General features: G+C 41.0%; 10 protein-coding genes and 1 long non-coding RNA gene across 59 annotated transcripts; 7 read left to right on the plus strand and 4 right to left on the minus strand.

Annotated features, from left to right (window-relative positions):
- The first annotated feature begins 15,959 nt into the window (after window positions 1-15,959).
- Window positions 15,960-206,580, plus strand: DENND1A (DENN domain containing 1A). Of its 11 annotated transcripts, none has more exons than XM_084493738.1 (24): window positions 15,960-16,074; window positions 22,987-23,057; window positions 49,584-49,627; window positions 67,761-67,810; window positions 70,506-70,625; window positions 91,893-91,962; window positions 92,495-92,575; window positions 94,707-94,760; window positions 101,436-101,546; window positions 109,456-109,556; window positions 117,197-117,242; window positions 126,041-126,142; window positions 133,430-133,555; window positions 161,759-161,860; window positions 162,427-162,514; window positions 163,068-163,108; window positions 164,871-164,942; window positions 166,020-166,076; window positions 172,167-172,298; window positions 187,796-187,855; window positions 192,304-192,392; window positions 200,026-200,154; window positions 202,297-202,552; window positions 203,443-206,580. In XM_084493738.1, the coding sequence occupies exons 1-24, from the start codon at window positions 16,058-16,060 to the stop codon at window positions 204,763-204,765; spliced, it is 3,342 nt and encodes a 1,113-aa protein (XP_084349864.1). In that variant the 5' UTR covers window positions 15,960-16,057; the 3' UTR covers window positions 204,766-206,580. The 11 variants fall into 11 exon arrangements, with proteins under 11 accessions (XP_084349864.1, XP_084349867.1, XP_084349869.1 ...); XM_084493741.1 differs by having other exon boundaries at window positions 187,799-187,855; XM_084493743.1 differs by lacking the exon at window positions 200,026-200,154.
- A 4,920-nt stretch (window positions 206,581-211,500) lies between these two features.
- Window positions 211,501-338,311, minus strand: CRB2 (crumbs cell polarity complex component 2). 8 transcript variants are annotated; one of them, XM_084493725.1, is made up of 17 exons: window positions 338,195-338,311; window positions 313,284-313,742; window positions 305,884-305,996; window positions 275,491-277,424; window positions 275,182-275,400; window positions 236,869-237,570; window positions 234,371-234,566; window positions 233,694-233,833; window positions 233,035-233,217; window positions 232,437-232,550; window positions 222,119-223,066; window positions 220,755-221,299; window positions 218,813-218,978; window positions 217,088-217,955; window positions 215,844-215,960; window positions 215,264-215,390; window positions 211,501-212,799 (listed from the first exon to the last, which is right to left on the minus strand). In XM_084493725.1, the coding sequence occupies exons 4-17, from the start codon at window positions 275,495-275,497 to the stop codon at window positions 212,572-212,574; spliced, it is 4,560 nt and encodes a 1,519-aa protein (XP_084349851.1). In that variant the 5' UTR covers window positions 275,498-277,424; window positions 305,884-305,996; window positions 313,284-313,742; window positions 338,195-338,311; the 3' UTR covers window positions 211,501-212,571. The 8 variants fall into 8 exon arrangements, with proteins under 8 accessions (XP_084349851.1, XP_084349854.1, XP_084349853.1 ...); XM_084493728.1 differs by lacking the exons at window positions 275,182-275,400; window positions 275,491-277,424; window positions 305,884-305,996; window positions 313,284-313,742; window positions 338,195-338,311 and adding exons at window positions 273,534-273,724; window positions 274,126-274,142; XM_084493727.1 differs by lacking the exons at window positions 275,182-275,400; window positions 275,491-277,424; window positions 305,884-305,996; window positions 313,284-313,742; window positions 338,195-338,311 and adding exons at window positions 273,534-273,724; window positions 273,929-274,070.
- LOC311421885 lies at window positions 270,172-272,503 on the plus strand. 2 transcript variants are annotated; one of them, XR_014685096.1, is made up of 4 exons: window positions 270,172-270,431; window positions 270,985-271,110; window positions 271,310-271,346; window positions 272,197-272,503. It is a non-coding gene; the product is annotated as an uncharacterized lncRNA (long non-coding RNA). The 2 variants fall into 2 exon arrangements; XR_014685097.1 differs by lacking the exon at window positions 272,197-272,503 and having other exon boundaries at window positions 271,310-271,591.
- Window positions 274,113-353,547, plus strand: STRBP (spermatid perinuclear RNA binding protein). 20 transcript variants are annotated; one of them, XR_014684933.1, is made up of 21 exons: window positions 274,626-274,702; window positions 297,005-297,177; window positions 299,878-300,092; window positions 304,037-304,202; window positions 306,852-306,996; window positions 312,486-312,580; window positions 313,012-313,107; window positions 313,863-313,974; window positions 314,569-314,666; window positions 315,092-315,203; window positions 316,069-316,161; window positions 316,973-317,172; window positions 319,595-319,753; window positions 320,715-320,849; window positions 321,222-321,362; window positions 323,038-323,161; window positions 325,236-325,280; window positions 331,605-331,669; window positions 333,064-333,135; window positions 349,081-349,464; window positions 350,303-353,547. XR_014684933.1 is itself a non-coding variant. In XM_084493753.1 (19 exons), exons 2-18 carry the CDS (start codon window positions 297,175-297,177, stop codon window positions 331,625-331,627), a joined length of 1,962 nt encoding a protein of 653 aa, XP_084349879.1. In that variant the 5' UTR covers window positions 274,626-274,702; window positions 297,005-297,174; the 3' UTR covers window positions 331,628-331,669; window positions 350,306-353,547. The 20 variants fall into 20 exon arrangements, 13 of the variants coding, with proteins under 13 accessions (XP_084349880.1, XP_084349887.1, XP_084349883.1 ...); XR_014684934.1 differs by having other exon boundaries at window positions 350,306-353,547; XR_014684935.1 differs by lacking the exons at window positions 333,064-333,135; window positions 349,081-349,464 and adding an exon at window positions 341,787-344,412 and having other exon boundaries at window positions 350,306-353,547.
- On the minus strand, window positions 352,162-420,055 carry RABGAP1 (RAB GTPase activating protein 1). Its single transcript, XM_084493749.1, has 26 exons — window positions 419,965-420,055; window positions 413,722-413,923; window positions 406,471-406,705; window positions 405,791-405,995; window positions 405,057-405,231; window positions 404,560-404,717; window positions 402,811-402,921; window positions 401,616-401,682; window positions 399,974-400,076; window positions 399,612-399,781; window positions 396,892-397,066; window positions 395,019-395,112; window positions 392,038-392,188; window positions 371,281-371,394; window positions 369,710-369,784; window positions 367,665-367,790; window positions 366,911-367,054; window positions 365,272-365,313; window positions 364,783-364,911; window positions 361,059-361,151; window positions 359,973-360,083; window positions 356,844-356,948; window positions 356,286-356,369; window positions 355,450-355,521; window positions 354,711-354,908; window positions 352,162-353,930 (listed from the first exon to the last, which is right to left on the minus strand). Exons 2-26 carry the CDS (start codon window positions 413,869-413,871, stop codon window positions 353,808-353,810), a joined length of 3,210 nt encoding a protein of 1,069 aa, XP_084349875.1. The 5' UTR covers window positions 413,872-413,923; window positions 419,965-420,055; the 3' UTR covers window positions 352,162-353,807.
- On the minus strand, window positions 384,141-386,136 carry GPR21 (G protein-coupled receptor 21). The gene is made up of 2 exons (XM_084493768.1): window positions 386,091-386,136; window positions 384,141-385,786 (listed from the first exon to the last, which is right to left on the minus strand). The coding sequence occupies exon 2, from the start codon at window positions 385,421-385,423 to the stop codon at window positions 384,377-384,379; it is 1,047 nt and encodes a 348-aa protein (XP_084349894.1). The 5' UTR covers window positions 385,424-385,786; window positions 386,091-386,136; the 3' UTR covers window positions 384,141-384,376.
- A 73-nt stretch (window positions 420,056-420,128) lies between the features above and the next one.
- Window positions 420,129-427,850, plus strand: ZBTB26 (zinc finger and BTB domain containing 26). 4 transcript variants are annotated; one of them, XM_084493766.1, is made up of 3 exons: window positions 420,129-420,150; window positions 420,482-420,553; window positions 422,477-427,850. In XM_084493766.1, the coding sequence occupies exon 3, from the start codon at window positions 422,487-422,489 to the stop codon at window positions 423,801-423,803; it is 1,317 nt and encodes a 438-aa protein (XP_084349892.1). In that variant the 5' UTR covers window positions 420,129-420,150; window positions 420,482-420,553; window positions 422,477-422,486; the 3' UTR covers window positions 423,804-427,850. The 4 variants fall into 4 exon arrangements, with proteins under 4 accessions (XP_084349892.1, XP_084349891.1, XP_084349890.1 ...); XM_084493764.1 differs by lacking the exon at window positions 420,129-420,150 and adding an exon at window positions 421,542-421,614; XM_084493763.1 differs by lacking the exon at window positions 420,129-420,150 and adding an exon at window positions 421,511-421,614 and having other exon boundaries at window positions 420,537-420,553.
- A 136-nt stretch (window positions 427,851-427,986) lies between these two features.
- Window positions 427,987-431,920, plus strand: ZBTB6 (zinc finger and BTB domain containing 6). The gene has a single exon (XM_084493767.1). It carries the CDS (start codon window positions 428,159-428,161, stop codon window positions 429,443-429,445), a length of 1,287 nt encoding a protein of 428 aa, XP_084349893.1. The 5' UTR covers window positions 427,987-428,158; the 3' UTR covers window positions 429,446-431,920.
- A 428-nt stretch (window positions 431,921-432,348) lies between these two features.
- RC3H2 (ring finger and CCCH-type domains 2) lies at window positions 432,349-461,997 on the plus strand. 4 transcript variants are annotated; one of them, XM_084493769.1, is made up of 21 exons: window positions 432,349-432,471; window positions 440,098-440,394; window positions 441,829-441,946; window positions 442,400-442,633; window positions 443,576-443,751; window positions 444,692-444,892; window positions 445,282-445,414; window positions 445,653-445,771; window positions 446,144-446,256; window positions 446,893-447,201; window positions 447,983-448,197; window positions 449,305-449,732; window positions 450,193-450,363; window positions 451,558-451,713; window positions 452,635-452,848; window positions 453,046-453,130; window positions 453,653-453,734; window positions 454,110-454,244; window positions 454,789-454,896; window positions 455,925-456,073; window positions 456,686-461,997. In XM_084493769.1, exons 2-21 carry the CDS (start codon window positions 440,164-440,166, stop codon window positions 456,882-456,884), a joined length of 3,576 nt encoding a protein of 1,191 aa, XP_084349895.1. In that variant the 5' UTR covers window positions 432,349-432,471; window positions 440,098-440,163; the 3' UTR covers window positions 456,885-461,997. The 4 variants fall into 4 exon arrangements, with proteins under 4 accessions (XP_084349895.1, XP_084349897.1, XP_084349898.1 ...); XM_084493771.1 differs by having other exon boundaries at window positions 455,925-456,054; window positions 456,686-456,865; XM_084493772.1 differs by lacking the exon at window positions 455,925-456,073.
- Window positions 461,998-462,173: 176 nt separating this feature from the next.
- On the plus strand, window positions 462,174-466,192 carry PDCL (phosducin like). Of its 5 annotated transcripts, none has more exons than XM_084493775.1 (6): window positions 462,174-462,232; window positions 462,435-462,561; window positions 462,740-462,783; window positions 463,267-463,441; window positions 464,573-464,754; window positions 465,357-466,192. In XM_084493775.1, the coding sequence occupies exons 4-6, from the start codon at window positions 463,273-463,275 to the stop codon at window positions 465,906-465,908; spliced, it is 903 nt and encodes a 300-aa protein (XP_084349901.1). In that variant the 5' UTR covers window positions 462,174-462,232; window positions 462,435-462,561; window positions 462,740-462,783; window positions 463,267-463,272; the 3' UTR covers window positions 465,909-466,192. The 5 variants fall into 5 exon arrangements, with proteins under 5 accessions (XP_084349901.1, XP_084349903.1, XP_084349905.1 ...); XM_084493777.1 differs by having other exon boundaries at window positions 462,189-462,232; window positions 462,435-462,550; XM_084493779.1 differs by lacking the exon at window positions 462,435-462,561 and having other exon boundaries at window positions 462,190-462,232.
- Window positions 466,193-468,245: 2,053 nt separating this feature from the next.
- PTGS1 (prostaglandin-endoperoxide synthase 1) lies at window positions 468,246-481,506 on the minus strand. Of its 2 annotated transcripts, none has more exons than XM_084493774.1 (11): window positions 481,374-481,506; window positions 477,236-477,352; window positions 476,988-477,128; window positions 476,223-476,366; window positions 475,857-476,038; window positions 475,684-475,767; window positions 475,294-475,540; window positions 474,441-474,727; window positions 473,602-473,749; window positions 473,108-473,490; window positions 468,246-473,031 (listed from the first exon to the last, which is right to left on the minus strand). In XM_084493774.1, exons 1-10 carry the CDS (start codon window positions 481,483-481,485, stop codon window positions 473,126-473,128), a joined length of 1,827 nt encoding a protein of 608 aa, XP_084349900.1. In that variant the 5' UTR covers window positions 481,486-481,506; the 3' UTR covers window positions 468,246-473,031; window positions 473,108-473,125. The 2 variants fall into 2 exon arrangements, with proteins under 2 accessions (XP_084349900.1, XP_084349899.1); XM_084493773.1 differs by having other exon boundaries at window positions 481,368-481,499.
- Between the last annotated feature and the right edge of the window lie 3,621 nt (window positions 481,507-485,127).

Below are 485,127 nucleotides of genomic sequence, written 5' to 3' on the forward strand. Positions count from 1 at the left end.
GGTACAGCAACAAACAAAAATACTACTAAATCATAATAAATAGTTCTTTCAATGATGGCTTTCATCTGAATATCATAACATCTCTTAAAATGGTTAAAAAAAGAAACAATAATATAAGAAGAGCACTTAAAAAGTTTAGGAAGAACAAAGTACTCCTTTGCTGGCTTTGTGACCTTAGGGATTGCACTCTCTGTTCCTTCCTCTTCTCTCCTGCCGCCCCCCCAGTCCCTAATACCATGGGGAAAAAAGTCAAAATAGGATTTTAACAGAGTGTATATAGCTCTTAGTTCTCTCTAACCTTAATCCCTGGAATAAAATCCTGCTACAGACGAATAATAATAATAATAATAATAATAATAATAATAATAATAATTGCACATTAAGAATAAGGCAAAGCCCCTCTCTTGTCTTTAGTGGCAACCTCTTGGTTTAGAGATCTCTCATATGTGTAAGTCAGGGGTGTCAGCCTATGTTTTTATTAACCAATCTACACGCTGGCCAGCGAGAGCAACCGGCCAGCCTGACATCCTGCAGTGGGAAGGAATGGTGATGGAGATGTGTAGAATGGAGCCGAGCTCGGGCAGGCTCTGCAAAGAAAGCTTGGGCAAGAAACAGCAGCATGAAAAATACAGCACAATATACTAAAAAATGTCTCCCTATCTCCTTTCTAATATGACTGAACTCTGAGAAACTGAAGTGAAGTGCATTGCAGATAGCAGTGTGGGGTGCTGAACAGCCTGTAGCTGGAGAGTGCTTCGGTCTTTATCTTCAAAGCTGTCCTGTCAAATACAAGGTCTTTTAAACATCAGAGGGATAAAGTTTCTGATTCTGAAGGGTTCGTTTTCCTCTTGGTTTTCCTCAATCAGAAGTTAAGCCCATACGACCCCCACAGTAAGCTGGCTCCAGGATTGCTGCCCTGCTACTTGCCCCATGATTTGGGGACGCTTGTGTAGAGCAATCTTGCTTTGCTCACTGTTTGTTGGGTTCAGTTTTCTTCATGTTAGTTCTTTCTTCCATCTTACATGTCTTGAGGCTTTTGCTGTGTGGCAGTGAATTGAATCTTATGAACTTAAAGGAAAATTGTGGCTGGGACTTGGAGAATATTCATCTGTTGCAGAAAATGCTGAAGTCTAAACATGTGAGAATTGAACTAATGAGTTTTTTTTTTCTCGTTTCAGTCCCTCAGTCTCTTTTTCAGCTACACCTTAATTGCAGTGTTTCCCAAAAATATAATCCTAGAAATTTTAAAATGTATGCCTTCATTTCATTGCTTGTACTTCCTTCTACCAACATAATATAAGAAATTAAGATGATTTACAAAATAATGTGTCTTTCTGTCATCTTACTGTCAATAAATAAATAGTGCACCTAAATCTAGTTGATATCTAAAATGAAAATTCATTACATTTCTGGAAACTCAAACTATCAGCTCCATGCATTTTAATTAGATTGTCTGTTTTTGCATTTATTACTAATACAGTCCTCTTAACTATGATTTATTTGTTAAACAAAGTGCCATAATCCGTCACTTATTCATCTTAATTTCAGCAAAATTAAAGTAGTCGCTGTTATATTACACCTAATTGCACTTGCAATGAAAAGAACGGAGATGTTAATCAAAATAAATTGAAGATAAACAATAAAATCATTAAATCTTTGCTGCAGTAAGTGTAACTAATCAGTTTTGACTTGAAGCGACCGAACACAAATAATGAATCTGTCAGTGAAGACGCGCTCATTAAATACAGCCTAGTCCGCTAGGGTCCTGCAGGCAGCCTGTAACACACAGCCCCCTGCAACCCTCTAGTGCCTCTCTGCTATTAGGGGAAAGCAAGGCAGAAAGAGGAATTTGTACACCATTTTCAGGACTGAATGGATCTATATATTGCAGTTTGATTAAGCGAAAATGCAAATGCCACAGGTATACTGTAACCCCTGTAAATGCTGTGTCAGCAACAGCAAAAGGCTATTTTATTCAGAAACCAGCAGGTCAGAAATAGAAGAAAGAAGGAAAGGAAAAAAAAAAAAAAAAAAAAAAAAAACAGAAATTCAGAGAGAGGAAGGATTCTGTTTTGAAAGTTATGCAAGTATTAGTTTTGTAGCAGATAGTCACTGAAGCTGGTATTGCATTAAATAGATCCGTTTTGCACTAGCACAAGGATTGCAGCCCTCTGCTATATCTGCAGAGCAGGGACAATGCTTGGATTAGTGACAGAAGCTGTTCTTATACTAATTGTCTTTCCACCATTTACCACTTCTGACCTTACTAGCTTGTTACAAGCGGTGAAATGGGAACTCCAGTTATTTCCAAATATGTTGGTACGCTGGCAAGGAGTCCTGTATCTCCGCAGCCTGGTGAGATGAGCTAGAGCAATCAACACTTTCTACTTCAGCTTCTAAATTGTTTACTTAATTATTTCAGCTTCCCCAATGGAGTATTTGTTAGGAATCATTGGTTAGCATGAATTCACATGGCAAGAAGCAATTTTTCTTAAAATAGTTTTCATGGTACCTCTTCCTCTGATATGAGACAGCAGCTAAGTGCAGACATAAGATCCAAGGAGTGGGCCCGATTCTGTGCTCCTGAGTTAGGTTTACTTGGACTGAGCTACATAATTATTTTTATTTATTTATTTATTTATTTATTTATTTTGAGCAGCATCACCAGTTTCTAAACTGCAGGTAATTGTTGTTTTTCTGTGTGGGGGGTTGTTTTCTTTTTGTTGTTGTTTATTTGTTTGTTTGTTTTTTAATTTTTCTCCCTGTGTTGTATCAGTCATTTTGCTCATTTACAAATCTTACTGGTCTTAGTCTTAATCACGTACTAAACAATATAATTCAGCTTAAAATGTTGACCAGCACAAAGGATGTCTGCCTTGTTTTGGAATCATAACATAACCAATCAACATTTTATAATTCTAATTCTTTTTGCTGCATTTTAAACAGCATCCACTCCAAATGTTACAGTGAGAGTCTAACAGTTAACGTGCTGTAGCTGAAGCATATCAGAGAATTACACATTTTTTTACTTTACTTTTGATTATCTACAGATAAGAAACACGCAAGATAACCCATTGCCCTCTGAGCAGGAGGCTAATTTCAGCTCAGTTTCTTCTTTCCTTCTCTCTCTGTATTTATAGTTAATATTTGGGTCATACTAAGGGAGAATGACCATGGGCTAACACAGTTCCACAGCCTGAACTCAGGGCTGAAGACTAAGCAAGTTTTTTACCTCTGTTTTTCTTATGCCAATGTGATTTGCTTTCAGTGACTAGTTAACCTTGTTTGTTTGTTGTTTGGAAAACTTCTACATGATGGACCTTACAGTTAGTTTCTGTTCTGCATCTTTCCAGCATTTATAATGCTTAACTTGGGACTGAACATTTCTCAAGGCACTCATTTAGAATGATTTATATGGGCTTTGCTAATTCAGTGGCAGGTGGGTAATTCTAGAAATTAAATATTGCCTGGTTTTCAGTGATATAACTATAAGCACTTAACAGAAGAAGTAAATATTACTATCACTAATTTACAGAAAAGGTAATAAAAATACAGACTGCAAAGACGATGGCAAGAATAGGGACCAGGTAATGATAAAAAATTAACAAAACGATGGACCTGATCCTGCATTGCTTAGTTTCTGACTCCTACTGACTTCAGTCAAAATCTACCTTGAATGAAAATGATACAGGGCTCAGGACCTGTATAGGGCCTGTGTAAAGTTAATCTGAGAATTTTATTCTAGTTGCTTTCAGCAGGTTTCTAAAAAAATTTCACCAATACAAGTGGCACTAATTGGACCCCATGTTGGGAGACTTTGCAGAGGAGCTTAGGATTGAATGGGCCTTGGAAACTGAACTCCCTCTCCTATCTAGATATGGCTCCTTGAGGTCACAGTTAAAGCACACCAGGGGGTAATGCAGAAGAGGGCTGCTTTTTCTTTACTTGTGCTTTACCTTTCCTGTAGCTAGAATACTCCAATATTCAGGTATCCTGATATATCATTTTCTGCTTGCTCTATATTTTAACTACATTGTGTTTTTATTTTTTTTTTCCTTCTTCCCCTAGATGTAAAGGATTTTAGACTTTGTTCAAGCAGAATGTATTTTCAAAACATAGGCATTGATCATACACGCTTATGGACCTGAACGTGCAGGATGTGCATAGTAATTAAGAATGAGGGCAGCCAGCAGAAATGCAAAGATTCATGTTCTCTTTAGCCCCATTCTGAACAGCAGCTGATGGCTAGGTATCTCTGAAGAGGTTGCAAGAAGACAAAGTGAGATTTTAGTCTGGATAGGACGAGACAGGTTTGGAATAAATAAGTAAATCTGACTGTTGGCAATATAGGGATGATAGCTGAATCTGCTTGATAAGGAGATTACACCAAAATAACAGTTAGTTAGAAGAGGAAGAAGGCAGCAAAAATACCGGTTTGCTACATACAATGTGAAAGCTGGAGAAGTGAAGGAGAAGTGAAGAAGTGATTAGAGATGCAACAGAAGAACCCAAGATTGGGTCATGGAAATCAAGGACAAGATGTCAAAAATGAGAACTCAGCTAGCCATTCTGAACGATGAAATGTAAAGGAGGATGAAATTGGAATAGCAATTCTCTGCTTTACCAAAGAAGTCTATACTGTATATAGGTAAGACTAACTCTTAGGTACTCAGCTACTTCAGTGATTGTGTTTAAGTACGTAAAGCAATTAATCATTATAGATCTAGTAAAAGAAAACAAAACAGGTGGTCACACTTCCTTGTTTTCATGCATATGTGCATGCACAATTTGATGGCTAACCAGTCATTTAATCCAGCAGCACAATAACCATTATTTAAGCTCTGCCAGAAGGTAGCAAAGGAAGTAAAATAGGAGACATTCTGTAGAACTAGAAGCTTGTTGAACTGTATCAGAGTAACTTTGCAGCACACCAATGTAAGAGATTATAATGTTGGCAAATTAATAACATTAATTTGAATTCCAGGACCCCTCACAGTTATGAAAACTTAATTAGGCAAACTTGAGCAACATTTGCTCTTCCCTTTGACCAAGTGTTTTTCAGAGTTTGGTATGAATTATTTCAATAAACTACTGGATTTCCTATTGGCTTTTCCATTTTTCCATTTTTAACAGGATTCATGACTTATTCAAATTTCAGTTAGTGGAGGCAATTTGGCAATCCCATTGTGTCACTTTCCACAAAGACATAAAACTTAAACTAGCAATGTTAAAAAGTTTAAATGCAGCAAAACAGTAAGTGCTCCCCTCAGATCAAGCCCAAGGATCCTGAAGTGCTTTAGGAGCTTTATGGACTGATGATGAAGTAATTTGGAACAACTGGTGGGAAAATTCTGTCTTTACTGCTTTACTCATGCCATCCTTGGGTGTCTTTTCAACAGCTTTTGTCTATCTTCTGGATCACTTGAGTCCACGCAAAACCATCAGTATATTACTGGCTCACTTTAAAAACCCCATAATTTTCCCAGTTACTTTGCAAATTCCATAAAACATTTCAGATGGATAACATTTGACTGTCCAAACTGGAATCTTCTTAATTGTGAAAAACAGCATCTTCTAGGGCAACAGAAGGAAACAGAAAATGCCACACTGTATCAGCAGTCCCTCTGATCCAGTGGCCCATCCCCATGATGATGAGCTGAGTCCACAGAACTCTTCCCAGGGGAAATGCTTCTTAACCCCAGGTAGTTGGGGTACGGCTCACTTCTGCTTGCATGTCTAGTAGTTAGCATCCTAAAACCAAGCCCTCTCAGTTCTCTGCCTACAGGGAGAAAGAGGCATTTCCACAGAGAGACTAATCCCATGCATCCAAAATTGCAGGCCATGTAGGGTCATCTGTTTCTTTCCACTAATAACAAAGTCTCAGACAATGAGCCTAGATCTGGCTCTTTACTAGGGCACACCTAAATTTAGGTGAGATTAATCCGATACACGGCTGTAGTGTACACATCCCTTAAATTGTTCACACCAAGTGATACAATCAGATATATTCTAATTATGAATATAAATATCTGGTTGTTTTTACGTTTTTTAAAAGTGTTTGAATTTCATGGCATTGCAGCACGGAACTCACGGGCTGTTTATAAGTTGTACTAACAAAGAGCTGAGAACAATTCTCTGTTACTTGCTTCCAGTTGGACTGGGCATCCCATTGCTCTTGCCTGGGATGAGAAGCAACTCATTTGTACTGTCTGTTTCTGTATTAGGTGACGTGTTTACTGGCATAGGTTTTCTCTGTGAATTAATCTAAACATTTTACATTCTCACTCAACTGGAACTACACGTTTAATAGTTCTATTAATCCATTTATATCCATGGCACCTTTTTTAGACCGGGAAGGTGAGAACTGAGTCAATACTAGAGATGAAACTTTGCATTAAAAAAATAATCATAGTTAACGTAATGTTTTTGGCTATTTTTAAATTTAATCCGTTTTGCCTGAACAGTGCAAATCCAAGGGAAGTGCTCTTCTGCGGCACATTTGCTCAGATCTTTTGCCTGAGTTGCTACACTGAATTTCTTGTGATAGCTCCTTTTTCTGTCAGACGTTATTAACAGTTATTTAGTTTGACAAACTTGCATAATTTTGGATCATCTGCATTTGTATAACATCAGTGTTTATTCCCACTTTTTTGATCATTAACAAATACATTAATGTCAATTAAGAGAGTACATTTGAAGTAACCCCCAAAAATTTTTGCTCTGTTGAAAATGTATTTTTTTATTCTCCTATTTGCTTACCAGGAGACATTTTTTAGTTGGAAACAGTCAATACTAAAACATTAAAATTCAAATTCTGACCATATCATCCTAATCAGTTTTAACTGTTTCTTATTACTGACATGGATGGATCTCTGCGTTGACATTCGCAGAACCACTTGTCTTATCTTCTAGAGGGTAATTGCTCTCTAGTCCTTTAGTACACATACTGATTTTAATCAGGTCACATATTCCTGTCAGTAGTTCAGTAACTTTTTTAAAAATCCCCCCAGCATCTATTCTGCAGTCTTAGGAGGCAGTTGTTATTTAATTTGTGAATTTGTTCCAGCACATGTCAATTCCTGGGGTTGACAAAACCTCCTCTATATTGCCCAACAGGAGGAAATCTGGTGTATCTGTTTTGCCCAAATTCTATGCAGAAATGCTAATGCAAACCAGTCATTTACCTTCATTTCAGTGTCTCCACATTCTCATTAGCTTTCTCACTCTCCTACCAAATAGCCCACTGGACTTACAAAATCTCTTGCAGGCTTGCTGCTTCTTAGTACTTGAAAAAATCTTGTTTTCATGTCAGGCTATCTGCTCCTCAAATCCTCTGTCATCCTTCTAATCTTCCCTGTGTATCTTAGCCACTACATTTTATCCCTATTGACTTTACAAGTTAAAATTCTACCTTGAGAAAAATATGTTTGCCTATACTAACTTCTTGAACCTTCCCGTATCCATATCGCTCATTTTCGCTTGTCAGCTTCCCTTTTTGTTTAGGATTATGCATGCCTTCTGTTACACTGTTATGGTTGCTCAAGCAGCCTCCATGCTGAGTCTAAGGATTTTAATTTCCTCACTTTTGACTTTAGGGTCTTTTTAACTGGCTTCCTCATTTTTTGTACAATCTCTCCCCTGAGGATGTTGAAGTTAATTATACTGTGGTCACTATTACTTAGTGGTTCAACTTTAGTTACTTTATAAACTAACTCCTGTGTATTACTTAAGGGAAGCTTTTCTTGACTTAGGTCTTTATAGCTCTAAGATACATATTTGAAAACATTTAAAAAAAAAAAAAAAAAAACATTCCAGCAAAACTAACTGGGAAGTCTGGAAAAAGGGATGTACTTAGAGGATAATTAATAACAAAGACCAAGGACATTACACAAACACTTGCGAAATGCCACCTAGTCTTCACTGACTGTGAGACCAGAATAAATTAAATCAATTAACAATGGCTCCATTTAGTGGCAGAAGTACAGGAGCATGCAGATATCTCCCCTATATAATTTTAAATAAATCTGCAACATAGTCAGAACCAAGTACAAAAGAGCATTTCCAGCAGGGCGTTATCCCCATTTTAGAGAAAGGGAAGATATCTGCTGTCTTGCACATAGTGTCTGCTGCAGTTTCCTATTTAAAGTTCCTCCATTAAATATGGAAGGGGATGGCATTTCAGAGCTCGTGGCATTACCTCATTACATCCTGATGTGGTACAGTTGCACTAATTGCGTAAATAAAATTGACTTTTTATGAGTGATGAATCTGGGAGAAGTGCGTTTCAGGGCACTTGGGATTTTTTTGCCAGTATGGAATGGAACCGTAAGTCTCAGAGAACTAATCAAACTAACATTGAGAAATAAACCAACACTCTTATTTTTCCTAAATAACACCTGCAGCTTGGGAAGAAACCTCTCCTCTATTGTGAAAGCGGTCAAGGTATTTTCGAATGCCGTGCTTCAGCAATCATATGGAATTACCGTAACACAAAATTGGTATAAACTAAGTAGGACTCAGGCCCGCACTATTTAATCACTGTTATGCTGTTGAAGATTATAGTCATTTGAATATTTGATCGTTTTTCCACACACAAGTGTGAACTTAATCTTGATTTTAACATTATGCAATTTTTTTTTCTTAAGTACGTACTTTCCCATTGACAAAACAAGTGGCTAGCATCATAGAAGTGCTATTTGATTTTTTTTGTCATAACAATTTAAAAATAATGGCTTCTGACAACATGTTGTCTGATGACATCTTAATAAGTATTGGGCCATCAATAGTTATCCCATTACCATCCAGTATGGCAAAAAGGATAAAGAGACTCCCTGTTAGCAGGGCAGTGAAGCTGACACTGCGAGTAGCCTTTTGGTTTACGGTCAATGTAGTGATAATATTTGAAGCCTGGCTTGAAAAATACAGTTATGTTAAAAAGTTGAAGTAATTACTACTGAAAACACAAAATGGACAAATGTGAAAAAAATTAGAATCCCATCAGCTGTGAGATGGGAAAAGCTGAGGAAAATCATATTGCTTACACAGACACTTCATACCAAAATTTTGTTATTTTTATTTCTAGAACGAGTGCACCAAAACATAACATCTCGTTTTAAATAATACACATTGCCAAGTTACAAACACTGTCTTTTATAGATTCCTTCCTTCCTTCTTTCTCTCTTTCTTTTTCCTTCCCTTTCTTTCATGCTGAGTTCACCAGCTTAAGCTGGTGTTAAGCAGTCTGCTGTTCACGAGTTTAGTATCATACGAAGTAAGTACTTCCCTCTGCTCCAACAACTTATGTCTTGCTGTTCTGGATGTCTCCTAAGTATCCTTGTTCTTCCAGGCTCATTAATAACTTAGAGGGACTTGAATGTAGCAGTCTGATTTACATCAGTGATCTTATTCCTTTCAGCACAGGAGGGTTATCTTTTCTGCGACAAAGGCTATCACAGATATGAATAACTATTTTCATACTGGGCTTTTTTTTTTTTTTTTTGTCTAGCTGGAACCATACCATCATAGATTTTGCCTCATAAATCTGACTTTGCTTTATAGAGCAATAATGGTATAGTCAGCACTCTGCCATCACAGCAAGGTGAATAGAGAAGAGTAACTTAGGTCAGTTGCTTCTTTATTATTGGCAGATGAAATAGTGTCTTCAACAGCTTCAGAGCAAGAACCAGCTAGGCAGTGTGTTTTGACTATGAAGGCAGAGCCATTCTGAGAAGCCATAGCCAGAGTTTTTTTTTGCTAGATGCAAGGAGGGACATATAACCCACAGAGCAAAGCAAGAAGTAGGTAACCTACTGCTATTTTAAAGCTGCTTGGGTGAAAACTTGGAGATTGAAATATGTATGAGATTTTCAGGTAAAAAAAAAAAAAAGACAGAACTTCTGCCAACTGCGGTAGACTGCAGGGAGAAGATGACAAACACCGCCAAGCTCATTTCCTCTTGATGGAACTTGTTGAAACGGTGAGGACCAATGCTGCAGCATCTCAAGGGGCCTGTAGGAAAGGGCAGCGTTTGGTGCCTCGCAGAAGATGGGGCTGTTTCTGCTGCTCAGCCCAGCAGGAGGTGCGACCTCTGCGCTCGTGCCTGTGTGGCAGGGCCTTGCTGCTGGGGCTTGGCAGAAGAGCAGCATTTTTGACACCTGAAAATCCCATAAGAATTACAGAAAAAGCAAGGTACCAAACTATGCATCCTTTAAAACTAGTTGCAGATCGTTTCCAAGGACATATAGAAGCAGTAATTAGTTGTTACCAAGATTTATATTTATGTTTGGGGGTATTGATGGTAGTCTCTCCCTCATAAAAACCTGTTTGTGCTTTTTTCAGCGGTGTAATTGATAATTGGAGATATGTAGACTACAGAAGCAAAAATGTGCATCTCTAAAAATAAGAATGCGGTTCTGCTAAAATGGAGTGTTAGAAACATTTCAGCTGTAGCATAATGATTGTCTGCAAGGAAAGAACCTGACAACCAATCGCAAGCTCAAAAAGTTGAGTGCAAACTTTGAAAATGTCAGATAAAGTATCATACAGAAAATGCCTTCTATTTAGAAATACAGTCATAAGAGAGCATTGCCACACACAGTTCTAATTCATTTCACTTTGGCAGGTAATTGTCTCTCTACAAAGAAAATATGAATTTGCCACTCTGAAATTGATACAGAAACACCAGCCTTTAAGACAAAATCTGCTGTGCGGGGCTGCCGAGTGCACTGAGGTAAACGTAAAGGTAAAAGCTTAAGAAATTTATAACTGAATTTCTCAAATGACAAGAGCCGTGTTGCACGATACAGGCACAAAGACTGAACAAGTAATAACAGAAGTGAACATGGGAAAGATGCTGCCAGGAGACAGCACAACACGGCGTCCAGCGCACCACGTGGGGAACAGGCAACAAAGGCAGCGACTCTCACCGTCACACCTTTCTAAGCACCAGCCTCTCACTGCTCACCTGCCTGCTTTTCTCTCACTCAAATACTTTGACAGACCCATCACATAAGATTTAAGTCTCTAAGCTTTTAGAAACACACCTAACAATAAAAGTTCAGGCTCTTTAGGATAAGAACATAGTCACAGAAAAGCAAACAAAAGATAGGAGGCTTTTTCATGGGGTTCTGACAGTGTAAGATCCACAACCATATTCAGCATTCAGACGGTGAATATCACAGCTGTTAAAATCCAGCTCCTACGAAAGAAGTTAGCTACCACTCCACAGGTGAACTCTGATTGACAAATTGGGGAGCCTGAAGTGAACTTTTAATTCAATCGGAGTTGGATATTGTGGGTAACGGGATGATGAACTGGCAAGAGCCTTTACGGAGAACCATCTGTGTGCTTTGGACATCTGACTTAATACCCAGATTTCAGGAACTGAGACCGACAAACCTAGAGATCAGCGCATGGATGCCGGTGTGCAGTCACCAAGGTGAGACACCTTGCTCTGATCATTCACAGATCCGTCGTCATTTTGCAATGCTAAGAATCCCTGAGAATTCCACAGCTACGAATTGAAGCACCATACGATCTCCCACAAAGCCAAAGTTCTTCAGAAAGCTCAGCGCTTCATGCTTTCTGCAGCTCCGCAGCTTGGCTTCAGGTTGAACCATGTTTTTTATCTATATTCTGCTTTCAAAAGAGAGATCCAGGCCAACTAGATCAATAATTCTTTGACCTGAGCTTTATCACTAGCTATAGGTATTGAGTGATGTGAGAGGGAGTACAGGCTTTTTCAGCACTCCAAAATGAAATCTAAAGAGAAAAGGAACATTTTTTAATAATCGTCCTTTGACATCGGTTTGAATGCTTGGATTAGTTTTCTCTCAAAAAAGAGAAAAGAAGGTAAATTAAACGAGCAAAAATATATAGGATTTGTATGTTTCTTTTAAAATAATAACTAATTTTAATAATTTTATCACTTTTTTTTTTTTATGGCAGCAGACTTGTGATTCTTTAATTCTTTAGGTCAAAGGTATAAAAGCCTGCTTAAAACCCCGAAAGAGAAAATATGATCAATATTGTAAGTGATGCAAGCAATGGAAATTTATAAAGAGAATAAAATAGATTTTCTGACAGGAAAATCACTGCATGGTTCAAGTCAGAGAACAGACAGCTCTGGTAGACATTTTGCTAGTTTCCCCACAAAATTAAATAACCTTTTTTTTTTTTTTTTACTCATAAGAGATTCGTACAGGAGAAAATGTAGTCTGTTAAGAGACAGTAGCACAAGGAAATGTTTGCCATATTTAGATCTCCTTTCACTAAAAAATGAAGAGGTCATTTCAGGTCAATCATCCTGGGCTCTTTTCTTTAGGGGAATGAGTCTCCAGCATAGCTCTTTATATTAAAGGATTTCATGGGCCTGAGTTATAGCTATTGGTATAATCACAGGTTTCAGAAATAAGAATAGTTATTTCGTATTTCTTTGTGAATGGAGAATGAAAAGGTCATTCAGTGTATGGTACTTCAAACACTTAAAAGGAAAGGTATTTTACTGCTTACTTACCTTTTTATGTACTGTATAGAAAGTAGGCATAATGTTGCCACTCTGCTATGCAGACGTGGAAGGAAAGAACCTTTTTTGTTTTATGAGAAAACTTGAGATACCTCCGCATTTCTTATTTTGACAATAAAATCATATGGAGATGAAGAAGGTAAATAAGAAACAGTCCTTTCCCGACACTTCTAATGTAAGATTTAGGGGCGATCAAATGAAATCAATGTGGCAGGTTCAACACAAACAAACGGAGGTGTTTTTTTTACCTGGCGTGCCATTAAGCTATGGAAACTCCATGCCGTAAAAGGTAGCAAATTTTAAATTGTACATACGTTTAAAAGCAATAAATTAATTGAAGAAAAAATCACCAAAGCAATTATATAAAAATAGCACCTCTAGCTAAGAAAATAGATTAATTTATTGGAGGCTGGGAGAAGATCCTATAAAATTCCCTGTTCCCACACTCATCCTCAAACATCTGCCAGTGTCCAGCTTTAGAGACAGAATTCTGAGCTAGACAGACCTTTTATTTAACTTATCAGCTATGTTCTTATGACTTTCTTTTCCTGTTTGTTTTTTTTTTTTTTTTGTCTTTTTTTTTTTTTCCTTTTGTATTTCCCTAAGATAAATTACACTTCGCAATTACAGATCCCTGTTTCTTAACCCACAATGGAAAACAAGTACACGTAACCCATTTCCATCCATATGAGGAAGGACATATGCTGAACCAATAACTTTCTTGTTTCGGGGCATAAATTAATGTCTCTGAAGGCTAACCAGCAATCCCAACAATGCCTTGTGAATCACAGTTTGGGAGCACTAGGAACAGATTGCTTTTTCTAAAGCAACATACATGAACACTTCTGGAGGCTGTTTGCACACGCAATGGGCCAATGACTTGATCCATAACTCATGAGGTGTATTAGATAACAACAAGCATTACAAGCTTGAGGTTAATTAAATAACTTGTGCTTCGCATCTAAACAGAATATCTTTAATAAGCTTTCTATCAGGTTATAAACACTGATAGGGATTTTCCTAATCTTCCCCCACTGAGAAATGTGAAAAATGACACTTGCATTATAACCAATCTTATTCTGGTGCCAGTGTATTCTGTTTCAAGACACAACCTTTCAGATGAAGCTACAGATCTATGAAGCCAGCATTTTGTTTCTTGCCACTCCCATTGCCTGAGATGTAGCAGAGAATTTCCCAAGTAAATTCAGATTACAGCACACTTCAGAAGGGTTGTCAACATGAAAACATTGCTACTGTTCCTCCTCAGTTAGTATTTTTGGTGCTGTGGGTGACTAAGGTATTAAAATATAAGCTCAGCCTAGAGCGTACAGTATAAGATCTGTTTCTGTGGTATTGAACTAAGCCTTTCTGGTCAATCTGGAAAGCATCCTAAGGCTTTCACCAGTCTTTTAATTCCTGGATTATTTTCTTCTGCCTGAAGTTTCCCTTCTGTTTCCCTTTTGTTTGCTATTAATGCTTCATCTCTTCTGGGACAGTGATTCACAGTTAATCAGCTCATTTATTCTGAGACATTCAAAAACATTGCTCCATGGACAGGCCAGCCGGCTACTGCTGTAACCCTTACGCGGTTAAACCCCCTCTTTCCACAGGGGCTTCACAGTCTCTACTGGCTTGTAACCATTACACAATTACCAGCAAACCATTGGGCAAGCTGCAGACATCAGTGCCATCAACAAAACTAGAGAAAATGTAGTTCCGGTTACCTAATAAGCAGTAAACAAAACAGAGCAAAACTAAAGAGTACCTAGCTCTACCTCTTAAGTCTAATGTCAGTCCATTTTCCAAACAGGGTGATGAAAGTTAAGAAACTGTGTTAACTGCTCTTATATTTATGTTTTTCCTTATTGTTATTTTGTACTGCAGCAGCATTACATTTATCAGCTTCCTTATTTTTTTTTTTTCCTTTCATAGTCAATTTTAACAGTATTCCTATAATCATACATATATCTGTCAAATGAGGGTAAAACTTTCACTGTACTGGTAAACTTTACTGCAACGGTTTAGTTAAAGGGGAAGAATATCCTCAGTCTGCACACACTCATTTTGTCTGAAAAGCTACCTTACATTGATGTGGGCATGTCTGTAGGAGCCAGGGCACCCTGCTGTGGATGGCTCACCTTTATGTAAGGTGTAAAGGAGGGCAAGTCAGGAGCCGTGGGCAATCGTGGCACAGGCTGGGCCTCAGTGACCCGGTGCGGTCCCACAGACGTGAGGCTGACAGCAACAGACCCCAGGGGTACCAGGGTACCGAGTGGGGCCAGGCCCCCAGGCAGCACAAACCCTGAGGCTCCACGGCAGAGGGTGTGAGGGAAGTGTGGGGTGCAGGCACCTGGTCCCAGGGGGGAATGAGGAGCACCCCTTTCTTCTCACCTCCCCTGAGGTTTTGAATTGTAACTAAGTTTTCCAGGGTTTTCTCCATAAATGTCTACTGTATTTTGTATTTATTGCTTGAATGAGGACGGTACGGTTTCTCCTACCCAGCTCTGTAGGGAGCAAAGGGGATATGTAGTATATCATATGGCCTCTCTCCTGTCTTTCTGGCTGACCAGAAGCAGGTGGCTTCAGCACTGAGCTGCGTTTTTGGAAGTCTTTGTAAAGAAAGTCTTCCATTACTTTTTCCCCTTCTCCACTGCAAATCATCTCCACCTCTTAGTCTTATATTGGCAAACTATGCTAGAAATTGCCCAAAACTTCCTCAAAACTTCTTGTAAAACATGTTCAACAAAATGTTGGGGTGCCTGTTTGATCCTGTTTGCCAGCTCCAATAAGGCATGTTCCAACATCTGTCTCATCACTATTTCTGAGTCAACGTTAGCTCTGTTTTCAGCAGACCGCATCTCATCTCATCTCATCTCTCCTTCCCTTCTGCCTGGGAAGCCTCCAGTCTCCTTTATGGCCCTATTGGGCTTGTTGTTCTTTTACTGGGGCTTGTTGCTCTTTCTAGGCATCCTACGCTTCTACCACAGCCCTGCAGGGCACAGCTCCCCATCTCTGTCTGAGGGCTCGCCCTTGTTTCCTCAGCCAGCTCCTTCTCTCTGCCCGAGGGCTCGGGCGCTTCTTGCCACCCACCGGCCCTCTGGGGACAGCTGGGACCCCTCCAGGTCTCCTCAGGTCCCGTCTGCTCGGGGGTATCCCCTCAGGGCATCGCTGCGGGCTCTGGACCTGCCCGGGGGGTGCCTGAGGAGCCGGCGCCCGCTGCCAGGAGGCGCGGGGCGGGGGGGCGCTGCCCCCCCCTCAGCCCCCTTCCCGCCACTTTTGCCCTGAGGCGGCCCAAGGAGGGGACGGTGCGGGGAGGGAGGGGGGGGTGCTCTGAGCCGCCCCCCGCCTTGTCCCCGCCGCACTACAGCTCCCGGCAGCCCCCGTTCCGTGACGCGCCCCGGGCGACGGCGACGCGGGCCGGGCCGGAGCAGGGCCCGATGCGGCGCACAGAGCGCGGCCCGCCCAGCGCCGGCCCCCGCCCCCGCCCCGCCTCGCTCCGGCTCGGGCCCGGGCCTATGCGGCCCCCCGCGGACCATGGGATCCCGGATCCGGTGAGCGCCCCGGGGCTCCGCGGGGGAAGGGGCCGCGGCCGGGACCTGCACCGGGACCGGCACCGGGACCGAGCGGAGGCCGCGGGTGGGCCACGGCCGAGCCCCGGGGGCGGGCGGCGGGCGGGGGGGGGCCCCGCGCTGCACGGCCACGGCCCGGCCCCGCCGCTGGCCGAGGGGGGCACGGCGAGGCCCGGGGGCGCCTCCCGGCCCCGGCGGCTCCGTGAGCCGCATCCCCACGGAACCCCCGCGGGGCCGGGCCGGGGGTTGGGGCCCGGCTGGGGCTGTGCGGGCCCCGAGGGTTGGGGCTGCGGGCACTGCCCTGGGGGTGGGGGTCGGGCTGAGGGGAGGGGGGGGGGTGGGCTGCAGGGGGCACCTCAAAGGGCATCGGCTCGGGGCTCGGGGGGAGGCGAGGGGCGCTGCAGTCAGGCCTGCAGCTCCCTGCCCGCAGTGGGTCTCAGCATTTTCATAGCTCAGGGGTTGATTTATTGGTAGGAGCTCTTGATAAGTCACGGATCCTGATAGAGATCTCAGTTCATTGCGCTGTGCCAGGGTAATTCCTTCCTCTGAGGTGGGTAGGGGTGCAGTAAAGCTGTGGCTGTGCAGTGAGCGCTGGCATCTCTGTGTTTGGAAGCTGTGCTGGGGACGTCCAGTTAGCCCATATCTCATTGAGCAATGTCAGTAGGTGCCGTTGAGCAACAGCTTTTCTTTCTTTAACACGTTGCTTGTCAGGATTACACAGGGCTTCAACTTTTCACCTCTGTTGTCTAATTTGAGTATAAGACTGGAGTAGCAGCAGTAGTTTGCATCGTCCTTGGTGTGATGACACGTCTCAGTATTCCCAAGCCTCTAGGCTGGGTACACGTACCTGTACTGGTGTAGGAAAATGTAAATGGGTAGCGAGTGCCCGCAGTCATAGTGCTGAGGTGACTGGTTGCTTCCAGAAAGCAACCTTTCTTCTCTGGGAAAGGACGCTTTTTGCCCTTCTGTGGAGTATGGGTTCTCCACTGTTGCTACAAAAAATCAAAGAAAAATAAGTTAAACTCTTAGCTTATGTTCAAAGTACAAGTTCAGTCTAAAATTGTTGCCGTTTTCTGTAACTTAGAGTGTTGGATCTGGCAGCAGTCATCCTTGCATGGGTCACTTCAAAAATTGTGGTCTGAAATCACTTTTTTTGATGCCTTTTTCTTAAACCACTTGAAATGGGTGATGCTCTATTGCGTCTGCTTTGCTGATTGCGGATGCAGGCACTTGGATGGGGAGCTTCAACTGGAGCCCTCGCTGAGGCGGGAGATGTGGCAGTTAGAAGTGTTTATAAGCACCAACGGGCTTACGGGCTTTATCTGTACAAAGTCTGTTTTGGTGTGAGTGTCTCTTTCAGATAACTGGCAAATCCTGCGTCTTTCTATGTTGCCAGGAAAACAGAGGTGGTGACCCTCTATAAGCATTATGCTTCATTCCTCCAGGACTTCATGAGAAAGCATTTTGTCTGCTGAGTGATCAATTAATTTTGCATTGAGGGACAATTAATACATTTCATTTTCCTTCCTCTGATACAAACTACAACAGCACCGTGCTTTTGCCCTTATTCTACTTGAGCACCGTTCACAACAATCGTGAATTACGCAAAGAATGAGAGAGCCTATCTCAGAGACGTGTCAGGTCTGCTCTTTTGAGCCAGATGTCTAACCACACTGAGATTTTTGTTAAACATCTTTGGGCAGGATCTTTCACCTTCTGTGTTGCCAAGGGAAATGATAACTATTAAAAGGGAAGAGTGGATTTTGTTGCTGCTAATATTACAGCACATTTTACATGTGCGGTATCATATCCAGGTTTAAAATGAAGGAATTGGAATGAAAAGTGTTAAATATTTGTCATGTGGCATAATGCTTGTAGCTTTTTTTCCCAAAATTACAGATAAATCTAAGGTTTCACCTAAAGTGATTCAAGTGGGGTTTAAGACTTAACAGTTAATCTAATTAATTAAATTAATTAACATACTGTACAACTTATGCCATAATTCAGAAATACAGAACTTAAAAAAGAGTCTGCCTAGAATACATGTACGCTCTATTTTAAGGTAATTTGAGGCTTTTCTTTTGACCTCTTCCTTTTTCCAAAGGGTGTTTTTTCTAAGTTTCGTTCCTTCGTGTAAGATTCTTAGAAGCAGCCCAGACTCTGGAGGCATTTGCTGACTTGAGGGTGGTGTTCACCTCTCACCTAATATGTCGGTGGTGTGCAGCACAATGCTTTTGCAAAGAACCCTAAGGCAAGGAATAGAGTCTAAAGATACTGGTGAAGTTGCTCTGTGAAGTAATCTTCCTCGCTGTCAACAGGTGGGCTTCCCAAGCCATGACATTAATGAATCTGAAGTTAATGCTGTGCTTCCCCTCTTGTGGGAAGTAAGGAACAAAGTTCTTGTTACAAACTTGAAAACAAAATTGGGCTTCTGCTCGGATTTATTTTCAAATTTGAAATTTTGCTATTGCTATCAGGACTTTCATGTTCTATACTCCTTAATTAGATTTCTGTAATTAATAGGCTTTATTTTAATTATCCTTCTGGGATCTAGTAGTAAAGAAATAAACTAAAATCTGGAAAACACATTCTGGCCCAAAACAGACCAGCATTTTGAATTTCTGTAAAATACTGTACATTTGAATTTCTGTGATTTTTAAATGATTCTTTGAATCATCTGAAGTACTTTTCAGGGTGATAAGTAGCTTCCTGGTTGGGGCAGGGGCTGGGAGCACGAATGAGAAAATAATTTTATGATGCGGTATACTGAGGCAAGCCCTCTTTACTCATAGTGCCAGTGAGTTTTGGAACCCTAGCAAAAATCCAGTAGTCAGGTTTCTTGCTTCTTGCTATGGATTGATAATTAGGAGGGATATTAAACTCTGGCACACGATCACTTGCACACTCTGCGATATGCTCCGCATGAAACCCAGACATATGTCAGTTATAGTTTTGATGGATGTATAGTAATGAGTCATTAGAGTGAACAATTGCTTAGAGGAAATTATCAGTAGCTGCATCAGAAGGAAATCACGAAGTTGCCAGCGGTACTGTAAGCTTTTGGCGTGCGGGTAGCTGCAGGCGCAGAACAAGGTCCCGCCGGGGCGTTGCTCCTCGCCTTGGCGTGTGCCCTATGGCGTGTGCGAGGCACCCTGAGCTGGGCAGGCTCTTGGAAAAGGAGTCTAGTTGGCCTGGTTGTTCTCGCGTCGTGGTACCCTTCAGTGCTTAGTACCTATTTACTTATTTTGAACAATGTGTCAGGACCAGTTTCTTGCATGGAATTGTGTTACAGAGTAAAAAAGTTGCCCTGGTCCATCCCAGCAGTGGTTGGGCTTCACTGAAGAAAGAAGAGATCCCTGGTGCTGGTCTGTTTGCTGTAGAGCTTGCTATGTACTGAGATGTGGTATTACCTACTTAGGCAATACCAGGCAGAAAAAGTTAAAGACATGGAAGTTAGTAAGGGCTGGAGGTGCGATATCGGCAGTGGATTAGCAATCCTGAACTTCTATAACTTTTTCTGTAAGAGATCAGTAACTAAGTCTTGCGACAAGAGAGCTAACGATCAAACACTGTCAGGCTCCTCTCTTATGCATCGTTTTTGTAAGTAGAATGATTTTTTCTGTCATAAGTGCTACTGCATTGTCCTATGTGTAGGGAGAACACTGCTGACAGAATCCAGATTGTGGCCGTAGGTGTGTGAGATGCGCACTTCCATATAGACAGCTTCGGAGAAGAACTTTAATTTTACTCTTCATAAATCTTGTGTAAGGCTTATTTTAAAATATTATTTCAATATAAAATTTCTTACATATTGTTTTGATATTAAAGCAATTTCTACATCGAAGAGGTTTGCAGTAATTCCTACAAAGAGCACTTATCACAGAAGTGTTCTTTTCTCATAAAAACTCATCCTAAATTTCTACTTACAAAAATTATTGCACTCCTTTTTCAGATTATCGAGTTATCAAATAAATGCGGTACTTTTTACATATGTGTCCTGTGCATTGCTTTTTTTATCATATGTATGTTCACTTGGTAATTCAGCATGTGTCTGAGTGCTACCTGGAGGCTGTTAGGGGAGATCTTTGCACAAGGGGGTTTGGGTTCCCAGCGCTGGGGACAGGTCCAGTGAGCTGAGGTTTCGGTACAAGGCACATGCAGCATTACATGGCTGTGGGGCAGGTTAGTAATCATAAAAAGAGACTGCAAAATATACATATTATGATGCATGTTTATGCAGTGTTTGCAAACTGTATGAAGCCTCTTAGTGACTTGTTTCCTTAATTCCACCGAAAAGTTATAAAATGCTCAGAATTCAACAATGGCTTCATTCTCACGTTGACTTCATTCTCATACCGAGGTGTTGGCTTCTTGAATGCAGTCTTTAATACAGAGTTTCTGACTTGGCAAAACTACTTCAATTTCACTGTTCCTAGGAATAAGTGAACGTTTGTCATGGAATATTAAAATAGAAAAATTTAATGTCTTTTTGTCTGAAAGTTTTGGTATATAGCATGTGCTCTTGCCAGCTGTGTTAAGCAGTGTTTTCACTGCAGAATTTAAACACAGACCCTAACATAATACTAAAAAGGTGTTTGTTATTTTAACCATTAGCTGGAAAAATATTAGAAAATGTATAAACTTTTAATTAAGGAAACAGGGTGCTAAAAATAGAGATATAAACAAGGAGGGTAAGATAAGGCTGCACAGCAATAAATTTTAACGGAAAAATAATTTTTCTGTGTTAAGTGGTTATCGTATCATACCCATCCTGTGCCAGGACTGTAGCAACATAGCTAAGAATCTGAATTTTTGAAGCAGATCATGTGCAGCACAAAGAAAATTAGGCAAGTTTATTTCACGCTGCAAAGTAATAGTTGCTTTGCTGATCTTAGGTTCTCATAACTTACCAATGCACTGCTCAGAAAAATGGCTACTAAATGCAAATCAGTTGGGAACTGGTGGCAAATTAAATTAAAATTAATTGAATTGTGGACAATATTGTTGCTCCTGAGAGGTGCTCTGTAAAATTGTAGAGTGTGATCCTATGCTACTGAAACCAATGGTAGCTTTTCTGTTAATTTAAATAGGTGTGGGATTTGGCTTAGAGCCATTTGACTTGCACTGAGTGGGTCTGTGGCATGAGTAGAAATGTTTTTTTTAATCACTTTTGGTGTTAAAGTAGGATAAAAATAGTATACATTCTCTGAAGAGCAGGCTTAACTCCTTCACATGTTTATATTTTTGGTTTGAGATGCTGAGGAAGATGATTTTTTTGTTGCTGTTTTTTATTATTCAGACGGGAGTTCTGGCATAAATATAATTTTTTTTTCTTGCCATTGTTTTCATTTGTAGCTGTAAGGGAACTAACAGAATTTACAAGTTACTTATACCTCAACAGATTTCTAATTTTAGATAGTTTACGTTAACACATAGGAGACAATATTATCACTAGAAAAACAGCTATAAATTTAGAACAGTTTTGATACTTAGTTTTAACTGGAAAATCTAAGAATAAAGTGTCACATGTTCCGACTTACAAAATCCCTATTTCAGTAACCAAAAAATTATGAAGTCTAATGTGTGGTTCTCTTTAATCTCATCAAAAATTCTGGAGTTGCTAAAATTGTTAGGCAGAAACTGAACTCAAAATATGCTTTCTTATACAATCACTTGCGGCATTTATATGCTCCTTATGAAGTGTATTTCCAGAGCTTCATTTATGGAGTTGGCTTTAGAATTATGTTAGTAAGAGCTGAAAATGTAGGCTAAGTGTTTTTTTCAGTCATATAACATTAACTTTCTACTTTTAGTACTGGTATACTAATAACTCTGGATCAGAATAGGCTCTTTCTGTAAGCTTCATTTGCCTTTTGTAGCTGAATTTGGTATCTCCTTTAACCATATCACCTATTTCCTTTTTTCATCTGCATCTGGCAACTTTCCACATTTAAGACTGCAGTGTCTTGAGGCTAAACCTTGTGCATTTGAAATATTCTCCAGCAGGGCCCTTCTGACAAAGAGATGCAACAGTTATTAAGAGGTATTAAAGAAGGGAACTGTCTTCATCCTAAATACAGTCTCTTTTTTTTTTTTTTTTTTTTTTTTTTTTTCCCCCAGCAATGTATGCCTAAAGTGGCTCTGCATCCTCTTGACTGCTGCTGCTTTTTTTTTCCTTTTTTTTTTTTTTCTGAGTAAATAGGTGTCATGAAGTTGAACTTGAGGGTCACAGTAATGAAAATGTGAATCTGTTTTATTTGTTTCATGTTGGGCAATTTGACTCTGCTTTCAAATTGGTGAAGAGAAAAGGGTAATTAGGTTTTATTTTATTTTTTCTGAAAAAATATCCAAGATGGTATTTAGCATATACAGCGATTTACTTTCTCATTTGAAAGTAAATGTGAAATAAAAAATAACTTGCTTTTGCAAGTTGTATATGTAATCACAGTTGATATTATGCCCAAGAACTGAAATAAGCATTGCTTTTCAGAATGTTACCCAGGGGAACAAAAAGCATAGTTCTCTTTTTCTGGCAAAGTTTCTGAATAACAGGCCTGTGACATTTTCATATGTAGAAATGCAGACAGGTCACGGTGATTGAAATGACATAAAGGATCTGTGTGCTTGATTTCAATTGTTTTTTATTTAAATTTTTCTTGGTGGAATTCATGTGGACACTGTTCATACTGACTGATCTGAGCCTCAGTGCCTACCTGTTACATTCCTGCAAGGCAGAAAGATCTGAGGTTCTCAGGCCATAAAACAAGGAATCTATTTTATGAAGTTGTCACTGTAATGTATGCATTCTTAGAACCCTTTTTGTCTGAGTAATTGAAAGCATGCTTGGAAAAAAAAATCTGTGTGTTAAATACTTTTCTTTTTTTCCCCTTTCAGACAAAATCCGGAAACTACCTTTGAAGTGTATGCAGAAGTAACTTATTCAGGCATCAGTTGCATTGGGAAAGGTACTGTTTTGTGCTGTAATTCTACCTATTTCTTGGCTAAAACTATTCTTAACCATGTAGTGCAAGGTAATGAGGTATATTCATTATTATGTTCTTCCACCTTTTAAAGAAAGCTGGAATCTTTTGCAGTTGGGACTAATAATATGAAAATCCTGCCTCTGTCCCTATTTGTGGACAGTTTCTTGGGTTCTTTGACCATTTTGTCCTTTGTCTTTTGGAATAGAAATAACTCTTACTTCATTGAGTTGAAAAAGTAAAAGCATTTTCAGATTTATATTTCTGCTTGTATGAGGAATGATTAGGTTTAAATTAAAAAATAGTCCAAATGTTTTTCTATGGAATTTATTTTTACTTACTATTTCTTAGATGTATACAAAAGCATTGTCTTCCCAAAATTCTTCCTTTGATCAAATGATTTTATCTAGAAATAAGGTATGGAAGTAGCTTATGATTTGGCTAACTAATGATTTTCACCAAATACTGTTATTGAGTTATAGCTATACAGGTATATTTCCATAATATTATTTCTGAGAAATATTCCTATGTTTATGCTAGAGAAGTCCTGTAACAGCTGAAACCAACATGGAAGTGTATTTGTGAATGTTTGATTAACCTTGTTTCTATAACTGATGAAGTTGATTAAAAAAATAAACAGGAAAAGCAAAAGTTGAAATTCCTAATCTCAGAATTGATTTCAAGATTCTGTTTTGTGAGGTCAGTCTCTAGAAAGTTATGGAAAGGAAGGATGTCAAAATGAAATCATTACAATTAGTCAACACGTATTGAAGTAATATACCATTGATCTTTGGCAAAGCAATCCCATGTTTATTGTATATATGGTACAATGAGCCGTAACTTTATTGACTGGGGAGCCGCTTATCTCCTTCTATATCTGTATTTGTTTGTTACAATCAGTGAGAGCCAAATAACTGCAACTCTTTCCTTTAGTGCCAAAGCCTCCATAGGAGTTGTAACTGGAATACAGTTTTGGCTTGTCCTACTGCTGTACACCATCACAACTATTTGATGTAACTGCAGGAGCCCTTTTAATAACTGGTCTTTGTTTCTGCACATCTGACCTGGATTCTAGTGCCAGAAAATCTGAACAAATTTGACCGTAAACATTACATTGTACAGTACTAGTGTCTGGGTATAATCTTCTCTTTGAAGTTTGTTTGCATCCCCCTGGAGGGATTAATTCCCTGCTGTGGGAAGGTGGGTTAAAAAGCACTGAAACTACTTTACAGGTTTTTAATTGGAGAATTTAGTATACATCTTGTTCTATAAACCAACTGATTCTGTGGGAGTTTCACTTTAGTTGTGTTTTTAAGTTTGTTGTATGCACTTGTAGGTGCAAAATATTAGAAATGGTTGTTCTTAGTGTGTAAAAAAATATAAAAAAGAAATACAGTTTGTATGTTCTGAAGTTATTAATTCTGTCTGAATAATCTTCTAAATTTTTTCCCCACCTAATACTTTGTATTTAAGAGTTGTCTTGTATTCTCAGAAGTTTTAGATGAGTGTATCTCCAAATATTCTGTCCTCATGTTCTAAGCAAAGCTAGTTGGTTGTTTGCTTCTCTGCAGTATCAGCTGTATTTAATAGCTGTACTGTATTTTCAGGCAAAGCGCCATTCTAGAAATATAGTCCTAGAGACCTCCATGTAGTCATCTCTTTCTCCTTCCTTGGCTATCTAGTCTTTGCTGGAAGACTTAGGATATATATCAGTGTGTTTTACTGGAGTCACAGGAATGTATATTAAACGGCAAGGAGCAGTTACTATTAAGAAAAGCAAAACATAAAAAAAAATATAAGGAGCAAATTATCAGACATGTTTAAAAAAAATCTTCCCAAAGAATGGATTCTGAAATGAACTGAGACAACTATCTCTGAAGTTTATGTCTAGTCTGGTAGTGCTATCGACCGCTTATAATGCACTTAATTCTTGCATCAATTTTCTAATACAGTCTTGAGGAGAGTGAATTGTTCCAAAGCTATAAAAATCCTAGTGTGGGAGATTGTCTGGCTTGTGGGATGGTAAAACATGCCTCTGTTTTGTTAATAATCCAAAAGTTTGTATAGCAAGGGATATTTTCCATGTAACTGTTAAGTATCAACTGCAATTAAAAGCTTTAATATATTTCATGGCTCATTTGCTTCTTGCTGAAATGGGAAATACTGACTCCTGTTATTAACTACTGACAGACAATTGTATATTCAAGTAGCTTTATTGCTTGTATAATTGTTAACAATCGTACATTAAATGTTTAGTAACTTTCCAAATGGATGAGAGCAGCATTTTACATCATCTATAGAAGGCTCCCTCTTAGTTACCAAGACAGTTGACTGCAGAAGAAAAAAAAATCTATTCTGGGCTCCAGGAAAGATCTCGATAAACTAGAAGGAGTTCTTGGAGGGCCACCAAGTTGGCAAGGGAGCTGGAGCACTTGTGCTGTGAGGGGAGGTTGAGGGTGCTGGGCTTGTTCAGCGTGGAGAAGAGGAGGCTTCAGGGGACCTGTACAGCAGCCTTCCGTACCTGTAAGGAGTTCATCAAGGTGACCGGCTCCCAGTGCATGGCAGGAGAACAAGAGGTGATGACACAGATTGAAGCGAGATGTTCTAACTGGACGTCAGGAAACGTGTGTTCACCGTGAGCATGGTCAAGTGTTGGAAAAGGTCACCAAGAGAGGCTGTGCAGTCTCCATCCTGGGAGGTTTGAAAGACCTGACCGGGTGACAGCCTGAGCAGCCTGGTCTGGCCTCACACCTGACCCTTCTCCGAGCAGGAGGTTGGACCTAAGGACCGGAGATCACTTCCAGCCCGAATTATCCTATGATCCTATGGTTTGATTCCTAGAAATGCAAGCTCCAGGATCACTCAGGAGATGCTTTGTATTCCAAGTAAGACATGAAGAGAAAAATTTGTCAAAATAAAGAAAGTTGAAAAATCAAACATTTTGTTCCAGTCCAGGCACAACTGTGCCGAACAGCAGTGCGGTGTGTGAACTGAGGAGGGAAACGGTCACGGGATCAGCTCAGCTGTGGGCTCTTCAGCCTTTCTTGTCTGGATTGCTGAGAAATAATGAGTATCTGTTCTCAGCATTGGTAATTGTGTATTTCTGCCACATGAAGTCTTCAGTATGTTGTGGAATTCCTAATTCAGTTGGATCTAAAAGCTATATTTGTACTTTTCTTTGCATATTCATAGATCTTATTTGGGTACTTACAGATTTTTCTTACTGGGTCACTTTATGTAAATGTGATATCTGTATTTTGAGAACCATGAAGATATTTCAAGAGAAGACATTTAGCGATCCAGTCTTCTGTCTCAGCCTAATGAATGCAATTTCCTTGGAAGCTGGGAATTCCCAGTTTCCCTTTGAGTAACTGAATCTATTAGAGTGGAGTTGTTTTTTGTTTGGTGTGTTGTGTTTTTTGTTGTTAATAAAAATAGTTGTGTTTTTTGTTGTTAAGAACATCTGACTTCCTGAAATTGAACAAAAATACAAAACTGCTTTTATTTTAACTTCCTGAAGCTCACTCTAATTTTTTCCTGGGTAGTTCTGACAGTAGGAGTATTTCTAACTTTAGTTATCATTTGGATTTAAGGAGCTATTTGCCTTACTAAACCCAGGTTATTACTTCTTTTTTTTTAAAAAAAAAAAAAAAAAAAGAAAAAGCAAGCAAAGAATTTTTAGTTTTGTCACAATTATTTTAGAGATTTCACTGATAGGAGCTAACCTTTCTTCAGGAATTAAATAAAATAAAACCTTGAAAATTGAAGGTGGAGGGGAATAAAAATGCAGTGCATTGCTTAGCAGATACCAGTAATATATTCAAGACATATCTAATTGCATCAGTTTTGCCTTTCTTTTGCAATACTGAAGTATGACATAGTCTCAACTGAAACATACATCTATTCACTTCTCTGTAAAATAAGTGTTGTAGCACTTGTGAACACTTCATGCAAAGTTTAAGGTCTACCATTGCTTTTGTTAGGATGCTTTTCAATTTCAATAACAGTCTTTGTAGCTGAAGATGTTTGTGCTGTTTGTTTCATTGCTGATGTATCTGGTGCTTTACAAATAAAGAAAGATAAAAGTTACTTGTTTAAATATACCCTGGAAATGCTAAATTCTCTGGTCTTAGGGGAGAGCTACAAAGAGCTTGAATTGTTTCTGTTACAAATTGTAACTGCTGAACTTCTAGAAATTCAGTAGTGTTTTATACTCTTGACATATTTAATGTTTACAAGTATGGTATAACACACGGGAAAAGCACTTGCTGTTTTTGAACTTCAGCTAAAATGTTTTCTCCTTTTACCAAAACTTTTCAGATGCAATAGAAAGAATTTACTAACAGTTTTCATTCAAATACCTACATAAAGCAAAATCATGCTAACTACTTAAGAAAGCTTTCTTTCAATTTTTCAAAGCACTTTATGATCTGACAACTGGTGCAGTTCATTCCTCAGAAATCTGTGACAAATGTAAGGATCTTGCTGGACCTGAGCCAAAGATCCCCCCTTGTTAGAGGGGGCTGTGAGGAGAACTGGAGCATAACTGTCAGACCATTGGTGTAGAAAAAGAATTTGTTAGTCTAAAGTAACCGATCAAAATCGTCTCTAAGATATGAACATCTGAAAGTAAATGCTCGTGAGAGTGAGGCACTCCCCCTGCACCCCTGTCTGGGAGGACATAGCATGCTTTTGTATGGGGTTTTTGTGTTCTCGCCAAAGCAGACATTATAAAAGTACGTCAAATCTGTAGCTTTACCATGTAGTGTGCCAAAGGCCTTTCTCTCCAAGGACCTCATCTTTCATCTTTTTGTGAGTGTAGCATAAATTCTTGCTGTGTGTTCAAGGAAAAAGCTGAAATGGTTTAGTACAGTTAAAGGATTTTTCTTTCTTTCATTCTTTTTATTTTTTTTTTCATTTAAAATCATGGTAAGTTGGAAGCCTAAACGTGATAGCATGGACATAGTGTAAGTGTGCTAGAGTTTAACAAATGTTCACTGGATTAGTAAAGGAAATGTAGTTTATACTACTTCTTTTATGACAGAATTTAAAAGGTCTTGCTGGAAGACTCGCCATGTGCTTCTTTCTTTTCTCGAAAACATACCACCAAGTTGAAAAGGGAGATGAATCTTAGAAGGAAACTATTAACTCTGAGGGAGTTTATCATTGTTTGAGAGAAAGGATGGAATTTGCATTTGAATTGGCTCTGAGAGTAGCATGTACTACTAATCTTGTTCCTACTAGAAGCTTGTGAGTAGTTTAAGTACTTCCTTCTTTACTTTTCATGTTCTAGCCCTGTGTTGTAACAGCTCTTCCCCCACCCGCCAGTAGATCACGAATGTTATAACTGAAACTAATCGAAGCCCTTAACTCTGCAGGGAGATGTCATGATGTACTCGGGCCCTAAAAGTATTCCACGATTGTCGCTGCGGTTTCTGTGACAAGACTTCCGAGGCAGAGGGAACTAGCAGGCTTCTGCCTGTGCCAAATGCACGTGCTGCTGCTCCTTGCCATTCTCTATCCTATGTTTTAACTTTCACTGCCACATCAGTACCTGCCAAAACAGATCAAGTATTGGCTTGAACGTCAACACTGGTACTTGGGTAGAGTTAAGAGTTGGTAGTTCAAAAGTCTGTAAACCCTACCTGTGCATCTGTCAGAGCAACCTTTATTTTGTGAAGTGGAAGCATTTTGTTGCTTGAGGTTTGCTTGTTATGTATCGAGAAGTAGGTAACATACTAAATATTTAGGACTAACAAAGGAAGTGTAAAATTCACATTATGTTCCAGTAAAAAAGGGCTTTGTGTTGAATGTGTTCCTTAATTGGGGTATTACAAGTTTTCCCGTCCTATCTGTGTGACACTATTCCTACACCCAACTTCCCACTGCAGGACTGGAAAAATAACCAAATGTAAGGAGATGGCTAGCATCTAGGAATGCTAATTCTTCTAAGCTGTTTCTTTGTTTTCCTGTTTCCATTTGATTGCTTTTCTTCTGAATACCTACAAGGTGGAAAACTTTCACAAAGAACTTACTAGGACTGAAGTGTCTGGATCAAGTAAGTAGCACTGTCTGAACTGTTCTGTTCAAAGACAGTTCTCAGTTGGGATTTTACAGTATAAATTAAATATGGAACTCAATTTGAGGAGAAAATCACTTTATGAAACATTAGAATTTGTCATACTGCAAGTCATCATATGTTTTAGTTAAAACTTTTCTTAGGTCTGTTGTTATCTGATGATACTAGATTTAATAAAGACCGAAAATGTTAGTTATGAATGTTCTTCCATTTCTCTAATTTACTTTGTGGAAAGAGATCTGTTGTTCGTCCTTTTTGCTTCATCCTTTAACTACTTCTGTCTGCAATCTTTTCTATTGCACAAGTATTTACCAGTCTGTGCTATATTGCTGCTGCTGGCACTGTTTAACTAGAGAGGAAAATTCAGCACAGAAAGTCTTACTCACAAGACTTTAAACTCTTTTGTTGATTTATATTTTTTTAAAGGAGCTTGACATCTTCATCAAGTTCACAGTGGGCCTGCTTTGTTTGCTTTCTCTTGAATGCTTGATAAGATTTTTCTTCTATTGTTTTGTGCAGCGAGGACAGAACTTGCCATGGCTGAGGTGGTTTTTTTGTAAATCCACAATATGGTCATTGTCTGCTGCTGAATAATTGTGACTGCTTTTTGTACAACCAGAACTAAGGCTTTGGCTGTGAACAGATTCCTTCTTAGCGTGAAAAGAGACTAATCCATGTAAATACAGCCCCAAAATAAAGCTTTACAGAAAAAGGGAAAGGCTGCTAAGCAGGAGGGCAGAGGTCAGCAATTTAACCTTTAACCTAACAAATAAGAAGCATGAAAGTTCCTGAATTGGTTTACAAAGGCAAGCTCCTGTGATCTGTCAGTTTTTCTTTTCATGATAGAGTTGGGTGAGAAAACTGACTGACAGCTAGTGCCTTTTTAACTGCAGGTTGAAATTAACTGCTAAACTGAAACTTTTTAAGGGAGGTTTTTAGTGGTTTTAACAAATTATTTTCATTCACTAGCTGTATTTGTAGTTTTCCTTGAATTTATAGAGGTTTGAGTGGTTCTTCTTTTTAAAGAGTTCTTGAGAGAGTCAATTTAGATACCAAATGCTACTGAAGCATTTGATATTTCAGTATTTGAAGCGTTTAAGAATTTGATGAAGCACTTGTTGCAATTAACTCTCTATTAATGTGTTCCTTTAAGAGTAGGGCTGTTACTCCAATAACTGCAAGCAGATTGTACTTTGAATAGAGTCAAAAAAGTTGTTGTTATGGTGGTGGTGACTTAATCTAAGAGAGTAATTTTAACTTTAGTTTATGCTCAGTCACAAAAATTTCCAAGGTGGTTTGGTTTTGTTTGTCCTTATTTAATTGCAACAGGTAATCTCATTAATGCTGTTAACTTCTGCTTAAATCTTAGTGCATCTAAAATCAGTCGTTAATCTCAACATAGACACTTCTGTGACTTGTAAAGAGCTTTAATTAGAGTGTCATTCAGATGAAGAAATAATGACTTTAAAGAAGACTCCCTGTAGATTAAGACTAGGGATTTTTATTTTATTTATTTATTTATTTATTTTGCTCACTGCTGGTAGCAGTGTCCTGGTAATGACTGTCCATCCAGAGTTGTGTTACTCTTCTTATGCGTGTCTTCGATAGAAATACTGGATTTTAGGAGTCATGACTGTGTTCAGTCTGTCGGCACATGGGTCAGTAACTCTACCTAGCGAATAAGTTTAACAAGCAAGCAAAGTAAAATTGGTGAAACAAAAGAGGAACCAGGTCTATTTTCATTGCTGGTTCTTTTTGTTTTACGTAGTTCCTTGAAAGAAGAGAATGTAAACTCTAATTCAAAAAGAGGCCTAGCAGAGTGCCCTGGGCAGTTTTGGTCTGCTTCTCTGGGGTGTGATATTTTTTGTCACGAACAAAAAGAGACTTTTTTTCTTTTGTGGTGTGTGTTGCTTTTGTCTCTCTTTTTTGGGGGTGGTTTTTAAGATTTAAAAAAGAGTTAGCAAGGTGTTTTGAAATGAAATTATTACTGAAAGATATGCATGAAATGAATCCAAGATTCAGCCATGGCTGTATATTAAAAAAAGAAAAACGCCTCAACCTTATGCGCTACTAGAGAAAAAATTGAACCTGCAGACTTCTTTCTGAAATACTGCTGTGTGCTGATGCCCAGTTACAGGTTAGTGTGTGGTTCACTTCCCTGTAGTAGTGGTTGTGAATTACAGTGGTGGTAGGACACATTTTAATCACTGTATTATATTCTGTTTATATCCGAACATACTCATTATCTTTGAGCAAGGTGTCTCACCGGCTCGCCAGTGGATTTCTTCAAGTGAGAAGTGAGAAGAAACGCCAAGGCAATGCTGCTGACTCCTGACTGATGAGCAGAGGGATTTGGCCCTGCTGTGGCCCAGCAGATCTGACACATCTATTGGCTCTTGGGAAGATGATTGCTATGTCTTTTTTGGTTGGAAACAGTTTTGCATATGCTTTCCAATAAAGCCTGTTTCACAGAAAAGTGGGATAGAAACCAGGAAGTTTGACCTACAGATTAAGGATGATAATCTCGGATGGAAGGGGTGGGAGCTGGTAGTGATAATCTAGGATTCAGAATGGGTTTTAATCTCAGCAGGTTTTGTTTGTATTTGCAGAGGGGCTAATGCGTCTGTGTCCCATCCCATCTCATCTCCCTCTTCCCAATAAAGAATTAAGTTGCTTGTTTTCTTCTGAAGTTTTCTGTTATTGGCCGTGTGGAAAGTAATATTTTCTAATTTGATAGACAAATTAATAAAAATAAAGTATTCATACTGTAGATGATTTAAATAATGCAAGTCTGTGTAGAAGGATCATGTAGAAAGTCATAATCTGGGTGTAAAGCACTGCTGTTAAATGATGAGTAGGAGAGTGAATGAAGAACTGTTGCCAAAGGAATATTTGCTGTGCTAAAATACGAGGTTTGTCTCAACCTTCATCAGCTATTACAGTACACATGCTGAGGGAATGGATGGGGGAAAAAATTGGGGGGGTAGAAGACTTGCTGTGACTATTTTTTTTTTAAAGCAGTATCTTTTACATACTGAATTTGTGCAAGGATTTTGTATGGTGCTGAAGGGAATTACAGTTGCAACTCCCATTACATTCTACTGGGATTATCTGAATCCCATCTTTACTTCCTTTGAAGGTTCCTTTACGTTGAAACTACATAGTTAGGAATATAAACATCAGCAACATTACCTCTTTTGAATTGGTTCTTACATGCTTTTATCTCTGAAGGGAACAATTAAGTCTTCAGGTGTGTCTATGTGACCTGTAAGATACATTAGTGGTCATTGAGGTTTTCTGTTCTATTCCAAAGATACTGGAAAGAGATGGTGTGTGGAACACCTGTAAGCATGAATGTGACTCAGAATCAGATTTTGAAGCATGAAGACCAAATGTCTGGTTGGGTATCACAGCATAGGCATACAGTGGAATCAGGCTTCCTCACTTTATGTATTTGCAAGCTTCTTATTTCACTTAATAGTAAAATTACGTGCTTTGTATTTTTGTGAATAGGACAGTAAAGGATGGTGCAGGCAAGGCAGGAAAAATACCAGGACATAAGAAACAGCTCAGGCAGAATGGACAGTGATTTAGGAAATCTCTTCAGCAGGCAGTTGAGCAGAACTGGCCTGTGGGAAAGGCCAACCCAATGACAGCCCCTCCTCCCCCCAAAAACAAGCAAACAAACAAAAAAACCCCTCCCAGCAATGACATGAAAAACAACCAAATAAGCAAAACACGCTTTCCTTTGCAATAAGTATGAGACTGTCTTCTGAAGCTGCTCTTCACTTGCACCTAAAGTAATACCTGAGTTTGTTTTATCTGATACTTGTCTGGTGCTCCTTCACACGGCTCAATTTGAATAGTCTATCAAGCAAGTTAAAATAGATTCATATAGAGCAGGTCATTATCTATAGAATTCTAGCCTATATGCATTATAATGCATTAAAATTCATACCTCTAATTATTATAGACTAATACATTGATCTCATCCTGACTTATCTAGAGATGATATTTGTACATGGAAAAATTATATAGATATCTGTTTATTTTGTTCTCCTGTAATTAATGTCCTTATTCATTGAAGATAACGTTTCTCGTTTCTCTTGTGTATTTGTTTCTTTTATGTAATGGATTAAGCACCTTACCTTTGTTTCTAATAAATCATCTTGTTTTGTTTTTAATAGTATTGTTGTTTCCATTATGGTTTCAGAAAAGCTGCTCATAAACTATTCACTAAAAGTACATACCACTTCCTGCACTGTAGATTCTGTTGGAACTAAGCAATCGAATAGCTTTTAGAGGTAATTTCTGCTGGAAAGAATTAGCATATTAAAATAGGAGCGTATAGCTTTGTGTACACCTTAGCAGTATTCATAAACAAAAATAGATTAAGTGAATAAATAGAATTATTTAGCTGTTCAGTATTTTATTTAATGACATGTAGAGGTAGAAAGTAGCAGAATTTCACAATTTGCCAACTCTCTGTCACGGAGATTGCAAAATACATGCCTTGTTGCACTTAAAATACCAAATGCAGTACCAAGTAATACAGCAATTGTAGCGCTTTTCATTTTGATGTATTTATTCTTGATAGTTTGCTTTACCCTGGGTACAGGATTAGGTCCTTCACTAAACCTTCCTGAATCAATCCTGTACCTAGGCTGAATTCTTGGAATACAGTGGACATCACATGGGCAACTGAAATTGGGTATTGACAAGGTTTTTAAAATAGTAATACATCTCAATTTTGTTTATCTCGGAGTTTTAAAAACCTATTGACCTCATTGCAGCTTGACTATAATTACCATGTTTAAACTTCTATGCATTTTTTAGTTTAAACAGCCTTTGTGTTTTTTTTAAACCAAAAGAAAATTAATGAGAAGAGACAAAGAGACATCAAAGAGGTTTTCCCTCTGATTGCAGTGTTAGAAGTTTTGCCTGAAAATAGGTTACATTTCTTCTGTTTTCAGCTGAATCCTCATTAACTTTACATTTTAATGATGTCCAGAGCAAATTATGCCATTATGGTAGATGCCTTAAAGGAAAGCTTAAAGGACACCTTTTTAATGTTTGTTTCTTTATTGGTGGCAGTATTTGTACCAGTATTATAAACAGTGTTAGAATGCTAAAAGTAATCCAAAGACATACCAGAAATATCTTCCACTTTTATATATATGTTATTATTATTATTATATATATAAAGATATACACACACACACACATACATTCATATATATACTGTAAGTATCTTTGGTTAGCATTGAATACAAGTTGAGTATGTTAGGGGGATACCTTCATTGTTGTAGAAGGAAAATGTAAATTGTCTTTTGGAAGAGTTTATAAATTACTTCATCTTATAATCAGTTTAATTTATAATAAAATGGAGACAGATGATGTAACAGAACCTCTGAATTATTTTGTTTTCTTGAACCTTCAATGAAGTAGATGATTGAAATGTTAATGAAGTGATGGTTTGTGTTTTTACAATGAGATAAAGCATTATTGGAGGATCTCTGTGGAATTTCAGATTCATTCAAATTGGGGAACAGTATTAGCTGTGGTTCTGTGGCCTCCCGCAACGCTTCTACTAAAAATTAACATTGTTTAATTAACTTTTTAGATGAGAGAATCTTGTTACATCAAATGCAGTAACAACAACTAGTATTTGGTGCACCTACATAAACAAGATTAACTGAAATTGGCGGCAGCTTGAATGGAAGTTGAACAGTTGAGAATCCAGGTAGTTTAAGAAAATCTTATAAAACAGCAACAACTTTATTTCTGTAGCTCAGTGAGGAGACAGAGCAAAAGGTCTCATGGACAGTGAGGTTGTTTTTTTCCTTGTCTTTACACCTGGTGTCTGCATATTGTGAGCAGAACCTTTTGACTTCCTTGGGCTGCACTCTAATCAATAAACTGAATTTTTGGAATGTGAGGTTGTGGTGAGGGGAGGAGGATGAAATAGGAACGTTCCAAAGTTCAGTTAATAGAAGATGAAATCCAATGGACTCAATCAAAAGTTATTTAAGATCTGAAAGCTTGGTATTTCATGACTGTATTGCCATAATGGAAGTTCCTTTTTAACCTGATTATTACTCTAGGTATTGCTCTGATTTTACTAAGCTGGTGTTCTGTATGTATATATTCAGTGTTTCAGATCAATATTTCTCAAAAAAAAAAAAAAAAAAAAAAATTCTTTCCAGTGGAAACAATTGGCTCATCTCTAGTGGTTGTTTTTAATAAATGCAACCTCTTCATATGTTCCAGACTTTAATTCCCGAGTGACTGGCTGTCCACTGTAGCATTACCAACTGTTTGGTGTTGCTGTTCATCTGCAGGTATAGCAAAGCTGTCTTCTGTAGTTGAGTGGAACTGCACTTGCATATGGTTAGCTGATAGGAGATGCCCCTGAGAGCTCAAATTGGTAGCCGTGGCTCAGAATAATCCTTTTGGTCCTGAGAACTTCACTTTAAGCGTGCTACAGTTTTATGATGAGCTTTTCAACTGGTGTTTGTATGGGTACTTCAAAACTTTTATTTTCTTGGCAAATGCATACATAGCTCTTATGTAAATGATTTTTTCCCTTTTATTTTGAACTCAAATAAGAAAATTGCTTTTTGCTTGGTTGTATTCTTTCTTCATCCTTTATTTAGACTGGTGTGCATGTCTGGATGGAGGCATTTGATATTTCCATTGTTAATAACTAATCAAATAGACAAAAAAAATAAAACTGAACTTAACCTCTCCAATTTGGTATGATTCTTATTTATTCTTTCTTAATAAATTTTATGTAGAAACTGTTCAGAAGTTAAGTGCCATAGTTGTGTAGGGGATATGGCAGATCCGAAGTGTGTACCCAGGTTGATGCATGGTCTTAGGTGGTCTTTCATTAGAAAGTGGGTTTAGGTCTTTCAAATGTTCAACTCTCTGTGAGTTAGTTACTTGAAAACAGCTTTCAAAAGTGGTGGCTTAATTTCCTAGCTTAGTTTAAATCTTTTAGCTTAGATTCCTTCTAATATAACTTTAGTTCGAAGATCGTATCATTAAGGAAATGCTCTTTGCAGTCTCTTTTTCTCACCTTTATTTTGTAATTATCAGAGAATTCACAGTAACTTAATCCTTAGTTGAAGTGCATAATAAAAATAATGATTAATAAGCTCTAGCTGACAGGAAGATGTGCATGTTATTGTTATTTCCTTGGCATGCAGGATTTTTGTATAGAACCACATTAGCAGTAGAAACCTGACATGTTCTTCCTGGTAACTTCTCCTGCAAGTATTTGCAGCGTGGCTATTTCCAACCAGTTATGTGGTAATGATAGCGCAAGGCTGAAACATTCCAATCATTCATGCTCCTGTCCTCCCTCTCTCATACGTGTTTCTTTGCTCAGCATTTTTGCCGTATTTCTTTGCTTTGTTGTGGTCAATTCAGTCTGTATAATAGCAAAGACGTTGGCTTTTTTCTTTAATAAAGAGTTATGTTAGAAATATACTATAACAGAGATAAGAGCTATTTATGTCCTAAGCTATTGATTTTTAATTAATGTTGCCTGGGCTCATACATGTTGGCAGAATTGCTAACAGCTTGTGGCATTTTTTAATTCACATCTTCTTTTTTGGTATTTTGACAGTGTCATTCATATCTCATGAAAAAGTACCTTGTCAGGTTAAATGTGTTAAAACACCGAGCAAAAAAAGGAGAGAATGGAACATAGGGCTGCCTAGAAACCTTGATCCATTGCCAAAGTATTTAAACAATTTAGTGTTTTGGTTTTCTAGCTCCAAGCTGCTTCTCAAATCCCTTGCTAATTAATCCAGTTAATTCTTTGTAGACTAACTGTATGCAGGGCTTTTTCTTCTGCTTGTATTGCTGAGAACCCTGTTTTGTTTGAAGCAAACCTAAGCTCGGTTATAAAGGTTGTAGTAATAAAGTGAGTACTAGTAGATGTAAATACAGTGTTTTGAGTCTTTTTAAAAGGAGTTGTGTTTGTGTGTGTAGCTTCTAATTTAATCTTTCATGTTTAAAAATCAAACATATATGCTTGTGTTAAAAAGATGGAGAGAACTTTGCCGTTAGTTTGATCACTTTAGAAATGGGAGTAGAGCCGCTATGGAACGATGGTGGTGTGAAATACTCGTGGTGTGGCCTTGCAATCAGTGATATATATGTTTACTTTTTGTCAAGGAAAAGTGCTGTAAATATTGTTCTCTTCTGTACTCTGAAATGGATGATAGGATATAGGGCAAATAACAGAGTTTAACGGGAAGGAGAGTTTGCAGAAGTGACCTGTCGATTCTCTTCAGCCAAGAGCCTGGACTCCCCTGCTGGCGGCACAAAGGTGGGCGAACTCAGGTCTCAAAGCAGCAGCTAGGGAGCAAGGAGCTTGGAAGCCCAATTAGGTGTGGTATGAGCTAATGAGAAAAGAGACTGTACGCTCCTCTTTAAGGTGTGTTTGTCTGTGATAAAAGCAGCTGGATCTGTTGGACATACTGTACTGCTCTGGAGCTTACTTTAATTTTTGAGATTTGTTTAAAAACTGTTCCCCTTCATCTTCCTGCTTATCGGTGCAGGCGGCTGTTGTGCGATAACACAAGCTTACCTCTAGCTACTAGCCAGGTTTCTGCCAGGCACTATGGGAAAAGTCTCTGTGAACATTCTTACTTCCTTCTCCATCAGCTTTCTCAGTTACTTTGAGAAGTTTCATCTGAGGACCTTTTGTCTGTAGGACACATCTTTCCCTCCTGTTCTGTGCAATACTCGATGTTGCAAGTCAGTGTTGATGTGCTGAGAGTATGTTTGTGCTGCCACCTCACCCTAACAAGTTACACTCCTCGTTTCTGTAGTCATCCTCAGGAGATTTGCATGTCAGCACAATGGGAGTCAATGACCATCTGCACTATCCCACCTTGTAGATAGATCTGTGGAGAAAAAATAGGGAAGTGTATTCAAGTTGCATTTTTAGATTTCCTTTGCAATTCACAGTGAAGGAAAAAATTGTTTTCAGCAAAGCTGCTGCTAAGGGTGGGCAGATTGGAAAGAGTTGGCAGAGTTCTTGAAAAAGTCTGAATATGTAGCTGTGATTTTGCTGTGTAATAGAGCTGGGCAAGGAAAAGAGAAGAGAAATGAATGAAATTGTTAGATTTATATACACCTGATTTTCAGGGCTGGCTGCTAAGTGAATATAATGTGACTTATGAAATGTTTGAGCTCAAAACTAAACTAGTTCACTACTTCAGAAGTATATGGGTACCTGGTGATGTGCTATCATACATCTTGGAAGAATCAAATGTCTTAAAATGTTTTCAGTGCATTTCCATTTTGCAGTTAAAAATCTTTTTGATAGCCTTGTGTTTTCTACATTAACAAAAATATTTGAAACGTTTTTAGTGAGATGATAGATTTCCAGTCTGGTTGCACTGAACATCATCAAGCTCCTCTTTATGTAAAACGAATAACTCTTCGGACTGATGGTATTGCTTTAAATGTGCTAATTTCTTTTCTTAGAGGCTGTCTTTTATTATAGCATCACACATGGCATAGAGTGAGCTTTGTTAATAGTAGCTGAAAGCATTGCACATACAAAATAGGTCAATACTGCAAGTGTAAATATACCCGCAGTTCTCCTCCAGTTTTTGATGCTGTCTTGTTAATGAACTTTTATGCCAAAAGAGAGAAGTCATTTTGGGTAGCTGAACACTCAATGATTTTCTTTCACTTTCATCTCATGGTCATTAGCTAGATGAGGTGTATTTTTCCAAGCCAGGACCTCTTCCCCTGCACCCTCTCCACTAAACTTTGAATAGTGTTCAAGAAGCTCATATCTGTCATTAACACATCTGACTCCACAGAAAGTTTTTGCAGGAGAGTGAACTGAATGCTCTTCCTGTTTTTACAAACTTTCATTTAATGCTTTTGCTGGTAGGCTTTCGCAAGGCTGCAGTGACACTGTGGCTGTAGTTGAGGCTCACCATGACCAGTCTTTGATTTCTTGTGCTTTTTCTTTGTTTGTGTTTTAACTCTCTTCCAGTTCCCTGGCCTTTAGAAATTTTCATTACCGTTTTGGTAGAATGAAGACCACTAATGTGAGATAAGCTGAGAGGGGAATGTTATGCAGTTCAAGCTGAAGCAAAATAGCTGAAATTAAGTACCAAAGGGTACAAGGCTGCTGTCTTCTACGTATGAACTTATATGGCTTAAAAAAGTAGGAGTGAGGTGATGACCACTGAACTTAGTGGTCAGTGAGGGCCCTTAGGTACCACGGATTTCAGTAGTGGAAGCAAGGTAAGTGTGAAGCTCTAAGGTTGTGTACGTTGTTGTAGGAACCACAACCATCCTCTTATTTGTTATAAAAATGTCTCCTCAAAAATGATATATAGGTCTGTCTGTCCTTCACTGATAATGATCTATGGATATAAATCAGACTCCATGTATGATCGATGGTGTGTATTTTGCTGTATGTTCCAACAAGTGAAGATCTCCAGTACAGAAAAACAATAGAATTAATAATGGGATTCCCAGTTTCCTGTGGCACAATTTCATCTTTGATAGAATCTGTTTGATGCCATTTGAATAACTAAAGCACCCTGACATAAACAGAGATGCAGATACAGAAATTTTGAAGGCATCAAAACCCAAAACTATTCTGAAGAGCTTTTCTACAAGGTCTCCTATTGCTTTGCAGGGAGATTCCCGTAAGAGATGGTATTTGCACAGATCAGTAACACGTAACAGTGTCATTGGGAGCAGGTGGTACTTTACAGAAGTAGCACGTGAGAACTTTGAAACTGGAAACGGTTTGATACTATCAATATTGAAAGTATGAAAGTAAGGTCAGAATTTTAAACATTATAAAGTTACATAGCTTCAGGCTTAGAAATCAGTATTCACTGTTGCTTGTGTAACGAAGAAGGTATTCTCTGTATAGTTTAAGCAATTATACAATTGGTGAAGAGTAGTGCTTTGTGTGTGTTTTTTTTTTTTTTTTTTTTTTTTTTTAATTTTACTTTATTATAACACTTCAAGAATTTTTGGTGGGTTAGAATACTTCTGTTGCAAGTGCTTTCTGAGTCAGTTCATATTAAATCTGAAATGTGATGTTCTGTATGTCCATGAATATATTTATGCAGTACTGGTATGCATTCTCCTAGTAATATGTCTATCTGAGTTTATTATGGTTGAATTTGAGAAAGTGATAAAAAAAAAAAAGATTAATAGTCTGTAAAGTGTTCTCTAATACATGGAAAATATGGGTTATTGGCAAATTAAAATAACCATAACATCGTTAAAACCAAAACCCAAAATGGTGAAAATAAAGCAGTTTGGAAAATGTTTATAAAACTCAGAAGAATTTTATAGTAAGAAAAGTCCGGAGTTGTGTTGGAAAACACTGTTTGTTTTCATTAATAACTTCTTCAGGTTTTGTAATGTAGTTGACTGATCGTCATGGCCATGTTGTGGTTTTATGTGAGTTCCTTGTAATATAGTATCCCTAAAAAGCAGTATTGCATTAAAATGTTATTCCTGGCTTTCTTCAAAACAACAAAGAGAAATAGAAGTTAGCTGGCTGAGACAGGAAAATAGAAAATGCGACATTATTTAAAAGGTTCTCTCTTAAAATTAATTGAATAAGGATTTTTTTGAATGGAAGTGCTTATTAACATGCCAATGTTATTAATTAAGTTGTCTATAAACTGTCACTTAATCAAACATAAATGTTTTATTTTTGCTGTAAAAAGCTAGCTTGAAGAAACTTTTTTGAGGGCTACGTATGCTGGACCCTTCAGCAGAAATGGTAATCTTGGGAAAGCAGATAGGCATACATAAGCAATTGGAAATACACGTCTTGTAAATATTAAAGGAGGGTGACTGTTTCCTGTAAAAATGTCAAATTTCTAGTTGTTTTGGTCTTATCTTGCATAACTTGAGAATTTGCATTCTGGAAATGAAAGCTAACTAGGCAGATTTATGCAGGCAGTGCTCGTGTTGGGTATTGCTGAACTCCAGACGATGCACTAACTCGATTTCCATTTGCTGCATGTAGTTCCGTGTGGGGAAGGTCTCTTTACTTTTCTTCCTTTATTGCTTCAGAGACATGACAATTTTTTAATTTAATTTTTTGTCTTTTAAATCTTAACCTGTGTGGTACTGGCACTTCCAGATTGTCACATTTAAATCATAGCATGAAATATTGGTTAACAATTTCTTACATATTTTCAGGACAAGGAGGGCTTGCCAGCTGCTGTTGAAGTGAAGAGGCTGTCACCAGGCAACTCTGCTGTCTCAGAATATAAATACAAAGAGGCAGGAGAGAAGCGAATTCAGAATTCAAGGAGCATATCTCCTTTAAATTTATAGTGTGGTGAAAAAAATTACAAGAAAAAAATCCTGATCAAGCAGAAGTCAATTAAAAATTATTAAAAAAAAACAACCAAACAAAAGACAACAGAGGCCTGCTTAACTGGTGTGCTTCTCCTCAGCTTCTGCATTTAACCTGCTTTGTATAATTATTACAGGCAGCCTGTACACCATTTCAAAACACTTTGTATTTAATTTTAAAAGCCCGACTTTGTGGGTTTCTTGGACATTGAATTAGGATGTTATTTAATTGTATTTTTCTAAGTTTTAGCCACTGCGTAATTTGGCTAAAATTTCAGGGAAAACAGAATTTAAAGTGTAACCCATTTGAAATTTGCTCCTGGAGTTTGGCTTAGATTTCAACCAACCCAGAAATGTGCTATCATTTGGAGAACAGATGGTTATAAAGAGAAATAACCCCTTAAGTGCACAGTAAGGCAAACTCAAAAGATTCATCAGCCGGGCTGTAATGCGGACTTGAGGTATCACCAGAGTAATTACCCACTGCATATATAAGAACTGAAGACCTCAAGTAAAGACGTTAGAAACATGTAGCAAACAGGATTTGAAATAAGTACTTTTAAAGTAAACTTAAGTAAAATTTTGATTAAACTTCCATATGAAAATTCAAGACATTGAACAACAGCAGTTGAAGATGGACACGATACCTTATAAAAGGGTCTACCTAGTCTGATACACGACTTTTCTGATGACCTTTTACTAATCACTTGTCATATCTTGACTCTGACACGTTTTCTTTGGTCTGTTGCTTCTTGTTCCCATCGCCCCGTGGTGCTCTGGAAGGGAAGAGCCGAACGTGTTCCTCGGGACAGGAGGGAGTTGCTTCATGCTGCAGGAGAGGCTTGAAATAAAATGTGGACTACACCGACTCTTCAGTGTTAGGTCTTGTGGTTATGTTTGTGTTAACGTTTGGATCAGACATAACTACAATGTTTTTTGCTAGCTCTCTGATACTGTTTCATGGTACATTTGTTTTTCAAATGGTATTGAAACAAAAGAACAGATTCTCTCAAAGTTGTTACTGTGCCAGAGGAAAGGGGAAATGCCATCCTTGACTCTGCCATTTTTGTGTAGTGGGAGGTCTGTGTGGCGCTACGTACCCTTCAAATGACAGCCAGGACAGTGCAACAGCCTGACGTGACAGCAGCTCCTAAGCAGGTATTAGCTAAGAGGAAAGGAACGTAGCCCCTTCCTCCTGTACAAGACAAGGAGTGTTTTTCACAGTTCTTATCCAAAAAGTGAGAAGTGTTTCTCCTTTTTTTTTTTTTTTGTTTTTTTGTTTTGTTAGAAATGTAGTCACCTGTGTGAATATTTCCATTGCATACTATTCTTAAGTTGTGGTTTTGAATATTGCACCTCCTGCATGTGCGTACAGGGCATGTTGATGTTGTGATGATTTGGGATAACTTAATTGTATGGGTTGTGATGCTGGCAGTATTTGGTTTTGTGTTTCTGCTGTTTACTTTTTTAGTATAGTTTGCAAGTCATGATTACAGAATTTTCTTTTACATCTTGGCGGTTTTAGGACTTTTACACTTACAGAATAAGAAATACTTTAACAAGAAAAATTGAAGTCTTAAAAGCTTTACATTCAGAAAAAAATCCTATTATAGGTATTGTCTGAGTGAATTTGTTCTGAGGCTTCTGGTCTATATTGTGTTTAGGGTTTTCCTCTCCCTCGTTTTCTCCCCCCTTTCCCTCCTCCCCCTGCCCCCTCTCTGTGCTGTTCTGTTATCTGCACGCCAAGCTTGCAGCGGTTTGGGGGCAAGCAGAAGTGTTCGGCTGTGCTGAATACAGGACACCAAGGAGTTTGCAGAGGTTTGGAAAGAAGTTTAAATTACTTTTTCGTACTATAATGTGTTACGGGTGTTGAAATTGAAGCTGCTCTGAATGGAATCCCATTTTATTTTAGAGGGACAAAAAAAAGAGTTGCAGCTGTAAAGACCTTAAAGAAATGAATGCCTTAAATCACTTAGTGAGGAAAAATGAAGTAATTATCACTGTATAATAAACTTAAGTTTGCTTCATCTGAATGATTTGTAGCCAGCATGGATTAAAGAAGCTGATTTTTTTCTTTCAGATGGGTCACGATAGTATGTGTTGTTGCTTGTGTGGTTAACTGTGGGAAGTGTTTCTTGAGAATTTTTGAAGAACTTCCCTGGCTCTGTAACTTCCTTATCTTTCAAATGCAGACCAATCTGAGTTGTGCTGGTTTTAGAAGTATTTAATCATGCTTCTTTTAAAAGCAAAACTCTTCACTTCATGATTGATGAAAAGTTGAGAGTAAAAGAGCAGCATAGTTACACTAATATGCCATTGTAGCATATTCCCATCCTGTCATCTGGAAAATTAAATCAGGTTACAGCCTGGATTAGCAGCTAGACTTTTGAGTAGGGGAAGGTAGTGTCTTAAATGCCATGAAATTGAACAATGGGATTATACAGTTCACAGCTAATTTCAGTATTCTTCCCTATTTGGCTTTTTGTTGAACAAGATTCTATAGGCAGTAATAATTTTTAGAACTTGGAAACTTCGTGAACTTGCTGTGTTCACATAGTGTAGGATCAATGCTTTGGGCTATCCCCTTGATGATATTCTGTAAATGCATAGGAAAGAGGCAAAATGCTGCTGTCACAGTGCAAGAAAGTTTTGTTCCTCTATCTCAGAGAAACAACATTGTCTTCTCTTCCCCCTTTTCAAAATAAAATGTTCAGTAACAGAAATTTCGTGTTCTGTTCATGCGAGAAATGCTTGAGGTGCTCTGTTGGTAGTTTCTCTAAAAAACACCTCTTCAAAGTGACAAAGGAAACAGCTTCAAAAATAAGCATGAGATCTATTTTTATATGTATTGTTTTTTTGGTTTTGTTGTTTCTCTAATTGGTTCTCCCCAGAACAGGGCATCCATGGTGGGTAACACAAGGAGGTGGGCTTTGGCCCAACGACGTTTTCTGGGCAGCAGTTGCTCTGTATGGAGCTGCACCCTCTGGGAAGAGGGCTTACAGCGGTGTGAAGGAGGTTGGTAAGAGAGCCCAGTCTGACTTCTGTGGAGTCACTTGCGAATCTTAGGGAAATTCATGATACACCATTGGTGCAAAAGCTTCTAAAGATAAGTATGAACATCAAGAATCAAATAAAGTTGACTCCTTTTAGTACCAACAGTTTTAATTTAGAATCTGATTATGAAATACTTGGTTAAGACACAAACATGTGACCGCTGAGAGTTTTTACTGACAGTAGTGGTGGTGATTAAAGCTGAATATTGAAGTCCTGTTTGAGCTACCCTTCATTGGTGTGCCTGTTTGCCACTCTTCAGAAGCTGGATGTTGTGGCTGCTGTGGCTTCAGGCAGGCATAGATCACTAGGCAACTTGTGCTGATTTTTTCAGAGGCGAGCTGAGCCTTACTGAGTAATCGTCACATTTGTTTTGTAGATGTTTATATTTCATAAAGTCAGTGTCTGTCTCACTTTATTGTGTATGTAAACACAGTTGAAAATACCTTCTAAATGAATGTTGCATTAGCAATGAAGAATGGATAAAGTGATGAAAGCTGTAATGATGTGTGACATAGTCTCTCTTTCCATTATGTAGTGTTTTCCAAATAAGGATGCTGAAAGTTTAGTAAACATTCCCAGACCGTATAAAAGCTGAAGTGATGGAGCTGATGCAATGTAAAATATAAAGTACTTGTAAAAATATGCGGACGTGCAACCATTTGGTTGCCAGGCATAATTTAAAGGTGGTTTTCTTAACTGTAGGGTTCCAGGTTATGTCAATTCTGATGCTGTTATGTCATCAAAAGCAGGCTGTATACAAAGTGTGCATCCCAGTGTCTTGATCAACAGGTACGTGACGCTGAGGGCGATTCCACGAGGTACTTTGTGCATCCGACTAAGTACATGTTGCTGTTATTTCCACTGAAATTAGTGGATGAGAAATGAAGTTAAATTTCATGCATTGTGGATTAAATTAAATTTCTTCTAATGTATACAGTTGATTGACAAAATATATATATTTTTATTTATATTAAAGACAATAAAGCTTCAGATTGTCACAGCACTATGATCCATTTTTGGGGATTAAAATGCAATTGTAGAATGTGCTTTGGATGAGAATGAATTAACCTTGAACCTCTACAAACCACCTCAGGTGTAGACTCTGATCACAGTTGTGTCTTTTTTAAATTACAATGTGGAAATGTTAAATATGGGGAGATGCAATAGAGCAATATAAGTGAGGGCATCCATTCGCCATAGGACAAGTTCAGAAGTTCTCATTTCCCTAGTCTTGAAGAAAATCCGATCTACTTCAGTTGGGTCGAGTCCCCACAGCACAGCAAATGGTCAGCAAATTTCCTCCTGTCTTATTGAACCTCGCAGCGTGTATAACTTACTATCTAACTTTAAAAGGTTGAAATAATTTATCTTTTAGTATACATACTGAAAGACAAGTAAAAGTGGTGCGGTACTAGCTCAGAACTAAAGAAGATTTAACAGCAGAGGGAAAATTATACTACAGTAAATAAGCTGCTGTGGGTAAGAATTTGGAAACTCTCCCCATCTTGGGTTACTTAAATTATTTAAAGGCTCATTTTCATAATGTCTCTTACCTGTGCTTTTCAATATTCTTGTGTTAGTGTTATGGTTTTTCTTTCAACTTTCTCCCATTAGCCATCTCACTGAAGGCACAATAGAAGCAAAAGATATTCTGGGTATTTACTCATGATTTATGAGAAACTGCTGGGCTGGCTGACCTGTAGGCAGGGTTCTGAAACTGTGCCATACCTGCCTCCTGTGGTATGCAAAGTACGGCAGCAGCAGACAATCCACGCTGCCTTTTCTCAGGAGACACAGAGGCCGGCCTTGTGTGCCTGCATGCAGCCGACTGCGCGGCGTGGAGCTGGCAGCCACCATCGCTGCTGCGCCGGGAGGGGAGGCCACGGGGTGGGCAGCAGGAGCACGGGGCATGGGGCCGCTGCTCCTGGGGCTGCTGCTGCTCTTGTGGGGCCGCTGCTCCTGGGGCTGCTGCTCCTGGGCCGCTGGGTCACGGTTATATCCGTGGCAGGAGCACCAACAACATTCTGTTTTGGGAGCAACAGTCTTAAGCTAATATAAAGGTGACCTGATTTTTGGTGTGTCTTAAAGACCTTAGCTAGTGTGTATTATCTCACACTGCTCACTAGTTTGTATCATCTCTAAAGAACAAATAATCAGAAATTCCTGATTTCTGAAGTAATGAAGGAAAATCATTTTGTAGCAGATCAATTAAATGTTTCAGTAACTTTGAAATTGAAATACCTCCCCATTACTAGCTATTGATTTCAAGGGCTGTTAAAGAAATATAGATGGTGATGTAGCGACTGGAAAACCTGTTATTGTTTGTTCCTCGTCACTGGTAATCATCCCAACTGCCTCGTTATTATGCACAGCGCTCAGTGGGAGACAATGGCCGGGAAGGGGCCAGTCCTGACAACTGTGCCCGTGCTGTTCAGAGCATATTCTCATCAACTGATGTACAAAATATGGTCCTTGTAGAGAGATAAAGAGAATTGGGGGTCTTTTGGCTTCTAAGTTAATGTATTTTGTTTTCCCTGTGGTAGGAACACACATGGAATAGGAAAGGGTTTTCCTGTTTGTTTTATGTATATTTTATATTATTTCTATGGCCACTGCTTAGCCTCACTTCTTGAGAGCATATAAATTAGGGGTAGGAAAATAATGTAATTTTCTGTAGGAAAAAACATATTTAAGTAAAAACTCAGAGTGAAAGTTGATATATATGAACCAAAATTAAACCATAAAAGCCTAACCAAAAAAAAAATCATTTGCTGTGATTTTTAAGTTACTGCAATCCTGTTTTGTCTCAGTTCAGTGAGAGTGGTCTGTAAGGTAGCTTCAGAGATGGGAAAAGCACCAGCTTGTATTTATTTGCCTGTGACATCTTTTTAGCTAATAGATTTTATCAGCCAGCGTTAGCATCTTGCAGAGGGGTGCACAATGCAACTCTGTCTTCTGGATGATGATCTCAATATGAGCTTTCGGGGTTTATCTGAGTGCTGTCAAATATGTTCCTGTAGGCCTTGCTGCCAGCGACGCACCTGCTCTTACACACCACACTATTTGTGTGGTTAATCTGGTTTGTATTTTTAAAGAATGGCAAATGTGGATTGCAATTGATGGAGGAATGTGTTAACTGTAAACACCATGGATTTATGTTGCAGTTTAATTCCTTATTTTCTTAAAAATGGATACATGATAAAATGCTGTGTGTGACTGTGTATGCGTATACATCCGAGCATATCTGTTAAGCCTGGGAGCAATGGGTCAGCAGAAAATGTTGTGCAGGGGGAATGCCAGTATTGTGCTCCAGGCTCCTTCACCAATTTCTTAAGAAGTGTCATGTACTTCGGTATACAACGTAAGGTGTTAATTTCTTTCAGTGATCATCATTTCATGTGAAATTCTGAAAGATGAGCGTCAAATAATTTATTTTAAAAAATATTTAAAAATATGTATCATAGTAGATATTAGTTTCATCTTACCAATGATATTGTGCTTGCTTTGCTGAAATATGAAAAGTATCGTCCTGTAAGTTGTAACTTGAAACACTTCAGTGTAAGGGACTCTTGGTGTGAGTTCAGCTCTTCTCATTTATTTGCATTTTTGCACACTTAACATAGAGATGTAAGAATTGTCAAACTAAGGTTTAAAAGGTGCTTTACAGTTTGTTTTGTGAATGCTCATATGCATGCATAAAATTTGTGATACTGTGTATACCGTTATATAATAGTAAAATGTATAATAAAGCATCTGAATGTCTGGAAAAGTTAAGCTAGGAAGTTGTTTATTAATCTACATTCTTGCTGTAATTCTGATTTTAAAATGAATATGCCTTAACAGAAAGTTTGCATCTGCTAGCAATTGAATTGCCAATCAACTAATTTATTACTAAAATAAACGTTGCCAATGAGAAATCTGGGGTGGGACTATGGTAAAACAACAGTGTACGGTGCTTGTGTCATAAAAATGAGACTCTTCCCCCCAAGCCTCAGTTACGCTGTGGTATAACACTAATGGAGCAGTAGTGATTGCGTGTGCAACTTGTCCCAACATAACAGTCAAAATTTGTGGAAACACAGTAGAAAGAGTGAAGCATCTGGTAAGGGTGTAGCCAGAGTGCCATGCTGCAGGCAACCGAAACCAAGGGAGTTTGTGCAAATGGTAGAAACTGAATAGGGAACTGGTTGGTTTTTCTATGTGTTACACTATTTATTCTGAACTCATGTGTGATTGTTGTATTTTATTTTATTTTATTTTATAATTAGATAATTTCTTTCTAGTCTGGAATCTGGCCTTTGCAGCCATATTCCTTTGAAAAATGGATGGCTTTGAAGCATGCTGTTCTAAATAGGTTGTCATATAAATAATTTCAGTCATAATTTCAAAAACAATTTTGTTGTTTTATGAACATCTCTAATTAAATTTAACATAACTTCTCAGGGAATATTGCCATGATATTTTTTCTGACAAGCCAAAGGAATAAGGACAGTGCATCAGTCTGAGTGCTTGCTAATCAGAAGTGTTTAACATTTGTTTTCGTGATGGCACATAGGTTCAGGACCATATTAATTAGCTCTTTCAAATTCTTGATGAATGTTTTGTTTTCTAAGGAGTGTAACTTTTCTGTTAACATTAATTTGAAGTAATATTTTACTTCAGCCAGAAAGCTATTGCACAAAGTAACTGCCTAAAGTACAGTGTAGCACCAAGATGTGTTATAAAATTATATGTAGATGTATGTATGTACACGTACACACATTTATGTTTTCATCTGTTTTGTGTGTGTATGTTTTATATACACTTTTCCTCTTTCTGGAGGAGGGTAAAGGGAGAGCCTTGAAAAGTCCTTCCCTGCTCTTATCAACATAGCAGCCTCAGCTGCCCTCCTTGGATCCCCTGCCAGGGTTGCTATCATCTTCTGATCAAATATTAATGTGTGATTCTCTGCTTGCTCACTAATCCAAAGCCAATTAATATTATCTGTCAATTATTTACAGATCCTGAGGTGCGGAGGCAATTCCCAGAGGACTACAGTGACCAGGTTTGGAATGCGTAATTAATTTTTTACATGACAAAATTTATTTCAGGGTTGTTCAACATATTATTGCTGCTCTTTTTACTGAAAGAGATAAATGCATTCTTAGAAAGAAAAAGAAGCTATAATTAGGAGAAGAGGATAAAAACATTTTCACATTTAAAGCAGAAAACGGAAGAATTTTGGATCTCGTAAGATTGTTTTACAATCTAGCTTTTACAAGCGAACATGAGAGCGGGAAGGAAAATTGATTAATAAATTTCACTTTTTGCCTGTAGGTGCCACAGTCTGCAGTTCATTTGGCAGTCCTCACTTCATTGTCTGAAAGGTTTATGGCTATATTTAACTGGGCACCTGGCACTACAGTGCATTTTTAAAATTCTTGCCTGATCATGCAGTCTCAAGTGTGTTTCAAAAAGATGGTCTAAAACTATGCCTGAGCAGGTAGAACGCACAGGTATTTATCGTTTGGTTAATACACGCATTGAATCTGATTTTTTTTTTTTCACAAGATCTCTAGGTGACTTTGAAATTAACAACTTCAAGTTACCTCGTGTTTTACTGTGTCTCATTAGTAGTGGATTGGGGCAGGGGTTAGAGTTTAGGGAGAGGGGATTACTACTGCGGTGTCTGTAAGTACTACTGGAGTTAATGCGCTGTTGTTGTTTGTCAATGTTTAGGGCAAGTGCTGCATTTAGGTTGTGAGTGCAAGCTGATTTCTTGCACCTTTGTTTCTGGGAAGTGCTGAAGTTATGGCACTATATAACTATTTAATATAACAATAAATTTTGCCTCAATGAGTCTCTGATTTTAAGTTAGGGTCAGCAGAGCTATTTTATTTCAGATCCTTTCCCTTTAATTACTTTTTTTTTTTATGCAATATGAAATTTTGTGGCACTTAGTCTAATGCATTTAACAATTGTTTAGACATGATAGCTCATCAGCACCGGAACAAATGTTTTCCTAAGTAGCTCTAATGACTCAATGCAATGGGACCTTGACCAGGGCCTCTGAGTGCTTTTGTTGTAGTAGTAGTAGTACAGTAGTAATATATATATATTTTTTTTCTGTCAAAGCAGCTATACAGCAGCCTATTTTTCACTAGACTTTATTTTTAGGGCTTCCTTTATGCACAAAGTATAGCATGGAGTTAAACTTTTTGAGGGGACGATGTTCTCATTGCTGCTGTCTGTAATATGTGAATAGAGAGATGCCAAAGTTTGTATTTATTGTGATAGACTAGTGTAATTCAGCATGTACACTCAATCGTGCCTATATTCAAAGTATTACAGGAGTCTTGTACATAAAATTAACTTCATAAAATTGCTAAGGGTTCTCTTCTTTCTCCTGCAAATAATTAGTCTTTTGTAATATTGCTATGAATTTGAAAGATGGAATCAAAGTCAGAGGAGCCACAGGCTCCTATAATTCTTAAGTTGTTCACCTGGTTATAGACAGAATTTTCTATCACTGTTTTCAGACTCTCAAAAACACAGTAGTGGGTTTGTGTGTGTAGTGGAATGAGATAGATTTTAAAATCATCAAATATCTTGCATATATAAACTTTTAGGGAAAGAAAAAAAAAAAAAAAAGGAGACTAAACTTCCCAAACTTGCAGTGGATTAAAAACCAAAAACAAAAAACATTTTCTGTCATGATCCACAGAAAGAATATTTTCTAAGTTAACTGTAAGAAGAGAACTTGTCCAGAGTTGACGTAGATTTGAAAAATCTCTTAATTGTGAATATTCAAGGAGGCTAGAGGAAAAAAGACGTGGAAAGGAAGAACTACATCTGTATTTTTTCTGGTTAACTGGAGCTCTGACAAACACATTGGTTGCAAATCAGTCAAGTAGGTTTATTTCTTGAAACTTCTGGTTAACTATTTTAGAAGAAAAAATTAGAAGTGCCATGTCATTTACGATGAAGATGCACACTACAAAACCCTTGTTTTTTTTCTGTACATACTCTTTATGCAAAAGGGAGATACGATATGCATGTTAGCGCAGGCAAAAATTGTTTCTAGCAATCAAACATTTATGATTTAATCCAGAAGGAATATTTGAGTTAAATCAACACAAGGTAAAGCACTTATTAATAAGAAAAAAAAAAAGCAAGATTTTTTTATTCATCTAAATTATCAGTGCTTGTTTTTACATACAATGTATTTCCCATGTACCAGTACATCTGATCAGAGACCCTCGCTGCTGCTAGATGTTTTATTCTGTGTGTTCTTTGTACCTTACAGTAAAAGAATCTGTCACAAATTATTGTGCCTCACTGCTTTAGAAACTGAGAAAAAAGGGAGGTTAGATTGACATCTGTGACTGAATAATGATGACCAGCCTTTTGGCTCCCCTTGAGCCACAAAGCTAGCATTGCCTTTAGAGAGGAAAAAGGAGTAAGAAGAAAGGGGAGGGATAAAAGAGAGTTACAAATCTGTGGTCCCGGAGATGTATTACTGTTGGGCCAGTTGTCTGCGTGGTATGATAATCCATTTTGATCTTCTGTCTTAATTGTCTGCTAAAGACAAATGGGCAGTAAAAGTTCATCAGTTTCATCTTTTGCTTCTCATTTAGAGACAGAATAAATGATCCATCGCTACAGAAGAAACCTTTCTTTCTGACACGGAAGTAATGCAGACCCAACACGTTTTATTAAAATATTTCTCCCTCATTATTTCAGTCCTCTCAGCTCTGATAGATCTTACTGTTTCATGAAAAATGTAATCTGAAATGTAAATAAGGGGTTTGATACAAAGTAAGGAAGTAATGAGCAGGCTAGCCACATTGTAGGAATTTTGATTGTAATTACTGACAAAGTGAATTCTGCGTGTCCTGATTTTTTCCCCCAAGTTGTCTTTGACACGTTCAGACCACAATGACATCTACGGTTTAAATCTGCTAAATAACTGTATAACGGAATATTTTATAGAAAATGTCATAGCCAAGGTACCTTTGGAGCCGTACTAAGAAACAAAAATGCTAATGATTGCTCCAGGCCACTTGAAATGGTTAAAACTCGGGGGCTTTTTTTGAATGGCAGAAGGGGGTGGGGGGGCTGAAGTGATTTTGAGATATCTTTTTAGATATATTAACTTTTGGGGGTGCTTCATAATAGCTTTTAAGAATAAAATGTGTATTTATGTATATGTGGTTGTATATAACAGGAAATGCAGTAATTGACATTAAAAGCAACAGTTTTGAAGCGCTGGCATTTTAGGAATTACCTTAAAATTTAACACAGTTGAAAAAGTTAGATATATTTTTATGATGTGAACTCTTTTTTTTTTTTTTTTGTAAGATATCATTGCTATAGTTAGAAACACTCTTCTAAAAACAACCAAAACCAACCAACAACAGTCTAGCAGAAAAAGTTGTGCCCTACTGCATTTTTGGTTTGGGCTCCTAATAAAGATACCACAGTGAAGTTCATTTTTTGCAGGTGAAATCCTGTGCTCTGTTGGAATATTATAAACTTCTAACCTGTGGCTGTATCACTTCACGTGTATCACCATAGGAACTTTGCCTGTCCACTGTTCTGAAGGTTAATTACAAGATTAACAGCTATCCTGGGCTAGCTAATTTTAATGTGAGGAAGATTTTTGCAAAGATGTGAACTTCTATCAGAAATAATGTTTCAGCAAACAGTCAGTATATAAAATATGAAAATAGCAAATAATTAATGGAAGGTGTAGCAAGAATAACAAAATTTTGTAAAATGCACTCTATTTTTAAAATGGCTTTTTTTTCAGTAGCGCATCATTCAGTTCCTCACTGTTTAAGTCTTTATAGTTTGTCTGGAAGGGAAAGAAAAAACTGTGGTGACAGTTCCCACCTGTGAGCTACTTCAAGCAGGTCCGATAACTTGTCTGTAATTTGCTGAAGTACCGTATGTGTCAGTTCCAACAAGAAGGACTGAGATGTGCATGCTTGCAAGCTGATTGCTACTTCTATTCTGCAGGTAATTTTTGTTTCCACTGGCATTGAAACAGAGGTTGTAATGAAACCAACAATCTTTATACATTTATAGAAACCATAAAACTTTTATGGCGGTCTTTATATAGAAACTAATGGTCTGTCTCGTACAAAGTCTATGAGCATTGTAGAAACATTGCACACGGAAAACTAAAAAGCACCCTTTCTTTGTATCACTGTAAGAGTTGTGAGATTGGAGAACATGAACTGGAGCTCCATAACTGGAGCATAAATCTGCATCTTGCAAAACCTGTGTGCACGAGGAGGACTGAGTTGCTTGAACAGCGCTGATTATAATGCAGTTTAATTTTTCTGAATTGTGCATAGTATTTTCAGTATGAAGTTCTTGGCTTTGCAGGTTGCATACACTTCACAAAAAAAATATCTTAAGAGTAATTTGAAATAACAGCTATTTCGAAAGTGGATGAAGAAGTTGGATTGGAAAGGCTGAGTAATTAGCCATCTAGCAAGTGTAGAAAATTGGTTATAGTGGTCTAGTAAGAAATATGCAGTGTTTGATACTCACTTCTGAAGCTTTTGATACTGTCAGCTTGTATAGAGCTATCATGCTACGTTCATGGAGCTTTTTTTTTTTTTTTTTTTTTTAAGTCAAAGCCTAATAAAACCTAGTGTAGGACAGTTATAAATATTTTCCTTGTACAGTGACCCCTATTGACTGGGTAGTGACAAAACAGTGGCATGAATGGAAACCTTTGTGTGGGGTAGGCAAGCAGCCTGTGCAACGTGCAAGGAGATGCCCTTGTTGTACCTATACTTCCGTGCAGATGATGTAGCTGCTGGCTCAGTGCTGCTGAAGCATTCTGTGGACAACTTAGCTTCCAACAGCAAAGCTGGGTTCTTTGGGTCAAGTCTTGAGAGAATGGACAGGACTCATTCAGGGGTTTTGGCTATAAAACAAAGTTTTTCCTGAAGTTGGAGGCTTTTTCTAGAGTAGAACTATGTCATTTAATATGTGAAAGTGGGGAAAAAAACCAAACATATTCCTTTTTCACCCTGTCTCTTTATGTCATTGTCAAATGTTGCAAGTGTTTTTGTTACCCTTCCTTTAGACCAAACAGGTGAGAGAGGTCTGTTTTCCTATCTATTTCTACTTATGTCTTTTGTGTGCCTCTCTAGTATTATTTCATTAGTATTAAAACTAAAGCAGAGCCTCTTTTACTGCCTTTGTGTGTGTAGTAGGGTATACTACCCTTGTTCTAACCTTGAAAAATACATGGTAAGGATGATTTGCATCTTAATAGAACCTTTCACGCAATCTATTCATCCAAGCTCCATTTAAGAATTGAATTTAGTAAATCTAGGGATTATAGAAGTTAAATTTTTGAATGATGAGAGACTTGAGGCAGAGAACAGAGTAGCTGCTTTTAAGTACTCCCTCAGATCCTGAGCAGATTTCACGTAGCATCATAACAGTCCAGCTTTGTTTATTTCCTAGTATGTTTGTTTTACTACTACCAGGTGATAGGCTGCAAAAGTGACTGCAGTGGATTTGTGTTGAGCAAAATAGTAATCAGTACCTGGAAGAGGTAGTCCTGAAGGCTAAGGCATGCTGAGTGAGAAAGTACTCATAACTGTATCGTTTTTGTCCTTAATCTAAAGAGTTACTTCATTTGTTCTTGTCTTTGAAAGACTTGAGCGGTTTTCCTCATTTGCTGTATCACTGAGAACATCAGTGGTTTGTTTTTCCTGTTCTGATGTCTGTATTTCAGAAATCATGGGGCAGGGTAGCAGTGGTGAAAGTAGAGAAAACAAATCACAATCCGTTGCTGTTTTATCTTTTGAAGGAACCCAGAGTACCTGAGATAGTGCTGGACTCCAAAGTCTGCGTGGGAAAGCCAGGGGCCAGAAGTGAGAATAGAAATTTGGGGAAAAGTAACTCAAGCCCCTTTCTAAGCAATTTCAGTTTTCTTTCATATAAAATTTGAATCAATATTCAAAGTTCAGTAAACACAATTTGATTTCAGCACAAATTATTCAGTTGAGTGCAAATATTACTGGATACAATCGCCTGGCCTTTGTTATACAAGGGGTCAGACTAGATGATCATAATGGTCCCTTCTGGCCTTAAAAATCTGTGAATATATGAATAATTTAAAACCTGTCCTGACAACCCTTATTCGTTGAGGTAGTCATATTAAAATCCTGTGGGGCTACTCGTGTGAGTAAAGGTTGTGGGATCAGGCATAAAGTGAGTAATCATTATCACTTATGTTTAAATTTATTGATAAAACTATAAAATATTCACATCAAGTAAAGATGGGATTCTTTAAAATGGGAAATGCTTATGAAATAATATTCTACTTTGGTTTAACCTGGACATTATCAAAATAATTTAGAATTTTTTCTTGTTTCAATCTTCTGAAACTACACGGTTCTCTGCTGGTGCTATAGATTAGTATAGAAACAATTTTTAAAATGTTGTTTTAATCTTAGTAATATGTAGAAAGTATCTTTGTTTTGTTAAAATAAGAATAAATTCAAGCTTCTAATAATAGGGTCAATATAGGCATATTAAAATTGTCAGCTCGTGTTAGTACACTAGGTCGGCCTTGTTATGGTGGTTGTTGCATGCACAGCAATAGTGGGAAATGGTGCCCTTTGCAAACAGCAGAATGTAGAAACAAGATCAAAATAAACACCAGCAGGTAAGTGGAGTGGTCAAGGTTAGGGTTAGGAATTCATCTCAGATATGCCCCGTCTATATTAACTGTCGTGGTGTAGTTGAACAACACCTCAGTTGATAAGAGACCGCTTTTAAATCAGGAGTTCAGTGGGATGAGTTAGTTCTCTAGCTTAAAGATCTGAATAGCTGATGGCTAAGTTTATTTTTAAGAACTACTCACCAGGCATTGTTACTGCTTTGTCTTGCAGCACTTTCTCTTCCTTAATGTTTTCTATTGCTACTTCATTGTAGCTGTACTATTCAGCCTCTTGTTTAATGAAGTAAGGAGAGCCTTTGTTTTGTAGCTCCAAAAGTAGTCATTAATGCTGTAAAGTTTCCTGTGTATGTGGAGGAGGGAATTGTTCTTTGGATTCTTGCTCTTGCAACTTGTCTACCCATACCCCAGTGTATAAATGCATAAAAAAGTGAAGCTAAAGCTTCGCTGATGGTGTTGTAAAGACAAAAAGCAAGCGGAAAATAAAAGTACAATTTTTATTTGCAGAGCATTCTGTGGCACGTAAAAGAACATCAAAACACACAAAACAGCTTGTGCTTTGTTATTTAAATGGATCATCTTGAATTCTTGTAGCCAGGTGCGGAGGCTGTGAAAGGGAATTCTAGGAGACTGCTGTCACATGGGGTTTGTTGATTTCTGAGGTGGAAGCAGATTTCTGTGATTTATTGTTGACAGCAGATGGACTTCCTAGAGTTTGGGTTGAGTGGTGGTGCAAGCCAATGTCTAGGCATGACTTTTTATTGGCTCCCCCTACAACGCTGAGCTCTAAGATCACATCATCTGCCTATTTCTTTTCTGAAGAAAGAATTTTAGTATAAAATGTTGTTTCCTAAAGAAGTCAGCAGGTGATTTGCTTCTTCAGTAACACCAAGTATTCAGTTGTGGTCTTCTGCACGGCTTTCAGGCCTGTGTGCAGGCCTGAAAGTTTGGGGGCTGTAGGGATGGGGTGCCCCACAGAACACATAGTGCAGAACCCGTGCGGGAGTGCTAGTGAAAGTAAGGGTGCTAAATGCCACGTGTACTCAGTTCCCAGTTACTCTAATGTAGAAAAATAATAGAATACGTGTTCTGGAAGGGATATATCTTTTTAATACTTTGCTGTTCTAGCTGTGAAAGAGAACTAGTGTGTAAGAGTGTGTAACTGGAATTCTGAGATTTTAACATAATTTCCCGATGCTGCCATTTTTCAGAGCCATCAACATGAGGCCTGTATTGGCATGCTTGCTGTTCTTTCTAGTATGTCAGAATAATTTCATAAATGTACAGTACAAAGTATTTAGACTGTGTGATATGTTAATTGAATTTCCCAAATTATTTTGCATGTATTATTCTTTGTTCTTTCTTCTTCCTGGAGGAATGATGGGAAGATAGCCTGAAAGAAAGGGTTTGTTGGTGATTGATAGATGAGATTAATTGCTGTTCACATGCTCAAATTTTCACACATGTCTGCATAGCGGCTTAGAACTGGTAGCATATTATAAAGAAAAGTTGGAAACTAGTCTCTGTTGACACAGGGAAGTCCAAAGTTCTTAGCTTTTTACTTGGAAAACTTAATTTCCACATACACATTTTACCATCTTTTTATGTATCTGTTGTCTCCTCCCTCAGCCCTCTCCCATGCGAAAACCGCTTTCCACAGATAAAAACATTTTTATAGCTTTCAGGTTTTGGTTCAGTATTTCATCTAGCATATTCTCATGTTTGGAAATCTGAAAGCTGTGAAAATATTAGTAAATTTGAAATACTGTATCCTCTCACAATGTTCGGTTATCTAAGGTGTTCGCTGACTGAATCTCATTTCTTGAAAGTATAATGTTAGAAAAGATTTTTTTGTCCCTGGAGGCACCGGTGTCCTCATGGTATATCATCATTTTCTCCTTCCTTCTCCTTTAGAGAATTATCAGAGGTATGACGTGAATATAAGCCTGAGAAATGAGATCTCCTGAATTTTAAAAATTGGTCAACTGTTGCCCCCTTTGGGATAGTCATTCAGTTTTGATATGTTTCCTCACCAGCAAAAAGTAGCTAACACCTGCTAACACAGTCGATAATTAACTCCATTAGTGACTAGCTTTAAAGCACCTACAGAGCTACATGTTCTTCTCTCCAGCATTGAGGAAGATCTTGGTCATCGCAGATGGAAGACATTTGTGAGCTGGCAAATCCATGGAATTGCATCAGTCTATGGTGTTTGATGGCACTGTGCTGGTATATCTGTAGCATTTTTCTTAGCAGTCATATTTAATTTTTTTGAAGACTGTTCTAAGAGTGTTTTTCCATTTTCTTTAAATACAATGCCACTATAAAACTTTTTCTCATTGCTTCTCAGGAATTATGTATTTTGCTCAGTTGTTGGTTAGAATTCTTAATCTGGAGTTTATTTTCTCAAAAGAATGGCGATAATGGAGAATTTATTATTGAATTTATGATGAATTTCTGGAATTAACAAACTGAATTCGGTATGCACTCAGCCATTTTCTTTGGTAATCAGTGAAGGAAGAAATTGGAGCCTGGTGTTATTCTCTTATGCTTTTTAATACTTTGAATTTCTGTAAAAAATATTGTCAGTGAAGTGACTTAATTTTGCAGTGAAAGATGGTAGAATTTCTGTAATGATGCAGGTGGGAGAAAAGTGGTGCTGAAGTCCTCCTCTTCACAAAGGTGAAGAAGTTGTTGATGGCAAATTCTTACCTTGGTTTCTTAACCATAGAATTCTGCCGTTGTCTTTAATTGGACTGTTTGCTTTCAATATCATGAGTTTCTTCAGATCTTTTTTCTTTAACCAAGGACAGGAGTTGATTTTTAATATTTACAATTCATTGAACTATTTTTTTCTTTGTATTTGTCTTTTTAAATTTCTTTTTAATTATTTTTTTTTAATTTGTCTTTTTTTTTTTTTTTTCTTTTAGCTGCTTGGTTGTTTAAAACATCATCACAATTAATTTTTCTGTTAACTTAGCTTCCTTCCTGTTGTGCCTGGGTGCTGCAGAAGTGTATGTGAAATCTTTCACCCAGCTACAACAGATTACAGTCTTTAAAAGTCAAAACTGTTTTTCCTGCACTACTGGAAAATGAATCTCCTGTTGGGGCTAAAGTACAATGCAGATTTACAAAGGTGTGAAGTGGTTACATAGGTGGGATTTGCTTTTAGTTTTTAATTTGGGTTTGGAGTTCTGCCCCTTCTCTTTTAATGTACTATGTTTGTGTGGATGAGTTCTAATGCTTTGCGATATCTGCTTATAATAGAGATCAAATTGGCCCATTCTTCTCATGGATACGAATAAAAATCTGATTGGAATAATACTTTCATAATGGTTTTCTATGATCCTAAAGGTTGTATTTGATAAACAGAGCTCACTTCCAGACAGTCTAGCAGATACTGGTTAAGCATTTTTACTTGCATTTATTTTTAAAAAGATTGGACAGTGAATGAAGCAGAAATGATTAAAAATCATGATCTAGCCCATTTTATGTAAACAGGGTATTTCTTTTGTGAACACACCTTGTTAACTCTCCGTTGCAGACCTTTATTGGTGCTCCTTGAATAATTTGTTTAAACTGCGCAGTACAGATTCCTTATTTTAGCACTAAGACTTACAAAGGCTTCTTTTAGCAGCCTTTAATTTTGTACTTATGTATGTGACATAGCCTGTGGCTGTGATCTCTGCTGTGAATCTGCAGTTGTTTTGGGATGAAAGAAGAAGGCAGCTGGAAACTCAGTAGCTACATCTAGCTGTCTACCTAGAGAAGGCCTTGATTTCAAGTTTATCTAAACAAGCTCGACTAATCCCAACTATCTAGGGGGATCCACTGTCAAAACAAGCAGCATGGCCCTAAGGCAAACACAACCATACAGAAATGAAGGCTGGGACTTCCAATACTCCAATGACTGCATACTGGAGGCTTTTTTCCTGAAAGAGTAAGAGAGGTGGAATTTGCATAATGCCTTTTCATTGCAAACTTTTGGAAAGCTGACAGAGGTCCAGCTTATAGCTCTGTAGCCACAATACAGAGTCTATAGGAGAATCCTTGAATGACCTAACCATATTGAAAGAAAAAATGAAAGCATCGAAGTATAGCCAAGTGAGTGTGGAAAAGAGGGCTGCTGCATTGTCTAACATCTGCTCTACTTCTCGTTAGTTTTGTTCTTTGGTATTCTATGTGGACTTTGGAGAAACCTAAGACAGCCTAACATGAATCCTATAATCTTCCTTCTGAATATTTATGTAGTGTGCCAGCCTCTAAGCTGTCCTTTGCATCTTCCTACTTCCCCCTCATTTTCATGCTCTCAAATGAGGCCAACATTTCAAAAGCTAAATAAATGTTTGTGAATGTTTATAAAAGATTTGCATAAATTTGTTCTTGTTTGACAAAGATCACTTTTTTCTTATGCCAGTTCTGAAATTTTTTAAAGGTTTCAGTGCTTGTCTTGACAACAAAGTCCTGCCTCAGAGAACAATGATTGCTGATTAAGTGGGTATGCAGTGGGAGCTGAATAGAGCATTTGAGGCGATGCCTAAAAGGGCCAGTCATCTTAAGCCAGAATTATAATATTTAACAAATGCTAACCAATGTATATATTTAAAGCTGTGGTTTTGATGTGATATACCTGGGCAATTGGCTTACAGTACGAGTACTATGCAATTATCTTTTCACACCTAATCTTTTCTAAATGTTGAAATGAAAATATTCCTCATCTTTAATCGCTATATGTTTAAAATAAATTCAATCCAATTACTATTCTAGCTTTCCGATATTAACATTTCTTATCTGCACCAATAGATCAATGTTTATGCATGTAATTGGACTTGATTTTTATGCTTGTTTATATAATTTTTCAGTTCGTTGTGATTTAAGACTGCAACAATGATTCTTGCCACAACAGCTGTAGATTTTTTTTCAATGTTAGCTAGTATCCATTTGTCTTAGAGGAAAACTAAATCTGAAATTCATTGGAGGGATTTTAAAGGCACTTAGTGAGGAGATCTCTTTGCAGGACTGCTTAAATATTTAGTTCAGCTTTACTTTCAGCTTTTTTATAGCAAAAAAAAAGAGTAATAGTCGTTTTGTTCTTTTGTTCTGTTAGTTGAGAGGTTGAAGTTGTCATTAAGACAAAAACTAGAGCTACTTCTCTGCCACAGTTTTTATCACATCTGCTAGGCCTGTGTCCCAGGAGGAGCTGTGTGGAGCGGTGAATTCAGCGTAGGCCCATTATCTGCTGGCTTTGCGTGTGTTGTAAAAGGAGCGAGACCTCAGGGAGGCTTGGAGCCTCCTCCCGTGTAATGTCCAAATCAGATTTGAAGGACTGGTGGCAGGAAAGCTTTGGCCTTGGGGTGTGAATTCTAAGAAACAGAGTCACAATTAGGTTTAAAAAATTCAGGGATTTTCAGCTTTATCATGAAATATGTTTTTAGTAATGCAAGTAGAAAAGTTGCCCATCTGTGCACATATTTTGTATGTTTAAAATATTTAAATGATAGCAGGCCTCAATATGCTTAGGAAATCTTATTTATTTCATGCTGATACTCTTACAGTGATTGTGTCTACAAGCATTTTTTTTTGGTTTGTTTTATTTTTAAAGAATAGCATTTTCCTGAGGACAAGTGGTCACCTTGAGTGAAATGATAGCATTTCATACGGGGTACCCTTCTGCCCCTGGCCTCCATACAGGAAGAAGCAACTTCTGTAGGAAAAAAACTCATCTAATTCAAGCTTTGTAGTTGCTCAAAATGAGGTAGTGAATTCCTAGAACACTACAGGACCAGTTCATCTATTTGCTTCTAGTTGTGTTGGGATACAAGTAGCATTACAAAAGTCAAGATAAAACTAAATTAAGGCAATTTAAATTAATATTGCTAAGCAAATTATGCACCTGGTTATCGGGTGTAGAAGGGCTGTTTAGAGAACTGATTAAAATTTATTCTTACAATATTTTGACTGTCGTAAAATCTAATACTGTTCAATACTGCTATGAGATATAAAATACTTCCATGCTAAAATGCATTCCAGATGAAATTTGATACAAATGTTTCACAGACAAGATTTTATTTATTTATTTATAAAGAATGTCTGTCGTATCAGCTCTGCTTTAAAAGAAAAAAAAATCTTTAAAATCTAGAGAAGTTATGCTTTTAAGTTTATTTTCCTTTGCTTCCTGTACTTTGTAATCATGCAAAAACCTCAGCATTTTGGTGTGGCCGTGTGACACCAGCCTCTCCGTGCACTTCTTTTAATTTGAGAATTAATTTTTATAAGCTGTTTGAATTGGAATGCTTCTGAATTTTAAGTACATAATTAGATGGCATTTGTTAATTGATGAGAGTCTGTAATGATAACTTCAGGAAAATCTAATGTAAGATAACATAAGCCAATACTACCAATAAATGGAAATTGAGCTTTAAATCTTAAAACACAAGATTTATTGATCTCTGATGGTTACTCATAGCTGTCTTCGTTAGTGACCAGCATTGCCTTCTTACACTTATATTCTTTAAATAAAATTATGATATGTGACTACCTTTTCCTGTTCATTGTAGGTAGTTGCTTTGTAAAATGTTGTTTAAAGTAATAGCAGAACTTGTTACTGAGGTGCTTATTATTGAAGTGTGTAAGGATGTTCCCTTTCCTAGGGAACTGAATTGAATTTCTGACTAGCTCATAGGTAACAGGATTTATGGGGTTCTAGATTGTTCTGTACTTTCTCTTTCACTGTTCTTGGGTTTTAAGTAGCATTGTTGCTAGCTTTATGCTGGTTATTTGGGTGCACTGGCAACTCTTTCCAATTCTTAATCCTGTTGTTCTATTGCAGTGGATGATTTAAATAAGTGTTAGCTTAAAATTTTGCAAATAAATTAAAATATAAAAGCAGTCAACCAATTTGTGGTATTAAGGTAGATTAAAGTCCAGCCCAAATTTCAAAACAAACGGGGAATATTTTGCTTCACATAACATCCACTTCTGGGCTGTACTAACACTTGGGCTGTGTTCGGATTTGGTGATGTTTCTGAGCAGAAATAATGAATACACAAAACATTTAAGGTCAGTTTCTCTGTTAGTACCTACTTTCACTTCATGGCAGCTTTGAGTTTCTGAAACTCAGTTGCTTTGTTCTCTAATTACCCATTGAAATAGGTGTCACAAAACCCACCAGGGCTCCCTCCAGCCCTCGGGGTCGTCTCTGTCCCGCAGTGGTCGGATGTGTTCTGGGCCCTCTTGGTGGCATCCGTGCAAAGAGGATGCCTTTCTGCTGGTTCCTTGGACAGGGACAGTATTTCTGGCTGCATAAGATGAGGACTCTTTGTATTTCCTCCCTTCTCTGTTTGGTGTTCAACTTCTGGCAGCTTTTTCCTCACTGAGTTGTCTCTCCATGCAAAACCCCATCGTCTTTGCAATGCTCCATCCTCTGGCAGGGTTTGAATTGCCCTGTGAAAATGCACGTGCTTCTGGAAGGCTGTTTTTCTGTGACATTGCCTCAGCTAAACCTCTTCTCTGGGTTCTGGATAGCCTTTTCAACTTTGCCATGTTTTTCCTCAGGTTCCCCAGTAGGTTTTCCAAATACAGATCCCCAACCTGGTGTTTCCTGTGGTGTGTTGTTTCCCTGCTCTGACTCGCATCAATATTTGAGTGTCTTGCCTTAATCATTAATATTTTCTCAGGGATCTCTGCTTGTGTTTAATTTTGTTTCACTGCAACCTCTACCCAGCCTTCTTGTTCGCTTTGACTCTCTCTGCTGTGTCAGGCATCTTTCTAAGGGCAGAGGTGTTGCCAGCCTGCTGTCCTTGCATTGGGCCATCGCTTTGCGTTTGGTTTTAGCAGTTGCACTTGGCTGGTGCTGCTGCTCGCGGTGGTTGGTGCTGCTGCTCGTTGGGACAGCAGTGGTAAAACAGCCCTGGATATTCAAGAGGCTCCGAAGTTCTTCCTTAGACTTGAAGGTGGAAACAGTGAAAGGTTTAAGAGTCAGATTTAAAATAAAGCTTGCATATTAAATTCACAAGCAAATACACAAAACATTTTTTTTCAGCAATGTTGAGCTTTCTGTACTATTTCCTCAATATAGAGATAATTCAGCGCATAAGCCAGGAGTGTATTTAACAACCTTGCTTTCCATACGCTTTTAAAGTGTATCAGTGGGGGGAGGGAGGGGAGAAGAAATCGTTTCAGAGACTGCCTCACCTTCATAAATTGCTGTGTGACACAAAGGGCTGAGCGCTCTCTTCCTGGCTCATTTATTTTGAAAACTTTGCTACTGAAACCAAACTTAATCAATGAGCTCTGTGTTGTCTCCGATAAGTTATGTGCTGGCTTTATTGATTGGGAAGGATTTTAGAAAACCCATGTGGGGTTTATAATGTCAGCAGTGTTTTGATTATGAAAAGCGTCGGAACCCTGGGACCCGGAACCAGGTGGTGGATGTCCTCCAGCCGCCGGTGACACGGCTGGGCTCCGTCCCTCCGGGGACACGGTTCATGCCCTGCACTTTAACTGTGGTGACTGCCTGCTATAGATGCACTTTTTGCTCATTAAAATGTTAAAAATCAAACTGCATGTAAAAAGATTTGTGAAAATATAAACTTGGGGATTGATCCAGAAAACTGGCAAGGGATACCCTGGAGAGAAGGGTTTCAGCTCCTGGGCAATTTACGCTTATCAGCTGCGAGCCCTGGCTGGTTTTTTGTTGTTGTTCTCTGCTTGGTTTTTGGTTTTCTTTTTAGGGGGGTTGTTTTAGTGACATTTTTGTAGGTTTTTCTTAAAGAATATAGGCCTAGGGGAATAAAATAAAAAAACACTCTAGTGATACTACTGCTATCCTTCATGTCAGGTAAAAACAAAAGGGATTATAAGATGCTGCATGGAGGGGTTCTAGCTTTTATTTTGATATTTTTTTGTTGTTGTTTGGGATCTTAAAGAGGGAATGATTTTTCTAGGACATGAGTAGCCACCCAGCTCACGACAACTTGTAGGAAGTTGGATTCTGTGTAGGCAGTGCTAATCTTTCAAACTGAGCAGTACTTAAATTTAAAAAAATACATTTTTATAGTAATGAGCTTGCAACTTGAGCAACAATTGAATTGGTATCCAGTAATTGTATTTCTTACATGCAAAAGATCAGCAGTTTTGCTAATTAAAACCTAATTCTGTATGTGATTTATTTTAATAGTTAAAATTTAGAAATAAGTCTGATCAACCTGTATTAGTCTCAGTTTTTCAGCTGTAAAACAAGACAGATAGATAATGGTATATAACAAGAGGCAAAATATGCCCAATAACATAAAAGCTACATAATAATATCACTGCAAAGCCTTTTGTTGAAATGCAAGGCTTTGTATAGTGGTATAAATTCAATATATTCCCCGTTGAAAAGAGAATTTAATTTTCTGTGTTTAGGAAGCCACAAATATTAAGAAACAATTGCAGAGTAAGTTCTGAATAATGTATTTTATTATCCTACAATAACATGATGCTGATGAAATGGTAACATGTTTTATCTCAAGTGTTTTTACTCGTAGTTATAGTAATTATTAAAATCATCATCAAAATAATGAAGAGGATTTGTTGTCCTACCTCGAGGTGACTGATGACTTTCCAACACTGTGGTTTTTTTTTCAGAACTGCATGTAGTGGCTACTTTGCATCTTAACAAACAGAAAAGTGCTGGTACTTTGAGGAGAATGTGGATTGATAAGGCCAATAAAAATATAGGCATTTCTTACTTTCCTGTAGTTATAATTTTTAAAATTCTGCTGTGTTTTTTTTTTTTTTTTCCTATTTTATGGTTTAAGATTTCAGTAATGGGTAAAGGAGAAGCATGGAATAATTGAAATTTGTGTACTTTTTGTGCAGAAGCAATTGGTGCTGTGCAGGAGGCTGTTGATTCTAGTGGAAGTCAGTGAGGCTGCACAAGGATGAACCCAATCATGTTAATGAGGTCTTTACTATCAAGGCTTTGTTTTGTATCAAAATACATATTCCTGCAGAGTTTGCTCTGGAACCTGTATAGTTGCTTTGCAAGTTTCCTGCTAAATTTGAAAGGAGGACAGCTCGTTGCTTTACATGCCATTCTTCAATAGATTCTTTCTTGTTCTTTAAAAACAGAAGGTTGTTAAATAATCTATCAATAAACTGTCAAGAAGTCAAAGTTTCCTTATCTGTTTCTGCCTGAAATCTTAAGAACTTGCCACATTTTAGTTGTCAAGAAACCTCCAAAGAAGAGTCTAGGAGCAGTTGAGCCTGAAACCATTGCTAAGGATGGGATGTGCTTGCTTGAATTATGTAGGAGGAACATGCTCTTGCAAGGGAGTCAATATGTTTTCTGCTTCATTGAATAGGTTATTAGATTGATGTAGTTTATTTGCTGAATGATGGCATTGGTTTTGGAAATAAATGAAGCGAGAAGCATCAATTTAGTTATTGGTGATAATTTATTACTATTGGCCAGAAAAGCATTGGATTTATCAGGTTTGTCATTTAGTCAGGGTGATTTTCTTTCAGTTGAGAGTAGAAATATATTTTGTTTTGGGCCCTGAGAAATTTCATTGTGCAGGTGAATGGACAATAACTGGTAGTAAAGGTCTACAAGCTGGGTTGACCCTTATGGTGAATTTTGTATTGCAGAATTCAAAATTTGAATATTATAGAATGATACAAGGTAAGCAGATTACTTCTGTCTCTGCACACAACTATTTTGGTACTTGCGTATTTTTGCCTCTTTAATGCCTGTATTTATTTAAAGTTGAAAATGATTTATTAATTAAAAACATCGATCATGTGTTTGGTTTTTACATACGTGCTCTTTATTTGAGATCATACAGAGGTTATATTTCAAAGTTTCTCTGTGTGTGGTGCTGCTTTGCAACTTTTAGAAAATGGTTTGTACATGAAACAATTTGTATTTATTCTAATACACATTATTTTAATTGGTCTTTTAACGCTCAGATTTTCTTTCTAATAGCAGTAGGCAATGTTAAACATTCCTGCTATGAGACCTATTGGCTTTATCTTTTGTTATTTATCTTGCTGATGTTAGGAAGTATTCTCTAATCCCCCAGACCTCTGTTCCTAGGTAACAGGCAAAAGCTGTGCCAGCAGAAGTGGTCCTGCCAGGCCAAGCCCATGTGGTTTGGTGTTATTCACTATGATCCATATGGTCAGGGTAGAGAGTGTCCCCGGAGAGGTGTTAACACTCAACAACCCAACCTCCTCCTACCCTTTGGAGAATTGCTGGATGGCTCCTGCTGCCTGCCCATGTGTGAATCTTGATTAATTTTTCATTTTTAATGAAGTTTGATCATGTTTATTATTTCACATGATTGACTGCCTGGTACTCCTTCCATGTAATTGATAAAGCCCATATTTCTTCATCTGTCTCTTCTTTCTTCAGGGCAAAGTTGTGAAATTGTGTGATGTGGTTAATATTAGATTTATTGGTCCCATTAGATGTATAAATTATCTCTCTTTCTCTCCACAGGAAGTTCTACAGACTTTGACCAAGTTTTGTTTCCCCTTCTATGTGGACAGGTAGTGTTAGATTTTCAAACTTTACAAGAAAATAAGCTTGTCAATAAAACCACTGTAGAAAATAAAAACCATACTGTTCTTAATGTTCTGTCTGCTTGACTGTGATTTAAAGCACCTAAGTGCAAATTATAGTCTCAGAATCCCTTTTTCCTGGGGTTTTTATGGGCACCATCAAAAAAAAAAAAAGTTTTAACTTTGTGCTGTTCAGTGGCAGCAATAAAAGTGTGCTTTGTTTTACTTTTATGTAATATTTGGACATGAAAATGCTTGGATAGTAATTGTCAAATGTGCATATTAACATCAGAACTTTGTGTACATCTGTGTTGTATTTCTTAATTGCCAAAAGTTAGGCAGAATAATTAAGTGCTTTACATTTAAAGGCCTCTGGATCTTGTTGGAATTCTGGTGCTTTTAGGGGACTTCTTAATGCAGCTTCTACATTTTGGAAAAATTGTAGAGTAAGTTCCAGTGGATACAACAAACTGTTGGAGAATATTTAAAATTTACAATAGAAAATACCAGAACTTTAAAAGTTTTTGTTTGTTTGTTTGTTTTGTTTTTAGTTTTGGTTTTAAGTTATTTGTGATGACTTTGTGGTGAGAAAAGGCCTTCAAATTTTGAAAGGTTGCACTCTGCTTGTGTCCTGCAGCAGCAGCATTCAAGTGGTTGGCATCAGTTGTCTTAGGTCAGCTACATGTAACACACTGGATGTGTTTGATAAAATTGACCTTAATTATGAGTAGATTATTTAAAAAAAAAAAAAAGTCTTGTTTCGGTGAAATTTGAGACATTTACAGCAGAAATTGATTTTCTTTATAAATCAACATCCATTTATAATATTGCTTCTTGTATGAACCATTGTTCTCTTTTTTTTACTTTCCCCCTCCTGCCCCCTAGGCTAGCAGGTGTTTCTAAGTAATCTTGAAATGCTCTACGCTAGCTTCTCTGAGTTGTGGTGAAATCTCACTAAGCTTCTCTGGAGATGGGAGTCCCCACCATAAAACCAGTGCTATGCTTTGTCCTCCCACGTCGTAATCTGGGGCTGGAGGAAGCTGAAAGCTTGAAGGGCTCACGCAGATGATGTGGTTGACTCAGGTGACCTTCAAAAGCCACAGATTGTCCTGATAATTTGGAATCACTTTTTGCTGATCTTTTTTCTTTCTTTAAGGAAGGGAGTGGAGAAGTAGATGTGTATATATTTTTCTTACGTACGTGTTTAAGGTAGCTGCCTTTTTACTGGACACATTTTTGGTTACTGTGTGTAGTTTTATCGTACCTAGGGTTTTGTTGTACTTTTATTTTTTTTTTCCCAAGCAATATAATGTAATATAAGCAGTGTCCAGCTCTAAATTTTCTTAGCTAACAAAGTGAATGAAATAGCACCTACTTATCTACTTAAAATATTTTAGTCTCTTAATATCACAGTGAGAAGATATTTCAAAGTGTATCGCCCCCTTCCTCCAATGGGGTTTTGCAAAAATACTTTGGTTGGGGTAGGCAGAAGAAATGACATCTTTAGACAGGATAGTGACTGGATAGGCTACCTTATGCTAGGAAGAGCTGACAACTGAAACTTGAGCAAGACCTGCTCATCAGCATATCTGTTTTGTGCAAATCACATAAATGTAAGAATTTTTAGGTTCGCTTGCTTGGGAGGAACTTATCAAGTGGTTGCAAGTGTTTAATAACCAAGCCTCTCCCTGTGCAAGTGAAGCATGTTTTTTCCCCATTCCATAATTTTAATTGTCAGCTAGAATGCTTTTCTCGCATGCAGTCTGCTCTCAACCTTGTTAAAATTAAGCGTATAATCCCCTTCTAAAACACCATACTAAAATCACCATAGTAACATTACATCCAAGCTATACAGATAAAACACAACACCAGTAAAGGATTTCTGGGGGTACCCTCGTAGCTCAGTGAGCTTTATGGAAATGGTTGTTCTGTTGACATTTAGAATTTAGTAGGATGCTAGTACTTACGCTGTCTAATTTTCAGACTGCTGAAATGCTATTAAATGTCTTTTCTTTTTGTTCATCTGTGAATGTGGAGTACTTCTCAGTCTCCATCACTGCGTCTTTTTCCTTCCCTGTTTGGAACCCCCTGAAGGTTTCTGCTTTCTGAGCTGGACAGAGCCATCTGTCTGATCATGGTTCAGGTTGAAGAACACCTTGTAATGATGTATGTGGCACGCTTACAAAATTGGTAGATGGATATGTAAGGCTTCAACAAGTCTATATCCAAGTGTTGAACAAGTATGTTGTTAAACATTTTCTTGCTCTTTGAGTAAACAAATTCTCAAATGAAGAGTAATAAATATTTTGTGTTATATGAGAGAACATGGCTTTGGTTCATACAGTATGTACAGCTTCAAAGTTTGTAGTTACATTCTTTTTCATTTAACGATAAATTCTATTTTGTATTATCCAACCATGCTTAAAAAATAACATCTTTCCCAAACCAAACCATTTGCAGGTTTCTAGAGGGTGTATACTCTGTTTAATTTTTCAAAACCAAACAAACAAAACAACACAAAATACACTTGCAGACAAATAAACCAAACCAAACAAACAAATCCACCAAAACAACCCTTCTGCTGAAGGAGGAAATTTTATAGATTCGATAACTTAGATTAGATACTTTTGATGTGGAGTTAGCTCAGCATTAAGTTTTTCCTTTTTATTCTCTTTATTTTCAGCTATGCAGTTAGCCAAGTTGGACAGAACTTTACATTTGTCCTTACAGACATTGACAGCAAACAGAGGTTTGGATTCTGTCGCTTATCTTCTGGGGCCAAGAGCTGCTTCTGTATCTTAAGGTAAGTCAATGGTTTAGCTTTTGGCTGACTCTGGGAAACAGTGTTTGACTTTGTGTTGTTACACTGCAATTATGATTTCCAGCTGTTCAAAATTATTTTCCTATCTGGTCCTCAAAGTCACTGCTCTTCTGCAGAAGTGATGCAAAGTATCTTGCACTTTGAGTTCCTCTATAGATAACTGTATGTGCTTGTAGGCAGTGTTCTTGAATTAACAATGTGGAAAAAAGAAAAAAAAAAAAAAGAATATCTCTGCAGTAATTTGTTACAATATTGCATAACTGTAGCTGTTATCTTTAGCTGTCACAACTGACCTTGCTAAGGCATTTTGTGGATATTTGTATATGCAAGCTTTATTAACAAAGCATCTGTTGGTAGTTGGGGGAATGTCCTCCGAGCTGATGCTGGCCACATCTTAAAGTTTGTGTGTATGAGCTTTACCCTGTCCTGTTGAGGGTTTTGTGGAGTTTGTCATATACAGATGGCTGGTGGAAGTTGGAAGCAATGCGTTTCACATAGAACAGGCAAAGATATGCTCTACCAGAATGTTTTTGATGACATCCTATGGTGGAAGTTCTTGAAATACAGCCTGTGATTTTCTACTTATATTTGTTGCAAGAAATGATGCAAACAAAATCGGGTTTCATATCTACCAATATATCAGTTCCATTAAGAACTTTTGTGGAAATAAAGATATCTACATGACGTCTCGCTTATTACTATCATTTTATTATGTAATATATTATTTGAACAAATTTAACAGTGGTCTGCCTTCTGCTTTTTCAAGTTCATAAGAAATTGGAAGCTTTGGACCAGTGATCTGGGTAAAGGTAGTTGAGATCTAACTTATGACCTAGGTGACTGGACAGTGTCCCAAGCAATCCCAAATGAGGACAATTTCCTCTTAGCGACTGTAGCCATCTGTCTCGGTTGTCTCTGGTTTGCTCTTCATGGGAGGGAATCCAGTGTATGAACAAGAAGAACTTGTCTTTGGCCTGCAAGTACTGTGCGTTGCAAGTGGCGGAGTGGGACCTTCTGCATATGTTTTATTGAAAACTATCCCTCTGGAGAGTTTTGGGGATAATGTTGCAAAATATTAACAAGCTATCAAGTATGAGGACACTTCTCCCTTGATTGAGTTACATACAGCAGTGCCATGGAATTGACTTTGGATTGATGTACAGCGAGTTTGTCAGTGCCATTTGTGTTTGCAGTAGATAGGCAAAGATATCAACTGTTCGTTGTCAGCACTGCACTGACAGCAGGGACAGGGACCCGCTAACCAGGCGGTCATTGAAGAAGTCTAATATTTGGAGAAATTAGTGTTAAACCTACTAGAATTACTAATTAATTGTGTGGGAGGCAGGATGACAGGAGTTGTGTCAGTATCTTCATTCTGTCTTTTCTTTAGTAGAGATTTCAACTAGTAGTGGTGGCGATCCAGCAGTATGGACCACATCCTGAGGATTGGAAGGTATTTCCGTAGCTGCTTCAGTGTAGCTGGGGAGCTGATTCACTGTCAGGTGTGAAGTGTCTGGTTACTTAAAGTAACTTTTGCTGATTAATGACAAATCAAAGGGGAGACACCATTTAAAAAATAAATCTGAATGATCAGTATGAGTCCCTCCTTGATCTCTCCTGGATAAGAGTACTTTGCTGTCAGCTCCCTTATGTTAAGTGAATGGCAAGAAGAAATGGAGGAGTTATGTTGTAGTTAAATGCCTTCTGCTTCAACTCATAACCAAAATGGAAAAAAAAATAAAAAATAATGCAGTTAGAGCAGTGGATGAATTCGGTCTCTTAGCTTCCTCTCTGTTTCCTCTTTCTTTTGCTTCCTCTACTTTCAGCTTCCCTGCCTGCTTCAGATAAGTTAATTTTAAGAACTTGTTGGCTAGATTGCTTAAATTTTGTCCCACGAAACTGTTTCTGAGCTAAAGGTATTAAATTGCCTCAATGTACTTACTGGAGATTGCTGGCAGCATTCTCTGATAGGTGTACATGCTTTGTCTCCACTGGATACTCAGTGGAAAAAGAATGGCAGCAAGCTTCAAGTACTCCTTGTTATGCTCAGCAACAGTATAAGAACTAAGTGATGCTGTTTGTCATCAGATATATTACATGTTTATCAGCCAAAGGTTTTATGGGTCTGGCCATGGTGAGAGGCTTTGGAGGTGGAAAATCACTACAAGTTTTGGTTCGTCATTGAAGAGGAACAGGAAAAGGAAATTCTTTTCACTCAGCCTGTGCTTTAAAAATTTCAGCAGAGCTCTGGAAACAGTTGAAAGCTGAGACGATCCTCAGAATGCCAGAAGTCAAGGTCTGCACCTTGAGATTTAAAGTGATCCAGAGACTTTTTCGTGGGGATGCAAAGGAGCTCAACTGCAGTACAGTTACCCATGTGGATGTACCTTGTGTGGCCAGTAGAATTCTGCTTTACAGAATAAGTCTTGTGGCTATTTTAACCAGTACAGTTTAGAAATGTGTTTTCAAGACAGCTTTCATAATTGTTGCAAGAAATTGCAACTTAATTTTTCATACTATTTATACACTTCCATAATTAGTTTTGTTCCTGCTGTGGATACCACACAGATTTATGGAAATCTTTGATTGGTAAATTAAAAACTGCATTGTCTGGGTGTTCTAGGATTTTCTTTTATTGCAGAACCACCGACTCTGCCTCTCATATTCCTTTTCCTTTTTTCCTCGCTTGATTTCTAGCTAATCACAAAACTGCAGTGATCAAATAATGCATGTAACACCGAGTTGTAGAGCTCTCTTATATAGAGCTCTCTGTAGTATAGGAGCTTACTTTCTGCATTTCAGACAGCAGAGGGCGGACAAAAGCACAGAACAATTGTCACAGATGGTTTGGTGTGGTAGGTTTTCATTTTTTTAGGTTCTAAACAGTAACGTGCCTTAAAAAAGCAAAACCACAAGATCATCTGCCATACATCAAAATCTGGTTAACTTGGTGTTCTGTGCTACCTTTTCAACGCGATACCTTACAAAACTGAAGATGTACTTTTAAGATCTTTTCCTTTCTAAATGATGAATGCATAATTCTGAGCTTATTGAAGAGATGTAGTATTCTATTAAAAAATAATAAAACAATAGCAAGCATGCACAACAAGATGTTACCAAGCTGTTGTTTCACATCACATTCTGAGATGTCTTCTTCAACCCCTTAATCAGGCGTATCCCATGCTTTTGGTCTGGAATTTGTTTGTTCTTTCTTCTCATCTCTTCTAAGTTTTATGTGTGTGTAGATGCAATGTTCTTTCATTAGGGTGAAAGAATCTTGATGGTCTCAAAGAGGTACAGAACTTGTTCTTGATTGCTATTTCCCACTAATTGCAGCATACTGAAAGATGACAAACATACTAATCTACAGGTATGATCTCAGGGATAAGAAATAAAATAGCATAATTTTCTTTCTGCTTTCTTATATTCCTGAAGTATACAAATACTTTATGATTCTTAAAAATTTGCATGTTGAGGCTCTTAATTTTAATTTACTCATTGCTTTAATGTTAATCTTCTCTTACTAGCTTAATCATCTTTTCAGATGTCTATCAACCCTAGCTATACTAAAATTCTGCTGAAGCTGGCCTGTTGGTTATGTCAGGGATGCTGGTATTCAGTGACTCAGCCATTTCGTCTCTTCAGCTAGCCCCTGAGATCTAGAACTCTAACAACACAAACATCGATGGATTTAAAATTCTTCTGATGGGAAAGTAATACAGAAAACAATCTGTATTAGTATCAGTAAGTGTACCAAAAGTAGTGGAGCGCTTTATTTTACAGTCTGGTTTCTTGAAGGCTACGTTGAGAAAATTTTGTTTATGGTCTGCTCATAGAGGGGACAGCTAAAAACCTCAGAGCTGAGGTTACTTCGCCTTAGTATATTTCGTAACGGCGATGTTGAGTGTGTGCTAACTATTTGAGTGCATGAAGTAGTTCAAACGTGTCAGTGTAATCACTTCAGTTTATGTAGCAATGGAATGATGACTTGGATAGCTCCATTTTTTTCACATAGCTAAAAACCACACGTATGTTCACCAAGTTAGCCTTTATATTAAACATGTACTTCTCTTACTGGAAATGTGTATTTGAGGTTTAAAAAAAAATAGCTAAGAAATAATATTTTCATATTGCATTAACTGTACTTTTTGTAATAAGTAGGTTTAAGGCTTAGAATAGTAATTTTATTCTCAACCATTCAGCAGAATAGTTTTGTAGTGAGGTCCTTGCTGTATGCTCCCTTATTTTTCAGTTAAGTTTCTAAGGCCAATAACATGCAAAACTGAATTTAAAATACTCTGAAATTAAAAAGTGTTTAAAAAACAACACCCACCCCACCGCCAACACTTCTACAGTACAAAATAACAATCATAATAAAACTGCTTTCAATATTTTTGAAGACGTGTACCAGGTTGTGTAAAAGACTCAATTGTTAATCCAGTCTGGATTATCGGTGTGGCACAGTATCAAAATCTCTAAATTGTTCTATGCGCAATTCTTCACTGGTTGTGTTTAAATATATTTTTCCAGGATGTCACTAAGCTTTTAAAACCTTACGGTTTATTAGTTCTTAAATTGTAAAGCTGGGCAGGATGTCCATTAGGGTTCTCCATTTCCGAAGAAGTCAAACCCAGAAAAGCTGGGGCAATGGGAAGTCACTGTACTTGCAGATACCACCTCTGCAGATAAATACGTTGCCTTGATAACAGTAGTTTCTCCACTAACATGATTTTGGTCAATCACGTATTTAATTTGAAATACTTACTTTTTCCAAATAATATAAAAACGACTTTGGGAGGTGATAGGTAAATGGTGCCAGACCATAATGATGTCAGTTAATGACTTTTGTCTAGCTTCAAGTTTTGTGAAAGTGGAAAATAAGAAAACGTTGCATAGATTTGCTTTGGTTCACCAACTTACTGGGTGATAACCATGTGGAACTCTGATTTAAATTTTACTTAATTTGAAGTTTTCAGCGGGTATTCAGCTTTTGTACCCAAAATGAAAATCATTCTTCTGAAGTGAAATGCAGAAACGTTTGTGTGGAAATCCCTTTCGGCCAAAATAGCTAAGCTCTGCACCACTCTTTTTCTAAGATAAAAAGAAATGAATCTATAATAGTTTGTGACAGATGGCAGAAAATGTAACTAACTGAATGTGATTCTGTATGGAGTTATTTGAGGTTTTTGGTGTGATTTGTTGTGAGTTCCTCTCCTCCCCCCTTCCCTTTCCTTTGATTGCAGTCTTTGTCCATTTATTCTTAGGATAGAATAAGATTTCTGAGCAGGGGCCTCTCTTGTGGTGCAAAGTGAGAATTGTTTTTAATTGAGCAGAAACATGTGGAAGGATCAGGAATATCTCAAGGGATTACAGAAAAATTCCAAATTTGTACTACTTACAGCTTGTGTTTAGAGCGAGGTCTGCTGGGAATAAATGTTAGTTAGTGTGACCTGTGACCTTAAAAACTGTTGACATGGATTTCAGCCAGAAACTAGCCACAGAACTCCTTTGTTAAGCTCATTCATAGCTCCTTGAAAACTCTAGTCAGTGAAAGTTGCCAGCTCAAATCTAAGGAAAGCAGAGCTCTTTTTTTCTCTCTTCCCCCCCCCCCCCCTTTTTTTTTTCTTCCCATGCTTTGGAAACAGTGGACGCCCCTTAACCAGCAAGACTTCTTTAATAGGACTGCATCGCCTAAACTTGATTGGAATTGACAGCTTCCTGGCTCAGGCTTGCCAACTGGCAGGGCATTGATGCATAGGGGACAAACAGCTTTAAGGGCCTGGATACTACTGTTTGTGTATGTGCCTCCAAAGTGTAACACACTTCTGTTGTGATACCTTCTAATCTAAAGAAAAAATATCCCAAACCCATTACACTGCTTTTATTTCCATGTCTCTTTCAATCGTTTTGGGGGAAAGAAATTGAAGATTTGTGTTTTTGTTTTAAAAGAATTGCCATGTTGTCTTCTAGAGCTCTCCCTTTCCACTGATCTGGCCAGAAGCCACAGGAGAATATTTATACTTGAGGGGGAAAAAACGACACTTTGATTTTTAGAATTTTTTCTTTTTTAACAGCTGTATCATACTTAAAAAATTGTATTTACCCCACTATAAAATGGTTGAATTTACAAATCCTTCTCCTTGTGCCTTCATTTCTTTACAAGTTTTTCCACTTAGTGGATTTTGTGTGCTCAGCTGATTCTGTAATATGATTCATTATCTGGTCTGCATGAAGGCTCACCTGATTTAAATTATATTTTGGAAGTAGAATGTACTTTCACAACAATAAGGTATGTTGCTGCTACGTATGTGTAATGATAGAATAGCTACAAAATGGAATGCAGAAAGGAGAATACAAATTTTGCTTAATTGCAAGTTAAATAGAAGTATGCAAAAAGAATTATCTTCATGAAGAATCATGGAGCAGATAGCAGGTAAACTAGGATTAGAGATCCTTAACTGAGCTACAAGTAAACTTTATGCTATTTCTCTACAGTAGGGTAAAATCCCATTAATTCAATACCATGCACTTTTAAAATACTCAAATATTGCAGTTTTGATTCAGGTATTTCTTTAAGGCTTGACTGTAAAAGTGCACACTTTGTGAGGTTGATGCATCCTTTGGAGTAGCTTTTGTGGAGTTTTGCTTTTTAAGGAAAAAAGAAATGCAAGTGTGAATCAACTTCAGTTCTCCCAAGGACAGGGCAACATTAGCCATTAATAGTCGTATTGTTTTCTGGGGATGGAGAAGTGGGGGAGTGGAAGAAACTGGAAAGTGCTCTGCCCCTGTAGACCTTTCCTTCCACTTGAAGGCATGAGATTCTGGCCCTCTTCTTACTTTTTACCATCCCTTGAATTCTTCTTGGGCTGCAGCCCCAGCCTTTGTAGCCTTGGGGGCTGGACTTCCTACTGAACTCATTTCTGATCAGCGGAAACAATGTGAGTATTACTGGATTCCACCCACCTCCCAGAGCTGACTTTGCTGCCTTCCTGTGTGTGCCAGAGAGCATTTTGTTTGTGGTGCTGAGTCAGGCTGGAGTAATTCAGCTCAGCAAATGCTTGAGACTATAGAAATTCTTTACTAACCTATGGAAATTACTGGGTATGCTAGAGCAGTTGTTTTTGCTGTGATTCTGAAATGTTCTACAGCTTTTGTGAAGCAGTATTCACACGTGAATAAGGATGGGCATCCCTTTCTCACATTATCTGGATGAAAGTTTGGAACATTAAAAAAGTACATATCTGGAATGCATGCTCTGACCTATTGTTAATAGGAATTTTCTTCTGCAGAGTATACAGACTGTCCCAATAATAACTAACAATTTCATGTTTTTCCCAGAAGTGGGAAGGGTGATCACTACGTTTCTTCTTGTTAACTGAAAATTCTTACCCAAGTCACAGTTTCTTTGTGCATTTCTCCTTTGCATGCATACAAGTAGTTTAATAGGAAGTCTATTTTGTATCTGGTGAGAAAGCAGTTAGTCCTTTTATTTATTTAATGCACAGCAGGAAAAAAACCCTGCTGTCTAGCTGTGTGCTGCTTTGAGGGAGATACAACCCCAAACCATTGTTTAAGCTTTTCTTGTTTTCCTACTTGTGGGTTTTTCATTTCTTTTTTTGCCTGGTTACTATTCACAAGCATTGATTTCAACAAGAACAGATTGCAGCTATTTGTTCTTTTTTTTTCTTTCCCTCCCCTTGTAGTCTTACCATTGGTATATGTAGATAACTCAAACTGTATTTAGAGAATCTTGGAATGAACTGGACGATGGAGAAGGGATCTAGCGTGGAGAACAAGGTGGCACCAGGACTGCTGAGTTCTGTATCCAGTGCTAACTTGGGACAGTACCTTATGGAACTGTGTTCAGACCTTTTTTAGGGGAAAGAAGTCCCAGTCCTCAGCAATTGCAGTGTTGTCTGTCCACTGAAAAAGTACTGTGCAATTGCAGAAAGCAGTTGCTTTTGTTTAAGGCCAGACAGATCCTTTTGTTCAAATGTGATTTAGAACAGGACATGGAAATGAATTTATGGGTTCTCTGCCATTAAATATCTGTGCCTCGTCAGGCAGATGTCACTTGCCCATTGTTAGATAATACGGTGCTGCATTGGCCTAACTTTATATTAACAATCTGTGTTTTCAGCACTTTGCTTTTTCATTTATTCAACAACATTCATACTTCGTTGTGTTAAATGTAATAACTTTTAGAGGGTTGAAACGTAAATGTTCCAGATAAATATCAATATACATTTAGAGTTCTTTGCAATCCTGAAACACTAAGGTAATCATTTAAACACCATTTTGAATTAGCAGACACTTTGCTAAAGCAAATTGTACCTCCCAGTGTTCTTTTGTCCTTTTTCAAGTGCACAGTAATTTCTGATTGTTCAGTGTCCTGAAGCAGTAGATTAGTAGTTCACGAATGGGCAATAAGCATTTAAGGTTCTCTTATTTCCATGTGGCTATATGGAGTGCTGAGATGTTCTCAAACAAACGAGGATTCCTGTATTGAGAACATGGTGCAGAGGAAGGTAACAATTATGTGAAGTTACTGGGGAAGCCGAACTCCCCCACTGTGGCTTTTCTAGACACGGATAAGAGCTGCAAATAGAAGGAATCTAATGGAAAGGATTGAGTTTGTGTTTCTTTTGGCATCTTACTTCTCTTTCAATTGGGTAAAACAGATTTTACAGCATAGTATGTTGCAGGAAGTGAGAAAAGTCAAGACATAATAAATATTAAGATGCTCAGCCAGTCTGTGTGGAAGTAAATTTGGTGATTTCATCTCCTTCATTGCCAAGAGGTCTAGAGCAACCTGCACCGGGAATGACAGCCGTGAAGAACAATAACCTCACCGAGAGGGGCTCTGGTAGCCACCTCTGACAGGTTGCTGTGTCTGGTGCTGCTTCTGCTGACAATCTAGATTGTGAAATACCCCTTCCAGTAAACGCTGTGACTCTGCTTAGCATCAGTTTACTTAACCAGGAATGAACTGTAGACGGGAAAGAAATAAGCTCAGTCTGAAGTGCAAGCAGTAAAGTCAGGGTTTATTATTGAGTTGGTAGACAAGGTTTAAAAGGAATGTGGATTTTCTCCGTGTGTACAGTTGTTAGATAGAAGACACATTTGACATCATTTAGACTAGTTGCAGTGAATGTGCAGTCTCATGACCATTACCTTCAGTACTTTTATTCTGGTAAGCCAAGTAAAATATGTTTGGTGTGCTTTGTCTTGATATGATTAGGTTACGTTTAGTTCATTGCAACCTGTGTGAGATTAGTGCTTTTAGTGATCTTTTAGTGATTTATGATTTTTTTTTTTTTAAAGTTTATATATAATCCACTTTTTTGAAAGGAGAGGTAGAGAACTGATAATGAAATCTGCCTACAAGAGAGGAAGAATTTTTTTTGCTGGTTTGAATGTTGCAATTACAAGTCCAGGCTGCAAGCAGTGACTGTAGATAACCCCGGAGCAGTGAGATCCTTTGGCTTTATTTTTTATTTTTTGACTTACTTTATTTTATTTATATATATGTGTGTGCGTGTATGTATAAATAAATCTTTAGCCTGATTCTTTTCCTTTGCCTTTTTGCTGTTAGGTTTCTGGATAGACACAGAAAAATATCACTGTCTAATTAAATTAGAAAGAAAGTCCAGTCTTTATTTTGTAAGGATTTACTGTAGTTGTATGTTGAATGAAATGATAATAAGGAAAAATCAATGTTTTGCTTCCATATGTATCTGTATGATACTTTTAAGCCTTCCAAAAAGATGTTTGATAATGGCTGCAAATGATACGAAACACTTTTTGGACAGTCTGTTTGGTCTTTGTGCTGTATCGACCCTGGAATCCCTGTACTTCTTAAAACGCTTCAGAGATGAAAGAAAATAGCAAACTGATTCTATTACACGTTGGCAAAGGCCACAAAAAGTACATGTATAAATCATGAGAAATTGGATCCCTCTGATTCAACAGTACAACAAAATTGTACCTAATAAAAATGTTGATATTGAGCCTCTGTCTGCCTTCTTCATGGATTTTTTTTTTATACATTTTCTTTTAGCGGTGGGTTCAACACATACCTTCAGTGTAAGAGCTGAAGATGCAGACATTTGTCAGTTCCTTTTCACATTCCTCATAGAGAAAAGAGGAGAGCATGACTTGGAGCTAAAGTCTGAGCTGCTTTCATGGAAATTGCAAGCTATAGCTATAGCAAAACAGTTAGACTTCCTCTTCTGTTTTTGAGAGGAAATTGATCTAAAGTGGCTTAGAAAATGAGAGAACTCCATGAATATAGTGTGTAGGGGTGGAAGGGGTTTCCAGTTGTTGCAGGCATTTTACTTTGACTTGACGTATTTATAAAACAGTTTACATCTTAAAAGTTCAGGGTTTTTACTCCCACTGATTTGCTTAAGCAGACACTGGCTTTTATTTTCAGTTACTTGTCAGAATCTGTATGGAAAAGTGATGAACCTAGTAAAAAGAGAGCTTGACATCAATTAAATTTAGCTATCTGCTTTGTGTTTCTGTTCTGATACTGTTTCCAGTATAGTTTTTCTAAACTTCCTGTAGTTTTTTCCTTATTGTCCTAACAAGTTTTACAAGATAGAGATGAGCTATTTTAAAGTAAAGTTTCAAGAGGAATAAAATTTTATTATCTGCTCATTTGCTGCCTTTCATTTTCATTTCTCTCATTAAACCTTTTCCAGACTCTCTTTTTTAGAGTCTGTGAGAGAGCCTGTAAGGCTGCTTTAATGTCTCTTTTTGTTCTAGTGTCTTTAAGTTTTGAAGTGTCTCTAGAGTTGTATTAGCTTTCTCAAATGATATTATCTGCAATATGAATAAACTACACGTACTAAAACAGTATTAAACAGAGAAGAGCATTTGATAATGCATTTTTTTCTCTTCCAAAAAAAACTGTCATTAAAAAACTTCAATGGAAGTTTATTCCTTGTTTTTCATGGTCCTCTTATAGATGTCATTATTAATGCTCATTCAAAATTAATATGGTATGTGTATTTTATAAGAATGTGCAATCATCTATGTATATGGGCACAATATATGCAAGCTCTATATAAATATTTTGTCTGTAAGCATCTCTCTAAAGAGGAGTGTCACAAACCAAGAGAAGTCTTAGAGAATCCTGTTGATTCTACATATGGATTGTATTTTCTTTTTTATTAATACATGTGAAGTGTGTGCAATATTTTACCTTCATTGTATCTTTTCTTTGAAATTGTATGCAACATCCTAGTAGTAGCTATAGAAATGCATTTTGATGTTTTGAGTTTTAAGACCAACATTGAAAGGAGTTGATTTCACTGCATTCCTAAATTTTTATTTTCAACTAGATTTAGTAATAAATAACAAGCCAATAGAGAACTTATGACATGATACTGAGTGAAAAACTTTGGAGTTTTGATTATGGTGTCAGTAGATTGATTAAAAGCTTTGCTAGCTGAGCCTGAAACTTTAAAGCATTATCAATTTGGTTTAAATATTTTTTTGAAACTTAAATATGGTTGAACCTTGCTTATCTACCTACCTCATCATCATAGACACAAAAATGGCAAGCTCCATGTATGTCTTAACAGAAATGGACAAGTTTCGTATTAGTAGGCATCATTAGGCTTAAATATACTATAGTAGGCTTACTACATTAAATTCTATTTATGTAATTCTTCATAGCAGCAAAATAAATCTATCAGAAATAACGTACTTTCTTTTCCCAGGCTTTTTGAGCCTTTTTGTTTTATTTTTATGTACATTTCAAAAATGTTATTGATTTGCACTGGTTGCAAATTGTGGTTGCAAATGATGTGATGCCGCCGTGTGTGATACTAATGGCAAGAAGAAAAAGATTAAAGAAGACAGAAAACGCTACAAGTGCTGAACTCCAGATTTTTCTGTAATAACAAATAATCTGAAAGAGCTCAGGGTCTTTCTAGGTAAAGGAAGGACACTGGTTATGTGACTTTTCAATGAATTGAGAGAAGCCAAGAATGAAAAGACTGGCTGTCTTCTGCCTTGTCATGCACACCTTTGTTCCTGTTTCTCGTGCCTTGTGGTTGAACGGGACATGCGGAGTCTTTGCTATAGATGCTTAATGCATGTGATCAGCTGCTGTTTGAAATGGAAGTTTCCCCTGTTTCTATCAGTTTTTCAGTTACCTTCCACTGGAAACAGCTATGACTTATACCCATCTATCAGGTTTGAGGTTTGACTTTTATTGCAAGAAAAAATTGCTATAAAATAGTATTAAATGTTAATGCCGACCTGCCTGCCTGCCACCCCCACCCCCAACCTGTCCCTTGTGAAAAGCCATACCCGATCTGGTCCAGTTGGGGCAGATACTGAAAGAATGAGCATCTGGGGAAAAATGTTGAAAGCATAAGGCCTAAGTTGTTTAGTATTAGGAAAATGCCCCCCCCTCCTTTTTTTTATCCTTCTTCACTGAGCTACCTGCACAAACTGGACCTGCTGACTGATAATCGAATACACGAGCTGCATGGCAGATGAGGTGTCTCCTGGGAAATACATATCTTAGAAATAAGCATTAAAATTAAGTTTTCCAGTCATCAACTCTGCAGTCCCTTTTTGTAAAAGAGAGGTTGCAAAGAATAAACTAAGAATACTTTATTCGGCTAGTGTTTAGCCATTAGTTACTGTTCTTATTGTCCGATGTGTTGGAGAAAAAATGTTTCGATGTAGTTTTTCCTTGTATGTGTGTATATACATCACTATTCTTAGTTGAAAGTTTAGATGTTATCCTTTAACACTGGTGCTTATTTTTCTACGTGTTGATTTTGGTAACGTGTCTAAGCTGTGCGTTCACATTAATTTTGTAGAGGGATAAAATCATACCACTTCTGAAGTTGGTAGCAGCCAGAAAGTACAGGGAGTTGTTTACAAAAGAGTCCCATCGATTCTCCTTTTCTGTGGAAGCATTCAAGCAGCAAGACCTGCACAGTCTGTTTGGCACAGTAGCTGCTCTCAGCTGGCCCTGTGCCCTCCTGCTGTTAGTCAGGGCAAAGGATGTGCCAGATCTCAGATTGTAACGGAGCAGAGCCTGCTTGCAAATCTGCTTGTAGTTAGCCTGGGGCCTTTTGGCAGCAGACTACAGCCGAATGATTTAGTTGCAATCCTTTTTCCTTAATATTTTCCATCTGGCCAACAATGACCTATAAAAGCAGACACAAAACAGAGTTTGAATTATGAGGAGCGTAATAGTAAAATGCTTCCAAATCTCACTCTAGAACCTGCACCGACGGGTCGCTGCTGGGAGGGTGCCAAAGGAAGCTTGTTCTGCAGCGCTATTGCAACAAAGCTCTTTAGAAAAAAGCATCGTAGTTCTGAAGTTCAAAGTTCTGCAATACTGAAACATGCATCTCAGTTGAACTCGTGACATGTTTCACTGCTTCCTACTTCTGCCTTTCTGATGATCCCGGGTGGGAAGCGGAGCGCTCTCAGTGAAGGCCCCCCCTGCGCTCCTGTCCAGCAGGCGCTGCCCGGAGCTGTGCTGCCAGGAGCCGCATGGGAGTGAGGGGTAGGGAGAACAGGGAAAGGAACCTGAGTATGGAAATGCTTTAGGCAGGCAGCAACAGGTTTGGGGAACTCCCATTCTAACACTGATAATACAGAGGTGATGTGTCCCAAGCTCCCAAATCTGCAGGAGTGGATTAATGCTCTCCACAATGAGCTGCTTCCACGTCCATGCTATTTGTCAGGTTTTCCAGCTCTGGTCAAAGCAGAAGTCTTGCTGAGATTGCAGTTAAACTAAATGCATGTAGTCCTCCATGTTTTTGAAGTTTGTATCCTGTAAGAAAATTTGTGAACTTGTTTGTACAGCTCCAGAAGTTAGAGCAGTCCTGGCACTGTGAGCTTGGTGTGCAGAGCTCAGCGCCTTCACCTAGGCCTGTGTGGGGTGGGAGGGATTCAGGCTCACCGGAGGGGGCAGGAAGTTGTGAACCCTGTTGGTCATAGTCTTTACAGGAAAACTAGAAATGAGTTAAACTAGGACAAGGCTCCAGAATATGATTCACACTCATGCTACAAACCTGAGAGGCCAGGTGAATCCTCTGAAGGTGCGTGTTTCACCTCGTTGGTTGTAATGAGACCTACTTTGGATCTAGGCGATCATTCAAAGTTAAAGGTGTTATTAGTTGGTCTTGCCTGTGGAGTCCAAAATGCAAGCAGGGCAATGCTAATTTAACTGTTTTTTAGTGAATTTAAAGAATAACGAAGGCACGTCAAAGAAAGTTTTTTGAGGATTTTACCAAAGCTTTAACCATGATTGCAAGTCAAAACACTTTTGTAAAATATCAGTGAGAAGGATCACAACAAAAAATGTCAAGTGTTAATAATACAATGTATCGCTACCAGTGGAATTAGATAAAGCTAAGAATACTGCATGCTAGCCCAGCTAGTTCACTGGTCTTGCCTACTGACCAGAAAGCAATTTTACTTAATTAATTAGTGCTTCATGTCACACCTCCTTTAGTTGCTGAACAACTGTAACAGAAGTAATTAAATCATGTCACTTTTTATTACCTTTGGCCCTGGCTGACTGGCTCGGAAGCTTCCCTTGTAGCGCTTACACAAAACGAGTTGGTGCATCACCTTGGGGAAAGCCCAGGTCCCTGGCATCAGAAAGGTGGGGAGGAGGTGGCTGAAGCACCGGGTGGAAGCGCCTTCTCTTCCGCAAGTGGATCGCTTCTGGGGTGCTCTGGGATGGCTCACGGAACGCGTGTCAGGAATGAGGGCATCCAGTACTGGCTGGCAGATGAATACAAATTTCCCCAAATAAGATTGCATGGCAGCTTCCTCCGAAAGTCAAGACCTGGCAGGGACCCTCAGGTTATGCAGCAGTACTTGGAGGAGCAGGGACTGTTTTAGAGGTAAGACTGATGAGAAGTTGTATGAGTTGACTTCTGCATGTTGTTTCAATAGGAAACATAATTCAGCCACACTGAAATAATAGGAGGAAAGACTTCATATGGTGTTATAGAGGTAGTGCTATCTGGATTGTGTATGGATCTGAGATAAAATCCTAAATTTATAACCCCAGCTGTTTATCAGTGTTCTTGATAAGGGACAAGGATAGTGTAGCTTCCTCCACATCTACACAATCCAAGTATTATTTACCTCAGTGTGCTTTAGAATTAGTTTATGTTGGTTCAGCAGCTTCAGTGTTCGGAGAATGAAATGATTTTGAGCAGGCTCCTATTTTGCTCATAGGGAGCACTTCTGATTTATAATACAAAGTTCATAATTGTCCTGAAATTTCCACTCAAACGTAGTAGTAGAGTACATAGGTCAGTAAGCATAGACGATTGGGCTTTAATGAAAAGGAGCTGTTTTTCTGCTCAAGGAAAAAGGATTAATTTGTGTCGGGATGAAAAGGGTGTTCAGGATCTGCTGTTTCAACTTGGGATAGACTTAACACTAGTCTTTGATCCCCAAATGAAATGTGATGGATTTCAACTGATGCCAGATGTCTCAAACCTAGTGGGAACTCCAATTGTCTGCCACATCTAGAACTCTCTTCCAGCACTTTCTTTATACGTTTCAGCATGGTTTAAGAAGAGAGGTTCCTTGACAGGCTCAGACTTTGGAATCCTTCCTCTTGTAGCTTCAGTGGTGATCGCTGGGCTCCCACACTGTCCGATGCATCCTGCCTTTTTGAAATCAAGCCCCATGTGCCAAACTGCTCCATTTCATAACTATTTTGTTCTGTCCAGGAAACTTACTGCCACTAGCATCTGTAACTTTTCTACAACACAAAAAACAATGAACAAAACCAAAGCAGCAACCCGTCCCCAGACTCCAAAGAGTCACTGCCACTCTGCTGCAAGAGCCACTGCAGCCATGTGGGGAACGTTCGGGTTCGTGAGGGGTCAGTGTTTGGTGAGCTTGGGGTCTGTGTGTGAGGGAGAGTTACCACTGCTGCTTAGATGGGGTCACACTGGGTAGGAAAACAGGAAAGGGGGAGTTCTGATTGACTTCTATTACTAATACACAGTGGCGTGTCACCAAAATAAGCTCTTGGTAATGACAAGTGTGAAGGCTGAAGACGCTACATAAGGTCTGTAACTTCTGTGTGAGCCGAGTTTTTTAAAATTGGGGTTAAATACTTCTAAAGAATGCACGTGAATCCCGTGCTTAACCTACAGAACTGTAAAACTGCCTCATGGGATCATGAAAAGATCACCTGTGGGTATTAATCAAAGGGAGGTTTAAAACAAATCTGGGAATAATGCAAAAATGCAACCTGGTCTAGTGGAAAGTGTCCCTGCCTTCTGGAGCGTGAGCCACGTGGAAGTGGGCTTTCTTTTTAGTTAAAAAAAAAAAAAAAAAAAAAAAAAAGTGATTACAAGCAGTGCTGTTACCTTTTGGTTTGTTGGCTTTTAAGCCATTGAGAGTAGGAAGATCCTGGAAATGCAGTTTTCCACCTAATTTCATTGGCAATCATGAAACTTATCGTCACTGGAGGAAGTTCTCTTCAGACATCCTAGCTACAGCCTTGCTGTGGCATGAGTGTGCGTGCACATCTGCTGCCTACACACGGTTTGTGTGTGTGTGTGTGTGTGTGTGCACAGCTCAGCGCAGTCCCTTTGTGGCAGGAAGGTCAGTTTGATGTTCCCCAACTCCGGCTGCCGCCCTTTCGGGGGGTCAGGGAACATGACCTCCCATGTGCTGCTGTTGTAGTTTTTTCCTTTCAGATGTTAAAACACCTGAGCAGATTAATATGTTGAGAAATTCAAAGCTAAGTTGGCTGCAGCGCAGCATTTTCATCTGTGCAGCAGCTCGTATTGGGTGATGACATTTTCTGGTCCATGTCCCCTTTGAAGTATGGGCTGGGTGCGGAGAGCAGCGTTGGGCACTGCGCCTTGCTCCTGTGGCCATGGGGCTTGGGGTTGCAGCCCCCCAGTGTCCCCCTGCCCCAGTGCCCCAGCTCGTGGCTGGGCACCCATGGCCCTGCTGCTCCTCGCAGCCCTGGTGGACGTGGACCTCTCGTAGGGCAACCATCCAGCCCCACTGCGGCACCATGCTCATTTGCTTCTTTGTACATCTTGGAAATAAAGATCCTTCCTGTTGTCTCAGCCTCCTCGCCTGTCAGTTGTTGGTTTTGCACCGGCGCTCTGTGAGCGCTGCGCTTTGGAAACGTTTGTATTTACAAGCTGCAGCGCAGCTCTGTTGTCTTAAGAGTTTGACTGACCCTAATTGCTATGACACATGTAACTAATGATGTTTTGTACTTTCAAGGAGCGCACTAAAAAGGTGATGACATATGAGTTACTGAATAAGGTACTGTGCAACTGGTGCAGGGGAGGTTGTGCAGACCTTATGTAGCACAATAAGCAGCTTTCCTGTGCCCAGGTTTGCTTCCCGTCAGCCTGGCCAGGCTCCAGCGCCGGGGCCGTGCTGCTCGCTGAAGGCTCTGCGGAGAGGAAGGCCGAGGGCTGAACGGTCCCGCAGCTAAAGCCCACGTTGCTCAGGCTTTGATTTCATTTTTGTGATTTGTGGCGAATGCACTGCTCTACAGATAGGGATATACACCCGCCCACCTCACGCGTCTTGGTGAGGAAATTGTAAAACTGAAATAAATTTTATTGCCCGCTTATTTTTGTTTGCTCTTCAGCCGTGCTCTGATTCACGCTTACTGGGGGCTCTGAACTCCGGCTCCCCGGAGAGCCTCCAGCCTGACGCCTCTCCGGGGCGGCGCGAGGCACGGGGTGCGCGTGCACGTGGGTGCGTTGGGGCGCGCTCCCACGCTGCGGTGCTCTGGGCAATTTCACTCCAGAGTGCTTCCCTTCCTTTGTTTAACCTCTGACCTGTGAAAACAAGAGTTAATCAAAACTTCTAAGGTCGCTAAGAGGAAGGGGAAGTGTTTGGTTACAAATTAAATATGAGCAAGTCATAAGCCATAAATCTGCAGCGCTGCTACCAGTTGTGCTCCTTCGCTGCCGCCGTGCAGAACGAGTTCGGTTCTCCCGCTCCTGCAGGACGGGTGTTTTAAGGCTGCCTCGTGGAGTTGCTTTTTGTAAGAGAAAATCCACACCTTTTTTCCTCTCGGCAAATATCTGGAAGGAATTCCAGATAACTATTTCTTGGTCCTTTGCAAGGTTAGCTGATCACAGTGGGCTCTAAAAGAAGCAGAACTGTTCCACTCCGGAGTGGTAAATTAGTAAGTGATGGAATCGGTTACTGAAATGCAATGACTTCCGAAGTTAGTGTAGAAGCAGAAGTTAGTTTCCTAAGAAACCCAAAGCCTTCGGGATGAGAGATGTCTTGAATCCTGCCATGAGAAGGAGGGATGTGAAACCGGGAGGTCTCACGGGGGTTGCAGAGGACTTCCTTTGCTCTCGGAGCAGAACTTCTTTTACTGGAACTGCCAGATAACTTTGTGACATCTTGAGGACTGTAGTCTTCTGTGGTTTTTAATAAATATACTCTGAAAATAAGTATGTATGTAGAAGCGTAACAACATCGCGTTTGAAGAAATCTAGAAGTAAGATGGGATTCCTAAGGATTCCCTTTCATGTGAAAATCATGCTGGAACCCTTCAGGGCTGGAAGGTTTTGTTCAGTTGTTTAAGGTGCCTGGTTTACAGCCCTATTGAACCAAGTTTTCAATGTGTGTGGATCTCCAAATACCAATGGTCATTAAAATGAGACCACTGTACTGGTATGTTTTGAGTTTCATGTTATTGTTCCTTCCAGAAGGTTAAAAAAGAACTGAAAACTGAAGTCACAATTCAGGAGTAATAAGGAAATACGTCAGATATATATATATATATTTATGCTGTATATATATTTGTACACATATAACCTGTATAGTAACTAAGGAAAATAATCTCGTCTACATTCTTTATAGTGCAGTCCACCAAGATACTTTGCTCAGATTTCCACCAAATTCTGTAAAGGATACTGAGTTGCCTAAACGCCCTAAGGACTCTAGGCCTTTAACATTTTAAATTTATTTAATTTATTTCTAAGGTTTCTTATACACCCCTTTGGTTGTTTAAAAGCAGAATGAACCCCCCCCCCCCCCCCCACTGATTCTAGGAGTGTGACTTCTTGCAGTACTAATACATTTCTATGCAAGTCATTTGTAATAGGCATGATAAGTATGTGGATATTACAGTAGGGCAAGGTGTTAGAGCTTAAACTGATAGCAGTTCATGATGTGAAATGTTGGCTATGTCACGTGGTTAAAGTCGGTTTATGGCAGCTTTGCAGAAATTCATAAATGCTTTTTTTTTTTTTTGCTTCTTTTACCCTGTGCTTTGTATGAACCCATACTAAATATTTAGATCTTTTATAAATACATTTATTTGGCAAAACTACTTAGTATTGGCTGTAGTTCATTTGTTCATAAACTTTCTACTTGAAACAGCAGCTTTTGTGGCTTTTTGGGGTGTTTCTTCTGTTGCTGCTGCTGGTGCTGTCGTGCACCTCTCAAGCAAAAGCTGCGTAAATCCCCCTGTGCATTGGGTTGTGCTGAAGTCTGCTTCAAATATCAACTGATTTCCTGAGCAATTAAGCAGAACTTTAAATATGCCTTCCTGAAATAAGGTTAGGTTTACGTACCGTTAGGGAGCTTTCTGTCATCTTGGCTTTCTGTTTTTTCATCTTTAGACTGTCTTCTGTTAGATAGTTGCAAGGCTTTGTTTACCAAGTTCTTAATCTCTACTTAGCAGATATGTTTCGAAAGGATTTCTTGTTACTCTGGTAATAGCTTTTAACTCAGCTGAAGTTTATTTAACTAAACAGAAAGAAAGAAACTTATCTTCTGACTAATCCTTCTTGAATGTTTACGATACATGCCAAGCTTAAATGCTGTTTAAAGTGGTAATTGTCTGTCTTTCTGCTCTATTCTAATACACAGTTTGTAAAGATGCTTAGAGCATATTAATTTAAATGATAATACTGTCATATAACATGAAAAGTTAAGTTCCTTATCAGCATATTTCGATAAGCTACTTACATTTTACAGTAGCATTTTCAGGCTTCAAACAACTGTTCGTGATGGAGTGCCGTTCACTTTATCTGTCTCGTATATAGCTTCTCACCTCATTTATCACCCCAAGCTGTACAGTCGGGAACCATGGGGCACTCGGTTCTTCAGAGATGTCAGGATGTAGTCATATTTTATACAAACTTTAAATCCTGTCTAACTATATCAAAATAGAATCCATTTGCTTCAGAAAGCATCTGTGATTAAAAGAAGAGGCAGTTTGTGCGTCATGCAAACTTCTTCCTATTCGCTACAGCTGAGGGGAAATTCCTTGCTGGGTTTAGAAAGGAATGGAAATAAAGAACTGTGCCATGAAGAAATGGTACAAAGTCATACCGAGCATACTGTCATGAAAAGTAACCTCTTAGCTGTCTTATTGTATAGAATGGGAAAGTAAAGTAAATGGAAAGGATAGGATTTTCTGCATTTTTGTGTCTTTAACTTTTGTTTCTCTATTACTTTTATAAGTTGCGTGCAAATTTTCTTAGTTTCTGTTCTACCTAACTAAGGTAACTGGGGTAAATACGGTGATATGTGATGTGGAATAAGATCTGACAGCTGTAGTTACAGCATTTTATTTTTAAAAAGTCAAAGTATTGGTTATGCAATGTAAAAAAATAATTATATATAAAAGAAAATCTGGTAATATCAGGATTCAAAACCAAAACAACTGCTTATATTCAGTTTGCTAGATCCTCAGGAACTGTACTGAATACTAGTTATTAATCATATATTTTGGGAAATAAAAAAAAAAAAATTGTTCCACCATACATAACACAGATAAATTTGTCTACTTAAATCTTATAGGTTTAAAAACTTCCATTGGACTGTGTGTTTGTTGGAAATAGGGTGAGAAGAAATTCCTGTGGACTTCCAGCATTGACCTGCCTGACACCAAAGTTTATTTACAGCCAGTGCTTTATTTTAAGCCTAGTGGCCATAAGTGGCAGGAAACTCGGGGAAAGAGTAATTGCTGATGCTCAGTTCCCAAAATAAAGGGATGCTTCAGCCTTCTGGCTGTCTTCTCCTTCAGACAAAAGGTCCAATGTGGCTTTCCTAACAGATATTTATAGTGTCATGTCCAGTAGATGCTGTTGTTAAGGATGTATATATATGTGTGTATATATATAAATATATATATATATAAGCTAGCAATCTTGGATTTATTAATTGAAATACAACAAGTTGAATGTATACCTTTTCTTCCTGTTTTTTGTTTGTTTTTTGTTTTAGTTACCTCCCATGGTTTGAAGTCTTTTATAAGCTGCTCAATGTCTTGGCAGATTATTCAGCAAAAGGACAGGTATTATTCTAAAGTACTAACCCTTCTCTTCCCTGCCCCAATATCAAATGAGGGAGAGAGGATAACAAACAAGCTGTTTTAAGAAGTGCTCAGATCAGAGATGGCTGAGTGAATTAGGAATCTCTGCTGTACAATAACATGGAAGTCCATATTCAGCTAGGCTGAAAGTTTCACAAATGCCTATGAAAAACAAATATGCTTTTAGATTATAACATTCGAGAATATAACTATGGATCCAACACATGGTCTTCCTGCAGCCGTCCATACTTCACACACCTTTGATTACCTGAACTGCATTCACAAATCTAAAAAAAATAAATGAATTGTGTTATAAAACCAGCCATCAGAGGAAACTCCATTTATTTCTGTTTGTAGTCAGATGTGTCAGACCATTCCAATACCTCAAAATTCTCTAGCCCCCCAAATCACAAACACTGTCCTTCCATCTTGGGGTTTAGCTTGTAGCAATTCCTACTTAGTGTTCCTTTGTTTTTGTTTTGTTTTGCTTTGCTTTGCTTTCTTCTTTTTTCAGGATAATCAAAGGAGCGAGCTCCTTGAGACACTACATAAGCTCACCATCCCTGAGCCGGGAACCTCTGTTCATCTTGGAGTGGTAAGTGAAGTGAGAGGGACGTGAAGTAAGGTGTGTAATTTTCATTGCATATCATAATAGAGGAATGTCAAAAGCAATTTTCCTTTTTGGAACTTGGTATACAGATGTTGTTTTCCTGTGAGGACTCAGAGCTGTGAAATTCCCCTTTTCACATTTGGGGCCCTCTGTTTCCCTTTCCTTAACCTGAAATGTCTTTGAAATGCTGTTCTTTGACTGGAGGAAGAGTGTGTGTATTCCCCATGGAAATGTCTCACCAGATCATTTGCGACCTGCTAGAGGTCACAGAGCAGCAGCATGACATTTATTGTCCACACTTCTGCAGAACTCAGACCCTGCGAGTGTGCAAGGGGGACAAGACTGGAGAGCAGTCACGTACCTGCCATAGCAGCATTTTGAGTATTAACTTTATCAAATTTTCCTTTTACTCCTCTTTCCTCTAGGAAAAAGACTCACCCAAATAAGGTTTTATTTCATTTTTGTATCTTTTAAGAACACTGAAAGAATAGAGGTGGGATTTTATAGATGGGATTGTGTTTTGCAGTTAGTCTGTTGTTTGTTTTGTTTTTGTTTTTATTCAGATTAAATTTTGCACAATAACCTGATGTTCCAGGTTGTTGTGGGAAAACACTAAAGATGCACATTGCTGCAGTTGCCAATTAGTATTTAGAGTTCGCGTGAAACTAGCGGTGTGTGTAGCTGCAGTTCTCTTCTCCCTCTCTCATTTCCTTTACTCCTTCTTCTAAAGTATTTTTTGGCAACGAGCAGCTTACTCTCATCACTTCGCCCTGTAATGTCAGTTGACAGGTAACAGTTGTTTGGCCTTGCTAGGTCACCAGCTGGCAGTAGAAATGTCCCAGCCCTTTGGAGGCTGGCTGTTTTATGAACAGTGTTTCTGTTTGACCAAGGGGAAGAGCTGTCTTGAAAGCCGAGGATCATTTGGGATATTTCAGTTCTTTCATACCAGTGGTTTCAAGGAATGCTGCTGGTCTCCCCTTGCCCCCAGACATTTCGTGGGCAATGAAGCAAGAAAGGATATGGAGAAGCAGCCGAGGGACTGTGTGCTGCGATACCTTAACGCGTTTTATTTTGGCTGTTTGCAAGCCTGTTTGCAATTGTGGTGAGGCCACTGTTTGTGATGTTGTTGTGTATTCTCTTGCTGTGTCCTTTCATTGCATCTTCCCAGCCAAAGTAAAACAATAAAATATCAAAAAGCAAAAGTTTGTGTTTATACATCTAGTGTCTGTTGCAGGTTATAGACTGTTCACAAAGCTCTGAAATGTATGAAATGTATATAAAAGAAAATTGTGCCAACTCTGGAACTGTGCCAGGACTGTAACAGTCTTTAAAGTTTCAGCAAGTAATTAATAAATAGTCCTAAGACAAATTGTGAAAATGTTGAACATACTGTGAGTTGCATAAACATCAGTTTACAGAAACACCTTAGTTATATGCTTTCTTTTCCTTTCCCAGCACCATAACCAAGAATCATGCAAGTTGTGTGTTACCAGAATGGGAACTAGAGTAAAACTGGTTTCTTGGAATGCAGACACTTAAAACAAGTAGCAATATAATCGGCTGTAAAACTGAGAAACTGGTAGTCTTTCAAATTCTTTAAGGAATGTATTACTTCACTAATATGTTTCAGATAGGCTAAAACTTAAGAAGTATTTCTCAGTAAATTTCCATAACATCACTATTGTCTTTAATCAAACCTACTAATGCTGTTCGTCAGAAAAGGACCTGCTTGCCGTTGTTTCCTGTAGATCATCATGCAACTTGCAGTGGTCTGAGGGAAGTTGGTCTGAGTTATGGACTACCTTAGAATTTTCTTGGCATATATCATACATTGTGCAAGTCTGTGGCAGTGTCTCTACAGAACAAAACAATGGAATCCGTCTTTTCAGGAGCATTTGGTACATCCTATCTGATTCCATTTTGTATTGCATTTGTGATCTGAGATTCCAGCTTTTGAAATCCAGGACAAACAGGTCATATTGGTAGTTGGTAACAAATGTTCTATCAATTTTACTTAGCTGAGCAACTACTATTACTGCTCTTACTAATATGAAGCAATAAATTCAGATTGCTTTTGACAGTATGAAAATAATCACTCTCTGCTCTTCTTTTATAGCACTCCTACTTTACTGTGCCTGACATCAGAGAGCTTCCTAGTATACCTGAAAATGTGAGTACTGCAGAGGACCAGGCACTTTGCCATTTCTTTTTAATATCAGCAGTAAAATAAATGACTAGCCTTACCTCTGTTTGGCTTGGTAATACATTGTATTCTGTAAAATATTGCTAGTTGTTGAAGTAGATTTTAAGTGGCTAATTTATACTAAGTAGTGTGTCTTGGGGAGAATTGTGTTTCCAACTGCAGAAGTACATAAGAAAAAGGCCTCTTGAAATACATTGTAACAGAGGAGAGTTTTTAATATTTGCCATTCAAATTAAGCAAAGATATCAAATGACCAAATTTGACCCATGACTGGGAAATTGACAGAATAATTATCTTAAGCTATAAGTCAAGGTAGTTATACAAAAAACATGAAGCCATTTATTACTATCACTATTATTACTGCCTCCATAATTTCTTGGTCGTAATAAATGAGAAAATTTAAATTATACATCTGTAGTTTTAGCCTGCTCAAAATTTGCAAAGAACATGGATTTGGTAACTGTCTGTATGTGAAGGCATTGTGGTGTTTCAAAAAAAAATGAGAGAAAAATGATGGTGTTAATTTGCATGACAGATAGCTCTTTACAATAAGTCTATGAAATATTCTTGAAAATAATCCCAAGACAGTTTTGGTTACCATTTACGTGAGTACTACATGAGTCCTCCTTTATATAAAAATGTAGAATTTGGATAGAAAGGAATTTAATCCCTTTATCAAGATGACCAGAATAAGCTGAATGATTTCACATTTATAATTTTTATCTTCTGCATCCAGACTCAAGTTTTGTTCTCTACTTTTTGACCTCATGCTGTTTCCATAGTCTCATTGGTTTTCTTGATATGTTAGAAGCTGAAATTAAAAACTAAATCTGGAAAGCAATTATTTTGACCTATTAGAACATACTGGTTTGAAATAGTTTTTATTTAAAAAAAAAATGTTTCAGAACAATATTTTATTGCTTTTTTATTTTTTTATTTATTAAAGTGGTCTTATTAAAATCAATCAAGGATATAATCTAGATACTCGGTATCTTCAGTGAAAAAATTAAATGTTTCAAACATATAATAATTATGGAGTATCAAATACAAGTTTGGTATTAACTTGGCTTGTTCTTCAAGATGCTGTCAGAATTCAGATATCATATATCCTTACTTAAACCATTTTGTATTGATTCAGAGGAACATGTAGGTTTATAGGCTCTTCTGCTGCTTCAAAGCTATGTTATTAGCTGGAACTGCTCAGGCTGTCATTCTTTCTTTGTATTAACATCTTCCTTCTGTATCATATTTATACATCAGCATTCAGAAGTTTGTATTTGTGATTTTAAGTTGAAACTTATTAAGGACAAAGTACTAATTTATAAATTGATATGGACGAAACAAAAACAAAAACAGATCTAATAGTCATTCAGTGAGACCTTTCTGAAAGAATGACATAGGAGACCAGCAAATATAGTTTGTTTGTTAGGTAGTTTTCTGAAAATGTTAAACATACCTGTTTATTTAGGGCCACTTTTTCTGAGACATTTTAAGCATCACAAAATTGTCTTGTATGCTTTTCAGCATGCCTCAGATTTCTAACCAGATGATAGGCCTGTGGGAAGACAGTGCTGGCATTTGCTTCTCTTAGATATTCTTTAATATGCTCCTGCCATGTCTCTTAGCCAATTTTCTATGTCTGACATCTCAGTTTTCTTCCCTGAGTATTTTGAGGTCTGTCTTAGCACCATAAACCTCAGTTTATGGCATGAAAGAAAGAAAAGGGAATCATCAAGACATTATTTCTCATTCGTGGATGGTTTGTATAACAGATTATACTTGGGGCTTTTTATTTTTGTTTAAAAATGTTGTTGCTAGCTTTTCTGTGTTGTAGACTTTTCGTGCTGACATGTATCCTCTCAGTAAACTCAATAGATGTAGGTTTTGCTCTAAGGCACTTTATTTTTCTAGAAATACGATACATTAGAGGTAGTTCCAGAGTCAGTTCTTAAATCTAAACCAGCTATCAATCTAGTGTATTCTCTGTTCTAATCCAGACATGGTTACTTGTTTATAGGGGGAATATTTTATGTTAATCTCTTTTATACTACTCATCTCAAACTTTAACAGTTTTTGTTTGCTAAGTCTCAAATCACCTGGAGTATAAGGAATGAAGTTAATTTCCAGTTTACAGGCTGGTAAATTAGAGGGCAGAGAGAAATGAGCTAGTAATGGTAAGTAACCAGTGACAGGGTTTAAAAGTAGGTCTTCTGGCTTGTGCCTTCTTTAACTGATACAGAGCAGCTTAATAACATACACACTACACAGTGAAGGCTTCACAAAGTATAGCTGTATTTATGCTCTGTTGGTTATGTCTGCTCGTGATGTTCGCTCTATATTCAAAGGTATGAGTCAGCTTCCCAAAACATTTGAGCAGGAGACATGATGAATGCTCATGAATCAAAGGCTGTTATAAAAGCAGAGGCCTTGGGCCAGAAGGAGTTGGAAACCCTTTGAAAGCTGAATGTTCAGCTTTCATGGGAAGGAGTGCCATGTGATGCTAAAAAGCGTCCTCTTTGAATCATTGAGTGGTGCTGATGTGCCTCAGAGAGAACGTGACTGTTTCACTGTAGGTATCCCTTGCCCTGATGTCACTGTGAAGGATGGACTCTCAGCAGCGTCTGGGGTGAACCAGGGCACCTCTGGGAATAGAACTGGAAGAACATTTCATTCAGATAACACGTATCTGTACCCATATCTGCACACCCTAGTTTTAAAAGACAGGGCTTGTAAGAAAGAAAAATATTAAAAATCAAATCCATTGTTCTAACTCTTGTTGCAGTTCATCATCTTCTATTGCTCAGGTATATTTTATGTATTTAAATACCACATAATTCATTATGAGAATTTTATCTGTCCATTAATGTAACTTTCATGTAGAATTGCAGCATATGATGTAATAGTTCAAGGATATTAAATGAGCATAAATCTCCATAGATTTTAATCAATTGGCCTGCTTTATTCAAAATTCTACATATCAGTAATTACATTTTAAAACCTATATTAGCAAGTTTCAGTGTACACACTGAAGTTGTATGTAATGATGAATGGAGACCTGCAGAGAGCTCTGTTTGGGATATTAACGTGCTTGTTGCAGTTATCTGACTTTGTGTCAGACCAATGTGTTTCGTGAGCCACAAAACATTTAGCATAGACACTTTGATGTAACAGCTAAGCATTCACTTTTTCAAAACATTTAAAATATTTGTAAATATATTTGTACATGCATTGTGACTTCAGAAAGATACTGGGTTCAGTTCAGGAAATACAGTGCAAGTGTGTAAATTTCCCAGTAGTGTGTGTTTTATTTCAGAGTTAACGGGTACATTAGCAGTCAGAGATGACCATAGAATCATAGAATGGTTTGGGTTGGAAGGGACCTTAAAGATCATCTAATTCCAGCCCTCTGCTGTGGGCAGGGACACCTTCCACTAGAGCAGGTTGCTCAAAGCCCCATCCAACCTGGCCTTGAACACTTCCGGGGATGATGAAACACTCTTGGTGGTGATCTTATGGTTTATATTCTTTTCATTCCAGCTCTTATTTCACGCTGCCTATTTTTTCACTTGTTATGATTTATATCTTTTGATGCCAGTTTTCCTTATTTTGTCCTTTAAATTTTTAATTTCTCTGTTTACACCATTTTCTAAAGTGTATTGTCTTCATTATTTTGGTCTCTGGAACAGCTGCATGGCACTATAAAAGTATGTTAACTGCATAACAAATGACCTAATCCATGTTAGATTTTGCAAGTGTAATATTTCAAAGTAAATAAATTTCTAAATAAGATCAGGGATTTCCAGTGGGAGGATGAAGAAGGAAACCTGTCTCCTTCTGATGACTTGTCCTAATAAGAAATATACTGAAGTCATGTAAGTGCCTTTCAACAGCAGCCTAAAATGTGTGTAGTGTAATACACGTTCTTATTACTTCCCTCTTATTTTTCCAGAGGAGCGAGCTCATTCTTTTGTTCCTTCAGTGAAAAGTTCTTCGTTAGATAACAGAGAAGAGAAGAATATTTTTGATCTCAGAAGTCAATGTGCATGTGCATTTACTGGTATTAAATAGCAAATGATCAAATAGGCGATTGATCTAGAAATTAACTTGCAAAGGAACAGAAGGAAATTTTGTAGCCATTCCTTCTGAATTTTGAGAGGAGTGGGGATTACCAGTTCCCATATTTTATTATGAAAATCCCACTCTTTACTCTCTCAAGAAAGGTTTAAATCCTAGACACAAAATACACAACAATTATACTGCAAATTGGAACACTTTCATTTGTATTTATTTAACTCATTCATGGTTTTGTCACTTACGAGACATGTCTTTCAAAATACATGTGTAAGTCCCAATTTCATCTTCAAAGATGACAGCTTTCTTATAAATAAAACTTAGAGCTAACACGTGAATTTCCTTAGTATCAATATATTCCCATGCAGCCCACATGCTTCGCAGGTGTTGTTGGCAAATTTCTGAGAGCAGAGAAGACTAAAACCTTATAAATCTTTCCATCTGAAAGTACGTTTCTCTGTCAAAGCCACTTTCAGTAAACTTGAAAGAATAATTGCAAATCCATTCCCTGTGTCTGTTTTCCCTCTCGCTAGTCGATACTTTTGCCTTATAAACACGTACACACACATGCATGTCTACTTCTTTGGGCAGAATGTAGAGATAAAGTGCTCCTTTTTGTCATGCCCTTAATTTGGGTGGCATCAGAGGGAGTTCAGTGCTACTTGAAAATTCTTTTAATTCACACTATTTGCAGTAATTGTGTCGTCATGCACTGTGTTTTGGCGTCGTGGAAAGATGGGTGAGAGGGGGAAGAAGAAACGTAGAGAAGACAGCTTATGTTTAGACAAAAATATCATGCTAATCAGCACAGATGGGATGAGAAATACAGAAAAAGTACATGATAGTTTAATAGGTTTTTGGCAAAATGTGTTGGCTGTTGTGTTTTTTTTTTTCTTTTTTTTTTCGTTTTGAATATACCTGTCTGACGCTGTTGGTCTTCTGTAACAAACCTGAATGATTGTTTTATATTAATGTTTGAAGCTAGCTGTAATGAGTTTATTTTTTACCCATCTAGATGCTGGTACAAAACTCTTCCAAATACAATGCTTAATTTTTCTTTAGCTCTTTGTGTTTGGATGGCAAGCCGTGGAACATATTTCTGCACAGTATGAAGCATCTTGGCAGACTTCTCAGGCCAAGTATTGGTGGTTTTAGAGTTATCTTTGGATCTGTCAAAAGTGCTAATGGGCTTTGTTGAGCTTCTTTAAGTTTCTAAATCATATTTGCTTTTTGCTTTTCTGCGCTTTTTTATTTAACAATGATTAAGATTGCGCTTGAATTCATGACTAATCCAGTTTTCCTCTCACATGTGCTTTTTGTATAAGGCTGTCTTTATCATATAGCAACCCTTTCGTACCCATAAGCTACTTGGAAACAAATTCCCTAATTCAGCATTTTGGGGATGTGTTAACATTCCCAGCACCACTGCTCTCTTTAATTTCAGCGGTTTAAGAAGTGAAAATACCCTCTGTAAACAAAAGACCTTCTTTGTTTGTCTTGCACTGTGAGGCAGAAAAGCCCCTTTATTTTAGGAGAACGTGTTACGTTTTGGTCAGGTTATCTACCTTGTAGCTTCCTAGTCTTGTTGGCGAAGATTTTAGGAAGTATTTATTCTGCTAGTTCTTAGAAAACATCATAATACTTTAGCAAATAATACTGAGTTGTGCCACTGCAGTATGTGCACAGCATCATTACGTTGAGAATGATGCACGGGTAGCACTGCTGGCTGATGGGAAGGTGCATGGGATGAAGTGGCCATAGTTTCTTGTGTAGTTTCCTTTCCTCCTTTTGTGTTGTCTTTTTTTGTTTGTTTGTTTTTTATTTTTGAATTACAGTCACTTGCAGTAATTTTTACATAGGTACTTTTTTACTGTTTCTGAGCAGCAAAAACATGGTGGAAGAACCCTGCGCTGCTCAGGAAGTGTGCATGTAAATTTTTACTAGCCTTTGTTGCTTGTGTCCTGGTCTTTCTGTCTGTGCTTTAGAGGCAGTTTGCATGCGAACTTTGTTTACAATATTCTCATGCTGTGATTATTTTTTAGACTACATAAGCATATTGGTCGCAGGTAAAATTGGATGTTTGAATGTTGAGTGTACAAAATGAGGAGAGCAGATGACCTGTGTAACTGTGCTTAGCTTGTGTTAGATGCCGGTGTGTATTTCCTGTGATCAGAATTGTTCTGGCGTAGACTGGGCTTAGATTGTTTTCCTTAATGAACTTGAATTTGCCATATTAGAAGTCTCATACTAGAACATGAGTTTTGTACGTCGTCAGGTGGCTTTGAGGTTTCTGTAGAAGTGACAAAACCTATTTTTTCTCTGAGAAATATCTTGCATTTTAGAAGCTGTGTATGAAACATCATCAGTTTTATTAATCCAAGACCCAGCTCCCCAAAAGTTAGGGGGAAAAAAACGCAGTTAAAAACTGCTCTGGCACAAGACGACCTACTGTGTGCATAGCCACTTAATAGGTGTAGCATAACAAGAGGAAATCTGCCTTTGTTTGTTTGTTTTAAAGACACTTGTTTTTGTAATACCATGAATCAAAAATTATTTTCTCTCTCTTCCTAGAGAAACCTGACAGAGTATTTTGTAGCAGTTGATGTCAACAACATGCTGCATCTCTACGCCAGTATGCTGTATGAACGCCGCATCCTCATTTGTTGTAGTAAGCTCAGCACTGTAAGTAAACTGCAGAATAATTTCTTCTATGCAAAGTATTTTTTTAAGAATGACAGTCATACATAGGCAATAACTTGAAATATCTAGAATGTGAAGAACAATGGATATAACTTCCCACTAAAATACAGAATTGAAGTTGGTCTTCCTATACAAATGAACACAGAGAAATGTGTGAGAAATCCTCTGCTTGGTGAAGGACTTGGTAGCAGAGATGGAGCTCTGCTTTTACATTTACATATAACCATAATCATTAGTATCTATATAATTAAACTTACTGCCATGGGGTGGTCTAGACTTCTAGAAGAAGATATATAAGCGTATACTGATGTGCCTCTAGCCATTCAGAATACTAGAATTTATTTGTTTAAGAAAAAAATATTTTTAATATATAAAAGCAATAAATGCATGAATGTACTTGGCCTGTGAAAAGAGTCCAGAGGTGCTGCAGAGTCTCTGTCCTTGGAGATATTTAAAACCTGACTGAGCAATGCCCTCAGCAAACAGCTCCAGTTGACGATGCTTTGAGCAGGGCAGTTGGGGTCAGATTTGATGATCTCCAGGGCCCCTTCCAACCTCAGCTATGTGACCTCAGCTCAGTTCTGTGGTTCTAGGCGATGACTTTACTGAACTTCTGTTGGCTTCTAACATTAAAATGAGAAAGGTTTTTTTGATCCAGTATTCCCTGGGGGGGTGTTGGTGCGTACATGTACTTATATTTATGCCATAGCATAAAAGTCCCTTTTTGTAATTTACTTGACAGAAAAGAAAGAAAAAAAAAAGGATAAATGATACTGTCAGATGGATGTTCTAGTGACCTTCTGTGGATGGAGCCAAGGAGTGGGCTAAAATACATTGACAATCCATGATTTTTGCTGTAGTTTTGTTTGATAAAGTTGTCTTAATGCTGTTTAGACTCCATCAAGTATCTCAGAGATAAAAGGTACTGAACACTCTAGAGTGCTCTCTTCTAAAAATGACTGTACATCAAAACCAAGCACAAGCTTGATTTAGTTCAAAGTTTTGTGTTATGCATTTGAAGGTTTATCAGTCAATAATATTGTGATTTTCTTTATAAAAGAAAATGTTAAGTTTTCATTCTGTTTGCTCTGTTAATGGGTATTGATTGCTTTCCTTTATAAATGATAAGCATAAGATAGTTTAATAAATGTTCCTTTCTAGTGTTACGGACTAAGTACTTGAATGGTCCTTTCTAAAATACAAGCTTCCATGTCCATTTTGTGTGGTATTACCTAGCCTCTTACTGTTTGACCATGACCTACTTTGTATTTGAGATTTGAAGCTGCTTCATGGAATTGTAAATACTATGGATGGCAAAAATTAAAAGGTGTAAGAAGAATCTGTTGATACAGGGTGGAAAAAGGAAAGAGAGTAAGACTTCATACTAGATATAAGTATTACAATATAATTTTGAAAGGTTGGTAAAACTGTGCCAGTTAAAGTAATCCCTGGGGCCTACTAATAATTTTTTAATTGTTTACAATTAATCCCACATGTAAATGTGTTCTAGGTCCTCCCTAGTGAACTAAAACAAATAAGATGTAAAGAAGTGTTTATTTCAGAAAAGTAAAAAAGTGGAAAGAATAGTAACTTATCAGAGAAGAGGAAAGAGAATGGTTATCCAAAGTATTTCGAAATGTGTGGTTGGTTGGTTTAATCTCTCTCTTTGTGACAGAGCCTGGGAAGAAGAATTACTTACCTGTCACTTTGCCTTTCTTAATGAGCCATTTCACAAGTAGGGTTGTGTTTTCTTTCCTATCTTTCTGCTTTTCCTCTTCCTTTTGCCTCTGTCCAAGATAAAAGCATGTCTCGTTCTTCGGTAGGGAGGGGTATTCATACTGTGTGTTCTTATCTTACAACTTTATATATAAACTGCTCCAAGATTGGAGTGACAGTGTAAGACAGGTTTGAAGTGTTGGGCCAGAGCCAGCGATTCCTTGCCTGCACACTCTGCTCTGCATGTTCCAGCAGTAGGAACAAGCTGCATTATTTTATTTCAAACTGTGCTCAGCGGAAGCCAAGACCTTGTAACTGGAAACGTACCAAACTGAGAATTCTCAGAGTGGAGGGAGGCTGGGGTGGTGGTGAGAGGGGGTGGTTTCTCTGTGGTTTTGGTTTGGTTAGGTTTGTGTTTGTTTTTTTTTTTGTTTGTTTGTTTTTTTGGGGGGGGACTTTAACAAAAAAAGTGGAAGGGACCTATATGCAGTTAGTTTCATTTTGAGAGACATAGCACACTTCATACCTAAGGCTTAAATGTAATATTAAGTAAAAGAGGGAAAATTAAGCAGTCTTGAGTAGACAAGTCTTTTATGGTAGACTGCATTCTGTGGTATCCTAAAGCATATGAAATTCAAATTTTGATTTGAAGTGTCCTTAATACGGCTATTTAAATATGATTTAGAGGTAAATGAGTCTGTATTTATTAGCTACTTTATAAACCATATGTACTGAGCCCATGGAAGATTTCTTGCTGTTTTCTTGGATTTTTTTTTCCTACAAAAGGAAACTCAATTCATTTCTCAAAATGTTAAAGCAATTACTTTAAATACACACACACATAAAGTACTCTGTGATCTAACTACTCATGAAAAGCCAAATGTGAATCAGAATACATAAAACAACTGCTTGGCAAAAGACCACCTGCAGGTGGGACTGTGCAGTTGCAGAAATGAGACAGAAGAGCTTTCCTTTCCTCCAGTATTCTCTCTCCCATCGTAACTTGCCCTTGCAGCCCCATCTCAGGAAGGAATGCTGACTGCGTGTGATAAGGGCAGCACCAGGTTGCTTCTCATCAGAGAAAGGTGATGTACATGCAGCCTGATGACTTAAAAACCTTAAATTTTGAAGTGATATCATGTTTTTGTTAGGCTGCATCTTACTGAGGTGAATTTCTTTGCATAATTTTTATATTTTGTAAGTACTGGTCCAAAGCAAAAAATGCCATTCTGTCATGAATGGTCTTTTGTACTTGGGCGTTGAGAGGTTGCTATTTCACTTCTTCTGTGTCACAGAATGTACTAATACACAACCTCTTCTTTCCTGATTGGTTTCTGACATGTCTGAGGGCTCGGAGGAAAGGAAATTGTGGTTCTTAGGAAAATACAACATAGGATCAATAACATTGACTAAACATCCTTGTGATGCAATCTAGCTAAAAGCTTGCACTGTTCTTGTTCTGCAGCAGGCTTACAACTGCTGTTCTAGAGCAATTCTTCCTTCCCAAGAGCTCTGTTGCTGGCCCTACAACCTGCTGCCAGCATAGGTTTTCACCTTCATACACAGTTTTTACAACAGCTCTGCTTTCACTGTTTAATTCTTGTGCAACTCAGTCTTCAGCTTTTTGCTGTGTTTTTAGCCCAGCTTAATGCATAATGATCTTACACATGCCTGGAAGGTGGTATTTTGTTTTCCAGTATATATGGCACATCTGCAGCCATGTACTGCATCTGTAACACTGTGCAGTGTCTGTGCGTAAGTACAAAGTAGAATACGCTGGAAAATGGTTTATAACTTTTCTGTGTGTGACAAAACCCCATTGATTAATTTGGTCAAATGAGGCTTTTGAAGTATTCAAGGTAAAACTGCAAAAAGTGAATCAGTAACTCAGTGTCTTTCTTAAATAGCTCTCTTTTGCATTCTCTAGCAACAGCTGCGGGAAGCTGAGGTAGTGGAACTGATCTTATTTCAAAATGCTGGATTCCTACAGTTCTGACAGTTGGGCATTTCTCAGGCTGCCTTATTATTAAGTGCTTGTTTTCTATATGGCAATCACTAATCAGGTGAGGTCTTGAGCAAATATGCTATTTCTTTTTTTTTATGAGCCCTTATCTTGGCAGAGTTGAAGGACAGTAGTGGTGCTTACCCATGGTAGTATGCTACTTGAATTCATGCCAGATAGCAAGGTGGGAGTACATCTCAAAAATAAGTGACAGGTTCTGCTCAGATGTCTGTAGTGTTGAGCATTATATCTGTTTAATCCTTTCTTGCTGAGTTTTAAAACCAATGGAAGGGAGTTTGGAAGGGGCCTCTTTGGATTACTGAGTGCGGTTCTCTGCAGCAGGAACTGTATTATATAATAATGCCAGGAAATAATCCATTTGATCCTATAGAAGCAATTCTTAAGTAAGATTTAATTTTTTAAGGAGGTTTGGGTGGTTTTTTTTTCAGACATCTTTTTGATTTGGAGAAGGGAAGCTGAAAGCATATAGGACTTAAGAATATAGAGAAAAACTACATTGGGAAAGTAAGCCTTTTTCTTCTGCACATTTTGGAACTAGGCTATACCTTTCATCTAATCTGTGAGAAGGGAGCATATTCTCTGGTAGGAATAATATAAGGATTAGTTGAACCATAATGGGATAGAGATAATAAATCTTTAGCATAAATATAGAATAAATTCAAGATTTTGTGATTTCTAAACCATGCTTGAATTAATCTAATATACTGATATTTACATCCCATATGAACCATAAGCTAATGTTCACCTGCTAATGAAGAAGAAGGACTGAACTGGTACTTGTTCAGATCTTCAAGTACTTGCTAGACCCTGTCTACTTCTGAAGGTATTTTTGCCTTAGGACTTTGGTTCAAACCTAATACCAATTCTTGCATTTTCTTATTTATGGAAGCACATTGTCAGCACTGGGATGCTTACAATACTGTTAATTCAATCAGTGCTGAGGAAAGGAGTGGCTGTGTAGCTTCCAGTGTTTGAAACTGCACAAGAAAGCATATTCTTAGATGAAGAAATTACTGCTGCAGTTAAGATTTGACATTGGAAAGCTATTTAGAAAGTTGGAAACAAATCATTTTCAGGCCCTTTTGAAGGTAGTGAAGAATGCTTTTATTATTTGAATTATCCATTTGATAATTAACAGAATAAATTAACAGGGAATTAACAGATTTCTGTAATATCATTAGATGACACCTTGGTGAAGCTGCTCAATACCAAACATGAGGAGAGAGTAATAAAGGACTCAACAAATGATTATGTAGTTTTAATATGAATTACATTATAAATGGTGCTGTTAATCTGAGGTTCATTTGAGAATATTTCAGTCAAATGGGAGTAGTGGGATGCTTTTTTCATTGACTTTCAAAGAATTGAACAGAGTATATTATTTCAGATTGCTTAATGCTTGAAGATGCATAGAAATTAATGGCCAATATCGTAGTTACGAATAGTTCCACTGGAACTAAAAGTGCTTTCAAGGGAGACAAAAAGGAAAATCTAAAGGACATTAAAAGTGTCAGACAAGACTGTGCCTCCAGATTTCATCAGTAGCTTTTGAGAGTTCAACGAAATTGTAGCAATGCTTAAGTACCCACTTATTTATCTCAATACAGATGAATTTGTGCAGATGAATGTCACTAATTTAAGAAAATGATTGTCAGAATTATCTGTAGTTCAGTTTGGTAGAGGCTGTAGGCCAAGAAATGGACATAACAGACAAGACAGAAACCAGGAATGCATGCAGATTTTGTTTGCAGTCCTGGTAAGTGAGACAGACATACAGCAAGTGAGCAGCTTTCTATGTAGAGAGGCATCATTACTCCACACCAACATGCAAGTACAGAAGTCTGAAGAAAGGAAGATCAAAATAGTTTCTGGAAAAAGAAACACAAGAAAAGATATACATCATAAGAGTAAGGTGTAATTTTAGAAATTTCTGTTTGGGTTTGAAAGTTGGGTGTGATAGCATTCTCCCTTGAAGAAGCTACAATTCTTGGAGCTATGTTTCTGTGAAAAAAATGGGAACCTGTCACAAAGAAGACTAGAACTAGTGAATGCATAAACAAAGTCTATTAGGAAAGAAAAAATAAGACCTTTGCAAAAGAAATCCTTGCATCAAATCTTAAAAATCTTTTACAATCTAGGTTATCAGTGAATAGGTAATACAGATGATTAGAACTCAAAAACATCATCAGGCAGAGAAATTATGTATTTTAGCCACAGTAATATGAAGCATTCTAATATATCTTGGGTAAGTACCAGGTAGAGCTTAAACTTCTGGCTTTTCAATGCAGCAAGGGTGTGTTTATATCTGAAATTTTAGTCCTGTATGGTTTGATGCTTGGCATACTGGGTGTTGGGTTCTGAACGATTTGAAATGATCTGTATCTATTTTGAGCTGTAAATTGCAAAATCTATTTCTGTTCATTTTTATAGTCACTTTTCTGCTTTTGAAAAACTCCCACTTGTGAAGCTTATACCTCACCCTCGTTCTTATCTGAACACTGTAGAGAACCACAGTAATTCTCCCCCCAAAATCTGTGTGTCTCGGTGCACTCTCATTGCTTATCCAGACCTGTATTGTTCAGAGGCTAAAATAAGACAAAATATGTGCCTGTCTTCATTTATTTTTTTATTTTTTTATTTTTTTGCCAAATGACCTGAGCTTTAATAAGAAAACTGGGTTCTGTTACTTACAGAAGTTGCATTGGAATTACATAAAGGCTTTGCTGTTGAGCATAAGCCAGAACAGATCCGGAGCGTGTAGCTGGTTTTCCTTGCTATGGAGCTTTAAGAGACTGTATTAGTGCACACCTTCACATAGCCTTCTATAACCTTTGGAGTAAATAATGATTAGCTCATCTAGACTATGAAAATCAATACCAATAAGCTGCTTTCGGATCATCTGCTTTTGGATCTGACTGCATCTAGGATCAATGTCACAACTCGTCTTTGCTCAGTTACATCTCTCTGAAACTTCAGGCCACCCCAATGACCTCATTCCTTTAGAATTTGTCTTTTAGGTATTTGTAAGCAGTGTTCCCCCTCCCTATTGTCCAGACAAGCAATAAATGCTTTATTTAATCTTTTTTTCTGTACCTTGAAATAGCTGATAGGTTTTCATTGAGTTTTGTTTTCAAATTAAGTTTTAACAAGTGAGACATGGTGTAGTACTTGCATTGAGTACCATTTGAGATTAAAAGAGACTCAAAACTGCAAAACGCTGTCAGGGTGGATGTGATTGCTTATCACCTCTTTGTCTTTTAGTTTGTGTCTATTTGTATGCTACAATTCATTTTTTATTTTATGCTTTTTCAAGTGTATGCGTTCATACCCTCTTCTTACAGCATATGGACTATAGTTTTAGTAGAGGTTTCTTTATTGAGAATTATCACTGTTTTCTTTTTAGTATCCTCAGTGAATATGACAAATATCCTGCTTATCTTCTTTTCAAAATTATTAATTATGGCTTGAAATGGGATTGAGACACAATTTCCTCCAAAGCCCTGTGAAGATTCTCCCCATGGGTAGACTAACACTTGTGTTTGCTATTTATGATCTTTTTAACTCTGTACCTGCTGATGTCAAAATTATTCTTAATGAGTTGTTAAAAATATAACTGAGAAAATCAGTGGATGAAATGATTGGTGAAGGGCAATTAGAAAAAAATATCTTCTAAATAATGAAAATGTAAACATTAAATTTGGTATGATATATTCTTAAGAAATGTATGTCAGTGGTATTGTACCTTCCTGAACTCAAATATTTTTCAGGTTGTGTTATAATTTCAGTTCATTTTTATGATACTTAATGGATGGTAATTGCAAGGATCTTTTTGTTTTTTTCTTTACTTTTTTTTTCTTCACTGTGTGTTTTCATTCCCATGTTTACGTTGCTTTATAGAACACTGGGTGTTCTTTTCAGGATTTGTTTGTTGAATGAATCATGTTCTCAGCTGTTTAACTAAGTCAGTCAAATGACAGCCACCATAAACCAGCCATGCTTTGCCCACCCAATCCCCTTTTTAAAGAGGACACTGGATATTGTGTAATAAAGCATGTTGATATAAAAGCAAAATATATATTTTTTTTTATTATAGCCTTAATTTTTTAAGCTTCGTTTTTGTCTTATGATCTTCTTTTAATATGTGTTTTTCAGTTAACTGCCTGCATTCATGGGTCTGCAGCTATGCTCTACCCGATGTTCTGGCAACATGTTTACATCCCTGTTCTGCCCCCACATCTATTGGACTACTGTTGGTAAGGCTATATATATACGTGTGTGTGTGTATAAAATTTAGATTCACAACAATTTTAATGTTTCTGTATTGCAAGATTTAAGTCCTCTTATGATGCAACTGTTAGTCTGAAAATGCATATGTATATTAAGTAAACAGTGAACATAATAAGTAAAAAAAAATAAATTCCTGGCATTAGGTAATTGTGTATCAGTATGCTGAAATACACTGATATGAGTGGTTACTATGAAATTCTGCAACTTAGATATTTTATACTTATAATCTGATTTTAGCATATTTATGTTAAATCTTAAAATACGAATTAAGACTCTAGCAGTAAAAGATACAGTGGAGAAGATACTTTCATTTTTCTGCTTTTCTGAATTTCTGTTGGGACTGGGGAAGAAGCTATTCATTTTCCTATAGCGATCTTTTAATATTCTCAGTGTGTTAGGACATACTTACCTTATATAGGGGAATGATTATAAACCATTCAAAAACGTATTTGTTATTATGATGTTACAGATTTTGGCACAGCCCATGAGCGATGCCGTATATTGACACAGCTGGCCCTGTTTTGACCAGGAGCTCAGAGCACCTTCTGAGGTGTCTTCCAGTGTGAATTCTGCAATTCCACAGTGTCCATGTGGCTTAAGGAGCCTCCTTATTCACTGTTGTGGTCTTCAGATAGGCGTGTCATTAGTTACCTTGTGGACTCTGCGGTCAGTGGTGCAAAAGCCTGTCTAAGATGCCCTCTCAGTTTTCAGTTTCTCTTCTAGCACAAAGTCAGACAGTAAGTTTACTTACTTAAGTGAGCTGGACATTTACGAATTTGTGGGAGAAGATATATTTGATCAGAGAGTGCTGATGAACTTTCCTGATACTATTGTAAGGCCACAGCTCATAACTGAAAGGCATTGGCAGTCAGGAATGTCCTCACTAACTGGAAAATAAGTGTTGCACACGTCTTTGGAAGAAGTGAGAAGATCCTAGAAACTACAGGCCATTCAGATTTGTCTCTGTTCATGAAAAAAAAAAAAGAAACACGTCTTCATGAGAGCCATTTCTATAGAAAAAGGTCTGGATTCTGAGGCTGTAGTAGGATAATACAAGACACAGGTGGTGTTAGTGGCATAAGCGTGTGATGCAAGGAGACTGTGATTCTTCTAAAATGAGTATTTGTTAGTAAGTTTGGCAAAACAGAGCACAGAAATTAGCAAATGGCTTTCTGGTGGGGTGTGATGCTCAGTGTGCTTTGGAGCATGAATTGAAACGTAGAAACAGGCCCGCCTCTGCCCTCCCTGGCATTTTATAAAGTCGTCAGAACAAAATGAACTATTGAACTTCAGCTGACTCTACCTTACTATATCATATTTTAAGTGCATATTTTTAAGCTCTCAGCATGGTGATTTTTGGGGGTGGGGCTGGATTGGGGTGTTTTTTGTAAGAGGGATACTGTTCTGTGTGATGTTTTCTCTGCATTTAAGCAGGAGTAAGGAACCAGCAGGGATAACTAGCATTTTTAAGGGAAGTGCTAGGAGCTGAAACATGTAGGTTTAAAGCAAGCTTGTTCTTCTGCAGATTATTTAAATGTTAAGTATGTGCCTATGTCGAGGATACACGGAAAGGAATCTAAAAACTATTATCTTCTGTAGAAATGAACCTTCAATTTACTCACTGCACAGGAAGGGCAGGTTCTAGTCATTTGCACTGCCAGCAGGTGCCCTTTCTCTGCATAATGGGCTTCACATGTGTAATTAACACATGAAGGCTGCTACTGCCAGTTTTTTCTTCAGGTACATGCTGCTAGGAGTTTTCAGGACAACGATGTGGACCACAAGAGGCTTTTACGCTGGGTTTGAAGATTAGGTATTCATTGACTTTCTGACAAAGCCATGTTAAAAGGGGCTAAGTCCAGATCCCACAGCTGGGAGCAGAGGTGTGCAAAAAGCAAACACTTGGGCAGTGTACCTAAGGAAATAAAGACACGAGTCGCTGAGCTCTGCTGAATGAATTCTTTCATGGTGTAACACCCTGTCCATACAGCAAATGAGCTAGCTAGTGTGTGAAGTATGATTTTAAAACATATAATTATTAGGCTGTAATTGCATGCTCACAAATACAACAGCTGATTACCTTAGCCTGATATGAACTTTAATTGGAGAGGTAGTCTCACACACTAATTGTTTGGATAAATAAATTTAGTAACAATCTGTGCGCCATAAATATATTTCTCAAAATAGAGTCCATTTATTTTGTAACCATGAGAACTTGGAAAGGTGATTTTTGCCTATGAGGACTGAGAAATCAGCTTCATGCTGTCTGTTTTAAGGCAGTATTATTGCTTATCAGTGTCTGCCTCTTAAGGGAAATGACGTGAAATTATTTAAAAACATTAGAGTTTATTTTAATTACTGTCTGGTTATTTATTTTGCAAATGTGATGTAAGCAATTTAAAAATCTGAAATGGAAACAAAATTTAAAGTTCTTCTGTTCTTAAAAATACAAAAAATGATGTTCATTCAGTGGACTTTGTCTGCTGTCCATTGGTGCGTATTATTTTATGCTGTTGGTGCTTTTGAGTCTTCTACTCTTTGTGGAAATCACAAAAGGTTACAAGAACTCGGTATTACTTGTGATCTTTGAAAGGTTTTGGAAAAAAAAAAAAAAGTATATTCCATCTGTGATTATTATCTGTGATATTATTTTAGTAGAACCTTTTTATGTAAAACAAACAAACAAAAAAGCTTCTAAGGTCCCAGCTGATAACATTCCAATTCAGCTCCATGTTTGTCAGTTGTATTTCCATGGGAGGACACACATGATAACTCTTCGATCTTCCCAGAACTATGAAAAAGTAGAATAGCTCTCTTCCCAGAGAGTGACAAGGCAATCTTCTTCCCACTTCCCTCTTGAAAGGCTTATTTTAAATTTAATATTTATGTTCACCTGCAATCCTTATTCATGTACTGAAAATGCCATGCCATGTGCTAGGGATACTGAGCCAGTTATGGTGGCTCAATACCGCATACATGCATGTAGGATGACTTCAGCCATCTGATTCTATCATTAAAGGGTGGGGGAATTACTCTGGTTATTATGTGGGCTTCTACCAGAAGTAACAGTACGTGTTCTAAGGTGATTAAAACAGTCTTTTATATTAGATAGATTGCTTAGCAGCCAACATTAATATATTCTGAGAGCACCTTCTCAGAGCACCCTGCCACAGCTGCTGAACAAACGTTTCTGTTGGTGCAGTTTTCCCTTTCTCCAGGAATTGGTTGTGGGTTTTTTTTTTTTTTTTTTTTTTTTTTGAAACTCCCGTTCTCGTGTTTTCTAAATCTGCATGTAGTTCAGTATGCTCCTTTAAGTAGGTGGAGGGGGTAACTGGAGGGCAAGTACTCCTGCTGCTTGGGAAACAATGATTCCTTCCTCATGAGCCTCTGGGTAGGCATTTTGATTTAGCCTGGTACATCTGTGTACTCACTAAAAGCTCTTGTAGTTGCTCTGTGCAGTCAAGTTTCTAATTTGCATCAATTACCCTGATAAATTTGGGATTGAGTTCTGTTGCATCTCAATGAGTAATCTGAAGAGAAATCTGGAGACTACTTAGAGGGTAAAGTACTATAGGTGTATAAGAGCAACACATTAAGTCAGTGTTTGTGTATCAAGACATGAACGTACTAAATGTGATCTAATCATTTTCCTGGAACAGTGGAGGAAAATGGTGCAAGTCCCTGTGTAGCTATAAACTACAAACCTTCTTGAGATCTGTGGGTTTTACATTACATTTTCTGGTGAATTGCAGTTGTTTTTTTTTAAGGTGTGGGAGTTTCGTTGTTGTTGTTGGGAATTTTTATTTTTATTTTCACTTAAGAGGAAGTGTCCCTCTATTTCACCTGCTTCTCTTCCAATTAGTAGTTGCCCACCTCTTGGGAGCATAATTAAGAGGTCTCTAGTTAGCCTAAGGAAACGAATTAAAGAAATTGTAAAAATGCAACTGTAATAAATGGGCAATATATAGCTGTTAAGTCCACAGTATCCATATTCATGCTTATTCATTGCTACTTTAATGATTTGATATTTACCTATATAACTCATTTGATTGTAAATAACCCTGATTGCATTGGGAACCACTGTGGCACAAGAGGAGTAATAGCCTTTCTCTTTGTTCCAAAAGACTTAGGCAGGCTTTTTGTTTAAGCAGTGAATGTGCATAGTAGAAATTGATACTTCTTACTTTTGCACTTAATGGCTATTGCCTGCCATCAAACAGCTTTGAGTAATTAGGAGTTGTGGCTGTAGGAAGCCCCAGGACTGATTAAGCGTAAAGTAGTATGTAAAGACTGGTCTGAAGGTCAGTCCTTAATCTGTCATGGGTCTCAGAAGGATTAGTGATTGTGCAAAGTGTTTCTCCTGTTTATACAAGCAATGTATGTTCCTGAAGTTGACTGGAAAGACTTTAAAAACCATACACCTCTAGCTTGGTAAAAGCTCCTTGAGTATGTCTTCTCTCAGGATCTGAATAGCAGTTGGGAAGAATTATGGTGTGGCCTGAATGGTGAAGGGGAGTGCATGATGTTCTCTTGTACAGTATTGTACCCGAGTATTTAAGTAATGGCATATGATTAACACTTAAAAGTTAATAAAAGCAATTTATGAGGCCTGGCATACATCTTCAACCAAACTGTTTATACATAATGAAAAGTTCTTATAAGAACTATTTTCCTATGGCTTTGTTAACCTTCTTTGTTTACCTTCTACATTCCCTATCTTCTCTTGTGCATCACAAATGCTATTCATCTTCCACAGCCCTTCGTAGCATGTACCTGGTCTGCTTGTCACCTTCTGTGTACTGGTGCCATGTCCCAGTGTCCTGTGATCCAGGCCCTATCACCCGTTTATTAAGCATTTCTTGGAGAAATGCTCAGTGTTGTATTTGTGCGCAACCTCATGCCCTTAATGAAATCCATGCAACTATTCATAAAGCTAATGCAAATGTTTGCAAAATTAGTGCATTATTTAACAAATTTCTGCTTCAAAGTTTGCTGGTTCATATTGATCGGAAAAACCTGAGCTATTTTATTATGTTATATATATATATTATTTATGAATTGGTAAGCTAAGCTTACTCTCTAGTGCTATAGCATCAAATTGTTCCTTCTGCTTTCTTCAGTCTGTCCAAGTGTATATACATTGTGTAGCACATTAAGGATCTGTCTGCAATCTTTTAGTATGTAGTAATACAAGTTTAAAGAAATAACAGCTTTGAAAACACTGCTAAAAGTTAGATTACTGTGGCCTTTACGCAATCCCTGTAATAGCTTTATATGCTGCATTGTCTTTACATGTGATGACTTGCACTAGAAAATTGAAAAGAGAAGTCGTTGCATCCTAAATCGATCCTTGCATCTAAAAGCCTGTCTTGTAGATCCATAAAATCTTACTGGGTGTGCATGGTTTTAAGGGTTTAGGCATTCTCATTGTTTTGTTGATAAAGCAAGTGGGTGACAGATGGACATGATAGAGTTAATTAACTTTTACAGAGTCAGATTTTCCTACGCTTGGTGACAGGCTCTGCTTTTGGCCACATTAATAAATGGCTGGCTTTCTGGAATACTGCACTCTTCCTGCTTCCTTTCATTACATTAGCCAAGGTTCCACTAGATGGGACATTTGCAGTCTTAAGACTTCCTGCCGAGGTTCAGACTTTGTATTTTTGAGATTGAAGCTGTCGTGTTCCTGAAACTACTTAATTAGAAACACATTCATTTCAGTGCATACTGGAGGAGTCCTCAACAGCGTAGCCAGGCACACAGGGAAGTTGAGCATTTGTGCAGCTGGCAGCTAAACCAATGGTTTATACTTTGAATGTGAAATTACTGGGTATTTTCTTGCTCCTGGAATGTGGCCATTGGAAATGAAGAGATGTGGGTGAAAGAGATAATGTTTGTCACAAATAAAACATGCAAAATTACAAATAAATACTCCTCAGTTGAGCAGCAATCCATATGTAGTAAGTGTATATCATGTTGTATGGTAAAAATTTGTATCCAAAAACTTGGATGTATGCTCTGGTTCTCACCTGTGGAATTCCCAAGGAAGCCAAGTCTTTAGGACTTGCACCAAGTTAGTTTACAATTCAGCAGTCCCTCTGGGCTAGCACAAAGTGCTTTACTGGGTGAAGTTTGGGCATTCTTGCCAGCGTATTCAATTCAGTAAGTTGTAAGGTGATAAGACACCACTTCAGTATTCTACAAATGAATGTGTATGATTCTTTGAAGTTATATATGTTTAAAGTCTTCAAAAAGAAGGGAAAAAAAAGGCGTTTTCATCCTTTTCATCCAGAATGTGTAATATAGAGGCTGTTCACATCTCTTGGTACAGCATCCAACAGAAGAACAGTTCTTGGTGGCATATTAATAAACATGCTAATTATTAATATGCATATCAACAAATTGTACGTTTTGAAAAGTTATTTCTCACCAAATGAGAAGCAGAGTGATTTCTGCTGGTGTGTTGCAGTAGTTCTTTCAGCACTGTTCTTCCCTTACTGAACAGTAGGCACCAGTTTATAAAAGCAATATGGAAGATATTTTAATCCAAGGCAGCACAGTGACATTTCTCTCCTTTTTCATCTGAAATTGAAAATGAGCTCTTTGAGCTTCTGTATGCAAAATCAAATGAGGCTCTATTTTAAAAGTTGTGTCTGTCTGTGTGCTTTCAGTTTAACAGGCAGTATATGCCATATTTGCAATTAGCAGCTTTGGCATCCTCTTTGATATGTTCTAATAAGCAATGCAAATATAAGCTTTCCCTGATTAGTTGAGTGGGAGTTCTGTAGTAAGCTTAATATTAGAAATACTGTATATACAAGGATACAACTTTGATTCAGTATTCTTCCTGTGTTATACAGTCCATATTGCTGTTTGCAAACATCACTGAACAGAAGACTGAAAAGATCAGTCTTTCTCTTAGCGTTCTGTTTGATAACAAAAGTATAACACCTGTGTTTGTGGCTACAAATTTGGCATAAGAACTTGTTGATATATTTAAGTTTTGTATTTTGAAGAGAATAATGATACCAGCACGTATCACAATAATTCAGGACTTAATCAGAATCTTCCAAAGTCATTTTTATATCCTTGCTTTATAATTTTAAATATTTCAAGATTGATACTAAGTTATTTAAAATGTGCCTGGACCCATAGTCAAACGATTAAAGCTTGTAGTACTGGGTGCTACATACATTAAATAAACCACTTAACACTACAACTGGATCAATCTTCCTAAACAGTACTGTTTAGAAAAAATCTGTGTATTTCTTAGAAAATTGTAATATTTTTTAAGAGACCACAATATTTTAATTTATAGGTATATATTTAATAGCTGCCCTTATGTACCTGTTTTAACTTAGAAATTCTGATGTCAAGAGAAATTTAAGTCTTATGGTAGTGAGAGGATATTGCACAGTAAAACAAGTCTTTCAAATATGGAATAAAATTTTGTTAACATGTGGTTTGTTTATATATATATATACATATATTTATATATTAAAGTCTAATCCAGTATACCAGTCTCTTCCTGTAGCTGATTTTATAACTCATATGTGTTAATCCATCATTATGAGAATGTAAAGCAAGTTTTTCTTCTACTTTGCAGTGCCCCAATGCCCTACCTCATTGGAATACATTTAAGTTTGATGGAGGTAAGTCTTTCTAAACATTTCTGAAAATATGCGTCATTTTATGATTTAGACCTAATTTCTGCAAATAATTTTACATTCGTTCATATGCTTAAAAATATAATAGTCCTGTTAATTTCTTTAGGAGTGTTCAGATAACTGAAATTAGGTTTACATGATAGTGTTAAATCTCAAGGGAGTCTTAATGGTACCTTGTACTGTCTGGGCATAGTTTGTTTGCAGTTCAGCAGTCAGCGATGAGCTCACGGTGTGTTCCCTGCTCCATCCTGTTGCTTCATGTAATAGTTTACTGCCTCTAGTTTTACTCTATTCAGAAAGGCGGAGCTGATATTAAACTAAAATGTTGACAGTTATAGTTCTCTTTTAGGCATTTGCAGACAGTTTGTAATTTTTTTAATGTTAAAAAGACCCTGAAAAGAAGGAACTTGCTGTTAATGTTAACACAAAGCTGGCAGAAAACCAGCCCTCACAGAAAGCTTCACATATAAACAATTCAGAGTAATTCTGCTAACTGTGTGTGCGTGGAAATAGCACATTTCCTTCTGCTTCCAGTCCTGGTGAAACACTTGATAACTTTTCTCAAAAGTATCTGGAGGACCACAGAAGCTACTAACTTAGATCCCCGTGAAAATCTTAGTCCTTATGAATTGTGCCCCTTTACACAGGAAGTCTGACCACCATGTATGTGCTCGGTATGGGAAGAGCCATTCCTTCAAAGAAAAGCACTGCCATTCTGTAGGTACTTAAATCAGTAAGCAGTGCTGAACAGTAGGCATTGCAAGTGCCCTTGGAAACTAATTGACTTATGTCCCTGTTTTAGATAGCTGTGTTTGGAAATTTAAGCTTAGGATATGCAACAATTTACAATGCTGAATTTTTCTTCACACAAAATAACGCATATTACTAGAATATTTGGTTTTGTATTTCCATAAAATTTATACCTTCTGTGTAAATATTGATCAAACATTTTCTTTCACTGGGGCATATTTATGTAATAATGATCTTCTATGTCTCTGTGTTTTTAAAACTTAGGTTTTTATACTATGTAACTTCCCCTTTTTTCCCAGTATTAATGTGACGTAATTTCTTAGAAGTCACCTTTTTCATGAGGAGCTAGATAGAATATGCAGGGCTCCCCCCTGCTTGACCACAGATGCCCTTTATATTGCTAAATAAAGTACAGAATTACAGTGCAATGTGTTAGTGAATAAGCAATTATTCTAAATGTCAACGTGGACATTTGTTTGTATATAAAATGTTTTTGTTAAAGAGATTTTTGATAATTAAATTTGAATACTGCATAGGCAGAACCCAAGTGATACCTAGGGGGTAGTCTGGCATATATTTTTCATATTGAGCAAGAATTCTTCTGCCCAATAGCAGTGCCAGGTAATCACTGGCATTCTTAAATAGCTAGATACCCTAATAAAAAAGGAGTAAAAGGCCTGGTAGAGGATGAGAGAACATCTTAGTACAGATACTTGTCAGCTTTCATAGATCATCTCTCGGAAAGACCTGTGTGGTCAGCCTGGTCATGGGTATAGAAAAAAATAATAATTACACTTTGGTGTTGCTTTGTCTCACCCCTGCCTTGCTACATCAAATATTACCTCTTCCTTTGTCTCATTTTTTTCAGATTGCAGGGCTCTGTAGGCCTTCCAAACTCCATCTGTAAAAATTCAAAAAAAGGAGTTCTTGGAGAAGCCAACTTTCATCCATTTTAGTAACTTGCGAAAAAATCTGTTTAGTACTAAATCCAGTACGGCTTTTGAATAGTTGGAGATTCTGGAACACACACACACATTGGCAACATACAGTTATTCAAAGTGCCTTATGAAATAAATGAAATAAATAAAAAAAAACCTGTCTTCTCTACTCCCCCTCCTCTTAAGGATAAATTGTATATTTCCAGATAGAAATGCATCTTCTAGCTAACTGTGCTTTCGCCACAGAAAAATAAAATAAAATCACACACTGGGCTATAGTATCTGTTGTTTTATAGCAAATACGGGATAATCAGTCTGGGTCTTGGGCAAAGGAAAGGTGACATTTGGTAAACAAATTTGAGCATTACTAGTTTACCTCTTAGCCTGATTTTGATGTTGAAAGCTTACTCTCCTGTTTGTCATTTTCTATGTACATAGGTATAAAATCATACCTTTTATGTGTTAGAGTAACAATCTAGTAGCAACAGCATTTTTTCCCATATTCCATCAGTTGTGCATTTTTAAAAAATATGCTGTATTATTTTTTCCACATCAAAATAATTTTTAAAAGGTAGTTAAAATATTGTCATTACCCAGTATCCGTTTTTCATTAAATGCTGAAATTTCAGCACATAGTCCTTTAAAAGTGTTTTGTCAATTCACATGTTCTAGTTTCAGAAGAAGGGATTAATTCCCCAGCTTTCCATTCAGGTTAAGACAGGTGGGCTCTTCTTCTACTGTACAGCCCCAGGGGAGTAATTGCAGTTACACGGTTCTGCTCCAGCAGCCCTGATTGCATAATTTGTCGGTGCTGCGTAAACGTTAGTGAAAGCCTAAACTTGTGCAGGGGAAGCTGTGGTGTAAAGGGAAGGGTGACTGTGGAGTGTAGGAAAATTTTCCAGCTTTGGTGTTGCTTTTGTGTGCTTTTGCTCTCCTTATCTTGGAGTAGGTCCTCTGGAAGAAATACAGTAGCAGTTACAATGCTTTAAAACAAAATGCACCCGCTGTCGCACCTCCAGAGGGTTTTTGTCAAACTAGTTAGTTAGCATCTCAGCTAGTTTCTAGTTTCCCATGTTATATGGGGTCTCTGTAGGAGAAACAGTTATTTTAATGGAAAATGACAAATTTTTCTTATGATTAAAATATCAAGCATATCCATTGACTGTTAAATCTAATTTGCTGTGACTGAAATGTTCTCCTGTGAGATAAGATAATCTCCTGTTGTAGGTCAGAGGGCTCTGGCTGATTTATGAGGGAAAATCTTGGTAGAAAATATAAAGCTGTGTTTTGTGCTCTTATTTTTCAGCTTTTCTATCATCACCTAGTTAGTCATTCTTTATAAGATTTCCATTTAGCAATCCATAAAGTGACTTCAAAGAAGGCTAAAAGTTTATAAGCTGCTGGATAAGCAAGGCTGGAGCTATCACATGAATAATGGAACATGCTTACAGAACTAATTGAATTCATATTAGATGAAGATAAGTACTTAGTACTGATAAATAACAAGATAGGAAGATGAAACTCCATCAAATGAACACATCCCTTTCATAATCTTACTTTCTACCTGCATCCCTCATGCTGTTTTAGTATTCATGTTACATTAAATTCACCTTTCTGTTACAAGCGGTGTCAAACTTAGCTGGCAGCCTTTTCCATTTTGTCTTAGTAAACGATTGTTTCGGCAACTGCTTCTGTAGTGAAGGTTGTTAGTGTGATGGCGCTGATGGAAGAGGAATGCCCTTGACCTAGTGGACTACCTATTGGAATTCAGGCACATGTGGTTCCCATTACCACTGGGAACGGTTCCTTTTAGCTGTCAGATACCGCACTGCTGGCAGTATAATCTTCTGTGCCAGGCCTCCATCATGCAAGTTACAGTAATGCCCAGCCTTATCATGCTCTATTCAGGGCACAAAAGCAGTATTTAGAAATGAATTTAAAGATGAGAAAAGTATATTTCCTTGTCTATTTATTTTTAAGATTCCAGTCACTTGAGGACTTCATCTGGGACTTCAGAGTTTTAATTATCACAAAATTTTCCAGACTAAATGTGTGTGTGAAACTTGGCATTGCAGTTGTCGGGATGAATTCTTCCTTACCATGAAAGGCAGTTGTACATATCAGACATGAGCAGAGTTTTGTTTTATTTTAACCTAGTAGGAGTAAATATGTTCACGTCAGGAGAAGAAGTTTCACTAAAATTCTTCCTATTTTTAATGTAGTAGGACACAGCAGCTGATCTCATTTCGCATTGATAGTCTTCCCCTTATGCAGACAGATGAATAGAAGGCTGTGTTCAGCCCTCTCAACCCTGTGCATGTATTCTGGGAGCACTCTTTTGGCAGATTGTTGTCTTTTTCAGGTAGACAAGAGTACACACTATTTGTGGTCCAGTCCTATTATATGCCAGGTAGCTGGAATGGAGTGTGAGCTAAGACTCTGTGAAAAAGCTTAGATATGCCTGGGCTTTGTGCTGGCAGTGCCACGTGGAGTACTGGGGGAATTATTGGCTGGCTGTTTGCAGAAAACACCCTGAACACTGGCATCTTCCACCGTAGTGTTAATTGCTAATGAAATTTTTTGATTGGAGAGTAGTATTTTGCTTTTTTCAAGATATTTAACATTTGTAAATCACTGATTTTTTTACCTAGAACTGAGGAAGTGTAGGGTGTGTTTTTTTTGCAGGGCTTAAATGATGGGGTTATATACTGGGTGTTCTGAAATCCAAATCTTAAAAAATTAAATGTAATTTGGGCACTCACAAATATGGTAAGTATGGCTGTACGTGGTTTCAGGAGTAAAACGCATGTAAAAACATGAGAAATTACTTATTAAACTGCCTCTTCCGCAACTGTTGGAAAAATTAAACTAACCACTGTGCTTTAGTGGGTGATTCTGGAGCAGGGGGGATGCCTGCAGGACACGTTGGAAGAAACCCAAGTCCTGTGGTACCGAGCGGGCTCACCAGTGCCTGCGGAAGGTTTTGCTGCTGTTGTACGGTGGTGTTAGAGCAGCACTAGTGATGTTTGTCACTCAGTTAGCAACAGCTGCTTGTGATAAGGATCTCGAGAATCACCTGTACAGGATCAGGGCCTGCACATCAAGGTCGGGGGTGGCGGAAGAGTGGAAGATGCACAGAGGGGGGCGCAGGCCACCTGCTGGGCCAGATCAAAGGGCTGCAAGGTCAAGGGGCACATCCAGCCTAACCACGCTTGTCTGCTGAATAGCTATTTCAGGTTGTAAATCTGAGGGTGATTTCATTAAGTCCTTCTGGCTGCTGTTGGGGCATGAAATAATAAAATTTTATATCCGCTGCCTTTCCTGCTTCTGGCAGCCAGATTGACACATTGTTGTCTGCGGCGTTGTGGCGTTCTTAAGAAAATAAATGGAAACTGTTAACTAAGTAGAGACAACTCATTAAACAAATGGATTTTAGACTTGTGGATCATAATTCCATAATAGTTTCAAGTATAATGTACCAAATATCTACTACAAATACTAGTTGTTGTTTTTAAAATATTTTTTTTAAGATTCCAAAATAATTACTGGAAGGTGAATTTTCTTTTCTCTATTGTTGCAACATCTTTAATATGTTGATCCATTTGTGGCTGGTTATGAAACCTCATGATCAACTTGGTTTACATTTTGGCACCAATTTAGCAATGAAGATATGTAAACCCCTCTTTTTTTTTTCTTTTCTTTCTTTTTTTTTTTTTTTTTTCTTTCCTTCTTGTATGTGTGTTTGTTTGTTGTTTTTTTGTTGTTGTTGTTTTAAGGAAATATCCAATACCATTGTTCATCTGTATGAAGTTTAGCTCAGTTGTTTTTATGGTAGGAAGATCAAAAACTGCTGGCTGTCAATAGTGATAATAAAATAACATTTAGCATAAACTGGCATTAGTATTATTGATGAATATTTCTTCTGTCATATGACGCATGTGAAACAGAGGAGTACCCCTTAATATTTCCATATATTTTGTCAGTGGTTTTGCTACCTTTCACATAAAACATTTAAATTACTTCAAGTGTTTGGCTGCTTGTGAGCAGGACAGATCATACTAACTGCTGCTTATTTACTGACCTGGTGTTTAAGGCCCCCTGGAGTTTGTTTGAAAAGTTAAGAGATTTTCACAGTAAAGGTGCCATTTCTGAAATTTAAAGTGCTCTTTTCACCAGGAGATAAGTTCTCTCTGATTAAGTCAGTAATTCTTACTAAGCCATGTTTATAGAGGCCATAAACAATGGGTTCAGTGTGCTTGTTAAACCAGCTTTCCTTACCTCTCCGCTCTTTTAAACAGAGACATATAAAATAAAAGGCAGGTGTAGATGTTAGTCCGATTTGGTTGGGTTTAGATGATTAATTATGGCTACGAGGAATCCGGTAAGGTTGGTTAAGAAAGGCTTGCAGTAGTGGTGCACATTTTCACTGAATCATATCTTTTGACTCAGCAAATCCCTAGTATGCAGTAAATTTGGATAAGCAAACAGTAATGTTCATATTTCTTCTTGATTTTGCTTCTCCATGTGTTTTTCTGCAAAATATGAACTTAGTGAATATAGCCCATTCTGTTTAATGGGTATCAATTCATTTGTAAAATTTTGTTTTGATATTGAGGAAGTTGTGAAATATGGAATATAACTATATAAAGCTTAGTGGCCATCCCTTCATATTTTGACAAAAACTGTGACAACTTGCAAAGCCTACCTGTGAAATATTCTACATGGAGTTGCAATTTATAGAGTGCAGTGGGATTTAATAGGAAGAGTGCATTGGATGCCGGGAGTTTCTACTGAAATTCCAACAACGGAGTAAATGCTTTTATTTCCAGATTCAGCTGGGCTGATAGGTACTACATTTATCTCATAATACCTTTATTAAAGATTATAGTGAAAGGAAAATGACAAAAAGGATCAAGATGAACTGGTCAGTCTGCATTTCTCTAGGATAAGGCACAACTGGACCACTGAAAAATTGTGTTTTGTCTTTTTTTTTTTTGTCAAATACGATGCCAGACGCAATAAATCAAGTTATTATCAGGTGTTTTATTAAATTTGAGGGTTTGTCTCCAGGGAAATCCCCTGTCTTAATAGAACTATTGAGAAGTTTAAAGTAAGGTTATGCTCTTCACTCTATAAAGGTATAGCGCAGCAGATTTGAACACCAGCCTTCCTTTCAGATGCAGTTATTTCAGGGCTAAATGTGGAGGTGATTACATTGATAAGCATTTATAGTCCTTGCATGGTGAACTGAATCATTTTGTATTATGCTCCTTGGCAGATTCCAGCTTGTGAAAAGCCTGGACTTTGCTACAGAAAAGCCCAATGTAGTGCTGATGGGAAGGCGCAGATTCGCCACCAAAGTTAAAAAAACACTCATTGACAAGTCTGAGCACATTTGTTGCTTCTTTGGCAATATTCAAGAGAAGGTTTTAATTCCTTCTGTCTTGTCCTACTAGCACTTGATTTTGACAAGCTTCTGGCTTTGGTTAAGTGCATTGCAAGACCTTTTTGTTGGAGCTTTTTAGACTCCTCTGAGTATAAGTGCGATTTTTAATTTTCTGAAACAGGAAGGAGCAAATCAGTTTGTCTGGTGCTTCCGGACTCCTAGAAGGAGCAAGACTCCTGGATTGCTTTAGAGTTTATCAGATGCAGCCATGCGAGTGACCTTTGGTTCCTGAAATGGAGAGGAAAGTACCTGGTCTGTCATGCACAACTTGGGGTTTTTGTGTGGAAAGCATTAAAAGTAACATTTTTCCATTTAAGTCAAAGAAAATTCTCATGGAAGACCAAAACTTAAATGTCTGCAAAGTGTTTTTTAATGGTTGTTGGCTTTTTTTGGTACATTTCCACCCCCTCCTTTAAGTACACAGCAGCTTTATTTATAGACAGAGGAAAACTGAAGGTAATTATTTAGATGCCTAAGGCTCAAAGTTGCCATTGTTTTAGAGTTTTATTTCCTTTCTTTTAAAGGAAACAATTCCCCCCACCCCACAAAATCTTAATTAAAAAATGAGTATGTTTTTGTTAATTTACCTCCTCAATAACTCTCATTTAGTACTGTAGGTATTTAGGTACTTGAATGTTTGTTTACAGTGTCAGTGGGAAATTTCCTTAATCACCATATTTTGCAGTTACACTTTTTCTGATTGAATTTACAAAGCTAGATTTGAAAAGGACTTAGCTACGTACAATTAGTCAAAAAAAAAAATCAATTGTGCTGTTAGTGGAAAAAGTGTTAAAATAAATACATAAATATTGTTCTCTTTCATACCAGTGATTCATTTACTGTTGTTTAAGCAGGGAAACAAAGTCTGGCAATGCTTAAGTTTGCTTAGATTACTGATACCTTTAGTTATTTAGTCAAATGTTCCAGTGATTTTTCTTTAGTAAGATATAAGTTATACTTCTGTATGTAGTTACCAAAGGTTTAAACAGTTAAAGAAGATTAGACATCTCAATTAATGGGAGCAGGATCAAAAATGTAAATTCACTTAACATTACAAGATCAGGATATGGTGGAGCTTTTGTCTTAATTTGCTGTTGTTGTTTTTTTTAACCTCTGTAGTGTCAACATGGCTTAAATAGTTGTAAATTTGTCTGCAGTGGAGACACAAGGTTCAACCTAGAATTTAGAAAACAGATCTAATTTTTGATTTAATACAGCTCATACCTACTGGAAAAGCCACTATTTATTGTTATTTAAATTAATTTCTGAAATCAAAAAGAACTCAAAATCTTCACTTAGCTAAAAGCTTCTAAATTTGCAAACAGGATATCAGAGTAAATATAAACATTAGTAGAGGTGCTTGTGATAACTTTTTGCTTGAATAATCTCAACCAGCAACTCTGTGGTTTCAAAAATTTCAGTATGTACAGCATTAGAAATTCCTGTCCACAAATTATGGGTTGATTTTTCAACATGGTAAGATAAATAAATAAAACAAGTGGTGACAGACAGGAATGTTGGCGTTACTTAAAAGGGTTGAGTTTTGTAATACCATGATGTTATGCTATCACTCGTGTCCTTTATGCATAGGATTTAACTCTCCATATTTATATCTTCCTTTCTCCTCTCTTGAATGTGCTCCTATTTAGAAAGTTAGAAGCATGGCCCTGGAAGATGTAGTGATTCTTAATGTAGACACCAACACACTGGAAACCCCTTTTGATGACCTTCAGAGCCTTCCTAATGATGTGGTATGTATGAAATGATTTTATTCAACCATTCCATTACTTGAAAGTGTAAATACTTTTTACTTGTTCAGTTGTACATATAGGTGTCTCATTGTGTTACTTTCGTTATTTTAAGTAAATTGCTTTACCTCAGTTCTTTTCTGTTATGAAGTGTTAAATAATGTTTGAAAATTTGCAGATATATTTTTAAGCCTCCTGATGAAAATTAGCTCATGATCTCCTAAGCTAGAAATGTTGCAGCAGCCCACTTTTGGATTAGCACAATCAAGTTTTAGGTCATCTGAAGAGTTAATCTTTTTTGGGGGTGAGCAGGGGAAGGACACAACAGATGTAAAACACACAGTGTTTGGTATATCTGAACAGGAAAAAAGAAAGCAAAACTTATTTTTTCATTATTTTGAGGTATTATTGGAAATCATCTTTATCTCTTCAATTAGATGAAAAAAAAATGTATTTTAAACTAACTTTTGTTTCTGAATGAACAGAAACGTCTTTTTTCTGTCTTTTTCTAGATGAGCTTTAACAAACTTTGTACATTTTATATCCTGTATTATGGTTTTAAATGGACTATTTCATACTCACTTTTAGCACCGCCCAATGCAAATAATTATGAAATTATTTTTTTCTCATTCAAATTTGTTATTGGTAATTGATTTTTTAATAACTTCATAGAAATGTTTTTTAAATGCTTGATGTATCCCTTTAATGGGACATAAATATGTCCAGCTTGTTACTTCCCACAGTAATCATCTTCAATAAAGAGGCTGAAGGGGAAGAGCGGTAAAGTGAATAAGGGTGTAAGAGGATATTTTTAAGCCAGAGGGTGACTGTTTAGCAGAAAATGGCAGGGGAAAATCTGGCTTTCTTTTACTAGTTCAAAATATTGTGCTGACAGTTAGATCTATACCTTTTATGTGTAGTTGAGAAATAAAATTGATATGCAGGGAGCTCAATATAAGCTGGTCCATTTGACAAAAAATTCAAGTAATGGTGAATACCCAGTGCCTCCTACTGTGACATCCCGTCATTTCTCTATGATCTGTGGTGTGATCCATTCTTCGAAAACAGTGAGCTGTAGATAAAAGGTCCATCTTGATTGTGAACATCTTGGCTTTAGTCAAGCATTTAGTCTATAAAAGTTACTTCCATGAATTTTTCTGGCTTTTTATAGTTTTTCATTTTGATTTCACTCCCAGCATCCAAATCTGCCAGCTGGTCATCACTCATGCCATTATCCACAACCCGGGAAATGACAGACTTGTAAATTTCATGGAATTATGTAAGAAATGTCTGGGTACAGTGAGTGCTGGGCCTCAAACATATATATGATTTGTCAACAATCAAGTATTATATTAGATTTTATGAGACTTCATTAAAGGAGCTGTTGTAGGCGCACTGTAGAACATCAGAAGAGACTTCACCAATAAACACAGAACTTCAAGCTTTGGAATGTAATAAATTTTAAGAGACTTCCTTCCTTTCATTATTTACTTTTACTTTACTTTTATAACAGTAAAGAGTTGTGTTTTATTAGTTCAAATTTCTTGATTCAGTTTTCCACAGGTCTATTTAAAAGCTACATTTTATCTTGGAGGATGTTGGAGCATAGCAGAGGAAGTGCTGCCAGCAAATTCAATTAACTGGCATGGCTCACAAATAGCGTACATGGTGTATTTTTTTTCACAACTGCTATATAAATACAGCTGGGATTAATATTTGTTGTAACAAAGCCTAAACTTGAATCGTGTTGCTTTGTGTAATTAATGTTTGGGATCAGTGTTTATGTCTTATTTAGCTTTGTTTCATTATTTTAGTTACCTAGATAATGAAGTATTCTCCTCTAGGTCTTTTCCTTTCCTTCATACTGCTTAATATTTGGCTTTGACCACTAGAGAGCAGCTGCTCTTCTTTGCAAGAATTGAATTTCTGTCAGTTCTTTCATGCATCATGTGTTTGGAACTGTAAGTGGATCAAGTTGTTCATCTCAGCAGGGAGACTGTAAAGCCAATCCATTATACTTTTTTTTTTTTTTTCCTTTTTTCTTATTTTTTACTTCCCTGGGAGGATGGGGAGTTTCTGGGAGTCTCTCTCCCCATGGGTCTCAGTCTAAATTAGATGCATTTATGATCTGAGAAACTAAAAATGTCTTCAACAGTTTCATTCTCATAAATGGCTGTTTTGTCAAACTATTCTGCCAGTTCGGCTACTTAATGTGAACAGTAAGTAATTCATGCACTGCTGAATATACACAAAATTTATTTTGCTAAATTAAATCTATCTATATTCAGCATTGAGGAAAAACATCTGTGTGATGCATTTGCCATTGGGTAATTAATCCATTAATCCAGTGGAAATATTTTAAAGCCCCTCTCCTCCCCTCAGCCTTTTAAATGAAGTAAAACAGTGCCCTTAAGTCCTATGATTATTCTGGAGTTTAAAGTATTGGGTCATGTTCAAGTTTCATGATAGTGATGTCGCTACCTATACTGTTGATTCTCAGCAATCTAGAATAAGTATTCATTGCTCCTTCACTACTAGTATCCAAATGAACGTGGGCTACAGTAACGTGTCTTTCCAGTTAATGTTTGTGTCACAGAAGCTGGATAGTATTGAGAGAGTTCTAGCAGAATCAGATTAAGTCATTTCTTTGCCTTGATTTACCTCAGCAATACCAGCAGTCAGATTTCCTGAATTGTTCAGGGCAGGTACCTGAAAATCAAGGTGTTTACTACTGTTACTGATTAACTATTTGAAATGTGAAAAACTGTCCCTCCATCACCTTCTGCTTCTGATGGCTTGCTGAAAATCTGGCAGCCTGAGAGCACCCTGGGAAGTTACTTTCCTTTAAAATAGTCAATATTAAAAAAAGAGATTTATTAAGGACTGTGATTACAATAAGTGCATCTGCTGCTGACAAGTCTCCTACACCACCGTCTGTGTTGCAAGGAATAGCAAAGAGGGGGTAGTAATTTTTTTTATGCAACCCTTATGGATTTATCATGTATTTCCAAATAAGTGTCATCTTCTAGGCTTAGTTGTAGTCAGAGCTTCATATTACAAGGAATAAAGCATAAGCTCACTCTGTCAACTTGTATTTTTTATTAAATGAAGGACTGATGCATTGCCTAATATACGGTAGGCTGCAGCAAACAGATCTTCCATATCTGATGGCTGTTTTAGTATTGCACATTTGTGTTAGTCAATGAATATTTTAGGCTGTCAGGAATTTAGTTCTGTCCATTCGTTAGCGAGTTCCCACAAGCAGGAAGCTTATATTACTGTTTTTCCACTTAGTGGGAAATTAACTGCTTTCAGGGGAGCAAGAAGTACTAAACTGCAACTCTATAACAAAACCATTTTCTTAAAGGTGAATCCATTTTTGTTTCTTACACTGTTTGCAATAGAATGTTTCTTGCTTTATTCATGTTGACAACTGAAAAGCCTTGGACCTAATTAAAAGAATTTCCACTAGCACCTTTACTGAACCATTTCATTATGCTGCATTGCACAGATTGCATTTTGAAACATGGTGATAGTTTAAATCTGACCTTTAAACCTGAACTGCCAGAAGTATAAAAATCTTCTTTAAAAACACTCTAAGGGTAGACTGTATGTATATGTGTCTGTTTGGCTAGAAATAATCTTGATATTGAGTGGTCACAGTCTTATTTTTATAAAAGTACTACTACTTCTTTAGACAGGAAAAAAACATAATTCTAAAAAAATCAGAATTCTTCTTGGGTAGTGTAATTTCTTATGTATTAACTGATCCCAGAGTGAAAATTAAATTTTTTTCTTCCAACTTACTAGTTTCTTCAGAATAACAATATGTTGTTGTTAACATCGATTTAATAAATAAATAAATAAATAAATAAAAATAAAATCCCTATTGCAAAAAACTTGATTGAAAGAGTAAATGTGTATGTATATAAAACAGACATCATGTAGTGTTAGATTTAGTCTTACATGAAAACAAATGATCTGAAAGCCTAAGGAATTACCAAAAAAACCTATCACTATTCTACTTCTGTGGAGTAGAAGGCTGTAACTAGCTTTCTGACCTTTTAGTTTGTTGCGCAACTGAGAATGGAGTCTTTTTTTTTTTTTTTTTTTCCTATATAGATGGCAAATTCTTCACAGGAATTGTTAAAGAAAATCACTGAAAAAGGTTTGGGATGGATTTGGAAGGTACTCAGAGATATAGACACTTCATTGCATTTTTAAGAACTACCTTTAAATGGTTAACTGAGGCAAATACAGGAAATAAAGTTATATTTCATCACTACAACTATCATCAGACCCCTTAAAAACATGGAAATTAACAAACTTCAAACATGTTGAAAATCTGATTAAGCTGTTACGTTTTGAGAATAACAGAGCTCCTTGAGAGAGATTATCTCACTGAATAGCAGTAAGCTTGATTTTGGGACATGGAAGACCTTCCAATAAATCTGTTTATCTATAAATAATAAATCTGTTTATCTGTAATAAGTCTGTATTATGTCAACTTGTGCTTATAGGCTCATTAATGCATGGATCATTGGCATAAGCCACAGCATTCAGATTTATAAACAATACCGGACATGTTCTTGATTATTTCTGTTATACCGAATAGTTGTAATGAAAATCCTTCTACAACAGAAGATGAAGAAAGAAGTGAAAGCAAATCTCTTTTGAACTGTTTTAGTAAACACAACCAGAAATATCCATATTTATATATTTAAAACCTATACAGCGAGATGAGGAGTCACTTTAGTGCCCTCCACAAATCTCAAACTACTGAAGGAGCAAGTGAGAGATGTACTTACAGGAGGGGTAAAACTGAAGCACTTGAGCAGTTGTTCAGTAAAACCAATTTACTAAAGGGCAGGCTGATAGCAAAACCCTGAGGCAGAAAAGCTTATTTCTTACAATTTTGGAGATGTGAATGATCTTGGAATAAGTTTTTTGTTACAAGGTGGAGGAGGGGTGTGGAAAGGTCTTGGAAATTAATGTGAACATTTGAACGATGAGTGTGTATTTTGAGATATTGTTCATATTCTCAGAAATACATTTAGTTGTGTTCCCTAGAGCAGAAGTTCCTGACTTTGTAAATATAAATACTCCTATGATGTCTCTTTTGTAGTGTGAAGTATATAGCTGGCCTGATAGAGTTTTTCAGAAAAACATTTGAGTTATAAGGAAGATTTGCTGATTATTGATAGAATTATTTCTGTTAAATTCATAACATGGGTATTTGTGGAGTCGTGTTCTTCTGCAAATCAAGATGACCAGGAGCTTCCTGGTTTTCTGCTTTTCTTTTGAAATTTCTTACTTCTTCCTGCCTTTTGCATAAGATATCCCATCACTCTTGAGCTTTGCACATTATGCAACCATGTCCTCTAAAAGAAACAGGTGAATTTATTTCAAGAACGAATGCCCAGCTTGCTTTTTCTGTATTTCTCTGTGTTCTGTACGATCTGTCTTGAAAATGTATCTTGTTCTGGCTCTGTCTCCAATACTAAAAAATTGCTGCTGACATAACTATTTGTTAATGATTTAACAAACCCATAACTGCTGCAGCACAGACACAGCAAGCTTGATGTTAAGTCTTTGAAAGGTTTTTCATCTCTTTTCACAGCTTGTGTTTGGAAAAGAAAAATGCTGTCACTAACAATAATATATAGATACACAACCTTACTTCAGTAGTTACTGAGCTCAAAGTATTAGAAAAGAGATACCAAGCCACGAACCTTCTTGCATGTATGAGAAATTCTGAAGTACAGAGAACAGTATTGGATAAGCCTTAAAACTTAAGCCTTGGGCAAACACAGAAAGCAAAGAATATTCAGGTAACCTGGATCATGGTAATTTTAACTTTGTCTGCATAGAAATGAATTTGTGTAATATCTGCCAAGGTTTGACTGGTAAGTGTCTTTGTGTAAAAGGTAATGGGGCAGCTGTGTTCATCTGAAGTGCACCTCAGAGTGCTGAGGTAATTAAACAGCTCCACTGTGGGAGTGGACGGGCTACGAAGGTTAAGAGAAGAATCATCCAACACACAGGTGGTTCAGATCTTTGGAGAAACAGGAAGAAAAAACCTTCATGTTGACTGTTTTGAAGGACAGAATGTCATCGTTAATTTGAGACTTCTTTAAAATTGTGGGTTTTGTTTCCTGTGCTGCGCTGGGTGTCTGGTGAGGGGTTGGCTGCAGGGGTCTCTGTGAGGAGAGGCCGGGGCTGCCCTGTGCTGGACGCAGCCGGTTCCAGCCGGCTCCACAGCAGCCCTGCAGCTGGGCCCGTTAGCAGGGCCGGCGGTGCTCTGGGAAAGCGTATTTAAGAAGGGGCAAAACCCTTACTAGTGAGGAAAAGTGTGAGGAGGAAGGGGTGGAAGCAGGGCTGTTACGGACTGACTGAACCCCAGTGCCATGTGAGGAAGTAGAGGAGTGGGGAATGAAGGAGCGGAGTTGAGCCTGAGGAAGAGGCTAAATTAAAATAATTTTCGCCATTTTTGCCAGTGATGGTGATTGGTAAGTGATCTCCCTGTTTCTATGTCAACCCACAAGCTTTTCATCGTGTTTTCTCCCCCCCGTCCTGTTGAGGTGGGGAGTGAGAGAGAGGCTGGGTGGGCAGCTAGGTGCAGGCCAAGGGAACCTGCCAAAGGCATAAATAAAACTCGTTATTTTGCATTAAGTCTCTAAAATACAAGGGAATATACCCCTAAAATACATGGCATATGCTTGTGGTAAGCAAATTTTCAAGACCTGTGGAGTTTTTTCTTTAAATAGCTTAGCTTTGTTGGTGATGGATGGCCTGGTTAGAAGAGTTTCTGTGCCAGCTCTCTGAGGTACATGTACAATACTTGTAGAATTCTATTTGCAAGAGAAGGTGTGTTTTTTTTTTCACTATTAAATTTCATTTTGATACCAGTAAAAAAAAAAAATAGTAAATCCTTATTAGTCTGAAGTTTTAATTAATTTAGCTAAAATTCTTTCCTGGATTCTAATCAAGAATGACACAGAATTTCATGGGCTAACTGTAAAATAGTACCTACCAGCATGTTAGTGGCCCGTTTTAAGTAGGAGAGAAGGTTGAAATGAAGCTTTTATCTTCCTATTGGTTTTTGAATAGAATCCATCGTATCTTAGCTGAGAGAGTAATGATTTTAGGACAGAAGAATTCAGGTCTGAATTCACAGTGTCTCTTTTTGTTACAATTTGCTGCTGTGGTGAGAGCTTTTACTTTTAGCTGTGTCCCAAAGTGTTAAGCTTTGTGATATGAGAGTAATCTAAATTGGTTATGTGATTTCAGGTTTCTGCACTAAAGAGCAGATTGAAGAAAGTCTCTACAACCACTGGAGATGGTGTTGCAAGAGCATTTCTAAAAGCACAAGCATCTTTCTTTGGGAGCTACAGAAATGCGCTGAAAATAGAACCTGTAAGTAAGAAATTAGTAAGCATCTATAGCAGGAGAGGGGGAAGCTAACAGGGATTCACGTTGTATAATCCACTTGCTAAAGTTGATATTGTGGCTGTCTGTTTGACCATTACTGGAAACAGTGTTCAAGCCTCCAAAAAAGAAAGAGATGCAACAAATGATAGATCACATAAGGAGAAAAACTCTTATGGAGGGGGACAGATGTTACTTCTTTTAGAAAATAATTAAATTAGAAGAAATTTGTTAAAAACATTAATGATTACAAGAGGCTAATGCAGAGTTCACCTTTTTCTCTCACTGCAATACCTGGGTATTCATTATATTGTTTTTAAAGGTAATAAAAGATTTGTTTATTTGTACGCAATATATGCGTAAATTTGAAACATGAAAGTCTGTGGAATCTTGGAGTTTAAGGACATAAAAAATTAGTAAAGAAATTGAGCTTTTACAGAAATATAAGGACTATCTGCAGTTTTAACCACTGATGATAAATCACTGTTGGGAAAATTCAGTCTTACGCTTCTAGTTTAAAGTTAATCCCTAGTTAGCAACGATTCAGTTCCATCTGAGTGGGGGAAATTCTTTTCAGTGCTTGATCCCAGTTTTATTGCTTCTAGTGAGGCATGTGCTCCAGGCTTACTTCAGGGATTTTGGTAGAAGTCAGTCCAACCAAAATCATGTATTTCCTCATGCTTTGTAACATTCCAATTTGGCTACAGTTTATGTAGGAGGTTCCTAGTGAAGTGTGTACATTAACTGATAGAGAAAGACAAGGCAAAGGGTATGATGAACATTCAGGTCTAATTCATGAGATATGTCCCAGAAAATCAAGGAGGGGGAATTAAGGAGGGGGAATTAAAAATACTAACTGTATTGGAGTAATGCATGGAGTATTTTCAGAATTTTCCAAGTATTTTTGTTTCCCTACCTATTTCTAAATCAAGGGAAACCAATGCAATACCAATGCAACGTTCAAGTCAAATGTAGTGATAAATCCCAGTCTGGTGTTCAAAGGCTTAATTGAACTACTGTTGCTTAGACCAATGTCTGCTTCAGGAAATCTCTGTAGAGGGGAAAAATACTCTTACCTTAATATTGTCATCTCATCTGCAAACTTCTGGAGGCAGAAGAGAAACTTGAATGCCATTGGGAGTTGCTAAGATGAGTTCTGAGTGTAAGTGGGGAGGCTAAATGAATGGAGGAAAAATGAAGGCTTACTGTTTGAGAAAAGGTGTATTTTGCGTTCTGCTTTTCTGTGAAGATTATTTGTCTGCACACCAGATCTCTTCATTAATAAACCTAATTTTAATCTTTATGTTAAAAGAAATGAAGTTGGACTGCTGATGTAGTTTTTTGGTGTTTTTTGTTTGTTTGTTTGAGGATGTTTCCATCACTAAAGTCTCTTCATTGTTATAGTTTGTTTTACACGTTATCTTTAAAGACAAAGGGAAAAATAGTTCAGTCTGAATTTTAAACAGTCCAGTTATCCACTAAATAAGCATTATTCCAAGAAGTAATATTCGGGGTTCAAAGCAACTTTTGAAGCCAGCGTGATTCCTTCCACTTCTTACTGGGGAGATGTGCATATAGTGTGTGTGGAAAAAATAAATTGCATTGGCGTGTGTGCATATAGTTGAGTATAAGTGTTTTGCTTTTGAAGTATTTAAGGTGAAATAATGGCAGATATTTAAACCGTTGTCCACATATATAACAAAGATGTCAGGGAGACTTCCCATCCTTTACGCAGGCCTTCTTGTGCTCTGATGCTCCTCCCAGTAGTTGCCAGGCAACTCTGGGAATATTGGTGTATGCTTTGCCTGGATATGTGTGAGATTAACTAGCTAAGGGATTTATGAAGAAAAATAAAAATTTAAATTGCTTTTCTGGAAATACCATCTGGTATTTTGAAGGCTGAATGCTAAAGATGAACATTCAAAATCATTTGACAATGGCACTTCTCTAGAAATTGCAGCTAACCTGAGGAAGCAGAGGTTGTTTAGTTCGCTTATGATTCCATCAAAGAAAACATGTAAATATGATTGCACATACGTATCATAAAATCTCATTTTAAGAATCAGGAAGTGGAAAATTTCAAAGTTTTATTTCAAAAGTCATGTTATAAATTAAAAGTCTAATTTCTGCTTATAAATTGCAATATAAAGATTTATATAAAGGTAATTTGCAAAACATGGCAAGTGTTTCATGTACTGAACATGTCAGGATCAACTAACCTTCATTCCGTTTCCAGTTCTGTCACGGATACTCTGTAAGGTATTGGGTGGGTCACACAACTGCCATACACTTCTCTTCCACTTTAGAATATGTCAACAGTGAATGCAGTTAGTAAGAGACTATTGTTGCTGTTGGGAACATCACATATAAAAGTTAGATCAAAACCCTTGGACAGTGTATTCTGAAGAAGGTGCAGCAAAACTCCAAACAATAGCATATAGTGCGCAAAGCTATTAGAAAATGTCCTTGCTAATTTCACAAAAGAAAATGCAATAATTCCAAAGCATCGTAACTGACAATTTGTAATGCATCCTGGAACTTAAAGCACTATGTTTTCTGGTGTGCTGTTCTCTGGGTGCCGCACTTGCAGAATACTTGCAGTATTCTCTGCTCTCACATAATGTGATTTTCTGCACAGTAGTTATGTTTGTTTCTTCTTGTCATCTGATCAGCTCAGATTACTGTGTGTGTGGTAATATACTAACAGGTGTTCAAATGAGTTACAATACACAATTGTGATCGTTCCATATGAAATGAGTTTCTTGTTCAATAGTGGAGGAATACTCAAGTGTGTACAGGTTGATAACCATTAATACATCAGAATCTACAAAGACCACAGTGGGTGTCATCATTTACTTTTTTTTAAAAATTGAAAAAATGTTTTTGAAACTTACAGAATAAGCAGTTGCAAATAGAATCTTTATGTCTGAGACAAATAGAAAAGTAAATAGAAGATGTAGCTTATAGGAGAAGAACACACGGTATTTTCAAGTGTTTCCATTGTGATTTTTTTTCTCTTATTGCCTTCACATCTTCTTGTAAGTATAGTACATAAGCAATGCTGCACATGATGTAGTTTGTTGCATTTGATGCCCTGTAACTCAAGAAATCTGACTGTTGCTTTAAAATTATTGATAATTAGGAAATAAATTCAAAGCAGCAGCAGCTTTGCCTCCTTTCATAGTTTTCATAAGGCGATTTAATTATGTAGACCATCTCATCTGGTGTGAGTTGACTTTCCAGGATAAATGGTGTGAAGTTATTTTTCATTATTCTGTGTAGGCCCAGAATGTGTCATGGAGCAGACTTTAAATTCATATTATATTTAAGCATATTAGGAAGTCTTACTCTCTTTGGGAGCTTCTAATGCAAAGATAATAAGGTAACAGTGAATTTTCAAACCAGTACACTGACAAGGAAGGAGTTGCTGCTACTGTGAACTTCCTGAGGACTTCAGTAGCTAGAGTTTTTGCATGGAAACACATATCCAGCTAAGAGAAACTGCAACTGTAATCAGAAATATTTATGTCACAAAATAACTGATTCATTTGTGTTTCCTACTGTGTGCAGGTGTTTCTGCAAATTGCTTTAAGCCAGATTGGAAGTATGGAAGTGAACCTAGTACATGTGGTGTACTTATGGTCTCCACAACCTCTTGCTATTAAGTACAATAAAACACATTAGAAGCAGTGTGTTTACTTTGGCTGTATTGATGCAGATTGTTAATTTTAAGAATGTTACTTAAATCTTTACCAATGACACACCATTGTGAGCATTTTCTTCACTTGAATAATTTTTTTAAAATTCCAATTTTTTTGCTGTTTGTGGAAGGAATGTTTTTTCATTTTTAATTATTTAGCTCACAAAATCAACTCATCTGCAGTAGAAATATCAGTATAATTATTGTCTGTATGTAAAGGTGGTTTGCAGTACTTAAGAGTTGTGTATATTGGTAACTGGGGAGGAAAAATGAGACCTGTTAACTGCATCCAAGTTGTTGACTGTGCACTTTCTTCTGCTGACACCTAGTGGTTAGAGACAACGTTTCATTGGTTTTCTTTCACAGACAATCTTTGTTAAGAAACATCGTAACATCTGTGATAAAGGTAAGCTCACTCAGAAGATTCACTACAAGCAGTAGCATGTAGGGTATGATAGAATAGCATCAACTGGTTTTAGGTTTGTCATGCCAGTGTGTAGGTAACATAAGCCACGTTAGATCCTTTTCTTCACCTAGCGTAGTTTAACAGCAGACTCCAAGCTTGACATACAGTCTTCTCCAATGACAAGCTTTGCTGTCTGTTCCTCGGATATGTGGTCACTGCAGTGAACTTTGCAACAGGCATTATGTGTGAGGAATATAACTCTTTTTTTTCTTTTTTTCTTTTTTCTTTTTTCCTTTTTTTTTTTTTTTTTTTTTCCCCTGACAGATTTGAAGTGCTTGTTTACTTGCACTTAAAGAATCTGTATTATCTGAACAGGTATTTCAGTTTCCATATCTTGGTTCCTTCTGTCCGTATTTCATTGCTATAAATACACTGTAAAGTGAAATTTTCTATCATTTTCTTTTGCAGTGCTGCTACTTTTTAATGGATAAGGGGACCTAATTTTAACATTAATAATCCAAGCAGATATCAGCAGCTAAGTGCTCCTGCAGGTAGTTTTCAACTTTGCTGTCTTGAGTTGATAACTCCTTATTACCTGCAGATACTGCAGAATTAGGTATCTTTTTCATGACTCGGTATACGTGATATACTGAAGTTAGAGGTATATGTAATGCAATGTGAAATGAAGTAAATTGTTTTATTTCTGATACGCAACTGAAAAGACATATCTATGTGAAAGATTTTGGTGTGCATTTGGATTTGAATCGTGATGCCATCATTTCTTTTTAAAGGGCTGATCTGGTTGATTATGGCTTTATTAATCTAGCCATTAGGGTGATGAACTCTGCATTCTCTGTGAAACGATTTCTTGCTTGTATTGTCATATTACCCAAAGCTAGACCTTTGTCTCATTTATATAATCCATATAGATCCGATTTTGCTGGATTGTGAATATGTTAGTTATTCCTAATTTCCATATCTTATACTGGATTTATTCAGTGGCAACACCTGTGCATACTCCCAGTATGTGCCAGTCTTTTAATTTGTGGCAATGTCTCTGAGGGGGTGAAATAATTAATATAGTTGCAATACTTGTAGTGAGAACTGTATTCCTTATTATTTGGCTCACACCCTTCTCTCAAAGTCTGCCCGATGAAATCCTTTATTTCTTTGCTCTCCTTGAGAGGCCCTTCTCCCTGTTGGCAAATGAATCAGAATGAAGTAATAACGGTGTTAACTATCAAGCTCTGCTCTGTTTCTAAACAAAGCAAGTTTAAAAGGAGTGGGGAGCAAGATGGTAAATGGAGCTGTGATTGTATTAAAAGTGTAATTATTTTTTTCGTGTGGATGTTATTAAATTAATGTTGGAATGAAAAATATATAGAAAAATGTTTTTAGTATCTTATTGATTCACATCTTATTGAGATGCGTGTGTGCGTACACACACACATTTGTATTGAATATTTGCTTTTGGTCAGAGAAGTTATGGCCAGTAACTAACTTTTGCAGATTCCTGGAAAATATTGTTGTTCTGTTTTGTGATGTCTCCAACAAGAATAAAATCATCTGCCTCCCTGTATCGAACTAAGGAAATATGTTGTTGTGGTTTGAAACATCCATTGTTGTGTTTCAATTACGTTTAAAACATATGGAATAGTAGTTGGGAACTTACTGAAGCGTTAAGATGTTAATAATGAAGCAGAGCTATTCGGAGAAACTAGTGGTGTTACGGTGATTCTGCCAGTGGATGATATTTCTAGTGTAAGACAGTTGTATTATTCTGTATAACCTGCAGCTTTCACATTGAACGAGAATTTCAAATAGAAATCAGTACAAACTTGAATGCCTTGGGAATTACTGACAATAAGTGAATCTTTTCCATGAAGCGAATCTTTTTCATGATTTTCCATTAATTTCTTTTATGCCTTCATGATTAGTTTATCAATCTTAATCAGGTTTATCAGCCTGAGCAACCATTTGTTGTGTAACTGGATAATTTCTGATTAACTTTAAGTGCTCTGTATTGAATTGGTTTAAATTTAACTTAAATATTCTTTAGAGTTCCACCTTAGATTAAGCAGAAAATTTCAGAGGACAGAGTCAATGTGCTTTTCTGCTTCCACAGCTTTTCCAGACTTTCTGAGGTGTAGTTAATTGGTTGTTTATGAAGTAGACAAGAGTGTGGTTTAGACATTGCGAAACACTGTAATATTTGGAGAGTCTTCTTCACGTAGGTTATTGCTCTTGTCCTGTCCATGGTACTATAGCTAACTGTAATGAAAGCACCAATGTTCCTCTGTGCAACTGTCCTTTGTCTTGGTATCTTCACTGGCCAAGAACTGCATGTGCTTCCTAGGAAAGGCATTGCTCTTGTACCTCTGTTTAAACTCTTGACCAAGGAAGATGTTCTAGATTGTGGTCTTCTGCAGAATACTCTATGCAGCGTGCTAAGTGTAGATGATAACTTGTTTCTGTCAAATTCATTAGAGATTTCAAGATCTTGGACTATGTAGTATATACATCATCTTTGCATTGATAGGAAAAAAACTGAAGTGGGATATCCAAGTTAGCTATGGAGTCTGCAGAAGCACAAATGGAGCGAGTGGTAACGCTTTCACAGTTCTGCCCCTTTCTTGCAGAATCAGTGTTGTTACCCAGGTGCTACGCAGAGATTAGTTCCATGGTTATTTGTGTGTGCCCCAGCAGCGGGAGCCTCAAAGTGCTCGAAGAGGATAGTTTACTCAGCTGTTTTGGTTTCTTATACCAGATAGGATTTAAGCTTCAGGGATTCATAAGTAGTATGGTGATACCTGTAACACAAATTGATACGTTTCTCAGGAAGACATCAAAGCAGCAGCGTGATGGCCTGACGTAAGATTAGTGTATTATTTTACAACCAGCCCCTTGCTCAGACTAGCACTATCGATTCCTTTAACGATGCCAGCGCCCAGAGATCTGAGTGGGACAGAGGTCAGAAAAGAAGCGATGGCATGTGGTACAGGGTAAAGAAGCAAATGGTAGATGAGTCCAAACAGAAATTTTGTTGGGAGTATGTGTGCAGGAACATGGAAATGTGCACGTTACGTACTGGTGCATAATGTGCTTTGAAAAGGCTTTGTAGCATTCGATGCTTTATCCACTATGAAGTGTGATTGTTGCCATGGTAAAATGTTTTTTAAGTTATGCAGTGGTAGAGCAAATAGTTGTTTCCAACTCCCAGTAATTGCCACATCTCAGTTGCTTTCTTACCTATGTAGCCACCATTTGTGTAGCTTTTTATTTTCCCCACATGTAAGTTTTAAAGGTATGCATTGTATACAGAGTAGATCCTTCCCTTTCACCAAAGTTGTCTTAATATGTCAGGGGCATGTAAGTTCAAAAACAAAAATAAAATTAAAATATAGGTAGAATGGGGGTGGTTTTGTACTTCAGTCTGGAAACGTTGTCCAAGGTAAGGATCGTGTTTTGTGCAGCTTGTAGTGCACTAGCAGCAGTGATAGATGGAACGTTAAGTTCCTTTGCATGTGGTTGTCAGAGGGCTGGTGCTCACAAGACTGCTCTTGAGGTTGTCGGTGTTTACCTGTTACATGCTGACGCTTAAGTTTCTGTGTTATCTTTGTTGGACTGTGTGAGCATTGTGAATCTTGTGTTTCATTGTATGAGTAACTTTGCAGCCTCGGTAGAAATGATATGTTCAGCCATCAGACTGGGGAAGGTCACTCTGGGTGTCTTCTGTGTTGGTGCTGGAGAAATAAAAGTATCTTTGTTCAAAAGCCTCTAAATCTTCCCATTACCAGGGAAGGTTTACAGTGAGGAGCAGAAAGAACCATGATACTTCAGCTTTACTGTGGAAGGATTTGTACGTTCAGCTGATAAATTATTCCTCCGTGCCTTTCACACCAGGTTCTCTGGGTTTTGTACCATTTTCTACATTTGTTTTTGTTTCTCCTCAATTTGTTTCAAGCTTTTGTTTTTGACTTACATTTAGCCTTTGTTTTTATTGTGTTTTCTCCTGGTACTTTACTTATAATTGAGAGTGCACAGCCTCAGCAAGCAATGAAGCAGTGTGCAAATGCCGCCATGCAGGAAAAGTTGAAGATATTTCCTGAACTAATAAAGCGCAGGGGACTTAGAGTAGAACAATGAAGCAAGTAAACAAACACCAAGGATAAAATAACAGGACCATTGAATTTGTCTTCTGTGTAAGGCACTCAGTGAGTGTGTGTTTTTTAAATGAGCTATGAATAAGTTGCATTTTGTATTAGAAAAAACAACAACAAACTACAAAAGACCATTCAGGCAGGTGAAAATCTACATTCTCACTAGTGTGAGCAGCTATAAATTTCAACAGAAAGTAGCCCATGAAAGAGGATGGTAGAAAAAATTTGGGGTTTTAGATTTCTGAAGTAGACCTCAGTAGCAGGCAAACTTGATGGAATAATAATAAAAATTAGAATATTTAATTGGGTTAGGAACAAACTAATAGAGCTTAATAACAGAAAAAGGCTGTTCTGGGCTTTCACCATGCACATTACAGATTGTGTATGATTTGGAACATAAGCTTCTAGTACAAAAAGGGATATTTAAATAAAGGGAAAGGCAGTAAATCAACATTATTTGTAATGATTTGCATAGATAAGTGGTAGAGCTCATTCTGTTAAAGCCTAAAAAGTTACAGGCTTAAAGACAGAATGAGACATTTGTATGCCTGGCATAATTGACAGTTCAGTGTGATTGATTGCTGTGACAGACAGCATAGGAGACCTGCTCTCATTCAGAGGTACTTTTCTTCAGCATCACACTGAGGTATTCTGATACTGCCCTGGGGCTTAGCAAAATCACATGTGAAGGAAGCTTCAGTAGTGTGCATGCTGTCACCTCGACTGCAGTCCTGGGGAGGGACAGGGGTACTGCAGTCCTGGGTGTTCACCTTGTACTCATTACTTGCGTGGGGTTTCTGAGGGGAGGATATGGAATGGGACTAAACCCCTTGTTTGCTTTGTCTTGTGTATATCATTGGAGAAGTAGGCAGCTTTTTTCCCAAATATATTGATTTTGGTATGGACAGAGCAGTAGTAAAAGATAAATTCTGGCTTATGACCAGAATGTTATATAAGCAAAAATAATTCCAGCAATGAGGACCACCACCTTTTTCTTCTTTGTTCTATATCTAAAATGTAAACCCTGCAGAGGGCTGATAAATGTGTTGTTCCTTAAACAACAAACAACTTCAGTCTAGTAACACATCAAATAAAACGGTTCCTTCTTTTCATATCTTTTTCTAATTTAATTTGTTGTTTTCTGTTCCTTTCATTGAATGATGAGTAACTTTTGGCAATGACAGATATTCTATTGTGACTGAAATACGCATTTTGTAAGTCATAACTTTACTTGGTATTTAAATAAACTTTGTATGTACAGTGTACAAGATTTATGCAGAACACAGCTGGAGGTATTCTACTCAGAATTCCTATGGTTTAAAATGTCTCTTTCAAGTTTGAAAATGTGTTGTGAAGTAGATACCATTATGATAATTGGAAGTTCAGCTTCTCTGTCTTGCCTCTATTATTTTTTTGAATACAATTAACACATCACACACATTTCACCTGGTCTCTCCTCATTTACCTCTGACACTTCCTTGATATTTATTTAGACACATGTGGTGTTTTTGCTTTGAACTCAATAGTTGGTATATTCACTAGATTTATTTTTTTTTTTGAATAAACATTTTTCTTGTTTAGAGATATACAATTAGTTTGCATTGTTAGAGAAAAGTATACATATTGATGTCAATTTAAGTCTTTTACTTATTTGTTAGATGATCAGGACATAAATTGTATAAAGATTGTAGAGAAAACTGTGATTACTCTGAAATCAAAATACCTGCTGAGAAGTTGCAGAAGCAGCTCATTTCATTATAGTTCTCACAAGGGAACAGTACAGAGAAGATATGCAAAAAGCTATCTAGAGAAAAATGTATGGCTGTCAACACTAAATATAAATATATATATACCTACAAATAATAAGGTTTAAGGTAGCATAAACATGAAGCACATAAATCAGTGCCTTGTTTAAGTTAAACTTTATTCTGTCAGATTTGGCAGCAATGCTTTTATTGCTGAGAACAAAAGTAAAACAGTAAGTTTGTTTTAAAAATCAAGGAAAAAATTCTTAAACTGGACTTAGTAAAATAGTATTGGCATAGCGTTTATTTCTTAATTTACGTAGCTTGGTCTAGTATGTAACAAGTATATAGCTAGTAGCAAGTAGCTGTTATCCTCTGGGAAACAGCTAGGACTTATATGAAACAATTCTTAAAATACTGTAAAAGAGAAAGTCTATCTTTGACAGATCAAATTTTAGTGATAGAAGAAGAGAATATGAAAATATCATAATACTGTATTTCATATGTGGAAATTAGGTTTGGAGATTTTTATTTTTAGAAACAGTAAGGCTTGGAGGTTTCAGAAGTAAATCCAAAATTCAGTCTATGCTTCATGCTTACAATAAAACAGGATTCTTTCATTGATTTTTAGCTGCAGTTTGAAATGAACAAGTGCTATGCTTTTGTAGAGTTCCTGTTCACTGTCCATTCTTGTGATAACTGTTTTCTGGAGTATTTTCAGTAACTATGTTACTGAAGTTGAATAATATTTGTAAATTGGTTTAATATAGAGAAGAAGTGTCACCTACTTAATAAGAATTCATTTTCTTTGTTTTAAAACTGAATTAAAATAAGCATGATCAACTCAAAGCTTTTCAGATCACAGGGTCTTCACATTAGAAGTTCAAAGATGTACATAAAAAAGGAAAGTGGGCTGTGCACTGCAGTGAGTTTTATATAAAGCATGTTTTTTATTTTTACAAGAGGTTTGTCTGAGTTCTTATGCATGCAGAAGGTCTTCCTCATTTCCTGCAGCCCTGGTTAGGTATGAAATGTAAATCTGCACAATGCTAGGGGTTCTGAAACATTGTCTGCAAAAAAAAAAAAAAAAAAAAAAGTGTGATTGTGATGAAGGACAAAAATTAGGTGTTTGGTTGCCTTGCTGTAGTCATCGCCATGGAGAGCCATTGTTCTACAGCCGCATCTTTGCTGGGTTGCTCAGGGAAGGGCACGATGCAGATACCATTAAAACAGGCATTTGTAAGGGAGACCTGCATCACAATAACGCCAAAGGAAATCAGTGTTTTCTTTCGAGATACCTTTGGCTTGGACTTCCAATTTTTGAAATGCACATTTAAAATGATCTCTATATAAAACTACTTGGAAGAGTGGTGCTTTTTTTTTTTTTTTTTTTTTTTTTTTAATGAAATCATTCTGTAGTAAAATATTTCAAGTACTGGCTAAGCTGTAAAGCTTAGGGCTGATAAACAAAGCATCTGAAGCCAAATGGCCCCGTAGCTAACCCCAATTAAAATAAAGATTTCATTGCGCTCTGTCCTGACAGAGAGGGAACATATTGTTGCCTTTAAGGGAGTTTGGTTTAGTTAATGAAAGAATTTATTTCATTTTTTCAAATACAGAACCTAATTAAATAAGTTTCAACTTGACTTGTAGTTGAGGACAATTTAACTCCTTAAAGGTTACTTTTGTGTCCCTAATGTATCTCTCTTTTGAATAATTTCTGGTGTAGTATTTGGTTTTGTGATTTATAAAATAAGAAATTTTATAGTAAATCTTGTGTGAGAACCATATGCCAGTTTTCTGTGTACATACATATATGTTGTTCGTTCTAAACTAGTAAAGCTTATTACTGACATTGCTCTCTTGAAGCATGCTATTTAGCATTAAACGTTACTAGATTCTTAAAAAGTAATATAGAAATGAAGGCGGCATGTCTTTGCTCTGAATGCACTTTAAAAACTCTAAATGCTATACGAACATTGCTCAGTCCTGCTGTTCAGTGAAAATCAAAGATGTAAAAAATAATTATTTTGGTGAAGCTCTCAAAGCAGTAGTTAAAATCTGTATCTCTAGAGCGTTTGTTCTTAGAGAGGATTAATGGTGAAAACGAAAGCAATTTGTAAGGATTACAAATGTGATTAATTTGCCTTCCTTAAAGGATCTGCCTGTACTTGTGTAGGTAAAGTTCATTTGTCAACTAAATTGTCCACTAAGAATATATGAGATATAAAGAATATTCTTATCTAAGATGCTTTCTTCTTATGTATACATCCATTTTATACTCAGCACTTGAAGGCAGTCAAAGAATAGGAATGCTGTCATTACCTTACTTGCCTAAAAATTAATAAATAAATAAATGGCTGTATTCTCTCTTGCAATAGAATTTTGTGAGTAGAGTTCATTTCTGTGGAGTGACAGCAAGTAATGCTGTTTGGCTGTGTTGGTGATACTTTTGCAGTTTATTCACTGTAATTAAAAGCACCAACCAGCATCATTCAGAAAGTGTTGGGTTCTTTTATATTAGTCATTACAGTAGCTGAATCTAAGCAACAAAGTTCATGCTTAAGGTAAATTTTTAGTTGTAACATGCATGTAAATATTTTCCCTGAAAGTATCTATTAAAACTGGAGCTACATTTTGTTTTGAAGTAATAGCTTTCCAATTAGTAGGGAGGACTTGGTAATCAAAATTTTAAAAACATATATATGTCACATCTCTCCTCATTTGGGGATTTTAGGTGAATGTTTGCAGTATGTATTCTCTTCTAAATGTCACTTAATCATGCGTTCTCCTTTACATCTTGACTAAATTGCATTCCAGCTTTCTTAGAGGAGTTTCCAGTGTGAGCAAAGAAGCCCTCTCTGATAAGGAGTGTAGATTTCCTTGAGTCAAAGTTGTTCCAAAGGCTTTGGGAGGTCTTTGTGCCACAGGATTTGATTGCTACCCTCAACTATGGAGAGGAACAGTATTCAAAGAATTTCTACATGTGTGAGGAAAGATACTAGTTTTTTTTACATGAGTGAAATTAAAGACTAGATCCTACTGCAGCACTGAGTATCTCATCTATTTGACATATGTTGCAGATCTTGAGTTAACTCAAATGCAGCACTGTTCTCTTCTGTGAATTTCTGTGGATCATTATAATTAAGATGTTTCAGAAATCTTGAGAGTAGTTGCCAAACAGAAAAAAACAAAAGGATCACTACTAGCCAGGGTTTAGGCATTGTAACTCTGCCCTAAAGCTACATTTCCCATCCGTTATCTCACCATAGCTTATTGTGCTCAATTTTAATTAAACTTAAATAGCAATTTTGCAGTCATAACTGACATGAAATTTTTCCAAAATCTATTTATACCCACAGGACACTTCCACTACATGTTTTTCTTGTTTTTCATCTTGTCCAAAACCATTTTTTTGGAAAAGTCTTTGGTGATGAAGAGCATGATAAAGAAGATCATACAATAATTTGACTAGCAAGTATCAGTTTGCAAACAGAAGTGGATTGCATTTTGTATTCTGTGGGGACTTTTATCATAATAGTCACATAGGAAGCTTTAAAAGCCTATGTATTTGATAAGGATCTTGGGGTTTACTTAATTTTTCGTATGCTCAGTGTATCCTGAGTATCCTACGTTTAGTTTTAATGTGCAGATGCTGAATTTCTAAACATAGAAACTACTTCCATGATGCTGCAACCTGCAGGTTCCCCCCCTCGCCTTTAAATGTGTCCCCCCCGCCTTTAAAGGTGTTGTATTCACAAATATTACATACAGCTTTTACTTTGATATCCTAGAGTCTAAAAAGTCACTTTTTATGGTTTAAAAAAATCAAAATAATGTTGGAACATCAGTCCTTATTATTGCACAGGAAGCTCTTCAGTATTAGTTGGTTGTCAAATCCCTAGGAAATAACAGATTAACGCGCTTGATCGTAATGCCATGTTCAGAAGTTGAAGTTTGCTGATGTCCCCAGCCTCTCTATTTAATGCAATTACAGATATGCATTCAGGACATTTGAGTGGATTGCATTTCATTAATATGATTTGAGCAGACAACGCTAAGTTGCTGTTGGGCCCTCTCTGACAGCTAATTACTGAAATGAAGTGTGTACATGGCTAAGAAACAATGGAGCACTTGTCAGGAACATTAAAACAATGCAGAAATAGTGTCAAATTTTGGAATCCCTCCTCTGTACATTTTTTGTTGTCTCTAACGACCAAGCTTGGGACATACATAGTTGTGGTGGTGAGTTAGACCTTGGGGAAACAAACTTTGTCATCACTGATGACAATACAATATAGTTACATTGTGCTCTTCCTCTCTTTAATTCTGACACCTGCACATACTTATCCTAATAGCTAAACATACCTACCTTTTGCTTACAGACAGCATTTTTGCACATTTTCCCCACAAAATGTCTAATCCGGTTGTTTGAATATTGGAAGATACTTTGCGTGCCGGAAAATCTTGTAGAGTTTTTTGCAGGAAGAGGTCTCCCAGACAATTTGAAGGAGGTGGGTAGGGAGTGACTTCTCATTGTTTTAATTGTTCTCATTCCACTATAAAAACAGAAACAAAAACAAATCCAAAAAACAAATGGGGCAATCCAGTGAGGTTTGTAACCAGACAGATTTGAAACAAACAAGGGGCTATTCTTTGTACAATAGGTAGTAAACCTGCTGCGTGAAGCCTGTTGGATGATACTGAGGAACTTTGCATTGGTTAAGGGGAGATTGGAGAGAGACTTGAAAGAAGCCTTTGTTCAGGTTTATTTAATATGCGAGCAACAGTAGACTAACTGAATTTCTTCAAATGAAGATCTGTCTGATAGAGGGGAGAAATAGCATTCAGGCTTTCCACCTTCCTGGTCTTTCCGAGGCATATGCTATGGCTACCTTGGAGACAGAACACCAGGGAGATGGCCTTTTCTTGTGATCAGTTACGGCCCTTCTGTTATGAAACTGTGGTTTTGTACTCATCTATCTTTTGTGTTTGTTTTTACTTTATCCAAAATTTGGGTATCAGCCACTAGAAGTGGTGTTGCTAGATAATTATACAACTTGTCATAAAGTGAGAAAGAAAAGGTGAGAACTGGTTTCAGACTCTGAGTGGACAAGAGTCTCCCATCCCATCTCTCTTTCAGGCACTGAGTGAACCTCTGTTGCAGTAGTGATTTTGTTTCCAAATCATGTTTCTGTTTAAGAAACTGTGTTGAGTACCTTATGTACCCATCTCTTCTCGTATACATGCTATTCTAGAGTAGAAGCTAAAACCGCAGTGCCTTCGGTGCTGGGGAATGGGCTTATCTCAAGGCTTTTGTAAAAACCTGTATTGCACAAGGTATTTTTGTCTTTATGCTATATCTGCAGAATTATTAAAAATAGTATGGTGCAGGCCACAAAGTGTTTTTATCAACCTATTCAATTGATTTCTGTATTGTTGTGAGAGACGGTGCTAGTTGTTATTGGAGATTTTTTCAGTATGTGCTAAGAGGAGTCTTGGATTACCAGTGTCAGCTGTCTTGGTGTGTTCAACCATACCCTGATTATAATGAGAGCCATGAGCAGCTCGTGTAATTTAATCTGTGCAGCTTGAAGGTAATATCCACAGGTGATACGGAGACAGGGGAGTTCATATTAAATACATTTCAGCCATTATGACCTCAGTGGTACTTGCTCATCTCTCTGGTTTTACAAAACGTTTTTCTTTTTAATTCTTAACCATTTCAGGTAGTGAACAAAAACAGAGAAAGCAGAGTTGTTTTTTTGCATTCCATTGACGGAAAGGATCAGCCAAATATGCTGGTTTAATCACTCTGCAATCTGGTGACCTATACAAAAGTGAAGCTTAGTTTCTTGGTCAATATGAAAACGCGCTCTTCAAAAGGTACAGCTTTTAATGATAACCTAAGAGTTATTACTAATATGCTTCAGACCTTGGTGTGGTTTTCTGTCATGAATAATTCAGGGACCTGCAGAGGTGAGTTATCAAAATGTAATCAATAAATGCAATAGGTATGACAACGTATAATACAGATATTTGGGCACACAATGCATTGTTAGTGACCTAGGTGATTTAAGGGTATTGTTATGATGTGCAGCATGGCTACTTTATTTCATTTATGAATGTTTCCAGATCCTCCTGAAGGAGGATTCCTAAAGATTTTCTTCCTGCTTGCAGGTTTTCTGTTGTTAACAGGTATTTTAAGTTTCTCTGTGTCTGGTACATCCAGCCATGATACCAGCAACTTGAGTCCTGTTACAGCAAAGATGGGAAGGTGCACAAGTTATTGATAGCATTTAGGTGGATACCCAAACGCACACAATACATTGAAGGTCTGTCTAGAGCTGGTTCTTATCCCTTTACACATAATTCTTGATGCTAACGCTTTCTGTGCATGGTACAAGCAGCTGATGATAAAAGAAAGATTCTAAGTAGTTTTTATTAATATTATTATTTAAATGTAAATTCAGTAGAAATACCAAAATTATAAAGAACAACAGCTTGTAAAATCTTTTCTTGTTGACACTTTCAATCTATGAGTTTCATAAGGAGAATAGAAGGAGGTACTCTGCCATAGAGATACTCAATAAACAGGACTCAGGCATATGCAATTTAATAGAGTGGTTTTATTTGTAAATTAATGTAAGCTACTGCCATTTTCCCTGCAAATTCAAGGAGTGGAAATCATGTTGATAACAGTAACTAAAAAAAATACCTTCCACAAACCATGGCAGTGAAATAATTGCAATTACTAATTTTTTGTTGAATTAGAATCTAAAAATTTTGAATTTTTGAAGGCTGCTTCAACAGGAGAAAGATGGACAGTGGTAGGCTGCTGGTAAAGAGCCTGGTCTGTCTGATCAACTCAAACATTCTTGTTGAGGTGCTGGAATAGTTTGCTATCCTTGCAACTCATTTTACAAAACAAGTTCCAGACTGAGCTCCACTTTCATGTATTCTCTCTCCATGGAAATTATGTCCTTTTTCTCATTTCAAATTAGATGAGTACAACAAAATCCTTATTTTACATATTTATTAACAAGGTTTTCATCCCTGTGGTATTGTAATTATCTTCACTGCTTTGTGCAAAGAAATTACAGGGAGAACTCGCAAACCTTTAGGAGGTTTGTGTGGTCACTTTTTCAAGCATTATTGCTCTTAGCTGTATTCTTCTTGCACATCTCTCCGCCAACCAGTATTTACTGGCATTCCTTCCATACACTGCTGATAGCATTGCTTCTTTTAATTCTGAGATGAATTGCATTGCAGACCTCAGGTAAAGTTCAGATCCCTTTGGGTATGTATTGTTAGAAACCTGATGTGTGAAGAAATGATGTTGAGCCCACTGTCTGGCATGCAGAGGGTTAATGGAATTTTTAGCATCACCAAAAAGTATTTGGTCAGGTACTCAGGTGCTAAAAATTTTCTTAGCAACATCAGTCACCTAGGAACATGATCATCTGCTGTTCTGGGGTAGAGATTACAGAGCTTAATGATTAGCTACTATAAGCTGCAGCTGATGCCAGACTCTACCCCCTTTACACCTAATTAGCCTCATTAATGAGCTCTTCTGCTCTCCACAGAGAGGGCTTTCTCCTTGGAATAGTAGGCAAAAATACCTCACCCAGGTAGATGTGCTGAAACCTTTAATTATTGCCCACACCTGCAAAGCCTTGTGTCTCTGACAGCAATATTGCTTAGCTGAAATTGTGCTTGTTTACAGTGACCATGCTACAAAGTATTAACTCTTTAGCACCATAGGAATTGTTTTTAAGCTTTGAAAGTGTTTATATACAGTGTAAATCTAAGCACTCAGAGATTTCATACTTGATAAAGTGGGGTATATTATGAGCATTTGGGGACAAAGGGGAGGTGTATGTGACAAAAATGTTTTTTAGAAGTTCTTGAGTATTTTGGTGAACCCTGAAAATGAGTTTGAATTGCCGTTGAATGTCAGATCCTGTGTTACCAGAGCTAAGAACACTGTTAAACAACTTTCATTCTGTAGATGTTCAACTTTTACAGGTGGAGGAATCTATTTTACAGTGCTAAAATTAAAACATTGGAGGCAAAAAGCACATACACAAATCGATTGGTTTAGCAGACAATGACTTCTATGTGCTAATAAAGTGTTCTGGTGTGATTCGTAGCTATAGCAATTATTGGTAAATGTCTGCTAAATTGTAGTGTTTACATTCTTAAAATTTAATAGCTTTTGTTTTCTTGTTTGTTTTAATGCTAAAATAGCTATGTAACGTCTTGTTATATGTGTGTTTGGGTCAAAGCAGTTATGCCCATGTAGAGCAAATCTGCATCTATGTTTATTAGGTGCTCAAAAGGCAGCTCAAGCTGGCGCTTCATTCAAGGTTTTAATAGGGGAAGTTCAAAATGCTGATTTTTCAGTCCAAATACTTCGGCTAGTCAGTAACTTTTTCCTTAGCAGCAATCTTTCCTGGATTTTTAGCAGGAAATGCCTGCTGTGAAAATGTCTAGCATCCATCACGTAGATACTTGGTGCCTCCAGGAAAGAGTTTAGTCCAGGCCTGCGGCAGTGTTCAGCTCCCGTGAAGCTGGGACATGTGGGCAGTGAGTGTTGTACTGCTGCTCCATGCTCATTGTCGTGGCTTTCTCAGCTTCTGGCCTGTCATTGCAGCAGCCGTTCAGCAGATGAAGCAATTGCAAAGAAAATCTCATGTTTTAAGATGCGCAGATTCTGCAGGCAGCTGTAGTAACAACTTGTGGTTCTTTCTGAGGGAGTTTGAGCCAAGGAATTTTTTTTCCTAGAAATTCGTCTTCTAAAGTGAATATAAGATAGCGTGCCTTCCTAGTGCTGGCCTGGAGTGGCAGAGCTTTTCAGATGAGAAACTGCGATGTTTTAGTCAACTGCCTTTGCCTAGAAGGTATTCCTAGCAGAGTGCTGAGCTAATTTAAACTAAATCGTTAAGGTTAAAAAGGAATCTGGAACATGAAGCGTAAATTCATACAGTTGAAAGACTATTAAGAAACTGAAAATAGGGTCTTAGAGCTGTGAGGTCACCACGATAATGGATGCTATTATTAGCTCTTCTTATGAGCATGTGGATAAAATTTGTTTTACTTTGTTAGTAATGAAAATAGCATCAGGCCTCCCCAGCCAGGCGTGCTGTACTGCTTTGCGTGAGCTGCAGAAATTCATGGGCTTCTTTTCATGAATGCAATTTGAATTGAATGCCAAAATAAAGCATCACAATGAATGATTATATGCAAAACACAAATATTTGGGTGATGTTTCATCAATTGTGAGTTCTTCTTATAACTGTTACGTGAATGGGACTGAAGTTTGTGGAGCCTTCTGGCGGAAACCTTGGCAGGCTCAGTCCTGTTTCCTAGGTGAGAAAGCCTGAGGTTCCAGGGCAGGTGAGAAGGGCTTTTACAAAATCAAAATTATCATCAAGGCCATGTGGGTCTGGAGGGGAGCGAAGTTGGCGGTTTTGGCCCAGGAAATAGCTGCCCATCTGCTCTCTGTCAGAACACGTTAGAAGTGCATCTGGAGCTGTGCCCCCGAGTTCCAGCTCCGAGCGGTCATGCGGCTGTCTCCACGACAACTCAAGGAACTGTGTAAGCTGCTGTGCTCCGAGCCAGATGCTTCTCTGCACATGTGGTCTAATTAGATGGCATTTTTCCCTTCACAAAAGACTTGAGAAATTTTGCATGGTTTCCATGTCAAAAATGCGTAGCTAATATAATGGGAGTTGGGAGGAGCCGTGGCCAAACACTAAATAATGACACTTGCTGCGAAGCTGGGCTGCGCTGCGCAAGCTGTAGGTTTGCAGTTACGCAGAACAAATTCCCCTCGGTTGCTTCATCATGGATTGAGGAAAACCTCGGGGGGAGTGGTGAAAGGAAAAATCTGCTTTTGTCATCCTCACGCTGGATGCAACTTTCTCTTTATGACTATCAGGAAACATTTGGAGGGCCGAGACAGCTTCCCTGTCCTGCAGTCAGTGTTGGCATTACACGCTGCTCTGTCTCAGAAGCTGTTTTGTTTTGGTTTTAATTTTCAAAGCATTTGAATAAAAACTGCAGGAAGTGGGATGGAGGGGAGAGCCCAAGGAAACAAAATCAATTCTAATTAACCAAAAATGGAACTTTATAATTTGGCAGGATCTTCAACCTTTTGTTATTTGGGGGAAAGGGCTTCATTTAGTATGAATGATAGAGGAGCCCTGTTACAAGTAACAGAAAAGCAGCACACCTTTTGTGATTGTACTGGTGTGGCTTTTTCTCCAAGTCTGTCTTGCCTTCTCACATGGTAAAGGCAGAGCCTCGCTGTGACAAACCAAGAGTAAATAAATGGTAAAATGAAAATAAAGAGTTCTCATTCACTTTAAAAGAGAATGCTTTACTTTGCTCTTTTCCACCTGTGAAGAGAAGCATCTTGAGCTGTTGTGGATTGGTTGCCTTAGTTCTTTCTGGGCCTTTTTTTTGTGGACATGAAATAGACTGATACTTTGAGGATCCTGCAGTAGTGTTAGTGGTCTGGCAGGGCCCAAGTTCCACTTGTTCCCAAGAAGAGATGCTGTTGCATCTTTAAGAGTCTAATGACATAAGCTACTGCTTTATAATCCAACTTATACAATAAGCAACATAGCAAGCATACATGTGTATTAATTTATGTGTTAATCATTGACCTTTTTCCTGCATTGCTAATCCAGTACCTTTGATTACCCTGTCTTGGGGGACATGACAGATTCCTTTTCTAGCTGTGTTTTTTCATGGCAGTAGTTGAGGTTTCCGCACCAAATTATCAAGTGGCATACCATGATGGCAAATCAAACCTCAGCGAGGTCTGTTATAGTCATAGCATTTACTTTGCCAGATGCTTTATGAAGGAGGTGACATAACGTGTCATGTTATCTTATATCTTGTGCATTCGTATATCTACCAGAGACTAGATCTTGCTAACTCAATGAAAATTAAAATTCAATTCCATTATATCCATTGTACTTACAGAGAGGTGGTTTTGTTGTTACTGAGCTGAGAGCAGGATTTGCTTGGCCTATCTTTATGACTAAAGCTTCTATTTTACACTGCATTACTGAGGTTAATTTTTATTCTATTTCTGCATCTATATTAGCTGCATATCAAAGGTATTTCCGTCTTCAAAAGAGCAATTTGGTTCAATGTCGTTTTGGGTGATCATCATACAAAGGAGTAAAATGCATTGTGCACAAAAACATATTTTCATCATGTTTTAGTGGGTGAATCCTGGAAGCTTTACTGTTTTGGATGAGTTTCAGCTTTTTGTGTGTATCTAAGAAATCAAAATATTATCATTTGTGACCTCTAGGTGTATTGAATACATCTTAATCACTACCAGTCATTTATTATCTTTGCAGAGATTCTTCTTTTAAATGATATATCTATTATCGTATTGAATTTTAGTAAATGAAACAAAGAAAAAAAAAAGCTCATCGTGTATCTCATGGGAAATACTTTGTGTAGACTGACTTCTGTATTTTGTCATAGTATAAAATAACTCATGTAAAGAATTGCTCTGTAATTTTTCTCCTTTTTTGTATTGTCACTAATGCTCTGTAATAGTTAAAATAGCAAAAGGCTTCTTTATTATAGGGAATCTGAATTGGTAGCCGCTTTGCATGCAGAACATACTAGCTTCAAGCTTCAATGGGAGTACTGCTCATGGAGTGATTGCAGAACTAGGCCCCAAAATTACCTTGCCAGCTAATGATAAAATCGCATGCAGGCCACAGGGGTTTTTGTGGAATAAATATAAGAGTGGAACAATATACAGTACACATTATACCAGTAATTTAAAGCGTATTCAGGACAAAGAGAGAGTTCCTGGTGCAGGCAGCATCATAGAGATTTGCTGTATCTGATAAAGATTAGGTTTCTCAGCTCGTAATACCATACTATTACTTTTCTTTTGTTAGTCTTTCAACACCTACACTCATGCATTGACACAATATCAAGTAGGAAGAGGAAGAATAGCCTTGTATTTAAGGTACTGAACAGGGATTAAAGAAATTTCGGTTCTTTTCCCTGCCTCTGCCAGAGACTTTTGTGACCACATACAAGTTACTTATTATTTTCTTGCCTCTATTCTTGATCTGTGAAATGGTGATTCTCCCCCCACCCTCCTCCCCACCCCCCAGCACTAAATGCTTTTTTGCTGGCATCTTTGCACTTTGTCTTCCAGGTTTGTTGCTTGAGTTCTGGAGGCATGAGGCTGTATTTGTTGCTTGGGGAGAGAGAATGGCAGGCTGGTGGAGGGGATTCAGAAATCAGGGGAGGCAAGCCTATATAAACACTTAGAAAAATAGCTTGCTCTGTTACATGAAAGTCGTTTTATAGTTTGTGAATAGAAGCTTGTGTCATTGTACTCCATCCAAGATGAAATACCAAGTATCTTAATAAATTAAAAGGGGTCAAAAGGAGAAGTGGAATGTTGCTATGTGATTTATTTATTTTTTCCAATGACACGTTTTGTTAGTTCCATCTTTTATTTAAGATTGGTTTTAGTTCAACATGTGCCGGATCCCTTAATGGTGTTGGAATTTATGGGCTGAAGTAATGTATAAAGGGTTGTCATTGAACTTCTGCTGCATCTATCAGTATCTGAATTGTTTTTCTTACAACATTGTAATACAAATAAATCTTATTCTGTATCCATAATATAAAGGTTTCATAGTAATTTTAATACACCTAACATTTTTGGATCTGAAGGTATTTTGGTGCTGTAGAATTGATTACAGCTTAATAATGCATTGCACAATGATAATACTGTAACAATTTTAGCAAGAACATAAGCCCTCTTGGCCACAGAGTTCTAAATTATAGTGTTAAATGAGATTTTGATGAAGATTGAATATCTGCATATTATATTTTTATATTTGAAATTGAATTGTATGTTTAAACGTGCTTCATCCTAGTTGGCAACCTGCTGGTAAATAATAATGATGTCTTCAGTGGTTGTAGGATACACATTTGTGTCCTTCCTGCAGATGCTTTACTGTTATTTGAGTTTTGCTAAGAATGTATTGGTTGATATGAGTCTGCTTTTTTCTACGCTGTCTCAGAGCTCCAGTTGGTACCTAGTTTTGTAAAGGGAATTGTGTGAGAATTTTGAAAATACTTGAGGTCAAATCTACTTGTGAAAACTAGATCACTGCTGCTTTTCAAAAGGAGGCGTGTGTTCTTGTCACCTAAGCATTACAGAAAAACAAAATAGCCCTCTATGTTCCTGCAAGTTTTTCTTGTTTCTTTCTGTTAGTGCAAGGTGAGTTCTACTTCTTTGTAGTAAAATCAGGAGAAAAAATAAAAACAGCAACAACAAAAAAACAACACTTCCGTGGCTATTTACTTCAGTCCAAGTTAGGAGCATGGCGAAGAACACTGTTATTTCATGCACTGCAGAACTTCTCTGTCTCCCAGCCTCTCCTGAGTTGTCTGCCGAGGGTTGTTTTATAAAAGAAAGCTCCCAAACTGCTGTAATGGCAATGCTGTTGCTGTAGGTGCATATACCCATGATCCACAGCACAAGTAAAAGGAAAGTTCTGACATACGACATTTTGGAGGAGTTGTTAACATGATTAAGTGTTACGATTGGTGTCAGTGATTTGATTGACTTGCTGTCATCATTTCCCTTTTATTTGTCCTTTAGTGATATTATTACAGATTATTACAGGAGTTACCAGATAACATGCAGAAGAATGACAGCTGTCAGAGAGAAATTCCAATTCACCAGCAACTGTAAGGGTTGAGAATTTAGGGCAATGTATCGTTTTGTTTGATCTTTTAATAAGATTTATAGTATATATACTGCAAATACTATTAAGAAAAGAAAAAAAAAAAGTAAAGATGTTCACTCTTGATGTATTCTACCAGTGGTTACATGCTCTAGTGAGGAACATGATAAAAAGCCACAAATTGGACTGGTGATAGAAGTGGGCATTTACATGAGACAGTAAGTGTTTGAACAGTACAGTCTGCATTGGTAAATACATGATTTTGAAATACTTTTCATGATTATGCTTAGAAATCCTAATTTATCAGACCTGGTAAACTGGTCTCTTTTTGAACAGACTCTTAATTTACTTTTCTTTAGAAGAAGTGTGGTCAAATCTCTGAGCACGTGATTTCTTTGTTCCTGAGCAGCATCTTGAAATGCTAATAAAGCTCTGGTACCATTTGCTTAATGCAGAGTGTTTGATCTGTGCTTTCTTGATTCCATTATGACTGAGGCAGATGCAAAGAGCTTTCCTATGCTGAACGGATGTCCTAGTTACGGGAGGTTATTTGTCGTTGCAAATGCAAGCTGAATGAGCTGGTGTCCTATCAGGTGTCTGTCACCAATTTCAGATTTTCTTTATGGAATCCTGCTGGCTGACTGATCATCCTTCTTCAGCTGTGATGAGCTAATCTTTCCTTGACATTGTAATCACAATTCTTGAAAGGTCTGCAGAGCAGTTGCTTGCCTCTGGTTGCTGTTGCATCTGACGTTGACATATATGTCCAGATCAGTGGCATCGTTCTTGTATCTTAGTTTTATTATAATGCTGGATGGAATTAAGAATGATTATTCCTAGAATATCTCTACAGGCTTTACTTTGTCACTTGCTACACAACCAATTTTAGTAAAGGATGTGGTTATTTGCAACCTCTAGTTAGTAATAGTGATACATGAATCTCCTACACATCATTGTTCGTGCTGTATGTTTGGGATTTGGCTGCACAGTATACTGACACTAGAGTTATAGCTTGTAGACTGTCAGATTGTCAACTTGTTCTGCACCTTTAAATTCCACCCACATTTTTTCATTTCATGGCTAGTTTACAGAGCAGCTCTAATGGGTTGTGTATTTATTAGAGAGGTTTTGAAAGAGCACCTACGTGGTTTAAAGGCATGCATACAGCAGCACAAAATTCATTACCCTGCACCACATGCTGACCATGATAATGCAAAAGAGATTGCATGTATCTTCCAAGGCATAACTTCTGGGCTGTCTAAACAAAGTCTTCAGTATTTTATTTATTTATTTTTTTTACCTTTAGAATTGAGCTTTAAAAATCGTTGCTTGTGTAAGAGACTCTCACTGTTGACCTAATTTAAACCTTGTCTTCGTTATGTTCATATTTTCCCCAGCAGTCACATGCTGTCTTTAAAGCCCCATCGTCCTGATGCGCACTTGGGTGTCCGTTCTGTTGTATGAGAGTCAGGAGTGTCAAGATGCCCATGACTTACCTGATCACCTGTGTGTCTCTCTAGAAGTGTCGTTCTTGTTTGCCTTTGTCACCTCCTCCAAGTCCTTCTCTAACCTGTGCTGTCTTTGCTGTCCCACGTTTTTTTAGTCTTTTATATTCACTGTGAGAGTTATTGCCATAGCCAGATAGCTGGCTGCTCTGCCAGTATGATAAATCAGACAATTCAGACATGGTACTTCTCTCACTGGCAGCAGCTATCTGCACGAGTTCCTGTAACTTCTTCTGAAAGAAAGTTTTGCTTTCTGAGGAAAAGTGGTTTTCCTGAAAGTTTGGGGGTTCATGAAATTTTTTACAGCTTAGCTGATCAGCATCAGGCTTTTGTGGCTTTTATAAATATGTAACAGCAGGTTTCATGAAACTATCGGACAGACTTAAATAAGTCCTAGCCTTCTTTCATTTTCCACTTGCTGCTTTTAGTAGATTTTAAGCATTATTTTAGAATGTAACAGAATTCCAATTTAAAAATAGGGCTGGCAACAGATCAGATGTGGGCTGAAACTTTTCAGCTTTTTAGGGGTCATGAGCTAGCAGCACTGCCCTGATGAACTTCATTATGCCATATGAATATAAAATATTCATATAAAGGGAGATTTGCACCTACTTTTTCAATGCGTCTGGGAGTCTGAAATCCTAATCTTACAGTTTCTTTCCTTGTTTTAAGATTGCTGATAATATTTCTTTGAAATGTGTGAACGTATGTATTTAAAAAAATATAATATTTTTGGGATATACTTGAGATATATATATTAAATATATATTTGTAGTATCCAATATTGCAGATCAAATCGGTTTCCTCACTGGGTCGCATTGTGCAAACATTTAAAACATTTGTGATGCCATAGCTTTGCTTCAATTATGCAGTTATAGTTGGAGAGAAGAAAATGAAAATTTAAGGTGTTTATAAATCAAGGCCTAAATTCTAATTGTTGGAGATAGCAGATTTAGGAGTTGATGGGTTTATTAGGACATCATTGTAATTGTTTTATGTGTGAGCAAGACCATTGATTTCACAAAATATCTGTGATTCTCAGTGTCCCCTCTCATATAATGTCATTTGTCAGTAAAAGCAGAGCTGATTAGCTTCATAATTTGCAGTTAACTAAATCTGTCAAGAAAATGGTCTTATTGTCCACCTTGTCTTTTTGTAATGAAGCTGTGGATGGGGGTTAGCAACAGTGTGTTCACCCTTGTGGGGGTCATGGAGGATGGAGGGTACTAATGCATTGTAAGCTGAAAAGCTCACGCTTGACCTTGATGATAAAAGTTCTTCCTGTCATCCAGCAGCAGTTGAGCCTGATTTGGCTCTTAAGAAGTCAAAAGGTCTAATCAACCTAATGAAGAATCTCAATCATTAGTACTTTAGGGAAGGAAGTGTATTAACACTCTAATAATACTGCAGTCCCTCAACTGCCACGTGCGCATTTGTAGGAGCAGTACGGAGCTCAAATGAATGGGGAGAAGCTGGTGTCACTGTGCTTGGATGTACAGGAGAGCAGAGGAAGCTTCTGCTTGGCAGAGCATGGTTCTTTCCAGTGTTTGGTCTTGGGACAAACACTGTAGTTGTCACATAAGGAGTCTCCTTTCTTTTTCAAAATCATGGAAATTCTTTGGCCCCAGGAAAAGGTGAACTGCCCTAAAAGAGTGACTCCTCTTATGGAAAAGCACCCAACCTGTGCACAGGTTTTTAGGCAATCAATGAAGATGGATCTTTTTCCTCCTGTGAAGAACAATCTGTGACAATTTGTTGACTGCTGGATTAGGAGTGAGATATATGATGCACCATCCTGGTGATTCTGGTGGTCCAATTCACCATAGGTCATGAAAAAATTATTATTATAGTATGATTATTTGATACCAAATAGCTTCTTCACTTTCCTCATAAATTGCATTAAAGACTGATATAAGTGCTTGCACCATTTGGCTATAACGGCAAGATAGTTAGGTGGCCACAGGGTGGCTTCCTTCAGAATCTCGTGGGGAAAAAACAATGCTCTCAGGTAATGCTGTGGCATGGGGTTTTGAGCAGTCATATTAGAGGCCCTGCTACCTGGACTTTACATACACAATGGTAAGCTGTATTTCTAACATACATAAAAGCTTTCAGAATTAAAATGATAACACAATTTTTAAAGAAGATGTTTTTGGTGTTTTTTTTTTTTTTTTTTTTGCTATCTAATATTGATTCTAAACTCTCAACAGATGAAAAATCCAAATACATTTTAATATGGCTATGAAAAACCCTCCATATTAATTATACATCAGTATAATTTTATTATGCTTTGCTACTTTCTTGGTTTTAATTCAGTAAATATATTTCCTTGTTATGCTGAGTATTTGTTGAGTGGAGGAAATTTGTGCCCTTATGGCAGATGCACAGCAGACTTCAGCATTAACATAACTCATTAAAATAAGATAAAAGTAGAGCTGCAAAGCAATCTCTGTCTTTTGCCAACAAGGTTGTGAAAAAAGGAAATTTCACTCAATTCGATATATGAAAGTCTAATCTTCCTGAACTGTGGAGAGAACAGAGTAGACGTTACTGACTTGTTTGTGCAGGTTAACCAGCTGGGTCTGAGGCAGCTGAGCAGAATACACAAAATTTGGGTGACCATGTGTCATATTTTGGGAACCTTAAGTAAAATTACCTTCTGAGATGATGAAAGGTTCACCTGTATTAGCAAAACTTGCAGAAACCAAATGTGTTTTATATTGATAACACACAATTTGCCACAGTTTTCAACCTGTTTCTCAGTAACATGGTTAAAATCTGAAAATAAACTGCAGTTTACTGAACTCTTTATAAGTTTTATTTATCTATGTATTTTGGAAGGGAAGTAAATAAAATGGGCAGTGGGTTCATATGTATTCAGACAAAGCTTTTTTCAATACTTAATCCTCTGAACTTTGCAGGGTGAACCCATCACTTTTTGTGAAGAAACATTTGTGTCCCATCGTTCTGCTGTCATGAGGCAGTTTCTTCAGAATGCCATTCAGCTTCAGCTCTTCAAGCAGGTACTGTCTTAATTGTGCTAATATAGAAGCAGATTCTTTTACAGTACAACTTCTTTTTGTTGTTGTTGCTTTTGTTTTTACGTTCCTATGTGTTACTGTGTTCCTATATGCCATGATCTGTCAGCCACGTAATGAGGAAAATTCATGTAGTCAGCAGCATCTTAATTCCTGCCTGCTGGCCTTTCTCATGTTCAGGTGATAAGGCTTTATGTATTTTAAGAGATGTATTCTTCCCCCTCCAAATATCTCTGTGCTCAATTTTGGTATTAGCATAGCTGGACCCAATGTATCTGCTATAAACTTTGTACAGAAAACATTTTACTGTTAAATGTGGTATTACTGCTACAAAAAACCTGAAAAACGTGTATAGACAAACATATTTCTTTAATGAAGTAGCATACCTTTTTGAATTGGTAAACATTTTGCCAAATTTTGTTGTATTTTGATTCTATGTGGGATTCCTTCCTGAAAAGAATATTGTGCTTACTGTTGAAAATGCAGAATAATAAAATCTTTCTGAAATTTAAGCGATATGTTTAAGCTCTCTTTTAACGTTGATGTTGTAGTTCATTGATGGCCGCCTGGATCTTCTTAACTCTGGAGAGGGCTTCAGTGATGTTTTTGAAGAAGAGATTAATACCGGAGAATATGCAGGTAATTTCAGAGCCTGTCCTGGTTGTGGGACATCATGACATAATGGGTCATTATGGTTGTTCACCTGTGTAACAATCAACAATGATCCCTTTGTAGGCTGAAGTATCATAAATTATTTTTTTCTTTCCTCTTTAAGGAACTTTGTCTGAGTAATGTATTGTAGTTTAAATTAAGTTCATTTGGCTTTACAAAACCTCATCTTTACCACTTGCTGAAGTACAACTGAGAGAGTTCCTGCAGTGTAGGATACTGAAAAAACCTTGGCTTTATCCTGGATCACCTCAAATTTCTTTTACCAAACTTAAAAATCTCAGCATTCTCAAATGTCTGAAAGACAACTCAGATAAACATAGAAATTCCTCTCAGCAAGCAAAAGAAAAACTATAGATATCAATTTTTGGTTTTGTTGTTTAAATTAAAATGATTGTTGTTCTGATCTGTAGTATTCACGTTGCTAGAACCACTAAGTGCTAGCACTTTGAATTTCTATCTTGTTTCCCGTTTGGTACCATTATAGTCTGTTTTGTACTTTTTTTCTTGTGATTCTGTCTAGGTAGTGACAAATTGTACCACCAGTGGCTCTCTACAGTAAGGGTAAGAACACAATATTCTTCCAACAGATGCTCTAACTCTTACTGGACCGTTGAACAGTTCTATATGGCTGTTAACCTCTATCCCCATGAACAAGACTAACCTGTTTCCTGCAGTGTTTAGCTGTGACCAACTTGAGTTTAGCCGTGAGAAGCTAATGCACTCTTCAGGTGAAATAAAGAACAGAAGAAAAAATACGCTAAAAAAAGTCACTATAGGAATTCTCACATTTTTTAATATCACTATATACCTGCCTTAAAGACAGGTAGGAGTAAGTTGTCCTTTCAGAAAATAATGTGTTTTTTTTTTTTTTCTTTCAAATAGTAAAGAAAAGGGACCATTAATAAACCAATAAGCAGTTTGTAAAGCTAAATGGTGTGAAGTGCTGAATGGAGGCAACACTATTTGGATGTTTGTTTTTTTTGTATTACTTAAGTTTAGTGCTCTAGTCCTATAAATTAAAATGGAAATACTTCTAGAGGATAATATGTTATTGTAGATAATAATTGACACCTGATTTTAAAAGTCTCTTTTAAACCAATGTGATGTATCAAAAAATAAAATATTTCTCTTTTAAGGGTATGAGTCAGTAGGAAAGGTTGATTTGTTTTGTGACTGACTTGTTTTTTTGCAGCATTTCATTTGCCTTTTGTCCTTGTTATGAAAGGAAGTATTTTCCTTATAGAAGAAGCTGGGTTCAATATTATCTTGATAATTTTGAAGTAACCATACGTTATAATTGGAATGTGAAAAATTCCATCATATAGTTAGATGGGTAAATATACATACATTATATATATTAAATGCATAGGATGACAAGTAATTTTAAAATCATTGGAATGGTGACAGTTGATATAAAAATCTATGTAATTACATTTGGCATTTCATAACTTTTGTTAAAGATTAACTGTTCTTTTACATTAAGTGGTAAATCTTGAAACTTTTTTTTCTGCATCTGGTGTCTGGAAATTCAATTTTGCACTGAAATCAGGAAACAAAATTTTCTAAGATTTTATTCTTTCAATTTTACCCATCTCCATTATATATCAAATAAGGTACTACACGGCAACATTCAATGATTTTATGGAAGATGTATAAAACACCAACTAGACTAACAGATTATTCTGTATGACATATTGCTGCCTTATGACTTCTATCATGTTCACCACATGCAATTCAGTTTTTCTAGAATTCTTTATGACTGTAGTCATATTTATTTTTCCCTCAGTTTATCCGTTTATCAGCTATTTAGATCTTAGAAAGGCAGCATGCTTTTCATAATAGTGCCATGGGATTGTTAAAAGGAAAATTTTAAAAAGATCTTATTTTTTCAGACTGAATGTGCAGGGTTTCCTGAAACTGAATTTTCTGCCTCAGATACTAATTTGGTGGGATACTTTTTTCTTGAATATGTTTAGGATTTTAATGTGATATATAGGACACTCTTGAGGGTGAGTAGAACAGTCATAGAATACTTTCTTATGAGATGACATCTAGGACAAGTGCTCTTGTTATTAGGAGAAACTGATGCTTTTTAATTTGAAAACTTCTGTATTAGACAGACCCAAAGTTCCTCTGGAAAAACAGATAGAAAGATTAAATATGTTGTTAATTGTGTTCTTTTTCTTCTAATTTACAATTTTAATACCTACCTATGCTGATAAACATGGTTATCACTTTGCTAAAGTCAAGAATGGTGTTAATGGACTGCTGTTTGATTTAAGGAGCTTTAATAAAATTTATTCCATTGTTACTATAATTATAGAAAGGAAGTGGAGCCATTTTAAATACAGTAAAGACCAAGGCTAACCCTGCCATGAAGACTGTCTATAAGTTTGTAAGTATCAAGTACTGGCTTACTGCTGTGATAAGAGTCTAATTATGATTCTGTTTTAACCTTCCAAATGAAACTCAAGACTTAAATTCATTTTTATTGGACTCACAAAATTACTTAAAATATTCGTTCATTTCTATTTAAATTTTAAATGGAAAAGTCATTTTGAAATTTAAACATAATTGAAATGCAAAAGAGAATGAGAACTTGTGATTTCTTTTGTAAGTATAGATGAAACATTCTATTTATTAAATAGAAGTATTTCTGGAAAATGGTGCCTATATGCTCTACTAAGCAGCTCTACCATCTCATCATTACTCAGTTGGAAATCATTGTTACCTCAGGTTTCTCTGCTTGCAGCTACATCGAAATAAGGGAATCCTCTCATTTTCCAAATTGTTCCATCTTTTCTAAATGTCAATTAATTTTCCCTAGAGATTTCTTATACCTGCTTATTTAGGTTCTGACTTACAGAGTTGCTCTTTAAATGAAAATGTTTTCAGTTCTGTTAACAAACAGCTAGTATGTTTCTGTATTGTCATGCGTGGCTGTCAGCTTCGCTGTGCAAGATGAAACAACATAGAAACAAGTGAGGATTTCTATAAGACCAATTTTAGGAAATAATGCTACAAAAAGCATTGGAACAACTATTCACATTTTTTTCCTGTCATTTTCAACTGAGAGAGATGAGTAGGATGAGATTGACTCTACTAAATGGAACAGACATCCAGAATACTGCAAGGAGGAATTTTGCAGGCTTACTATGACTATTGATCGTTAACTCGTAGCAAAGATAAATACTTAGAGTGGAAGACAGAGGGTGTGGAATGTGAAGAAAAGAAAGATGTCTCTGGCATCAAAATGGAGAAAGCAAAATTTCTGAGAAATTGAATGTGTGCTTATTTTTTATTAGTAGTATTTTAGCTTTCTATTTGTTTCAGTATGTTTTGAGTATCCTGTTTAAATTTTTTCCTAGCCATTTTTAGTAACTGGAGAAGGTGAATCTTGATGCACTGAAATCAAGCATTGTCACTGCTGGAAATAGAAGGGGATTTTAACTTAAATTAATTTTTCATGCAGGCAAAAGATCATGCAAAAATGGGAATAAAAGAAGTGAAAAACCGCTTGAAGCAAAAGGTACTTGAAGTTCTTATTCAAAATGTATAAGCACCACGTATGAAATACTTAGCCACAAAAAGCATTATGTGATCAATAGGAAGCTGTTTGATACAGTGTTGTTAGCACACTTCAAAATGCATTACCAGCTGTCCTGGATTTTTCACACTGTTATAAATATTCACAGACAAAAAAAAAAAAAAAAAAAACTGTCTTCAAATACATTAAGGTTCTGACTTAAACCTACAAAAGCCAGAAAATTGCGTGTTCTGTTTGGAGTGGTCCTCTCCTGTCCATTGTGTTGGGGCATTGTAGGGACTCTACATGAACTGGGAGATCCTTCCTACTGTAATGGCAGTGAACTTTTTTCCAAATGGCATATCGTTATTTCTACAGTAATCTCTCATGAAAAATATCATAGTCTCCCTCATTGAGAAAAAGCTTTATACATTTCATGAGCATATACTGTAAAGTTTAGGCACAAAGGAATTAAATTAGAATTGGTGTTCATTTCAAATCCGATTTTTTTAGCAAAAAATATTCAAATTATTTGTTGTTCTTTGAATCTGTTTTTGTTTGTAAACAGTGCAATTCCAAGAATGCTGAATTGTGTTTGAGGAGAATTTTGCCCAATGCTTGTTGCTCCTTTTAAGCCAGAAGCATGGTCATTTTGATGCATATTTTATGGATGAACTGTTCATTCTGATATAGGTTTATTTCATATATTCTATTTATTTTGTGCAGCAGAGCTACTAGTATGTTTTAGAAAAACAAGATAGCTAATCCGTTAGTATAAGTGAAGTTCTTATTTAGAATTTTTATTCAATTTGTTGCATAATAGTTGTGTTTTTTTTTAATCTATGCCATCTCAGTATTTTTTCACCACATTTCTAAACCATCATCTTAAGACAGCACTGCAAATGTTTTAGTACAGCAATAGAAATCTGCCTACACATGTCCACAAAATATTAATATGAAGGGACTGTTCTGTAACCAGGTTATAAACTCATGAAGTTAACTGCATGTACAACGCAAATACTGTTCACACTAAGTACTCTAGCAAATTGCTAGAGATTTTTGAGAAAGATAAGACTGCTTCAGATGTTTTTGGTTATATTTCATTTTTTCACATTTACTGCTTTGTATGTGACCATTTTGGGTGTAACATGAAAATATTAATTAGAAACATGAAACGGTTTTCTTGTGTGTGGAAATTTTTATGTTATTCCATGTTTCACTTCTGGACGTAACCTTCATGAATAATAAAATGTTTGCCCTTCTCATGTTCATTTCTAAAGCAGTTGGTGGTGTGTGAAATGACTGGATTGTTTTTCTGTATTTTAAACGCTAATATAATTGTATGTCATTCCGTGACATTTGTATAAAAGGCTGAGAAACATTCATTCATTGTTTTGTTCTATTATTTTTGTTTCCCTAGTCCTTCAAGAAACAAACATTCTTTTTTAAAAACACATAACATCTACAAAAGCATGGCCAAATTTCACCTGCTTTACTGTATGGCATCTCCATAACATATTTAAACATGCTTGTTCAACATATGCTTTCACAACAGCTTAAAAGACTTCTGTGAGTAGTTGATGCATACTACTCTACCTCTCTTTCTTCAGTAAGTCTGTTCTTTTCTGCCCTATTCTGTTCTCCATTTTAAGTGCAGTATAAGAAGATAAATCTAAAAAGAGGTGTTGCTCTAAGGTGATAAAAATAACAAACTGTTTTGGCCACCTTCATGTATTCTTTTTTAATCTAAATATTCTGCTTATTTGATAAATCTGTTAGATGAAAATTGGTGAGGATTCACTAAGAATGTTGTATTTTTCATGTATTTACTTGCAGCATGTGCAAGTGTTTTGTGTTTGAAATTCTGGTGGTGTTAAATACTAAATTTTGCAAAATTTGGGGTGCTAGTCTTTCATCTTCCGTGGATAACCTAAGGTTGTTTTTAAACTGAACTTACTGTCCACTGCATTTAAAAATATTATTTTCCATTATTAATACAAAAAGTATGCCGGCCATTGGTAAGGAAGTCAAATATAAACATCTTTTTTACAGTTTTCACTGCCAAATATGTGCAGCTTCTATACAAGATAGAATTTAAAAATGCAATAAAGCTAGAGGTCTGCTTCCTACAACTCTGCATAGCAATGATGACCTCTTAAATATAATCAAGAGCCCATTTTGCCCTTGGTCTGCTCCAGTCTTGGGTTTGAATTGCAAATGGGAAATGCAGGATTGACCTGTTGAGAGGTCACTGTGGCGTGTGTAAGGTCCTTCTTTAATATGATAGTAGAGATTGAATGGGGCTCTATTTCCATCCCTTGTTCATTTGTGGTACAGTATTTCAAAGCAACAGAAATAGTTTTCAGAGGATTCTTATGAGTGGTAGCAAATAATTGTTAATAGATACAGCATGGTAGCTGTATTTTTTATCTGTTACAGTACCTTTTTCTTCTTTTTCTTTATTTCTGTCGTTCTTTCTCTCTTTCATTCTTTTTTTTTTTTTTTCCCCTTTTGTGAAGGCTGCTTTTTCCATTTCACAAATGGACCATGGTGGTCAAGTCACTTGGTTACTGGCTTGTTTGAAGCTTAACTACATAGAATTAGGAAGAAGGAGGAATGCGAATAGTACCGTCCTCAACTTTCAGTAAGGAGAATGTAACTTACTGAAAGCTTATGGATAAGACAATTTGTGTAAATGGTAGGGCACTTGGCATTAATGTATTCAACATTATTTTACTTGCTAGAGCTCTGTGTGGCTCTAGTTAATGTCTGTTATCAATGGGCTGTTGTCAGTGCTTTATTATCAGTACAGCTAGAAACGTCTCATTTAGAGGTTTATAAAATAACCCAAGGAATCCATCTAAAGGTTCTGGCATAAGTTTCTCGTGCTTCTAGTAGATGGTATTTGTATTTCGCTATATAAGGTTCTGAGAAAAATTAATAATGCATATTTAAGCTGATGAAACCCATATTCAGCTTAAACTACATATGCATAAATACATCTTACTCATGCTGTCAAGTTCCTCCTCTAAAATAAATAGGTAGCAAAAACTATTCCTGGACAGACATTCGTTAGGGGAAGCACAATCTATATGTGGAGTTAGTTGTGGAGATAGGTAGTTGTCATTCTCTTTTTCCAGTAATTAATAAAATATTTTTTTTCCTCAAGCAAAAGGTCTTTTTGTGTTTAATAATATTCAGATTATCCTTTCTTTTCATTAAAGCGACCCTGAGGCATTACTAGGTTTTTGTATTTCTGGAGAATCTTTTTGAGCAATGAACATGTTTATCACCTTCCATTTTTTTGGCTATCTGTTTTGACAGGAATAGGACTAATGCTTTTTGTTGTCTTGAATAGTATATATGACTTCGGGTAGTTTAGGAATGTCTTGCTGGCTTATACAAAATCCCACTTCGGGGACATGTCAGAACTGAGCAGTCAGACTTCGGACATACCTGTGCAGAACGATGCATTGCAGTACAAAGAACTGCTCATGAGCACCAGCCAAACAGCTACACTTACACAGCATGGCTTCAGGTGGAAGTCTTAACAGTGCTCTCAAAAGCGACATAGAAACATGAGGCAGCTTTCTCACTAGAAATCCTCTCCATCAGATGGCATGCACATGCCTACCCTTTTTTTCTGTTAGTACTAGGAATGGTGACTGCTTTTTTTTAAGGCCATCCTGTGCTATGGGCCACTGTAGTGCTTCGGTTGTTCAGGTGCTCAAACTGAAGAATTGCTCTTACAAGTAGACATTTGCAAGCCCTGATATTTTACTGAAACTGAAGTTCAGAATCAGTTTCTCCTGCTTTCCTGTTTGAGGTTTTCTGTCTTGTACTTCCCACTGATTTCTGAATACCTGTATTCAAAGTCTGTTAGTGGACTGCAGGTATGTCACAGGTGGCTGTGAAAGAGAGTTGTCTACTTTCCGGTTGTAGAATTGCCAAACACTCTGACATTGAATCATTGCAAAGCTACGTGGGACCCTTATTTGGGACATTTAAAATCAGGTTTCTGTTTTTATTTGATTCAAAGTGAGCTTCTGTGAAGCACATTTTGCTTCGATGACTGAAGTCGTGCTGTTGATTTGTCTGCTTCTTTGGAATTTTGAAAAAATGAAGAGGTGTCAAATTAGTTAATTCTCGTATTTTATAAAATAAAAAATAAAAGGATTTTTGACTGAAATCTGCTGCAGTTTCTTTGAAAGACTGTATAACAAACCATGGAAATACAGTTTAGGAACAGGTTATCTTTTTTTTTTATTCAATTATATCATCAGAGAAATACAGCAAATCTGTAGCAATAAAAGCAGCAAGGATTTGCAGTGATCGTTAAACATCTTAGGGGATTTTGCTTAGTGGCTTAAGCTGTTTATATCTTTATCTCCTCCCTTTCCAACTATTCTTATGCCCATACTTTTGCATCTGTTTCTAAGTTTTTCTAAAATTTTGCCTGTTTTGGAAGGTGCTTTGCTTTCCGTTGATTCCCAGCTGTCTATTGCCATGGTTGGGGCTACAGCTCCAGTGGAAACTTCGTGGTGCTTGGAATGTTGCCTGCTCAGTACAGGTCAGGTGTCCTCCAATATGCTAGACAAATTTTCGGTATGTGCAGAACAGGTCTGAAGCTTGGTGTACGTGTAACATGGCTATGCATGTCTAGAAATACTTAAATGAGGTTTTTATTTCATTTTGTTACGTTTCAGAAGAGACTCTGTTGCTGCCGTAGTTTAAGCCAGATCCCTTGGTTTTCTTGGTTTTCCCTATTGCTGTTCTGGAGCCTAAGTAGGAATTTGACAGAAACTTGTGTTTCTCATCATTGAGTTGTTCGGGGTCTCTGTTACTAATTCAGTGCACTTTGTAGTATTTTATAAAGACAAGGCAGCATTGTGCCGCTGGTGGAGGGAGAGGGGAGGAAAAAGTTTTTCTCTCTGGTTTGTCCTTAAGAAGTTGTTAATTTCCCCGCGATCCTTATGCCCATATTGGTGAACCAGTGCTCTACCAGCTGGATCTAAAAAGGTCTCTTGGCTTCTCTGTGGAGCAGACAAAGCCCCTTAGAAAGTCCATCCAGCTTTTTGTTTCATTTGACCTAAACACATTAGGTCAGTCTGTGTCCAAAGGAACCATTTCTAATTGGCCATCAGCTTACATGTCTCATTATTGTACCTTAGCAAGACGGAAACTTGAGGGGGCATGTCAAAGGTCAGTGAATCAAAGCAATGTCTGTGTCAGCAGCCAACCTTAGGTCAGTCTTGCAGAGCTACAGTGTGTGCAGGTTTCTCTCTATATTTACCAAGCATTATTTCCTTGACATTGTTGCAAAGAGATTTAAGGTTTGGGGCCCACTGCGTTAGAGAATGTTTCTCAACTGACTTTCAAACTCTTCTGCTTTACTGATTCCTTATGTCTGCATGCCTTTGTCTTTTTCAAAACCTATGTTAGACATACCATACATACACTTGCCAAGTCTTGTAACCTAGGTTGATGGGTCACTTTACTTCTGAAGATGAGGAGTAATGTCAAAAGCAAAGCAAAACAAAACAAAAAAGCATCCAGCTAGGCAGCAGTTTGTTTTTATACAATCTCCTGAAGGCATACTCAGTATACACAGACTCAAAGATGAAATACAAAGCTAACTAAGCTGTGAGTTTGATCTCTCCTTGCCACTTCCACAAGTAATTGTTCTATTACAAATCATTCTGTGAAGTACATAAGTAGAATTACTGTTTTCATTTAGGTTTACAAAATAACAGAATAGCACTGTTTCCAGGTTTCTGTTAACTTTGTTCTTAGAACGGGAATGTTTGGTTCACTGTATATATTTCCTGGCTTTTTCATGTTTAAGTCAGACATTTTATTGAATGTATCTGTTTGCATGCAGCATTGGTATTTGGAGGAGAGAATGGTTGTGTACAAAACCTTTGATAAAGTACAACAAAATGTTTTATTCTATTGATTTTTCCTTTTCTGTTCTTTGTTTTTATTTCCTAACGTCAAAATGGTTAGCCAGTGTTATCTAGCGTCTCCATTGTGCACCCTACCCTTAAACGAGAATGTTCTGAGCCATGCTATTCACCTTTTGCTACCATACAGGATGTTGCTGAGAATGGGTGTTCTACAGCACCAGAGCAGTCTCTACCAAGGACAGCACCTTCTCCATTGGTTGAAAAGAAGGACCCTAAACTAAGAGAGGACAGAAGACCAATCACAGTACATTTTGGTCAGGTATGTGTTGGGGTTAGGTTTCTTTAAATTGTGTGGCTCAGGAAAGAGCAGAAATAGTTCAGAGAAAAGTCAAAATAATAAATATGCCATTTATTTCTTTATTTTATGCAACTGAATGATATTGTTACAGGTTTATGATTGTTGTATCTGTATAAATGGGATTCTAAAACCTGATTTTCTGGGGCTTGCTGATTCCTTTTGTTCATATGATGATTTTGAAGAAAATAAATTCCAAGTTAATTGTGGGCAGGGAAAAAGGCATTATTATTATAGCAATTTTAAAAAGCTATTGTACAGTTGTTTTTTTATTTTTATTTTTTGGTATGCAAGGTACTGTAGTCCTCAGGATTGAGGATGTGTCATTTAAAATGTTCTCTGTTACCTAGCCAGGTCATTAGTGTCAATATGGAACATCCAACTAGTAAAGAATTTTAACGTTCTTTGATAATTAAATGTAATAAACAAAAATGAAAAAAATCAAATAATAGCTTGTGTACTCTGTATTTCAGTATTGACAACCAAGTTGTGCACGTTAGTTACTCTTAAAATGTTTCTTTCAACATGTTTGCAAAAGAGTGTTGAGAGTTTTAGTTGTGTTTTTAAGAGCTATTTATTTTGAAAATGCTTTTCCGTGATAATCACAGTAAATTCAACATAAAGTGTTTACTATTAGTTTGCCAGTATTACTTTACTCAAGAATAATATAATTTATTTGCATTCCTTTCTTTGTCTTTGTCTGTTTTGATAGTATTATGATTGGAAAACAGAAGTTAATGTTTTATTTCTTCTAAGGAAACACAGTGTGACTATAAAACAATTGTATAATGAATGGGAACTATAAAATATGAAGCAAGCCAGATTTTCAGATAAGTATTTATTAATAGAAACAAGTCAGTATAACTGCACTGGCTGCTTAGGTATTAGGCAGAAGTGCATAAGATATAATCATTGCTCAGAGCAATGTTGTCTGTATCGTTTCAGAATTTGATTCATTTCTTTCAGAACTTTTTTGAGTGTGCTAAATGTAAGTTCTTGGAGGCTTTTTTTTTTTTTTTTTTTTTTTTTTTTTTTAAGAGATTCTCTTCCAATTAAATATTTGCAGTAGCAATTTATTTTTCACTTACTTTCTGTGCCAATACAGTTGAAAGGAATTGGGGCTACTGGAGAAACATAGCCATCTAGTTCTGGCAGGAAAACATGACATTTCATTTAGAACAGTCAAAAATCTGATAATATTATGATCTATGTTCAGGTTTTGCCTTTAGATTTTTATGAAGGATGGTTCAAACATTTTGGTAGATTTCTGAAATATATTATCAAGTGGAAACTGTGAATTTAAATTCAAGAGATTTTTTTTTAATGGTCACTTTCTCTGTGTCAAAAGAAACGCACACTGGCTGTGGTGAGAGACTCGCTTGCTAAATGCTTATTGCTGTCATTATGTTACAAATGTCAGTTTCCAAAAAATCTTCCAACTTAGCAGTGTAGGGCTATCTCACTTAGACCCTTTATCCTGTCTTGAGTTCTTTTTTCCTGATAGCCCAGTGCCAAACTGAAAATTAAATCGTGCTTTCATTCAAAAGGAAAATGTGTTCAGGTTTATGAAATATAAATTAAGACTATTGGGAGGGGGAAAAAGCAGCATTTACTGTTTAAATGCAAGATGGTTTCTAACTAGTGATTAAAGAGAGAGATTTTAGTGTCACTTTTAACTCTGTCTGAATACAGTAGGTGGGAACAATTAAAAAGCCACAAGAACTCTGAAATAAGGGCTGTTTGTGCATTCACAGTTCTTATAAACTGAAGAGGATGAAAGAGGCTTTTTTCTCATTGTCACTTGCTTTCCGTGTCTGCTAGTATTATGCTGGTGTATATGGCAAAGGCAGACTTTTTTAAAATGCATGCATGCGGATTAGGGTCAAGCCCTATGTATCAGTAATGCAGTAAGCCTCGTCCATACCACTGCAGTGAGAGAGCCTACCAACAGCAGCGAGATGCTTTAATTGAGACATGCTGTCAAAGTGACAAACACATTTGCATACAGTCTATTTATTTTCGTTGGAAAGGTCTGCAGTCTGCTGTTGGTTGAACATTCTTAATCAGCTCGCTGTAAGTGAGCCGGCAGCTAGCTGTCCTATGCTAGGTGCTTCTCTTCATTACATGACAGATTAGCTAAAGGGGGATGGGCTGGCAAGCCAGCAGCAACCTTTAATTTTAACTCATTATCTCTCAACATATAGTGAGTTAGCTTCTAGCTTTTCCAAGTACAGTTGTGTATGCGCAGTTGTTAGGGTACAAAAAATGCCAATAAAATATCTTGAAATGCCTTTGGATGTATAGCGCTTCAGCTGATCATTCTAAAACATTTAGCAGCAATTATCTAACTGTATGAGATTTTGTAGCGTTGTAGCTCATTTTGGTGCATGGTTATCAGGCATTGTTTGAGAGGGCTGTTTATTATGAAATTGTTTTAACGGTGGATTCTGTAATGGTAAGACATTGTAGAAAAGCTCTCCTTGACTATGAGAAGGATTTTAGCCAGATAGCCTAGGACAATAAAATAAAGATTTGAACAAAGTATTCTTATTAAGGCTATAAGAGACTATGCAGCTACTCAACAAGTAGCAAGAGCGATACAGGGAACCAGGGTTTCATGAATGTGAGGAAGGGGGGGGACAATTTGCAAACCCCTAGAAATGCACAAATTATTATATATAGTACTGAAGATTCCTGTCTGTTTGGGGGAAAACTGAGGTTAATTATAGTAGAAGATACAGTGTTACAAGGAACATTCTTTGTGAATATCTTATTATTGCGTGCTTTCTTCCTGCTTTTTGCCTTATAACCTGACCAAAACTTACTTAAAACATCTCAATACTTACTGCATGTTCAATCACTGCCAAAGCTGACCTTGGGATCTTTCCCAGTGCTGCCAGGCAGTACAGGCACTGTTAGCCCACCAACATGTGGGTTCAACAGGAGAGGGTGGAACAATTAATACAAGTAATGTGTAACTCAGTTATTTGTAGCTTTTGCTTCCATGCATGCATTTACACTTTTTAGGTAGAGTACGTGTATTTAGATTTGTCATCTTTTGCCTGTGTGGATAATAAATACTGTACTTTGTCACTGTGGTTGTTTTGAACACATTTCTTGAACACGCAAGCAGCTATTAGTGTCTACTGTCACAGGACCCACAGCTTGAACCCTTGAGGTCAGTTGTCATACTGGACCTGGTTAGGCTTTTTGTTGGTCTTTCCTTTTGGTTGCTGCCCTAATGACTGCAGATATTTTGGTTCTCTTTATTGTTCTTTTATCTTTTTAATTTTATCTTTTTATTTTCAAAATACAGGTCTTTTCATAGTGTTTTTTTTCAGATTCTGAGCTTACATTAATACTGCTAAAGTCGTGTGTTTTTGCTACAAATGTCTGCTTCCATCACTGTTATATTATTGGCTAGCTACAATGATAAGGATGCTACACAGAGCGTAACATTAAGCAGTCTTAGAACTCTTCCACTCTGTGATTTTCATTTACTGATTGATATGTATAGCATTTGAATGTTGTCTGATTCCAGAAGTATGTTGTCTGGGGAGCTTTTAATATCTCTACACCCTAAATGAACATGACTATTTATTAGCTGCCTTTATGATCCCTCCCCCTAAGCCCCTCAAAACAAGAAATGGAGTAGGGCATTTTCATTATTTTCTTTTTACAAGACTGAGCTATCCTGATAAAGTACTTTGTTTCTTGGAGAGCTTTAGAGGCACAAGTCTCAAATACCCCATTCAAATATTTGGATAAGGAATATTTATACACATTACATATGTTATAGACAAAAAGCAAAGAATTTGGGAAATGTAGGCATCTCTTTAATGATGGTGATTGTTACTTTTTCAAGTAACACAAGCAGCTCTTCACAATAGCTTGCTGGGTTTTTAATGAGCAGCAGCCTTTCTCAGAACTTCTGTGTTTATTTTTGCATTATCTAAAGGGACACACACACATACACACACACATATAAAATCAGTGATTTTGCAAAGGGAGGAAGATAGTTTAATATCAAAATCTGGTATTTTAGAATCCCTTTCCTTCATAAGACAGTTTTTTTACTGTGCTTCTAGTACACTGGAAAAACACCTACCATGTCTGTGTATGACAGCTAGGAGAAAAAATGTTGTATGATTTTTAAATGTTTAAAACTTTACTTAGGTCAGTGGACACACTGACAGGTCACTTTAACTATTGCAATTGTGTGTCCTGTTATGTATAGCTGTGGTTTCATTAGAACCTGTAGCTTTGTGCAGTCTGAGGTTGTGGGTGCTACGTGGTCAAACAGAACACTTATGTTTGGCAGAGTTGCAGCTCTCTTGGGGAGTAAAGAGAACACTTTATTTTCAAAAAATATACTTGTTTGTTTTTGTACACCCTTTTTGTTATAACACACTTCTTTTTTCTTTTACCTACCTTTCTTCTAATGAAGTTTCTGCTCTCCATACTACTTCCTACCACTCTACCAGAATTAAGTCTTGCAGCTCCTGTTGAACGCTGCACTGATTGTTCCTACAAGAACCTTCTAGTTCATACAAGATCATTACCTATGCCCAGTCTTCACATCAGTCTTTGGGAGGTGATGTGGGTGAGCCTAGGTTCTTTAAAAATAAATGTACATTTGGGAAGATTCCTTCTCTGGAGCTTTTAGTCAGTAGTGCAACTGGTCTGGTAGAGTTAAAACAACAAATGATGATAAGATGCTAAAATCATTGTTGGGGAAGTGTGTCATTTCATTAGAAGCAAGATATACTGGGAGATCTATTCAGCTCTGTAATTATTTCTAGTACAATTAGAATGTCTTTTGTCAGCTTTGGTATGTTTATGTTTTTGTGGCTTATTTATATTTACCAGAAAATAGAATATTTTATTCTGTTTATGTGACAAAAGGTAAAGCCCAACAGAATACAAAAGACTCTTCCAAGTGTGTCTTTACTTAAGAGATTCAATCATATTCTATTATCAATGCAGACTAGGGAGAATTAGTATTTCAGGGACTAATGTTAATAATAAAGAAACAAGTAGAAAATATACTCATGTAGTAAAGCAGTTTATCAGACTGTGAAAAGATTTGTTCAAAGTTCTTTTCTGAGCTGATTCTTCTAGCTATTAAACTTCCATAGGACATAAAATTGAAATTGCCAGCTTATTTGCTGTTTTGTTCATTTGCTGTGAAGGAACTATACAGACTTGTACATTTTTTCCATTCATAATCTGCACCTAACATGCAGAATGAAGAACTCTGCTTTATAGGGCAGGTTTCTTCTTCAAGAAGATTAAACAGCATTAAGAGGTCAGGAGGAGGATGGGGAGAGACCCAGCCAGCTACATTCCAGAAATGCAAAACTGGATCGATGAGGACAGAGGCAAGCGGAGGGAGGGATTATCTCCAGTGTAAAAGAGATCAAGTAAGGAAGGGAGGAGGGCTGCTTTGCCAGACCCTGTGACTCCCTTCACACTCAAGTGCATTGGAATAATAGCAGATTCCCCTGGATAACAGCAAGCATTGTGTGGAACTGTGGTAGAAACCAAAGGGGAAAGGGGAAAACAAGTTCATTTTGTGATATTTATGCAACTGTATGCTACAATGGCAGAGCCAGCCTCCCATTCTCCTTGCCACTCTGAACTATCCTGACAACAGAGATAATTAAGAAAATGAGCTTCCATTCTTCTCTTCCCCACTGATGAGCAATATGGCTTCCCTGCTCTTTCGGCTGAACCACAGAGTTTTCTCCCTATCTCTGTTCAATTCTTTATGGATTTAGTAAAAGTATAAGTCTGATTCTTAAAAATTCTTCTGTCTTCAGAAAACGTAATTCCTACCCTCGTTTCTTCTCACTACTGTCTTTGACTGTTCCTTTCGGAAAGGACTTCAGTGTTGCAAAATAGAAGTCAGTTGGTGAGAAATGAAAATGTGTTGGCCCAGAAGCACTTGTCCATCTAATGTCTGCTTGAGACTACTGAAATGTCTTACCAGGTTCTTAGGGGACAGTGTTTTTAGTAAGGGGAATAAAAACAATGTCAATGGACAAGAAAATAATTCATTTGATTGAAATTCTGCTTTGTGATGTGCAAGATTTGCAGAAATGACAGTCCATGGGATAAGAATTATCTAACTAAAAGGCCTGCACTCTTGTCATGCGTGTAAATATTTGACAAGTGAGACCTGGCTCTCTCTTTACAAAGATATACACCACCTGCAGAGCATACCCAAAGGTTACTGCCTCTCCTGCAAACACTTGCCAGTATTTCGTAATGAGCAACCAGACAGGTATGTCATCTTTGGCTGCAACAGCAATACATGCATGTAGCTCCTATTACATAGGAATTCAGGCTTTGCAGTAAGATTTTGTGGCTCCAGTACTACATCTAGCAGAAGCGTTCATTTCAAGAAGCATATTCTGGGCTTTGGCTTTTACTATTTGCCAACTGTCTTGGCATTGCAAGTACTTCTTAGACAGCGGTGATAGAATAAATTCACTGCCCTGGTTACACGCAAGTCATATGCCATAATGGTTGGACGTATGGAGAAAATACTGTGGTTGAGCTGACCTCCTAGGACTCTATGACAAGCAGTAGCAGCTGTAACATGTCTCTGCAGAATTTCCTTGTTAGTCCTGTTATGTTGAGGAACCCATAAATACGTTGTAGAGAATATCTTGGTCCATCACTGCTGGCATGTGGAAGCAGAATTGTGCTTTATAAATAATACATACATATAAAATAAATACATCAGTGCATGCAAGGCTGACCAAATCATCTAGATTGACAACTTGAGAAAAAGCTCAGCGAGTCTTATGGATGACTTGCTTAGTGTATCAGTGCAGATCAGCATCCAGAAGCTTCTTACGTGTTACTTTGCAGTTAGGCCAGAACTGTTTGAATCGACCTCTGATGCCCCTGGATTAAACTAGAATGTAGAAGGGAGAGAATATGAGAAACATACGATGCTCCAAACTGCTAAGTCCTCTGCGATTGCTTATTTGGCCAGGCATTTGTTGGATTTACCCTTCAGAGCTGGTCTGATTAACACCTAGTAAAATGGTTGCATGGTGCTATGCTACACATACAGGAGCCATGTAATTTTGTATGTTTATATGGGGGAATATCACCCTAATTATGCAGACTTCATGAGTGAATGATGAAGCTGAGCCAAACAGATAGTCATTGCTGTTTATAGAATTCCTTAAATGAGAGACCAGCTCTCTCTCTTTCTCTTTTTTAATATAAGTATTCTGCTTGCTAGAGAGGAATAGCTGCTAATAGATAATAAGGGATATGTCTGTTTTCCAGCACTTTAAATCATGTGGGTTGTGTGATCTTGGTTTGAATTCTACTATCAGGCCCACAGAAAGTCCAGTGTAAAACTGACAAAATGACCGGTTAAAGAAGAAAACAGGCAAAAATAGTGTGATTTTTTTTTCTTTATATTTAAAATTGCATTGCTGTATTTTCCAGTGTTTTAAATGAAAAATATATGTAGTTAGTTCCATGTTGACAATGTCCTTGAGGATTTGACAGTGAGATTTTCCAGCAGTTGCTCTTCGTTAGAATCCTGGTGGTGTTTAATAAGGCAGCCGAACTGCTGGCACCTTCGGTTCTTGTTTGTTCTCCGAGGGCTCGGGGCTGCTGCAGTAAGCACATCGACCAGGGCTGATCATTACAAGGGCGTACGCCACCATGAATAAAAATGTCACACGTTTTCCCATCTCACAGCGGTACAAAATGTCAGTCCTGTCAAACAGACATTGCAGGTAGCAGTGAGCAGTCAGTACAAATTGGGAAGCCGAATATTCCCCCAGCTTTCTGATATTCTTCATTTGAAACAGAAGAAAAACAGTTGTTAACCTATTAGCTGTGATTTTAAACTCTGCTGAGATAGTAGATGGATAGACTTTAACACATAGGGATAAATATATTCCTGGGGTCTGGGATTTTTTGCAACAAATCTCTCCATCCATGTATGTTGAGAAACAGGCAGAATGAAAAGAAGCCACTATAAAATACACCTCATTTTGGTAGAAGTCCTTTGGAAATTTGAAAGTCTGCTCTATGAGATTCTTTCTCAAAACTCTTCCCTGTTTATCTTTGTGAATAGTTCTGAAAAACTTCCTTGCTGTTTTGCTGGGAATCCAGAACGAGCAGTTTTCTTTCCTGGTCTTTTCATCCTGAAATAAAGTAACAGGTGATTGTGATTTCCGTACAAATGAGAGTTCTGCTGCTTTCAGACATTACGCAGATCATATAAGGTAGAGTCCATGGGATATGTTATCTTCTGGATGTTAGATCTGTGTTAGCACTATGAGCACAGCTATGTGTTCACTGAGTTATCCATCAGGATTTGAGGGATTGAAATTGTCAATGCAGGATTCTGCCATTATTGCAGTGACTAGAAAAAATGTGGTGCAAAGGAAGAATACCAAAAAAAAAATTGGTACAAAGTCACCAGTGGTTGCTCTAAGGAGGGGGAGAGCAAATAAAAGGGGCTGCAGTGGTCTATGTAAAAGTGTGTGTCTCAAAGAAATTCACTTAGAAGTTTAGTTAGTAGGTAGAAATTTCTTTGGTTTTGCTCTGACATCTCAGTAACAGAAAACAGCTGTATGCATTTGAGCTAGTGAATTGTTACAAATTACTCTCTTAGCCGAAGAACTATAAATGCTGAAGCAAACTGCAAAAAGGAAGGCTCAGAGAGGATGCAGAAATGATTAACAGAAACAGAATGATTAGAAAGTGTATTAACTAATGCCAGCCTGCCCCTGGCTTACGCAATTTACCTGTCTGCAATGATTCTTAGTCATCTAGGTCCTTAATACATTTAAAGGAAATAGGAAACAAAGTGGAACTTCTTTTTGAACTAGAACCACTCTAGATTTGATTGAAATAATTTATATTCTGCAGGCATCTGTTTGCATGGGAAGAGATATGCACCGCGTATAGCTTAATTTACAGTGGTTTTTAAACTGTGGTCTGCAGGCTCCTGGGATCTGTGCCAGGTAAATAAGAGGCTGTTGACAGTTCCCTCCTTTGGAAAATTTCAGGGATCTTCAAACTGCAAGGGTTGAATCACATCAGTTTAATACATTTAGTTTTTTTTACAGTGTTTTAAAAGAACTGGATACGCATACAGATGGGAGGAGTTCAAGGTTTATTCTCAACTGCACAACAGATAAGTGAAATAGAAGAACTAAGTGGTCATAATCTGAAACTACAGTGGTATCATCTTTCATGGGTTCATACTGCTCCTTTTTACAGTACGTGAATTCATCTGTCACTGGAGCTAGGAAGTAATCAAAAGTCTTGACAAGTCTTTAAACTACAGATACTATTACAAGTTAACCACTACAACATAGTATTCCTCCCATCAACATCATATAAGAACACATGTTGCTTTGGGGCACGGCCTGAAAATGTCTCTGTTCAACACTTACTGCACATGCAGAAAAATATATCCATCTAATTCATGAAATGCTTCCTATTTTCTGTAATTGCAGACAGAAGAAATAAAATATTCAATTCTACAACCAAGGGATTTACTATTTAAACCACATGTTTTTGGAATAGCATAAATTGTAAACAGCAATATTCTACAGAAGTAGTGTAACCTGTGCTTCTAGGATTTTCTTGTCCCTTGTACTCTTCCATAGCAAGCAGATTAAAGGGGATAGCTAAGAGCCCTATTTGCTTCATTGTGGTGGAACACTTTAACTTGACAAGATATTCATGATCTGAGATCATGCTCCTGCTCTCATTTTTGGTTTTAGGAGTGATCTGTATCTGGCTAGTAACCTGCAAGTCCTAGACTTAAAGCAAACTATGTATGTTGTACATTATAATATTTAGTATTTTTAAATGTTAGCTCTTCCAGGATTGTTTGCTCAGTGAGAGACGAATAGATGGATGTTACAGACGTTACCAAAAGAGGATGGGTTATCAGTGCTCTGTGTCTTGATGCACTGTAAAAAGTCAATGTTTACCCTTAATGAGGAATGACAGAATTGGTCTCGGCCAAGAGGCAGAGGAAGCAAAAGTAAACTTTCAGAAAACCCCTTCCTTCCCTTTCTGTAAAATGCAAGTTTCTTCTCTGTGAAGCTGGGATGGATCTACATATCTTTGGCAGTACCCTAGGATACTAGGTGTGACTCAGGCCTGAAATAAGGATCTTTATTCTGCTTTAGGGAAAACAGGAGCTTATAGGCTCCTTTGACTTCTCTTACTGTCTGGTTCTCTGTTATGTAATGAAAGATTCCTGGCTAGAAAGGTTAGGGGAATAGTCCTTGTTTTTCTCATTAAACATTCAATTGTGGCAGACTCTTCCCTTTCAAAAAATTTTGGCACAGCTGTAGGCATTACTACATTTTTGCCAAATTCACACTCCCCTCCCAATCTACAAATATGGCTTGAAGAATAAGACATCCCTTAAAGAAAAAAAAAAAAAAAAAAAGATATATATTTTTTTTTTATCACAGGACCCAACAGATTTCTGTTGAAGTATTTCAGAGTGTAAATTAAAAATATATGCTGTAAAGCATACGCTGTTCTTGTCATCCCAGTTTGTGAGCTGTGCATATGGGAGTATGTAAAAAGCAGTGTGTGTGCTGTGCAGGGATCTGGATGGGTAATAAAACAGCTGCCTCATAGATTCCATCTGCTTTCTGTACTGAATCTTTTTAGGTACCATACATTTTTCAGTGTTTTTATTCCCCTTACCACCCCCCCTTTTTTTTTATTGAGTGTTTGCGTGAGGTTTAGCATATTTTTCCAAAGTCAGCACTTCGGATCCTTTGCAGCATGATGTGTTTGAGCACGGATGCATTCAGGACAGTGCATCTTTCTTTCATGTCTCCTTGTCTTTAAAACATACAAACAGTTTTTAAACCAGACCTGTATTTCCAAAGAAAGTAAGATACTTACGTAGAAAAGTTTTGCTTTGGAAATCATTAGAAACAGTACAAACTTGAGAGTGAGAAACACTTCCTTGTGTATGTACTGACAAACCAGTTTTCATCTAGTTGTGTTTCCTTTATGCATCTATTCCTAGTTGCACTTGTTGCTGCGTATGAAGTAACACCTCTAATTTACTGATGAAAGCAGTGTTTTGAATACCACCTTAACAAAAAAGATCTCAACAGACATCCACAGTTAAGTTTGAGATAATACTCTGTTCACAAAATGTTACTTCACAGAACAAAAGTGATCTTTTTGTAATGTTTTCCTTGGTATAAAAAAATGAAATAGCTGTATTGTGAAAGTTCCTTAGTTATGTAATAGGTACTTTATGATCTGTGGGATGTATAATTTTTAAATATTCTCTTTTACACTGTAAAAATACTGTAAGATTTTTTTTTGCTTCCTCCAGCATCTCGTAGCTTAAAATTGCTTGTCTGGTAATTAGTAAAAACAGTGCCAGATCTGCAGTCATAAAATTGGCTTCCTGCAAATTTTCTTTGTGTCTTGTTGCTTCAGAAGTATTTAGAATAAGACAATTAAGAAAATATCTAGAGTAAAAAGGTATGCTGGTAAACAGCTATGGGTAAGAAAGTGCTAATTTAGACATTTCTTCCCTTCGAAGAAGAAAAAAAAAAACTGTATTATACACATTTAGGAACACACCTAGAATAGCAATTTAGTGGCTTTTAGCAATTTAGCTATGTGCTGTTTTGTACCCATTCATCCTTACAGCACAGGTAATTAAGTTGGTATTCCAACACAGCTTCCCCTACTGACCTTTCAGAAACAATGTGTTTTGCTGCATTAACAAATTAGCTTCAAATCAGTGGCTTTTCCAGTAAATATGGTCTTCATATAATTCAAATATCCTGGCTTATCCCATTCTTCTGACAGATACTAACATCAACATTAAAAATGAAGCTCTGGCAAAGGACAAATAACTGTTACCTGATAGTGGACCTCCATGTCAGCTACTCCTCACTGCCCTTTGCCTCTGCTCTCAGAACTTCTCATTCCCTTTCCTTCTCTCCTGCCTTTCTTTACTGTCCAACTAATTTCCCATGTTGCAGAACCTTGCCCATAAATGTAGCATTTGAAACTTCTGCTGAAGTATGCTGCGTGCTGCTTCTTATATAGACACACCTTGCATTGTTTTGTCTTCCTACTTGAAGAGAAGAATGCTGGTAAGAGGTGGCTGCAGGTATGATATCACTCCTGAGCTTCTGATTTTATCTTGTGTTTAAAAAAGTCTATCTGAATTTCTACAACAACAGCAAAATCTGTCACTTAAGAATCCCCAAATAAGATGGAAGCTGAGGTAACTACCTCAGTAAGTGTCGATAACTCATGTGATAGCGTTTACTATAAAACTTGAGAAATTCTGTCTTCAGAAGTTAGTGGTTCTGAAATCAAGTAATTCAATGAGAATCTCAGCTTATGTTTAAGAAGAGAGTTTTTGACCCTCTTGAAACCAGAGAAAACTTTAACACAACGTCAACTTACCCTTATCCCTCAGAGACCAAAAGGAAAAAAAAAAAAAGCATGTATAGTTTTGATTTCAAGGCCAACAACGTGATGTTTTAAGGTCTGAAATCATAATTCTTGGTCAATTATGACTAATAGGAATAACAAATCAGTGCTGAGTGTGGTTTGGCTACACGTAAGGAATATGAAATGAGATGATAGTCCTATTAAACTCCTCTAGACTGTACTGGCATATGTAATGTTCTTTTTCTTTTGTGTGCTATTTGACTATTGTATCGGTATTTGGCCATTAACATTAGTAGTTCAACTTAAAAGGATACTCATGTTGGTGGCTCTTTTAACGCAAAGTGGAATTTTCAGATCTCCCAAAATACTTAAAACTTTATTGCCATTGACTACTCTAACAGCGATGTAGTAGATAATTAAGTAATCCTGTCACACATTTTCTCAGACATATTTTTCCTCCAGCATGTATGTGGGTGAGCAAGTAAAGTTCAGTTGTACGTGTCCTTGCAGTGACTATAATCAATATATTGACCAGCTCGCTAGGAGATAATCCTCAGTTGCTGTGTTGTCTGTCTGTCTTGCTCTCTGAAGGGCCTGCCTTTGTCACACTTTTTTAGAAGCTTAAATAATACTGCCACTGCTCAATCAGTTAATACTGTTGATGCTACAGTCTTGCAGTGTTTCAATAAAAAAAAAAAAAAGTCCTGTTTTGTTTTTTGCTGTGGAAAGGAAAAACTGATTCCCTAATCAAAGCAGCTTCCAGGGCTGTAGTATGGTCTTTGAAACAAACAAATATGATCAGTGATACAAACTAACACTGGAGAAATAATAACATCAACTTCTTTGTGAAATGTTAAGTGATACCTTTTAATTCTTATATCAATAAAATCATATGTGTCCAGAATTTTAAAAGTTGTGGAAAACAAGTTGCTCAAGACACTGCTAGACATGGCTTTAGGAAAATGCTTAAATTTCCCACCTAGATAACTTACTGAATAATTTTCTAATATAGAAATGTCCACAATTTTTAGGTAACTAAATGTGAAAAAATAGAGAAATGAAACATATATGCAGGAAGCTTTTTTTTTAAAAAAAAAAAAAAAAAAAAAAGTGAATAGTACTTGCATCTTGTTTTCCTGCTTCATCAAGTAGTTTGTCTAAGTAGCTATGTATGAAGTGGAGGAAGTGGATGTCTTTTAAAGGAACTAGAAAAGTGCAGATTTCAGATTTTCTCAGCTGTTCCATTATGCTTCTGAAACATAATGGAAAATAAGTATGCCATGTCACGTAACAAAAGTTAACTATATTTTAAATTTGCGCTTTCAGCCTGGGTAGGTAAGAGGGGAAGATGCACAGCACTACAATTCTGTGACTGAATTGCATAATAAAAGGTACAGAAGAGAAACAGTGTGGAAGGGCTAACAATAGCTCACCACTGGCATTTCTTTCTATTTTTCTTTGTTTTTCATGGTCACTTTCTTGGAAAATATGGTGGGAAGCTCTCTCAGCTCTCTATTCCAGGTACCTTTTTTTTTTTTCTCCCATCACTAACCCCAACACTCACCCCAAAAAGCTGAGCTGAGTGCATGTGCAGTCTGGCAGTCCTCCAGTGACACACAGGGATGAATGAACCAATGGATGCAAATTATAACTTAATGGGAAATTTGAAAGGAAAGTCTGAAGAGATGCAAGAAGAGCCTGAAAATGGTGTGGTAGGCTGGAGTTGAACCATTACACAGCATGAGGGTATTGAAAGGGAACGTGTGTCAGTCTAGAATAAAGACTATGCTAGTAAGAAGTTTAAAACTGCTGAGATTTGAATCTGGAATCTTTTTTGAGAGAGAAATAGAGTAATCTGTGTAAGCTTTCTTGTTATGTCTGAAGAACCTGCCTGCTGCTGCCAGTTCCTTTTCCTTCTCTGTATGGCTGACGGGCTTTTGTCCATGGAATGCGCCCTGCGCTGGGGCCAGCGATGGATGCGGTCTTTGTTATCTGGTCGCAGGCATTCAGAGGAATTCCCGTGTGCTCCTTGCTGAGGGCTCTACTTCTCACTTTAAGTGCTAATATGTGTACACAAGCTGCCACAGAAAAGACATTAACTTTGATCTTGTTTTCACTATCAAAGTTGTACTTTAGGATGATTTTATTTTGAATCTCATTAATTATCAGTGGGTTCCTTGTCTAACAGAGTATACCTTAAGATACCATCTGTGTGAGGAGAGTCATGCTGCTGGCTCAGTCAAAAGCAAGTGAATTGGAATGGCTCCAGCACCATTACAAAGCAATGAGTTGGCCAACTGCTAATTTTAAAAGTGGGAGACCAAAATAAGCTCCTCAGTGCACTGTTCTGACTTCATTAGAACTGTTGGTGGCTTGGGGGTTTTCGTTTTCTTTACAATGAGTTGTCCGTGAAATGTTTGTTGTTTTTTTTTTTTTTTTTTACAATGCATGTACACACTTTGCTCTAGGCAATTTACACTTTGATCCACTACAGTTAGTGTATGGAAGGTTTAAGTGACTTAGAGTTTTTCCATGTGCTCTTAAATATATCTTTGCTGGTTTGAGGCCTTTAGCATAAGTTTTTGCAAGCACTAAAATTGTGCTTGGGATTTTAGTGAAAGCTTGTTGAATATCCTGCTTTGCTGGATTCTTTCAATTTGTGTAAATGTTGTCTAGAACACTTGGACCTATAGGTTGGAATCCACTTTAAGCATCTTTATTGTTTCAGTAAATGTTGGATGATCTGATCTGGAGTATTTATTGATCGTACTACGTTTGGTGTAATATAGCCTATGTCGAGGAGGCAGATAGAGCTACCAGTCCTATTGTGACACTTTGTAGGTCATGAGATTGTCATTATTATGAAAATAATTGCATTTTGTGAGGTGAGTATGAAGCTAAGGTAAATCACATTGTCCACTTGAACTGCTTTTGCCACAAAATCAGAGGTGTTTTCATGTAGGTGACTATTTAATTTACGTATGACTTAAGTTTCCACTTTGATACAGCAGCAAAGACTCCGTCCGCCTCGGCCACCGCCTCCAAAGATACAGCGTTCATCTAGGCCCGTGAGTAGCTGGTAGTTTTGTTTCACTGCCACAGCTTAACACTGCCTGAATTGCTCTCTTAGTAGCATTACTAAACCTTGGTAGTTTGGATTGTCAAACTTTGCAAAAAGGCAATGTGTAAATTTTGCACCTAAACTCCCTTCTTCTCTGCTGCGGCACAGCCCTGGGACCTGCATTTATTCTGCTTTTCTTTGACGAGTTCTGCAGCTTTCAGTCAGTTCTGCAGGTAACTGATGCTGCTGTTGCAACGTTTGTTTTTACTTTTGTGGTGTTTTCTTGAACAAAACTCTTGCTAGGCTGGGATAAGTTTTTAGCCAGTGAGTTTTTGAAGACTTGCACTAAACTCAAATATAAAAGGAAGCAGAAGTCTGAAAAGAAAGTATTTATTCTCCACAAGTTCTGCTTTAAAGTATTTTGGGACACTTAATTTTTCTTTCTCCATGGAATAGATGAGTGAACACACAACACACATAAAAAAAAAAAAAAGGCAAACTTTATTTGGTAGAACATTGGTACAACATTATGGAGGATATACATATATATATTGTTTTCATATAAAATGCAAGCTGGAAATCTCTTTAATTACATAGAGTAAAAAATGTAGGCACAGCACGTTGGCCTGAGGAAGTGAGTCTTCCATAGAAGGACTACACAGAAATTGTTCTTAGTGCAATACCTGTGTTGGGAAGGAATACCTTATCTAAGCAAGTTTTAATTCAAAGCCATGACTGTAGGCCGATTGTGACACATTAACTGTACCAGATGCTTTTAAGATTGGAGACAGTACTGGGTCTGTATTGGTGACTTTTTTATTAGTACAAGAACATGGTATCATTTCGGAGGTGTGTTGCTTTTGCAACAGCCTTGAAAGGTATTTGTTTCTATTCAGGACTTCAGTTTCATTAATATAATTTCACCAAAAAGCACATAGACCTCACTCCTTGCTTCCTAACGCATAAATGTACACACATAGGAAAAAGAGAGATGCAAGTTTTCAAATCTAATCTTGCTAAAACTTGTTAAAAATGTGTAGTTTTGGATGAGCAGGCAACTGGTTAACAAGTGCACTTGGGTGTGTGTAAACTTTTGATCTTTGGTGCATGTTCCTACATTACATTTCAATGGCATGTTTTTCTTTTCCTCCCTCTTTTTAACTCTGGGTGTTTAGCTTAACAGAGTCATTGTTATGGATTCCTGCACTGAAGATTTCTGTTTTCTGTGTTTAAAAGGTAGCATTGACTATGCTTATATGTGTTCTCTTAAATGTAATTGGTGTGGGAGGTCCTCCAAGATTCATTACCCTGGGAACAAACCTTCCCTGGTACTAAGGAGTCTTCTTGTTTTGTGCTTGGCAGGTGAAGCCCCACGAGGGCTCATTGCAATTTCTCTGTACAAAAGTTGCTGAACAGTATTGTTCAGATAGAGTATTTGCTACGCGAATGTCTTGCTAAGACTGTTTAATCTCCCAGCTGTAGTGCGTTAATAGTCCTCACTATGATGTGTTTGTGTCAACTGTCTTTGTTCTCAATGTGACTGATAAAAGGTTGGAAATGTAATAATAAAAGCTCCTGTTGCATTCATCTAGCCATGTCAGTAAGTGGAACAGAAATGCATCATTCATCGAGAGGAAATTCAAGACAAATATAAACAAGTGTAATCAGTCCCAAAATATGCTTGTATCAAACTTACCTAAATTTGTTGTTGTTCAGAACTGTTATTTGCCTTTTATTGATGAAATACATTTTTGTGTGTGTAAATAATACTGTGAGCAGGCTGCTTTTTACCTGTCTTAGTCTTGGCATATATTACAGAGGTGGGTATTGTCAAGTAATTCATCCCAGCCTTTTACAGAAAGCCTTGAATCAGGAGGCACGGTCTCTCTGCTCTTCCAACCAAGTCCACGTAATACCAGAATTGCTGAGAAATGCTTACAGTTCTCAGGCTGTATCTGTTCTGAGAAGGAATCCATGGGTACTGGACCTTGCAATATGAGTCATTACTAATAGTGAGAACGAAAACACAAACCAAAGAAAGGTTAAAGAAGCAGAACAGATATGTTCTTTACGTTCTGCTGCTTTGGAGATGAATTGTAGTGATACTGTGAAAGGCTTATAGTTCTTAGAGAACTGTTTAAATTAATAGCGGCTATTTGGAAACTTCATTCAGTTAGAAAAAGTTAAAATATGGTAATTATTCATAAAGTTGATGGGGACAGTAATAAGCACATTTAACCCTGTACTGGATGTTTACCTTTATTCTCTAGGCTCTGTGCTCATGTAATTGGATTTCTTTTCTACTTTTGGATTTGATATGCATTTAACACTGCCTATTTATCTAAATAAGGCTCAAAATCCAGCAAGGAGTTGGCTTGATTCCTGGCTTTTCCCTGCAGTTCCCCATGAACAATGCTGTAAATCCTACTTAGCATGTCACCCTGCACTTTACTGGTCTGGTGGCCCCATGGAGCCATCCAAAACTCTCATCTCTTCCCCTCATCACCATCACTCCCCCAGGGTACCACCAAAAGGTGAAAGTGTTCACAGCATGATGACAAGCCAGCTTTATACACCATCTTCCAGCTCAGATTTAATTAAACAGATTTCTTTCTTCCTCTCTTCTCCTTCTTGCTCTCTTCTCCCCCCCAGTTCCTCTTGCTTTTCTCCCCCCACCCTTGCACACACTCTCTCTCCATTGCTCACTCTCTCTGTTTTATCAGCCCTAATGAAGCAGTATTCTTCATCGATCCTGCTGATTGCCAGCCCATTCCTTTTGTTTGTTGGCACCGAGCCATTCAGCCGCACTCTGACAGCTCAGCTCGTCTAATTAGCTCTGTTGTTCTTTTCCCCATGTTTCACCACGTTGCAAGTTCAGTTGAAGTTGCCACAAACTTAATCCTTCCATTCCTGCCATAAATTCACATTCTTAAGCTGTCTTTATTGTAGAGAGGAACAGCCTTGTGTGGGGAGTGATCTTCAAGACCTTAACATCTGACCTTTGTATAAACTCTGTTTCCTAAGAAATAGTGGCAATACATCTCTGGATTTCTTCATCATATCTGCTGTACACCATTTCCTTTGAAATGAAAATTCAATACAATAATCCTGCTATTATCTTCTGCATACTGTCGTGTAGTGCAGAATCACTGCACACAGTTCAGTGTTTTTTTCCTAGCAAGAAAATTTGAGCTCTACGTTCCTTAAAGCACTGAGAAAACAAAACAAAACAAAACAAAAACACACACACAAAAAAAAAACCTACCTTGCAGAGGTGGTGGGAAGCCCATATCAGTGCTATGATTGCAAACAAATTCATCACTCGTACAAAGAGTGCTCTGGTTGTAGGCCTTTAACAACTTCCTTTATATTGTGGCTATTAAAGAGAGCATAAGCCCAGGAGGGCAGAAGTTGAGTTGTATTCCTGAGTTTATTTGAGGGCTTTGGGGATTCCTTTTGGTTAGCATTCAGTTAAGCCAAAGTCAGATTCCATTACAGGGAGGATAGTACTTCCTTAACAAAAACTGGAAAGCTTGTTTGTACAGCCTCACCCTGATGCTCCAAGTGTTCATTGCCACATTTGACACAAAGGGATAAATTCATCAACAGCATTTCTCGTTAGTATAGGTAGTCACATGCATAAATTTGCCTATATAGTGATGGTGTGTGCTTATTCCTTTCCTTGAAGTGAAACTTGTTTGCTTGTGGAGTTAATATGGGTGAATTAAGCTTGGTTTCTGAACATCAGAAGATGATGGATATGTTATTTAAGATTGGATTGGCAGCAACATCACCTTCTACAGAAAACCTTTGTATTTTATTACAGACAAGAAAAAGATACACTAATATATCATCAGTGATGACAATGATAATATGTCTGGCAAGGTTTTCTGTTCAGCCTGCTGAAGGGAACCAATTTTTTTGTGAAATATTATTGTAACATTTACTCCAAGTACATTTTTTTCAGTGCTTACTTACACAGAAGTCTTTACCTGAGGAGCTGGCTTCCTATGAACACATGGACAAAAGGATCAGAACGTCAGATTTGAACTCCAGTTTCCAATAATGTGCAAAAACACACAGTGCTTTCCATTTTTACACTATCAACTAACTGTTTAGGTGAAGCTTACATTTAGGGAAACCTTCGTATCAGAAAATTAGCCAGTACCAAGCAGGACAGTGGAGCGAATTTTCATTGAATGGCTAAGTGTATGTGTTTCACTTGCAACTCAAAAGCATGGGTTTTTGACTTTTTAACAAGTTGTGGATCACCGTAGTTTATATTCAAACTGATTCATTTGTAACATGGTTGTAGCAGAAAAGTTTAAAATGAACTCCAAATGGAAGATACCTTTAAAATAATGGTGGTTATGCATATTTTGCCATTTATGTCTATTATATGATCAACTTTTGCAGTATTTAATGAAGTGTCTTCTGTGTGTGTGTATGTAATAGGTTCGTCCTCCAAGACCTCATGTTGTTAAGAGACCCAAGAGCAACATTGCTGCGGAAGGACGAAGGACTTCAGTTTCTAGTCCAGAACAGTAAGTAATTACATACTTTGCAGCTCTGCTTTTCTCTAGTTGTTGCAGTGGTATTAATAGACAGTACATTCAAAACGAATAATAATAATATTTTTTAACGATAAAAAGCTTTGTTTAGAATTTTTGGAGGAGGAATGAGGAAGCATGCAGTAGTACTTTCCAAACGTCCGGTGTTGAGGCAATGCAGCCTTAGCACAGGAAATCCCATTGGAACTGGACTACAGGGCCATGAGATTGTTGCACTGATCTAATCTGTCACAGAGGTTGCCTTGTCATTCAACTCTTAACTGCAGCATAAAGTGATGAATATGTCATAGACACTTTGCAGTACTTGCTTATGTCCCAGTCTGTGATGGCTTTATTCTTAGGAAAGTGAAATGCTTTAGCTGGTGCCCAAGACTATAGGATAACTGCTGTATCTGAAGGTACTCAAATCCCATAAAAAGAAAAACGGTTTACTTTTTTTGATCACAGCTTTTTTCCCACACATGTACCACTACTGTCACCACTGTATATGAGGGAAAAAGAGGTGAAGGTTGGACATTTCTCCATCCTCATCCCCCTCCAATTTATATGCATGGCTGAGTTTTCTCCCAGTCATTTTAGGATATGGGAAGTGGGATTATGGCTTTTAGATAAAAATGGTCACTTTAAATCCTACAGGTGCATTTATTCATTTTATAGTGGAATTTGGTTGCCCTCTTGTGGAATAGATTGCAAATCCTGCAAAAGGGCTCATGTGCTTTTACAGGGTGCTAGTTGTCCCTACACAAAGATTAAAGGTTTTTTTAAAATATTATTTTTTTTAATGTATAATACAATGACTTGCTGCATGGCTGATATACTAGGTGTAATCTTGGTTTTAATTCAGCTGTTTTCATGGGCTATGAACTTTTTGTTTTGTAAAAATGATTGGTACCAAAGATAAGATGATTCTTTATAGCTATAAATTGACTTACTATTCTTAATGATCATTTTAAGTATCTAACTGTGTACTTAAAAGATCATGTAAATGGCTTACCTAAGAAATAACTTGAGGCCAGTGCCTTTGAAATAGGTAAGGACTCACTAATCTTACTTTCTTTCCTTGGTGATTATTTAAATTGATACTTTGAATAAGTGAAACATTTTTTAAATAGTAATAAAAGTTCTTGGAAAACCTCATGATAATCTTTTATTTTCTGTTCCTCCTGATCCTGACCTGAAAATGTGCCAGTTGTTTTATCTTAAAAAATAAAAATTAAAAAAAAAAAAAAACAACATAATAACATTTTTTGTCTCTAGGATAATCATAGAATGAATGAAAACACTAGTTTATATTTTTGTTGTTGTTACTTGGTAGCATTCTTACTGCAGATCAGAGGAGATTCGGTGAAAGCAGTGACAGTGCTGAGAGGGTGCTTTTCTTGACCTAAACTTGACAAAAATCTTTTGCTTAATTGCACTGATTCAAAAGTTAATTATTAGCTAGTTATGCTCAGGTGCTCGTATGTGGGATCTGTTTGTGAGAAGCTTCCACTCAAGGAGAAGTTCCTTTTTATATTTAAAACTAAGGCTATCTTTTTGGTCTTGAATGATTGAAAATGAAAGCTTCGGGGACATTTCTCAGGATAGCAGATTCGGTAGCTCAGACTGTGACTTGCGTCCTCCCGCCGGCTGGTGGAGACATCCCCGGGGCAGGGTGGCACTAACCGCTGCACAAGCCTCCACAGGAGCGAGCTCATTTTGGTGCAGCCTGTTTTCCGTTTGTGATGTTGCCTGTCATCTGAAAAGTAAACTGTCACGTAGGTGTCCTTTCAGTTGTTACATTTATTAATGCATTTCTTATATTATTAGGAAATACGTATCTTAGCTTACATGAGTTAATTTTTTTAATCTCTCCAAAAAAGCAGCGCGGTTTTCGTTGCGTTGTGTGCTCGTTTTCTAGTCAAACTTAAAACACAGCACAGTGGGAGCAGTGACTCCAAAGGACACACAAATGTCAAATTTAATGACAAATTGTCATTAAATGTAAAATATATAATTTCTTTTTATTATTATTATTATTTTAGTTGTAAAGTAACAGGAAGAATTTGCAGATGAGAGCTCAGAAAATGCTGGATTACTACCTAGGGAAATACTAAGCATGTGGGACATATCTCCTTAAACATAAATTAGTTGTTCACAGAAATAAGGTGTTGCATTTTTAGCAGATAGACAGCTTTTTGAGAGCTCTTTTTTACACCACAGCAAGATTTCCTATTAAATGTCGAATAGGCTTCCAGAGTGCTCTAGGATCTGTCTTCTGTAAGTACTGACTAGCTGGCGTCCAGGGCATGCGGAGTAGGAGGAAATTAAAATAGGAAATCAGAGGGTCAGGCTTACAATTAACAGCATGTCAAAAGGCTCTTGGGCTGGCTAAACCCATGTCAGTGCTGCAGCAGTTCATTATGGCTTTCCAGAACTCGTGTAGGACTTAGTAGAGAAGCTAATGGCTTTCCCTTATATCATATGAATGAAAATAGGCTGCAGTGCAATAGTGGGTTATTACACTGAATTTAGTATGAAATCAGCATGATGGCTGTGTTAAATGATACAGGCTCATAAAGCCCATTAAATTCCAGTTGTTGTAACCAGGCTCTTGAAGCTCTGCCACACAGAACTTGTGTATGGTAAAGGTTTACTATGGCATCACTGCAAGCAAGGATCTCTACTTAGAAAAAAAAAGCTAAACCAGCAAGTACCTATTTGAACAAGGGTGGCTGGAATCAAAAAGCAAATACCATAGGGTATAGGAGATAGACTTGCTGTGTTGCTGTGGTTCCTCTACCATGAGAAAATTGATGTAGAAAAAGCTAGATACGATGAAGGTACTGCCAAGAAAGCAGATGGCCCAGCAAAGGGATAGCAAATGGGAAAGAAATGTGCTGAGAGCAGTCGTGCTTTTTGTACCAGGCCAAGCAAGAACCTTAGCACAGGGTACCCCTTTGGGAGCCCTGGTCCTCTTCCACTTTTCCAATAGGATTGTTTACAAGAAACTTTAATTCTGGAGCTTATTTTTGCCATGTGGTTTGGAGCAAACCTACCGAACGTATGCAGCTTGCCTCTGTAAAGAAATACAGATATATCTGCAGGGGAAATTGGTGAAAACGTACTTATTATTGTGAAATAGGATGATAATGTGAAGTGACTTTGTAGAATCTTGCATCTAGATCTATCAGAGCAGGCAGAGGTGTCATCCAGCTTGTTCCCACTTTAAATTCTTTGTTCCTATTTCCAACTTTCTAGAAAATGTGTACAAAGTTCAGAAAAATTATAAAACAGTTACCTGCCTTTCCTGGACACAGTGATCAAAACCTGTTGTTTCTGTTACCTAATTGAATGATGACTTGTGAGCTTTTTTTTTTTTTTTCCCTTTCATTTAAAATTTGCTGTATGCTAATATTTTAGTTTTTCTTGGAATATTCTGCTTCTGTGAAAATTCACAGTATGCAACGTGTCACTTTAAAAATCAAATATTTTAATACTTTTGCTAGCTCACACTCAGGTGTACTGAGTGTTCAGAATGTGCAGGAAGGAATTCCAGCAATGGGTCTATGCTTCGTTCATATTGAATAGTTATTAGGTAATCCCCTCAGTCCCAAGTCTCTTATTTCATACTGGAAAGAAAAAGCCAGTGCATCCAAATCCCTCATTCTCTTCATTTTACTGTCTAAGAGGGACAAATTCCTTAATTCCCCAGAGTTGCTATACAGCTATTCTTTAAAATAAAAAATAAATCCTTCCTCAAATTTGGGAAACCCATTTTTAGGAGAATAATGACAAGTCCATACTACCCCCTTTGTATCACAATCTCTGTAATCAGGAAAAAGCAAAACAGTTAATAAAATAAACACATTTAATTTTCTCATAACTGAACTATTTTTTAGAATTATTACAGAATTCTTATTAATGCCCAAATCCCATACTCACATTTTCTGTATGTATTTTTTCTATCTCAAGTACATTTAGGTGTCAATTAAATTTGAAATATCTACATTTGTCAGCATTTCATTTTTGGCCAGTGTGATGTGCTGCTGATTTGTCCATGCATCCTGACACATGAAAAAAGCTCCTGAGATGCAGATCTTCCTCATTAAAAAAGAAACCCATACTATCATAATGGTACGCAGAGCCATGGAGCGCATCCCCAGCTTTATTGCACTGTGTTTCTGACATGATATTTAAAAAGGAACAGCCACGGCTGTCAGTACTGTCATATGCTAGTGCTAACCGAAGACATGTTAAACTAAACATTAGAAAGAGATCAGCAAGTCATCTGCATGGTAACTCAGCTAAGAGATTAGGTAGGCAGGAGCTGGTGCAGTCATGTGGAGATGATGAGGGTTGTAGCTGTGACGGACACATCCTTTTTTCCCTCTAAGACTGCAGCAGTGCCTGCCTTGTAGCCGGGCTTGCTGTGACCTGCCTTTTCAGAGACAGCTCTTTGTGTAGGAAATTCTAGCAAGTGGTGGGTGGCAGACTGCAGGAGAGTTGGCGAATTGGGTTAATGAGGGAATAGGTACTTTTTTTTGGATTCTACTGCCTCAAGCTAATAAAAAATTTAGACTTGGACAATTTTAGACTGTTCATCCCTTATCTTTGACCAAAATGTTTTTTAGAGCACACTAACAGTGAAACTTATGTGCTTTCTTTTTTCTAATTAGGAGATCCCACTTCCATTTAAGGAGTCTTGCAGCAGCAACAAGAACGTGCATATTAATTAAGGTGCTATAAATGTAATCTTATTGCACTGATCTGCACTCAAGTGCAACGGATGATTTAGCAAAAAGGATACCGTCTTATTTTTTCATAGCTAGTTCCCAGTTTAGTTAATACATACACACAGACACAATGCATTTGAATGTAGCATAGTCTGAAGGCAAACAAAAGGTATCAAAGGCAACGCTTTAAGGGCAACTGCACCAGTGCATCTCTTACATGCAGCTACCAAACAAAATGTGTCAGCTAGATATGTGGAAATTCAGTATTGCTCTTGATTTCAGGAAAACAATTCTAAATTTGCTTGAATCATGTTAAATATTAACTTATTCTCCTAAGAGGAAAAGACAGTGTGTGTGTATATAAGTTCAAAAACTAAATATTTTAAAAGAATCTTTGATTTCTAAAATCATTTTAGGCTGAGCCATTTGTTAATGTAAATTGAATTTTTGGAGTAATAGCCTTTCTTTTATTAAAAACAACAAAAAACTTTAAAAATTGTTACAGCAAATTTTTCCTAATGCGGTGGCAGCTCCTCACTTTCCCTGGATGCCTATTACAGCACGAGAGGAAAAGAACAGCTATGCAACAGCTTTAATTGGAGTACCACAGACTATGATTTAACACTATCAGCTGCATCTGCTGCCACCACTATTTTAGACTTTTTATTAATTAGCTCTGACCTGATTGTGAATAAACATTTATTCACAGTGGCAGTTTCAGCCCTATTGAGCTGTCGCTTGCAGTGGCCAACTTCTCTTTTTCTTGACCAGATGTTTTGGACTGCTTTTCATATCTTTATTATATTGTTATTTGGCAATTGAGACAAAAGAACTAAGAAACAACAAAGGCTGCTTATGAATACAAGAGCAAATAGAGGTAGTTTGTTAGTGTGTCTGAACTATAAAGGTGATGAATCAAATTCTTTCTCTTTTTGTCTCTGCTATTGGTCCTGTTCTGATTTCAGCATATCCTCCTCTTACAGGGGATACACATAGTGATGAGAGATATTAGCGTCGTTCTACCTTCTTTACAGGATCAGGACATATCCTTTGTTCCACATGATGAGCCTGACTCTGCTTATTCTGAAATAATGAACTTTACTGTGGACCTCAGTAGTAGCAAAATTAGGTTCCTATCTCAATTGTTGTGTGTTGCTTTGTGTCCTTCATGACGTGTGTTTTGATTCACTACAATAGCTAGGATATTCTCAGTGATATGAGGTTGACAAAATAAAGATGTTTGGGAAGAGGCCTCACTTGGGGCAATGTTTGCTTTTATTTGCTAGTGATTTCTTTTCCAGACGTGCAGATGATGGTGCTCTATAGCAACATCCATCAATGTTCATCAGCCTGTAGCTTGGTCCATAAGACATATGAAAGTGGTTTATAGTGCTGTTGAAAAGAGGTTTTCTCCTCTTTTTTTTTTTTTTTTTTTTTCATTTCCACTTGTGCACACTTAGATATGCCAGAATACCATAGAAATGGTGAGAAAAAAATAAAATAAAAACCAAGAGTATTTTCTATTATAAGCACATATAATTTTGATGGCACTACACGTTGTTGTCCTTGAGTTTTAGTAGATAAAAACGCACTGAGCTATGTTGTAGAGTCCTCTGGTTAGTATTGGTAGGTCTCGATGTGCTTTTACTGCTTTCAGTTACTTACAAAGCATTTGTCTTAGTATTTCCTTTGTGGGAATGTACTTTCTCTAAGCTCTTTTGTGATCCAGAGCTTCAGTGTTTCAGAGGGAATAAACAGTGGTTGTTGCTTTGTACTTTACTTAAGATTAGGGTATTTTAGTGTTACAAATGAGGCAGTAATTGCTATTAATTTCTTCACACTTTTCAGCCTCTTGGTTCCAGTGTATTTCCATTTAAGTACCTTGCTCCTGTGCTCTTTCCTATTCTTCTAAAGCTGGTGGTGCATTTAGTTGTTTAAAGCAGTGATAGCTGCTTTAGGGTGAAGAGTAGAAGCTTCTACTTTATATAAAAAAATAGTAATTCACTGGTTTTAAGGTTAAAGCAAAGTGAAGCACTGGGATAGCTACAATACAGAACAGAAAAATATTTAAAATTTCAGCAATCCTAAAATATTTTTCTTTTACCCCCTAACATTTACCTGAATAGGCATTCAGAGTTACTTTTACACTCAAGAATTTCGCCATTGTCTTCATGAGGTAGAAGCGCAAATCCTTCAGATCTGACCTCTGTGTATAAAATAAAGATGACTGATAGATTCTTGTCAAAAGTCTGGTGAAATGGTTGGGGTTGTTTTGTTTGTTTTTTATTAGAGTTCAAGTGTGTTTCCAGAAGCACATACGATATCAAATACATACAAGACTGTCCAGCAGCACAGCATGGTGATCTTCCGGATATGCTGGAATTTTTAAGATGATGTTAACGTTTGCCCTTGATCCGTAATACTTGAAGCCTATTATGACCACTCTGTTTGTGTCTCTTTTTTTTTTTTTTTTTGGCTTTAATGACCATACTCTTCTATTTGTGCTGCTTAGTCTTCCTTGTCGGTATCCCCAGCTCTTTCCTTCTATTGCATGTTTGATACCAGCCTGAGTGAACAAGTTTATAGAATGCCCAAATCTCTAGAAAATGCAGTGGAGGAATTGCGGGTTTCTGTGTTGGCTTCTTTTGCAACGTGGATCTGATTGCAGGTCCTAGTACCCTTCCCAAGCAGACAATACCCTAGACATTTTTAGAAGAGTTACATTTTCTGCCTTGAAAGTAGAGCTTAACATGAGTCTGCAGAGCTCTTTGCAGTGGCAGTCAGTCACGTTCAGAAATTATTTAGAGCCTACGACTCACTTGGTTTTCTTTCTCCTCTGCAGCTTTGAATGTGACAACTTGGTAACTTACTTTTCTCTCCGTTTCCCCCAGCCTTGTAAAGCCTATGCGACACTATACAGTCTTCCTCTCTGAGGACTCTTCTGATGATGAATTTCAGCAGGAAGAGGATCCTGTCTCTGGCTTCTCTGAAAACTTTTTCTTCTCTGCTCCTTTTGAATGGTCTATCCTTTATTCTTTCATTGTATTAATTCGGTCTTTAAACAATAGTTTTTGCATTGGTCAGGGTGCCTGCTCCAATACTTGGGATTTTGGAAATACTCCTGCAGTCTTTATACAGCACTTGATGAATGTTCCACATTTCTCCTGCTTGTTTGTTTTGGTATTTAGAGGCATGCAAAAGCATACTCCTGCATGAATCAGTATGCAGCAATGCACAGCTTTATTGTTTTCTGTTCAACCCGAGCTGTGTGGGAGGTAACCCTTCCACTTGCCCTTTGTTCCAATGTGCCGCTTGTGTTCCTGTCCAAACCTTCTGCTGCTCTTCCTTGTACAGTGCTAGCTGTGCTTTTTGGATTGTCCCGTGAGCTTTATTTCAGTGCAGTCATCAGCTTTTTCCAGTTTCACTTGCTTGATCCCAGCCTCCCTGTTCTGTCAAGTACTAGATCCCCAGTGACTCAGGGGAGTCGTCATGCAGACGTCCTTCCAACGGTTTAGAGTACAACCTGACCTTAAATTATACAAGAGATAGCAAGCGACTTGTTGAGTTTACTCACTGTATTACTTGTATGCAACCTTTTAATTTGTAAATTGTTGCAGATTGGTAAATTCCCAAACCTTCTTAACTACGTCTTGCCTAGTTTTGAAACACGGTGCTGAGCAGCTCGGCTGTATTGCATCTACAGGATGACTGCCAGTGAGGCCTCACCTCGAGAGTGCTCTCTGGGGTGCTCTGCTCAAATATGCAGTATGAGGTTATTTAGCATGGCTGAATCCGCGTGCACCTCCCTCCACATGACAGTGTATCTGAAAAAGATGCACTGGGGCCCCTGGGCAGACTGGCCAGGGAAACAGGAGCTGACAGGCAACGCTCCTTCTTCTAGCATGGGTGCCTAGGGGAGATGGCTGCGTCCTGCAGCCAAGGCTCACACATACCTGTTTGCAAAGGGCAAGAAAAATGTTCACGCACTCTTGCGTTTAAGATAAGGGAATCCAGGCTACCAAAATGGTTTCTGTGCAAAAAATTCCTCAGGGTTTTGGTATTTTTTGCAGTGTGATCAAATGCTTTGCAGATGAGCACATATAATGTGAGAGACTAAAGACACAACCAAGATTTGCAAGATCACACTCTTCCTGAGGACATGTACCATCAGCTGTCTGTCTTGTACTTGCATTATTATACTCTTCTGTTCCTAGCTGAATGCCTATTTATTTGTTGATGAAGGAAATAAGGACTGTTAAGAAATTTGCATGATATAGATGTGTTATAATAAAATATGGAAAGAAGAGGAGGGTTCTTCCATATTATCTTTGTTTTTGGAGGTCTCACAAATATTTTCTTTTAATTGAAATCTTGTTTAAATGCCACGGTAAATCTGGCTGACAGTCAAATGCCAATCACCACAGATATGTGTGTCACTTCTTGTTATTAATTGGATGTGCATTATGCTGCTGTTCTCTGTACACAGAACTGATATGCAAATCTGCTGTTGTTCATTTTTTTTTGCTGAGGTATGTGCAAGAAAAGCATGTTGCTAACTTAGCCTTGGCTTTAAATGTAAAATAGGTGTCTTCATAATGAATTGTGTTGTTTCTTGATAAGATGACACCAGTATAATCATTGGAACTCTGCACAGTATTCCCAATTATTGCAGGAAAACACTGAATTATGTTTCAAGCTGAGTTAGCTTGAAACAAGTGAATGTAAGTGCCTGCAGAACATGGAGCAGTTTGTGGTGTGCTTGCTCTGACTTCCTGCCTAGAAGGACTGAGCACAGCAACAGCCATCTGCCTGGGTGGGAAGGGCCAGGCTGTCAAAATGGAGAGCTAGCATCCGGTTATTCCTGCTCGGAGAGACTTGGCTCATCAGTCTGTCTCTAACTGCATAATCACAGCTTTCCTCTGAGTACTTCCCACTTACATCTTTTTCCTTTCTGAAAACTCCTCGAGTGCCAAGTCATCTTTGTATGTCCTGCCCTCAGTCACTTTGTTCACACACCTGCTGTTCACAAGCCACTGTAATTTGCTACCCAAAAACTTTTTGTAAAGCCATCCAACTCCTTGCTAAATACGTGTTTTGGAAAAAAAATATATATATATGAAAAAGACAATTTTCAACTTGATTTCTGTTTTCTTGTCTCATAGGCCTCAGCCATACCGGGCCCTGAAAGAATCAGATAGTGCTGATGGGGAAGAGGCTGTCAGTCCAGAAAAGGCAAAAGAGCCTCTGCCTCCAAGTCCTCTCCTCTCAAGCAACACCACAGAAATCAACCTCCTTGAAGACATTTTCCCTAACTTAGAAGTAGAAACACAGCCTCAGCCTCTCAGCCAGGCTAAGAGCCTGGAAGACCTGCGGACTCCCAAAGAAGAGGGACATCAGCGATGCACGTTTGACTACCAGGTTTGGACAGGTTTTCATATGCCCTGGGGGAATTTGCACAGAACTAGGGCTGTCTGTTTTCGATTATTCTTTGAGAATTATTTTCTTAATATTGGTAAAATTTCCAGCCTTCTGTCCATGTGTTTTGAAATTCATTTCAGAATTAAGAAATTATTGAAATGGGCCTCAGTTATAAAACAGTAACTTTTTTCTCCTAGAACTACAGCCTTTACTTTTAAAGCAGAAAATACTTGTGTATTCCTCTGAATGTTTTTTCGTATGGCTATCACACGTTGTTATCTTTGAAGCTGATGCTCAAAAGTGAGAAGAAATAGAAGGGAATTTTCAGGTCTCCTTGAAACTGCATGTTTTTAATGACCTTATTTTGATGTGGACATTTTGGTGTAGGTATCAGTTGAACAAAATAGATTGTTGAAGAGGAATGTTCTTTATGAAGAACATCACTAAATATATGCATCTGAGAAAGTGACAAACTAAAGCAGGCTAAGAGATATTCATGTGACATGAAAGAAAAGGATGTAATTTCTACCTTAAAATAATATTTAATTTTGTGTTGCATCACTTCACGTATTTCATTTGACTGCTTTTTCTATACAACAATTAAACGTTCGCCAGTTTGGTACCTTAGATATAGCTGCATACTCCTTACGTGGCTCTCAAGAGATGCCACAAGATATCACAGCTGAACAACTCATTAGAGGCAAAGCTGGAATTAAAACTGCAGAGTCCTGCTTCTGCTTTCCCGTTTGTCCCTCTGGACTGCATGCAATTGTTCCTCTCCTTCTAGTGTTCACACTCTGCAGACAGATCCTCCTCCGCTCATAGCCTGTCGTCACTTTATGATCAGTGTTTTGAGAAGATCTGTGAAAGCTAACATTGTTTTCTTGCAGAGAATGGAACTTGGTGTTGCCGAGAGGAACAGGATTGTACCACCCATGAAGCTGTCTCATCCTTACAACAAGCTGTGGAGCATGGGTCACGATGATATGGCTATTCCTACCAAGTATTCCCAAAGCTCACCAGAACGACCCCTGACTGCACATGGTAACATGCCGCCAATCACAAGGAGACCCCGGAGCAGAGACAGCATTCTGGCTCCTGTGGAAAAGGATGAATCAAATCCTGCCACTCGAGGGAATATCACCATTCCTAGGCCACAGGGAAGAAAGACTCCTGAACTGGGGATAGTGCCACCACCGCCAGCACCCAGGGCTTCCAAGCATCAGATTCCAGCCGGGCCAACAGAAACTCTAACCGCCCACACTACAGGACGTAGCCATTTGGTTTCAGATCTTATCCCAGAGCCCTTCGGAGCTGGTAGGGTGTCCTTAGACCCTGAAGTCCAGCAGTCTGTGAATTATTCCTCTCATTCATCTCAGCTTTTGTCCAGTGCTAGCAGCACTACAGAGATGCTCCAACCCGTCAAGGTGAAGACAGACAATACTGGTAATGAAAGTGACTACCTTCTTAACCTGCTGGATCCATTAAAAACAGCCAGCTGGCAAAGCAGTGGCCCACAGCAAGGCTCCTGCAGCCTGCAGAGCTCAGCCACTCCACCTTCTGGAGCGGGCTTTGCCTCAGTGGCAAGTGACTTTGTGCCTCCTCCAGCTGCACCATTTGTCCAGTCACTCAGTTATCCTTCCCCAGCGCTGCCACCTTTTTTACAGGCATCTCCTAATCCATTTACACAAACAGTGCCAGGAGCCCTGTCAGTGTCTCTTGTTAGACCCCCAAGGGGCTCTTTCACCCCCACCTTAGGTCATGCGTATAGCTCTAGCTTCATAACACCTAATTCTGGTTTCTACCCACCACAAAGACCTCAGCCAAACATTTCAACATTGTCCATGCCAAACTTGTTTAGCCAGGCTCCAGCTATGGCACAAGCTAGCTCCTTATTGCTGCAGAGCCACAGTGCTTCTCCAGCAAGCTCTCTACAGCCAGCATGTTTAAGTGGTCCTTCTAAATCCAGAACATTACAGGTGGGCAAGTCCAGTTCCAAGGTAGATACCAAGCAAGTACTAGCTCTTCTGTCTAATGAACCTCCTTTGATCCCTTCCAGGCCAGCTAAGGGTTTAGAGTCAATGTTACAATCCTCAAAATCTGAGGAGACAAAAGATCCATTTGAAGATTTGTTAAAAAAGACAAAGCAAGATGTGTCATCCACACCAGGTAAGGTTGAACAGCTCAGAAAGCAATGGGAAACCTTTGAGTAGTGTTCCTGATGATGGCCTTTTGATGTCGCTTTGGAATTGACAGAGATTTTGTTTTTTTGAGCCAGCATAAAACCAAGCATTTCTTTTATGGAAGTCTGAGCCAGGATGGCTGCAGGACCATCACCATGCTGCAATTCCCATGATTGCTTTTTGCCCAGAGTTTGTTTTGCTGGGGAGTTCCCACGTTGTCCTCATCCCTGCAACTGTTTTCTTACTTTCTGCCACTGAAAACCCCCATGACTTTTGCACTGACCAAAGCATGAAGGTAGTTGGGTTTTGGTTGATTTGGTTTGGTTTTCCACACGTAGCTTTTCAGACAATACTACTGATGCAGAAGTTACACCTGCCCTTTATTTTCAGTCCTTAGCACAGCCGGGAGCATGACATAGCACATTGTACTTGTGTTTTCTTGCTGCCTGTGTGAATGATGTTCAGTTCAGTTTTTCCTGTGTTGCTTATATGGCTGTATTTTCCTTTCACATGTAAAGTGCAGCAAACAAACCAGATTTGTGGACTGCACTGAGTTAATCCATAAGGCTTAGCCTGACCGAGTTTGTCCTCTCTTAGAAGACTGATGTTCATCTAGGTCATACTGTTGGGTGAGCTTTTGTTGCATTTTTTTTTTTATTTCCCTCCCCCAGTAAACTTGACACTGAGAGGTACCAGGGACCTCTCTGGTGCAGAATTTTCATAATTCCTTGTTGCAACAAAACCATAGCACAGAGCAGTTGCTCAGGGTTTGGTCCTGCATCTCTGTTGGGAAACCGGAAACACCAGCAATTGATTTTCTTTTATTGTTGTTTATAGTTTGTTTTCTTTTTTTGTTAAATGCATCAGAAAATAGAGTCCATGAAAAGTATCCTAGTTCTTATGTATGTATATGTTAATATTATATATAAATATTATACATGGCAGTATATGAATGGGATGTAACAATATCTTACTTGATTATTAAAAAAAAAAAAAGAGAGAGAGAGAAAAAATGGGGTATAAAAGTCCCTGGCTCATGAATTGAAGTTAAAAGCATACTGACAGGATGTCCAAGTGCAGAGAGATTAAAGCCACAGTGCTTGTCTGCACAGACAGAAATAAGACCCCAAGTAGAGCTAAGTGATGTAATGCTGGAAGGCCAACGCATGGCAGCTGCCTGTCACTGCTGGACTTCAGAAGTGCTAACTGCTACCTTTAAGAAATGGGATTTCATTCTGGTCTGCAAGGCTCTCCACTCCTTCAGTCTGTCTTAAAACCCACGATCTTTATCCTGCTTTTGATGAGAACAGTTTTCTGGGCTAACGAGACATTAACTCGACCGTGAAATGGACTGCGAGGTCACAAAGTACAAAAATGCAACAAGAAGGTTAAAGGGTACGTTCATTCTGATTTTCTAAGACACTTCTGTGGCAATAGTATTCTCAAGAAATTTCATATTAGTCTTAGCAACTCCTTTAAAATTTGCTGTCTTTGCAGTTATCATTTTTGTTTTACTTAAGTGGTGCTTTTTTGTTTTGTTTTGTATTTTGGCACAGTCCAATTTAAAACATGTTACTCCAGAAGACATAATCACATCGCCATTAAGCCTTTGGTAAAGGAAATCATTTTGGACACACGGGGAAAATCTTGTAAAGCTTTATCTGAATTATTTCCAATGTATCTATTTTACTCATATAATCTTGGAGGTTTTCTTACTCTAGTGTATGAAAATGGCTGTCTGTGCGTTTGAGTCTGTGCAATACAAAAGAAAAATATTATCTGAAATGCCAACAGTTTGGGAAAGACCATAGTATTGCATTAATAATACTCTATTTCTGTAAAGCACTGTTACTCTTACGAGCCATTCAGTTGGATTTGTATTTTCTTTTTGTGTTGGAAGACAGATGGTTTTAGTATTGCATAGTAAAATATTTAAAGTCTAAGACAATAGCTCCATTTTATTTTATACAGTTTAGAAAATGAACATTATATATAAATGCAGTCTGTAATTTTCAGATTTCCTTCACTATGAGCTAGATGATAAAACTTTTCCAACTATAACGGATATGTACAAACACCAGATAGTTCTGCATATGATGTGTAATTTGAATTTCACATACTTTTTTTCTTTTTTTGTCACACACTGAGGCTATACTCAGTAGGTGTAATACACATGCTTAACTAGATAGGAAAACACTCAGGTAATTCTGTATCACTGCAGATCATTTTCAATTGTTGATTATTTTACTCTTCCCATATTGTATAGTATAATTCCCAAATTAAATATTTTTGAAGTTGCTCTTTTTAGTCAAACAAGCACTCTTGGATTTATTTTAGGTCAGTAGTTTTAAGTGCTTCGTAACTAACGTTTAATATAAATGGCATTAATACCTTTCGTTTTATTTTGAAGGTGGGAAGGGTGGAGGTTGAACAAACCTCTGAGATCAAGGGGTACAAGGCAGCACGATGCTGGAGTTTGTGTCCTTCCTCACCTCCTTGAATAGTCGTCTGTCTTAAACTCAGGAATTCCTGGAACGATTAAGCCCTAATAGTGCCAAACATAAACAAAGTATGCCTGGGAGGGCAAGATCAGAAGTAAAACATTTTTTTTCTGTTGTAGAAGTATTTTTGATAGTTGTAGTCATCTAGTATAAGAAGTACTACTTCTTGTCTGTTATTTTTCATCAATGACTTTTAGGTCCAGCTTTATACAGTTTCCTGTACTGTCCATACTGTTTGCTTGTTTGGTACCACTTATTTACAGATGTTTTCCTCTTAGAAATAGGGGTATGTTTCTGACCCAGAGTTTAAGAACTGTTGTAAACCCGTATTTTTATTGTTTTCACTTCATTGGGTTTGGAAGCGTGTTAGACATTCGAATTGGAAGCTGTCAATCAGACCCACCTTTTATCTATTATAGTGAAGGCTACATGTTATAACTTCTATTACTTTGAATTACTCTATAAAGGAAAAGAAAAACACTTTCCGTGCTGCAATTCAACAGGCTGCTCCCCAAGCTCCGTCCGCGTAACGCTCTCCTGCCAGGTAAGGGCTCGCAGCGTGCCCTGCAGCGGGCACATTGCTGCCTCCCACAGCTGCTGCGGCACTGCCACCAGACACTTACCAAGGTAAGAAGTCCATCTGGTCCCAGCCCCATCTGCTGCATCTTGCTGTACAGCTGGGGATTGCAGAAGAGGTCTTCAGACCACTGGAGGGGAGATATCTGTGTAGGCTTTTGATGTAGGAAATGGTCTTCTAAAAGCTTAAATGAGACTTGCCTTTGATATTCAGTCCTGGTTCTCTCCAGACATGCTGGGTCAGATGGGGTGGTACAGACAGGAGTGTTCATCCTCTCTGGCTTTCTCCCTTCTCTTGGAGGTTGCTGTCCCCCTTTTCTCCAGAATAGGATTTTTGCTGCTGCAGGTATCTGTCCTGACTTAGGCCAGAGATCTACGACTCTTAGGTATGTCTCAGCTCTAAATGCAGTCTGACAGTGTGTCTTTGTCATAAATCCAAGGGTTAATAGTATCACGGCTAGCTTTCCTTAGCAAGTAAGTACATGTAGTATATGTGTAATAACACCTAGTAGCACGTGCTTCAGTACAGGTGAAGAGAGAAAGCAATCACAGGTCATGATAACGAAGTCTATTTTTATCCATTTTTATTGTAAATTTCTTTTGAGGGACATTCTATTTTTTATTTATTTATTTTTTTACAACTTATAAAATTTACAATTACAAAAGATCAGGACTGTGACCATTAACTACAGCAAATCCAGTTTTGTGAAAAAATATATTTAAAAATTAAATATCAAAAGAAAGTTAAGTTCATTATTGAAAAAAACTTACTTTCATAAATTATTTTTGCAGAAATGCTCAAGACACTGACAAAAATATTTTAACACTTTTACTAGTACTGGCTTTGGGTGCTTGAAGTACAAATGTCTGCTCCTAATCCCGTAAAGTGACTGAGCAGCAGCCTTCCTGCTGACTACCCAGCAGCAGCAGGGGATGCAGACAGATTCACTGCTTGCAGTTTGCTGGGTTTTCAGGTGTCTTTACTATTGTGGGTTTTGTAGCTACTTGTTGCCTTTCAGGATAGGTCAGCAGCTTAGTAATATTCAGCTCTTCCAACACAATTCTGTTCTTCTCAAAATAACACAGGCTAGAGTAATACCGATTGATAATATTTAGATCCCATTGCTGCCTTCATTTTTCTACATTTTTATATCTATGAAAAAATGGAACAGAGCTAAAAAGTCAAAGTACACACCTCTCCTGGTAACAACCTGGAGTTTAATCAGGCCTGAGATTTGGGAAACCCAAAGCAACATACATGTATTCTAAGCTTGCTGTAGCTTTACTGTATGTCATTATGGGATAAAGAAAAACACACCTACCTTTGCATTTAAGTAAAGGTTTAGATGCAGCTGCACTCTGGCAGGACACAGGGCACTCTGCCCATGGCTGCTGGTGTGGGGTCTGAGTCCCTTCTCACCAGGAGATAACCCCAAACACCACCCTTAAGATGGGGCAGTCTCAGACCAAGAGTGAATTTTTGTTTCTCTAGAGACACAGTAACCAGCTCTGCATGTGGGGCCCTCCCCTTCAGACCTGCTCTGCCAGAAAAGCCCTTCCTGCTTCATTGCTTTAGTCCTGTTGCCCAGATGCTGCTGGGCAAAATTTTACTCATCATTTTATTAAGGTGTGCAGTTTAACTTGTTCCCCTGTAGCAAGGTTAGTGGGCAGTAGAGCTGTCTCTATTCTAAAAGTATGTTAGACCTTCCTAAATAGTATCTGGAACATACACAGAGCAAATCATCCATGTTACAAATAACAGCAGCATTACTGCTGATAAATAAATAAAAGTGATAGCAAGCTCCCTGACCTGAAATGCAGACGTGCACTAACTTATCAGTACTATGTCCAATTCCTTTCCAAACCACAGCCAGGGTGACATCACCACTTGCTCTTTTAAATTCTCCTAATTATTAGAGAAAAGTGACTTTAAAGACAAAATATTAATTGCTTCACCTCCTAATGACTTCTTGTGTTCTGCTTTTCCAAATATTTCATTCTTTACCTTACGTCCACAGTTGCACACATGCAGAAGACCTGTTCTTAATTGGACAGCCCTGATCAGTAGTTTCATCTCTTCCCTTTGCTTAGAACTACACAAAAAAAAATGTTTACAACTACACTTTTAAAAAAATCTAAGAGCAAAAAGCATAAAACAGTATAGCGTTGTCTTCCAGTGGCAATTAGCTACGGTGTGCATATTCACACCCTGCTTATTAATAGTATTTTGGAGATTAAAAAGCAGACACTGTTTTCTAAATATTTCTCACAGATATATGTAGTAATTATTCTGAGATGCTACTGATTTTAAGCCTTATTTGGCCTGCTCTGCTGTAGTTCTTTCTTCAGGCTTTGACACATTATGTTAAAGACAAACTTGCACATTCATCAGCTAAAACAGTAACAAAGGAGCAGTAACGCCACAAAAATAAATATCCCTTTTGGAGCAAAGTGGAAAATAAATGCTGTCTCACTACAACAACAAACCAGTTTCATGTTAAAGTTCAGTATACTAATTAACTAAATTCCACTCTTCTGTATCGACAAGCCCAAACCTGGGTGTCCAGAAGGCTACAAGTCTTGAAAAATGTCTTTCACCCCCTTCTCACGCAAGTATCACTTGACATTCAAACGTTAAAGCTCTTACTAAGGACTATTGTGTGGTCCTGCTTTTTAATGTCAACGCCTGAGTCACCGCAGTCTGCTCTGTGTGGTTGGCAGATACTAGACCTAGGAACAGATTGAGGGGGGAAGAAAACAAACCACCCAGCCTGCTAATGTCAACATTGTAGTCTGATCAAAGCAAGTGATCAGTTTTTCTACATATAAGCATCCTACTTTCAAGAACATTAATACTGTAACCGGTGAGGCAGTCTTAGAAAGGCACTTAATATATTCCTATGGTTTAGTCTAGTCTTAGGAAAAAAGCTTTAGTAGAAGTGCACTATAGCATATTGGTATTTCACTGTGGTCCTCTTGTGGAAGGACAGCAGCTGCTCTAGGAGTTACCTTCCATCAGTCACCTGCCATGGCACAGGCACACTGTTTTGTAATTTCTTAATACAGTGAGTTGTTCCCCACCCTTAGACCTTCCTCACTTAGCTGCATGGTCCAGCGACCCTGACTGCCAGCAGTGACAGTTACTGCAGAAATGACGGATGGATGCAATGGGTAAGGCTGGCAGCACACAGCTGCCTCTACCAGCTCACTAGGGACCAGTGGCACTGTGTTCTGGTATGGGTCCACACACCTTACCTCTGCTGCGCCATAGCCACTACTTGCTTCCTTGCTGTCACCACCTCCAGGGCTTTTCTTTTCTCCCCAGACTTTACTGCTCTTGCTTGCAGACCAATTTTATACAAAGCTTTTGTGGGATGAACTGGAATAACATAAAATTACCAAGTTCATTTAAGCAGTTGAATCTTACTGCCAAGGGTCCTGTAAGTAGCTTAAAGCAGTACAGACCTGTCCTACAAAACAAAAACTAAAACAAAAACGAGTTGGCCTAAGACCGAAATGCTGCAACAGTTCCATGACTGTGAAAGGACGACACCACCTGTGACCCCACTTGTTATATCAGCCTCTCAGTTGGTGGCAGCTTGATTACGTTCCACATTTCCACTCGAGCCCCGTCTTTTTCCTGCCGGCTTGGACTGTATCTTCCCTGAGTTGCTCTCCTCCTCTTCATGGCAATCACCGTGGCTGCACCAACTGCAAGGAGAAGGGCAGCCCCTGCAGCCCCGACAGCTCCCACAATGGAGGAGTTACTAAGGTGCGCCCACACTGGCTGCTGTGGTAGAACAGGGTGTTACTGAGAGCTTCCCCATGGACAGCACGGCATTCCACATCCCTCCTTCCCGTCCCCCTGCCTCACTAAACTGCATTGGTACTGTCAGGGTGATGACAGCAATGCTCGCCCTGAGTTCCCCCACCCCCTTTCCCTCACTAGGTACCCTAGTCCCTGCTCTATCACACGAGTCCAGGCACTGCAGAAGTTTTCCTGCTCATCCCACCCACCCCCTGCCCCATGCAAGGCACAAGTTCAGTACTTGGCACCCCAAGACTGCAGCCAGCTCCAGCACTGGTTCACAAACCCACGTCATTGTGGCTGTACCTTTCTTGTATGGTACCCATGGGAATGTCTAACATTACTTCATAAAACATTGATTTGTACAATGATTTCCGTAATTAATGACAATTCCCTGAAACAGTGTCCATCACAGGACAGGAGGTCACAGCTGCTGTTGCTGTTGAAGATTGCTTTGTAAAAACCTCATATGCCTTTGAGTGTGTTCAGTTGTTAACAAAAAACAGAGCAGAGTATATAAAGCAACTGTAAATATCCTCCATCCAACTCTCCTTAAAACTACATAGAGACCTTTGGCTCTAAGTTAGTGCCCAATTTAACCCTGCCTTTTAAACAGATTTAAATGTGCCATTGCAGATTTAAACATGCCAACTTCAAAGCCGGTGCACTTCAACAGCTCCTACTGGGGTAAAAGTATGGGGGCAGCCCATGGGGCAGGACAGAAGGGGGTAAAGAGGCTCACTATGAGCCACTGGTGTGCAACTGACTCAATTAAATGAAACCAGCTGGAACAGCTATCGCATATACAGTCTGCCTTGTACTTCTAAATCCAGGTCTTCATTACCATGCCTTAAGGAAACTGAGATAAGAGTGGATCTGCTGCTGCAAGTGCTGGAAAAAGATCAAGGTCAAAGCAGACCTCGCAGGTACATCTCCTTGTCAGGGTAGTGCCTATATTAACCGCTCTTCAGGTGGCACCTTTAGGACACTGTCCATCTCCAGCCGAGCTCCTGCCACTTCTTGCTGACTTGGGCTGTAGGTTCCCTCTGACTGGCGCCTCTTCCTTGCAGTGAGAACCATGAATATGAGAGCAATACTGAGGAGCAGTAAAGAGCCACAGGCTACAGGGACAGCTACTTCAATTAGTGGGGAGGGGAAGAAAGCACCTGGAGTCCCTTTCTGTAAAAGAAATTAATGGAGAAACAATGAAACTCCAGTGGTTACAATAAAGTTGAAGAGCCCAACATGGTCAAAGTTGAGGAAGTAAAAAGAGGAAAAAAAAAGCAGATGTGTACCTGAATGGAAAAGGACAAGCACAGGGTTTGAGGGCACCTGCACAGAGAATGCTTGCTTAATCGCTCAGCAAAATGTCTTTTTTTTTTTTTTTTTAATGGAACACTTTTTATACAAAGAACAGCTAGTAACGACATCTGAAATTTTCTCCTAATTCAAAATTAGTGACATTCAGCAATGACATTCTTCAGCAGAAAGAAGTTGAAAACAACATGCAGCAGGAAGGGGATGATGTTAAAGTCAGTACATGGATGGGAGATGGAGAAGACTAAAGGCCCAAATACAGAGCAGAGAAATGCAGTCAAGTGAACGTTCTTCAGCTGCTGGTAGAATTAAGGATAGTATGGAGCACAACAATAAAGAATGAAAAAGAAAAAAAAGAGGAATTTTTATCATTAAAGAAACCTTTAAAATTACAATAAGCCTAAAAATGGGAAATACTTCTTACTGTTAAAAATAGTATCTGCCATCTCACAGATAAAAGCAAAAGAATTCAAGCTCAAGCTCAATTATTCACAGCTTTTGGATGCCATGCAGTCTCTGCCCACGTCACACAGCAATACACAGAAGGAATAGCCCCAGACTACCTTCTGGGAGGTCCTTCTGCCATTTCCAGTGACTGAAGCTAAAGTCGTCTCTCTAAGACTGCCAAAATTCAAGCCATGTGCTACTGGTTAGTTCTCGTTTTGCACAAGCATGCAGATTAGTCACACAGTACCAGTGCTACAGGAGGTTTTAGAAGTCTGCTCCTACTGCCTGCTGCATGCTCCTTACTTGCTGCTGTTGGTGGGAGGGAGGAAGAGCAAGAACGCAGCTGGCCCCTCTGCTTCTACAGCCACCGTTAACAGCAAATGCCTGTAAGCTGCAGCATGTCCTTCTCCCTGCCCCCCCACCACAGGAACTGTCCTATTAAGAGGGAAAGGAAAGACTGTTCTGCAAAAAGTCATGTGGATGATGAGAATGAACAGAAAGAATCTACAAGAAGTGTCTTTGGATAGAAGAAGCAGAGGTACCTGAAGGAATCTATGCACGTAAACTGGAAGTGTCAGGAGCGACCTCACGGCACATGCACTACGTGAGTCTTAGTAACAGCAACAGCAGCAGACCCCGCCTTGGTGCGCAGGCTGTTCCATGCAGTATGGGTTAGTGCATTCCCAGGTTACCAGACAAGCCACCTGTCCATGCAACATCTTTACAGAGAAAAAGTAAGCGTATGATTTAACAGCTTCCATGCAGGAAGGATTCCAGGCTCAGAAAACAATGCTTTGCTTATGGAGGAAAAGTAAAGCATCACAAAGGCTGCCCATCTGGTCAGAAGCAGACTCAGCAGAAAGAAGCATGCTACATTTTCACTTAGACTTGAATCACACTTAGCTTGATTTCACTTGACTTCCCATCTCAAACACATCTACTTCTACCCAGATGATTTTTGGAGAGACAGAGACTCTCATGCAGAAAAAATGATAAAATGCTAGCTGAAACCCCATGCTCTAGGAAACTGGGAGGCTGTGCAAGATGGTGAATGGAAAGTATTCCATTCATATTAAAAAAGTATCAGCATAAAAAAGTATTTGTAACCCTTTAACAACTGAATATCTCACTATTGAGGCATTGTCCCTTTATTTGGTACATTACACACCTCTGTCACACCCAGTAACTCAGCTGGCCATTCCTGGTTTTCCTGCAATTTGTGCATTTTATATTACCCAACAACTTCCTATTTAATAGAACCTGCAGAAGTTTTCATTCACTGTTAACTGTTCCTCCCCACCCCTTCGTATTTTTTGTCTATTCTTACCTCCTTATTTATACTGTGAAAGTGAAAACAGCCTTAACAAGCCACAAGAATCAAATCTGCTGCCAGTCATTCCTGGCTTTGAATCAAATTTGTCTTCTTTGTTCTTATTTTAAAAATGATGTAACTAAAATCCCTAGTTTTCTTTTTGTACCACCGCTATGAGCATAAGGCAGATAAGTAATATCTCCTTTTTGTAGGTCCAACTGCAATAGTTTGATTATTGTCCAAAGTAAAAATCTAAGGGAAGTCCAAGAGACAGCCCTGGAAACCATCTGGCAGAACATGCAGATTCTGAGAAGTATTTGCTGCAATTACTTGTATGCTGAAGACTAACATACAACAGCATTGCCAAAAAATTATTTCTCGCTTCATTTTTTTGGTGCCAACTGTGCTTACCAGTGCGCTTTAGCCAAGACACATACAATACACAGGCAGTACCACTGATGTCCTACTACCAAGGATTCTGCTGAGCCTACTTCTGCTGCTTCTCACAACTCGAAGTTTGGAAGAACAGACAGGAGCTTCCAAAAGGAAAGACAAGGAAGTGCTTACGTTAATGTCACAGCGCTCTCCAGTGTAGCTGGCACTGCACAAACATTCATATTTGTTCTCAGAGTCTTGACATGTACCTCCGTTCTGGCAAGGATTTGGATCACACTCATTTATATTAATTTGACAACTGGAAAAGAAAAGTGTATTAGAATTAAATGAAATTTCTCATACATGTTTTTGTGCAATAGAACACAAGATCATACAGCCTACAAAAGCCTCATTTATTTGAAAAGCTCCTGTTGTATCGTGCTTTCTGCAGGTCCAGCATCATGGAAGTTTTACCCTTTTGCACCAATCCTCCTTTTGTCGTTTCTGGATGACTGAACCCAGTAAGGTTCTCTAGCACAGTTAACAAATCCTCGTGAGGTAAAAGAAATACTTAGAAGCATTCCATACTGTGAAATTGGTCATGTGAGCAGTATCATACCAAGCCCACCTCTTCTAGAAATAAAACCTGGTTTAAAATTTTGGAGCAGTTGGCAAACAGATATATAGGAGGATGAAACATTTGAACCTTTTCAGCTATCCCATGGATGTGAGAATCAGAGCACAAGCTCCTTTGCAGAAAAATAGCACTTACTTTCTTCCAGTGAAACCTGGCTTGCAGCTGCAGTTGGCTCCCCAGGTCTCAGTGATGCACCTGCCACCATTCAGACAAGTGAAGTTCTTACCACACTGCTCAGGTGGGAACGGCCATCTGGGAAAAACAAAAGGCAGCCTTTAAAGCAGTCACTTTGGGGGAAGGTAAAAATATACTCGGATACAGTGGAGACTGTGCTGACAAGGGTCATAAGCATAGTCATTGCTTTTTCTGGGAAGGACTTTGACATGAGTTGAGAAGGGAAAAGCATCAGAAATAATCCATAATATCAGCATATGAATTTAAATGTGCCCAGAAACAAGTTTGTGCTGCTAGCACAATACACACAAGCATTATCAGTACTAGGACTCTTCTCACATAGTTTCCTATTCTTGCTGAGAAAAATATATGCAGAGACAGGAATACCAAACTGTAGTGCAGCTAGGCCACAAAAAGAATAATGCATGCACTGGATAATTACCTGCACTGGAAAAAAAGTAAAACAACAGGAAGTTCAACCTGGGTAGACCTGAAAACTGAAGTTCAACCATGTAAGCATCTATCTCAGTGTTCAATTTGAACAGGCATGAGTACATGGAAGTCTAAAGAATATGTTGGTTTCTGCTTCCTTTACCAATATGAGACATACCTTTGTGACTAAAATACGCTGGAGTTTTTCCAAACAAATACAAGTGCTGTAAAGATAAACCTTATGTACCATTTTCAGCACAGATTAGATTGTCTCTCTCCTGCACACTGCCCAGAAACCCATCCTCTATGGAACCATTTCTAGCACTCTAGGCCACTCAGTACACCTGAAACTTCAGAACACAACCTGCCTCCATCCTCTGGGGGCCATGAGGCTCCTGTCAGTTCATAAGCATGGAAGTGGGTTGGTTACGTTAAATCAATACAACAACATGCCAGGTGGATGTCAAATCTTGGAGAAGATGGATTTTTATAGGAATGCAAGATGGATGTGGCAACAGACTGTAGGACTTTCACTTTAAATGGCTCTGAAATGTAACATGAGACCCACATAAGAAAGAAGGCTCCTTATCCTGGGGCAAGAACCGTTCTGTGAGGTTTTGGACCTGGACAGCACCTTCAAATTAACATCAGAATTTAGGTGCTTTTATCTACCAGATACCCACAGGGAAAATTTTTCCCAGAGTGTCCCAAAGCAAAAGTCCAATTTATCTGGGTGCTTCTCTATCCCCCTTCAAAACAAGCAAGGCACCTACTCGCAGCGAGGTCCTGAAAAATGGGGCAGGCACTTGCAGGAGTAGCCATAAACCCCATCAATGCAGGTAGCTCCATTTTGGCACTGGTGCCGCACACAGTCATCCACGTTGATGTCACACTTCTTCCCAATGTATCCCCGGAAGCAATCACACTGAAAATCTGCTACTGCATCAACACAGTTGCCATGAACACAAGGGTTTGGCTGGCAGTCATCAATGTTAGACTCGCAGAGCAGCCCTCCCCAGCCAGCACTGCAGGCGCAGCTGAAGGAGTTGAACAAGTCCTGGCAGGTGCCAGCATTGAGGCATGGGCTGGAAGCACAAACATCAGCCCCCGTGCAGCCCAGCTGGACGGTCCTTTTGCTCGACTGCTGGAACTGCTCTGGCTGAGGGTACGAGAGGTGGGCAGTGAATGGCAGGTAGATCCCCCCTATCTTCACTTGTCCGAGGCAGCCAGTGAAGTTTTCACCTAGAACAATCGGTGCATTGTTCTTTAAGAAGTCCAAGTTCCCAGCACTTCCCTGCAGAGTCACGTTAACAGCCCCATCCAAGTCAACCACCCATCTGGACGAAAGAGCAGACGGCTCTTCCATAGACACAGAGATTGTGTGCCAGGCACCATCCGTGACAGACTCCTTACTCAGGAAGCTGACACCTTCAATACTGTTCCCACTCCTGATGGCAACAAGGAGGGAGGAGTTCTTAATGGCTATCTGGAGGGAATCCACTTCTTCCACAGCCCGAAGCAAAACAGCATCTTTGTCCCTGGTTCTGAAATCCACGTGGAGGCTGCTCAGCGTTCTGGTCACTGATGTGTTGGTGGTAAATTCAATGGCACCATCACTAGTAAATGTTGCATTAGCCAGACCTATAGATAAAGGGGTAGAGCATCAGGGATTTGTAAGACAGCAGGTGTAACATTAGAGACAGACCAATGGCAAACTCTTGGCAGGTTCCCTTCCTTAAGAATCATGTAAGCTTAGTGTAAGTAGGATTACAGGCCTAGCGGCTGGCATCATTAAAGCTCTTCCTGTTTACACTTACACTTCTAATAATAATATCCAGCTATTGCGTACCGATTTTTACTCATTAGTGTCACAGCACAGCACAAAAATACAACTATTGCCCTTATGCTAGTATAGAAAACTAGAATGCAAGTCAGGAAAGTAATACATCAGAGGCTGCTAAGAAGTGGCAGAGCAGGGAACACACCAACACCGAGTTCAGGACATTTTGTAGCCTCTAACAACATTCCCTCCCCAGCAGGGAATCGTTAGCTAACTAGCTTTCTTCATTACTCATGGTTCTGTCTTAGGTGAAAACAGACACATTTGCAATACTTAATTGTGTCTTACTTGGTCAAACAACTGAGACTCTTGAAAGGGAGGAACATTACGGAAAACAAGATGGCCTTTGCATTGCAGTGATGATAAGGCAGGAGTAACAGTGAACTGGCTCCTCCCTGATACAGTCATGGCGACAGGAAAAAAAATACACCTTTGAGTACAGTCTTTGCTCTAGCACAAAGTGGTAGTAAATCCATAAAATGCATGCTGCCTGTAAGAGTGCATACTTGGGCATCATTCCCAGCTTGCTAATTGCAGCACTGTTATTGCAGCACGTGTTTGTATTTATTGCAACAGTACAAACTAGAAATACTGAGTGTAGGCACTTTGCTAACACACACACAGACTTTACTAACGTACACAGGAGAACAGTACTTACACACATATCCTGCTAGAACGTCTACACATGTGGTAGCTTCAGGACATGGGTCACTTTCACACCAGACTCTCTCTTCACAAAATTTCCCAGTGAAATTTGCTGGACAGCTACAATGGAAATCATTCCAAGTGACGATGCATCGGCCACCATTCTGACATGGCTCGGACTGAAAAACAAAACAGTGCAGTGCAGGAGCAGTGCCGTTCATGTTCAGATCTATGAGATTTTGGTAGAAGGAAACGTGACAACAGAGATTACTACAAGCAGTGAGTGAACGAGAAATAAGGGTAATTAAAATAGTGAATCAATGGTAGGAAAGGAAGCACAAGGGTCCCTATGCAAGCAATTCCTGAGACCATGCCTCTCCCCATACACACTGCTGATCGACAGAAACTCTAGGCAGAACTCCATTAGTGTGGAACAGGACAGCTGACAGGACATCTGCAGCACCCTGTACTTCAGAGAGCATCTCACCTACTGCTACTGGTCTGCACATGCTGACCTTCAAACTGTTGCAAAATCTACAGATGCAGGTGCACACACGCACAGCAGTCAGAGTTTGGGCACCAGTCCTCATCACTCTGTGAAAGAGGGGTTTTGTGCTTGTGTATCACCAGGCAGTACAATGTTACTACTGATGGTTTGTATTTAGTTATTTGAGAGAAGGAAACACATCCTTCCTTGCTACTATTTTTGTTGTTGTGGCCTCTGATACAAATTATCTACCAGAGTCTGCTATTCTTCAGGTGAGTTTTTTGGTTCATTTGTCTGTGTTCAAATCCAAGCAAACAGCTGCCCAGATCAGTAACATTACAGGACGTATGAGAGAGTTTTCCCCATAGTTTCACATTAGAGAAGTCTGCAGCTCTCAGATTTGAAAAGTTATCCTCTGAAAAAAGGATAGAGAGACAGGAGTTACAACATAAGAGTGAGGTCTAAGAGTACAGATGTCCTGTTCTGTTTTCCTTTCCCGCCTGAACAAAAAAGGAAAAATAAAAATCAGACAGCATGGAAATAATGGTGCTTTATCTACTAAGAAGCCTAATGAAGTCAGGTAATTGCTGATTAAATACATAAAATTGAGAAAAGTTATCATAAGCTAAAGGCAATTCTAAATTATTAGAAACAAATAGATCAGGCACCAATCCCTGCAGGTTCGGCCTCATTTAGTCAAAGTATTTGACATCTCATGACATCAAAACACACTACAGCACCATTATAATCCTTAACACCCCTACAGCAACACACTGTGCAAACAGTGCCTAATTATAGCCAACTAAAGTAACCAACATTTCACAGAAGGAATGAAAACAAACACGAGACACAAGAGGAAAGGCGTGAAACAGGTGAAAGCAGCTTTAAGGCTCCTGAGAGCCTCGCAGTGTTCTGTCACTGGCAGGACACACCCAATGCCAAAGAAGTGACAACACTTCGTAGCACTACGAGCAGGAAGGACAAACACTAGGGAGCAGGGCTCCCCTGCTTTATGGTGGCATAAAGGAGAGGCACCTTCCTCTAAGGGCACAACGAGGACAGTTCCTTAAGCTGTTGGTGCTGAACTGATGAATTCTTGGTTGAAGAGGCTGTGCAACTGAAACAGGAAGAGGGGAGGAACTGGAAGGTTTACTGGTTAGAGGGTAGTGCCTGGAATGCCTGCGTGGGCTTGGCAATGGCAATACAGAGGTGGGCAGCAGGAGAGCAGAGCTGCCCAAGTTCTACAAGCTAAAAAAAAAATAAAAGGAAAAGGAACTAGAGAATAAAACCTGGTGCTTAAACTGTGTGTAGGATATTGAGTGAAACAAGTGCATCTGGGTCCATGTACCATTTCCTTCAATGCTTTAAAAAAAACTCAGTTTCCTGGTAAAAGCAGCAAACTCTTTTGTAATCACAGACCTATAATAAACTACTGCACACACGTAGAGAGAAACAAGAGACTTCTTACCTTGCAGGTGTTATCAGAGATGCATCCATTTACCAGATTCACATTTTGTTCCTGTGGGAGGCTGTAGTTCTCAACCTGAAAAAACTCTATTTCATGGTTGTTCAGCTGGATGTCTTGCAAACAGCCTTTGAAGTAGCCTCCCCACGCATCAGTGCTGCCTGGGTTCGGATGCCCACCGATATACACTTCATAGCCAGCTAAAAGAGGTGTTCCTACAAGGTGTCCCAGCTCCACGTATGTGTCTGATTGGTGGGCACCAACAATTCCTCCTTGGACAGACAGAGCTACCAAATGTCTTCTCCCATCAACTACATTTTCTGGAAATGTCACAGTATCTGTAGATAACATCTCTATCTTTAGCTTGCCATTCTTCAAGTATATCGTGAGGCAAGGGTCTGTTCCATTGCTGATCTGCAATAGCAAACCATTAGGTTTCAAACTACGAATGAAAAAGGAGATGTTGAAGTCAGCACCAAGGCTATCAGAAAGGATGAAAGAGGCAAAGCTGGTAGAATTCTCCAGGCCAAATGTTGCTGCTGGGCGCTCTAGAACAGAAAAAGAAATGTGCATCAGCTCCATGACAAGGGCAATGCAGCTGGCACAGGGCACTGTAACCTCTGTGAATGAGACAAGACCTTTCTTCCCAACATTGTCAACATGTATCAGGGTAATTTTGCTTCCTCCCCACATAGGTCTAAAATTAGGATGTAGGTGAAAGTGTCCTTGGTTTCCCTGGAGGGGAAGAACTTAGAACACGCAAGTAGCAGAAGAGGGAAAAGCAGATCTAGCAGAGACCTTGCCACCCAGCAGATTTAGTCAAGGACTTCTAAACCACCAAGCTGCTTTTGAAACTTGTAGATTTGGTAACAGCAGAACAACTTTGTACTTGGTACGTTTAGGCTCAGGAATTAAACAAAAATGGGCAATGTTAATATAAGCCTTGCAGGAACACAACAGTGCAAATGGGTGGGGTTTTAACGGCAAATTGTCACAGAGCTTCCTTTAACGCTATGTTATTTATAAAGCAATACATTCCCATTAACCCTAGAATCTCAAGCTCAGCTTTTTGTAGTTCAGCAACTTCCTTGCCCTCCTACAGTCACTTAGATCTGATACAAAGTGGAAGTCAGAGCCTCTGGCTCAACAAGGAATCACGCCTGCACCACAAATCTGACAGTCTTTCCTGCAGGAGCAAGTGACAGAAAAGGGATCAATGAGAATTTTATTTACAGAGGCATTTGCTTTATTCCTCTCTCTGGTCAAGTAGAAAATACTGCTTCTGGAGCTAACATCAATGCTTATCTAGCATGTTTGAAGCTGCAGCTGACAGATGAGCTGGCAGATGTAAATCCCGTGGCACTTACCGTAGGAGCACGCAGGGCCTCTGTAAGGCCTGGAGCAGTCGCACCTGAACGTTGCCCAGAGGTCCACGCACAGCCCGCCGTGTGAGCAGGGCCCGGAGAGGCACCACTCCGTCCGCTCACAGCCCAGCCGCACCGGGGACGACTCGTTCACCGGGAGGTCCTCCGGCAGCACAGCTTCAGCATCCACCCACACGTCTTGCAGGCAGCCAACGAAGCCCTGCTGGCTGTGTGTGTTGCTGGCCATTGGATCCCCAGCACCTCCGATATACACGCTGAGGAAGGTGTGAGGGATGGAAGCCGTGCTGTGAGGGGCAGGAGAGCTCCGCAGGCAGACGCCTGCTTCACAAGAGTCATGCCAGAGCTTCAGCTGCACGGTGCTCTGCAAAACAACTTCGACTTTATGCCAATGGCCATCATCAACTCTCAGCCCCTCCAGGAGCAGCAGGTACCCAACATCCTCCCTCTTCAGTCCCACATGCAGAATGCCATCAAAGAGCTCCAGGAACAAGTATTCAGCTTCATGGCCTCGGTAAAAAAGGATGGCGCTGGGCAAGGTGGTTCGGAACCGGAGGGACACACTGGCAAGCTGATCTCCTGCTATCTCCCTCCTGCTCTGATTGTTCACGGGCAGCTCAATGAGGAGATACCCTCTGGAAGCAAAGGAAAATGTTGTTGGTGTTGAGCATGTGGCATCAGAGAAACCAGGCTGGCATTGGCACAGGTGGCCATGGCTCTCAGCTTGGTAGGTGGGGATGCACAAGGCCTCATTTTGGCAGTCATGCGTCTGGCACCCAGTGAGCTTGACAGAGCAGTTCTTCCCTCCCCATACAATGCCATCCTGGCTAGGGGCACAGTGGCAGGTATAGTCAGCAATGCCATCCTCACAGACAGCTCCATTCTTGCAGGGACCCTCCTCACACTCATTGATGTTAACAGCACATTCCACACCTGCGAAAGAGATTTAGAAACGGGATCTCACTGCAGGGGATTGTGACTCCCTTCCCCTGAGCAAGCCGGCGAGGCACAGACCGCCCTCCCCAGCACTGCCAGGCCCTGAGCTCTTCTCTTCAGGAAGCCACGAGAAGCCCTAGGGCTGCCAGTGAGAAGCGCCTGCACTCACCAGAGAGGCCTACCATTAACATGCAAGCAACAGAGATGATTCTGTGCTGCCCTTCCAGGTGCTGCGAAGAGGGTGCTGTCTGCAGAGCTTCATCCAGTCAGCCTGCCTCATCCAACAGCCCCATTGCCCTCTCCCAGAGGATCTCAGACACCACAGCTGATCAGTGTGCACAGAGAGCAAGCAGAGGATATTAAAGGGACAAGACAGCACCGATGAGGATTTTATGCCTTTCATACACAGGTTTGGTACATTTAGATTCACATTAAGTCTACAGATCTGACTGGAGCATGTTCTGGGCACCATTGTTGCAGACAGCATCAAACTGGATCACCAGCCAAGGAAGTTATTGGGAAGCTTCAGTTAAGAAAATTCAAATTCCGTACTTTGGAAAACAATCCCAGACAACCAACCCTCCAGTTGTAAGACATTCACAAAACTCAGGTCATTACCAAACAACAAACAAAACATGCTCCACAGGCACTTAGTCATACTCGCACTGAAGCTGATTTCAGTTTCGTCCAGTCCTGCAGAAGTGAACTGGGTAAAAAGCACTGCAGTGCAGTTAGCACGTCTCCTCGAGGCACATGGATCCCAACAGGGCTGAAGTAAATTACAAGCCATTACACTCAAATCTGGTTAATGAAAATCAGCTGTCATTTTCCTGAGCATCTCCAGACTGACAGAAGAGCCCTCCTGAACCAGTTCACTGTTTATCTGGCCCATAACATCGGTTTTCACTAATCTTCAGAGACAGTCACACAGATAAGCCAAGCATGGATTATCCTGATCTAATAGTATTACACACAGAATCTACCCAGCAAGCAGAATGAGGACAGCAGAAAGAAAAAGAAGGAATTCACGCACAAAGGAGAGGAATCAAAACACAAAAGACATTTGTAAAGAAAAGCCACTAGCCAGAATGAGCATGTCAAAGAGATTAGAGAGTTGCCTGAGGGAAAAAGAGATGAGGGGAGATGGTGCAGTAGAAGTACTGGAGCTGGACTTGATGAAATGTGAAAAAAGAAATTTTAAAAGATACGAAGCTTCTTGAACCTGTATGCTGATGTTGGGAACCACCTCTCACCCCAGCAGTGACAGTCCTGCACAAACCCCTACAACCCTGCTGCCTGACCAGCTTACTCCTTTCAGAGCGAGCGTTTGGCTGCTGTTGGCACTGCAATCTGTGCAGATAGGTGAAGGCTCAGCACCAGCTCCAAAGTGTTCTTTAGTATCAGTGTAAGGCCGTAACACCTATCATGCTCTGTGAAGCATTGAAACAGAACAGGGAGGCTCTGGTAATTCTGCTCTTCCAGCTGTGCTGGAGCTGTTCTGTCACCGACATTACCTCAGATTCCTCTAGGACATGGCTGCACCTCTCTTCCTAACCTAGAAGAGAACTACTGTGCGTAGTGAGTGTACAAAAGCATGGAATTTGGCCAGTAATGTCTGCATTGAAGGGGAGCTCAGCTGATGGATAGATTCAGAGTTGTTAATACCACCTCAGCACAGCTTTTTTTCCCCAGCAATTAGTGCTCAGCGTACAGACCCTGGGGTGTGATCTTAACTGGCAAGAAAACTCTTGAGGAAACCGAGACAGTCAAGGAAGAAATAAGAGAAGAATCGAGATCCTGGGACAACATTACGGCTGCACTGAAGGAAATGCGTTGGAATAATGAACATACGGGATGTCTCTAGACCTGGAGAATCCCAGGGTGGGAGAAGAGGGGAAGAAATCAGCTGGAATTCAGAAAAAACAGCAGAGCAGTAGAATTACAGAGAGTGGGTTTCCTGACTTATCAGTGGATTGAAGGACTCTCCAAGCTGCAAGAGGCGGATTTGCAGTCGGACTTAGGGGCAGAGGCTGTCAAATGTACTGGAGAGGCAGTTAGGTTGAGCGCAGTCCCGAGTGCTTGACATGCCGCCCGTTTGAGATCAGAGCTGTTAAAATTTACCAGGGCAAAGAGAAGAAAAGAGCATTAGACTGAGTAACAAAAGCAGAGATGCCACGAATTTTTGACTTTCTGCGAAAGCCGGGCAGGCAGGCAGGCGCCAGCTGGCAGCAGGAGAGAGCCCCAGTGCCCCCTGTTCCCCTCCCAGCCCGACTGTGTCTCCTCTTGCCACACTCTGCCCACGGAGCAGCAGCACAACTCCTGCCTGCGCTGCTTCCCAGGCTCCCAGCTGACACCTGTGGGTGAGCACTGCACACCAGGTGGCAAATTAGTCCCCATGGGGAGTGCACAACCCCGGGCTGGTGGCTAATTAAACACCAAGCTCCCATGGGATGCAGCTGGTTTGATTTCTCGATTATTTGTTGGAAATGGGTGAAAAGAACAAGCTGGCACTTCAGGTCTTTACACACTGCTGTCTAACCTCACGGCTCACGAGCAGGCAAAGGAAACACCTAGCAGCAGAGCGAAGGGCAGCTTTTCCTAGAGAAGCTAAAAACAAACATTGTCTTTCTTGCTGCCATTGTTCCTGCCTGCAAACAGCCAGCCTTCAGAGCGCTAAGGCAGGAGAAGGAAAAGGCCTCTAAAACAACACAACATATTCTGCCTCTCCTAGAAGCCGGTGCAGCATCAGCCTTGAGTTTGAAGCAGTTTTTAAAACAAACTGGGAACAGAGGAGACTGCACCAGAGTTCTCCAAATCTGGCTAACAACAGATTTTTCCTGGAAGCTGCCGTGAGCCCTTGCTTAGCAGTTAGCCCAGTGCTGCTTCCCTGGCTTGTTATGTGCCTTGTGATGATCAAACCCTTCGTCAGCCAGCTTTCTTGCCCTCTTTTCTCCTCTATTATCACCAATGATTTTTGTCAGATTTGTTTGAAGATCACCAGTTTGTCAAATTCTTCAGTTACACCACAGTAAGACAGAAGGAGATTTCTACTGCATATTGCTTCCTAGGTGCTAGTTTTATCTCAGCAGAGGGGTCTGTAGTTTTGGGTTTGGCTGCAGAGAACCGGGTGTAAATGAAGAAAGGGATTTCAGCAAAGTAAAGGAACTTTCCCTACTTCAGGAAAAAAACAAGATTTTGAAAAAGGAAGTTTAAAACTAATTTGCTTCTCTAAGGAAAGCCTAAGCATCTTTTTCTAAGTATATACTAAAAACAATTTACTCTTACCAAGTCTTTCATGTACCATTTACATTTCTTATCTCAAATGTTTACTATTGTTCTTACTCTTGATAGTAAGAACAAATAAGGCTGCCAACGTGATTCATTATATCATTAGATTTTAAAATATGTAATGAGTTTCTTATAAAGACTAAAAAATGCAAAATAATGGAATTCGTTATCTGAAAAATGAGACAAGTGTTAGTTAAAAGGCTGCTGCCTGGAGACAATTATTTTCAAACAGTCCAGCTAATTTAGCAGCATTCAAGCTAACAGTCCCAGTAACCACAGGGGCTGGGTCAGAAACATACAGCCACAAGTTGATGAGCTTTAACAGTCCGCATTATTTTCAAATAGGAATCTATTCTCTAAATTCCGAAGTGTTACTGATGTGGTAAGAACGGTCTTGTTCCGTAGCTGTGTTCTGCAAATCCGAGTGTTCAGCACTCTCTGACTGTAGGTCAGGATTTACTGGTTGCTATCAGTGAGCAGAGATTCATTGAAGTGTGTGACTCCTGCAGTACGCTCAACAGATACATAAATTAAAAGAAAAAACTCACGTAAACAGAAAGATTCTGATTTATCTGCCACGTGCCAAAAAACCTGAAGGATGAGGACTATTCATGGGCCCAGCTCTTGAAACATGCGAGTTCAGCAGGGCTTCCCGGCCAGCGCTGGTGTGCCCTCTCCCCGTAAGACAACTGAATTCCTCACAACCTTTCCCTGGTGCATCCTAATTAGGGTTTGTATTATGACCAAAAGAAAAATGGGGGGGGAGGAAGGGAGAGGTGGGAGGAGAGAGAGAATTAGCAGCACCAAACAGACCCAGCCACAATTATATTTGCACAATTACTGCCATTTCCATGGCAACTCGCTGATTTGACCTCTCTCCCACCGTGCACTACTGCTCAAGGAGACAGTGGGGGAGGAGATAGAGAAGTGCACAGGGCAGCGGAGGGTTTGTCCCCTGACTTAAAACAAAAACGACTTCTCAATAGAAGAGTTTAAAAATCATTAAAAGAAAAAGGGAAATCGCAAAATGATTCTCTGCAAAGCAAATGTAATGTTTCAGAGAACGAGCAGGAGACACCGGCGTGTTCACAAAGGACACCTGAGCACAACCCAGGGACGCGTGCCTCAGAACAACTCCCCAACTGACTGCTGTAGGCTCCCGGCTTTCCGAACAAGTCAGAATTGTAGCACAGATGCCTACAGAGCATGCTGGCTGCTCTGCGTTTATCTTGAGGCAATGAGGAAATTCCTGGCCTTAAAGTTTCCAAAACAAAACTTCAGGTCTCTTCAAAATAAAAACATTCTGCCTTCCTAGTGAATTCAGTCCTTCGCACGCCTCCAGCTACCACTACGCGCACGACCAGCCCCCTGCCCTGGGCAGGCACGCAAGCATTCAGGACACACTGCAATTACTGTACAGAGCTCGTTACCTGCTAGCAGAAAAACTCCCTTCAGGATCACGCCAATCAGCACAGATTTCATGGCCGGCTCCTTGTGGACATTTGTGACAGTAAAGGAAGAAAAGTGGGGGCGAGCGGGGGTGGGGAATGGCAAAAAGGCTGCACTGGAACGGCAGGACGTGTGTGAGCTCCCCGATGCCAGTCAGACAAAAAGGGATTGGAGATGGAACCGGCCAATATAGCAGAGACCTGCGCCGCAGCGAGATCTAATCCAGCCCTGCTCTAAACCTCCCCAGCTGGCCTCTGTCAGTGCTGACACGAAGAATGTGTATGGCAGGGGGTGCGCGCTGCATTACGCTAATACCCTGCAGTGCCCGCAGCATTAGCGCCAGCAGCAGAGAGTCAGGAGACAATCTCCTGCCCTCACCACCCCTCAGGTGAATCTGCCAAGTTCCATCATCAAGGCCAAAGTACGGATTTTCCTTTTAACAGGCTAAGACCAAAAGCTGCGTTTCCATCCCCAAACCACACGGTATGGGGAGTTCCGAAGGCAGCGCGCAGCCCCTGCTCTGCAGTGCTTTCATTGCCTGGACCAGGGGACCAGCACTTTGTGCAGTTTTCTCCCTCCATCTGCCCCTTTCTGTGTGTCTGCGTGCACAAACATTTCCACTGGACAACAGTCACAAAGACAAGTCTCAAGGTTTAACTACCACAATCTGTGTCTCTGAAATCGAATGGAATGGAAGCAAATTCCCTGCTCCATGCTGAGTGCACCAGCTCAACCATGGGACTGCAGAATCAAAGCTCGCTCTCTCCATTAGCAACCTTATCAAATCAGATGTTGCAATTTCATTTTTTCCTCTGTGGATCTGGTTTTGGAAAAAAAAAAAAAAAGTGGCTACTCTGACACTGTAAAGTTTCTAGAAGAGGAACTGCACTTCCATGTTGTGAGGAACATGGAGAAGGTTGTTATTTCTGTGAAGAGATGTTATCTGGGAGCTTCTCCCCAAACTTCAGGATTCTGTTAGTATCAATTTCAGGTCCAAACAAACACAAGCTCCCAGAAATCAGAGTATTAGCAGTATGACTTTGAGGTATTAAAAGAAAGCATTCCAAGAACTCTGGCTGTTTGTTTACTTTCTTCTGAGTGAGCTCAGTCCAAACATACCAGTCAATTTCATACATATTTGAAGTGGGAGGGATATGGTGAGTATTTGTTTGGAGTTAGAACTTCCCAGATTGTCACAGCTGGTTGTATGTATGCATCGTCCTATCCCAGCCCCAATTTTAAATGCTATTTATAACAGCTAGGATGACCCTTCTGTTCCTGTTCAAGAGAAAACAAGAGTGGTGCTTGTTCAACTGTGCTCATTCAACTGTCCACTGCAACAATAAAGTATAACAGTGTGAAGACCAGAGAACATTACACCTCTTCAGGAAGATCCACGTTTTGATTTCTGTACACGCACAGGTACACACACAGCCTCTGTACACTGCCGATTGGAAATACAGATATTGAACTCATCCGTGTAGCACAAGGCAGCACAGGTTCTGACCCCCTACTTGTCACTACATCTTTCTAGATACATTACATTAAATATTGCTAATTACAATCTGCAGTTCCTTCTATTCCCGGGGTCAGCTTAAGGATATGTACAGACTAGGTTCTGTTAGAGACATATCACGAGGATGGGAAAATCCACTGTCATGAAAATTCTAAATAGTACAATGATATGGAAGATAAAATACTTAAATACGATGTCTTCCAAGCCAGCTTATGATGTTCTTTGAAACAGAAGGATTCTAAAGAAATTAAAGGATCAGGTGATTCATTTTCTAGATGTTTTAATTCCCCATTCTTACACGCTGGCAGTTGTGAGAGTTACAAGATTAAGTCACGCAGTTTAAATTCAGAGAATTATTTTGTACCAAATCATATGTAAAAATTCTTGAGGAAGGTCAAAATAACGTTAAATATTTCAGAGGGTTTGTAACAGAAAAATGACAGAAAGTGGAATGCGATAGATAGAAATTTCCAGTTTTCACACATCTTCCTTCTGCTCAAGCAATTGAAATGTTTTAAAAATAGCCAAATTCTACCTAAGTGGTAACATGTTGCAGGTTAAAAGTCAGTTCTCTTTCCAAGCAGAGGCACCAGTCTTTCTTTTTGTCCTGGCCTAAACTATTATATACGATATACATGATGGACTGAAATTATTCCTACATGTAAATAACTAATTTTGTCTTTTTTTTTCCTAAAAGATTGACGTTTCCTAGTATGCTTTTTCTCTTGGCCACAACTGACATAATTTCCAAGACTATGCAAGACTCTCTTCCTCCTTCTCACTTCATTTAATACCCATGAAATCTTTTAATTCACACTTCTTACATCCTCTCAGGGCACATCCTCTATAAAGCACAAACTAATGCGCTGGACTGACTCTTCAGGACCTATTACGTACTTCTCCCAAGAACAAGGCACTGCTTCTGCGACAACCACATTTCAGAGAAAGAACTTTCTCATCTCCCTCCAATGCTGTAGCCTAAGACAGCACTGAGGCAGTTAATTTGCAAAGAATGAATTTCTCCTGACTTGCATTGTTATCCCAACACCCCCCAAATTCTTCAGACTGAAGAAAAAAAATGCCGAAAGAACCTCCTGCCGCCCCAAGAAAGCATTCCTCAGAGTAGCAAGTTCACTTTAATCAGCGGAGGCAGCTTAAACCCAAGTTCATGGCAGATCTAAGCTGCCACAGAAATGTGTTTGGAGCAGAAACGTTATGGGAAGCTTCACAAAGTTGTTCTGTGATCCTAATACGAAGTAATAAGCTGTTTACCCAGCATGACTGTACTGAGATTAATTGACAAAGGAGGGGAGATTAATTGCTATTATTTCCCTGTCAGCTTCACTCCTCCACATGCACTCGCCGATCTCACAGAGGCTGCTCCCAGCCTTTCACTGTGTTAATGTGTCAGAACTACCTCAGCTGAAACAAAGTCCTTCACCAAAAGCAATATCCAGAAGAGCAACCTGCTTCTAATCCCCTTCAAGTACTAATGAACCCAAATTTTTGATGCACCAGAATGAACTCCAGCACTCCTTTGCTCACCATCCTGTTCCTGTCAGCTTTTCCGCCTATGAGCATGCTAAGAATTGGAAAGGATTAAACAGATCAGTCTGGCAAGGCAAAATGAAATTCTGAACACTCTGAGGGGTACTGGGGCACTGCAGGAAGAAAAGGGAATAGGGCACGTACGTGAGAGGGAATTCTGACAAGTAGGATGAACGTTAAGACATCACTTTGGACAAGATCTCAGTTCGCGAGTGCAGCACGGTAACTACCCAAGAAGTAGCAATGCAGAGTTTAGGTAAACACCTATTTTCAAAAGCCTCACCTAAAAAAAGCATTTTTTTTTCTTGGCCTAACCTACATCAGGAATCCAAAGCAAACCACATACACCACAAAACCATACAAAGAATTCAGCCCACTAACAGAATGCGATAACTACGAGTGGACTTGAGATTCTGAGAGTGAAAGCCCCTGTGTAATGGGTCTTCCCAAGAAACAACTGGACAGACTTACTCCTACACAGCTCAACCATTATGACTAGAGAGGGAAAACAGGAAACTCTCCCATGTAATAAGGACCTAAGACCCTGGAATGCTGCTACCTGCTATTCCAAGAAGTTAAAAACTTCTTTACTCAGGTTGGAAATTTTTCTTTTTTCCCCACGAGATGGCAGCCTAAGAACACCACGGAAAGGTTACATCCACATCAACGATGCACAAATGGAAGATCGTGCTAGGGGCCACCTTCTACCTTCTTATAAACTATTTTGGTGTTAAATTGTTCAAAACAGAGAGTACATATAGAATCTGAAGATGAAGACGACTGAGAACAACTATTCTAAACTGAGATGAGGTTTAGTATCAGTCAGCAGCGCACCTTCCCAACAAAGCTGACGTGCAGTACTCACTATCCCCTGGTTTCTCAGCTAGAAAACAGAGACCCATTAGGGTCAGGAAGGGCATTTGCGTAAGAATCCAGACTCCCCACTCCCTTGTAAACAGAGGAGGCTTCATTTGCTCACATCACAAAGACCTTTTGACCTCCTAACATTGCAAATTACTGCCTTCAACCCCAAATCCCTGGCTCTTATTATCCAGGGGTGTTAGGGAATAGATATGTTTTACAGATGTTTTATGTGCCGGTGGATCCAACCTGCTACGATCAGTGGCTTGTGACATCCAGAGTTTTAAGTGTGGTTTTTTTTTTTCCATTTATATTTTTTTATTTGAAAGTGTTTTTTGTTCGCATTCATCATGCATATATACAAAAAAAAAATAGTTCTCCTGGTGAACTTTCACTCCAGGATACGGGCCTGCTAGATCTAAGAGTCTTACACTCTTCTACATAGTTGATGTTCTCTCTCAAAATCTAGTCCATAGTCTAATCTACTTGCTTGACCAAAATCACATGATTTTCTCATGGCATTTGAGCCCTGAACTGCAGAATTCCCTCTGCACAACTACTGAGCCCTCCACAATTTATCTCAGTCCTGCTTAGCAGCCTGGGCTACCCAAGGCTGGAGTCCAGTCCTGCAGCCAGGCAGTAATACAGCGACTCAGCATTAAACAGACTGACCTGATTCCACCCACCCGCCTTCGCCAGCATTACCTGAATAACCTGGTAGGCAACGGCAAAGAAAGCCATCAACAAGGTCCATGCAGTGCCCTCCATTCTGACACGGCTGGGACTCGCACTCATCAATGTTCGTAAAGCAGGTCTCCCCTTTGAAGTGAAAACACAAACACCTATCTTGAGTGCATGCATGCATCAGTGAAGGAGACGATATGAATGACACCTAACATTTTGCAGCTCTTTTTGTCACCTCAAAAGGCAGAAGAATTCCTTGAACTATAGCGTGTCTCTGCAGACACTCTGGTTAATAGATACCATCATTGAAACAATTCTGAAAAATGAAGTAAGGAAAGGTTGAGTGATTTGCCAGTGTCATGAAAGGGAGCGGGGCAGGATCAGAACTTCTGAACCATTTCCCTCTGCACAACTGTGGACCATACTCATTTTTTTCTTTAAAAAAGAATGAACTATTATTGTTAGCTCCTCTTTCCAGGGAATTTCCACAGCTCTTAAATCCATGTTTTATAGTTATTTATAAACCAGGGAAATGGTGGGTAGTATTTCAGTTGAACATCATTTCTATCTACTCAAACCACAGGTGCAGTGAGGATGCAACATGTACTGCATAGCTCACCTGCAAAGCCTGGCTGGCACCAACACTGGAAACCAGCTGCTTGGCTATAGCTGAAATCACTGGGGAAGTCAGGTCGTGTTCCATAGTAGGACTGGTTGGATCGTTCGAGGCATACACCTCCGTTGTAACAGGGATCTGCTGCACACTCATCCACGTCCTCTTCACAGTGCTGTCCTGTGTAACCTGCCAGGAGACAGTGTAAACATCACGTACCACTTCACTAGAAGTGGTCACCCAATTACTGTGGTTGCCTTGAAAGTGAGAATAAAAGCCAAATGACCCTGCAGCTCATCAAGTAGGGAGTCTCAGAGTCCTCCAGTTTCTCCAGTATGTCAAAGGCAAGAGCCAGATAGCCAATTTGCAGAGAACTATTAATTATAAAATAAACATATGATGGGAAAAGGCAGAAAAGAGGAGAAGGGAAATTTTATGGTTGAGAATCAGTGTGCCTTTCTCAACAAAGGGATCAATTAGATCCTGGAATGAACTGTAAAGACAAGTGGTGGCAGCCTCACTGTTTTGGATAATCAAAAAAACAATCATGCTGGACCATGCAGTACAATTGTTCGTTCCTTACTTTGTCAACAGGACAATTTATAATGCCCTCTCCATTGCAATGTGTCTACATGCTGGCATAACAGAATAGATTTCTAACCTACCTGGCCAACAGGCACAGCTGTAGTTCTTGATTCCTTCAACACACGTGGCATTGTTCAGACAGGGCTCAGAGGCACACTCCAGGATATCCAACTCACAGTGGTCCCCTTCAAAGCCTGTGTCACTGCAGTCACACTGGTAGCTGTGGGGCAACAAAACAGCAATGCAGAAGGCTCTTCATTTTGCTGCTGAGTCCCGTGTAAGAAAAGAGCAAACGAAGCTGGAGTTCGTCCTCAAACCCACTTGGGGCAGAGGAAAAAGACATTTCCATCCACACAAACAGGCCACGCTAATGAGAGAGCAGACCAACCCCAGCAGTCTGGGAGCTCACAATGTCTGTGAAAAGGCAGATTCACACACACACAGGTATGTTCTCAGCAGCTGCTTTTGCTGATCAAGATCTGCAAATCACTTCCCTTTGCATCTGATATGTCAGCTGGAATCAATAACAGGAGCCATCTTCTACCTTTCTTTGAGCATCCTAGGAGTTTTGCTACTGGTAGGGGTCCTCTCACATATTGCTATTAATCACTCTCAGGTACTGCCACTGGAACCACTGGGAGGTATGAAAGACTAAATCCAATTCTCCCAGTGGATGTCTACTCTAATTTGACAGGCTCCACTAAGCAGAACTTTAGATCAGTACCAGTATCCGACTGTCCAAACACTGATTTCTCACCTGTTAATGAGGTCATGGCATGTCCCGTTGTGCTGGCATGGCTGGCTCTCACACTCGTTGATGTCCACCTCACACTGGATTCCTCGGTAACCGGGTGCACAGGTGCAGGTGTAGAACCCAACGTGATCTATGCACGAGGCCCCATTCTGGCAAGGGTATGAAGCACATTCATCTATTTCAGCATCACAGTTTATACCTTGGTTACAAAAGAGAGAAATAACTGTGTTAAAAATCCAGCTAAGCATATCTGTGCTGCCTCCACTTCTGAGCTGGACTCACTAAAGCCATCAATCCTAAGGTTACCAACTCTAACTGGTTACCATAATGATCTTTTCTAATTTTGCCATAAGAACATTGGGAGCTTATGAACAGTATGCGATTCTTACAAATTAAGGACCTTTAATTTTTACTTAGAAACAAAATTGTTTTGTTTAGGATTTTGGATTTCAGTCTTACAACAAAACTAAGAAAAGTTTCCAGAATTTATGAAGGTTTTGTTTCTTTCATGCAGATTCATTGAAGTAGTCAATCAATCAGCACTTCACAAATGACATCCATTTGCTAAATAAGCCATAAAATCTTGATCTTACTTGCCTGCACTCCTTAAAAATCTAAGGACAGCTGTTTTGGCTGGGGATCCTTTTGGGGGAGGGAGGACAGGGATGAGGAAAGAAGAATCTCGCTGCTAGTTAGCATTATTTAAACTTCTATATATGATAGAACCCTTACACTTTTAGTTAGACATGGTACTCTTCACTTGTGTTGCACTGCTATTAACCAGATCCAGTGTTCCACATCAGAGGCAGATGCATTTTGGGAATGGGAAAAGTGATCTCTACCTGCTTCTCCAAAACACTGTTCCATTTATTTAAATAATATTTGTAACTTGCTTTGAGATACCTGGGAAAAAAACATTAAAGCAATGCAAAATGCTAATTACAGTGATACTAGGTAATAGTAAGCCATCTAATTATGAAACGTTACTAAAAATTAGGCATTAGCTGTTGTTACTTGTGAAGAGTATTAAGTCAGGCATTTTTGGTCCAAAACCTCAGCTTTCACTGACAGAGGAAGACCTGCCATGCACACTGCTCTGCAGCAACCTTGCCGTACTGTATTCAACCACTTCAGGCTGTCTGTGGCCTGACATCACCTCCAAACATTAGTCATAGCAGTGGCACCTGCCAATCCATCTAATCTCTCCTGCTTGGTAAAGGCTAAAAACATGGACAAGGCCATCCTAATCCTCAGGAATGCGGGCCCCCTAAGCTGCTGTTTCAAACCTGTCAATACCCATACAAAACTTCCTTCACCCAAATTCTGGCTGAGAACACCAGGAAACAACCTGCCTTGGCAGCCAGTGGTGGCAGAGCCTCTGAGTTCAGGACGAAGTACTAGATCATAGGCTCGTACACAACATCAGAGTAACTCAGAGAACAAACTCCTCCAGCTACCTGGGTTATTTTATCACTTCCCTGGCAGGGGAATCCCACAATCCTTATTTGAAGATTCAGGAAAAGGTACAGAAGAAGGTGATTTGCAAAGAGAATCACGTTTAATACTCAAAATCAGTGGTAACTGTAAGGCCTACAGAATTCTGCTTTTTTCCTCCCTTGGCTCTGTTCAGTTTTATCAGAGAGTGACTCAGCATCACTGACCGCATTCCTGATGTTGTAACTTCTCTTCATTCCACTGGTAATCAGCAGCATTCCTTCGCAGCAACCTAACTCTTGAGTCACTTCAGTCTGTGTCAGTGAGGAAGGCTGAGAAAGTTCATGTGCTAAGTGGTACCAGGCAGCCACGGGCGCAGCACAGCCGCATTCCTCTCCGATAAGCAGGGCTAGAGAAAGGAGAACCCCCCGCTGCCTCCCTCACAGATAACTCACAGGTGGAGATTACTCTCTGAGTCACCATTAGCACAGATGCACATAAAAGGGATATTTATGCCACATGCCAAAAACATTCTCCAGACATCAAAGAACTGGAAAAGAAATCTCCACCTAAAAGCCACTCTCTTCCAGAAAAGCCTACTCCCCTCAGACAAGTCCTACAGGACAGGACAAAGAACTACAAGTCAGACTCAGTCATTCCTGTTGGGACTTAGTTATAACACTAAGTGTATTCTTCCTGATACTAAATCTCTTTCCTTGTACATCTCCCGTAATTTCCTACTGAAGCTAATTACATCTCCTTGGTATCTAGCACTCCTGGCTCAGGCAGCGCCCCCACCTTCACTCTTATATCCATGTCTCTCAACATCAACACCATCCCTGGAAATCAAATTCTCAGCTACTTCCTGGGAGCCATGAAAACAAGCACCATGCCATCATTCACACACAGTACAAAACGCTCAAAAAATCTGAGTTGTGCATCAAAGACTCAGCTGTAGAACAACAACTTCTCGGGACAGCTCCTACCACGACCAGGCACGTTGTGGAGCACCAAAAGCAGCGAGATGTAACCCAACCACCAGGCCAGTACACGAGCATGAAAGGTACCTGTGTAGCCAGGGATGCACTTGCACAAATAGTGATCCATCTCATTCAGGCAGGTGCCATTGTTTTTACAGGGCCGGGACGCACACTCGTTGATGTCTATTTCACAGTTGTATCCTTGGAACCCAGGCACACAGAAACAGCTATACTCATTCACCCTGTCTCGGCAGATGGCTCCATTCTGGCACGGGTTGGAGGCGCACTCATCAATGTTGTCTTTGCAGTGGGCCCCGGTGAAGCCAGGCTGGCAGATGCAGGCATAGTCCCCAGGACCCTCAACACACGTCCCGTTATTTAGGCAGGGGTGGCTAGAGCACACAGAGCTTTCTGTTTGGCAGCCTTCTCCATCCAGTCCCGTTCGGCATTTACAGGTGTATCCATTTATACTATCTACGCATTCAAAACGAGGATCTTTACAGGGGTTGCTCTCGCACTCGTTAATATAAATGTCACAATCACTACCTGTAAAGCCAGGCATACAGATGCACTCGTATTCCAGGAGTCCTTCGGTCCTGTTGCAAACGCTGTGGGCAGGGCAATCATGTTTGACGCATGCATCATAGAGAATTTCACAGTTTGTGCCTGTGTAGGCTACAGGCTGCACAGGGCAGGTGCACTGATAACCCACTTCCAAATCCTTGCAGGTCCCTCCATTTTCACACGGGGACGATGAACAGCTGCTGTCATTTTCAGAGGATGAAGTTCCTGTTGAGAAAACGGACGCTGTATTAGTCAGCAATAAGTAGCCCTACAGAAGAAAGCCCTTCTGCTGATCACCACTTGCATCTCAGGGGTTGCCAGCCTACAACCTTACACAGCAGGAAATCCTTAGGTGTTAGAAGAGCAGAGATGGATGAGGTTCATGCTGATGGCCCTAACTATTAATATCTGCAAATTTAATTCTTATAAACAAGATTACACAGGTACGTGATAGAGAAAACAACAAAAAACGTTCAATGTGTGTATTTGTCAATAGAGAATGGCAGAATAGGGGGAATCCTCATATCTTTTCCAAATGAAATTTTAAATTCACTTTGTGAAATGATCTAACTGGTCAAAGGCAAAAATGGCCCAGGGAACAAGAGCTTGCTGCCTTGGTACTGGAGTTAGGATACACACCCTGGACTCGATGACACAATGATATACTTGCAAAAGAAGAAAAATAAAAATAGCACAAAGGTAGAAAGGCAATGCAGACAGTCCCCCCTCACAAAGACAGCAGTCATTAGCTTCCCATCCCACTGCAGCTTTCTGGTATCAGGCAGCTTCTGCTTTGGTTCCCATTACAGGACGCACAGGAGAGAAGCTGAGGGGCCAACCCCAGGCTGGTTCCCGCATAGCTGTTACAAAGCATCCGACATGGAAGTAACTCTGCAAACAACTATACAGCAGGTGTTTTGGAAAAAACGCTTCTCTCTTGGAAAAATCACTTCTTTTTGCATGCCATGCTCTGCCATTTTTGCTGTCGTGCGTGTACCTGCGTGCAGCCCGTGACAGGTCCCCAGCCACTGGCAGAGCACGGGCAGTCACTCAAACCGGGCCCGCAGAGCTCTCAGCACCGCAGCTCACTGCCCCCGGCCCTCGCCACGTTTCTGCCAGCACGGAGAGGTTTCAGCACGCTGTGCTCCACGCTGAGGACGTGCCGGGGTCACACAGCACCGCCACCACCGTACCCCTTCTGGGCTGACCTTAGTTATTCTCTCATTTGTGCCATCACCCCCCCAGCCCATTTTTGGTTCTGTTCGCCATGCCCTGGTGCACCTCCTACACAGCCAGCAGTTAATCTGCATCAGTGGCTTTCTGTCAGCTCCGGGCCCCATCAGCTCCCTGGTCCCTTTGTGCACGAAGGTGGAGGCATCCGGCTTTAGGGCCTGAAAGGGATTTAGAGGAGACTTTGGTTTACAAAAGCCTGCCCCTACCCTGACCTCCCCCTAATTCCTCCCACCGAAGGACTGCAGTGTTTCTAAGTCTTCTTTTAAGAGGCAGTGCCGATGGGGGAGGGAGGGTGCTCAGGGATTTAGCCGGCCCCTTCCCCTCCTTCCCAGCATCATCCCCCCCGCCCAGCCTCCCCTTCCTCTCCCATGTGATGCCGGGGATTGCTGCTGAGCGTGCACTGTCCAGCAGGCTCATTATTCTGCCGTGAACCCTTTTATTCTCAGATTCCCAGTCAGGCAGAAAACAAGGATGACGGAATCTGCCTGGAATCCCTGTAGCAATTAGAGTGGGAGCCCAGGAAACCATTCCCAAAAGCTTTCCTAGGCAGGAGATCCGAGCCTTTGTACGCTTAATGAGGAGCCAGGCCCAGCCCGTGCCTTCCAGAGGCCAGGAGCCTGTGACAAAAAGAGCCCAAGCCCACTGCGTGCTCAGGACGATTTCTCTGGTTTGCAGCACAGGAATTGACATTTCCGCAGTCACCCCAGCACTGCCGGCATAGACTGGCTGCAGTCACTTCAGGGACTACGTGCGCTGTTCTGTTCCCATTATAAGCAGACTGGCTACATGTTTATTGCAAATAAAGTTAAATAGCAAATTCCTTCAACATTTCCTGTCGTCTCCAAAGCCTTTCACAGCACACGTACCTCTCGGTCCCCCCTCTGATTTGGTTCATCACACGGCTGCAGTGCTCGCTCACCTGGGTTAGCCGCTAACGCCTGTCCGTGGCACCAGAACTGGGTGAGAACTGCACGTCCCCACCTGTGCACACTTGGAGATAAAACAGGGCCGAAGAGATACCAAGTCCAGCAAACATGAAGCTTCATTAAAAAGTCCGAAGGCCCTCCTGGCTTACCAAAAAAAGGCAGAAGAGAGGGAGAATCCCAACTCCTCTGCAGTCACTATGGTTGTGAACAGCAGCAGCAGCTACCTTGCTATGTGTACTCACAGCCAGCTGTATCTTCACGTCAGGTATGTGCAGGATTGCAGAGAGACAGGTTCACTGCACTGTTACTGGATTACCTTTAGCTACATGTGACCAAATGTTTCCTGAGTTACGTCTAACAGTGGTGACTTCAGCAGGACCTTATTCTGCAGAGAAACATTGCCTTTTTGGATTGGTTATTAATGAACGCTCTGTGTTGTCGCATTGGTCCAACGCTTCTGATTCCATCTGTCAGGGGTCTCCATGGTTAGCAAAAAAAAATTCTGCTTTCTGGATTTAATCTTCTAATTGTAAATTTAAAACATTCGTGGCCTCAGGCAGAAAAGGCAGCTGGATGCACTGAGTGCTGAGCCAAGTTGAAAGTAAAAACCCTCTTCACTACTTGATCTTCCTAACTAGTCTCAGCTCGGGCTGAACACGGCAGTGGTCATTAAAGCACCGTGGCACCTTTGGAATTTAATATCAAACAGGTAATTAGTAAAGGCTCCTTTCCACTCCACTTTAGCCCCCATGAGAACTCTGCCTGGAGATGCTTCAAGCACAGCACTGGCACCTTTCCACATCAAAAGATGAACGTTACCTGTGTGCGTCAATTAACCTCTTCCCTTAGCACCCCGCTGCTAGGCAAGGAGACAGGTAATTACCAGAGACAGCAAAGTTCTCAAAACAAGAAGGAAAACACATTTCTTTTTCCATCTCTCCCCCAAAGCCTGAATTGCCCTGCGGAGCTAAGCAGCTGGCCTCTGGCAGGGATGCCCAGGCAGCCAGCCACACTACTACTGCAATATTCCTGGACAAAACATGACCCCGTGTAAATACAGCACAGCCCTAACATCCATCCAGTGGCAATGCTAAAGTTTTGGCCAAATACTTTGTCACAGAGGAGACATTACTCTTCAGCAGAATTTATTACAAAGCAATCTCAGAAAGGGGGACTTCAGCAGTGAGAAGTGAGAGGAGCACTTGTGGCATCGCCAGAGAGCTACACACAGCCTGCAAGAATCCAGTGTCCTGAACGGGTATCAAGGATGGAGGCTGCCACCTACACTGAGAACAAGTCTGATTTTTTTAGCTCGGTTTTTGATATTTTCATCAATCAGCCCAAGGGCATACAGTAATTCCTCTAAATTTTGGAATAAATTACTACGTGAATGTGAATTGCATATGAATATGCAACAAATGCTAATGAAGCATAACAAATTAATTAGCATTTCCTGCTGCACCACATCCATGTGACTGTAAAAGCATTCAGACCATGCTGTTTTATGACAATTGTGAAAATAAAGTCAAAAGAAGTCACTGGAGTTTATAGCTTTCCACAAAAAGTTTCTGTTGCTAGTTCAACAGCAACATTCAGGATTTCTCCTTTACCTTTCACAAGAACATTACAAATCAGTGATGTTTTAAAGTGGAAAAACAATGACCACTATATTGCAGTCATGCCATCCTGCAGCCCTACGCTGGAATGAAACTGGAGAAGACACAGTTTCTTTGAAGAATATGTTCCAGGCATTTAGGGGTGGATTAAGAGGAACTTCAAAGGCTATAGAGTCAGATATAAAGCATTCCTTGAGCTCTGTCAGGATAGGTCTGGTTTTGCACTTTAAAAGAAGCTGACAAAGGTTTTCCCTAGAAGAGGGGGGTTTGTGACCTTTTGTATCACTTTAAGGCAAATGAGCTGCTTTTCTGGGCTTTAATAATTGGCTTTAATAGTTTTATACTTTATATCTTTATTAAATATTCTCGTCAAAGGGCAGTTGCAACAGCCAGCTTTATATCTATAAAATAAGAAATCAGCAATTACTGAGATACAGGGCAATCTTGTTTTTAAAGCCCACAAGTTGCAGTGAAGTGACTTCTTTCACAGATTGCCCTCCGTTCTGGTATTTTGTTAGCACTACCAGCTGAAGGCACCCCTTAACTGGCACTCTAGCACGTACTCACTGACAACGATATCATGCCTCCCTGATAACTACCTTCGAGGTGCTCTTAGCAGTCACTTAAAATTCCAGCAGGGAAGTGGCTGTGTTAGGTTATCAGCCCAGAGACCGTCTTGTCTTCTTCACACTGAAGGACAGCACTGACATGTGACTACTGTCATTTGTTTGGCTTTTAATTATATTTAATGCTTCATTCAAATGGCACAACATCACCTCAACACACACTAGAAAATTCCAAGCAGTCAGTGGCACCTCCCTGAACACCTGTGCACACATGTGCCCTGCACCCAGCACGTTTTCACCTGACGACCACCTCTTACTAATGCTCCCAATCCTAGACACAAATGCCTTATGAGTCAGGATGCCAGAAAATTATTACCTGGCCTGGCAAAAACTCGATGTGAGCTTAGGCAGGCCAATTCCATTTTCCTTATCAGATTGCCCAGCTTATACAATAGATACTATTACACATTCTCACAAGTCTCCTCTAAGATTAAATTATTCCAAGCCTTTAATGCTCTACGTCAGAGATATTACAGAATTTAAAAGTTAGATTTTTCTCCTCTCCCTGACATGCTTTATTTCTGCACATAATGTAAGTATCACAGCTGCCTATCACAAGGAGAGGTGGTCACAGAAAAGGGTGCGCTTTGTTCCTGTTTCTGGGTTCATACCAACACTACCAAATGCATTTTCACTAGTTCCAGGATGTGAAACTTGCCCACTTCTACACCTGCCAGGTGTGGCTTTGAGCATTCCCAGAGGCCTGAATCACCTCTGGAAACAGATAATGCCCAGCAGAAGGTAGGCTCTGGAGCCCGGGGCAATGTCAGATTGGGTACTTTACCTGGCTTAATTATGGGAGCACTAATGATAGAAGGAATTGTCTTTCCTACCTTTGGGTCAATCTGAAGTGGGGCTTTTTGAGACAAAAGGATGAGAACCTAGCCTGCATGGCTCTAACTTTTGTCATCCCCCTCAGCCTCCCTCTCCCAGAAGGCCAGCAGGGATGTGAAATGCCATGGGGAAGCTGCAAGGCTTCTGGCAGGGAACCAGGCTCCAGGCGGCACCAACAGCCTCACCCAGGTCCCACGCCAAGCACGGGTCGGGAATGTACAGTCAGCTCCTGGAGGAGCAGGGCTCCTACAGCGGGGAGAAAAGAGTTTACACACTTCATCTCCTAAATTAGCACTTTTGTCTTCTATTATTCAGCTTGCATCAGATAGGATTTTGGCATATTGTCTTAATGATGTACTTTGGGAAAGGACTACTTCATGCTTACAAGTCTTACTTTCTGTTTCCAAAGTTACAATCCGTACATGGAGCACTATGTATGTTTGTGCATAGATCTGCCCTGTTGAATTCCTTGGCCTTCATGCTGTTTTACATCTTACCCCCTCTGGTTGTCATCATTCATGAAAAGCTTCGGGAGCCTTGTGGAGAAAAGGGCTTCCTTCAGGCGGATTTCACCCGCCCGCTCACTACAACTCAAAAAAAGACAGATTACAACGGAGAGGAGAGAAAAGCAGCCTTCCCAGCAGCAGCCCCTGGCTGCACCGCAACGGCTGAGCTCGAGGAACCCTCAAGAGCCTGAGGGGTGAAGGCTCAGGAGCCCACCCCGATGCGACTCCAGCAGGGCTCCCGCTGACCACCCTGGCACGTTGCCTGCTGGGGAAAGGCAGCGAGGCCGAAGGTAGAGAGGAGCCCTGCACCCTGGGTATCCGAGAGCTTAGTTAGCAGTTGTGTCACCCACTGAAGGAATGGAAAGAGTTGGGTTTCCATGCCAACAGGAAGGCATGTGCTTATATTAGTAAATCCCTGCCGACCTCTGCTGATCTTTCCCTGTCCTGGTCAGTGTTTGGGATTAGTGACAGGGCGCACACCACCGCCTGCTCCTGGGTCCCACACAGCACAAGGAGGCCTGGGCAGGCTGAGGGGGGGCTTTGCTGCTGCTTGCCCTCCCTCCCCCCAGGCCTGCTAACTGCAGAGGGCGAGCCTATCTGCAGGGGAAGGCAGCGACCTGACAAAACCCAGTCCTTCCCTAGGAAGAGCCTTCAGTTTACCTGCCCTGGGGGCACACCGCCCCTCTTCAGGGGATGCTTTTTGCATCCTAGGCCCTTAGAAGCCCCACGTTGTTGTTGGCACAGCAGAATGCTGCCATCCTCACTACAAGCTAAAAATTGAGGTGTTTAGCATGGGGGAGAGTGAGATTAAGCCCCTTCTCCCTGGACACAGTCAAAGCACGTGTTCCTAGTAATAGGAGCCAGAAATAATAACCAGAAAGCAAGGCCCTGGCATTCTCTGAGACCACTGACAAGTTTAGGAAACGCCAGCAACTGGCACTGATTTCATTTGACCTGAAGTATTCCCTAACTGATATCCCTTGTCCTGTTTGCCGTGGAAATGGCCATCTTTCTCATGACCTGTTCAATGTTTTAGCACATCTATGAAGATGTACCTCCCACTATCTTTCTCTAGAACCTAGAGAAAGACACAGGCTATAAATAACTGGGTTTGATAGTGTTGCATATATTGCCACAGTAACTCTTTGATCTGTTCTTACAACATCCCCGTATTTCCCCTCCATAAACACTCCTCCAAGCTGACCTTCATGGCTTACACTTCTCTGATCTCTCAGCCATTTCCACAGATCAAATACTGAGACGGGGGTTTCCTGCATGGCCAGTTAAATAAAATGAGTCATAAGCTTTAATTTCCAATTCTAATTTAAATTTACTGACAATCAACAGAGTTGAAAGGATTGCATCTCTTTGTTTCCATGTTTAAAAGAGCGTAAGGCTTAAACTGGCTGGATGTCCCAGCTAATCTCAAGAGCTCGCGTTAGAGCAAACAGCAAACTGCCAGAAAAAAAGTTTTGTCTGCACGTGTTCTCTCTCAATAGGTACCCAAAGCATTTTAAAGGCCAAAGGTACATGAGTTACTGTGCTTGTTGTTGCCTGGAGTTGTGGAAACAGAGAGGAGTAGACACTTGGCTCTGCTCTCCAGAATCTACTTTCCAACACACCTTAGGCTGAGAGCCGTCCTGTCCATTACGCAGCAAGCAGCACTGAAAGTGCAGGCACATGCGGAGGCTCCTCCACTCTCCCTCCAGAGTTTATGTTAAACCACTGGAGATAGCGTGGATCTGGGAGCCGGGTGGTCTTGCAGTTACAGCTTGCAACTGGCCATTGAGATAACCAGCACCATGACTGGATAACTTGGCCATACTGTGCCTCCATGGTATTTTGACTCAGCCCATTAGAAATCACAAAAGTAGTCCTATGCCTCATGAGGGCAAGAAAAGGCATTTCCTTATGGCCTTAAGAGCTCTACAGGTGCCACATAAATACCACCAGTCGTACAGGTAAATCCTGGCTGAACTCCCCTTGCAAAATAGAGCAGGTGTGGAAACCTGGGCTTGCCTTCAGCTTTACTGGCTACGTTGATATGTCATCCACCATCCAAAAGAAAAGGACATTCTCAGGAAAATACTGTTCCAGAGAAGAGCTTCACCCAGAAGAGGAAAGTTATCGGTGCAGCAGCCAAACAGCACCAACCCCCAAGCCCACGCCAACTCCAGCAGCCACTTACGGGGTCTGTGCAGCCCAGCCGGCCTTCCCTGCACAGCACAAAGGCTCCATGACTGCCTCCCACTTCAAACCAGTAGCTATGGTTACTAGATACAAAAGACAGTCCTGCTGCTTCCCTGTGGCCAGAGGAATTCCAGGCACTTGGAGCCAACCCACCACACAAAGAAGCTGGTAGGAGGGGAAAAAAAGAACCCAGAAACAACAGAGTTCGACTTTCATATTCATGGTTGGAGGTGATCACAGAAAAGTCAATTTAGGGAGGCTTCAGAGGAAGAAAAAATAAATTGTTGGGGAATAAAAAGAAAGCTGAAAAAGGCCATAAACATCACCCACTAGTGCAAGAAACACCCAAATGCAGCATCCAGCAGGTATGAGCAGAGAGAAGGCACTTGGATTGTAGTTTTATCTTTACTTTTTCACACCCTTGTTCATCGCTGTTCTATCTGAGTGGCAACCAAAGAGGACTTGTATATACATGTATTGGCCTGGCAGTGCTGAAAAGAGCATAAGGAGGCCTGTTCAATCCCAATCATATTTTCCAGTAAAAGGTTGGACATGTTCCTGACACAACCTTATAATCCCTAGATGACTAAAACAGATGTCTAGGCCCAAGCACCCAATTCCAGAAGAAACAAATATATTTTTTAGGGACCATAAGGAATTATATACAAGGGTGACTTCTGAAGCCCAAAGACACATTGCTGTGGAGCTGCAGGACCCCAGTATGCTCAAGTATGTTCTGTGGCTATAAAGTAAGTTTTCAATGTGGAAGAAAATACTAAAAAAAGCAAGCAACCAACCAACAACAACAAGCAGCAATGTTGTTACCTCATCACCTCGTTAGCTCTTCTGTTACCTCGTCACTTCTTGCATTTTCAGGACAGATCTACTTTCTTCAACATCTCTAAGAGAAAACTCATGCACTGTCTTCTTCCTCCACACTTTGCACCAGAGATACCTGACACTTGAACGTACTGCTGTACTCCCCTAGATACACTCCTCTCCTGCCTTGACATATTTCTGAAGGATACAGACTGGGAATAAAGCTGTGTTTCTTCTGTGTGGGCACAGCTGTAAAATTTAGAACTTTTCAGTGGAGCAAGTGGTTATTACAATAGCTGAGTACTTCTTTACACGAAAGTGCACACGCTTTTAGCTCTAGTGAATAAATGCACTCACAAGTGCACAGGGAGAAGGACAAAGGGAGACAAGAAATAAATAGAAGGAAAAGCTTATCTAGAATCAAATGTCTTTTATCTTCCTGACAAGAAGTTTTCAGGCTCCCAATCTAACCATGACAGTGGCATTTCGTTCAGTTACGTCTGCAATACAAGCACAGATCACAGACCTGATCTAAAGTTACCGCACATTATCTGGGTAAGAATCAGGCACAGAAGACAAAAACTTACCCCAAAACAAGAGGAAAAGTGGCAGCAGGAGCGCAGCGCTGCACACCCTGGATGTAGTTTTCTTTAATTCCATGACAAGTCTACGCGTGGCTGTCGTGAAAGCCTCCGGGAGGACCGGCGGCTGCAGGTCAGGCGCAGCAGCTCTCCCTACATCACGGGCTCTGCGGCACCCCGTCCATGCTGTGCCGGAGCGGGCCCAGCACTATGGCTGTGGACAGAGTCCCCGTGCGCCCTGCAGCGCTCCGCTGCCTTGCCGAGCACAGGGAAAACGCTGCCTGGATCGCCTGGAGCGAACTGCCGGGGGCACAGCTCCGGCCCCACGGGCACCCCGGCGCTGCTGGAGGCCAGAAGGGGCAGGACCCCGCGGGTGGCCCCGGCTTGTGGCTCCCCTGCAGTCCCCTGACTGAGGAAGGACACGAAGCTGGGAGCTGCACGGCTGGGACGGAGCCCAGCGCTGGGGGTACGGCCGGGTGCGGGTGCTGTGTCAGGCACCGTCCACTGTTGCAGGTGAGGACCAACAAGGACCTTCCAGAAGGGGATGACTTGTCCAAAGAGAATATAAGCCAAAAGACACAAAAAGCTCACTAGTAATTCCAAAGAGCAGAGACATCGGTCCTTACGGCTGCCTCGTGAGATCTGCGAGCCCCCGAAGCACACAAACCCCTGAGACGTACACGAGCCCTCTTCTCTGGTTAGGGAACGGTCACAGAGACCAACAGGCACGGCCGTGTAACACAAGCACCAGATCACACCCCCACATTTACATGCATGTGCTTAGAGTTTTACAAGCAGAAAAAATTGTCAGGGTCCATCGGTTTTTGGGAGCCCCTGGAAGCAGACAGAGCTCACGCTCAGTTGTGACCTCCTAAGTACCTCAAATCCACATCACAATTGGATTAAATTAACCCTAATGAGAATTACATACACTGCCTCACCCCTCCAGTGACAACTAAAAATAGAAGGCAGGTAAGATGCCGTACGAGCTTAAAAAAGCAGCATGAAAGAGAGCAAGGAGTCGGCGCGGACAGACCTGTGCTGCAAATCCATTGCAGTGCTTCATCAGTTCTCTTCCTTTCCAAACTCTCAACAATACCTGTACCAGACTTGGAAAGCAAGTGCAGAAATTGATGAAAAAATAGTTCCTGTTTTGGACAAGTTCTGTACTAAAGCATGGGCTCTTTCCCACAAGTATCCTACCATTAAATACAGGTTACCAGTACCACAAATAGGTCCCAGCTGCAAACTATCAAGGTAAAGAATTCAACAACCCCCAGAGCAAGCTCAGGTTCATGCAAACCGTCACCAATTTTAACTTGAAAATGCAGGATAATGTGGAACAAAATAAACACGCTTCCAAGTTGCAGTCAGTGCTCCGTATATTCTAAAGCTGAAACTAAAAGCAAAGGTAAAACTAGGGGTCAGTCTCTGGCAGGGTCTCTGTGACGTTTGCTGTGCACAAAGGTGTATGCGAAACTACAGCAGGGGTTCAGACAGAGCTGTGAGACTGCCCCGTGCTTCTGCCATTACTGCCACGTTTGTCCACTGTGAGACCTTTTATGGCAGGAAAAAAATAAAGGCAACCCCCCGAGAATCTGATGAAAGCAACAGGAATCCTGCACTGAGCAATTTACACTGGCCAGGCTGACGGCCAGTGCGGGGCAGTGGCTGCTTACCACCTTGTTTCTACCTTCAGCGAAGGCAGAACAACAGCACGGGCGTTTTCACCAGCGGCACACCACAGTTTGGTAACAAATGCTTCACCTCACTACCCTGCCTCGGATCGCTCCACAGATGATGCATCGTGTAATCAACCTTATCTGGACCACCCTGCCCCCACTGCCAGCTCTGGTGTCTCCGCTCTGTTTTCTCAAGACCAGCCTCAGCATCGTTTTGTTTTTTTTTTTGCCAGCTACGGCAGCCATCTGGAACTCATTTCTCCCTCCTTAGATTCTCATTTTGCTGCCAGGGGACGTAACCAAGCACTCACGTGCAGAATCTTTCTGCCCAGAATTTTTTGCCTCACCTGGGTGAATGATGCTGCCAACAGCTTGCCTTGTCAAAGCAATACGTGCGAACCCACTGCACGGCCACGCTGCAAGGAGCACCGCTCTTCCTCCGCCAGACACTGCCCCTTCTCCAAGCTGAATACTGCAATGTTCCACAACTACCCACAGTAACTGCTGGTTCACGTGTTTACCTGCAGGCCATGCATTGTTCATACAACAGAGGCAGTGTAACCAACTGGTAGAGGCCTTCCCCCAAAGGCTAAGGTCTCACGTGCTGCTGCGGTGGGGTCCTGACACCCCTGTCGGAGCCACTGGCTCCTGAAGACCTGGTACCTGCCAGCTAGACTCAAAGAGCAGAACAGTTTAGCAGAGGCTGAACAATTAAAAGAACTTGAGAGGAACATTCCTGGTGTCCCTCAGTACATTTCAGACAATGTTAACTGGTAGCACATCTAAGAGGTCTGCTGGGACTTAAGGCTCATTTAGCCCAAGCTACCAAAGCCTGCATAGGTCAAGACATCTGCTTCATTATCCTAAGTAAAATACCTTAATCCGGCATCCACCTATGCGGATATTAGAATTTAATTTTTCAACAGTCACGCTTGCAATTGTATGGGATTTTGCCAGCATAAATGGCAGACCACTTCTGTGCTGGGCCCTGGGGCATACAGCAACCAGTGCAGGTATTAACCAGCTTAGTCCAATTAAAGGACTTTAATGCAACTCTTTAAGGCCCTGATTTGTTAGGCTTGACTACATTTCCAAAGAAAGAGCACAATTGGGTGGATTTGTTATCTAAAGAATAAGCTCCAAGTCCTTAGTCATCCTTGCTAAAGCCTTCCCCACACTGGCCATGGTTTGTGCTACCTCGGCACTGCTGCAGCCCAACACCAGTATAATCTGCTCTTTAACATAGTATTAAAATTAGAGCCAAAGGACACAGCTGCTTTCGTCTGTGTAACACTCATTACGAGAGACTTAAGGACAGCGTAACAGCGAGGCTTCTATTCTCAGCAAGCAGGCAGGGAACTTTGCAAGCCGGAAATGCATGCCAGGAAAATGGGGCAGCAGCGGGCAAGCTGGATTAGGGAAAAAGGAGAGAGAAGGTCCGGGGTACCCTGCAGAACCTTGCTGTTTTCTGTATTACCTCCTTTTCTGCACACTTTTCAGAAAACAGTCTTACACATTTCTCCATGAACAGTTCACAATGAATGCACAGCAAAGTACCAGAGCAAAACAGCCTATGCTTTCCATTCCAAGAACTATGCACGGTGGCATGGTTGCACTATTTTTCCTCACACAGGGCTTAAATAGTGCTAAAATTACGGACTGGATACTAGAGACTACACGAGTGAGGTGACAGTCAGTACCACAGACAGAAGCTGGTAAGAACAGGGCCATCCATGCCTCCTTTCTATGCACATCAGGTACTTGCCGCAGAGCCTCACCTTCCCTCCTTCCAGTTCTGGAACCTCACTGAACAAAAATTTCTGCTTTTCTGAACTGAGCGATGCAATCTAACGGGATCAGAGTCTTCTGATTTTTTTTATCAGCTTCCTCTGAGTGTTATTAGGCACAGCCCTCGGTGACTGCAGGCCTGGCACAAGGGAAGTTAAGCTGGTTAAGAAGCAAATGTCCAGTTCCACTCAAAACACTTGTGAGAAAAAATCACTACTTTGGTACACTCCTCTGCTCTCAATCACAGCTGAGAAGTGCCAGATATATTCAAAAAGACTTAAAGTTCTCGAATTTCAAGTTTACAGACCCACAGGCCAATTCTGTGTATGGAAGGGTTCAAAGACCTTACGGTGATGTAATGCTTGAGGGTTCTCGGGGGCCCAGTCTCTCAAAATTCGCTCTTTCTTGCAAATCACAATTACCCTTAGAATTCATGTCACCGCTTTTCCATTTGGCCACTAGATGTCCCTTCTGCACTGCATGAATTCAAGCAAAGGCCACTGTGTGAGAACAGGAGTTGAAAAGAAATTCCTGTACCAGCAGCGCTGTCAGCCCAACGCCAGCAGGCACAGGCTGCAGCGCGGCAGGACGGTGCCAAGCCGCACAGCGAACGCTCCGCGAGCCGCTGCAACACCCACACGGCAGACGAGCCAAGCTTTGTCTGCAAATCAAAACCTCGAAGTTGCTACTAAAAGTTGGGAACAACCACACAAAATTTACACTCTCAAGACATACAGACATGTAGAAATATGAAGGATGGTCAGAGTTTCTGAGCCAGTCTCACTTCCCTGAACACAGCAATTGATTTCAGATAAAACTGCGGTGTTAAGGCAGAGGAGCAGACCTGTAAAACGAAGGCAGAGCAAACACGTATGGGAATTTCATCGGAAATATCTGTGTGAGTTAGGACTGAATATAGCACACATTACACGTAGGTGTGTGGTCTGCCTCCTCCCACACGTGCAGCCCTGAAAGCCCGGCCAGCAGGCGCCATCCTGTGGCAGCAGACTCTCAGTCCTGTGATGCACCAGAGACTGGCTCAAACACAGAAAGGACTCCTGGCACTCACAGCACAAACTAGCAAGAAAGCCTCTGTGAAATCCTGCTTTAACTGAGAAACTGGGACAACACCAGGTCCTCTTAAGAGAAGTGACATCTTAAGCCTCAGTTCTTCTAATCAGCATTACTGCCCAGTTCTGGGAAGACCCCCCCGGTTTGTCTGCAGACTACGGAAGGTCTGAGGTTAGGGTGTGAGGGGACGAAATGGAAGCAGAGTGCCTGAATCCTGGAATCACCTCCTCTGCCTTGCAGCATCAGCCGCCTGTGCAGAGATCCCCAGGACATGCCTCATTTCAGAAAAGAACAAATTGGAAGAACCAGAACAAGGATATCCAGCACACACACAACACTTTATGGCTTCCCCTCCAGCGTGTGAGGCCATTCACATTACGTGCAGCCTAGGCCATCATAAAGACAGAGCCAAGCTTCTGCCAAGTTATCTCCACGAGAAGTTACAGAAGTCAGGCTCTAGCCATGGACGTCTCTTTTGATCTATGTGAGACTCTGCTGGAGTGCTACAGGTCAAGTTGAAGCCCCTTTGATCCTCTTCCACTGCTTACAGCTGCATCAGTGGAGGCGAACCCCTTCCAGGAGGCCTCTCTTGGCAGACGGGGCGATGAGAACGCTGAGCAGCTAACAGGCAGCAGCTAACTGCCTGGACGCCCCTCAGGAGGATATTCTGTACGTAAAGTGCTAGAGCTGGGAGAAGCATGTGTCCAATATGCTGCCTGGATCCAAGAGGGTTTTGAAGGTATTACAAGGACTTTTTGCTGCTGTTTTTGTCAAAATGATCCAACATGCTTGTAAATGAAATATGTCTTTATGTCTTTTTTTTTTTTATCACGACCAGCACTGCCCAGACAGAGCCTTTCGGGCCACGAGAGGGCAGTGCCGGGCAGCGTTCTGATCTGCCAGCCAAAATCCAGCTTTGAGAGGCACCCTCCTAGATCGATCAGCATGTTTGTTGCAACTGTCTGCATTGTTGGCAACCCTGGAGTCCCAGTGCTCCCTAGGGGCTCAGCAGGCTCCAGGGGAAGAGTTAAATGCTCAGCCAGAAGCAGCGCAACCTGCAATCAGAGCCAAAGGAAAGGAGTGAGTAAGTAACCTCTGCAGCAGAGTCTGGGGGAAAGGAACCTTTTAATGCAAAATTTAGCACTTTGTGGAGGTCAAAGCAGGGGGTGGAGAAAAGGGAACTTTGGGAAAGCTCCCAGCTGGACCTGAAAAACAACTGCATCTAGCTGCACTGTGTGAGCATGCAGAGCTGCTGTGCTCTGAGGCAGCCTGGCCTCAAAGGCCTGCTGCACTGTGTTTGACAAGTGTGTCACGGAAATTACACCTCTGAAAGCTGCATAAATCAGCAAGCACTGCCTCATTTTCCTTCCAGATGCAATCTCTGTGATCTCTCACAGCCTTCATGCACACATTATGCTCTGTAATTGGGGCTCCACAAAATGTGCGTTCTTACCACAGTCGGTAGCAAGGAGTAGAATGGATGCAGACCTCACATGTGCCAAATGCTGAGGAGTGAGTCATTTTCTCCAGGACGACAAAGATGTGGGGCTCTCTTTTGCACATTTGCATCTCAATAAACACTCCACTCAATATTCTCACCACCTCCTATTCTAACCCAGGTAACTAAACAGACGTGCCTGTCGCCATGAAAACATGGGACAACTCTACTGAGAGCCATTTTTCCACTCACAAGCCGGGGACATTGCCCAGCTCTCTCAGTATCTCAGGCCTGCACACTCATGACTTTCTAGGCCATCAATATCATTATAACCACTGAGCCACAGCGAGACAGAGCAGCAAACATCTCCTAAGTTACCTTCTATTTTAAGAATAGTTCACTAACTGGAGCTCCCATTTGAGTCAATTGTTTCTTCTTCCGAGCTGCCCCAGAAGAATGGCCGTACCTATACGGCGTGTGCAACAGCTGCTGGATCCACCATCGCTTGGATAAGAGAGTCTGCAAGTCTCACAAGGATTACTGCAGTATGCACTGGCATGTGGGCAGAGACATTTCATTTTGCTGAGATGCCATACCCTGTGATCTCCATCACCATCCATTTGTCAGATTGCTTAACGAATTTCAAGAACGACAAATACAGAGCTTTACACAACTGTCAACACGACAGCATTCAAGTGTGTTTTCATGATCCTCAAACGGTGCTGCATCCCAGTATCAGTAACACTGAATTTATTTTGTAATTAGAACCTGAAGAATTATCTTGTCATCACAGTGGCAGTGATGTTTCCAGACCTCCTCTGTACATGTACATCTCTATTTAAGTAAAAAAGAATTATCTAAGCAAAATTAACTTAATAAGGACATAAGCTTGCACTCCTGTTTTCTTCTGCTATAGAAATGTTTTGGTGATGACCAACTTGGCAGCACTGATGTCATATCAGAACAATAAGAGGCGAGAGAAAATCCCCCATTTAATCCCTCAAATCCTTTTCTGAAAATATCTTTATTTGCTACTAGTTGCCTAACTGGACCAGCGATACAGGTAGGCTGAAGCTTTTAGGACTTCAGCACTTCTCTGTCCCAAGAGAAGCTCTAGTTTGTTCCACTTCTCTTAGGGAGCAGTTTGTGTCCATTTCCTACTCCATGCCTTCCAACAGCAGGCAAAACAAAGCCCTGCAGAGGCTCTGCTAAAAGGTGCCCGTGATCTGCTCACAGGTGTTTGAACCCTTGGCTCTGGTAACTGGTGTGCTGGATGTGTACAGGAGCCCATCAGTACGTCGGAAACAAAAACTACTTCGTGGACTGAACAAAAGGAAAACAAAGCTGCAGTAGCATGCTGAATTAAAACACAATCTATAATCCTGATTTATAATTCAGAAATACAACGGTGATGTAAAGCAAGGACCCAGCACACTGCACTGCACGAAGTCATTACTGCTTTGTGCTACACTGGGCAAGTGGAGGCGTGGCAGCTAAGTGAGGCTGTGCAGTGCACCAGCGGTGCTGACAACGCACCGAATCCGAGGGAGTGCGGCAGTTCTTTCTTTTCTACTTCCAGTAGAAAGTGACCTCAGCAGATGGAAGCAGACACACTGGGAACCATTTTCAACTCTTCCAACATACTTCTGAACACAACCATAGGAACAGAGCCCTGGTAAATCCTTGTTAAAGCACAACGGTAGCTACATCACAAGTATGATTGCTTCAGTAAGAGCAAGAACAAGCAGCAAGACACCTCTCTTTGACAGGAGACATGGAAGGCTACTTCTGAGGTTGTATATAAAATATTCAAGGGGATGGATCCAGAATCTTCCCAAGAACTACGGCAAGAAACATGGAAAGCATTCTATCACTTTAAATCTGAACTGATGCCAGTTCAGCCTTGCCATTCACCAATGATACATATCTCTGGAAAGAAACATGATAATTGACAGCTTATTGGAACACTATCCATTTTCTCCCTGAGAAACTCCACTGCAACTAAGTCACCCCTATATTTATCACAGCAAGAAGCAGCATCTTGTATCTTGAAAGATTTCCATGCCAAGGCCAGGTTGCCAGCATCATTTATTATGCCTGAATGCCTTAAGAGACAGAAGTCACAAGCATGACAATTTAATTCTCGTTCGCTTTGGGAATGGCTGAATGCACCAGCCTGGCTCTCCTGTTTGGGCAAACGATGACTCTTTCTGCTTCCAATTCAGCCTTAGCTCCTCCTCTTTCTATTAAAGGACTTGACTTCAGAAAAATTTTGTTTCCTGTATCTGCAACCAGAAGGCAAGCCAAAGTATATATGGCTGAGCTTCCCGTAATAGCAGAACGGGTACAGAAATTTCGTTTCACTGCATGGTATTTGGATCAATCTCTGGATCTTTAGCTTGTACATTCAGTGAGTCACTGATGTTTGGTGAGGGCCCATCAATGCTTTCCAGAAAATGCCTTTGGTTGAAGATGTAAACTCCATTTGATCCCAAGTCTTTTTTAATGCATGACTGAACCAAAGGACCTTGCTTATTTCTGCTCGTCTGACTTCTGGAAGTCAGTAGGGCAACCGCTCTGGAAAAAATGGAACCTGAGAAGTAAGGACGAAACCTCCTCAGAGAAAAAGACAAAATCACTGTCACTTGGAGTACAAGAGATTAAATGAAAATTTCTTCATTTCTGGTTCCACCTCCCTTTGCAAAGCTTGTTAAAACACGCTCCCTTTGCTTCTGCATTTTCTTTGATTCAGACCAGACGATGTAACATGGGGATTAATCATTACAGAGCACCTGGGATTTCTGAGATTTCTGAGATTTCATTTGGCTTAGAAAGGTAGAAAGTCAACCTGCAATACTGTCCATTGTCAGGGCTGTTACATTTCCTCTTATAACCCGGGGAACACAGCTACTTCCCTGAAATCTTGAACGAGGTAATGATTACCGTGAGCTTTCCTTTGTCACTCAGACTTAACCCAAAGTAGCCTTCCGGAATGCATACTTCTTGTGAATGCAGCCAACTTTCAGGAATATGTGAATGACCAAAACGCACAGGAGAAAACTAGGAATGTCAACACATTGTTTCTCTGCCTTGGAACAGTTTCTTCTCATTCAGGAAGAGGCTATGTCCTGTAAACATGAATTTAAAATTATGAATCCACTCCTGGCCATTAGATACATCAAAACTGCTACATACTTAACTCCAATTTCCTTGTTTATTTCCCCTCACTCACTTAACTCTACTGTCAATTTCTGTTTAAACCATAAAACTGACACTTTGTATTCCCACCATCACAGGTCCCTTGGAGTTTACACTGATGTCAAAACCAAGGTTCCTCCCCTTTCTATGACTTTAAGCTCATAACCCTCCATTAAACTAGCTGATTAGCTGATTCTGCCCAGCAGAGGACTTGGTCTCCTGTCTTTTTCTACTGCTTAACAGAATTGGTACTTCAATTATCAGCACATCCTCATGGGCTGATGGAATCTCCCTGTATGGTCAGAACAAGTACCTACGGTTTAGGAACCAGAAGAACTTATTGGGCATCAACACACAGGAATTGCCACAGCAGCAATAGACACAATGCTTCCTCACTCATTTATCCATCTTCAGCTGAAACTGAGCTTCCAAGAGCAAAGAAAAAAAGTCAAAACAAACTGAAGAGTGAGATGGAATCCGTCCTCTCAGCGACAACCAGCCAGATGTCAGGTGTCCAACCCACAGAGCCTGACCAAGGACAAAGTGGTCATTCTCTATTAGCTGCGGTGGGATGTTGGGAATTTTGAGCAGATGTTAATAGGATGAGTACATCCTAGTTGTACAGTCTCAGAATGATAATGCCTGTGAATACCAAAAACATATTGATCTTCTGAAGTGCATAGTTAGAACATCTAATAGCTCTAGAGAGAGCAAGAGAAACACTCAAGGGAAAAAGGAAGAAAAAAAAAGCTGCTTTAAGATTGGATATTTTATCTGTCGAATCTCTGGGGCACACAGGGTATGTTAAAATGCTACAACCCAGACACGCATTGAAGTGTGCCAAGAATGAACACTTAGTACATGAGAATCAAAGAATGAATTTACAGAACTGTGAGACTAACAGGTTTAAACCATTTCTTCGAGGTATGTTAGAACCAGGAAGAACCTAAAGATGAAAAATAATCCTCACTGTGCTGCCCTGGTGGAGCAGAACTGTATGGGGAGGAAAAAAAAAAAAAAAAAAAAAAAGAAGAACCAGTTATGCAGAGAATACAGATGCTGTTCAGAAGAAAATCAAAGGGAAATTCTTTCTATTTTAATAACCTCCTCTGTTATTAGTAATGCAGATCAGGACTTTGTTCTAAAAGGAAATCTAATTTCTAACCTACAGTTTCTTTTTCAAGTGCAAGACATTTGAAAGCTTTTTTAAACAAGGGCTATATAACTGGAAAAATTAATTCATTCTCCTCGCTTTGATATTTGTTTAGATCAGCATTACACACACTGTCAGAAGGGAAATGATGTCCTCTGCTCTGCACCAGAGGGCCAAACAGTCTGACAGTGTAAGCTCTCTGCTCCATGGTACTGATCCAGTTTGTTTTCTCCATCTCACAGAACAGAGCTCGCTGAAGAAGGGTGAGACTGCAGGATGCCAGGACTGCAGATTACCAGCTTATTCAGAGGTGTTTTCCATTTCTATTAGCTATACATCAGACTAAGCTGCACTAACAGAAAGATCACTGTAAAGCTGGCTCTCAGCAGTGCCACCATAGGAGCATATCATAACTGTAAGAACTCCGGTCAATAGCATTACATATCCACCGAACCACTAAGGACATTAAGCAAACACTTTGAAGAGCTGAGAAGAGATTCCAGTTGTCCTGAGCTTCCCATTCTCTGACCGCAAAACCACGCTCTCATATCAAATGGGGAAGGAAACTCGGGGGACATTTTAATCCTGCACCCCTGCTCTAATTAATAATCCTACTTTATCAATATTTGATGCAGCTGTTATTGTGTCTCCTCTCACCATTGTACTTTTCATACAATGCTCTGAATTATTCTGATCTGCAGCAGAGCAATAGCAATGCACTCCTTCCAGAAATCACGGCAGCTCCTTTCCTGCCACAGCGCCTTTCCAGAACTCCTTGCTTGTGACTAGCCTGTGAGATCGGCAGCTATAGCATAAGCCAGCAGGTAACAATTTATGCAGAAAGGTATACTGACACACTCCTTAAGGACACCCCTGCTTCCTGGCCTGCTACATCACCATTATATGGAAAAAATACATCATTTCCTGAAAACTGTACCAAGGCATAGATGCTGAGCGCACCAGAGGACAGTCGCTGTGTATACCAGCATGGAGAACCACAATTACTAAGGTACAAAAGCAACGACAACAAGAAAAACTTAGGTTTTTTTTTTCAAATTAAAGTGTTGAGGAGGAGCAGGTGGACTACCCCATGCTAAACGTAACAGCAATGCCCATCCCTTGCCACAAAACCGTCGTTCAGGTCACACGAACCTGTCCGACGAGTACATGATGAGCATGCTGCGGTGGTCCTGCTTCCACTGCGTTAGGGGAGTGCTGCTACCCGGCTGCTCACCACCCAGCTTCACAGGAGGGCTCCCTCTTGGCTCCACCGGCGTAACTGCAGCTGCGATACCTCCCCGAACAGATGCTGGTAACATGCTCGAGAATATTAACTCAGCCATTGAAAGTGCTTAAGCCGATGTGAATTGCTTCGGTAAAAGGCGGCTCAGGAACAATTACATACAACTACACGAGAGGTAAAACATTGCACAGCCCAGCTCTCGTGCTTTAAAATGCAGAAGCCTCTGTGAAAAATAAAACACATGCTCAAAATTCTCCATCAATGCAGAATCACTGGGATTCATTCCTGCTGCTGAAGAATTGAGACGCGGGGAGAAGCAGCACAAACCCATGGATATAGAAAGGGCTTGTTCTGTAGGTTCTTTGGTCTCTCAATTTCTACATATTGTGCCTTTCATCTACAAGGCGTCTTATTTAAAATGAACAAGCAAAAAAAAAAAAAAAAACCAAAATAAAATAAAAGTAAAACAAACATTTAAGAGAAAAATAACCCTCTGGTAGATGAGAAACACTTCACTTGTGCACTTTTTTTGTGCTGCCTGGCTTGTTTCTCTACAGAATGACCACTCTCAAAGCAGAGTAGGGCCCGAAGCATGGCAGCCTACTGGAAGGTTCAGACTCCCCTGTTAGGCCACACGTTTCTCCAATCCCAGCCTTCCATTGCACTGTGACATGTTGGTATCTAGCATGCAAGTATCAGCCCATGAAAAAATAGGAGGGAGCAGAGAAGCAAATCTTCATCCCAATAAAAGGCTGCGCGTTAGTGGCCTCCCTGCCTGGAAAGCAGTTGCTATTTGCAGAAGAAAAACAGGAAAAAAGTACTTAGACATGCCCAACCGCCTGCCATTAGAGATTAATCACAGAAGTATGGCATTCCTCTTCCCTAGTTCCCTAATGCAGTATCAGGATAAAGACCACAATTTGGACTCCCAGTAGTGAGGGCAAAAAGGAGAGAAAGAAGTGGGGTTGAAGGAAAAAGGAAACAAGTCACAAGCAAGTTTGGGACTCCAGATAATTACGTATTTTGTGTGTGTGTGCACGCGTGTGTATCCCCAACCAGTTCTGTCCTGAGGGTGTACAAACCTGTAACTCCACCACCTGGAAGAAAGCCCCCCCAGGTGCCAAAACCAGACAGGATTTCTTGTGCTGACATTCAGCATGGAGCCCAGAGCAGATTGAATTTCTGTGGAGGTCAAGGGGAAGGGCTGGAGTGCACAGAAATCACATCAAAAAGTTTGTGCAGCTTTAGCTTGCGGAACATAAAGGCAGAGATATTAAAATAGGAAAATTAAAAGAAAAGTAACAAAGAAATGTTGAGGTGTTCACAGGACAAGGGGTAGAAGTCAAAGGACCAGAAAAAGCCTGCTAGTTACTGAAGAGTCTTCTACACTTACTATCTGACTCAAAGGCCAGAGAAGTAATTAAAGATCCCTTGCAATTACAGCAGGCTTTGGTTCAGGCCCACAGAGACTACACTGCCAGGAAGCTCAATCCTTCCACATTGCAGCAGATCCTGACAAACATGAGACTGCCAAAGGCTGTAAAAATAACTAAGAGACAGAGTAAGGCCTGAATAAGCCTTGTTCAATGCATTAGAACTACCAGATAATGTAAACTTTGTGGGAACTTTTAATCTCATCTGTTCTGTCTCTAGAGAAAAGACATGGTTGCATTTATTTTTTTCACAGTAATTATACAAGCACAGTACAGCAAACAGATGGAGGTGTCATAAGCAAAGTGTGAAAAAGGAAAGGAAAAAAAAAAAAGAAAAAAGTGAGAGTCCCACTGCTGGAGATTATCATGCTGTGAAGTCTTGCTTGCAATGATCTGTCAGGAAAATGGCTCAGCTCCCCCAGGTCGGGACAAGCAATAGGATAAGCCTAAATCCTTAATCTCAGAGGGAAGATGTCCTGGGATGGACTGGTTTGCCACTCCAGAAAGTGGGGCACGGCACAGCACAGCACGGCACGGCACAGCACAGGGCTGGCCAGGCCAATGGCCAGCCAGCCAAAAAAAAACAACCGTGGAAAGCACAGAAGTGAAAACGTCCTCTAAGTGGAAGGAACTAAATAACTGATGTTATCAGCACATAATGGGAAGCTTTAATGATAACCACATGGCCTATAAAGACTATGGATCTGCACCACAAAGTGCAGAATCAAGTTTTAACTGAGCAGTACAGAGGGACACACTGGGTTATCTATTAAACACATGACAAGATGCTACAACTGAGTCTGTCTGCAGGATGTCCTTTGCTAACGCCACTGTGAACGGTCACTTGATCAACTACAGAACACTTCTGCCATGCAGTATAAAAGGACATTAAGTTTTCAATTCTGCTTTTGAATTACATTTCAGGTATTGATTTTACCTCATGCTCAACATAACTGATGTTTTCTTCATAGTTACAGCCTAATCTTCTGGTGCTCAGAGCAGAGAAGCAGCATTTGCCACATCTTCATCAAGTATCTGAAGAGTTTTTGTTTGTTTTAACAGACTGATCTCTGAACAGATCTTCCCAATGCTAGTTTATCCCCAATCCCAGCAGCCAAAACAAACCAAAATATTTGGCAATACTGCATTGTTCAAAGAAAGGAGGCTTTTTTGTTCATAGGTGTCTGAGTGGGTTGTGAAAGCAGAGACATCAGTCACTCAAAATAGTCTGTATCCGATCACTTTGCTTGATGGTGATTAAATATAGGAAATGTTACTTGTCCAATGTTTGAAACAAAAGGCCCAGGGCACCTAAAAATGCTTTCCTTAACGAGCCCTGCTCCCAGCCCAGCCCACTGAGTCCTGTAACAGGATCAGTCACAAACCTCTGCTCCAAAGGGAAGAGAACAGAACAGAAAGGAAGTGAGGAGGTTCAAGAGGCAGGACTCTTTGTTCCTCTTCATTTCACATGTAAGCCACTCTTCGTTGCAGACCGCTGTGAGACAACAGATGTTACACACTCATCTACTCCCTAGATGCTGTTCCTAGGAGGGGTGCTAGTCTAAGTGGTTCAGTGCAGGGTTTTTTACCGTTTCTGCAAGATCTTTACACTTCGAGTGGAAAAAAAAGTTAGGGCTTTTTCCTAGCTTTGAAAATGCTGGACTTTGGATGGTTCCCATTCTTCAACATTCTACAGGAACAGGCAAAGCAAAGCACAGACACGGCCAACACCATTGCTGCCTTACCAAGTAATTTAAATACACACGAGTAAGTGCTGCCTTATAGTCCTTTAATTATGCATCGCGTCTGAATTATGTATTGAACAGAGGGCACACAGGAATTCTGGTGGAAAAAAACAGCCCTGTGCAGCAATGCCTCCTCACCCAGGGTAAGACAGGAAAATGCCCTACGACGGGTTTGCCCTGGCTGACCAGGCTGCTGCCGTCCCCAGGGACGATCTGTGTACCCGTCCTCACTGCAAGTAATTGACTGCAGCCCTCTCAGAAGAAAACACTTTGCTGGTGAGCAAAAACTTCCTCCTGTATCCCGCTGTACTCTTATTTAGCCCACATTCTGTTCAAGAATAACATAACATGTAAGCACTTTACACCTATAAGCCTACAAGGCCTAACCTGTTCACCACTCTAGCAGCCTCTCTACAGTAGATGCGAAGTGTTTAAATACAGAATACACACTGTGTTTTTCACATCAGGCAGTGGTTTTACAACATATGCCAAACCCCAGAACTGTTCAGATTATTTTGGGACTTGCTCTAATCAGTAGTTTTACTATTCTGTTGAAAAGCATGACTGCTCTTGCTATTCTAATTCAATATTTACATCTCTGCCATTTTCTGTGAAGGACAGAAATGAATCAGCTCTCATAACGTTCATATAATCTAGTTCTACTGTCACGTGGAAACAAAAGGTTTTTTTTTCTTTTTCTTTTTTTTTTTCCAGTGTTGTCATGTCAGCATCACACGCAGTGGTGCTAACACCTACATTAATCACTGTATCAAGTTCTGCCTAGAATGAATCTGTAAGTACCATACACATACACAAATGATCCCTTCAGTATAAAAGCTCCCATCTCTGGTCTATCCTTAATCCCATCCCCTTCTTTCCATTTCTTCTGTTTTTCGTAGATAAACGATTAACCCTCTGAGCGTTTTACAGGTTGATCTCTCCTCGTCCATTTCATCAGACAGCAGCCAGAAGCATTCTCCCCACCCTGCTGCCTCTCTAGATTAGGTCTGTACCCTGCACTGAGCAAAATACTGAATGCTGCTCCCCCAGCACAAGTTTGAAGCAGAAAACAGCAGCTGTCAGAGTCACACATGCAGGCTGGTGTTTGCTTTGCGCTGAGAAAAACTTCTGAAACTTCAGGTCTACTTTTGCTTAAAGAATCTGCTTTTGTCTTCCCCTTAGCACGATGCCCTTCTTCCCTTGAAACCACGGCCGTGCTGGCAGGCTGAGCAGCGCAGCCCTGCTGCCAGGCCTCCTCCGGCTGGGGCCAATGCCGGGCAGTGATACCCCGCTGCCACTTGGTGGCAGAGGCTGGATACCATCAGCACGTTCCTGGTTCCCAGGAATGCATCGTGCATGCTTATTCTCTGCTCAAGGTGACTCTGAAGATAATTTCTTGCCGCCGCATTAATTACTATCCATATTTATAGACAAATTAAAGATTCAAACAAACATTTATTCAATTAATCACTTCGAGTTGTAGTAGAATAAACCGTATTAGCTCGGGGGTTCATGATAATTTAACACATCCATTTTCTGCCTCCTCTCTGCGGCAGCACGTCTCACATGAGTTAAAACATCAAACACCAGCAGCTATCTTTGTACAAGAAAGAGCATTAGAAGTTCTGAACCACCAAACTGTTTGCTGCAAGTCACAATGAACAGAAAATGGATTTCCTGCAGTTATGGAATTAAGCTTGTTCCACACCCTCTTCCAAAAACATCGTGTCTAATCTTTAAGCCTTTAGCAGATAATTCGATTGCTATTTTACTGAGAGCAATTGTAAGCACGGTGTATGTTCCTAACTGTGATTCCTTTCACAATGTGAATAAACAGTATTCTCCAACCAGATGCTGCTGTCAGCCTCATGAGACCTAGCTCATCATTCCACATGTGAGGAAGCTGCATATTTTATTATACATATGCTGCAAAAGTTTTTGATTCTATGGCCACAACCTTCTTTCCCCTGAGAGGAGCAACCCCATGACTGCAGTGGTTTTGCCCAACACAGGAGCAAGGGAGCAAGTCAAGGGACCTACCTGAATTTACATGACTGAATTTACATTTCCTTTTCTGCATCTGTGTTTTCCCCTTCTTGTTTCAGAATCTTTTTGAAACCATCACAACATTGCGAACTGATAAATGCACACAGCAATAACTACCCACCTGATCTACAAGCGACAGGGAGCAGACAAATTCACCTTTGCAGGACTTTTACAGAAGGACCAAGCTGAACCCGGAGCTGAGTTTATGCCTAACTTTGGCCACAGGACTTTCTGCTCCCTACACATTTGGGACCCCGGCGTTTACTCCTCTCTACCCAAGTCTCCAACTCCACAATAATTCCAGTGGCAGTCAGAGAAAGTTACACACACGGTTCCAGAACATCCCTGCTGACAAGCTGCAAGCCAGAACGCTTCCAACTGGACGGTATTTAGCAGAGCAGGATTAGGAAAAAGGCTTTTCAAGGCCAAGTCACTTCTGTCAACTGTTTTTTTTTTTCTGACAGGAATCTTTGTACAGATTGTACAAGTTGAAGTTCAGGACAGAGTTTATAAACCACAGGCATTTAACCTCAGAAATAAATAACTCAGCCTCCTGAATAATGATAATTTCACCTAACCATAGCTGTTACTGTTTGTTTAGTCCACACAAACAAACTCTAATCTAGAAACACTGACATAATTAAAGATCATCTCAGTATAAACCATTTCATAAAACTTTAATTAAACTTCATCTAGCTGACTTACCAGGTTAGCCAAGCTGGCTCTGTGTATACCAGCTGCACTTCATCAAATAGGAGTGCTCTATTTACAAAGCATGCATTAATCCAAATATTCAGGGCCTCTTCTGACACACTAAATGGTTGCTGAGAAAAGGAGCATGAAAACACCAAGATGTTTTGATACTGGTAACTTTCAGGCTCTAGAATAATTATTGCTGCTACTGAAGATGTGTTAGCTTTCCATGAAGAAATAAATATGAGCTAACATTCAGAGCAGACTAACTGTGTACATGTAGGAGAGAAACCAACTCTTCTGCACAATTCACAAATTCGCAATGGGAGTAGTTACTGCAGGGATCAAACATGCCATCTACCAAACTTCCAGTAATTCAAAACGATGTCACTTGGAACATTATTACATAATACAATAAATCCAGGATTTGCTGAATTGCTGCAAGCCTTTCTTTTGGAAAAGCTCAGGTGAGAACACAAATCTGCACGGAGGAGTTCCCAGGTAATAAAACATATGTTTCCTATTCATATGGCTCTTAGCACCAGGGTATCCAAGCTCTTAACTTATGATGCCAACAGCATTGGCCTCTGCATCCATCCAAAGCCTCTCTAGCTTCTTCCTACAACAGATCTGTATCTTCACAACATTTTCAGAAGATGCCCATATGTATCCCACACCAGTTGCACCCGGTCAACCAAAGAGCTTTTCCAGTCTCTGCTACACCCCTCATAAAATCCCTTCATTCTACCCCGAGGATTCCAGTCTGGCAATGCAGTTTGGACTATTTCCCTTACTCAAACCTTGTGCATTCTTCTGCCTTTCATATATGTAAGCACTGACGTTTCACTAATGCACCTTTTGATTTGCATTTCTCCCATGTTTCTGCTAGACCAGACACATGCAGCATGCTACACAGCTTTAAAAAAAAGCACGTAAATATCCTTAGAATGGCTCAACAGCATAACAGACCGTATGTGGCCCTGGAACACGGGCTGTGCTCATTTTACTGCTACCTGCTGAGCACAGCCGCCAGCATTCAGAGCACTGTAAAAGGCACATTACTGTAACAATGACAAAGACAGTGAGCACTACTTGTACAGTGTCTAAATGAGCGATACAGGCTGGCATTTGGAGACTGACAGTTCAGGTATTTTGTGTTTTAACCAAATTTCAATCACCATTCAAACAATAAAATGCTTGAACGAATCAGTTGTTCCTGAGGAAGCAGAGTATGATTTCAAGCCCTTTTGCAGAAAGCACACCTGGGTGTCTCTGAAGACCAGCATGATGACAAGCCTTCTGCAAAGAAAACTGGAGAAGATCAAACTGTACTTGCTTAGAAATCGTTCTACCTTTACAGGATTTGAACTATACTTAGACTGCTGATGCCCTGTTAGAACGGAGACAGAAGCAGAGTTACAGAGAGAACAGAGCAGCTTTCAGGCATCACTCACAAACCCAAGAAACAGGTCACAGTGGGCAAACTGCTGGTACCGGTTCTATCCAAGTTTCAGACTACTGCAGAATTATATTTATTTGTAGGATCTTTGATTATATTTATAAATACATATTTATAATATATATATTAAAAAACCAGCCCGTGTTATGTACTTCTACTCTTTCCCTTTAAATTTTCCACAGGACGTTGGTTTTTTTAGCTGCCAATTCTGTGACCTTGCTGGAAGTCACCAAGCCAGAGATCAATTAGTGAGTACAGAATAGAGAAGCAGCATTGACTGCATTCTGCCTGTCCCTTGGGAAGAACAGCTATGCTTCAGGGTAAAAGCAGCACAAACCTGGAAGATTGTTATCCAGTGGGAGTGCTGATACTCAGGCTGGTTACTAACTGCAGGATGCAAAATGGAGGACAGAAAGGATACAGGAAAATCTCCTCTTTCCTTTGTCTTCCCCATTTACAATTTTCCAGTAATTTAAGAACAGTTTAATTTTACATACAGTGAATCCTTGTTACACTAAATATCTACAGCAAATACACCATGCTGGTTTCAAGCTATGAGTGTTTGTTAGTGCCCCATAGGAAATTATCCTTTAAAATATTTTCTGCTTTTCACACATCTCACTTAATCACTTAGCAAACTTGTGATTAGTTAGTCTGTAAAGATTAATTGTGAATATGCAAAAATAAATTAAAAGAAACCTTTACTGAATCTCAGAAAAGTTTTCCTGGGTTTTATTAGCAAAGGGAGAGTAACATTATCAGTAACATTTAAGCGTGATCAAAATTGCTAAGAAGATTCAACGGTGGACTGTCCTATAGCTGTATTCCCAGTATTACATGAACTCCAGCTCTTTAGTATTTAAATCAGTACATAAATATTTCACATAGAACTTAGCCTGCGATAAGCCACTTGCCTTGTTACTACACTGTTACAGCAGTCTCTCGGCTTGCCTGAATTTGCAGGCAGCTATCATGCGATTTGTGTGATCCACTGTTCTGTGCAGCCCCTCAGAAGGAACCTGAGAGATCAATAGCCCTTAAATAAGTAATCAGAAGAGCTAAAATCATGTAGGTTATCAAATAGCAAGTGGGATAAATAAAAAGTCACAGCTCCGTGAACATCTGTGTATAATAGGATTTTTACATTCATTTGTTGAGTTAAATGATAGGACACTGCACACCGAAGCGTAAGAGGCAGAACTGACAAACAGTATCCAGAATAGGAAAAAAAATAGGATAACAACACATATCTACATCAAAGGTACTTGGTACGTTAATTGGGGGAAAAAAAAAAAAAAGAAGATATAACGAAAGCCTTCATTCTCCCAGTCTAATGCAAGACAATCTGAAATTGAGGACTTGGAATCTATCTTCTAATCACAGAATGGGTTGGGTTGGAAGGGACCTTTACAACCATCTGGTTCCACCTTCCGCTAGCCCAGGCTGCCCCCAGCCCCATCCAGCCTGGCCTTGAGCCCTGCCAGGGACGGGGCCTCCCCAGCTCCTCGGGGCAAATCTGAGCCATGGAGCAAAGACCACGTGCAGCACGAGGCACTTCTACACTCACAGATGTGCTGCACTAACAATGCAAAAATGAATGTAAAATATACTCTAGTGAAAATACAGAAGTATATCTGTTTGGATGTCTCAGGTTTAATCTATTTTATGACATCTACCCTACTCCAGCACATTGCCCTGTCATACCTAGAGGAGGTACCTGCCCCACTGCCTTACCCCGTTACAGAGACAGCTTGTCTGACTTTAAAGTCCTTTACTGTCTTCCCTCAAGGAGGCCTCCAACCTGCAGTCTCTTCAGCCTCAGCAGGGAAATTGGTCTTCTACATTTTTAAACATTTAATTCACTTATTTCCACATTCTTACACAGTAACTCCACCTTCCACATCTGTACAGGCTCCTGCTTCCTCAAAATGGCTTAGGAGAAGAAAAAGTTTCCTATCCATATCTGGTTGGAAGACTCTAAATTACAGCTGATTAGACTGCTGAGACTAATGACCTGACTGCTTCAGGCTTGCATTTGGGCAGGTAAACCCTGGGAGCTTCTTTGCTGCTGTGTGATCGTCATGAGGGTATCTGCACTACCAAACACTTTGGGCTGCCCCGAGGATCATCTTTACAGACTGGGCTCAACTTTCCCTTAATGGGGAAATCTGATACACTTCAAAATTGATGATCAGCATTTCCATCTACATAACTCATATGACGCAGACATACAAATCTTCCTGCTGCTCCAGCAGCACACACAACTTGTTCGCTAGTAAAGGCTTACTGAAATCTCCAGCTACTGCATACTCTACATCTAGACAACACCTCAGGATATCAATCGAAGTTTACGAAATTTTGAGGTACACACCTAATGTCTGGAAGATGACCTGTACCTGTTGCAGATCTCTCTCCATTTATCACTTTATATGATAATACCAGGTAGTTAAGCAGCAGCATTTTGGGTAAATATTCTCAAACATTGACAGGCTGCTTCTAGTTTATACAACACAAGGAACACATCACAACATCATGAAAAAGGTAAAACATTATAAGGTATGTCTTCTCCCATGATTCTAGTTAGAGAGAGATACATATATATATGTATATATCAATACTCATTTGTCAGATCTAGGTTTTGGTGTACAGGACCACATCTGTTTGCTCCTAAGTTTTACTACTCAAGGATGAATAAACATCAGGAACTGTCCTGTCCCCATGCTGAGCTCCTGGATCTGGACAGCACTCCATTCAGGAAATACTCGCACCAGCTTCAGCAAGGCCAGGATTTTATGCCAAGGGTACAGCCTGTGAACATTTTCCAAATGCTATTGAATTCTTGTTGTAGTCTCACAAATTTTTTAATGATGTTGTAAAACTACTGCATTATAACCACAGTCCTCATTACAGCAAGACTTTTAGACCGGATTTCTGAGCATGGTTCAAAGCTTTTTATTTTTGTCTGACTACTCTTATTCCTAAGAATTCTCCTCTTTCTGTTGATGAAAATGAATCTTGGTAAAAGCTTTTTTCTTCTGCTTTGTTTTTTATTATGACTGTATCGCCAGCTGCACTCACACAAACTCTGACTCCAGCTCTAGGCTTCAGGGTCATTGATGGACACTCAGCTATTGCTTTCATCAAAAAATACAGACTGCTATAGACAAAAACAGATATGGGGAGAAGAAAACATGCAGTCACAAAACAAAAGAGAAAAAAGAAACAGCACTGAAAACAAAAACCTTTTGTACCAGAAACAGATTGAAAACGGAAAGAAAATTAGCATTTAAGAATGAAAAAGCCTATTCAGTGTTGACGTTACATACAACACCCGCGGAGATGGAAGCTGGGTTTATTTTTGATAGCAGTACAAACATTAAAGATAAGCCACAAGCATTTAGAAAAATATGGGCGCAGTAGAAAGGTTCACGTGACGATAGATATTTTGCTTTTAATCTTGACCTGGAAAACCTCCTCTGTGACAGGGTCTCTTTACGGTGGAGGCACGGTCCTGCCCAGTTACTCTGACTTAGTGATAAAAAGGCCACCCAGGGCGTTGCTACTCTGGGATGATGGCAGGTTTTCTGTCCTAAACTTCAAAGATAAAGGAGAACAAAACCAAGAACAATGTAATATATCAAACTGAGACCCTTCACTGAACTGCTGTCTTCCTTTCTCTTGTCCAATCACATTCCTCCCTGAAAGTCATTACCCTGACAACTGTATAACCATTTCTCTAGAAAGACACAAATTTTCCTCCGAATGTACATGAAGATATTTATCTGTGCACACAACAGGTGAAAGCACTTCCTTTCATGATAAAAGACAAATGTTAGAAGTCAGATCATATAATAACACCCCATTCCCAAGGGAGAGATGCTAAGGATCAGGAGACTTCGGATGATTACTGCCTCACCTTTATCAAAAATTTTAATTAAATGCTCATTTAAGGTTGTTACATGTTTTCTGTTTTCCCCTGAAGGTCCACAATTGTTGTACGAGTGATGTCAAACGCCAGTAACTACTGTTCCTTCTCACTTGCCTCTCAGTAGGGACTGACACCATACTATCAGCAAGAATTTAAGTTCTACCAACTTGCAGAAACACTTTGAGACAAGAATCAAAATTACTTTTTTTTCCTCCACACTGACCTATGTTCACACGTGACAACATATGCAAGTGATAAGCAATACTGCAACAGTCCTAAAAAATTCTCTTTCCCCTCTTGGGGGACGCTACAGGTATTTAAAAAAAAAAAGTATTAAGTTAACTCCATAGCTTTAATTTCTCAGGAAACACACCTGGAATACCTGCCACAACAAAACAACCTCAGCAGAAAAGACGTCTGCATAAGCATGCTCAGTTTCAAAGCCAGCTGTTCACTGCTCTGCGTTTTGTCATGAGCACCAGTGGAAAGTTGGAGTTACAGGCTCAGCAGCTGCCAGGGGGCGGTGAGGGAACAAGGGGACTGACGGCAGCACAGCCCGCAGAACCAGCTAGATGTTGGGATGCCCAAGACTAGCTACACTGCGCCGTGTCCTAAACAGCATCTATAAAGACAAGATGAAAGCACTTTTGGTTCAGGAAGCTGCTGATGTGCAGGTTCACTACAGACAACTTCACCTGGGCTGGTTCTAGCCAAAGAAAGGAGTAAGGGATGCAGTGATGGGGGCAGACCAAAGGGACTGATATGCTGAGTGCTGGTACAGAGCTCAGAAATTCACTTGTTAATAGGAGGAGCACTACATCACAACACTCTGCAAAGCTAAGACATTAAACAAAGACATGGAGTCAGAAGATTAACAGGTAGAGTAGCACAGACTGGAATATGCACCTTTTTTTTTTTAACCTAGACCTTTGTTGTTTTTAATAATTGATACAAAATAGCAAATGACTCACTAATTGCACTTCTAAATTGTAACCCAACCTGGAATCAATCACACATGGCATAGCTTCTGTTCTTATTTGAAGCTAAATCCACCTCAGCGCATGCAGTAGTCTCTAATAATTGCATTAGTCATAACCTGAAAGTGTTTCCCACTTACTTGGTTCCAGTTCTGCTTGCTTTTCAGGCTGATCCTCATCCCTATCGCTAAAAAGATCTCTGAAATGTAACCCCACAGAGCCTGCTCTGGGACCTGAAGAGCACTGTGGCACATTTCACTGTATGATTTCTCCCCTCAGAGTCTAATTTTCCTCCAGTACAATTTTATCTCCTTTGCTTCCAGTCCAAAGTCAAACAACTAAACAACTATCGTTCAGGATTACACAAAATACTAGTGAGTAATCTGTCAAACTCTTAGTAATGACTTAGGTACACAAAGAATCAGATTCACACATACTGTCATTTGTTTTGCAGCATAGATTTGAGATTTTTAAGTACCCTCTACCCCAGAAAGTCATCTGTTTGATTCTCTCCCTTCTTCTGAGATGCTGGTTTTTCCCTTCCCGCACTCCAGACCACAACCACAAATTGACTATACAGGTACTGAGCTTTTGATTTTAATGCAGATTTGCAGAAATATTGGTTTTAATATCTGCACAGTTGCCCTACAAAAATAGGGACTTTGTTTTATGTTTACCTTTCATGACTACAGCTTTAATCCACTCTCCATCTACTTCATGCTGCTTATATTACAACCCTTTAACCTTCACCTTCTGCTCTTTTATTTTTTTTCCTGTAGAAGCCAGATGACATCATGACTTTCCACTTTGTTTCCTGTATCCTTTGGCATTCTACTTCCCTTCGTTACTTTTCTCCTTACAACCAAATACACAAGATGTAACAAAGCTCTAGACGTTGTTTTACATTATATGGAATTGTTTCTGACTTCATTCCTATCATTAAAGATGAGTTGCTTTGTCAAACTTCAGTATTTTCTTCAAAATACTTTGCAGTTGCAAACCATCATCTTAACTTATCACCTGTCTAAATCCAAGTCTCCTGTGTGGAAAGTATTCAGACACTGCCAAACTTCAAAGCATGCAAACGGTCACATTAAATGTCATTACTCCCACTGAAATTAAAGTTAAGCACATGAAATTATTTGGTTTTATAGGTTAAAAAGATGTAAAGTCAAACAAGTTCGTTTTCAAATTCTCTGTTGTTTTTGTTTGTTGGTTTTTTTTTTTTTATTATTTCTTAGAACCTGAAGAAACTAATTGCACATATAAAGAGTTGGTTTTTTGTTTTGTTTTTTTTTTTTTTTTTTCATGAAGATTTCTAAAATATATGCCTCAAACAGCTTTTTTTTTTTTTTTCCAATTCAAAGTCTGTCCTCAGATACTTTTGCACAAATCCCATTAACTTTGGTACATATGTCTGAAGGCAGAATTTGAAACCTGTAAAGAACTGGGTCACTGGACAATGGCAAGTCTCAAACAGAGATTTCTTTTCTGTGTTATAACAAGAGAATGCCTCTTCCCTCAGGCACTATGTGAACATGCCCATTTGTCTGTAAACAATACCAGACACTTGAAAATTGATAGGTTACATTTCATCCTTGCTCACGTAGGATTTTTCTCTTTGCTATAGCTAATAGCCATTTAGTCCTCAATGTAGCATTTGTAGCTGATGCTGGATCATCCAAGTACACCGTCCCATGGGGCTGCCTCACAGGATCTCAGTGCCTGGTTCATTCCAAGCTTAAAATCAGTAACTATCAACAGCTTCTTGCAAAGAGTTCCTCTGTTATTCTGGCTTTTGTTTGGTTGGTTTCGGTCCCCATGAGAACTGTTGGTCATATATACCAACCCCTTCCTTTCCTCTATTTTTTATTTAATACTGGTAATAAAATTATCAGATGTACAGAATGCAACATAACCACATACGAGATCTGCAAGCTGTAAAATCAGTCTTGGCATGGATATTTTTACAAGCTAATTCTATATTAAATGTCTCTGAAATAAATAGAAGAGTTCAGTCACTTACTCTGTGTGCTCTACATTAACATCTCAGATCGGTATGTTTTTCCATATAACTGGTTATATCCCATTATATACTTGTCACAGTACAAAATCTACACAGCACAAGTCAGACCACCCTCAGCTAGTCTGACCATTCAGGAGAAAGAAGAAATCGCTGTGCAGTACTCAGGTTGTGAGTTTCCTTTCCATACTCAGCTTGGAAGTCTAACCCAGACTACGTGAGTTGGGCGTGTTACCTCTGGCAAAGTGCTTCAGCTCATTTTTTGTCTCTGTGTCTCTACAGCCTTTGTGATTCCCTCAGTTGTTTAGGGGATGCTGGGAAAATTCAAAAATACCAGATAATGTTCAAGCATCCCCTTGACACCACAGCCTTGCAAAGAAGCCTACAAACTATCAGCGGTTCAGTTTGAACAAGCTAGGCCTCCCACTACATGTAAAGTTATTCATGCACGTGTGTTTTCTACTTCTCTTTAGAATGAACGTTACTGCTTATCTTCAGCACTGCAGAATTCCAAAAACTACCGCCTTTTACCAAAGTTCCCTCACAGGCTGCTTTAGCACAGCATGTTGCACGTTGATTAGTTTGGCATGGCACTCCCCAGTCAATTGCCTTTCATCCCTGCAGCCTATGCAAAATTGGTTTTGAAAAGTGTGAGAAATTATATTACATAGTACAATCGCCATGAACTAATATGTTCAAAGCTGAGCCTGAAAGGCACTTAAACTAGAAAACCTTGCAGAAATTTTGAAGCGCTCACGCAAACAGCTCTGGAAACATTTGTCTCTTACATTGATCCTGGAGTGCCAAGTCTTGAGAGGAAAAAATAATATTTTTGCACAAATTATGGGTCAAATATCCTCATTTGAGGCACTCAAATGTAATGATATTGGCCATTTGAATGTTGAAGCAGAAGCACTGAGGTTCTTTGACACGCATACCAACAAACAAAAAAACCCAGACCCAACCTTCCCTCCTCATACCTAAAGGTTTCAGCATGCTAGCACTGCTCTGAAGCGTTTGAAGCACATTACTGGAACTCTCTCTCTGACTTTGTGTTAGTGCCCGTGGCAGATGGAGCTCTAGAACCGTCAGATGTCTGGGGCTGGGAAGAATTACCACAGGGCAGCTGAAATCTAACTGGAACTGAGAACGTGAGCCTTTGTCTTGATTTCTAGAGGAGAAAGACGTGTATTACCGCACGCTGTATTCCTTGTGGTGCCCACCCTGCCCAGGCTCACCCACAAGTCCTGATTTTAACGGCCTAACACCCGCTGCGGGATCCGTGTGGCGAGCAGCCCGCACGGTCACCCCGCTCCTCAGCGCAGCGCAGGCCGCTCCCTCCCACCGAGGGGCTGGGGAAGCACCGGGGCCTCACCTCACACCTCACCCCGGGCCGGGCCCTGTCAGAGCCGAGCGGCCGGGCGGGGACGGGACGGGCACGGCCCGGGACCGGCCCTCACAGGGGCGCCCTGAGGCGGGGCCGCGGCGCCCCCGCTCTGAGGGGCCGTGGCCGGGGCTCCCCGCGCGCACCTGCGGCCGCCTCCGCCAGGCCCCGCCGCGCCGCTTGCGTACCCTGCGCACGGCACGCCGGCACCTACGCCACTTGCGCAACGGGAAGCCTCTCAGGTGCAGCGCCCGCCTCGGCGGCGTTACGGAGATTCCGTAAGGAACACTGCCCTCTTTGAGGGGCTTTACGCAAGCGGCGTACCGAGCTGCGGGCTCGGCCGCTCCCGCCTCGCACGGCCGCGGGAGCTCCCTGAGGCGCCGGGAGCGCTCCCCGCGGGCGGCGGCCGGGGCCAAGGCGGGGTACGCGGGGCGCGGCGGCCGCAGGTAGGGCCGGGCCGAGCACCTTTACGTCAGCCCCGCGAGGCCGCCGCGGTGAGGGGAGGGAGAGAGAGAGGGAGGGGAGGAGGAGCGGGCGGCCCGGCGGGGCTCCGCTACGCACTCTGCGCGGCATCCCTCTACGCCGGCGGCGTAAGGCTCCCTCTCAGGTGCAGGCAGGGGGCGGGCTCACGTTGCCCGGCAGCCGCAGCCTATGGGGGCGCGGGGCGCTGTCACGTGCCCGAGCCCCGCTCGCCGCTGCGGAGCCGGAGGAGCCGGACGGGGCCGGGCCGGGCCGGGGGCTGCGGCGGGGCCGGCGGCCGGCGGGGTGAGGGGGGGGGGGGGGGGAGCGGGGACGGGGGGGGACTGAGGGTGAGGGTGGCGGGGGGGGGGGCTCGGTGCTACCCTGAGGGGAGGCGGGCGCCGGGCACCGCTCCGCCCACTGCACCGGGCACTGCGGGCAGCAGGCAAGGGCAGGACGGGGGCGGCGGGGCCGTTAGGGCCGGGGGGGGGGGGCGGGGGGGGCGTGGGGACCGTTAGGACCGTTGGGACCGTTGGGGTGGGGGGAGGGATGTGAGGGAAGGGGGGGTGCGGCCGCGCGCCCTGAGGGGCCGTTAGCGCGGGAGGGGGGGGGCTGGGGGCGGCGCGGGGCCAGCGGGGGGCGGGGGGGGGGGAGCCCGGCCCCGGCCCCCCCCCGGTGCGTCCCCGGGGCCCCCCCAGCGCCGCAGCCCCGCGGGGTGCGGGAGGAGCCGCCCGCGCCCTGCCCCGCGCTGGGGTTGGGGTCGGGTTGGGGTCGGGGTTTGTTACCTTTTATTCCCCTTCCTGGGTTCGCCCCGCGCCGGGGGCTGTGGAGCCGCTGCTTGGTGTGCAGGGGAGAAGTTCTGAGGCTGGGGATCCGCTGGAGGGTCCCCAGGGGGGCAAAACGCCAGTTCTGTGTGGGGCTGGATGTGCCGCTGCCCGGCCAAAGGGCTCCCTGGTGATCCCACGGCGCTGTGCGATCCCAGAAAGGACGGGGAGAACGTCCTGCTCCAAAGAGCACAGAGCAGAGCGTTGGAAGGGCTGGTAAAATGGTGGAGTTGGGATGGGTCTGAATTTGCGTGGCTGTGTCCTACAGACCTTTCATTTTCCATACAAGGCTTAGGGTATTTCTTACAGAAGACTTAACATTTCTGAGCGTGGTTAAGGCGAGGGAAGACTGAGGTGCACGCTGCTGTCAGGTGGTCATAACGTGACGTAAGGTGTTTCAGATCTCCAGTTCTAAAAAGTGCTTGCACCACTGGAACGTAAGTCAAAATAGTTGTGCTTACACAGCCGTGTGTCCTGGCAAGCATCTGAAACCCAGTAAAGGCAGAAAGTTAACCTCCCTTCCTTCACTCGTGCAGAATAATTATCTGTTCTTGGAAAGAACAGGGAAGGAAGGACTCTGAAAACTTTGGTCTCGCTGTATTTTGGTTTTGAGGATGTGATGACCTCTCTTTGGGAGACCCAAAGGAAGCAACTGAGGAGGCAGAGAGGGCCTGGTGTTTGCAGCAAGGGAGTGAAGGTGGAAAAGTGCTGCCTGTGCTGGGGGACAGGGGGAGGCCTTGAAAATATCTGAGGGAATGAGTAAGGCCAGGCTGTGTCCATAGAGGTTGTACTGGTGTTTTCCTTTACAAGTGTGTGCTGGTTGCTTGCAGCCTCTCAGAAAGCAGAAGAGTTCTCCAAGAATTTGGATAGTCTGCCTCTTAGATGGGCCATCAAAAATGTGTAAAGGATGGGTTGAGGTTATTTCCTGCCAGTCTGGAGAAGAAGTAGTAGAAGGCCGTGTCAGCAAACGGGCTGGCTGTGACTTGTACTACGTTCCTGGTCATTTTTAGGAAGTTGGACTCTGGAAGTTCTTGGCGTGTGTCGTTTTGTCTCTCTGGAACTTTCCAATCATTGTCTTCTGCTTCACATTAGTGTAGAATGAAGGAAGGAATAGGGAAAAGAGTGGGTACGGATCGCTAATGGTCAGGCTTTAATATTTTGTTTTCTTTCTCATTATCTTGTCGTTGATAGCACAAGTCTAGTGCTGTTTTCGCATTCCTCGTAGAATCTTTTGTTCTGGCAAAGTTTCTTACTCCTGTTTTATAAAAGGGCCGTTTGTCCACGCCGATCGCTATTATTGAACTATCGACAGTATTGTCGTCTCCTCCCAAAGAGGATGCTGAGGAAGCACCAGGTCTTGCTCCCAAGGGTTCACAGGCTAAATGGAAGGTAGGAATCTAGGACTGAATTTCTTGGAACTGGATGAAACTTCTACCTAGAAATACCCCTGTGTTTGGGTGAGCCCCAGCTGGTGACTGAAGGTTGCTGAGTCCAGCCTCGTGGCTTGTCCTAGAAGATGGAATTCCAGCTGCTTCTGGTTGCTGCTGCTGTAAAACCAATTGCAAGTGAGAAGAAGTGGTAGGCAAGTGGAAAGGTGTAAGACAAGGTGGACCTCGTGTGCAGATCCCTACAACAGAGTCTTGAGCTAGCTAAGCAATCGTATAGAAAGCCATTGGGCGGAGAGGAGCAGTGTGGGAGCAGAGGGCAAAAGGCATGCCTTCCGTAAATATTAGCGTAGAACTGAAACTCGGTGCAGATGCAGAGTTTGGGAACTGGTTTCCAGCTTGTGAGCAGAGTCTTTCCCATGGGTGTTCATTCGGTAGCAGTGATGCTTAAGGTTGCAGAGTTCTTTTCTTTTGAAGCCACTCTGTTCCTCCAAGGTCTGTGGCTGGGCAGGCATTTTTTTGAACTGTCTCATCTAAAAAGTGAAGCCTGTTGGGGGAGGAGGGGAGAGTAAAGGAAAAAGGGGAGGGGGGAGCTAGTCCAGGCTGCTTCATCTTGTGAAAAAGCCTCACTGTAGAATCATAAAAGCTGCACTTTTTCCACGTTGCTTTGGAAGCAGCTGAACTTTGTAACTTGGCATGTAAATAGAGCTCTTTGAAGAGCACGTCCATGGCTGGAAAGAAGGGAGAGGGAAATGCCCTGGCTGGTTAACAAGCTTGCGTGTGTGTAAAAAGCCACCGTGAGCGTGCTCACTGACGGACCTGTTGGAACAGAAAGAAAAGTTTGCAGGGTCTCGTCCTTGGCTGTGCTGATGTGTGTAGGCACGCTGGCCGCTTCTAGGGGTGAGTATAAATATGGAGCTGCAAGAAAAGCAGGCAGTTTGAGGATTTCTGTAGCTTGGGCTGGATGAGGGCGAATACCTGGAGCCAGGGAGGGGAAGCATCCCCCAGAGGTGCCAGCGTTGCAGGAGGCGCTCAGAAGGTGTGCAGGCCGGGGTCCTGTCTGTGCTGAACATGGCAGCTGGCAGCTGTTGGTGGGTTAGGGTTTAAGATAAATGTAGCCATGCCAGCAGAGGACTGGAGCACCGCATTTTGATTTCTGTAACTTATTTTGTATCGAGGTCAGGGAGAGGAGGCTTTTCTGTTCTGACAACATATGCATGAGGAGCACTTGGCTGAGGCAGTGTCCTGGATTTGCTGTAAACTGAGCAATATTGGCAAGTGAAGGTGATTTTACTGCTGTATACGCCGCAGCCATGAAATTAAAGGGAAAAATCCTGCTTAAAGCAACATGAAAATTACAGTTACAGATTTAAATGGCAGAAAAATGCAAATCTCAAACGTTTCTACAGGAATCATAGTTTTACTGCGTATGTTGTACTTGCAGTGTGCACTTGGCAAATAGAAACTTAGCACTTGATATTTAAGGAAAGAGAAGCCTGTGCTGTCCTACCTGAAAATATTTGCTTCTATTTTTATTAAAAGCAATGATTAATACAAACTACAAGACAAGAGACAGTATTTCTTCAGTTGTCCTTTTGCATTTCTTGGCAGTTGTATAGTTTTTCCTTCTTATGTGCGAGTCTTTCACAGCGCAATGATGACAGAAGACATAGATAGTGGCGCATGCACTGTGTCAGCTCACAGACAGTGTTTCTATTTAGCTTTTTCAAAAAACTTTAAATTGATGTCCCTTTAAGAAAAGGCATGCATAAGAATTGTTGCGAATGATATGAGTGAGTTAGACTTCTCGCACTTTGTATTTTTGGACTTTATTTTGTAGCTATATTACCTTATGTTTCTAGTCCTTTAATGTTAAACATCACGGAATGAAGGAGGGTTTGGACCTCGCTCCGTGTTGGTCTGTTGCCTTGTACTCATACTTCGGCTTTGCAAGGCATATACTGACCTTTCCGTTAATTTCCTATGCACCATAGGAATGTAGAAAAGGTGCTGGGTATAGGAGAAATGTTACAAAAAATTCAGAGTATGTGGTTTGTTCTGCTGCTACTGAAAGGTATGTAAAGCATGGTACTGAGCTGCTCCCTCCCTCCTGCTCTGCCAGCTAAAAGCAAGAATTGAGCCTAATCCTACGCGTGGATTTTCCATGCAGCCGAGCGAGGCTGCTTTGTTACTGGGCCATCTGCACATTTGCTGATTGGTTTCTCAAGTGGTAAAGACCATGGATTATTAAAACCCATGCCCTCATTGTTTTACTTAATTGATTTTTTTCATAGCTAGGCAAAATTTTTCTCTTTCGTAGTAAAATGTTTTCTCAATGTGCTGGCAAACTACAGGTGCCTACAGGAGGAATAATCTTAGGAAATCCAGTTGCTGCCTCAGTTTAGCAGATCTCTCAGACTGGGGAAACTTAAGTGATCCTGCTGCACGGGTTGAATTAAAGCAGTGCTCTTATGTTGTGGCTTGGCATACTGCTTAAGAGCCTCAAGATGCTACTTGTGATTGACATAACAAAATGTAAATTATATGCTGTTTTACTAGGCTCTAATTTATCTGTCGTAAGGTTTGTGTACCAATAGTACTAAGCTCTTTTTACAGCAATGCTTCTCTTCCATTTAATATCTGCATAGGGGAATTGAATTACTCTTAATTGTATGCTTAAAAATAAAATAAAATTGGGGCATGTCTGGCTATCACAGTAAATTAAATTTTGCTGCTTCACATTCTTATTGTGCATTTACTTTAAATTGACTTTATTGAAAAATTAAATGCTTGAATAGCTGATTGGGAGCAACACTCTCACTAGTGGGTGGTCAAGAGATGTCAAAGAACCTCGAGAAATCTTAGAAAACAATATCCATTAAGGTTTTAGACCTTGAATTTCCCGATATAGTTAGTGGTGTGAGAGGCGAAGCAGTGACCGAAGCTGAGCACTCAATGAGCTCAGTGGTGAGGAGCTGCCACCGCCTCTCAGGCATTCGTGTCCCATAGCAGGAGCAGAGAAGCACAAGTTGGTTTGGGAGGCCTTTACTTCTCTCCTTCCTCTGACTCCTGGGAGGGGAGACACTTTCACTAAAGGTACTTGTTTGACTTGTAGCACAGCAAAGCAGAGCATTAGTACAGTGTTTTAAGTGCTGGGCCCGGAGGTGTTTTTAGTGTTCTCTGAGCCACAGGTATGTTGTTACATGGGGAAATGTTTCTCCCAAGCTATTGCATTAATTCAGATGATTATAACCTTAACCAGAGTCTTCCCCTAATCATAGCTCTCAGCTGGCAGTGTCTGTCTTCCTGGAAAAGCACAAATGGGCTCCAGGTGAGCGTGAAGCACAGACACGGGTGCTGTGCAGAGCTGGTTTGGGAACAAGGGCTGCCTGTTTCTACAAATGAGCCTTGGCAAAGCAGTCACACACTTGAGGCTTGGGAGCAGGATTTTCATGGGCACGCAACACTGCTGATCTTGTCTAGTGAGATTTCACTGCAGAAGGGTTTATCCTAGTGGCAACAACACTCTGAAACTGAAATATATATATATATTTAGGGGGAGGATCTTTAGCTGTGGATTTTGTAAAGTCACAGAGTTAACCTTTGAGGAGGCATGAAAAATTTTGCTATTTGTTGCAGGGCACTGGCTTTTGTTATGAGGTAGCAGCCCAAACTTTGTTACCTGTCTACCTATTTAACCTGTCCCATAAACGTGCTGTCTCTTGAGTGTTCCCATCTTTGTTCTTTTAAAAGCATACACAAAATTGAGCAAGAAAAGAAGCCAGCATGCTGCATCCTGCTGAATTTAGTTGATGTTGTTGAAATGGGTGAAGCTTTTAAAACTGCTGGCTAGTATGTGCAGGACTAAAGAAGGCATTTAATTTGAACAGCCGCTCTTCTTACAGCCTGCTTAGCAAAACCCCGAATGGTGGTACTAAATGCATCACCTGGACACTGGATGGAAGTCTACAGTAAAGGTTGCACAAGTCCATTTCAAAAAAAAAAAAAAAAAGATTATAGCTTGTACTAGACAGAAAAAAACAACATTTGATTTCTCTGTGGTAGGAGATTCAGCTGTCCAGAGCGCTGCTGGGTCTGTGTGTCTGTTAGAGCATGTAGCGTGGTGATAAAGGGTCCCACCGGGCAACCTTACAAGATAAGATGAATAGAATTGGGTTGTGGATGTTTTTCTTAACCCTAGAAACAAATAACGTGTAATCAGTTGATGTAAAAGTGCTGACTAATGTGTGTTAACATTTAATCAATTTGGAGCCAAGTTTAAGGGCCAGCTGTTTATGTTCTTGATGACCTGGTCCTACGCCTGGCCTGGAGCTGGGCAGAGGGCAGTGCGCTGTGGAGCAGCTATTTAATGTCCTAAAGCTTCATGATCTCTTGATTTGATGTCTGGATAATTGGACTTAACAAATACATTAGGGCTTCTTTGGTTACCCAGTCATGCTGTCCCAGTATTTAATCGTATAGAGATGTAATTTGTTGCTTCAAAGTGGTCAGCTATGCCACTTGGATGACCTTAAGGATGGGTGGCTGTTTCGCTGTAGAAGTGCCACTTGTTATGTATGGAACAGGGGCTGTTGTGTTAGGCGCATCACGCTCAAGCCCAGGAGAACTGCGAGTGTTCTTTCTCCAACTGGACATTGATAAAAAGCCCGGAGAATAAACTCTTCAGAACCAGGCACAGAGCAGCACTGATCTAGTGAAGAAGTCTGGTGATTAAACTGAAAGTATTGATTATGGGAGCATTTGGCTTCTTTTCAGGTTCTGCTGTGGATTTACCACATGATTTCATTTCTTCATGTCTCAGGTTCCCCTTTAAAGACCTGAAATGTTTCCCTCTGTCACAAAAACTGTTAGTTTGAAACCACTAATATATGTACTTGGGTAAATATGGTGACAAGTGTTCTAGAAAAGCCAGAAAGAAAGGCAAACACTGGGAAAAGGGGGGTTGGAGACAAGGCTGATAACTTCTCCGCTTCTGGTGGGTGAGGGTGAAATTGGCGGCTGCCAAAAATATGAGCTCAGACAAGTCGCTTGTTCTGCTCGGAGCCCACATCTGCACACACCTCCCCATCTCCACAGATGGCCAGGAGGCTGAAAAGAGAACACAGTTGTCTAAATTTGTGTAAGAGAAAAGAATCATGACTCCCACCTTGAAGGCGAATAAGAACCTCTTGCAACTGTGGTATTTCTGACAATTTTAAAAGTTTGGTTGAATTTTCAGTCTTAGCAAATTACGTGAAACCTGACGCTGTTGTAACTTCTAAATACATAATTTTTACACTGTGTTGTGTTAAAAGATGGTTGGATGCAACTGGACTCCATTCCTGTCAAAACTCTCCTGCTAAGGAACCAGTTGGATTCAGAGCACTTCTTTGCATGCTTATGCTGTAACAACTTACCAATATGATAATTTTCCTTTTGAGATTTCACAGTACTACACGTTTTAGAAAAAAACAAGTGTCACCATCTAAATAGTGATGGTACTGTTTGAAACAATCATCAGAAAAGGCACAAAAATAGAAATAAACTATTTTCTTCCTTATGTTTCTTTTCTTCTAACAGTATTGTGGGAATGAGATTGTAATATTTAGTAGGTTGGCTGTTTCCCTACCATCTGCTTTATCTTTGGGGGGAATCTAGTAATTTTTCTCTGTTAGCCCATGGGATGTAGGATGTGGCTTATTCCAAGTAGATGGGAGTCATTATTATATAAGTAGTGAGCTCTTGACCAAAAGTCTGTTTTTGTGGACGTGGCCTTGTGTAATAGACCAATAACAAGAGTACTTTACCAAGTGTGCCTTTGGCAGGTCTCTGATTAACTTTGCAGATAGTGATTGAGAACTGAATGCTTCTGAAGCTTGACATATATTGTTTCTCCTCAGCCAGAACACTGAAGAACCTGAAACTGGAGACTTCCTGACTCTTTCAAAAACAAATGAGCAAAACTGTGTTGTTTAATTTCTTGCTATGGGTCGGGAGCCTGAGCTTCGTGCCAAGTTTCAGTAAGAAACAAAATAGGACTGCAGAGTTGAGAGGAGAAAAAAACTTCTTATAAGGAGGGTTTGAACAGGACTGCTGATAAAGCCACAACTTTGAGAAACTTTGACTTTAATACAGAAATTCTTAAAAGGGAGATGAGATATGGCCTGCCTTAAACATCGTTGGGTGAACTACAGTTCTTAGCTGAACAACTTCCCAAGTGCGTAAGTGCAGTGTTTCAGGCCACTTAATAGAGATTCCACATTAGTGTTGGAATAACTGCATGTTACAAATGAATCTGATTTTTCTGTGTAGTTGAAAAATAACACACCTCTGTTTTGGTTTCCGTTGAGATGTTTCCAAGTGTGCTTTTAGTAAAGCAACATAAGCATAGTGTCATTGTCATAACAGCATTCCACCCCTGGTGAGAAGTTGCAGCAGCACTGTAGGAAGGTGCCATCGGTCTTTTCCTTACAGGATGTCAGTCATTCTTGCAGCACCATGTCTGCAAAACTTTCTGTGAAGGCTCTGTCAAGTTCCATGAAATTTTGGAAGAAGCAAGCGTTCTGAAAGAACGTTAAGGTAGAAGAGAAACAGGCGAGCAGAGAGTTGAATTAAGCTGATTTGGATCAGTGATTTGCCTGTAGGTAGGTAGAGTCCAGATGAAGCTGCCAGAAGTTCCTTCAGTAGTTTGAGTATCCGTTTGCTCCTGATGCTTGTACAGTTACTGCAGTGTTTGACTATCACGCCGGTGCTTCTGCAGTTGCTGAAGTTGGCTCAGCCTGCCTCCCTGCAGTTCTTCCTTGGAGGAGCTGCTTGTGGAGAGCTCATCTGGGCTTGGGACGGACTCAATGGTAGGCTTACTGTTTGCTTTCACACTGAGATCTGTAATCTTTATTTTAATGTGACCCCCTTGGCTGGGTTCTTTTCTTTTGCTTGTAAATGTTTGATCTGCACGTGGAACTCGCCATACTCTTGTGCCAGAAAAATAAAAACTGGCTTTCTGTTTGCACTGGGCACTACTGATTTGCAGGAGTCGACTGATTTCACTGCCAGCTTTAGCAGGTGCGCCGTGCCTGAATGGGGGCTCTTCACCCCCTTCGTGCAGTACAGTAGCAAGTCTCATGCTCGGTACAGAGAAGATTCAGTTTTGGCTGAGAGCTGAGGAGTACAGGGATTTGCTGTACTTTTCCTCTCTTTTCTTTTTCTTGTTCTGTTTCTATTTGTGCTCCTCTTGTGTTCACAAAGTTTGGAATGTTTCCTGAAAGGACTTTGTGTGTGTTTAGCGTTTTTATTGGCAGATTGGTTAATAATTGGATAATGTGCATGCACAAAATACAGCCCTAAGTCTCCTTCATACTTCAAAATGTTGGAACAGATCAGAAAACTGTCATCGTGGATGCTGTAAGAGGGCCGTGGCTGTTCAGCACTGCAGCACAAGAACAGCTTGCAGGTATTCAGCATAGGAGTGATGGAACGGTGGCTGCTGCGGAGCCTCATGCGGGGGGAGGAGAAGAGCAGGGAGCTCTGGCGGCGCTCGCTGTGCTGCTCACGGGAGGGAGAGAAAATTGCCCAGAGAACCACATGTGCAGAGTGCGTGGAGCCCGAGGGAAGCGGTAACTGTTGGCTGTGTTTGCTTTCCTTTTGTTTGTTTCTTAGGCGCCTAAGAGATGTTTTTAGAAGGAGGGTAGAGTCACATAACAAACAGCGATGGAAAGTGGTGCTTTGGCAGAGCTGGGCTTCGTGTAGGGATCGTGACATCGAAGGGATGCTGTTTGAGGTGTGTGATGTGGGCACAGGAGGGGGAAGCGAAGTGCTGACATCTGCTCTCCTGGTCATCCTGGAGTTTCGGCTTTCTTCTTTAGTTCGTAAGAGAGGTGCTGTCAGGCTGATGGGGTTGGGGCCACATAGAGGGCCAGCTGGTATCTAGTGTGAAGGCTGCTTTTGTTGTACTGAGGGGAGTGAGCTCCCCTATCTTCCGTAGCCTGTGCCACGTAGAGCTTCAGAAATGCTGCGTGGCAAAGCCAACCGCCTGATTCCCTTGCAGTGCTCTCCGCAGTAACCACAGGCTACTGCAGGCTAGGATCTGCGCTGGTCTTTTGGTCTTTTCTTGTGTGTGGCTCTAATTCATCGCATCCCTGTGCCGGGGCTGCTGGCAGGCTGCAATGTGCTGTGACTGGGTGACTGCGAGGACTCAGAAGTCTTTGAGGCCTAAATTGGTGTGTTGGTGACTTGGCTAATAGGAGAAATTAGTTGGTTTTTTACATGTGCATTGTCTGTAGGCATCTACATATACTTGCATGTCTTTGGTTTCCTTTTTTGTTATTTTAAAGCAAAATCATGGTGACAGTGTAAAACCTGACGTTTGCCACGTGACAGAAACAGGCATGTCCCAATGAAAGCAGAAGTTGCTTCTTTTCCTCCTTTTCCCAGCAGTGGTGCTAGGAGAGGAATTTGGAGAGCCTTTAAGGTGCCAATAGCACACAACTTTTAAAAAGTTTAGCCTTTTGTCTCTGGCAGAGTTGGTAACAGCCGTGAGATGTGAACATGATGTGCTGCTGGGTTCTTACTGCTGCCTTTGAAGTTATTCCTGGGAGGCTTGTGCAGTGAAGCCCTCAACGTGTGTCCATGCTTGCAAGAAGCAGCATTTGTAAGATTTAATCTCAACATTTATGAGCTAAATGCCCCAGAACTGGGGGCAGGGTTCCTCCTGCCCAGCCTGTTATCAGAGGAAATCTTCTGAGCTCAAAATCTGGGGGAAAACGGGACACCGGTCCTTGAATGACAAAGATTTTTTTCTGTGGTTTGTGTCTCATGTCAATACTGACTTGGATTCAAATTGTTGAGCGTGCCTGAAATTAATTTCCTTCAAAACCAAAATACTGTGCTGGAACTTGGTGTCCAGGGCGCGATGCGTGATGCTGAGGAAGGGGTTGCTGGATGGAATGGGGCTGCAGAGCTTCCCCTCACCTTGCTGAACGGCTCATGGCCCTTGCTGGTGTCCTGAGATGTCCTCATTTTGCTGGCTTCTGTTCTTCCCGAGAACAGACTGTGTGCCTCTTGCTGCCTAACAAAAGAGGGACTCCATTGTCCTCTTCTGAAAAAGACGGGGGGGGGTCACTGAGTCTGTGTCAGTCTGACTTTCCAAAGAGTGGAGTGCTCAAAAAATCTGATGTCTGAAAATAGGACACATTCTGAATTCAGTTCCTGAGATTAATCACCCCATATTCAGATACTGAATTGCTAATTTGGATGCCATGAATCTGCAGGTAATTGTTGTCAAGCATTTAGCTGGGACTCTTTGCCAAGCTGGCCTGCAAAGGATGGCTCCGCTCCTGCGAGCGAGGGCAGCCAGCAGCGCAGCGTCTGTGCAAATTGAACTAAAGAAGGCTGAGTAAGGGGTGGAAAGCTGGTGGGGTGGGGGCTGTGGCACACTCCAGGGCTTAGTGTGTATGGTAAGTGAAAAACTAATTTATTTTCCAAGTCCTGCCATAGATTTACAATGACATTGGGAATGTCACTTGAGTCTTTGGAGATGGGGTCTCTTCTAAATGCAAACAGCATCAAACGTGTACCTGTTACCAGGGCTGGGGAAGTAATGGCTAGGAAGTGCTGTGAAATTCTTGCACGCACAGCTACGTTCAGGGAGCGTTTTGCTCTCTAACGAAAAAGCACATCGGAGCTTCCTACTGCAATCAAAATGGAAGAGCTTATTATGCTTCAGTCCCTGCTGCTAGGTTAAGCTGAAGATTGCTGTTTCCCACAGGTCAGCGGTGGAGCACTGGGTAGTACTGTCTGTTTACCAGTAGATGGAGAAGTAATGACCCATATTTCTTTAGTTTGTAACCTCCGAGCTGTTTCATTCAATTTATTGTTCATGGTGCTGCAAAAAAAAAATCTCTTGAATGGCAGCAGAGTGCTAGGGACTCGCAGGGGCTGCAGGGAACTTGCGGGGACTGCCGGTCACTTCCACAGAGCAGCCTGGTGACACCTGCCTGTTTTGGTCCGTGTCTGCTCATCAGATTTAAGAATGAGGCCAGAGTCTAGAAGTGTGACATATTTGCCCCGTGGTACATGGAAAAAAATTACCCCAAGCACTTGAAATGAACCTAGTTATATAAGTAGTCCTATTGAGCAACAGTGCTTGGAGTGCCATGGAGCTGCCTTTGACTCCTTTATTAGCTTTAATTTTCATGGTGTTTTTCCAAGAAGAAAAAACACTAAAGTTTTGTTCTCAGCACAGGGATAAATGGAATGTCTCTGTCACTTGTCTGAAACCATGTGTTGAAAGGCATGATTTTTTCCTAACAGTTTTGCAGAGTAATAGAACAGAATATGATTTGGATTACAGCAGACACATGCTGGGTCAGTTTAAAGTCTGCCAACTTCTAATTTGCAATTTCTAGAAAATTTAGAGCAGAAACATCTGAGTGCCTGCAGAAATCATCATTCTAAATTTAACTTGCAGATTTTGTCTTGGTAAAGCAGGAAACTGTCTGGTAAAATTTGTCCATTGAATTCCAGGGAGTAACCTTTCTTTTCTTGTGCTGAGAGGTCTACGTAGGTAGAAGCAGTTATATTGAGAACATTAGGATCTGATTTTTTTTTTCTTTTTACCACCAGAAATATAGTTCTAGACTGTAAAAACTAAGGAGATTCTTTGTGCTCTGAAGATTAGAGTTCAGTGTTCATGTCCCTCTTTTTTTTTTTTTTTTTTTTCCCTTTGCCGTGGTATCCTGTAATAATGATGGTGTAGTGACATGGCACAGACACAGATGGCTAAGCAGGTAAGCAAAACATTAGGACTGTAATACAGCTCTGTCATAACGGCTGACTGATGGCTGAAAGGTTTTGTATCCTATTGCCCAGCTTAGGAGAAATTCCATTGATTTATAAAGTAGCTGTTTTTCTATTTAGGTTTTGATGTTGCCCTGTGCATTTGATCTGTGCAGTCATACCCTGACGTGTTGTGGCTTCCCAAGTACACCTTCTTTGAAAAAAATAAAATTAAAAAAAAAAACACATTCACTGTTGCTTTTGGGAACAGCAGGTTCCCTGTTATCAGGGGAAGCTGATGTGGCTAGACACAAAATAGTTAATGACCCAAAATAAACAAACTTAGATTGTTTTTCTACAGTCTTTCCCTCGATAACAATTTCAAGTGTTACTTCTAGCAGCTATAGTGTACAGAGGGGGCTTTGGGGAGAAAGTGAGATTTTTGTTGTTGTTGTAAATTGATCTTCCTGTAAAGCTGAGAGCATTTTGAGTGCTGCTATCGATTACACACTCTATTTGCTTCCCTCAGAGAAGAATGGGCATGCACCCTGTTTTACATTGCAGTTGCTGTCACGCACTTCTGTTTCCTAACCTGGATGTCTTCTTCCTAACCTCCACAAACCCCCCAAATGGCTCGGTCCTTTGGCTTGTGGCAAGCAAGTTGCCTCCAAGCCTCTGGTGTTGGTCATAGCCTTATATTTTGATGTTCAGAGGTGTTGCTTAACGTTGAGAGAGAGAGCAAGGTAGGTTGGCAATTACAGGGCCTAAGGAAAACAGTGGGGAATGGTGAAGATGAGGGAGCCTTCTGGTAATGAACCAAGAATCAGGACTGTGCCTGCTGCTCCGAGTGAAGCGGCACTGGAGATGACATTGTTACCTATGAAGAGAGATTAAAGGAATTCATGGCACCATGTAAAAACTTAAGGGAAGCAACGAAGCTGGATCCATGTTCTCGTAACAACATCCTGGGGGGTTGCTGGCTTTGTGCTGTTTGCTGAGGTCAGGCTGACTTCTTCTCTGCCATCTAATGTGGATGTGGCGTTGGTTTTTATTCTCATCATGGGTGTTGTTGCTAGCTTTCATGCCTAAATAAACTACTTCAAATATTTTCATAGGTTTATCGTGCCTTTGAAGTAAATCCATCCTGAGGCTGAAAGGAGATGGCAGCCAGGGCACTCTGCAGCGCTCGGCCCTGCTCCTCTGGGCAGCTCAGACTGTCTGCGGAGCTGCAGCATTGTGAGGGAGAGTTTCCAAAGAGGAGGCTTCTGTTTCCTAAGCAGCCTACAATGGTAGTCACAGTTTTTGTTTTAAACGCTTCTGTGGCATTACATACTGTGCCACTGAGCTTCGGGCTTCCCTGGAAATAATGATCTAAGACAAAGAAGAATACTGAGACAATGCACGGTAACAGAGGAACAGGCTGAAAATACCAGGACTGGAGCATTGTCTGGTCATCCAAATGGCACTAGAATGTGGTCAAGTCTGATGGCAGATATGGACTGGCAGAGACCACAAGAGCTCTTTGCATAATGCTAGCAGAGACTAGCTAGCAGTCTTCTCTTCCAAATTCTTGTGAATCTTTTCTCTTTTTTAAAAAAAGTCACCGAGGCAGCAAGACTGACATACTAGAAAATGCATTTAAGTGGAGAGTCATGAATGTTTAAACTGGCTAATGTGCACCATATCCAGCGTGAATTTGCAATATTGAAAATGCCAGCTTCCTCATGTGCTGCCACTGGGGACCTCAAGGAAGAAATTCTAGAGGAGAAGCTGTTGGTTAATTTTGCTATTAAGAGTTGCTGGGATTTAATCAGAACAGCATTTGTTCTTAAAAACTTCTTAATCCTTTGAAATTAAAACTTTTTGTTAGCATTGGAAAAATACAGATCTCAATGCTGTCTAAAATACAGTATTTACATTCTTATTTGTAAGACAGAATTACTAAATATGTATTATCTACAGCACAGACTTTTGTTGTAAAAAAAGTCGTGTTACTTTTCTCCTTCATCTCGCAAATTGCTGAGTTATGTATTCGCTTGAGACCAGGAGCAGGGATCACCTACTACAGCAAATGTGTTCTGCTGCTGAATGGTTTTGCAAGCAGTTTTAACTGAACACTCTTTATTTCAATAAAGATAAGATCTTTTGAAAACTCATAGATCTGAGCATCCTCTACAGTAAGAAACTCGTAATGAGCAGCATTGGTGCTTGAGAGTTTCTGTGGGTTTGGGGCAGGACCTGGCTTGAAGGAGAATGCCCCTAGCTTTGACCTACCCCACAAAGCACGACCACAGCCTTACTGCTGCGCTGGGTGTTTGTCTGTTCACAGTGCCCGCTGCAGCTGACCTGTACCTCAGCTCTTTGTGTCGTTGCTCTTGTTCAGCAAAATGTTTTGGATTGGATGCAGATGGAAAGCTGATGCAGGAGCTGTTGGGGAGTTCTTGCTGTCGTACTAAAGGGAGAGGCAGATCGTGTATTGTAAGCAACCTGTATGTGTTGGTGAACTTGTGAACGTGCTGCTGTGGCTGTGCTTCTGTTGAACAGGGATTGGTAATGCAGACAAGACAGGGGAAGCAGGACATGGTGCTTCAGAGTGTGCAAGGAGAAATTTTTCCATGGTTCTTCCATGGTCTAACCTACTGATGGAGGAACTAGTGGGTAGCTCAAAGGAAAAAGGTCTGCATCTCTTATGTAGGAATGTCTGAAATGCTTTCTTCTACGTTGGTGAGTGGTCACAAAACACCAACCTGTTGGAGAGCCCAGGAAGTGGCTAATGATACTTCATGGCAGTAAGCCTGTATGTTAAATGATACCTGCAGAGACTATCTTCTAGGAATTCAAATTGAATAGATATTTCCTGGGAGGGTTGTGTTGCCTTGTTGTGAGAGAAGCAACTGTGTGATATACCAGATACGTTTCATGTATAGCCTATTTGTGAGCTTGCGTGTGTTTCTTTTTAACGCCTTTACAAATATTAACAGATAAGATCGTTAGTCTTTTAGAATAAGCTATTTTATCCTATCTGATGTGCCTAGAATAAAAAAAAAAAAGTCTGCTCTGATTTTAGTTTGAAGCATAAGAGTGTTTTTGATTAAGTACAAATAGGGCTTTTCTGAATATGAAATTATACAGGAATAGACTCATTGCTGAGATCTAGCGTGTCACCCGAAAGGCTGTCCTTGGGTGAGGTAAGAAGTTACTGCTTCATGCAATTATCCTTCCTTCACTTGATGAGAAGTGCAAACCACCAAGCTGATCTAGTTCTGTTTGTCTGTCTCACTCCCCGTTTCATTTCCCACATGGGGAAGGAATGCCGTGATTTCCAGCATGCAGGCTGCAGCACCTGCTGCTCCGTGTGTGTGCTGCTTCGGCCTCGCTGTCCTGCGGAGAACTCATTCTCCTGGGTTGATGAGTGACCTCTTGGTCTTTTCCCCATCCCGGTTGTGTGTCAAATGCTGCTGGTTGGCAGGCTGCAGCGTAGGTCAACCCGCAGTCTTTGGGGTGTGAATCACAACAGGAAAGAAACTGGGGCACTGCAGCTTTTTGAGTTAAGCTGGAGGATGCTAGGGAAGGAGTGTCCCAGTTCTTCTTCTCCTCAATATTGTGGCTGCTTCCCGCTATGGTTCTGGAACAAAAAGCCTCAAAAGTAAGGCTTTGGACAGAAATACGGGGATGGAAAGTGGCTAGGAGATGAAGGTCTGTAAAGGTGCTGGGATCTGAGCGCAGGGCAAGGCTTGGGCAGTAAGAAGCCCAGCATGGCGCTAAGCTGCGCTGTGTGCTTGAGGAGGTAGAGCTGCGATTCTGTTTTGGGGAACGTGATGTAACTTTGGGCATAGATCCAGAACTTCGCTTAAGCCAAATCTGTCTCTGGGAAAACTGACATTGCAGATGGTTTCATTTCAGTGTAATGTAATTCTTTTTATTAATTTAGTTAATTCTTCAACTGTAACTCAATGTAGTCTGTTCTATGGAATTCTCTGATTCTGAATGTTGATGTCAAATTCTGACTGCTTCACTAACAGGTGAGTACTTCAAAGTAGCTTCTGGTTTCCAGCACTCAGTTTAGCCAGAAGAGCAGGAATGCCTGCTGGAAGTCAGAAATCAGTTTAACATTTCAGACATGGAGAGTCTAGTAGTGGTTTCTGTCTAGTCTCAAGATGAATGCTTCACTATTAATTATTTATGTACCATCTAATTGCGATTTTTTTAAAGATGCTGCCAAGAAGTTCTCCTTTTAAGATATTTTAGTTTTTATTTATAGGACTCAATTTCACAGGCATTCTGTTTTGGATGTTTCTGACTGGTTGAGCCCTCAAACTATTTTTTTCTTTTGTTACATCATAATTTGATATCTGCAGTTATTCCTACTGATGTGCGTTCCTTTCTGAGGTTGCCTGGTGTGGTTCTCCAGAACACGGTGTTTTCTTTCTTCCAAGGATTGTGCACTTGCTTACGCCGTGCTTCCATGTTCCTTTTTAGCCTTCCTGCTAGGGTAGTGATGTTTTCCTCTTAGACCAATCTTTTTATTTAACTTATCCACGAACTAAAAATGTGAGTTATGCTCTGTACATTGCTGTTTCCTTTTACCTTAATCAATTAATCTCATGAACTGATTGATTGGTTTTAATTCTTAAACTTGGATTTCTTTACTGGAGTGACTTATTTTGGCTGGTGTTTTTTTTCCCTCTTTTTTTTATTTTTTGCTCTACTACCTGGAGGAATCCGTGTGTTCACCTGTTTGCAGTTACACATACTTGTTTGCATCACTGCAACCGAAGGTCCCCAAGTTCCGTCCCCATCTCTGTCCTCCTCAGTGCAGCCAAATCCTCTCTAGGAGCTCTTCCAGTAGCTTCCTCCCCAGTCTTGTCTGAACGCTGCTGTCCTTGCACTGTGAGCTCTAGCCCCGGGAGGTGGCTTGGGTAGTTCCTGCGTTCTGGTGTTATCACTGCACGTCTGTTTACCAAGTGTGTGCCTGCCTGGCTGCTCCTGAGAACCTGGAACACAGGAGCCTTTTCTCAAACTGGCATGAGAACTGAGCAAGCAGGAGCAATGCTAGACTCAGTGTGTGTTGTGTGCAGTGTCCGGGTTTGCTGTGGGAAGTACCTTCCCAGCTCTTAGCTGGACTGTTGCTTTGTAATTATTTATTTGGCTGGAAAATTCCAGCCTTCTGAAGGCTAAACCAGATGCAGCTTTGCCAGGAATTGTATTACTTGGAAAATAATAAAACTCGTATGGCTGTACAGTCTGCAGGTGAAGCTGGATGCTGAGCATGTTGGTAGAAGCGATCTGAGTCTTTTATTAGGTATGGTTCCTAGTGCTACCATCGCCTTCCTTCACAGGTTGCTTATGTGATGGTGAGCGGCAAGGGTTTCTCTTCAGCGGTGAAGAAAGCAATGCTGTACAGCATGCAGGGTGTCAGGATCTAAAATAGCAAACATCTGCACAAGTTGAAGGCTGCTCATACTCTGCAGATATTTATGCCCCATGCTGCATTCAGTCCCTGTGAATTGTGGTTTTTATCTGTATCTCTTGGTTTGTTGATACTTTTAACATGAGGGAAAACTATTTTGCTATTTCTCTGTCTGTTATTTTGACACTAATCAACTTTGCAGATCTTGTTTTGTTTGGTGTCTGGGTACATCACAAAAAGAGTTGCTGAAAGAGTTCAATTATAATATCAGCATCTCTGCCAAATGTATTGAGCCGTTCTGAAAAGCGACTTGTCTTTTCTGACCCAGATACACAGTTTCCAACTGTGGGAGATGCTGCCAGAAAGGCTCTTGGCAGAAGGCCAACAAAAAAATTTACTGCAGAAAAACACAGCATATTTTCGGCAGCACCATGTGCAGTGTGACGAAAACCTACCTGTCTGCCCAATGCGAAGCAGAAGTTAAAATCAACCTGCAATTTCAAGTTGCAAGCCTCTTATTCCGATTTGTAAAAGTAACAAAAAGATAGGTTACACCTTTTCTCACCCACTCTGTGTAAATCCCAGTTCTGCTCCATTGCCTTGTGTGATGCTCCCCAGTCTGTGCTGGATGCTCACCCGTTTGTTATGAGCACCCTGCGCTGTCCTTGCTGTGCTGCTGACACAAACATGGAGCGATCTCGGGGTGGTGTGGGGTGTAAGCTGTAGTTTCCAGGAGCAGCCATCGGTAAGGGGATAGGCTGGGGGGGGTGGTTTTGCTTCAGCTGGCTGCTACCTCGCTCAGGGCCTTCTAAATCTCTGGGCTTGGGATTTACCGGTCAGCTTTTACGGAGGGCAAGTACCTGCTTCTGCTTTTCACTTGCCTGCACCTAAAGGTAGGGGAGCAGGTTCGGTGCTCCTGGCTGTTTAAACGCCTCCTTCCCAGGGCACAAGTGCCAGATGCAGGAATGTGCCCTATGCAAAGGCCTTGTCTGAAATTCTTTTCCTTGTTTGTCTTGTGCCAATGCATAAACTGCCTCTGTGCAGGATGGGATGTTTAATGGAAACACTGAGAGACTGTCATGGTGTTTTAGTAACATTTCTAATGTGTCAGATCCCCAGTGGTGTAAAACCACCCTGCAGACTCTGCTCGGCTCCTCCAGATCAGGAGACAGCGAGTGTTTACTCTGTTTTGTGCTTTAGGTCAACATGATCTACAGGTAAAGTGACTGTCTTGAGTTCACCAAGGGCTCACTAGCGCTAGGAGCTTTGTCTAGAAGTTTTTTGCAAGGGTAGGTGGCAGCCCTTGCATCGGACAACCGTGCGTTACGCTATTGTGCCATTAGTCTGGGCCTCAGCTGCTGCTCCCTGAGGACGCGGGGACACGTATCCTGCTGTAACCTGCAAGTAAAATGGGGCTGTTGGATTTATGGGATTGCTGCTTGCTCCACATAATGCTTTCTGATGTGTTCAGTGCTGAGCCGTGTTCTGCTGCCTTGGTCCATATGGTTGGAGCAGATTTGATTTTTAGTTTTCCTTAATTCTGCGTGTTGTCAAACGTACTTTGTTCTGTACGTTGCGTCTGCGTTTTTGTAGTAAACTTCCTGTTTAGTCCTTTATTTTAAAAAAATCTCTGAAGTCTGGACCAAATTAGGCTTTCATTCCGTTGCGTGTTTCTGTGAAATATTCTTAGGATGTCAGTGACTTGCAAGTCATTAACGTGACTTTCATGTATGTCAGCTTCAACTCAGCTTGCGGGATTTTTTTTTAGTTGAGTTGTTATAATGACAGGCACTAGTGGAAAATAAAGTCCCTTTTTATTTCAGCTGTGTATAACCAGACCTCAGCCATTCACTGCTGAGAAAAAGGGTAGGTAGAATGGAAATCATAAATGTCTTCATGCAGCTATTGCTCGTCACTGAAACTTGAACCTTGTCTCAAAGGTTTTTTTCTTAAAGACAAGATGGCTATGGCCCGTTTAAGGCAAAGTATTGGGAGATGGTGGTGGTTTTGCTTTGTCTTTCTAGTAAAAGATTCACAGCTGTGAAACATTCCTTTTCAGCCTGTTTCAGATTTTCAAAGAACACTGAAAAGCTCTCAATACACGCAGAATTGCACCCTGAGGTATGGCAGTTTTCAGAGCTTGTGAGAGAGCCTGTAGACTTGCCCTCTAGACAGCAGGCTGCTCAGTAACGTACTGAAGCACCAGAATTTGCTCAGCCAGCTATCCTTGTCCATCTGCTTTCAATACACTGCACAAGCTGATAAGCAACAGCTTGCAGTAGTCTTAGGAGGGAGTCCAGGCTGGGGTGTTGCTTGGAGTCTAGAGACGTCGTGCTGGGCATATGCTAAAGTCAGCAACACATTCCAATGCCCTTCTCTCTGCCTGGAATTGCCAAGTTACAGTTACCAGAGAAGACAGCAAACTGGAAATGTGAAATGTAGGAGTCGCAGGGAAGAACGGGGTATGTGAAGGTGGTTCTCTCTTCAAACTAAATCCCATCTAATTCGAAATAGATGATCTGGAAACATGTCTGGTAAAAGTCTCTCTAGCTTGCCATCTGCTGACTCAAAAGAATATTATTTATTATTACTACTGCTGTTATAGAAGAGCTAAGCAAAAAGACCTCAGGGTCTGGTCAGTTCTGGAGATGGTGTAAAGCTAGTGAGTTTGGAAGTGCTTACGACTAGCTCATAGCCCAAATAGTGCCAAAGCAGTAATCCTGCCTTGTTTGTGCTCCTGGCTGACCCTGCTTGGCTTTCAGGTTCTCTTAAGGTAGGAATCCGGTCCCATTAAAGAACATCTTCCTTGATTGCTTCTAGGAAGCGATTTGGTTGAGTGTTAACATAACTTGGTAGGATATATAGCCTTTGTGAGGAGAAATTAGATCCTTCAGGGTTTTTATTAGCTTGCTTTTCCCAAGCATTTTTAGTATGAGTGCATTTAACTCTCTTGGGGTTTCCTCCCTGGCAGTCTTCAGCTGCTGAAGCAGACAGGCCTCGGCATAGTGTTCTTGTCTGGCTGCTTTTTTTTTAAACTCAGATTTGCATCCTAAATCCTGTGGCATGAGATACAAATAAATAATTATAAGGCGCTTACTATCAAAGCTATTGGTCCTGTAAACCCACTGCATTTCTTCTTGATGGAGAAAATCATAAAGAAGAATTTGTGGTTGCCTTTGCCCTTCCCTTGGAATGCTTAAGTCTCTATCAGATACAGTATTTTAATTATTTCCTGTTACACCTCTGAAGTTTAAACATCTACTCAACTTTCAAGTCATCTCACCTATACCTGTGTAGCTGCCAAACTTGCCTTTAATTTCTAACTAGAGAAGCAGGACTGACATAGAAGAAAAGTAAAATATTTGTGTGTGTGTTGAGTGCGTGTCTGCGGAAATTTACTGACAGGGCTTCCAGTTCCTTCAAGATGTTGCTGAAAAGCTGATGCAACAGTATGTGCAATGAAAGGAAAACAGTTTTCTGCAAGGACTTGCATGTTGTGCTGTGCAGTGAGCTTAGCCTTTCTTCTCTTGCACACCAACCACTTGGTCATTCTCCCAGTCTAGTACAAGAGGGCTGCTCTTACAGGCTCTTTCAGCTGTTGTGTGCTGCAAAAAGACATACAAGGGCAGAAAAAGCAGTGCGAATTATTTCAGCTGAACGTTGTCACAACTAGTATGCCTTCAGTTTGTTGTAATGCACTTAGTTTTTTTTTTAATAACAGCGTACAGTTATTGCTACCTGGAGTCTTAGCTCATGTTGTACAGCAGCAGACGCACTCAGGATCAAACGATGCACTGGGAATTTCAGCTGATAATTACTTTTTGATAATTAAATATAGTGTAAAAATAGAAGTCTTTTCAAGTTGCTTTCATACAGAACATATTTGAGACTTTGGATTTCCTGTCTTCCTCATAACAGAAACTGGGATTGCCAGTTGGCTGACAAACCGTGCTGAGGGGAGCTCTAACTGGCATGGGACAGTGGTTACATACGTGTGGGCACCTCACAGAAAGTTTCTTTCTCTAACATCTTGTATTGCTCTGAGATAAACAGTTCAGCGAGTCCTTCCCCACCATGAATCCAGCTCGCTTTATTCTGCGGTTCAATATCGTGTTCTGCACTGAGCACTTTTTGGAATTACCATGTTGTTTCTTCTGGTTTCAAGTTCTTTTTTCGTGTCTGTTTGTGTTTTGTGTGTTGTTTTTTTTTCTTCCAGGTGAATTACAGAAAGTGACTCTCAGAGCATCTTGGCTTTATGAACTCTTGAGCTGTCAAGGGACTGAGAGGCTTATGAAGAGGTTCTGTCAGGCAAAACAGCGCTTAGCAAAGACACCAAGGAGGAGGGAAAAGGAGAAAGGAAGAGAAAAGCTGAAACACTAACAAACCATGGTAGGTATCTGTCATCTTCATAGGGCTGCTTTAGTAATATTCTCTGCTGACAGTCTTGCGTGGGGCCTGATAAAACAAGACTGAAGGGATATTCTGACCTTGCACTAAATGAGAGATGGTACTGCATGCTTTGAGCAAAGCAAATGAGGTTTGATATTTTGTCAGCCTTTTTAAACCAGAGAGTTGTCTTGTGAGCCTGCATTACATGAATTATTAAATATGAATGAAGGGGATGCTCATAAGGTTTTCTAATAAAACCAGCATTGGCAAGCTGTAGCAGACAGCACGAATGACCTTGAACTTGCAGACTGCGTAACTGAATGCTGCTCTTCCCCTTCCACCCTCCCTCACAAAAGCGAGTGTTGATTATTCATACTTGTGTGTGTGTGCATGAAAAGCTGATTGCAAGTAGTTCTGTGCACGCTTTGTTAATAGCGTAGATGAGATGTGTGTAAACAGTACACACCGAGTGTATCTGACAGGCTGAGGGGTCGTTTCCTGTCTGCCCAGTATTAGTTGCAAATTGGGATTGTGTGAGACAATGGATTGTGATCAAGGATCGCGATGATAAGGTCCTAAAGTCACGTTCACAAAAGGGCAGCATTACTGCTGAGAGAAACAGAATGAGAGTAAATGCAATAAACTGTAAATACAGCTAACATTTGTGTAGCTGCTTGTGGATGATATCCAGGACGTGCGTTTATATTTAAAAGCGAAACAAACAAACAAAAAAACCAGGATTTTACCTGTTACAGAGCACAGAGAGGATGAACTTGTGACACACCAGAGTTGTCAATACGTTGTGCTTTAAAAAGTCTTGTTTTGCTATTATTTTTGGCTTAAGTTGTAATGAAGAATTGATTCTGCCAGTCCCTGTCTGTTAGAAAAGAACACAAATGTCTTCTAAACTGAGTTACTGATTTGACTGTTTTCCTGATGGATATTTCATGAAATAAGAGATTGTGTGTGTGAATTAGGAACTCCAGCTTGTCAGTTTTCACTGCTGAAGTGAAACGCAGCTTCTTTGTGTACCAGGCTGCAGATAAGCCTCAGGAGGGGCCTTCTGGCAACATTTTGCAACCTATGAAAGTGCTGGGGATGACACCAGACTCCTGTCTGATGAGGTTTTACTATCTGAATTGTCTATTTGGGTAGGAGTGCAGAAGTTAGGGAGCAAATTGTGACATAGACCTTTGAGGGACCTATGGATGTGATAAGCCAGGAAGCCTTGACCAGTTCCTTAACAAGGATTCAACCCAGAGGCCTTTCAGATCTTTCACAGCCCCCAAGAGTGTGTGCGGTTCCAGGGTATGTGCTGTTAAACTCATGAAGCGGAGGTACAACTGAGGTAAAGCAGGTCCAGGTCCCTGTTTAGATCAGCTAAGTCTCACTTGGATAAGTGTGTGGCAAACCATAACCTCCTGGCACAAGTCACCCCTTCAGTTACATTTACCTCTCTCAGCGCTGTCACTCAGGTATTACAGTCTCACTGTAAACTCTTTAATTAGCAGTCTAATCCCTTTCTATTCTTTCAAATTCTTAATAAACTATTTTTATGTCATTTCTTACCAGCTTCTCTCTGTCCTAATTTTCATTCATGCCTTTGTAAATCCCAGTGCAGTTTGCTAAGCCTCTCTCAGTACTAGGTGGTGCCTGTGACTTCATGTGCAGCAGCAACAAAACCGTACGGGACTGGCTATTTCACTGCCTTCTAAAGGGGTTGCCATTGGCTCTAGCATAAACTGAGGAGAGGTACAGCTGCAGTCAGCCTATCCTGAACGAGCAAAGTTGTATTTGGAGAGCATCGATGCCTTCTGTAAACAGGAGTGTTCTCCTCATCTGCCCTCCTCTACATGAGTATTGCCCCATGTGCTTTCACCCTGGGCTACTTAAGTTCTGAATTTCCCTGCTTTGAAATGTGATTACCTTTTGGAATCAAGGCCCTAGTTTTTCTCTATGCTTTGAGCTATCGAGCCACTGAAGCTTGAGACAAGTCAGCAAAGATCACTGAAGTTCAGGATCTTTTGAGTTCCTGCAAGTATTCCCGGGCAGGGTGTTTCTCCCAGTTCTGTTACTCAGCCTGTATCTCCAGGATAATGAAGATCTTGCTTTGAGCAAGATCAGGGCCTACGTCTGTTCTCACTGGCTTTGAAAACGTAATCTAAATTAACAAGCAAGTCATCCCTAGGATGAGGAAAGTCAGAGACACTTGAAAGTGAAGGCAGTTGCCCAGGACCCTGGATTGGCTGTTGCAAAGCTGGGAATGAAACTCAGGTTTTTCTGGTCCCCTGCTTCAGCACCGTAGCCTTATACACAGCTTCTTCAAAGAGAAGGGGGATAGGCAGGAGAGGAGTGCACTTCTGAAGTACAATTAATTTCATCCTAAAGTGGGATAAACATGAACTGTGCTCCAGATGTGACTGTTGGAGTTGCCAACAAAGTGATTCTAGAAGAGTTGCTTGTAGGCATCTAATCTAGGTGCCATAAAACCTACCAAAGGCCTTATACATTTTACCAGTTTAATGCTGATTCTGCATTAGTGTTTGGTCTCTCCCTCCCTCTGGTAATCTTCCAAGATTATAATCCATGATCATGAAAAAACACCTGCCTGCATCTGTCAGAGAGGATTCCCCTTCAGACGATGTCCTTCTGTTGATAACCCAGTAACTTTCTTTTCCCCCCTTTCCCACTTTGTAACAGAGATCTATCCGATCTTTTGCTAACGATGACCGCCATGTTATGGTGAAACATTCAACCATTTATCCATCTCCAGAAGAACTTGAAGCTGTCCAGAACATGGTATCAACAGTAGAATGTGCCCTTAAACATGTCTCTGACTGGTTGGATGAAAAGAACAAGTCTGCAAAATGTGAGGGTGACGTGGAAGCAGAGGAAGCTGCAGAAAGCAATGCCAAGTGAGTGAGTTGAACCTCATAATGTGTTACTGTACAGCTTTGAATGGGTTCTTTTCCTCCTAAATAAGTGTTGTAGTGTTCCTTGATTCTGTTGCATACGAGTATTCATAGAAGGAAGTGGATATATTTGCACTTTTTGAGGTGGAGCACACAGGATGAGTGCAGGGAATAGTAATACGTCCAATGTAGGCAGCAATTGCTTTCTATTTCATTATTTATTTTAATGTGATACAGTCGGGTTGCATTTTAGCAGACAAACTTCTCAGCAATTATAAGTGAATATATGTCCCTGTAACACACGAATGCAAATCCACAGCCGTGTAGCTTAGGGACTCCATCAGTTTAAGAAATAAAAGACTTTTTTTTTTTGTAAACTCTCATTGTTTATCCAGCAAACTAACTTTTCTAAGGATTCATTATCTACTGTTATGTAGTGCTCTCCTGAGTGAAACATCTGTCTGCAGTATTTCTGAGTCAACTCCCTGACCAGGTGCCCAGTTTTGTTGTAGCATAACTCTAGTAGTTGAGGAAGAAGCTGAAACAAATGGCTTCTTATTTTAGGTTTCTTGATGTATGACTTCTTAACTTGGGTGCTTCCAGTTCTTCAACACTTCCTGGCTAATCCGTCATGTGCTCTGCAGCTCCTGTCAGTGTTCTCTCAGGTCTGTGGATGAGGAAGTGAAGCACTAGGTGGCTACCTGCACAAGCTGGAGAATTGGCCCATACAAGGCTCAGCAAGTTGCAGGGTGCTGCACCTGGGCCGGGGCAGCCCCAGACATGGGGCTAAGATCACCTAGGTGATCTTTAAGGTCCCTTCCAACCCAAGGTGTTCTTTAGCTCTCTGATTCTGTGAGACTAACAGCAAAGTTGTCATGACTTGAAAAATCTGATTTCCCGTTCTCTTCCTGTTAGAGAATTCTTCTCCACTGAACTTAGTCTGGTTACATCTGTAACATAACCTGCGCCAAAGGTGTAGACAAGGGCTCTTCCAATCTCCTTTCCTATGTTGTGTGCAGTATTAAGAATGTCTGCTGCTACATGGGCTTTGCCCACTTATATTGTGTTCTCAAAGCTGATAAATAAAGTGTATTCTTTATCCATTTGTATTAGTTACATTTTCTGACACCTTTTACGGTAGTGAAAATTTTATCGAGGCCTTTTAAAAATATGTATTATTTACCAGGACACCAAAAATTAAGTTGTTCACATTTGGGGGCAGGAGGAGGTACAGCCTACACTAGCAGTAGGAAATGGAAATGCAGATGCTCTATGCTATGTGCTTCTGGAGTAGGATATGGTTCAGTGCAGATAATGGAGGAAGAGCTAACTGAATCGGGAAGACTGTGTCAGTTCACAAATTGAAAATACAGTTTACCGGCTTAAAGTGAAAGACACTGATCACTGTTGTATTTATCAGTTATTTCTAAATTCATAGTGATGTATGTCTGAAAGTATAAGAGAAATGTTGCTTCCTGTTTTTTAACATTGGGGTTCCTACTTCTTGCCAGGCCTCTCAGATTTTCAGAGTAGCATTCGGGAAATGCAGTATAAAGCTGTGGTATACCTCACTACGAGAATGTACTTCAGTTTGGAAACAAGAAATGTGCTAGTGCATTAATTCTAGAGGGGTGGAAGAAGCAGATAGCGTCCATGACTTGCTATTTTGCTGTTCTGAACAGCATTGCGGATTCTACAGAAAATTCAAGTAAAGTAGCATTTTTCCACAGGTTTCTTTCTTAATGTTCAGGCTTTTCTTTGATTACCTCTACTACAAAGTTATGGGTTTGGGAACTATTGAAAGAAAGTGCTTGCTCTGCATGAAGTTTAAATGGAGCACCATCTACTCAGGATACACCGATCTACATCAGAAACGGTCAGCAGCATGAAGACCATCATATGATGGCCTTGAAAAAGTAAATGTACAAACAGTCCCTCATTTTGATTCTGTGGCTTTCTGTTTCCCCTAATAAATATTTAACAGACACACTCATGAACACTGGCATTTTTGTGTTAGGCCGAGCTGTGTTATATCACTTTTTTGGTGTGAAATCTATTCAAATAGAAATAGCAAAACACTTAAATTCATGAATATTTTTACATAAATTAACGTATAAATTGGTTTAAGACAGAGGGATTGTATTGCCGCTGGAGAATAATTGCAGTAGACTGATAGGCTGCTTCTCCACAGACGGACAATTAGGTTCTGTCATCTTCTTGAGAAAGGTTCAGTGTCCTGCTGAAGGACTGTCTTTCTTTCCTTTCTTGCCATGCAGTGTACTGTATGTTTTGTGGGTGATTTCCTAGCATTACTGGCAGCATATCTACATGTCTTCTAAAGGGGATAACATAGGCACAGGATGGATTCTTCAAAAAATAAAAAATTGAGGACCTGCATTAAATGCTTTTGAGATAACTGGATAGCCTTCTTGCTTTCACACCTGTGTGTGCAGGGTGTTTTGTGCTTGAGCTCTGTTACAAATCTGGAGTAACTATCCATGTAGTATTAGATTTATAAAATAGTTTGTGAATTTATGCATTTGCTTTGGGGCAGATTATTTTACTAATCTCTTTACAAGCTAAGAGGGGCTAAAATAGTATATTTCCCCACAATGTAAAACATCTTTATGGCAGTTACAAACTGTATCTAAAGGAATTCTATGTTTTCACACTTACTTGCATCAAGGTACTGGTAAAGAAGCAGAGCATGCTGGAAGTTGAGAGGCTGTTTGTTTTTTTAACAGTATTTGCTTGTTTGCTTCTGGCTGTTTCAAGAAGAGTGGAATTACCACTTGGTTTTCCAAGTCCCTTTATTTTCTACTCTGTTGTGTAAGCATCCATTGCTGCATTTCCGTTTAAAATGCATAGGCAAAGTTAGTAAAATGATTTGATGAAGATACTTCTGAGTGAAGCTTAGGATTTCTCAGGATCTATTTGATGATCATTGATCACAATGGGATTGGTTGGTTTGGTTTTGTTTTTGTTTTTATCCAGTCTATCCTTTTGGACGATAAGAATGACAGGAGCGGGGTGCTGTCCTTCTGGCAGCAGTGGCTTGCCACTTTCACTGATTACATACTTTCTGTGGTTTTTATAACAGAAATGTGCCACTAGTTGGTGCCACAGTGTTTGAGATGCATCATGTGGCAATACCTGGCTTTGAACTATCAAAGGTGCTTTTCTTGCATTTTTTTCCTTGCTGTTTTTATGCAAATTTTGTGTTATTTTTTGTAGCCTAATAAATTGTTTTTTGTTGCATTTTTCTTCTTGATACTCAGAACTAAAATGTTCTTATGTTGCTCTGAAAGTTGCTTGCTGTGATCTGTAAAAGTTCCTCTGAAAGTTAGTGGGGAGTAGAACCGAGTATTCAGGCATCTGTTCCTGTAGGTTTCAGTGGTGAGACTTGTTGAAGAAATTGGGCCTGGAAGTCTTTCTAGAATTAGAAGCTTTCCTGAAACATCAGTTTGTACTATGTGCTAAAACTTCAGAAGTTAGTTTTACAATTTTTAAGATAAAAGTTTGAGTTTATGGATCAACTGAAGAAGCATTGAAAAGGTATGTGGCCATGTTTGGAGTTGAAGCATTGCTAAAAGACAACTCAGATCACTACTGCTAACAGGAAAAACTTTGTCGGTTTAATTATTGTACTCTTGGTAGATATGCAGATAGTTAATTTTGGTGGGTTTTTTTGTGTGTGCTTTGTGTCTTAAGCTAGGCAACTTCTGCATTCATGTGAATTGCAAATCAGTGTTTCAATTTTGTCCTTTTTTTCCATAGGAGCTACTTGTATAAAAGCACTCTATGCTTTTCATTTTCTGATCAGTGGTATGCCACTTTAGCACTGTAATCAGACCAATCCATTCGTCTCTTCACTGTGATAGCATAATGCAAGTATTTTGAACATGTGAAAATACCATTTTAATTACTCAGAATTATTTCGTTTCCAGGGATCAAAGTGGTCGGACCTTGTGTGGTGTTATGAGAATTGGCTTGGTTGCAAAGGGCTTGCTGATAAAAGATGATATGGATTTGGAGCTGGTTCTCATGTGCAAAGAAAAACCCACAAAGACGTTGTTATGTATAGTCAAAGACAATCTCCCAGTTCAAATTCAGGTGAGTTAATTTAGGGTAGTCCTGTAATAATGACTGACAGCACTGCAAGGTGTTTTGGGGTAAAGGCTGGAACTTCTTCCAGCAAAAGAGGCAAATGACAGAGATTAAAGAATACGCTTTGAATCTAGGACATCTAAGGAATGTAACATCTTTAATGGGGTGTTATGAAGTAGCTATTTACAAAACTTAACATCTTACTCCTGATGCTGCCTAATCCCAATTTGTGATGTCAGTTTTCCTGTGCTGGCAGCTAACCTTTCTATTTGGTAACTAACCAAGCTGATTTTTGTTCTCTGCTCTAATCCACTAACGTGAGCTAAATTGCAGTCCCAGAAATCTTCCCTGCTCAAGCATGTGAGTTGGTCTACGTTGTTGTCCCCTGTCCCCCTGCCTGAACTAAGTTCTACATTGCAGCAGCTTTGCTTTGCTTTGCTTAGGCTTTTCCAAAATAAGTGCCTCTCCACTTCTGAAGTGAGAACAAGACAATTTAGGTGATCACTCATTTTAGCTTATGTTACTCATGAGCTCATAATTCTTTTTTATCTACAGCTATTTCATTCTAAAGTTGGCATTCAATAGGCATCACTTAAAGCTAATGTTGGTCTCTGTAAAGCAGCCAGGGTTAATACCTTTTTGACAGAGTTCTGAGCTTGAGTCCAGCTTCCAGATTGAGACGTGCCCTGTTCATGAGACACCGAGCCCCAAAATACTCCAGTGCAGGTGCCTCTCTCCAAACCAGGTCCAAAGGAGATTGGTTTCTCTCCTGATCTGCTTTTCTGCCTTGTGTTTATTTTTACATAGACAATGTGATCTGCCATTTTTGACAGTTGTTTGTTTTCACTGTTCATTTGTTCACACAAAGGGCTTGTTTTAATGAGGTAATACCGTGCCTGCAGATGTAGCCCTATCCATAGCTGAAAATGATAGGAATATATTGAATGGTAGAGAGTAAACTTCACTGTTTATATTCAGGTGTGAGTTGAGAAGGGTTGAAAATAAGAAAAGTTGACATATGCTTGTTTTTTTTTTAATAAAAAAAAAAAGGCAAGAACAGCAGAACAGCCATAACTATAAGACATACAGACTGCAATAAACTCTGGGGACAGCAGATAAGGTCTTATGGGGAAGCAACCTGACGGAAAGGATTACAGAATAGTTGGGGTAAGAGGAATCTAGTGAAACAAGCTACAACTATTATGGCAATAAGGAGAGGTTCTGCAAACACATTGGAGAGACGAGGAAGGTGCAGGTTCATTAGTGGGCAAAACCAGCACATGATGTACAGAGACATAAACAACTTCTGCTTTATCTTTCTTTGAAAGCTAGCTGTGAGCATGCTTAAAGAATTTCATCCCAAAAATAAAGAAGATGAAGTGCAGGCCACAACAAGAGAAGCAGTAGTTAGAACACAAGTTAAATACGTTCTAACTTCATAATCTTGCTTAAACATACAAATACAAGCAGCTGACTTTAGGATTCATCTTTGGTTATCTCTGTACTTCTGAAGGTTGAGAGAAGACCCAAAGGGCACTGAAATACCTTTCAGACACAGATCAGTTGAGAGAATTCTGACACAAACTAGTGGAACACATTATTAGGCAACTTACATTACTATCTACAAAAGAAGTCTAAGCAAGAAATAAAATGCTTGAGAACAAATCAATTTTAAAAATGCACTTACTGATGTCTTGTCAAGAGAGGAAGGTTAGGTTTTCCAGGCGTTCTCAGGAATCTTCTGGGGCTGGTATTAATGAGGTGGGTGACGCTGGAGAGTCTTGCATTCAGTTTCAAGTGCTGTGTGAAAAGGGAGTGAGACAGATGGACAGTCAAGTTGGAGAAAATCAAAAGAGAAGACTGAGAATGAGCACCTAGAAAAACACTGAAGAAAGATGAAAATGATTGTGTTTGGAAAAAGGCAAGATGGAATGCAGGTGTAAGCTTCAAAAAGACATTAATGGCTTTTTATAAAGGGACAGGCATTCAGTACCTTGCATGGCTACCAAAGGCAATTTAAAGTGTAATTTAAAAAGTAATTGGAAGTATAGCAAGGGGCAGTTGTGTTGTTTAAAAAAAAAAAAAAAAAAAGCTGTCTATATATGTGGGAATCAGAATAAACTGTTTGGCAAAGTGGTGAAATCCTTTTTGCTGGGGCATTGAAGACTGGCTTAGACATGGTAAGAAATGAGCCAGGTGAGCCACTGTGGCTCTTACACTGCAGCCTGCTGTCCGTTCGCACTGGCAGGCACAGTTGTGTCAGTCATTCTGCATACGAGAGCTTTTACGTTTAGAGGCAGCATTACCAGAGGTCTCTACTTCTAAGAACAGAAGTTGCTGGTAGTATTTCACATACTGGCAGCTACAAAAGTTAGCTTCTATCTTTTAATTAAAAAAAAAAAAAAGTGATAGTAGTGCCTTTGTAGTGGGACTACTTAGTACTGCCATTACATTTGCTGTAGAATTTTCTTAGCTTTTTTAAAAGTCACGTTCCTGGGGTTTTCCAGTTTGTTTTTAATGAAGGAGGCAGGGCCATAGTTGCTATTGCAATGTTTGCAGGTGTCTCACTAGTTCAAGAGGTGTATGCACGTAAAGAGATTCTGCGTTTTTTCAGTTGATTAGGAGATTCTTGAAATCTTTCTTGGTGACTTTCAGAAACTTACAGAAGAGAAGTATCTCGTGGAGGAGCATGTAAATGAGGCAGCTATTATTATTCGTAACACAAAGGAGCCCAAGCTAACCTTGAAGGTGATACTTACATCCCCTCTCATTCGAGATGAAGCAGAGAAGAAGGAAGGAGGTACATGGAGCGTTTTAACGTGTTTCTAAGACTGTTCTATCAAAATGCCCTGACTGTGCAGCACAGGGATAATTAGGAAATAGGTTTTTAATTGTGTATTCTATACTAACTAGACTGGCTTTTGCCACAATAGGTTACGTTATTTGTACCTTAAAAAGATAGCAGCCACTTAATTGTCCTGTAAGTATCCAATGGTTTTCATTTGCAAGCAGCATTGCTACAGTGTTAACTTTGACACACAACCAGATCTTAGTTCTTTCTTTCAGATTTAGTGGTTAATTCTGGAGCACCCTAGCGCTGCACAGTCTTGTTTTTAAATTCAGTCAGTCAAGTGGGATTGGTTCTAGTATCTTGACAAACTTGTAAAATTGTTTCTCTTTTTGCATAAAGTAACTGCAAAGCTCACAAGTATATCCTCCTGGCCCTCAATTCTTATCAATTGCTGATACATGTGTATGGTTCTAGCTTTGAGTTTCCTTGTCAATGAAATTAGGGTGCTATAATGCAGTACTTTTGCTTCTGAGTTGAGTATTGTTCCTCATGCCCCTAGTCCCAAATAGATTTAGAAAACTGTAACTTAGTTTCTTTCTATTCCTTCCCCCTAACTGCCTGACTTCCAATCTAGTCCTCAGCCCCTTGGTAAGAACGGGTAGTATCAACGAGGCTGGAAACAAAACGAGCAATAGAGAAGAGCAAATGTAGCCATATTTTATTTTATTTTTCAAATCTTGTCAGTAATTTCTGCTTCCGCTTCCCAAACCTATCCCTAGAAACTTTGCCACCGGACGATGTCAGACCTTTGACCAACTGGCCACTCTCTGTCATGACAACTGAGGCAGCTGGGCCCGCGTGGGCTAGGGAACTCCCTGTCGCTCTCTTCCCATTCTAGACTTGCCACAAGCCCTTTGCTTCTCCCCCCCTCCCACATGAACTACCGATACAATGGGAAATGTTGGTCAGTTTCTCTTCACTTTTGTTTGAGGCGAGGGCAAGAAGGATAACCTTGAAAGGAAGCAGAGCCCTCTGGCAGCAGTTGGATGCAGAAAAATCTTACAAAACAGATGAATGGCAAAGATTTCCTAATTGTGATGTCTGTTTTATTCTCAAATTAGTAACCATGCTCCTTTGCAAGACCATTAAAATAAATTGCACATTACTTCAGTTATTCTTCAACTTTCTGTAAGATGTTGAGGTCAGGCCTGGTGTTACTGCAGCTGACGGATGTTTGTAAGGAGGAGCACAAAGTGCAGAACAAATTTTAATGATAAAAGATTTGTAAGATTCCCATAAGGGAATAGTTTTGTGCAAAGGCTTCCATCCAAATATTTTCTTGCACCAAAATGATAGCATTGTGGCAGTAAACTCTCAGGACTCCTGAATTCATCCTAAAATGAATGAGGATTTGAATTTTTATGCTTTCTTATATTTAAAGTGTATGTGTCCTATTTTCAGTGTCTTTGAATATTTTTCAAAATATTGTACTATTTTTTAAAGACGTAAAATGGTTTCACTGCCTTTGTTAGAGCAGCATTGCACTATCATTGCTGTAAAGCTAATAAGTATTTGTAGGGTAATTGGATCCTGTCAAAGTCCAGGTGCTTTGATGTTGATTCATCACAAGTGCAATTGGAATTTACTGTATTCCTTTATCAAAGGTATGTGAAACATTATGCAGATATCACTAAATGCAGGTTTTAAAGAGTTTAAAAAAATACTTTTTTTCATAATATTTGCAACTGTTTTTAGTCACTTTAACTTGGGTTCAGACCAAAAAAGTTTTCTATCTATCAATGGAAAATACTCAGAGAAACCATCAGGTGAAAAAACCTTTTTTTGGGAAAGATTTCCAAAGTATTGCCATATTTTTTCCAATGCTCCCAAAAAAATGCCAACCAAACATAATACAGCTTCTGTGCAGTTCTAAAAATGGCCTCGAGTTTATTCTGTACATCCTTCTGGATGAAGGGGCTCTGAATGCTGGTCAGCTTGCCGTTCATCTTCCTTGTAAGATAGGCCCTTTGGGTCCAGGTGCTGCTGCGGGTTTGCCCTAGAGCCTGCGGGCCCCTGCAGCAGCTCCCAGTGAGCAGAGGCTGTGTGAAACTGACCAAGGTTTCCAGCAGTTCGGTGTTGGTCACTAATCTGTCCTCTAACCAAATCAGCAAGGTTAGGTGCAATGACCTCGTTACCAGTGCTCCCATCTGTTCTGTAGGAATGCTGTGTGTACCTTCATGCCCTGATGTCAGAATGTATCGAAAAACGTTCCTGGATTTCTCTTCAGTCCCCACCTCTTTTGGAAAAGTGTTCATGTTTAAACTGTGGTGTTTGCCCTATTTGTTTTTGCTGCTTGTTAGCAAAAATAAATAGCAGACCAGTGTGTGTGTGTGTGTGTGTGCATTTCAGTGTTTCTCACAAATGGCTATCCATAAAGCTCTGCTTTGTCATGTTAAGAAGTCAAGCATCTAAAATTTCTGCATTTTGCATCAGTTTAAATTTTAAACTTAAGAAACTAAATTTTTAGTCACAACATCTAATGCGAATCGGGCTTTCCAGGCCAGAATGTGGTACCTTGCAAATCAATTCTTGTTACTGAGCACTACAGTAAAACAAGCTTATATAATTATAATTATAATAATAAACAAGTTCAGTCACTGAAGTGGTGCTGAAATCAGCCTTGCTCTGGAACTGAGCAACTACTGCATAAACAGCCTGCCTTTGCAGGCAGCCAGCAATGCTCCAAAGGTGCCAAGCCCCTCTGAAGGGGCAACAAGCCACTGATGTACCTTGCCTCTGTGGAGAAGGCAGCACTCCTTGTGTGGCTGGCTGTAAGGAATGAAGTTAGCAGCCACCGTATGAAGAGAGTAAATGCAGCAAGTGGGGAGAGAATTACTGAAGGATTGGTTCTAAGTTGCAGAGTGTGAGCTAACGTCAGGGCTTGATTATGAGCTGTTTATTAAACTCTGTATCTTTGCCCTTGTTAAAACCACAAGAGAAAAAGGAAAGCTTTGCAATCACGTTTAAAAATTTTGATTGGGTCTCACTTTCCTGACTGGCAGAGCATGAAGAAACATGCCATTCTACTGAGGATGTCGAAAGGGAGTCTGCTGCAAGCCGCTCACCCTCTTCACTGCCTGTTCTCTTCATCTTTCTGTTTAATAGAATCTTGCATCAAAAGCTGGCTGACTGCAACATCTGCAAAAGGTGTTCACAACACTAGTATGGAAGTTGCAATTGGCAAAATTCTCCAAGTTACTTGTAATTTAGACCTTTGGAAATAGCCTTGATCCTGCTGGAGAAGTAACATTTCAGTCTGCTGAAAACAATTCTTATGAGAACAGAAAAGGCCTTTAATTCACCGGAATGACTGATAACATTCTGTTTATGGCCTTGTACTTTAAAGTCAAAATTAATTTACTTTGTCAACAGCTGCCACGTGCTTTAGCAGTCTTGTACAATACTAAGTAAAAGTCCCTAGGTATGTGAAAATATTGCCAAAAATTAATGATTTTGCAATCAGTCATCTTTGCTAATTCTAACGTTTTAAAATAAGATTCTGATCATTCATTGACAGTAGCTGTTTTATACAGTACGTGAGCTTTAAGCAGATGTTTATATTGTCCAAAATAAAGTTTTTTTTTATGCAGCCACATAGAAGTACATTTAATAATTGTGTGCCACAAAACATTACTCCTGAAAATAAATGAAACTGCGAAGGAAACTTGGAAGTAAATTTTGTTTCAAGGTGACCTTTTGTGCTCACAGAAATCAAGTGCCTTGAGACTTTGCAGCTTTTATTTGAATAGTAGGCAAGACGAGTGATTAAGCTCAATATTGTAATAATGTTGGTGAGGGCAATAAGAAACAATGCAAATATCTGCTGTGAAGTTCATCAGGGTCAGAAAATAAGCTTATAGCACTTTAAGTCTTCATTCTGCAGACAGCAGAGCCAGCAGGTACAAAATGCAACCATGACCAATCAGACAAGATACCTGCTTCTGTTCAGTTTTACACTTTTTTTTTTTTTTTTTTTTTTTTTTTTTTTTTTTTTTTTTTTGCTTTGGGTTCTTTTATCCATCGTAACATAATGTGCTTTTACCAGAGTAACCTTCCTGGTAAACGGCATAGGAGGTAGAGTAACTGAACATTAAAGATGCAATTACATTTGCAGTCAATACTACCCAAATTAATCTATGTAAAGGTATATTGAGATGTAACTAAATTATGCATATAAACTGATTTTACTTTTTTTCTCCTAACAACCTGATATTTTAAATGTCTTTCTGGGTACTGGATTTTGCTTATCTGGCAAAGATTTTGGACTGGATGCTGCATTTCAGTCAGGCATTCCAGGATCTCTCTTGAAACCTGCAGAGTTGTCCATTGTGAATAATGAAAAGAGAGTTTTTTCCAAATTATTTTGAAATTAAGAATAATCGTGTATTCATAGAAAAATAACATATTCATGGTTGTAGTTAAGCCATGGATTCATTTAGCTCTTCCGCTATGTTCTTCTCATGTCGGCTGAAATCTAAAATCCTTGTAACCTGAACTCTCTGATATGCAAAATTTGTCATTTGTACATAGCTTCCAGTGAATCTGAGTGCTGATCACACATTTAAGAAAAAATAAATAAATACAAATCGGGGAAGAAAGGACTGTTGTATAATATCCCTCATTACAGAATTGCTTGTGACTGCTAAAAGCAGTTTGTTGCGTGCTGGATAAAAAAGAAAAAAAAAAGAGAAAGGGAAGGGTGGAGAGTGTAAAGCTCCACAGAAGATGTCTTGTCTCTAAAACCCTTCTTTGAACTTCACGTGTCAATTTTGGTTGCTGTTGGGAAGAGAAGCTTTATATAAGTGGAGACTACATCTCAATATATTAATAATCTGGTAGTTAACAAAATTCTTTCATACGTTCTGCCTATATGAAAGATTATTGTTAGCATTTACGTATTTCTTTCATTGAATTATATTGACTAATACTATTCAAGAAAAAGTATTTCAAATGTACTCAATTTTTTTTAATTCTCAGCAATTGCATGGGAATAACTTCAAAGTGTTTCTACCTATTATAATTTTTCTCAATATTCTGTGTCCCTCAAGAAAATATTCCCCTTGTCAAAAGAAGCATGTTTCTGAAATTCTGTGCTACTTTTTGCACTTGGAAGTCACAAAGAAGAGAAAAATAACAATGAAAGAAGTGCTATATAGCTATTTTCTGCCCTGAAATGTTCTACATTTTTAATAAGATCCCAGATTGTCTGTAGCAGTGGCCATCTCTATTATTACTATTATTGTATGAGGAGTGAATGCCTTTGCTTCTGTTGCACACGTGCACATTTACTACCTTTAACGGCTTGTTTAAATTAAGTAACAGTGCACTTAAATTCTGGGAGTCTTATTACCTCATTGAGATGCTGCCGCTCTTTTTGTATTGTGACAGAAACCCCTTGGTCAAATTGTATCTGTCTCTTTTTATCCCATTTTTACCAGTAGATAATGTTGCGATGAAAGATCCTCCGGACTTATTGGACAGGCAGAAATGCCTGGAGGCCTTGGCGTCTCTGCGGCACGCCAAATGGTTTCAGGTTGGCTATTTGTTCTTACCTTGTTGTTACTGTAGCCTTATGAGGTTTAATTTCAGATATTTAATTTTAATGCCTCTTTAACTTCTGATTAGTCCCTAGTAGAGCAAAGGTCTAGATTTCCGAATTCAGTGCTGTACTGTATAAGGGGCAGGCATGACAGGTAGACAGCCAACTGGTCTAGAGTTGTCATGAGGCTACGAGAGCAATCTTGATATCTTGCTTCCTTTTCTTTGTCTCTCTATAAGTTGAAATATTTTACTTAATATAACTGTTGTTTTGCATGAAGCTGATTAAGTATTAAATAGTTATCGTAAAAAAAAAAAGTCTATCCCAGGACTCTGCTTTTTTTTTTTTTTAAAAAAAAAAAAAAAAAAGGCAAAATTGAAGGCCAGGTCTTTGCAGGTATATTGGAACCCTTTTGTTTGTTTTAGGCCAGGGCAAATGGACTAAAATCATGTGTAATTGTGCTTCGTATTCTACGGGATTTGTGCAACAGAGTCCCCACATGGGCACCACTGAAAGGATGGGTAAGTACAGAAAGAGCTGAAGGCAACCTGGTCAGATCTCAAATTTTCTACGGATTGTAGCGGTGTTTGGACTGGGAGAAGCAGTGCATTGTATGACGCTCCTCCCTTTAACCTGCCTCCCTCCCCCTTTTCTCCCCGCTCCTCACTAACTGCAAGCTGTGTAGAAAAGTGCTTACCGGGAGGAAAGAGAATGAGTCCTGTTCAGTCTGTAAGATGTACTGACACCATGGGAAGAGGCGTGACATTGTGGGGCCTTGCACGTCCTCATGGATTAGCAGTAGAATCCCACTTGTTGCTTCCAACCTCAGTTTTTCAAGTCTTCTGCTACCATGACAGAGCTGGTCCTGTCAGAGCAGCCACTTCATGCTAGCAGCTCTGCGGAAGGCAAAATGCTCTCTGTGTCCAGAGAGGAACACTTTGGAGGTCAGCGGAGGCAGCATTTTCTCTTGCATAGAACTGATATCCCTTTGACAGGAGGAGAATATTCACATGATTTGGCTGTAGAAGGCTTTTCCTTTTAGACTAACAGTGCAGTTAACGGAGAGCAGTTGGTTTCCTCAAAAGGTGACTCAAAGCAGGGAACAAATATATGTGCCGTAACTGTCCTCTGAGATGGCAGCCTCTGTCAGTTAGACCTGTAGTGGATTAAAGCTGAAGTAAGCTGATGTGAATATTCTTCCCCTCTACCTCTCCATATTTAACTGCAGTTACAGTTACCCTTGTGTCCATACTAATCATAATTTAATGTCTTCTAGCCACTCGAGCTTATATGTGAAAAATCTATAGGTACTTGTAATAGACCTTTGGGCGCTGGGGAAGCATTACGACGAGTGATGGAGTGTTTGGCATCTGGAATTCTGCTTCCTGGTAAGGGGCCAGATTAACCTCAGGAATACAGACTGTTGTTCGGGCAGCCCAAACCCATTTAAAAGTACGCTGCTGTATGATTAGATGAAAAACACCCGCCTTGTGCTTCCTATCTGCAGTGGAACTGAATGAATATGGCTTATTATTTAAAATTGAAAGATAAAAGGAAATTGCATGGTCAAACTGAATGAAGTACTTCCAACACAGTTAGGAGTTCATGGGGAATGTTAGGTTTGTTTATAAATGAACCTTGATCTCATTAAGGGGTTCCAAACAAATGTGGACCTAATGACTAGCTACTTCATATAGATTTACTGAAATCAGCATGTCTACCCAAAACATCATTATTTCCTTTTAAACTTCCTGCTTTCAATTCACATTGTTGTACCCATGCAGTGTTCACACTGATAAGTTCTGTGGCCTCTTGCTTCATGGGTTAGCTTGCTTTGTATAATACTTGAATCCCTTATTGGGAAGGGTGCACTTCCCACTCTGCTGAAGATGAAGGCTAGCTGTTAGAATATTCATTACTCTCTTCTTTCATGTTGCTTCGTGTTTACTCTCAATAATCTGTCTTACATTTTTCCTTCCCAGGAGGCCCTGGTCTGCATGACCCCTGTGAACGGGAGCCAACAGATGCTTTGTCGTATATGACAGTTCAGCAAAAAGAAGCCATTACGCACAGTGCTCAGGTAGAAAACTCACATGGAGGAGCTAGGTGCTATAATACTCGAGATTTCAGCTAATTAATTCAACTTATTCTCTGGCATGATGGCTTATTTTAGTGGTGGTCCTGATGGTTCTTACGGTGCCCTGCACTGGAAAGATGAAATAATATTTTATGAGTGCAAGAGTTAAATACAGATGAAATACAATCCTTACACGAGGCAGCCTAATGTGTGTGCACCATTTGCATCCTACTTCAAACACTTAAGGCACAGTCCTTGGGTAGGCTCCCTGTCAATGTGTCCTGCACTTCATATTACAGAAACTGATGTGTTTAAGATTTCTAGAAATTAACATTTTCATAGAAGAAGTTACTTTGTGTCTACAAACTTAGACAACTCAGATACAAGTTACATCACAATGTTATTTTATTTCTACTGTCATTTTATAGCATGCCCTCAGATTATCAGCCTTTGGTCAAATCTATAAGGTTTTGGAAATGGATCCTCTCCCATCAAATAAGTCATTTCAGAAATATTCCTGGTCAGTAACTGACAAAGAAGGTAGGTATTGTATGCTCTAAAAATCACTAATTTGGAAGTAAACTAGGGGGTTAATATAGAATGAGTGAAATTCCTGAGTTCCGTGCTATGAATTTACAGCAAAGATTTTTCTTTGTCAAATGTTTCTTTGTTTCGTTTTTTTACTTGGTTTGTTGTCTGTTTTTTTGTTGGTTTTTTTTTGCTGTTGTTGGTTGGTTGGTTTGTTTTAGTTGTTTGCCTTGTTGTTTTGTTTTGGTTGGTTGGTTTGCTGTTTGGGTTCTTTTTTGGTGGCTTGGTTTGTTGCTTTTTAATATATGTATTTTATTGTTAGGAGAAAATCTGAATGTTCTGTTCTCCAGAAGTACCAACAAAGGAGCAGTTAGGGAATAGCTGATGACTTTCTTTAAAGCACAAATCCTTTTGGCGTCTGAAGAGTAAAATTAATATTTACGATTTTTGTGCTGGGGAAGGAGAGACTTCAGACTGGTCGAAAAATGTATAACGAATGTCCATAATGAGAATTACTCATGTTTTTCCTAGAAAATAGTATACATCTAACAAAAAAAACTTTCCGTGTATTTCTTTTTTGGAAAAACAAAATTGTTATAGGTCTTGCCATAGACTAAATATAAAACAAACAAAAAAAGTCACTACAGAATTACAGTACTTACAGTACACGTAATATTAGAAACAGACATCTTGCATGGCCTGGTGCAATGAGTAATGAGCTATTATTGGTTTACATGTAACAGTAACAAAGCTTTGACTGAAGGTTGAGTTCTTTTCTTAGTTATAAATGTGGAAAGAACAGTATGGGACTAATCAGATTCCTGCAATGGAATTTTTTTAATAGTTTATTCATATTACAAGGAAATTTATACTCTAGGTACAGGCTCATCTGCTCTCAAGAGACCATTTGAAGATGGTGTTGGGGATGAGAAAGATCCAAATAAAAAGATGAAGCGTAATCTGAGGAAAAGTAAGTGCAATGCTCCTCCGTTCTCTTTTCAAAGACCCATTGTACAGTGGGAGCTGGCTTAAAAGCTTCTCACTGTTGGTGTGGAATAGCATGCGAGGAAGTCTTTGGAACAAGAAATGGCGCCTCTCTTGCCTCACATTGAGAATATACATTTCTTATGGGGCATTTGAATTTCCCCTGACATGTTTTACTAACTGAATGATTTGCAATCTAAATAGGATTGCTTGTCAGGTCATACGAAAATTTAAGTTGCCCAAGCAACTGAGATATTTTATTGATTACTATCCTCTACCAGCTTTTTTTCTGCCAAATACTGCAGTGATTTTGCTGTGTGAAGATTCGCCTTTTTGCATTCTTCCCTTCTCAAGAAAAATAAAACGCTTAATCTACAAAATGATGACGAAAATGCACAGACTAAAACTCTCAGCATTTCTGGGATCCAGTCAATTCCAGAGGCTGTTTTGATTGTGCTACATTGGTGCCAATTCTATGTCTGGTTCTTCACTACCAATGAAACTTGTTACTCTGATATCAACCAGGAAAAATACAGGTAGCTGCAAAGGAATTGTACTAACAATATTAAAAGATGGGTAATTATAGTTACCCAAAAGTGGAATGGCATATTACAGACTTAACAGTGTCATGACTACCCTCAATCTTTGAGAGGCTGAGGGCTTGTTCTGCTCCTTTATACAGACAGAAAGCTCTTAAATGCAAACTGTTTCATTTTGCTGTTCATTTTGTTTTGTTCATCTCCCCTCACCCTTTTTTTCCCCCCTTCTCCCCTTCCTTCCCCACTATCTTGTACTAGTACTAGATAGTAAAGCAATAGATCTCATGAATGCTCTGATGAGGCTGAACCAAATCAGGCCAGGGCTTCAGTATAAGCTGCTGTCACAGTCTGGTCCAGTCCATGCCCCAGTCTTCACAATGTCTGTAGATGTTGATGGTACGACATATGAAGCATCAGGACCTTCTAAGAAAACAGCCAAGCTCCATGTGGCAGTGAAGGTAAGGCAGCCTAAAATACTCTGCTAACCCCAAATCTTGGAACATAGAGCATGAAATATGGTTAGAACTAGTAATACTAGTAAAACTCAGTAACGAATAAAATTTTAAAACTGAATTTTAAAAATGGATGAAGCTGAGGTGCTACCAATGTACTTGAAACAGAGGTTCAAAGGTTCAAAGGGCACCACTCCTTTCAGACTAGTGGAGAGGGACAATGTGGAAATGTGAAGGAAAAACGTCCCAGGGCTCTGCAGGTCAGCTCATGTGCCAGAGGACTGAACGCAGTGTCTAAGTTCTGGATTGGGGGGGGTGTACGTGCTGGTTTTGTTCTGTTCTCCTCCTTTCTCCTGTTGGCTAGAAAACAGCATGTTGATGGCTCCTTCTTTCTCCCCTTCCTTCTCTGTCTGTCCATTCCTGGGTTGTGAAACTCCTTGAAACATGGAGTTGTTTCCTGTCCCGAGTGTTTGAAGAGTACCTTTGTGCACTGGGCTGAACGTAAATGATTGGTCTCCAGTCAGTTTTTCAGTAAGACTAATCTCATGCAGTCGCTAGTCAACCTACTGTTGCTTCTTGTAGGTGCTGTACATGGCAGAGCTTTTGTCTGTTAAGCAGTAATAGACTGGAATGCCCAACATGAACACCCTTGTTGTATGGCAAGAGGACAGTTCAGACTGCTAAAGCAGACCAAGCCTTCTGGGTTTCTGGGAAGAAAGGAAAGTTTCCTACAGATTTTTCATGTGAAAGAGAACCTCTTCTAATAGAACTGCACTTATGATAGGAGCAAGCGCATCTGTCATTCTGTGCTTCGTTTTGTGTTTTTAAGAACTGCCTTTTTAGAAGCTTCATCTGGCAACTTTCTGCTTTCTTTTGATTTCCGTTTTGAAAATCCCATTGTCCCTCGTGCTTTCAAGTTCAAAGTGTCCAGAACTATCTGAGGGAATGTGTTGTTCCTCAGGAAAAGCATCTCTCTGCATGTGTGTCCTTCCAGACCTTCTTCCTCATACTTTTATTTTACCTCACTCCCTGCAGTCGTTTGGAGGGAAAAAAAAAAAGGAAAAAAAAAAAAAAAAGAAAAAAGATGTATCTATATATAGAGAGAGATTTTTTATTTTTTATCAAAACTTGCCCTGAAAAGCTGCAGTTTCTCTGCCACTGAACCTCTCTGTATCTGCCATATCTGCGCTGGTACACACCCAGCTCTGTTCTCTCTCAGTCTACATGTACACAAATCCTGGGTTGAAAACATCCCCGATTCAAGCCAAGGGCAAATGGATGGTGTGTAGATACAATTTTTTTTTTTTTTTTTTCCGCCCCGAGCAAATCTGGGGCCTTTTTTCGCAGACTTACAAGAGAGCTTATTGTAACCATTTCAGTTTCCAGATCTGATCTTTTTAAAACATAGAAGCCTTGAAAATTCACCTAAATATACAGCAATTGTACGGGAGCTGAGGCTGGGATAACCTCTGTAGTTTTCAGTTCGGTGTTTAAACAGTGATTTTTGCACTTTCTTCTTGGGACTGCGTTTTCAGTGGAGCTTCAAGTTGGTTTCAGATTCCCGGGTGCTGTGTCCGGTACCTCTGTCCAGCTAGGTTAGGCAGCTGGTTAAAGGAGAGGCTGACGTTGCTAGCTGAGGATGTTTTTGAAGGAACCGATTAGTACCTTAATTGGAGAGTAAAATTTCATTTGGTGTGCAGCTGCTGGAAGCAACAACTAGGAAGTTGTGACATGCTCCACTAAAATTTACTGCAGATGGAGTGGTTTGTTGCTCTGCCAGCTGGACCCTCCTTCATCTCACAGCTCAGGACACCTGAGCTTGTTCCCTGTGGAACTTTGGAAGCATCTACCCTCCAGTGTTCTGAAAGATGCGAGCAAGGAAGGTGATGTCAGCCCTGTAGCTCTAGGGATACACTTTGCATGACCAGCTGTCACTGCACTTTTCTAGGAAGCTCCAGAAGTGCCATCTTCTAGAAGTGCAGTGCTTTGATTCTCATGAGACTGTTTGTCCTGTTTGCCCTGCAGTCAATCTGTTCACCTGTCTATATACAGAGAGAGAGAGGAAAAAGTATGCAAAACAATCTTTTCATACTGTTAAGCAGTATCATGGAGTGGATGAACTTTTTAATTTTACCCTATTATTTTGCATGGAATTATCAAGATGAATGATGCTCATGAGTAATTGCTGTCTTTGAGACAAACATTTCTGTTTGTGTTGATTCCACTTCTGGAAACCTGGAACTATTTCCCCCATTGCTGCTGTGCTTTTCTCCATTTCACACAGGAGAAAATGCATTTTCTAAGCAATCTGCCTTTATTAAGTGTATAGTGGCCATTCTTTTGTGTTGTGATTAGGCCTCTATTTGTTTATACTTGCTTCGGTAGCATTAGCCTATTTTACAGTTCATTTCATGTGCTTTTATTGTAGGTTTTACAAGCAATGGGGTATCCAACTGGTTTTGATGCAGATGTTGAGTGTGTAAGTTCTGATGAAAAATCAGATACCGAAGGCAAAAATGAAACAGTGTCTTCAATCTCAAGCAATAATACTGGAAATTCTACATCTGACACCTCCACTACCCTAGAGGTAAACATTACATAGAAAAGTACAAGTGATGGAGAGGTGTGGGGTTTTTATTTCCTGTCTTAGAAAAGGATGATGTTTTCTTTATGGCAGCAGATAAGAAACTGAGTTTCCAGTCTCAGACCTTCCATAGGCTTTGTCACTGTGCACGAATAGCTTGATTTTTATGCCTCCTTTCCTAAAATTTAAGGTAAAGTAGCCATATTATGCTTTTAAGACCATAAACTCTTTGACAGGTGTTGTCTCTTCTACTTTGCTCACATACAGTCCAGTCCTAGGAGTGGGACAACATAATCTTGTTTGTTACCTTTGGGCTTTGGTAATGCAATTTTGGTATTTTCTTTCGTGTAATAGGTTTGTCAAAAATGTATAGTTCTGTAGACAGTATCTTACTGATACACATGAAGACCAGTGAAAACAAAACAATTCATCAAGGGATGTTAGGAAACGTAAAACCTAATACCTCTGTACATATTGAATGACCTAGAAAAAGCCACACTGAAGATTACATTGAAATTGGATCATTTATGTTAACTTCAGCACTTGTAGCTGACTGAAGTCGGTTGCTACGAAGCAGTATGCAGTGCTTGTTTCCTCACTGAAGTTGTAAGAAATATGGTATTCCACAAAGGACAAAATTCCAGTAACTTTAGCAGTCTTGGCAGAATGTCCCCAGAAATCATGCTAGGATCACAGAGTCATAGAATTGCCTGAGTTGTCCACTATTCTGGTGCAGCATGTTCTACTGAAGCCAAGACAGTGTTATCTGTGATACAGGTCTGTCACTGGAATGTCCAGTGCGGTGTACGTACTGGGAACAACGAGCTGTTGCAGAGGCTTGACACGGTGATAATGCCAGCCTTCTCCAAGGGGCTGGCCGTTTGATGCTGTAAGCTATACCACTGTAGATGTCTGCCATATGAAGATAAAAGGCTCTAAAGCAACACCATAAATGTGTCTCTAGGTAAGAACTCAGGGTCCTATACTGACAGCAAGTGGCAAAAACCCAGTGATGGAGCTTAATGAAAAAAGAAGAGGTCTGAAGTATGAGCTCATCTCCGAGACGGGTGGAAGCCACGACAAGCGCTTTGTGATGGAGGTGAGTGAAACAAGCTTGTAGAGTTGGTAGGTGGTTTTAGCAACTGTGCTTCAGTCTTTGGGGTTCTTGCTGCTATGATTGTAGATTTTTTTGTTGTGCTTTTTGCACCGCACAGCTGTAGTGATGTTTTTCAGGCTTTTGTATCTCTTATTACAGCTGTGATGTGACTGGGAAAGGGAATGTCTTATGCTTTAGGAAAATAAAATGAGAAATCTGTCATACAGAACATGGAATGGTGTTTAGTTGTTTGTTTGTTTTTTTAACTATTGAGGCTCTCTCATCACTGACCAGTAGGTGCAGCATGGTATTCCCAAGGATAAAATACTAGACATAAATTCATATCTTAACATAAATTTGTATCTTAATTTTCAGGTAGAAGTAGATGGCCAGAAATTCAGAGGTGCAGGTCCAAATAAGAAAGTAGCAAAAGCAAGCGCTGCATTAGCTGCACTTGAGAAACTGTTTTCTGGGCCTAATGCAGCAAACAACAAGAAGAAGAAGATTCTTCCTCAGGTAAGAATTGTTACTTGCTTTTTGGATCACTCTGTTACCACAGCTCTTGGGTGGTTTTATGACACATGACCTTCTAGAGGAAGCAGGTAATTTCATTTTCTTGCATTGTGCACACACTGTAAAGTTTCTATTTTTATTCTTATATAGTAATTGTTGTAGCATATACTATGGTAGCTGGGACTGTATTGCGCTAGTGCTATTACAAAATATTTTCCTATTTATTATTAAGGGGTTTAACCTAGAGGACACAAGAGTAGAAAAGGAGGCACAAAGAGAGGTGGTGATTAGCTAGAGGAAATACAATCAGGTTTGCTGATGACATGGAAGTCTCTTGTGTGTAAGGCCAGAGCCATACTGTGCTCCTCCACCATCTAAGATACATAGAGAATAAATCATTTATAGCTTAGCAAAGGCATTAAGTCTATGTTCTGGAGTAAGTTGAGATTTTTGCACCAGAGTTTTCAAATGAGACATTTTATTTAGTCAGGACGCTTCTGTAATACAAAGCTTGGTCTTGTCCGTTAGGTTTAATAGCCACAGTGATTTCTCAAGTCTATTAAGTTTAAGGTTGAACAGAGCAGAAACTATCAACAGTGTTCCTCCTCCAGAGAACTGTTATCAGGGAAAAAAAACACCCTTGAGGGTTACCATTTGGTTCTCTTTTGTGCAAATGTGTTAGAATTAGGATTTTCTTATTTCACAGGAGCAGAATGTATCCCCAAATACACTTAAAAAATTAAAAGTCAACTCTATTTTTGTCTGTAATTACTAAGTCCTCCTCAACTCACTAAGACTTTTGGTTAGGAGTATTTCAGTTTCCATTACTGTGTTGAAAGTCTAGTAGATCAGAAGAAATGGTACCTCACAGGACAATGTTCCATAGGCAGCTAAAATATGAGAATGACTTCTGATTCTGGCACTTAACTAAATCTTTTTTTTTTTTTTTTTTTTTTTTCCTCTGTGTTTATGGCCAAACTTGTCTTTGAAATACCTAGATATGCTTGATTTTACTCTGTTTTCAGAAGGTAGCCGGGGGGCATGTAGTACAGCAAAGCTCTGCTCTGATGCAGTGAGCAACACCAGTGTCTGCAGCTCCTTGCTGTACTCTGAATTCTGTCACTCGTGACAATGGGAAAGGAAGATGGCATTCTAGAAGAAGCTGGTCTAAACTAATCCAGCGTTGTCATGAGGTGGTTTTGCTTTTGTGGTGAAGTCCTGGCTCTGCTGAAAATTTGCAGATTCAGGGTTGTAGGAAAAAAGCAAAGACCACGTTGTAGATCAGGGAGAGGCAGTTTGTAAGGATGTGGAAAAGATAGCGGCAAGGCACATCAGAGAATAGGGCAGAAACTAGTCACGTTTGATCACACTCACACAGCCAAAACTTAAGGAAGGAAATAAATATGGCCTGACTATGCCAACTGCCAGGACACAGTGAAGTGACCACGCTCTTAGATTCAGACTGCTACGCAGTGAGCTCTCAGAAGGGACTCTTTCTGTCAGTCTTTTTTTTTTTTTAAATGTTACTTCTCCATTTTGTACTCTGCCTTAAATAAGGCTTGTGCAGCAAGCATTCTTAAAGAGATTTGGGAAAGGTGGTGATTTAATGCAGATGTCCTTGTAGTTCCAGCAACACTTCCACCTTCTGAATTGCTATTGTTTTTATTACTCTGAGCAGACTAAAGGGGTTGTCAATACAGCTGTTTCGGCAGCAGTCCAGGCTGTTCGAGGTAGAGGAAGAGGTGCTTTAACACGAGGGGCATTTGTTGGGGCAGCTGCTGCTACTGGATACATAACACCAGGTAAGGCATGGCACTAACAGCTAATACTTTAATTCTGACTACTGGTGTGCCCTATTCCATTTGTCAGTCAACTATGCAAGTGACCTCTTCAGCTTCAGTCATCTGAGATGAAGCAGAAGAGAGAATTCATGGGTGTTTTAATAAATCAAAGAGCTGAACAACTGGCGGTACCTATCCTTTATAAGTATGCAACTTAAAACTCCATGTGTACAGGGCATGAGTACACAGTTATCCCCATAATGGCTTTCCTGGCTTTATCATTCTATTATCTGTCTTTGTAGTTGACTGCCAAACAATTTCCTGAACTTTCTTCCTGGGTCAGGAACCTCTTGCATCACATGTCCTGTAGCAGTAGGATTGGCTTGCCCAATAAACCCTTGCAGGGATAGAACCGGCAGTCACTGTGATCCCAGAAACTATCCACGTGAATCAGGCATGCGAGCACAATATCTATCAGTAGCTTCTATGCTAGCCTGAAAAAAAAAAAAAAAAAAAAAAAAAAAAGAATTTGTGTTCATACTCTGTTAATTCATCATCCGTGCTGTATTGTTCTGAGTAGCAGAGGATCTTTTGAACTTTTGAAAACCAAAGGCCTTGTGGTTCACATACGTGGTACTTTCTGTACACAGCAGGTGAGTTACTAATCAGGTTATTTCACTGCTGACTCCTCAGGGCAGATTTGCAACCATCAGAGGCAAAACTATTTGAGCTTCTGAAGAGCTTACGTGCTCAACTATTAGTGGCTGGTCCAAAATAGTGATGGTTTTTATTAACCAGTAGGTTGCAAGCAGATACGAAGGGCATACAGAGTGTAAGCTGTTACAATCCAGAGACAAGAAAACTTTAATGAAACGTTAACATTCTCCTTACTTCTTAAAGTGCATTGTTTTTTTTGTGACTCTGCATCAGATCTGAGGCTTGCAAGTAACGTAAAGGGAGTCTAGACGTTGTTTTGACTTTGAATATGAATCACAGATTTTTAAGAATGAGATACTTGGAGATCCCTTAGTCAAAGCAAATCCAATAGCTTCCAAAAGTAGTATGTATACTCATACTCAAGTTTTCTGAATACAGCAGGAACTCTAATTATACTCTTCATCCATTCACACATACTAATAGCATAGCCCTGTTGTTTGCTAGACCTGCTTTCTGGCACAGTCAACAGCATGATGTCTTCATTGTTCCTGTATGTTGATGTAATTATAAATATTAAAAACCAGTAATTCATTTTTAATGGCTGTTAACATTGTTTTTGGAACTGTCTTGCTGCCTGAGGAGTCATTTATGAGACATTTTAACCTGTCAAGGGCATTCTCCTTGCCAGCATGGAATTACTCCAGAAATAGGTTTGATTTCCAAGTCATTGCAGTAGTTAAGCTTTTATTGGTCTTGGCCTACACAGATTATTTCTCTTCATCCTCTTCTCAGAAATCTATTGCTTTTTCTGATGGACTAAAGCGATTCCAGCAGGTGGGGCGGGGAGAGGACGCAACCCTGTACAATCTTAATTATTGAGATACAGTAACCAAGATTGGTGTTCTCCACTGTTCCTGTTTGTCTCACTCCACAGCAACACCTAGCCCTTTGGAAAAAAGATACTGTTTCTGTTTGCATCTAGTTGTTCCCATGTCCTTTGTCCTTTTTGGCTGCAGAAGTGGCAGAGCACGCTGAATTCACACAGGAACTTTATTGATGAAAATGTGGTATCTGCTGCAGGCATTCCCCTCTTTATAATGCAAATTGAGGACGATGATTTTTCTTTGCGTCAGACTGTATTTGTACTTCAGAGGTAGCATAAGCAAATACGGGATGTGTAACTGGATCCATGCTCTGACAGTACAGACTCAAGAGCTGAGGTTTAAGAAAGTCATTGGGTAGCTTGTTCTTTAAGACACTGTGTAGAAGGATTTTAGTGTTTTCAGCAGTTTTCACATGCATTAATATGAGTTTTTGTTTTTTTCTGTGGTCCTTCTTTGTATACCAGAAAGTGTCCCTGTGTATTGATACGCGAATACCAATTGTCTTCAGGTATCACAAGAAATGAAAACCCATTCCCCATCTGTTTATATTGCAGGCTATGGAGCACCATATGGGTATAGTACAGCTGCGCCAGCTTACGGTATGTATAGCCCAGTGATTGACAAATTAGAAATTATACAGAAACCATTGTGCCAGTCCAAATGTGGCAGTCCAAGTTGGTTTAGGTTTTGCAGGAGAAATTTAAGAGATTAAAGCTCTTAAACCATGATGACAACACCTTGCCATAACCTTGTGGTTCTTTTTTGGTTGGAGTAGTTTTTTGCCTATGCTTTGCCTGATCTGTGGAAGGACCGCTTGTTCTAATTGCCTGTTCCCTTTCATACTGAAACTGAACTGAAATAGTTTTCTTACTTTTTACAGCCAATCTGTGCTCCATTCAAAGACTACCTAAGGGCCTATGTCAGCATCTCTGAGCAATATTTATCTAAATGGCTTTACAAATAATTGGCAGTGTTTGCCTACAAGTTTTAATTGGCCTGTGGACCAAGCTCCCCTAGTGCTGTCAACTACTATATCAGAGATTATTTCATAGAGAAGTCTGTGTGCATACAATCCCATCCCTGCCCCACCCCGCTCCCCCTGCTGCAGGCTAAACCACTGCTGCTTGGGACAAGCAGAACGATTTTGTGTAGCTTATATCGCTGGTGATTAGACTGCAAGGAAGCTAGGATACAGGAATTTGCCACAATGATTTTACTAAGAAGCATAGTGAAATTAGGCTGGCAAAGCATTGGTTAAGACTGTAAAATAAACTAAAAATCAGCACTGATTTAAAGGTTTTTCTTACCTCAGCTTCTCCCTACCAACCTGCTTTTTTTTTTTTTTTTTTTTAATGCTAGACTAACAAAGTGTATTTACCTCTAACCGGCCCTTTTGGTTACTTTGAATGAGGTTTATGTGGCAATGGGAGCAAAGCAGTTTGGAGTCAGTGATATGTCCTGGCACACAAAAAAAAACACCAGCACCTACCTACCAGAACCCATCCCACTGTCCTCTCCTGTCACAGGACAGGAGGGAAATCCTGCTACTCAAATGACAATAAGTACATTTCAAGGCCTGCAGTTTTTTCATATGGGAAACTGAGCTTGCAATTTCCTACTCATTTTCTAGCTTTTGTAGTATTTGTAATACTTATTCCTCTCTAATTTGTATAGCTTTTATAGCTTGGGCAATACCAACTCCCCTGATAGCATTATAAAAGTTAGAAATATTTTCAAATGTTTATTTCATTACTTTCTTTTAGAGGTATGAGCTATAGAAAACAAAATGCTGCTGCTTTATTGAAAACATTCTCTTTGCTTGACTAAGAGCAGCCGGCCCTATTCTGTACTCATGCAGTGGAGAGGGGAAGTACAATGGGCCAACGGGCTGCACTTAACAGTGGGAATTCTCCCTTCAAAATATAAGCAAACCTCACTAGTTCTGCAAATCCTGCCCCGTTGACCGGCCAAGTGCTTTGACAAAATGGCAGCTGACAGCTGTGCTTTCCTACAGAGTGTGCTCTACATTGTCTTCTGTGTTGTATTACTGAAAATGGAAGGAACAGTTATTTGTTTTTCAAGGAAAAATCAAAGGAAGTTTAGTTTATGGCTTACTTCAAGGCATGGATTTTTAAAAAACCTCTAGTTCTTTCCAAGCTGTAGTGACTGGCTATAACCACGATCCAGTGGTATATGCACTTGTGTATTTTTACAAGCCAGGGGCTTGCAGTGATGTAACATGAATCTTTTTCGGGCTGAAGAAGACAGTACAACTTATCAATGCTCCTGCAGCATGAGTTTTACTTACAGCTTTTTTTGTCTTCCTTTACTCCTTCTGCTTTGTGTTTTTTTTTTTCTCATGATGAGTATTTTGGGAGCTAGATTTTAATCAACTAACTGTGTACATGTGACATATCGCTGACTTCAAAACACTGTGGAATTGAATGCCCCCATTTTTCACATAAAGAGTTTCTGTTTTTAATGTCTTATGATTGTGATGCAAAGTACTGGGATAATGCTTTTTGGCTGTAAGGTAAACATGTCTCTGCCTTTGTAAGCTGTTGCATGTTGGGAAACTTCACTTTGATCATCTGGTGCTCTGGAATACCTGCTGTTGCTGCTTTGTGATTTCTAAATGGACACATAGGATAAACACTAGAACTTAAATAGGAAAGAATTATTAAAAAAAAAAAAGGATTTAATTGTGCAGAAGCTTGTGAGGCCACAAGAACTCTGTAATAACCATGAAATCAGGCAAATATTAATCTTTCCAGATTTGCCACTTCAATACAGGATAGCAAAAGCAAAATAAAGCAGCAGATACAAAATTTACTGTAGGTACTGAATTATTTGGCTGACCTATGTGGAAGCTTATCAAAACTGCTGGACAGTTTCTCTATGAATTTTCTTTTATGCATAGCAGATCCTGTCAAGAGTATCTGCAATTGTTACTGGCCTGTGAAATACGAACACAGAACAAGGTAGTAGAGATTAATTATCATAAAGATTATGAAATAGCTTCAAGTCCAACCTCTTTTCAACAAAACACACTCTATTTTTGAGACTACTGCTTGCTTTAATTTTAACAAACACCGGGACAAAAATAAAAGCAAACTTTAAGCTAACCATCTGTTTGAAGTAGTACAAAGTGTTGAAGTGTTACTGTTTATGGGGCCCTGTACCCTAAAGTCACATTGACTGATCTGGAAAAGGTTAATGAGAACACTACTGTAAGCTCATATCTGACTTCCTTGGATCACTGAACTTATTTGGAGTCCTCTCCCTTTTTTCTCTCTGTAGGTTTACCCAAGAGAATGGTTCTGTTACCAGTTATGAAATTCCCAACTTATCCTGTTCCCCACTACTCATTCTTTTAGCAAATGGCAGAAGCTAATTCCTATTGATTGAACAACACAGTACAGTGCAGAATGTTAGAAGAAAAAAGAGCCTTTTTATCCTGTTTTCTTTGAACACATACTTGAGCAAAGTCATTTGTAAAGAAACATCTTTTTCCTACTTTTTGATTTTAACAAAATGCAAATTTAGTTCTCTAAAACTTGAAAAAAATGTTCTGTGAAATGTTACCTCATTTTCAAATAACTTATACCAGCCTTCTGTTATAGGGAAGAACTAGAAGCTTAAATCTTACGTTTTAAATGAAGTATCCGATTATGTAAAATTAAATTTGTGAAGGATGTATAGAATATAAAACACTGATCACAAATAAACTGTTTTGTTGTAACACAAGAGTACTGCCTGTTTCCTAATGCAGTCACACAGATTCAGTTAGTGACCTGTACTTGTTGTAGGGTTATTTAATGCAGGGCATAGTTCTTTAAAAAATTATAAAAATAAAAATTAAAAAAAGAAACTTCAGTTAAAATATAACTTCGTAAATATTATGGTGTGTAATAAAGTTAGTAAAATATGGGTTAAATATTGTTTTATCTTATAGAGTTAAGCATCAGTATGTGAGTTTTCTTAGAATCTTTAAAATCAGCATCCTGTAACTCTCAGTGACTTTAGAGTCTTAATTATCTAAGAAGGCTTTTCGTTTGTACACAGAATACTGAAAAACAAACAAAGCAAAGGGAATTAATCCTAGACAGCCTCTTTGTATTAGGTTACATTCTGTGAAACACATACTAAACAAAGGAAGTTCCCACAGAAGAGCTCATAATTACAGGGATACACAGTTCAGTCCGTATTGCCCAGAGAAAGGACGTCAATAATGTTACAATCTCGTTCTTTAGAGCTCAAAAGCTGCTTGTTTTCCTTTCTTTTGTTTTTGACCAAAAAAAAATAAAAAATTGCACTTGTTCTTGTGGCCTTCTTCACTTTTAAGATTGTCTGCCCACCCTTGATTTTCCATTCACCATTTTTGCAGAAAGCATTTTAGTTGTCAATCTTGTATTAAAACAAAGGGTTCTCCTTTTTCCCCTTACATTTACAAGAATCTAAAGCAGCAACAAGGTCCCCATGAAAACTTGCTATTTAATTGTCCCAGTTCTTGTTGAGTGCTGCTGTGGAAAGTGACACACTTCAGCCATAGGCCAGTACTTTTCTTAAGAGTTGGTGCTCAAACCAAAAGAATTTCCTTTCAGATAAGGAGCGGGTGCACCTGTCAAATTCCAGGACAGGCCCCAGCTCTGTGCTGGCTCCATGTGTTTTAGACTCCTGCAGAAAAACTGCTGTGGGCTCTACTGAGGGATTCAAGTAGTCTTTATTAAGGTATCACCCCCACAAATAAGTAGCGTTGCTGGTTGTACTTCTCTACTCTTTTAAGTTGCTTTTCAGGAGGTTTGCTTTAGTTCATGCTCTTTCCAAGACTGAATTTATACACTCTGTTCTCCAACAGATTTTGCTGTTGAGGCAGGGGGAAGCTATATTTATGAAGAGGGTGTAAGAACAGTGCTTAAAGCCATGTAAAGTTCCTCCTCCCTTTCACCACCCATTACAGGGAAACAAATAGTAGAACAGCATAACAAAGGGCAGCTTATTTAACAAGCTGCTCTTCTTGGAATTAACTGCACCTGATAAACTAATATCTATGCTTAGAATTGTGTTCATATCTTATATGGTTTTCCTTCTGACATAGCTCTCGCTTTTGTTTGGTGTTGGTGGTACTTTAATAAAAAATGCAGCTCTACTGACAAGTAGCGGTGAGCCTGCTGTTCTCATCCATGTGATAGTGTTGAAATAAAGAGCAGGGTCTTGGGGATGTAATCAAATTGAGTGGTGCTCGTAAGTCACCAATACATTTTGCTGGCCTATGGATGAAAGGAAGCCATCACGGAGCAGAAAAAGCATGGCTGATAAGAGCCCATTTTTGTTAATCAAATATTCATTAAAGGAATCTTTCCTCTGCACACGTTCCACCCCCTCCCACCCCCCTTTTGGAGTTCCCCTGATTGGCAACTGTTTTCTTTTTTCTTTAATCCCTGGATTTGTAAAATTTCTAACAAAATATTGTCTGAACCAATTCTATACAATAAACATTTCTATGCCCGATAACTTGTTCCTTATTTCAAAAACAAGGAGGGCGCTATGCTCTTTTCCAACATGATGGCAGTCATTTCAGATGATTGATAGAAGTCTTTTTTTTTTTTTTTTGTCATTTGTTGGGAGTTACTAACCACATTGTAAACTTGCCCCCTTGCTGCATATTTTACATTTCTCTGCTTTACTGAAATATGAATGAGCTGTCAGTTCTTTGTTTAGAAAGTGGTAACCTTGGAAGTGTTAGATGTTTCAATACCTTCACAGAATTAAAAGTGCCCATTTTACAATGAAAATTCCACTTGCAGCTGAGAGAGCAGAGAAATTTAAATGGAGCTTTAGCTTCAGCCACTCTCTGAAATTAACATGAAGTTTTTGCTTCTCTGCTCTTTTCCCACTGTAGGTGGTTTTTTCATTGACAGTCCCTATTGCCAGCCTCTCAGCATCGCACCTTTTATTATTCACTTGGGCCCTCAAGATTTCTTCTCTGACTTCTAGAACCATCAGGTTGTGTGGCTCCAAATGGCATTTTGTACATGTCTTAAAAGCAAGAACAAAACTGGCTCGTTTTGAGGTTTCTCAACTTCAGACATGGAATCTGAGGTGTTTTGTTTTTGTTTTTGTTTTTTCTTTTTTCTCTCAAAAGTGTTTCTCACTTCTTGAACTTTGTTCCATTTAACGAAAAGCAATACTTACTTCAAGCCACAGTCCTTTCTTTGGGTACATAGCAATAGATGTGTATATACTTCTGGTTATTTCTTTACACTAGAAGGGAAGAGGGGGGGAACAAAACAAGACTTTAAACCTCATAGGGTGCTTGCTTTAAGCAGTGAACCCACATTTACTTTCACTATTTAAGTATTTCAGAATTTTAATACTATGACTGTATTTGCATGTTTCCTATAAAAACTGCTACGAACAGTTGCAATGGTCGCTCTTGAAGCAGTAGTGCTTTGTACCATTGTACATGTCAGCAGACATGAAATGTAGCAAAAAGCTGGAAGAAAAAATAGTCTATTTTTCTCCAAAATATAACTAAATGTTATTCTTTCTCTCTCTCTCTCTCTCTTTCTTTACCACATCATTAATATGAGGCACAAAAAGGGTAGGCCTGAATTTGACTTTGAAATAGTTCTTCTGTGTCTCTTAAAATCATCACCAAATGATAGGAAATTGTAGTATTTGATAAATCTTCAATTCAAAATCTTTTCTTCTCTAAATTTACTAGTGAGTGTTTTTTTTTTCCTCTTAAACTTGTATGTTGATATTCTGAGATTGTGAATCAGTAATCAGCAATAACTAAAAGGTAAATGTCCTTGTTTATTTAAATGGTATTGGAACATCTGTATATTGCAGTTAAGACTTTTAAGCAGTTTTCAGCAGGTTAATACCACTTTATTCTCATTCTCTCCGGACCTCCATAGCCATATGCACTTGTATAAAATAAGCAGAAATGTAATGACTGTAAGCTGAGATCGTGATGTAAAAGGTAAGAAATTTTATTTTAAGCTTAAAGAATATTTTTATTGATTTTTTCTAAAAATCTCACATACCTGTGACAATCTTGTATATGGCAGATTTTTATTATGTTTTGTTTAACTGTAAACAAGTAATATGCAGTTTTGGATTCCAACTTCATGTTTTTCAAGGCCACTTCAAATATTCCAGTTTCAGTTAAAAATATATATATTTCTTAATACTTTTAAGAAATAGTTTGGTTTTATCAACAGACTGTTCTTCAAGTATCTTTCTCTAGCATAGCCTAAAAAGCTGTATTGATAATGCTGTGTATCAGGCACCGCATTCCTTGCATACTTGTGGAAAACATTTAGGTAGGTACTAAAGCCTGGCCATGGCCCGCACTGAAAGCCATACCATGGTTACAGTTATGTGAAATAAAAATGTGAAGTGGAATGTGTGGTATTATCTAACTAACAAGAGAGAAATTATTTCCCTAAACTAATAAAGCCAAACTCCAAACGGAGAATGAAAGACTTTGATGATGTTAGTTTAAATCTGCAGAGATCAAATTACATTAGGCCAAATTAATTCATGAAGCAGCCAGGTTTGCTTTCCTCTTGTGGGTGCAGTGGGAGGAGAGGAAGGCAGGCAGGAAAAGATCTAACTGTGCATGAATAAATTGTTTGGCTGTAGTTTTCTAAAGCTAGAAATTAAGACAGGGGCCTCCATAAATAATTATCTTCAGTTCTGTAGTAAATGTTTTAGATGATATTTTACTTGGAGTAAAATGATTTTGGATTATGACTTATATGGTGCACATGATATGTGTAGTTTTAAGATACTTGTTTTCTTAATTTGCATTTATATAACCTTACATTATGCAAGATTGCATAGCACAGTACTGCACAACTGCAGTACCTGCAGTACTTGAAGTTGCTGGAAACAACTCTTTTATATTAAAAAAAAAAAAAAGCAAAAAAAAAAGCAGGGGGTTGATGATGTATTAGTGTTTTAGGGTCTCAATTCAGACATGAAAGCATTAAAAAACCCTGATTATCACGGTTTATACTGATGTAAAACAGAAAAATACTTGGTATGAAATATGTAGTAAATCGAGCCTAAAGCTTGTTGTTTTGCATCAAAATATAACAGCAAAAATAAACTATATTTCTTTTCAATATTGAAAATATCAAATTCAGTAAATAACTGCATGTGTAGGTTCTCCATAACTCAGGATATGCCTGGATAAAATACATAGGTTGATGTAGAAAAATAGCTGTCAAATATTGTTGGTTTTAGTAATGTTGGAGGAAACCTGATGTTGCAAGTGGCCTATGTATCTGCACCTGGAGAAATTTAAGTTCAGGAACTTTACCAGTGACTTGCCCACCAAAGCACATAACTGTTTGATTACATTTGCAGGTGCAATTGATGAGCCATCAGCATGACCTTTCTGTTTGGTGGTGCAGATTTTCATCTGCTGTTATCTTCAAGGTATAAATATAGGGTTTGGTCTGAAGCTCACTTAATGTTCAATTATTTGTTCAGCCTGTAAGGCAAAGCAATCCTGATAGTGGAGCAGCAGGCTGCTCTGTTTCCTCTGAAAGACAGTGTTTTATATGCTTCAAGGCGATGTTAAGGCACATTATAATGAACTTCTCTTGAGTATTCCTTTTGTAGGTTTAACTGATAACAGTCTGACAAGCAGCTTATCTGTCCAGTTCAAGGACTGATTAATAACTTCTTAACTGACTTCTTTGATCTCTCTTTGTGGCCTGGATTTGGCAGCTTTATCCATTTGTATTGGTTTGCATCAGCATTGTTTTGACTGTGAATTTCCGTATTTTTCTGTCATTACCCTTTTAACTCTTAGAATTGTAAGCATTCTGCCCTTCTGCTTTTTTGGCGTTTTCACGTTCTTGGATCTTCTCCTCTTTTTCAATGAAAAGATACTAAATTTCTTTGGTATATTTTTGCTCGGTAGACAAACACTTAGGTCCCAAAATTGTCCCCTTGGCTTTGCTGCATGCCTTCGCAATAGGAAGGACACCATTTCCTGACATGAAGTACACGCTGTACTTGAAACTCCTAAATCCTGGTTTTGAAGCCATTTGGAGTTAGTGACAAGACCCTAATGTGGGTGCTAAGACTGCCTAGTGCCTAGGACTGTCTCATTCACGGTGGTACTTGAGCAAAACATTCACATGTTCTGAAACATCTTTCATGGAGGTTCCACAAGTGCCTAATACATTGGCATTTGATAGAACTGTTACGGACTGCATTCTATTCCAGCAGGTATTACCCTAACCAAAATACCAGGCTATTATTTGATGAGTGATTTGGATAACATCTACTTGATCAATGTCATCACAGCCACTGTTTTGCTAAGGCAGAATTAGAAACTGCTTTCTTTTGCCTAACACTTGCAGGTTTCCTTTGAAAATCCACCTCACCAAGAGAATGGTCTGAAGTGCCTTTTCTGAGAAATTGAGGTCTGTTATTTGATGGCTACCAAGCTTTGTCTTTCTGGATATATGCAGCAGTCAATGTGGAAACCTGGTTCCATGTGCTCTGTGTAGCTGCTGCTATCTTTGCCAATTCTGCAGTACCATTTATGTGAAGCAAAAATATTTTACAGTTTGAATTTCTGGTTCATGGAAAAGAATTCTGAAAAAGTTCCTTTCAACTACTACGTATCAATAGGACACTTGGGAAAGTCTGTATCTATTCACTTCCCACCTTAATTCTAGTTTTAGCTAACCAGATGCCAGTATGTATTTTGGGAGATGATGTCTGGCACTTAAAGGATTAAAAGAAACCAGAGCTTTACAATGAAAAACTGACCTGTTTAGTGTGTTACCTGGACTAGAGATGAATGGCATTAACAATAACTTTGGAAGTATAAATATGAGCTTGGGTGGCCTGGTTGGTTGACATGGAGGGAAGTGAGGCTATTTACAGAATAGCGAGATTAAAATACAGGCTGTTCTTTGTTTGCTTTTATATAGCTGTTCTTGCATACAAATCCACAATCACACACAGTGGCTTTCCCTTTCTAACAGTTTGGATTTTCTGGAACCATGTGAGGGAGAAATGCACAAGCAGCCTTTTGAGTTGTCAGATTGGTATCTGAAGTGGCCGTGCAGGACAGCAGTCTTCACAGATGGAAACCTCTAAGTACAGTATACTGCTAGCCATACCTCAGCATTTTTCTTCCTGATGGTTGAGTGGCAGCTGGAATGGTTGTCATTTTTCCAAATAGGAAACTGTGATTTGTGAAGAAATAACATATTTGACAAGGGAACTTAAATTCTACTTTGCCAGCTACATGGAATTTCTACAGGCATGGTCTGTCTAAAGAAGGGTTTAAGGCAACAAGGTGACTTTGGAAGGAAAGTGTTATCTTGAGCTAGTGTCTTAATTGTACATGATACAAACACCATACAAAAATCTGCCTAAACCTTTTGAGACATAATTCCATCACCAGCCTTTGCTTGAAAGCCTGTACATTAAAGTACCAGGGTTGAATGACTGTGAAAGGACTTGGCGAGCTGAAAGCATGGCACACGATGCTTCCTGCCATCGTATCCTCTCTCTGCCAGTGCTTGCTGTCTACTTTACGCATGCATTCTGGAGCTGGAACATGGTGACCTTATTCCTGGGCATTGAGCCATACGGATGGAGGGAGGCCAGCCTATACCCATGAAGGGACTGTGTAACACGCGGCCTCTGTTGCCCAAGCAATTTCTCTTGGACACAGTACACAATCCAACCCTCACAAAGGCAATTTAGTGCCTGGGTAGGTGGTTCCTAATCTGTCTAATTTGCTGTCATGCAGCCAATGTGAGTTAATTAGATGATTCAGCAATTGTCGTGGTTCCCAGTTAATGTGCTGTAAACCCTGCTGTCCTAAGTTTCACTGGAGCTGAATACCTTTGTTTCTGTGAATGCTGTGCTTCCCACTGCCTTTTCTGATCTCCTCTAGCATTCCAGTAAATAACCAAGTCTCTGAAGTTACAGAATCTTTATGTAGCTGTTTCTAGATTGTTGAGAATTTCTAATAAGCCAATGAAAAGCTTTAGGGAACAAGTTTTCCTACAAACTTATTAATGTGCCAAGACACTACTATTTTTACTCATATGCAAACATCTGTGAGAAATACTCTGGTATCTCTGATCACTTGAAAGGGCACTAGTACTCCTTCTTTAAGGATACTTGCCTTCTGGCAGAAAAAGTAGATTTATTTAATGTTTGTCTTAGTTCTAAAATTATTTGTGCATTTTTCCTTTCATTGGACTACTAAGAGAAATTTCCCTGACCACAAGTTTCTTGTATTAATAGGAAGTAGAAAATGAAGGAGTGGCACGAAGACTTTTCAGGTGTTCTAAGAAAAAAATCTCCTTGTTTGGCTGTTCAACTATGGGACACCAATCTCCCGGCAATTCTAAAATTCCAAGATAGCAATAAATGTGAGCAGCTTCAATGTACTATCTTTGATCCAATCCAGCAATGTCCTCAGAGAACGAGTCTGACAGTCCCTGTGTTTTCAGTCACTGATCTCTGACAGAAACAGTGTAGAAGCACTTGGGTCCCTTGCTTTGTTTTTAATTCTCCATCTGTACTTCAAGAGTCCATGGGTCATCACAGTCTAGCGATGAGATTCCCAAACATCTCACCAGAACTATGTAAATTAAGAGCTAGCACAACATTATAATATTTGAGCCTTAGACAAAATTCCAAGTTTCCCTCTGCATCCTTTGCTCTGTAGGCTAAGATACAATCATTTTGTATTAGAACTTAGTGCCTTTAGATAAATCCTCTGTAGTCAGTTGCTTGCTAATAAATAAAGGGAAAAATATGTCTTCCACCTTCAAATGAGTTCCAAGTCACATAAGCAGCTTACAAAAAAAAGGCTCCTACTTCCTGAGGCTCTGGGAAATAGCACAAGAACTCTGCCAGGGCAGATTCTTTTGGATACATGATGAGATACACAAATATAAAGTTTAGACTGCTGTTCTCAGTCATGAATCACACTGGGGCCTCTTCTCTGGCAACAAAAGAATGAAAATGAAGTCTCTGCTGGACTTACAGAGAAGTTCCGTTAACGTACAGTTGTACTGTCTTAAGAACCAGTAACTGAGCTTGAATTTTCAGGACACAGACCCTCTCAAGTGTCCTGCTGGAAGAAGTTACGGAAAAATTAGATACTTTGCTGACTTGTTTAAAGAGATGCAAAGGTATAGCATAGTTGCAGCCACTATTCTTAGTATATAGACAGCTTGTCTAACAGCTCATTGGTTCCAGTCTCCTGTTTTAGGAGATCTGGTTTGCTGTGAAACTGAGCCCTACTGTAAAGTAGAAATGCTGTTGCAGTCATTTTAGAGCAATTCACTGAAGAAACTCAGCACTGGAGTCCTACCCTTACAGGTTGTGGCAGCAGTTTTCACCTCTGTTTTCTTTTGAACACTAACCACTTCAGCTGGTAATTTATTGTTTGACATTAAGAGAATTCACATCACAAAGCTGCTTTATTACTTAACCCCTGAAGTTAAGTCTCCTTAGCTTAGCTTCTCTCATCTAATTCCATACCTATCTGTGTGTAGGTTCTTTAGTGCCCCAAGACATCTCTCTGTTTCCCACTGTACTCACAGAAACAAGAGTGATTCAGTTATTTATGTGCAACTGATGCTCAAGATAATAAAACAGCATGAGTAGGACACATACAGACCTGTTCCTTTAGCCTGGTGTTTTCTACAAGAGAGGATGCTCTTTCTGCTAGACCTGTCTAATACTGTGTAGGCAGTACAATAGCTTACTAAAAGTAGTTCTGTGATCTTTTTAATAAAAAAGTTCTTAAGACTTAAATTCAGTATTTTTTTCTCCAAGTTCTGTGGCTATGTGAAAACATTCAGACTAAATGCTTACCTTGACACTTAAGAGGAGTTGAGTGATCTAAAGTGCTAAGTAGAGATGTGCAGTTCTAAATCAAATTTCTTATGTTGTATGTTGTTTTAACGTGTATTCGGTGCCTTAACTCTGTACAATCTAATGTTATCTATACTGTACCACAGGTAGTTTAGTGGGTAAGTGTATTTTAAGAGAAGTCATCAAGCTAGGCTACAGAAACTGTAGCAAGGACAAGCCTTCTCAGTGTGAGTTCTCCTGCATGTTTAACTAATAATCCACTGATAAACAAAACCTGAAGAATTTAAAGACTATATAAACTTTTTAACTACGAATTGGGACTGAATGTATCCAATTTCCAACTTCAAAGGTTTGTGCCAATGAGATAAAGGTACAATCTCTTCTATGTTGTGTAAGTAAACTTCAAACTGGCCAGAAGTGTGTGTTTGTGAAAACCTATGGACTCTTATCTTTACTAGAACAAATTGCACTAGAAGGTATTAACTGAATGTAGTTTAGAAGGGTATTAATGGAATGTAGTCAATTATCCTTTATCCACTGGTACAGGGGGCTTGGAATGAGTCAGATTTGCAGTTAATGTTTAAGTCCAAAATAGCATGTGAACTTAAGCCTCATTCCTGCCTCCTACCTGAATCTAGAAGCTCCAGGTGCCTTATGCTGCTTTGCAGTTTGCAAGGTGTAGCACAGCTTCTACTTGAACACACATTTGCTTACTGAATGCACCTGGTCCTGGTAGAATGGACTGAGGCAGAAGAGAGAGAGAGAGAAGAAAACAATGAAGGTAGAGTGCACCTCTCCAGTCTTCGGTTAAGTAGAAAAGGAAGTTGCATGGAAAGCTGCACTGCCTTTTCCAAGGCCATAAATACAGTCTCTGGAAAAAACAGGACGTTTGTCTATGGTGGTAAATCAGCAGCCTTAGTACACTAAGAGCAACGAGGAAGTGGTATTGTTTTTTCAATAGCTTGTATGAAATTAGGTAAGGGATTTAAGCTACCCATATTACAAGCTAAAAATCTGCTGGAGCAGATTATACTTTTTTCCTGCTTCAATAAACAGGTATAGGTTGGAAAGAGGAATAGGAGCAATCCAATGAATCACAGAAGGGTTTGAGTTGGAAGGGACCTTAAATATTACCTAATTCCAACCCCCTGCCATGGGCAGGGACACCTCCCACTAGACCAGGATACTGCAAGCCCATTCTTCATATCTAATCTAAAGCTACCCTCTTGTAGTTTAAAATTGTATTTGCTGATGCATTGCTATCCGCAACAGGGAGACTCCTCCATGCAGTATATAAAGCATACAACTGAATTTTGTCAGGGAAAGGAATACTAGTAGTTTTCCCTAAAGGAATACTAGTAACTTATTGATACAATGACCGTGGTATTCTAGACAACCTGCCTTTCAGAAGAGCAGCATGGTAACAAGGGAAAGCTGATACTGCTCTCACAACTACATGTTGTAATGTACATACTTCAGGTCACTAATACTGGCATAACTAGTTATGACAAGATCAGTTCATCTTACCAGAAAAGCTTATTTTGACATTTTATCTGCTTCATCTTTTAAGCTACAAGGGAGTTAATTATAGCACAGTAATTTTTCTAAGGCAGTAGAGCAGAAGGTAAGTTTCAGCTTTGTGCTTCGAAACTGCTGCAAATAAGTCGATTAACAGTGTTCCATGGAAACAACCTGACGTACTTATTTATTTTCTTTGTGCTCATTTCTATGTTCTTAGAAAAGCACAAGCTTCTATAAGCATAATCAACACAAAGTTACTCAGGGTACTGTGTCATCTCAGCAGTGGACACCAACTTGCATCTTCAGTCAACAGGCACATATAAATCAAGCTTAATTAAGAGGAAAAGAACATCTTGGCAGGTTTGCTTTACTACTGGCACTGTTACAATTTAATGATCTATGCATATGGAAATGTGTGTATTCCTGCACTCCCAGTATAAGTTAGAGTTCTGCAAGATCATCCTGTAACAAAGTAAAATGTGGTCAGTGTAGAAGCAAGTATTATTCCCTCGTTATGTCCACAAAGGGCTGTTTATAAGCAGTTGCAAAGTGATACTACTCAAAGCAGAATAGCTATTGGAAAATTAGTCAGCTTTTGGAAAATTAGCAGTGATATAAATTTAATGATGAAACAACTCTACCATACAGATTATTTCTTGTGTTTTCAAACTAGTATCCCTGCTTCCCTGCTCAAAGTAACAGGATAAGACAAGTGTAGTTTTCCAGTAACGCGTATTGCATGGAAATGTACTGGACGAAAATGGAGGCTGTACTGCTGAGAGCATATTCTACTATACAGAGCCATTCTCTGGGCAATGCTGCATAATTTAAGAGTGGGTAAACATGCCTTCAGGGACAACAGAACACCAAACAGTTTTTTTTTGTTTTGTTTTTTGTTTTTTTTTTTTTAAATACACAAAAAAAATCAAAACAAAAACCAGAAAAAAGCCTTGAAGCTTTGTCCAGTCATACACCTATTCTTCCCTGAAAAAAAGAGACAGGTACATCCAGATGTGCTTACTGAGTTACAAACCAGGTGACACAAAGGCCCTTAAGGATGAGTGTTTTACAGATAGTCTCCTTTTGGCCGGAAAAGAAAGGAAGTTGACGCCGTCTTCCAGTTCCAAAGCTCAGTGTCTTATTTCTGATCCTAACCCTAGAGCAGTATTTATTGATCAAACTGACTAAGCTTTTTAGGTCGATGAGCTCTCCGCAAAGCAATTCTGTTCTCCTCTCAAGCCTCTGCAGGGGCCAACAACTGGTGCTTAACTACTGCTTCCACTGCAGAATGTCACCTGTCCTCCAGCTGGCCCAGGCGTTCTGGGACACTTGCACTTCTCAGAGCAGCGCTGCTGTGGGGGCACCCAGCAGAAGTGCTGCAGTAACACAGCAGCGCAACCCCCGCTGGGCTGTATGCTTTCTCAAGTCCCACCCAGGTCTTAGTGACAAAGCTGAGCATGAAACCTGTACCACCAAAACTCCTGCCCTTTAATGAGGACATCTATGGGAAGGAGATGTGAATCTGGTGACTTTGAGGAAAGGTTGGTGTCTTCCAAGTCCAACTCATCTCACAATCCTTTTGTTCCCCAAACAGTTGAGCTTCCATCCACCATTCACTGTCAGTCTAATCTGTTCAAATAATTACTGCTAATTTGGGCTAAAATATCCCCCTTGTGTAACCCAAACTACCACCACCAATCCACCTGAAGAATTTTTTTTTTTTTTAACAAAGGATCATCTGGAGGCAGATCACTGCTAAGAGATCTGCAAGGCAGACAGGAGCTCTGGCAATGCAGTGCAGTGCTCCTTTTCTGATGACAATTACGCCTACAAGACAAGAAAAAGACTGAGGCAGTGCTTTGGGGCAGTGTTTCATGCTCAGCAAGTTCGCAGAGGGAAGGAATGCAATTCTATAAATCACTTGTACTGTATTTCTGTTTCTAGACTTGAATGAATTTCACTTTTCCTTTGTGGGTCAGCATAGTAAAAATTAAAGAAAAGGACTATTTTTATAAATCTCTTTCACCAATAGAGAGGTCTGACCTGCAGCCACCAGATGGACTTAATTATCCATAGAGGACAGAGTGTTTATTTTTACACTAAGATTACATATGATATTGAATAATACAAAATATGGCCTTTGAACTATCTAAACCTTAAATCCTATCACCAAATTCCATAAGTTAAGTAATACGGTGGACAATTCCATCCTTCTTCCTAATAAGTCTCCCTCTCAAAAGAAGTTACTCAGAAATAAATTTCCAAATGAAGTACAGGAGATCCTTGTGGTCTAATTACAGAATACTTTACAAATCAGGAGGCATCTTAAATATTTTTTAATAAAGTGAGCTGTACGTACTCACTAGCTAAAAAAGCCTGCAAATGTAAAGTAAATGGAATGCTCTTTGGACATGAAGTTGCTTCCTCATGTGATGCTGTACCCAGTACACTTGGCTTCATTTGGCTTCTGTGTTGTGGTTTATATGCCAGCCACTGTTCTGAACTGTACACAACACCGATATTTGCACTGTAACCTTGATTCATTTGCCACTGATTGTAACCCAATGCTACGGACTTCTCTGTATATAAAACCATAACCATGTCCCATTTGCTTCCAATAGCACACAATAAAGGCTTATCTCTGTAAATGGGAATTATGTCCTTATGACTCTTTTTTTAATTATTCTTTTTGTCTTCAGCGAGGAAATTGGCTTTAAGGTTTTTCTGAAGCCTGGGGAGCCAAACCACAGAAGTCCATTCTGCTTTAGGCAGGAGGCTAAGACAGGCTTCCAAGGCTGCGGTCTGATCAGAGGCGATTGTTAGTAGAGCTGTGTCATGGAGATGGAAACGTAAAGCACATTTACACCGCCTGTACCGAGCGGAATGCCTTCCGTCACAGAGGTGAATAAAGCATGCAGGACTAATGTCTGACACACACACTGACGTGAAGGGCTGCTGCACAGAAACACCGCCTGGTGTCAGCCAGTGGCAGCAATAACAAAAGCTCAGGAAAGGCTGTGATGAGACTAGCCAGGAAAGCAAGCTGTACTTCAGAATAAAAACATTCATTTTCTAGCATGTAGTTAATTGGTAAAGTGGGATAGTGGGATGCTTATTTTCTTAAAATATAAATTACACAAACGAAGAACCAGTTAAGTTCTTTCTATAACTTCTATTCTTGTTGCTCTCCCTTCACTGCATTTCCTAGAACATTCAATTCTCATGGTCCTGGTTTGCCCTCTGAGGTCTGGAGCAAACCCAAGCCACTTCCCTGTCCACAGCCACTGAAGGTCCTGAGGGCAGAGGGAGAACTGTGTGCCTGTTTGCTTGAGGCTGAATCCCACAGCAGGCTTTACTGAACATGTGTATGTCCAGGTGTCTGCAGTTAGAGCACACGCTTTTAGTCTAGAAACCAAGATAGAGAAGGTGTTTTACCAGATGGCCTTACCTTTCCTTCAAAGTCTTTTCATGGTCTTTAATTCAGCTTTTCAAGTCTAAGTGCAGAGCTCATTAATCAAATTCAGAGGAGTTCAACCTCGAGGAAGGTTTTAAAACCACTGTGAGCTGACTATAGTTGAGAGCACTCTTAAACATGAGAATTGTGGAAACCCACAGCTTAGCATGTATGGCACTGGGAGTAAGACATGGTGTGTGACTTCTGTACTCAACAACACAGTGGGCAGCCAGCTGAGTCTGCTGTTGTGAGGCAAACAAGTCAGTTGTGCACATAAGAGCTATTGAGGGACCTCTGTGCCAAAACTGACTAAACCATGTTTCCTTTTAAAAATGCAGAGCTGCATCAAATATTTAGCAAGTAAGAGCCATAAAGAACTGGCCTTAGCCATTTAAGAAAACACCATTAACACTTGGCTGAAACAGAGGCCGCTTTACCCTATACACTGACATCATACCGTGCCTCTGTACATGCTGCCTGGCTTACTGAGAGGTCATTCAGAAAGCTACCTCAGGATTAGCATCGCAGAGGTGCCAGGAAGGCTGACAGCTCTTCAGCCATAGCCTGACAAGTGCTGTTCAGTGCCAGCTACAGAAATGCCCTGGGCCCGCTCCAGGAGCTGGCGGATAGCTGTGGCCTCAGAGGAATGGAACAAGGGGTAGGCAGGAGAGTGGCACACAGGAGGCAGTATGATTTGGTTCCAGATCAATAAGGGAGGCTAGCTAGCACGCCACCCTTCCTCCCTGTGAAACTGCCTGAGGTCACCGACTGACGTTCCCTGTCCTGCTGTAGCTAACCTGAACTTGTCGAGGCAGCTGCATGGAGCCTTGCGTAGAACAGGAGGCTGCTCATCGTGGCCCCATGGACACAACACTGCTCCACTCCCCGCCAAACAACCAAAAGGAACCACAAACGAGCACCCAAGTCTGTCTGCTTTCTCTCTGGGTAACGCAATGTCTTTACCACACCAACACCCAGTGCCACCAGCCTGGGGCTAAAGGCAGGCAGGGAACTCTTCAGCAGCCCACAGTCGCTGGACTGCACCAGCCTCATCCCTTGCAGGCACAGCACCGAAGGGACCATGCGGCAGGAACCAGCTTCTTAATGGGCAGGAAGCCCGGTTTCTCTTGCTGCAATCAGCATCACCTTGAAAAACTGTATTTGATACAAACAAAGCTGAATAAATGATTTATTGACTGATGTCCATGTAACTAGCAACCCAGCTTGTCGCTTCCACATGGCCTGATGCATCTCTAAACCTGCCCCAAAATGCAGAGAACCAGCTCTAGTCTCACTGTGCAATAAGCACACAACACCAAATAATGCACATTCCGTGTCCTACTGCCTCTTAACTTATTGATGCAGTTTGATTTATCTAGGCATCAGTTCCCTTTCCTCATGAATACAGAACAGGTCCCAGCTGCAAATTTTTGTCCCAGGCAGCGGGGATGCCGGTGGCTCCTATTTACTCAAGAGCACGCTCGCAGCCTGTGTACAGCAGCCACTAAGCCATCCCTCACGGTGGTCTCCTCTAATGCTGGTCTGTTTCAAAAGAACTGGAAAATGGTAAGGAAAAGCAGTTAATGCAGAGTGAAGTAGAGATCTTGATAGTGCCTCAAACAAGGATGTCTGCCTTCCCCAGGCTCACAGATACCTCCCACAAGGCTGCTAGACACAACTCATGTTGCCAGGTTTCCTTGACAAAAGATCAGAAGGCTCTTGGTTCAGCGTTCAGGTCTCTGAAAACTTCCGAAGCCAGCAGTCTGAGCCACACCTTGCCAGCAGAGACAGGCAGCTTGGTTACAGCCCCCACGTGTCACCCACTGCAGATGTAAGCATGGGAGCAACCTGTTTTGTTCTGCAGGGAGCCGGTAAGAAGCCCAACCACGGAGCTACCCGCTGGATGCCGATGTAGTCCTCAAAATGTCATCCAACACACAACTTCAGCACTCTGCATCCAGCCCACCACCAAGCCCCTGCTCTCCCCAGTGCCACGCAATCTCCCTCACCACTACACAGCTCCCAACCAGAATTTGAGGCTTACTCGAGTACCATCCATCCTCACGGGGCTAGCTGTCAATAAATCACAACACTAATTCCTTCACCATGCCTGTCCCCCCTGCCAAGCTAGCACCAATTCTTTCTGAACAGCACCCCTGCTGCGAGATGAGAAATGTCACCTCGCTTAATTGCTCACCACTTAATGCTGACTTTGGTCCTCTGCTGCAGATTGAGTTCCAGCAAGTCAGCTAGAAAGAGCTCTTTCCCTCTTGCCAAGCTGTAAATTATCTTTGCCTTTTGTCAACCCAATCCTTGGTACTCCACTGAAAGAAACTGGAGCTGCTAACATTTTCAGGGCCCTGAATTCATCCCCATTTTGGGGTATACGTTCCAGCAGATTTGTAAAGGTACAAAAAACCTGCGTGTACTCCTGTCACAGCAGTACAAAAAGGCCCTCCCTTGTTCCAGATACGAACACAGAGCAAAAACCTGAAGAGGCCTCTGGATCCCCAAAAAGGGTCACACACCCTAGCGCAACTCACACTTCCCTCTAGTGCCCCTTCCTTAGGTGCTGACACACACCAAAGATAGGATTTCCTGCTCGCAGGAAGAGCACACTCAGCCCCCTGCTCATTAGAAGTTATTCCAAAAGGATTTTTTTTAAACTAGGCAATTCTTATTACAGCAGAAGACAAACTACAGCTCAAGCAAATCAAATTATGTTGCCCTCCAAAGCAGTTCCAAACTCCTACATGGTGACACTGCAGGGCTTGGTGTAGCAGAATCACTGCATGCAGCACAAAGAGCCTGGGGACAGGGCTATCAGCTGCAAAATGCAGGTCAGTTATCCCTGTTTTAATGAAAGATGCTGTTAAATGCTGAAGATACATAGCCTGCAGCCTGGGGACTGCAGAGATCTGTGGGTGCCTCAGTTTCAGCAATGAATAAACAACTCCGAAAGACAAAGGTGAGACCAAGTCCCAGTGACCAGGTAAGTATGAAGAGAGCTTTCTCCATCTACTGTTAGTTACATTTACTGTTAAGACAGTTATTCAAAAAACCTTTCTTATGCTGGTTTCTTAACCAGATTTAAAAAGGTTGAAAGTTTGAAAGGTTTAAAACCCCAGACGAGTAGCCTGGTCCAAAGTGACTTTGAGGGCTTCGTTTCTATGTGGTCTAAGAGGAAAGGTGCTTCAGAGAAAGCCAGGAGGCAGTCTGCACGCCTCAGCTCCACCTGCCAGCTCTCATTCGGGGCAATTTATCTCAGGAAGAGTGAAAGCAGAGCCCTGCCGGCACTGTGCCTGGCTGACGAGTGATTGCTCTTACACAACAGCTTTGTACCTGGAGACAGAAGGCACAGAAGTCAACAAACCACACCAGTGATACCAAAATGTAATAAAATAAAATAAATAAATAAAATCTCTCCCTCGTACCTCTAGCTGTACAGAAAGCTGAGCATCACAACTTCTTTGCCATTATACCAATCTTTCCTTCACTAATTTTTCTCTGCATACAGCTGAGCTCCTTAAAGGAGGCATCTGTTAGAACACTGACAGAAGCCCAGTGGAACCAGTCCGCCAAGGCTGGGCTGCATGTCCGAGAAGCTATCTCAAGATATTTTACGCTCTATTTATTCTCTCACCTTGCTTGCTATGTTCACGAAGGGCACAAGGGTTACTCAGGGCTGTCTGGGACTACAACTGCTTTGTTTCATTACTGGAACAAAGTACAAATTAAACACCTGAAGGAAAGACAATATCCTCCCCGCAAAACTTACAGAACAAAACAGGCAAGACTAGCGCACACTCAGACTAGGAAAACAAAGCAGTGTTCAGGTGAAAGATGACGAACAAGTTAAATTCAAACATGTTAAACAGATCTCCCTGGGAACAAATGAGTGAAGACTTGGACAAGATTTGCAGCTTCCCAGTTATGCTACTCACCACTGGCCTTCTCACTCTGCCCTACCCATGTGCACCAGCAGTACCTGCGACATCTAAAGACATTGAAATGAGCTCAGAGCAGGCTGCTGAGCAGCTACCTGACTCTAAACTCAGTCTTTTACTGTGCTGCTGAGACTGACGGCACCCAGGAGCTCTACAGTTTGCTGTTCATGCCTGTACTAGCAGCAGCCATCTCATTCATAATTCACAGAAGTCTGGCACGGGCTTCCATAGCCCCTCTGGCATGCTGGGGTTTTCACCGTACCATGCAAAAAGCACTTTAAGGAGATGCACAGTCATCACCTCTTAGGAACACTGTCCCTTCCCCTCTGTGCTAGACAAGATCGTGTTCCACAAGTGATTCTCAGTGGGATTATGCAGCAGCCCTACTACGTCCCGGGCCGGTGGAGAGCTCAGACACACACTACTCTGTTAAAGCCTTCATTCTTCTCCTCTTCCCTACCCATTTGATCTGGTGCATTGTTATTAAATTACCATAAAACAACTTCTTTAAACTAGTACAAGCCTTCAGGGCACAGAAGGCATTAAGTCACTTCCCTCTTTTCTTGTCAGCCAAGAACTGTGCCAAAACCACAATGGGTTTCTACAGTATTCTAAAAGAACTGATAAAAAACTTTCACACTGTGAAAGCTGATAGCAAACACAGCTCTCAGCCTCATCTCAGCAAGTATTTTACTGCCTTTTCTCATGCACAGAAGCTGAGTGAAATCTGCAGAATTTTCTTTTCCCTACATGAGATCAACTGGTCACACAACAGATCAGAAAACCTCATCAGGAATCATTCCAGTGTCACCTCCCAAAGTTCATTTATCAGCGTGGCTCTGAGGCCCCCCCTTACCCTGGATCACAGACAACTCTGTGCATTAACAGATGCTCACAGCAGGGAGTTTAAACACACAACTTTGATGTATTCATGGTTTTACGCTAACTGCGCACTCTGCATGAGGGCTTCTGCTTCCTATCTGGCAGGCTGCAAATCTCATCACTTCTGCACCTTCTGGCGTCTGAGAGTCCGCAGCGGCTGTGATTCTACCTGAAGCACTACAGAACCTTGCTACAAATCAAGACATTTGTCTTATGAGCTGTTGATTAGGAGAAACTCTGCAACCTTGGAACGAAAACAGTGTGCTCATTTCTATAAACCAGCCGATACTCTACTTACCACCTCTGGAGATAGCCATGTACAGAGTTACCTGCACATGGAAGGCCCATGTGGCAGGATCACAGTAGAGGAAACAAACAACTTAGGTCACATCACACTAACTCATCAGTAAAGCTGATTAAAAAATACTTTTGTCTTAACATTTTAATGAAGCTGATTTTTTTTTTTTATCATATTCTTTTTTTTCACTGTAACATGATAAAATTTTGCTCTAGTATGCTCTGCCTCATATCTAAAGCAGTACTATTAAAGCAAGAGAGCAGCAGAAAAACTTATCAGTACGCTAAGCCAAGTCTAAGATGTACTACAAATACATCTCACAGATTTACTTCATACATACTTAAATTTAATCACACTCCATCCTAGCAGATCTTTTTCATACAAGGCTATAACAACACAGCTTTCAGAACAGAAACTCACAGGACACTAACATGGAATGTCCTAGTCTTGTAAATAAATACCCCCTGGTTATCTCACAGATTGTAGATTTTGGATTTGCTAAAAGGAAATGAGGGTTCACACAGAGGCTTTTGCTAATGCTGGGCACCTACTGTCCTCAGATTCCTTGGAAAACTCCAGACCTAACGATTTGAGCCTTTGAGAAGAGCCTAAGCACACATTAAAACTGTCTCTGCTGCTGCAGACTAACGAATTGATTCCATAACAAATAAACATCAGGCCATGGTTCTCCTTCTTCAACTCTTCTCTGATATCCAGAATTAATATGATATGCCAAGCAGACTGAATAATACGCGTAGTAAGGACAAGACAGCACCAAGATAAATATTATCTTGAAATCTGCATCTCTGGCTGGATGCTGTTTGGCATCCTGACAGATCCTGTCTTTTATAGTTCCATTGCTTGAATTGCCTAATTGCTGAATTTTATTGAAATAGATTTTAGCTCCCTGCAAGTATGGCAAACTTTTAATTAAGCATTAAAAGATCATTTAACAAAGATCATTTCTGTTAAGAATCTTGTTATTTAACATTGCTCTTTAGAAGTCTTGCAGGGTCCAGAATTTTTACAGTACCATCTGCAATAATTTCATCTATGCCAATTTGGGCCAAATCTCATAATATAATTACTCAATTAAAAACAAAAATAATTTCAAAGAATTGCTTAACAAACTGCTTCTGCAGTTCTCAGAAGATCTGATAAATCATATTCGCCTCCCATTACCTCAGGATTAGAAACAAGAAAAGTTCTATTTACAGCAGTTTGTACCCTATAGAAATGCATCTGTATGCATTAGATGTGAAAACACACAGGCTATTGATTTTTTACCTGTAAAAAATTAATTTCTGCATAGAAATAGCTTCCTTTTACACACCTGTACAACCATTTTCTCAGTGATTCTAAGATTTACAGGGGTAGGGCTTTTTTCTTATTCCAGCTTTCTTTATCTCCAGCCTCAGAACACAGCTGACACTCAGCAGAGGCAACAAAGGGTGGAGGAGACCAGGATCTGCCTCACCCTGCGCAGCAGCCAGCGACTTCCCTGGGTTCTCATCGTGGGCACAATGGCACTGCTCATAACATCACGAACCAAACGGTTTGAGCGCACGGCGCTTTGCCAGTTCTCAAGTGCTAGTTCAAAGCTTGTCACGTTAGGAGGCCTCAGTTCACCTCTCAGCAAAGTTGGCACAAGAGAAGAACAAACCTAACTGCAACTGTGACAAAATGACATAAAAACAACCCCCTGCAACAGCAGGTGCTGATCCCGCACCACACGAAGTCCCAACCCCTTCCTCAACCCAGGGGGCCTACAGAGGACAAGGCAAAATAAATGCCATGTAAGTTAGAAAATACGTGTACATACATGTCTTTTCCACAACAGCCATTAATGCCCTGCCACGTCCAGCACGCTTTTCCTCTGAAGCGCGACCACCCGCGGCCCTGCCCCACAGCGCCCGCCGCGCCTCACTCACCACAGCCCCGCAGCTCACAAAATGGCGGCGGAGCGGGAGCCCTGTGCGCGACGCCTTAGCACCTGCCTCACGAGCTGCCGTCTCCCATAGGTTGCTCCTGCCGCCAATCAGCAAGCGGCCTATCAGAGGCCGCTCTGCCACACGCGGGACACGCCCCCCCTCCTCAGGCGGGAACCGAGAGCGCCCCTGAGAGGGCGGCGGCCCCGGGCTCTCACTGCCCGTCCCTCAGCCATGTGTGAGGCTCCAAAGTGAACTCGGTTCCGCTTAGCCCGTGTTCAGCAAGACCTTACGCCATTGTAGAACACGACTTTAAACGCTACAAATATTAAAGATGCTTTCTTAAAACATAGTCATACCTAGTCCATGCTTTCCCACCATCTCTGTGACTGGACTGCAGCTGAGTGCCTGGATTATCCTCAGAACAGTCCTTCAGCATGGGATTACACTTTATTTCATTAGCATGCAGAAAATGCAGCCAAATCAAATTCTCATTCCTCAAAGTCATTTTGGACACGTAGCTGTAAATTCTAGTAAAACTCTAAAGGTTTTTGTACAGTCTTTCATTGCCCTTAGGGATAGTGTTAGGGTTAGGAAAGATAATGCACAGTAAGAAAAAATAAGGCGGAGGGCGGGGATCTAAACTAGAAAGCAATTCTTGCTGTGTACACAATGCCTTATTTTCATTATTATTTTTTGATTTAAGCAGAGCCTTCATGCAGCTGGTTGCCATTAGCCTCCTCACTCAGTCACAGCGCAGCACGCGGGCCGGCATGTCCAGGGACTGCCGAGCAACCCAGGCCGATTAAGCTCTTAAGTGAGGCACCTCCGTGAAGAGTCTAAAGTTAGGTTGGATGAACACGAGCCAAGCTGTTGAACAGATGGAGTGAAATCCTCCTCTTGATAACAGGAACTTTATATCACTGCCATGGATAAGAAGGGCAGCTAAAAAAAGTCAAGGAGATGGTTATATAAATTTCAAGAAGGCTTACCAGCAACACTTAAAGGTAAAGATTTTGATAGATCTAGAATATTCACTTCCATCTGAAGACCCTGCACAGCCAAGAAGCAGAAGATCTGCAACAGAAAGGAGATCGTAACACTGGAGCTACCAACGCTACAGAACCCTGGGAACACAATGACGCAGCACAGAACATGCAAATCTGGAGCCTGGGCCACACCAAACTCTTTAAAAAAAGTGGCACTTATTTTCAGTTTTGTGCACAAAGCCAGCTGAGAGGCATATGTGAATAGAAAGATAATTAACTACCAGGAGATAACTAGACATCTTATTAATGCCAAAAATGCTAACTAATACATTCATTCTTTGCTTACATGCCTGTAAATACAAAGCTTATAGCAGCTTTGACACAATGTGTTTTTTTTTAACCTTGCTAATACATAGTTTCGAATATCTGTAAATTCATCTTCCTCATCTTCAAAATGACCTGTTTCCTTGTATTTCACATGTAACTAAGATTCAGAAGATATGCCTCTCAATGGAGGATCCAATTTTCTTAATTAGTTGTGAATATTTTAGATGGAGTCAGATGTGAAATATACTGGTAACATTCATTTCTGAGCATCAAAATCCACATTCCATGGCCATACTAAAAGGAATATATGCTGCATGAAGTTTTTAGGTTATGTTTACTTAGTGGAATAAAGCAACTTTTCCCCTCCTTTAAGTACCTAATTTTTGGAGGAAAGGAAGCTATACTATTTACCATTCCCCTTGGGAAAGGCAAATGGATTAATTCCTTTGGTCTTTGGTTGTTTCTTCTTCCCCATCTTTCACCTATTTGCCTTCAAACTTTCTCAAAAAGGTGTAATTACTGAGAAACTGCAGAGCTGAAATTGCCAAGGGATACCAGTCTGTGAAAGACAAAGCAGCAAAGACTACACGCAGCCTTATAATACCATTCTCTTACAGCAAAGTATGGTTAGAAAAATGACAGTGTGATAACAGCTTCCCAGAGTAGGGCTGCTTTCAGAGTCACCTTTAGTCATTTTGGTGACAAAAATACATTTTTACTCCTTGTTATCTCTGCAGAACACATGCAGTTAGGGGAGCCTGATCTGCACTGTGACCCAATTAGTGCATTCATCCGGTTGCACTGCTAAACCCTACATTCAGCTATGACTAGAAGATCCTAGTGAAGATGACGTGAACAACACTTGACCCCACAGAATTTATGTTCCTGATGATAAGCAGAGCTAGGCTACATTTATTTTGCAGATCCAAGCAGAATTTGGAGGGTCATGGAAAAAAGCGTTCTAAATTGGACATATTTGAGAAATACTGAGTCACAAGCCTCAAGCTGCACAAGGTCATTTTTGCAGTTTCTTTTTTCTAAGCAAAACCTAGATTTTATTATATAAAGCAGTGTTGGCAACATGAAGAACATGCAGTCTTTTTTAGCAAAGCCCTTTGCAGCATGAATATAGTTTTGGTCTTACAGAAGCTTGCAGATCCTAATGCTTCTATTTTAAGAAGAAAATTGGTTTCATATTGCAAAATATTTAATGAATTTCCTGTTAAAATGAAATGAAACAACAAAGTAGTTATACAATTTTACTAGTTTATATTTCAATTCATAAAGTATACACACTGCAACTATGCTACCACAATGTCCACGCATCTAATATTGATGGAGTTACAGGTTTTGTTTTGTTTTGGTATTAAACAATAGAGATAATGTATGCAGTTAAGGAAAAAAGCTTGGACATAGCATGTTCTATTCTGTAGTTACAGAGTACATTAGCTAACATTAGTACAGTAAACAAGAAAAAGGTAGAAATACAAAATAAACCAAATATCTTTATATACAAACCAGTGCCTCTTATTGTTACCAGCTTATACTCACACTGCACACAAAATTTATCCACTGATGCAATAGATACTTCAGCATAACACAAACCATTATAAATTAAAAAAAAAATTACAAGGTGCAAACTCCATTCTACAGCTTTCTGGTGAGAACTCAAGACAATCCAAAGAATAAGAAATCCAAGCACGTTTAGCACCTATTAGTGCAACTGCATCGAGCGTGGAAAATGACCTACACAACCTCTGAACATGTTAACAGGGAAGCCAGTTGGACAGCTATAGATGCTCGCAGCTACACTCACGCAGTGATTTTTGCCTCATATATATCTCAGTTTATTGTTTCTTTGTCCCATTCATACCTATGTGCAAAACTAAATCCTGGAAGCTTTCTCAGAGCTTCACAGAAGGCCTGCTACAGCCAGTTAAAAACAAAACAAAACATCAACAACAACAAAACAACTAAAACAAAACAAAAATGGACAAAAAGAACAAACAAAAAGACTTAAGTGTCAGACCATCCACATAACTAGTACTTATTAGCAGTTCTGGTGTTGGGGATTTTAACGCTGTTGATATGTGGATCAAACAATATGACACAGAAGTGAAACGGAAATTTGCCAAGAATTCCGATTATTCTTGTCTAGCACTTAGACAAGGCTCCCAACCTCAGGTTGTGAATTTGTTTGGCAGTCCATGCCAAAAAAAAAAAAAAAAAAAAGCCCAGAGTTGCATAGAATTGATTAGTAACAGAAAGAAATGCCAAACACAGAGAGATGGATGCTGCATCTAACTAAACCAAAGTGGGGTTGCTCCGACAGGAATGCTGAAATCATCATCCCCATTCATAAAGCAAAACATGTCACCTCCTACTCTCCATATCCTACCTCTGGGGACTGCTTTCTGGCACTGATGTAGTTCTTGTTAAAGTTATCTTTTTTCTTTTTCTTTTTTTTTTCTTTTTTTTTTTCTTTTTTTTTTTTAAACTTTGTTAGTGACACTTTTCCTTTCAAATAAAATATTAAAAAAGATTATAACTGTAAAAAAACCTATCATATGTAAACTTAACGATTAGGGTTTGGTAAGTTCTCGTACCTAGTCTGTGAAAAGCCTCCAGCCAGACCGCAGAATGGAGTGTTTCTCTGAAGAGCTTCAATCTAGCTACATCACCTGTTAAATATCAGTAGTATGAAGATCCCGTGTCTAGCAATAAAGCCGTTTTTGTGTTTCCATCTTTTTTTATCACTGACCTATTGAAATCCTGACATGCTGTGTTTCTATTGTATTTACATTCTGGTCCTCTCATGTCACAGAATTAAACATCTGGCCAAGGAAGGCAACAAAAGGTGTTGTGTTAAGAAGGTGTGTTTGACCAAACTGCTTTTCAACAAGTCTCTTTTCCTTGGACTCCAGTCACTGTTTTTATAGAGCTTATTGTTCTGTTGAACCATGTTTTCTTTGCAGCTTGTACTTCATTCAATGCCAGACCCAAATGGTGTTCCAAATCCTGCAAACAGAAGAGTAATTTCTTTAATTTGGTATGCATTCACAACACAAAGCTACAGGAGTTAAACTTAGAAGGCTATAGGACATCTACAATCTCTTGGCTACTGTAGAAGCTGAACAAGTCTTACATAAATTAGAAGTAATATAACCAGATTAAAAAAAAAAAAAAAGCTTTGAAAAGCAAAACAAGCATTTGTCATTGCCCACAGTGAAACATGCAGCCTTCTTTAGTACATGTAAATCCATTAATTCTTTCTATCTGAGAAGGAGGTGTTCCCACAAAAAGTGGACGTTCCTACAGACTAATTTTTAAGTTTCTGTGAAGAAGCACTAACATACCAGTTTTAGGCTAAAAGAACAACATTGTCATATTTTACACTAGTACCTCAAATACCTGGAGTGCTTTTCAGTCATGTTTTAAGAAATATGTCTAGCATTTGTCACATTAGCTCTTCATTTAACATTGTGAGATAAAGAAATGCATGGTTCAGTAGTTTGTCAGAACTTGGATTTCATCCAAGAAGTTGCAGAAGGTCAGTCAGTAAGTACTGCACTGCAGCCAGGCAAATGTCTGGAAGTTGTGGTAGCTGGTAAATACAGTTCATGCAATTTCAATTATTTTATCTGGTTTCAGACAATGTTTGGTTAAATAAGCCATACAGGAAACAGCAGGTTACAGTTTCAACCAAGAGGATCTATTCCAACCCCTCTACAACAAACACACTTTTCCAGGAATGCAGACACACCATACACACTACAGAATGAACCCCCAAAGTATTACCTGTATTTTACATTCTGCTTCCACAAGCTGCAATTTGGTCTGGGCCAGCTCAAGCTCCATCTCCCTCAGCTGGTTTTTCAGCGTTTCCTTCTCCTCATCTGTGTCCTCATCTGAACCATCCTTGGCTGAACTAGCAACCTTCACACGGCCTTCTTTATTGAAGAACTCCCGGCAATGTTCACAGTCATCCACTTTTTGCTAAAGTAAATACCTGATTGTGAATGCTTGTACTGGAGCACTGACGATATTATCACAGCCTTTTCCTGCCTCTGCTCTGGCAGAGCAGCACAATGCAAGGGACCACCAATGGCCTGCAAACTCTTAACTACCAGGGAGCACAGCCAAGTAGGTTCCAGCCATGCCCAGATCTGTGGGCTGTACAAACACTCCTGTATTTTTGGTAAAACTGGCTAAGATAGTGGGCTCTGGAAAAGATAGCCAGAGCAATCTCCTCCAATAAAAAATAAATAAAATTAAATTTTAAAAAAAGACCCCTCGGAACAATTAACATTTATTACTGCATAGCATGAAAATGTAGCCAATACAGCATTGGAGAAAGATGACAGCTGTCCATCCCTCCTCCAAGATCTCCCCCTCATAATCTTATTTCCAAAACTGTAAGTCAACAATGAATGCTCTTTCAACCATCATTTTAGTAATGACAAATTATATGCTTTCTGTTTATGATTTGGCTAAAAGATTTAAACAATGCAGACTGTGGTTCTATCTGGTCTCTTACCCGTATTTTCTCAATTTCAGCTTTATTTGCTGTTTGTTGCTTTTCCAGTCGCTCACTCAGCTGAGAACAAATCTGAAAGCAAAATTATGTTACCAGATCATTTATAAATGTACGTTTTCTCCAAGATGAATGCTAAAGCACAGGTAAGTGCTACAAGAATGTTAATATGGATTGTTTGAAGGCTCCGAGAAAAATCCGGAAAATTGGGATACTACATTAAGTTGTCTCATTCTATACATATTCTCCTATGCCTATAGGAAAAGGTGCAATTTCAACATAAGTTATTGGCCTTCTGTTTGGCCTTGCCAAAGGAATCCAAAAAGATTAGGAAAAGCATGGCTCTTCTTACTGTCTTTGGGACAAAAGGCACCAGCCAAGACCCAAAAACAGTACAAAGAAAAAGTCTAAAAAAACAAAAAGATGCACGAATTCACTCCCCTGATACCTGATGATCAGGTGCTTGAATTCTAAAGTAAAACCTTTGAAAAGAAAAAAAGACATCTTTTTTTTCTTCTTGACTGCAATTACCACCTGATTGAAGAAGTGAAGATTGGAGAGCTTTTATAATAAGGTACAACTTTGATATATGAGAGCCAACTTGAACAATGTTAGGCTGTCACCGAGGCAGTGGTGACTGGTGATCTACAAATACCTATGTCAGGGGTAAACAGAACTGGCTATCACTATCTCAGCAAAATAAACACAAAGCAAGAGCAAGTTTCCTGCTTAAAATAGATAAAACATCTCCTTGAATGCATGGCAAAGAAGTCTCCTAATGTTCATGAGAAAGTCTTGGGATTAGATTGCCAAACACATAATCTTTAAATTGTGCTTACCTGTTTGTAGTCACCAATAATAGAGCTGTTCTTTTTGATCTCTGACTCTGCTTTATCTAGTTCCCTACGACACATTTCCTTCAGCTGTAGGAAAAAAGGTAAAAGGTTTGTGAAAAACTGAAAAAATAAATGGTTGGTATTTTCTCCTTCTCCTTAACCTCAATACTTTTTGCACAGGGCAGTACTCTATAGGGAACAAGGGTCTATCTCACCTACATGGGAACATGGATAAGCTGGACTTTGGTGGCTCTCATTGCTAGAAAAATAACTATTTTAGAGAAGAAAGTATTAAATGTACTGACAGGTGAAGTCCTATGCTGCCTCTCTGTGCAGCAATCTCTGGCACAGTCTGCGCCTTCGCAAATTCAAGTTAAAAATTCACTACTCTATGAAGCACCTGACAGGAAAGCAAAGAATTCTGCTTTGCTGACGTCCTTTACACTACAGAAGAGGCACAAACATGACTTCGAACATTACGCTCTGCCCACGCTTGTCACTTTTTTTTCCCTCTCTCTCTGTACTGCACAGAAATGTGAAAATGACAGAAATGCCCCTAACCTGAGCTGATTCTTCTTCTAAGCGCCGCTTTTCTTCTTCTGCATCAATCAGCTTCTGCTTGGTCATTAGCAGTTCCTTATTCAGAGCATCTGCCTTCTCCTCCGCCTGAAACACAGAGAAGTTTACAGCACTAAAGAGATGCTTTCTTGCTGTGCTGATGCTGTGAGGCAGCCATGGGCGGAGGCTCCATTAGGGCACAACCAAGAAAACAGTCTTTTAATTCTTATTAATAAAAGTCTGTTCATTGTTACTAATAACAATAGCTGGATTATTGTGGTGTTGTTTTATTTTCATCATAAATAAATAAACATTTAATTGTAATTATTTTTCTGAAAAAGTACCATCTACAATGGCAAAGCAACAATAAATTATAATTAACAGAGTACACCACTATACTCCATCACTCCAAAAGCCTCTCCTGAATTCAGTGATTATTTTTAGCAAAACTGGAGTGGGGCTTGCTCCAAAGAAATCCAATTACAGAATTAAGCTTTGTTTTCTCATCCAAGCTGGAAGCTGACCAATACATTTTGAAGACAATGAAAGGTACAAAACAGCTCATAATGTGCAAGATCAATAAACAACTATAATCAGCTTAGACCTAAGTTCAATTTGCAAGCATCCAAACTTGTAATGCAAACAGAATTCATGAAAAATGTCTCTATAACATTAAAGACACACCTCTCTGACGCCTACCAATGGATTTGATACCACCTTAATGTCACCCAGAAAATGCATGAAAAAATTTAGCTGCCAAAATAAATGTCAGACTCCTCTCTTTTAAGAAAAGAGATGTCCCACCAGAAAGCATACATTTTTTATTTTTTAACTTTTTTTGTAATAAAGCTGTAGAGCTGAAAAATCTTGTGCTCTTCATAAGTCACGCAAAAATACCTCTGCAAAGTAAGACATCTTTTTCCAGTCTTATACACAGCAGCCCAGTACTTCCCAACAGGTGTACGAATTCTACATAAAAATAGATCAATAACTCAACTGATATATAAAATGTTCAGAGAGTAGCTGTACCATTTCCTTTCAAAGGAAGAAAATCAGAAAGCGAATTTTAGTCCCTTAAAGTCCTGCTGATCCTTTAAAACAGATGGCAAAGGCAAAGAGAATATCCTTTCATTATACATGGTTTTTAAGGATGTTTTAAAGTTAAAGATAACTGGGATGGTGAGAGTCTAGCAACAGCAGAAAAATGAAGCCTATTTGCTGGTCTAGTGCAAAGGTTATTAAGGAAATTCTCATATTCCCAAATGCTTTGCTTTGATCTTTTAGGCTGCAAGATTTCAGACACACCATGAAGGTATTAGAAAAGGTGTGTTAAACAATGTCCTTTGGTACTTTTCTTTCAGGACATCTGGCTAGTAGAATGAAACTTACCATTTCAGGTTCCAATTAGAAGAATTAATCAGGGTCCTAAAGTGGGATCAAACCTACCTATCTCCTCCTGGGGGATAACCTGAATGCTACCAATCGTTTACTATCTTTGAAGGCATCACTGTTATATATCCACTGAGGTATCTCAAAGATTATGCTTAATTTTGTTCCTCTCTTAGCTCTCCACTTCAACAAATCAATATAAAAGCATAACTGGGTTACATGTACTGAAGCAGCCACAAACAACTGCTAAAAACAGATACAAAAAGCTTCTTCAGTACATTTTATTTGCCACAGTTCACCCTCTGAGTGCAACTACCGGGCAGTCTGTGTAGCCTTCTATGAGCTATCTTTAATGAAGTAAAAAAGCATAGGTAATAGGAAGAGGACATAGCAATGCTTTCTGAAAACCCTGTATGGAACATACTTCTATGATTCCACATTTAACATTATAGAGCAGTAGATGTAACAAACCTGAAAGTCACAAAACAAACCTCATTAAGAGCAACATTCATCCATTAGCGTCAACATTTACTATGAATATTTTTCTAACACCAAGTTTCCAGGAGACTGTGAGAAACCTTAATGTTCTCTGCAGCAGGTAAGTTGAAATGCTTTAAAGCCCGTCAACTCCTGCACTATATGATTTTTGAAAGTTATTTTCCTTTTTTTTTTTCTGTACTTATCTCAGTACAGAACGAAAATGCCAAACACCAAGTACGTGAACTCTTCATGTCTCTAAGCAGATAGACCAAATGTGTTCTAGCCTACTACGTGCACTACAATGCCAGTATCTTGCTGCCTCTGCATGTCTTGTAAAAAAACATAACCTGATAAACTCTCCCAGATATGACTATGTAAAGAAGGGAATGGGAGAGCAAGCTTAAAAAAAAACAAAACCTACAACAAAGCAAACCTGAAGCTTCCTCCTGAGAGCTCTACTGATATGGGAAACAACCACTGACAGTGAGTGGGCAGATTTCATGGGCAGATTTCAACAAGCCAAACCCAAACCACAGTAACTTTCTCAGAGTTGCCTGAGGTATCTAAGAGCCAGACAGACTCAGACTTTCAAATTTATTAGCTACTGTAGAAAAGCCCATCTCCTGTGAGATCATACACATGAAAATACCAGTTGAAGGAAAACAGAATACATGCTATTATTTTTTGTAACAATTCAAAGACTTGGCTCCTGCCATACTTTCTTTCAATATACATACAGCAGAAAGTAATTACTCAAGTACAGGTTTAGAACCTGCCTTCTTCCTCAGATTACACTGAATGCTTTTCAGAGCAATCAGTATTTCAGTCAGCAGTCCTATTGCTTGTGGATATCTGACACAGGTCTACATATCACCGTTCTGCACGAGGAACATGGTGGAGGAAAGAATCCTATCCCATCCAAATCAATACCACCACATTCTGCAGCGTATCAGATACCCTGTAAACATGCCCCCCCACACCATGTAATGTGAAAACCTGCACCTGCTCAGCCTATGGACCTGACAGGACTGCAAGTAGCCCAGTAGTCTCAGAAATAAACATAAAGGCAATCCCTAAGCCGGAAGGCAAGACATGAGTGAAGATACATTCCGTGAGGAACAAAGAATAGGATTTATCAGTCCTGTGAACAGAAAATGCAAATGTACTAAGTGTGAAAACATTCTATGATACCTTCAATGAGAGGAGTAACTAGGAATTAGCCCAGTACTTTGTCTCTACTACAGAGCATAAAAGAAGTCTTACATTGTCTAAATCTTTTCGCAGAGCAATCTTGCTGGTCACCAGTTCATGTGCAAGATCATCATTTTCTTGCTCAAGCCTCATGTTTGCTTCTTGCAGACGACGGTTTTCACGCTATGGGGAAAAAAAAGAAGTCAAGAAAAAAGTCTTACCAGGTATTTGTCTATAAAACACAATGCTTACTGTGGCTGAATCCAAAAGCTACCTTATATCTCAAGTATTGAAAGAGAACTCTCTACCTGCATTGAATTTACTGAGGACAAAAGCAGCTAGCTGTATTGTTAATATAAATTAAATGTTAGCCTTGAAAAGAAACCATATATAAATAACATTGCTCATCTATTACTTGTTTTCTTGGAGAACTGGTTTTGAAGAATGCAATGATAGGGGTGTCTTTCTGCCATCAATATCTTGCAAGGAGATTCCTACAAAAACTGATTTTCTTGGCTGAAAATAAAATTTGCATGCTAGAAAAAGGTGAGAGAGGATGGTACTGGGAAGGCCACTCTATACTCTCCTGCTACAATTTCCAGCACACAGACAGATGTTAAAGTTTATATACAACTTTTCAGCTTAAAATATATAAATGTACGCATGTATGTGTTGATGTGTAATGTATAAGCACACAATATTATATATAAAATATATTCCTATATTTTGCAAAACAAATATTTATAAAATTATATACTTACCACAACATACATCATTTAAAATCAGGCAGAGGAGTAAAGGCAAAGATTATAATCAATGGAAAATAGAGCTATAATCAATTAGGAGTTTTCTTTCTGTTCCTGACATTGGCACAATCAGCACATTATTTAAGTGCCAAAACCTGGCTCTAGTGAAACAGTTCTATAAGCCCAAATAAAAATTCACACTATTCCTTTTTTCACTGAGAAGCTGGGCCCACAAGAACCCTGCCACAATTAACATTGCCAATACAAAGAAATGTACTTGATGTTCACGTAGTCTATTTTCCTGCTACATCAAAAACTAGTCACAAAACAAAGAAAACAGCTTGAAGAAAAAGCCCAAGTGGGAACTTGCAGGTACACTGTGTTAAAACAGATTGCAGTAGGTAGGCATTACCTCAAATCTTTCTATAGGATCCTCCTGTTGAGCTTGCTGCTCTCTCATGGTATGATATTCCTTTTCATATTTCTTCAGCTTCTTCTGGCTAATCTAAATTAAAGCAGCCCATTAGTTCCTGTCCAGAACATCAATAAAAGAACACACAATTCACAAAGGGTTATGGTACAAGCTTTGGGCAACTCCTGCCTTCTACAAAACACAGCTAACACGTTCACTCAAATTTTGAGTGTCAAACCATTAGACAGAGTCCAAAATTCTATTCCATTCCACTCAATATAATCACAGAAGTATCACTTTCTCTTACTGTTTTGTGAAACAGAAAATTTGTTGAAAGGGATCCCATGGAGCAGCCTACCCAAGTTCTCCTTGGTACTGTACAATGTACAACGTATTTGATGCTCCAAATACTACAGTGGCTTAGCAAAACAAGATTGCTTTGAGGCCCACAGCGTGTGTTTAATTTCCAACTTAGCATGATGGCAATGTTTCTTCAGCTGTTTTTTCAGCTGTGACATTCATCATCATGCAGAAATGTTTGCTTTACTTTGCATGAGGCTGCAAATGCTGAAAGGGCAAGCCCAGGCTCAGCTGACTTTTCTGCTAGTGCTGCTCAAGCCCAGTAGAAAACAATCCAGTCCTAAAGCTGTCTAGGTGTTTCAGGCAAGCAGCAACACCTCAGAAGCAAATATGCTGTGTCCCCTGCTGCTCTGGGATTCAGAAGACAGGAATTCTGTTCTCATTTCTGACAACAACTGCACAACACTAGGCAGGTGACTCCCTCAGGGTCACAGTTTCCCTTTCTGTGAGAGGGGAGAGAAAGGCAGTGTTAAATTCAGTATTTTGTGCACACTGTCCAAGTCCTTCAGGGACAGAGACCACGGGATCTACAACAGATCCTGACCAGTGTATTTCCAGGGGTCCGCAGCCAGGCACGCTGTACACCACCATGGTTTAGCAGGACAGGCTATGCTCACACTGCTGCAAGCATTTCACATGCAAGGCAGCACCCATCTAAATTAAACTGCTAGTATGAAAAGCTGCTGAGCCTTTATTGTTATCTTAGTAAACCAAGAAAATTGAACAGCTATGGATATGTTTTCCTCTTAAAAACAGGTTTTGTCTGAGAAACATATTAAACAAACTTTACATGCATGAATGGCAGACAATGGAAAGCACACTTTAATTTCCCTTATCTGTGTTTTTTATCACTAACACTCTTACTTGAAATGAGCTGTAGATAACTGGTAGGTAGGCTCCCCCTAGTGAGAGTTGCACAGAAACATTTCGCTGAATGTACTTCAGGTGACATTTTTTTGGAGAAGCCAACCCATTTAAGTAGAGTCAGCCAGCCCCATCACAAGTGCAGAAGTTATTCTTACTAAGCAGCCCAGACAAATACTGAGAGTATTAACCCTACTGACAATACAGCCAGTAACTTCAGGAGGTTATGTCACTGTTCTGCCAAAACACTGCCCAAATTGCTGTGTTTCATACACCAAACCTCAAGCTGTGTAAAGGTTAGCTCTTCAAAGTGAGGCATCCAGCTGTGCAAGAGGAAGAGAAGGAAGTCACACCACTATGATTTCATCTTCAACTTTTCTGAGTGCATTAAACCAGTTTTGCCTCCAGATACTAATAGCGAGGTGATCATGAGAACATTTGCTGTTGTCACTGGTTCTTGGCTCTGGAGCCCGAGGGGGTGCCGTGCTCTGGGAGTCTGCAAGGCCTTTGGGTGTGTGTGGTGATGGAAGGCAGAAACGAACGCTGGAGTCCCACCAGTTCTCCAGGGGCACAGAAGGCAGCAGTAACTCTGTTAACATTTGACTGCACCACTGAGGAGTGACTTTAAGGAATTAGTGTTGTCTCAAGCTCATCATTTACTGACCTCCTTTTCAGCAGAATGCTGTTGTAATCACAGTGCCTTAGCCAAGCTACTTCTCCCTTCCTATAAATGATTTATTTTGACATCAGACCCTTTTCTGCTCAAAAACACTTCCAGACACAGAGCTGGAGATTTCTACTGACAGCAAAGGACTTGTATTTTAAGTCAAAGAAGGCTATTACATGCAGCACTCCAATCAGAGGCAACAAACATGGATGAGATACAGAAGTGTGCAGCATCTGTGCAGAGCCTGCACAGAGCAGTGCAGCCTGCACTTTCTCCATAACTTTCCATTTAATCCCCTGAAAACACGAAGCACTCAAGAAAGCAGTGTACGACCTTGACTGTTTGCCTTAACTACTTCACACAGCACTGAGAACGAAGGGAAATTTGGCAGAGTGGGAAGAGGAACAAGTTATTTGGAAACATGAAAAGCAAATGCACCCATTACACGATCTTAACCAGATGTATATCCATGTCTAATCTGTGGCTAACATCAAATGTTTGGATGAGCTAAAACAGTTTGCTTACTTCTCAATGATTTCCTAATTTCTACACTAGTGTCATTTAAGACATGCTTGAATTCTATGGAGAATATCGCTACTACTTGATGTCTTGAATGTTAACATACTAGGGAAGATGTGTACTTATAAACTGACGCTACAAAAGAATTCCTCCAGTGAATTTAAAGAAATATAAAAATTAAAAAAAAGAATCATACCAGTATATTTGACCAAACATTAATCTATGTGAAATTATAAAGAAAGAATCACAGCTTCCTTAGAATATACAAAATAAATTATCAAAGTTCCATTTTAGAACTCAATCATCCCGTCTATAAAGAGGCAACGATACATTTCTTACAGTAACTTCATTCTGAAATTCTATTTTAAGGGCCTATTCCAAAATGCCAATATAAAGCTTTAGCTAGAGTATTTATTGATTATAAAAGCAATTGACTTTCAGCTACAAGATAATGCAATACTTGATGTATATAACTAAAGTCTTAATGTCAAAGGCTAGAACTTTCATTTCATGTAGTTATACTTAATAAATAGGGCTTAATGGGCAACTGAAATGTAACAAAAAACATCAAACAAAAGAACTCCACTGTGTACCTCAGCAATTCAAACACACAAGGAAGCCCACAGAGCTCTCTGAATAAATTATCTCAGAAAACAGGAACTACTGAGATTAATTCATTTACAGAGAGAAAATTTCTGGGACAACATCTCTCCAGTCTACAGTACATACCAAACTCTAGCTTCTATTCTGTCCAAAAGAAGGCTCCTAAAAGGATCAGAGATGACATATTTTCCCGTGATACACGTTTTCTGTTCTGTAAGTCATAAGGCTAACCATTCTCTCAGTATTTTTTTTATTACAGTATCATGTGTGCCCAATTAAAAATAGCCACACTCTGAAAGATAACACTTTGTTTGTGCATTATATACTCCATTTTAAATAAAACCTCCCCCCTTCTTCTCAGTTAAAGATACTACCCTTTTTGCACCTACTACTAGACGAGAACTTCAAAGAACTGCAGCTATGTCAGTATTTTATTTTAGTGCCATTAGTGGCATTTTTGTTGTTGTTGTGTTGTTTTTTGTTTGTTTGTTTTTAAGTCTGATTTTAGTAGCACTGAATATTGCTCTCTGAAAGCCAGTCTCTTATTTCTCCATGTGGGCCTCTATCACTGAAAATCTCAGGGCTTTACTGTATTTCTCTGCAAAAAAATCTGCAATTATTTTCACTTGGACAAATAAATTGTGAAGTTACATATGGAGACTGAAATTGTACCCATTCAAGATATAGTCACAATTACTATCACATCTTTACCTTCATATTACAGGCTAATTCCATCAGCTTCTTTGCATTTTCCTCTGAACGGTATCTCTTGGGCAGCTGTACACGGAAGAATTTTAATGCCCCTTCAAAGTCAGTCAGTAACAGATCATCCTTGGTAGTCTGGAGACAAGGACAGAAGACCCAGTAATTGCAAAGCAGATTTTGAACAAATACTGAATTCCCAGAGACAACGCAACAACAGTTTTGTAAAGCTCCCAAGAACATATTTACTTTTTAACCTTCTAAAAACTCTGTTTGTTTCTATTTCTGCAACCTTCTATTCCCTGCCACCCCATCCCCCAAAAGCACCCTGCTGCACTGAGCAAGCCACACAACAGCATATGTAATACAGGAAGTTGTTAGCTTTAAATATATATATTATAATAATAATAATTATTATTAAATAGTTTTTAATAAACATCTTAAGTTTTGATACTGTGAATGATGTAGCATAAAACACTTTAAAAATTGGATACTCACTTTTAATAATCCCAGTGCAACATTAAAAATAACACTTATTCCCTAAAGAGAAAAATAATAACAAAATAAATTAATTTCTCGGTATTTACAACTCTAGTTATTTGGTGGGTTTTGTTGTTTGTCTAGTTTTTGTGAAGCTGAGAACCAGGATACAAGTTTACACTTGTAGGTAACTACAGGTACTACATGAAATCAAAGGCCCTGAGAATGACTTTGCAAAAAATGAGGAAGGTATTTTACTGGACTGACATTATGTGATAGCAAACCAATCTTTCAGCACAGGTTTTACTATCTCCTTAGTAGTTTGAAACTCCAGAATGATGAGAACACTGTACTTTATTTTTAACGACTAGTCGGTCAGCTCAAGGTCCCTTAATTTTCATATAGCAACTTCAGAAAACACTGGAGTCATATGCAGCAATATATGCATGAATACATCAATTTCTGGTATTCAAAACCTGGAATAATTCTTTTAATGACAAAGAAAGTCATTAATGACAAAGAAAGTCATCACTTTAGGACAGAGTCCTACATCATCTAACCTTTGCCACTACTTTTTAGAAGTGTTTTATTTAAATTGAGCAATTAATTATGAAAAGTCAACAGCAGCATGCATTTTAAGTGGTACATTCAAAAATCAAGACACATTGCTGATATTGTTTCAAGATTGTCTTTCTCTTCCCCAATGAATTATTTTTTCTAAATGACAAAGAAACCCCTAAGCCTTCACTATGAACACATTTACTATTTATGAATTTAAAATGTGTTTCTAAACAAATAAAACTGATTTTCTAGATACCATCTGTTACTTTCTGTTTCATTGGCACATGGACAAATCAAGCAGCAGACAGATAACAGTGAAAGGGTAAAAACATTGACCAGGAGGTTTATGAATGCTGAAACCCCTCCGTGTAGGGAATGCAGACAAACTGTGCCACTTCACAGCAGCAACTGCAGATCTGGTGAAGAATGCATGAATAATATTAATCAGCAAGTATAAAAGTAAATCATTAGTTAACTCAGGGATGCTTCAGTACAACATGTGAATTGTTCATATATTTTAATAAGCTCCAACTGAAACTACACTACTTACCAACATACCATCAAATATATTGTTTTAAACATGATTACGTACAAAACCTCAAAGTAAAGAATTTGCTTTCCTCCTTATATGCTGGGAAGTATGAAGAGACTTCAAGTCTCCTGGAAAAAGAGCCCCAAGCTTGTGAGGTTACCAGCACAGAAGTTAGCTGAGCAATTTTATATGCAATGGCCTTCTTGCAACAGTGTTCTACAAAAAAATGGTATCATGTATAATACAATTTAACCATGAAATAAATTTGGAATCTTTCATCCACATATTTGTAAATTAATTTCCATTCCATGAGCACTGTATGGAATTATACATACAGATTAAACAGTATTCAATGAAATGGGATATTATAATCACATATGTTCCCAATTCATACCTTTAAAACGCTGAGATCTCTTTTTCACTGCAAAAACATAACACTTCTACATAAAAATAAGTATCACTTGCCTAGCTCTGAAAGAACAGATAGTAACAAGGACATGAACCAAGATAGTAAAAAACTGTCAAAAGTTACTAGTAGTACAAATCTCCAATTATAACACGTACCTCACATAAGAGTAAGTCGATAATATGGAAGACCATGTAGAGAGGGAATTTTGCAGTGAACAATGTAAGGAACCACTGGGAAGCATACATGTGTGCTTCAAGGCTAATGTCCAGAAAGTGGTTATAGAGATCAGGAATGTATTCCTAAGAATAATATTACCAAAAAAAAAAAAAAAAAAAAGTTAATTTATACTATTTTGGAGCATTAGATAAAATCCCAAAGTAACAGAAGTCGGGTAGAGCCCTTACAGTGACAATCAGTGCAGATAGGCAGGCTCTGTATTCACTCATGCCTGACAAGCCAGCTGTATGACTTGTTAAAGAACCTTCCAAGGATGCTGAAGGCATGTCCCAGTGCAGATGCTCAAAAGGCCACTGTATTACATGCACAATGAGCCCAGTCTCCACACTCTCACCCTAGCAAGAAACCCGGACAGGAGATGTGCTGACCCTGCAAAGCCACTCTGCGGCATGTCCGCAGTGAGCTCAAAAGTCACTGGCAGGACAGTCTGTACGAGAGCCACTCCAGCTCTCACACACCTCTGCCTTCAGACTTACTGTACACGGCCAGTGCTATCTGACTGTCTCATGTCAGCACTCTATAGTCTCAGAAAACCTCCAGCATGGATAATCCTCACTCTTCATCCTTACTAAGAGGTTACAAACATTCATGTGTAAAACAAATGGCTGATTTTGCTAACCGTTCGAATTGCAGGCTCTGATCCATTCAGTTCACACAAGTTTGAGCACCTACCTGCATGAGGCGCTCCAGCTGGTAAAACTTGCAGTGCAAATCTTCGAAGTTTTGTTTGAAAAGTTCCCTGAGTCCATAATCAAACATGATTTTGACCAGAACACTGAAAGCTTGCTCTTCAGGCATCTGTAAGAGGAAAGTGTATTTATCACAGAGCATTTAAATCTTTCATACTGGGTCCATTTGCCCTTGCTGTTTCTCCTCCCTCTTACAGAATGCCAGATTATTACTACTATTTAATCTGGCCCAAACCAGTTTAAAAGTAAACAAGAGTATTAACACACAAAAGGAGGCCTAGCATTGGAAACTGCACTTCATTCTTATTCTGTGGAATGAACCATCTCCCAATGCCCAACTGAAAACACGTCTTTCAGACATCGAGACCAAAGAAGCTTCTTGCCATATTTTTTCCAAATTGTGTCAGAATCCTACAGATTTTAAACAGCCTAACTCTGTCACCTATGTAACCAAGAAAAAAGCAATATCAGATGATGTTTAACTGGATCTTTCCCTTATTTTTAACTATATATTTACCTTTTTAAATGACATTATTACATTTGATGTTTATTTTTCAGATGCCACAACTACGAGAGACCAGTAACTGCTACCAAAAGCTCTATTTATCACAACTCAGCATTGGTTTGGGAATGTTCAATATCCCTTTCCTGCCAAAAACTGAAGGAACACTCATCATGGCTTGTCAGTGTTTAGACATTTCTCCCGAACATCAAAATTCAGTAACAGTGAAGGCTGGCTTCAGGTCGATCACTTGTTCCTGTAAAGGCCAGAACATCCATCTCAAGTATTCTATTATTAATCTGCAGATGGAGTCTGTTAAAAATGAAAACTTTGCTGAGATATGCCAAACTGGTAGTGAAGGGCTCCTTCTCTGCAACACTTTCTTAATATTTATTTTCCCTAGCAGCCATACTCCAAGGACTGATTTCAAAGAGAATCAAATAAAAAGAAACTTATTTCAAATTCAACCTTTTTAATGCAAGCTTCACTCCCACAGGCAACAATTATTATTAAGAAAGAATTCTGGAATAACTCATGGTCTGTTCTTGACAGCCACTCTCTCTAATGCAATGGATATTCAAAAAATGGACATAAGACAATGAAAAAGATAAAAGAAAGCACGTATGTTTCAGTAAAATGGTTCAATTCTCCAGTCAGAAAGTATCATCCTTCTTGATCTGATTCAGTACAGCAGTAAAGGATTAATTGGTCATCAAGCAAATATTTCAGACTGCAGTCACAAAGAATTAAAAGGTTGCTCTGCCTAGTCATTTGCTTGATGTCTGAAAAGAATGGAGTTTACAGTATCTTTGACATCCTCCACCGACTTCATAACATTGTGGAAAACACTACACCGAAGATCAGACATCCCCTTCCACTGGAAACTGCAGAGAAGACTTCATGCTCAGTTCTCACTGGTAGCAACTAAAAATCAACTTGGGAAAAGAAATCTCAGAGCTCTGCTGGGCTTAGGAACTGGTCAGTTTCAACTGCCCATGGCTGCAATACACACAGTGATAAAAAGCAGACCTTCCTTTAAAAAAGAACGGTCTATAAATAATTTGTACAGATTTCTAATCCTCTCATATTTCCCAAGCATGAGTGAATCTAAAACTTTTTCTGATTTACAGTAACCATAAATCTCTTGGCTTCTGAACACGCAAGCAATTAAAGGATATTACTCTGCCGAGGTCACTTTTACCAACAATTAAGTTTAAAAAAAGTATTCTTGAGTATATTAACAAAGCAAATATAAAAACTATTTTATCCTTCAATAACCTCTAAATCCAAGAAGTACAAAGCCCTACAATGCCTCCAAATAAAGGCAGCATTTGTTACGAATACCCCAGTAAGTTTTAAACAATTTACTCTTCTCAGTCTAAAATCACATTGTTATTGACCAACATTTAAGTGGATAAGCAGCCTGCAATCCCGCTAGTTTGGGAGTTACCAATGTCTGTCCCAGACATGTGGAGCAATATTTATTCTTAAGCTTAAGACAAACTGGAAAAAAAACCACCACTTACATGTAGAAGCAGCACAGCAGCAAGAAACGACTGGCCTTGACAGTAGCCAATCTCTTCATCATAGACAGAATAGGCCTAAAAAAGGAATCAAATTTTACAGCATATCTGTCTCAACCTAAAAGCACAATGAGAATGAATGCTACATTAAACACAGCTCCATGAAAGTTTCATGAGGTGTACTGGTGCCAGTAGACATCATCTACTGAGGGGGAAATAAGGGGACAACCCGTGTGAAGAATCCAACCATGGCACGTAGTGGCAGTGGCTGATTACAGCAATGCACCAGGACTGCTGCAGCCTCTCCGTTTATCCCAGTGCTTTTACCTCTGACCAGCTGCTACAGGAGTGTTAGGAGGTCAGATGTGGAAGATGGAGAAACACAAGAAACACAAAAGAAGGAGTGCTGGAAGCTTAAAATATTCTGGTCAAGACACAGACAAAAAGCTGCCCACTTGTGCTGCTTATTTCTGCCTTTTAATAAACAACTCCAGTGCATGCCTGTGGCTTTATAGCATAGCTATCTCCAGTCTTAAAGACCACTGTGCATTTTCCCCAACATCTTTGCTCTTTGCTAGACTAGCGTATCTCAGATGACACCCTACAGGTTCATTAGTCAAATTTTGGAAAAGTTTCACCCCCTGTTTGGATTTCAGTTTGTTTTTTTTTTTTTTTTGATGTGGAGGTGTGATCTATAGAAAGGCAGTTATCCACATTTGCCCTGTTCTGATAAAAACTCTAAGATTTCTTACTGTTTCTTCATGGCTGCATTTTGCCTGTGTTTGATGCACTCAAATCACTCAGGTGTTTCTGTTAGAATAACTACCTGTAGTAGTGTTGGTCAGGGAGGCCTGTCACAAACACACCTACAGGTTCCTTTCACCATCTCTAACCAACTACACTGTGATGAGCAGCCTTCCTGCTGCTATAGGGAAGGGGTCTCCCATCTTTGTGAAATTACAAACTGGTCTCTTGAATTAATTTGCAAATGTTCACCATCTCCATTTTAGATCCAAATATATTCATTAAAGAATGCTGAGAAAGCTGAACAGAAGAAATTCAACGTCTTTCATTTATTTCACGTAGATGTTGCATTCACACTTGCTAGTACACATTAATGTAAAATACATTAATGTCAATCAAAATCAAATTCAAGAGGCAACATCAGCATGATTTCCTGCATGTGTCCCCAACTTTGCTGGAATTGTTTAGACAATATTGACAACCAGGGAGCATGCTAGAGTGACAAGGTGTTCTTGATCACTACGGAATTAGTCCTCATCTCCGTAACAGCATATAATTTGTCCAGCCAGATCCAGACTGACATGAAGTTTCAGTACGAAACAAATTAGTGTTCAGGATCCAGAGGGCTTACTACTTTAGATCTCCTACCTGAATGTAACTACAACCAGACAAACATCTACAATTAAGGACCAACCTGAGCCTAGCACCAGTCTGTCTCCACGATACAGTTAACGATAATACCCTCCAGACTCTTCTCAGGTAACAGTTACATCTGTTAATGATTTTAAACATAAGTTACCAAAATAAGTGAAGAAGAATTTAAAGAATACCTTGCATATTTTATACAGGGAGTCCTGACCATCTCCCCCGGTATCTTTAAAATAATCATGCGCAGGGAACGTTCGATTGATGTCTCGGGTGATAGCACTGTCTTGCGGAGATTCCTATTAGACAAAAATAAAAATTCAGGTAACGTAAATGAAAACACATCAAAAGAGACTAAATTACAATATGCTAGGACTGAGAGTTAAGAGATTGGCATTGTGTTCAGTGCACTGTTCTAAATTTAACAAAATACAGTCTACTCAGCCAGAACAGCCTGCCTGCAGGCTGGCAGCTCCAGATCACAATCTTGATAGATTTGGTTACCTAAGCACATCTGGGAACAGTCAGTGAGTGGCAGAAAAAGCGCACACACAAAAGCGTTCCAGGACGTTGCCGTGCAGACAGCAGCCTTCCCTCTCAGTCTTCTGAACACAAATGCTGCCTAGTCGCATCTCATTTTTCTTACAACTGCAGAGGGTAACAAGCAATTGTAAGCAGCTGCACGCTGCCATCCTAAGTTCTTTCATTTATTCTCTTAAATGTGTTAGCTAGAGAAATCACTCTTCATCCTCCCCCAAAAATTAGGCAATACAAAAATAGAAAACTGAGTATGAGCCCAAGGAAGACACTAACCACCCAGAGCTTAACACATGGTGCAACAGCACCACACACCTCTCAGAAGCCACTTCTAAACTCACAAAGGTCAGGAAGGTGACTGGGAGCTGCAACGTGGATGTAACAAGGGCAAAACATTCCTAACCAACCTCCTGGAACTAAACGGTGAGGTGACAGGAGCTGTGGATAAGGAGAGGCCAGCAGATTGCAAGGCCTTTGACACAGTCTCCCACTTTCTCCTTAAAATCAAATTAGTGAGACGTAGGCTAGGTAATTGGACCAGAAAGTGGGTGGAAAATTGCCTGGGCTGCTGGGCTCCAATAGCTGTGAGCAGCGGTGCAGGTCCAGCTGGAGGCCAGTAACTGGTGAGAGCCCTCAGACCAGTGCTGGCACCAGCACTGCTGGATGTGGCTCAGGGACGTGCATGATGGCAGGGAACACCCCGCAGCAAGTCTGTGACCACCACCAAATCAGGAGAGGCCATTACGCTGGAAACAAAACAGAAACGAAGCCCTCTTTATCTGTAGGTATTTCTTTTTGCCTATAACTGGTCCCTCTTTCTACTGCCAAAAAGAGGGCTTTTCCTAGGCATGGAACAAGAGCTCCTCGGTAGGGGGATCTCGGCAGTGAGAAACTCACTGAAAAGATCCCACAACAATAAATCAGCAACTATTGCTCCAGGAAGGATCCAGGCTCCCTTACTAGGTGGCACTGCCGACTGGCTGAACTCTCAAATAAAACCCTGGTCGGCTTCACACCTGAGGCCATCACAGAGCAGCACACCAGGCTGCGGCTACAAACATCCATGGTGCCCCGCGGAACCCCACTGGAAGAGGTGGGTGGTTGTTGTTGGCTGGTTTACTACAGCCAGATAACTTGTGGGTTTGTTCGACAAAGGGAAGAAAGTTCAGAAGTAAAGTAACTTCAGAGAGCATGAAATAATCTGCAGGAATACAGATTTTAGTTAATCTTTTTCAATGTTGCAAACAGGAACAAATCTGCAGCAGTGGACTTCATTGTCTCTTCAGATTTTATCCAAGTTTAATGCTCCTCTCTGTGGCTTAATACAGACATTTCATTAGGAAAGCATTACACTGCTATTAGAATCAAGTTATTGGATTGTTTTGGAAATGATATCAAAAGTACTGTACAGCATTTCAATTTGGTAATAATTAATATGCCAAAGAGGCCCATTTCATTACAAGGAAATCAGAAGCAAAGAGAAGCCAATACTAAAGAAATTTCATATTTATAAATATACACACACACGCATTAAAAATCCTTTTAAGTCAACAAAGACAAGTCAGATGATGGCTGGCTGTCAGCTTCAGCTCGTTTCACAAGAAGAGAAAACAAACGCTCAGAAATAAATCCAGAATTTTAAAGCATGCGAATAACGCCTTTGTGATAACTTCCAGTTTCTTAGAAGTTTGTGAGGCTGAATTACAGCGAAGTGCCCTTCTTTGCAAGGGTGCAGACAGTGTCCACTGCTGATAGCAGTCTGTGGCACCAAACAAGTGGATTTCCTGGGAGTTACATGTGGTCTGCTGCAAGGGCACAGATGACAGAAAATAACCTTAAATCCACCTGCCTTTTAATTCCCTTATTTAATAGAAGACACAAAAGCATCTGGTTGGAAACTCTTAGGACAGGATTCTCAAAGAAATCACTCATTTTGACTAAAGAGAGCAATTAGTGGTCCCTCTGACTTTGCGTGACTTGTTGAGCACTTGACTCCTGTATTTCAGTACAATTCCTCAAGTAATCTGGAAAGCTAGTTCCTGCAGCTCAAACATAGCTTGGTGAGAGAAAAATTAACGGAAATGATAAGGTTTTAAAAATGTTTTTCAAACCGTGGCTTTGAAATCTCTCCGTTAGTACAAACTGCTGCAATCCAAGCATTGTGTAACCTTTTCTTTACTCCTATTTTTATACCTTGCTGTGAGAATTGGCTCAATGGGCAATTTCTCATGCTTTCAGGGGACTGGGAACTGAAGGAAACCCTTCTGAACCCACACCCTTCACAAACTGGGATTGAAAAATAGAAAGCTAAGAATGACAGGAAGAAAAAGAAAGTAATAAAGAAAACAGAATGGAAAACAGCCATGAGAACTGAGGCAAGCGCAGTAAAGATTAAAATTCTCACAACAGTTCACTGCTCTGAAGGAAAGCAGGGAAATATGGATGCTCCGAACACAGCCTTCCTCCCCCTTTCATGCACTTTAAAATATTAGTGGGGTTATACTAAAAACTTCCTCTCCAGTTGATTGAGCATCCCAGGATCTGCAAATTGCATCGTGCAGTCACAATCTCGATCAACATCTTCAGAGTGAGACTGGGGCACTGGAAGCTTTTTCAGGAGCTTAAGCCACACTTCAAAGATCTCAAGGCACTGGAGTCAGGAGGACCTCTTCACAGGGCTGAAATACTTGCAGTTTTCAGTAGGTCAGATTTATTCTTCCTAATCCCCTACATAAAACCAAAAAGACAAAGCAGCAGCAGCAAAGAATTGCTGAAGGGACAAGAGCTGTGATGAAAGAAAACTGAAATGATCTTTTTCAGTAGAGGAAGTTACCTGCTCAAATTGGCTCACCACTCGAGGAACAACTCCTCCTGTCACACCTGGAGAAATCAGGTGTGGACATAAAACAGAGCCCTTACCAAGACACAGGCTGACTTCAAAAAGTGATATAAAAACAGAAAAACTATAAGGTCCAAAACTTAAGACCATATCCCAAAAAAATCAAAATACAGTTTGTTCACTGGCATGACACATCTGCCCAATAAATGATTAAAATTCTAAACATTTAAAGCTTACCAAAATTAAAAGGTTAAAAAAAGTTAAGAGAATTAAAGAAATTAAAAAGATTTAAAGACAGCAGTCCAAGGAAAAAGCCGTCTGGACATGTCCTGGGCAAGCTGCTCGAGGTGTCCCTGCCTGAGCTTGGGGATGGACCAGATGACCTCCTGGGGTCCCTTCCAGCCTCAACCATTCTGTGATTCTGTGAAATGCCAAATAAAATACAAAAATGAAGGAAATTATGAATTTTCTTGGCATAAACCTGAATTCAGACACCATTCCCGTTAGAAAACAAAACCCAAACTCTGCTCAATTCTCACTCTTGGCACCATGGAGTAAATTTTCACACTGCAATTGCTTCTCAGGAGGTCGCGCTGACTTTGCAGAGCTTTTGTCATACAGGCAGAGATTATTGTGAAAAGAAAGGCCTAAAAATCCCATCCGTCGGTCACATTTCAGATGCTTTGGCCCAGGGCTGATCAGCATGCGGCGCGGTGTTGCAAGGCGTATTGTATCAATGCAAGGCACACACAAGACATTGAAGGAAGCAGCACATCTGCTGACAGCTTCCAGAAGCTCTAACGAGCGGGGAAAACGAAGCTGTCAAACTTCCATGGGCAGCATCAAGGGTAGTGATACATGCTATGGGTACGTTATTTGGCGATCTGTGCATTTCAAGTACATCCTGCTATATTCGAAGGTCTTTCAATGGCTATTTTGGATGTTGGTAGGACACCACGTCACCAAATTCATTCTGCAGGTTAACGAGGTTAATGGCATTCCCACCATTGCTTTTGACAGGAACATTTACAGTGAGTGCATCTCCTGCGTGTCCTGGACCAAAGCACTGCGAGGATTTAGGAAGGAGAATTGCACCTGTTACCGAGACCTTGAGGAAGCCCTACAGATCCCACTTGCAAAGCAACACGCTGGTTAGCTTCCCACAAGAAATGCTGTCCCCAGAACACGGGTGTTACCTGGAGTCAGCACTCACCCAGAACACTCCCAAATAAACGGTAGTATTTGGGGGGAAGAAAAAAAGAATAATTTAGAGAAATTCAGAATGGGCAAACAGCTGCAATTTGATACAATAGTGCATTGATACAGCATACTTTCAGTCCAAATATGGCAATATAGTGCACTTCTAAAAATAAAAGTGAATCCCTTGTGATATCCAGCCCTTTAGCTGTGTTCATTTCCTTTTAGGGCTCAAGTTTCCCACAGGAAAATTATAGAGAGAAGCTTGCCTACAGTGCCCTGCATCATGTATGGATAACGCATAAACACAAAATGTATGATGGAAGGTTTTCCTGCTCTTGGCACTTACGTAAAAAGCAGAATATTTGGAGCAGTAAAGATAAGAGGGAAAAGCCACCCACTCCAGAACGAACACACCTTTATCAGCCCAGTTACACAGAAGTCATCTGAGACAAGACATGAAAACATGTGACATATCATTTATTTCTTAAATGTATTTATGATCCATTCAGACCTTTCAAATAAAGTGTACAAGTGCATTTCCGAATAAAAAACTACACTCTTCACACAGCTCTGTAGAACACTACATTTCATCAAGAAACTTGAAGCAAAAACTTCCTATTAAACCACCCATGCATCCTTTGGCTACAATAATATCACTGATCAACGAGTACTGCTATTCAATTCCAGGTTTCCCTTTAAAGAGAAGGAGCATCCTAAAATACGCTACCCCTTCCGACGAGCTCTCTTTAAAGAGAGAATGTTAAATAAATTAGCTAGGCTTTTAGGCAAAACAGTAAGGCTACGTAGTACTGTTGATGCACGATCCATACATTTGGAGAACAGGCAATCCCAGGCTATGTGAAATGCGTCAACAGCCCTTGAAATTGTAGTAGTATCAAGATTACATCAATCCAAAACGAATGGCAGACAAAAATGTAACCAGTGGAACAATCACTGAAATATGTGCAGTTTTTCTTAGGATGGGAAGTGCTGATAACAGATTCAGAAAAGTGTTTATAAAATTCGCTAAGAACCACATTGACATTCTTAAAATTACATATTTTACAAAGCCCTAAACTGTGTGACTGTACAATTACTGCCACGTTAAATCGCTTACTCTGAGATACATACATAGCTATGTATGTACGTACATCTACAGCAAAAAGGAAACGAACCAAGAGATGGATGACACAGCTAGAGTACAGGTCGGCTCAAAGGGAATAATACATTGCTTTGAGTTTCAACAGCTCATAGCAAAATTATCTCTTGGAAATAATTATGCAAAGACTGAGGATCAGATATGTACATACTTCGCTTTAATGCGGTTCCATTTCATCTTTAAAAATACGTAGGTTATTTTAAATCAGTGACATTTGTAATTTTTGGCTTAACTATAGTTTTTCCTATATTAGCCTTAGCTGAAAAATCAGCTACAGAAATGTCTATTAAAATAATTGGGCAGAAGTACCTCTCCCCCCTGTATTTTAACAACAATTCTGAGTTGGCACAAAATACACATTTTTGGACCCACAACAATAACCGTTCCTCAGCTGCCGTGAACATCAAAATGCCCATCTTCACTACTCCCCCCTTCCCCTGCAGGGTACAAAACAGAACAAATCGGGCAGAGGTGGGGAACACTAAGGGGCCTAGGCCACCCCAATGTTCCACCCTGTGTCACAGCTACACACAGCATCACCGAGTCTCACGGGTTGGACTGCCTCGAATTCACCTGTTTGCTCTTCTCATCTGCTTTGGTGGATTTTTTTTCCCTGTAGTTTTTTCACAGCAGGGGTTTCACACTCACACCTCTTTCTCATCTTTTAATTAAAAAATAAAAAAATTCCAGCATTAAAAAGGTGCACAAATTTCTTACAAACACACATACACACTCTTACGTGTGATTTTGTCTATTCCTGGCCTTTTCGCTGACGCTCGGAAGAAAAGTACCAGTTGTAACACTACTCATGTACAGAGCTGGATCATCTCCCCCAGAAAAACTCCTCGTGACAGCCCTCAGGCAGATGCCCCATCCCGCAGAACACTGAAATTATCTGACCGGTGGCTTCTGCTGTCCCAGTGACTGTGAAGGAGCAGACACAGGTGGAATGTAAGGACAAGAGAGCATCCGTAAAGTCAGATCGCTCCACTGCATTTTGTTCAGCAAAGCAACCTAGAAGCACATGCATGCATAGCCTCCCATGCTTGCAGGTTAATTGTAAACAGCATGTGGGGAAAAAAAAAAAAAAAAAGAAACAATTAAAAAAGGTACTAATACAATTTTGAACTCCCTGAAGTAAAGACATACCCACGAGTATTAAGAACAGTAAGAAAGCTCATCATTAGCAATTGCAAACTCATTTCCATCCTGTTGCATTCATTAGAGGAATACAAAATTGAACCTAGTGTTTACATGCTAGAATTACAATAGAAACTTGATTCCAAAGGTTACACATGGAGAGAAATTTATCAGCATAGCAACTTGCAAAACACTGTGCTGTACAGCATTGCTAAAGACATCAGTCTATGAAGACAATAAACGCGATGGCAAATCCTTTCAGACAGTTCAAAAGCATGGCTGGAGGTAATGCTGCTTCCTGTAGCTGAAAGGATTAAATGCACCATTATTTTTAGTAGGTTTTAACGACAAAAATTTATCCCAAAAAATCCCTGATCCCTCAAAAACTGAGGTGATCAGAACCACACATGTACCTTACAGCCCTCAGGGTTTTATTTCTTTGTACACTAAACATCAACTCCTTTGACAGCATCTACAGAAAATGTTTTAAAAAATGTTTTTATGAAATACTTTTAATACCCAGTAATGCTAATATTTAAAAATACTTCACAGTGTTGTACTAATGTAACTTCATAAAACAAGCAACTTTAGTCAGCTAAAGCTCGAAGCCTTACATTATATTAAAATTGTCCAAAGTTTTCACGCACACAAATATCACTAACACTATAAATAATACCTAAGCCACTTTAGTGCAAAGTCTGTTTTTGCTTCCCCTGACAAATCCCTCTATATTCCTGCCAGCATATTAAAACATCATCCTTTACTAATCTAATTATTGATTTTTAAGGATTCATGTACAGTTGAAATCCTGAAAGAACCTTTGTTTCCCCCAGTTTGGACAAGAAGTGCTGACTTGTTGTGCCACCCATCTGGCTGCCTATAGCATGCCACCCTCAGGATGCTGGAGGATGACCTACGTGTACACAGCAAGACTTGTCCGAGTTCATCTTTAGGAAGGGCTGCTCGAATTTGTGTAACCTTTTAACCGAAGAACCCCAGCAACGCCTGAGAAGCTGAGGATTTGGATTCCAAAGCTACTGCCCTCGTCTCACATGTTCACACAGAGAAAGCAGCCCAACGAGAAGCCCAGGCCGCCCTCCCAGGCCGTGCACGGGAATGGGAATAAAAACTGGAAGGCGACAGAAGTCAATAACGAGCAGAGAACTGTGATGTAGCTGTCTGTGTGACCAACATCTCGCATACCTAGAAAACCCCGTGCCACAGCAAGGAACTGGGAAGCTGCCTCAGCCCACACAACTGCTGCAGATGGGATCCGAGCGCTGCAGGCGTGGGGAACCCGAGGCTTACACGAGCTGTCCTCAGAGCACAGCCCAGCAAGAAGGGTGACCTCCATCCTGAACAAGTGTGCCATAAGGGATACACCCAGGTTAAATACTCCATTGTGTTAACAACTTACATCATACCGCCAGCGCAGACACACTGCTGGCCCACAGGCTTCTTTTGTTTGTTTCCAACAGCTTTCAGTTTCTTTCTCTAAATATAACGGCACCTGTTTTTACACATACTAGATTTTAATTTAGAAGACCTCTCCTGTTCCAGGAGCATTTTACTGATGTAATTTTAGCATTAAATCATCTGCCTTTGCGTATCTGCAGAAGACGTCTTACAGATTGGTAACCCTGCAATGCCAGGGCAGTAAGGGAAATAACACAAAAATAAGGACCAGGTCAGCAAAAGTTTAGCAGGTGCTTCAAGTACCCAGAACTAAAGATGTGTTAGAACAACAATAAGCTAAAACTTCCAAACTCTCCATCTCCTCATAGAGAGTTATAATTACCTACAACAGATGAAGAAAGTCACTAGAAAAATTTTAATTGGACACTTTGTTTGTGATGTCTGAAGGCAGGCTCCTATGCTCAAGTATTAGTTCCTACAAAAAATACTTCCTAAAGCACCAGCCAGATTAGGAGTAGAAGCTCAATCAACTTCAAACCCTGATGAGGAATAAGAACAGACTGAAAAGTTTCAGGCCTCCTGGCTCAGGAAGGTTCAATGCTGCTGTTAACATCCAGCAGCCGGTGATACCACACAATAAATACAAAAAGCTACTCATCAATTTCACATACTGAATATTTCCACCTGACATTACATATATGCTTTGGAAGTGTTTTTTTCAGAACAAACAAGCTGTTGAAATTGAGGACTTAAAGGTGAAAGCTTTATGCAAAAGGGAAAGGGGTGCTGCCACAGAGATGCAGGGCAAGACTGAAATTCAGGAATTCTCATTTAAGTCTTTGCTCTGTGAAAGACCCTTCATGCAACCTGAACTACTGAGATTCTCCGTGCCTCAGTACTTTATACCACTTTCTTCTTGTAGATTTATGACAAATATTCAAAATTTTGGCACTCTGACACTGAGCCACGTCAGAATTCCAACTAGGAGAAACAAATTTCTGAGTAATAAGCAGCTTAAAAAAAAAAAAAAAAAGTAAAAAATCCCTAACAGCAAATAATGACTGTAGAAACCAGTAATATTTAATATTAAAAATAGATGGTAGACAACAACAATAATTTTGCTTCACACGAATTAAAAAATATTGTCACCTGATTCAAGATTATAAAATTAATACTTCACAGGTTTTCTCCTAGCCCATTTGGAAAATGACAATATCATCACTGCCTCAACACCCAGTAAACTTTTTTTTTAATCAAGAGTACTAGATGAAGCAAATTAATCACACTGAGAAGTTGTGCGTATAGAAATCCTTTCCCATGATACTAAAAAAATGCCACTGAATTCCATCCCGTAAATTGAACCTTCTAGCAGCTTAATTTGAAAGTAAGGCAGATAACCCTAATAAGAAATAAATGTCGAGTCTGAGATGGAATTTCAAGATTAGTTCATTTAACTGTACTCCAACATGCCATTTTTATGAAGACAGAATTTGATTTCTATGTTCTCTTCATCGTGGCATTCATATGTGCAGTGCTCTTGATACCAATTTCTAAATCACTAGGCACACTCGGATACAAATAGAGCCAAGAAGGGATTAGTTTCATATGTACAACGATGAAAGCGATCCGGCTGGAAAGTTAGCTGCCTAACAATTCATAGCACATATTGTGATGAAAAGGACTACAGTGCCTCACGTTAAGTCCATGGCAAAGGATGTTAAATGGAATGCCGAGCAAACAAGGTAATGCATTTCAAAATTATTTCTTCCACAGCTGGCACTGTGAGCAAGATCCACCCCTGTGTGGTTTCACTGAAGGCAACAGGCTCAAATGTTGTGAGTATTTAAAACATCTAATCACCTACTAAACTCAACCAACCTTAAATTAACTGACAGGGGAAATTAAAAAAAAAAAAAAAAGATAAATGAACATAGACAAAACTAGAAATATCTGAAACTAAATGAACGAGGCTACTGAGGCAATTTCAGAAGTGCCTCTGGACATACCGGACGGAACCTGAGCACATCAGCTGGCCGCAGCTCTGCCCTTCATCTCGCAGACTTCCAGGTTCTGATTTTCACCTCTTATGGAAAACACCTGAGCCGATGAAGACTTTGAGATGAGTATGGCGACTGAAGAAAAACCTAGCTGTCAGGAATATTGACTAGAACTTTAGCTGCAAAGCAACAACAGCTGCAAAAATGCATCCACATCCTAACAACCACTGCACCGAGCACAGCTCCAGGCTTACAGCTGAAGTAGCAACTGCTTCAACTCAAGTTAAATCTCCATGCCATCGTTTACAGCCCTTGATTTATTTTAAATTTCCCAACTTTCTCAAAAACTAACATACAATACTCCTACATAAATCTTTTACTCATGCCACAAAAATTGAAATAAAAGCCACAATATTTGTAGTCCAGCTCCCACTTAAACCTGGAACTGCCATTTTTAGGGTTTCAGGCCCTAGCAGATTAGTTTCTTCTTTTAAATTCATTCAAGTGTTATTTTAACACGAGATTGCATCACTTCAAAGACATGGAAATGTTAGCTCGGGTGAAGAGTCAGAGAAAAGCTACTGGGGAGTTTACCTGAGATGCTGTTCCAAAAACTGCCACGCAGAAATGCTTTGATACTGGTGACTCAAGCCCTTCCATTGCCCCCCCATGCCGTAATACCTACAAAACACTAGGAACAATTAGCCAGCTGGTGTGCCGTGAGCTTATTACACCGTTTATGAGTGACTCACTACACCGTTATGCTCTGCTCCCCCACGGCTGTCTGGCTTATTCAGGTGCCTCTAACCAGAAGTCAGACTGCAAGAACTGCAAGAACCACCTCTGCTACGTCTGTGGGAAGGCCACGGCGAACGCCCTCGCTCTCGACGCTGTCTTAATACAGAAGATTAAAAGTAACGTCGTGAAGGAATCAGGATTTAAACAGCCTTCATCCTCAAGATTTCAGATGAACAAAGGAGGAAGCTTATTCGGAGAGGTTTGGGTGATGGATGACATTCTGAACACCGACCACGACATGACTTAGACACGGTTTGTAGCAGCAGCTCTCAACCCAAACTCAGGAGCAGCAGTCAGGGTGTCCCCAGGAGTGGGACACACGTCGTGCTCGCAGGGGACTCGTGCATCAACGCCTGCTGCTGAGCAGGACCAGGCACGCCGAGAGCACCCTGGTACCCTCTGGCAGTGCCCTGCCATCCTCCGGGCACAGCGTGGAAAACCAGGGGCTGGAGCACGCAGCACATCAGAGCAGGGTATGTAGATGCTTGCGGGAGGGGCAGGGCAGACCACTTTAAAACAGATCATCTCAGTCAATGACAACAGTAGAGCTGAAACTAATTAACAAATACACAGAGTCTTCCCTTCGGCCAAAAGAATTACCCTGCTTTGAAAATATTCCTCTGAAATTTATTTTCCCTTTTTTTTTTTCCTTTCCCCGTATGGCTAACAGCATCCACCAACAGCAACTCTAGCACAAGAGCTCCAAGGATGCCCCCAGGTCACAGCAGGGGGGCACAGGGCGGGAGCACAACGCAGTGACCGCGGGCGCAGCTCCAGCTGCAGAGCAGAGCTGTGCCTGCCGGGGACCCCCTGAGCCGCAGAGCTGCAGCTAGGAAAGGTGATGCAGATGTAACCCATTATTACAGGAAAACATGGTTCACAAATACTTTCATATTCCAATATGGTAAAGAGACAGAGATGTTCTTTAGAAAAACCAATCAGCTGAGGGCCGCACTGCATTCTAACAGCATCACAATACTCGGAAACACCTCACCTAAGCGAGCTTGGAAAAAGCCGTGGTCAATGAGACTTTGTTCCTCAGATACCGTACGTTGTTTGACCAGTTAAATATGCGTTTGCCAACAGGATTTAGCTCCTGCTATATTCGAACCATCTTTAATCCCCTGCAGCCTAAAGAAAAATGTCTCTGATTTAGCTCTGTGCACTTATGAATAACTCAAATACTACAGTTAAATTTACAACATAGTTCCCTTAGCTGTTTAGAAGACAATTGTTTTCTTTCCTTTCCCCTTAAGTTCCAGTATGTAAAATATCAGAAGAATTTAGATTAAAAAAAAAGGGGGGGAGATGTTATTTTTAAAGTCGTTCTTGAGAAAATTTCCACACAAAAATGTGGCATTTCTCCACTGTTTTGGGAATAATTTTCACATGTTGGCATCATCCTCGAGTGACTGCCACAACTCTGCTATCATAAAACGACAAGTATTTTCTCTTAGCTTATCAAAACACATTTTATTTAACTGCTAGATTTGGTCTGATCCAAGTTTTTCTTCCTACTTCACAACAAATAGGAGAACGCAGATGCCACGCTGATCGCACGCAGGCAGCCTACCAGAGGAAGGGGCACAGAAGCCGGATCACTCCCCCTGCGCGTACGACTGCCCAGACCAGGCTGCTGCACCCATGGCTCAGTAAGACTTTAAGTTCATGCTGCAATGTTCACATTGTTCACTACTGTTCTAGAAATCCTGTCTAGGTAGCACTGAAAAACAAATTGTTTGGCCCCTTCTCTTACGACGCTGGAAAATTGTGTCGATATACTTTGGCATATATTAAAAAATCCCTGTAATACACCATATACCGTGACATTTCCACTTCAGATCTATCATTTACATGTGAAGCACGAATCTCCAAAGAACCTAGTAGAGCTGTAAGAAAGACTACATTTTGCTGAAGCTCTCAGACACCCACTCCATTCAGTCACACCAGCTGGAGAGGTAACTGTCAAGATACAGCTTTATTCTTAAAAATGAACATGGAGGTGAAACTCCACGGCCGCCTCCACAGCAATAAATTTTTAAAAGTGAAATCACAATGATATGTGCTCCTGATTCTTCTATGTCAGCAGCATTTCTCAGAAACCTTTTTGCAAATCTGGACATCTTAAAATCGTATTTAATTTTTTGCAATCTACAGAGTTGTCCCTGCACTTCCCAGTCAAGCTGATAGGTGTCTTAGACGTGACATCCATTGGAAGATCTTTTGCTCCTAGAGGTAGAGGAGTCCTTAGCCACCCTCTGTCTAGCACAAGAGGCACAAATAGCCCCCGAGAGACGCTTGAGCCCCTTCTGAAAGACACTGTTGGAGAGACTGTAAATGACACAGTTGCAGAAACTGTTGCTAATGGCAAGCCAAGTGGTCAAGAAGGACGCCACGCGGTTACTATAGACATTGGAGCTCTCCAGCAGAAAATAGATGATGTAGGGCAGCCAGAGGATGTAGAAGACACTGGTGATACGGAAAAGAACCATGGCGTAGCGCTTGTCCGGGCAGGGCTGGGCCTCCCCAGTCTCCCCGTCCTGAGAGCTGAAGCGCACTCGCCTCTCGTTGATCTCCTTGGTGTGCTGCTGGCAGATGCGGAAGATGTTGAAGTACGTGAAGCAGACGGTGAAAGCAGCCGGGGCGTAGAGCATCACCACGATGAAGAGAGTGAAATAGGGATCGGTGTTCCAGGAATTGGCACACCACTGGAACACGTCCCCGTGATATCCAGGCTTTCCCCAGTGGAAGGAGGGTAAGAAGACGAGGCAGGAGTACAGCCAGATTATCAGGATGCAGATCCGCAGTCTCCACGGGGTGACCAGCGTGTTGTAGGTCAGCGGCTTTGTGATGGCGATGTATCTGTCAATACTAATGCACGCCAAAGAGGCCATGGAGACGCTCTTCAGCACCGACACCACGTAACCGAAGATTTGGCAAACCAAGGACTCACTTAACACAATAGGATAGTGCAGCAGAGACAAAGAAGGCACCAGACAGCTCACGCCCACCAGGAGGTCAGCATACGCCATGGTCTGTATGAAGTAACTGGTGGTGTGGTGGTTCAGCAGAGGTGCACAGTGAAAGACAAATATCACGATGATGTTGCCCGAAATAATCAGCACCATGAGGAACACGATAACGACCACTTCCAGCAGGCAAAAATTGATGGTCTCCAGATAGCTAATGGCCAGGAGGCAGAAGGGCCGGCCACTCTGGTTGCCGACCAAGGAGGAGTTCATCTTGAGCACTGCAGTGGTCTCCTCACTTCATGCTCCTGCCTGCTGCCTGCAGCCGCTCCAGGCAGCCGCTGTCATTGCGGCTGGTGCCGTGTGTGCAGCAATGTCAAAACCGGAGCTCGGGTCCCCGGGGCTGCTCCAGATGCCGCCGCGCATTGTCTGCAGCACAATCCCCCTCGCAAGCCGGCTCCCCGCCGCCGCCGCCGCACCGGGACCGGGCGGGGGGCATGGCAGCAACTTCGGGCAGCCGCCCCGGGGGGTAGGGGGGCTGCTGCCGGCCCCGGGGGGCTGGGGGGGGGGGGGGCTGCGGGGCCGGGGGGCAGCAGCAGGGACGATCCCCGGGCCCGGGCGGGACTCCTCCCGCAGCTGACAGAAGAGAAGGGGAAAGCGTTTTACAGCATCATCCCCGCCCTGCTCCCCCGGCCCCCTCCCCGGGCGCTCCCCGCCGCCCGCCCCGGCCCCCCCCCCCGGTGCCCCACCGGTACCCCTCCCGGTCCCCCCGTTCCCGGGATGCGCGGCGGGGCGGGGGTCCCGGCCCCTCTCCCTCCTGGCTCCATCTTGCCCGCCGCTTTGTTCCCGGCTCCCCCCCGCCGCCGCCCGCCGCCCCGGCCCCCCCCCAGCCTCCGGTGTCCCCCCCCCCCAGCCTCCGCCGCCGCCCCCCGCCCCTCACCTGCCGCCGCCACCCAGCCCCGGCGCGGCCCCGGCCGAGCGCGGCGGCGGAGCTCGGGCCCGGCACTGCGGAGCCAGGAGGGAGGGGAGGGGACGGGAGAGGAGGGGAGGGGAAGGGAGGGGAGGGGAGGGCGGCAGGAAGGGGAGGGCGGCGGCCAGGAGCGCGCCGAGGGCGCGGCGCCGCCGGCGGGGACCCCGCAGCCTCCCCCCCACACCGGTAAAACCCCCCCCGGGTCCCCTCCTGCACGGCGCAACCCAGACGGAGGGATGGATGGATGGATGGACGGACAGACAGATGGATAGATGGACGGACAGACAGACGGATGGATGGTTGGATGGATGGATGGACAGACGGATGGATGGATGGACACCTGCCCTGCCGGCTTTGAGCAGCCCGAGCCTGGGTGTGAAATGAGCACCCCAGGCTCCGTTGAGGCTCTTCCCCAGGGCACAAGCGCTCATTCAGGGGGGAGGAAGGAAACCCATTCAGGGTCTTCCTGCCTGCCGCAGTCTGCGTTGCTCAGGAGGCACCTGAAAGTGAGGGCACCCGAGCCCCGAGGTGGCTCACCAGCCTGGGGGGCTCCTGCAGGCTCCCAGCCCCACGGCCGGCTGTCCGACCGCTTATGGTGCACCAGAAATCCCAAACCAACTGCTGATGGAGCCCAAAGCAGCTACACGGACTGGAAAACCTGAGGGCATTCCCATGGGTAAGCATGCAAGGGATTCACACCATCACTTAAACGTGACTTCGCACCACACGCTAACACGTCACACACATGTACGGCGAAAAACCTCGTGTACGCACACAGGCACTGGTGTCACAACACAATACGGGCACCTGATCTGCAAGGCCAGAGAACAACACCCAAGAGCCTTCTGCTTGCTCAGTGCACTGGAAAACACATCCCTATAAGATACTGAAGCTCACTCTGTGACACCAAACTGACTGCTCCACAGCCACGATGCAGGCAGGCTGTCCCTATGGGAACTGGGCGTCGAGCCCCTCAAACCAGTAAGGGACTGGAACGAGGCTCTTCAACAACTGAAGTCCTTTCACCAAAAACACAAGCACGCAGCTGTTGTGTACTAGTGAGAGTCCACACACCCAATTCCATTGGTACCAACAAGCGCAAGGGTTTGGTTAACGCAAGCCAAGTGCTTGTCGCACTGTGGGATCTCTAATGGGAACGGAATTAGCCAAAGGGATGAGTCTCGGGGCAATCACACTGCTGCACGTGGGATTTCACTTCACCTGTAGGTAGAAAAACCATTCTACAATGTATTTGTACTGCTCAAAAACCTTGGCTGGACAACACCGCGACTTGGCAAATCCATAGGCAGTCTCCTGCAAAACTCTCAAAACCAAAATCTCATTTTTGCACCTTATTCCACTCCCCAGCCCCCAAAGATCACTTCACTGTTGTCCTTCATTTCTGTTATAATTTATGGCATTTCTACTCATGGAAAGTTAAGTACTAGAACTGTAGCTAGGAAACATAAACTTTGAATTAAATTTAGGCAAGTGCATTGTGGTTGTACAAAAAACAAGCTCTGATTGAATTACTGCTGGAGAAATGATCTCCTATCTTTCCAAAGCGGGGAATGATTTACATACCAATTGATTCACATAGTATTTCTGGATCCTTAAGCATGAATAGGCACATTATAAACATCCTTAGTAAAACAGCACACATTGAACCTTAAATATATCTCAGATATAAAAGTAAGGTGGTATTGGAAACCCTGAGACTGCCCAAAACAACATCTGCTTGCTCGAATTTCAAAACAAAAGATGTTCCACCAAATCAAAATAGTCTTCAGTGTTTTATTTTTATTACTATTTTATTAAGTCCAAGCTTAACTCCTTTATAGCTGACAGGTATTTCTATGTAAAAAGTTTTTTCCCTTTAACTGACAGCGTGTTGGTTCTTAACAGAGTGACAGCTCAGCCCAGAGCCCAAGCCAACTCACTGCTGCTCCATGAAGTTACAGCGAGAGCTCCTGGGAGACCTCCTGCTTCTAAAAGATAATTAAACTTTTATCACCACGTGATCAAAACTAATCAAAGAAGGGAGCTACAAGTTCAAGCGCACCAACACCAAGACTGTCATACTTCTCTTACGCCGCGACTCACAGATGTGTGTTAAGGTTCATTTTGATGGATCACACACAGTTGTGGCCCTCTGCACTCCTGAAAACTCAATGGACACTTCTGAATTAAATGAACACGTGGAAACCTGACTGTGATACACATGGAAAATAAATGCCAGACACCCACAGGTAAAGTACTGTTACATTTTACGCCACTGATGAAGCAACAAATTCAGTCAAATAATGGTAGTGACACCTCAACCTATTTCTTCCTTAAAAATTCGTATAATTTGCACCAAGACTCAGGGTGCATTTGGTAGAACTTCCATGTACTACAATCCTCTGCTCATGGAGACAAAAAAGGGGGAAGATGAGAAAGGGAATAGCAAGAGTGCTGCTCTACGAAAAATCTAACTAGGCGTAGAATTTCTATCAGAAATGTTACTGCAGGGTAACATCCCAGGACACCCATTCTGCCACTGTTTTATTATTATTATTATTTAAATTTGTGCCACCAGATGTCCCTCTCATGTTGGATTTTTCTTAATATAGTTTATTTATCTGGTACAACAGTTGATTGTTTTTTTTTTTTCTTTTTTTTATATTTTAATCTTTCAACCTTATTTCCTCCCACACAGACCTATATGCAGAAGCTTTTAGTTTCTCCTCAATATTGTAAATGTCAGGTTTTTAAATTTTTCGTATTATGAAGTACTTATCCACTAAAAGGCCTCCACTGATCTGAGAGATTCAGTAGCTGTATTAATCCTCTTTAGAAACATTGTCTGAAAAGTAGGTGATGTCTATTTTGCTTTGTATCATGATTTATTTTTTTAAAACTTGTGTGGTAGCTTTACAAGTCTTCCATCCAACAATACTCTCCATCCATCTATGGCTGTCAAAAACATTAAGTATTTCTCCTTCAGGTACCCATTAACACCTGGAGCAAGTCCCCATCTCTCCCCTCCTACTGTTCAGTGGCTGAAAGCCTAAGGATTAACAGCCGTAACCACGACTGCCAAAGTCCTATCAGGAACAGATGCCTCTCAAAGGATTGTCTAGATCGTTTTACCTAGAGTTTCCTTTCTGTCCCCAGTAGGGACATGACCTTAATTCATTGGGCTGGCTTTCATCCACACTCCCCATCACGAGCATGGCAATCTGGAGTTGCTAAAAGCTTTGTTATTGCACACAGATGGTGTGCAAATTCTCAAAAGTAATTTGAAATACCACAATGGTGCAACACTTCTGCAATAACAAAAGCAGAGAGCACAAACCCAACGAGCGCATACCAAAGAAACGCGGAACAAATAATTAATAAACATGGTCACCATGGCTAGGACACAGCACTGCACCTTGAGGCCTGGTTTCAATGCTGGGTTTTATGCACAAGTCAGATTCAAGAAGAGAACTAGATACAGCCTTCACTGGTGAAACCCACTGGAAGACACTTCTCTTTTCATCACTCAGTAGTCACACTTCAGTAGTAAACAAGAAATTATTCTTGCAGCAGTTAATTTGCAAAAGAAAGCTAGAAGCAGTCCTCCAAGCACCAGCGACCAGAATTCCATTGGAAAGCATCAAACATCAAAAGAAATACTGGAGAGCCTGCATCCAACACCCTGCTCACAAGAAAAAGAAATAAAAAAAATCACTGAAAGAGGCCAGACGCTTTTGAAGCGGCTGTCAACACAGATCCTTATTAATTTGGGACTGTTCTGCCACATGGGGTCGTGAAAAGCATGGCAGAAATCAAATGCAGCTACAGAAATAGAGGTCAACATGAAGAGAGCAGGGGCACGGGATCAGGAGTGCTCAGACTGGCTTACTGCACCTCCTACCTGCACTGAAGAGCAAAGGTTTTGCATCAAGTCATGCTTCAGCTCTGCGCCACAGCAGCTATTTCCATACAGAACATTTTCAGTGGATGTTAGCAGAAATAACTGCACTCCTGCCAGAGCAGGATTAGCCTTAGTGCCATGCAAAACATGACGGAGCATTACGAGGACGGAACAGATCAGAAAGACCCTTGCCTTCACATGACTCATGACTTTCTTTTTTGGACATTCTCTCGTGCACTGGTGCATTTTGACTACAACTGAGCTGCTATTTTCAGAGCTGTAAGAATAACCAGTCACATCAGAACTCCAAAATTATCAAATAATCTATGAAAGATATGAAAATAATAAAAAAAAATAAGGCCAAGATGCTATTCAGCATGATTATACTGTCCGTATATAGTATATATGATGGGTCTGCAAGCATCATCTTCCCAGGTCCTGAACTCATGGCCTCTGTGTACGGCAGAAATCATATGACTGCAGCAGAGTCTGAAAATAGACATTCAGTGCTCATTTTCTTTGTTTAATTCCTTAATTAGTTTACATGCTGAATGACCAGTGCAAGTGTAGCCAGTTCTTTGCTGATCAGTTCTTTTCCTCTCCCTTGTACTTGGACTCTAGAGATGCTTCCAGCACATTAGATCCAGGTTATTTCCTTTGTGTCTGCTAAATGTGAGTGAGTGGAAAGGTTTCACAGATTTAAAAATTGTCACACAATTCCTTTTTAGATCACAAAGATAGCACCAGTATGTGTCATCAACTGTGCTACAGAGATCACCTTTTCCATTCTGATACCAAAATACTGAAACAGAAACAAGGGACATGGTCACCTACTAAAAAGGCAATTAAAACAACACAGCAAGAATATCTCTGGTATGCTCCTTGCAAGAGCACTCAACCTCTGTAATATTTGTATGATTTATGTACCATAGGTACAAGTTCTACTATGCAGGTACCAATATTAAGGAATTCACATCAAGCTTCTCCTACGTTCAGTAAGCGTGTGTGAGTATTTATGGCAGAACATTTTTAGCTAATCTAACATGATTCATTTGAATCATGTAGGATCCTTCCTACAGGATGCCAGCAGAAACCAAGTTTAAATTCAGAAGCCCTCTTACCCTGAGAATAAGATCTTTAATTGCTCCCTGTGAATCTGTGCCATCAGAACATAAATATACAGCGCCTGATTCAGTTGTTTCGCTTTTTTAGCTGGTGAACAATTAGTTTGTTATTTTAGTACTAAACCTGCATCATTAACAATGTCTAATATAGTCCTTCTAGACATGCACATTTGATGAAAGTAGTAAAACAGCTTATCTATAAAGATCAAATCCAAACCAGTGTATTGGTAGGAAAGAGAGATTTGATTTTGTGACACATTTGTTACTCTAGAACTCTGAGAAACACTGAATGATGTCTGTGTCTGTTTTTTTTTTGTTTTCTTTTCTTTTCCTATATTATTGAGGTCAGCATTCAAGATGAGAAGTTAAAAAACTGCTAGTAATGCAAAATATCCAAAGTGCTCTGTTTTTTCTATCTTCAGAAAACAAACAAACAAATAAACCAACAAACCAACCAAACAAACAAAAAACCACCCTGCCATTTCAACCAGCACTGGATTTTCAGCATAAACATTAAGACAACAGAAAAAAATTCAGCCTTCTTTCAGGAAATCCAAACAAGCACAGGAAAAGAGCTTCCTGAATCTCTCAATTACGAATGCAATTAATAGAATTTTAATTTTTGACAAACTAATTCAGAAGCAATCCAAGTGTAACAGAAGCAAAACTATGAAATGAAAGCACTCTACAAATAATGTAACAACTATTTTTTATTTTTATGTTTTTAGGGAGAGGGGGGTTGAATTATTTGAATTATCCTCACTAGTTCACATATATTCAGATATACTCATAAGCCTTTAAACAAGAGGTTCCATACTTGGAAGTCTCTGTACTTCCATTCATTAACTTATGGGCGTTGGGAGGAAGATGAAAAATAAAACAGCAACTCTACCTTTGTGATGAGAATTCGGTACTTCTCCACCAGGTGATCATTGTTATGACACCCTGCCAGCAGCTGCCACACTTCTCCTCTCAGGGCCTCGGGGACACCACTTCTCACCAGCGCTGACAATGTCTTTGGCCTGACGCTCAGATTGAGGTGCCTGGGCGTGGGGGAAGCGGTTGTTACTAGTATCCAAGTACAAATAAACGAGTACATGAACAACCACTGATGTGCAACACCTAACATGACAAATGACAGAAGCTCAAGATACTCCACATGTTGTCAAGAGTACATGAAATTTTTCTGAAGAGTAAAAAGTTATGAAAAAAAAAAAACAGATTTAGAGAAGCACTCTTCAAACTCTTTGATTCCTATTAAATTTAAATACAATATAAGCATAAGCTATAAAACACTCAAGAAGACAGAAGTCCACAGCAAAAACTAGAACTGGAGGACAAGTACCACATTGTGTAAATCCCAAGCTACACGAACAGAAAGAGCTTGCAGAAGCACGTACTGCTCTCTGGTCCTTCTATGCCAGAGTAGGCAGGTAACCAGCTAACCTGTTTTGGTAGCAGAGCTATCAAAAAATCTTGTAGGGCTTTCTAACTGCATCCACACATTTGAACAGCTTTCACTGTTACACAAGCTAGTCCCATCTAAACATTTTTTTTCGAGTGAAACTGGTTGACAGCCCATAAATTACAGCACTGCAAGTTGTAAAAAACTGAACTTAATTTATGCAGTTACAGAAAGTTAAGCTGAACAGTCCATTTGTGGCTCAAACATTAAAATCCCAAAAAACAGAGTCCTTAAATCAAAGAAATCACATTTTTTTTCTACTGTTACTGAAAGAAAATTTCTTTGTAAAATGATTAAGAGGAGTGATAGACAAACCAGGCAAAAACTGAACTTGTCAACATTGACTGCATTCTATTAATAATAAACTCGTGCTTAACAACTTTTATTAACCATCCAACATACGTGGCTGATAATTTTACACATGCTGGGAATCCTTGCTGCTTTCTTCCTGCCTACAGTGTTCCCACACAATAAGCTGGAGCCCAGCCATCCTGGACACTTAAATCAGCTCATACCGTAAAGTCCACCTTCACTTTGTTTTCTCTAAACAAAATCAACTATAATCAAGATAATATTTCTATAATAATTACACTTATATCTATATATACATACTGATATTTCCTATTTATATGAATATTTATATAAATTACTCACTATACAAAATACTCAAATCACAGAGTGGTTTGCAAAGGCCTGTTCAATGAAAGCTTTACCTTAATCTCAGGCCAGAACAAATACAACAGTAACTCTAATGAAGACAGCCATGAGCTATAAGGCTGTAGCCATAAACTACTAGATTTTTCCAAACTATTTTGAGATGAAAAAACTGACTCACCAGTTATAAAACGAGCCAGATATTAAGAAATCACAAAATACCAACACATTTAATTGCTATACAAATCTAACAATAGGATTCTAAAAACCTAGCATGAAACTACCTGAAATCTGATTTTTATGATTTTCAATCCTCTTATGTTAAAAGCTCAAGGATCATTACTTCCAAATGCTTATTGTTAGTTAAGAAGGAAAGCCCTTTAACACATATTAAAGCTGTTGTTGCCAGCATTAGCAAAGAAGCACTTCATATCCTCTTAAAGCTGCCAAAACATTTTCAATGGGAGTCAGGTGGCTTAATTATCTTTCAGCCCTTGGAAGAATTACAGAAAATGCAAGTTGAAAGAAACTTTCCCATAGCAGCAGATGCATACAGCTCATCTGTTAACGATGTTCCTACAAGTCTAAGAAAGGGAAGAAAAAGGGATCGTGTATCTTCTTAGCACAGCCTTCCCCTTCTTACAAAGGTGGCCATATCAGATGTGCCCTTTCCTATCAAATTAGTGCAACACAGTACTGCAAAACCAAATGGTAGCAAAAGTACTTATTTAAATAAGCATTAAGCAATAGCAAAAATAAGAAATAATACCACGTTGTGATAACCTTAATTTAAAGGCTGATGTGACCTCTCAGCCAGGTCATTTTCCCTCATCTGAAGTGCATGACTTCATTTAATCTCTGCTCTCCTTCTCCTTAGATCTAATACTCTGCTAAGACCAGTTGCTGTACGCTCCTTGCCCTGCTCAATAACATTAGGAAGCAGAAGGCAACAACTAAAGCAAGACCTGAAATGTAGCACATTGGAGCTCAATCCAATGTTGTGATTGTTGTCCTGTTTTGCAAAAAAAAAATAAATAATAATGAATTTTTCAATGACTAGCATCACTTTCTTAAAACCACTCAGGCTACTTCAAGGTGACTAAAAGATCCTTCACGAAGGGAAGGCAGGTGTTGCATTAGCAACTTGACTGTTGAGAAACGTGCTTCTTGTAAATTGGCATTTTGGAGGAAAAAAATAGAAGAACTCATATACTTCCTTCTTGGCAGGCTCTGGAGCCATCTCACTTCAGAGAAGGGAAGAAAAGCATCTTCTGTCCAAGTGCAAATCTCCTGTACTCTTAAGCTGCAGTTACTAAGATATGACAGCTGCAGGAAAAATGGCTGTGAACTACATAAGAATTACAGACAGGAATGGAAGTGATCTATGCAAAATAAAGACAAAAGAGCTGTATTTTCTTTATATTACTTAGTTTAGATTTTTCTTCAATAGAATTCTAGTCAAGCTTACATATAAGTAACACTTATTTTAAGAGATAACCATCTAAAGAAGCAGCATAAATGAATTTCTGTACTGTATTTAAACATGCACTCAAAAATGAAAATACTTGAAACTCTCTCTGAAGAAATCAGAAAACACAAAGCCAGAGAATATGGAGTGTTGTGGGGACAAAAGAGGACTAAATCCACACTAAACTTAACTGGCTTCTGGAAATACTAAAAAATCCAGGCAGAAGGAGCAAACAGGATGAGAATGTTCAGAATTTTAACTTTCAGAATGCAAATTTGCAACTTACCATTTGGACAGCAGCTCTCCCCACGTCTCAAGAATTTTTTCTGCACACTCTTTGGAAACATCTCCAGAACCACTCAAGAGAGGTTCATCGTTGTCTGCCAGCAGAATAAAGGAGATGCTATGAGACCAAGAACCATAACGCTACCTCTGCAGATATAAATATTGCTCTCCTAACTGTGTGTGGCAAGAAGAATTCCTCGTTTGCGGATGCACTGCTTGTGCACTCAACCCAGAAATGCCGGAAGTCTTTTCAAAGGAGCACAGATGTGATAAAACACAGAAGACAAGCTTTAACGTGAAATTCTGGTTAAAAAAAATAAGGTAAAAAAATTACCACAAGGGTGTCGAAACACCTGGACAGAAGGATCCAGAGAGGCTGCGGAAACTCCATCATTGGAGGCTGTCAAAATACTACAGGACAGCCCTAAACAACCTAACTAGCTGGACTCACACTGAGGCAGGACTAGAGACTTCCACAGGTCCTCTCCCATAAAAGTACTTCTATTATTCTATCCCAGACTTTTGGAGGATCACAAAAATTCTCAAAGAGCACAACTTTCTGTATAAAAAAATAAAATAAAATAATAAAAAAGCTAAAAACACAGTAAAAGCAATATGGTTCCGCTGACCAGCTGCAGGCTCAGCCCTGTTGTTGCAGATCCATGACAGTCCACAAGCTATTTCATTTTAACTGTTTTGTAGTTTTCCTTTGAAACCTGGTACTTTCTGACAACATCCCTGACTTAAAGTAAACAGCTTTCTGAACCAAACATTTTCAACTGGGGGTGGAGGGCGCACAGATTAGCATAATCGCAGTAATTCTTTTTGAAACCAATATTAAACTGATGTACTCCCAGATATTTTAAAATGCTAATAGCGTGTATCACACACAAAAACTACATTTCATCAATAGAGCAGTCAACATTGCTTTTGCATTATTGAGGAAATCGCACAGATTTAGTAAAAAAGACTGTAGCTCAGCTGACGCCTGAAATTGTCAGCAAACTCTTGCAATGCTGCAAGTTCTGTCTTCTGTAGACAAAATATCTATGTTCCTGGTCTTGAAAGGAATACCACTGTGGTAACACAGTGGTTGGAGATTCCTTATGAATATTACTTTGCAAAAAAGGAGTTAAATTTCAAACCTTTTTTTTGTTGTTTGTTTGTTTTGTTTAAATAAAGGGGAGGTAAGGCACAGAAGTGAAACAATTCACCTAAGGTCACACAGAAGGCCAGCAGAAAAAGCAAAAAAGCATAAAGTCATCTGCACTTCAGCTCAAAGCTGTAAAACCAGATGTTTATATACTCAGAACTAGTCCATATTTTGGCTTAAGAGAATAAAAAAATAAATAAAGAAGCCAGAAAGATATATTGAAAATGCATTAGGGTTCAGACTAGGCTGCTCCTGATAGAGTTTTATGTATTACAGATGTCTGTATTTTTCTCTTCTCTAAAAATGCTGCTTGCTTACATTTCTAAATATCAGCTTCTCATTTTCACTCTCAAATCTTTTCACAGCTGCTCAGGGAGGGGCAGAAGCTACATGATAATCCCAAATTTTTAGCAGCTTCTTTTCACGTTGTTCCAAATATATCACACACGAGGCTTCGTGAGGCCTGTGCTGAGCAAAGCACAGACAGAGCACAGAAGTGGCAGACGGAGAGGCTGATCCAGGAATGCAGGGGCACTGGTTACTGAATACTCACAGCATTAAAGCAAAATTTAAACAAGAAAAAAACAACCAACCAAACAACAACAGCAAAAACTCCAGTCAGACTCTGTCCTGCTGATAAAGTATTCAACAAGTTTCATAGCTATTACTTAAAAGCTACCCTTTCTTTTGAAGTATACAAATTACACAATCCACATCTTACCCTCCTCTTCATCATCCTCTGGAGGAGAAGGAATCATCGAGCCCTGTGACCCAGACTGGGGCAGGCGAAGAGAAGGGCTTGCTGTAGTTTTTCTTCTCTCCCTCTCTGATTCGCTTTCTAGACACACAACTTCATACAGTGTGTCGGAGTTATTCTTTCTGTCCTTTTGCTTTATCTAGGAAAAAAGAAGTTTCCTTTTACCAAGAAAAAGCATACGAATCTCCGTATTACTTCATAAGGCTCTACCTCCTCTTTTTAGAATCGGAGAGCTAAGAAAGAAACAAATTTCATCACATTCTGCAGTGAAAAATGTTCAATCCTTGCGGCACCCTCAATGCATCATGCCAGCCTGCAAATGTTCCCATCCCTAATACTGTGTAACAAACCCTAAGCATACTTTCATACCTTTCAGGTGCAGTCTAATTTATCTTTTTTAACTTTCTGGGGATACTGGTGGGAGAGCAAAAGGAGAATTCTAATAAAAATTGTTCACATTTAGTTTCCCAACATGACAATGTCCTGAGCAATACCTCCAAGTCAGCTATCTGTGCATATGTATTGCTGGGGAGAACACAGACATACGAACTGGGGGGGTCCCCAGGCTTATTACATGGACCTGCTTCATCCTTAATTTTCAATTATTCCTTTAAAAGGAAGGCCCTTCTCTGTGAAATTGTTTCAAATTTTTGATGCAGTCCAAGAATTTCATTTTTTTGTCATAAAGTAATAAAATAGAAAATAGAAAAAGAAAGGTGAAGAAAAGAGGAAGATAAGATTTATAATCACACTCTACATTAAGCTCCCTGTGCTCAGTTTTATCCCTTGTAGTACTTAAAATGAAGAGAAATGCATCAAAACTAAACAGGACTAAATTACTAAATGTACTCTGAGAAAATAAAATCCCTCTGCTTTCACCATTTCCGAATAAAGAAACACTGCCAAGGTAAGATAAGCCAATTCTACACAGCTGTATTTTAATAGGCTAATCATGACTCCATAGAAACAGGTTTCCCTTCCAGGCTTATCAGGCAGTACATTCTATATTTGTTGCTTCCACTATGAATTTTGATAATCTTCCATTAGTAAACACTGGAAGTTGGACAGCCTGACAGTGCCTGTGGAAAAATGAGAATTAGCTAAGATAAGTCACAATGCCTGTGAATTTGGTGAGACAAAAGATACAGAATTAGCTAAGTAAGATAAACTTCCTTTAAACTACCAATCCAAGAAGGTGTCTGCTGGAGGTAGTAAAATATTTATAGTTCAGCAGCTCTATCAGCTCAACATCTCCATGCTACTCCTCACAAACATTCCAAGTAAAAAGACTGATCTCAATCATGAAGATTTTTTCCACCTTACGTTGTGAAGGAAATTTTGAAGGAAAGTTTCCGAAGTATTTATTCATACTTTACACAAAAGATAGGACATGCACAAAAAAACAAATCCTTAGCAAACCTCATCTTTGTTACTACAAAGAAAGAGTGCTAGCACTTTAAGACAATTGCACACACACACACACACAAAAAAAAAAAAGCTCAGAAAAGCTTTCAATTTCATTCAAAACATCATTAAAAAAAAGAATATCAAGAAATGAGATGGACTCCAACCTTGCTTTTTTGAGCTTCACTCAGAATTATTAAACCTTGAGAAAGTACATACACCCACACAGATGTTTGTTTCTATCTTTCAATTCCTTTAAACAGGACTTTCAGTTCAGAACAGTGACTTCTAAAGCAGGAGAACTTCAAGTACATCACCTCTTCAGTAATGTGGACCTTCAACTTTCCAAACTTATTTTGAGACTAAGTTATTGCCTTGTATTGTTATTATGAATATTATAGACAGAAATATCCTCTCCTTTTTAGTAGATACGGTTAAAAAAAAAAAAGTTGGAAGAAACAGTAAAAATTTTTAACAAGTTCTAGGGATTTTTTGTGGTTGCTTAGATTTTTTTTCCCCCAGGGGAAACTTGGGGTATGTGTGAAATCTCTGCTCTCAACCATGTACAAGTGGGAAAAGAGGCTTTCACATACGTCTTTTTCCCTCCTAATTTCAGGTGGATGTTTGCTCATATAAAAAAAAGTTTAATTTGTATGATAAAATCATCCTAGCGTCATACTGGGTAGCATGTCACCAGGATTATGTTAAAAGCTTTTTTCCCCCATTAACCCTTTATTTTATGTTTGCCCTATGTAACCCAAATGCAACCAACTCTTGGCACATCCTTGGACTGCAGATAAATTCTCTGTTCCTTTTATTTCTGAGGTTTGGCTGGAAAATCCATAAGCCTACGTATAACTTCACAGCCTCGTCAAAGCTGTCAAAATTTGCTTTGAAATGAGGACACCCAGCTCTTTATGGGAAGTTTTGATAACCACCAACAATTAGCGTGATGATTTTAGCTTTTCTAAAAATCGAAGACCACTTATTACACGTCTATTTCAGGAGAAAAATGTTGAAATATAAACGTTATATTAGTAAGGGTTTTTGATGCAGTCCAATCCCAGGGAGAAAAAACTGTAGTGAAATTTTGATCTGCTAACAGGCACCAGTAAATACAATTCTGTATCTTCAATGCATTTGCATTTATTCAGCATTACGCCGTAAGTTTACCTCTCAAGTTCCCAAACAATCGACTGCACCAAAATTAACCTTGAAAATCAGCCCAGCCAAATCCCACATTAACTGTAGATTATTATTATTGTTTTTCAAAGTGTTACCTGTTTCAATTTTAGGAAAAAATTTTCAGTCGAGCTACGTTTGCTGAAAGGCCAGAACAATCTCTCGTTAGGTGAGCAAACTCTGACTTTAGTCTCCAGAATGAATCGAACAGGTTCCTGAACCTCAGTTATCACCAAATCCACAGCTGTAGTCATGAAAAGTACTTTATCTAGAGAGAAGAACCAAAGCATTAGTATCAAGAGAAATATTTCAAACAAAGTACTCTGTAACCTCTTTCCTAGTAACACGAAAGAACAGAATAATTTTTTTTTCGTTCATCTTAAAGAAAGGAGAATTGAGCCAATGCTGCCTAGATAAGTCATCTGCCCTAACTAGGAATAAAATCTGGCAAGGTTCATACCTTTTGGTGTTTCTTCATTTACAAACTGGAAGTGTGGAGATTTTTGATTCCAGCTCCCAGTGATCACGTATGATTTCCCATCAGAACTTTTACCCATGGACTCCTGGAAATAAGGAATTTTAATGCAACTTTATTTAAATTACAACAATCTCTACATTACAAGATTCTCAGCTGCATAAAACAGCTCCTGCACTAGCAAGAGAAGGGCAAGCATGTGTAGTCCATTTTACATAGTCCTGTAACAGAGATCATCTCTGAAGGTAAGAGCTGAGTTCCCAAAGAGTCTTTCCTCCTTTGCTGATGACACAAAAAGGCCAACTACTGATATTTGTTTTGTGTGTACGTAGTACGAACACCTGTCTGGTGACACCTGAAGATCAATAGCTCATTTTGGAGGTGGCTATTTGACAGCAACTTTAAGCTCACAAAGCTGTAGGTGCAAGTACACCAGCTGCCAAAGTTTCACAGGTTTTGCTCTTACTTTATTTTTCCCTTGTTGCTGCTGTTGTTTGGGGAAAAAAACAAAAACAAATTAAAGTTTTTCAAACTTTTTAAAATTTTTTTTCTGGAAAATCCAAGGCAATCCAGTTCTGGCCTTATTTTGTGTCGTGAGTCTCTGAATGACAGCTGTTTGACTGGCAAAGCATTTAAACACATAAAGCTTTAATCACGCACTTAAGGAATGTAGTTCGTTGCTTCTAAAAGAACAAAATAAACCAGAACACTGTCCTACAAGCTACTGAACTTGTAAACTTGGCAGATGTTTCACATCAACATCCCTCTACTTCGCTATGATGTTTTAATAAACTAGCTGTGTTTTATTTTATCCTAAATAGCTATTTTATATAAGTAAATTTTACTCTAAAACATCTTGAGATCCAGCTTCATTCAGCAAACAAAACATGTTGCTCAGCTATTAGAAACTGAGTCAGTATTTTATCCTTAGTGTTCAAAGTATCTGTCTTCCCATCAACCTTATTTTCTGAGCAACTCAAAGCCTGGTAAAAAGCAAAATTATTCATGAAGTATGGAATCATTTGGGGTAGTCACTACTGCAACAAGTATGTACTTCATAAACACTAACCAAGTTTGTTTTTACAGCACACTTGTGAAGTCAGAAAACTTCTAATATCATTTTATGGATGAAAAAGTGAGTTATAATAACAAAGTGCCCACTAATTCTCAGAGTTATACAAGAAGCTCTTGGACCTTTTTTTTTTTTACAGCAGTGAGTATGCTGTAAAACTTTCGAAGCTCAAGGCACAGCTCTTCAACATTCAGTACTTCCAAAAACAAAATGAATCATAGAACGGCTCAGTTGTAAGGGACCTTAAAGATCATCTAAACCCAACCCCTGCCATTGAGGGGGATGCTTCCACGTTTCTTATTCCAGGCTCCTAAACAAGAACAGTCATGGCTAACTGCAAAATTGGGCAACTCCCTTGACCGACATTATGTCATGTCATGTAATTCTAGCAGCAGTGATTAATCCCAGTTTCACAGGGCTACACTCAAGAGCATACACTACAGCAGCAACCCAAAACAAGTGTGCCTAAGAAGCTCAATCTTTTCTGTCTATCCAGAGATCACAAGCAATTGTAATAAAAGTTATTATAGAATTTTGTTAATAAGAGATCCTTACCAAATCTAAAAGGTGCATGTCACCACTCCGAACATCTTTCCCACGGCTCAGGAGGAGGCCAAAACATCTGCAAAACCAGACAAAAAAATTAATCTGCAAAAATTACTACTTATAAACAAACCATTAGCATTCCTTATCTGAATATTCTGTCATACACCACAAGCAGCCCACGAATGCAGTAACAAATGTGAACAACTCTTGACATTTGAGAGTCGTATCAACCATGTACACCAAAACAATGTTAAGCCAATATTGGAAATGTCAAGAAAGATTTCATGAACATATTTACAGCATGATTGTATCCTGCCTTCAGATGCCTCCAAACAAAGATAACTGTTTGTCAAACAGATTCTGCTGATGAGTTCCCTATCCTGTAGGTAGGGCAATATTCCCACCATTTCTCTTCCCTTAGTTTATTTTATTTTTGTTGTTGTTTTGTTCTGGTTTTGCTACAGATTTGCATACAATTTAACCTTTTAACAGACAAGAATCAGGAAATCCTATGTGAAGTGCATAGACCTGTGTTCTATGGGTTTAATTTGGAAATACCTTTGGCCCATAGAGATATTCCACCTCATCCTGTGGTTTACCACACTTTCTGAAGTTCCTAGGTTTCATGTCAGACTGCAGTCTGGCAGAAGATGCATCTTTTCTCTGGATTGTGAGCAGTGCAAAACTCTGGCAGTAACCAAAAATTGCTAGTTTATTTCCAAGCAGCGAAAGATTTGAAGTCTGAACTCTCCCTACCCTACACAGGTGCTTCATGTTCTAGAATTCCAGACTGCAGCAGATTCTAAGTGCACATACCAAGATATTCTCAGATGCAACTGAGAAAAAAGGAAAGCAAAATACTTTAAATAACTCAGTTGCTGATTACAGCCTCTGCATTTTAGACATATTGACCGTTTAAAATGGAAATAGTACATTTTTATACAAAGTTTTTGAATGGGCTAGAGTAGATATGACACTGACTCAACAATCAGATCCATGCAGATTCCACTGCGCCTGCATTGTGTCTTGTCACACACGTGCTGAACAAACCAATCAGATCTTCTGCACAATCCCACTCAACACAGAGGTGTCGAATTAAATTACATAAACGGAGCATTCATGGAACAGGCAGTAAGCTGCTGCTTCAGAAGAAAGAACACAAAACATCAATTAAAGATGTATTTTTTTAAATCTATAAAATTACCTCTCAATAGCAAGTTCTTTATTAGTTGTCTGTTGGACGTAAATCACTATCTTCTTATCAATTCCTTGGCGGAGTTTAAAGCATTGCCTGTCCTTGTCTTTGGGAACTGCGCTGTTATTTACCAAAAAAGGAAAAAAAATAAAATAAAATTCTCAGGGCATCACTTAACTGTATTCCTTTTATGTATTAAAAACAGCATCAGACACTCGGTGAAGCCAGCTTCTTACACTAAAGCACTTAAGACCTTTCTTCCTTGCACACTGCTGACAGTAACTTGGGAAGAAATAGACGCATAATAGATGTTAGTATTTTATCACAATTAGGTGAAACCAAGGAAATTTAGTTTTCAAAATAAAAATTGTATTTTGTATATCGCTTTGCTTATTCTTGTGAGACCTCCAGCAAGGCTGAGATTCAGTGCAGTCCATGCTGACATACCTGAGCTGGCTATGACTGAAGCAGCTCTTGGCAGCATGGTTTCTGAAAAACACTCCAAGCGCCAAATCCTAGGGACGGCTTACAGCACCTGCACAGCTGCGACTACACTGCTATTGGTAACGGGCCAGAGAGCCTGAACATCACCTAGAGTACCGCTGTGTGCTGCAGCCACGCACCCTGGCGGCTGCTGCTGCGCCCAAGCCCAAGAACCATCAGCAGCTTTCACGCTCAGGCTCTGAGCTAAACCATTTTTCTGTCGCTAGCACATGAGCAGTCTTTTGGATTGTCTACAATGGAAGGTGCTGAATAAATATTGGATTATTAGATGTGATTTATTTATTTATTTAATAAATAAAGCATGAGCTGGATGCAAATCCAAGAGGAGAAACACTGCTGAAGCTGTGGCTAGGAGCCAATGTTCTCAACAAGTCAGAGTATTTGGCAGACATGTTGTACTGTAATAAAGACACTTCAGCAATTACAGAACACTATAAATGGTTGCATAAAACATCTAAGGGCACTGTGTATAGGCGAAGCAGAAAAAAACTTCTAGCAAAAAATTAAAAAAGTCTTTTTAAAAACCAAGGTTATCCATTAGCAGACTTAACATGAAAATGGCACTAACTAAAACAATGTGAAAAGCTGCTCAAACACCCTCACCCAATACCACTTGCCATAACACCTGGATCAGGAAACAAACAAACCTACCTGGGAAAAGATTTATGGTATTTTGAGAACTGGATCAGAAAACAGAAACGTTCAGGAACAGAAGCAACATTTGTTCATAAAGCTTTTTTGATCCAGACAAGAAAGCACTACTTTACAGATCAGAACAGGTGAGTAATTTAAATAAATGGACCACAGCAAAACCAAAGAGAATCTATATTGATGATTTTTGATAATAAATTTCATTTCTGCCTTCTTTTCTGCTTTCAATACCTAATATACAGATCAGCCCTAGGAAATCACAGGGAAAATGGATAAGGATGACCAATTTGGCCTTCTTAAGCTTGCAAACATGAGGGGGAAATAAGGAAAGCTGGGTTCTTCCTAGGATAAAAAGTAACAGCACGTCTACACAGGCCATGTTATTCCAGACATTTACCTTTACTGAGCAGCACTGGAAGATCAAATGTTGGACTAGATGATCTTTTCCAACCTGAATGATTCTATGATTTCGGCTTGGACTAATGAGCTGAGCACCACTTAAAACACATTGCACAGAAAAGGTTTTGAAGACAAAAGAAGAACGCAAAATCGAAACAGCACTTTGCAGGTAGCATCAGGTTCAAATGAATGAAGAATCTATACCTGAAATAACCTTTGCCATCATCTTCTTTGATTTCCAGTGACACAGAGAAGGTGAAAATATCGCTGTCTGGAGTCTGTGGGGTGGCGATGGCTGAGAGTGGAGTTTGTTTGGCAGAACGACGGAAGGCAGTGGCAAAGCTGTACAGTATTCGGCTCACCTGCATTTAGACAGCACCAAAGAAAGTTCAGAAAGATACAGGTGTACAGCATGTAGCAGGTGAAAACCTACCTGAATCTTCACTATATAACACAATGAGAAATAAAGATGCTGGCAGCTTTAGCATCTAACTGCTTTTCTACACTTTTTTAAAGAATAAACCATTAAACGTGTTCTCATTTCATATCCAAGATTTATAAAATTATCTTAGCTTGGGGTATAAAAGGAACAAAAAGTCATGAATTGAATTACTTCTGAAGTGCCTGACATAATTCTGCTCTATCTCAGTAATAACTTTTACGTTTACATAATAATTATTTGACAAAAAGATTCAACTTACAGCCTCTTGGATTTCACATCGGAAGACATGAATCCTAAAGAGTTCTGCATTGTAGTGGCTTTCAGTGAAAGCAAAGCAATCACTTTCAGGGGTTCCATCATGCCCTCGTACACAGAAAAGGATTTTATAGATTGGATAATTTGCGATTTCTGTGTTTGTCTGAGGATCTAAAAGTCTGTTAAAAGAGAGAGAAAAATTGGATAATTTGTGATTTCTGTGTTTGTCTGAGAATCTAGAAGTCTGGGGGGCAAGGAAGAGAGAGAGAGAAAGAACCTGCACCTTTAGAAGAATTATTTCAGCCAGCCAATAACTTGCAAGCCTCGACAATTTCATAGCTACTGGAGAATGTACATCATGAATAAAATAATTAATATGCAGCAGTGGATAGCCTCATCCCTGTTAAGCCTAATGTACCAGCAATATTCCAGCCCTACAAACTAAACACTTCTCAGGCTATTTCCAAAGTGTTCATTAATAACCACTCCCACTGTAGCTTTTGGGATGCCTTGGATCATCACAGTATTCCATACGGATTCCTGGGCAAAAAAAATGCCTTCAGGAAACAAAATCAAAGCATCACTTTCCACAGATCTCTTTAAAAACCACTTTTTCCACTAAAAGAAATGCTAAGTTGCTCATGACTCCTCCCAGATAAATTGGTAACTTGTTTCTGTTGCTAAAAGAAAGTAATATTAAATGCACAAAGTCAGAGTACGCTTGAATTAACTTTGTACCTCACTGTTCCTTCAGAGACATTAGGCACTGACAGAGTCACATCTAAAGAAATCTGGCACTGGCTTCGTAAGATGCACATCATTCTGAGGGCTTCCACTTCACTCCGAGGAGCATTCACAGAGGCACAGCCTAAGTAGGTGAGCTTGCTGAACACCACACTGTCCTCATCAGTCACAGGTGTAAAAGGGCTCAAATCCTCACAGTCTAGGGTAAGACACAAAGTTGAACATAAGAAGCAAGACCAGGTTAACAGCAGTAAATTACCAGAGATTGACTAACTGCATGCAAAAAATGACTAAGGAACATATTATAGAAAGTCAGGTCAGGCCAAAATACTACAGCAAAACCTGCCTGAAAGGAAGTTACTGATTGCTAACACTGCTACCCAAACTCTACAATCAGTTCACTCAGACAGCTGTTCAATATGAGTGCACCAATTTTCACTACAGCAATAAGATGCACAGACAAGCTAAACAAATTAATACTTTTCAAAGTGTTTTCAGAAGAGACAATGTCTCAGCACATGGTAACTCCTGCATCACATAACCTGCACTAGGTGATTATAATGGGAGAAACGGGGAAAGGTAGATGGACACAGCTGTACCTAAATCCTCCTTCCTTTCCCCAGATAAAGCTAGTTCAGAAGATACCACCAGGCATTCCCCATTTTTTTTCTAACCTCCCTGGGATGGTTTCACTGGCAAACTCATTCCTGGTTTCTGGAGTCCTGCCACCGACACTGGGTTAATGGTAGAAGATGCTGAAGCTTCGAGGACAACGGGTTCTTCCCCATCGCCATCCGTCCTGATTTCTTCTCCATGGTCCCGGTCACTTGACTGATCTTCTATGGGTGGATCCATCAGCACGTCCTCAAGTTCCCTCTGCAGCTGCTGTTCGCTTCCATTCCCCACAATCTAAGAGCACAAACAGAGTTGGGACACACACACAAGAAAAAAGACTGTTCAAATGAAAAAGGAAAAAAAAAAAACAACCAGCTTTTGGGTACACGGTCATTCATTTGGCTGCCTCCACCAACCAAAACAGCAGGTAAGAAATTTCATCTAGTTACAACCATAAACACAAATTGCAATGTGAAAATGTTCCCCAGTTCAGATTCTATCCCCCTCACTTTGAGCTCCCTCTGTTAGTCTGTTAAAGCAGGAATCTCCTAGTACTACAAAGACTAGCTTATGGCACAGGAGACTTAGAGAAGTCCACAGTTCATCGGTCTATTACAATTCTCAGAATAGTTCCAGAAAGGACCAAATATAATTAATATGCAACACGGTTCATGGGGAAGATAGCAAGGTTTCACAGGAAGAGAAGAATCTGGAACAGGATTATGCCTGAGGAGCAGTGTTGGTTTATTTCCTGGCACTCATCTGCAGCCTGACCTTGCACTCGCTGAAGTCAACAGGAAAAAGTGCAGCAGCCCAGGTGGTGCAAAATTAGGTCCTAAGCTAGGAAGAGGATGAAGATATTAAGTGCTACAGTACTGGTTTTGTTCGGGTTTTTTTGTTGTTTGTTTGTTTGGTTGGTTGGTGGGTTTGTGCTTTGTTTTGTTGGTTTTGTTTTTAGTTTGTAGGCAATATGCAGGGAACTATTCATGTTCACTGAAGAGAGAGAGAGAGAGAGAAAGAGAAGAACTGGAATTCCTGCACTACCTCCTGCTGACAAAGATGATCCAACTGCATTGTTCTCTAGTCACATCTGGGCAGAGATGTTCAATCTTTGTGCAAAAAGACCAAAGAGACTCCAGGTTCTGTCCCTTACAGAAGATCGGCACAGGCTGTAGCAGCAGTGGGCTATGCTAACAGCAGCACAGCCAGCAGCCACAGGGATGTGGCTTTCTCCTCTGCTCAGCTCTCCTAAGACCACGTCTAGAAGGCCACATCCAGTTTTGGATTCCCCAGTGCAAGAAAGACACCCGTGAGCTGCAGCAGGTCCCAGAGAGGGGCACCAGGCTGGACAGGGAAGGAGAAAAGGCTTTAGGGGTCCCCAACAGCAGCCTTCCATAGCCGCAAGGGATGACAGAACCAGGCTCACAGTGCTGCACAGCAGGAGAAGGAGAGAAAGTGGCATAAAGAGCAAGATGTTCCAGCTGGATAGCAGGACACATTCCTTCACCATGAGGACAGTAACATATCGAAGCGTGTCACCCAGAGAGGCTGTGCAGTCTCCATCCTTGGAGGTTTTCAAGACCTGACTGGGTGACAGCCACGACAGCCTAACCTGGTCTGACCCCACACCGCACGCTGCTTTGAACAGGACCTGAGACCTCCTGGTCCCTTCCAACGTGACACGGAGACCTGTGCTCTCAGCAGTCTTCCACCGGAACAAGCGATCCCACTGGAAGGATGCGAACATTTTTGTCTCAGTGGACAGGAGCTCTCTAAGAGCTTGCGTACCAAAGTCATACAAATGCAGGACACCAGTCACAGCAGCAGGACTCTGCATTCCTGTGTTCCTGCAGTTTCACAGAACCACAGAATGGCCGAGGTTGGAAGGGACCCCTGAAAATCATCTGATCCAAGCCCCCTGCCGAGCAGGATCAGCCAGAGCACATTGTGCAGGATGGCATCCAGGAGGGTTTGAGTATCTCCAGAGAAGGAGACTCACAATATCCCTGGGCAGCCTGTCCCCGTGCTCTGTCACCCTCACAGTAAACCCCTAAATTCTTTGCCTGTTCGTTTGCAATTAATAGGAAGTGAGTGATGCTTTACACAGGTCAGAAATTAAGCGTGGAAATTGAGTTTACTGGAAGTATTTTACCAGATGGCAGCCAGAGCAATGTACCTGATTCCAACACTTCAGCTGCTGGCTGCTGGTTGTTGTTGTTGGCACCAAAACTCGCCCTACGAGCAGATACACATTTCTATGCCCTTATGTTTCCCGAAGCTTATTGACTTAGGGCACTACGTGCAAGCTAATAAAATCCAAATTGTGCAACTACCTAAAAAGACTGCCAGACAAACCCTATTAGAGAAAATTTGGGTTCTTTCTTTTTCTCTTTAAAATAAAAGAGTTAAAAAAAAAAAAAAAAAAAAAAAGGAAGTAGTTAAAAGCAGGAGGAAGAATTCAGGGCAAACAGACATCTACCCATAACACAATCTCAGTATTAAAGCAAACTCCATCTGCCTCAAAACCCACATTTCATCAGAGAAAAATAAATTATCTTGAAAGTATCTGAAACAACGGACAAGGTTCTCATATTTTAACAATAAATAAACAAATAAATAAATACAGTAAAAAAAATGAACGTTTATCCTCCTGAAACTGACGCTCAAACAGAAACCAACTTTCTAGTACGTATTAAAGCGTACTGATGTGCTATCTGGGATCACCTGCCAGGAGCAGAACAGCAACTGCTTTACTCAGCTGGAAACACACAGAAGCACCTGTAACCTGTAGCTAGTTACAAGCACAGATTCCCATTCCCCCCCCCACTAATGTTAGCATTCTTTTCTGTGATTCATCACAGAAGCAATGAAAAAATCTTGCACAATATGTGGTCAAAGACATAACCTCTGTAAGTATCAAGTTTATTATTCAGGTTTGTGCAGGCTTTCCTCAGAAAGGTGGTGATGATGATGGAAGATGCTACATGTTGTTTTACTGCGCCCTGTTTATGTCTTGCAGCAAACTATAATGAATCAATCAGTGTTCCACCAGCCCCACTGAAGCCTGTAACTTCTATTTTACAGGGCAGGGATTCTAAGGAGCAGGAATTCCCAATTCGGGCACAAACCTGCTCCTCGAATGCTTTTGTTCACAAGGATTAAACAGACCACAGTTTGGGGAGGGATGGTGGGGAATTTCTATCCAAAAAGAATTCAATGTTGTAATGGTCTTAACTTGAAACACAGGTGAAAAACATTCCATCCCATCAGGCTTACAAGACAGAACTCCGAATGCTGACCCACTGCATTAGGTACAACAAATTGTATTAAAAACTATACCTTGATACTGCCCTATAAAACACGATCTAAAAAAAAATCATAAAAGCAGCAGCGACAGATAAAACGTGAGGCCACGTTGTTTACAGTGAGACACTGAACAGGTACGGGAAGAAGAAGAAAGGGCTAGGGGAGATTTACATGAAATGCAAAGTAGCCAACAAGCAACAGAACTCGGCTCCGAGGCACTGCTTGGATCCAATTTAACATTTAAGCTCTCCATAAAGACAAGCAAAATTACTGCCTGCCTCCATATATTCTAAGATCCAAGGTAAGTCTAGATTTAACTGTTCTAACAAAGATAAGTAGACAAAAATAATATGACAGCAGACATGTGAAGCCCACAGCATCAGCAGAGAGCAGCGCAGCCCACTGAGGAGCCTATCTAGCAAAAATTCTAAAAACTCCAACTCCTCATTTAAAAAGTGATGCCTCCAAGGAAGCCCTCCTTCTCAAGCCAGGCACTGCCCTCCAAAACCAACTCCAAAAGCAACATCAGTGATACTTCTGGACTGGAGGCCTCTGTTCTCACAGCTTAGCAGCCAGTTGCAACAAAGGAGCTGCCCAAAGGAGGCCAAACATCCAAAGTCCGGCTGATTTCGGGTGCAGCAGAGTCACTTACACAGCCGTAACCACCCTGTGGAGAAAGCAAGCTAACCTGTCTGAAGCTCTGCTGCAACCCCAAAACCAGTAAGATGCAACAGGACAGAGTGCAGCAGAACCAAGGGCAGAAGGGGAGAAGAATCCAAGTGGATCTAACAAACGTCTTCATGTAGGTCCGCTTGAGATGGAAGAGAGAAACCATTTAGCCTAGACGGCGTTTCCCCCATTTCTCACAGCACTGAAAATGAGTTTGACTTAACTTTGAAACAGTACGCAGCCTCCTTCAAAACTTCGTTTAAGACAGTACAAAGGATCTGTTAGAGATGTAGTTTATTCCCTTCTCCTTACTCATGTGCTGCTGGCCTCTGCTGTCAGAGAACTCGAGGAGTTAGTGGGCTCCAGAAGCAAGGCTTTTGTAAATCCAGCTCAGTCCCACTGGCAGCAAGCAAAAGCAGACACAGAAATAATACTGAAAAGCAGAGACAGCTAGCAAATGATATTTCTGCAAACATATCAGTGACAAGCCTGTTCTGTAATTGTTGAATCATGTTTTTCTATATAAAAAAGACAAAGAAAAAGTACAAATTACAACCAACTAAAGAAAAACATGACTATTCCAAAGAAATATCCACCTGTTCAGACTTGAGAAAGACCAAGAATAAAACTGTGCACTAGTTCAGTCCACAGCACTATTACTTAACACGACAGCTTAGCAAAGAATGCACAATGAAAGGCTCAGATTTGATCTACAAATCTGACAGCCTACTGCATTCAGCCAACACAAGCCTAAACTTCTAGCACCATCGTCAGACTGTGCTCAGCAAATGTAAACCAGCAGGATCCTCAAACTGCTCTTCTAAAGCAGCAGAAAAAAGACAAAAGCTCAAATGAAAACCTAAACTTATTTTCTGCTTTTCTTGGTGGGCTCATCATGGCAAATGGGTTTTGACATTACAGTTTAACTTAGTTCCACAAACCAAAGCAATTGCTTCTCCTTGAAGAGCCCCTTCTCCCTGTTTGTCCCCATGAAATGCATAACCTCGTGCTCGTTTTGTAGTCACGTTAATTTTCCATATACCACTTTTACCTATCACTGCAACAGTACTTTTAACATACCTGACAACCTTCAAAACTCCATTTATCTATTCACAAACAGGTCAATAATACAGTAAAAGTGTTTGCTAAATGGTTATCGGCAAACTAAAACCAAAAAGACATCAAGAACAGAGGTGCTTTCCAGGGCAGTATCTCTTTTCTTGCAGAACAATACCAGAAGACAATTTCTATCCTTAAGGCCAGCTAAAAGACCTTCCATTCCTGATGGTAATTGTTCTTACAACCTTACCCAGAAGAAAGGAGGTTAACAGGAAAATTCCTGCATGAGAGAACTTCCACTGCTTATCTCAGGTGTAGTGCTTCCACTAACCACGCCGACTGCAGCCACTACCAAACCAGCACACGCTCCCAAAGGGCAGAATATGGAAAGGCTCAAGGTGAAGCACTCTGTTCAGGGATTGTGCTCAGTCTTGGCACCAAATTCATAAAGAAGCTTATCTTTAAGACCTGTGAAGCTCTGTGACATTCAGTGCCAAGCCGAGGAAGAGCGTAACTTTCCTGCTCGGCTGTTGTTCAGCTGGGGGCAGCAATGGCAACGGCCTTTCCTCATCGAGAGGAACAGCACGCCTGCAGCCAGCGTTCTGGGACTGCTTTGGAAGTAAACACGAAGAAAATTTTAGTAGTACGTTTCGGGAGTTGGTCTGAAATTGATTAAGGATATTCTTCACAAATATTGGTGTGCTTTAATGAAGATGGCTTCGCATACAAGTCTCTTTAAGGTCTGTGACTGTACTAAACAAGATACGTCCTGTCAAACTATCACAACAGGACAGCCACAACAAGGCAGTCATTAGACGAACAGCTCAAACAGCTCCCTCATGGAGCAGGGAGTGTTGCAGACCAAAGCATTTCATGTTTCCAAAGCTTCTTTAGGAATAACAAGATTGAATGAAAAATTTGGTAGACCATGTCTGTCTCCTGGGGTCTCAAATGATGCATTTTGACTTTGGGAGCTAAACCAGACACAACTTCCACATATGCGTTCTCGAGGTAAGGACCACTGTGGAGACTATTCTGAATTCTTAAGTATTTATAGCTGCAGGTATATGCAGCATCTAGAAAGATAAGCATGAGGTGACAGTCTTCCAGCAGGTTTTACAGAACATCAGGCTGATTATTCAAGAAATTTTCAAATTTTTGTAGACTATCCTTCTATAATGTGAAGAGAAAAATCAATCTTCTGCAACTGCAATAAAACATAAGTGAGTATTTTTGCCAGATTAAATAAAAATATTGAGACTTAACTCACAGATTTACCTGGAAGTCTTATGTAAAAGAAAACAGACACTATAGTGGCCCATCTTGCGTGGGACTCAAATCAATGCACAAAAAGCAAGTAAGGCCACTGGATGTAAAAGCAAGATGAGCACAGACATCAAGGAATGTTCAGTAAAGTCTCTGTTCCAACTACTGGTAAGGAAAAGAGGAATGTACAGTCTACCAGCAGAACACAATTTCTTATAATCTCTGAAGACATTATTCTGAAGACACAGATGTGACCGTAGGTTTCAGCTTCTTGCAGTGGTGGAATGTCTTTCCATCTCCCACAAAGAACACACCAACTTGACTTGCTCTAGGAAACATCTGGTTTTCAACAGGTTCAAAAGACAGAATTCTGAGTGACCACCTTACTAGTGTCACTCTGCCTAAAGGCTGCTCAAATACGTACTGGAATGGAAGATTTTCTTAAGTAGACAAAAAAAGGAAAAAGAATGACGAGGGTCTCCTTCCAGAACAGCACTTTTAAAAGCGAGAAGACGTCAATACCCTTCCAGTTCACACAAGCCTACCCACACAGGCTTGTACTCTCAGTTTCATGCCAAGTTGTTAGTTATAACTACACTTCTACGTTTCTTAAAGAGAACATTTCACATTGGGGAAAACTTTAATAATAAACTTTGAATTAACAGATATGTTCAAATCAAGTGTACGTTAATACTGCTTTCTACCTGAAATCTGTGTGGAAATCACAGCTCCAAGCTCTTGACAGTCTCTTTCATCCTAAACACTTCATGAAGGATTAAGTGAAGTGGGAAAAAAAACCCACAGGTAGTGATGGAGAAAGCTTTTACTCAAAACCTAATTATCACCTTTCACATCAGCAAAAGTAATGCAGAAACTACTGGCAAAATCAATTCTTGAATAAGCTCTCCTTTCCGTCAAGTTTTCCACAATAAAGAAGTCCCTCTTTAAGCTCTTCTATGGTTAGTTAGGTTTAGAAGAATAGAGAACAAACTCAGGTTACTGATTCTTACCTTCAGTCCTGTTTTTTCATCATCACTACCATTATTTGTAGATGGTGTTTCATCCCCTTGCCTGGAAACCAAGACAAAATCTTCACTGTTAAGAGTGGATACCGAGTCTGATGAGACACTGATTTTTCCAACAGAAGCCTTGTCATCCATGACTTAAAAAGGAAGTTCGACTCATGAATGAGATTAAATATTTTATAAACTCCTGAAAAACAAAAATCATAAAAATACTTATATAAAACTTCATGCTAAAATGCTCAAATGTTTCTTTACAGAAACCTGCGGACTACTTACAAAAATAAAAGGAAAGCAACACATCTGACAGCACAACCATGTTACAACTCCCCTGCCAGCGCACACTCATTGTCCTGCTTTGGTTTTGCTAAGAAGCACACTGCTATTAGATCACTGGTTTCCACAGCTCACAGCTGGGACGTTAATAAACCTTTTTGCAGCATTTCATGACTGTGTCAGGCACCGCTCAATCCCAGCACAAAGCAGGCCCTTGGAGCACCTGCTACACCTGGTGACAAGGGACTTGTCTTAGGGCCGGAACTATTCAGTCCATTTACTTTCTGAGAAGGCAGAATCCCTCTGCCTTCATCTACATTCATGCAAAGTATTTCTGTAGCTATTGGAGCATGCTGTATGTGCAGTCACATTCAACTCCCCTCCCCGAAAAAGAGTTGGATCCAACTCGTGACGTTTTGCACTGAGGCTGCTCCAGAACCTCGGGCCGAAGGGCTGTGAATCTGTGCTGAATCTTCTGCGCTGGACGGAACAATAAAAGATTCCAAGAAGCAGGAAGAACAGTGTGGGCTGGATCAGTACTGAGAATCGGAGCCAGCAGAGAATTTTAAAAGCTGGAACTGGCACTGAGAGGCAGCTGAAGAAAGGAACAAAAGGTGAAGTTCAGCTGCACACCTTGAACTCTACAGCACAGATTCTCAGAATCCGTGGCTCAAAACAGACGGCCGTGATAAAAGGGCCGATTACATTTCCCAGAAACCCGATTACACCCTTATCGCGATGGCTTGGGTCTTTACTTACTCCCGAGCAGGACCAAACCCAGAGGCCTTTTCCACCTCAAGCTCGGCCTTCCACTCGGGGAGCGCTGTCCCAGCCTGGCTCCAGCAGAGCAGCGACCAACAAAGGCACCTGGGCTAGCCACAGGCACAGCTCATCACTTTCCTCTCTGAACCAAGAACAATGCATCTGAAAATAGCAAAGCCTGCTTTTATTTCTGTCAATACCCGTCTCCGCAGCTACCAACAGGACTTGAAAATCGGCCAGGACGACAACAACATTTTTTTCCTCTGGGTTATTTTTAACCTGATTACTTTCCCAATCCAGTCACTTCGTGGTCCTGAAAACGTTCAGCTGGACATCTGAAGCCGCGCGTAAGATGAATAATGGATGTGGGTTGTTCACAAGTAACAGCATACCTGTGATTACTGTCTTGCCTTTTCAATTGCACGATGTTCACATATCCCTTTCAAAACCACTTTAAGATGCGCTGGCTGTCCATGAAAGTTACTGGCTGGGAAACACAGATAGTTTGGAAAGTTTTACGCACTGTGTGTCTCTGATATTATGAGCAGCAACCTTAAAGGCAGGGCATAGTTCCCATTTTTAAGTTGGTGTTGTTTAAAATGTCAGTATCAAAACAGTTCTCAAGAAGCTCCTTATCGCGCCATCTACATCATACACACATTATCTGACACTAAAATCAAATGTATTGAAACACCGAATAAAAATAAGCTTAAAACACTTAACATGCCCCCAGCTTTACTGCTTTCATTCAAACAGAGCAAACTCGTTTGCCACTCTAAGACACGAGTAGAAGAGCAGGCTTTGATCACCAGCAGCGGTGAGGATCACCCAGGCAAGGATCAATTCAGCAATTTATTTTGGCACAGCGTGCCTGTCTTGAAGTGTTAATTTCACCTGCTTCCAAAGCCCTTCAGTCTGTCACCTTTCACCAGCATTAACCTCAATTAAGGAAGAATTACGCTGTGCTGTTGTGTACTCCTTTTTGTGGTAGCGTGGTGGAAACACAGCACCCGTGGTCCTGGAGCACAGCTGGCTTAGCCGAACCCCCGCAGCGGTTGCACAACACAGAATTGCAACAGCAGAAGGCCCTGATTAGCCCAACTTCACCAACCTTACGTTGAGCAAAAGCCTTACTGAGATTACACAAGAAAGCACAGGAAAGGGGAGAGCGCAGTAGGTTGCTGGACGAAGCTTCTGTCCTGCAGTGACGCACCGGCAGGCAAGGCTCAGTTACCCAACCCTCTGGAATCAGCAGCAGAGGTTCATCAGATTGACACCAAATGGTGGGGTTGCAAAAGCACTGCCTTCAAATGCTACCAACACTACAGCATTGCCTGGAGTTAACCCGAACGTGCACAATCCCATACCTCGCTCTGCACGCGCTTTATTCCCCTGGTGCTTGGGAGCACTTTGTTTTGGGCAGATTTCCTCGCGGACCGTTGTACCCGAACCAGGAAACCGAGCGCGGCAGCACCCACACCCCAAAGCCCAGGAGCTCGTTAAAGCGCCTACAGAGGGGTGCACATCAAAGAGCAGCAGCAGAGCAATTATGTGTGGCAGGCTTACGGCTCCTCTGGAATCAAAAGAAGAGCCAAGGACAGGGACAGTGCTCATTAGTGCTATCTGCAGCTCCTGGCGAACCGAAGCTTTCTCTGCTGGCATTTTTGGGAGTCAGGAGAGAAGACCTCCAGCCCAGCACAGGCCTCAAGCTGTAGCGTTTTCCAGAAGAAGCCAGTGTCTCATCCCGTACTAGGAAAGGGCCCGGTGTGTCTCAACATGAGGAAAGTGGGAGCTTTCAAGTTCAGCACAGCTTAGGGCTGGACACAAACCTACACCTCAGCAATGCATTTGCCCGAAGGTGTCTTTACACCTCCATGGGAGTCAGAATGTCTGGGTAAAACACAGACCAAGAGGCAAATTTTTATTAACTACTTTGCTTAGCCATTAATTAAAGGGGTATCCCGGCCCCTCCCCAGGCAAGAGACCATTGGAGAAGGCTGCGAACTGAGAGGCACCACAGCCAGCTCTTGGGCCACTGCCTTCAGCTCTGCTTAAAATTCTGGTTCAGGACAAATTCAGGACAACTCACCCTCACCCTGCGCTTGCTCTCGTTGCACAACGCGTGCCCAAGAACCAAGCTCTCCTCCAGCACCAGTCTCATTCACCACCACAGCAGCCAACCAGCTGAGGCAGCCCACCTTACTGTCACTGTTTAAGATAACGTGCACATGGACAGCAAGGACACCCTGCACCGGGTAAGATCTCAAGCAACGGGGAGACACCTATGAAATTTCAATGATAGTTCAGCAGATTTATAAGACATTTATCCTTTGCTTTCCTACCCTTTTCCCAAGTATCTGCCACCTGGCCTGCAACTTGAGATCTAAATTCTCCTTGCAAGAACTTAGAAGAGTTTCGAGCCAACAGGATACAGAAGATAAAACCTTCCACCTTACAGTGCTGTGACACACAGAGGCCTGAATGCCACCGTGAGAGCCGAGCACTCGTAACTGCGGCTGGTTTCACTCCACGGAGCGCCTGTTCTCCAGTGTTTAGGAAGTCCAAAGCCACACCAAAAGGCAGGAGAGCAGAAAATCAATGCCGCAGCTGTGAGCTTCCCTGGCTGCTCAGAGCAGCATTACCTTTACGGCAGCAGCGCGCTCAGCACCGAGTTTGGACACGAACGCAACACAGAACAATTTGGGGAGGGGGCTCAGGGCAGGAGAGAGAAGCAGCATGAGAAGGGTGTGCAAGCTGGAGACAAAAGGTGATTTTTTCCCCATTCCAAACCTCTCGGCTTTTACCCATCAGCAGCAGCTCCTTTAGCAATCCCATGGTGAGGGCGCAGCTGATGAATGCACCAGGTACAGGAGAATGATACGGTAACATTAATTAAATTACTGAAGAAGATTTTAATTCAAAAAGCTACCTGAAGCAACAAAGGCAAAAAGCTCGTCATGCAGAACAAACCTCTACCCTCTACAAATAAAAACCCAGTAAGTGTAGCATTAAAAAACATGAAAAAGGAGGTAGCTTACAGCCAAGAAGCTGAGGTGACTGACTGAGAACGGATTCATTCACTGAAAAATAACATCTTTTCTGGTTCTACTTCTCGGCCTTCACTTTCCTGGTTTTCAGCAGCAGCAACTCGGTGTGAGTGAAATCTGGAATTTGTTGTAGAGTTCAGCAGCTTTAAGGTACACATCCCAAAGCTGGTTTATGACGAATAAGCCAGCATCCTTTAGGATTTCTAGCTCCTTACAGGCTTTGACAGCAGTGATTCCTCCTCCTGCTCAATTCAAATGGGCCATATTTATTATTTTTCTAAGTACAGTGAGTGAAAGAGTGTGGAAAACGCTACAGCACAATGCTGCCACTGCAGGCAGTCATCCAGATGTTTCTGTCTGAGCAGCCTAAGAAATTTTCAGAACAAAACCGGTGTCGCACTGACAGACGTGGGAAAGGAGCTGCAGGTCAACTTTCCTTGAGCATATGCACAGAGCCTGGATTTTACTGCAGCTCTGGGAAAAAAAACCATACAGGGAAGATCAATCACTAGCAACCTTTTTCTTCTCACGTATCATATGATTAGTCTGCATAATCGCACGTTTGATCTTTACCCACCGCTCTTTCAAGGAGACAGCTACAGCTTTCCCTTCCCTGGGCAAATCCCTCTCAAAAGCACCGGGAAGTATTTTTGCACTCCAAGTGAAGCAAGAGAGGCAGTGGAACGCTGCGTGTGAAAAATCAAGATTTAGGATAACTGAAGAGAGCAATTAATTCGCAAAATAGCAACTGCAATACTAGATTTTCTGTTCATTTTAAAAGACTCTGACAGCCACAGATGTTCCTGCTAACCTCCAGAGACAAGCGGAAAGGTTTTTATCTGCAGATAACGCTGCCTCCGATGTCACCGCCGCTCCTCGAGAGCAGAGCACAGCCACCGCGGGGAGCTGGCGGAATCACTCCGCATTCACGCAGAGCCAGGAATTTGGACAAACACAAGAGTTAAGATAATGCAATCTTTGTTAACAACCCTTAGCAGATTCCAAGTTGGTGCCAAAATCATTTTGCGTTTACCCTTGCTTTGAGCCATTTGCTCAGAGGACAGCACTGTCATTTCAGGCTCTTGGAAGAGGCCGATTCCCCAGCCCCAGGAACACGCTGCAGGTCCTGGGGAGCCGTGGCTGGTGACAGAAATGCTGACGCTGCCTTAGCTCGCCTGTCACAAGAACGTGGCCGGGATGAATTAACCCCAACATCCACACCCTGCAGCTGATGCTTTGCCAGCATCGGGCACATCCAGGGGCTGCCTGTGCAGGGCTGGACACACGGGAGGGATGGACAGACGGACGGTCTGGTGGCCAGGCAGAGCGAGAGGCAGCGCAGCCGGTGCTGGGCACGCTCTGATCACACTCCACACACTTCTGTGGTTCCCCTCTCACCAGGATTCAACGAGAGGCGCAGCGTTACGCTCAGCGGGCAGACACAGCGCTGGGAAATCGCTGTGAGGGAGCTGGAGCAGGAGCCGGGCGCTGCTACAAGCTGCCTGCGCTTGGACGTGGAAAGCGAAAGGAGAGCCCTGCGCCAAGCTCAATTTGTTAATTTATTTACTGTGTACACAAAACGCAGTTTGTTCAAGCCCTTGACCTTTTCACGTTCAGCAGAGACCTTTTAAAAAAAACTCAGCGTTTCTGTAACTTAACCAGCCCCGGGCAGGCGGGTGCAGCCCGGCCCTTTTTACCGACGCAGCCACAAATCTCGGCCGGGCTCAGCAAAGCCCCGGGACCCGGCCGGGGTGGGCAGCGCGGTTTCAGCTCCCCCCACCCGCACACCGCGGCAGCGCCCGGTCCCCAGCGGGGATTTGGGGAGCCCCGCGCCGCTCCCCGCCCCCCCCCCGGGCCGCTCCGTGATGGATCCCGAGCCGAGCGACCGGGCCAAGCGGGGTGCGGGGCTGCCCCCGGTTTTACAGCCCCCGCCGCGGTTTCCTCCCCGTTGCCACCTTCCCCTCCCCTCCCCTCCGCTGTTCGGGGCACGGCGAGGCCGGGGCGGCTCCGGCAGCGGGGCGGGGACCCCCGGAGCCCCGGGCCCTGCCCCGTGCGCGGCGGGAGGGGGCGCAACGGTACCGGGGGAGGGGGAGGGGAAGGGAGGGGAACGGAGGGGAGGGGAGGGGAGGGGGCGGCCCCCACCTACCCCGGCCGCCGCCGCCGCCGCCGCCTCCTCCCGGTGCCGGGCCTGGGCCGCCGCTGCCGCGCCCCACGTGACCGGGCCGAGGGGCGGGCGCCCCGCGAGGCGCTTCCGGGGGCGGGGGGCGCGGGGCCGCTTCCGGCGGCCGAACAATGCGGGCCCGCGGCGCGGCGGCGGGGCCAGGCGGCAGCTGTAGGTGCAGCCGCGGGGGCGGCGCTGGGGGCAGCGCTGGGGCCCGGCCCCGGGCCCGGCGGGCGCGCGGCGCGCGGGGGGCGGCGGCCCCGAGCGGGGGCCCGCAGCGGGGCGCGGCTGCCGCTGCCCCCGCCGCCGTCCCCCCCGGCCCCGGCCCCGGCCCCGCCGCCGCCGCCGCCTCCTCGGCCCCCCCCGCCGCGGCCGGGCCCGTCCGGGAGCGCGGGGGGGCGCGGGGCCGGCCGGGGGGCGCGGCCGGGCCCGGCGCTGGGGCGGCGCGGTGCCGGCCCCGGGCGGCGGCTGACGGCGGCTCTCCTCCTCCTCCCCTCTCTAGGTCCGTAGCCGGAGCCCGCGGCGGGGGCGGCGGCAGCGGGTGCCAGCGGGGGGACGCGGCCAGACGCTCCAGGTACCGGCCCCGGTCACGGTTCTGGTCCCGGTCCCGGCCCCTTCCCTCCCGGGCTGTGCCGTGGGGTCCCCCCGGGATCTGCGCGTGGCCGGGCCCGGCGGCGGCTCCCCGAGCCCGGGGGGACACCGGGGGGACACCGCGGGGAAGGGGCTGGCACAGCCGTGCTCCGGCAGCTGGGTCGGCACTGCCGCTGCCCCGGCCCGGGTAACCCGGGGCAGGCTCACGCGTAGAGCTCGGAGCTTCCTACAGAATAACGGGAAAAAGTCGTTTGGTAATTGCTGAGATTCACCAAAGTTGTCTGCTGCAGCCTTGTTGTCCTGCAGAGCAGGTGAGGCAGGCAGCGCTGGCTGCAGGGTGACCGAGAGCCCCGTGGCTTTCCCTTCTGTAGGTTTAACAGAATTGTGCCTCAAACGGTGCTGCTGCTTCCGAGCAGTCGGTGCCTTGTTCCTGAAAACTCTTGACATCTGTTTGTAGTTTGTGTGTGTCGTACGCTGGAAGATAGACTTGATGCATCCGAGTAGTGAGGCTCAGAATTATGCCTGATCCCGAAATTGAAACAACTCTGACAACAGCATCACCAAACACTGCTAAAAACGTTCTTGGTCCCCTGTCTTGTTTATTCGTTCATTTACCCTAGGCATGACCATTTCCTGTTGTGTTCATTGACCTAATATTTCATGCCCCAAGAGAGCAGCATCTGCTTTTATCTATAAACTTCAAAGCTTCTTTTCAAGCTTTATGTGGTGTTCGTAATAGTGGTGAGGTGTAAGTTTTGCTTTGTTTTGTTACTTTATCTCACCAAACCTTGCATCATTTAGTCTCCTGTGATTTGTTCACTTCCTGCAATCCCAGTTCTCTGGCAGGATTATTTAACAGTTTCATCAAGAATCAGTGTAGCCTTATGGGTTCTTAAGAGAACTGTTGAAAGACAAAATATTGATACTTGTCTTATGAAAGGTTACTGTTCTTCGTTCCCAAATACTATCAGAGAAGAACAAACTTCCTAGAGGAGTGATCTTTCAAGGAAGAAGACAAGAAACAAGACTTCCTACATTCCCCAGGTATTCAAAGCAGGGAGGCTAGAAGGTGTGATTTATATAATGAGGGGTCATACAGGAGATTTTTTCTTAAATCTTAAAAAACATCAGGCTTACCCCCTGCCTTCCTCCCCCCCCCCAAAAAAAAAATCATTAAAAAAACTTCAGGGCCATGTAAAAGTCACTTCAACCCAGTGCTGCAGATACTGAAGTGCTTGTGTAGTCCTTTCTATAAAATTCAGGTTAGCCAAAGTTAGTTTCTTCCAGTGAGACAATTTCTCCTATATCAATACTCCTGAAAATCATGAAGTGTCTTAGAGGAACTGTAACTCTTATGAGTAGTATGTACTAGATAGACAACTAAGAGGGAATTCTCTGTCTGGCAGGTTCCAGGTTCTATCTCTCCTTGAATTAATGTGTTATGAAAGCCACTTAGCGCAAAAGTAAATCAAGCTAAAGAAGCTAAGGGAACGTTGTTGTATTTGGTAAAGACAAAATCTCAAGAGTTGCAATGTGGAAGCAAAACTTAAAAAGAGTTAAGACTGCTAAAAATACTTCCAGAGTTTCCTTTTAAATTCCATACAAGGAGTGTGGAAAACATCTTAACTCTTTAAGATACTGCCTCAAGAGGATTTCTGTCATCATTTCTACTTCATATTCAGACTGCATCAAATTAAAAACAAAAATGTAACTGCAAGGCAACGTGCAAACCTGATTTATTTTTTTTTCAGTTTTAAAGTCTAACATGCTTGACTGTTTACCTAGGGCAAAACATGGTGTCTCATTGAGCACGATTTACTTCAGAACCTTCTGACTTGCATTCTAGAAACTTTTTAGTTTTTAGTTTCTCACTTGCTTTTTTTTTTTCCTTGCTGCTTTTCTTTAGGTGTGCCAAAATGTCAGAAAGATCAGACATTCTTCACTTCAAGTTTGACAATTATGGAGATTCAATGTTACAGAAAATGAACAAGCTGAGGGAAGAAAACAAATTTTGTGATGTTGTGGTCCATATAGATGATGTTGAAGTTCACGGGCATAAAATTGTATTTGCTGCTGGCTCTCCCTTTTTAAGAGATCAGTTCTTATTAAACGACTCCAGAGATGTAAAAATCTCCATACTGCAAAGTTCGGAAGTGGGGAGGCAGTTGCTTTTATCCTGTTACAGTGGCATTCTGGAGTTTCCCGAAATGGAACTGGTGAACTACTTAACTGCTGCAAGCTTTCTGCAGATGAGCCACATCGTGGAACGCTGCACACAGGCGCTCTGGAAGTTCATCAAACCGAAGCAGCCGTTGGAGAGCAAGGAATGCGAACAGCAAAGCGACTCCTCCGAGCTGAAGGAACACCCAGAAGATGAAGACTCTCTTCCACAAGATTCACCTTGTATCCAGCCCTCAGAAGACAGTATGGACATGGAGGACAGCGATATTCAGATCATCAAGGTGGAGTCCATTGGGGAGGTAACGGAAGTTAGGAACAAGAAGGATCAGAACCAGTTTATTTCATCTGAACAAACTGCTTTGCATTCCTCAGAGCCTCAACACTTTCTAATCAACTCCACCGTTGAAAACAGAGCAAGTGAAATAGAGCAAAACCATCTCCACAACTATGCCCTTTCGTATGCCGGCAGCGATAACATCATTCTGGCCTCTAAAGATATGTTTGGGCCTAACAACCGAGGTATAGACAAAGGCCTCCAGTGGCACCATCAGTGCCCAAAGTGCACGAGAGTATTTCGGCATCTGGAAAACTATGCTAATCACTTAAAGATGCATAAACTATTCATGTGTCTACTCTGTGGCAAGACATTCACTCAGAAAGGCAATCTCCACCGGCACATGAGGGTGCATGCAGGCATCAAACCGTTCCAATGTAAGATCTGTGGGAAAACCTTCTCTCAGAAATGTTCCTTACAGGACCATCTCAACCTGCACAGTGGGGACAAGCCCCATAAATGTAACTACTGTGACATGGTTTTTGCGCATAAACCCGTTCTGAGGAAACATCTTAAACAGCTACATGGTAAAAATAGCTTTGACAATGCCAATGAAAGAAACGTTCAAGACATAACAGTGGACTTCGATTCATTCACGTGTAGCGCTGCTACAGACAGTAAGGTCTGTCAGCAAGCTGACGCAAGCCAGGTACTGGATGCAGGGAAGCTGCCTCAGGCTGTGCTCGGTTTAAGAAATGATAGCACCTGCGTCAATTAAGCAATTAAAAGCAGCCCTTTGTGGGGATCATGACTGAGAGGAGCAAACAGTTGGCTTGGGCTCTTACCTAAACTAGTGGTTTGCTCTGAAAGGCTACGGATAGATGGATGGATGGAGGGTTGGATTGCAGAAACTGGCAGGTCTTCAGCCATCGTTCTTAGTCTTACTTGATACCTTCTGTGAATAACAATCTTCCTTCAGGTTTCTGTCTGTGTCTCTACTGTGGATTAAGGGGTTAATTGTTTCATTTCTCTCTGATCAGGAGACTCAAGACTAACACCTTGTGAGAGACTGTTGCTGTGGGCTGCAAGTGAGCCATCTGCTGTACAGTCAGAGGCTTCTCTGTGTCTGGGCAGATGGAGGAAAGAGCAAAGAGGACAAGTCTGTGAGATAACCCAGTTATTATTTTTTAAAGCACTGGATCACTGAGAAAGCACTCCACATAGTGCTAATTTGTTTTAAACTTACCTCTTAAAATTATCTTTTCCCAATCTTACCCCTAGACCCCTACAGTTGAAATGAAGTATTTTTACGTCACTTTTTTGCCCTTCCTACACTATTTCAAGAAACTACTACTGCCAATCAACACTATCTTAAAAGCTCTCAGGGTTTTTAATGTTGGCATGCGTTTTGAAAAGGTAAAACCCTGAAGGATTTGGCAGGGTTAGCTGATGGTTGCATAGGACTGTTTGAAATAAGTTGCAGCTCTGAAATCTGCGAGCGTGGCACCTGGGGTGCCGGTGTGACCGATTTCACAGGCCGTCATACCGAGGGTCACTAAAGGGCACTTACGTTGTATGTACTGAGACAAGCTAAGCACTTCAGAACTAGAAGTTATTATCTATCTTCCATAAATTTTGCTTCAAATAACCACAACAGTTGCTACTTTCCTAATAGGTTTTAGAGCAAAGTTGGAATGGAGAAATACTGCTTTTTGACACTGTGAAAATACTCTGTTTTTTAAAAGCTGCAATGTATAGTAACTCCATGCTTTTCCTTTTTTTTCCTTAGTTCTTGTATATCTCTCCTTGATAACTAGTAAGGGCCACATGTCAGTTTAAAAAAAAAAAAAAAAAAAAGAAGAAAAAAAAAGTACCTGCCACAGGAATATTAACATGAAGTTTTTTTGATTTCTTGGATACTCAAAGAACACTTTTTTTTTTTTTTTTAAGTGACCTACATAGTTCATGACCATTAGTGTTTTACAGAGCCTACGATGAGGTATAGGTAGCACAATTTCCATAGTTTAGTGTATCAGCTATTGACTGTACTCAGCAATACCTCTTGTATACCGCCTTAAACATCAAATGTAGCGGGAATGGCATATTAATTGGGATTCTAGGATGATACTGTATTACTTCTCAAAAGTGCCGTGGAATTATCCACATCCCAATTGGGCTGAAAGAAACTAATTTCTCATCTGAAGGACACCATTCCCAGTAGAAGAGCACTCATTCTGTTGAAGTGTAGCATAGACTAATAATCAAGTGGCAGATCCTTGGTGGAGAACTGCTGTGTGTATGTGGAATAAGTATTTCTTCCAATGCAGCTCTTTTCCTCAAGGTTTGCCATGAGGCTGAGATAATGCTTCCTACCTAAAAGTAGTACTGTCTGTGTGTCTGAATGAGGGGTAGGGGTGGGGGGAGGCTGCTACTGTATGGTTAAAAATGCTAAACAGGTATGACCAAAGGTGTGTTAGAGCAAAAAATGTTTTGTACGTACTTATCAAAAGTTGGTCTTGATCTTCAGATACGTGTATGTAGAAACCAGGATTTCTTTATGCAGACATTTCACTGATGGACAGTAGAAAGTGTTTATCTTGCAGAACGTGTTCAGAAATCCACATACCTTCGAGTAGCAAAGCAAGGTGATTCTGTGAATCAGTTTTTGCAATTGAGTTTTTAAACTACTGTACTTGACTGTTACATTAACTATTATTACATGGACAGCTATGAAGTAAGCAATGGAAATGGAGTCAGGGCATTACGTCTTTCAAGTTGTAGCAAATATATTTAGGCCTAAAAAATAACTATTTGGGACTTTTAAGAAGTATTGTTCAGGTTCCAGGGGCAAAAAATGGGTAGGCATGGGAAGCAAAGCTGTTTTCCTCTTCAGTAACCTGCTTCCAGAATCATTTTGAGCTAAAACAGGCCGTGACAGTCCCTTGTATTCTGACTTCAGGCAGAATCCTCTGTGTTGTAACATTTTTATAACGTTACCTGCTACATGGAAATAAGTTACAGCTCTAATGTCAAAAAGAAGATAGAAATGGAGAATGAGAACTTGCCGGTCAACATACTGTAAGGGTTTAGTGACAAATCTAACAATACATGGATACAGATATGATAAAGAAAATGGTCTTCTGCCAGAGAAAGGAATAGAACTGCAAATGCTAGAAGAAAAGTGGCAGCAAAACGGACAGTATTGAGAACTTTGTCTGGGAAGTTTCTTCATGGAATTACCAAGCTGTAATGCTACTGCAAGGAGGATGGATATAGCTTGTTGAAGTAGCCATGGGCAACCTGAAGCTGACTTGAAGAGACAAAGGGTTATCCTAAGAAACAAAAAAAATGATTTGATCAGGACATCCAGGTTTTCCATCCACCCTGTGCATTGGTGATACCAACTTCTGAGAAGGCCGAGACTACTGGCTGTTCATTTGAAAGGCTGCTTGTGTCATTTGGTGAGACCACGGCAGAAATAAATGGGAAAAAGCAGAAATGCAGAAGACTGCTTCTTCAATGAAAGCAAGATCTGTTGGATGAAAAGTGTCTTCTTACAAATGTCTGTGCTTTTGGCCTGGCAGAAGGGTGCAGACCAAAAGATTTATGCAGGAGACAGCAATGTAGCTCCAGAAGCACTAGAGATTAAGAAGGCAACGTGCTGATGGCACAATGTGAAGTGTGCCAGTGGTAAGAGTTCATGTAAGATTTGCCCCCATATGGAACAGATGAGTGAAGAGTACAGAAGAGGTATTAGAAAAGCAAAATCTGGCTATTGCCTCTTCGCTGAATTAGATTAAAATGGAATGAAAATGATTATAAATGGAATATACAGAGGCAGTGTGATTATAGAATGAGATGAACTTAATTGTCCACGTATGTAAAATGTTGTCTTCATTGCAATGTTCCAGTTAGTGAAAGACTAGATCCAGTGGTTGTTGCTGCTGATGCTGCGTATTCAGACAAGGACTCTGGCAGTTATAATCTGTGTGTTAATGTGTAGAATACTATTTGCTGGTAAGTGGATAGTCTCACAACTTAATGTGCTGTACAACTTCCTGCATATCCTAAAAATAACTGGTCTATTACAAAAGTATTTTAATAACTCCTTGAATATAATAGGATTTTTTATGTTGGCATTTTATTTATTTGATATAGAGGAGAATTCTTAGAACTCTTAGATTTACCAGAGGCTGAGGCTCACCGCCCTGCTGAGGGGTGGTAGCTCGTGCAGCCCACGGCCCCACTGAACGTGGGGCAGCTGCACGGCCTCCTGTAGAGATCAGGGATGAGTCTTTCTGTCATTTTTCGTTCCGAGGACGTGTGTTGCAAGTTACTAACTGATGTAACCGAAGCGTCAGTCTCTCTTCCCCAGCTTTGTGGCAAAAACTTGGAAAGCTGCCGCTGAACTCCTGAAGTAACTTACAAATGGTGCGGGGCCGGTTTTGGTTCTGGACTCGCTGGGAGGAGCGAAGGCGAGGAGGGAGAATTAAAACTCGATGCCGACCGAGCCGTGAACGGATCTAAGGTTAAACCTCGCTTTCGGAGAGAGGAGAAAGAAGGAGGAAAACAGCCGGCGCTCGGCGAGGAGCGGAGGAGGCCGAGCGACGCCGTGCTGTGGGACTGCCCCCGGCGGACCGAGCATCAGCTACCTCTTCAGGGACCGGGCAGGAGGCTCGTCCCTCGTCCCCAGCGGCGTTACCAAAGCAGGCGGGGCCGGGGCCGCGGGAGGGGGCCGCTGCCTCGCTACCTCTACCGGGCGCTGCGCCCCGCGGCCGCCGCCGTAGCAGTGCCAAGTCCCGCAATAAACGTGCTGCTAACTCTGCCTCCGCCGCCTCTCGTTTGTCCGGCGGGGCGGGGCGGGACGGGACGGGGCGGGGGCGCTTCCGGAGCCGGTGCCGGTACCGGAAAGGGCGGGCGGGCGGGGAGGGGCCGGGGGAGGCGGCTCCAGCGGGCGGCGGGCGCGGGGGCACCGGCGGCGAGGAGCGGGGAGGCTCCGAGGGGCTGCGAGGGCTCCGTGAGGTTCCGTAGAGCTCCGTGGGGCTGCGAGGGCTCGGCTCGGCCCGGCCCAACCCGGTCCCGGCGGAGAGAGGCGGCCCCGGTGGCGGCGACCCCCCCCCCGGGAGCTCCGCCATGGCTGCGGACTCGGAGGTGCTGCACTTCCAGTTCGAGCAGCAGGGCGACGCGGTGCTGCAGAAGATGAACCTGCTGCGGCAGCAGAACCTCTTCTGCGACGTCTCCATCTACATCAACGACACCGAGTTCCCGGGCCACAAGGTGATCTTCGCCGCCTGCTCCACCTTCATGCGGGACCAGTTCCTCCTCAACCAGTCGCGGCAGGTGCGCATCACCATCCTGCAGAGCGCCGAGGTGGGCAGGAAGCTGCTGCTCTCCTGCTACACCGGCGCGCTGGAGGTCAAGAAGAAGGAGCTGCTCAAGTACCTGACCGCCGCCAGCTACCTCCAGATGGTTCACATCGTGGAGAAGTGCACCGAGGCGCTGTCGAAGTACCTGGAAATCGACGCGTCCATGGAGAATGGCGGCCAGGCTGCGGAGAGGTGCCACTCTTCGGACACGGAGCTGAGGAGCAGGGAGGACGCGGTGGATAAAGATTGTGAAATAATTGAGATTGCGGAAGATAGCCCGGCTAATTTAGAGTTCTCCATTAAAGAGGAAAACGGGGATGTCTCGCAGCCTACAGCAGAGAGCGTGGACTCGGAAAGGAAGGAAACGAAAACCCCGGAAATATCAACGGTTGAAATAGGATATAAGGATGACGAAATTTGTATCTTCAGGATGGACTCTGTGAGTGTCCCTAGCGTAGAAAACGATCACTTTCCTCAGCCTTGCACCTCCTCTAAAACAAATTTATACTTTCCAGAAACCCAGCACTCCTTGATAAATTCTACGGTTGAAAGCAGAAATACCGAAACGTCAGGAAATCACTTCCAGGCTTTTGTCAATGACAACCCAGAAGGGACTTCGAGTCAGATGAATGGGTTTCAAAGTCTGAATGATTCTGGTAATTCATGGCGGCACCAGTGTCCAAAGTGTCCGAGGGGATTTCTGCATCTTGAGAACTATCTGAGGCATCTAAAAATGCACAAGCTCTTCCTGTGTTTGCAGTGTGGTAAAACGTTTACTCAAAAAAAGAATCTCAACAGACACATCCGGGGGCACATGGGTATCCGCCCCTTCCAGTGCATGGTGTGCTTGAAGACGTTTACTGCCAAAAGTACTCTCCAGGACCACTTGAATATACACAGCGGTGACAGGCCCTACAAGTGCCATTGTTGTGACATGGACTTTAAACACAAGTCTGCTCTTAAAAAACACTTAACATCTGTTCACGGGAGGAGCAGCAGCGAAAAAACAAACCTGAGCGCTATTACAAAAATTAAAATTGACTATGATGAATAGATGGACGGCTGTGGAGCTGCGTTACACCAAACGCTCCCACCTAGTGAAACTCTAGATGTTTTAACAGATTCCCACGTAATGGAGAGGACGGATATGTGACTGGTGAGCAGAGACACCTGAGAACAGCGATCTTGCTTGTATTGAGGCTACTATTGCTGTAGGCGTTCAAAATGCGTTTACTGGTTGAAAGTAAACCATAAAATAGGGGAAAATGTTCCATGCTTCTCTTCTAGTGTCCCTGAAATATCTAATTTTCATGCAGCTAATTATGTTCTACGCTCCCATTTTTCAAGGGTGGGCGCTGCCGACTTCAAACTCTTACTGACACTGCAATAAGCTGAAGCCTGAGCCACGACGCTCCTGATCTGTAATTGCTAAGGGAAGGAGATTCTTGTACTTATTCAGCGAGTCATTCGCTCCCACCCTGCTCATGTGTCACTTATGGTGAAATCATCTCCTTAACTTGACCAAATTTTGCTGGATCTTTCACCAAAAGAAAGGCACAGTCTCATACTCAAATCTGTGATATTTAAAAAACAACACCCAACAAACAAAATCAAGGAAGCTTTCAAGTTGCCTTTTGCAAATAGGGGAAAAAAAAAAAAAGTATTGCCTTGCAGTTCATTTATTTTTTTTAAACTGGATAGTCTCATAAGACTGACATGCATTCAGTTTTATGAATGAGTTCTGAATTGTTCTAAACTTTTGGTTGATCTTTTTTTTTTTTTTTTTTTTTTTTTTGTCATACCAGTGTTTAGTGCCTGTATTTGACTTACTAAGTTAGTCCTATCTGCTGAGTTATAACATTTGTCTTTTTTTCTTTTACAGATCTTAGATACATATACCAATGTGAAAACTTAAACTGTATGCTGTTATGTAACAACATTTGCTATGTTCATTTTGAAAAACGATTCTTTTATATCTTGAAAGGAACAACATAGACATAGAAGTCTTATATACTCTGGTTCTGTGATACAGTAAAACAGTAACTGCGTGTGTTTGGATAGCTGTGTTTGTACTTTGTCAAAGGTCATTTCAGTTTCATCATAAGTAGTGAAGGCCCTGTAATGCAGAATCTTTATCCGGTACCTGTCTTTGACTGGTATATGTTTCTTTCACTTAACGTGATATGAATAAAGAGTCAATTCAGTTGCAATTCAATTACAAGATAATGGTACTCACATTAGACTCTCTCCAATTAGCAAAAAGCAGTCGTTCTTAATCTTGTCTGTATCACGAGGGTTTGCTTTCCTTCAAATGTCAGAAGTGCTGCTGTGAAGTTCTTGATGAGTCCAGAAGTGTGACGCTTGTGCTCCATAGCTTGGCTCTTTTGAAAATAAAAGACAATTTTTAATGTCAATTAACAAGTTTAACTTAATTTACTTAACTGTGACTGTACCAGTTGTTGTTTGGGTTTTAGTTATCAGTAATGTGAGGGGTTGGGTGCAGTTTCCTGGTACTACCTGTAATGGGAACAATCAGCCACGCCAGCGTTAGCATTGCCATTGTGTATTAGAAACTTTAATTGAGGAGTTTTTAAGAACTTGCTTCACAAGATGTTTTTCAATCTCTTAATTTGATATTATTCAGTACTTAAAGTACATATTAGTTGGATTGTAATATTTGCAAGTCCCAGTTCATAGTAGGCCTTTTGTGTGTGTATGCCTTCCTCCAATATCATGGAGTAAAAATGGGCAAGTACTGTGTTCTGAAGCTGAGTGAGCCACCAGTGTGGTATTCCTTCAAAAATTCACAAAAAGTTTTAACTTGTGTAAGTTTTCTTGTGAGTGATTTGATTGTATTGATCCATTGGAAATTCAAGTCATACACGTGTGCAAAGTCTGCCTACCTGGGTGTGTACGAGTAGAGACAAAAAAGATGCACCCAAGGCAAGTAGCTGTGCAACTGGATTAAAGTCACCTGTTTTATCCAGTACTTTGAGCATGAGGCCTTGCCTTCAAAATCTCTGTTCTTACTTAATGTTAAAAGGTGATTGTTTGTTTTATTTTGGTGATTTTTATCTGCAGTAATTGTCACGCTGAGGTTTGGGAGCCATCTTGTTTATGGTGCAACTGCCTCACGTTTGGGAGAAAAAAAGCATTTCTGAGCAATGTCTTCTGTTTGCATTCATTAGTCTGTCACTGTCAGCCTTTTTGACCTTGTGATTAATATTGAGTTTGCTTGTTTTTCACAGAAAAGTATTAATTTTTGGTTCTTAATTGCTTCAAAATTACGAGCCTGACCTTGAAAAGCATGCTAATACCCTGCACTCACCCTTCCTGTATTTACAGGTATTAACTGGGGTATATGTACAGGTTTGTATGTAACTTTTCCTTTGTGTCCACATCCTTATTTTAAATAAACATCATACTTGAAAGAGGTCATAAAACAAGGAAAAAGCTTATTTCTCCCCCACACCTCAACCTTTTACACCGGGCTGCCATTACCGTTCAATAAATGCGCAGTTACGGCACAGATTCGTTTCAAATGTGGTTAAATTTGTACTGTGTGTACTCATTTTTGACAGACGTATGGCTATCACTGGCAATCAGACCAATGAAATAGAAGGAATGATGAGGTGTTCTTAGAGGCGTGCGAAGGGGATTTCCCTGCCTCAAAGGGAAGAGAGGGAGACTTTTGAAGCGCACCTTTGTTGGGAGCCACCGTGAGGCGCCTGCAGCGCCGTGAGGGAAACATTTTGTGCCCGCGTTCACCTGGAGGACGCCTCCCGCCCGTCACAGGCGGCGCCGCCATTTCGCGACGCGCCGCGGGGAGGCGCTGCCGGCGGCCGCTCTGTGGTGCCGCCGCTCCCCCCCCCCCCCCCCCCGAAGTCACGCGGGGGCCCGCGGCGCTCTCGCGAGAGGGGCGGGGCGGGGGCGGGGCGCTCCCGGCTGTCAGCGCGATGAGGCGGCGCCGCCGGGGCCCCCGCCGCTGCCTCCGCCGGGCCGCGCCGCGCTGCCCGCCCCATGGCGTCTGAGAGGCCGGCCCGGCCCCCAGCTCCCGGCCCCGCCGCCCGCGCCTCGCAGGTAGGAGCGGGGCCGCTTCGGCCGAGCTGCGAGCCGGGGCGGCGGTGGTGGCGACGGGGGGGGACGCGGTGACCCGGTAGGGCCCCGCCCGCACTGCCCCCCCCCCCCCCCCCCCCTCCCTCCCCGGTTCCCGTCGCTGCGGAATCCGGGCCCTAACGGCCGCCCCCCCCCCCCCCCCCCCCGTTCTCCCCCTTCCCATCCGTGAGGCGGCGGCGGCCATTTGGGGGCGGCGGCGGAGCGGGGCCGGGCCCGGGGCAGGTGCTGGGGCCGGGCCCGCGGGCGGCGGCCTGAGGGAGCGGGGGGAGGCGGAGCCCGCCCGCAACGGCCCCGCCACGGCCCCGGCACGGCCCGCGGAGCCCTGAGGTGCTGAGGCGGGGGGGGGGAGGGAGTGGGAGCCGCCCCCGCGGCGCCTTGCTGAGGGTGAGGCTGGAGGAGCCGCGGTGGGAGGCAGGGCCCGGCCCCGCGTCGCCATTCGGGGGCCTTTAAAAATAATAATAATAATAATAATAAATAAATAAGGGAATAACCGCGGGCAGGAGCGGCGGGGATGGCCCTTGGGGGGGGGGCCGGGGGTTGCTTGCCGTGAGGGAACGGCGCGGCCCCGCTGACAGGGCCCCGCTGTAGGATCGGCCGCTGAGGGGTTTTGTGGGGCTGTGCTCGGTCCCCTGCACAGCCGCGTCCCAGCGCTGCAGGGCACGGTCAGAACAAGCCCCAGCTTCACCGGGGTGCGAGCTTGCGATCGTGGCAGGATTTTAATTTTCAATCAGAACGTACCACTTACATCTCCTGAATCAGGATGCTGTCATTTGCCCTTTGCTCTGTGTTAAACATCTGTGGAATTTCTAGAAATTGAAGCTTGTCTTGCTGGCACAGGTATTATTCCGTCCAGCACCAAATTCTCAATTTCTGTAATTAATCACTTTCCCAAGGGCTGTGCACTTTTTTAATGAAATTTTTCTTATATCTGCAGTGTGGGCAAAGCTTTCCCCAAGAAAAGGTTTCTTATTAAATGATGTTGCTGTCTTGTTTGAGGTCACGGCCATTTCTCTCACAAATATTAAATTCTAACAATTTTACCGACAGTTCTTGGGATATCCTGAACTTAAGTCATGGTCTTGAATATTCATCTTCTTTTATTTAAGGCTTTTGCTGATTTACAATATTTACAGTGTCCAGAGGGTAATAGCTAGGAGTGTTTATTTTGCCAGGTGTGTGATACGAAAGCTTCCAAAAAAAAAAAAAAACCAACAAACAAACGTAATTCTCTTAGTGGGATGAAGAGAAGTGGGCTCTCTTTACTGGCTGGACCTGAAGAAAAGAATAAAATTTATATCCATGGGAATATTAAGCTATTTGTGCAAATTTTAAAAGGCTTTCTGCCCCTTATGGAAGCCCTCTGTTTTCTTGCTAGTGTCTCAGAATGGCATTAGTATTTCATTACAATTGTAATTGGAAAACGTTAGAGCATGGAACCTCTCTTTTGTAAACTTATAGTTGAAGCATTGCAGTGGAGGCGGTGTTTAAAAAAACAAACACCCCAAGGATTTGAAAGACCTGAGGAACTAAGCCACACGTGAGAGTCCTCATTCTCTGAAATTACGCATGAAGAATAAGGAATCCTTCAGAGTATCTCTTACCAAAGTACTTGCGTCAATGTGGGTCTGTTTAGAAATAGATTCCCTTAGTCTGCGTCCAGTGCAAGTTCAACCAATTTTAGTGGCAAAGAAAATTTTTCGTTTATTTGCCCTTCAGTTAGTTCTGAAAAGTCGATACTGTCACAGGAGCTGAATTCGTATCAAGCTTGTGGCAAGGGCAAGCTCTCCTCTCAGTGACACCTACAGAGCACAAAAAACTCACGGTAGCATTACATAAGTACCTAGGAAACTTCAAATCCAGCGGCAGGACTTCTGCTGGCAGCACTTGAACAGGAACGAGCAGGTGTCGGCTGCTGGGGATGCACTGACTCCAGTGCTGAGCAGGGCGGGGAGATTTCCATCAGAACCGAATGAACTTTGGCCACCGCTGAGTACCAGCAAACCGACGTTTCTGTTGGTGAATTGTGCTGCTGTTTGTTGTGAATTATTCCTCAGCCACGTGTTCAGGGAGGGAGAGGCGATCTGTTTTCATTTCTGAAGCTGGCTAGCGAAGTATCTGGTGGGCGTTTTAGCTAAACGTAGTCCAGGTGAAGTTACAGGTTCAGAGATGTCACCAGGTTTTCTCTTGATGATAACTTTTCTGGAGTTGAAGCTAGGCTGTAGTGTTCCCAGTACCATTAATGTTCAGTGGAAAAAAGGATTGAAATGCCGCCTCCAATGGTCGATTTACCTGTGACAGATGCTATGGAAGGTAGAAATAAGTAAGTCTGCTCTGCAAAGAGGATTTGTTTTAATTTCAAGTCCACCGCTGAATGGTGCAAAGCTATTGTGAGGGTAGCCCCTTTCTAAGCCTTTAATGAAGCTAGTTTTGTAGATCTGTGGATGATGGCTGCTGAAGAGAAACGAATGAAAGATTCTAGCCTTTGCAGAGAATAACGTAATACCAATAACTTGATTATGCAGACACTCTAATTTTTTGACCCAGGCAGGATGCTTTCAGAACTGCCTAACTTGGGAAGGAAGGCTTGAAGAAGTTACCTCCTTGCAGTGAGAACAATCTGAATAAGTGGGATGTTAAAATGGGGATTTAAAAAAAAAAAAAAAAAAAGAAAGAAGATAGCATGATCTCTGCAGTCAAATTTAAGAGCAAGTCAATATCAAAGACTATTTAATTTAGAGATTAAAAATCAATTTATGTCTAAGACTGCGGATTAAATCCACAGTGGGCTGTACTGTCTTTGTTTATGACAGCTCCATATAATGAGCCGCCGTAAGTTTTTTAAGATTTTCCTTCATCTGCAGAGGAGACTCTCCTCCATCCAGCCCCGTCCCGTTCTCATACAAAGTCGGCTTTTGACACTGTCCCTTGTGGGTGTCCCACAGGGGACGTGAGCAGCAGGCCAGGGCAGACCTCACGTGGCTCTCCCAGGCTGTTGCTCTTTTTTCTTCCTAGGTGTTTGCCTGGGCTGTGGGGAACTGAGTTCAAGCCTTTGACCTTCCCCTTGACCAGGGCTGGTACTTGCACACCCTGCGCTTTGAACAAAATAAAGCAGTTGCAGAACGAGACACATGCTCACCATGCCACCCAGGCGTTGGGGCACCTAGCTGGGGAGGAGGCACTGACTTTTTTCTTCCTTGCTCAAAGAACTACAGCTCGATCTGGTGCAATGGCTGGCTGGTCAAAATGCTCAAATAATCTTTAAAATGAAGGAAAATCCAAGTCATCTGCTTGGGCAGCTGCAGACGAGGCTGCAGTTGTCTTTGAGTCCTTTGGCGTGAAGAACAGCTTCAGATGGAGGGGCTGAAATTGCTCTGTCTTGAGGCATGTGTTTGGCTGCTTTTTTGGAAGGTGGAAATGTGGGTTAAAAGCACTTACAAGGAATTGGGTTTGTATCTCTGTGTGGGTGAGAAACCTAGTCAGTGAATTAAAGCGTAAGGCACCAGCACGGCTACCTGAAGCGTGTCCCTTTCTCTTCCTGTGTAACGGCGTTGGCCTCCTCAGGTCGATAACTTCTGCCGTGGAGAAGTGAATGGCTCCTGGCGTGAGGGCTCCCAGTTCTGGATGTGGATTGACTCCCAGATAAAGCGCTGGCATCACAGTTTCTAATTAGCAAGTCCTGAGCACGCTGCTCAGCACAGTGCCTCGCTGTCCTCGCGGTTTGAGTCCTGTTCTGAGCACCAGGCGTTTGCTGCTCTTCTCCACAGATCCGCCCTGCCTTCACAAAGCCAGAGGTTGCCAGTACTTCTGTGACAGGACAAATGTTGGAATTCCCGCGGAGTTGTCCCAGTCCTGCCTTCCAAACAGTCCTGTGCCATACTGGGTGAAGTGGGGTGGTAGGGCTGGGATCTGCCTGGCAGGCCAGGCAAGTAAGCGCAGGCAGGGAGCTGCTGCGCATGGTGCCATCGCCTGCCCTGAGATGCATGCGGACTTGGACCTTGCTCTGGATACCGACTTTGAGATGTGAATGCATTTCAGATGTGAAGCATCCCTGTTGTGTTTACGTGAAAGCTGCCCGGGGTGCCAAGGCTCCTTTGGGAAGGGAAGCTGCTGACAGAAGTCTGGTCACCTAAGCTTGGCTTCCCTAGGAAACCAGGCCTGCATGCTGCCTGTGGGGCCGTATCAAGAGGTTGTTGAATCGGTAGGATCACTGTGATTAGTTGCAAAGAGTGTCATGGGACTAGAATTAGGTAGCTACAAGTTAATGTAAAATAAGAATGTCCAAATCTTAAAACTTCCATTATTTGTACACTGTACCGCTGCTTGGGAAAGGTTTTGGGGCTTCGCACCTGCTCCCCCCATCCCTGCTTTCAATTCCATCAAGCATCCCATCTAAAATAATGATTAATGCCTGACTTTCTCCTGATTGTTATTGTGCTCCATTGTAACCTTTACTGCAATGGGAAGACGTTATTGTGTTACAAACAAAATGACTCAACTGTAATAGTTTTTATTTATTATGTAACTTTGAACTTAGGCACTTGTGTTTTTCAATTTGTCTCTGAGATTGCTCTTAGTAGTAATAGTATGGCATGTATTGGAGTGATAGTATGTAAATATATTTTAGGTAAAAATTACCATTTCTTTTTAAAATCTTTACTTGTATATTTGGCCAGTTTCTGTGTCAGCCGTTTCTTTTTTGCAGGGTGCTTCAACTTTGACAGGGAAGAGAAGCCTGGTGTTGTGCGCTGACATAGCGTATCTAACAGAATGAATAGGTAGACCAAGGTGAATTCTACCGAGTATATTTTCTGTTTTTTAAAACAAAACAAAAAAAGTGATGCCACTGATTTCTCATTCACCTTCTTTATTGTGTTCCCTTCCTTGTCTTTGTTCAGTGCAGAGCACTGGAGCAATTTGTTCTTCAAGAGAGCATCCCTGAAATACATTGTTTCTGACAAGGAGCAAGAGTCTATTAAACATGTGGCTTATGCTTTTTGTAGAAGTCAACATGATAATTAGTAGATATGAGATTGTTTTCTTAACGCACTGGAGTGCAAGAATGGCAGGATATCTGGCATGTTTAATAGAGTATGGAGACTTCCTCTGTCTTTGGCTGCTCGAAGTTTTCAGAGTTGAGAGCTTTCCCCAGCTGTTTGCTGATTTAATTAGACTTTTTCCTGTCAAGAAATATGAAGGTCAACACATGCTTAGAAGAATCTGTCATTTATGATGATTAAATACTCAGAGACAGATCTTCAAAAATCAGTGGTGCTCTCTTAAAGGATCTGTTTTGTTTCAGTTCTGTGTTGGCCTGGAAAACAAGCGGCTATATTGTAGGAGCTTGTAAATAGAGAGGTGGCTGTTTGTGCAAGGCTCTGAAGTATCTGTGGAAACTGAATGTGGCTACTGTGTCAGAGAAGGGATTCCTGCATTCGAGTTAGTTAATGAGTGGTGTGGAAATAGAGACTGTTTATTAGGAGATTGTCAGTGCCCAACAGCATGGTAGCCATCGAGCTGCGTGTGTGCTGGCCTTTCCTTAAACTTTTCCCTCTGTGAGTCACGGTGGCAGCACGCCTCCCCACGTAGCCTGGGCCGTGCTGCTACCTGTGCTGTGCAGTCAGCTGGCTGGAAAGCCACTGAGAATTGCTCTAGGTCAGCAGTAACGTGGGGTTAGTACCTTGCTGCTTCTGGTAACGCTGGCAAAAAGATTTAAGTGTTTACTGCAAGGCTCTGCACTGCGATTCTGTGCATCTTGTCCTGCTGTTTTGGTCGGGAAGCTGGAGGAAATGGTGGGATTCTTTACTGAGGAATTGAAAATCTTCCCATGCATGTTGGCTCATTGTTTATTTTTGCAATTATTTGCTTGTCTTCTGCATTTCCTTGGTTAAAAGATAAATGTAGCAGCAGTGGATTAAAGATGAGCGCCTTTTTCACCTCTGCAAGAGCTTTGCCTGTGCTTTTGTAGAAGTTGGATGAAAATCTATTTTGTCCTGTGGATGTGAATATTCTGGCTGATGCTGCAAGCGTTGTCTCAGCAGTCTGGCTTTGGAGGGACAGGTTCAACTTTCAGTTTTTGTTTTCCCTCCCCAAATGAATTCCCATAGTAAATGTAAAATCTCTGCATAATATTGAAAAGCTCACTGAGATAAGGACATCCTGTACAAGTGTCCTGTTACTTAAAGGCCACTGAATGTTCATAGTACTAAATAGGATTTCTAAACAGATGGTCATAATTAACATAAAATACATCCACACATCAAGTCTATTTGGTGTTCTGGTAATTATTTCAATGGTCCGATACTTTAGCATTAATTAAACTGTAGCACAGCCAACAATGGGATCGCCGTGAAAAGTCACTGAATTCAAATGCAGAGGGGAGAGCTCAGCTTCCCTTTTTCCATCATTGGAAAAGAAAAATAGAATCCTAAACGTGTAATTAAAACATTTGTGTATTTGCATTTCTAACAAGCTGCTAGGGTAGGCTTGTTCATTGCCTTGAAGTGAACTAACTGGTCTCTGGGTTGCATGGAAAGTCAACATCGCGGCACATTGCAGGGAAGGGTGGGGCTGCTCAGCTCCTAGATGAAGCTGTGAATGTAAATCTGCCTGACGAAAGCTTCAATGGGAGCGGTTTCGATGAATTTCTTAGGCCTGTTATCTTTTCTGTAGAACTTAAATTATATAAAATTGTCTATCTTTCAGAACAATGTCTCTGTTTTTTCTCTGGAATACAATTACGTGACAGAATTACATGGTACTGCTAGACAGAGTGCTGATTTTTAAGACAAAAGACTTAATAACAAGTCAGCTGAAGTTGTTGCTTGCTTTATCAAGACTGTTGTCCAAAATGCCTGGATGTTCAGTATATCGGGTATTTTCTTTCAAGCTTACTGAAGTGGAGTCGCGTTGTTGTCGGGTAGAGATGTGACAAGCAACACTGAACACCGATATCTCTGCCTGGGAGAAGAGCCCTTCTGAGGGGTTCTCAGGAAAAAAGGGGAAAAGGCATAAGAGAATCGTAAAACTAATCTTACTCCTTTAGTATCTTCTAACTCTCAACAGAAATGCCTTAGAGAAACAGAAAATGCTTCTTTAAAAAAGTGAAAGGCAGTGTTTAGTTTGGTGTCTGATTAAATCCGAATAAGAACTTCAGAAGGAAGGCATTGTTCTACTTTAGATGAAAACATGTAATGTTTTATACTCCCTCATTTTGTGTGCTGTCTCCCCAGGCCCCTTCTGCAATCAGGGAATGTTTTTAGCGTTTTGAAAATTTGAGTTTAGATGGGATTGATTCATGCTTACACACTTTCTGCGCCAATAAATGTCTTCCTTTTCCTCCACCAACAGTGTATATAATCCCATGAGAAGAACTTTAATGCCGTTTATTGTGAATATGTTTAAATTTAATTTCTGGTAGTCTGCGTTGATTCAGTTCATGAGCCTTTTTTCGTTCAGTTACTAAAATTAAGTTGTTGGTTTTTTTTGACATGATTCATTTTTATTCTGTAAAATATTGAAATTGTATTTTTATTAAAAATTATTCTAAATTATCAGAAAGCATGTTTTAAATAATCTGTTATTCACTTACAGCTGCCAAAACGTAGTACAGTGAAATAATGGTCTGCTAGCCTGCTAAACAAGTGTCCAGCTTCCACAATGCCTGTGCAGGCAGCTCAGTGGACAGAATTTCTGTCCTGCCCAATCTGCTACAACGAGTTTGATGAGAATGTGCACAAACCCATCAGCTTAGGTTGCTCTCACACTGTCTGTAAGACCTGCCTGAACAAGCTTCATCGCAAGGCATGTCCTTTCGACCAGACTGCCATCAATACAGACATCGATGTGCTTCCTGTAAACTTTGCACTCCTCCAGTTAGTTGGAGCCCAGGTATGATTTAAGCAGCTTTTTGTTTTGCCACTCCGTGTTATTAGCATTTACGTGCAGTACATGTGCTGATATTTTCCCCTCATTTTAGGCTGAGAAATGGCAAGGCTTTGACTTTGTGCTATGTTAAAGTCCATGTGTACCCTAAAAGGAGCTACACCATTTTCAGAACCATCCACTTCTCAGGAAATGAAAACTTATTCTAGTTGTAAGCTGAATTCTGGTTTAAAAAGGCTCTTGAACTGTGACTGGAGAAAAAAGCCTATTAGGATATAAATAATTATGTGTCACTAGAAAAGGAAGCCTGCAGACTACACTCATTCATTCTAAATTTTCTTGCAAGGAGTCTCATTTCTACATGTCACATGTTCAAAGTAGCTAGCTGTTCAACCAAGTTCCAGAAATGTGTGTGTAATTTTTTTAAATATGCATGATGGCTTTTCAGTTGCATTTTCAGATAGTGGCTAATCAGGCCAGGAATGTTCCCAGTGCTGTCTCGTAGCAGTGGCAAAACAGCGATTATATAATCAGTACTGTGCTTTATGGGGACTAAATAAGTCTGTTCACCTTCTGCTGATTCATGTGCTTTTTCGTTTTACTCTGGTAATAACACCTAGGTGATGCAGTAAGGACGCTTTTTACTTTCCTTTTTAATGCCTTATCACATGCCTAGACACAACGATTGGTAATAACACTATGTGTCAGTGTTCTCATTTCTCAAATTCATCTGTTCCTTTCTTTCTTTTTTTTTTTTTTGTTTCTAAATTTGTGTCTAGTCACTGCCTTGATCTTACAACGTTTGTTTTCGTGGTCTCCTAACTTCTTGCTACGTCTTTCAAACAATTGACTGTATTATGACTAATGTTCCTTCTATTTTCATAGTCTGACCTTGTTAATCCACTTTGAGTTTTTCCACCAGTTAAGTTTGCTAGTTCTTCTCTTTGAAGACTTCAAAGCTATTTGTATGTCTATGTGCCTTTGTGCTTAAATTATTTTTTTTAACTTTGTTTTTGACTTTTTCATACTGTATTCTTGCCAATTGAAGTATAACTTCCCTGTCTGTAGTAAATCATGCTGGTCTTGTACACTGATCATCTCACAAATCTTGTGTTCTTCATTTATCTGTTAACTACATTCTCATGAGGCCTTGGTTATTGTTTTTTGTGTGTGGTTTTTTTTTTTTTTTTTTATCCTACCTTTGTTTTTCATGTGTTAAATACTAACAAAAGTAATCTTTTATTACCATGATCTTTGTCTTTAGTCCTTTCTGTTATTCCTTATTGCATTCCAGACAACATGGGTGGGTCCTGTCTTCTCTAAAAAGCATCGTACATCTGCAGTGTTATGTAATTAACAGTAGTGATGTTGGTACCATCACAGGCTTGTCAGATGGATATATTTAATTTTTTTTCTACCCTCTTCCTTGCATTTTTGTAGGTACCTGATCATCAGACAGTAAAGTTGAGTAATGTAGGAGAGAACAAACATTATGAAGTAGCAAAGAAATGTGTTGAGGATTTAGCACTCTACTTAAAGCCATTAAGTGGAGGAAAAGGTGAGTTTCTCCTGAACAGCAGAATTTTGATGCAGCAGATTGGCTTACTTTTAACAGCATTATGTTTTCAGCATTGATTTTAGGCTTCAGTGGGATAATTCTCATTTTCAGAATAAAATTTCCCTTATGTCTTTAAAAGCTTATTCACACCTGTCACACTTGGTTCTTAATTTCAAGTTTACAAAATACTCTTATTTAATAATATTTCCATGTACTAACTTTGTATTAAAGCAGAACTTTCCTCAAAGGAAGGGTTTGACGTCAATTTAAGACTCTAATTAAAATTCTTTTTGATAATGAGTTGCCCAGAATTGCCCAAGAGAAAGGAAGATACCTGTGATTAGATTCAAGTCCGAGAGACATACATATACTATTAGACATTTTTGTTTGCCTTGTTTAGATTAATTTGCCTGATAAAAAGCAGTAGTTTACCTTTTCTTTCCTTCCTTGTAGGTGTTGCTAGCTTGAATCAGAGTGCACTGAGCCGTCCAATGCAAAGGAAGCTTGTGACACTAGTGAATTGTCAACTGGTAGAGGAAGAGGGTCGGGTTCGAGCTATGAGGGCAGCTCGATCACTGGGAGAGAGAACTGTTACAGAACTGATCTTGCAGCACCAAAATCCTCAGCAGCTTTCTGCCAACCTTTGGGCTGCTGTCAGGGCACGGGGATGTCAGTTTCTAGGGCCAGGTAAGGTAATTGCAGAATCTGCAACAGAGTATGTTCAGCTGTACCTTTTCCTAATGCAAAAACTTTCCTTGGAAGTTTCTTCTGTGCAGCTGAAAGTGCCATTACTTCTGGTTTTCAACTTTAAGCTAAGAAGAAAGGGAAAAGAAAAAAAAAAACAAAACTACAAGTTAATAGAATTTGCTTTCTTAAAAGGTTTGGGTTTTTTTCTGCCTTATTGACTGTTCTTTGAAATGGTGAGGAATTATTTAAAAACTCCCAGCAAAGAAGAGTAAATAAACATGCTTTCTGCACAGCCTGTAATGCAGTGCAACTAACATAGACTAGTTGTACTGCTACCTGTGATCAGAATTTGATAGAAAACTGCAAATGTTCTCTTGTTCATGCAGTAGGTGTAAGTACACTCAGCCTAACTTTAATTGCAGCATACTTTATTTTTAAATGTTATAATGATGGTGTTTCTATCTTCAATACAAACAACAAATTCTTAAAGTATGCTGCAAAAGTAAGCATGGAGATGGGAAGGAAGTTGCGTTTAAACTGGAAGTATTCCTCTCATGATTCTGATAATTGATGGTAGCGTTGCTGTGCCATTCTCATATTCTGTACAGCTTCATGGTGTAGCGTTGTTGAAATGTCCAAAATGACAAAGGCTGTAAGACTACACAGTAGAAAAAAGTATAAAAGGTGCACCAGTGATACTTTTATTACTGAAAATCAGTCTTAGCTCTTTAAATTTGCTGTATAAGTATTGTTGTAAATTATCTTTCTAAATTTCTTAAAATATGTTTACAAAGCTTTTTTTTAATGATTAGTGAAATAAAGTAGTAACGAGTTAAGTTTGAGATAATTCATATGTTCCTACTTACGGTGTTAATGTGTGGTAGCCTTACTGGTTTCTGGCAACGTATTTCTATGCCTATCTTATGTTTTTCTGTGTTAAAGCTATGCAAGAAGAAGCACTGAAACTTGTATTACTGGCATTGGAAGATGGCTCTGCGCTCTCAAGAAAAGTTCTGGTACTTTTTGTTGTGCAAAGGCTAGAACCAAGATTTCCTCAGGCCTCTAAAACAAGCATTGGTCATGTTGTGCAGCTACTGTATAGAGCATCATGCTTTAAGGTAAAACGCCTCAATTAACTTCAAAATATTTGAAGTTTGTTACTGTGAACTAGTGCAATTCCAAAGAACCCTTCCTGTGATTAATCCTTCATCTATAAAATGTTACATAAATTCAGTTTCTACACATTAGGATAGTGTAGAGAATATAGCATAAAACTGACATGAAGTAGTTTAAATATTGAAGTTCTCTGCCAAAGGAACAAATAGTCACATGTGGAAGTAGCTGGAATCAATTCTGGAATTACCACTCATTCCTAATTGCTGTTCTTCCTCTGGAAATTCTCTCCTAAATACAGAGGCATGAAACATGACACTCCGAGCCTGTGTCAGGAAGAAGTAAAATATTGTCACTTTTGGCTTTGTTTTTTGTTTGTTTTTGAATCACAGTTAAGAACACGGTTATCATAATATCTAATATTTAATGTCACTAAACAAACATCGTGAAATCTGTTGCCGCCTTTTATGACAACTGTCTTAATATTTATAGTGGCCTCTCAGGTTAATATTGTACTCCTTAAATGCCACTATCTTCAATTTTTTCTTCTTCTGTATCATTTAAGTCAATTCTGGAGTCTTTCTTGTTTCTTTGTCATCTACTATTGCTGGGCAGCAACAGCTACTGGTAGAACTAGTAAATATCTTATCAGATAACTGATTTGTATGTTCTGTGACTTAAGCAAATCTGATTGACTACTAAGTTGGAAGTAGTGGAGTTGATATCACAGGTTTTTTTACTAGTGACCCTGTAAAATCTTGAAGAGCTGGCTGTTTTGCCTGTATGCGCTGCAAGCAGATGAACAAACACACACACAAAAAAAAAGCATATGGTAAATATCCAGCAGTAATATACTTCTGTGTTTTGTGCTGGGTAGCTCTTTTTCTGGTAGTCTCAGAGATTTTTTTGTTAAAGAAGGAGTGTTTACATATCGCTGTTTATTAGGTCACTAAAAGGGATGAAGATTCTTCTCTGATGCAACTTAAAGAAGAGTTTCGGAGTTACGAGGCTTTGCGGAGAGAGCATGATGCCCAAATTGTTCACATTGCCATGGAAGCAGGACTTCGAATATCACCAGAACAATGGTCTTCCCTTCTTTATGGTGACTTGGCACATAAATCACACATGCAATCCATTATCGACAAGGTTTGTCAAGGGGATGGTTTTAGTATCTTTGTAATATTATAGTTGACTGTTAAATGTTATACTGAAAATCCAAGAACTACTTCAGTTACTTTTTTGTCTTTGGTTTTATCAAATATTGATTAAAACTAGAATGAAGACTTTTCCTCACTGTAGTGTACTCTTCATATGAAGACATTTTGTTTTCTAGTATAGTGTTTTTTTGTGTCTTATGATGAAGCTTCATAGGGCAGATTCTGAGTTGAGAAATGAAATTTCTCTCCACTGATACTTGCTATGTACTATCTGAAGACACGGCTTATTGCATTTAGGAACCAATGTAATGAAAATCTTCTTAAATTAGCAGTTCACAGCTGTATGATGCAACACACTAATACTTAGTTTGTTTTCAGCTCCAATCTCCAGAGTCTTTTGCGAAGAGTGTACAAGAATTGACAATTGTCTTGCAGCGCACGGGCGATCCTGCAAATTTAAACAGGCTCAGGCCTCATTTGGAGCTCCTGGCAAATATAGATCCAAATCCAGGTATGCAAATGAATCTTATTTTAAGTTCTCTTCACATTCTTCCTATCTAGCAAAGTAAATTATATAAGATAACCTCTGTTCCTAGTTTCAAAATTCCTGTTAATTAATGTAGTGTGTCATAAACTCTTCTTCAGGATTCTCTGAATTCTATGCTACTTTAGTGTTTTGGTAGAGTTGTCTCATTTATGATACACTTAGAATTATTGACAGAGACAAGCCTGCTTTTTAATAACTTTAGATGCAGCATCTCCAACATGGGAGCAGCTGGAAAATGCAATGGTGGCTGTAAAGACTGTGGTACATGGATTGGTGGATTTCATTCAGAATTACAGTAGAAAAGGACATGAAACTCCACAGGTAACTGTATTTGACTATTGTATGATATGTCTTAATCTACCACTTACAGAAAGATGCAACTTTGGAAAAAATAAAAATAAAAAAATGGTTAACCTGAAATATTAATGGCATTTTCTGTGGAATAATCAGTGATACTGTTAACTGCTGCATTCAAGTTTTGAAAACGTAAAGTTTCTGAATATGGAATACAGGAGAGCTTACTGAAGTGAGATTCGTATAATGGCATAGTACTTAACCCATCAACAAGAGATTTCCTTAGTTTTCTGATTAAAGATGCAAAATTTTAAAACTTCTTAAATGTGTGTATTTTTAGGCTATTTTTGTCTTTTTATTGGTGTATAAGCGGAATGTCTTTTATTCGTGTTTCTTAAGCCACAACCAAATAGCAAATACAAAACAAGTATGTGCCGAGACCTTCGACAGCAAGGGGGATGTCCAAGAGGAACCAACTGTACTTTTGCTCATTCTCAGGAAGAGCTTGAAAAGTGAGTATAGGAGACTCTTTTTTTTTTTTTTTTTTTTTTTTTTTTTACCCAATTTAAATCCAAGCAGTTTTCCTTAGAACTTTGAAAATGGTTTCTTCTATGCATTTATTCATTCTGAATGGGTTCATGAATGTCTTGAAGTGACAACTTGTAATGTGAACTTGAAGGTACAGTAAAGCAATGCCTGGAAACTAATTGCATTTTTTTTTTTAAATAGAACTTTATATTATCACTATGTATTATGAAACATCGTAGGTTCAGTCTGTCAGGGATTGGTTATACTGTCCACAGGGGAAAGAATGTTAATTATATTTTAATTAAGTAGTAAATTGAGTTTTTTAGATAATATGTAACATGCATTTTTAAAACTGTTTTCCTGCAAATCCACTTCCAAAGAACTGCAGAAGTGAATCTTCTTAGAGGAGGTGGTTTTTGGTTACAGGGAAAACACTGATGTTCTACTTGCAGATTTGGCCAAACTGTTGAAAATAAATACCAGTGTAATCTCCTGTAATTTTTGGTTATAATATTTATCTCAATCCCTCTCTTTAGTCAGTTTTACAAATAAATCAAACTGTACAATAAGCATTTCTTTAATCATCTGTCTTTTCTGTGTTTGCATATGTTTGTTTGTAGATACCGCCTGAGGAACAAAAAAATCAGTGCAACAGTGAGAACGTTCCCCCTTCTAAATAAAGTTGGCGTAAATAGCACTGTCTCGACCACTACGGGAAACGTAATTTCTGTCATAGGAAGCCCTGAAGCAACAGGGAAGATGGTGCCGAGTAGTAATGGAATAGCTAATCTAGAAAGTGGTGTTCCCCAGCTGATCCCTCGCTGTGCAGACACCTCTTTGAGAGCTTTGGAGAACACCAAGAAGGGAGGGAAGACTGGAGCCAATGGCCAGAACGTTTCGGGATCCCCTACAGAATCACTACCTGAAAAGTTGGTAACATTTTTTTTTTTCATAAAAATAACTAACCACAATATTTTGTCTTTAGATTATCAAGGCAAGAAAGCTTGTGGATCAGAGATAATAGGTACAATTCTGGTCCTAGCTTACTGTTGCTGGTGTTGCTTACTGACTACGGAGTTGTGCAAGATCTTGTACTGCAGTGCGGACATCATACAGAATTTGGATTCAAGCTGTCAGAGCAAACATCAGTTGTTTTAGCTGTTGAATTGTTCTATGTAATATAAATTTGCAAATCTCTCTCTATATCAGTTGAGAACAACAGAATAAAAGATATATAACTTAGTATTGAGCTATTACATAAAAACAAAATGAAAAAATGGTACTCAAAATTTGATATTCATGCAGAAGTTTGTGGTTTTTTTCCTTAAATCAAGAAAAATCTCATTATAAAAAATCCCTTTATAGTCCTGGAAACCTTCCAGGTTTCGGGTTTTCCCTTAAAAATGCTTAGGTACTTCTTTAAGAAACACTGAACCTCTCAATTTTTCAAAGCCTTTGTCTTTACCAGAATACACTTAGAAGTAGTACGTAAGCTTATGAGGGTATACCAGAACCATCTATAGATGCTTTTGAGTTCTTTTATGAGAGTCTGAGATTTGATAATATCATCAGTTTGGGGTGTTAAATTAAAATTTCAGAGCAAATGACTTCACCTAACTTTTCACTATCCATAGGAGTGTGTACACAGAGAGCTGATTACCTGAAATAAGTTAAGGTCTGCTTAAAAATTCCTTGGTAATCCTTTTTCAGTAAAATTGGTTCTCCACCCAAGACTCCTGTAAGCCAGGCGGCAGCTACCTCAGCTGGTCCTCCCAACATTGGAACAGAAGTGAACTCTGTGCCTCCAAAATCCAGCCAGTTTGTTCCCAGAGTACCTGTCTACCCTCCACATTCTGATAATGTTCAATATTTCCAAGATCCCAGGACTCAGTTGTCGTATGAAGTTCCACAGTACCCCCAGACAGGTGAGTGAGATGCACACCGAGACGATAGGTCTGAATTCTCATCTAGATAAACCTGCGTGTTGTGTGCTAAGAAATAACTGGTTTCATTTTAGTGGATTTCTTTCAGTTTTGTGGATTTCATATCAGCTGAATCTTCATTTAGTAGAATACTGTTCCACTGCTGAATATGAGAGGGACCTGTAGTCTGCTTCCAGTATTGGTGATTCTTGGTTTTGAGTGCTGTATATTATGCAACTTGTACCTTGATAATCCAGAGCTTGAACCTCAGTATCTCTCATGTACTTTTTCCTTCATTAGCATTTAAACAGGTTTAGTTAGGCTCACTCACCTTGTGCCCTATTCATGGAGGATATCTGTAGCCAGGATTCAGACCCAGAGGCATTGCTTGCTTCTAGTAGTGTTTAATAAACAAGAGAAATGCCCTGCTGGATTACATGTATTATTAGGAGTGGTTTTTTTTTCCTGCTTTAGTCATTCAGAGTCATGGGGAAGAACAGTGTTTTCATGTACTATGATGCTCTTACCTCTTTGTATTTGCTCAGATGTTTTTGAAAGGTTTCAATTATCTTTTTAGGTTGCCATATGCATGTTTATATTCAAACTATTAAGACTTCGTTCTAGCATCAGGTCATTCACAAGCTATCAGAACAAATGTTAGAGGTGTTCAGGCAACTCTCTCCAATGAAAAGGAGTAAACCAAGTGTGAAATGGTTACTTAGAAACCTTTGAAATTATTTATTTTTAGCAGTATAGCTTTTATTTTAGAGGTGCTATTTTAACTGTGTATATAAAGAAGTGTTTAAAATGCTGACTTTTTAGTTACATAGACAGTTAAACTGCAGTATCTGGGAGCAATGGCAGAGAAAGTTGGTTTTCCAGATTGGGTCATGCTAGTAAAGGGTCAGCACTGCAACAGCAAATGTGGTTGTCATACATGAAATTATATTCCATTAAAGAGATGATAGGGTCAGTAGTGAGTTTGTAGAAATGTGACACTTCATTCTCTAAAGGTGTAATGCTTTACTTAATGCTATTTGCAGTTTTAGAAGGTGTAAATTTATGGGTCATTTGTGGTCACATTAAATATACCTTTTTCCAATTTTCAAGGCTATTATCCACCACCTCCAACAGTACCAGCTGGCGTGGCTCCCTGTGTTCCTCGCTTTGTGAGGTCCAATAATGTTCCAGAATCCTCCCTCCCACCTGCTTCCGTGCCATATGCCGATCATTACAGTACATTTCCCCCTCGAGATCGACTGAATTCTCCTTACCAACCTCCTCCTCCGCAGCCGTATGGACCAGTTCCTCCTGTCCCTTCTGGAATGTATGCTCCAGTTTATGACAGCAGGCGCATCTGGCGCCCACAGATGTATCCACGAGATGATATGATTAGGAGCAATTCTTTACCTCCCATGGATGTGATGCACTCATCTGTCTATCAGACATCATTACGTGAGAGATACAACTCTTTGGATGGGTATTACTCTGTGGCTTGTCAACCCCCAAATGAACAGAGGACTGTGCCTTTACCAAGGGTAAGTGAGAGCCAGAAAGGGAGAGATTAAGGCTTTATTCTAAAGGTCATTACTGAAGAGTTGGTAAATAATTAGCATAGGCCTCCTCTGTTTAGTTGAGGTTACAGAGATAAGAAATAAGACCTGGACAAAGTTTTTGTTCTGTTTTACAAACAAAATAAATTGAGCCTGTGAAATAGATTACTGTAATCTGGATTAGGACCAGAGCAGTGCTGCCTCTGGAATTCCTGTACAGGTCGATTGAATTCATTACATATTGATTGAGTTCATTACATATTTTAAGATTTGATTTACCATACATGGACTGGATTTTCCTCCAGATCCTTGCAGGATTCTTCTAGTAATATCACTGGAAAATTACAGTCCCAAGGGAATATGTTGTCCAGGTGTGTCTACTGCAAGTATTTACCTTTTGGTTAGAGTATGGCAGAATAAACAGAACTATCTTTATTATTGCTAGGAGCCTTGTGGTCACTTGAAGACTGGTTACGATGAGCAGTTAAGACGGAAGCCAGAGCAATGGGCACAATACCACACGCAGAAAACTCCTCTTGTGTCGTCAGCCCTTCATATGGCAACACCATCTCCAACACCACCTTCTCCTCTCTTCAGTGTAGATTTCAGCACAGAGGTGGGAAGCCAAAGAACTTCTTTATTTTCCCTTCCTATTTCTGTAAGAAGCCATTTAATATTTCTAGGAAAGATTTTCCTTCTGCCATCTATTGTTCAGAAAATGAATTCCTTCTTTTAGCAAGAGGAGAGTAGTATCTAATCATGAATACATTCAATTTGTTATTAAGCTGATGCTAAACGTGATTGCTGAAAAACTTCAAAAAGCGAAGAGGTCAATTCAATTTCCTTTCATTAAAGGAAATATAACTACGTTGAACTTGCTTTGTGAATTTCACAGAGTGAGTTTGTTGTTTTGTGTTTGTTTTTTTTTTGTTCTCCACACATAGGAAACAATGGTTGTTTTCCACTAAGGACCTTCCTTATCATATTCCAAATTGGCATTATGGCATGATGTGTAGACTGAATCAACCTGCAAAAATGCTTGTCAAATCCTAGAGAATATATACCCATTAAAAGTGACAAAAGATACTGGCAGAATATTGTGTACCTATGCGACACAGTTCTGTAAGCAAGAATGGAAATTTACCAAATAGGAATTGTGTGCTTTAAGTGTGGGGGGTAAAAAATAATAAATGAAAAAAATCATTGTTTTCTATACATGTAACTTAAATGCATCCAAGAAATTCTTTTGAGAATGAGAACCACTGTACCAAGCACTCTTTGCTGTAGATTACTGGTTTCACTGTTCACATTTGAGGCGTTCTACTGTAATTATTCAGAATAGGTCTTGTAAGGTAGATAAACCTGAAGTCCTTCATGGGTGTATTCAAGGTATATCAGGATTTAGGTCTTCATCCAGGTTGGAGTGTTCTGAGTCGTACTTCTATCTGCCACTGGCTTCTACAGTAAAGAAAAATGCATGGCTTCCTCTGAATTAACTTACTGTAGGTAATCACACGGAGAAACCCACTGCTAATATAGCGACACTGATTTCAGCCTCTTATCTTGGCAGGTCAGACAGTTACTTGTACTGGGAAAGCCTTACCCTTCTTGGACAGCTGTCAGCTGCACTGGTTTAAAATTTGATTGTTGCATGGGTTATGCTGTCCCTGAGTCAAGTCTTGAACATGGATATACCTCCTTGGTTGACTTTTGAGATAATATGATTAAATAGTAGTAAATGTCTTTTCTTATTTTAAGACTGAATTCCCTGTTTTTCTTATTTATTACTTATTTATTCCCTTTTCTGTAGTTCTCAGAGAGTGTCAGTGATTTGAGTGGAACTAAATTTGAGGAAGACCATCTCTCTCACTATTCACCGTGGTCTTGTGGCACTATTGGCTCTTGTATAAATGCTATCGACTCAGAGCCCAAGGATGTGATTGCCAATTCAAATGCCGTGTTAATGGTAGGGGTTTTCTGCATGTTATCTCATTAGTGTAATGATACTTACATGCTGAAGTGTCTTCTGTTTGATTAAACAAGCCTTTTTTTCTTTTATTGACAACTTCTATTCTTAGTATTTTAGTTTAAAGTAGCTTGGCCCATCTGAAATTGTTTGGAGTACCTCTTCCCAGTTTTGTAAACAAACTACATGTTTATGTCAGTGACAGGACGTAGTGCCAGGAATAAAATTCTCAGACATCTGAAGCAACCATGTTAATAACACATCCCTCTAAATCAAATTTGTATTCAAAATGTTTTGAGTAGATGGTCTATAAATGGATTGGATTCACTAATTTTCTTTAAATGTATTCTCTAATTATTGGAGTGATGGGATAAAAATGTTGACTTCTCAATCCTGTCTCTTTTATCAACTTTTTATCATCTGATTTTAATGAGTGGGGGGAAAAAAATGAAGTACTTCAGGAAACAAAAAAAGAAATGTAGTAGGAATCGTGGCACACAGCTTACTTTTGGAAGGCTGAGAGCTTATGCTTTTTAGAGACTTTCTGTTACACAGTGTAGCAGGTTACCTTTATGTCCTGTGTAGAACATACAACCAAATCTTATAATTTCTCAAGTGTTTTTAATACTTCCTCCTAATACAGGAAATGGTACTGAAGGACCTTAAAGCAATAGTGGAACATTTTCTGCCTGGAAATACTAGCTTGGAAAAAAAATAGTTCTAATACTGGCAATAGCTTTCTTACGGTCAGTTTGCTGTTAAAAGGCAATAGTGAAATCATCGTGGTCCATCCTGGCTCTCTAGTGGAACTGTTTTTCTTCACTGTATTCAGCAACAGTAGTCAGAAAGTCATTTGCCATCTGAGTTATAGGAATGACCTCAAACAAGTCTGTGGTATCTCTTTGTTTCTTAAATACATAGGATTTGGACAGCGGGGATGTTAAAAGAAGAGTGCATTTATTTGAAACTCAGAGAAGGGCAAAGGAAGAAGATCCTATAATCCCATTTAGCGATGGACCGATCATTTCCAAGTGGGGTGCAATCTCCAGGTCATCCCGTACAGGTTATCACACAACAGATCCTATTCAGGCCACTGCTTCCCAAGGAAGTGCAACTAAGCCCATCAGTGTATCAGGTACAAGTACAGGCTTCCTATTGACAACGTAGCATATATCACGAGCATTTCTTCATGCTTATATTTATTACAGCAATGAAGATGTAAAAAACTAAAATACCTGTATGTTCTACTTCTTAAGAACAGATATATGTATATGTGTGTATATATATATATAAAAATATAAGATAATGCAAACATATTTTAAATTGTTATAGATTATGTCCCTTATGTCAATGCCGTTGACTCGAGATGGAGTTCGTATGGCTCAGATTCCACTTCATCAGCACGTTACGCAGAACGGTATGGACTTGTCCTTGGTATAGTCAGTTAATTTTTTTTTTGTAGCTGGCTAATGTTTAATATCCCTGAATGTAATTTAAAAAAATATTTACTAATAGACCTTCTTAATTTTTAAAGCAATAGATTTTTTCTATCCATCATAAAGACTTTGGAAAAACTAAGTTAAAACTTGTGTAGTCTTTAATACTAAATACAGGAATAATATCAGATTACTAGCAATGTTACTCTTGAGACACCTAATCAAAGAATTAGTCAGGTACTGCCAAGCTGTCATGTCCAAATCTGATCTCGACTAGTTCAAATTTTCTTGCCACTTCTTACCAATAAGTATGTTTGCTTCATATGATGCTTTGGGGTACTGTTAATATACCCCTTTCCTCCCTTGCCATGAAGATGAAGAGTCATGTAGTACCTTAGTCATGTAGTTTGTCCAAAAACCTGATATTGATAGACTGTTTTTTTTGTCCTTTGATTTAGAAAACTTGCTTTTAATTCACAGTTTTACCTTCTTTTCTCTTAAAGGGACAGATTCATAGTTACAGATTTGTCTGGTCACAGAAAGCATTCCAGCACTGGAGATTTATTAAGTATTGAATTACAGCAGGTAAGATCAGATATACCATGTGCTTAAAAAAAATAATCAAATAAGCATTCTTGATATAACCTACAGAAAATAGTGCAATTAACAAGATGATAAGTAAGTTACCTAGGCATGAGTACCACGGTGCTTCCTGGGGTGCAGGTGCATAAGGACAGCTAGTATGACCTGTTCCGTTGACATCAATAAGGCCATTTTGGGATAAAGTAGTGGACTTGGTAAATGTCAGTAGATACAGAGCAAAATAGATGTTGGACATCAAAGGAATACATAATTACCCATCTGGAGTGAGAGCTGTTCATTTGTAAGCTGATTTTATATTGCTGTTTGACAATGTGTTCTAAGTATACTTGTAGGTAACTGGTATGTTTCTTTCCATAGGCCAAAAGTAACTCGTTATTACTTCAGAGAGAGGCGAATGCACTAGCCATGCAGCAGAAGTGGAATTCTCTAGATGAAGGCAGTCGCCTTACCTTAAATCTTTTAAGCAAGGAAATTGATTTGAGGAATGGTGAGGTAAAGCAAGGGGTAATTGGGATTAAACAAATCTTTGTTTATTTTTTTTTTTGTGTATACATGTACATCTGCACACACAAACACCCTCTCAAATCTAATGTTCCCAAACATTTATAATTTGTTCTGTGCAAGTTAAGCTGCTATTGTTATTACACCCACTTGTTTCCCAAGATCAAGTAGGTACACCTGCTGTGCTGTTGCTCCAGTCATCCATTTGCAAAATGGGAAGAATGTGACCATTGATCTTCATGTGATGCTTTTTCTTTGCTCTACTTGTGCATGTTAAAAATCTAAACCTTCTGTTAATTGGCTACAGAAATTTCAAATCGGTATTTGTTGTCTATATCACTGCTTTGTGAACAGATTATGCTGTGTGTCCTGTTTTGCCTATACCCAAAGTTTTGTGATTAACTAGCTCTTTTGTATCATAGAATTGTTGTGTCCTAGAAATGCACCTTCTGCTTTCACTTTAATATTAGAGTGTTGTGTGACACAGGTGAAAAGCCAACTTGATATTTACAGAAAGTATTTTATTCTTTTCTAGACTGATTATACTGAAGACTGTGCAGATGCAAAGCCAGATCGAGACATTGAATTGGAGCTGTCAGCCCTAGATACAGATGAACCCGATGGGCAGGGTGAACAAATAGAAGTAAGTTAACAATCTGTGTCTAAAAAGGTCCCTGGATCCTTTCATTAATTAGTCAAAAAAATTTAACACTTTTCTTTGTGCAGTAGTAGATTATGTTGATAGCAAAGCCTTTTGTCTTACTCTTTGTACTGATATCAAGCATTTGTCTTACTTTAACACTAGGGATCTCATACTCATTATTCAGATACTGTTAATATGTGGCTGTTAATAATAGCTAAGTTAAAAGCCAGCTGACTGTTGCTGTGGTAGCTTTCAGTTTTTTACTCTTTACTTTTTGATAGCATTAGTCATGTGGGGAATCTATTCCTTTCCCCTTCCTCTTCAGCATTGAAGCTATAATTTAAGAATGTTTTACATGGAAAATCACATTTAAATGTGATCTTTAATTTTTTAAGATCACATTTTATTTTTTAATCTTTTTTTTTTCCTTTTTGATATCCTTTGTTTGAAAAGGACTGAAGAATTTGGAAGCTATTTTACTTCCTTCTTATACAAATAATTGTGTAAGGACAAATAATTGTGTGTCCCTTGTGAATTCTAATAAACAGAATATGGTGCCTAAACTGCTGGGATTAGCTGTAATTTCAAACAGTTGATCAGCGTGTAATCTAGATATGATCTTATGATCTCTTCTGTAATCTGCCTCTTATGTCAGCTTTATAGCTGGAAAATGATGGAGATGGTCAAAGCACTCCTGAAATGCCTGATGAGGAGGTCACACCTGCAGCTAGGGAGCTTCTTGAAAAAGTTCTGTTTCAATTTCAGTCCTCTAAGGAATTCACAGTTTATATCACATTACTTCTATTAAAAAAAAAAAAAAAAGCTATGTTAGAGATACCTGAAGTGATAGGCAAAAATGAAACATGAGCACTTCTATATTAAAATGTGATAGACGTACCAATAGTCTGAAATAAAAATCAAAAGTCACATGGAGACAGTTTCCAGCAGCTTTATGTAGTGGAACATAATAGGAGAATTTGAAGTTGTTAGCAACAGTGTTGATGGACATTTCTCCTTTTCTCCTGTAGGAGATTCTGGATATACAGCTAGGTATTAGTTCTCAAGATGATCAGCTGCTCAATGGAACAACTGTAGAGAACGGGCATCCACTAAAGCAGCACCAGAAAGAATCTATGGAACAGAAGAGACAAAGTTTAGGTGAAGACCTTGTGATTCTGTGAGTGTTAGACAAAACAGCAGTGTCTGCCAGTCTTAGACAAACAGCAGCATCAAAGTAGTTGAAGTGTGGTTGTTTAAGGATGAACTACATACCTTCTCAGACTTGGGGTAGACATCTGCATTGTGTATACATGGTGAAGTGAGAAGAACCTGTTAAGAAATCAAGTTAGGTCACAAATGTGAAAGTCACAGGATGGTACCATTGTTTGTATGCATTGTTGTTATCATATATGCTGAAACGTGTCACAGCTGTTAAAAATACCTTTCACATGTTCAGTAAGCAAAAAATGCAGAAGTATTTTTATAGTTGCCAGAAATTTCGAAAAATTTCAAAAGGTTAAGTTTCAGACTGTTTGCACAAATCTCCATAGAGAGGTAGTTTTTAAAATACACTATTTTAGGTTTACATGTTCTTTAGTTTTTAATGTATAATGCAGCCCTTGAAAATGAGGCAGACTGCATTTAACATCTTGAGCATACCCTTCCCTAGTAAGATGTTATTCCTGTTGCTAAAATTGAGTTTGTCAGTATTTATTTAATGCACAGAAATTCAGTTCCGGATACTTGTGCATGTACTTGTTTAATATTTGTAACTTATTTTTCTCCTCAGGGAGGAGCAGAAAACAATCCTGCCCGTAACTTCTTGCTTCAGTCAGCCGATCACAACATCTGTTAGCAATGCAAGCTGCCTGCCCATCAGCACATCAGTCAGTGTTGGCAGCCTCATTTTGAAAACTGCTCACATTATGTCTGAGGATAAAAATGACTTTTTAAAGCCTGTTGCAAATGGCAGGATGGTTAACAGCTGAAAGGCATTCATCTTTCCAGCTTGTGACCACACCATGGAAGCATTTACACTAGCTTTTTATATATATAATATATATTATATAATGTATATTTTTTTTAAAAAAAATAATATTGGGGTCATGCATTTCCTGTGGACTCTTTGATACTTCAAGCCCCTCTCGCATTAGCATTCTGAAGAAAAAAAACTTACTTTACTAGGGTAAGGCGTTCACTTTCCACAAATGAATGGAATTTGGACATTGTTTTACTTAAGCTTAAAGCAGCTTTTTATGAGTTTGTAGCAATCCGGTGCGGTATCTGAGCCATTCTTGTTTAAAATGGCTTCTGTAGAAAACTAACAACTCAGTTATTTAAACTAGCAGGATCCTACAATGATACATCTAGTGAAAGGAAGACTAACTTATTTGTCTCTATTTTGTTTCATGAGAGAAGAACTTGTGTCTCGTTGCAGCTGCTTTTTCCTTAGTTGTGGAACTTTGCATGGAGTATTGTTTCCTGTTTGAAGACTGAGAGGTGGGGATTTGGACTTGAGACTTTTTACAGGGTTAACACACCATTAGCTTTGCACTGCTGCGTTATTTGCAGGTCTGTGGTGCAGTGCTTTGCTGCAGCTTTTTGTTTCCATCCCCCCACCCAGTTTCTGCTTTAGTACTGTAGATACACATACACAGGCTACTTGTCCAAGTAAAGTCACCAGAAGTAAACCAAGTGCCTAAGTCCTCCAGCTAATGTACTAGGTATTGATCTCCCCAAGTTATACATGAAACAATTGTCAACCATTTTGAGAGGTTATGCACTAATGTAACAGCATTTTTTTTTTATTAATAGTTCTCAACTTGCAGATTATAGAATCCAGATGACTTGGCAAAAAGTATCAGGTGCTCTTGGCTTTCCTTTGAAAACCCTGTATGTAGTGTTTGCACTGACTAACAAGATGGTATTGCTGTTTTTGTACTGTTTTGTTTTTAATTTAAACTAAATATTGGGAATTTAAGGCAGTTATTACCTTTTGTTTAATGTTGTTAATCATTATTTTGTATTCAGGTTTAATTTTTGCTTGTTCAGTGGCAACTTATTTTCAAAGACCTTGAAAATACAATAATATAGCATTATCTGACCTTCAGAGTACGGAAAAGTGTATGAATTTATGCCCTGTTAAGATGTGACTGAGAATCATGTTAGACATGTCAACTGAAAAGAGTTTTTCATAAATACACACAATCTAGAGCCCTGGGCATATTTTTTTTAAGAAGCTTAAAAATTGACTTTTTTTCGGAAAAGAAAGCAGGACTCTCCCTCCTGATAATTACTATCTTGTTTGTCCTCTTACTTTTCTTTGTGACAAGTTTTACTTTTTTTTATGTTTTATTAACTTCTGTGAAGTTGTTTACTCTGAAAATTGTACTGGAATATTTTAAGCCAAGCTGATCTTTCACCAGGTGTACTGCATGTAAGGGCTTTTCCTGCTAGCAAAATGCTTAAAGAGGATCATGTTACTGGTCGTCTGAGTTGTTATTTTACAAAATCACAGCTATGTGGTCGGGTAAGATTTTGATAACTGTTTTGTGCACGTTTCTGGGGGGTGGGGGTTGGCGTTTCCCTGAGGGTTACTGATTAGACTAAGTAAATATTGGTGTTTGATATCTCTCCTAACGAACCTGTCCATGAAATAATTATGTTGTAAATATACATGAAAATCCAAGGGTTAGTTTTGATATTCTGGTGTCAGTATGGAAGATCTTACACATCTATTTAATACTCAAATGTTAAGGAATGTATGTAGAAAAACAGTCAAGTAGTCTTGTAGTGTTCTCTGGCTGTTGCTGTACCTTCCTATAGCCAGTGCCACCTCATAGCTAGGATTAGATTGATGCTTTGTTTCACTTGCAACTCAAAGTGAATGGATACAAGAACCAGACCACCTTTGTCACCTTAACTTATTTCCTATTGATGTTAAATTTAACTTAGAATGTTAGACATAAATATGATTGTTGTATATTTTATACCAAGACCATTCTGTAAATATGAATTTATATTACTTTTGAAATGCTTCTGAGATACTATTATTTGCTGTACAATGTAATTCCAAAACAGATATGCAAACAAGTATGTCTCTTTCATGGATATTTAAACAGTGAGATCTTCCATGTTGAAGGTGATGTAATTTTTTTAAAAGATTTTTAAATTTTAAATTGCTATTTTGTTACAAAAATAGAGAAAATATAAAGGTTTGAGAAGTCCTTATTTGCCCTCAGGGAAAGAGCCCTCTGTGCACCAGAACTCCACAGAACATCTTCAGCATGATCTGAGGGTGAATATATACTACATAAATTGATTGTGTATTTACCTTAACTTTTTAATTTTAAAATTGCAATTTTAAAAACTTGGTTGTGCTCTGCTGGAGGGGGATTGGGATAAGCTGCTTACACACATTTGCCTGTTTGTCCAGTGAAGTTACATAAGCCTAACATATTCCTGCCAACCATATTGGCATATTTAAGAACAAATGTATCTATATACTCTTGTCTGCAGCAGGAGGTCCCATGATAATAGTATTTCTCTAGGATGACCATACACTTCATATGGAAAGTTGGTTCTTAACTGAGGCTAGTTATTTTCTCAAATTTTTAATATAGAGAATGAAAGGCAAAAAGTTACTTGGGGGTTTAAATAGCATGTCAGCTTTTGTCTTGCAGTTTTAACACTGACTATGTGATTTTTGCCATGAAACTATGCCCTCCAGTGCCCTGACAAGTAGAAGCTACAGGTGGGAACCTAGTTCTGGCTTTCTTCTTTGGTGGAGTTTCATCCCTTGACCCTATATAAATAAGTATGTATTCATTTGTCTAGTTGCAAATCAGGTGCCTTTGGGCTACGGAAGGGCTTATTTTCTGACACTGAGATATAGTGACTAATCTTCGTGCATTAATAGCAGTGATTCCCATTTAGGTTTTGGCCTTTGCTGTCAGAAGAAAAAAAAAAAAAAAAAAAAAAAGGCCCATAGCAGATTGGGGAAAAGAGATTGGCTCTTTTGCTTTGCTTGGACAAGCATTTTTTATTATTTTTGTTTTTGTTTGTTTTTCCCCACCCCTACTAGGGGTACAGCAGGGATTTCACATGCAAGAGATACAGGAGTTATTAGTATCTAAGTTAATTGTGTTGCCTCACTACCTGGATTCATTCCTTGTTTTGCCTCATTTCCCACATAGGTCTTAATAGAGACTAATGCTTGTGCTGGGAGAATGCTTGTGTGAAAAGTAGTTATCTGTACATTCTTAACGTGTAATTATAGCAGAGTGATCGCCCTGCTACTGATATTTTGTTCCTGTAAACAGGTGACAAGAAATGAATCTTAGTGTTTATGCAGATTTTGCATTGTAGAATGTATACTAGACCCTTCAAAGGAAAGGTTAGACTCTTTGCAAAGCAAACTGGCGTTGGTTCTTGGTAGTCTAGTACAGGGACGCTAAAGTTTGACACTTGATTTCAAAGAAGAAAGATTGTATACAGCTGATTATGTTAAATAAGCTCTTCATTGCTCATTGTATAAGTCTAATTTGGGAGGTTTTAGTGCTTTGATAACATGATTGAGATTTTAATTTATCCTGTACTCAAGAGCTGAATGCTGTTCTTGTATAATAGTGTACTAGGCTGGATGAGGTACAAAATAATACACAGCGGTCATAAACAGCTGAGGAAAGAACACTTAAAAATAACTATCTAAACTCAGAATAGTTCCAAACATGTTTTCTGTTTGCTTTCTTAAAGCACAAGTTGTCAAGTTGTACCTGTTGCTGTACATAAACACTGTATGCCAGCAGCTCCTTGATCATATTTGTGAACAGATTTTTCATTATTATTAGACTTATTAAAGGAAGATGCTGAATTTGAGAGTGTAACAAAATGAGAAATGATCGACATATAGTATGTAAAAGTCCATTATTTATGTTGTAGCTTAATCCCTTTTGTTAGGAAATTCCCTCTAATTGAGGGACCTCTTCTGCAAGCAGAACACAAATGTGCTTTTTAAATGACCCAATTCTCCAGTATAAATGAACAGCTAAAATTGGCAGTAGTCGTCACTGTATCTCTTTGCTTGCAAGGGAGCACAACGAGGGAAAAGAACTAGCAGTGATGGGATAAAAACAAATGTGAATATTCCAAATTCCCTGTATCGAACCGTAGCGCTACACCCCGTTACTTGAGGAGTAGGTTTGTGGAAGCTTTTAATCAGTCAAGAGGTTGCTGTAAAAGCTGAAATAAAACAGAGCCTGCATTCACTACTGCCAAAAGCCAGGGTCATTTGCACATAGCCCATCAATTTATCCAGAGTAGATCTCAGTTAATCCAAGGCATGGAAATGCATGCATTTTCTTAGCTGGGCAAACAAGTACATTATACGGTAGTTGTGATACAACACACGTGGCTTTTATTTGTACTGCACATACCCACTGTACAGCCACTCAGAAGTATTGTGGTTAGCTTGCAGCATCTGCTGTCCGCATTTATACTGTTTACTGCGTATTCTTTTCCCTGGAAGTTTTAAGGAAATTTTTTTTCTTGTTGCATTGATTACATTTTATAAATTTGCTTAGCTGGAAAGTTTGGGAAAAGAGGCCTGTTTGTCAATTGTACAACCGATTGTGAAGCTCTAGTGTGAATATTTTTACGTCTGTATTAGACATTTTCTTTGCAAATCTATTGTTCGATTGAAATGTAAATGAAATAAAAGATGGTGTACACCCATCATGTATAAAGCAGGCACCATCGCTACGATGGATTTAATGCTCATTTTTATGGCGCATTCTCAGCTTCTATTTAAAACTATAATTTAAAATCTGTAAAATGAAATGGGGTTATATGGGGGAGTAAATTCTATTCCGTTTATTTCGGTTTTATTCCCGACTTGTACTGTTTCCCTTTGTGTTAGAAGTAGGGCAGGGCCCGGCGGGGCGCTCTGTGCGTGTTTGCTGTAGCACTGAAGTGAAGAGGTTTTAGCTTTGGCTGGTCACAGAGTAGAGCATCATGGTTTTCAGTGTTTGAGAGAATCGATGGAAGAAGTTTGCAGTATTGACATGTATTTGCATGCACAAATAAAAATTATTTGTCCACCTTCACCGCCTCCGTGCCTCAACCCGGGGAAGGGCCGGGAGGGAGGGATGAGAGGAGGTGGTGCGGGCCCGGCTCCCCCCCCGCCGTTGCGGTGGTAGCGCCCGGGCGGGCCCAGTCCCTGCCCGCGGGGTGGTGGCGCCCGGGCGGGTCCATTGGGCCGGGGGAGGGGGGTGCGGCCTCCCCTGCTCCGCCTTCTTCCCGGCCTTCCCCGCGCGTACCGGAGCGGCCTCGGCTGGCGGTGAGGGGGCGGCGGGGCCGGGGCTGGGGCCGGGACCGGGTGGGGACGGGAGGGGGGCAGCGGCCGCCTCCCGGTAATCCGGGCGGTAATCCCGGTAATCCCGGCGGTGAGCCCGCAGCAGGCACGGAGCAGCGCTGCGGAGGGGGGCAGGAGGCTGTGGAGGTGGCGGCCGTTGCCTCAGCGGCCCCGTCCCTGCCAACAGGAGCCGGCACCGCTGGGACCATGGCAGCCGCGGAGACCTCGCCGGTGGTGCCCTGATCCGCAGCGCAAATCCCAGGTCGGAGCCGTCAGCACCGAGCGTCTGCCTGGTTTGTCCCCGTATTTAACACGTATGTGCTTCCTGTTCCAATAACGCCTCTATTTTTAACAGAAAAAGTGGTTGTGTTTTCTCTAAACGTGTTTCCTTCCGTGCATTTCCTTGTTTAAATGCATGGACTGCCTGCAGAAGTTTTCATGGGTTTGTCTTCAACAGCTTGAATTAATACAACCTGAAATCTCTTCCTCCAGGTTTTGTTGGAAGCTTGTTTCTGAGAGACTGGAAAGGAATAAAGGTCAGAACGTTTGAATTTGATTAATTACGTTGAGCGTTTCTTAGCTTAGAGGAATCATTGTTAAAATAATTCAAATAATATTGGAAATTAAAATATAAAATAATTGGGAAATCAACCTAATGGAGCTATCTGATTGGGGCTTTCAAGACTCCCAAGTCATGGTTAGAAAATTCATTCTCCGTGGGTTAAAATATTTAGATACATACTAAAGTACACTGTAGTGCAGAAATGGGTTCTATAACAGCTTTTTTTAGTAGTGAGCCTCAAAGCTTTGTTCATAAAGGTTTTTAACTTAAATACATATGATATTGTGACCAAGAATTAACCCGTGACTGACTGCTCTGTAGATAGTGGGCCATTACCTTCTTACGTGGCTAAAAAAAAACATGAAAAAGTAGAGTACTATTGTTACACGTTTCGAGGGGTTTCTTGTGCTGCATGTTTGAGTAAGAGAAATGTCTGTTTTGTTAATTTATTTTTTAGAACATAATGACTGCTTTGGACGATAAACTACTTGGTGAGAAGCTCCAGTATTATTACAGCAGTAGTGAGGGTGAGGATGAAGACAGTGAGAAAGAAGATAAAGAAGGGGAGAGCTCCATTCCTGAAACTGTTGGGGAAATAGAGCTCAGCAGTGATGGAAGTGCAGTCAACACAGGTATTGTTATATCAAGCTAACTGTTTTGTAATACTTTGCTTACTGGAAGTTTTGTGTGTTTTTTTGGTAATGAAAGTCCTATTTTTATGTATACTCGAGTCAGAGATTGATCATTTCCTGGCTATAGTCTAACCTTAGTTAATAGCTGGTTCTTTATTTTAGCGTTTGCCTTACGCTTTGAGAGGCTTTGGCTTTATATCTAGGGCAGTTAGTCTCTGCAGACTAAAGAGATTTATGCAATTTGGCTGATAATCCATAAATTTCTTTCCTGTAAGCCGCCAGTTGTTAACCACTAGCAGTCCTGATGTGACAGATGTAGGTGCTGAACAAGTATGCGAGGAACAGAAAGTGGCCAGGCTCTCCTAAAGCAGCATTCTGTACGGGCACTGTCAGAGGCACAGTACTGGTCTTTGCAGACAATTGGTGGGATCCAGAGGGTATTTTTTACATTCTTGTGAAATACTGGCCCTCTGTATTTCACAGTGTGTTTTTTAAGAACCATAAAAAAACTTCCTTGCGTGTGTTCCCATGCATCACCTGAGAAGGAAGAATGGAAGCATTATGGTACTAAACTGGCATATTTAGAGAGGACCTGAAAAAGTACTTCTTTCCACAGGGCCCCAGTAGCATGGTAGCACATTGCAAGGTGAGGTCTGTGAGAACTAACGCTATTGTATGTCACAGAATGTACTTCTGTACAGGAATATTGACAAACTTGATTATAGTTTCCCATCGCATTCTTTTTGTTCTTATGAAAAGTCACACAGTAGTGGAATTCTTGAGGGCTGGTGATTCTATTTCAAGAGCCCAGATATTAATCTTTGAAATAACCTTTGGGACAATTATGAGAGTAGCCTAGTTAGATAAGCTTTAGTCTTCCCAGATGTACCAAAAAAAAAGAAAAAAAGATAACCCAGCACTCAGATACGCACGCAAGGACATGTAAATGGCAAGCTACTTTTATTTCATTTAATTACAGCATTTTGCACAGTGTATAAAAAGTTTATGACAGGCCCACTATTTTACTGCTGCCTTGTATAGTATGACTGTACTTTTAAACGAGAGATGTAATTGTATTGCACATTACGAAATGATGTTTGTAATTTTGTAGTAAATGCCATTTAATTTCAGGTCCGAAAGGAGTCATTAATGACTGGCGGAGATTTAAACAACTGGAGACAGAACAGAGACAGGAGCAGCGCAGAGAAATGGAGCGACTCATAAAGAAGTTATCTATGACTTGTAGATCTCACTTAGATGAAGAGTCTGAGAAACAGAAGCAGAAAGAGATGCAGGAAAAAATCAATGGAAAGGTAACATGGCCCGAAGGAATTAAAATGCCATTTAAATGTTTGACATTTTTTGTTTCATCGTTTGTGTATGTGAAGCAGATAGGAATCATTATCTGGTCAGCAGGTCTGTTTAGCGGAGGAGGTGAACAGACAAAATACATAAAACTCTGTTCGTTTCAGTTCTGCAGACAAGACAGTGAATTTGTTTTGGCGAAAGTTGTTTACTGAAAAACTAAATGAAAAAGCTGATGAGAGAAGGAAGCTGTTTGACAGCATAGACTGAGGTCAGACACCTTACCCAAAGCGGTGCTCATAGCTTAGTGAAAGCACAGAGCTGCCATTAACCTGAATTAAAGTGGGAGCAGCCACTTGTGTTATTAGTGCAGCCTGTGGAAACAGGAATACCCAAGGCTGAAATCACTGTTCCCACTGGACATAGTTCCTAATTAGATCAAAATGGAGTGTAATACAGAGGGTGCTTGAGCCTTCGTGGGTTGTACTTTGGTATTATTAAAGATGAGCGACCCACATTAATCCTCTTGATTTAAATCAATTATGTAAGTGACCCACATAGTGATGTAGACCTTTTCTTTTTGTCATATATATTTCTGTGTATTTTTTAGATGACATTACAAGAATATAACATGATTCACAACGATGAAGATGATGAGGAATTCTTACAGCGATACAGGAAGCAGCGCATGGAGGAGATGAGACAGCAGTTGTACAGTGGGCAGCAATTTAAAAAGGTTTTTGAGATTACCAGTGGAGAAGCATTTTTGGACACGGTTGATAAAGAGCATAAAAGCACACTGATCATGATCCATATTTACGAAGATGATATCCCTGGCAGTGAATCCCTGAATGGCTGTATGATCTGCCTGGCTGCTGAGTATCCAACCGTTAAATTTTGCAGAGTAAAGAGTTCGCTCATTGGTGCCAGCACCCGCTTTACTAATAATGCTCTGCCGGCTTTGCTGATCTATAAGGCGGGTGAGCTCATTGGCAACTTTGTGCGAATCACTGACCAGCTTGGAGAAGATTTTTTTGCTGTAGACCTGGAGGCTTTTTTGCAGGAGTGTGGTCTGCTTCCAGAAAAAGACCTAGTGCTCCTGACTTCTATACATAACCCATCTGCGTGTTACAGTGAAGACAGTGATCTGGAAATAGACTGAACCACTTACACCGACGGGCCAGTAGGTGTAGTTGTACAGCGGGATGTTGTTGTGCTAGGGGCTGGTTTCTTCCTTTCTTAGCGTGGGTATATTATTCTTCCCCTCCATGCACTTCAACTTTTGCTCGTTAAAATTTTGTTTAAAATAATACAAGGAATTCCTAACATTTTCTTAAATTAATTCAGTAAAGTGCACACTAAAACTGTCTTGCTTTTATGCAGTTCAAATGTATTATACTAAACCTGAATTTCTAACACAATTCAGTAAATTTAGGAAATTGTGTATTCTGTTGTCATCTCTCACTTAAATTTTGTAAACATTTTGTTCTTGGATCAGTTGTTTATAGTCAGTCTCCTTACAGATTTGCTTAAACAATGCGAATACCAATTGGATCAGAAAGTGGGCACCTAGTTACTAAGACAAACGTGTTTTGAAGTGCTCAAATCTTTTATTAACCTGCAGTTGAACTGCTGCCAGCGAATTAACAATGCTAGGTCCCATCTTCCATTTGTAGTCCCCTTCTTGGAAGTACCATTGTTCTAACAATTGGTGTCATATTTTTGTTCTTTTCTCACTTGCAAATAACAACAGCTCCTGACTTGATACTGAAAATTACTTTTCAGCTGGAGAGGGTTCTTTAACCTTAACCCGAGACTTAAATGAGAAAATCTTCCTTCTGTTACAGCTCTTAATGTATTCTTGGGTTTTAAAATACCTACCATTAGTTCATAGTAGTTACTTCTGCAGAAAATAAGCTCTGCCTCTTAAGAGAAAGAGACCTTTTATGAAGAGCTCCAAAGGACATGCTGAATAGCATCAAGGAGAACTTTGTTGGCAAAATGCAGAATTAGAATTTGAATAGCCTCAGAATTTCGTACATCTCTAAAATTGTTAAATCACTGCTGATGGTCATTTCTGTCTGTCTTCAGATTATCTGCTTAAGCTGGGTCTTCAGTTGCATTTTGAATATTAATAACCCCTGGACCTGACAGATGACTGGAAGGCTCTGTGGGAAATCATCCTTGAGCCGATAGACCAGGTCCCTAGGCAGGCGTTCAGTAGCACAGCTGATTCCCTTGTCTGAAGCACAGGGACTCGTTCTTGCACAGAGGGCTTGGCTTGATCAAAACCATGGCCACTGTCCTGTTCTTCCTCTGATGGCAGCTCTTCAGGAGCTATCACAGCTCTTTCAGCTGCCCAGTGACATTGATCTTAAAGTTCTCCTCTCCCCCAGAACACAGGGTGGCTCCTACTGCTGGGCACGGTGAAAGCCGTGCAGCACTGGCTGAGCCCGTTTGTCTTTTCATGATCATTATTGCTCCTGCACACAAGAGCTGTATATTGCGCTTCGTCATTACCATTTGTTAGTGGTTACGTTTTTATTAAAGTGTTTGTTTTGTTTATGCTCTACTAACTTTGTATATCAGAGGTAATATGGGGAAGTAATTTTCAGGGTTTCTAGTACGTTACAGTTCATCCTGACTCCAGCAAGTCTAGCGCTAGGTAGCCGTGAGATAACCTGAGTAGCATTAGAAACCATTAGCAATTTACAGTGAGCGCAAGCATGAAAACCTCCAGCGATGCAGAGCAACGCAAAGGTTTTCCTGGCCAGGTTATGGCTGAGTGACTCAAACAATGTACCTGGTACAAATGAGCATGTTGAATGCGTGCACTCTGTACGTAGTTGTTACTGAATTACGTGTCTTCTGCATACTTAATTGGATGTTACAACACTTCTGCTTTCTCATGCATTCCTTATGTTGCTCGTTATTTTTTAATTGTGAGGAAAGTAGACTATAGTTACCTGAATGTACGACCCAGTGTAATGCCATGTTTAATGATTAAATTTAATTATGGTTTTTTTTTTTTAATTTTCGTTGTTGTTGTTTAGCTTTTTTGCAAGTTGAAGGCACTTCGGAACACCAGGAAGAAATGCAAATGTCTGTGTAAGCTCTTGGTTCACAGTAAGACTAGATCTTAATAGAGAAGAATAAGTGTTGGCAATTGTATCTATTTGAACTATATTACTAAAAGTGCGATAAGCAGGAAGATAAGTAGTTTGTAATTAAAAATTACTGAATTGGCACAAATTGTAGCTGTTTTAAGGGAACTGGCAGAAACCCAAATTTTAAAATGTGATAAGGGATTCTTTTCTTTTTAGAATTGCGGAAAAAAACAAACACATGAAAGTTACGTGAAATTAAATCATTGAGCGTGGGTATCAGCACATTTAAGAAAAAAAGTCAAAGCAGCTGTAATTTATATTTAGGAGGAGGTTCAGTTAAGTCTGTAGCACAGACAGGGTGCATATTAGCATCATAATAAAATGATTTGGAGGGGTGAGAGCTGACTGCTTGAAGTGCTTTGAAGTTTTATTTGTACAAAGTGTTTTTTGTTTGTTTTTGTTTTTTAATCCCTACGTCAGTAAAGCTGTAATAGGATCAAAACCTCTCCTGCTGCTCTGTGTCAGATGGCCTGCAGCAAGGGGACTCAGTTATTAATCTTCAGTGCTCAGCTACATGACAGATGTTTCATGGTGCCAATAGCAAAAGGAAAAAAAAAAAAGGCGTGTGGGAAAGAAGTCTGAATTCAATTAATCACTAATCTTGGAGAATACAATAAGCATAAGGGAGAGAGGGATAGAGAGAAGATGTGTTAGGATGCTGCTTCTCATTGTCAACACAGACAACACAAATCTGAGCAGTCAGAGGTTGGCTGCTGGAGCTGCTGAGAAGCGTTGTGGGCAGGGCTGGGTAGTGATGCCGGTGCTTTTTAAGATATGTTAGCTATTTGTTTGTCCCCTGTCTGTTCAATAGAACTCAAAACTACAACTCCTGTCTGTAAATGTTATAGCTGAAATGCTGAAGTCTATTTATTTATCTAATTTTAGGTAAGGCCCTGACCAGGCTAAAAACTGGAGTGTATTTGTGTATATATATGCATTAGAGGACTGAAAATAAAATGAAATTGTACCAACCCCTACATACAATAAAATAGTTCTGAAACATCCAGTTTGGCATTGGGAGCGTCAGGTTTTTGGTTTGGTGCAGGTGCCTCTCCTTGCCCCAAAGCTATTGCATCCTGCCACCATCAGAACTCCATTTATTTTGATGTGCTCTACTAAATGGTTTGGTTTTGAATAAAGGATGCTTTTTAATTTTGTCAGATATTTCATCTATCTTTTCTGGCACAGCAACTTCCCTAGCATAAAACATAGCTCCTGGCAGAAACGTGATGGCATTTTTGGTACCACAAATGGCTCTGGTGCAGGAGGTGGCAGAGAGAAGTTGGCTGCGATGTCTGAAGTGGGTTGTCTGAATTGGGTTATGCACTCAAATGTTTTGTCTCTAGCAATGCGCCTTATCTTGTCTGGGCCAAAAGTCCTCAGTGCTCTCAGGGACCAGCAGAAGCTGGGAAAGAGTTTGCCCAGCTCTCCCTGCTAGCTGAGAACTGCTGACCCTACGCCTCCTGGGGGCTTGGTGGATGATGCAGAGCCCGGGGCTACGAAGCTGGGCAGGTACCGGCCTGAGGGTGACGTCCCTTGAGCTCTAGCAGTTGTTCCCTGCCCCAGCTACTGCCACCAGCAATTCTGTTCCTTTCATTAGTGCGTCTGATGAAACTGGTCTGAGCTATAAATCTGAAAGTCGAGGGAGGCTGGAGTGTCAGTGCAAAGCGACCGGGGTTGGTTGCCTCTCTCGTGCCGTGGCAGAGCTTGTGCAGGCACTGCTCAGCTTTTAATGTTTTGGGATGCAGTTCTACCAGCATCAAATGAATGCAAGACTTCTTAAATCCATTATTTCAGTGGGGCAAGAGAGCTCAGAAGGAAAACAACTGGTGCTGGAAAACAAGGTTGGTACTTACTACCTTTAAATGTTTTGAGACATTTGCACTAGTCTGTGTATCTGAAATACGACAGCAAGGTAACGCATGGCGAGGATTTGGTGAGTAAGACTTCTACCGAGCTGTTACGTGCTCTGTCTGCAGTCTGTCCTTTCTGTGCCGTGTTTTCTGTCTGCTGCTTCTCAAGCCTAGGACAAACATGCAGATATGGCCAAGGTGATTTGGGCTTTTTCTGCCTGTTGGTGTAGCTCTGCTTAGTCCTGTGTGTACCCGTGGAGCCTGAAAAACCACAGCTCCCCTGACGGGCTGTCCGTTTGCTTGTCTGCATCTGTCTCTTCTGGTCATGCAGCCACGTTGCATTGCTTTTGGAGCTCTGGGGGTTTATTTGCAGGGACACCAAGAAGTGAATTAGTACTGTAAGGTTCCTTGATGTTTTATTGGAGCCAGATAATCAGGTTGTCACCCCAAGGACAAGACTAAAAAATCAAAGCTTGTGCTGATTACGCTTTTTGTCTTCAATATCATTGTTACGGATAAATATCTTAACATAGCTAAAAAGTGCTAGATGCTCGTGGATTTACATCTTCTTACTTAAAAGCATTCAAAGTATGCCTTTCTTGAAACATCCAAGCAGCCATTCCTGCTCTGGTGCCTGGTGAAGTGCCCCAGCCTGGCTGAAGAACTCATCAGATGAGGGTGAAAACGCTGCTGGATGCCCCCGATCCCGCCCAGGTGATGGCCGTGCACAGCTCACACCTTGAGGCCCCCTTTGCATGCAGCAGCGCTGCGGGCAGCTGATCTCCTCCTCCCGTCCACTCCGGTCATTGTGCTCGGTGAATCACTGCTCCAAAGGTCACACAAACACGGGCAGATGTTGGCGCTGCCGTTTCGCGCACCGCACGTACACAGCACAGCGGCAGCGGTCTCCTCTCCAGATCAGCCCGCGGGCAGGCGAGCTGCAGCTGTGCTCCCCGGAGGCGCTTGTTTAAAAAATGGTGCTTGTATGAAGGCGTCTTCTAGGCGGGCCAGGAGCAGGGAGCAGCAGAACGGAGTCCGTCGGAGCTGGGTGTCTGTCGGAGCTGGGTGTCCGGCAGCCCCCGGCTCCGTGCTGAACCCTGGATGCATTGGGCAGCCCCCCTGGGTGATGCTGGGCCGTTCCAGAGCCGCAAGCTGCCGCCGTTTGTACTCTGTCAGGTTTGGCAGGGCTGCCTCAGCAGGAGGCAGGATGTTCCTCCGTGGCGGCAGGGAGCACCTAGGCAGCTCTCCCCATGTGCCTGCCGGGCCGCAGCGCGCTTATCGGCTGGTAGCAAGGCCGTGCTGGCAGGCTGCGATAGCGACAAACAAAAGCAGGATGTTTGTGGTCTAACAGAAAAGAGCCGAGCTTGTGCTGCTAACCAGATGCTGAAGGATGCTCGGAGGCTGGAGCTCTGCACAGCCAGGGCAGTCGTGTGCGTGCCCTGGAGGTGACGCGGGAGCACAGCGCACAGCTTGCGGGGTGCGTTCCCCTATGGGGAGATGCCAGCAGCCAGCCTGGGTGCTGCTCACTCTGCTTTTCAGCAGTGTTGCCACCTGAGTGAGGGCTGGGACCCTCTGGCAGGCTGGCAGCCCCTGGAGCACGAAGCCACCACATGTTGGGCTGTGGTGGGCTGGGTGTGTTGGTGCCCAGGCACGTCCTGCACACCCGTGCCTTCCTCAGCAGCAGCGTGTGCAGTGCGGCAGAGCAGGGGTCTGCAGGGGACTAGGACCTCCAGATGGAGGGACGTGGTGGGACAGCTTCTCTGGGCGGTTTTTCTGGAAGTTTTCTCACCCAAGAGCACCAAGAGCAGGAGCACTGCCCACCTAGCAGACAGTATTGCCAGGTTTCACTGATGAATTCACTGTCTCAAGCCCCAGTGCAGGGGCAGAGCAGAAGCACAGCACCGGGGTCACTCCAGCCACTCAGCACAGCGGGGAGCTGCAGCCTCGCCTGCAGCTGGGGCTGTTTGTGCCCTCAGAGGTGGATTTCACATGATAGAAGTGCCCGGTGCTGGGCTTAAGCTCTGCGTCACCAGCAGCAGGTTTGTGGGGCGCTGGTGGCCGGTGGGAAGCAGCGGGGCCAAAACCTTCATGGAGGCTGTGGTACGGCCCCTGCTGAGGCACAGGGAGCCGGGAAGCTCCGCTTGTTTCTTCTCACACAGCTGGTTAATGACACGGGCACGGTGCTGGTGAGCACGGCTCACATCGACAGCCCGGCTGAGCACTCACCGTCCACCAGCGCCGCCGAGACGTCTGCTCTCCCAGTTCCTGCTGGCCCTGGGCACCCTGCCTTGGCCTGGCTCTGCCGAGGGAGAGCTTGAAAACTTGCTGGAGGAAATGAGAGTGGTTTTTAACAATGTTTATTCGAGAGGTCCATTTTCTGGGACCTGACTGGGACCAAGGCCAGCGACCCTGGCTTCCAGCGATCGCATCACGTTGCTGGCGATGGCTTACATCTGCGAGCTGTGGAGCGGGACAAGCAAGTTCAGTGTGCCTTGGGGGACGTCATTTACTCAGCTATTAGTGCAGGGCAGTGTAACGAGCATAGGGTGCAAGAGCCATTAACGGGTGATTGGCACAGAGGTGGCATCGTGTGTGACGGGGCCAGCGTGGTGCCAGGGGCACGGGGGCCTGGGAATCCCACTGAGACCCAGGGCTGGGCAGCTGGCACGGCCACAGCGCTGCACCCAGCATGCCTGGGATGCTTGTTTGTCCCAGCCCAGACAAATGAGGCTGCTGGGCTGGGCTTGGCCGAGCCAGAGCTGAGCAGGCTGCAGGAGAGCCAGGTGAGAGCGCAGCCCGAGCTGGGCCAGAAAGGAAGGAAGGACAGACGGACGTCTGCAGCGCATCATCCCCATCCCTCCCTTGTTGCCACGTGTGGAAGACAAGGCTGGGAGGGCTCCCTGTGTGCTGTGCCCCTCTCCATCTGAGCGGGGACGCCCCTGCAGAAGAGGGGCTGCTGGTGCTGGGAAGCAGCGGGAGCTGAGGCTGAGCAGGAGCAGAGGAGCCGGGAGCACCCCTGGGCGCTGGGGGTCCCCGGAGAGCCCTGAACGTGGCTTAGCACAAGGCAGGGGCTGGGAAGAGGAACAGTTCTGCTGAGCACGGGCGATGGCAGCTCTTCTTCCTGGGCTCTTGAGCTCTTCCCAGAGCGGGCACCAGCCTCTCCCTGCCGGTGTGGGGCTGGGCTGGAGCCTGCCCAGGGTGGACGATCGTCGGTCCTGCTCCTGCCGGGCACGGGGTGGGCAGAGGCCCCCAGCCCCACCGCTGCCTGCAGGGACAAAGAAGACACTCAGCACTGGGTGGGGGGCTTGTTCCCCTAAGCCCTGGACAAGGACAGACCCTACCTGTGCAGGGTGGAGGTGCTAGAGCTCCGTAGAGGGCCCACCACCCTGTCTGCTGCTGGCCGTGCCTCCTGCCGCGGCGTCCGGCACACGGAAGGCCACGTACGGGCACCTCTTCACGTTGAGGCACACCAGCTTTTCCAGGGATGCTGTCTTGACTATCTCAAAGCCAGTTGCTCCGCCAAAGGTACTGGGCTTCCAGTACTCTGGGGAGCAGATGGGGTTTCCGAGAAGCCCCTTCAGGGAAAAGGGAGCTCCGATCTCCACCATGCTTTCTCCGAACATGCCGTTGGGTTGGGGTTTCTCAAGCAGCAAGCCTGGGTAAAACTCCAGCGCGTCGATGTCTCCATAGAGCTCCTCCAGCTCTGCAGCCTTCTCCTCCTCTCCTGCACCAGGTGAACACCAGACGTGTCAGCAAGGGTCTGGCCTTGCCATGGGGCACGGGGACGTGGCAGGAGGGAGACCTGCGGGCCCTGCTGGCAGCACGGTGCTCATACCTGTTAGCTCCTGGAAGGACGTGTAGGGCTTCATGCCAAACCTCTTCCTGTACTCATTGAAGGGCTGCAGCCTCAGCTGCCGCGACTCCATGATGACCCCGACGGCCACTTTCAGGACGTTGGCGTTGATGGTTTGCCCCCCGCCGATCTGGAGGGCGAGAAGACAAGGAGGGGCACGCTCACATGAGACGGCCCCGGCCTCCACGGAGGCACAACCTGGCCTCCCTGCCTGCATCCTGGGCATGGTGCGGCCACAGCAGGATGAGGGGGAGCCAGGGGCAGCGCCAAAGACTGTTTTGGCACGGTTTGTGGTAGAGCCCATCTCCTGCAGGAGAAGCCCGGGATGGCAGCGTCCCACCGGCCGGGGAGGAGGGAAGGGATCACGGGGTCTGGGGGTCTGGGGTCGCAGAGGGAGCCTGCACACCCCAAGAGCAGCAGGGCTGTGTGTCAGCAGTGTCGCTTTGCCCAAGTCAGAAGCGTTGATGTAATCACTTGGAAGAAAACATCCATGTGATGGCAGCAAAGAACAGCGTGAGGCGAGCTGTTCCCGTGCCCAGGCTGCACCCAGCAGGGTGCCGCACGCTGCTGGCTTCGCCCTGATGCTTATTCCAGTGTCCCGGGATCAAGCAAATGGGGCTGCCAAGACCCAAACTCACCCCACTGCTCGTGGGCAGGACTCCCCAACGCACACACCACCTGCTGCCCTTGGGAACAGGCTGCGAATGCTGCACACAACCAGGACATTCGTTATGGGTGGGCTGTGGCTGTGCTCTGATGATGCCTTGGGCCCAGGGTCCCGCAGCCCCCCATGGGATGTGCTGCAGAGAGCAGGACCTTACCATCCCCGCGGTCTGCTTGGAAAAGGACTCCACCAGGGCCTCCACGCCATAGTCCAGGAGCATGGAGGTGTTGTAGAGAAACTGCTCGTAGCTGTACTCTTCCCCCTGGATGACGAAGGAGTCCGGCATCAGCCCGTGCCAGTGATAGAGCTGGTTGAACTCCACCGCGATGCGATTCCGGTACTGGAACTGCCTTCCGAACAGCAGCTCAGGGTCGAACTTGAGGCTGAGGAAGTACCCGCTGAGGTGCTGCACGTAGTCTTCAATGACAATCTTGATGGTCTCCCCTGGGCAGGAGGCGAGAGGAGGAGGCGTCAGCTGGCAGCAGGAGCAGCCACAGCCCCGGATCAGCCCCGGCTCCCCCAGGGCTCGGGGCAGCCCCTGTTACTCATGTGCTGAGCGAGGCTCCCCGCAGCAGCCTGTCCCTGCACCCCCGCACCCTCTGCCGCCCGGACCTGCCTGACATCGGGCTTGTTGTTGGCTGGGAGTTTCTGTCATTTATCTTTTTCGCCGGGAAAAGTCAGCTTGCCAAAAACAAAATGGTTTCTGAGAAAGCTGAGCTCGGCCTGGAGCTTAGAGGCAGTGTGGTGGCATCGTGGGTCTTTCGTAAGTCTACTGTAATTCCACACAGTCGCCTCCATCCAAAATCCAGACCATTAAAATGGAATAGTTCAGAATGATGGCTGAATTGCTCAAAAGTAAATTTTCTGATGGACTAAAGCCAACGATCCCCAGAAGGCTGCCAGAGGAACTCCTCCAGCGTTTACAGCCGGGCTGGCCCCCGCAGAGCCCGACAGCACCAGGTCACCGTGGGAGGTGGGACGCGGGGACCCGCGGTGCCGCCGGCTCTCACCGATGAGGATGAGCCGAGCCGTCTGGAAGAGCTGCTCGTCACTCCAGGTGGGGTGCTCCCGCTTCAGGATGTCGCAGACGCGGTTGTGCTCGCGCAGCCAGAGCGTGGCGTACATGCAGAGCCCCGGCAGGAGCCCGAACACCTCCTGACCCATCGCCAGCTGCTTCTCCTTGGGGACAGCAGGTGGGTACACCATGTGGACTGGCGCTTCGGTGACCGAGGGGGGGTACACCTCTCCATCCACCACCTCGGGGAGACAAGAACGGGGTGGTAGAAAGGGAAGAGGGGAGAAAACCACCCTGTCCTGGCAGCTACCAGGGGGATGTGGGCTTCAAACAACCTTGGAGCACGGAACTGAGACGCATTTTGGCACATGGCGCCACGTGGTACCTGGAATTTGAGCTTCCCGTCCCTGAAGAGCCGCAGCTGGTGCTGGCGCTGCAGGTTGTCCCCGTACAAGTGCCCCAGGTCCACCTGCGAGACAGCGCCGTGTGACGGGACCACCAGTGCCCACCCCCAGCCCCCCTCGCCCCACGCCGGCCGCCCTCGCATCGCGCCCTCACCCCGTGCCCCAGCGCCTTGGTGAAGCCTCGCCCCATCTTCCCGGACGTCTTGAAGAACTGGTGGGTGAAATGCTGGGCGAAGAAGGCAAACATCAGGTTGGTGCCCCGGGGATCGGCTTCGAACTTGTGCCGCAGCAGGAACCTCTCCGCCAGGAGCTGGGCGTCGGGGAGCTGCTGCTTCCCTGCGGAGGACGGGGGTGACGCTGGTGCCCCGGCGGGTGCCAGCGGTGCCGTGCGGGTTCAGCCCCGCAGCCAGGCACGGGCACTGGGATGTGGTGGTGCTGCAGCAGGGACGGACCCGGTGCTGCTCTGCAAACCCAGCCGTGTTCATCGCCTCGCGGTGCCGGTCCTGCACCGGGCACGTACCTTTGGTCCCCATGGGCGTTGGGCAGTCGTCCGGCACCGGCGGGAGGATGCGGGTGTAGTAGCTGACGTTGGCGTACGCCTCCCAGCTGATGTAGCCGTAGTTGGAGTTAAAGGTGGGGGGGCTGGGGATGAGGTTGGCACGAACTGGAAGGAGAGAGCAGTCAGTGCCGTGGGGCAGCACCCAGACCCCCAGGAACAAGGAGGTGGTGGGCAGAGCCCGGCCACGTCCTGCTGTGCTGTGCCCCCCCCACACCCGGCCTTTTAGGGGCTGCAGTTCCCTGCAGGAGCAGGGGGGTTGTGCTGCTGCACTAAGTGGATTCCTGCATGATGAATTAGATGACAAACACGCAGAAATGGGGAAACCAACAGCCGGAGCCTCGCGAATGTGTTCCTACAGCTCCAAGAGCTGGAACCTAAATATTTACGCAAAGTGATAAATGTAGGGACAGAATTAACATGGGCCAGCTCCATATTTCCACCAGCTGCTCCCTGTGTCTGCTGGAGAGCCCTCGGGAAGGGGAGTGCAGCGTGCCGAGAGCAGCTCATGTGTCTCAGCTGGCTCCCAGCCCGGTGCGTGCGGGGCTCAGCCCCCTGGGCCCCCCCTGCTAATGTCCCCTGCGGGCCGGCTCGCGGGGAGGTGGCCCCAAACTGGAGCCACCAGGAGATGCTCGGTGGCCCCGCTGTCCCCTGCCTGTGATGGTGCTGCTGGAGTCCTGCTCGGCCCCAGGACCCGTCCCAACCCCTCCCGGGAATCGCCCCCCGCACCTGTGAGCACGAGCCTCATCAGCGTGTCCCTGATGAAGGTGCTGTTGATGATGTCCCAAAACCACCTGAAGTGAGTGAGGACGAAGTGGTAGAAGGCGGGACTGGGCTTCAGCAGGTTGTGGAGGCGCGTCCAGAGCTCGGCTGGGGGGAGACAAACCCGGGCACACGGCTCAGCACTGGATGCTGCAGCGCTCACCCTGCTAATGCATCCCGTGTGGTGCTGGGGCTCCTCCAGGAGGGGAACTTACGTGAGGTGCAGTTAGTCCCAAAGTACCCCGTCCGCGTGCAGTCACACTCGTAGCCTTCCAGGCCGACCCGCACGCACACCCCTTGGTGCTGGCAGGGGTAATAGCAACACGGGTTCACTGCGGGGAGAGAGACAGAGAGGTCACCGGCCATCCACGGCGCCACCGCTGCCCCGAACGCAGCTGGGAAAGAAAGAAAGGCCGAAAGGTGCTGCCAGAGCATCCCGCATGGGGTCCCTGTGCCCTGAGAGCCCAGGAGCTGGCAAACCCCTGTAAACACAATGTCAGCTTTGTTAATAATGGCAATTGTCTGGGCTGGAGTTTGCTTTGGCACGCGGCTGCTTTGCCCCGGCCCCGTGTGCGGGTGGAAGGGGCTGACCACGGGGCTCCTTCCTCCCGGCTCCAGCCCTGGCCCTGCCGCTTCCTCCGCAGCCACCTCCTTGCCCGCGTGCCCCAGCTGCAGCCTCCAGATAAGGGGCTAAGGGGCTAAGGGCCCCGTCCTGCCCTGCCTGTGGCCACCGGGGTCCCATCAGCTGCCGGTGCCCCCCCGGTGTCACCGGGCAGCGCGTTGGGGCCGGTTCCTGCAGACGTGTGGGCGGCCTGGAGCCGCTGCCCCCCCGCCAGGACCTTCCCCGGCCGCCCTGCACGGCGTCGGCGTGGGAGGTCGGGGCTTGGAGAGACACAGCCCCAGCAGCGCTGGCACCCCGCTATCTGCTGCTTTCCCTGCCCCAAACGGGGGATCACAAAGCTGGAGAGGAGCAAAACCACATCTCGGTGGGATAAAACAGCCCCTGCGTGTACTGGAGGGATGGGGCACGGGGGTGGTGGGGACACGCGGGGACAGCCGCAGCACCCACCGGGCTCTGCCCCGGTGCCACCCCGCAGAAGGCTCCGGGAGCTGTGACCGGGGGGTGGCTGCAGCATCCTCGGCCCTGCGGGGCTCAGCCCAGTCGGCTCCAAGTCCTGCTGGAGGCCGGAGCCAGGCTCTAACGCCGGGGGAGGTGGGCAGGCACAACGCGCAGCACATTTTTCCATAGGAAATTGAAGCTAAAAACGAACATCTTTGAAAAATCAAGCTCATTTTGCAAAGTCTCCCAGTTTCCCAGGCAGCTCGGGGCCGGGACAGGGTGGGGGCTGCCTGGGGGCTGGCAGCTCTCACAACTGCTCTCAGCCCTGGGATCCCAAACCCCTCATGCTACAGGGGGGCAGCTCGCAGAGTTCAGCTCCCAGCCCTTCCTTCGGGCTCCCTTTCATCCCAGCTCTTTCCATCCCAGCCTCCGTTACGCATCCAGACGGGCGGCAGCAGGCAGGTCCTTATTTATCTCAGACAAATTAACTTCAGACCACCCGCCTGCAGCTTTTTGTAGCACGGAAACTTTTACCGTGCCGCAGCGCAGCCAGAGCATCCCCGGAACAGTTCCCGCGCCAGTAGCTCCGCGCTTGGCTCCACCACAAACATCTGCAGGAGCGGCCCCGCTCCCTGCCCCAGCCAGCTCGGGGGGGGGGGGGACACGGGGATGCTGCTGTGGGGCTGGGTGGCTGCTCCGTGCCAGGGCCCCGCAGGCAGCTGCCTCCTGCCGGGGTCACAGCGGTGTCAGCGCCGTGGGGGCCCCGAGGTGGGGCGGGAGCGGCATGTCCCAGCCACAAGGGCGCGAGGGGACGCGGCGTGTCCCAGCCCGCGACAGCCGCCCCCCGCGGCGCTCCCGGCCGCTCTCCACCCCGGGCAGGAATCCGGCCGGGACGGCTCCAGGTGTGGGGAAAGCTGCTCCCAGCCCCCGCGCTGGATCGCGGCCCCCTCCGTGACGGCTGAGCCGGTGAACACGTGCGATCAGCGCTGAGAAATGCCAGGTTTTGGGGGACGACATCCGCTCTGCGAACCGCAGCCAAAGCGACGTGGGGTGAATCATGTGCGGGCTGGAGCCGGGCTTGCCCGGTGGGACATTCCCGTCTTGCGCACGGCTGCGGGCTGCGAAGACAACAAACGGCTCACACGCTTGTTTTTCGGATCGGGGATGGTTTCCTAGGGTTTTCCGTGAGCTGCTCCCAGCCCACGCCACGGAGCCAGATTGTCATCTGCAACCACTTGTGGCCGCACCGCCAGCGACAGCAACCTGCCAGGGCCGCAGCTGCGCCGCACATGGGGCTGGCGGCTCCTCCTCCCGCACCTGCGGCCACGCACGGGGTCTGCTCCCAGCAGCGGGGCTGGGGGGGGACGTGGCCATGCCCCAGCAGCAGCCCCGTGCTGTGCCCGTGCTCCGCCGTCCCCTCCGTGCAGTGGAGCCAAAACCCCGACAGGGACAGGGGAGGGAACCCGACCGCAGGTGGCGGAAATGGGCACAAATCAAAATCGGCTCTGACGAAGGCACCCGCGGGGTCTGAGCCCGACCGACCTCCCCATGGTGGGACCCCGGGCACGGTGCTGGCATCCAGGGGCCTCCACGGTGTGGGACCTCCACGAGGAGCAGCTGGAGGGGCTGTGGGGTTATTTTGCTGGAAGGTTTGCTCTCGAACAGAAGCACAGCCCTGAGGGTAAGGCTGCAGACAAGCTCCCAAGGGCAATATCCATGGGGGCAAATGGAGAAATGCCACGGGACCAGGCTGGCTCAGCTCACAGCCTGGGAAAAACCTCAACGGGGAGCAAACATCGCTGCTCAGAGGCAAGGTGGAGCCTGCGAGGGGCTGAGAAGTGCTCAGAGCAGCAACCATCAAGCGGGCAGGAGGCTGCAGGCGAAGCCCAGCATCCTGTTATTCTGTCTTCTAGAGCAGATCTGAGCACAAGATTAAGGCCGTGGTCCTCCAGCTGCACACCTCCCGCAGCCCATCTGCTCTGCTGGCAGCCCCTCGGGGCACAGCACAGTTCCCCTAATTCCATCAGGTATCTCCCTTGCTAATTAGAGCTCGGAAGATAAGCATCCCTTTGCGTACATCCCAGCTACGGGTTCTTTCCCCACGTGGTGAGCTCTGCTTTGGCCCCGTCCTGCAGCCAGCAGCTTGGGGCTGCCCGTGGCTGCACCAGCCCGGCCTGTGCCCGTCCCAGCCACCATGGGTTGGGTGTCCCCAACCAGTCCTGGCCCCATCCCGTGGCACCCAGTGCGCTCAGCCCTGCCGCCGGGACCCGCAGCAGGGTGCCACAGCCCCGTGTCGGTCCGGGCGCTGTTCCTCCTCCTGCAGCACTCGCTCCCATGCCTCGAAGTGCCGTAACCCTCAGCTCATGTTCCCGTTTCGGACACACACGGTGCCGAAAGAGGGAAGTCTCCACCTTAGGGGCATTGTTTCTGGGCAGGAACAGCCGCCTCAACGCCGATAAGTCCCAGCAGGATGGCTGCGGGGAAGGGGTGCGGGGCAGGGGGAAGGAAGCCGTGCCCTGTTCCAGCAGCCCCCTCTGCCCCGCTCAGCCCCAGCCAGCTCCCTTTGGGTCGCTGCACCCACGTCCTGCCGCCCCCCCAGCCCCAGGCCATGGAGACGGGGGCAGCATCCATCACACCAAACGCAGCCTGAGCTAGTGGGGAGCTGCAAAACCCAAGAAGTTCCCTGAGCTGGACCCAGGGTGGGCTTTTCTCCGTGGAAGGGAGGAAAATCATCTCCTGGAAGCGGGACCGGAGGCAGGGTCCCCCTGGGGACCTGGAGGAAGCTGCTCCGGGGCAGCACGTGGAGGGAGGTGGCCCACGAGGCTGCAAGCAGAGGTGCCCCTCGATGCCCCGGGCTGCGGCCCCGGGGGGCTCCTCCGGCCCCTGCCCGTGGCCCCGGGGGTGGGCAGCAGATGGGGGGAGACCCCCGGGACCCTGCTCCTTCCCCCCCCGCGTCCCAATCCCACGGGGCCGGGCACCAGCAGGACGTGGGCACGATCCTGCCCCGGGACACACGCGTGGCCCCCTCGGACACAGCCAGCGCCGGGAGCACCGAGGGGATCCGGGGGGGCCCCGAGCTCTCCCCCCGTGCCCCTCCCGGGTGCAGCGCCCCCAGCCCCGCGCCCCCCACCCCGCAACATCCCCCAGGGTCCCCGGCCCCTGCAGGATCCCGGCGCTGCTCCCTCCCCAAACCAGATCCCCCCGGACCCCCCCGCATCCCCCGGACCCCCCCGCATCCCCGCCCGGTCCCTCCTCGGGCTCCCCCCCCCCCCCCCTCCGCCCCGTACCGGTGCCGGTGCCGGTGCCGGCGGCCGCGGCGCTCCCGGCGGCGCAGAGCAGCAGCGCGGGGCCGAGCAGAAGCCGCAGCCCGGCCGGGGGGGCCCGGGGCCGGCACCCACCGCCCATGGCGAGAGGCAGCTCCGCCGCGGGCCGCCGCTGCCCGGCCCGGCCCCGCCGCCCCCGCCCCCGCCGCGCCTCCGCCCGCCCCCGACGGGACGGGGCCGCCTCCGTGCCCCGGTCCCCGCGGCCCCGGCATCGCCGTGCCCACCCCCGGCTCTCCGCACCCCCTCCCCGGTCCCCTCGCCCCGAGCGTTTCCTCGCTGCAGCCCCCGCTGCGACAGCCCCAGGGAGCCTGGTGGCACCCCCAGCGTGGTGGCACCCGGAGCCTGGTGGCACCCTGAGCACGGTGGCACCCAGAGCACGGTGGCACCATGAGCCTGGCACCGTGTCTGGCTGCTCGCGCTCTCCCGTGCTGGCAGAGGGCCGTGGCAGAGCCCCAGGGCACGTCCTGGGGGGTTTTGCCGTCACCCCCCGCAGCGCAGCAGCAGCCCCGGGCACCCCGGGGGTGGCCGCGTTTTTCCGCCACCCGCGGTGGAAGCGGCTGCAGCGGGGCGCAGCAGGGCCGAGCCAGGAGCCTGCTGAACTGGAAAGTGGAAAGGTGCTGCTGCTGGAACAGCCGGCTCCAAATTGCTGCTGGGAAGGAGCACGCGGCTCCACGGCGGCTTCGTGCCGCAGTCGTCCCTCTCAGCGGTGACCTGCCCGTGTTGGGGGTGGCCGGGGATGGGTGGCGGAGGGGTTTGTGAGTGCCCCGTGGGCAAGTGCACCAGCCTGACCCCAATGTGAGCTGAGCGTGCCCTCAGTGGGCTCCAGCAGGGTGGAGGTGCTGGCTGCTCCTGGTGAATGAGTACTGGCAGCGAGGGACCAGCACCGAGGGACTGGTTTTGCTGTAACGGTGCTGCCAGCACCCCACTGGGCAGCACATGTGCCAAGCTCGTGCCACGTTTCTGCTCCCCAAAACGAAATGCAGCCACGCTGCACCAAACGAGTGCTGTGGGGCCCTCCTGGTGCGCCCAGCTTGGAGCCCTGGCAGCAAAGTGCTTCGGGCTGAGCCCTGCAGCTCAGCACCATGGATTTGGAGGCTGTTTCTGTGCGCTCCCATCCAGCAGCAGGCCACCGGCGTTTCCTGCCCCTCCGGCCCCCAATGGCCCCACAGCACCACAGCCCTGCGGGCTGGCTCAGGAAACCAAGCGGTTTACCCCATAGAGAAGCTCTTTTTCCCCATCCTGCCAGCTCTGGTGCTGTCCCCCTCGCACGTGCCCAGCACCCAGCCTCAGCACGCGTAGGACCTGGCCGAGCCCATGGCCCCACAGCCAGCCCCACGCTGCTTGGGACCGGCCGACGCCGACAGCCCCACGTGGCGGCAGGGGAGGTGGCTGGAGCCGGCTGCCCACAGTGTTCACATCTCCCGCTCCCTTCCCTTTCATCAGGATTCAATAATCATTTGCTTGCACAATACAGGAAGCAATTGCAACAGCCCCAGCCTCACTGTCTCGCCAGGACTTTTTATAACCTGCGCCACGCACAGGCCCGGGGCGAGGGACGCTGCTGCTCGTCCCATGGCACAAGTGGGAGGGGTGGGGGGGCAGCACGCAGCATCCCGGGCTTCTCATGGGCTTTGAGGGAAGAAACGAGGCAGGGGCAGTGCAGATGTTGGAGCTGGAGCTGGAGCTGGCCAGCAGGTGCACCGACATCGCTCCTCCATGGCCAGGGTGGTGGAAGGGGAAGCACCAGCGCGGTGGCAGCGGGACGGTGCTGCCCGGACACTGCTGGCACCCATGGTGTGTCACCCAGACAGGGGGTGGCCTTGGTGGGAAACCAGGGAAATTAAAAGATCTCTTTTGGCCTGCCAAGCCTTGTCTTTGAAGAGGGACCCCCCCCTGCCTCGCTGTGGGATGGGGGTGCCAAAGGGGGAGGCACAGGTGGGAGGGACCCTGGGACCCCCCAGCTGTGCCAGCCGCAGCACCGTGGCCCTAGTTTCACAGGTCACAGGGCTGGGAAATGGAGCATGCGAGTTCCTAAATTGTACAAACAGCCTGGGGTTTGCGCTGGGAAAATAACATCACCCCCCCACACACACCCCCGGCGACTTCAGAAAGGCCGCGGGAGCCTCCCTGGAGCCGGGCGGGCGGCGCAGATGTGGCCGCAGCTGGGCTGAGCTCGCAGCTGCAGCGGGGCCGTGGTGCTGAGCCCTGCCCTGCACCCTGTGGGGAGCAAGACGCCGTGGGTCCTGTGCCATGCCCTCTCCGTGCCCTCTCCGTGCCCTCTCCATCACAGTGCTGTGGCAAAAGGGCACGGCCCGTGTGGCACAGGATGCCTGGGGAGATTGGGGTCCAGCCAGAGGGTCTCAGCCCCACACGCTGCTCTCCTGAAAACCTCTGCGGAGCCCCAGGGGTCTCCCCTCTCCTCCTGCGCCCTCCCTGTGCTGTTTTCTCGCCGCTCTTCCACTTTTCTCAGCAGTGGCCAGGGGTCACAGCTTTGCTCCCGTTCCTCGCACGCCTTTCTTCCTCCTTCGGGAGGCATCTCCCAAGTTTTGCTTCCTTTTTCTTTAGCCCCCACGCAGGGGGGGCACAACTCTGGCCCCACTCTGTCTCCAGCTCCATCGGGTGCTTCCTGGCCATGTGTCCCCGGGGAGCTGCAGCAGCAGTGGGACACCCATCGAGCCCCTCCTGCGGAGCTGGGCCTGGGACCCCCCACCCAGAGTCACTGCGTGGTGTCCCCACCCCATGTGCGTGTCCCTGGGGCTGGGACCAGGGCCCCCAGTGCGGGCTGGCCACGTGTGGAGGCCCAGCGCTGCCGGCTGCGTCCTCCCGTAGGGAGGCAGCAAAACACCGTCTATGGCAGCGCGCAGCCGGCCGGGGAACGCGGGAAGGCTCAGAGCAAAGCTCATCCCCAGCCCGCTGGGTTCCACTTCTCCCCGGGGTCTGCAGCAGTGTTTTGTCCCCCTGTGCTGGGGGGTGGGATGGCAGGACCCCCAAACCTGCAGTGGGCTGGCACCACAGGACCCCTCCTGTCCCGGCTGCTTCGTGTCCCCAAACCAGCAGCAGTGGGGCAGCGCTGGGAGCCCCTCCTGGAAGGGTGACATCCAAGGGGGGCAGGCATCGAGACCACCAGCCCCTGCAGGTCCCCACTGTCCCTCAGCCCCCTGCTCGGGGTGGCTGTGCCTGGAGGGAGCGTGGCTCCCCCACCGCCCTGGGAGCATCCCCAGCCTGCCCTGGCTTCGTGCACCCCCCTGAGAGGCGCGCTGGGTGGGGATGTGGCTCAGGGGCAGACCAGGGCTGAGGCGTTGCGGGACAGAACTGGTCTGGTTCTGCCTCACCCCAGTGGAGGCTGAGGGGACTCGTGCCCAGCACCCCGTGACAGTGCTTGAGCTATCCTTAACTCCTTCACAGTGGCACGGGAAGAGCTGATGGCCACAGCCCACCCTGTGGCACTGCTCCCATCCACCCCACATGAGGCTCAGTGGGATGTGTAGGGCATGGGGCTGGGCAGCAGAGGGACAGCTGGGGCCACAACCCTTCCTTACATCCAGGCAGGGTCTGAGGTGCCCACACTGTGCCCAGCCCTCACCTCAATGCCCAGCCCAGCCCTTCGGGGCACGGTGGCGGAGGACCAAGCTCTTCCTCCATCACGGGGAGCTGATGGGCGCTGTTTGGGGGGCTACAAATCAGAGCTGAAAAGCCCAGGCTGGACAGGCTGTCTGGGAACTCG

This window comes from Aythya ferina (assembly GCF_964211825.1).
Source record: "Aythya ferina genome assembly, chromosome: 20".
Classification (NCBI taxonomy): Eukaryota; Metazoa; Chordata; class Aves; order Anseriformes; family Anatidae; genus Aythya; species Aythya ferina.

Bases quoted from the DNA above. Each gene is read 5' to 3' on its own strand.
- RABGAP1 (XM_084493749.1), bottom strand. From the start codon at position 413,871: ATGGATGACAAGGCTTCTGTTGGAAAAATCAGTGTCTCATCAGACTCG. The intron at 397,067-399,611 runs GTAACACTTTGA...CTTTTTTCCTAG, and splicing joins TTTTCCTAAAATTGAAACAG to ATAAAGCAAAAGGACAGAAA. The intron at 356,949-359,972 runs GTAAGACTTCTT...TCTGTGTTTCAG, and splicing joins TGCGAAAAGATTTAGACAAT to GCGGAGGAGAAGGCAGATGC.
- ZBTB6 (XM_084493767.1), top strand. From the start codon at position 428,159: ATGGCTGCGGACTCGGAGGTGCTGCACTTCCAGTTCGAGCAGCAGGGC.
- CRB2 (XM_084493725.1), bottom strand. The intron at 233,218-233,693 runs GTAGGTTAGAAA...GTCTCCTGGCAG, and splicing joins CAGCTGTGCCTGTTGGCCAG to GTTACACAGGACAGCACTGT. The intron at 223,067-232,436 runs GTAATGCTGGCG...TCTCTTTCGCAG, and splicing joins TTGCCTACCAGGTTATTCAG to GTGTGGAATGTGCTGTTAAC.
- PTGS1 (XM_084493773.1), bottom strand. From the start codon at position 481,485: ATGGGCGGTGGGTGCCGGCCCCGGGCCCCCCCGGCCGGGCTGCGGCTT. The intron at 475,768-475,856 runs GTGAGGGCGCGA...GCTGTCTCGCAG, and splicing joins CCAAGGCGCTGGGGCACGGG to GTGGACCTGGGGCACTTGTA. The intron at 473,750-474,440 runs GTAAGGTCCTGC...CTCGCCCTCCAG, and splicing joins CCAAGCAGACCGCGGGGATG to ATCGGCGGGGGGCAAACCAT.
- GPR21 (XM_084493768.1), bottom strand. From the start codon at position 385,423: ATGAACTCCTCCTTGGTCGGCAACCAGAGTGGCCGGCCCTTCTGCCTC.
- DENND1A (XM_084493738.1), top strand. The intron at 161,861-162,426 runs GTACTGTCTTAA...TTGATGTTGTAG, and splicing joins AGCTTCAGCTCTTCAAGCAG to TTCATTGATGGCCGCCTGGA. The intron at 162,515-163,067 runs GTAATTTCAGAG...GATTCTGTCTAG, and splicing joins TAATACCGGAGAATATGCAG to GTAGTGACAAATTGTACCAC.
- RC3H2 (XM_084493769.1), top strand. From the start codon at position 440,164: ATGCCTGTGCAGGCAGCTCAGTGGACAGAATTTCTGTCCTGCCCAATC. The intron at 441,947-442,399 runs GTGAGTTTCTCC...CCTTCCTTGTAG, and splicing joins GCCATTAAGTGGAGGAAAAG to GTGTTGCTAGCTTGAATCAG. The intron at 446,257-446,892 runs GTGAGTATAGGA...GTTTGTTTGTAG, and splicing joins TCTCAGGAAGAGCTTGAAAA to ATACCGCCTGAGGAACAAAA.
- ZBTB26 (XM_084493766.1), top strand. From the start codon at position 422,487: ATGTCAGAAAGATCAGACATTCTTCACTTCAAGTTTGACAATTATGGA.
- PDCL (XM_084493775.1), top strand. From the start codon at position 463,273: ATGACTGCTTTGGACGATAAACTACTTGGTGAGAAGCTCCAGTATTAT. The intron at 463,442-464,572 runs GTATTGTTATAT...ATTTAATTTCAG, and splicing joins TGGAAGTGCAGTCAACACAG to GTCCGAAAGGAGTCATTAAT. The intron at 464,755-465,356 runs GTAACATGGCCC...TGTATTTTTTAG, and splicing joins AGGAAAAAATCAATGGAAAG to ATGACATTACAAGAATATAA.
- STRBP (XM_084493754.1), top strand. The intron at 300,093-304,036 runs GTGAGTGAGTTG...TTTCGTTTCCAG, and splicing joins GCTGCAGAAAGCAATGCCAA to GGATCAAAGTGGTCGGACCT. The intron at 315,204-316,068 runs GTAGGTATTGTA...TTTATACTCTAG, and splicing joins GTCAGTAACTGACAAAGAAG to GTACAGGCTCATCTGCTCTC.